Source organism: Mugil cephalus, chromosome 1, assembly GCF_022458985.1.
Source record: "Mugil cephalus isolate CIBA_MC_2020 chromosome 1, CIBA_Mcephalus_1.1, whole genome shotgun sequence".
Classification (NCBI taxonomy): domain Eukaryota; kingdom Metazoa; phylum Chordata; class Actinopteri; order Mugiliformes; family Mugilidae; genus Mugil; species Mugil cephalus.
This window is the reverse complement of record NC_061770.1, coordinates 36,473,029-37,035,601: the sequence shown is the minus strand read 5'-3', so window position 1 is coordinate 37,035,601 and position 562,573 is coordinate 36,473,029. Positions and strand designations below refer to the sequence as shown.

The 562,573-nt window shown below is 43.4% G+C and overlaps 17 protein-coding genes, 2 long non-coding RNA genes and 1 pseudogene across 34 annotated transcripts; 8 read left to right on the top strand and 12 right to left on the bottom strand.

The window, feature by feature from the left end:
* Positions 1-23,193: 23,193 nt before the first annotated feature.
* tmem102 (transmembrane protein 102) lies at positions 23,194-45,779 on the bottom strand. Its single transcript, XM_047608898.1, has 6 exons — positions 45,372-45,779; positions 43,711-43,925; positions 30,314-30,652; positions 27,597-27,790; positions 27,282-27,494; positions 23,194-27,185 (listed from the first exon to the last, which is right to left on the bottom strand). The coding sequence occupies exons 2-6, from the start codon at positions 43,913-43,915 to the stop codon at positions 26,586-26,588; spliced, it is 1,551 nt and encodes a 516-aa protein (XP_047464854.1). The 5' UTR covers positions 43,916-43,925; positions 45,372-45,779; the 3' UTR covers positions 23,194-26,585.
* Positions 45,780-52,746: 6,967 nt separating this feature from the next.
* On the bottom strand, positions 52,747-56,808 carry tmem256 (transmembrane protein 256). Its single transcript, XM_047578398.1, has 4 exons — positions 56,651-56,808; positions 55,265-55,302; positions 54,699-54,779; positions 52,747-53,343 (listed from the first exon to the last, which is right to left on the bottom strand). The coding sequence occupies exons 1-4, from the start codon at positions 56,730-56,732 to the stop codon at positions 53,200-53,202; spliced, it is 345 nt and encodes a 114-aa protein (XP_047434354.1). The 5' UTR covers positions 56,733-56,808; the 3' UTR covers positions 52,747-53,199.
* A 20,503-nt stretch (positions 56,809-77,311) lies between these two features.
* Positions 77,312-276,251, top strand: nlgn2a (neuroligin 2a). Of its 2 annotated transcripts, XM_047583836.1 has the most exons (9): positions 77,312-78,498; positions 146,640-147,495; positions 178,503-178,556; positions 205,797-205,946; positions 262,698-262,883; positions 266,890-267,155; positions 268,856-269,009; positions 269,908-270,274; positions 270,546-276,251. In XM_047583836.1, the coding sequence occupies exons 2-9, from the start codon at positions 146,895-146,897 to the stop codon at positions 271,378-271,380; spliced, it is 2,613 nt and encodes an 870-aa protein (XP_047439792.1). In that variant the 5' UTR covers positions 77,312-78,498; positions 146,640-146,894; the 3' UTR covers positions 271,381-276,251. The 2 variants fall into 2 exon arrangements, with proteins under 2 accessions (XP_047439792.1, XP_047439800.1); XM_047583844.1 differs by lacking the exon at positions 178,503-178,556.
* Positions 276,252-277,294: 1,043 nt separating this feature from the next.
* On the bottom strand, positions 277,295-337,653 carry LOC125007161 (interferon-induced very large GTPase 1-like). Of its 5 annotated transcripts, XM_047583790.1 has the most exons (14): positions 337,575-337,652; positions 337,199-337,260; positions 336,994-337,102; positions 336,151-336,315; positions 332,851-333,096; positions 332,462-332,722; positions 301,061-301,324; positions 297,612-297,872; positions 286,986-287,032; positions 286,411-286,519; positions 285,495-285,575; positions 284,555-284,818; positions 282,794-283,054; positions 277,295-282,411 (listed from the first exon to the last, which is right to left on the bottom strand). In XM_047583790.1, exons 2-14 carry the CDS (start codon positions 337,202-337,204, stop codon positions 277,727-277,729), a joined length of 6,759 nt encoding a protein of 2,252 aa, XP_047439746.1. In that variant the 5' UTR covers positions 337,205-337,260; positions 337,575-337,652; the 3' UTR covers positions 277,295-277,726. The 5 variants fall into 5 exon arrangements, with proteins under 5 accessions (XP_047439746.1, XP_047439755.1, XP_047439764.1 ...); XM_047583799.1 differs by lacking the exons at positions 332,851-333,096; positions 336,151-336,315 and having other exon boundaries at positions 336,994-337,260; positions 337,575-337,653; XM_047583808.1 differs by lacking the exons at positions 332,462-332,722; positions 332,851-333,096; positions 336,151-336,315; ... (1 more) ...; positions 337,199-337,260; positions 337,575-337,652 and adding exons at positions 301,959-302,039; positions 302,879-302,987; positions 303,454-303,911.
* LOC125007201 (up-regulator of cell proliferation-like) lies at positions 310,865-318,582 on the bottom strand. Of its 4 annotated transcripts, XM_047583857.1 has the most exons (7): positions 318,446-318,582; positions 317,760-317,817; positions 317,583-317,676; positions 316,884-317,049; positions 314,152-314,205; positions 313,513-313,623; positions 310,865-312,208 (listed from the first exon to the last, which is right to left on the bottom strand). In XM_047583857.1, the coding sequence occupies exons 6-7, from the start codon at positions 313,610-313,612 to the stop codon at positions 311,007-311,009; spliced, it is 1,302 nt and encodes a 433-aa protein (XP_047439813.1). In that variant the 5' UTR covers positions 313,613-313,623; positions 314,152-314,205; positions 316,884-317,049; positions 317,583-317,676; positions 317,760-317,817; positions 318,446-318,582; the 3' UTR covers positions 310,865-311,006. The 4 variants fall into 4 exon arrangements, with proteins under 4 accessions (XP_047439813.1, XP_047439841.1, XP_047439822.1 ...); XM_047583885.1 differs by having other exon boundaries at positions 317,583-317,817; XM_047583866.1 differs by having other exon boundaries at positions 316,884-317,676.
* A 3,105-nt stretch (positions 337,654-340,758) lies between the features above and the next one.
* LOC125017362 lies at positions 340,759-343,180 on the bottom strand (annotated as a pseudogene).
* Positions 343,181-343,491: 311 nt separating this feature from the next.
* On the bottom strand, positions 343,492-344,996 carry LOC125017367 (interferon-induced very large GTPase 1-like). Its single transcript, XM_047600410.1, has one exon. The coding sequence runs from the start codon at positions 344,925-344,927 to the stop codon at positions 343,704-343,706; it is 1,224 nt and encodes a 407-aa protein (XP_047456366.1). The 5' UTR covers positions 344,928-344,996; the 3' UTR covers positions 343,492-343,703.
* Positions 344,997-345,090: 94 nt separating this feature from the next.
* Positions 345,091-348,268, bottom strand: LOC125007339 (up-regulator of cell proliferation-like). Its single transcript, XM_047584131.1, has 3 exons — positions 348,237-348,268; positions 347,599-347,709; positions 345,091-346,292 (listed from the first exon to the last, which is right to left on the bottom strand). The coding sequence occupies exons 2-3, from the start codon at positions 347,696-347,698 to the stop codon at positions 345,091-345,093; spliced, it is 1,302 nt and encodes a 433-aa protein (XP_047440087.1). The 5' UTR covers positions 347,699-347,709; positions 348,237-348,268.
* Positions 348,269-362,653: 14,385 nt separating this feature from the next.
* On the bottom strand, positions 362,654-373,504 carry LOC125017355 (up-regulator of cell proliferation-like). Its single transcript, XM_047600386.1, is given in 7 exon segments — positions 362,654-365,781; positions 365,783-366,531; positions 366,533-368,331; positions 369,851-369,961; positions 370,503-370,541; positions 371,655-371,766; positions 373,383-373,504. Coding segments are annotated over 6 exon segments (4,881 nt in total). The 5' UTR covers positions 371,707-371,766; positions 373,383-373,504; the 3' UTR covers positions 362,654-363,650.
* A 2,534-nt stretch (positions 373,505-376,038) lies between these two features.
* On the top strand, positions 376,039-378,650 carry pop7 (POP7 homolog, ribonuclease P/MRP subunit). The gene is made up of 2 exons (XM_047600443.1): positions 376,039-376,193; positions 377,393-378,650. Exon 2 carries the CDS (start codon positions 377,397-377,399, stop codon positions 377,853-377,855), a length of 459 nt encoding a protein of 152 aa, XP_047456399.1. The 5' UTR covers positions 376,039-376,193; positions 377,393-377,396; the 3' UTR covers positions 377,856-378,650.
* epoa (erythropoietin a) lies at positions 378,333-386,491 on the bottom strand. Of its 2 annotated transcripts, none has more exons than XM_047600422.1 (5): positions 386,386-386,491; positions 381,985-382,115; positions 381,715-381,801; positions 381,264-381,428; positions 378,333-380,379 (listed from the first exon to the last, which is right to left on the bottom strand). In XM_047600422.1, exons 1-5 carry the CDS (start codon positions 386,462-386,464, stop codon positions 380,227-380,229), a joined length of 615 nt encoding a protein of 204 aa, XP_047456378.1. In that variant the 5' UTR covers positions 386,465-386,491; the 3' UTR covers positions 378,333-380,226. The 2 variants fall into 2 exon arrangements, with proteins under 2 accessions (XP_047456378.1, XP_047456387.1); XM_047600431.1 differs by lacking the exon at positions 386,386-386,491 and adding an exon at positions 385,914-386,309.
* LOC125017393 lies at positions 382,128-391,800 on the top strand. Of its 3 annotated transcripts, none has more exons than XR_007113837.1 (4): positions 382,128-384,057; positions 387,281-387,498; positions 388,358-389,203; positions 389,572-391,800. It is a non-coding gene; the product is annotated as an uncharacterized LOC125017393 (long non-coding RNA). The 3 variants fall into 3 exon arrangements; XR_007113835.1 differs by lacking the exon at positions 382,128-384,057 and adding an exon at positions 386,364-386,510; XR_007113836.1 differs by lacking the exon at positions 382,128-384,057 and having other exon boundaries at positions 386,524-387,498; positions 388,358-388,459; positions 389,058-389,203.
* Positions 391,801-399,571: 7,771 nt separating this feature from the next.
* ufsp1 (UFM1-specific peptidase 1 (non-functional)) lies at positions 399,572-400,631 on the top strand. The gene has a single exon (XM_047600348.1). The coding sequence runs from the start codon at positions 399,701-399,703 to the stop codon at positions 400,460-400,462; it is 762 nt and encodes a 253-aa protein (XP_047456304.1). The 5' UTR covers positions 399,572-399,700; the 3' UTR covers positions 400,463-400,631.
* A 549-nt stretch (positions 400,632-401,180) lies between these two features.
* Positions 401,181-403,098, bottom strand: LOC125003714 (endonuclease domain-containing 1 protein-like). The gene is made up of 2 exons (XM_047577833.1): positions 402,770-403,098; positions 401,181-401,999 (listed from the first exon to the last, which is right to left on the bottom strand). Exons 1-2 carry the CDS (start codon positions 403,091-403,093, stop codon positions 401,418-401,420), a joined length of 906 nt encoding a protein of 301 aa, XP_047433789.1. The 5' UTR covers positions 403,094-403,098; the 3' UTR covers positions 401,181-401,417.
* A 1,593-nt stretch (positions 403,099-404,691) lies between these two features.
* LOC125003729 (endonuclease domain-containing 1 protein-like) lies at positions 404,692-405,698 on the bottom strand. The gene is made up of 2 exons (XM_047577860.1): positions 405,390-405,698; positions 404,692-405,288 (listed from the first exon to the last, which is right to left on the bottom strand). The coding sequence occupies exons 1-2, from the start codon at positions 405,681-405,683 to the stop codon at positions 404,695-404,697; spliced, it is 888 nt and encodes a 295-aa protein (XP_047433816.1). The 5' UTR covers positions 405,684-405,698; the 3' UTR covers positions 404,692-404,694.
* A 2,437-nt stretch (positions 405,699-408,135) lies between these two features.
* si:dkey-85k7.11 (endonuclease domain-containing 1 protein) lies at positions 408,136-410,883 on the bottom strand. The gene is made up of 2 exons (XM_047577846.1): positions 410,265-410,883; positions 408,136-408,760 (listed from the first exon to the last, which is right to left on the bottom strand). Exons 1-2 carry the CDS (start codon positions 410,556-410,558, stop codon positions 408,152-408,154), a joined length of 903 nt encoding a protein of 300 aa, XP_047433802.1. The 5' UTR covers positions 410,559-410,883; the 3' UTR covers positions 408,136-408,151.
* A 2,874-nt stretch (positions 410,884-413,757) lies between these two features.
* On the top strand, positions 413,758-436,921 carry gigyf1a (GRB10 interacting GYF protein 1a). 5 transcript variants are annotated; one of them, XM_047606386.1, is made up of 25 exons: positions 413,758-414,046; positions 418,522-419,240; positions 419,324-419,387; positions 422,499-422,628; positions 422,767-422,862; positions 423,061-423,178; positions 423,667-423,775; positions 423,964-424,163; positions 425,324-425,553; positions 425,659-425,776; positions 425,878-426,054; positions 427,554-427,735; positions 429,068-429,236; positions 429,340-429,635; positions 429,900-430,003; positions 430,101-430,165; positions 430,252-430,325; positions 430,492-430,626; positions 431,574-431,786; positions 431,881-432,101; positions 432,184-432,341; positions 432,463-432,626; positions 435,044-435,088; positions 435,322-435,466; positions 436,354-436,921. In XM_047606386.1, the coding sequence occupies exons 3-25, from the start codon at positions 419,353-419,355 to the stop codon at positions 436,419-436,421; spliced, it is 3,252 nt and encodes a 1,083-aa protein (XP_047462342.1). In that variant the 5' UTR covers positions 413,758-414,046; positions 418,522-419,240; positions 419,324-419,352; the 3' UTR covers positions 436,422-436,921. The 5 variants fall into 5 exon arrangements, with proteins under 5 accessions (XP_047462342.1, XP_047462369.1, XP_047462359.1 ...); XM_047606413.1 differs by having other exon boundaries at positions 413,761-414,046; positions 425,656-425,776; positions 429,340-429,506; XM_047606403.1 differs by having other exon boundaries at positions 413,761-414,046; positions 425,656-425,776; positions 429,340-429,563.
* Positions 436,922-439,329: 2,408 nt separating this feature from the next.
* LOC124997732 lies at positions 439,330-442,644 on the top strand. The gene is made up of 2 exons (XR_007110994.1): positions 439,330-440,149; positions 440,277-442,644. It is a non-coding gene; the product is annotated as an uncharacterized LOC124997732 (long non-coding RNA).
* A 147-nt stretch (positions 442,645-442,791) lies between these two features.
* On the top strand, positions 442,792-457,778 carry wrap53 (WD repeat containing, antisense to TP53). Its single transcript, XM_047567792.1, has 11 exons — positions 442,792-443,023; positions 443,432-443,917; positions 444,001-444,184; positions 446,096-446,191; positions 448,272-448,380; positions 448,849-448,937; positions 451,294-451,517; positions 453,470-453,681; positions 454,340-454,443; positions 454,583-454,726; positions 456,314-457,778. Exons 2-11 carry the CDS (start codon positions 443,626-443,628, stop codon positions 456,573-456,575), a joined length of 1,716 nt encoding a protein of 571 aa, XP_047423748.1. The 5' UTR covers positions 442,792-443,023; positions 443,432-443,625; the 3' UTR covers positions 456,576-457,778.
* A 12,516-nt stretch (positions 457,779-470,294) lies between these two features.
* efnb3b (ephrin-B3b) lies at positions 470,295-553,836 on the top strand. The gene is made up of 5 exons (XM_047597580.1): positions 470,295-472,000; positions 512,286-512,575; positions 545,256-545,348; positions 547,289-547,351; positions 551,765-553,836. Exons 1-5 carry the CDS (start codon positions 471,852-471,854, stop codon positions 552,190-552,192), a joined length of 1,023 nt encoding a protein of 340 aa, XP_047453536.1. The 5' UTR covers positions 470,295-471,851; the 3' UTR covers positions 552,193-553,836.
* The last annotated feature ends 8,737 nt before the right edge of the window (positions 553,837-562,573 follow it).

The following is a 562,573-nucleotide window of genomic DNA, read 5'->3' as shown; positions in this document are numbered from 1 at the left end:
TTTTTATGTCCTCCATCATTGGCCCTAGTTTGTGCAACGGAACATAATGAATCATGCTCCGCTAATCAAAGCAATTTACGGGAACAGATACAGAAGTGACCAAAGCAAGCAGGATCCAACATGTGAACATCTCCAACAACAACTGGGCCACCTGAAAAAAATAGACACTAAAAACCCACTCTTTCTGCAGTCTACAGTTTGCCTTTTTAAATACTGAAATGCAGAGTGCAGCCACCTGCTGGCATGGAGACTTAGTTCCTCTCACAGAAACTGTGTAAGAGTTTAAACGTTCAAAGGTTTTAGAACCAGAGCTGGGCATCTTCTGATTCCTGTCTGCAGCATTTGCGCCTGATCCCGATCCTTCCATCAAGGCCAGTGAGGAAAGCTTTTTCTCTCAGGAGCCGTCGTCTTTATTTTCCAGGACATGGATCATAAAGTGGGTGCAAACCACTTTCAGCTCAGCGAAGCTGAAACATGGGCTTTTGGAGGGAAAGATGGACTCTGCATAAGCAAAAGGTACATTTTATATAGCACTGTATATGGCACTTTTCTACTTAATGGTACTCAAAGCACTTTACAGTCACAGTGTCACATCTACTCTTTTGCATGTGGTCCATGTGCCAGAGATCGAACCACAAACCCTCTGGTTCCTGGATAACCTGCTCTACTTATTGAGCGACAGCCACCTAAGTCTTGCCGATCGGCGATTCTAGGGTCAGAGCTTTAGGGGTGCCAAGAACCCCCCCAAACTCAAAGACTTAGAGGTATGTAGGTCAATAAAGACAGGCAAAATTGCTTAAGAGACAACATCATTCTATCCTTTGCCTCTCCTTTTTGACTCAACAGATCCTTCAGACTTCAGCCTTGAGAGAGGTAAATCTGTCAGTTACTTTTTCGTGCTTGACTTTCTCAGTCACCTCCTTCTCGATGGACATCACAGCTGGAGTCTGCTTTGGACCATGGTCCTTCTCAGCCAAGTATATTCCTACCAAAAGCTCAACAACAGCACAACAGCTCCTATCTAAACTGTGGACAGTGGTTGATTGACAACCTGCACTATTAGTTTGCCAGAGAGAGAAGGAAAATGTCAGCTAGCAACTCCTACTGATAACAATAACAACAACAGTAAAAGCTAGGGCTGTTGCTACCGACTGTAATGTAATGGTGCTGAGTGATTAAGTAAATAAATCTTGGTTTGGTAACTTGGGTGGGGGACGCAGGGGTAAATGACAGAGGTGGATCATACCACTGCAATGCAGGGCAGAGGTTGATGCCGCATTTCCTTGTTAAAGTATTATGTTTAAACCACATTTTTAAGTACAGTAATTTTTAGGGGTGCTGGGACAAAGTTAAAAATGGGCTAGACATGCCTATGATCTTACCTTAAGGGATATGGTTGTTAAATGGCGTGGCTGAAGAAACAACTTCCATCATAATGGACAACGTGGTTGTGCCATTGGACCACTGGAAGAACTGAAGCAAGAAGAAGTGAAGGACTCTGAGGAAGAGGTAACCCTGATCCAGGGTTACCCTGAACCAAAGAATGCAGACTGCTGCATCAACCCAAGGTCATGTCGGGCTCAAACGGTTTCAATAACTGTGATTGTGTACGTGGATGATTAGCTGGAGGAAGTGGAGGCATCTGAGACAGTAATCGTTGCTTCACGGCTGTAATGATAAGAAGAAGGAAATGGAAAATACTAATCATTAAAAGCATGAATCATTTTGGCTGTCGTCTGGGTTTATGTAGTATTTTTACAGATCGGCGTTTGTCAGTTTGAACCAAAACACAAATGAAAATCCAACACTGCAAAAACCTTGGTATACATCTAACACATGAAAACTGAAGGCAGGTGACACATTACAGTGAGAAGCATTTTCAATCTGGCAGCACTGTAATGAAATGCAAACATCTCCCAAAGTAATATCCTATTACTTGTCGATGCGCATGTAATTTCCTCAGATTATACTTTTTTATAGGGAGCAAATTTTTCAGCTGACTGTAGTGGACAGAGGACGTATTCATGTTTAATATTTTCATATTTTTTAATACATTTTGCCTCTGTATTTTAGCCAGCTAAACAATTCCCCAGTTCAAACAACCTGCATTGCCACAATGTTTGAACTCCCAAGACACTGTTTGTGTGAGTGTATGGCTGGGAGATTGAATATTTTAAGAAAAAAAAAAAAAAATTAAAATATAAATTACTATAAGAGTATTTGCTGTTATCTCTGGAAGATGGCTCTTGCTTCTGCTAAGCTGAGCCAAACTCATCTGCGCAGCCCTGACCAGGCTATGCATGCATAAGTAACTGTACCGCTGATACCGTGCTGGAAGGCAGCAGAGAACACACACAATCTGGGCTACAGCACTTATCGTCTGTGTTTGGTTTGCGCTCCCAGTCACAGTGCGAAGTTATAAACCTGTGCCTACAGGAATGTGTTGCCCCTACTGTACATTATTTTCCTTCGCATTTGATTTATTTTGTTGAAATTTTTGCCCGAGCTTTGGTTTAAAAAAACTAATTTCATAATGCTGAGAGTGCTGTGCAAAGATGCCTCTTGGTAATAATCGTTCTACGCCAACAAATGTCATTCACAACTTTACCAAATATATTACTGAAAACAACTAAGTTAGATACCTTACAGATTTCCAAATTAATTAATATTTAATTACCAAGTGAATGAACACCACAGCCTCTTCTGCTTTGGTTGTGTCTAAAACTGTACAGCTGGTGTGGCTAGACTCAAGAACATGAATCTCCATTTGGATTCATGTGGTGTGTTTCCACCAATAAAACACTTCTGCATCTGGACTGATTGGTCACTACATACAACTGGCCCAGCAGAACTTTCTCAAGGGCCTGTTTCCAGGCAACATAGCTCCACATGATGGGAAATTAGCTGAACAAGTTAGAAAATGGTTAGTGAGAGTTTAGAAAAATGGAAAGTGGTCTAAGAATGACCGAAGAGGGGCCACATCACTACACAAAAAGTTGTTAGATGGTGGGAGGCACAGGAAGAGGTGTCCTGCCAATAACAGAGTAACGACGAGTCAATGTAATCGGTAATGCTGATTACGTGAATGCATTGATTTAGCCGAAGTACTTTGTAAACCTCTCTGTTTGTAGCGACGTCAGCATTTGGAGTTTGCCAATGCCACACATGGGACTTATCGTTGTTCACTTATCTGTTGCGTTTCAGACAGAAACTCAGTGAAGACTCCCTAAGGCAAGGGCTAAAGGTGAGAATGTCGATTCTGCTTTCCACTGCACTTGGTGGTTGACATTTTCTATGCACATATCACTGTATAAAACAAGTTTTGTAGATTAGAGTCACCCTCTTAGTGGGTGTACACAACATTTTGCAGATAATACAGGTGCATTCCCAACAACCAGCACAAGCTATTGAAGTTAATTCCTGCTCAACACTGTCTGGTAATTAGCAGCTTGTATTGGCAAGGTCCAAGAAGAAAACCACGGAGGACAAAACAGCAAACAGGGATTCCAACACAACACACTTTATATGAGTGGACTGGGGTACTTTCGGGCATGTATTTTCAATGTGCAGTCAGCTAATCTAGCATTAAGAGGTAGTGGTGTAGATAGGTATTGGCAGTTTAGCAGCCAAACATTTCATAGCTTGGAAGCCGGATGAACATCCATGCCCATGTTCATTTTCGTGGCAGAAAGTTGGTCTGGAACTACTATCTTGGGAGCTGATTATGCTCCAGCAAAGGTCTGGCAAATCAACAAGACATCATCCGAGTATCCCATTGCATGCAGAGGTGTTTTTCTTTTTTATTTTCCTCACTTGCCCCATAATGAAATCTGTGTTAGAAACTCATATTGTGATATGAATTTAATTTAGTATCACCAGTCTAGAGATTGCTTATGACTGGGAGAACATGTAAAAAGAGGACAAGTCTCGAGAAAACAAGCAAATTTTGACATTGCTATGTGTGTGCGTGTGTGTGTTAAAATTGCCAGGGCAGCTGCTGATACCAATTCCTCACACTGCTAGCTCAAAGGGTTGGCAACCACTAACATAGAAGGTCATGCTTCATCACAGAACATCCCTAGAGTCCACCAAGGTGTATGGGGAAAAAAAATTGTGATAAGGTAGGCTAAGCTAGCCTTTAGCTGTCTAACGCACATAGATGGAAAATTGCTTTTAATCATCTCAGGGAAATAAGAACAAAATAAGAGTATGTAAATATGTTTTCAGATCAAGTAGACATGCTGAGTGATAGATCACCCCGTTGTACTTTTGCGTTAAATACATTCCAACGGATGGGAAAGGGTTGCAGAGGTTAGCATGACTGATGAGGACGACAAAACAACCTTGACCTGTGTCTGAGATGGTTTGACATTTAATCCGTACCAAAGTCAAGGAAACATTAGCCAACTCAAATCAAACAGCGTTATCTTTAATGGCAATAAAACATGTCTTTTGGAAATATAAGGAGTGAATATCACATGGACGCGGTGTAAGAAGCACTCTGTGAAAGGGACGAAAACAGCTGTCCTCCTTATAGCTCACTGTACGCCTATAGTGTTAAAGTATAGGTGTGTGTTCATGTGTCCAAGGTCTGCGGTGATTGATGTTCCTTCAGAGGCCTCTGGGCTTTGGGGACCACAGATATGACCTCTGCAGAGGTGAGTGGATCAGCAGCACTGTAAGACTGACTGCCTTACCTGGAAGAACACTCTAGATGCCTCCCGTGACCTTCTCCTGCATGGAAAACACATGGGACACTCAGTACGCGGGGGTGAGCCTAGCGAGTGTGCGTTAGAGCATGTGCACCCTGACACATGTGTCCTAACATTCCCATCCCAAAACATCTAGTGGACATTGCTTATCTTCCTGCAAGGGTAATGGACTGATAACTAAAATGCACCGCATCGCTTCCTCTGGATAAATGCCCCTGAAACGAACCAATCACAGCAGAGCGTTTCCCCCGTGATGCCATTCTAACCCAATCGTTCTGACGCATCTCATGCACTACCCTTGAGGCGCATATGTGCGCACAGATGCAGATCATCTGGAGATCCTCAACACACGGATGTGCCAAAAAGGCTGGCACGTGAACAAAAAAAATATAATCACTCATTTCTGGCATTTACCACGCGTCATGAGTAATCGAGCCCTCACGTGTCAGCATTCCCAAGGTCAGTGTGTGTAAAGCTTTAGAAGTTGCGCGGTGTCTGGCTTTTCCTTGTGTGAGCATCCATGATAGCGGTGGAGGTAGATAAAGAGAACTTACACAGTGAAGTCAGCGTTAACAGCAAGACAAGGGACGCACGCACAAACCGGGAGGTGTTGGTCCTAAATCTTCATCAGCAGTGCCGGGTCGCCTGAGGATCAGAGCAGAGAAAACTCACTTTATATTAGAGAGAATGTGTGAAGAGGGGGTAAGGGTGTGTGTGTGTGCACATGTGTGTGTGTGTGTGTGTGTGTGTCTGTGTGTGTGTGTGTGTGTGTGCATTCATCTGTGTGAGGATGTACGTTAGTAGCAATGTTCCGGTGGGGATTAGCTTCAAGCCAATCAGGACAGCACGGTGTCATTAACCCCAGTGTGATTTAACAAACCGGGGACATACACATTCACAAAGCAAACATCCCCCGGTAGTTAAATACACAAATGCACAAACACACACACACTCACACACACACACACACCTGAAGGTATGACAGTTTTAAACTTTGATATTTGAATCACCACATCCAATTCCCATGCCCCCAAGCTCTGTCAGACCTTGTCCTTTAAAGATTTTTATTCTTTTAATTTTAACCAATTAAAATTTAAAGCAGCACTAATCGGGATTTTATGCTTGTCAATTGTGGATTGGTTGACTTGGTGTAAAGTGAAAGCAGATTCTAGTTGTAATGAGACCACAGAGAAGTATTAACTCAGTACAAAGTTCCCCTGGGCTGTTCCCTTTTAGTCTTTTTCCGCTCTTTGTTTTGGTTTTAAGGCTCTGTTTGTTTCAGTGTCACTGCTCTATGCATCTTTATATTCATCAGAACCAGACTGATATTCTATACAGCAAGACGCTCTCGTGGACTCGGTGCAGTGGACGCTAGCGGGCAGACAGACAAAGGTAGCGGCCAACTGATTAACACAGCAGCCCATTTAGCAGCCAAAGAGCCAAATCTCTCCCCACAATGAGTTGGAAGTCTGCTGGAAGTGTAAAAAGACGGCCGTTTGTTACACCAGCGCTGCCATTGGTTAGGATGAGCGAGATGGTATCTGATCATCCATGCACACATGGTTTTATTTGCCACACTAAACTAGGATGGGTTCATCAAAGGTTCACGCTCAGGGGCCCATGAGCCTTGTATGTAGCGACTGGTGCAAGCATTACACACTGAAAAGTCAGAGGGTTTTCCTAAGCACATATGATGTATATTTTATAATGCATGGTGGTAGACTGGGGAATACTCCTGGAAGCTAAGAGGAAGCCTTATTATTACTGGTCTGTGCCCTAAGGTCCGTTGCCGGCTTACTTATATATGTTATAGCGAGACGTTGCCTTGCAGATCTGGGCAACTACAGTTAGGCCCATATATATTTGGACACTGACACAATCTTCATGATTTGGGCTCTGCGTGCCACCATGTTGGATTTGAAATGAAACAACTGAGATGCAGTGGAAGTGCACACTTTCAGGTTTAATTCAAGGGGCTGAACACAAATATCCTATGAAAAGTTAAGGAATTACAACAATTTCTATGCAAAGTCAAGTACTCAAAAGTACTGGACAACGTAACATGATCATAATTTTTTTTTTATACTACAATACTCTGAAGAGAATCTTTTGGAACCCATGGACATCACCAAACGCTGGGTTTCTTCCTTTGTTATGCTTTGCCAGGCCTTTACTGCTTCTGTCTTCAGTTCTTGCTCGTTTGTTGGTCTTTCTGCCTTAAGTGGTATTTCAAGTAAGTGACATTCAAGCTTGATTGGGTTGAGCTTTGGTGAGTGACTCGGCCATTGCAGAATATTCCACTTTTGTTGCCTCATAAAACTCCTGGGCTGCTTCTGCTGTATGTTTTGGGTCATTGTCCAGCGATACTGTGGAGAGGCATCCAATCAAATGTGGTGCATTTGGCTGAATCTGAGCAGAAAGAATGTTCTTATACACTCCAGAATTCATCCGGCTCCTTCTGTCACATCATCAATAAAACACTAGTGACCCAGTACCGTTGGAATCCCTGCATGTCCATGCCGTCGCACTGCCACCACCTAGTTTGACAGAAGATGTGGTGTGCTTAGGATCAGGAACCATTACACACTTTATCCATACTTTTCTCTTCCCATCATTCTCCTACAGGTTGATCTTAGATTCATTTGTCCAAAGAATGCTCTTCTAGAACTGGGCTGGCTTCTTTAGAAGTTTTTTATTTACCGTCACAACGTCTTCTGTATACAGTAGACTTAGATATTGATACACCTGCTTCTTGGAGAGTTGTCTTCCCTTGGGTGGATGTTGTGAAGGGGTTTTTCTTCATCACTGAAAGGATCCGCCAATCACCCACCACTGTTATCTTCCGATGTTTGGAATTACCAAGCTCACCACTGCACTCTTTTCTTTGATAGATTTCTTCTCCTTTTTTCAGCGTAGGGATGGTCTTTTCCATTTCCATTGAGATCTCCTTTGACTGCATGTTGGGATCACAGCTTCTAAATAGAAATACCACACCTGGAATCAACTCCAGATCTTTTGAAACAGCTTTTTTTGTCAATTGTCCAATTACCTTTGGTCCATTGACCGGCTACATATTAAAGCGCTGTAATTCCTAAACTCTTCCTTCAATCTGGATGTGAATACCCTACATCAAAGCTGACAGTCTGCGCTTTAAGCCTATATTGATTATATAACTCACAACTAAAATTACAAAACCTTGTGTCAGTGTCCAAATATACAGTACAGGGCCCTAACTGTACAACAGTATGGATGATCCCAGAAAAAGACCCACATTGCAGTACATATTTCCCACACAAGAGAGTAAAACACTGAGTGAACAGATCATTGACAAACTTTTAATTCCATGGTCTTACATCCAAGTCAAAAGAATCCATCTCATAGATCCCACTCCAGCTTCAAGTTGTTGAGGAACCAGCTCAGCAATAGATTTCAATTCCATTTATTGATCTTCTCTCCATTGTTTGCGGTTTTGTCTTTGTCCGCTTCAACAGATGCTACCATCGGCATTTTGATATTGACAACATGGCTTTGATTTATTTGTATGCATAATAGCGCCACGGCAGTCCTCTCACCTTCCTTTGCGGTTTCTCCTTAGCTCTGGTTGTTCCCTGGCAGCGTCCCCTCTGGCGCTGGTTGAGGGGTGGTGAGCTGTGACAAATGGCATTACAACTCATTGGTTAAAATCATTGATTGATGGGTTCACTGACCAAGTGATTGACCTCTAATTGACAACTTGGGTCTAAATGCCCTGAGATAAGGAAAACAGGCCTGTAGATGATGTAACCCACTGAAGACCTGAACACGTCATCCATATTACATGACTTGCTTGTTCTAAAGAGGATCTATGAGCAGATGTAGATGCTTGAAATCTTTTCTTAACAGCTATAAACTTGATTAGTCATCAAAATAATAAAATAAAAGCGAAAACTACAGGGATACCCACACGAGTTTAACAGTGTTAGGTCAACTAGCTAACACTTTTAGTACTTTTGAACAGTACTTCTAAAAAAAGGAAATAACCTAATCATGAAAGCAGTACCAGCAACATTACAATTTGAGAAGTGAGAGGCATCTAGACATGGCTGACTCGCTAGTGCAATTACAACTCACAGGCACGTCTCAAAATAATTGAAGTTTGGAGTGGTCCCAGAGAAAGCCTGGTATATGTTGTGCTTTTTGTTTATTTTGACCTCCACCACCTCCTAGAAAAACATATGATGCAAAATATGATACAAACACATTAACCACTTTTTATTTTTACTTAAAGGACCAGAGTGTGGGATTTAGTGGCACCTAGTGGTAAGGCTACAAAGGCAACTGAACCTTCCTCACGACTCCCTTCCCCAGCTTTCTGAGCACATAGTGGCAATTAGATGCCAGTAGCTACTTGCTAAAATAACGACGATCCTATTTGTAAGGATGTAAAAACACAGAAGTCCATTTCTAGAACCCTCCCCTTTTTTTTCTTTCTATTGTAGAAACATAGCGGCACAACATGGTGGAATACATAAAGAGCTCCTTCTCCCAATTTAAGATAATGAAAACACAACAATTCATATTTACCATACGTAATTAAGAATAATATATACCACAACATGTTAATAATATTTTATATTTTTGATCATTTTATTTTAAGTTACATCAGCTCAAAGCCAGTCACCTTCATCTCCAAGGAAACCGTAAAGGTTTCAGTTTGACTTTGATATTTAGTCATTCTTTTCTTTGGCATCAGTGCTGCAACTGAGCAGGACTGCATCATCACTTAAATTCACTCAATAACTCCATGCAGTTTCTATTCATACACGCTGTTCCCTCCCTCCCTCCCTCCTGCTTGTGACTGGCCGTCTTCCCTCCTCCTACTTTCATTGACAGAACGCGAGGCAGGCATCGTGGTTGATTTTTTCTTGTTTTTTCTTTTTTTTTTCCCACCCTCAGTGAGTGTATAATGCCTTCTGGCCCTCTGTCACACACTCTACGGCCCCTCTCTGCAGGTGTCCCTCCCCTTTCTGTTTCATTCACAGCGCAGTGCCGAACAAGATGACTCATCCTATATGAAAGACGTAGATTGCTCTCTGTGTTCATCCCAGCACTTGCTTCTCTTCCAGCCTCCCTCGCTCTCACTGTCCTTCCCGTGGACTCCATCGCTCCCTCCCCTCCCAACCCCACCCGCTACATCCCTCCTTCCCTTTTCTCCGTCTACGAGGCACCGATCCGTGGCTCAGCTCCATCACATGCAGATACTGATGGACAGGAGGGCTAAGTGGCTGCGACAAAGGAGCACATGTTATATATGCAGATGGAGCCGTCCGACTGTCACCTCGTGTCACCTCGCAGCAACCGCCTGTTACTGAACACATCACGCGACGCCTCGGTGCCAGAGACTGGATAGAAGAGGCAGAGTCCTTTTACTTTCAGGGTTCGTTTGTGCTTGAATGTGACTGAAATAAAAAGCATCTTGGTAAAAATGGGGAAGTATGATCCTGTGCGGCTATGACATCATTGGAAACGTGACTTGTGACTTTGTTTCTCAACGTGATCAGTAGGCGTTAACATGACACATACATGTTTTTAAAAAGAAGCAGATCAGTATAAATGCTTCACTCAGATTTAATAGCCATAATCGAGAACCTCTGGTGGAGAGAACATCTAAGGAACTTCTTTAACGGCAACAGAAAACGTGGAAGAATTACGATTTGATCTGTCTCAAGAGATATAAATATATCAAATGTGGTAAAGTCACTTTTTTTTGTGAAATATAAAAAGGATGATTAGTAAAACATACTGTGTCAGATTTAGCTTTTATGCTGCTAATAGCTGTGGATGAAAGGAATGAATTTTTCAAAATGTGTTAAAAGAATCCGTGATTTGAGGACTTGTACTTTTGTCTTTCCCTCCATGACTTCCTTCCTTTTAGAACAAAATGCTTGAAAAGAAGATCTGTTGGAAACAATTTTCACAGTTTCCCACACACATTTGCTGCGGGGAAATCATTGTTACGTGCGTCTGAGTTTAAAAACTAGTGAGAAACTAAGTGAAATAAACTAAACTGTGTTACACAGAATTTCCCTTGTGGTTCAAGGATGTATAAGACTTGTTCGCTTTGGGAAACAGTATTTTCTTAAAAGAGACAAAAAATGTACAAATACATTAAAAAAAAAAAAATCGTATTTGTGCATGTCAGATTAATGTAGTCATTGAAGCACAACTATGTTATCTGGCTGTAAGTAGGATTGAAGAAAAAAGTATTTAAAATATTTCTCACATTTTCTTTTGTTACGCTGAGGACAAATACTGGTATAAAAGCCTCAATGGGGCCTAATTATAAGACTGTCAACTACAACATATCTGCGCAGTTACATAATTATCAATCAGTGTTACGCATTCTTGTCTAAAAGACTTCAAAGAGTGTTTTTCTCTCCCCGGAAGTCTCATTCATATTCAATGTGTGAGCAAACGTGTTCCTTTCTATTTGGAGGGCGTGAGTGTCGTCTGCATGAAGGCTTTGATGCGCCCATGTTTGATCAAATGAGGCGCGCCATGTTTCATGCTTGAGAACCATCTCAAGAAATCCTGTTCCTGAATTCAGAGTTGAATGACGGTATTACAGAAAATGAGACAGTCGATTGCTTAAAAGACTTTAAATGCCTGGGAACTGTATGAAAATGTTTAGGGAAAAATATTTATATATCTAATAAACTGTGATGGAAGAAATGATAAATATGAAGGTCTGCGTTAAGGCGAAGCTTCTTAAATGCTTTTATTTTGCACCTCGTTAAGTATCCTTAACCTCCTGAGACCCTGCGTCCTCATATGGGGACGTTCATTTTTAGGTTTTATTGCTACTTAATCTGCAGCAATAAATTATTCTGCATTTAATCCCAGAGTCCTCATTAGTAGACACTTTAGTGTGCCATCTAGTGGTAAGCTTATTTTAGTGGTAATTGCTAATTAGCAATTTTTGCTAATTAGCAAGCACTAGTTTGAGGACGTTGGGACTTCATTGTTTAGTTCTGTCTTTGCACGGCCATGTTCAGGTATTAAAATGGACAGTTTTATCATTTGTCACACATTGGTGACTACTACTAAAACTACTACATCCTGTTCAAAGATGATGCTTAGTTTTTATACATCTTAGGTCCTACTGAACCTAAATACCTCGTAGAAATTAAAAATGCAAACCAGATAAAAGTTTGGGTCTCAGGAGGTTAAGGTGCAGTATCTTAAATGCTTTTATTTTTTGACTCGAGTATGTAATCAACTCTTCTCCCCATCCGCATCATTTATCTACAGTTCCTTATATACTGGAAGTGAACAGAAGCGAGATAATTTACAGCGTTTCTTTTTTTTTTGTCTTCCCATTTACATGCTGTGCACGTAGATGCAAACGTGTGTGTCTGTCCCGTGTTCGGCAGTTGGTGCGAACAGCTTTCTGCTCTTAGGTAGCGGCGTTGTAACGGTGTGCGTCCATGTGTGATTTTCTAATAGCAATCCTGCCGCGATATTTGTGCACTGCAGCTCTGTTCCGTAATTCACGTTTGTGTTGTAGAAATGTTTTGTGTTGTAAGCACAGATTGTAAAAGTGATGGATTACCCACAATAAAACCCCACCACGCTGTGTATGTATGCACGCACGCATGCATCTTTCTACCTGCCGCTGTGCTGTTTTCATAATGATAGCTCGCGCCATACATAAAACGTAATGGTTCAGAGCATTACTCCATATCAAACCTACATATTCCTTTCCTTTACCGTGCCTTTCATCCGTTTCCATTATCTCCCCCTGGAGCATTCCACCTCTTCTAATCAGTCCGTTTTCTCTCTTTCCTTTAGTTTCCCCTCCAAGCCCACAGCCAAAATAAACAAAACAAAAAAAAAACTTGCACACAAAAATTGATTACCTGCCGCCTTAAATCATACCTGAAATGTATTTCATTGAATCCAGATATAAGCTCCGCAGGAGGACATTGTAATGAAGCGGAGTGTGTGTGCAAATACATGCGCATGTACACAAACAGACGCGCGTTTTTGGGCAAAGGACAATTTTCTACGAACATGCACAGACAAACTCCCCCTCCTTTTTTGCCTCGCTTAACTCACTGTCAGCATGTACAGATTCCTACTTTCTCAAAGTGGGCCGAAGTTTTCAGTCCTAGAATAAAAATATATAACATATGCCTTTTTTTTTTTATTCTATTTGATTTTAATTCAGTCGTCCACACCTGGATCTTCAAAATCCACAGTTAATGCACACGTATCAAAATTGAAAATTAAAATAAGCTCCCGTAAAGTAATTTAAACCATGACCAGCAGCAGGCCGGGGGGCCCCCGTGTTGTGTAACACCAAGGTCCACACAAAGGTATCGCATCCACGTGAAATGGATGACGACGGAGATGGACGCGCACAAATCAATTACGCCTTTTGCACAAGAACGCGTGCACCTCGAGCTGAGCGCATGCACTCCCCTATCGAGGACCCGGCGCGCACGCTAGGAGAATGTGAATGAAATGAGACACGTGGTAAAAGTTAAATGGATTTCTAATGCGGCGCTGTGCGCCTCTACTTTCAGGCGAAGCTCGTGTCCTTGTGTTTGTGTGTGTGTGTGTGAGAGAGAGAGAGAGAGGGAATGATTGAGTGATGCAGGAGTGTGTGAAGTTGGGGGGTTACATTTCTATTCATGTCAGAGAGTTGCTGTGTATGTGTGTGTGGAGAGGGGAAGGGAATGGGTGGAAAAAGAGGACATTTCAAAATCACGCACACACACAAATTTGTATGGCTATCTTTGTGAGGACACACATTGGTGTAACACATTCCCTAGCCCCTTACCCTAACCCTAACTCTAACCATAACGTTATTGTAACCTTTACCCCAAAATGTCCTCACTTTGACAAATGTCCTCAATATGATGGTGTAAAACTTAGACTGGTCCTCAGAAAGATAGCTGTACAAGTACACACACACACACACACTGGTATTATTCGAAGTCCTATTAAACTAAGTGCATGAATAAATACAGCTCTGTTATAGAATTATTCATGTTTGTTCCGTCCTGGTCTGGTCGGTCCATGTAGGGGGAGAAAGGAATGAAGGAAAGAAGGAAGGAAGGACAGAGTAAAGGAAGGAAGGAAGGATGATTAAAGAATGAGGAGAAGATGATGGCGGGAGTTTAGCCTGGAGGGAAAAGATGATGACTGACAGTTTAAAAGTAAATAGCCCAGGCTTGAGCGGGGGTGGGGGAATGGGGGGGTTGTGGGTTGGAATGCTGCAGGTGGCAGGCGGTAGAACAGTCAACATGTGAAGTCAGATTTGGGTCTTTTGAGGTCTGACAGTGACGTAATGTTTTGATCCTAGAGCCCGTGGAAGCTAATGAATCATCACAATCTCAATCTGTTTTCATAAGTAAACTATAAAAGAAGCTTTGGGGGAAACATTTGCTGTGAGGTCACGAAATGAGGACGGAGCAGCCTTGACATGCTGCAGATCATTACACAGTGTGTATCGGTCCCTATTATTTCGCTCTGGAATTAGCCCTCAGGGTGGGGTCAAATGTCATTTTTGGCTTCTAAGATTTTAAGCCCCCCCTTCCTTCGCATGTCACTCCTCCAGTGTAACGTCTTTATGTTCTGTCAGTAAACTTTGCTCAAGTAATTTCACTTCAAAGATACCGAGGCCGTGACCAATTTTCCTCGCCAGTCTCCGATTCCCTTCTTGACGACAGTAATTACACACGGATTTAATTAATGTGGGAACAGGAAGCGAAAGGGGGGGGGGGGAGTTAGATGGAAAAAAGAAAGTGAGAGATTAGTGAGGGAAGGCATAGTGGGTTATTTTAGATCACAAATGTGAGCGGGTAAAGTGCTGGTCGGCCTTTCGTCTGTCTTTCCTGTGTGGTCGTACCTGTGCTGTTGGGGGTGCGGCGTCTCTGTTTGCCTCTGGGCTTGGTCTCTATCCTCCCTCTTCTCCTCTCGCTCCGTCCTCCCTCGCTTCCTTTTCCATCCCGGGCTGCGGAAACGAGGGAGGAGAAGAAGAAGATGGAAGGGAGGGGGGAGGATGAAAAGCAGACGGCGCAGGACAACTCTCGGGGCAGCGCTGCGTCAGCACTGGCCGCCTCTGGAGAACAATAAAACGGCGGGATAATTCAGCACTGACGAAGGGCTAATGAGGGATGGAGGGGAACGTTGGGGGGTGGAAAGAGGGTTTGAAAGGGGTTGCAGGTGGTTCGATTTTTAATAGAAAGCTTAGTAATGTTGACCTGCTTGATATTCCCTGTTACCTGCTCCAGCTGGTTGAGTCCACATGCAGCTAGCCTTTAGCCTTTAGCCTTTAGTCACCGCTCTACCATAAACTCCTACCCTAGCAGTACTAGAAAGACTAGAACCACTGTATTATTGTATTACTGTATGTAGTAACCGATGACCCTTATCCTTTGTCCCTAGGAGATGACGGTGTGATTGGTAGAATCCAGAAAGGATGGGAAGAGCAACCAGTCGGTTCGCCAATAGGGAGGGCTGAGTCTAAACTGTGGCTCCTCCTCATTGATCAATCAATCACTTTGTGGTTTAGTTTATAAAACTTGAGAATGATTTTTTTAATTTAGTCTTTCTGGAAGCTTTGCAAAGAAAAAGGTCCATGAGATATATAGAATATATCACAGGTGTTCAACGGGGGATCGGCGGAGCAATGTCGCATTGCTGTCATTTCATAGCGATGATGAAATGTGGTCAGCAGGAAGGCAGGCTTCCTCATGAAGTGGGCTAATTTTCTCCTTTGTCCTAGCCTGCTTCATTATGCAAGCAACACAATAAACGCTACGCCATGACTCCGAAGGGGTCAGTTGATGCGGATTATCAACAACACTCGGACAGAAACGTGGCCAGGAGGCAGCTCACAATTTTTCATATCAAAGGTCAGACGCTTTTTTCAGTTCCTCGGACACCTCGGCCCGAGACCTCGGCCAAAGGTGCGACACATCTGGGCTCTGATTTAATGCGCCCGCATTGTCAGCGCCTCACATTTTCGCCCATTGTGTGCGTTAAGCTAAAACTAATCTCCGTCATTGTGCGGGGGAGAGAATGCCTTGCACAAATGAGGCCCTCATACACAGAAGTGGAAACGGTAAAATGATTTTTGTGCCCATTGATTTTTGACGCCGTGGTCGATACTGTTGACTTTGTGGCTTGGCCGGAGAGCGTGAAGCCTCCTCCTCCAAGTTTTCCCATCTTTAAGTTCAGGATGGGAGAACGAAAAAGAGTCTTCTGGCTAAGTGCGTCTTCATGCTGCTGAGTGTTTCCCCAGCTGTTCTCGACATAAGCAGTTTTTCTGTTGAGGTTGTCATTAGTTTGGACCTGTCATCAAGTTTGCTGCGACTGGAAGAGCTGCTTTATTTGTGCGCGAGTGTGTGTGTTTTGGTCGGAACGAGAATTAATCTTCGTCACATCTTCGGAAATTCACCTTCCTTAATTCTGCGAGTGCGTGTGCCGCCCCCGCAAAAAAAAAAAGTGTTTGATGACGTCACGGCTGATTGCGATGCCGCCAGTCATGTCTGTCATTGGACACAATTACTTTTATTGATCAACATCTCTGCCTCCTCTCCTCAACTCTCCTCTCTTTAACTTTGCAGATGCTGCTGCTGGCATCAGATTTGAAAGGCAAGGAGATAAATGCAAAGCATCACCAGCTGAAAATGCTGCACAGGGCTGCAGGAACTGCTTTACTGTCAGATGGAGGGCGCCGACCTTTCTTTAGACTATTTAAGTCCGGTCACTTCCTCGGCCTCGCGTCAGCTTTGACGTATCCTCTGCTGTGCTCATGCATTAGAGGTATTATGACTGCACTCCGTTTTTACTCGCAGCCACATTACTAGCAAATACGCTGCAAGCAGATGGCGCATATTGTAGAGCAACGACGTGGAGGTTTTATCAATGAACCCGTGAGAGGCGAGAGGAACTTCTGAGCCAAAAGTGAGGGCACGATGAAATGAAATGCAAAAATAAAATTTAACTCTAACTAGGAATCAGGTTGTAGTTAAACTTCACATGTTTAGGGTTTAAGTGTTCGAGAAATAATGAATTAAAAAAATAAAATAAAAAAAAATGGCAGAGTAAATGGTAGAAAACCTTTGAGCAAACACAGTGGTACGTGAAAGGCCTCCCTCTAATAAAAGCCTGCCTTCAATAATGGCCGGGCGACTATTACAGGAAATACGGTAGTTGCGTGTTTGTTTATTCAAGAAAATGAGGTAAAAAAATAAAATGCATGTTAGCAAGGTAATTTCAAGGCCAAATTAGAGCCCATCTGTTCAGAAGTGTTTCCAATCAATGTAACGAGACTCAGGTGTTGTTCAGTGACCCGTTTAGGTTTTTGTTTTTTTTTTAATCAGGGGTTTGTCATAAAACTGGGTCCTACAGCAAATACAAACACCCCAAGAACACAGGCTGTCCTGACCTTAATCCAAGTCAAACGTTGCGGAAGAAGAACCTGAAGCAAGCAGCGTATGTGAGGAAACCCAGCAACATCTCACAACTGTACAATCTTAACGGAGGTACGGGGTCATATTTTTCGAGCGACTGATCAGCAGTTACCGGAAATATTTAGCTTCTCACAGCAGATACTGAAAACAATGGTTTGCTCACATTTACAACTATGTACAAGTAATATGTTTTCTCAAATAAATAAATGCGCACGTCTGACGTATGCAGCCCTGAATGAAGCTTTAGCTCCAGTTCAAGCTGGAAGGTTGCAGAACAGTAGCCGCACGAGCGTTTACATGGTTAAAAAGAGTGCATTCATCATCCATTCTGCCACTACCTAGGCTTAATGATGTGTGATTTACAACCAGCAAGGACTTGAGGAGGGGGGTTATGCAGCCCAGCCTTAAAGGACCAGCCGGGGAGACACCCACGACGTGTGCTCAGCATGAAAACAGAGGTGCACGCGGAGATCTCCCCTGGTTGTCCTCCCATGCTCTTTTCCCCCCGCAAACCTAACGCACGTGATTCAATAATGGAGATTAATGCACGCTGGCGCCGGGACAAGTTTAACAGCTCTGCGCGTAATGGTGAGGGAGAGGCAGAGAGGGTGTGGATGCAAAACAATACATTGTGTGGTGTCCAGAGCGCACAGAAACGAGAAAAAGAATACACACCATTCAGCAATTATTCGGTGATTAGATTTCACGTGCGCACACACACCGAGGCCGTCAGGTGAGGAACGTCTTGCTTCCGGAGTAGGTCAAGGTTATGGATTTGTGAGTATTTGTTGCTCCTCTTCGTTTATGCGGGAAGTTAGCGAAGACGACAGGATGGGTTTACAACGGCCTGACTACAGTTACTGCCGCGTGCGTCAGGTGAACACATGTCCTCGTTCAGCCCCAGTTGCCCAGTGACAGACGGCTCAACGGTATGGAGTTACAGCCTGGCCTCGTTCACACCATTTATTTATTTATTTATTTATTTTTTAAACCGCAAACACGCGCAAAAGATGCTGCCCGAGGGCTGAGGTTACAGTGGCCTATTTAACAAGAGAGATAAGGTCGACGGTACTGGAAAGAGATACTGGTGAGGAGATGCTGTGTGGGGATAGATGGGGACACGTGGATGTGATGGAGAAACTCGTATAAACAGGTCATTTTGACACGCTGTAGCACACATTCTCATTTAGTGGGTTTTTATTATTACCTATACTGTAGATTGAAACTATGAAAGACCACACATATGAATTGTTTAGCTAACAAACCAGAGCTGGTGTTTTATATTTCAGATTCTTCAGTGTAGCCACCTCTTCACAAATGAATAAAACATTCATTGTGTGTCTTTTAAAAGCTTTTTCTCATTGGAAATATGTTGCCATCACAATATTAGCTTACTAATTTTAAGGCTTACTAGCTTTAAATGAGAAAACAGAGATTCATGTGTCGTATATAATGATATATAAACTGTAAACTATGGTGTAGCAATTGTTGTCTGTACAACTTCTCATCTGTTTGCGTCAGAGTTTGTATACGGTTCTTTGGTTGTTGGTTGTGAAATTCATCTCATTGCATTTGATTTTTAATATTTAATTATTTTGTAATTCTTGTAAAATTAAATTCTGTACACAGTTTTTTTCCCTATTTTATTATTTTTTATTATTATTTTAAAAAACATATTTTCAAATTGTAATTCATTCATTTATTTTCGTTATAGTGCATATTATGCATATTTTGCATAATATATTATGCATATTTCCATCTGCGTTCCATCAAAGTTATGGTGTCTTCTGTGTTAATCTACAACGTGGGGAAAAAGTAAATAAATTAAGAAAAAAATGTTGAAAGACAAGGTGATGTTATCTATGTTCATGTTTTTGTAAAAAAAAAAAATAATAAAAAAAAATAATGGAAATAATTTTAGAGCCTATGTTTTGCAATTTCGGAAGCTTTTGTCAATGGAGACATGCTGGCATCACAATATCAGCTGACCTGTTAGCATTAGGTAAGAAAATAAAGATTTTTGTACTATATATAATGATATATAAACTGTTAAATGTGGTGTAGCATTTTAAATTTAACACCCAGTTTCCTCAAAAACTGAAATAAACTATAACAAAGAAGAAAAAGACTGTGATCTTTTGAGCGTTGGTATGCTAGTGTGCAGTCTGGCTAGGAATGAGAGATTAAATCAAAACACTTCATAAAGTCTTTAGTCATGCTGGATGCAGTGTTACAGATAAAACTTTGCTTATAAGAGTTGGTGAGATACGTATGGGGAGGGATTACCAGCTTTTTGTGCTGCTTTCTTATGAAAGAAATACAAAAACCTGTAGCGGGGAAAGATTCACAAGAGATATAAAATATTTTACTGTTGCAAGCGAGTTTCAAGCTGATGTAACATAATATATAAATATATCATGTAACATCTCTGTTATGTGATGAAAGTCCCTGCATCTTTATTTTTTTAATTTGTGTCAGTGATAAACTAAGACCTGGCTGCCCAATTTGTGGCCCGTGGGTCCAATTATATTTGGCCCGTGTCTAACCCACTGCATCATTTTTTTCCCAACATCAGCGCTTGGAATCTGCGCTCGCTCGTTGCGCTTTCTCTCATTAAATACTGGTTATTGGTGCACTTCCACTACTGACCAAAGAATTGTGATACACTGATGGCGGGATGGCGCTGTTGAACTTGAGGCGAAGAAGAGTGAGAGGATGCAGATGGAGGCTGCTGGGTGGTTATCTGTTTCACTATAAACGGAGCTACAGCCAGAATAATAAAACTAGCTAGCGGCTAGCAGGGCTGACGTGGTGTTGTCTGTACGGTGGAAAGTGGAGCTAACGATGGGGCTAAGCTAGCATGCTGAGGCCGTGTTAAACATGCTGCTGCTACTTGACTGGCAGAGTTTAGTTTTCTGTTTGCCGTGTGTGACCATGGAGCAGTAGGCTAACGGATTAGCCTGTTGTCTGCTAACTGGTACAACTGGTACATGATGCGCACGCAAAATACATGGGGTCCAACTGTTGATTTGTATTTTTTTAAATCTCATCTGAATTACATGAACCTGGTGTTAATGTGTTTTACATAACCACATATGAAAAACGTTGTATTTTGTACACACGTCGACACGTGCGCACGCTTTTACACAAGTGCATGCACGTGTGTGTGTATACGCGTGCGCTTATACGGGCGTTTGCATAAGCATATGCTTGTGTACACGTGCTCTTATTCGTGTGTGTGTGTGTGTACATGCATATACACGCCCGTTTGTGTACATGCACGTGTTTATACGCGTATACACATGCGTGTGTGTGTGTGGGTACACGCGTATGAGCGTATGTCTACACGCATGTGTATTTATGTGTGTACATGTATGTGCGGTTATACACACGCATGTATAAGCATTTGTGTGTGTAGATGTGTAGGGCTGTACATGCACATGTGTGTGTGTGTACAAAAAGAGCTTACTGTATTTGATTTACCGTCACACACCAATGGAGATAATTCAAAGTGTGGATGAACACGGGGAAGTTGTGCTTCCTGGGAGCTGCCGTTATGGTAATGATGACCAGTGATGCTAATCTGACCATTTTGTTTTCAGTGAGGAGTGATCTAACGCGTTAGTGTTTCCAAACCAGTGTTCAAGTTAACGTTGCTTATCCAAGTCACCGTGCGTTACGATTTTTCCCATTTTTATGAGTAAAAAGAGATATATTTGCTTTCTTCCTGCGGGAGCGACGTCACGCTTGCGACACATTTTCAGCGTGAGGACAACTTACGTGTACTACCAGGGAGAGAGAAGCACGTTTTCTAGCTGCCACTATTTTGAGTTTGTCTTCAGCTAAAGACAGAAGTGTTAAGGTTCACTGTCCCATCTAACCACTGGTTTAGACATTGTTTACTGTTATTGCTTATTTCAAGATCAGTTATTGCTGCTTTAATGCCCCCTTCACCTCAGGAGAACGTAATTATCTGCACCCATTAGCCACTATTAACTATTAGAGTAGATTCAAAGTATCGGAGACTCTATTTAACGCGGTGTGCGTTGTATTTAACCGTCTCATTGACACGTGAGGTCAAAGCGTAGAATGTCACATCTGTAAAATCTCACAATCCAGTGAGTCCCTCCACCCCCCCTCCCCCCTCCCCGCTTCATAATCTGCTTAATAGACATCAACAGATTGCTGCTGTCAGTGCACGCGTGCGGTCCGGCGTATTAATGGAAAAGGATGCGGTGTGAGTGCACCCAAAAAAACATCTGCGCCATCGTCACATTACTAATGGGAGGCAATCTCTGTTTCTAAACGTCGCCTGGGGACACGGTCTCATTATTAATAGTTGTTCTTGTTAAAACTCCCGTTCCTCCGTCACACCTGTTGCGGAACAGGTGTGACGGAGGTTTGCAGAAACTTTTAAAGAGGGAGTCGCGTGAAATCAATCACGAAAAGTAATTTTTTATGGATCATTAGCGATCCGAGTCTCCAGGTACTGACCGCGGTGTTTGTTCTCTCGTCCTCGCCAACGCGTCTCTACTTAAATCAGAGGACAAGGCTGAGCATGTCCCACAATGTCCATGTCTTAAATATCAAGAGGTGCTCAAAAGTATCAGCGCGACAGGCAGTGAAAGGTCAACGTGGGGTAAATTAGCATAATAATGCAGATCTGTGGTAACAGAAGTGCGAAATTGTCGACATTTACAAAAGTAGAGGCATTTCAGAGGAGGCTCATGTGTCGGTGGGAAAAATATGAAGCAGATGCTCTTTTTAACCACAACACAACAAAAAGTAACACTTATAAACCACCAAGTTAAAATGTCTAACTTTTCTTTTAATCATTAAACAGCCCACAGACATATTCCATTACATTGGAAAAGCCCAAACGTCCGTCCTGCTACTTCTTGGTTAAGTGACTTAATGTTTATTCTGCCTTTGGAAAAAAAAAAAAAGTTAAATATTCCTTAAGAGGCTCAGCAGTTAATTTTTTTTATAAAAGATGGCAACCTCTCATCACTCATGTTAATACCCTCATCTCTCTGGACCCCAACTGAATCAATTTCATGAATCCATTTTTTTTCCTTACTTTATTTTATTTAATTTTATCTTCATCTTTCTATCTTTATCCCTAATCTCTTTATATTATTATATTATTATTTCTTCAGCATAAAATATTTCCCCCTTCTTGTACCATATATATAGTATAAAATGGTAGTAAACAGCTGTTTATGTTTTGATACTTGTGAAGTTGTCTCCAATAAAAAAAAGTGTCCAACAGTAGTTTTTTGGTCTCGACAGCTTTCCTCCTTCATGACAACTGTGCGAAAGAGGAATTATGAGTGGCAGCCCGTTTACCGTCTGCCAAGGCGTCATCGACCCGTCTCCGTTCCACTCACGCTTCTCCTCCCGGCCCAGTTCTGATTTAACTAGGGGTTAAGGGGCATCTGCAAAGAGAGTCCAGTTTTACACTTTGAAGAGTATCGTTATAGAAATAAAAGTATTCATGAATTAGAGTGAATCTCTTCTATACTAGTCAGGTGTTTTGGGCCGAATGAAAATCTGTGAACTAAATAGAACTTGACTGTAGTTTTTAAACTCCTTGAATTGAAGCACCCTTAAACTCCATAATGATTAACTTCCAAATCCACCATCAGCTCGGAGACAAAATTAACAGATTTTTTTTTTTTTTAATCAATGTCCTAATATTTATGTGAATAAGTTTAGAGACAAATCACCTTTAAATAAATGTTTAATGCTGCAGTGTAACCGACAGTAAAAGAAAATCCATACTGACAAGGACAGCATGTGTTTCTGTGTACAACATCAGCCTCTGGCTTCACGGCAGAGAAGGAGTCAATGTAACAAACCCTGTCCTGTAGCGCCCTCTGTTGGCCGACAGACGTGTTGCAGCTCTAATCAACCCTCCCCCCTCCTCTCACCTCTCCTTTAAGTCTGCAAACACGATCCTCCACAGGGCAAATACCTCAAAGGAAAGTAAAATCACAAGGATTTCCACGGAATAAGATTTCAAATGTGGTGATTTTATTCATGCTAAAGAGCTTGATCAATATAAACGGCAGGAAATAAACAGTAATAAATACAGCAAATCAGTCAGAAAATAATTCGCACTTGTTATTTAATTTAAAAAAAATAATAAAGTAGGAAGAACTCAAGTAATAGAAGAGATATGAAATTCAATTTGTCAAACTTGCGGAGTGATTGGGTACAGATGTTTATCTGCTCGGCGCCTCAGGAGCCGAACACATCTGGTGAGATAACAGATTCGATTCGTGTCCCAAGCAGGGAGCAGATTAGAGGAGATGATGTGGTGGATACATTCATCGCATTTAGGTCAGCTAGTTATCCACAAAAACAAAAACAAAAAAAATAAGTTTCAGAATCGAAAAGAAAAACGGAAACGGTTTTAAACAGAGCGTAGATGTTTCAGGTGTCACCTGTGCTTCATGCAAACCCCTGGAGAGTAGATAGTGAAAGTAAATCTACGTTGATGTACAATTAGAGCAGGAGTTGTAAAAGACAGGCCTTTCCATACTGGGGGAGAGGGAGGGGCTTGTTTGCATATCAAGAAACTGAAAAAATAAATTCATGTGTACAATTCGGGGGAAAAAACTGTTTCCTGTGTCTAGTAACCTCGATCTAGGCCCGTTAAGGTACAAAGTGAGACATTTCAAACCTCAAAAAAAAAAAAAAAGAGGGCAACGAGAGAGGATTACCTTTACATTAACTCTGTGTTCTAATAAATAAAACTATATTTAAATCTCAGTAGAGTTCGGGTAACGATAATCGGGTGCTGTAAACACACAATCCTCTCACAATCGCTGCTTTGACATTCCACACTTTGTTTTTTTTCTTTCCCTCAGGTTCACACAGACGTCGCACAACCAGTCAGACGTAGTAATAATAATAGTAATAATTTAAAAAAAATCATTCAGTAGTCAGCACATGAAATCTGAAAGTGACCCAGACAACCGACACGAGAAATGTGGCTCTGCAGCAGCATGCTAACCGCTAAATGCTAACATAGGAGTGGTGACAAGTTTTGAGAAGACCATAAGAGGACACGTCTCCCTCCGTCCTCCATCTATCCCCACATCCCCCCGTGTGGATGACTCGATAAAGCACAGTGACTAACACTCGCCCACTGAGGGGATAATTCAGTGGGCAGCATCTGGGCGTCTGTCTGCATCCCGCTGAGCGGTTCGTCTCTCAGCGAACACACAACCACACACACACACACACATAGCGAAGCACCCACATGAAGCTCATTAAAAAAGACCAACCAAGCAGAGGAGACGGGGGACAATTATCAGAATCAGTCAAGTCGGAAGCAGTGTCAGGAAAAGAAATAAATAAATTTAAAAAATCGAATGAGAAACACTGGGTTTCTCCAACCGTAAGTGAATAAATGTGCTCACACGATGTGCAACAAGATGTGCGACATGTTCTGGGTCCTTTGTGGGGGAATTTTTTTTAATTTTATTTTATTTTTTTACAGTACCTTGCTACGGTACAATATAGACCAAAAATCCATCTTTACTAAATCTCTTGTTCAGGGTAACAGCGTAGAAAACGGTCTGCTGTAACAATACTTTCATCGGTTTACAGTACCAGGAATAAAACTGTCTTCTTATCAATTTTATTTTATGTTTCTTTAAATATTTTGTTCCTGTCCTGTTTAATCGCAACCTTTTTTTCCAACGTAAATGTCCAGTCACACCAGAAACCGGTACAGCAGAATGAATCCACTCATAGTATTAAAGGACCTTGTTTTGTTGTCTTTGGCGACACCTGTGGCAGTAAGTGTGAACTGCAGGTGTGTTCTTTTACACTTCAGAGGAACCAAACGGTCGCCTGTGTCCCGGCGCTGTAAACACTGGATGTTTTATATGATTTTAATGAGTGGGTCACATTTTATTTTGCTTTGTTTGGTGACAGTGGTGAAATATTTGATATCTGACCCTTTAAAAGAATAGTAAAAAATTATATAAATAGCTTGTTATATGTAACCAAAGAAGACTAAATAGAATTACTGTAGTTTAAATAATAAAAATCAGTCAATAAAGTGTGTTTTAGTTTGATAAAAGCTGCAATAATCAAGTGCTGCTAATTTTCTGTCAATTAGATAATCAATTAATTGACCACGGTTGCATCGCTGGTCTATTCTAGCTAACTGTGCATAATTTTACCCAATAAAGTGTTTTATTAAAGAAGGGAAAAACATAGGTTTTTGGTGTGCTATTGACTCTCGTTTCAGAACCGTTTGGAAGCGTGTTGCATGAATCTGTTCCAAAAAGGACGAGGTTAAATGAAATCACGCGTCGCGAGGCTTCACAAAGTTGAACCCGACATCGTAGATTTGTGCAAATCAACTCCTGAACTGGTGTGACCGAGTTTTTTCCGAAGGACAAAAGGCAAAACTGACATTCTGTGACATTCAGCTGAATCATTGAGTCGGACCCGAAGTGAGACGTCGAGGCGGGACACGTCACGTAAAACACACTCTTAGCAAAATGGCTCCAAACAAAGCTCTTTGGTACATTCCTCTACCCCGTGAAATGTGAGTGACGTGAAATGTCGGTAAAGACCTTACAAAGGAATCGCACACATCAAAAAAAAAAAAAAGAAAAAAAGGTTGGGCACACCTGAGAAATATTAAAAAAAGAAAGAAGAGCGAGACATACGCCATAAACTGAGGCGCGAGGATTAAAAAAAGGGGCTAAAATGGAGCTGATAGAGAAACTCTTTGTTCAAAGACTCGGCAGTTCTCCTCACAAGATTACATTCAGTTACATCAGCCATACCTTGTTTTTCCTTACTAATTTATCCATCGCCAGCTCTGATCTGAAATAAAACAGGGGGGAGAAACGCAGCAATCACGAAGCGTTTCTCCCCTCAGAAGTCTGAGTAATGTGTTAAAACCCTTAGGCCAACATGTGCACACACACACACACACGGACACGCCGAGTTCATCTCCAGTGGATCCTCTCCTCGTCCTCGCAGCACCAGCTGATTAAGTCTCCTTAAGGCCAGCTCGTTAGGAGAGGGCCGTCTCCGTGGCAACAGCTCGGCGACATCGCGCCCGCGACGAATCGGACGTCAGTTGTCGGCGTCGGGGGGGAAAAAAAAACGCGTTTTCGTTTTTTCTTTTTTTTTGGTTTTAAAGTGTCAGTCAAGCGGCGAAGGCTTCGTCGCATTGTTCTCGTTCAGCCTCAGGACGTACGACGGGAGGCTGCGTGTGAACGTCGACGTCCCGCGGCGTTTCTGAAAGGAAAAACCGCCCGCCTGCCTTTTCAGCCTCCCTCTGATCTGAGATCTCGGAACGTTTTTTTTTTTTTTTTTATTATCTTTAGACCGCGCCCGCCGGCTAAAACGCCAGCAGACATCACCCGGATCAGTAGAACTTGTCGTCGATGCGAAAGTGCGGCCTGGTGACGTCGTCCGGGTTGAGGAAGACCGATATCGATTTCCCGGGGTTCTCCGTGACCAGCTGCTGCAGCCGCTGCGCCAGCTTGTCCTCCGACGGCGAGATGATGCCGTTGGCCGGCTGGTGCCCGGGGGAGCCGTGTCCGTTGGTGCCGCCCGCGAGCTCCTTCTTCAGCTGGCCCGCCTGCTGGGCCTGGTCCAGGGCCGCCCGGAGGTGCTCGCTGGGGTCCGAGCGCACGTGGGCCAGCTTCCTGGCCACCAGCAGCGCCTGGCTGTCGGTCAGGTGCTCCAGCATGTTGCACTGGGGCAGGAAGTAGTTGGGACAGTTTTTACCCAGGATGCAATGGGCCAGGTCGTCCAGGAGGCCCAGGAGGAGGCGGCCGGGGGTGTCGGCGTCGTGGCAGGACAGGTAGGCGTTGGGAAGGCGGTCGCAGGCCCAGAAGAGGAGGGTGCGCAGGTGGTAGAGGCTGAGGCCCGTGCGGGGACGGGCCAGGACGCGAGACAGCACCGCCTTGGCCGCTTGGAAGGCCTGCGCCATGGGGAAGGGGATGCACTTCTTCAGCTGGACCTGAACCCCGCGAGGCAAAACGCAAGAAGCATTAATGATCACATCCGGGAGAAAAAGGAAGGAGCTGTGAAACTAGACCGAACGGCCGCAACCCACCTCGCTGCGGGAGAACGCCAGCCTCCACTCCCTGTCGGGCCGACCGCCCAGAGGGGAGCAGCAGGGCAGCAGGTAGAAGCCGGATATGGCCTCCTCCTCCGTGATTTTGCCGTCCCAGAAGTGGTTGGCGGTCAGCCAGCCTTGGGCCACGGCGGGCCAGCCGCGGAACGACACCACGGGCAGCAGGTCGTACAGCACCCGGCTGGAGCCTGCCTGCAGGGAGGAAGAGGGCGGGGGGACGTTACAACACCGCTCCTCCCTCATCATGGATTTACTGGATAAAAAATGCTTTGCGCTGATTGTAGACACGTGTACCTGGAGGATGATGGTAGTGAGGGGTCCGTTCCTCTCCAGCCTCTCCGGGGTGGGGATGCCTCTCTGGGGGCTGCGCCTCAGCTCCTCCACCGCCTCGCTCACGACACCCCAGAACCAGTCGGTCACCAGGGAGGGGGAGAAATAGCAGCCGTCCAGAGACTGAGGGGAGCCCAGGGAGGGGATAGAGCCTTTACCTGAGCGGGGGGGGGGACAGAGGGAGGACACAGACTAATCTGATCACTCATTCATTTTTTATTATATTGCACGTTGTGCATCCTTATCCCGAAAGTTCCCAAATCTCGTGAGTGTTTTTGAGTAATGTACCCCTCCATTAAAGATCCCTCTATTAATGTGTTTAATAGATTACTTCACTGTTTTGGGGCCGCGCATTTCCCTCCATTCTTTGTTTGCTTCAACCGCTTTATTAAGAGTTTTAGTGAGAAAATAACTGGGTGAAATATGAAAAATGAAGCGGAGGCTGGAAAAATAATCCTCCCGGCGATTTTCAAGACACCATGAAGTATTGATAATGGATCAATGCTGAGTCTTATGCTGTGGATTTCCATTAAGAACATGTGGAAATGATGCATACCGCTGCTTTTTTTTTTTTTTTTTTTTTTTTTTTACAGCAGATCGTGCTTCTGGCTGATAGAGACGACAGGCTCTGTCTGAAGCAGCTTAAAAATTTCATTTGTCTCATTTATATGAAAAGAGTGTGGTTCTGATAAGGAATACTGAACCTGGATGGTTGATAGAAAGTGGTGCAGTGTATAGATAGGAAAAAGTAAAAAGAAGCAGAAAAAAGTTATTAAAGTATAAAAAAAAAATTAAAATGTGCAAAGAACAATTATTAAAATAAATTAAAGGACAAATTAAGAAATAGTGAAGCTACAATGATAAATTCCAGCCTGACTAAACGGCTCCATAATGTAACATCCAGAGCGAAGTGTTAAACCACAGGCATCTTGGGAGCTGAGTGAGATGAGCATCGCGCAGATCGATGCCGCGACTTAATCTGGAAAACAGCCGCGTAACATGGAAAACTTTGGATTGTTACTTTATTCTCATGAATGTTTCAGTGTTTACTTCGTTTTACATGAAATTATCTGAGTGAAACATGAACGAAATTCAACTGGCTCCCGTTGCTTCCTCTCTGCATCGACACGGCAACTTCACTGTTGTTTATTCCACTCCTCACCGCTCAATTGTACATTCTTGCTCACCCATCCACGGTTCAATCCATAAATTGCTTTCCTTAGTATCACTGCAGCTCTACTTTCTGTCCCTACTTTGTCCAACTTTTCCTCTTTGTCATTTCTAGGGTCTGACCGATAAATCATAGCAATTAGAAAATAATCAGTAAAAACGGTCAAATGTTGGCGCTGATGTTTACACTTATTTTTCACAAATAAAATGAAGGTAGTTTTTCTTAGGAATGAGTGTGTTACGTATCAAGTAGAGGATGTTGCGACTCCTTTCATGTCACGCTCCACAGTCACAGCCCACGGCAGAGTGAAGTACTACCGATGAGCCAGCAGCGCATCTACTTGCCTCAATGGCAAGTTTATAAGTAGTTTGTGAAATAAACAATAACTCAACAAGTTTCCCAATTCCCATGACGTGCCTCCTTGTGTCTGTCATGCTTAACTGATATGTTAACAAGCTAAAGTTAGGATAATAGCTTAAATATTACCCTTGCTAAACACTCTAACCCAGTCAGTAATGGCTAAAGTTAGAATAACGCTAGGATAACTAGCTTAAAAATTACCTTTAACCGAGTCAGTAATGGCTAAAGTTAGAATAACGCTAGGATAACTAGCTTAAATATTACCTTAAACCGAGTCAGTAATGGCTAAAGTTAGGGTAACGCTAGGATAACTAGCTTAAATATTACCTTTAACCGAGTCAGTAATGGCTAAAATTAGGGTAACGCTAGGATAACTAGCTTAAATATTACCTTAAACCGAGTCAGTAATGGCTAAAGTTAGAATAACTAGCTTAAAAATTACCTTTAACCGAGTCAGTAATGGCTAAAATTAGGGTAACGCTAGGATAACTAGCTTAAATATTACCTTAGACCGAGTTAGTAATGGCTAAAGTTAGGTAAGTAGAACTAGCTTAAATATTACCTTAAACCGAGTTAGTAATGGCTAAAGTTAGAATAACTAGCTTAAATATTACCTTTAACCGAGTCAGTAATGGCTAAAGTTAGGGTAACGTTAGGATAGCTAGCTTAAATATTACTTTGCTAAAGACTTTAACCAAGTCAGCAATGGCACAATGAACTAACCATAAGGTTACAGTATCTCAAAGTAATATTATGCTATATGTACTCATATACTCAGGCAGTTGCATGCTACCAGATCAGATAAGGAGCAAATTAGTATAATGCATCGCCGCCGTGCAAAAACCAGTGTGGGCTATATTTATTTCTGCAGCGCACGCATTGTTTTTAACTTATAGTGTCTATAATTTACATCTTTCTAACAAATGTTTAGAACTATATTTAAGCCATCAAAAGCAGGTATTTCATCGTTTTTTAAATTGAAAAATGTAAAAAATGAATCGGCTGATATATCCGTTATCGGAATTGTTTATGCCCTAATATCAGAATCGGCATCGGCCCCAAAAAGTCCATATCGGTCAGGACCTACTGATCACCATATTGTATGTTCTTCCCCCGTCTTTCCTGCGGTTGCGCTACTTGTTCTACTCACTCATCTCCCCCTCTTCCTCCTCCTCTTCTTCAGCGGGAAGGCCGTTCTCCTCCTGGCAGCAGATGTTCCAGCGGGACAGGACGTTGGAGTCGCAGAGGCGAAGGCTGAGCCACGAGTGGCAGGGCGGCGAGTGCCTCATGTCCAGGGTGACGGGCTGGTTGCGGTCGTGGAGCTTCAGGGCGGGCACCAGCAGGGTGAAATCCAGGTCGAAGTCGGCCCCTTTGGCGTAGTCGCCCAGATCCTCCGGGTTGAGGTCCAGCACGCCTTCGCGGGCGCCGCCTGAAAGCAGCAGGTACTCGTTGGCCACCGGGAGGCGCTGGTCGACCTTCTGGACCAAGCCTGGACGGAGATAAAGTGAAAAAAAGAGACTCGTGTTCAGCAACTTCCACGTTAGGAGACATTTGCATATAAGTCGGTGCGTCTCCGTCAGCAGAACTGATGTAAGGAGCAATAGGCAGAAAGGAGTTCAGCCTCATTCACAGCAGTGTGTGCACATTAAAATGAATTTCATATTCAGATGCACAGACAAGCTCAAGAGTATGTGCACCGGCTCTGGGAGGAAAAAAAAAAAAACACTTGCCGACCTGCTGTTTTTCTTTTGCCAGTCAGTCAGTTTCTGGCTTAATTTATTTGAGAGGTGCTGCATATATTTATGAGCCTGAGCCGCAGTAATATTGACACAAGAGAGTGTGAAATTAACAAGCCCACACACACACACACACTCGCGGCACCCACAGCGCTACACACTAATGATAATTTCAGAGGCTACGTATGTGCTCATCCAAGCCCTTAATGTAGTTTAAATACAGCCTGTACACAACACAAGGGACCTATAGCATGACTAGGCAGAGGCAACGCTCCTCTTTAAAGATTCACAGGCACCAAACAGAAAGAAATTACTTCATGAATACGACTCGGGCCACGTTTTTGTGGTTTGTTTAATGAACTGCTGAGCTCAGGCCGTAAGGAAGCCGAAAGATGCGCCGCCACATCCCAGAGTCCTAAACCGCATCCCTCCATCTCCTATCTGAACAGTTTATTTCGGGAAGAAACCAGAACCTCCAAATCCTTTTATAGATACTTCGCCCGTGTTGTGTGTATTCGCAGCCCTGGAGTCGAGTAAATTATGTTTTGCCGGCTTAGAAGCGTGACTGAGAAAAGGCTTGATCCTGCCCCTGCTGTCAAACCTGCGCCAACTCCCCAGCTCCTAAAGGTCAAAAGTGAGAATCGCGGACATTTCAGAAGCTTTCGCACGGGAGAGATTGTGAAAGTATGAGAGTTTATCCCCCCCCCTCCCCCTCCTCTCGCCCCAGGGCAGTTAAGCGGCGGCAGAAAGCTGAAACGGGGGCATCAGACCAAGCCGGGAAGGCCACGGCTGGGGGCACAAAGCTGCTAACATGATCCCTCTCATCCCGTTACATGGGCACGTAACCTTGCTGGGAGGATGCCATGTGATCTTTCCATGTAGAGGCATGTGTGTGTGTGATAGTGATAAACACTATTTGATTTATGGCGGTTCATTGTTTTGGTCCAACACGATCCTCAGGTCAAGAGAATGATAAATTAAAACCAGTATATCCCTACGCAGCAGCAGCAGCATCTCCACCCATTGTTTGCCACTTTAAATAAAAAGGTAAGGAAGTTTGATGAATTATAAATAAAAAAAAAAAAAAAAGGGGTGGCATCTGGAGACTGAAAATCAGCATCCGACTTAAGTCAAAATCAAATGTGCTGACGAGGATCTCTCTGGTGCTTTCATTTGGTAGTAAAGGAGTACAAAGAGAGCGCCTCGTTTGACGCCGCCGCCGCCGCGGAGATAAGCATTTGATGAGAGGAAGGGGAGTGGGAAGTTTGTGACGGCTCATCTTTCGGTGCCTTCGCATATCTCAGCAGAATTAGCTCATCTCTCTCTCTCTCTCTCCGGGAAGCCCTTCGCTTCCTGACTAGACTACAGCAGCTCATTCCTCTCGTACGACAGGAGCTCCCGCCGGACTTCATCCAGAGACGGCATTGTTCCTGTGGCTCTTCAGATTTCCCCCATCCCTCCCTTCCTCCCTCCCTCCCAGGACACCTGCAGGAGTTCCGGCTAACGCCGGCATTAAATATGAATGGGCTGTTTCGCTCCATGAAAGTGTTACTAGTTTTAAGTGGATAACTCTGTCAAAAGCGGTCTTCTGGGCTGTAAATCACGATAAGTAAAAACCAGCTTTAGCCCTAAAAGAGTACCTTTCTGTACCTGAGCTATTATTATAACACAATGCTCAAACTGAGCTTGACAGTTCGTGGATTCATACGGGTTTGAAGGCTTGAACTTGCGTGACCTCGCTTAAGGCTGATGCACACTATGTGCATTTTCCATCAATCTACACCCAATAGCCTCCCTCTGTCTGGGACTCTGTGTTCACATCGGTGGTAAAAACGTGGCAAAGCACCCATGAAAGCACCGATTGATGGGCGACAAAGCGGTATGGCGTCTAGCGCCGATGCCTTGCAGCGAGAAGGTTCTGGGGCCCCATCATCCAAAGACTTGCTGGTCAGGTTCATTGATGGTTTTTAATCAGCTGTACTGTGTTAAGTTGATTGTCCGTCTCTCTGTCTTAGCCCTGAGTTAGATTCTCTAGTATGATAAGACTGAACTTGGCAGCGAGCATGTCTAGTATCCACATGGCGAAGCATGGAGGTGTCAGCATCATACTATGTTGGTGATTTGCCAAAAGCAGGAACAGGGAGACTGGCAGATATTTAAGGAAAGGTTGAATGAAGCAAGAAAAAGAGAGATTTTTTTAAAGAAACCCTGCTACACTGCAGTGATCCGAGACAGTTAAGTCCCGAAGCACTGTGAAGGGGCTAAGTCTGTGACTGTCCTTAAGTGGTCCAGGGTGAATTCTATCATTATATGAGGGCTCATAGGAGTTGAGTAACCTTAAGGTAGATTGTTATGGTTTAAGAATGAAATAACTTCCCAAATGTACCAAATTCATTTTGGAAAAATTATGACAAATTGTTTTGTTGGACGAACCAGAATGTGCCCAAACTAATTACATTATGGGCCAATTTGAATAACCCCTTAACTCTACATTTAGTCTACCTCTATAAGGACTTAGTGCCCGTTTTAATTTGACTTTTTATAAAGTCAGTACTAAGCCTTCTGATATTACCTGGCAGTTCAGGTCGATAATAACCTGGAGTTTGTTCTCTTTACTTAAAAAGGTTAGAATAACCTCAGTTCACCAAGACTTGATGTGATGGGATCCCTCGAGTTACAAGCTGTCAAAAATATATAATCTGATGTGCTGTTTGAAGTTAGTGAATGTACAGTCGGGGTTAGGAAATATAACAGTTGCATCCTAAATGTAAAGTAAAGAGCTGAACCTGTGGAAAATGTTTTTGTTTTTGAGGATAAAACCCATCATATTTAACTCATCTCTCCTATATTTGAGGTAAGTATTAGTGCATGCAATAAAGTACGACTGATTTCTTATCAGAACTTGAAATCTGTTTGACTGGAAAGATGGAGAAATGGGCACAAATGGTGGACGGGCAGATCAAAGCGGAGAATAAAGGGGAAGCGACGGTGTCGGGGAGAGGAGCGGATCAGACGACAGCCAAAAGGCAGCGAATTTTGAAGCCTCCGATTTGTTTGGGTTTTTTTATCTGCCACTGATAAATTGGGTCAAATAGGCGAGCAGGAGGAAAAAAAGTGATGAAAAAGGAGAATAAAGAGAATCTTATCTCTGCGGTTTGAGTTAGAGTGGAGAGCGCGGAGGGAGAACTGTATCAATTAGCGAGGCCTCTTCAGTCTCCACAGTGGCTGCGGGAAGTCTGAGGTTGTTCTAAAGAAGACAATCTACTTTTTAATCCCAACTCTCAAAGCGACGGTCGCACACTTTATTTACTGAGCATCTGCTGGAGAGGAGCGTGCGCGCACACATGAACACACCCGGGCATATAGACACACGCGTGCTGAAAATAGAGCTGGAATGGAGTCAGTCTAGGCTGGTTTCACAGCTACGGATTAAAACTAATCCTATAAGAGATGTCTCTGAATGAAGATTTCCATTAACAGCAAGTTTTTTCGCTAAGTGCTATTTCTAAACTAGACTCAATTCTATGTCTGTGAAATGACTGTATATAATGGTTACTGGGTTCTTCAACAGTGTGAGTGTGTGGTAATAGGAAAAAACCTACCTGGCTGCCACTGAGTATTTCCAATTTCATAGATAAATGTTTTCTTGGGAGACTAACAGTAAACTCTGGTATGAATTAAATCACCTCTTTATTTTATAAATGTATGCATGGATACTTCCTCTTGGCAAGAGAAGTGTTTTGGACATTTCAATTCAATAGTCAACAGTGAAGTCAGTCCTCTGAACACAAGATAAATATCATGAAAAAAGTATTAATTTATTATTGTTTCAAAATCCATACAGTGATTACTTTTACCAGAGCTCATTTTTTTCATTGTCATCTGTTATAGGACCTTGTATATACACCGTACTTATTTTATTATTATTATTATTATTATTTCTAACTGTCAGCCTCTAGGTCCTTTATGACTGCTTCATGGTGTGGTTGGCATGGCAACTTGTAGTGAGCATGATGTCACATCCTGTTTCTATAATGTCAAATAACTAACTAAAACTAAACTTCACTACGCATCAGTGTTATATTAACTACCTGAAATGAATGAAAGGAAAAAAATGATTGTATTTTTGTGTTTTAGTTTGATCCAAGTCCCATCCACTAACATGATGGAACATAAGACCTATACTGCAGCCAGTCACCAGGGGGAGCTCTACTTGCTTTGACTTCACTTTAGAGGAGCTGTTCCACCATCTTTATTTAAACTGTCTATGGCAGGGGTGTCAAACATAAGGCCCGGGGGCCAAAACTGGCCCGCCAGAGGTTCCAATCTGCCCCCGTGGGATGAATTTGCAAAAATGACACTGAAGATAACAGCTGAAAATATTCAATAAAATAAGAAATTGCACTTGCACCTTGCACTTCATAAGAAATTTACAGTTGTTCATTACATGTACTTGTATTTCTTTACATTAAAGTAAAGGAGTTGTCATTATTTACAAGTTAATAAGCTATTGTGTTACTGGTCTGGCCCCCGAGAGATCGAAGTGTGTGAGTGTGGCCCCTTTACTAAAATGAGTTTGATACCATAGACTCTATCGTATGGACCTACATGTTAAACAGCCTATCTAAATCGAGGGTCTCCAAGTTTCGGTTATGAATTAAGGCTGGTTTTACACTAAAGATTTACAAGTGTAGGAGCAGAAGACTATAATCATATCAGTTACATAGAGATTTAAAACCCACAACTACAGACAAATAGAGAGACGTACAGGAAGTAAACAAGTCGCCATAACTCTCATGCAGTGGCAACTCCCTTTAATGTCGTCAATGTCTGTTGCATGTTTGCATTCGAGCTTTCGTAAGAACGGTAAAACTCCCCCAGCTACATGTCAGGCCCCTGCATGCCCTCAGACCGACTGTGTTCTCATTAAATCTCTGCTCAGTTGTCTAGACGTCTCCCCTCCACCCTCCCTCCCTCCAATCCTGGTTTGAAAAACCTTTTCCGCTGTTTTTCCAGACGTCATTTCAGAATCATCATCTCAAACTGTAGATGCTTCGGAGCGATTACCTAGTGAGGTTCTCCGAGTGCCTATTTCACAGCATCTCTGTGCAGTGGTTGGTGTGTATCTCTTACCTCTATGTGACCTTTGTGTTATTTTAGACAATAAAACTTTAATACAGCAGCAGAGTGCTGCATTAAAATTTATCTTAAAGCAGCCTCGCCCCAAAATGAAAAAAATTCAAATTTTTTTTTTTTTTTTTTTTTTTACAAATGAGGTCAGACTAATATAGTCTCAACCGGATGTTATCGGCACTTCTCGCAGCCTCACCTCGCGCGCTAATAGCATGATTAATCCCAGACAACCCCCGCCGCTGAAAGGTGAGCCATTCAGCCGCCGTGCTGTTTATGAATTCATATCAAAGCAGAAAGATGAGCTCCAAAATAGGGGCTTTTAGAAGAGGAGGATTGGAGTTCGTCCAGTTCAATCTGATTGTTGGGGATGTCTCAGATCACTGAGCCAGGTGTGTGTGTGTGTGTGTGTGTGTGTGTGTGTGTCGGTGTGTGTGTGACAGCGAGTGAATGCGGTTAATAGAAGAAACGGGGCTGAGAGTGATGACAGACATGCTGGTAAATCACCTGCAGAGAGAGGGGATGCGAGGAGCTGTCGGTGTCTTCGCGCTCCTCGTTTCGGCTTTGATGCCGGTTACACCGCGGTGCCATGTCCCGCTAAATGACAGGCAATTATCACTGAAAGAAAAAAAGCCTCGCTGCAGTTTTTCATTTTAGGGCAGCAGGCCCTTTTTTTTTTTTTTTTTTTTTGAGAAACCACCTAAAGCGTACAGTGACTTGTAATATCCTGCCTAAAGAGGAAAGGCGACAAATCCTCCACAAAGGCCAATTAAGTCTCACATTAACTACTAATGAAAGTAATTAACTCATCTGCTCTATATTTGCTCTGGTCCTCAGTGTGCAAACGTTATAAGCAATCTGAGAGCAAAAGAACTAGATAACTTGCTCATCACTTCATACAAATGGGTCTTTGTTAAACACACACTCAAGACTGACTCTAAAACGGAGATTTTACAATTTAAAACAAATTAAAACATAAAATAAAATCAAGCTACAACTAAACTGACTCCTTGAACCATATTCAAGGTTCCAAGTATGTAGAGAAAGACTGTATATAAAGATGGATGCCACGGGAAGCTCAGTGGACCGGCTCCAGCCGCCGCCATCTTGGGCATGAAATGCATTTTCGGATCAATCGCAGGTGCACGTCAAGTTACAGCGTAGGGTCTGGCTTCAACGTGCTGTGGGACTATAAATTACGCTTAGCTCCCAGCTAAAAAAAATCAACAAAAACGTGGTGGTCAGGTGGGCGAAGGCCTAAACAGATGGCAGGCAACCAATGAGGGCAACCACGAGAGATGGGCATCAATAATAAAGAATCAGTTCCAAATGGTTCCATTCACTGATATCATTAGCTTTCATGCTCATTGATTCCCTTTATTGATGCTAAATCTTCACATCCCAGTCCAGATGGTAGCGATAATGCACCTAAAAGTTGTTTTCCAATCTCCATAAAACGAGTTATGTGTAACTAAGCATTAACACAGTTTTAATCCTTGCATCATACAAAACTTCAAACCTCTTTTGGTTGTCATGAATTGTGATATTAGCTATAGAGCGTATGCTCTGACGCCACTGCCACCTTGGGCCACGCCCCTGAGTGGCAAAAACACAGTGACATGTATCAGTAAATACAGCGACACCGGGAAAAATGTGGATTATCAGATCAAATTAAGGACAGTTGGACTCGACAAACTAGTGTGGATTTAGAAAAGCTGGATCAGCCTCAGTTTCAGTTGGTTTAGGTTAGTTTTAGTTAATTTCAGTAATGATAAATTTGACAAATCTGTTGGTTCTGTCAATCGCACAACAGCTCTTCACATTTTTTTTAAATTAATTTTATAATTTAGACGCCATTAAAGCCTGTGATTCAAGCTAATGCTGCTAATCTCAATTCTCAACTGTCACTTTTGGGCGTAACCATGGAGACATCGCTTGCGGTGACGTCAATAGAGACCACAACCTTGTACCAGGCTGTTAGCATGTTCATGTCTGCTGTAAAGTTGGGCATTTTAACACAGAGGCCTATGAGGAGAACCCATTTTAGGAAGTGCAATTTTTGTCACTTTTGTTTTGGATTCAGTTTTGATCCGTGGAAGTGTGGCCCCCTGGTCTTACAGTCTCTGGTTGAGTGGGTGCAGAAAAAAGATGAGGTCAGTGTGTCTGATCCGGAGATCTGAACTAAATTTCACATGAATTACAACACAATAAGTTTAAGGATTACCACAAAGCGTGAACCCTTGAGGGAGGTGTGTGACGAGCCAACGTGCGGTTAATGCAAAAATGCTAGCTAACTCAGACAGCTGCACCCGGCTCAGAAAGACGATAGACCAAATTAGTCCTCCTTCTTTTGCCTTAAGTGTGATTATGAAAGGAGAAAAACACATACAATGTCAGCCGCGGTTATTACAGTCAGCAGGATGGCACATTACGCCACGCAATGTCAAAACACTTCTCATTTAACGTGACACATAAAACAAGCCGCATTAAATTAGGCGCCATGAAAGACGTGCAATGTCGACGGCTGCGTTCGCTGTGTTTTAAACGGCGCTCGGTCGTTAGCCGAGGTTGTGAACTGAATGAGCATCAACGAAATTGCGTTCTGCAGTCATTTTCCCTGACGTGCCAGCTTTCCAGCAATTAAGATTTAAACGGCGCGGCGTGCCAAAAAAACAAAAGGGGAAAAAAAAAAAAAAAGGTGTCAGTGAACAACAATGACCATCATTTATGGCAGTCAAGTGGATGCTCATCTGTGCTTTTTGGCACTGGTGCGTCTAAGCTAATGAAAACTGAACAGAAACAAAGCCCATCTAATCAAATACAAATATTTCACTCATCTTCTGTGTCTGCAGCGCCACAATTCTTGCCCGGCTGCCAAATGAAGACGGGCCCCTCGAATCCAAAATGGCATTAACGGAGAATTAGTCAGGCAGAGCAGCCGTCGAGGGCCCGCCGGTCCGAGCCAGCCATGAAAACCAGAGGTGGGCTTGAAGCATCGGAGCCCGGCCTCCCAATAAGCCACAAAGTCCCAGCAGTGGAAACAGTATCCAGCTGAGAATCAGTCACACAGAAGCCCGGCAGCATTAACAGACTGTAGCGAGGCCCGTCACTGCACTGATTCAGCCAGTCTGGGCGAGTGAGCCGCTTTCCCAGTGGGATAAACTTGTTATTGTGATGGTTAAAATCAAACCAAGGGAGATTTTTTTTTTTTTCCCCCTTCTCAAAAATAAGAGATGCATCACACATCATGTACAAGTTTTTTGAAGCCTTAAAAAGGCTGGAAAGTTAAGTTTGGGGGGGAGAAATATAGTTGCGAGACAAATACAGAAAATATTAAAAGTCACAGTGGGGGAAATAAAAAATAAAAAAAGTGATGTTCCACTCTGACTGACATGTTTGGATGCAGCTCCCCGACTGTGAAATAGGAGAACCAGAGATAGGCAAATGCACCGGCTTCAAAAAGAGAAGAAATGTCTGTTTAGACTCACATTTAGCTGAAAAGGAAGCACATATCACGCTCTGCGAGTCGTCAAATTCAAGGGACATGCAGCACTTGCAAATCAACGCGACGGCCTGAATCCTCTCTAAACTATTTTGTAACGCGAGCTGTTTACAGTCGGCTCTTAAACCTCCCGAAACTGCATTAGGACAACTGTTAACATACAACACTACCTTACCTCATATTCTGAATGAAGAACAAATATTTTCTCTTCTGCAATGAATTAGCTTTCCGCTTCGTTTTTTTGCTAACGGCAAAAAAGTCTTCTTCGTCTGTTGGTTTGACTGGGAACAAGCTCGAAGGTGCATTACTGCCACCTAACTGGTTAGACTGGGTAAACTGGTGATGTGCAGCCTCATTCTCTCTGCCGTTACTTGACTGATGTCGAGAGGATTTGAGCCGCTCCTCTGTTAGCGTTAGCAGAAGCCTTTTCAGATGAGTGTGTGCATCATAGTTGTATTTCAGGAGTGACGTGTCACGGTACAATGGGCTTCATCTTTAGCCAAGTATTTCCACACACTTGATGAACCGCTGCTAGTTCGCTGCTGGACTCCTCGTCCGTCTTCTAGGAGGCGTCCCTGTCGTTAGTGTCACATGATCAGTGACTAGTCGATGCTTAAAGCGTCACAGCACAGCAGTGAAGTTGACAAACTGAGTATTCAACGGGCCTGTTTGAGAAATTGCGCAGCTTTTAACCACTGATTTATAGTCGTCTTGAGCCTGACCATGTTCCTCCATACTTTTGTGTTAGGAACCATTTACTTGGAGATAATAATAAAACGCATCTTTCCTCACAGATCACGGTTAACTTCACGACTTGGGAGGAAGTAACTCAGGCGCACCTCACCCTCTGCTGTCTTAACTTAACTCCCGTCACTTATCTTCGTTCAAGCCCTAATGTCGACAGTCAAGGGGTCTAAGTGTGAAAAATGGCGCCAAACAGAGGGAGGCTGACTGTAGGAACTGGAAAGTAAAAGTTTGCACCTATCAGTCCTTGTGATGAATTCTTTGTCCATTTTCTTCAAAATCTCAACATGAAACACTCAGGTGTCGGGAGGAAGATGAACCCTGAACTTAAGCCTCTCCAGCCGGCTGACAAACTACTGAAAAGTCGCCGACGCCGTTGCGGTGCGTCTGAGCCCAGCGTCAGACCTATTCCCGCATTCATCATAACTTTTGGTTTTTCAAAAGGTTTGTACAGTGGTCCCCGTGCCTGAAGGCGAACCACGGTGTTTACTCAAATGCGGGGTTAATAAGAGCCTCTTCTTGGATCTGTCAAGGCTGTAAAGAAAATCGCTGGGTGCGAGCTTAATCTCTTTTCTCCACCCGTTTCCCTGACAGCGAGCAAAGCCCGGCGGGGATCCTTTCTGCAGCCCAAACTTTATAAAAGCCTGGCAAAAAATAAAATAAATAAATAAATAAAAACACCTGTGTAGAGCATCCATGCACACGCCCACACCTGAGCAGCAGCAGACTGTAACAGCGGACCGGCGCTCTGTAACAGGCCTCTCCATCAAGAGGACGGTATTTGCCTTTTCATCCTCCGCAGGGGCCGCTAATGCGCCTACCGCACTTTACTTTACATTCCTAGAACCCAACATCAACTGTTGAAAGCGCAAAACTTATTTTTTTTTATTATTTTTTGCGTTCCGCACCGTTGGGGCCGTCGCAGCGGGCGGTTTAGGAGGAACGAAAATACCAGCAAACCGTTGGTGATTATGCAGGAAAAAGAAACAGAAAGGGGGGAAAATAATAGAAGCTACCATGAGAGCGGGAGCAAAGAGGAAAGAAGAGGGATTTGTGTCAGAAATCCAAACAAAGAGGAGGGAGGGGGGGGTGTAAAAAAAAAAAAAAAAGAATATCTGCCTGTATGTGGCGACACAATAAAATGACAGAAACAGGCCTGGATTTCCGTTTTTGATTCATGCCATTTCTCCCTGGGTGAAGGCGGCCTGTTTGATGGAGCTATTTCAGCTGGGTGAGAAGACTAAAGCGGAGCAGGAGCGAAGCGCCGAAACTAGGAGGAGACGTCTGTCAAACCCGGCAATAGCAGCAGATTTCACAGGAAGAGCGGAGCCGGGGTTGATATTCTGGGACGCCGACGAACACGGTGGCTCTCTATAGACTGACAGAGAGGAAGCATTTACAACATTGTAAAAGAAAATAAATAGATAAATAAATAAATAAAAAATGGAATAGAAAAATATGTATCCGAGTTGAAAAAAAAAGAAAAGAAACGGCCTAAAACTTTCACGAGACGGGCCCAACGCGCCTCGTTTGCCGGGACAGACCGAGAGTGACATGACAGGAGGAGGGTGACAGGACAGCAGGGAGGGAGGAGAGTGCCACCTATTGGAAAAACAAACACACTTCACTCCTCACTCATCTGACAAATCAGACCCCGTGTCTCACTTAACCCACCCCCCCTTCAGCGGCGCGCGGCGATGCCGTCGCCGTGAAACCGATCTGCACGAGAAACGTGCTTTAAATGCGCTGCTGCTAATTATAACGGCCAAGTGATAATGCGCCTGTCAAAAGGTTTTAGCTGAACGTGCTGCACCGGGTTCATCGTTTCAGGACAGATTAGTTCAGCGCCGTTAATTGTTTTTATGTCGCGCGTTCGTCCTCGTGGCTTCAATTAAATCTCAAAAGCAGAGCGACACTTTAAATAGAGATCGACCGATACGGATTCTTTTTAGGGCCGATAACTGATACTGATTTTTTTTTTCCCCACTTCAGCAGTGGCCGATGCTGCCGTTTTTTTCTGAGCTGATATTCCTCCCTCTCCCTCAATTTAACCAAAAACAAAGAATTCTAGGGCCCGAGCCTTGAGCCCAGATGTTCAGATTTACAGTAATTCAACAATATTTCACCACAACTTATCACATCTTGCATATGGCACAGCTTCTGTCCGGCATCATACTTTCTAGCTTCCGGCTTTCTGGCCCCAGTTGAATCTCCCTCACATGTGGACTAATCCCGTTGCGACATAAATCCCACGAAACCAGGGAGAGAGATTTCTAACGAGACAAGGTGCGAGAAACGTTCTATGTTTGAAATGATAAACAAATAAAAGCCACTGCAAAGTTCCTCCCCAACCTCCCTGCAAAACGACCAAACAGCACGACGGGCAGATGCATGGCAGCGTCAGTACGGAAGAGCCTTTAATCACATAAAATGCAGCGCGGGTGCCAGCGTGGCTTAGTGCGCGGGAAGCCAACAGATCATACTGTGATTTTGCTGGACGCCGTCCAGGTGACAATGTGTCTAATAGCGTGTGTGAGAGAGAGCGGAGCAGGGCGTTCCTGGAAAAAGGCTGCTCATTCCCCCGGTCACAGTGTAAATACACAACAGGACAGAACAGGTGGGAGGACAAAAGCCACGGCAGCTGATTTGTAAAAGGAGCATAAAGACCTGCTTCAGTTATGATTTAGTGAAATGTTGTAAACATTTTGAGGTATGTGCATATTTGTACGCGGACGATCAGCACTAATATCAGGTATTTTTAGAAAAAAGTAACCGAGAGACTTTAATAGATGAATAAAAAACTCAGATTTTCCACATTATACAGCCACAAACACCAAACTATCGCTCCGTTCGACTCCCCGTTCACACCTGGTGTGAAACGCGCGTCCCGACTACAGGTGTGAACGCGCCCGAGACACGTTTGAGGTCTGATCGCACGTCACATTTGGACACGGTGCGAAAAAAAAAACTGTCATCTGATCTTTGGAAACAGCTGGCGACACATGTGGAGAAGCATTTTTTGTTAATACCAGGCGCGAACACACGTACACCGATCAGGCATAACATTATGACCGCCGACTGAATAAAAATGATGTTTTGACGATTCGGTGTTCTGCCGGGAGACGTTTTCATTCATTTAGATGTTGCTTAGACATGTAGCACCCACCTAGACCAGGCCAGACACCCCCACCTCATAGCAATGACACTCCTTGATGGTAGCAGGATGCAGCCTGACGCACACATCAAAACATGAATAACAGCACGAGGTGTCGACCTGGCCTCCGAATTCACTAGATCCCAAACTGATCCAGTATCTGTGGGATGATCCACACTAGCACCGCCAACGACACACTGTTTCCACACGCCACAAGTGAACGTCCACATCCACACCCGAACCCCGGGGCGCGACGTGCGAATTGAAAAGCGCATATTCACCGAGCATGTTGAAGATGAAGTCCTTGGCCGTGTGGACCTCCAGCGCCGTCTGGTCCCCGAACTCGCCCTGCTCCAGCACCACCAGCTCGGACACCTGCGCGGACAGCTGCTCCAGCGTGGCCCCCGAGCGGAAGTCCACCTCCGACAGCTTCTTGGCGGGGGCCGGGGAGCGCGGCGACGTCACCGCGCTCATCAGAGAGTCCATCTCCGCAACCCTGCGCGGCGAGGAGGAGGAGGAGAGGAAACGGGACGTGAATTCAGGGCCTATACGTTAAGTGGCTGCAGAAGGAAAACGGATCGCCCGCTGTCGCACCAAACGGCTCCCCTGAGGGACTGAGGGGTGGATAATAAGCAGTGGCTCCCGACGTGACTATTCAGCACCCTGGAAATAAACACGGGCTCCGGTTGATCTGTTTAGAAAGTTCAGAAAGTGTTGCTGAGGCTTATTTTTTTATTTTTTTTTGTACAACGCCGCCTTTGTTTTCCCCACGGTGACTCATGAGCCGTTCACGTAACTCCGGGAAATAACGTTTCACAGCAGAAAAGGCGACAAAAATGACGCTCAGTTTCTCAGCCAGCTTCAAACTAGCGTTTTTTTTTAAAGAATACTTTTATTTCTGACACGACAGAGAAAATTTTATTCCGAGCACGAGAACCAGGGGTGTGATTAGGGCGCAGTCAACAGGTTAAAGTGCAGACGCAATAGTTTGCACAGCGGGGCGAGACAAAATAATCAACCTTCCGATAATTATTATTATTTTTAAAGCCAGACTGTTGTTCTAGTTAGAAAATGTTGTAAAAAAAAGTTTAAACCAAAAAAAAGAAGTTTGTGTGAAAAATATAATATTCCCTGAACTTTTTAAAACTCGAGCCTTTTCGTTTGTTTGTATATTTGTTCCATTTCTATTAGTATCGTAACTATTTTTTTGCATTGTTTTACTTTTACTGCGACTTTGTCAATACAAAACAAAAATAAAGGTTTGCCGTAAAGTGAAAAGGGCGTCGCGTTACGTCGTTATAAACGCACAACATAATAAAGGGATGTTTGTTAAATGTTAAGGCAAAAATCAGTGCAATTAAAGATGCAAGTCAAAAAAAAAAAAAGAAAAAAAAAGTTGCAGTGTAAACAAAGCAGAGTGGAGAGGAATGTCAACATGGCCTCTGTCTGCTCCACCGAACCGGCTCAATTAGCGAGTTAGCTTCGACGTAGCCGCTAAGCTATTAGCCGGTGGAATTAGCCGGTGACACTTAACTCGGGCTAATTAAAATAGTTCGCGAATAAGGCAGTGCACTAGCACGGGGTGCACCCGATATATATATATATATACCGCGTGGCTCCTACGTCCGCTTATAAGCGCGCACCACATCAACTCGCAGCGGCTACGGTGCCTCGACCACACACACACACTAAAGGTGGCTAATTTCTGTTATTAGCCAACTAGCTTTATCAAATTAGCATGCAAACTGACGGAGGAGACGAGTGGGGAGCCCCACGCGGAGACACACACTAAAATCTATAGACACTCAAGAGGGAGAGAGGAGGTGAGGAGGGGGGGAGGCATGCACCCACAGCTCGGATGTCTCCTAGCTTCCGAGTGTGATCCCAGAGAAATGATTAGCTACCCGGCTAAAGCTGTCAAACATCGCGAAATGGCACACACCCTTTTTTTCTTTTCTCTCTCTCTACGTGGCGAGGCGAAGGCAGAGACTCTTCGCTATCTTCTGCGTTCACTGTTTTCGCGATCCGAGCGCAGATCCTTCAATCCGCCCTCCTCAGCTGTCATTTCCAACAGGTCCCGGCCGCCGCCGTCTTCCCCCTGGCAACACCGTCCCAAAAAACCACGGTCCGTCCTGCTCAGAGGATCCAGGGATTAACGCGGTGTGTGTGTGTGTGTGTGTGTGTGTGTGTGGGGCTCGACTCACACTGCACAGGGGAAAAATAAATAAATAAAAAATACAAACGGATTTGTGAGGTCAGGTTTGATGATTAAAATTGCGCGTCCCAGGAAAAGAAGATCAAGGCAGAGCCGTGGTTCAGTGGGAGTAAAGGGGAAGCGCAAGCCTTGTGTTTTGACGCACGGGCGCGTCAAAACACGTCTCCTGTTTGGTGCAGCTGGGCACAAGGGGGTGGGGGGGGGCAGGAAACTGGAGATTTAGAGTCTTAAGGGTTAATGACACGAGGAGTTTGCATGCACCGAGCTGTTGTTTAACGCTAAATCCTCATATGATCACATGTAGAAATAATCACGGGGGATTACTAATGCTATTAGTAGCCGTCGTTCTGTCTTGGCTTTGTGTAATGGTTTGGGTTGGAACAGTTTTTTTCGGGTGAGGATGAGCACCAAGATTGACATAATTAAAAAATGAAATAAAAATAAGGGAATTATATGTTTACTCGAACCTTTTTTTTCTGTTTTCACTCGCTTCTGTGTTTATTTACCTGTATTTCTTACTCTATTGCTTCATATTTGTCCTCATATTTGCTTCATATTTGTTTTTTATTATATATATATATATATATATATATATATATATATATATAATATACATATATATATATATATATATATATGCACATTTATTTATTCACGTAAATTCAAGATTCAAGGACTATTTTGTGCACATACAACCTGGGTACAATAGGAATTTTAGTGCCCAGTTCTACATGTGTCAGTCAAAAAAAAAGTAAAAAAGTTTAAAAGAAATTATCTAAGGGAGTTAGTCAGCAAAGAAAACAAGAGAAAAAAAAACATTGATAAATAAAATAGTGTAACTCCGGTGAATAGCACAGTATAAAACAGTACAAATAGATTAAACATATATATATTCTTTAAACATGTACGTAGATGTCATTAAAATGCGGAGTGGCTATAAGGTCAGCGGTGTGTATTCATTTTCTATTATTAAGTATGTGAATTCACCACACCACTGTGGACTTGGCCTCCATAAACCATTCATTTTGTTCTTCTTTAATATATATTTTTTTTGTAGAATAAAGCAAAAAAAAAGACCAGCAGTTAGTCGAATGACAGACAGAAGAAGTAGATCATCTGGCAAAGAATGACCGGAGGAGTTAATATAAAGCAGGAGATGACCGGTGGACGAGCCTCAGGTGTGCAGGTGAAGAGAGAATCACCAGTTTAATGAACCCGGTGCTGAAGGTTCATCATCTAAAAGGGTCCCCTCAGATGGATTAGGGCATTTCGTCTTGCATAGGGAAACTTGCACAGTGTTCCCCGCAGTGTGAAAACCATTTGCTGTTAAGTATCTGCTCTTAAACCTCCTTGATTACACTCAAACGCAATTATTTTCTCGCATGACTGATAAATATCACCGGATTGATAGGACCTGGAATAACCTGTCACACCCTTCTCGTACTTAGCCCGTTGATGGATCACGACCGCGGTGCAGACTGAGAGGTGAAGTGAGCACACACATAGCCACATGGTGTCTGATTCATCAGCCTGTGCCGCGGTATAAATGGAACATTTATCAAGATAATGCTGCACCAAACAGCTCTTAATGAGCAAGTTGAGCGAGTGACACTTGCTGTCTGCCAACACCGGCCTTCAGCCGTCAGACGCTCCTGCCAGTGACTCATAAATGCCCCGCTTTCTACTTTCTTTGACTGTTGTTTTTTTCTTTTTTTTTTTTTTAGGGCTGAAATTGCAGGCATGCTGTGGCAGTGTTTCAGGTCAAGTGATGGTGTGATATCCAATGATTCAGTCTCTGGCACCGAGTCGGTGCTTGTTCAGCAACATTAGCAGAGGACAAGTGATAAAAAAAGGGCGAGGAAAGCGGCGTGCAGGGACGATGAGCAAAGACGGATGGAAGAGTTGATGGAAGGAAATTTGTCATAGCTGGCATTTTCACCTAACAAAAGAGAAATATTAATGTTCCTCAGGGCTCCGTTCGAGGACAACTTCTCTTGGACCGATGACACGCAGATCTGCCTCCACCTCAATTCTCAAAGTCAGGAGTTAGGGTTAGGGTTAGGGTTAGGGTTCACCAGAAACTGTTTCGATGACATCAAAGACTGGTTGGCTCACAGCTTCCTTCAGATAAATGATGACAAGACAGGAGTCTTACTCTTTGGTCCCCGACATCATACTACTGCTACCGCCCAGAACCTCGACCACCTCTCCTCCTATATCCCACCATACGTGAAGAACCTCGGCGTCTTATTTGACAGCAACTTAAATTTCCGTTTCCTCCATCTCAGAAACATCTAAAAAATCAGGCACTTCCCATCACCCTCTGACCTAGAAACAGTTGTTCATGTATTCGTATCAGGTATTTACCCAGACCACCATCTCCCGTCTTCAACTAGTTCAAAGCACCGCCGCCCCGGTTATTAACAAGGTCAAAGAAGCGAGAACCACATCACTCCCATTCTTGCATCATTGCACCGGCTCCCCTTTCATTTTAGGATACACTTCAAAATTCTTCTGCTTGTTTATAAATCCCTCCATGGTCTCTCTAAACCCTTCATATATCTCTGAGCTTCTCACCCCTTACACCACCACCACCACCACCACCAGAACCCTCAGATCCTCAGACCGTGGTGTGTTGGCTGTGCCACGTTCGGAGGGAAAAAAAAAAAAAAAGGCAGGGAACCGCGACTTTACTGTTGCAGTCCCACGGCTCTGGAGCAGCCTGCCAGAAGATATTAAGAGCTCTGGCTCGGTTGAGGCTTTTAGGAAGCACCTTGAGGCCCATCTTTATTCCTTGGCTTTCAGTGGCATTTGATCTGTTTTTATTTTCTCATCAGGTCACCCCGGGTGTTAGTAACTTTTCATTTGTTGACACAGTGATATTCATCTGTAACTTACATGTTTGTATGACACGTTGAAAGTGAAGCACTTTGGTTCAAATGCGCTTTGCTTTTAAAGCGCCATATAAATGAAACAAACTTAAACAACAGTATTTAATATTCTTGAAGCCAGTCAACTATTTTTCAGTTTGGAAAAATAGCGGAGGTTTTGGATGATTGTGGAGACCAAAAGCAAGAAGCAAAATGGATGAGGCTTAATGAAAACCGGATAATTAACTGGTAAACTATACAAATAGTGCAGCATTAGTGATGCCAGATGGATGTTGTTGTGTAGTTTTCTGGTTAAAATGGTGCAAATCACGTCAGTCAAGGGCTCGATGAAGAAAATGTTGGTAAAGTTTTCTTAAAGACTGAGTTTAAGCTTAAGACTGAACTGGAAATACAAACAAAATTCTGTAAAGAAAGTTTAAGATTTCTTTATCTACATGGAGTAATATCCCCCCTAATGTCAGGGCCCAAGGTGTCCCAGCCAATCATCACCCAAAGTATCACATAGCCTCTGCCTTCTTGTCGTCTTCCTTCCCATAGATGCATAGAGGATCCTGGTGCCGTGTGTTCCCCACAAAGATTGATCCATCAGACCAGGCCTCCTTCTTCCGTAGCCCTGTGGTCCAGATCTAACGCTCACATGTCCATCGTTGGCGCTTTTCGGGCCATGGACAGCCTGACCGGTCCGCAGCATGGCCCGCACTGTGTGTCCTGACACTTTCCTATCTTGACCAGCATGAACTTTCTCACCAATCTGATATACAGTGACCCATCTGTTTGGAGAGTTTTGGACACACCATTACAATTTGTCCCTTTTCAAAGTCGCTCATATCCCCTCTTCCTACCTGGTTTTTCCTGCTTCTAACACATCGACTCCGAGAACAAAATGTTCACTCGCCGCCTCTTACATTAGGAGACAGGTGCCGTGATAACGACATAATCATTCACTTGACCCGTCAGCGGTCATTGTGGTTTGAATGGAAGGAAAGCACGTGGAAGTTGTACACAATTTTCTTCCAAACAAATAGGCACACACGCCGGAGAAAACGTTATTTATTCCTTTCAAATGTACTTCCCCCCCGCCCGTAAATCTTGGCAGCGTCGCTAAAGACAGTTTATTCACTCATGCCATTTACATGATATAATCCCAACCGGCATCTTTACCACCTCCCTCAGGTGGCCAATAACAGTTCCCAGACATTACACTGCTAGGCGAGATGTCTGCTGCCGACGGCCGTTATGGTGATACAGTAACAGCGACAGCTCCCCGCGGTGCCATCCCTCCAGATCCTCGGATGCCGCCGACTGTGCTGCAGACCGAAGTGAAATGATTGGGTATAAAGCCGTGAAAAAGGGGTGCTGCCGCGGTGATGGGGCCTCGGTGTCCACTGAAGTGAGGGAATAATCTCTCAGGGGGTCCAAAAAGGTCAGCAGGGGTGGGGGTGTAGGGGAAGGCGGGGAGCAGAGATGTTGGAGCTCAGGACGGCCATTACCGTCATTCCGCTTCACTGTGCGAGCCGCCTCGGCCTGATTGATGCCATAGGGAGAAGGATTTGGCGCTGCCGCGGTGTGTATTCTACAGCGAGCACTTTAATATATTGCCCATGTGCGTCCGGAAGTAGGTGTCTGTGTGGTCCCCGGTTTGACAGCGAGGAAGGTCTGGTTAATCAAGTAAGATGGCCTCAGAAAAGAGTGTCAGTCGGGGCTTTAGGGGGAAGATTTGAAGAGCGCACATCCGAGCCAAGCCATCAGCTCTTGTAAGCTCACTAACCCCTCACTCATTCATGGCCGCCGACGACTCTCTCTTTATCTTTGACCAAAAAAGACAAAGAAAGCGATAGAACAAGGATTTGTTTCCCTCCACAGAGGAAGCTGACGTAATTAAACCCGTCTGCAGGGTAAGAGGAGAAAAGGGCAAGAGAGGGGAGCATTTTGGACTGAATAATGTATTCGTTAGTGGAGGAATAAAGGAGAGGGGCCACTACGAAGAGTCGGAGAGGTTCCCCGGAGGTGTAATTAACAATATCTACCGTTAGTATCTGTGCCTCTTGTTTTCTCTGATGCTCGCAACAGTGCAGACCGAGGCAGAGGCGAAACCAGACAAGGGAGTTTTGCCTTTCTGTGGATCATCCTGCTTTATGGCACATAAAAAAAGGTGTTCTCCAAGTTTTCCTATCGTTTTAAAGCACTAAATTTAAGAGTCCTGGCACATGCTAGTTCCCCGTCATGCTAGGGGAAAGTTAAACAGAACTAAGCGCTTCGTTAATGCTGTTAGTATCAGAATCGCTTTTCCTATCAGGATTAGCACCAGTTAGATTAGTCATCAAAGGTGCAGCCAGATTCCAGATTGTGAAATATGCTTATTCACTGTTAGGGCAGTTAGATGAGAACACCGATACCTCCGCCATTATCTGTCTGTTCAGTGTGAATCTACAGCCAGCAGCCAATTAGCTTAGCATAAAAGCTGGAAAAGGATAAAGAGAAAGCGAGCGTGGCTCTTTCCAAATGTCCGCCGGCTACGAGCCGTTGCTTGGTGACCAGCGGAAACTCCAGAAAGTGGCCAAGAAACAGTCTGGCCCATATAAAGGTGTGTTTTTTTTTTGTGCAAATTAACTCATTATACCATGTAGCTTTTATTTTGTTATGCTTGATGCGGTTTTGGTAGGTGACAGCTAACCTAACCCTAGCTTTAATGGCAAGTTGTCAGTGAGTGTTGATGGTAAAAAAAACGCAGCCAAAGCATTCACTCTAATAATACGGTGAAAACAGCAGATTATACAGTCCACAGGGGTCTCCCTTTATCTCCCCTTCCACTTCTACCCCTCCCATGTGCTCACACATTGGACGTGGCTGGTGAGAGCGTAACACTGTGATCCAGCTAATGGATTTTTAGCTCGGTTGTGCTGCGCTAGCACCAACGGGACATCCGCACATGTGAGTGTCAGCTGCAGACGGAAATAAATGGCCCTAAAATAAGTCTGCTGTGTGAAATTGGTCAGAGAATCACATGATTCCTTTCACCCCCCTCAAATAGCTGAAACCCTGATGATAGCTCTTCAGATGTGCAACCCGACAGCGCGGAACACCTTTTAACGTTCCCTCAGGTGTCTCCGCGAGCTTGGAAAGTTGCGAGATGTGGGACCGGGCGTCAAGATCTTTGTGTGCTTTGTGATTTCTCAGTCCGGGAACTGCAGAATGCTTCTCAACAGCTACTTAATTCTAATGAGGGTTTTATGACTCGCGATCAAGAGCTTCGCTGGCAACGTGCTCAGTCAATAGCCCCGTCTCCGTCCTGAGCAGAGCCTCGGCTTATGTGCCCGACCCCCGGCAAATTGACCCGGAGATTTATACAGCCATTTTGTAAAGGTCCCCGTTTGTGGGCCTTGTCAGGAAGGAGAATAAGTGTTTCAATGGATTTCACTTTCAATTTGAATGCAGAGTGGTCGGAACATGGTCCCGGGTAAAGGGAAGCCGTTTGTAATGAACTCCATTGTGTTCCGCGACTGAAAGGATCAAACGCTTGAGGCTGTTAAGACATTCAGTACTGCGGCAGGCATGATTTCCTTCGACTGCCTTAGGTGGTGAATCTTATGGGTTCATCCATGTACCGAGGACTCCTGTTCACCCAGGATGGAGGTTAGCGCCAGCTTTTATTTCCGTATTACCGTAGCTCGACAAGGAAGCGAAACAAAGCACAATTCCGTTGTGATGGTATTTGCAGATTAGCATTATGGAGAAATGTTTATTTAAAGTCAAAGTGTTGGATTGAAACATCAACATGCCCTTGGCCAAGCAAGAAGGCTCAGTGGTTGATGATTTACTTCACACACTGGACAAAATTGTCTTTCTCATGGCTCCTGACCAGCCAACGGGGACAATGAACGGCTGCGCAAAGTAACGGGTTCACTAGCAGCTGAGACATTTTGAGAAATCTGGACCATCGGACACAAAGCAATGCCTCTAGCGTGGAGACTCATTAGTCAAGATTAGCAGCAGCAATGTGAAGACGGCCCCTTTACCAGTGATACAGTGAAATATGTATTAAATTTTTCGATTAATATTTAAAATATTAATAATTGAAGGGCATTAGTAAGAATCTTATTCCATGAGTTATTATTCCTTTACATTTTTTTTTTTTTTTTTTAACAAGAAACCATTCTGATAGTCAATTCAAAGTGCTACTTTGAAATAATCTTGCTGCCATATGAGGTTTATTTCATTTTAAATGTATTCCTTTATTAGTATTTTATTTGGCATACATTTGCTTCAAAATATACAGACCTGAATAAAGACATAAAGACTCTGCATCAGAGCATCATTCATTTACTATTAGCTCATCACTGATTTTCTTTCCAAGTGCAAACAGTTCCATAATTTTTGCCTTTGATAAAAATCATCACACACTTCATTCATTTACTTATTTAGGTTAACGTACAAGTCGGAGGGCACTGGTCGGAAAACAGACAGCGAAAGGTGATAATCCAGCTGTGACCTTATCTCCCGCGGACACTCGCAACCCAAGGCAGGCAGCAGTTGGATGGGTGACATTATAACTCAGCACTGCCTGGCCTCAGCCAGCACTTACAAGCTCTCCAGTTCATCCATTAGCAGTCTGACAGTTTAGTGTCACACAGTGGCCCTGTGGAGAGGATGCGAGCTGTCGCAGTTCAGAGAATCATGGCTAGCCAGCCAACGATCATGGATACGCCTCCTATGGGAGCCGCTTTGCGCATGCTGGGGTCCCCGGTAAGAGCCTGGTGGTACAGGGAGCCGCAGAACATCCCCATGCCCGCTATCAGGAGGGTGCCGGCCTACGGGGAAGAAGCACATCGAGGCGTGAGCATAAATCTGCGGACACGGTCCCTTTTTTACAGCACGCGACTGAAAAGCAGCTGATAACGGCGAGCTAGGGGGCGATGAGTCGACAACGCCCCAGACATTTCAGCCGCCGGGGCCAAATGTTTTGGTCCGCTTTGGCTTCAAACCGCCATTTTTTGCTCTGACAACGGACCGTATTTCATTCTGTGTTTTAGTTCAATGTGCCCCCGCGGTCCTATAAGATGAGCCGAGGCACGCCATCAATGTCACCTCTCGCCATTCTCCAAGGTTTTTTTTTCTTTTTTATTACAAACCGGTTGTTATTTAACAAGGCTTCATAATATAAGCGCTACTGAAACCATCAGTGAACTGGTCTTCTTTTTTCGCCATTTGTCGTCTCTACAGGTTCTCATTTCGGTTCACCTCTGGTTTTGCTATTACAAAAGTATACATAACCTCCCTGTTGGTTTTATCTAAACAATGGATATGGCCACAGTCACTTCCACATTTTGAAATCTTAAGTTTGGCATTTGGCTGTCATAATCTTGGCTTTTTGTAGCCAGAAATGGTCATTTTTTGGACCAAGGAGCTGGGGTGGAGCGATGGGTGGATCTGACAGATGGCGCCACAAAAGATGCCTTTCTTTGAGGTCTTTGAGGTGGGAGTTAGGTCGAGTCATGCACCACCAAGATCGGCCGAAAACACAACACTGACACTCACCCCTATGCGTGATTTTCATGCACAGTCCACGGTCAATTCACAGCAAATACACACAAATCTCGGTGGCTATAAGGCGCCGTTTGTTCAAAATGCACTGCACGATTCTGGAAAAATGTGATTTTTTTTTGCTTAGAATTGAGATCACGATTCTTTGGCACGAAATGTTTATTGCACTGATGAACTTCACCAAAGCAAAACAAAAAACAACATTCAAATGGTCATTTAAGTTGCCTTGCGGTCCTGCAACAAGGGCAGAACACACTTTGCAATGCACCTCAGACTGTTTTAGACTGGCTTAAATCCAAAATACTTCCAAACCCCCGAATGCAAACCTTTCTCGGGCATAATTCTGTTCGGGTCTGTGGGTGACTCTCACCTCTACCACCTGGGGTTTCTTCGTCATCCATTTAACTCTCTTTACTGGGGGAGGAGTCAGCGGCAGCGCTGCCTTCGTGAAATGAACTGCTTAAGAAACGTGTTTTGAAATGAGATCACGTGTGTGTCTGAATCGAGATCGCGATCTGTTTTAACGATTCATCGCGCAGCACCTGTTTCAAAACATCATTCACGTGTGAGGGCGGACAGGAAATCATTATCAGACTAGTTCCATTTTAGAGCACATACTTACCACAGCAGGTTTGCCACAGTGAGCTGCACCAAGCAGGGCCAGGCTGTGATAGAAATGGTACTTGTTGGCAGTTTCAAACAGCTGGAGGGGCAGACGCACACACACACACACACACACACACACACACACACACACACACACACAGACAACTTTCAGAGGAAACCTGCACTGTGAATGTTTTCTGGAAAAGACTGACAAGGCCAACTATGATAGTGGAAATGGTTGATAAAGGATATCAATTTAGCCAGTAAGGTAAAAGATGCCCTTTATACACCGATGTTCAGAAAAAGCAAGAAAGAAGAAAAAAAACATATCTGTATCTAATCTTCAAGGTCAGAACGTCAATTCAACAAGTGTAAAGACAGAATTCAAAAGCAAGTTTTTAGAGTGCTCCAAGAATAAAAAAAAAAAAAATCACTCCATGGACTCTAAAACGGCAAACTAGAGCAAAGCTGAAAACTGCATAATTAAAGTTCACGATCTCTGTGAAAATCGCTGAAGTAGAAGCTGTATGTAAGTAAAATTGGCTGGAGTAGATTTTTTTTTAAGAGTAAATTTTTACGTACCACCACCTGGTAGTCATCAGGGTCACGATTCTTGAAACCTGAAACATGAGATGTCGAACGCAACGGTTACACAATGCAGTATGTGAAACGCTGCTTTCATATATAACCTGAATGTGACTCAAACTCCATTAGATATACGCTTAATTTATCATGTGGGAAATTCAGGGCTTAATTGCATAGAAACCGATATAAAAATACTTAAGTTATATAATAATATGAAACAGATATAAAAAAACATATTTGAAGTTATATAATAGTATGAATATATAATGCTGCAAACAAAATTTGACCCTATTTTTAACTTTTATTTTGAAAGAAGTGTTGTTTCCAGAGAGGATTCACTTTCACTTTAGTTGTTAGGATTAAAAGACTGTAGCGATCTCTGTCGGTAACATCGCTCTGCTGTTGATACACCAATGGGAAACTCAATGACAACATTTCAGAGATCCCTCACTTTTATAATAAAGCAAAAAAAAAATAATAATAATAATAGTTTTACAGAAACATCATAAGAAAAAAAATGCGATTCAAAGAGCAGGAAGTAGGAAAAGGTGATGGAAATAAAAATCGCTTCCTTCATACGGTGTGTAAATTTATGCATGTACTTCATTTTACAATTTATATTTTTATTAAATTGACATTACTCTGTAGATATCAACTTTCGCTTTACACGCACGTCCTTAATGCTTTGCAGCAATCAGTTTAAACAAAATAGTTTTTTGTGTTTACACTCTTGTAAAATAAAAGTGGGTGAATACATTTATTTAATACATATGTGCAGCATCTGTGGTGTCTGTATATAGGAAATGAAAAGTCCACAGTGTCCATAGTAACCTGCAATATCTGTGGTAAGAAAAGCAAAGAACAGCAGGATTTATTGGTCATTATTATTATTATTTTATATTATTTATATAATTATGCCTTAGCTCCCCATGTTGGTACAGCGGTTGAGTGGAAACACGCCTGTGTAAAGATACACAGCAAATACGAGCCAGAATTCATTTACTCTTGTTAAAAATTAACAAAAGCTGCATAAACTAACACCAATTTGTCAACCTGACTCACCACAGCTTTTGTAAGACTTCTTCCACCATGACACTAAGGAGGCGGGTCACCTTCATTATCAGCTTGTTTATTTTGCTACGACAGCGCGCAGTTTGGCGGGTTGTTTGGACGCCGAATTAAACATCGCATTGTTACACATAAGCTGCAGGTAAGACTTGTTGTTTTTGGAGTCTTACAGGCGCGAAGTGAGGAAGCAAACTTCAACTCATCACATTTTGACACGGAGGCTGGAGCAGCAAGCGCTCACATAACAGCCCTGCAGCTGGGGGACAGAGCCATGAAGAAGAAAAAGAAGGAGAAGATAATGTTGTAATACTGTACCGTGGGCTCCGTATGCACCGGCTGCCACCGCCGAGGATCCTGACAGAGCTGCCAGCCTCCGCACCACGGAAGAAGCGTTCATTTTTCAGGAGCGTGTTACGAGCGTGTGTCCAACAAACTAAAAGATACGTGACATCGGTGCTGCGTTAAAAGTCTTTACGTTAAATTCAGAATTTTGCATTTTCCCCGTGCCCACCGTTTGAAAGAACATTATCAAGCGAAAATATCATACCGCAACAAAGCGTATGCATGAGTTAAATATCTTTAAACTAATAAGAGACACTTACTTAAACTAGAAGCTTTGCCGACGTGTTTGGGTCGCCTGAGTATTGTCATAATTACGACACTCGCATGAGTCATTGAAAGCACCGACACAAAACTGAAAAGGCACGTGAGTCGAGCCTCTTCCTGTGTCTTAACTTGAACCAAAATGGCGCCTGTCGTGCCACAGTTTCATGTCCACGGGACAAATTTCTTAACTCCACCATCCAGATCTGACATCGACATGACGACCCGAGCAGGTTTAACCATTTTCCTATTTTATTTTATTCATTTACTTACTAGAAAACACTTATATTTTATATTTATCTTATTTTAATCTTATTTTATTTTGTCTTTCTTTTTACTTGTGGGTTTTTGTTTTGTGTCTAACTAAGCTCCTGTGACCAAGTAAATTCAGTTGTGGATCATAAAGCCTCTATGTGTGTTGTGCAATTTAATGTTCCTTTAGTGTTGCTTGTTAGCTCTGGCTTCTTCCATGTAGACGCTGAACAAACAGGGCAAAACGTTTTTTTTTTTTCCTTTTTTCTTCCAATTAAATGTTAACTCTGGTCTTACGGTGACTAAGCCCGGCAAACAGAAAAGTCTCAAGCTGACCTCTGTTCTGCAAATGTGAAAAAAAAAAAAAAAAAAAAATCAAACACCTTTTTCATGTTTTACCTCTGCTTTGTCTCAGGCCTCACATCTGAAATCCATTATTCATGACAGAGCTGAGTTATAGTATTGCGCTGGGTTTGTATGAATAATTAATTTTCTCCACACAGGGGTTGCTTGACTTTATAAAGAGGTTTATGCGGACCTTTTTTTTTTTTTTCCCCCAGCATTACCAAATTGACACTGATGCAGAGGATGTATTAGTGTGCAGGAAGTTTGTGAAACACCCGTGAATTTCCCTGCTTTAGTCAATTAGTCCTAATGTTTGGTGTGTTCTCCTGCCTGTGGAGGTGCTGGGGACTAATGCTGACGTTGTACCCTTAGATGAGAGTACACTAATCCCTTTGGAGATCCTGCCAAAAGGGGGAGCTGCATTGCTTTCTCAACCGCCAAAGTTTGCAGATAGACGGACGTGTGTGTGTGCGTGGAAGAGGCGAAGGGGGCTTCTTCCAATTATCATATTGAAATTACACAGGGTCACACTGCATTAGCGAAGTCGCCAAACCACAGTTTTCGCCCGAGCCTCGTCCTTAGCTGACTTTGACACACAATTAACACAATGCACACAATTAACACGTTTTTAATGACCATGTAGCTAATTAAAAAAAATAATGCAGAATGACTCACGGGCGTTCGACACCGACTGAACCTGTGGACGCGTGGCTTCTGGACACCGTCGCCGTCATGTGTGCTCGTGCATGTCTGCGCGCGTGGGGGTTGTGTGCGAAGGGGATGTTTGCCGCCTCTGCACGCGATCCGCTCACACACAAGACACTCGCAAGCCATTTTCGTCCGCGCCCGTGGCAGATGGGACGGCAAGGACAACAATAAAGTGTGGCTTTACATCTTGTTTTCGCAGACAAGCGGCAAATTATCTCTAAGTCCCAGCAGAAGAGTGCTACGAGGTTTTCCCCAACAGCCAGCATCCATCTCACTCCGGCGTAGCCGCCTGGCCGTCCTCCTCTATACCCTGCTCTCCAGTGGCTGTTTACCAGCCCTCTGTGTATTCGAGTTGAAGTGTGTACATGTATATGTGTCTGATCTCCCCGTGATTGATCGCCCCACGGCGCTTGGTTTGGTTGTGAACGAGGAAACAATGAGTTTATGCGGTGCAGAAAAAAATGGGAGCTGTAGTTGGTCTTGCTACCTATACGTTCACATAACAGTTGCTGTTGTCAGACACCTTTATTTATTCCACTGAAGAAGACTTTGCTTCAAACAGAGGACGTCAGTTGAGTAGGCCGTCCGTCAATGTGTCCCGGCCACATTGTGTGACAAGCGACAAGTAGTCCAGGCCAACGTCCAATGTGGTTGGGGTGATCAGATATTAAATGAGGTCTGAAGGACGTGGCACATCAAGCTGTGACACACCAAGTCAACGTTTTTGCTGTTGGTCAGGTTAGGGTTAAGGACTAGGGGTGGGCGATATGGCAAAAATATCATATCACGATTTTATCACAATCTTAAATCGAAAAACTGACAATTTAGTCCAAAGAACCTTTCTTAACAGATTTTATTTTAAAAAGTCGCAGTTTTGCCTGCATTTGGGCTGTTTCCTCTTCAAATGATTGAACAAGTTCGTTGTGTCGCCACCCGATGTGCGAACCTGCTGTAGAACATCTGACTGCGCTTCATCAGTTGAGGAAAATCCAAACCAATTCCATATAATGGAACTGGAATTTTGTGTAGTGACCAACTCCGTTTGACTTTCAGCCATGGCTCCATGCGGCTACTGCTACACACTTAAACAAGGAGGAGGGTAAGGAAGCGCGTCACTGCCCGTAATTCGCTATGATTGGTCGGTCAGGTTGATGATGTAATACATCTGGTGCGTCGGTGCATCAGCATAGAACTGCAATTTATAGAATGTGCCCTCGATGATCCCACGATCTCTGCAGTTTGATCTTCACGTTGTAATTGTTCATGATTTAATATCGTCATATCGCCCACCCCTAGTTAGGGCTATGGTTACGGTTAGGGGCTATGGCTAGGGCTGTGAGACTATCTTGATGCTGCACCCCGGGCAGACGTTTGACGTTTGACGACGATGGTGAGCAAAGGTTTGGCACTGGTTTGTTACTTCAGGCCCTTCAACTATATATGGGGTTAGGGGTTGGGGTTAGGACTAGGGTTAGGGTTGTGCCATATTCTTGCATTGTGCTCCAACAATGAGTCAGTCTCTGATTGGTTGTTCAGCATAGAGAAGTAGCTTTTACAAAGAGACATATGTAAGTTACATATTCATCTTATTCAGGAAAAGTAATCTCTGCACAACAGCATGTAACTCTTCCTAGCTTCCTTGCCAATAGTAGGTTGTACTAGTTATTTCCTTTCACGCCACAGCACAACGTATGTGGAAGTCGGAAGGTGAGTATATTCATTTCAACGTGTTGGTCCAGCTCAGGGAACATGAGGGCACATCACAGTTAGTTGGCCTTCGTTGCTGGTAGTTCTTTTGCCATCGCATCTGTACCTTTAGGCGCTTTCACATCTGTATCTTGGGCCGGCTTCTCATTACCACGTTACCAGGTCTGAGCGGGGCCTCAGAGCAACTACTTGTTTGCGGTTGTACGACAACGGCAGGGTGCCGAAAGAAAAACAAGAACCGATGCTGCCTCGGCGTTCATTTCCACACCGAAAAAAACAAGTATATGCACAGCTGGAATCTCACTTTGCTTTCAACTTAATGTACCGCCTTGGGCTGTTTTGAAAATCCAATTTCTCATTCTTGTTAGCTGTATAGTTAACCGTATCGGGCGGTGAAGAGCCTCTGTGCAAGGCAAATAAAGAGGAAACAAACCATCTCATCAACATAAAAATAAAGGTTCGGCTTTGTTTCTCTCCTGCAGGTAACAAGGCAAATAGGAACTCCGCGGCAAGACCCCGAAGACGTCATTATTTCAAGCTGAGTGATTCTCTCTGAAATGGAGAACTTGCATTGTAATACTTGTGGAAATGTCAGAAGTGTTATTCATTTCCTCCACTGTCACAAGTTTTTTTGCGAAACTCCGAGGAAACAGGATGACTACTCCTCCGAGCAAAGAGCTACTCCTCTTTTTTCTTTTTTCTTGTGCCAAAAGCTTCGCCTTCTGGGTGGCTCGCCCCCCCTCCTCCCACTCTCCGATACGAGCCCTGCATTTCTGAAATTCTCCATTAACCTTGATGTGTTTTGACGGTTGCAGCCCCTCCGCTGTCTTCATCTCTGCTTTGAGAAGCTGCAGCCGCGGCCAATTATCTATCCGTTAGGGCGCTTTCCGCGTCTCCGAGATGTTTAGCCCGCGAACGTGCGCATTGTGCCCCGGTGTCACAGCTTTTTCATGCTCTGGCTGTGTCACTCGTCCATGTCGTGACATCCCTTTCAGCGAAGAGGAGAGGAAGAGGCAGGCCTGTCGAGTGACATTTTGTCTGGCTGTCCGGGCTATTGTGTGCGGGGGTTGACAACACCAGTCACTGCCATTACACTGGCTGGCAGAGCGACACACACACACACACACACACACACACACACACACACACACACACACATCCCCCGGACTAAAACGGCCTCAGGTGCACGATAACACAATAGTATCGGTCTCCATTCTCATGTCAGCGCTGAAAAATATTGTTCTGCGGAGGTTTTTTAGCCGAGCGGTTCCAATTTTCTGTCTTTTGATGAGCGTTTTTTCATCAAGTTGTTTTCCGAGACCGGAGCCGAGCTCCGAACAAATCAAATCAAAGCGCATTCACTCTTGTTTTTTTGCTAATCAATTATATCAAATCAGGTAGAAGAACCGACGGGATACAATCTCAAATATCTCTCACGCACACGCGCGCAAAGTTGCGGTCGCAGCAGCCTCCCCCACGCCGAGCGAGCATAATTAGCACACTCGTTAAGCTCATCTGCATCTCTCTTCAAAGGAGATCGATGCAAATGGATGGGATTTAGCCACCGGCAGCAATTAGGCCAAAAAAAAAAAAAAAAAAGAAAGGAAAGGAAAGAAAGAAAAGAAAATTGTCCTAGCTGGAGAAAGTTGGTTACAGCGAGGGAGAAGTCGGTTTCATCACAGGGAACGCTTTCATTCAAATCATGTCAAATCAGGTTCTGTTTAATCAGTTCAGCACCAGGCCTCCTGGTTATCGCATAATCCTGGGCTCTCTGAGGGGAGGGTGAGGTTTCATTAGGAGAACACAGCAGCAGCAGCAGCAGCAGCAGTGTCACCGGTTTATTCTGCTCACACATACCAGCTTTGCAGCCTGAGAGCACAGTGGCTGTCCCAACAAAAAAAAAAAAAAAAACTATCACAAACACAGCTATGAGCCACACAAATGCACCTACTTCCACGCTAGTTGGTTTTAAAGAACGTGGGCATTGTAGATTATTTGATTCAGTCGTGTAGATTCATCCACAGCTGAAGATAATCCCCGAAAAATGCAATATTTAGTCCAGTTTGAGCCACTTTTTTTTTTTTTTTTTTTTAAAAAACGCAGAGTCCAGATGTTGTATGGACACTAGGCAAAGATACTCTTAGGGTTAGGGTTAGTGTTAGGGATTAGGGTTACGATATACACACTTAGTAAAAAAAAATCACTATACGATAATCACTATCCTTTCAACTGTCAACTGATATATTATTATAAGATTATCGTATTATTTTTTATTAATAGTCTTCCTGTAACTGCCCAGATCCACATATGATAACCAGGAACCTGACGCTACTGCTTCAGCGCTACTTTGTGCAACTCGGGTTCAATACAGTCATTCAGAATCAGCCCAGTTTTTCTTTTTTGTCTTTTTTGAGTACAGCCGTCCTATACAGTCCCGCGGTCAAACATCATCCTCTGTTGCATCAAATTTGTATTACTTTACAGCTAAAAGGAAACAAAACTCAAAAACTCCATAACAAAGTCACTCTTTTGAATAAAACTTGCTGAACATTGCAGAGGACAGATTTTGATTCTTGCTTTTTTTTTTTTTTTTTTTAGGAGATTGCCTCGCTTGTTTGTTTTTACAAATAAAAACTATTTGTGGCCTGTTTTCAAAGAGCTACATCTTCGGAAAGGACAAATAGGATGTAGTGCCGCAGATGGGATGGGGAAAGTGATAAAGAGTTGAGAAATGGATTTCTTCTGGAAGCGGCGGACAACTTTTAAACCCTCGTATGGGCAGATCTCAGCGTTATAAAATATCCTCCCTATGATTTTGTGGAAGAGTGCGATGCAAGCTTTGGAATCTGTCTTGTCTTTATCGGCATTATTCTATGTAAGCAGTAACGTGTAACATGTGCAAAAATGAAGATATAAGAACTGACTTTATGCTTGTCACGATAATGATATTTACTTATTACGGACGTTTTGCTTCCAGCCTTGACAAGAATGAGTGGAAAACAATGGTTGCCTTCATCTACAAACTGTGGTCTTAAGTCTGGTGTATACTCCCGCAAACGGGTCTGAAGCGAGCTGTGCTGGTGTAAACATTCAAACCTTAGTGTATTTGTTGAGTTTTGTTTCTGTGGACTTCACACAATATTGGCCGGAGCTGGATTTACTAAGCAATTACTTCCACTGACAGAAGACATCTGAGCAAATAAAGTGTAGGAGACAGGCTTCTGAGAGACAAGGACAAGAAAATTCATCTTGCAGCAGTTGTTGCGCCACCTAAGAGTGTAGTCGAGCTTCTGGAAAGGTGCACGTCACCTCAGCATGTGACTCATGTGCCTTGAGTACGGAACTACGTACTATTTGCACCACAGAATTGACCCCAGACCATGAATCCAGCTTTAGGTTTATTTATTCTCAATGATGTAGAGCAGGAGTCTCCAACGTTTTCAGGCCAAGGACCCTCAAACTGTTGGAGTAGGAACCCCCTACCTACTATATGTGTTCTATATTGAACTAGGGCTATTTAACAGTTTGCATTGAATATCAAGGTTCAAATAAGGTTCAAATATTCATTTTGCAACAGCAGGGTGGCTGTTCAACTAGGGAAACCTGACAGAGTCGACGTGTAATGAATTGGAGAAACAAATAATTTCCGAACCAACATATTTTAGTGAAAATACCTGGAAGAAGACCAAGAAGAAGAGCTTGTTCTCGGGGTCGGTCAAGAAGCCGCGTTTGTGTCTCAGACGTTGAAACTTCTACATGCAAACGTCAATATCACTGAAATGTGCGCTGGCCGCTAGCACGCTTTCATACTTACCTCAGCAACTGCATGCGAGCAGTAAAACTGCTGCAATTGTGTTACTGAAATGTTCCTCTCAGCACTCCTGAAATCGCTCAGGTTATGTGTGTGTGTGTGTGTGTGTGTGAAGCAGAAAGTGAGACGCCTCGAGGAAAGAGCGCGAGCATCTTCATCAGAGCTGTCACGCGACGCCGCCGTGCGCCAGACACATGGTGGCGTCGTCCTAGGCGCTGCTGCCGCTTCTGCTGCTACGACCCAGGTCATCCATCTCGTTCACCTCGCCTTGTTTACTCCCCACATCTTCCCGCTCCATCAGCCTGTTTTTCGCACCTCTAATGAGTCCCCTTCTGAATGCTTGTTTTTCTGCAACGGCACTTGTATTTCCACGCCACCGAAGCTGATGGACGTGCAGTTGCCAGGAGCTAAATTCAAAGCGGAGAGCACGAGGGGAGAGGGACCGGTGTTGACGATGTGACTGAGAGTTGAGCGTTTTTAATATTCTGGCGGGGTAAATGTCGTCTGAAAAAAAGGTGATCAGCGTCCCTCACAGCCTGGGGAGGAAGCGTTGCTTGGCTTCTCTCTGTCTTTTTTTTTATTTTAATCATTTCTTTACTGAGTGTGTTGCAATTCACAGTTTTCAACAGTCTATTAGGCAATAAGCACAAATGGTGCTTACCTTCCCCAACAGATGCCCATCTCTTCTTCATCCACCCACATCCGATCTAAGAATGTATCCCATGCACATCCACAAATCAACACATTTTTAAAAAGCCCCAAATAGAGAACTCCCGTCTGGTAGCAACACCTTCGGAAAGTTATGATATAAAGGAATTTCTCACTTCTTACCTGATCTCTTTAAGTTTTACAAAATGCATGATACCTCGGAGGTGCAAAGATAGATAAATCTAGTCCAGATCAGTCTAAGAGAAGGCATCCTACTACTTAAGATGAATGATAAATGTTCCTGCTAAATAAAAAAACATGGAACATGTTGACGAAGACACCAATGTACAGTAACCGTGACATATTTTCTTATGTACATACTGTACAATACGTCTTAACCTCCTGAGACCCAAGCTCCCGAGCTTTTGTTTGCTGTGCATTTTTAATTTCTCCAAGGTATTCGGGATCAGTAGGACATAAGAAGCATAAAAACTAAGCATCATCTTTCAACAGGAAGTAGTTGTTTTTGAAAACAATGTCCACATATGTGGACACTGGGATTATTTCATTATTTATATTATAATAAAGTCACTGATGTGTGACAAAATATGAAAACTGTTTATTTTAATACCTGAACATGGTATTGAGCAAAATTGCGAACAATAAAGTCCCAACGTCCTCAAACGAGTACTTGCTAATTAGCGAGGTTGCAGCTCGTTGCTGTTGATAAAATTTGTTAAATGTAGAATGTATCCATTATGTTTTTACCCACTAATGTATTGACCCTTAGCCACCACTAGATGGCAGACTAAAGTGTCCACTAACGAGGACAACGGGTTTACATGAAGTAGAATAAACTGCAATAAAACTTACTTAAAACTTAATGCAGGGCCTCAGGAGGTTAATGGATGATTGCACTAGAGGGGAGGACACATTCTTACTCTATATTCTTGACCTGAATATGCTGACAACAGACTATGGGACGCCCACTCCTGTGCAAGCATTAAAAGATGCCTTTTCCAATGAGTGTGCATCGCAGTGGTACTTTTGTTGTTTTTCAGGACTGACTTACATCTTCTTGCATGTCACTGCGGCCGCCAGACACCTCTCTGTAAGGTGTGAGGTCTTCCAAGGACGCATCAGGTGAACTGCTAGGCTGTATGATTAATTATAAGGGTAGTTGTCCTGGCTCCGTGAGTCAGTGTCGGTACAACAACGCAGAATGTGAAAGCACCCTCAGACTGTATAGAATTGCTTTTATTATATTTAGAAAAGGGTCCCCAGGGATCTGCTGACTGACATTTGCAGCTCACCCACTGTTGTCTTTTCCAACACTCAGAGATCAGAACACCTGAACTGATTTCTTGCCGACTATCTTAACAAGCTTCTTTCTTTTTTCTTGTCCAGGTGCAATGACAGCTTGTATTTGCACAACTGATGTTCCAGATGCATGCAGCCATTATGTACACAGACATGCCTTGTTAAAAGCAAGTACAGTATATGTAGAGGGTGTGCACGTGACATCACAGCAAGCGAAGTTTGTTTCCGTGGTTACGGCCACTGAGTGGCAAAAAAAGTGAACATGGAGATTAGCAACATTAGTTTGAATCATGGGCTTTAATAGCGTTTAAATTGTAAAATGAATTTAAAAAATGGTGAAGGGCTGTCGCGTGATTGACTACACCAACAGATTTGAAATCTGTCTGTTTAGAAAAGAAATTGCACAATCTAGGACCTGAAGAGACGGTAGTAAGTCGGATGATCTGTATAATCAGTCAAGAATCCTGTGTAGCCACAAAAGATCTGTGTATAGAGCGACTCAGCTTTATCTTAGGGCTCCTGAAGGCCTCCGAAATAGAACGTAGACCGCTGCTTATTGGAGGCTAAGCCTCGGTGGATAGTCAGTAATAGAACCGAACAGAGAATAAGGCAGCGTCCACTTCCACGACTAACTTTCCTCTTGAAGAAAAGGCAGCGAAGATGAACAGAAAAGCAAAGTCTCTGCAGAAGCTTCACGATCTGACTTTTTTTTTATATATATATATACATAATGCTGAGCTCATTAGTCATGTACCTGGAGACAAGCTGGAGATGGGAGGCAGGAAGTGGAAACCAAAGGGAACCACATTTTCACAGTGGGATGGTTTCACATACTGGCAAATTGGCTTCACTGGTTTTTCTTTTTCTACGTTTGTATTGAAGTCCCAGCATGTAAACGACACACGCTAACCCACACTTCCCATGGTTTATATCAGTGTCTTTATCTGTACAGCTGTGATCTGCCTGCTAATTGTGGCTTATTGATCATCTGGACTTCATTCTTTTTTTTTATGCTCAGTCAGCTTGTAAGTGAAGCTCGCCTGTGTTCCCATCAGATTGGTTTTATAAAAGTGAAAGGAACTGTAAACTTTCCCAAAATTCTCCTGAGGCTTTCTACTGTACCGTCTGACGGTGAAACGAGTAGCTTTAAGTTTCTTATTTCCTTACATCTACATTCATTTTATCAGAACGACCAACCAACTGATCTGTCATTATGCTCCCTCTTACAAACTGCATGTATTATTATCTCCAGTACTTTTTAATTCCAGCCCAGAGCCAGTTCCCCCGCAGGGGCCATTAAGGTTTCTAATCACCTCATCTAATAATACGTTAAAACTTCAACTGCTCAACACATCACCAGCGAACTATCGCTCCAAGCCCAGCATCATTCATCTGGAACAACGATTGGCGCTCGCGATGCTGTCGTCCCGATTGCCTGTCATCTGGATGTCCGTCCCAAAGGAGCCATTTTTCTGCTTTCATTATGCTGATTTAGTCCTGTTCCTGACGCTGCCTCATCTCTGGGAAGCTTTGCTCGCAAAAGGCGTTCGGGGCTGCTAGGAAAAACAAAAGGAATGCAAACAATGGATGAATTAAAACAAAGACAATTACACTCAGCAGAATGTCAAGCCAGGATAAGTCTGCCTAATAACCTGTAAAATTGTGTCTCATTCGGCTTATTATTCACGACGGAATGTGCGCGAGATGCTGAAACGCAGATGCCGAGGCGCGCTGGACAAATAAGCTCATCGTGGTGTATATTAGACAGTGGCAACATTTACATAGTAAAATAAATTTACTTAGAGATCACAACTTGACTGTTGCCATGAATAAATTCATATGATATGTGTTGACATGGTGCAATGCATCACTTAGAATAATACTTTACTGATATGAACAAAGAGGTTTTAGATGATGTGGAGCTTAAACTTGTCTGGAAACATGACTGAAGAAGTTTTTTTCCTTGATGTGACCTCATTTGGTTTTACTTGTTTAATTTTTAAACACGCACCTACTTCATTTATTTAGTTAGTTGTACTGCCTGTCCTAATCTGTGATCTCAGCTGTGTCTTGATTTTCATCTGGAAAGTCGTAGAATCCTAATTACCCCGGAGTTGAGTAACCAAGATGGCCGCCCCGTGTGTAAACAGTAATTAGAAGCTTCCGTAATACTCCATTTTTTAGCTCTTCTGATTAGTTTTTGTTGCATTAAGTTGGTCATACAAACTGTGTTCTTCCACATACATGTGTTGAAATGGTGGTACAGTGTAATTTGGTAGTTTTTTATGAGTTATGTGGGAACTACAAGTCCATGTAACACTAACAACGGCTAAAAACAATAGCCTGGTAAAAGCAAAATGGTGCTAAACACCATTGTGGCAAACTCGGATTAATAGTGTATTTTCCTTCTACATTTTAACAATTAAAACTTTTGAATATTTCCATATATTTCTGCCTCATGTGGTCTTGTAGATTGCATCACTGTGAATACGTTATCTGTTCAATTTACAACTTGTGTAGCTTAAATAGACTAAATTTAGCATAAATAGTCTACATTTAAAAAAAAAATGTAATTATTGAACACATCAAGTTATATTCAGACAAGGCAAGAGCTTTCATGGACGCGGCCATCTTGTTTTCCCACTTCTGTAACTGGAACGCCGGTGCCTTCTTCCGCCCTCCAAGGTAAATGGCATGCACCATTTGGGTCCTGTGGGTTGAGGGGAGGGGGTTTCTGCAGATCATCCTACAGACACTTGATCAGTTTGCGGTCTAGTGAATTTGGAGGCCAGGTTTGTGCTGTTTTTCCACGTTTTTTAAGGTAGGACCCAAATGCAGGACACACGCAAGAAGGCAAGGACGAAATAAAAATATTTTCCCCCACAAATTTAAATGTCTATGAACTCACATTACAATGAATCCAACATATTTTATGAATGGAGGCAGAAGACATTATCTTCCAGTCAGCACTTAACTCATGAAGTGATACAGGAGCTGTCTCAAGAGTGCCCCACTAGACCTGTCAATCAAAGCCTACTGAACACAGTAGGGCCCGCCCCTATCGTGGCTGAGCCAATCACGCTGACCCAGTCAGGCCAAAATGGATCTCTATGTCACTTGAATAAATAAATAAATAATATTTTAACCTGTGTTTTATTTGAATATTGAACGCAAAATGATAATAATAATTTATATTTATAATTTTCATTAGGCCAGGTTTGATATAGAACATGTAGGTAGGGTACACACAGGTGAAACTGATGAGAAATCAATCAACCAATCAAACAATCAAAGGGTGGAAACAAAGGACATAAAACAAGGCAAAAAAAATAAAGAAGAAGCTAAGAAAATAAAAACAGGAAACTCAACTGAGGGACCAAAAACCAGGATCATGACAGTTCTATTGGTCTATTATCCGCATTATTAGCAGGATACTAGTACACAGCGTGATGCGATTCTGCCTTATTACAAGATTTTTTGTTTTGCTTATCACTTAAATCCACAATCAATTCCACGAGTAATCAGTTAGTCTTAATTACTCACTTACTCATTGAAAAAGCAATTTCACTGCTTCGTTAATTACTCTACAACTCCGGGAACCGAGCCAAGCGGTAGCCCTTACAGTTACGGCGATGAGCACAATGAGATCATAATCGGTTAAGATTAAAACGAGGGGGGTGAAAAAGAAAAAAGAAAAGAAAAATGGGAACAATAAGACAATAGTTTGTGTTTGAAATCCAGCTAGGGTATCTCTGCGACGCTGACAGACTGCAAGACAGAATATACAGCACGTGTCCTGGTGTGTTTGTGTGTATTCATAAGCTGAGCATCCATCACCACTAAAGAGGGGGAGGCATCCTCTGCGATTACATCAAACGGGCACATTCTCACTTTATGTGAGTTTACCGTCTCCTTAGCATGAATAATACAGCAGTCCTGAGCTCCCCTCTCAGCGGGGTCTCTCACACGCATACGTCCTGCATGTATAGGACCAAAGTATAGACACATGAAGCTATTTATGTAAAAAAAAATAAAATACTACATGGGTTTAAATGATCACAAAACCATTAATCTAGAGTTTCTGGGACAAAATGTGAAGTCACACTTGCAGGTTTTTCTCAGTTTTTTTTTACACCTCAGCCTGCATCAAAAGGACATGTGGTGCTGCAATTAGCACTAACCCGTGCATGGATGTGGAGCCTACGCCAGCGCTCAGATGGGCACAATTAAAAGCAGATGCCACTCCGGCTAATGGGGTGTGCGGTAGTGGAAGGATGAGTTATACAGACACGAGGAAGAAGGGGGAAGGAGGAAGGAGGGGGGGGACAGCGTACGATGGGAAGCAATGCGAGTGGAGCTACTTTAGCACTAATCTGGAAGGCTCCCCGCTGCTTCAGATCAGAGGAGGAGGATACGATCCCCGACCCCAAGGGGCTGAAGGCTCGCTGAGGAGCAGAGATACAGGAAGACGGGGTCTGTGAGGGGAGGGATGGAGGAGGAATGCAGGCTTAACGGCGGCAGCAGAGGATTTCCGAATGAGCCTGGGAAATGGAAGACCGACCGAAAAAAAATAAAAAATCCACGAACCTCAGCAGGTCATATACCCCTGCTGAGGGGAGGAATGAGGAGAAAGACGAGGCTTAAGGTTATAACAAGGGAGGAGATGTAAAATAATGGGGAAAGTGGAAAAGAGTCCGAGGGGAGAGGTTTGCCGAGGGCTGAGATGCTGTTGCGGAGGAGGAGGAGGAAGTAGTAGAGCCGGTTCCTCAGAGGAGATATTCATGCTCGTAAAAATTATTACATCTTTGGCGGTGTAATGTTGTTGGTTTAATGAGTGTTTAGGGTGCATGCAGTGTGTTAAATTTACCTTTAGATCTCGCTTGACCTCGGATTTATGAATGATTTAGCAGCTGGGGAGCGTGGAATTATCCCGAGTCTTTAAAAGCAGCTATGGTCGATGATGTTTCTAATAACTTAAAGTTATGGATTAAGGTGTGACAGTCCGTCTTAATGTTGCGGCTGCAGCTATTTGCCTGTGAAGAGGCGGAGGCCGAAAACGGTGCTAAAAGAGTGTGAACGTGGGACTTCCTACACCTCCAAGAGGAGCACTTACCTGACTCCAAATGTCCTTCCCAAGAAACTATGTCATGTCAGCTGAAAAGGCTTAACTCTATCTCCACAAACCTTTCACAGACATGGCCAATGTGTGTCTGCTTATCAGCAGCATTACACAACAACTTTCTGCAGCATGTAGCTTGAAAGTAATGGTAGTCTTAGTTAGCAAATATCAGTAGCCACCCTTAGGCATGACCAGACTTTAGTCTTACGACAAAAACAAAGATTTTAACAGAAAACATGAGTAAGGGAGTCAATGCTTGGCAAAAATAAATAAATAAATAATAATTCTGTCTGAATAGAGGTGGGAATTACACATGTGATGGCTGACAAATTGTTGAAAAACAAAAAACAAAACACAATTTGAGCACCTCACATCATCAAATTTTCTCTCTCCAGCAAATAAAGGTCATGGTCATGGACCAGAGTATGAAGCTGGCAGCAGAACTGCTTCTCAAAAGTGAAAAAAAGCAAGTAGAGCTCCCCCTGGTGACTGGCTGCAGTATAGCTCATAAGCTCCGCCTCCTCCATGTTAGTGGATGGGACTTGGGTTGAACTAAAACACTAAACGTCAAATTATTAGTTTTTTCAAGGATGGTTTCAGTCATTTTAGGTAGTTAATATAATGTCAATTTTTGGATAAGTTTTGTTAGTTATTTGATGCTATAGAAGAAGGATGTGACATGGTGGTGACCACCAGTTACCATGACAACCGTTCCAAAAGCCATCTGGTGACACCGTGAGAGTTATAAATAAAATAAAATAAAATAAGTGCAGTATATAATCTGGAGGAAGTGTGGTAGGGTCATTGATATCGTGGCTCCACAGAGTCAGATTCTGACTCCGGCCAGTAACAGGATGGCACCAGTCATATCCCCCAGGAAAACAGTCTCAGTTTGGCCAACTGAAGGAAGTGGAGACACATTGTCCATATTTATACAGTCTACGGTCAAGACGGATGGATTTCAGTGGTTTAACAACTTTTATAGTTCTTTTCTGGTTCTGGAAAAACGAAATGATTGGGGTGTGAGAGAAAAGATGTAGTCCTCTGAGCATTTTCCCTTCGAAAAATGATTAAGTACTATCTTTAATAGTATTTCCTCTCTATATATGAGGACAGAGATGGACACGTACCGCGTACAAAAAAGCACAACAGCGCCTCCACCTGCTGAGGAAACTTTGGACATGAGCAGCCATATTTTAACACTGGTTTACAGGTCTATCATTAAATCAAGTCCCACCTTCAACATTTCATCCTGGTACAACTTTGTCGCCATCGAACGTAAAGCAAAAGTCTCCCGCATAGTTAATCAGGCCAGCAAAATAACTGGTTCAATGCAACCCCCGCTTTCTATAACCGCTCTGAAAAAATAATAAATAGATTTTTGGATTTTATGTTTCTTGATGTTGATGTTGATCTTCTTGTAGAAATTGCAAAAAAAAGGGAAGATGTTTCTCTCTTTTCTTTCTTTCTTTCGCTAACATCAAACTCGTTACTCTGCTAGCTTACCAAAGCAATAACCCTAAATCCATAAGGGGCCGAGTTTACCAGCACAGAACGTCATAATCACGGATTACGGTGGACTAGAATTCCTAGAATCTGCTACATACTCTCCATATAATGATAAAAAAAAAAGTCAACGATGATCAAAGTAATGGCACGGTTAGCGCATCGCTCCTTCCCGTGCTTTTTACTCATGCAGCAAATGCTCCGTAGGTGTTTGTGAATACCCTCCACAGAATTGAGACCAATAAATAACTGGGAGCTCAAACATAAATCCGACATTAATAAGTGATAAGTGAGGATGCTGGAAACAGAACACGATACCGGGAGGTAAAGAGCTGGAGAGGAGGAGGAGGGGGCGAGGTCGGTAAGAGCACCAGTTACCGACCTGGAGGGCAGGTGACTCGCCGCAGACAGATAGGCGGATAGAGAAGGGAGAATAAATGCAAAGCTACAAGGAAGTCAAAAAAGATTATCTCAAAGCAGAGAAGGGCAAATCAGCGTAAAGAGCAGACAGGCCGTGACGTGTTGGAAGTTTAAAGGTGTGAGGGTGAGAACACAGAGGACAAGAAGAAGGGAGCAGGAGAGAGGTGAGAGTTTGAACTCCCGGTGCCGTGCGGTGCCGCCATTGGGCTAGAATGAGCACATTTCATTTAAAGTGTGTGCTTCCTCTCTCTGCTGGCAAGATACCATCCAACTGTGCTAACGCCTGGTCTCCTTTCCCCGAAGCAGCTTCCGAATTAAAAGCCACTGGCTAGCTGGAGCATGTCCTCCGTTATTTGGAATGGCTTTTGAAGGCCTCTTCTCCCAGTGAGCAAAAACTAATGGTCTATGCGAAACACACTGCAGTCTGTTGAATGGGCTACGAAAGCACAAATAATTATTTGTCTTTGATACTCTATTCTAATCTTGGTGACGGTGCGGGCTTCTGCACCCTGCAAACGCAGAGGGGATTTGTGGGCATGCTCATAGGTTGCATGAAAGTAAATTAGGCGGAGAGCGAAAATGGGCTTTCTGCACACTGTGGGTGCCTCAGACGGAAAGGTTAATGGCTTTATGAGATTGCAGTGACATATTTTTGCAAACACCTCGGAGCAAACAAATTACTTTATTATAATATCGAGGAATATGGCAGTTGTTCCAGCCCGTTGTTAGTGGAACATTAAATCCAGAGACATGCACACGGACATATGTAGGTGGATACTTATCGTTGATGTTTGCATGTTTACATACAGCTCTTTTTCAATTATTTATTTAGCAAAGCACCAATACATGCGATATTAGGTTCACCCCTGGCCTCAGAACCTAGCTTTGCCTCCTATAGCGGTGATAACTTCTTGTACGAGTGTGGGCATGAATGTCCACCAGGTCCATGCTAAATTCCTTCAGTTGCAAGAGCTTTGGAGCTTGTACTTTCAGTGGGATTCAGTTAGGTCATCCATAGCCTTCTTCTCTTAGAGCCAGTCTTTGTTGGATTTGCCAGTTTACCAAGGATTATCCTCCAGCACGTACTGACGCTTTAAGTCCTTGTCTAAACATGCTGCTATACATGCAATATTCATACTGGTCATTTTAAATATCCTTGATTGCACTACTACCTCTCATCTCATCTTATTTTATTCTTAAATTCTATTTTTTATTTTAACTTGTTATTCTATTTTATATTTCCTATTCTATATTTATATTATTTATATATCTCAGGTCTGTACATTTATACCAAGAGCTGCTGAACAGAATTTCGTTGTGCCTTGCATAATGACAATAAAGATTCTTGATTCTTCTTGATTCTTGAAGTCTTTGTTGAATCAGTAGCCGCAAACTGGCCAGTAGCTAAGGCTGCTAAACAGCCCAAAAGCATTTCCACGGCCATGCTCCACGTTTCGTGGGAGGTTCTTCCACCGAGAAGCACCAACCGTTACCGCGGTCGGACAACCCTAGCTAATCGTCTGTCCTCACGCACAAAGGGGGCGTGCGCTCAAAAACATTCTGCAGTAAAATTCAGATGTATCAAGGGTGAAATGGCCGTCGAAATGTGCGTGGCCTCGCTTTCAAAGGGTGTGTACGCCAAAACGTGCGGCGTAAGTTCTTCCTCACCGCAGAGTTTGGACGCATCGTCAGTGAAATGACCGTGGAAATGTGCGAAATGTACCTCACACTGACTTCTTCCTCACCGTACGCACGTATCTACAGCTCTTGATCCTTTGGCGACACTTGAAGGTGGTGCTGGGAAACTGTCATAAACTGTCACTGTATCTGCAACACTTGGGCAGCCCCCCTCTGCTTCATATCCACGTGGATACCACTTCTTTTTCAATTTAGCACAAGCGCACATTTCTGATCCCGTGTCATTGACAGCATCTCTGGTGTCCTGCAACTATGTCAGAGGTTGTCTGTGATCTTAACCAGCCATGTCCCGAATTTGTAAAGTCCGGTAAAACTAATGCAGTGTGAATCAGTGTCTCTTGGACAGATGTTTGGGAGATGGCACTGAACTGTTCACCCGTTTAGACCAGGGATGAAATCATTAAATCAACCATTAATGTATAAATCTGTGTATGTGGGGCTGATTTAAATACTGATTTGCTTTCTGCGAATCCATGCAAGTCTTTGTACATGAGGCCCCAGGTCATGTCACGTTCAAGTCAAAAATTGTGCAATGTCTACATTATTGTTGGTGCTTGCATTCAACGCCGCAAATGCAAGAACCTTCCCACATGTGTTTTGGCTTCTCTATCCAGTATATTGCTCAAGGACACTTCAGACATTTGGTCCTCGTACCAGGGGTACCAGGGAAAAATTTGTAGGATGGCCAGTCCTGGGCAAATTGGGAGCTGCGTCTGAGCCAAATGATTTTTTCCTTTCCTTTTCTGAAGGTCTTAGAGAGCCTCTCAGGCCTTGGCATGATGGTGCCACACACTCAAAAAGCCAAGAGGACAGCAGACCCTAGATCAGATCTGGAACACTGATTCCAGTTTAAAAACTCCTATAAATGCCAACCTTTTTTAATGTGACTGCTCAGTTGTGTACTTTATGAAAATAGCTTCATTTGTTTACCACACGTATTTTTAGGCGCGCTTCTCAGCGGATTAAATACATCATTCAGCTTCCCCATATAACCGCATGTAAAAATGTGTGATTTCATTTCTGAGCCAATGTCTTGAGAGAACCCAGACAGGAAGATAGAGTCAGATAAAAGCATCTTTAGGGGCGCGCCAAAGGGGCTTTTGATTAATTGATTGGTTGGTTGGTTGGTTATCCAAAGAGCTGCAGCAACCAACTGTGTTTCATAGACGCACGTCAAGGCATGTAAATACCACATTGGAATTCTCTGCAGACTAGCAGCGCCCAACCCGGCAAACTGACTCCTACACAACACAACATACATCACAGCTTTAAGTGTGTGTGTGTGTGTGTGTGTGTGTGTGTGTGTGTGTGTGTGTGTGTGGGATGGGTTTTCTCTGTTAAAGGATAGTGAATGGGACTGCGCCATGATACTACATGTGTTCGCCACCACGAATCAATGCAGTCCATCAGCTACAAACCGCAAGGAGCTGTGTGAAATGGGCAATGAGGCGAAAGTGTGTGTGTGTGTGTGTGTGTGTGTGTGTGAGTGTGTGCGCGAGGGGGGAGGTGGGTGTGGGTGAGTGTGTATATCTTGATGTGGGCTCAGCTGTCAGGTCTCCCTGGCGGGCCATTACCTCTGATGCCTGGATAGGGTCTATCAAGTGTAGGACATCAACATCACCTCTGTACATGCGGACACACACTCTCGCCGGCCCCTCTGTCTCCTCACCTTGGCCCTGATGGGATATCGCTGGGGGAATGTACATGCACCACCAAAGGCAATTTGTCTTGATAGCTGAGATCGTAGCCCCACGGCAGCCTCTCTCCTCCCTGCCTCCGCCTCGTCCGTGTCCCTCGAGTGGTTTCCGAGGTGTCCGAAGGTAAAAAGCAAGACGGGGCCGACACATTGTTTTGGCTGATTGACGACAGCTTGGGTCCTCACATGGGCGGGTGGTGGGTGGAAGCAGCCTGTTGCTCCGTCCGGGGTTTATATCAGGAAGTGTGTGAACAGTAGAGTGTGGAGATCATCTGTGTGCACGTTACGCTTCGACTTGAACGACTGCGGGTAACGGGGAGACGCGGCGAAAAAGCTGAGGCTTGGGCGCACGGCTCTGCGGCCGAGGCAGATGTTTGGCCGTGTTGCGGCCCCCGGGTGATGAGACGGGCGTGTGTGTGGCTGCGCTGAATCCAGGGGAGCAGGTGCTGCCACCGCATTGCCATTACCGCCGGCGCTGATGAGATCAGGGACTCGGGCGTGCTGGATGTTACGCAGTTATTATCCCTTGAAGTAAAATAGAAAATAAAGAACGGAGCGAGCCGGTGAAGTCAGCGACCCCGCCACAAAGGTCACTGCAATGGTCCAAAAGAGACCCGTGGTGCTGATTAGTGAGCCGATGAGGCACATTAGGTCTGCATTGTGCCTCCAAAACGGTTGTGACCCATCAAGGAATGTGATTGCTATGGGGTGCGGGTGTCTAGTCTGGTCTAGGTGGGTGCTACGTGTCTAAGTAACAACCACGTGAATGAATGGCAGGTCCAAAAAGTTTCCCCAACAAGTTGGTCAGTGTTATTTACACACACACATTTCCTTTAATGCCTCATTTGGCACGGTACTGGAGTGGCGTTATTCATCTCTCGCAGATTAACGTGGTTAGCCATGCTATAGGGATTAGCGCGCTGAAAGGGTAAATTACGGCTGAAGAGATGGAGACTGATGAGGCATGGGTGCATGGTGAGGGGGATGCACAAAAGAAAAAAAAAAAAAAAAGATGCAGAGTGGGGGGTAAAAAAAAAAAAAATAGGGCTAGTATCCCTTTAACGTGCTCTGACGTCATGCTGATGCAGATCTGCCCGGCTGGATGCGAGCGGAGGAGAGGAGGAGAGGGATGCCGAGCAAATGAAACTCCTCAGCACTAATGTCTTTTTTTTTTTTTTTTTTTTTTTTTCTTCTTTGGTGGAGAAGATAGAGCTCGAGCCGCGCCGCGCTCTCCGCCCAAGATACCGGACTGACACCTGGTTTCACCGCTGAGAAAGCTGCCGCGTCACAAGCCACGGAAAACACGAATTTTTTAACCGAGAAGGCGACCATATTGAGGTCAGGGGAAAGCGTTGCCAAGGCGACCGGGCTTGCCATAAGAGAGGACACTGCGGCGCGCGTCACGCGCCGGGGACGCGCTTTTTGGAAAGGGGTTTGCGCACGTACGCGCGACAGCCAGCCGAGGCGGTCACGGAATCCACAGCGGCGGCGGCGGCGGCAGGAGCAGCAGCAGCAGCGGCGGCGTCGGAGGAGGAAGCATCTTCTCACCAGACCACCGGAGCACCGCGTTTACCAGACACCAGCTGATGCTTTCACCGGTACCCACCGGCGCCTTGGTTCTTTCCGAGGGGATATACTGTGGATTTACCGACGACGTCCCCGAGAAAGACAACAACACACACACACAAAAAAGCTCTAAAACTGAGTAGCTGAGACCACTAGTCTGCACAGGTGACACTTCCCGGTTGCCATATTCGCCAAATCTCCCCCCCTACTGCAGAAAGATCCAGGGGTTATTTAGTTAAAAGGCCCCGGTTTAAGAAAAAAAAAAAAAAAAAAAAAAAAAAAAAAAGTAAAGACATTCTCCTTGAGGCAAACCAGACTGTCAGCCGAGAAATTAATTAATTTATTTATTGCCGAGCTGGAGAAGACGGGGACCGAGCCGAGCTCGCCTGCTCGGAGGCGACAATGTCGAGCTCGTTGTGGTTTGTGATGCAGCGGAGCAGCTTTATTTCTGGCTCCTGCCATGAAGTAGCACCTGCCAGCCCGGTTGGATTGAAGTACTAAGTGCTGTCGAAAGGAGGGTACTATTATATTTTTGGAAGATTTTTTTTTTTTTAATTTTTAATTTTATTGTTATTATTGTTTTTTTTTATTTAGAAAAAAATCGCACTTTTTTTCCTTTTTCTTTCTTTTCTTTTCTTTTTTTTTTTTTTTTTAAAATTCCCTCGCTTGACTTTTGTCGCGTCCCGGCGGAAGGTTTTCACCAGGAGGCATTCACCAGTGGGGATCTGGCACCCTACCAACACCCGTGGATCACAAATTAACAGGTAGGCTGAGATTTACAGGTCTGTTATTCACTGAGGAGACGTTTTGCACTCTGGAAATAATATGCACCTTCAGTTAATCATCCCCTCCTATTTGCGTTAAATAGGAGATTTTTTTTTCTCTTGACACCTACAGTGAAAGCAGTGGTAAGAAACTAGAATGATAGAAGAACCAGTGAAACGAGTTATTTTTCTTTCATTTCATTATTTTTTTTTTAAATGATCTGCATGTTGCACTTGTTTGTCCAAAACCCCTCTCTAAGAATGTCCTTTTAGCTGCAGTGTTTGTCGGATTTTGCTGCGTGTTGCAGCCTGCTTGCTGTGTGCAGCCGAGCCTTCCCCTAATAACAAGAGGAGATGCATCGGCTGTGCCATTAATGAGGACCTGCACTCGTAGGTCCTCCGGTGAAATGAGACAAACAGAGGCTGTCATTCAGTCCGGAAGAGCCTCTCTCCTGTGCCCCCCCCACCACCCCACCACCCCTACCCCACACACACACACAACCCCCCCCCTGAACAATGTGTAGCTTATTAGAGCTTCTCTAGAGGTCAGTGCTCGTTCAGTCTTCGCGAACATGCTCCTCTAATTGTGCGTTAGCCGGAGAGAGGTGCAACGAACATGGGAGGATTCTGCGAGCGAACCAGACTGTGCGGCAGACAGATGTCGGAAATGATGCGCACAACGCTCACAAAAGTCCTCCTTCAACGGCTGAATCATCCGTCAACTTAATATGAGCATCCTTGGACTGAAAAGACCCCAGGAAACGCCGCGGCCATGAGAACATATTCCCCTAAATGCTCCACACACACAAACACAAGTAAAAGCACACGCGCATGCACACTCACACACACTCACAGCGAAAAGAATGGGCCGCATTTATATGCTGTGGCTGGTGTTGTGGGGCATTCGGATCGGCAGGGCCTGCTAGATGATAGAATTCAGCGGGGACAAGAAGACCTCTGTTCTTATCTGCGGCGGCGAGGAAGGGGGAAGGCAAGCCCCGCTCCGCTCAGCTTCCCCGCTTGCTTTAGGCAGCCCTATATATTGAGATAGGGACTTCTCCTCTGTGAGGTGGGAGAGGGAGCATTTTAAATGGAGGCGGTGGGAAGATGTGCGAATGTCCCGGCGCTAAATAGATCTTGTCACGGAGGAGTTTGTTATTTATCTCGTCGGCCAGCGAGCGGCTGGAAACTTTGAGGACCCGTGGAGATGTTTGAGGGTGATAAAGATGGTGCGCTGGTGCTTTTGAACAGTCGTTTGTGCGCCGTGGGAGAAATTTGTATACAAAAGACGGGAGTGGGGAAAAAAAGAAAGGAAGGGGAGGAATACACACACCAAACAGATATAACATCATGACCACCTTCCTGATATTGTGTTGTGCCTCCAAAACGGTTGTGACTCATCAGAGAATGGACATGGGTCGATCATCCCACAGATACTTGATCAGTTTGCGATCTAGTGAATTTGGAGGCCAGGTCAACACCTCGTGTTGTGGTTTTTCGTTTCGTTCGTAAACCATGTAGTTTACCTGGCGTAGTCTAGGTGGTCTAAGTGACATCCAGCAGAACACTGAACGTTATTTCCCTCTCCTATCAGTGGTCATAATGTTGTGGCTGCTTGGTGTAATAGTAGAAATGTGTCTGATTCGGGGTAAACTCAGGATAAACAAGAGCTGGCTTTGTAAAGGAGGCCGCCACTCATTGCGTGCAGACATTTGTTCGCTTTTGCGTCTCAGCACGTCGAAGCCTGCTTTGCCATCAGCCCAATCAGTCCCAGCCAAGGTGAAGCAAAGCTGGAGGCAGATGGGACTGAAGGCTTCAAAGCGTGTCGCCGGGTAGATTGATGTCTCCCAGCGCGGGTCGCTGAGCAGTCGGGCAGATGCGGGCTCGTGTTGCGACGGGGCGGGATGAAGTGGCCGTCACAGTCGGAGTCCTTTGACAGTCGTACCTGTCTGTCGCTAACTGCTGCTAATTTTATCCATCTGTTTATTTTTAATGTATTTATTTATTTATTTTTTTGCCGCAGACAAATCAGTGACAGCCGCTCTCCCAGTGGGTGAGGGCGTTTTTTTTTTAGATTTTTTTGTGTGACTGTGGCGGCAGCAGAAGTTGGTGCTAATTTTAGGTGTTAAAAAAAAAAAAATCATCAGGGGTATGACGAGCTGACAAGTCGACTGGAGGAGTGGGAGGCTTGTCTCATCAGCGATGGTGAAATGAAATGTTTGTTTAGCAAAGTCGAAATGAATTAGTAAAGTCACATCTGGCTGAACGCACCGGTCTTCGGGGAGGTGCTGCTGTTCCTCTTCTCGTCTCCTGTCTGTTAGGCGGAGCTAAGCTAATGTGTGTCAGTCATTGCTTTGAAGGCAGGGGCAGGTATTTTCAGTCCTCTTTTTTTTTTTTTTTTTTTTGCTAAGTTGACAATCTGTGACAGTTAGTGGCGGAAAAATTGACAGAATATTGAAGTGCGGGAGCCTGCATGCACATTTGAAGGATGTGTGACTGAGAGCAGTGAGTGAGACGGACACATACCCCATTTACATCTGATCCATGTAAGTAACAAAAATACACTCACTTACCAGTTCATTAGGCACACCAGTTGTACTGGATGCATTCCAATGTAAGAGCACTGAGTCTTCGCTTTATGAAGGTTGTGCTGTTCAGCGTTTGTTTAAAATAACTAAGCGAGCTGATGATTCAGCTGTGTTTGTCATCTGTGGTTTGAAGTACTAATGAATTGTGTTGTGTTCCTTTGACACATATTTGTTTTGACAACCCAACATTAGTCAATTTAATGACGTTTAATCCAATCCAGTTTAACAGCTGCACCGCAAACAGCTTTAGTGCAGGACCGTTATGGTATAATATGATTGGTACCTGCTGTCTATGATGGTTTCCTGTTGCTATGGCCACACATAGACTGTATATAAATATGGACAATGCGTCCCAACTTCCTTCCATTGGCGAAACTGATACTATATTCCTGAGGATATTTTGGAAATGTTGGATTATTCAGAGCACTTGTATTTATTTATTTATTTTTTTTTACAACTCTCACTTACCAAGTTGTTGGCACGGCAACTGGTAGTCACCATTGTGTCACATCCTGTCTCTATAGCTTCTAACTAAAGCCGAAGCTATCCAGAAAATTGACACTTGGTCGTGCATTTATTAATTACCTTAAATGACTGAAACCTTCCATGAAAAAGTTTGCCGCAAGTCTCTTCCCTTAACTCGGAGGAGGTGGGGCTTAAGACCTATGCTGCAGCCAGACACCAGGGGGAGCTCTACTTGCTTTGGCTTCTGTGACCATGTCTAAACTAAAGCAATAAATGCTGCTTCTCTAGTGGAAAATAAAGGAAAAACTCTCCAAAAGATGGTCTTAATTATATACTTTAAACTTCATGATTGGCAACAATATGCAAATTTCTCCACTTAGAGACCGTTCCCCTCTTGGAATCAGTCTTTTACTCAGGTTTGTTGTCACATTAAGGTCACTGCTCATTCCCATCTTCCCCCCTGCCAAGGACAATAGGCTTTTTTTTTTTTTTCAGACCATATATGCTCTGCACGACTCCTTTGTTGCCTTTATTCTTTATTGATGAATTCATTTGTTTCTCTTCTCCATCAGTTTGTGGCAGACTCATTCATTTGGCTCAAAGGGAGCCTCGCTGGCTTTGGCAGAGGAGTGTGTGTCGTTGCCATGGCAGCATCTTTTTGGCAGCGCGAGTCCCGCAAAGATTTGAAACCTGAAGTTCGGTCTTCCACTAGTTGGTGCGTGCGCTCCGGCGCGCCTCCGTGTTTATTAAGAGCGGCAAAATTAATCAGAGAAAACATCGACTGCGGCGACGGGTAAAATTGCTGGAGGCTGCACTTTTCTCTTCACGATGAAGCCCAGTAAACAATGCTCTCTGGCGCCGTGCGGATTCTTGACGCGAAATCATTAAGAGCAAATATCTTATTGCAATCAAAATGTGCAAGGCTAAGCGTTGTGATGTCTTGGTTATTCTTTTCAACCGGGAAGGGAAATAATCAGCAAATGTTGGATGTCCTTTACTCGGTTAGCTTCGTACGGTCATTGTAAACGTGTCACTTGATGATCTGACACGTTTCATGTGGAGTTGGTGAAAGATCCATTGTGGAGGGTTGTTTTTCCGAGACGAGTACCTCCATCTTCCCGGCTCAGACTGCCTGTTTCATTGCAGTTCTCTCAGAGGGTTGGTCTCCCACAGTAACTCCACAGCGGCCCATCTCTCTTCTTTGTCTGCGACTGTTGAATGTGGCCTTTGCTCTCTGGGATGCAAGATGGAGAGGAGGAGCCATTATTTGTCTCGCCCGCTTCCTTCCTTCCTTTCTCTCTGCCTCTCTTTGATTTGAGGTGTTTTCTGCCTTATCGTTTCTCTGCATGTCTCTGTCTCCTCCCTCCCTCCCTCTGTTTCGTCTTCAAACCCCCGCTTTGTCCGTCAACCTGAACCCCAACGTCGGCGCGCCGTCCCCAGTGGGCTCATTAAGGTTAGATCAAGGTCGAACGCTCTCTGACACATTTTTGATTGAAAAAACCTGATGTTCTCTTGCCGGGTCTCCAGCCAACAGCGGCAGCAACCTTCAGAATCCTCCTGTACTTCCCTGCCAGATCCTGGCTGACCACCAGGCAAGATCAAGGAACATTTGCCCCTCTCCTTTCTTCAGAGAGATAAAAGCCCAAAGAAGACACAGGAGATGGAAAAGGAAACCACCCAGAATCCCTCGTCGCCCGGCTCTGGATCTCTAGCTGAAAATTCACTCTTACGTCTGCACAGATTAAAATCTCTAAATTATTTTGAGGGAATAAATCCATTCACAATAGAGGTGCAAGGTTACAAATGAGATTTCATTCTTCCGTGTTTGTGTCCCGAATAGAGAGCCCGATATAGATTTGATGGAATCAGCGGCAGTGGAGTCAGCAACAGCTGGGATTAAACACATCCTACTTTCTGGCCAATCACACTGACTGACTGTAGGAATCCATGTTGCTGTGAGCAGTGCAGCTCATCCCTCTGGCGAGCCGGGGGACTTCCCTTGTGTTAACTTTGGCGCATCTATCTGAACTCTATTTTTGCGCTTCATTTGTGTCCTTAATACCCCTCTGCAATCATTTATTTGGATTTTATATCCAAATCTCACTGCAACATAACATTGGAGATTAAAACTGGCCCCCCAACCCCCTCCCCCTCCCCCATGCTACTCCATTGAGCAGCGTGCACATACTCTGCAGTGCATCGCGCCACGTGTTACATTTTGCCGAAGAAAACTGAGTGAGTTACGGTATTGACAGCCTCTCAAGGTCGACGGCAGGCACATCCGTGCGAGCGCTCTCTAGTAAACCCCTCAGCATCGCAAACAAGCCCCGGGTCAACGGGCAGGTGGAGACGGGCAGGTAGGCAGGCTGCTATTCCTGCCCTGTTATCCCAGACACATACAGAGAGAGGAGGAGAGAGTGTGCTCTGAAAGTCAAGTGGCCGCAGATGTCGCAAAGAAAATAGAGCAGAGCGGAGGAAGCGAGCTGGAGAGCAAATAGGAGGAGGGCATTTGAGAAAGGGACGGCTGCGAAGGAGTAACACTGTACAGCCGGGCAGAGGGAGGAAGGGAGAGGGATGCCGCCACATTGCAACTGCACCATCTCTGTTTTGCACCCTTAACATCTGCTATATGCTTCCTCATCCCCGCTGTTGCATACACATTAGTATGTGCTGACACACCACCACACATATTAGTATGAGCTGTCAGCTGAAGCCCTAACAACTAGCAAGAGAAGGACCGGTTGAATAGTAATGTTGGCAAAGGAAGCAGCAGCAACAGCAGCAGTAGTCACTGTGTTGGCCCACACGCTGAAGTGTTATCACTGTGTACTGTATAATGATGCAGCTTGCTATAGACGACACATATTGCCCTGTCGAGCTGACACACACACACACACACACACTCACACACACACACTGAGTGCGGGTCTCAGTCAGTCAAACATAATGAGCCTCCACGGTGGCATAGCCAGTGGCTGTCCCAAAGTACAGGCCAGGCCGTGATCCATTTGATGTCCAATTGTTGACATAAGTGATGGTGGGCTGCGGCGGTTGGGTTTGAGAAATGGCCAGTGCTTCCAGCTAATGGCAGCACTTGAGGTTGTGGAGATAGCGGTCTCTGCTGTCCGTCTCACAACCATTACTGCAGCTAAGGAGAGCGTTGTCTTTGGGGGGGCAGTTTTTAACATCACAGTCCCTACCTTCTCATTTTACAATATTGGAAAAAAATCTCTCTCATGTTTTTTTTTTTTTTTTCTATTTTCTACAATATAATTTGCAGTGTGATCAAATACAGGAGCTAGGTAAAACTGTAAAGGAGTGCATATAGGAACCATGTTTGCTGACAGGTCATCCTCAGTTGTACTCTCTACTGTATGATCCTGCAGGAAATGTACCATTTGCAAATGGCGACTTAATTGCATTCAGGATCTGTCGTCCTTCTTGACCACATGTAGTAAAAATAATAATAATAATAATACATTTTATTTGTGGGCGCCTTTCAAAACACTCAAGGTCACCTAATTAAAAACAGCAATACATAAAACATACAATGCAGTATTATAAAAGCAGATTTAAGCATATAGCAATGAGCAAGTTAATCATGTCAGAGTCTATGTTTTGATTGTCAGGTGGGGAGAAAGTTCCAAAGACGTAGAGCTGCTTCTCTAATGCTCTAAAACCCAGGGTGGGCAGTGGGACAGGTGGTGCAACAAGGTAGTTGGATGAGGAGAATCTGAGAGTATCTCAGGGTGCGTATAATTGGAGAAGTTCAGATCGGTAGATGGAGCTTGAACGGTAAACCAGAAAGAGCAACGTCACAGCAGTCAATGCGTGAGGTGACCAGGGTGTGGACCGGAATGGCCGTGGTGTTCTGTGTAAAGTTTATTTATGTTGCAAAGGTGGAAGTAAGCGGACCGAGTCACGTTGTCCATTGTAACTGCTACATGTCACAGTTCTCCTATTGGCAGCCTTGACAGATACAGTCAATGACGGCAATTTGGGAAAAATATGGGCGGGATGGGATGATACACCGCTTGTCAAAGGGACTGGACCATTGTCTTAAACCCCTCTTTGACGACACAGTTAATTGACACTATGTCTTTAGAGAGGTAAAAAGTTATTGCATCTGTGATTTCTTTCTGCTCTTTGGAGACTCGCTACTTTTTAGCTTGAAGTATTTGATGGCGTAGGGAACTGTTTGGATGGACTGCTTAAGAAGGATTGGAATTGTTTGCTGCGGCATGAGGCACATTACATGACAATACCGCAAGGCTACATCATGCAGCCCTACTGTTAGGGCACACATGCATATACACCACCCGAAGAACTGAGCATCCACCCAAACCTCTTTTACACAAATGAGAAATCCATTTCATGCATTTTCGTCGGCTGTCTAGCTCCAGTTGATGCATAGTTAAGCTGCCGGGCGAAGTCCTGATGGCAGGTGCTAATGAAAACAATAAGCGTGCAACTACGCGGCGAATTGGGATGTCTATTATTTTGCTGTATTCCATCCGTATTCGTGTGCATGTAAGTGTGTATGTGTGCGCTGGTTATGACTGAAAATAGCAGCATGACAGTGATGAATGAGCACCAGAATGGAAGCGCTACAGTTTCGCAACCGACAATGCAGAGCAGGTGATGATCGTCACTGTTATTGTCACAACGGGCAAGGAAAACTCCGACCCTCAGGATAAACAGGGACACACATATGTGGTTATGGACATGACAATGGAAGTTTTCGCCTTTCTAAATAACACACCTCTCACAGCCTCTGGCGCGCCTTTGTCGTTTGATTTATTCAAACTACTTTTCCCTTTGTTTCATCCCAATATTTAAGGATGCGGCATGTGTATCCCCCATCCTTCATAGAAAACAATGCGTGTTGGTTGAATCATTCATCCGTGGTTCTTCACACTGTCTCTCAAGGCTGAAACAATTCCTCTATTGACAAATGGTAGAAAGGAAGGGGCTAAATTCCAATCTGTGTGGATCACTCCTGGGCCAAACACCCCGCATGAGTGGATTTCCGCTGACTATATTTTCACAGGTTGCAGCTCACAGCACCAGGAACATAAATGTCAATGTTCTGACTCGTACCGAACTTTATTGAGTGCACTTATCTGCTACCCTCAGGCTACAGTATCTTGGTGAAAATGACTCATGTTCCCTCCTCGGTGCCCTTCATATGTCCCTTCTGAATTTACCTTCTGAATTTACCTTAAGCGTTAGAAAGACGGGATAGAAGTGCAAAGAACTTTTCTCCTTTTTTTGCAGGGTTTCTGGTCACAGATTTAAGAATTTTGAAGGCCAGAGAGAGGAACAAAATACCAATACAGTCAAGAAAGTTTAAAGAGTATGAACTATAAAGGTAAGAGTTATGTATAGGTGGCATGTAAAGAGTGGAATGGATTACCATTAGAGGAAGAAAGATAGGCTCTTGTCACCTTAATTAGCCAGGGTAAGGGAGTGTAACCTTGATCACACAGCAGTGCTAATGAGTGGTGAGATTGCTTAGCTGAGATATACGTTAGCTTCTGTGGTTTTCAGACTGCAGAATGTGGTGGGATGGGGTTGTTGCTGCTGCAAAGACCAGGGCAAAAAAAAAAAAAGCAACCAGATCTCCCCCTGAGCCTACATGAAACAATCTCTTTTCCGTTTGGGTTTAAACTCCAGGGGGAAAAAGAAGGGGAATAGAAGAAGAGGCCATAGATGGAGGAGGCTGCAAGTCAGCAGGATTTCCTGGCCCCAACCCCCCCTCTTTTTTTATTAACTGCTTCTCTCTCTCTGTGTGTCCTTTTGTGGGGAATAAACACATTTCAAAGCATCCTTTCAATAGAGGACATGCTTTACGTTTTGGAGGGCAGAGTTTTAAGGGTAGTGTTGCGTGTTGGGTAATGGTTTATGTGCTCTTCACACATTCTGATTCCTCCTGTCGGAATTTAGTTGACAGGTACATATCTGAATTGATTTTCCAAAGGTGAACCATAGATTGTGTTCTTGACATCTTATTCTGCAAGACTTCTGAAAATTTGATGAGGTGGGCTCGCTATTGATTCCAATAGGAGAGCCAGTAGTTCATGATCATCACTAACATGAAGACATTTCCTTCAGAGTGCTATTGCTTGTCCCTGGTCAATTTAGTTAAGTACACAAGGGAATTTGAATTTCACAATGGGGCCCTTGTACCCTAAATCTTCATTTGCCAAAATTTGTCTCTCCTGTTGTCACCCTCCCAACCACAACCAACATGCTCTTCCATCCCCCTTTCTTCCTTGCCAATGGTTGCCCTCTCCATTTTCTCCCCTCTCCACTTAATTAACCCATTGATCAGGACATTCATAAATTAGTCCCCTGGAGAGGCTCTCATAGAATACTCCTCACTTTCTCTTACACCCCTCACCCTTTCATCGGCCACACTCTCGCTGAAAATGTCCCTTAGCCACCCTTCGTTGCGGTAGTGTCATCATCCGAGGCCAAGTGTCATTTTTTAAAATTCCGGTCAATGCAGCTCCTCATAGATTTACGCCGCCTCATACTCGGTGAAGGCAGGAGAGGATACAAAGGATGCGAAGAGGAATCGAGCCAATTACAGATCAGGGAATGGGGGTTTAGGACAGTTCTGCCCATGTACAACTCCTCAATTCATTATGCTCGACCTTTTCATGGCACCCCTCTTTTGTCTTGAAATGTTTCCTTCCTTCCTTCCTTCCTTCCTTCCTTCCTTCCTTCCTGTTCTCTCTGTCTGACCCGTTCTCCAGAGCAGGGCGTCCGGTGCCTACTCAAAGATTGGCCTAATTAGGATGAGCTCAGAGATCATTATGAAAGGAGTCCTCTCCAACCTTAGCTCCTCAACTCTAGTCTCTTAACTCCTTTTCCTGTTTACATCACTAGCAGCCATTAACATTTTCTGCTCTTTCTTCGGCCTTTCCCCCATCTTCCTTTTATTCCTCTTTTAGCCTCTTCACTCCTTTTACCCATTCGTTTTTACTTGTTTCTCCCCTGAATCCCCTGACAGACATCCCACTTGTCAAACCTTGCTAGACTTCCTCCGCAGTTAAATCCTTCTCACTGACAAACAGGCATTATAGTCATTCCAAAATGCTTGTTGTGTGCTCAGTATCCCCCTCTCCCCGCACAACTTTCTGTCACTAAACAAAGGGGACCTGTGTTCGACCGTTTTTGTCTTCCCAAAACCGACAATCTGACATCCAGTCTTTTCATTCTGTGATAGTACTTTTATCACTTTGTTGCACTACTGATCCATGTGAACAACTGACTGCAACGCTGTGAGTGACTTTTCTGAAGGCGCCGTCTTCCTGGTTGCAGCTTACTTTAACGTCTCCACATCATAGACATCGTAGAATAGCACGAGTGCTCAGTGACAATAAAATGCCCCGGACGTTTATGTGTGCCTTAGCCTATGGTGCGTCACACCCACTGTCAGCCTCACCTAAAAGAGTGTTTTTATGAGCGCTCAATGGATCTGAACTAGGAAAATGTGTAAGCTACAGTCCGATTTCAGGGTGGGTGGATGGTTTGATTTAAGGGCCTGGCTCGCTGGCACATGATTCATTCATACCCTGAAGTCTCTGGCTTGGCCCACGGCCAGGGATGGGAATTTTCACTGAGCCAAAAGCTTTGCATGCACTTGTGGAAGTCAGATAAATATAGAATGCTTTGGCAAACTGTAGAGGGGAGTGCATATAGAAGCAAAATATTTTCTATTAAGATGTAGCGACAAGAACTTTGTCACAATTAAGCCCTCATGGGGTAGAAGCTTCTCTGTGCAGGGGAAATATTACCCGCCGCCACAGTGAGCTGGGTTTGCACCTTGGCTGTGAAGCTGCAGCTACACGAGGTGCTCTATCTACACCTTTGGCAGGTGCATACTGGGAGGGAAGCTAGCGAGTCCTCGTGTATTTGCTGCACCGCTCTATAAGGGTCTGTGAGGAGTGAGATGTGATGCTGTTGTATCTACCCTGCAGCACCTTAGGCCAATTTTGGTAAAAGCTCTTGCAAGTGCCGGGAACAGAAGACAAGGCAAGTGACGATTCTAGATGCGTGTGGAGGATGAGAAAGATGAAAAGAGAAGAAGCTTTCATATACCATCTTTATGTATCTGCTACAACACAACCATTTTGTATGTTTGTTGTGCTCGGTTTTCCTTCTAACCTTGACAGTTGGCACTTCTTTCTGAAAGGGTAGCTCTCACAATGGTAATAAAATACACAGGAGGTGGTGTCGTCCCTTGTGGCCTTCTGCAAATAAAAAAAAAAAAGAGGCAAAGACAGTGAAGATTCAAAGGTACAGAATGCCTGCAGGGCTAAGAAGAGCTGAGCATGCCCAGGGGTGTGATGAATGGATTCCTTTCTACTCATGTGGTGGCCTACTGTTGCTAAGGCTTGAGGGAAAAGATTTTGCAGAAGACATTATTGCCATTTGTGACTTGAGAGATCCAGCTCACGGGGTCATTTGTCTACCCATTTATCAATCTTTGTGTGTGCGAAACAGAAACAGGATTCTTTTTGTCGTAGAGGCAGTAGCAGAATGTCATCGCGTGGGCTGTTTTTTTTCAGCTTATTAGGAGAATGAGGCAGAGTGGCGTTTATCACCTGCGGTTAATATCTGGAGGAGTTGGAGAGGCTAAAGTTAAGCGGAGGACAGTTGCTCTCTTTGTTGTCTGACGACATTGTGTTGTACGTTGAAGGACTGCTGACTCGTGTGGGTTCCACGGCTCGCTCTGTCACGCACATGTACACATGCAAGGACACACATGCAGGTTTCCAGCCTCGGGCATATTCCTCTGTAGCCGCCACTGCAGGAGTAAATATGTTTTCGGGAATAATCTGATCTGTCAAGTGCCCCTTCTAGCTCGTGAGTCTTCTCCGTACAGCTCTTATAATGCTATTACATTTAGTCTCGTCAAAGCCAGACTTCAAGGTCAGTCACGACAGACGGGGATTTAGAGTCAGAGCTGAGCAGAGAACAAGTTAAATATTGTGGCTTTATGTATTGGAGTAAAACGTGTCCCAAGGGCTCGACAAATCAAGGTCTACCGGAACACCAAGACGTGGGGCTTGTTGAGGGAAAGAGGAGGGAGGGGGGTGTAAAATTAAACACTTCATCCCTGTTGCACTTGTCAGCCCATCAGTTTCAATGCATCGTGTTATACGGCAGAAGGATTTATGAGGGACATTTGTTTGCATCACTTGTTTAAGCCTGATTCCCATGGTAACACAACATTCTGACCAATGCTCAGCACAGCAGAGTGAATGGTTTTGTGTTGAACATCCCCCAGGAAAGATGATTTTATTATTATTCTAACACAATTCAACTGCATTTTTTTTTACATTTGCAGAATATATTTAGTGGTTTGCAGAATATATTTATTAGTTTGGAATCCCACTAGAAAGCATGGGCCCTTGTTGAAACTTTGAGTAGTGCAAGCAGAAAATTTCGAGGCACATATTAAAGCAACCCGTAGTGTACATTTTTCCTAGATTTTAAATGTGTTACCAACAAATGCTTTGGTAACAAACAGACTTAACTTACAAAAAATTATATTTTATTTTAAATTAATGGAGAGGTCGTCGTTACATTACAAGAACCACAGCTTAATGCACTGTATCAAAAAACGGAATGAGGTCAGCACAAAAAAACACAATTAAACTGTCTCTGTAAAGGTCTGTAAAGGCAGCATTATAGTACATTTCAGTAAAGTAAATTTGTCCAATTTGGGGTGTTGCAGTTTCAAGTAAAACCAGAGAAGCAGCGGTAGATCATACGTGAATTTTGTCCACGAGAAGGGTTATTAATTAATTGATCTTTAAAAAAAAAAACTGGACAAATAAGAATACATATTTATTAACTGACAAAATCCTTTTAATGCACCACTTCAAGCAGAGAAATCTGTGCAGAACAGATACTGAAACGTGACCTTTAGAAAGTTGTACACGCTGCACCTGTGTACTACGCTCCCAGGAGAAAATATGAAGAGCGTATATCCACTAAGGCCTGAGTTCAGATGTGACCTATGGAGCGTCTGCCATGAAAAGACTTTGTGACGCACGAGTCTCGAAAAACCCTCCCCCTTCCACCTACTGTACCTTAATCCCCATCATTATCCTCAACCTGGAAGCAGTGAAGTGGTGGTAAATTATGACTTGCAGTCAGTCATCATCATAAAGCTCTGTTCAGCTGATGCCACCCTCACAAGCCCCAGATGTAAGTACCCAGCATCAGAGCAAGGGGAAGGGCTTTTTCGTGGCTCTCTTGTGCCCTTTTTGGTCTCTTTCTCAGTCTGTCTGAGAATATCCACTTTCAAAGGTCTGCCGCATTTGATGTGTATGTTTTTCATTTCCTTTTTGCTTTGAAATATATTGTAACTACCCAAGCCTACACACATCCAGCATGTGCCTAATGGAGCTTTCTAAACAACTATTTTCTTTTTACATGAATCCTTTAATTGGTTAGTTCTCCAGTCTGACCAAAAGTAATAGGAATTTTCAGATACTCTTTCCATTTCACCTAAACCTTCTGTATATACCTGAGAAAATAGACAAATTTCAGCGTTCATTTTGTATTTTAAACAGGAATAATTTGCAATTCTCCATGAATCATGCTCTCACACGCTTTTCCAAAGTGTCATTTCCACTAGACTTCACCATTTTGGACATAGCTTCATGGTGACTCAAACTCGGCCGGGCACACACACACGACACAGACTCACTTGCCAGTTCGTTAGGGGATAATGGACGCGTTCGAACGTAACAGTTCGGCGCCTTTTATGACCGTTGTAATATTGTTTTATGTTGAATGAGCGTCAGAGAGGCGGCGATTCAACTGGAGGATCGTTTTAGAGGATGTAGTTTGTGGCGCTGCGTTAAACTGCACTGAATTAAACCCTAAGGTGTTTCTGCTATTTAGCCTAGCCCTAGACCATAGGTCTTCGACAGGGGATCGCGGAGGCACTGCAGGAGGGTCGCAAAATCTTTGGTTGACTAGACGTTTTTATGTATTTTTTAATTTTCACCCAAAAATCTAAATGTCTTTAAATGCACATTAACATGAATCCAACATATTTTAGTAAAGGGGTAGCTTATATTGAATGCAAAATGATAATGTATAAAAGGCACTAGGCAGGGTTAATATAAAGCACATATAATACGTAGAGAGTTCGTACTTAATCTCTCCATCAGTTTGAGGTCCTTGGCATGAAAGACTTTGAAGACTAAAATGGGATTGCCAGAATCATTGAAACAGGTGTCAGTACCATGCAGTACAATTCAGAAGTACTACAAAACACAGATGCACTGTTACTTTAAACAAAGATTTGGTGCTGGACCGTTATATTGAAAGGCATTTGTTTTTCCACCTTGAACCATGAACTGGCAGCGGAACCCGACACTAAATGCGCACAAACACACACATCAAACAACGCCAAGCTTGAATAATATGATCATGCACACGTGTACATGGATGCTGTCTATGTAGCGCATCCACCTGGACGTACACTTCACGTACCACAACCTCGTCCCAGTGGCTTATAAGTGGTGCAGCTGAATGTTGCCTCTGTTTATCTCTTTGTGGTGTAAATGTCACATCAATGGCTGGCTTGCCAAAGTCTTGCACGAGGCACGCTGACAAGTTCACAGGCATTGTGCCTCAGAACCTCTCTCGTCAACTAGAATCTTAGGTTTTCTTCTCAAAGGTTGCCCTAAGTAAGGTGTGCTATCAAAGCACATCAGTCAGGCCTTCTACCTGATGCGAGGCGAAGTATGATAATACAGCCACCCCTGGTGATTCTCATTATCTGTGTTCGCTCAGGTTTCTCGTCCTTATTACTGCAGCTCCTCTTTATCTGTGTCTAATGTTGTGATCATTTATATGGCGATCAATGCCAACACAAAGCTCCTGGGCGTCGTCTATCTTTTTCTATCAAGGAGGAGAAAAGCTCATTTTAATTACGTGAGAGAATAACCCAACAAAACAAAATTTACATGAGAGCCCGAGATTGCTTTTTTTTTTTTCTTTCTTCTACAACAGCTGTGTATGTTATACTGTAGCCTGACATGAACCTCCCTAGAACCCCAGACTGCAGCAACCTGCATTATTGTGGCCTGACAAACACAGACAATTCCCCATCCTTATGCCTCCTACACACTGTTGACTCTGGCGTATTTGGTAGTTGCAGCGATTGCAATAAAAGTAAGCTCCGAAATCAGTTCCAACTCAAAACATGAGCCGCTCGGTTCCGGTCGCCAACTCAACACGGGTTTTAGCGATGTAATTACAGAGTGATCTAGACACACAAGCACATACACCGATCAGGCATAATATTATGACCACCTTCCTAATATGGGCCTAAGGGCCTTTGTGTGCTATTGTTTGAGGGAAGGGGCCTCCGTGAATCATCTCACAAATACTAGATCAGTTTGGGATCTAGTCTTTTTTTTTTTTTTTTGTAGTTAGGGTTAGGGTTCCTGCTGCATCCTGCTGAGGATGGCTGCTCCTAAAATCACAGAGTGTCATTGTTATGGGATGTGGGTGCCTGGTCTGATATAAGTGTCTAAGTAACATCCACATGAATGCCTCTAACCCTAACTGTAACTTTAACCCTAACCCTAACCCTAACTCTAACCCTTTCCCTAACCCTAACCCTAACCCTAACTCTAACCCTAACCCTAACTCTAACTCTAACTCTAACCCTAACCCTAACTCTAACCCTAACCCTAAACCTAACGCCCACAGTGTCGCAATACGGTCAGTGTTATTCATTTCTCCTGTCAGTGGTCATAATCGGTGTACGTATCAATGTTCGCAACAGCGTAGTCTCTGTGTACACTAGATACCTTTGCAGAAGTATAAACCAGGGGCTTTCGAAGGATATAGTCAGGATATAGTCCTGGCCTCCCTATCCTTCCAGACACACTCGTAAACACGCGCGCATAGCCCGCGCTCTTCCCAACTTCCCGATCCATTTCTCTTCTTTATCCCCCGCGCTCGTTTCTGTGCGGTCTCCACTCACGGTTATGTAAGGCCCAAAGCAGGTGTTGCAGAGAGATTGTGTTTTTTTTTTTAAACTATTTCTGGGCACAGGTGGACACAAAGAGCCGAGGCAACACATCGCACTCCCCAGATGATCCTGTCATCCCGGAGCCCAGATGTTTCAGGGCCTGGCAGGTACGGTCGTGTGTGTGTCAGTGTGTATAGGTGTATTAGTGTTTAAGCCCTTCACACTGCCATTCGTGGAAAAAAAACATAACTGCAAGGCAGAAAATAATAGATTGCGCTATGTATCGACACACACGCGGCCGCCAATGCATTTATCTTAGTCTTAGAAACCATTGTGACACTGGTGTTAATAGCCTCAGGCTGGATATATCTGCCTTTCGCAACGCGTACTCCATCTGCTCCGTCAAGCAACACAGCATACGTGCGTCTTAACTGCTGCGTAGGGAAGATAAACATCCTACAGCCTGCACGTTTATCTTCAAGTACATGCAGCACATGAGTGTTCAATATGATTGTGCCACTCGGCTGATAAGAGGCAAAATGCAACGTGGAATGTGGCTCGGCTTTGACAATAAGACATTCGGTCAGCATGTTTGCACGTGTTTGTACATTTTGATGCATGAATGGCATGTGATGCGGAGATCAGGGCCCCTATACAATGATAAGGATGGCTTTTAGAGAGTGACACGTAGCCTGACTGATGCTGCAGCTGATGTAAAGGATTATCCCATTACTGAGACCTGGGCATTAGCACTCAGCCACTCACCTCGGGGAATGATACACGGAGAAGGGAAGAAAATGGAGGGGCATGTGAAATGGGGAAGAGGAGGAGGAGGAGGAGGGGGAGGAGGGGGACGGGGAGGAGGGTTTCTTTTGGATGAAAAAGATGAGGACGGCTGGCTGAATGAGGAAGAAATGGGAGAGAAAAGTGAAAGTGATGGAAAAGGGAATGAGTGGGAGATAGGAAGGAGGGAGGGAGCATAAAAGAACGGGTTGAAAGAGCAGGGATGAAGTGAGCGACCGAGCTTTGCTGCATGGTTAGAAATAGAAAGGGGCAAGAAGCAGCAACAGCAAGGGAAGACAAGACATTACAAGGGGGGAGTGAAGGGGAGAGCTGGAAGACTAGATAAAAGCCGATGATGAAGATTTGATAGTGTGGCTGAGAAAGAGATGGAGAGTGCATTAGGGAACAAAACTATGAATGATGCATCAAAGAGAAGGACTGTTTGAGTTATTGGGCCGGGGATGGGGTAGAGGGGGGGGTCACTTGAAAAGAGAATTTTCAAAAAAAAAAAAAAAAAATGGAGAAGAAAGGCAGCTGGCAACAACAGTGAAATGAAGAAATAATGCGGTTAGTAGCAAGAGGAAGGAAACTTGGAATAAAGGGGAAATGTGTGATATAGAGATAAGAGGGAGAAGAATGAATGTGATGTGTATATGCGAGGCGTGCGAGAAAGTAGAGATTGACTGCAGACAGAAAGAGAAGGGAGGATGGAAGCAGATGATGGGTCATTATTCTGTGAACCTATGTCCCCTGTGGATTGATCCTGTGACAGGGCTCGCCTACACATACACGCACACACACACAGGGCAATAGATGTTGAACCAGCACTGATTTGATTGGACTCCTGTCTGGCCGTGTGTTGGCTCGTTGTTTACGAGTTCTGTGCAGCACACACGGACGCACACATGCATATACAGTAGTTTACAGCCTGACTCCAGCTTTGCCCTTGAGTGTGTCCACACTGCAGACACACAACCTTCTAGCGGCCATGTTGAATTTGTGAATTCAGGGCTTTTTTTTTTTTTTTTTTTTTTTGTTAATCAAATAGAGCACATTACGGGAGCTATAAAGCAATATTTAAATGAATAAAATATTACTAATTGAAATGGGACATAAAATAATTATGTGTTGGAATTAAGTCATGGACATTGTAGCTGTTAGAACAACCATGAACAGCCATGAATATTGAATTTTAGATGATAAAATGATGGTGGGATTTGGTACTAGGTGTTTGGCGAATGGTGTGATAAGTTAGAGGTTCATGCTGAAGTTAAGCTTGAATTGGATTTAAGTGCCTCTGTCAGATAGGGCCAGCATTTTTTCTAGCAGCAGTATGTAAATGTATTCAGAAGGGATAAAATTACATGTGTTCCTCTATGATAACATGCATAACAAGAAATGAATAGAAGCTTCTACCCTCACATGAGTAGGAGTTAGCTAAGCTGAAAACTGGATGTAAGTGAGCAGTTAATTTGTATGTAAGAAGGTGGAAATAAATATTAAAGAAGTTGGAGTTAAATCACTTTTTATCATTTTACTCGATATACAGTTTGAGATTAATTTAATTTAAAGGCTTGGCTGAAGGGTTAAACAGGGATGTCAAAGTGGGCAGGACCAGTAAGATAACACAATAATAACCTATAAGTAATAACAACTACAGATTTTTTAAATATTTGTTTTAGTGCAAAGAAGAACACGAAAATTAGGAGAATGTTTACATTTAACAAACTATCCTTCAAAAAAGAAAAGTACAATTTGGGTACATTGCTGTCTACTATGTAGTCCTGGGTCTCAGTGTTGTGTTCTGTCCACCTCTCTGACTAAAATTAGGGGCAGAAATTATTTTCATTGGAAAAAATACCTTGTCTTTTATGAAATTTTGTCACTTTGCAAGTTCATGTTGCGGGCCAGATTAGACCCTCTGGTGGGCCGCTTTTGGCCCACGGGCCCTGTGCTTGATACTTGTGGGTTAAATTGTAAAAAAGACACTGGTTAATTTTCCTAAATCTACAGATTAATAATAGTTTGTCGTACTAGCAGCTTGAATACAACCGCACCAGATTTCACTTTACAGCAATGCACTATGACTATAATCATAGAACTGGAGTTACAATATGTAACCAACATTGGTTGCACAGGTAGGGAACAGTAGGATGTGGTGGTTGCAGGTCTGTTAGGCAACATGAGGGCTTCTATGATGTGAGACTGAGACCATTATACCAGACAAAAAAAAAACAAAAAAAAACAAAAAAACAGTCTTTGGTCTTGATTATTAAGTTTGTGTTATTGTGTGACTTTGATGTGTTGATAAGTAAGTTCAGTTCCAAATTAACATATTAAAACAACCTAACACACAATATCCAATACAGTGAGAGTTTCACTTGGGAGAAACTCTACTGGGTATATATATATATATATATATATTTTAACCTACAAATCTCCTAGAACTCGTTTGATGCGCAAACATTATAAGACTAGAGAAATTGTGATATATGGGAGTTAAATTGCTTTTGGAATAACTTTTTTTTTTCCCTTTACATTTAATAGAGAGGCAAACTGTAGTGGGATTGTGGTGCAGCATAAAATGTTGCAAAGTGAGAATGTAATGTAAATGTTATCAACAAATAAATAGAGCCATCAAATGGAGTGCAGGTACAGAATGTGAGAGGCCTCGTTGTATGCATTAAAGGAACGCTTCCTCCTACGGTAAAGTGGAAGACATTTCTGATAACGCTGCACCGCTGTTTATTATACGGATGTTGGAGGAAAATTACTGCAGGGAAGAGCATTTTGATGCCATTGTAATGAAGCTGCAGATTGCACATAGTGTTGGTGCTCACTGCGACGTCCAGTATAGCTCTTATTTAAGCAGTCTCGCACAGCTTCCCATCGCTGTAAGCTTGGAGATTAGACACTTGTGGTGTATCCTGTGAAGAAGCAAGAGAAGAGTGCAGAATTTGATATTTCACCTTGGATATTGCTTCTCATCTTTTGAATTGGAATGCATAAAAAAATAAACGGGTAGATTACAGTCCATCACGTCAGGTGGGCCTGCACCTTCATTACAATTTTATGATACCCGATATTGTTTTTTAAGAGCTGTGTCTCTGCTCTATTAGAATGATTGGTGAGTGATCTTTGTTTATGAGCTTTGGATGAACACAGTCATTTTCACTGTGGTGCCTTTAGACTTATAATCGATTTCAGACTAGGAGACAAAAAAAAATAAATGTCCACAGATCTTTCCACAGAACATTCCTTCTTTGTGTCTTCTTGGCTTTTTCTGAAGCATTTTGGGAGTTTTATTAGAAGAGGGCCAGATAAAACAGATGCCTCTTATTGCAGTGTTGTGACAAGAGCACTCTCATGGTGACCTCACTGGAACTTGCTTTGCCAGTCTCTTCATTAGCTGAAGCAAACCTCTGTGGTCCTCAGGTCTGGCAACGGAGACACAGTTAGAGAGATGCTGGGAGGTCCCGGAGGCTTTGTGGACACGCAATTCACACACATATTCAGACACATGTACAAACAGAAACCTTACTGATGCGGCACAGTGGAAGGGATGGATCTCCCAAAAAACACAAGTACAGTTTACACACACCTCTTATTCTGCACTTCACCACAAAACCTGTCAGCCCACAAGTGGTTCAGAAAAGAGGTAGAGAGGCTTGAAGTCAAGATGGCCCCAGTTGATTAGGAAGTAGGAGGCGTTTTTCTCCTTGTCTAAAGATGATAATGACAACTCCAGCGGCCCCGCGGCCACCACGAACCACTGTTGAGGACCTGTGGAGAGGTGCCGTAGTGGCTGCTGGGCGGAGGTTTAGCTCTTCAGGTTGAAGGGCGCTCAGTGATATCAGTGTTGAACTTATTCTTAAACAAGTTCCAGGTTGTCCACAGCTCTGTTAGGGAAAGGACAGAGGAGGCAGCAACGGTCTCATGTGAATTTGGGTGTATTTAAGATAATACTTCCACTACTGACTGGATCTGGGTCTACTGTACACTCCATGGCATACTGTATTATCTTTAAACCTTTTGTGCAACTGCAAGTTCTGCCTACTCATTACTATTCCTACTAAAATAGTCATATAATGTCTCTGTGACAGTGATCCCATCAAGGTCAATGTCTCTGCTGAAGTAATTTTAACAAGGTGTTGGCCTGGCCTTTAAATTCCCTAGATCCCAAGCTGATAAAGAATGTGTGGGATGCACTGGAACAAGCTTGATCCATAGACGCCCCTTGACTCATTTCATAGGACCCAAAGGACACCACAGGACCCTCTCAGATGTCCATTCTCTAATGAGTCAGAACTGTTAGACCTATTCAATATTAGGCTGCTGGTCATAATGTTTAGCCTGATCGGTGTATTAAATGATAATGACTGAGAGCTCAGTATAACTCTCTCTTATGACGAGAGTGGAGTGACTCTCTGGACGAGCAGGATCTTCCTCTGCGTTGGATGACTCTCATGTTTCCAGCCCTCGCTCTCCACAGTGCCTCCCATTTCTCCTGACTCGGCATCTCCTGGGCCTGATATTACCAATAGTCCCTGTGTCACAGCGTTGTGTGGGTGCGAGATAAGCGGATATTAGCCGGCCTTGCCATCAGCAGAACGGACCCCTGGGGGGAAGGGGCTTGTGCAAGACTTGGCTTGGCATCAGTAGGCACTGAAGGGCAAACACTGCTGAGGACAGCCGAGACCTGTGTCTGCCAACAAAGGTTGGGGAAGAAATTGATTACATGCCATACTGGGCCAATAGTCATTTGATCTGAAACCCAATATCTGTAAGCACACATATGCAAATACCGTATAATCAGTCAAGGAAGAAATGTATTCACAAAAAAGCGCAAGTGCAGTTTTTGACATTTTATTCGTGATTTTCTTTTAAATGTATTATATAATTGGGTTAAAATGACATTAGAGGCAAGGCTACAGTTATGATAATCTAGTCAGGGCAAGGAAAAGAAATTTGTTAGGAGAATATTTTCAGCCATTTATGAGAATATCAGATTTTTCAAAGACTGATTCTGATGTGTTAAGAGAAATTGACATGAATATGGGAAATGCAATGACAAGTTTCAGGTTCTGTATTTAGGACTGACGGCACACTGTAATGAAGAGCCATGCATAAGATGCACAATTTATATGCAGGTAACACAATCCTGTTTTTCATAAATTGCTTGTGTTTGTTTAATGTTGTATAAATAATAGAGGTGACCAAACCACACTAGGCAGCTCTCCTTGGATACTTTAAAGTGCTTCTTTTCTGTTTGCATCTTCATCTCCGATGGGATCCCTGAATGTATATGACAGTCGACTGGCGGTTGGTATAGCAACAGTCCTTTAGTTCTGCACAACATACAACACAATGCCAAGCATTTCTGTTAAACTTCTGTTAAAGTTAAGAACAGTTTTTGACACTGCAAACTTTTTGCCACTTGTCTTCAAGCAATCAGCATACCATACCACACCACACCACACCACAACATACAGCACCGCACCATACCGCACCGCACCACACCACACCACACTGCACCATACCATACCACACCATACCACACCACACCACACCAAACCACAACATACAGCACCACACCATACCACACCACACCACATACCATACCATACCATACCATACCCCACACCACACCATACCACACCATACCGCACCGCACCATACTGCACCGCACCGCACCGTACCATACCATACTATACCATACCACACCACAACACAACACACCCAGTTCCCTTGAGTAGGGGCTAAAATGGACTTCTAACAACTACACTCATTCTCATCTTTAGCTGTACACATCCAGACACACAACGTCACAAACGATGGTCACTCAAGATATCTCAGTGGACAGTGTTACTGAGATTCACTGATCAGTTGAACCTTTGTTGTTGTATCTTATCGAGCCAGTCCTGCCTTATCTGTGCAACATGCTAATTGGTGTTCACTCTGGAGTGATTGCTCTGTTGTTTGAGATTTGAACGTCAGTACAGAGTGTTGATTGAAACAAGAACTGTTTGTTGCAGCATGGCGCAAATGTAAGATTCATTCCTCTTCCTGCATTCAGCAGGACTGGATGAAATAGACTCTGAGCCGTGGTCGGCTGGCAGGGAGCCACCGTGAGCACTGTGTTGCTCTGCGGTTCCTTCATCACTCCATCCCTCCATCTCCGCCTGTCCTCAATCACCTCTCTGCTGTCTGTCTCTGCCCCTATGTGATTTGAGGGTTGTGTGATCAAACCAAAAATTCTCCAATGGACGGAGAAGGCTGATTATCCCAATAAGACTATTGACTCATCAGCACACACGCCACAAAGCTAAATAGACAGACTGACAGATACGGACAAATCAAACACGGGCACACACAGGTTGAAGCGCAAACGGACAGAAATACACACAGAAAAGGCTCACAAACACCACCACTGTCACACATACGTGCACACACGTTTAATTTAAATCACCACTGCACCCACGTACGTCCCAACACTCCACTTTTAATAGACCTCTGCCTCTTTATGGCTTTCTGCCCCCTAAACCCATCAATCCTCTCCCCTCCTCTCTCCCTGTGTCTCTCAGTCATCTCTGGTTAGAGCTGTGACGCAGCCTACCTCCCTCATCCCGTCCCTCTCTCTCTCCGCCCGCTTTATCTCATTCCATTTTCTGACCCACTGCAATCCTTCTTTTTGTTTTACCCCACCGTTCATTCTTCCCACCCCTTGTTCTTTTACCCGTTGTCGCCGCCTCGCCCTCCCCCGCCACTTGCTGCCTCGTTTTCCCCTTCCTCGGCATGCCGCTAAGAAGGCTGGAGCCAATGCAGCAGTGCATGTGGAGAGGGATTAGATAAAAAGAGAGAGAAGAGGAGAGAGATGAGCTGAAAGTGAGTCAGAGAAAGAGACCAAGGACAGCAAACAGAAGGAGACAGATCGACTCAGAGGCTGTAAATGAGTTTTGCAGGGGGATGGCTGGAGGGATTCAACAAGGACAGATGCTGCCTGACTCTGGGATCAATAGAAGACGTTGACTTGTATCAGATTCGTTGATGAAATATCCATCTACGTCTAATTAAGTGTGCATTCTTTTGCAAGTCATGCAACAGATACACTGCGCGCCCAGAAATAATGTGGACTTTTCAAATGGCGGTCTGGAGTTTATAGGTTATTTTCATGAGCAAATAAATATGTCATTTGTAACATGTCAGGAAATAATAATCCAGCACAGTGTTGTAGAGTGCAACATAGAAACCTTGGATGTCGTTTTACTTCAAGCAATGATGAGAATATAGAGGGGATGCACTGACGTCACTGCCGCCCAGGGCCATGCCCCCATGGTGAAATGTATCAGTAAATACAGGGAGACCGTGAAAAATGTGGATTATCAGATCAAATTAAGGACAGTTGGGCTCGACAATGATCCATACGAACTAGCGTGTATTTGGAAAAGTGGGTTAGCCTCAAGTTCATTTCAGTTATGATAAATGTAGCTAAATAAAAGATTAAATAAGATTAAATAAAAGAATTAACGTTAGCTTCTTATGCAGCGACCCATTTACTTCTCTTTTCTTCGGCAGTCAGAGATATCTGTAAAAATGTATCCCTGACTGCTTTTCAAGCCTGTTGATACAGTCAATCGCAAAACAGCTCTTCACCACTTTTTAAAATTAATTTCACAATTTTGACACTATTAACATCTCAGGGGCTATAACCACAGAGACGTCCGCTTGCTGTGACATCACATGCATACCCTTAATTGAATTTACAATATTATAGAGCACAAATTTAGGGTTGGTGTTTTTGTCTCAGAAATGACATGCGAGATGAATCCACTAATCTTTCAGCACTAATAAATTGAGGTAAAACATGTCGGATTTGTGAAAGTTCATGTTGAAAGCCACAACTTCCTAAAGAATAAATAACATTTTTCTTCAAAAAAAGCCAAATCCACAGAGAATAAAATACACAATTTATGCTCTATATATTCAGTTATCCTGTAGTAATGTTATATTCAGCAGTGGAGTATCCAACGCCATTGAACACATCCCAAATTAGCTGTGAGCAAATAACGCGGGGTAAATGAGAGGGAGAGGCGTGGCGTGCTGCTGCTGCAGAGACCTGGTGTTGGCCCGGCTCAGGTGGTGTGAAAGGCAGGGGTCCTGTGTTAGGAAGCAGCAGGGCCTGACCAATACATCAGCACACCTGCACCCTGCCTCCCTCATCCCACCTCCTCGCTCGTCTAAACAACTCCCAAACTAGTAATCACGCTGCCTCATGCAGCTCCTCAATTACAGTTTCTCTCCACCGCAGCCCTCCCTCCCCTTGTTTTCTCTTCCAGACCATCAGGCAGCTCGTAACCTCTCACCTTTTCTCCCTCGTCCCTTCATCTTTGCTAACTACACAATCTTCCCATTACCTCTAAAGTAAGCAAGTTGGGACCAACAATACACAGCACGGCGCTTGGTCTTATACATAATGCATTTAATTTCACGTCGCAATAGAAAAAAAAAGCAAAAACAAATAATAAATATTGAATTTTCTCTCTCTGTAGATTAAAATTTTCCAAGTTAACCAACAAGCCAAGATCATATTTAACTAGAATGAAATGTACCGACTAGTGACCTGATAGAGTCTTGTTCCCAGTAGGTCTGAATAAAGTTGGAGCATTAAATAATTAATTTTTCACTGCTGCAAAGTTGAATATGAGACATTTCCCTTGTTTGGTTTTCTAAATTAGCACATGCTGCTCTGCTCGTCCTGCGGTATAGCAAGTCACAATAGCTTGTGAGACTATACAGATGGAAATGCAGGACCACTGCTCTGCTCCCTGGGACAAAATACTTCAACAGCTAATTGATAATTGCACAAACATTTCTGGTAAACAGACATTTTATTTCCCCTGGCTTTGGCAACATTTGTCCTTTAGTTTCACAATGAGGTGGACGTCTTCTTCTTGATTACTGAAATGTCTCGACACCTATTGGTTGCATTGGAATTCAATTCAAAAGATGAAAAAAATCCTTGTGATATTGGACAGTGATTAGTGTTCCCATTGTATCAAACCTTTCATGCTGCGATGAATTCTCAGAAATATAGTGATACCTTAACTTTGGGTAGAACATTCACTTTCATACTAACTACTTTGGCTTTTACATGAAAAAAGATTCCCATCACCCTAGCTGGAGGCTCCTTGTGCCTCCAAAACTTTGGGTAATGTGGTTGGAGGAGAGGGTCCTCAGATACTTTGTCAGTTTTGGATCTAATGAAGTTGGAGGCCAGGTCAATACCTTGTGTACGTGAGTTGTTCCTGCTGCCATAAATAAGTGTCATTGCTATGTGGTGGGGGTGTCTGGTCTGGTCTAGGTGGGTGCTACACGTCTAAGTAACATCCACATGAACGCCAAAAGTTTCCCAGCAGAACATTAAATTGTCACAATATGGTCAATGTTATTCACGTCTTCTGTCCATGGTCATAATGTTATGCCTCTTTTTTTTACATTCATTGCTAATTTACCAAATGTTAGCATGCTAAGGCATTACACCATGATTTCCATGTGGCGTGTTAGCATTATTACTGTTGACATGATGATGTTAACACATTTATCTGCATCCATAGCGCTGCCTCCAGCTAAATGTGTCAGTGAAAGCGTAGCATATACAAACAGTATAAAGAGCCACTGCCACGGCTGAAGGTCTTTTTTTTTTTCTTTCCCAAGGACTTTAACACACTACTACCTTTGCTGTGTTGCTTAGCTCAAAGACATTTCCATGTTGGTGGACACTAGTTGACCATTTAAGAACTCGTGAACCAGGGCCACAGCCTCCATTAGACCGAGAGCAGTTGTGAATAAGTGGCTCGGGCAGGTTGGTGAAGGGGAAATATAATTCAAAGCATTGTATTACAAAACCTGTCTGTCAAGCTAAATCACTCCATCTCTCCTCTCCCCGAGACGCTGTGACACACCGGAGTTTTGATGTGAACTGTGAGGTCTTGGTAATACCCGTGTGCACAGGGGTGTTTCATTGGTGAGTGGAGCACTCCTCAGTATATTAAAGGGATGGAGAGAGGTGAAGAGGAGAGGAAAGGGAGGGCAGGAGACGAAGAGGGGGGAGGGAGGGAGGGAGGCGGAAACTAAAAATAGCTCAAAATAGCAAGCCTTTTCTTAAAACGGGCTTTTGTGAAGTCACGTTTGCCCCGAGCAAAAGATTTGACGTCTCCTGGAATAATACATGCACCATGCGTTCTTTTCTTTCTCTGCACAGCTTTCTTCCTCACTACACAGAGCTGCATTAAAGGGATAAAAAAAAACAAAAAACAGACAGCATTTTGTCCACTTAGACACAAACATTTCTCCCTTACGTCGATTTGAAACCTTGAAGCCAGAACATTTTGTTTTTATCACATTAAAGCATCAGTTTGATGGCAGTGAATACAAATGCTCTCTGAAGATTTCAGAAAGATTTGTAATATATATATAAAAAAAAACCTCGATGAACTCTGATATTCAAGGAAAGCTTAATCTGAAACCACATTACATATTAACATTCGATGGAAGAGAAATTTCAGGTGCGTTACGAGTGACAATATTTTAAAAGTTAACTGACGTCCACTATGTTGAGACACGTCTTCGTCCGTCTACTGACATGAAACATCAACTATGTCGACCAATATCCTATTTGCTGCTCCACTTCGTCCACCCGAGGGTCAGGACGGGCTACAGTGAAAGCAGCCTGGAGCTTGTAGGAGCACTACTCGGGAACGTTACTGCAGATGCTGATCCGCTGATTTGCGTCTTGAAAGGTTAAGGAACGCCCAGCTGGCTAAATAATTGATAGCAGGAATTTTAAATGAGGATTTCAGAGAGAAGATTATTAAAGTTTTTGGCCAAATCTTGCATATTTTACTAAATTGCATAAGTATCAGTTTTGAAAGTCTTTCCTTAGATGACATATGTACAGTGTATGAGAGCGTCTACAGTCTACTTGGTTGGTCGTCATAGCACTTTGCTTTGTGACCTTCGCTGGAATAGTCCAACCAGTTTGTCACATTGGTCTCAATGGATAGGATTTCATTTGGATTGTGTTCTGAACACTTTTCCCTGGACGACTTTAGCAACTGGGGCCAGTGCGAAGCTATTTTCCGAATAAGACAGTCCCCAGTGTGGTTTCCTAATGTTATTTCAATGCTGTATGAATTTGCTGTTGTCGACGCTTTGAAGTGGCGCCAGAATAAAACAAGACTAGCCGGGCTAACGCTGGAGAGCGGAGCTAGCTACGGGGCTAAGTTAGCATGCTAAGGTGGTTGCAGATGTAACCCTGAGACTCTGAGGAGCTTCTCAATAAAGCGGGAAGGGGGGCGATGACCGCTACTGATACCAAAAGTTCCACTATTACAATGCAGTCTGGGATTTGTAGTATCAATGTTGCACACGCTAAACACCTGTGGGTCTTATATAAAATATTATCTTGCAGGCCGGATGTGGCATGACACGTGTGCAGTAACGAATTTGGTATTAGCGTGACACTTGAGCGAAATCGTGATGGTTGTTGGTTGGATTCCCATTGGATTACTATGTATCGCAAATAGGTTTAAAGACAGGCTATGCCACACACGGAATTTAAACCAACATTGACAAAAATGTGTAGTGAGAATTTTTTTATTGCTTATTGCCATTGGCTACTGTCTCCTGCATGATAATCTGATTGGGGATTCTGGCCATGGGCTTTATATGAAGTTGTACCTCTGTGACATCTTCCATAAGGTTCCTGGAAATGAGTTTAGATGCTCAGTGTGGTTAACAAATCATTCTTCTGCTTTAAGCCTTAGTACACACAGGACAAATAAAGTGTTATATCATCATCATTTACATCTTGGACGATTGTCAGAAGTGGGGAATTTACCAAAAATAATTTCTCGTCAGAGGCTGTAAACCTGTTCACTTGTGCTGTGAATTTGAGCGTGATAACATGGAGGTTCTAAGGGGATACATTTATTTTTGTAATGGAAATTTGAGGAACAGGGACTCCTTTTTCGAACGAGCGAGGCATAGTGATTGTACAAGTCTTCCCAGAAAGCCGATGCACGTTAATGTGGGTGAGTATGTAGATCATGAACTACACACGGGCACGGTCGACTACATGACACTTAAGGTTCCTGCACCGAAAAACAACATCTGACCTGTTTATTACTTCGTACGACTCGAGTCCAATTAGGGTCAGAGGGTGTAAAAATGAAGCGCTCACAAAATAGGGCAGATGGCGGCAAACGTTTGCAAATTCCAGTCAAACCCCAGCATTCAAATATTGGAATAATTACCTGCTTAACTCCTGCTCAATAAACAAACACATACCCTTTCTTTCTTTCTTTTTTTCCGTCCCTTGACTCCAATCCTCCTCAATTCCCAGTGCAGCCAGCGCGTTCGTGCTTGGGTAACAAAAGCGAAATCAAAGTGTTGTGAAATATGGCTGGGAGTCGTTATTAGGTGAAGGCTTTGTTTTCCCCGGCACGTAGGCAGACTGGGGGATTTAAGCCTCCCTATTGGAAAGCATACAGATTAGCTAAAAGGGAAGCAGGCGCCGTCGCCTCATGTTGCTTTTCAAGATTGTGGCGTGGTCAACTCTGAGCCGGCCACATACGGAGGGGAATCGGTAAACAACATTCGATGCCATCTCCATGGCTACGAGGTAACGTTTGCGCGAAACCTTGGAGCCTTGGAGCGTTTCTTGGAAGGAAGATTTTCCGTGAAACGCAAAGTCGTCCCGTTTAATTTCCTGTCGTGTCCGCCGCTTTTAATTCAAACGGGGATAAAGGGTAGAAATAATATTGGCCTCCCCACATTATCCTCTCCCAGTTCACTTCACGTGATTGGTCCACTGGAGATGAAAGGGAAATTACTCATGTGTGCAAATGCGGGTGAGAGATCCTTTTTGATCTGTGTTTCTATACAATATGTGCGGTATTTGTGGATGCGCACAGTACGTTGGTGATGAAAGAGGAACCTCTAGCTCAAGGGCATGCAGACCGGGGGACATGTCGAACAGGCACTTAGGCATGCTACGTGCCATCATGCTAGCACGCGTCCGTGAATCCGCATGCACTCGAGGTGGCTTTTGTGAGGGCAAGGCTCTGCTGCCCTGGCATCTTTTATTCAGGGCGGGACTATATGTCTATTTTCAGCTCTGCAGCACTCTGTATAGACGAGCTGCTCTCCAGCAACAAGGTTTAGGAGAATAGGAGCGTTTCAGCACAATGTTCTCCTCCGCTGCCCCTTTCAATTGCACACGCACGGAGTACACAAACGCATTCGGTGTAAATTACACATCATCGTCGCCGCTCTGCATATTCATAGAGGCGCTTTGTGCCAACGCCGTGGCAGCTTTCCACATCTAACAGCAGGGTGACAGTCATTTAAATATTGCTCTACCTAACTGCACTAAACAAATATGGGCATGCAATGCGTGTTTAATGGAATTTAAAGACAAAAAAAAAAAAAAAAACGCTTAAAGAGATTGAATTGCAAAGAGAGATTGAGGGTTTCCTGCCAGAAGTAGTGCGGAGGGTATGAGCTCACCGGGTGGAGATGGAGGGGCGAGCGGGGAGAAGGAAGGAAATCGAGGTGAGGAGGATCCGTAGTGGCCTCGTTGACTCAGAGGTGGGCGCCTTAATAATTAGAGCCACGCTCTGGGTCCCTGTCATCATTACATTGGTGCACATATTAAATATTCAATGAGACATTTCGGGCAGGCGTGTACGGGAGCGGGCAAAAGGGCAACTTTGCTGGAGGACGTGCCATATGCCAACAAAGATATGCAAACGTGGGCTTGTGTGTGTGTGTGTGTGTGTGCGGAGGACTAATTTCTATTATGAATCCGTTCTTATTTGTATTTGCGCACACAGTACATGCAAGACTGACTCTTCAGCAGATGAGGGATGAGCAGGACCCTGTTAGTCAGTAATGTGATTTCTGTGGACCCTGGTTGGGTGTAAAATTGAATCAGAGATCGGATTCAAAACGTAGGGAGGAAATTACTATAGTAATGATCACACCTATTTTAGCTTATAAAAAGGCAAAAAAACAACAAGCGGCTCAAATTATAGAAAGGGGGGAGTCTTGGCTGATCTAAAATAACCAAAATTAGCATCTAAATGCAGCCTCGGATGGAAAAAGAGTGTTTCTCATCAGCTCGAAAATCAAGCCAATACATTTGGATCCGTACTCATCTACCTAAGACTGTTCAGCAAATACTTATTTAAAGGTAAAAGTAGCACGAAAATGTGAAGATCATTAAGAGAAATGCGTTCTGTTCTTACTGAGACGGTTGTGTGTTGGCGTACCTGATGATTCTTGGGGCGTCATTTGTACCAACGTTGGTTCTTTTGGTTAAACATGTAAAACGAGAAGAGAATAAGCGCACACCTAGCTCCCGCAGCTGAAACCACCCATTACCCCGCTTAACTCGACAATATGGCCGGGTTCCTCAACGGTGTCATGTTTTGTCACAGATGGAGCAGTGCAGGCTGTTTCAGACCAGATGCTGAATGGATCCCGATCACCGGCGGAGCGCAGCCACTTCGGTACCGAGCCCGTAATAAATGTGCAGATTGCTGACAAGCCACAGATTTGAGATGTTTCAGCTGTGCTCTGTTTTAGCCCATCAGGCAGGCAGGCCGTGGAAACTGATTTCCAAACAACACGAAGGAACAGCAGACGTAGAATGTTGTCACCTGATGAAGCTCATAATTATTCCTCTAAATTAGTCGAGGCTTTTTCATGTGAAAGCGAATAAAGCAAAGGTCCACAACAAACAGATTTTCATAACAAGAAAGTGACATGATTTAATCCTTCATCCAAGTCCAATTAAATGTTACAATACATTTAAAGCTAAAACAAAGGCAAGACTTGTTTGAGACTTCATAAGTTTCAGAAAAAGATAAAACGAAATAAAGATCAAGTGTCTCCAAGAAAACTCTAACAAGTCCCGTGGCCTTTATTCTAGCACTCTGCTTTAGATATGTACCATGGCCTGAATAACTTGTACAGACTTAGTTTTTTTCCAAATGATCATCATCTTGCTTACAGCAGAGCTCATTTTAAGTAAACTGGCAATGAGACAGTTGTTATTCGTTGTCGTCCATCTTGAAAAATTGTACTTTTATTCGGTACCTTTAGTTGTTTTGCTGTTTAACAACTTCCATTATGTCCTTTATAATTTAGTTATGTCAGGTACTATAAGGGCTAACTAAATTATAATATTTTTTTCCATCTGGGGAACAACAACTCTCAAAAGGACATTTAAATAAAAATATTAAGCATTTAAAAACATTAGATGTACTAGGTTAGATGAAATGTCAGTTCTGGCTGGTTTGGCCGGCTAATTTGTGTACTTACATCGACACAAAGAATTCATTTGAACAGAAAATGTTAAAAGCCAGAGAAAAAAACACATCATTTCATTTTGTCTGACTTCATTTTTGTCTGTCAATGGAGACACATCTCCTTTTAGGTTTAGCTGCTATAACATCTGTGGACGGGAAATAAAAAAAAACTTGGCAAGGAGCTAGCTAGCTGCTATCTTCAATAATAGCAATTAATGGATCTTTTCTGTCACGTTAGATAGATTTTTGTTGGCAACGCTGAGGAATAAAAGCAACTCCTGCGATCCGCACAAGTTCACGTAACCGTCAAATTCATAATTTTCCTCTCGTCGCGTTTGAGTGACCCCTAGTGGCAGAAAATCGCACACTGCGCCTTTAACAACCGACTAAGAAAGTTTAAATACAAGTTCGGAGCCCAGTTTTTCCTTCAGTGCACCTGTCCATTTAACAATCTGTGCACACACGCACTTGGCAATTTTCTAAAGGTTAGATCTCTGCTTACCTCTTCTATTTAATTTAGTGACATTTAGTTTGTGTTTCTTCGCGGCGAGAGCCGGCCCATCGTCCGTGCTTGGAGGTTTTGCGTCCGCGCGGTTCGAATGAGGCCGCCTGAGTCCGATGCGTTGGCTTTCCGCTGTGTGGAGTAATGAAGGAGAGGACAAATTCTCCTCTTATTTTCTCCATCAATCCTCCTTTGGAGCAGCGTGCCCCCGCTGCTAGCGCCTGATGTATCGTTACTGTACATTGTGCGGCGGAGCTCCATTCGTCTCAATCACCAGATTCTCCTATTATCATTCCAGCTCAGTTACTTTTCAAGGAATGTCACCGAGCGTAGCAAATGAACGGCACGCCGCGTATTCATTACGCGGATGAAATGCGAGACGTGCGCGTGCCAACAGCCCGTCGTTACAAATGGCCCTTTGGCTTTGTTTAAAGAGACCAACGGTGCATTTAGGCGGAGAATAATCGCGAGCATCAATAGTGGCACTGAGAATAATAGGCAGCGGATAACAACAAACAACTGTAGCGGCGCACTAATTGGGCACATATACTACTGAGAGCTACTCTGCTGTGGAATACCTCAGCTGAAAGCTTAATTTAAAGTGCATGTAGCGCAGTGTAGTAACAATAGATTAGTACCACTGAGTACAAATTGCACCCAAACTGGATCCAGAAGTTTAAAAAAACAACATTACTGCAGACTGTAAGAGTTTTCTCTCCAATCAGTCAGCCTCCGCTATCTCCCCGTCCCTGGTCAATAGTCCCAAACTGGATTGACGGCTGTTTATTGCGTGGCTCTTTATGGGCCCGGGGCGTGAGCGAGCGAGTTTGCTCGCTCCACGGGGAGAGCGAAAACAGTACAAGATTACACGCTCGTGTTCCACTCCTGGGCCGGGGCTGTGTCGCGGCCCACCTCAATCTAATAAACACATGTCTTTATTGATCCTGCCCACACTCCCGCATTTCCCTTTTTTTTTTTTTTTTTTCAGTGTCTCTAAACGCGGCACATCCCTCGTTCGGTCTCAGCATTATGGAGAAGAACGGGGGAAAAGAATGGGGGCGTAGATAAATATCTGCGTCACCGGGAGCAAACGATTCGAGCTCATTTCAGCCTTTTTCAGTGATGCAGCAATAGTGAGGGTTTGCTCTAATGGACCTTGTGTTGACTCGAAAGCTATTCATTATTATTGCACGTCGTTATTTATCTCTTCAGTTCCGTGTAGCTGCTGGTTTAATTAGGTTTGACCTTACGGAGGAAGAGGAGTAGAGGAAGCAATGAGAACATGGTTTCATTTTATGTAATTTATGAGTAATGACCACAGGAAGTGATGTAAAAAAAAAACTCATGAAGTTAAAGGTTAGTTTGAGGAAAAACATATTTTATGAAGCTATTAATGAATCATTGATCTATTATGAGGCACCGATAAAAGAGTTCACTGTACCTTCATTTAAGATGGTTGCCATGGCTACAGGAGCACAGGACCGCAGGTGTGTATTGGAGCCTCCGATCAGGTGCAGCTAAAGTGATTGCGGTCAGAGGTTCGGATGCGGGCGCGAGCCGAGCCACGGCGACGGGTGGTAGAGAGGAAGAGCAGGAGGGGGGCGGTAGAGAGGAAGAGCAGGAAGGTGAGGGTAGAAGGGGGAATGAGGAAAGGTTTAGGTGCGAGTCGCAGGCGGCGACCGGGGGAAACAGGGAATGATGAGAGCACTCGCAGGGATTTAAGGCGACGCTGCTATGCAATTTGGACAGCAAATGGGGTAGTAGGACACGGAGAGCGCTGAGGAATTAGACGGGATCAGACACAAAGGGGTTTTTTTTACATTTTTTTTTTTTTTTTCATGCAACGACATGACATTTAGTTGATGATTTATAGCCCTGCAAATAATTACGATATAATTGTCCAACTTGAATCGTAAATCAACTTTCATTGGCTACATTTTCATGGACGCTAATAGTAGTCAGAACAATGTGAAATACACACGATCAGCCAAAACATTATAACCACCAAGAGGAGGAGATGTGAATGACGTTGACTGTCTTGCGATGATTCACTGCTGAGACACGTTTGGACCTGGCATTCATTCATGTGGATGTTGCTTCGATATGTAGCACCCACCTAGACCAGACCAGACCAGACCAGACCGGACACCCCCCCCTCCACCCCCATAGCAATGACCCACCTTAATGGAAGAAGCAATCCCCAGCAGGATGTATGGACCATTTCAAAACATGAAAGGTGATGACCTGACCTCCATATTCACCAGATCCCAAATTGGTCCACAGAGACCCCTCCTCTCAACCCACAAGACCGAAAGACCCCCCCCCCCCCCCCCCCCCACTCACACACTAACAACATCCCGTTACCAGACGTAGACCCCCCCCAGAAGGCCTGTGTTCATTCTCTAATGAGTCACAACCGGCAGCACAAGGGAGACCTACACAACATCAGTCAAGTGGTCATAATGTTATGCCTGATCAGTGTATCTATCTCCAACACATGCATTCAAAACACAGACACACACACACTCGGCACTCCAAGTTGAATATAATTATGCAATTTAACTTTCGGATGAACCCAAAATTGATATGAAAATCTCAATTAAGATAAGAGCGCACTCGTACAATAGCACTCAAGTCCTTGCATTTACCCGGCCGCCTTCCTCCCACATGACTGCACACGTTCCTAATAATCCATCCACTTCACATACAGGTTGTCAGACACTTCTTCCCCCTCCCCCTTCTCCTCCTCCTCCTCCTCCTCCTCGTCCTCCTCGGGTCCAATTTAGCAGTTTCTCCCTCTCCATCTCGCCGTATTTAATTCTGAGTCAGCAGGCCCTGTCAGGCCGCCAGTCAGTCAGTCAGTCAGTCAGACAGCACGGGGGTGGGCGGGAAGGGTTCGTCGGGTGGCAGCATCTGTCTGCGCTACGCCGACCAAAGTCGCACGCATGTTGTTTTTTTTTACAGGAAACCCTGCAGGCGGTTATGTTTTCACACCTTGTCATAAGCGGCGAACTATTTTAGCGGCTGCACGTGGTCATGTTAGTAAAAGGACACATCAAGAAAAGCGCACATGTGCTCCAGCTCCGCATGCGTTAATCTCAGAGGGCTTGACCGCAGTAGTTTACAGTAAATCTCCGTCTCCGTTTGGCCTCTAAATGCTCCAGTGGTGACATTTGCTCCAATTAGCCTGCCCCCCCCCCTATCAGCTTGTTTTAGATCAGCGCTAAGTGGCTGGAGATAAGAAGCATGGCGCTGTCGCCAAGGACCGTACCGTCTCCGGCAGATGAGCCGTACTCTCCCGAGCCGTGACCGCGGTGCTCATTTTTATACGTCCTCCACCCCGTCCCAAGTCACCATGCAGCCATTACACACCTCGTTGAAATAAAAAGTAAGTGGGGAATCAAGCGGCGGCCAATGGTGTGATAAATACAGAGGGCGGGGTGGTGTGTAGAGTATGTCACCCCCATGTCTGCGGGATGCTGAGTGCGTCAAAAGTGTTTTATATGGACGGTTAATCCGCATATTGTGCGCTGGCATCGCTGAGAACATGAAATGAAAGTCACTGAATCCTGAAATGATTTTCTAAATGTTTTTCTTTGAAAGAAATAAAAAATCATGTGCGAAGTCGCCTGGATAATAGTAGCTCAGGTGTGGTGGCTGGAAGATCATTCAGAGCTATGCTCTTACATTATACCAGGGGTCTTAAACGTTTTCCGGGCCAGGGACTCCCAAACTGATGGAGAGATTGAGTAGGAACCTCCTACCTACTATATGTGTTCCATATCAGCCTAGTGCTATTTATAAATTTAGCAATATTACCCGAGACGGTGTGCTTAAACGTTAAACTTCCAGCTCTGACAGTTACAGTGTTGCCATGGAGATGGATACGATGTTGCCACAGACTTGGCGGAGCAATATTTTTAGTGATGATGTTTAGTGATTGCAGCCGTGCTGCACGTTCTAAATGTCTTATTGACCAATCAGATTGCTTGGTCGGAACTACTTGTTGTATAATACACATTATTTTTACCATTTTGCATTCAGTATTAAGCTATTCAAATAATACTCGGGTTCAAATTTTTATTTTAAACAGTACTGCGGACGTGCAACTGCCATTAAACATAAATATACCTGGCATACACGTACTTAACTGGTATTACTTGACAGATTCAAGTTTCAACTTTAAACATACCTGAAATATATTTAGTGAGATGTCTGACCCTGATGAGAATCACGCATTTTACCTTGGATAATGGATGTCAATGGATGCTCTGTTCTTCTCATCTGCTAATGTTCTTTACTGTGACATTCATTCATAGAATTAATTTCATGTTGTGTTTCCAGCCATTTTGCAAAGCCATTTTCTGCTTTTTTTTTCTTTTCTTTTTTTTTTTTTAGCTCAGTTTTGATCTCCACCAGCAACTGGAAGTTGGGAATAAGTCAAGGCCTTGAATTGATCCGCTAGTTGCTGAATTTTTAGTTTCGTTGGTGAAGTTCCACTTAAAAAGCGCTACGAGAGCAGCATTAGTGAATCAAAACAGTAAAGCTGAGAGTCTAACAAACCAAAGACGTGTCACTTACTGCTAAGTTGGGTGATAATTCTTAGTGGGTTCATCTCTGAGAGCAGCTTCTCTTCATTCGATCCACTATTACTGTTAGAAAATCATTGATTAAAGCAGATTTACATGAATGTAAACCCAGTGGGTTCTATATTATAAGAAAATTTAATGAGTTTCCCACTAATGAGAAACAATAAAGACAATAGATTTTTCCGATTAATGGTTACACGTTATTTAATAGATAATTAAATGTGATTCCAAAGGGAGCATTTTTAGCCATTTCATACCGCCTTGCTGCCACTTTTCCTGTACACTTTCCAGCAAATTCCACATGAATAATGAAGAGGAGCATGTAATCTGTCTATTGGTGCATGTGAGAAAAGAGGGGAAAAAAGACGGAGAGAGAAGCCTTGCAGCATTGAAACAGGTAGCAGCCTCATTGTTGATGCTGATGTGGTCTCGGTGTGCATTTGGACGGCGTTATATAACACATTTCGCTGCGTAGCTGGCGAGCGGCGTTGCTGCTATTTATAGAAACGCTTTGATGGAACAAACTCCGTGACACACAGACACAAAAACATCAACCTAGGTGCGCGCCGGCATTTGTAAGCCGCACAGGCGGCGTCTTGAAATGCCGTTTATTTTATATTCCCTGCCTCAGCGGCGCCGAACGAGCTGGTATCTAAAACACGACGACAACCAGGTTGCCGAAAGCACAGCAAGTGAACGTAATTACTGATGTGTCCTAATCAGTCACCTTGTCCACGGTGTCCTCTCCCTATCTGCGTCTACCTGTCTCTCTTCATCTGAATGAGTCGGTCTTGTTTCCTCGCGCCCCCCCTACCCCACAGTCTCTCTTTAGCACACTAAGTGAGTACACACTTCCACGTTCATATGTAGACAGAGTACCCAGAGCTAGAGACCGGCACGCCATTTCCTTTTGTTCATTTAAATACCAAGGAGTTCAGACCAAAAAGAAAAAAAGAGAAAAAGAAAAAAGAGAAAGAAAAACCATTACGGGGCGCAATGTGGCGTGACGGCTTTTTGATCAGCTGGAGAGGGAAATAAGGGGAGAAATGTTAGAGGCATTACCACTCATTTTCTCCAGGTGCTCTGATAATGCTTAACCAGCTGATTGCTTTGTTTAGAGCTCTGGCTGCCACTGAGGCCTGGAAACGTCAAGCTCTGCTCAACCTTTGAATAATTCCTGCTGAATTTTTAAGTGTTTGCATCGTCGGTTTGCATCGGTTGAAGTGAATTTACTCTGACTTGCCAAAAGGTTAGGTACGTTAGTGCAAACTAATGCATTCTAATGTAACAGTCCTGTCGTAAATAATGTTCTAATGTTCAGTTTATGAGTCGGAAAGGTGGTAATTAAGTTTTATGATCATTTTTGAGGATGTTGTTTGTGGTGCTTCTGTTAAACTGGATTGAATTAAAAGACAGAATGTGTTCTGAAAGTGGTTTATGATATTTCCGCTTTGGTTATTGGATGGATTGTCACAAATACATGCGTTAGAGGAAAATATCTTGACCATCATTGGACCGACTGTTGAGAGATTTGGTGGAAGCATTCATCGTCTCCATACAATAAATCTTAACTTCCTTTCTGACGCCAACTTAGCTAAAACTAAACACACGCTGAGCAAAACAGCTTGACATTTGCTACGCGTCTTTGGTTTCCAGATCTCTTTGTTTTACCTCTGGTACCACCATGTGGTTGACATTGGTAGAGCTGGCTAATAACTATGGGATTTATTGTCTCTGGGTGGATTATGAAACTAGTTACACACTTTCATTTAGCATTACCTGCAAGATATGTGATTGGTCTGCTTGGTTGTTGCGTATTTCTTGTATTCGGTGAAATTTCGGCGGAAGTTTCAGACGCCATTGTTGAAAGTGAAGCAGGAAGTAGAAACAAAATTGAACTCGACTACCAATAAACAAATAGCAGCGACTAGCATTACAAATTTGTATTTATTTTAAGAATTTGTTTAACCAAATACATAAAAAAGTACTTACAGTCCCACGGTTAAGGAATGTTAGCATGCTACCATCTTAAATCATGATGGCGAACCATTAAACCTGCTATCTATTTTTCTATTTTCAGAGTCCTAACTTGTTGATGTTAGCATGTAGCTTACACAGTCGCTAGCATCTCTTTTTAATTATTGCAAGAAAAGTCAGCAGTGTGCCAGCGAGCCGCTAATCCATGTTGCTATCACACTAATATCTTTCCATACGCTGCATTAGCTTCCTGCTGTTTAAGGTCTGCGTCTTAGCATCATCATGCTATGACTTGGCGGTTCTCCCAGAGGCAGACTCATCTCCACAAAACCAGCTTACACATACCAATACTCTGAAGGCCAATATAGATATAGATTTTGGTGCCACAAAGTCCTGATATTGCCCAAAGGAACGGCTTGAAAAGATAAATCTTGATAAGTTTGGGTCTCGATCTCAACAGCTGTTCATGGCATTGAGGAGAAGATAATGTGGTGAACAGGCAGCTTTGGGCCAACAACTCGAATGTAAACACTTTTACTAGATTTATGTCTGTGTCTGACACAGTAAACACATTTTATACAAGAGAAAATGAATGACCAGATGTATATACAGTTTTGGGCGAGTTTGTTACCGTTGAACATTTTCCAGTAACACAGGAGAACTTTTAACTGCATTAGCCGTAGTAGGAAAAAAAAAAAAAAATCAATAAAACGTACAATTATTTTAGCATCAAACCCCTTCCAACCTTGTTTTGATCTGAGCGATTAAAAAGCGGGAGATTGAGATTGAGCCAGCGAGGTTGACTGAGATAGGAATTGAGACGGGAAGGAGCAGGCGTTGACAGCTGCCCAAACCGAGCTGTCCTTCAGGATATCAGAGCAACTGCAGCACCGCCGCAACCAAACAGATAAGACCGCGGCCAAGATATCAAACAGCATCAGCAATAAGCAACCGCCACAAACAAACACTTCGGCATCCAGCCACGGGTCCCTCACCAGCCGCTGCCAAACAGCCCTGGGCCACCGCAGGAGGTGAGGAAAGCGAGATGAAGGACCGGCCCGAACAAATTGGAAATGTCAAACGGTACATTGACCGGGTCTGCTCCGCTCTTTCATCGAAGAAACTTAATAAAGAAATCGAGACGTTGGCTTCCAGTGCGAGCAGGAAGTGAATCAGTGAGCGTACAGGTGTGATGGAGGCAAACAGAGGGGAGAGATTTAAATCGCAGTCTTGCTCGTCGTTGCATCATTTATTTTTTTTTTCACTGTCTTTAAAACGGTACCAGAGGGCAGTTAGAGGTGATAACCAGGACAGTAAAGCGCAGAAATGCAACACAGAAAGCTTTATTTTAAAGAAATGAGAGAGTTTCATTTACATCTGCTGCCTAATGAGGTAACAAAGTTGCGATTGAGCCCGTGACCGGCTGATGAAATAATATGAAAGTGTTCAGAAGTGGCCGTCTGTGGAGACGCCCCACACGTCACCCGCAATTAGGAACGTGAGATCCGTCACCCAGCAATTATCTCTCCACAAGAGACAGCCGGCAACGTCACACTGCAGTTACCACTTACTGCCATAGGTGTCGCCAGAGAGAACATTTTAAATAACGTCAAATAGATAGCGTTTTTACATTTATAAGACACTCAAGTAATTACTTAGTAATGACAGTAATTAAAGGAAAATTTCCGCTTCTTTTATCTCACAGCTGCTCGTTTCTATCAGCGTTTCCCCTCGGCAATATTAACCCAAGTAAATTAGATACAACACAGTGAATTTATACGTCTGCATAGAAAACGTGCGTCGTCACAGGTTCCATTTGTAATAGTGTGCTTAACAGCGTGCTGTTATCCGTGCGATACGCTTTACAGCTTGTTTCGGATGCAGGGAATATTCCTAGCCGAGCACAATACATGGCTGACGGCAGTAAATTCATCATTCTCTTCATAAAGCCGGATATGAATCATACTCTCTGCGCTGTCCCCCCACCGAAGGAATTAGTTAAGAGTTGTGAGGCTGTCCCGTTCCTCACCCATTTCCTCCGCCTCATTCATCTCTGTCTTCCTCGGGTTGTGTTTTTTTTTTTTTTTTTTTTTCCTCCAACCCCCAAATTTGCTGTCATCAGAACGTCTTACTTTACAAACGAGACAAAGATTAAAACGCACACAAAGACCAGGCAGCTGAGCCGGTTATGAGATGAGATCATCAGCAGAACCTCACATATGCCACCTTTATTTCAGAGCCGGATATCTACACGTAGTTTACATTTACGGCTTTGGTTCGTGGCACACGCCCCCGAGCTACACGGATCTCACCTTAAATGATGCTACATGTCACAGCGGTGTGACACGGGGAAACTTAGTTGCACCTGGAGGGACCGGATTTATTTTTTACACACTTTTTACACCGTTGCATGGCAACCAAGAAGCACATTGACACGTTTGAGCCTAAACCTACGGCCTCCATTTCAGCAGACCAGCGTCCCATCTTAAGAGCTGGCCGACGTCCGACTAGATGCTTAGTTCCATGACAAGATGGATTGAATAGATAAAAAGCAGTAGGACCTTTCATCAAATGTCTTGCAACATAACCTGCAGTTGAGCGAACTCTCCTTGATGAAGACCACTATTTGAACTGTGCAGCCTTCTTGCTGTATGAGGATAATGAAATAAAATGTCTTTTGCAGAGAAGCTGGTTCACAACAGCTTCAGAACTCAACAAGAAAGTGTTCGTCCGTGCTGTTATTAATATCACATTTAATATTAATAACCGCATCATATAAAATATATATCATTGCGCATATAATCTTCATTTGATGAGAAAGCAAGCACCAAGGAAACCTGCTATCATCCACGCTCGGTGCTTTGTTTTTCTCACATTAGTCTGTAGGTGCAACATATTCGCGAAACACCTTTTTTCTCAAGCTAATTATTAGATGTTAAAATCCACATCACGAAGTTAGTTCATTCATAATCGTAGAAGATAAGAACTGCGACTTTTATTTGAAGGATTTGGCTGCAACCTTTTGTAAAATATCGTAACATGATGGTAGCTTACACTACTGTGGGAAAAATGTGAATTACATTTTTTTTGCTAAGAATTGAGATCATGAGTCTTTGGCATGATTTTTTATTTTATTTTTTTATTTTTTTACAAGTTATTTATGAACTTTAACTCTGTGGGTGATTCTCGCCACTAACACCTGGTGTTTCTTCTCCATCCATTTAACTCCCTTTACCGCTGACTTCTCTCTGCTTCTCTCCATCACTGTTTCCACACACTCAACTGCCGATGGACTTCCTCCACTGACGGAATCACGTGTTGTGAAGACGCTTTACCATAGGTTGGGGGCGGAGGCAGCGGCAGTGCTGCCTTCAGGGGCGCTTGAAAAAAATCCGGGAAGTAATGGGAGCATTTGTTTGTGCCGCTGCTCGTGAAATAAAATGCTTAAGAGTCGTTGTGTTTTTTTCGAAATGAGATCACATGTATGTAAAAGTATGGAATTTGAAAAGAAAGCAAAAAAAACATGTGTTGTAGTTTGTCCAGAGGCAAGTACTCTGTATTTTAAGAATTGTCAAGCAAAATAAAGCTAAACCCACTGGCAGATTTTTTTTCTTCTTAATACAAGATGATTTGATGCAATATAAGAATATTTTGCTTCTTTCTAGTAATGCTGTTTTTGCAGCACAAATCAAATGATTTGCTCCGGCTTAATGGTCATTGATAGTAGGACTATCCAGATGCATCCAGGTCAATTTTTATTTCTCTGTCGGTGAAAATATGACAATAATAAAGCTTCAAGTATCAGTAATACCAGTAATGTAGTGGGAGGTCTGGTTGGTGAAGGTGCATGTGTCCTACCGCCGTTATATTTCCCTAAACCAAAGTAAACCACAGTCCCCGAAAAACGTTCTTTAAAAAACTCAGGTTTTACTGTCTCTGCTCAAAGGACATTTTGTTCTCGTAAAAAGTCAAGAGCTTCTCACAGCTCATGCTATAAACTCTTATCATGAGCTCAGTAAAGGTGAGCAAACTCCCTTTCACAACTAAACAACGCAGTAAACACAGTTAAGATGGAGTCCTCCCGAAGTCCTTAAAGTCTCCCGTTTCCCCACCGCTTCCTCTATTCAGCCCCACTTCTCCGCCTCCTTCCATCCACCAAACTCTCTGATGACTCCTCCGCTTGTCCTTCATTTGCCCCCTGTCCTCCGTCCCTCGCTTCCTCTTCCTCCTCCTCCTCCCTCCATCTTTTTTTTTTTTTTTTTTTTTGGCCGGTGATGTCACAGGTGGAGCCCGTCTCGGCGCGACACCGCTCCCCTTAAGACGGCGTGAATGAGATGAGATGATCCACCTTCGCCTCCGTCCTCTCACCCCCACCCCCTCCCCTCCAACCTGCCGCACACTTCCACTCGCATAAAGGAGTCAATTTGTCAGAGATGTCAGGGGTGCTAACGAACAGCCAGCTTCTTGCCATATGCCCAAGTGTGTTGGTGTGTGTGTGTGTGTGTGCGCGCTGTAGCAGCACGGTGTGAATGAGTGTGCGCCAACTTGACTAAGGAGACAAGTGTATATATAGCTGGCGTGACATGGTGTGTGTTTATTCAGCCTATAGAGGTGGTAAACATGCTAATTAATACATGACAGCTTTATGTTCCGTATGTGCCAAGACATTTCCCCTGGTGTGTATATAGATATATGTATATATATTTTTTTTTTTGTGAGTGTGTGTGATGACCAGTCTGTTTGACAGGCGTTCCAGTCGCAGCGGTTGTCCCATTCACTGCTGTGGCTGGGTCACCAGAGTTAATTATTCTCCATCACACTCCATACACACACACACACACACACACACACATATATAGTACATACACATATACTCACATCTGCAGTCACAGCTAGAAATTAAAGTAGAAAGATAGGTCTCCCCACCTTGACCTGGTTAAGCACGACGCCTTTTAACTAAAGGCTACGTAAACACACTCATAGGAGGAGTTCAGCGCCACATCCACACATGCACACCAAACACTGAATGTATGGTTTCGTACAGTGAGCTCTGGATGACAGTGACTAATGTGCGGCAGGCTCCTTACTGATTAAAGTCTGGTCATACATTAATTACTACGAGCTGCAGTATTTAAGGTCTTAATTATGTGCCGGATGATTTTTTTTCCTTTAACCTTTGCTTTTCCAGAATTTCATTTTCAATTACTTTTAATCAGGCAACATTCGACACCGAGGAATGACACAATAAAGAATGGCTGTTTTTAATATAAAACCTTATTGTTGACGTGGATGAGACAATTCACAATAAGACATGTTCGTTTTAATGGAACGCACTCCAGTGCTCAGTTGCTTTAATCATTTCTCTGAATATCATGCTAATCCCTGTTATCTCCCTTAATGCTATACCGGCTAGCTCATTCACTCGTGTGAAAGACGTATTGTTTCCCAAGAGAAGTGGATGGGACGTGTTGGTATCGCATTTCAAGCACACGTAATGACAGAAACATTACCTAGAAGGTAAGCTGAGCGGCTGAGATAAAAGCGCTGCAGCGCATCACAAGTTAAACTGAAGGAGTTTTTTGGCAGCTGCCTCTTTTGCTCAAGAAAACGTACTCGGATTTTCGAGACTGCACCCCTAACCCCAGTTAACTTTTATGTTAACTGGAAACTATTGCAGGACTCACAAGAGAATAAAAAGGTCCCAGTTATCTGATATTTAGATGTTCAAATATTCAGATCATATATCGTCTCCAAAAAAACCTGTGTCAGGTTTTCATTTTGTATAAATATCCAAAATTAAAGTGGCAACCTAGAAGATTTTCCCTATCCAGCTTTAAAATAGGTAACAGAATGGTGAGCCAATGGCCCGCTGATGAAACTATTGCATTATTGATATATATGAATTATTAATAAGTGTATGTGGCAACGCTCCTTAAAAAATGTTCCGTGAAGTCACTGCTAATGTAATCCCTATAAATATATATCTGGATATGAATGCGGAATGCTAAAGCCACTGGCTGCAGAGATTGCTGCTTATGCCACATTTCCTTCTGGTGCTTCACATTAAAAGTCTTGGAAGTTGTCATAAGAAATCCAAGGTGTTTTTTTTTTTTTTTTTTTTTTGTAAGTGAACCGAAACCACTGCTGACATTTTGTGAAGTTTATGATAGTTTGAAAAACGGGAGAAGAAGGTGCAGCCACAGTGAGCTTTTAGATGAGGAGCTGTACACGGTTACTACAATTGGCACCAAGTCAGCCAGGATTAATATGTTGGAACCCACCACTTTAAATTAACATGTGAAATTGTTTAATGTGTCTTATAGATGACGGTAGCAAATTAGGCCACGCCCCCATATGGGTGAAAACAAACCAGTCGCGGTAAATACAACTCCCAGTGTATATTTTGTGTTGCTAGCAAATGGCTACCTTTAGCCAGGCATATATAATTTTGTTACCGAAGGATAATTGGCGATGTTAGGTAGAAAAACTTGACAAAATATATGTCCACATAGCCTATTGACGGATAAATGGGTGAACGACCCCACTCAGTGGCCAGAGGTATCATACCGGACATTTACTGTATTAACTCATTGAATCTCTGGGTAATATGACATCTGTCATCAATGCATAATCGTTCCATAAATTCATTAATCATGACATAAATAAAACATAAAGCTAACATTATTAAAAAAAAAATGCTTCACAGAACATAACTCCGCTCTGTCGTTATCTACTCATTTCAGTTCAGCATTGACATTCACTTTTTTGACTTGTTAACATTAGCTTCATAATTTAAAGTGATTAAGTGTTCGCCGCACACATACACATATCAACTGTCAGGGTCCCACGGCTTTGCATCTTTGTCCATCCGTGTTATGGCCGTGGTTTTTGTCCCTATTATTTTTTAAATTGTACGAAGAACAATACACAACGCAGCAACTTCTCTGTTTTCACCAGTACGGGGGCGTGGCCTTTTCACTCTCTTTCACGGTAGCATTTAACCCTTTACAGGGCAAGGAACCATATTTGGTAACTTCAAAATTTCGCATTTTAAATTGCGTCCCTGTGCCTCTCAGTGAGGTTTGGAAACATGTCGTTTTCACCTAGCTAATCAGTGAATACCAAGGGAACATCCTCAGGGTCCAGTCAGGGTCAAACGTGGTCTTCAAGGTCCACCTCTGCATGAACATTGCGTGCAACTGCTGTATTAGGTACCACGAAGAAGTGGCCTAATGTTGTCTAATGTGATGATGTGAATATTGACCCATATGTGATGTGTCCTAATGCTCAAAATACCTGTTTGCATTTGTTTACCACTTAAGGGCACAGAACTTTATCTGGTAAATTCATTCATCTTGATTTGAAAAATTTCACAAAAGTAGAAAAAAGCCTTCACAATAAGGCTAATTTGAATTTCCAAATATTTTAATGCATGCACTGTAAATGGTTAACAGTTCTTACAGTTTACATAGTAATTTCACAAAAGACCTTTGCGTACATTTGGGCTATAATACTTGTATAAAGCATCTCATGGGCGGCTCATCACTGACTTTCACTATGTTAATTTGTCCTCACACTCTCACTCAGTCCGTTCGCCGTGCCTTCTGTTTATCATGAATGGAACAAGACTGTTTACACTATAGGAAGTATTCAGGTCTGTACGTGGAGGCGAGTCCTGCCTGAATTATTTGGAGCAGAAGGCGTCCATATGTGAGTGGGTGGAACGATGGCAAAAAGCTTCACACAGACTTACAAACGCGCTCACTATTTGATAGGTCGGCCGTGCTGTTCATCCACTATCCGAATTACATTAACGTCCGCTGGTGTTCACCGAGCGGCCCTAATGTCCCAAATGTGACGGGGTCAGCCTTTCTCTCGCTTCCCCCTCTCTCTCTCTCTCTCGGCACAGCGGGGAATCGCAGCTAAGAGTGGGCGAAAATCCCTCGGCTAAAAACGGGAACGCAAACAACAACAACAGTAGCAGCAGCAGCAACAAAAGCTCCTAATTTGGCAAAACAAATGAGCACCCCAGCGACCGCGAGCACATCAGGCGGGTGATATGCAAATGAACGTGCTCTGTGTGCCTTCGAGCAAGCTCGCCAGATGCCCAGCTCCGGCGGGTTGGGTCGTGAGGGAGATCTCGCAGAAAGGGGAGGCGGGAAAAAAGAGGGGGGGAGCGGTGGAAGAGAGCGCTTAAAATGTACCGTGATTAGCGCCCGACTATTACGGCAGTTGCCGCGGTTTTGGCATGAGGCGTGAAAGGTGCATTCACACGGGGGGTGGAGGTGCGAAGCCAGGAAATCTTTCCTAATGTGGCACAGGTGAGGCTGAAAGTTTTTTTGGACCAGATACGAGCAGCTACAAATTACATGTGGGGTTTCCCTTTGCGGGGGCTCATTTAACAGCAGCACGTGTCTCATTTGCATGCGCCGCGATGGGCGTCTTATGAGCTCGGTTAACAAGCTTTTTACATGCAAAGCAGAGGTCACTAATGCAGAGCAAATGTGTCTTAAAGAAGAGCTGCGGTAATGCCACTTACGAGCCGTTCATCTCCGTTTTCGATCTGTTTAATAGCGCCATCAAAACCGGGGCTTTATTTGCGGTGCGTAATTGCGAGCCCAATACGAGGGACTCGTCCTTTCATGGAAATACGCAGTGTTTACTCTCGTTGCATGCCATTGTTTCCGGATTATTTGTCTAAAGAAAGTGCACGACGGCGTACTTTATATTCAGTATTCTGATTAGTGATTGCCAGGCTACAGACTTCTAAAAAATACCAATTATAATCAGCCTCGGAAAAATGATTAGGAGAGCCTCACAACAAGCACGAATGGAAAAATACATGAAACAACGCTAGTGCAGTAGTGACACGTTCGCAGGTTACCAGCAAATAGAGAATGGACGAACGTGTGTGTGCACACGTGCAGTTAAACACTGAAAACGTGTAAATATGAGCATAAACTGGCATAAATGCACATTCTCATCTCAGTAGTGTTCACTGGTAATTGGTAGTTTTGAGACATTTCTTCTCGTTTTGCACTTTCAGAGTTTCCCTGACAGCTAATTCAAATCTGTGAACTCGAGGTGGCTGCGTGTCGCATGTGCGTTTTCAGTCGCACATTCACAGGTCTCGGCGAGAACAAGACGATTGAGATAACGTCGTACCGGACTGCAAGTGAACAACAAACTGTTGCTGTCTGAGCACACTGCGTACTTTGCAAAGCTACGGCCCCGACGCGTTCATTTGAGAGAGCAGAAATTGTGGTTGGTGCGTGATGCAGGTTCGTCGTCGGTAAATCAGAATCTCTTCCCTTGCTTTTCTAACAGTCCAGCCCTTTTGCCAACACCCCTGCAAAAACACGCCGAAAGCTGTTAGCTGCCGCAGTTTGTGAGCAGGTGCAGCCGTGGCCTGGCAGCGGTCCGCAGGCCTCAGAGTTCATACACGGGCACCGGATCAACCGCCAGTTTTTCTGCGCCGCGCTCGATTGTGCCCGGCCTTAATTATTATTGGCCGCTGTAATTAATTACAGAGCCTCGGAGCGGCCGGCAGCCATAATCCAGGATCACCCCCCTCCGGTTTCAGTGGTGTCATTTGGTGTTTCAAGCTGCGCCGATGCGGCTGCTGGACCGTTCCGAGCTAAATGCTGTCTTGACAGAGCACGCTGTGTGGGTTTTTTTCCAGGAAGAAGAAGAAGAAGAAGAAGAGACTGCAGCTGAGCACTTAAAGTGTTTAATCTTGATTTGGCACGAGTCTGCAGACTAGCATATGGTCCAAGATCAGAATGACTGACTTATCTCAGGTTTTACATCAAATTATTTAGCTGTTGAACTGTCAATTTAAAACCATGCATTCAAATAGGGGATTCACACTTTACGGGTAAGTGGTCGCCCCTACTGTTGGCCTGAAGGGGCAATTATTCTTGTCGGGAGCTATAAAGATTATGGGTCTGTGAGCAGGGGATTTGTCCTCTCCTTGTGGTCAGAGGGCTGCTGCTGCCTGCCCACACACTAAAAGGGACTCACAATGCACACACAGGCGCCAAGATTTAGGAGAAAAGTAGATGAGTATTGAGCGTGGAATATATCTCTGTGCAAATTGCACCCGGGGGAGGGAAAAAAAAAAAAAAAAAAAAAAAGAGGCAGCGAGTGCCAAAGAGAAGGCAAAACAAAAGGAAGCTGGCTAAAACGAATAAGACCAAAAAAAAAAAAGAAAAAAAGGAAGAAGAAGAAGCGGGACAGATTTAGGAGGAAAGTGGAGCGAGACAGAGTCAAGCTTTGCTGGCTGCAGTTGCCTCGTTCAGATTTGCGTCATCTCTTAAAAGCAGGTTTTATGGTCACCCGCCCTCCCCCACCGCCACCACCACCACCCATCACAAACCCTTTGCAAATTACAGCACGGGCTGCGAGAGGGGATCAAACATGCACGCTGTCTTATTCATTTTTCATGGCGCGGTACTGAGGAAGCCATGGAAAGAAGGAGTGAGAGGCGAAAAAAAAAAACCCAAAACAAAACTGAGAGGCTGGGGGAATGAAAGAAAACAACAAACCAGAGTAACCTACTTTTTTTTTTTTTCTCGCTGAATGCATATGTAGAAGCTTAACTAGTTGCAATCGCACATGCACGGGCACGCGCCAAAACACTTTGCCTGTAATTGCTCTAGTTGGTGCACATGAACACTGGAGCATGGATCCCAGAGGCTGGAGTGGCAAAAAAAAAGAAAAAAAAAAGAGGAGGAAATTGGGACACATTGTGTTACAGCCTCACTCCTGGAATCATGCGGCAACATGCCACCGAGGGTTGAGCGTGACCCCCGCCGCCGACTGGAGCGAGTCCTCCTCCTCACGTCTTCGGCTGCTTCTCGGTCGCGGTGCCGCCGCTCTCTGCTGGCAGCTCATTATTTCCTTGGGCGCCGAGGGGCAAAGGCTCCCAATCCCTTAGATGCGGAGATAGAGGGAAAAGATTGACGAGCAGCGAGAGTGGAAGGCGGTGGCGGCGTTTCGGCGTCCCGCTGAGCTTCGCCACACTGCTGAGACAACTCAAATATGCCAACGCTCGCGCGGAGATTGAAGTACAGTAGCGGCAGAGGAGGCGGATGGAGAAAAGAGGAAAAGAGGAGGAGGAATGGGAGGGAACAGATTTACGGGAGCCGCACCGTGACAGAGAGGCAGGGGGGGAATAAGACAAACTGTCTGAACTGGAACAGAGAGGCAGAGAGCGTCAGCTGAGAAGAGAGCAAGAGCGGAGGAAGGCGAAGAAGCAGGAACTGAGTGAAACTTATTGCTGGCGCCCATTTCGTCAGTGAGCCCTGCAGTAGCTGAAGAGATGCTGGAGTCTTTCTGCTCGCTGCAGCCTCCAGGGCTGAACAAATGAAAGGAACTTTGAAGTTCTTAAAGCTGCACTTCCTCAAGTGGCCACCGGAGGCTGGCTCCGTCCCCGTAGACGTCCTTGTTAAAACATCTATGATTTAGGTCTATATCGCTTTCCTTCGTGTGGCGGTGAGTTTTGATACATTCGCCTGCCTCATCTCTCCTCATGCTTCACCCTTTTGCCCGTTTTTTGTTTACACTGGAGTTAGGAGGAGTCGGGCAAGATGGCGTCCGCCAGAACCGCCGCGCTGAGCTTCACAACTGAGGAAACGTCACTGAGACCAGGACACTAGCACCTCGTCATCATTTAATAATGATGACGTGCAGATATTTAAGTATGTACACAAGTATAGAGAAGGACATGGAAACTTCTCTCAAATATGAAAATTTAGCTCGTATCCATTAGCAGGCGAGGCAAGCTTTGGATTTATATTCTAAAGAGTTTGCATGGGACTGTAATAAAAGTCCTATCAGCCTTTTGAAAACAAAAAGCACAAGAGCAGAAGTGTCTAAAACGGATCATAGTGTATCCTACCTCAATCTGAAAACATTACCATGTCTTGTTTGCTAGTTTAGCCCAGAGTTACCCCTAAAGGTTAAAGTTAAAATGATCATTAGCTGGCAACAATAGTTAGGAGTTACGGCCAAGCTCCTAAAATTATAATGATCTGATATTCCTCCTCATTATATTACCCAGCCAGTACCCTTCAGTGAAGTCTGTTGTTCAGCTCGATTGCATATCTTTGCATATAGCCCTGTCTGTCTTGGCAGTTTTGAATCTGAGGATGAGGGTGGTTAATGCAGGAGGCACTGTGCCACGTACCGGCCTCACTCGGCTGGAAAGCTAGCAGGGGAGTTCTCAGATGTGTTATCATATCGAGAGGTGGCACGTCTTATCTTTGTGGGTGATCTTGCCATCTAAAACAGCCAGCAAACTCCAGAGTTTTTCTAAAAAATGCATAAAAATGCATTTCTCCTCCAAGCCGCCGCAGCTGACTGATCAGCAGTTACCGGAAAACGTTTAGTTGCCTTGATCACTATATATACACAAGATGTCACACCAGATGTTGAAAACAAGATGTTCACATAGTTTTTCAACTCGCAGATATGTTCAAGTGATTAATTTCTTAAGTAACTAAATGCTCATGTAGAATATTAATGTTTCTTTTATTCTATTGGGATCTCTTTGTCGACTTTCAGGACTTGAAAGGTGAAAAATCTTCTGATGTTTTTAGTCGTTTGTATGAATAAATGTAGAAAATTCTGAAGGGTGCAAAATGTTTAAGGAGCACTGTTTGAGAGTTTAAGTAGAGACCCCCTACCTACTATATGTGTCCTATATTAAACTTGGCCTAGTGCTATTTATAAATGTACATTATTATCATTTTGCATTCAATATCCCTTTCCTAAAATATGCTGAATTCATGTTAATGTGTATTTTAACAAATTTAAATTTGTGGAAAATTAAAAAATATATAAAAATGTCTAATCAACCAAAGATTTTGCGACCCCCCTCTGCAGTACCTTTGCAGACCCCCTAGGGGGCGTGGACCCCATGTTGAAGGCCTATGTTGTGTAGCCACAAATGGACAAAGTGGCTTTAAATTGTGAATTCTTATAGATTATTACAGTTCAGAATAGGTCAGAATATTTATGTTTTTCTCCTCGATTGACGTGAACCGTTTCTCACTGTTAGCCACCTTTTAAATATGTCTGGATATAAATAACAACAGTGATGATGATCAGTATAGCTTTTCTTCTTTTTTTTTTTGTCACTGAAATCAAAACCACAGGTACATCAATGACCATTTACAGAAACCACAAAAAGTCTTCTTCTGAGTCAGAGCTATTTATTTGATCTGACAGGACTGATGGCTGCCGACTAGAAGCCTGCTGTTGTTGTCGTCTTCTGCCTGAAATCAGAGAGCTTTTGTTTAAATGGACTCTGACTCTGTTATTGTGCCGCACAACAACAGAAAACTTGACAAATCTGGAAACGCGAACTAATGGGGCGTGGAACATAGCCAGAGGAAAATGATTAAATAAAAAAAAATATATATATATATATATAATGTAGCTTTTCATTTGTGAATGTTTTCTTATTTTCTCCTCGCCATATTTATTTTTTTCTTGTGATTTAAACATTTTGGAATCAGTAAAGTGAAAATATAATAGCATTTGCAGCCTCATTGCATACTGTATCTACACCACATAGAACATGTTCGCTGTGCTGTGCGCCAGGTCCTGTGTGAAACATGCGTTCTTGTGGCAATCGTGTGCTTCATATTTATGAGCACATCTTTCTTCAACTCCCTTTCAGTTAGAAAACCTGGCGCCGCTCTTCTCGATGAGCTCAGCTATAGATTAAAGCATTGGATGAATATTCATCGCTCGCGCTAATGGCCGAAAGAGGGGAGGAAGGAGGATGTGTTCAGATCCCGCAGCTTGTTATTAATAAAAGTGATTATTATCCGAGGATTATTCTCACCGTGCCCCTTTCTTTTGATATTTATGCCTCGCCTTCTCCTTGGCTTTAGCAGGATGCGTGCGCGCTCCTACCGCGCAATAAATTAAATTAATTGAAGACCAAAATAGACGCGGGAGAGTGGAGGGAGACGGGCGGAGATGCGAGCGGCGATGGGTGATGCGCCCTCTTGTTTGGGAAGCAGGAAATCATACTCATCAGCTGCTCGTGTGTCTCACCGGCCATCTGTCAGGGACAACTAGATCAGGATGGCAGCTCTCCAAACCCTAACTCTTCCTGTCTGTCTCGCACCATCTTTGGCATTCATCTCCATGTATGTGACTCTCGCTCTGTCTCAGGGTCCGTCGCTGGCCACTACAAGTGAAACGATTCGTTCGTCAGGGCTACGTCCTCATCTGGCCTCTGCTTTTCTAACTGAGGTTTACCATCCATCCAGCTGTGACGCAGACTATTACAAACTAAATACAACAGGGACGACGTTCAGTGCTTCGTTACTGTTGGCAGTCCATGAACAATTTAAACCGGGAGTCAAGGGGAGAATGGTCAGTTTAGTGACTGGCTTCTTGCTTTTAGTGCTTTTGTGGCCAAATCATGATGGCGAGAGATATTTTTGTATCTCGGCTGACGTTGACAGTTTGCAAGGACATATTCACCAATGGGTGAGCGCTCCTTCCCTTTCCCTTTCTCGCAGTCCGAAGAAATGACCACTTACCGTCAAGAGCAAACCACGTACCGCCAGCTAACGTTGGCAACGCGTCAGATACGCTCCCGTCGTTCTCCTCTGAAGTGAAAAAAAAAACCCTGAAGCGAGTCGAATGTGACGTTTTAGCCGTTCGCTTCTCGTGGCGCTGCTAGCGGTGACCTTTTCCCTGGCAGACTTCTCTGCAGTGGTACACAAACCTCGGTCAATGAGCTTCCCCTTGTAGTGACAGAAGGTGCCAAGTTCAGTGTAATTGCTGCTCTAATGACCTGTAATGATGTATTTGTATTACTCATAAGTTCTTGTTGCGTCAATCATGACCAGGAAGCTAAGTCCTTGAGTCTTGGCGCAATTCTTAGTCCAATTATTTGAAGACCTCATTTCACATCTGCAACCATGACTACATCTACCATGTAACCTTGAATATAAAGGCAGCCCATTAACATCCATTTTTCTCCAGTTATGTCAAGAAGAGACCACGTTCTGATCTCTAATCTTTCATGTTCATGCGCATTCCCTAAAAACACCGTCAGACTCATGACGTCCTATTTTTAGAAACTACGGAAGCTCACATTTAAAATTTAAAAAAAGCTGTAAACAGTGTGCAGCTGCACAGCTTGAGGTTCTAAACACCCGGCGCTGCTGTTTGTCTCAAGACTTCCAGACGAATGGTTAATGGTGGTATTCATATTCATGTGCGACGCTAGCGGCTTGCTAGCTCTTGGCCACACATTGTATTACTGGTGGCATAATCTATAGCAGAATGATAGAATATTTTTGGGCAATATTACAACGTTGTCATAATTCTATGTAAACATGCCTTCGAGTGAACAGGAAGCAGCTTTATTTTCCTTCCTTATTCATTCTTTTAACATAATAATACACCGCCACACAACCTCAGCAGCTTCCCGCCATTTCTTGCTGAGATCCAAAATCCAGTAGAATTTAACCACTTACACTTCATTTAATGTATTTCACTTTACAAATAATAATAATAATTAGCGTCTTGCCATCTTCAATCTCTTTTGTCTAGAATTGTGAGCGGACCTACAAGTCAACATTTTGGCGGGAAAACTTTTATCCGTCCCACGTGGCAAGTAAACAAAGCCCAGTTGCTTTTCTGCTCGTCAAGTGAGCGTCGTTAGCTACAGCTGACATTCATCAGCTTCAGACTGGCTTGTCTGAAGCCCCCAAATTCGTCCTTCTGCAACCCTCCATCCTGCCACCGCGGCCTTCTGTGTCTGTGTGTTTCCCTTCAGCGGGGATTCATTTGCTCAATTAGACCTCGCTCGCCCCGTTTCCCAAACACAGTGTAAAGCCAGTATCTGTGGCCCCTGTTGCCTTCGGCTAAATCCTCCCCATGGGTGTGTCCCACTCACCCAGTTTAAAAAGTGACCCTCCGTTTATCCTCGCTCTAGAACTTGGGCCGTGAATGCACTGCTTCTGTGAGCCTTTGAGCTCGGTGACAGGCTCGGTGAACTGTTGCTTTTGGCAGCCAGCTAGAAGGACAACAGGTCTTGTAAGATGCTTCATTTTTTTTTTTCCACCCCCGGGCTGCGATGTTTACTCACCCCGGCTGAGGACTGCACGTGTTTTCATTCGGGGAAGACTTCAGCAAGTCAGCTCGGTCCCTAATGTGACAAAAAAAAAAAATCTCTCAGTTTATTCAAGGATGCATTCATGCCAAGGATAGAAAGTCAATAATATCCTGTTGCTGCGTTTTTCAGTTTTCGGACACCGTCTCTCCAGACTGTCTGTATCCCACAGGGGTGGAGTAGAAAGCTGTTTTAAATGCCATGTGACTAGACCTTTTACTGACCACATCAAAAAAAGTCCTGACAAACTGACCCCTTAAAAGGTTTAAACAACAAACGTCCGTAATAACACTGCTTTATCACAATGTGTTTATCAAAACCCTCAGCAAACATTTTAAGAGCGATGTGCCACACATCCCAGTGTTTACTGCTGATAAAAACCGGCGGTAAATGTGCGGCCTCCTCGGTCACGTAGACGTGCCCTTCTCAAAAGACCCATTTCGGCTTAATTTAATTACCACTGTAAGACTCCCTTAAAAGTTTTAAAACTGCTCGTGTCTGCCGCGGCGCAACCTGCTCCAAGTGGTCCGATCCAAGGTCAAAACCACTTAGAGGACGGTAAAATATTTATGATACACAGAAAGCGTTTAACGGCGGCGCTCTTCAGCCAACTGCTGCGCCTCCGTCTTCCTCCGCCGTGTCGCGGAGCGTCCCCCTCTGACCACGTCGGCGCCCGCCATCGGATGCTCCCGTTCGAGGATCTGTGCGAGAGAAGGGGGCGGGGGGAGCAGCTTTAGGAGCTGTCCTTATTCGAGGGGGGCGAGGGTGGGATTTATAGCCGGTGATTTATTGAGGTGATAGGCGAAGAGGGAGAGGGAAGTAATCAGAGCAAGACGACGGGGTAACGAGCTTGACTGTGCGTTGGGAAAAAAAAAAAAAAAGCCGGAGGTGCGTTCGTCGATGGTGGATCTTTCCCCTTTTGGACGTGGGGAAGCGTTTCGCCAGCCGAACCTGGCTAAGTATAGTGTGTGAACGTGTTTGCGTGTGGCTTGGAGGCGGCGCTGTCAGCATGTGATTAATCTACCACTGTCTGTCTAATTACCACCCGTGCCCTCCCCTCCGCGTTCTGCAGCTCCACCGTAGACGCGCTGACCCAGACCGGAAACTCGGCGCTCCCGATGCAAATTAAAGCCCTGTAAATATTTGCTTTTAACTCTTGCAGACACATTGTTTCCAATTTTGCGCTCCGGTGGTCCGCAACCCCAACACCCCCGCCTCTAACGCCCCACCGCCTCCGCCTCCACCACACACACACACACACAGATACAAACCTCTGCTGCCCACCGCTGACGTACACCATATGTGCGTACATCTCTGTGTTGTCAACAGGTTTACTGACAGCCCCTACGCTCTCCTCCTCCTCCTCCTCCTCCTCCTCTGTCTGGCCCTCCTTCCTTCTGTCTCCGCATCCTCCCATTGCGTCTGTATCGAAGCCAACAGTCTGTCAGCGCGTTCTCCTCCGCTCCCAGACGAGTCGAGCCTCTGCACGGAGTGAATGGAGTCTGGCGATGGAGGGAGGACAATGAACGGAACTGTAACAGTGAATCCTAACGTGATCTCTACATAGTGGAGGTAAAGTTGGATGATCGTGTTGCGGTAAAAGCCAGAATATTCACAGACGTGCAGTCAAAAGTTACGGATCCACCTTGTTGAGCTGCACCTGCATATCACAGGTAAACCTGTTACCAGCTCAGAAGAGGAGTTTTACACTCACATCACATCAATTCTTATTCACTAGTTGCTGAAATGGCTCCTTTATAGAGTCTAATGATTGTCCACGAGTCAACTATCGGTTGTGTCTCAAGACGCTAAGTTAAAAAGCTAAAACTGAGGTTCTCCGCTCGATTTTTGGTCTAAATTTGCAGCCCAAGACATTCTGTTAATTTAAGAGGAAGAAAGAAAGCTGACATATTCTTACTGGGCCTCTAATATATCAGTATTGTATCCATCAATCAATTCCTTTCGCCGGAAAATTACCCAAACTGAGAAATTGTCTTTTTCTCTCCCCCCCCAAGTAAGTGAAATCAAACTGTTTACGCTCCATTAAACAATTCTAATTTCTTCTCACTAAATCCCTGCGCTCCGTCTTCACGCTGTTACTGTCTGTGGAGAAAATTCCACCGGCAAGTGGTAAATACGTCCTATCAGTCGCGTAGAAGCAAAGTCTGTATATATATATATATACGTATGTCACTCTTGTCGTGTTTTCGGGCGTACCCGACTTCATCATCGTGTTTTAGCTGAAATGAGTCCCGACGTACAGCACAGCTTGTGCCCCAGGGTGCTGGGGTTCGTGTCGGGGTGGGCCTTAATGGCTGCAAACTTTACTCTGTGGTATGTCACTCTGTGGAATGTCACATCCCCCTTCAGGCTGTGACATACCGCGGGTTTCCTGGCGTTCCCAGCGTACAGCTGTCTTGCCCGTAGCCGCTGTTTTTTTTTTCTCCCATCGCCGTTGTTAGCGACCTGCGCCATTTCTTTGCAAAGTTTGTGCTAGTCGGGACTCTGTAGTCGGCTTTTCAGTGTTTTTTGTTGTTTTTGGTCGGTGGAAAAGGTAACGTTGTAAAAGCTGAGTTTCTCTTTCATTAGTAGCCAATGCGTGGCTGGCCTGGTTCCTGCTAGCTGTGCTCCTCAGGCCGCTGATGCATCCTGATATGCCAGGTCCTCGACTGTGATCCATCTGAATTTCCTCGTGCCAAAAGTATTATTTTGGTAAGGGTGACCTTTGAGTGAGGTTAAGAGATGCAAATATATCGTGGCAGGTGTGAAATGATGTCTTTCCATCAGACCAGGAGCATAGACAGCATCAAAATAATAATAATAATGAAAAAATCATTCTAGTTCTAGGGATGAGGCTAAATAAATACAGCCAATTCATCTCTTCTCTCCACTCGGACAAACAAATATATGAGTAAAATGTATTTCTTTGTTTGGAAATTGTATGCTATTTGATTATTATTATTTTTTCAGTAAGTGAGGAGGTTATATTCTGTGGGATTGGAAAATAAAATATGTTCAAAAAAATATGTCATGGCAGCTTTACTGCCCAGGACCGAAGGATGTCAAATCTCCTACATGACCTGGAAAATGTTTCCGACTCCTTGTTTGCTGTTAATTATCCCACATATTTGGTGTAAATGTTGACTGATCGGCCTAATCTTAATACTCCCCCATCTTCTGACATGCCCTGCTGCCGCTTTATGACTTTGATTCCTTCTTTCCCACGTGGTGAGGGAGAGATAGAAAGATGAAAAATAAATTAAGAAGAAAAAGAATAAGGGATTGACAGGAGCCTGAGTGAACACTGACCTGCCCGCCGGCTCTTTTCTATTCAGAGCCCACACAGAAGCTGTCAGGAGGATGGCAAACATACAACAGACGCGCGCGCACTTCCACGCGCCCCGTCTACCGGCGTTAATGTGGCGTCTGCCATGAAACGTCCCCTTCTTTCTGTTCGGCCACTCGGCGTCCACTCCACCGTGCCCTCAGATTTACCTCCGCGATCAGCCCAGCAAGCTCCCGCCACACAGATAGAACACACACACACACACACACACACACACTGCCATTACAGAGAAACCCTTTATTATTGTTGTGTGCTATGGACACACACGCGCGCGCGCGCACTGGTACGCTAAAGTTTAAATATCTAATTTTCTTGTCACAGCTTCGGCGTATTAATTAGCAAACGTGAAAACAAATGTGTTGTGCCGATTCAAAGACTGTCAAACCTCGAGACGATAATGAGCGCGATCCGCTCGCGCCCCGAGGTAAACGCGCTTTTGCACGTGCGCACTCACCTACGCGGGTTCGCGCAGTCACGTTAGTTATTAAACGCACGCAATTAGCTCCGCGTTGCTTTGTCTTTTCCTCATCCCGGGCCGCAGTTTCAAAGCGGCGGCTCCCTTGCCCTCGTCCGTCCAGCGCCTCCGCCGCGCGGAGCACGGAGCAGCGGCCATTAACCAGCAGCCTCGGTCAGTTTATTATCTATCATTAAGTTGAATCTAGCCGGCGTACTGTCAGACTGACTGGCGGCACAACACGGAGGAAGAGGTGGCAGGCAATTACAGTGGAGGTTGTAGTGGGCGATTCTGCAGCTGTATTAGAGGCGAATTGTTGGAATTGGTTTTGGAGACATTTAGATTTGTGCTTGGTGAGCTGTTTGGCACGGCGGTGACGGATGTGATTGAGAGCCTGTGATTTCTTAAGGCTGATAGGACCAAAAGCTGGAAGACTGAGGAAACTTCTTGGCAGAAGCAACATTTTGGTTGGCGTTCACGGGGAGTATATAACAAAGTGTCTGGATCGTGAACGTCTTTTGTCTTCCAGGGACCGAGATCCAAACTGCAAATTTTATCTACGTGAATGCTTTAATGTTTTAGGGTTAGACCTGTTTGTTTGTTTTTTGTTTAGGGCTGGAGAGTAACTCACTTTCTGTGTCAGGTTTGATCACCTTTTTTGTTGTTGTTGTTTTTTATGGGTTAGGCTAATGATTTGGTCTACATTTTTGTACGATTTATTGTGTTTAAATGAAGCAATATTACCGAGAGGGTGTGCTTTAACGCCATTTGAGCATGACGGTGATGCGGTCAATTACCAACAGAATAAAGCGTATAATTAAATATATAAACATGTTGATGGACATTTTGCTCTCAAAATTTTAAGTTTTTTGCGAGTGTGCTTCCCGTTTCCATGGAAATACAATGTTGCCGCAGACTTGGCGGAGCAATATTTTTAGTGATGAGTCAGCCGTACTGTAATGCTGATTTGAACACGTTCTAAATGTCTTATTGACCAATCAGATTGCTTGGTCGGAACTACTTGTTTTATAATACCGGTAACGGTTCATACCAAATATCGGAATTTTTTCTTTTCATTATGATGTGTTTTTTTTTTTTTTAATATAAAGACATACTGGTGTATTTGATTACACACGGTTCAGAACACTGCGACGCAAGACACCGTTTCAGACCGGACCATTTTCAGTGTGGCGCTTCTAATTACACATGGTACGACTGTGTTTCTGTGAGACATGTTGAAGAAGGAAACGGCCGAAAAATCAAGAAGCGACAGATCGCCAGAGGCCAATTAAAGGTGCTGTGTTATTTATTTATTTATTTTTAGGGTGACCAGGCGTCCCTAATCTCTGGGGACAGACCCTGTTTTGGGTGACCTGTCCCCCGGCTAAAGCTGTCTCCGAAAGTGTCCTCAATTTTAGCTATTTACGAATGAGGGAAAAAAAGTTGCGCACAGACTACCAGTATTACGGTAGCTGGTCGCGCTGCTATTGACGCTGCAGACATGGCAGTTTAAATATGTTTAAATGTGAACAAATGTGTCAAAATAAATGAAACTGTAAATGTCCACCTTTCTCCACTTCACCTTGATAAAATTTCATTCGGTTTTTTTTCTTTGAACTCCGAGCTGTCAGTGTCTCCTGATTTCCACATCAGCAGTCAGTGCTAACACAAGGCCATACAAACCTGTTTCACTACTAGTGTGGGATTATTCTACAACATTTACTCATCATCACAGTAAAATAGTCCATCCTTAGTCAGTCTACTGCATTAATTCCTCTCTCAACCAGTAGGAAATGTTGTGAACATGTGATTATGCATGAAAAAAAAAAATACTGTGATACTGTCAGAATTTAGAAAAATACCGTGATATCCATTTTTTGTCATACTGCTCAATGAAAGTTTTACCAAAACCATTTATATTTGTCAGATATGAAACATAATTGGTGGTGGCTTTTGCTACCTCCAGCTTTGGAATCACCTATTGATTAATACGTCAACTGAATTCCATTGGCTACATTTGCATAGAAGATATTTCTTTGACCTGATGTTGACGTGGACACAGAATAAAACCATTTGGATAGTTTTTGACCTGAATTCATTGTATTGAAAGAAACAAGATGGACTGAGACCAGGTTTCATTACCTTCTGCAAACCCGTCACTTACTGTTTACCCTAAAAACACATTCCCATGGTAATTAGGAGCTTATATTCTCACATTGAACAGTTTATCGAAAGATTTGCTCCAAGCTACTTGAGTTGTAATTCCAGCCATTAACTGAATATTAGTGTTAGATGTAGCCTGTGTTTAAATTGGTTTATGTAGCTTTTCCATTTCTGGGAAATGTTGATTCCCGTATCAAAAGAACTCTTGAAATACTTGTCTGCCCAAAGACGTCTGTTTGAATTCTAAAGTGAGCTTCGTCAAGAATGAATAATCAAAGGCCAGGATCTACAATGTTAATTGATTAGAGCCTTTTTGATGTATATGTAATAGTAAATTACACTGATCCTCTAAGTCACCCCCTCCTTCAGTCTGGAGGAACGCTGCTTGTTTTTTTTTTCTTCCCCCAAACGAGGCGCACATCCATTGGCTCCTCTCACCGATCGCACTTCAATCTGCGCGGGCACAGACGTGACCTTCACACGGGAGATTAGCAGCAGGTTAATTGGAGGAAGCCCCTGTCACAGTCCACAAAAGCGGTGCCAGACACCCCTCGTCGCCGTTAAAGATAACAAAAAAAAGCACAGCCCGCTGTCGAAAGACGCGATATCACAAGCACGTTATGTCACTCTCGCCTTCATGTGAGCAGCGGAGCGGCTCCTCCATCGCCCGTGGCAACACCAGCATCAAAGCCTGGTGTCGGGTTTTGAAGCGGAGACGCGCGGGGCAGAGGCACGGGTAACAATTTGTGAAAATATGATCTCTGGCGAGGCTCGTTCTGACTAATGAGGTAGAAAATTGTTCACACGTGTAGAAGAGAGTGACAAAATTAGAAGAACATTGCAAAATTAGAATCCGACCTAATTGCCTGTGTGGCAAATTGCACAGTTTGTAATAGTTTTCTCTCTTTTTTTTTCTTTTTTTTTTTCGTTTCCTCAAATAGATTGTAAAATCTTCAAGTCACGGTTTGTGGTTTTGTATTGGATTTTATTACACTGCAAAGTTCCACATTCATTAGTGATTGCGCCGCTTGCCGGAGTGAAATTCTTCACCTCTTTAAGTAATACTCACGAACATTTGCTTCGTCTTCGCTGCGGCCGTGAGCAATCTGCCAGATGTGGCATAAAATAGCACGTTTGTTCACGGTTTAGCCAACTTAAAAAAAAAAAAAAAAAAAGGAAGTTCATACTGAATACACATCGTTTTTTTCACACTGGTGGATATTTGGCTTTTTCGTCTTTTGTTGAGGTAACTGACAGATGCAGAGGCTGAGAATACACCAACAGAGCATCTGTCTAAAGCACAATAACATCACACATCTGTCGGCCGTATATTCTTATACGCGTATCTAGGCCAGAGCGTCCCCCGGCTGAGAGCGCTTCCTGCGCTCCCACTTCTTCTTTAAACTGTCAAGAAACTCACTTCCCTGTGACATTCAGGTTTTACTGTTGATCTTTCTCATCAATGAGTGTCCTCTGATTTAGTTTGTTGACCCATTTGTTGTGCCACCGCCCCTCAGAGGAGTCACTCTTCGCAAGCTGCGCCAAATAAATCTAACCCTGGCTAATTACCCCAAGGCAATTAGCTCCTGTGTCACAGCGAAGTTAATTGAGTATTACTTTGAGCCGTGTCTAGCATGTTCCTTTACTTAAAGAAATAGTTTTTCACGCAGCATCTTCCTCGCATTTGAAAAGATGCGCCGCTCTTAGTGATGCACGCACGGGGGAATTATCACCCGGCTCGCAGCTCGCTTTCTGAGTATTTTTCTGCTTATGCTGCTTCTGCTTTCAGAGCTGAGCTTCTGTTTAGACGTTGAATTATTAATTTAGGTAAAAGTAAAGTGGTGCGCACGCAGGAGGAGTTTAGCATCGACGCAACGAGATGAAATTTCAATGAATTTCAGCGTGTTGAAGTGATTAAACGTTGGCGACAGGAAGTTGGCAGGTACCAAGTTGAACTAATCTGGTGATTGAGGTGACGACCAATGACAGTGACTGATACGTTACTTCCCCACCACCATCAGAATGTAGACGGTTTTTGGAAATAGAAGAATATTTGATGGCGAGCCATAATTCTGGTTTCCATTTTTCTTGTTTCACTTGGAAATATTGGGGTGGTAAACTATATAAGAAGGTTACCTGGGGATCCAAGGTATGGATACCTAGGTAACCTTCTAATATCCAAGGTTTGGATACCTAGGTAACCTTCTAATATCCAAGGTTTGGATACCTAGGTAACCTTCTAATATCCAAGGTATGGATACCTAGGTAACCTTCTAATATCCAAGGTATGGATACCTAGGTAACCTTCTAATATCCAAGGTTTGGATACCTAGGTAACCTCCTGATATCATTTACTACCTCAATGTTTCAGAGTTGCCTTGAACCAGTTCAAACTAATCTGAGGTGATGACCAATGGTGCTTAGTCAACAACAACTGAATCTCTTTACATGTGGACTTTCTGCAACATTAAGTTGCCAGGAACCAGTTCGAACTCATCTGAGGTGAAGACCAATGGTGCTTAGTCAACAACAACTGAATCTCTTTACATGTGGACTTTCTGCAACATTAAGTTGCCAGGAACCAATATGAACTCATCTGAGGTGAAGACCAATGGTGCTTAGTCAACAACAACTGAATCTCTTTACATGTGGACTTTCTGCAACATTAAGTTGCCAGGAACCAATATGAACTCATCTGAGGTGAAGACCAATGGCGGCGACTGATACAGTTGGTTTGAGACGGTTTAAGGAATTCTCCAAACATTTCCCATGATGACCTGAGTTCCCTCCAGCGTAGACGTCTCTTTGTAATTCAGAGCGGTAATTGTGGTTTCCATTTGTCTTGTTTAACTCGGAAACGCTGAGATGGTGAATGAGATTGAAAGGTTTCCTAGACATCGAGACCCTGGACGTTTAGTTTAGGTAACCCTAATGCGTCAATGTACATTCAGTGATAAAATCCTCACAGATATTCTCGCATAATGCTACAAGATTTTAAGATAACGTATACCCCAGGATGTTATTGACGGGGTGTCTTTCCTTTAGAGAGAACTGGAAATCAGAATTTAATTTTAATTTAGTAAAAAAAACACCAAAAAGCATTTCTGACAGTTATGCCTAATGTAAGCGACAAAGGTTCAAATGTTTACCTGCTACTACCAAGCGGCAACCTCTGACTGATGCAGCCAATTCTATAAGTGCAAACAAACTGCAGTTCATCAAGTGGCCACTTGAGGCTGCTTTCAAAAGTGAGCAAATCCCCGTAGACCCCCCCATGTTAAAAAGACCAACTTCACAGCGTGTTTAAAGCCTGGTACAAAAACTGATTTTGGTCTCAATAGATTATTTCACTATTCATGACAGTGCTGGATGGGCGGGTCTCCATATTTGGAGTATCCGAGTGTGGGCGGAGTAAAGTTCATCCAACATGGCGCCCACTTTGGGCCTCATTTTCGAGGTTCAGAACCCAATGGGTTTGTCCATAGTATGTACAGTCAATGGCTGCTACGTGTTCCAGGTTTTAAATGTTAAATTTCAAACATGTTTCATGTTAATGGGAGCGACCCCGAGCAGCCTGCGAGTGGTTCAGGAGGTTTAAGAGCGAGCCATGAACACTCCTTGCATTATTGAGTGAGGGCCCGATTGGAATACTCATCCAGTTCTTGGACGAATCAATTCAGAACTCCTCCAGCCCAAAGCAAGTTTCCTGTAACTTGACTTATGAGTAAAACAAAAAAGGAAGGAGAATGTGACTTGAATTGTTTCCTCACTTCTGAAAGATTCATGGCTTTGTAAACATGTATTATCACGCCAGGCTTGCAAGCCTTTTTGTCTTCTCTTAAGACACCTCTTTTACCGTCTGATGTTCCACTCAGCAGCTACTCCTGACAGATCTGTGTTTTTTCCTCCCCTCTACCTCACCGAGAGGTATTCAGCTGTCCGTTCCGTGCTCCACGCTCAGCATTCACTGTCGACGTCTTCACAGCGTTCATTTTTTATTTTTTTTTTTGCGCCAACGGTGTCATTGTTACAGCTCGGTTGTATAAGCCGAGCAACGCCGACATCACCGCGCCACCGGGTTGAATTTATTAGCAGGCGGACGTCATTACAGGTCAGCAAATTAGGCGACAGAATTGTATCGCTTGCAAGTTTATGGACCAAGTTAATGTGGGTAACGCGGTTTTTTGAGCACCTTTTTAATCTGAAGCACGACGTCAAACGCCTCTCTGCTTGGTTTGCGCACAGTTTGAATATTGCTTAACTGTGCATCGTCACACACACACACACACACACACACACACACACACACACAGATACTCCTGTTGGTGATTACTATGGCTCTGTTGACATCTCAGCTCTCCCTTCATCATCCCTCCCCTTCATTTCTCCCTCTCTGCTTCATCAATCACTTAAGCTCTCCCACTGCTCACAGCAGATCTGGACCAATTAGGCCTTCTAATTGAGCCAATTAGCAATTAAACACTCAGATGCACCCCGAAAATTCTGGAAGTCCCTCCAGGCGGACATGTCTGCCAGGGTCTTGGATTTCTACCAGAGATTTCGGACTCATGTGGGCCGCCGCTCCACTTCGGACCCGCTCGAAGGTCCGAGACGTGAAAAGCTAAGAAAAAGTCCGGTTCACCTCTTCTCCGAGCTCGTTTGTCCACTTCCCGGAGACTCTCCAGGCCTCGTGTCGCTCCGAAGCGTCCCTGCTTCTTCCAGCAGAGAAGCTTTTCATTAACACAATCTGTTTCCTCTCCATCTATATTCCCGCCTTTCATCTCCTGTTTGTCTCTCACCGTCCCGGCTCCCTTTTCTTTTTTTTCTTCCGCCCCACTCTCTTCATCTCTGCCTCTCGATCTCCCAGTCTCTTTTATGTATTTTGGAGGATGAAAGTTTAATGGTACTGTAGACGCTATGTGTGGGTGAAGGTTTTTTTTTTTTTTTTTTTTTTTTTTTTGTGCGTGCGTTGCGAGGCAGGGCCGGCCTCCAGACTCTCCGTGGTTTAATTAGAGCGCGCACTGTGCTGCCACGCTTCTCCGTGAGCGGATCCGCATCCAGACGCGCACATGAGGCGCGTGGGCCGCACAACAAAGTCCACACTGAGAGGAACAAAGGCGGGCGCCAGTGTATTTCTTCTGAACGCGCCGTAGCAAAAGAAGACAATGAGCGATTGCCGACGCTGAGGACTCGCTCGCAATTACCGCTCTCTGGGAAAAAAAAACAAAAACAAAAAAAATAACTCAAATCTGTTTTCATCACACTTTTCGCTACGAGCCTCAGCACATCCTCTTCTCAAAGAGCTTGTTGTACATAAAAACTTTATTATACCATGAATGAGCCTCCTTATTCTTATTATCTGCTCATCAGCCTATAGACTCTAATTATCTGCCGTCTTGCCTCGGGACACTTAACTCCCGTGCTTTCAAATCCAAATGGCTTTATTGGAAATGAGGGGGTGGGTGGAGGGGAAGAAAACAAAAATACAGAGGCGCCTCGGTGGGCGAAAGGCGAGGAGAAATAACGCAGTTAATGACGGCTTTAAATGACACCGTAATGGCGTTGGGATAAAGGAAAAGAGAGTGTGGAAAAAGGGTTACTTTTAAAAAAAAATCCGATAAGACTGAAGTAGCGGGTGAACACAAAATAGATTTTTTATTTTTTTCTCCCCTCCCTGCTCTGTCTTATTATTGCCACGGCGTTCTGTACCCTTACATAACACAACCCCAACAATATTATGAAAGTATAATCTCGTCCATTTGCTGAGTCGGGGTCTGTCACATGAGGATTTGCACATTTCCGCTGCGGATTACATGAATGGGCGTGCAGTGTGTCATTCATGTGTGGATCAGTTGAATGCGTGTGCTCCGTGCATATAGATCCAGAGAGCGTCCTGGGCGGCTATAAGCTGCTTACATGTGCCGATTATTGACCTTTGAACTTACTGGGCAGTGAAAGGCTCGCCCTAATCCCTAGCCCCAACTCTGGGTCCTCTGTGTCTACTGGATCTCCACAAGCGACACCGAAAGCCTCGAGGAAATTGATAAACACTGGAGGCATCAGTGCCAGCGTTGCTAGATGAAGGCTACTACACGCGTTTGCCGTATATTAGCCCTCCGCAGAACGATGTGCGCGCGCTGCGAGGAAGCTGACGGGTTGAGCACGGTTCGCCCCGAGGGACTCGGTGCCTGTCCTCGTACAGGTCAGACCGGAACAGGGGCGAACATGTCCAATTTAAGGTTTTCATGCATAATAGATAGGCAGAGACATGCAGAAATGTGCACTCAGCACTGAGTAGACATGAGATTTCCTCTGGTCAGATTACGTTGCAGAAAAACCAGAGGGACCGGAATGCAATCACGGTAATTGCATTTGTTTGAGTTGCCTCTCCTTCCTCGGAGGAGCTGCTCGTGATTTCATAAAGGATAGTGAAATGCATTGATCACCTCATGAAGCGTTCCCCACAATGAACCCTGGTCGGCTTGATCTCCCCTTCACTGTCTCCTCATTTAACTGCTTTCGATTCAGGAAATGTCTTTGGCTTTGGCATCGGTTGAAAGGGAAAAATGTTGCACTGACAACATTTAATGGAGTGTATTTCTGTTTGAGATAAGCTATAATCTCTCTTATCTTTCTTTCTCCCTCGTTCCCCTTTGCCTCCCCTCTCTCCGTCCTCCTTCATATCTCTTCCCCCCTCTCCACCCCCGCCTCCTGCTCCTCTGTCTCACGCTGCAGGGTTCGTCATCAGTCCGACTACCTGGATAATTGAAGACGAATAGGTATGGAACGCAACAGAACCATGGCCGAGGAAGTGTTTTGGATCGCCTTCGCTCAGAATCAGCACTGACCCGGCCCCCCACGCCAAAGCCCGACCCCCTTCTCCAGCCCCCTCGAAGGACCCTTCTTCCCTTGACGACGTCTTTGCCGTCTTTTGAGCTCATCTCAGCGTCTCTTTGCGGGTTCGCCTGCTTTCGTTTTAAGCCCCCTCTTATGCTTTACCCTCCTGACTGGAGGTCACAGTCCACATTGTCTCGTGAAGACAAGAGTTCTCCCGAAAAGACTCGAAGCAGGTGGCTGAACAGTATGAATCCAGCCATGTGCCCCCTTCCACTTGCTCTCAGCAAACAAAGTCGGCGGGGTTGGTGTTCTAGGACACGTCCGCTTGCCGCCATGACAGACTGGTACTTCATGAGCGCCCTGGGTGTCCTCCTGCTCTTCAGCCTGGCCTCGAGCCAGAAGATGGACCCCTCCAAGCACCCCATAGTCACCACCAACTACGGCAAGCTCAGGGGCATCAAGAAGGACCTGAACAATGAGATCCTGGGCCCCGTGGAGCAGTACCTGGGCGTGCCCTACGCCACGGCGCCCATCGGCGACCGGCGCTTTCAGCCGCCCGAAGCGCCGGGATCCTGGCAGGAGATCCGCAACGCCACCCAGTTCGCCCCCGTGTGCCCCCAGAACGTCCACGGGGTGCTGCCGGAGATAATGCTGCCCGTGTGGTTCACGGACAACCTGGACGTGGCGGCGGGCTACATCCAGAACCAGAGCGAGGACTGCCTCTACCTCAACGTCTACGTGCCCACGGAGGATGGTGAGTGGACAGAGCGAAGTGGAAGCTTGGTGGAGTTGGGGTGGGGGTGGTTGGGGGATATGGTGGGAAACACTTAAGGGAGGGAGTAGCTATTTGACTTTTCACTAAGCCCCGCCCCTTTGGTTACGCTTTTTTTTTTGCCTGTCAAACTTTTCGTTTCGGTAGAATCTTTACATGACTTTCATGAGCTGGTTGGACGTCTCAAAGTTTCCACCTGACTCTCGTTCTCCTACGTTCATTTAGTTCCAAGTAATTTAAATTATTTTAGTTCGGCATTACCGTCTGCTTAACTCAGATATAGAGTTACGCTTAGATAAGCCGGGCAGAGGTTAGATTTATACTTTATTGTATCTATATTGCGCAATTACAGGATAATTGTAGAGTTACTGTAGAGTGAGGACAAACCATTTAGTTCATTCTCTTCTAGGTAATGAGTTTGGCTGGGGATTGTTAGAGTATAAATTTCCCCCCTATGCGTTTCCTGTACTGGCTTCTTAATGACAGCCTATATAATGATGTAAAGTGGCTTCCATGTAGGGCCAGTGTGCTTAACCTCTAACCCTAGGGAACCGATGCTTGTTTCTACCGTAGGTGCTAAGCTACTTAGCTGCACATGCTAATATTCACGGCTTAGTATATGAAACGGTTAAACACAGTGTTTAATCCAAGCTCGACAGCCGTCTCAGAACTCGCCACGATTGAAATGCATTGACTGGACAGGCACCGTAGGGGAGGGGTTTAGTAAACAGTCGCTCGCGGGGCAGGAGAATACTGAATATTTGAATATTTTTATTCTACTTTTTAAGTTTTTTTTTTTCTTTTTTTTTCCACAACCTAAAATGATTTCAGATAGTGACTGTGAGATTAAGTCTGTGTAAGTGGGGATTTAATGGAAGAAAAAGTGAATATGCTCACACAGAAAGTCAAAAAATAAAAATCAGCCCCCCCCTCTTTCTGGTTTTATGGTACATTCCATCCAAGGGAACAAAGGATGGAGCACATTCCTGGGGCTTTATGAGAAAATAATTAGATGACTTGTGGCTTTTTATACTTTTTTTTTTTTTTCTTAAAAACCCTCTTCTCTCAACTCCGATCGCACCGCGGACGTTTTCGTCTTGCCCGGGCGGTATTTACGTGCGCCGGCGGTAAAAGAGAGATATTTCCATCTTGTCGGCAGGTGTGTCATAAAGAGCAGAGACTTCCATCAACCACTTCTCTCTCTCTCTCCTTGCCTGGGGTATTTATTATAATGTGGCTTTCAAGTCCACGTCCCTTCGCTTCCGTGTCTCTAGTATGAGCCTTTCAGAGTCAAAATCACATCAGCGGTTTCCACTTTGGACGTTTTTTTTAATAAAACGAATTTCACTAAATATACTGTATGTTCCTCCAATGCATTTATAAGCAGGTTGTGTGGTATGACAAAGGTTGCTCTAACTGTTTATGTGGACATCAGTGTGGTATCTTTCTGTCACATTTCAGTCTAACCTGTAACTTTCGTCACTCTTTTTTTTTGTTTGTTTTATATACGTATTAAATACGTACGGGGCTCTATCCATCCGGTTCAAATCTTTTCTTCTGTCTTTTCCGAGCTCTGGTGGATATGCAGATTTTTTTTTTCCCGGGCCGCCGGCTCTCGTGCTTTCATAAAGCGCAGTCTCTGGAAATGTCACAGAGCTGTAAAACGCCTCCTGACAGCGACCTTCATTCAGATCAGCGCGCGCGGTCGCTATTAGTTTAGCGATGTGCGCGCAGGTTAGAGAGATATACTCTCACCACTGCCGCTGCCTAATTACAAAATACATCACGTTTTATTTTTAGAGCTAAAGCAGTGGCGACATATGGACCCATCTCTCCCCCCCCCATCCTTCATCATCTCCGCTGCTGTATTTATTGTGGTCAACTCAGGCATGACATTGCTGGCCTCAGCAATTTCCCAGCAGCCCCAGGGTTGCCCCCCCACACCCCACACACACACCCACCTCCTCTTTTTCCTCTGCTTTTCCTCAGTCATTGATTTTAAATCATCTTTTTTTTTTTTACATGTGCAGCTGAGAGAGGAAGAGGAGGATGAGGAGATGTTTGGGGCACGGCTCTGCTTTTTACGTCACACAAATATAACGCAATATTACCGCACACTCTGCCCTTCCATTCTTCTCACTATTAAAACGCCGCATGTCTCATTCTCCCCAGGCCTTTTTCTTGTATCCTTTTTTTTTTCAGGGCCCTCTTAAGACAGAATCCTTAAAAACCTCCTCTAATTTTAAGTAGATTAAGCCTCCGGAATTACTCCTTAATTCTGCCATCAGCGCAAATGGAAGAAAGTGGGACACTCTGACACGAACGCGCGTGTTTGTGCGTTGATAAACAAATACGCTAACATTTGGCGGTTCCTCGTGGCTCTTTAATTAATACTTAAGTGCTTAGCAAGTTGCAAAGCTAGCCATGTGTTGTCATTCCTTTTTTTTTTTGTTTTTTTTTTAATTATTATTAATTTCATGGCACTCGCTGATAAATATGTTTCTGAAGTTGACACACTGCGATACTTTTGGGAACAAATCAAGACGACTAGTCGTCTTGGAGTGCGAAACTGCAACTTGTAATAAACTGCCGCCTAATCTAACATGCAAATGAGAGTTTGCGGTGCTTTTACATTTTATTACGCTCGATATATCACTATAATGGAGTCTGAAATGATAATCAAATTTAAGTTTTAATGCGGGCCTCGGCGCACTCGGTGAGTTACGGTTTAGACGTTTCATAGAAAATATACACCGATCAGCCACAACATTAAAACCGCCGACGGGAGGAGTGAAAAGCATCGGCCGTCTTGTTCCTTTTCCCCAGCAGCTCCGTTAGGATAAACCAAACAGTATCTGGAATACTGTTTATTATAACGCAGCTTGTTTCCCCGTAGGTAGTGTTTCATATCAGGCTTTAGGACCCAGGGGAAGCGTTGATGCCCTCAGGCACCCGCACCAAAACCAAACGCAGGGAGGGAGGGAGGGGCTCCGCCGGTTCCCCCGCAGATGACGTCCCATAAATCATAGCACAGAGGTTTTCATCCGACTCCTGCAGAGTCACGCTGAATCGATGGATGAGGCGACGGGAGGACCGGCTGCCGCCGCCGCCGCCGCCGCCGCCGCCGCCGCCTCGGGCCCGCAGACGAACCACGCGCCGCTCTCAGCAGTCAGCGGCCGTTAACACGGAGAAAACCCACGTGGTGAATGAGTTGGAGGAGCTTGACTCAGCAGCCTCCAAACGGGAAACGGCCGTAAAATGTTTCGCGGCATACAGAGCACATTATAGCCGTGTTTTTGTGCAGTTAGACAGAGGGCACAGAAGTAATGAAGGAAGCGTCGCTTTGATGTTAGCAGAAGGAAGTTAGTGAAAAGCCTTTCTTTTTGAACAGGGCTTATCTCATCAGTGGACTTAATGAGCAGCTAGAATCAACCAGAGCTGGATTTTTTTTTATTTTGAGCTGATGGCCAGATACAGTCGTCTTCACAAATGCTTTACTTCCAGTCTCCTTCCAGTACGTGCGACCGTGTCTCCCTGGGCCAGGCAATTTAATGGTTTCATTTTTTTTTCTTCCCCCAAATAATGAATAATTCACCCCATTTTTTTTCAACCGATCATCCCAGGAAATATAATGTTTCATTTTCCGTAGTTATGTTCCAACGTATCTACCTCAAGGTAGTTTTTTACATATATATATATATAATATACTGGGCCGCGAGAACCTTTCCCCTCCAAACTATTTCCTAAGCATCCACACGACCAGGACTGATTGGCTCCGAGTTGTTTCCTCTCAGCTCCCATCCTCCATCCGGCCAATCTGCAGTACGAGCGCGCACGTCTCGCGCGCCGAGACAAGCTTTCAGATGACATTTTTTTTCCCCCGGGTCACTGCCACAAAAACCGCAATCAGGACCGATTAGGGTTCTCTGGAGGCGCGTGAATGTGAGACTTAAAAGCAGCCGGTGTGGCCACAGGCAGGAGACTGGATTGCTTGTAAAACGCCGACATCTTGCATCTGGCGTAGGCGGTATTGTAAGATCAATAATTAAGAACGGAGTTAGAAATATGTATATATAAATGGACCAGTGTGAGTGTTGAAACATTTAAGGTAGACTCTACCTCTCTTAAAGGACCTTTATTGGTGGTAGGCCGGAGTTTAACCCTGGTAAGCTGTTCAAATGTGCCTTTTAAGCGGCTAGTTCTGTTCAATTAGTCCCTCCGAGGAGGGCGCAAATCGGTTTTGCCAGGAAATCCCGAGGGATTTGAACCGCTAACCTCAGCTCCGCGCTTCCTCGGCTGAGCTGCGGGGTGCGAGGCTTCGCGCCTCATGAATTATTCCGTCCGATGCTTCGTCTATCTCCGCGCATCAGGCTCAAACTCCCACGTCTCCCCATTCTTGCAACATTTCAATTTTCTGAGGAGATTCATCAAGAAGGGTTCGATACTAATGCAATAATGGCGCGCGGGCGGCTGGGGGCCCCCGCAACTCCGGCATCGTCGAGGAGCCAGAGATAATAAATATATAAAAATGGATAAAAACAAACAGATAAATAATGAAAAAAAGCCTAGAGAAGTGCCAGCATGGAGCAGTGGAAATATGATAGATATTGCTTTAGATGCCAGTAAGAACCTTGATTATTCTGCCCCGTCTTTTTCTTTATATCACGTCTTTCTAGAACAAAATAGTAGAAAAATGGTGATGGGGGGGAAATGGATCACCATCTAACTTGAGGCAGAATACTCTTCCTGCAGTAGTCGTTACAAACAGCATGGGTTCCTGTAGCTCCTCGGGGACGTAGCATGCTCTCCTTCTCTTGCTCTCTCCATCCCCGAAAGTTTTCTTTTGATGTGAGCGTTCGCCAAGAACCGAGAGAGACAAACCAGAGCCTTTAGTGAAAAGACAAGGACGCGGCGAGAGGCAGAGACGGATTTAAACGCATCTCTGGGTAGTTTGTCGGAGATGAAGGTCAGAGCGGAAGGCCACGTACAGCCCGTGGTCCCGTCCTCACGAAACCAGCCGGCCTCGTCTCGTACTCCACCTTCCCGTCCTCCTCCTCCTCCTTTGTTCCAGCCTCTCCGCTCTGTTCTCTTAACCGGAGGCATGGTGGCGCAGAGTGGCCTTCTCAGACGAAAGCCTCCGTCTCCCTCTTTTTAGGCGGAGGGGTACGAGGAGGGAATCAAATCAGCAAGTCGGTCGCTCCCTTTCAACTATTTCGTGCGTCCACCTGGGGGGATCCGGTGCACACTCAGAAAAAGGCCAAGGTACACAGGATGTCTGCTCGTAGTAGGAAAGTTTAGACAAGGAGAATTCTCCTCAAAGTTTCATCACCACCAGCTGTGGCTAGTATCGCTACTGAGCACCAGAAATGGCTCTTAGATTAGGTCGAAATGCAACTTTACCGACCCCCTTCCGCCGTATCCACGGGCTGCAGCGTCGGGCAGAGGGAAGGAAGCGAAAGGAAATTGCTTTCGGAGCTTTCAGTCATAATGGTTTTCACTCGGTTTTAATATCGCTAATTGGTTTTTAAATTGGCCTTCGGTCCAATCTCATGTAGCATTAAAAAAGATCTCATGAAGCATTCAGCCCGGCTCTCGGACACCTGTCCATGGGCCTTTGTGCAGTTGCGTCGCGGGATGTATCGCCAGGATTAGGATGTGAGGTCTGGTTGTGGGTATATCGGTGTTCGGTGGTGATGTTTGGATCGTTAGGGGGCTTCAGTAATGTGATACAATATGTTGCGCGGTTGCTTTTAACCTTGATTCGGGATCGTCCTCCCGGGGCAAATGAGACGCAGTTCTGACGTGCCCTTTAGCACCGCACGCAGTCTGTTCTGCCAGCGCTCGTAATTTCGCAGGAAATCTCGGGAAGTAATTGAATTGGAACTGGAGCCTCGGCGGCCGAGTGTGGGCGCCGGCATTGATTGCCGTGCTCTGTACAAGGAGAACATGTTCGGTTTGATCGAGCCCGCTGAGAAAGTTACACCGTAGGTAGGCTGCTCGTGGTCCTGCGGGGCCACTTCACGGAGCCGTTGGCATGGCAACTTGTAGTGATCACGGCGTCACAACCAGCTAGAACAAAACTTCTCTGAAAACACGAGTATGCATCAGTATTACATTACTTACTTACTTACTGCCCATTATGCCTCTTACCATGTAGAGCAGTGAAAGCTGTTTTCCAACCCCAACCTCTCGGACCAGTGGATTTCTCTTTCTCTGGCCTCTACCCTTTGACCTGTGCAGCAGGGGTGACCCTACCGGGAGTTAAATCTCCCAGCTGGCAGAGCTCTAGGGGTCATTGAGACACACAAGCTCCCCGACAGCTACAAGGCTGCAATCCAACAGGGAGTAGTATTATGCTAACTACCTAAAATGAGTGAAACCAACCTCCTGGGTTTCTTTCCGCCTCCAACGACATGCTCGTTAGGCTGATCGGTGACTCTAAATTGATCCTAGGTGTGAGTGGTTGTTTGTCTCCGTGTTAGCCCTGCGATTGACAGGGTCCAACCCAGCAACCCCCCTCAACCCTAGTGAGGGTAAGTGGTAGTAGAAGATGAGAAGAGATGAGTGCGATCGTTTGGTTGATGGTGTGAAAACCCCCTAAAATCGTTTTTGCTAGTAGCTAACGCAGAATGATAAAAAAAAATAAAAAATAGACATGTAAATTGTTGAGTTAGAGTCGAGAGAGGGCATTTATAACGAGTTGAACATTAAATGCACGACATGTAACTGACTCGAGGTTAAGCCAAAAATAATCAGATTACATACACCCCTAAGAACTGATGAAGCCTCTGTGGGTGGCAAAAAAAAAAAAAAAAAAATCTCTTGCAGACTAAATCAGCAAATCCAGCTGCCTTTGATGTCGTGCCTCCGGGTATACTTGTAGGTATTCATTTAAATTTTAATGTGAGCATTTTTATTAAATTGTGGACATTTACATGACAAAAAGCATTCGACATGTCAGCAAAGACACCGAGCCAAGCCCCCGGGGATGACATAACTCTGTCTCTTTGCGGAAATCAGACTGTAAAGTGACTCTTGCGACACAGGCTTACTATATTCAAGAGGACGCGTGAGCTTCGGGAAGGAAGAAAAGTGGATCTTTGAATTGCTGACTACTAAAGCTGGTGCATGCGTTAGGGTTTGACAGACTGTTGAAACGGAGGAAAGGTTATTAGAAATGTGTCCAGAGCTACCGAGGCTAGCGCGTCTTACGAGATAAATCTGCGCAGACAAAGAAATGAGATAAGGGGAACCCATTTCAGGCGTGCAGTGTGTGCGTCTGTGCATGTGAAACGAGCCCGACAAGAAATGGATGGCGGTGTGTGTATATATACAAGGGCTGATATTTTCAAATCTCATAGCATGTGTTTGAGTTTGAAAGTATTATCTGAGAAACTCCCCTGGGTGCATGGGATGTTTTGTACTAGTAATAGTTTCAAAACTGCTTTGAAAAGTTTCAAAATGTTCCAACTTAACGTTTTACCTCATTAAAGAACCGTATGTTCTGCCATTTGAGATGGTCGGACACGCAGCAGAGATGAATTAGTTTGCAGATTTAGTTCCTTCATCGAGTTCCTGCCCACCAGTTGGAACGTGATGTCTTTACCGGTGACTTTCTCATCTGAGGGGAAAAATAGCTGGACAACATGATGGATGGAGAGTCGTGTGTAGTCAGATTTTACTTAAGGCCCTAAAATTATTGGCATATTGAGACTCAACCGAAGAGAAATTAGTGGTAGAAGGAACAAAATCCCCAGGAATATATATCTTGTATTACCATAATGTACCATTATGACCATTGACAATATTAAAGAAATGAAACAGAAATAAGTGAAACATGCTGACTTTTTCAAGTTGAAGTTATGACATGGCATTTAAATGGTATTATTGACCATTAAGTAATGAGTAGGCAACTGTTGGCATCTAAAACCAACCAAGCCTGACAGTTAGCGATGAACAAAGTTATTAAATCTAGGAAATGTAAACAAAAAATTAAAAAAAAAAGAAAGAAAGATGAGGCTGTTGGGAAATTAACGTTTTACTACTGCAAAGAAACGTCTGAAGAGCTAATCTACAATATGTTAACCAACCATTTACTATTAAAATTCCTGAAGGCGAACGTCAAACATGTCACGACTCATGAACTGTGACCCTGTTAATAAACTCTTTCTTTTCTCGGCCTTTTGTAATAATTGTAATTTTGTCTTTTTGCGAATTCAGGCTGTGGGCCAGGTAAGACCATATGGCGGGCTGCTTTTGGCCAGCAAGTCCCATCTTTGACACCTGTGGTCGATGGTATTTACATATATTAGCCTGCTAGCCAATTAAGCTAGTGTTAGCTGCATAGATTGATTAAGTGGCAGATTTAAAGCCGATCTTATTGGTTTTGTCTCAGCTAAAGCTAAAGAAGAGGAACACGGCTAACTCGTATGTCTCCTTCTAGCTAGCATACTTAGCATGCTAGCTAGCATATATATCTTTTAACAGTTCAGCTTGGGAAATGCGACATTCACTATTTGTGAACTTGATCAAACACCACTCTAGCCCCTCGAACAAATGTCTTTAGATAAATAGAGTCTCCATCACACAGTCACACACATGGTTTCAAATTTAGCTAGTGAGCTAGTTAGCAGTATCTTCTCTTAGGGCAGAGAATCTAATCATTCAACTTAAAATGCCCGATGCAGATACCATTAATGACTGTAATTAGAGAAATTATTTGCATATTCCCAGCTGAGACGCAGTGCGCTGACGAATTATGATATGGATCACATTTTGAAGCCTTCGGTTAGCCTCCGAAGGAGCAACAGCGCAGTTAGCGAGCTGCATTGACACAAAAGAGAAGATGGCAACCGGGGAAGGAGGGAGGACTGAGGAGTGCAGAATTTAGATTGGGGAAAAAAAAGGGGGGGTGTTGCGAGGCGGAGGGATTGTCTTGGCAACCATCCACCACTTCCTGTGTCTTCCTGTCAGGGCGACGCATCAAAGGCCGCGTGCATTTTGCCATTTTCCACTAGACTCTGAATGAAGGAATTAGCAAGAGCTCAGTTCCAGCTATTTATAGCCCGTAAGCCAGAGAGATGGAGGGAAAGAAAGAAAGAGGCAGGAATATGTGCGCTGATGCATGCGCGGGTGGGTTTTAGTATCCAGTGGGAGTGTGCGTGTGGATCACATGACCGCTGTAATCTCCGCGGTGTGTTTTTACTCTTTTTGTGTTGCGTTCAAGTGGGTCATCGGTTTGATCGAGTCTCCTGCTCATCTCCTCTTCTCCCCTTGATGCAATGATACTCTTTTCATCCAGCCACTCTTCCCACCATTTTGCCCTTGCGCCCCTCCGCCCTCAATCCTTCCTTTTTTCTCAAGAATGTCCCCTATGCCCCCCCTCACCCCACACCACCCCACCCCACCCTTCCCTGAAATTCTCACAGCTCCCCCGTCATCACCATACGCTCTGGATGAGCAATGAAGGCAGAAATAGGATTTAGCAGCAGACAGTCCATTTAAATGATTTTTTTTTTTTTAGCCTCAGGAGAGTGAATCGACTTTACAACGGTACTTAAATAATAAGCTCTCAGGCTTTGACTATCCGTGTTATTTTGGCTTGGCTTTTGGTTGCGGCGCCCCGGCGAAATCTTGAATATCGTCTGATTTGACTTGGGCAGCGACGAGGTGCATCTAATAGGATTTGATGAGGGCCGATATACCCCACACCATCAATTAAACAATCCCCCCCCCCCCCCTTAATGATACGCTCGCTCTCACGGCGAGCTGAAACGTGTCCCGTGTGAACTAAAATAATTAAACTCTCTCTTCTCGTGCCTCTTAAAAGTGCAAATTTGTTGAATGTGTTTCTCTAACGGGATGCGTTAAAGCTGACATTGGTAGTCATTGTTAATGCTGTTTTTAAAGCTGCTCTAATCTGAATTTTAGTCGTCTTAATTGAACAAACTGTGTAATATCAGTGGCGTGCTGGTGGTGAAATTTAGTAGGTGGTACTCTACACTTTTTTTTTTAGTGCTCTACATCAGTGTTTCTCAACTGGTCTGGCTTCAGGACTCCTTAATCACCCCAAGATGAGAAAATGTTCAGCTTCTCAAATCCATTGAGTGAAAATGACAGTAGAATATAATATCACAATATGAAAACAAATGTAATGATAAACCAAAGCGACCAGCAAGTGCTGATGCTAGTGAGGGAACTATTCCCTTTCACCCTCAATTAGCTGCAAGTGATGTTCTGTTCAGTCACTTCTTCCAGCATTAATCATGGGGCTGACATGACAGTCACAACATTTCACTAACAGACATTTTTTAACAGACTCTGTTGGTGTTTTCATGCATAATATGTGAAATAAAAAAAGTGCAACTTCTGGGAAATATAACAATTAAATAACTTTAATTGTGTAGCGTTAGCTGAGAGTCTTCTCTTACTGAAACTATGACAACCAACGCTGCTCTAGGGAGTGGGCTCAAACCCCAGTGTCCTGTGTGTTAGCCAGCGCCGCTAACCACTGTTCTATCCAACCGTACGTCAAATCCACAATTCCTTGATGGATGTTTTTCTGAAAACAGGAAAGTGAATTCTTGGCTACATTTGTCGTTAGCCAGTCTTTTCTTTCAAGCCAAGAAACACAAAACTTGTCGATTCGGTCGTTTGTCTCTTTGACTTGTTTGAACATCTTTTGGCCGACGTGACCCAGGTCTCTTAACTTCCAACTTTTCCTCCAATGACAAGGAGGAAAACGGATTAGAAAGCAAGTAATCCACCTCGTTCATGCTAACGCCGCCATAGCTGAACTTCTTCGCCCTCCTCCCGCTCTGACACCAGCACCACTTTTGACTGGATTTAGCCCAAATGATCAGAGAAATCAACCCATTTAGAGATGTACTGTGTTTTTCTTTCAACTATTTGGTGCTGTTGCTACCCTTAGTTTCACCAAAACTTTATAAAAATATGTATTTTTCCTCATCTTTTCTGCATTAGCTTGGAAAGACTTAGCCCTGTTAGCCCATTGATACCGTGGTCTGGGTCTGGTAACACACCACTGGGATCTCATTTTGACACCTCTGCGCCCACCTGGATACTCCTGCAACCAATCAGAGCCATGGTGCTTTATTGTGAGTAAACTGCACGTATTTGTCTAATTCCAACTATGCATCTGATCCAAGAACGGCCCCAATGGCCGGATGAGTTTATTTCATCGAGGACGCTTTGGGAGCCGACTTGTGTGGACATGAGACAGCCGGGTATCCCTAGAATCCTTTTTCGCTGGCATCATCCACTACGCTACTTTCCAGTTATCCCATCCCATCTGCACTTCAAAGCTGAACTTGTCAAGTGTGAATTGCCAAGTATGCAAATCCAAACTTTGCACACTTAGCATTGATAAATGCCCAAATTCAACTCGACTGTGCTGAGATGACATTTATGACCGTGTCGCTATTCTGTCCATCAACGCAAAGACAGGAGAAAAAAAAAAAGAAGGCCTGCCCGAATGGAGAGGATGAGCAGCACCATGAAGAACCTCTCCTGACTGACAACACCTCATTAGTGTTGTATTTCTAGGATATCTCCTCCGTAACAACCCACCCCTGTTTTGTATTGTGCTGGTTTCTGAAACATAAACAAGATTCATATAAAAGGGGGGGGGGGGTCGTAAACGGCCCTCAGCTATCAGCGTGTACGCGCTTCATAATTAATCCTCTGGTTTATTGATAGCATTCACATTTTGAACTGCTGAGTCGGCCATTTCGGGGGAGCGTGGTCAGCTACCCCGGTACCATGTTGTTGACGAGACTAAAAGCGTCGGGGAAATTACAGAGCAGCGCTCGGGCAGAGATAAAAGAATAGAAGAAGAAATATTGAATTGTTTTATTGAGCCGAGTGAAACTGATATGAAACACTTTTTTTTTTTTTTTTTTAAAAAACTGGATGTGTTTTCAGTTTATTGGAACAGAAATCATGCAGAGCTGCTTGTTTGTTATGGTACTACAGCACAGATTAGACCCGTACCTCTTTTCTATCAATCCGTGGAAGCCGGACATGTAACCATATCACGTTTTCAGACTGTAAGTGTGCTTGTTATTAGAGTAACCTTGGACCAAAAAAAATGAGGTATATGAGGATCAAAGAGCCCAGCAACCTGTGAGGCTAACAGGAAAAGCAGGACTCAGCTGTCTGGGGATTAATAATGGTTCTGGTTTGCCCGGAGGCTGACTTACCGCAGATACACGTGTATGCAAACGCATACGCACACACACGCGCACGGACAAACACTTGTTGCGCACGCGCTCCTCATTCTACACTCTGAGGTATGTCGCTACCTCGCATCCGCCTCGCTCTGTTTTTTTCTCACACATACGCATAAACACACACTCTGTCTCTTTCAATGCAGCTCAAAGGGCCGTCTCTTCAGGGCTTCTGAGGCTGAGGTGCCCGGTAGCAGCGAATGCAAATTACCCCTCCCGCACGCAAACACACACAAACACACACACACACAGCTCCCTCTGCCAGGTCCCCCCTGCTCACAGTGCCTCCCACAACACTGAATGGTAACAGCGGAGAGGAAAAGGAGAGATTAAAAGAAGGACGGGTTGAAGGGATAGATAAATAGCAGGGGGGTTATCCAGAGGTAAGGCCCCGGCCCCGTGTGGTGGAACAAGTCCGACGACGCGTTCACGCCGGAGGAAGTCAATGCGTCACCGAGATGCAGTTCATCACTAGTTAGCGAGACGTGCTGCTGGGTTTCAGGCAGATGCTGAGTATTAATGATGGAAAACTCAGTTCATTTCGTCTGTGAGGCTCCAACACCTGGGCGGATGCACACATACTTGAGTTGGAAGATAGATGATTAATTATGTGAATGCTGTGCAAAAACACGTGATGTCACAAGTGTGGCGTCATGTAGTGGCTGAATCACACCCTCGTAAAAAAGGCACAAGTCTTAAAGCAAATGAACTACACGCTGAATTTGACACAAGCGGCACTATTTATTACATACAGAGCCTCACAGACTCACACTATGCCTTCTATGTGCATGGCCAGTTACATACATGCCTGTGTTACAAATATATTGTGTGAAATGCGATTAGCCTTTTTTAAATGATGCCCTTTTAAAGTAAATTAACCTACAAGTCAAACATGTCAAACACACTGGTAAAGCTCAGACTGCTGTTATGTATTTCGTGCATTATCCAGTTTTGAGATCTTTAACATTTTGTGAATCGTGCGGCAAACATGCACTGTAGATCACTGCTCTGGTTAGTATCGCTTTTTACTGAAATGCATCTTAATGCAGAATCAAAAATAGTGCGCGCTCACTGGTCACTAACGGAGAGGTCACTGCCACCGTGCAGCATGAATGGTAGCGTGTGCTGCTACGCTCATGTCGGCTCAGATTTCAGCACCACGGACAGCGTCACATAAACCAGACCTGACACGTTAACACAAATAGTTTTTCCCTCTCTTTATTCTGTTACGTGTTATTATTAGGGGTTATATACGAACCTTTTTATCAAATAATAACCCTAACCCTTGTACTTACCTGAAAAATCCATTAATTAAACCATTTCAAACCTAATGGTGCTGTTCATGGCAAGAGTTTGGATTTATTCAGTCCAGTGCTAAATAAAAAAACAAAAACACAAAACTTTATTTGCTTTTGCTGATTATTGATTACGCATACGCATGCATATGCGTTTACCTTTTATCTAACGGCTTCACAAAGTTCTTGTCTAAAGAAAAACAAAAAACATTGGCCAACAATAAGACAAACTCACTGTATCAGTCCAAATACTGACTTTGCCGTCTCGTTGTTTTGAAGCCTTAAAGCTGAGACGTCATCTCTGTTGAGATGTGTAGCGGTTGTGCTAATAGACAAAATAAAGATGGAGGCAGAACAGCGCCTCAAAAGTGAAGCCAAAGCAAGTAGAGCTCCCCCTGGTGACTGGCTACAGTATAGGTCACAAGCTCCACCTCCTCCATGTTAGTGTGCGCAGTTTGGGACAAACTAAAACACTAAAGTGCACATCAAATACATTTTTTCAAGGATGGTTTCTACCATATAATGTAGTTAATATAACGTTAATGAAAGTTTAAATGGCAATTTTGTTTTACGCAGTTATTTGATGCTATAGAAACAGGATGTGACATAATGGTGACCACTAGCTGTCATGGCAACTGCTCCGTAACGCAGTCCATGAGGGAGTTATTTATTTATTTTGAATAAGTACAGTAGCTAATCAAACATTTCTTTGTAACTGGAGAAGCAGAGCATAACATTAATTAAATGAAAATGTGAATGAGTCTAGTGGAAGTGTGGGCAGGTCAGAAGTGCAACCAAGTGGGGATTTTTTGTTCATTTTTATACAGTTCTATGGCTTTTCTGCAACCAGAAAGCTATAGTCCACACGTGTTATGATCTTAACGCACAGTCAAACACTGTTTGCAACGTAATGTTAGTAGATTTTGTATTAAAAAAAAAATTTGCAGTCACTTCCTCTGCCAACTATCTGTTACTGAATTACTCCACAATGGTGCCTTCGTAATTCTATTTGTTACGCTATTCTTTTTTTTTTCCATCATCAATCAATTTCAGTCCCGAGCACAGGCCCAGATTAACGCATGGAAAAGACAAAGTTTATTGTTCATTTTTATACTTTCCTCATTGCTGTATTTCTCAGAACCAGTTAAAGTTTATCCATATAGCGCCAAAACTATCAAACGTGTCTCCATAGCCTGAAACCCACAGTCAAACACACTCAGGCCTTTGTGCAACGTAATGTTTTGTAGGTATGTTTGACCACCAGTACAGATATTCAGCCTTAAATGTAATTTGCAGTTCACTTTCCTCTGCCAAGCTAAGTCGCATTCACTAAAGAATTCCTCCACAAGGAGCTGCCTCGACTAAACTTTCTATTTGTTACCAGCTTTTTTTTCTTTTCTTTTTTTTCCCATCATCCAATCAAACATTTCCAGGTCCACAGAGCCACAGACCTCAGCTTATTGTACAGTAAATGCAGCAGGTTCAGTCTCTAGGTGACACAGCAGATTACACTGTTGGTGTTTTTCGTACGACGTAGCTGGAGGGAGATATTTGCGGCTCGAGCCGGAGACGGCAATTGAACTGTCCAAAAGCATTAAAATAACATGTGTTCCTCTCTGTTAGAGCGCCGCTGCCGGCTCTTCCTTATTTCCCAGAAGTCTCCTTTATTTTTGCGTTCGAGTGTAACAGGATTTTAGTCCCGATTTAGAAGACCTCACTGAGACAAATTAGTATTAATGGAAAAATGGTTTCATAACTCAGCATTAGGAGGCATATTTAGGAGTTTTTACATTAATGGAACATGTGCAGCTGATTTACATAAGGGTTGGGGCAGATGACGAGTCAAATGAAGGCATAAAGAAGTAAAGAAATATATATATATAAAATATATATAGGCATGTGTCTGCATCTGGTGTCTGGTGTCCCTCCTGGTCCTTTGACCTAAATTACTCCCCGTGCTCCAATCTCAACTCTCCCTCAGAGTTCCACTCTGTCAGCATTAGGGCCACTGCCTCATCTGCTCGCTGGTTAGTAATGTCCCAGCGCTGCAGCCCGCGGTGGAATGAGCTCTTACGAGGCTGGTCAGAAGAGAGGAGGAGGAGGAGGAGGAGGAGGAGGAGATGGATTTAGATTGAGCCGGGGAAGAAGTCTAGCATCGGGTCAGCCACCACAAACGAGCTTCTCCTCTTTGTGCCCACGGTCCCAGACCAGTCGTCAAAAGGCAGCCGAGCTTTTCTAAAGATGCGTTGAGGGTCCTGGTTTAAATGGTCGTTTCTGAGTGTTTTGATGTGTTGTAGTGGGATCATCACTCATCGTTTAAGCTCACGTTAGATTCGTTTTTTTTTTTTTTTTTACTTGTTCAGCCTGTCTCTATCATTGGTTACCGTAGCAACAGTTACATACACAGATCAGGTATGACATTATGACCACTAATATTGTGTAGGTCTCCCTCGTGCTTCCAAAACAGTTAACTTGACTCATCGGAGAAGGGTCTTCTGAGGGTCCTATAGGTTAGGGGGGGAAGGGTCTCTGTGGATCATCCCACAGGAACTTGGTCAGTTTGGGATCTGGTGAATTTGGAGGCCAGGTCAACACCTTGTGCTGTTCTTCATGTTTTTTTTGAGTCGTTTGAGTCGTGCTCTGTAAATGACTGTTTTTTGGAGTTATTGTTCAGTTGATAAATTGGCAATAAAATGTCAAAAATAAATAAATAAATGACCGAAAACAGAGAATTATAAAAAAAAAAGTACAGCATCAGTACATTTCTATATATGAGTGGGCGAAATCCATCATTTTTTGACTTAAATAATCAGAATAAATAAAATATCTGCTGTAGATGAGCTGACGTCTGAGACAAGCTAACACCCAGACACTTCGTAGCCTCGTGTCTCTTTAGCTCCATGCACGTTCTTGTGTATTTAGATGAGAGGAGAACCCCTCGGTGCTACATGTAGCGGGACATGCTTTGGTGTGACGGCAGCGCGAGGCGTTCAAAGCCAACATGGAGAGCGACGTCGAACCGTACAACAAGGTTACGGCGCGGACCGCCGACGGGCCTTTGTTCCGGGGGCAGAAATGGCCCCGGGATTGAATGGCTGTTCAAAGACACGAACGCAGATTGATCCCTTTGTGTTTTTCACGGACAAAGGCGAGAAAAAAAACAATACACCGCTGAGATTACCTCAGAGATGAAATACCGCACGAAATGGCACCAGAACAGCTGAGCCTGTCGGCGTTTTGACGGCTGGACATAACAGAATCCCTGCGCATTTTTCTCGCTTCCCTTTCACCTCCTCCTCCTCCTCCTCCTCTCCCGTATGTCAGACAACGTAAAGACTCTTTTTTCAAAGGTTAGCCTCATCTAGAGCACATACAGCTCTGCTGGCCGAACTGCAAATGTCAGAATGGTTAAAGCATGCTTTCCTGAACATACCTCTTATCTTTACATGGAGAGGGTGCTGTTCTGACGGACCCATGGAGTGGGAGTCTATTGAGGCCAGCTCACACACAAACACAGACACACAGACACACACACACACACACACACACGGCTAAACAACTGGAGGACGGTATCTCAATGAGCTTTTTCTCAACAACACCGCTTTAAATTGCGCTTATTTTCTCCACCTTTACCTCGGAGGCATTTGTATTTAAATGTAATCACAACTTCTGCTGTGGTAGTAATTGTAGTGCTAGTAAAGTGCTAAGCAGACACACCTTATTATAAGGTATTCTGACTCACAATTTAGCGGCTGAGGCTAATGGTAGCATTAGATTATCTGACAGCATAGAGCTGGACTCAGACTATGGCAGTTTCAAAATTCTATCTGATAATGTTGATACACAGGATGAGATGTTACAATCCCTTGTGCCAAGATCTGAGGCAAAACACATTTAAAATCCCAGTTGAACTGAGGCCCAGCAGGCTAGCAGCTAGCAACCAGCTAGCAACCAATAAGAAGACATCAGCTAAATAGCCTAGCCAACAGCAGCAGGTAAGAAGTGAAGGGACATGCAACTACGCTTCAAACAACGCCTCCACCCTCTGCCAAGATCAGAAGTAAAACGAAAAATAAAATCACCACACACTTAAGGAGAATCATTAATATTCTTGCACAACCTGCACAACACATAATACGACCAAAATAGCCTAAATAATGGAGCGTTGACACTATAACCTACGCGCAAAGCCACTTATACTTGTGCGCTCTTAAGTGTGACGCACTCTGTAACCATGTCACCCAAACACTAGTAGGCGCTCTATATGTTTTGCCAGGTAAATTTTGTTTCTACGTTCTGCTTCACTTTCAACAGAGGCTACTGAAACTTTAACCAAAACATCAGCAAAGACGAGTCATACAAATGTTTGTATCTCCGAACCTCCTCAGTTAAGCTAATTGTAAGCCTGGTTTTTCCGCACTCCAGTCCAGTAGGTGGCAGTAATGCAACTGCAGGCTGGTTTGCCAACTGCCAGTCAAAGAAGCCGATGATAATGATAATCATGGAAAACTTGCTGTAACTTCCTAATACTTTGCTACTTTTACTGTCTGTAATGTCTATAGCAGTGCGACCGGCTACCGTAATAATTGTAGCATGGGCGCAACATTTTTTTCTCATTCATAAAAAAAAAAAACTGGGGACACTTTCGGGGACAGCTATAGTCATCCAAAACAGATGGATAATATTAAAAATTCATGTCATAACAAAAAAAAAAAAATTTATATATATATATATATATTCCCCTGCTGAATTTGTAAGTTTGCCCACTTCCATAGAAATGATCAGACTCTGGTTTTTATGGTTGTTTACTGGTTATGGGTATAGACAGAATATCAGTCGAAAATGCATAAAAAACACACAATCTAAAAGTTATAAATTGTTATGTATTTAATTAAGGGAAATAAGTATTTGATCCCCAAGCACAACACAAGTCAGTACTTTGTAGAGAAACCTTTGTTGGCAAGCACAGCGATGAGACGTTTCTTGTAGTTGGTCACCAGGTTTGCACACAGCGCAGGAGGGATTTTGGCCCATTCATCTTTACAGACAGTCTCTAAATCCTTCAAGTTTCTTGGCTGCCTCTTGGAAACTCGGAGCTTCAGCTCCCTCCACAGGTTTTCGATCGGGTTAAGGTCTGGAGACTGACTAGGCCACTCCATGACCTTAATATGCTTCTTCTTGAGCCACTCCTTTGTTGTCCTGGCAGTATGTTTTGGGTCATTGTCATGTTGGAAAACCCACCCACGAGGCATCTTCAGTGTTCTTGCTGAGGAAAGAAGGTTTTTGTCCAAGATGTTACAGTACATGGCTGCATTCATTGGCCCCATAATGCGGTGAAGTTGCCCTGTACCCTTTGCTGAAAAACAGCCCCAAAACATGATGTTTCCACCTCCATGCTTAACCGTGGGTATGGTGTTCTTTGGGTCATACTCACGTTTTTTCATCCTCCAAACACAGCGGGTCGAGTTAATGCCAAATAGCTCAACTTTGGTTTCGTCAGACCACAGCACTTTCTCCCAAGCCTTCTCTGAGTCATTTAGATGTTCACTGGCAAACTTAAGGCGGGCCTGTACATGTGCCTTCTTGAGCAGGGGGACCTTGCGGGCACTGCAAGAGTTCAATCCATAACGGCGCAGTGTGTTGCCAACTGTTTTCTTGGTGACGGAGGTCCCAACTGCTTCCAGATCATTAACAAGCTCCTGCCGTGTTGTTTTAGGCTGCTCCCTCACCTTTCTCATCATCATCCTCACTCCATGAGGCGAGATTTTGCGGGGAGCTCCAGACCGAGGACAGTTGATGGTCCTTTTATGGGTCTTCCACTTGCGAATAATGGCACCAATAGTTGTCACCTTCTCACCAAGCCTTTTGCTGATGGTTTTGTAACCTATACCAGCCTTGTGCAGGTCTACAATCTTGTCCCTGACATCTTTTGACAGCTCTTTGGTCTTGCCCATGGTGCTGTAGAAGTTGGAATGTAAGAAACTGATTCTTAGAGCAGGTGTGCTTTATATACATGACGAGTTAAGATCAGGAGTATTGGTAATTAGTTGACTGAGCACAGCTGTGTGCCACATGCGCACCAGCCAATCTGTAGGAGCCTGAATTCTAAGTGAATTGTTGGGGATCAAATACTTATTTCCCTTAATAAAATACATAACAATTTATAACTTTTAGATTGTGTGTTTTTTATGCATTTTCGATTGATATTCTGTCTATACCCATAAGCAGTAAACAACCATAAAAACCAGAGTCTGATCATTTCTATGGAAGTGGGCAAACTTACAAATTCAGCAGGGGATCAAATACTTATTTCCCCCACTGTATATATATATATATATATAATATATACTGGTATTCAATGTGAATCCGTATAGCACCCAGCCCTAGGGAGACTCTAAGCAGCAGACAGCAACTTAAAAATCTGGGCTTGTCTTTACTTATAGGCTATTATGTTATCATCTTTCTGGTGAATGTGGCCCTTGAATTAAAAACTTTCGCCCTGTTCTCACTCTGTTCAGCCCGATGCGCTGTGACGTGTTCACTTGACGTCGCCAGGAGACCTTTGCTCACATCAGTGTGTTCTTCATTAAAAATTGCATGCAGTGGGGATTCGCTACAACACAAGAAGCAGTGTAACTACCCGCTATTTATTTATTTATTTTTATTTTTTTCTGTATTTGGTCGTCTTATGAAAAGTTAATGCGGCGGCTCAGGATCCCCGACTCCTCGTTCGATATTCTTGGGTTTTCTGTTGACTGTCTGTTAGGTCTCTAGGAAGCCTTGGTTCTGTATCGACTGCGCAGTAATAAAACCCCGCGCCGCGGTGAACCTGAGGTTACTCGGCATTCGTCAGCGCGAACGGACGAGCCTCACGTGTTGGCGTGTGTCTTGTTACGTGGGTTGGGGGAGAAAACGGCTTTAACCTTCATTCCCACTCGATCAACACCCTCTCCGTGAATATCGCTCCCCCCCGCCGCTCTCTACATCTATGTTTACCGTCTTTATGTCTGGCTTTTTCCCCCCCTCCTCTAAACTCTTTCTCCCACCTTATTTTCACCTCCCGCCCCCCCCCTGCCTTTAGAAACACCCTCCGGTCACACTTTCCTCCTCTGCCCTCATTTGTAACATGGCGCCCTCCACTCTGCACGCTCACACTTCCTCCTCTAATTCCTGCCCCTCCTGACCTCCGTACCTGTACAGACAGCAGCACCTTTCTCGCTTTTTGCTCCATCTTACCCCGTCCTCCCTCCTCCTCCCCCTCTGCTTCACACACCACACCACTTTGAAATCCCCGTGTCAGCATCTTATTCTCCCGCGCCCTCTCCATCATTCTCTTTCTTTTCTTTTCTCCTCCTCCTCCCTCTTCTTCCTTCCCCACTCGATTCTCTCCCCCGATCGATATTTCTCAGCCTCTCAGTCTGAGGCTTGAGAATGAGGCACCGAGAGACTGGAAGGAGGGAGGGAGGGAGGAGGGGGGGTTGACAGGGAGAGAAAAATGGTGTGCAAAAACAAGGAAAAGAGAGGGGGTGTGTTGGGAAAAGGGAAACGAAATAGAAGGCAAGAGAAACAAGGGAAGTAAATGACGAATTGTGCAAAAAAGGGCGAGAAAAACAGCCCGTAGCCGACGCTTAAATGAATGTAACAAAGAGGCAGCGGCGTGTGGACTTTGCATTTTAAACTTTTGGGCCGACACATAATATCGTCTTATATTAAAATGGACCAGCGAACCATTACGTTCTGTCCTTAACGTCGTGATACCTGGTCGTTGGCGTTCTGAGCCGCCTCGGCTGCTCGGAGACGCCGTTATTTACCCAGCGTCCTCGTTCCCGGCGACACTGCCGCTCGAATGCCGGAGCCTGTTTGTGTACGCAACCCCCTGTGTCGCAATCGCTAGCTCACAAGTTTTGCATCTAAAGGCGGCAACAGTAGCATCGCGTTCGTCTCCGTAGCAACGGCTCACGGTAGACCCACGTTACCCAAACAACCGTCAGATCAGTGTATGGTAACGACTAAATGACCCTAAAAAAACCCTAAAACTGGATATATGAGTCCAAATAAGTCATATTTACACATGATTATATGAAGTTATTTGAAAGTGGATCGACTGACTAATACATTGGCTATATGAAGTGAAAATGGGGGGTTTTGCAGAACATCACAACGTGCCAGTGAGTTTTATTCTCAAGTATTCGTTATCGATCTTGTTTTGTGGGTTTCGGAGACGAATCTGAGGAAGCTCCCTAAAGGCATTCCTGAAATATCACATTTACAACATGACCTTTGACCCCTAAAATGAGGCATATTTTCTCCAAAAGTGATGAGTCACAACTGTTTTGGAGGCAACAAGGGAGACCTACACAATATTAGGAAGGTGGTCATAATGTTATGCCTGTAATTCTGGTTCATTTAACTTGCTGATTATTGTTTTTTTTATTTAGTTATAATGTGTATAATCTAGGTGTTAGACTTCCAGAAGCGCATTAACAGCAGCACGTATTTGGAGGGAGTCCAGCGCTCGCTGTCTTCAGATAATTGTTACATCTTGTTCCCATCGCTCCGCCGTTAACTCCATTAGCCACTTTGAGCGTTTCATAACCAATAATTACGGCGCTGTTCAAAATTATTTCACAAAAAAAAAATAAAAAAATGTACGTTGTCAGCAGCTCATTGGTAATTAGTGCGGTAACTACAAAGTGCTGTTGTTCTTCTGTGTGTTTAGCCAAAGGACATATTAGCAGAAATGCAAGTGGATCGTTCCCACTTCTCTCCTCTAAAGACGTTGAAGGAAGGATGGCATTTATAAATATTCAGAATGTCTGCTGTGATTGTGAAGTTGTTTTGATGCATTTATATGAACTGACTGAGACAGGAGGAGAGCTGTAGGGCTCGGTGATATGACCAAAAATGTATATCATGGATTTTTCAAAATTCTGATGATATTACGGTATTTTTTTTCACGTGTTCACAACATTTTCTCCTGGTTGAATGAGGAATTAATGCGATAGACAGACTAAGGATGGACTATTTTACTGTGATGATGAGTAAATATTGTAGAATAATCCCACAATAGTAGTAAAGGTTTATTTTTTAACATATTTATTCATATTTAAACTGCTATGTCTCTAATAACCGTAATAACTGTAGTCTGCGCGCAACATTTTTTTTTTTTCTCATTCATAAAAAGCTAAAATTGGGGACATTTTCCTCATCCTTTTTTTGGAAATTGTAAATAGTCCGAATGCTGTGTAATCAAAAAAGTAAAAAAGGTACCGGCATTCGGTACAGCCCTAGTGTAATATGTCATTACTCCCGAGCACTTAGCAAGACTGGGAGGCCTAAAATAGAGCTGGAAGTCAGTGTAGCCGTCCCCGGTGGACTTCAAGGGTCCTTGCTAATTTTGTTTTTACTCTTATAAACACTTGAACATTTTTATTTTCCACTACTTAAACTGTGTTTGTTTTCCCCCTAAATTACAGTTAGTACAGCTGGCATCAGTCTGAATCAGGTTCTTTGTTTCTTTTTTTTTCCCTCCCCTGTAATTTATTCTAGCGGCGGTGCCTCAAACAGAACCCTTGTGGTATGGAGATATAAATACATCTAATGAAACGGCACCTTCCACACAAATTCACACGTCTTATCCTTTTTTTTTTTTATTATTATTATTATTATTTATTTTTTATGTGCGTATACTCCAGAGAGAAGGGTGTAGAATGAGATTAAAGGATGCCAAAGCCGGCTCAAGCACGACGCGTCTACTTCTCATGGCCCAGAACAAGGTGTGGAGTAGAAGGCAGAGCCGTGCGTGCTCACGCCTTATAAATAATTCAGGGTTTTGAAATTAGGGGACGGGCAGCATAATCCCAAAGTTGGCGGGCACGTAGCCGACTTTTAAACGTCTGCAGCCTCGCCTCTTTTGCCTTTGCGTTTCAAACAGAGAAATATGCGGAGATAAGAGCGCACGGAAAAGCAATAAATCAAAATTCACGAGTTCATGTAACCTCTCATTGCCTTTGTTGTCCTCTGGCAGGAGGCTAAACTTTAAACTGTGCCGCGGTTTTTCCCTCCTGGTGGCCTCGAACGGGCTCGGACAGCTTCTTGACAGTCTCATCTGTCTTTACTTTAAAAAATCCCCAAACAGGCTATTATTCAGCTAATGCCGCCGCAGGCAAGGTTACTGTGTATTAAGTGAGATGGACATGAGAGAAGGAGAAAAGTCCCTGCGGAGTCTCGACAGGAACACTAAATAAGGCGTAACGTGGCATCATTTGATTGGAAAACCGTTCCCGACGGATAAACACTTCTCGCACGAAGGCCCCCCCAAAAAAACGGATTTTCCACCATTAAATTGATCACATTTGCAGTTCTCAGCCGCGATCAAGGTGATTTCACAGCGCCTTTTGTTTTCGCCGGGTTTAAGTCCTCAGGTTGTGTATTCCGCCTCGGCGCCACTGTCTGATAAACAGTCATGCAAATCACGTCGCCTAATTGAGAGAACGGAATTGAGACTTAATGATATGAGAGCGGCAGAAAACTAATTGTGACAGGGTGACTAACGACGCGCGCGCCCAATCCGTTCGGAGCGCTTCCGAAGGGTGGATGAAAAGGACGGACGCCGCGTCCTGTTTTTAACTGTCTGGAGATGCACTTTGCCCTCGTGTAGCGTAGTCGCAGCTACTCATCTGTGACTTGCCCACACACAGTTCGCACATGCAAATAGTTTAGCGGTGTGTGTGTGGGAATGAAGCCGTTCCACGAGTTCAGATGTTTTTAAAAACACAGCAAAGAGTAATGCTTTGCAACAATGAAATCTATATTCTGTACCTCATTATGCTGAGAACAGATGGCTCATGTGCTGCATGCTGTGCGCTGCAGATAATGTATAGCCTGTATAATGATAGGCAGCAACTCAGCAACAACAATATCATTTAATAGTAGGAGGGGATAATGTAGCCTGGTAAAAAAAAAAAAATGTATGCATGTATTTCTCTGAAACCTTCTCCGTGTACTGCATGAAAAATCTAACATTTTTAACAACTGAAATATACCTTCACCGCATTTGGTGAATTTGGGATTTGACTACTACTTGCTAGCATTAGCAGATGCCTTTTCAGATGAGTGTGCAGTGTGCTTTGCAGTAATTTTAGTTTTAGGACTGACTTGCATATTTTGCACGTCCCCGGCTTCATCTTCAGTGAAGTATTTCCACACACTTGATGAACTGGCTGCTATCTTGCTGCAACGACGCGCTGAGCTCGTCACCTGTCTTCTGGGAGGCGGCCATGTTGTCATCGTCTCTTGGTCAGTGAGAAGTCGACGTGATGGTTGAAGCGTCATGGCACAAGGGTGAGGTCAGAGTAGCCGAATAGTCTATACCAGGCGGCAACTACAAGGTCTGAGCGATGAAGCACATGCGGAAGTGCAAAAAACTGCAGTTCATGTAGTGGCCACTTGAGGCTCCAAAAGGGAGAAAATCCCCGTAGACTCCTATGTTAAAAACTTTACAGCATCATTAAACATGTTTAAAGCCTGGTACAAGAACCATTTTTGGTCTCAATAGTTTATTTCACTGTTCATGACAACTGTAGGTTGGAGGGTAAATGTTTTCTAACTTTCTAATGTTTAAAATTATGCATAATTAAGGGCGTTCTCGCTTTGAGTGACAGGTGGTAGCTTGAGCTAACAGGTAGCGCAGAGTTGGGTGGGCGGGTCTCAACATCCGACACAACCCCCACGTTCACATTTGGAGTGTCCAAATGTGGGCGGAGTAAAGCTCATCCAACGTGGCGACTGCAGGCTCCGCCCACCTCTGGCTTCATTTTTGAGGTTCAGAATCCAGTGAGTGACGTCACGGGTGGGTTTGACCGTAGTATAAACAGTCACTGGCTACACTAGTGACTCTCAACTGGAGGTCCTTAGACCCCTAGGGGTTGGTGATGTAATTGCAAGTTAAAAATAAAATAGCCTTTAAAAAAGGTCGTATGACAATTATAGAAATAAGGTTATTTTACTCAAATGTGACTGAGACCTTTATCTACCTAAACTACAGAGGGGAACAGGATTTTTTTCTCTAATTACATCTGTGTCGCAAGTGTAATTTAATGTATGATATTAAGAGATCTCGCTCCGGGTTACGTCGTTCAAAGACTAATCCAAACTTAACATGATCTGCATCTGTTTCCAAATCATGAGGCCCCCACTGTTTCAGTGTTCATTTCCTAATAATGCTCTTATAAACCTGCACCTCCAGTGTGTTTGGGTGAGCTACTCTCTCAGGGGGAAGTCACATCTCACTCGTCCCAGTCGCTCACCTACGACCGCGGAGTTGTTTCGGCGCATTTCTGCTGAAATATCGTAGCTCCAGGACAATGTCCCCGTTTCGCCTTCGCACAAACACTCCTGCGGAGCAGCTCAGGCCGAGCGTCCATCTTTCACAGTCGACTCTCGCTCACAAGCTGTCAGACACACTCCCACTCGCTCGTAGATCAAGCCGGACCGGCACACATCGCCCAAATGAGCTACTCAGCACCTACTCACTCTTCCGTCCGGCACATAAACATTTTTTTTGCACGCGTCCTCTCATATCCGTAAACGCGATGAAGTGAGTCTGTTTTCCGGGGGATTGTGCCACTGTCTCCGTCGAATAATCGGACGGCAGTCGATAAACTCGATCCCGTATTCCGGTCGCGCGTGGGACAGCGGTGTCTTTTTTTGAAGCTCCGTACAACGAGTTGTGTTTCAGTGAACGCTGCATGATGCAACATGTCGTTTTCTTCTGATTTCACTGATAAAAGTCGTTACAGGATTGAACCGACACGGACGAACCCGACAACTTTGACTGCTCAAGAACAAAACCACTTAGAGTGACTCTGACTTTTGTGATAGAAGCTTCTTGCGTCTTGGCTTTCAAAAGAGACAAAGGCCATGAATGAGTCGTTGTTTGTTTTCCAAAAGGCTGGAATGATAACAGATTAACTTTTCAGATTCATGTGATGCGTTCTTATATTTAATAATTCAAAACTAATTTCAACTAAGTGCAACGTGATTTTGCTGCTCATAACACTTTTCTTTACATTTCAACCTGCTTCGAAAACCGATTCGACAACACGGGCAACGCGACCGTGCTCTACTACTTCCTATGGACTTCATGCTATGAAAAGAATATACAGAGGATATAAATTAAGATTCTTTTAATTGATTCACCTTTCGGCGAGCTTGAAGTGATGCTATACACTGTACGAAGGTCAGCACTCACGGCGAGGTCTGTTTCTTCACCCATTCTGATGGAGGGTGGACTCCAGAGGACAAGCGGTTACAGAAAATGAATGAATTTCGTTTGTTTCTTCCCGTATTTTTCCATCAACTTAGGTGTCGCTCCACCAGAAGGGACGGGGCTTTGCCTCTGTATAAGCAGTGAATTAAAAACCTGTTCTTTGATATGTGCCGTGTGAAAAGTTTCCAGTTTTTTTGACGGAGCACCCACAGGGAGGACAGAAAAAGAAAATGAATGAATGAAAACGGATCAAAAATATTTTCTTCGTTTCGCTTGTTTCTTCCCGTATTTTGTTCATCAACTTAGGTGTCGCTCCACCAGAAGGGGACGGGGCTTTGCCTCTGTATAAGCGGTGAATTAAAAACCTGTTCATTGTATATGCCGTGTGAAAAGTTCCCACAGGGAGGACGGAAAACTGAGCGAACCCCGTCACGCCCAGTGTGTCTCTTCCCATTTGCGCGAATCGTACGTTGGCTAAATACGTCGATTTTCGTTTCATTTCTTTACTCATTTGAGCACGTTTTCCACGCGTTAGCATCTCCTCGACTCTTGTCCGTCCTTTTCGCGATGCCTGTTTGGAGATGTGCAAGTGTTGCTTTTGTGTGTGTGTGTGTGTGTGGCCGTCGGGATAAGCGGAGCCAGAGTGAAGCCTTATATAACGAGCTTCAAAGTGAGCTGCAGTCGGCCCGCAATACAGACACAGAATAACGCAAAGGAGAGAGAGAGAAAAAGAGGAGAGGAAAAGTCTCTCCGGAGTACAGAAGAAAGAAAGAGACAATGGAAACGAGTGGTGGTCGAAAATATCATTCAGCCGCTTCTTTGTGTAAATGTAGCTCAAGTGATTAGTGCGTGTAATGGCATCAGAGAAGCGTCGAGCCATTTCTAATTCGGCTCTCTTTTATTCCTGCTGGTCCAGCCAAAGTTTTACCGCCTGTTTTTTTTTTTGGGATGGATTATTATGACACGTGCTGGTATTTTTGGCATCGTAGTACACTTGTTCTGCGTAGGGGGTAAGGCGGGCGGGGGGGAAAAGGTGGGAAGGTGGGGACTGGGGGGTTCGGTTCTCGCATCACAAAATTGCACATTCTCCCATCACTGCAGCTCTTTTGATTGGTGGAAAGAGCCTTAAAATGTCAAGAAAACCAGCTATTTTTCCCCCCACAGCTTGATTCTCACGGCTTGGAAAAAAAAAAAAAAAAATAGATGTCAATCAAGCGCCGTCTTTCCACTTTTTCTCAGCGTGTTTCTGGGCCGGTAATGGTTGCTTGATTTTTGGTTTTCCTGACAGAGAGTATATACAAAAAAAAAAAAAAAACCTAGCATTTAAACTTTTTCCCCAACTTGACAAACTTTTTTTTTTACCAACTGTAACTTTGCGCGTCAATCACGACAATGCGTCTGTATTTAGTTTGTGTTTGTCTGCATCTGTCTGTTACAATAGCTAATCAGGTGCACGAGTTTCAGCCACGAAACAATCAAGCTGCATTTTCCTCAAGGAGACGGGGTCTCGGACGGATTATTCCTCCTCCGTGTGTTCGCCCGAAAGAAAAAACATACACATGCGTCTTTTTTTTCCTCGTCAACAAAAAGTGAGGTCTTCGTCCCTGAGGAGAAGCTGCAGAAAAGATCGGGTCCTTCGTGAGTTGCAAGTCTCCTCGAGTTTGCTCGATAAAGGCTGCCGGCCTCACGTACGTCTGCCTTCACAGGAAGAGGAATGCAGTGTCAGGTTTTTAAATATCACCTCAAATATTAAATCGTCAGTCTCGTCAGTCACATTTAACTTGCCAAAGAGACAGTTTGCATTAAATTAGCTGTGATAATTAGATAATCCTTCACCTGTCAGACGGTGCTCAAGTACCAAGTACAACGCTTTTTTGTTTTTCTGCAGGTTTCACTACTGTATGTTTGTGGTAAAACATAACTTTTCTTCGGCACTACGAAATATCTCCGGGAGCAATTATGTTCCCCAGATGGTGAATCCTTCTGATTTTAGCGATTCCATTACTCTTTACCAGTTGTGAAATAAACAAACATCTGGACGCCAGATTGTCACAATGTCTGCTACGCCTGCATCACCTGGATTGAAGAATCATTTTGTTCACTCAAAACTGAAATTAGTTTGATCTACAAAACCAAACACGATGGAATCCTACAAAAGCGTGTTAAAATAAGTTGTATTGATAAACATGTATAACATAAAAGTTTAAACCTGACCTACGCCCAAATGTCTGATGTGGAATTTTTGTGCTTTATGGACCTACTATCAGCCCCGACCACCTCCCTTGCACCAGCCAGCGTTTGAAAGAACGAATGTAAAATTGCGATGCTTAAATATGTTTTCCTAGAGCTGACAACACAGATTTTGTTCATCAAATGGAAACTTTTGGTTTATTCTGTAGGTTGATAAAAAATGTGTGTAATTTTATTTTGAAATCTCCGTGTTATAGGTGAAGTATTTTTCTTTGAGCTGTTGCTCTGTGTGCGTTATTGGAAATCTACCAATCCATCTTGAAGTGTGTGTGTGTGTTTGTAGCCAATGTTTTTCTGTTTTAAAAAAAAAAAAAAATTATAACCCGGACGAAGAGCAGATACTTCCAGTTTCCAGTCAGCCTGCGCTTTTATATAAGGTGTTTCATTTATTCATTTTTCTCCTCACAAATTCTCCTGCAAATATTTTCTTTGCCAAAACCTCAACTTTCCAAAGTGAATTCATCTCTATGAAAGAGAAAGCGATGAAAGGTGAGGAGGATTTTTCTTGTAGCTCTCGCTTTCTGAATACCGGAGTGAGGGATATGTTCTCGGAGAGCATTCGCCTTCTCAAAGATACCTCAGAAAATACAGTGTATATATATATATATATATATACACACACACGCACACATTGCATACATATGTATTTCTTTCAGGACTAAAAACTCTCGCTCTGTGATACCTGTTACGACTGAAGCGAACGGGAGAAATGAGAAGTGGGTCGGCGTCGAGACAAAAGCCGATTTTGGAGCGTTTTTCCTCAAACTCTTTCACTTCCTGTTGATGAGGAACGGGTCCGGAAACACTTTAATGAGGGATGACGACAAGGGAGCCACTCGGTCACGGCCGGGTTCCTTGAACGTGACACGAGCTCTTCATCAAGAAAGAAAAAAAAAAAAAATGAATTAATAAATAAATAAATCGCAGATGATGATGATGGAGCGAGGGGGAAGAAGTTGTTTTTTTTCTCCTTGACTCTGTCTCTTTCTTTTTTTCTCCTGCAGCTCTTTTAATTTACCAAGAAAAAAAACAACAACAAAAAAACAAAAAAAAAACAGCCAGTGGGCAGATGGGGATCAAATTGCATTCACCTTTTACCTGCGCTCCTCTGTGCAATTAGCGTCACGCTTGCTCGTCATTTCGACTTGACACACGCCGCTGTTGTGCTGTGTAATTATTCACCCGCCTGGGGAACGGAGCTGTGGCTTAAACCGCTAAGTAACGACGACACGCTCACTCTGAAAACGTGTTTAACTTTCTGCCGTTGCAGGTTCACCCACCGTCCCCGTGTTCCCTTTCAAAAAGGTGTAAATTTTTGTGTGTGCGCCGAGATGTTAAAACTCCGAGGTTTGAGCATCAGGACCCACTCTTTCTTTAAAGTGCCCTCTTCTTTGCCTGTTCTTTTTTTTTTTGTGTGTACTGTTGGAGTAAAAAAGGGGCTGGGTCCTGTTCTTCAAACCGCCGAGGGCTTATTAACCCCCAACCACCACCACCACCACCACCTCCACCTCCACCACCACTATCCACACAGTTTCCATAAACCCAAGAAACAAAAAAAGGTTTTAAAGGAGAGAGTGTGAGAGAGCAAATAAACAGTGGCAGACATTTTCTTCTGCAGGGGGAGAGAAGGAAATCACATCCAAAAAAAAAGAAAAGAAAAAAGTTTTCTTTGATCTTGTGTCTTTTCTTGTGATAAATCTGTGTCTGTGATGCCTTTTGTTTTTGTTTTTGTACTCTTTTTAACGGGAAAACAGGAAAAAAAAAAAGACAGAAACACAATAAGCAAACATGAACTCTTGCTGATTTGTCCTTTTTGCTCTTGCTTCTTTTCTTTTTTTGATATTCTTTTTTTTTCTCGGTTTTTGCCAGTAATCTTTTTTGAATTTTCTCTTTTCTCTTTTTCCCCCCTTTTTTTCTTAACCCTAGGTCCGCTCACAAAAAAACACGATGAATCTTCAATGAACAAGCCTCGAGACGAAGGTATTTTTGTTGCATGTTTTTCCTTTTTTCTTGTTTTGAAGTCTTTTTGGGGGACTGTGTACACATTGCCTTAGAGGAGAGCTCACACACACACACACGCACACACATTCACACACACACACACACACACAAGTCAAACATCTTGTAGATGGGACGTTTGGATATGAGATGCATAACCAATGATGTGTTGGTGAAAGTGTTATGTGCTGACCGCTGCATTTTGGGAAAAAAAAAAGAAAAAAAGAAAAAGGTGTCTCTCTTATTCAGATCATTAACCTTGTGTATCCTTGGTGTGATTATAACGCCTGGCTATTGGAACCACACGCCTATTGTAAAGCCCCTTTTTCCAGAGGTCCTTATCTCACCCTCGAAATGATAGAGGGCCTCGGACACCACCATCATCGCCGCGGTGCCCTTGAAAACACATTTGCCGGCGAAACGGCATTGTTCCCCGACGCCAAATTGTTGTCAGGATTTCGTGCAACAAAGCGCCCATTGAGGCTGGGGGAAACACAATGAGGCGAATTGAGACCCGCTCGCACAATGAGGTGCATTATGACTGCGCCTCAACCTCCGGCTCAAGGATGAAATTGCTATTGAATAAGGAAATACACAAATATTAAGGTAGCCCTATTCCGAGTCAATGATGATAACGTCAAATCAAGTCAACAAAATAAATAAATAAATAAATAAGAAGGGACGTCCAAGGACACTTGCGCCCCGCGTTGGCTGCTGGAATAAGATCCTAAAACTCACAGCCTGCTTTTAATTTATCGCCTACCTTCAGCACTTAAGCTGTGGAGGCGATTTAATCTGTATTTTCATCTCCCCTCTACCTCTCCTCCTCATCTCCTCTCCGCGTTCTTTTGGACTCGTTTCTTGGAGGAAAAAAAAAAAAAAAAAAAAGATGACTGATGATATTTTGATACATATTCCTCTTTATGCTATTTTGGGGTTCGTGAGTCTTTTTCTTGCTCCGTGATGCTCTTTGATTTGGGGCTTTTTTTTTCTTTCTTTTTTTTTTTTTTTGAAGTTGGGAGTCGGGAGGAAGTTTGACACGGGAGGATTTTCTTGGTGATCAAACGCGTCGGCACAGACACAACTTTTTTTTTTTTTTTCGGAGTCAGCAAAGCAGGCGTAACGGTCGAGGCCTCCTCTTCCCCACCTCCTCTAAATATGTCTTTCATCCCTCATCACAACCTACAGTTAACCTCATTTGATCGATCCGGTCCCGCTGCTCTAATTCTGCGTCACCGTCTTTGATTGGAATTCATTGCTGGTACAGGGTTGAAAACTGGAGACTAAACAGATACAGAAACCATGAACTATATGACGCCTACATAATAATGATTTAAATGCTCCTTTCAAATCATTTTTAACTAAATATGTGAGTGCATCTCATAATTTACAAAGACTTAAAAGCTCCTCTCGACTTATAAACATGTTCTGCTTAGATGTCTGAGCCTCATGGTGCAGAATAGTTTATGTGCAGGTATTTGCATTAATCTACCTTAAAGACGTTGAAGGCATTTACAAACCAGATGGATTTTGAAGTAATTTCAGTGCTGGTCACCATCCAGTATTCACCAATCCCACAACAGATACAAATAATTGTTGTAATTATTACCTTATATGTCTCAGGAGAGGATGTTTCCGTATATTTGGTCTGAAAGTACGGGTACACCAAGCTGACATTAGTACACAGCAACAATATGCTGTGATGTCACCTCATGTCTCCTTTCTGTGAGCAAAAAAAAATTGCACTTGGTCAAAATTTGAAGATTACAGTCAACTACCACCTGGAACCAAACCAGGAACCAAATCGCCAACACCTGTGTGAAAGGAAATACCTCGTCCAATGGACCAGGAGAGATACTCTAAGTTTGAAGGCTAGGAAGCTACTCTTAGCCTCTTTTAGCTCATTCCGATCAGGTGGTCTTCATTCTAGATCATAGGTCTTCAAACAGGGGGTCCACAAGGTTTTAACAAATTAAAATTTCTTTAAATACGCATTAACATGAATCCAACATATTTTAGTAAAGGGATAAATGTAGGCAGAAGACGTTATCTTTCACACAGAGCGCTCCGCTAGCTGAGACCCGTCAGTCTAAGCCTCATGTACACGGGAGGCCCCGCCCCTATCGCTGCTGAGCCAATCAAGAGCCAGCATATTACACGATGACTGTCGGGCTCCACGGAATTAGGCGAGAATCTATTCGGTCGACCTCGGAAATCCCAAAAGCTAACAGTGCATGTTATATATAGGTATGTTTACGTTGCACCTGTGTATTATCTGAATAGCTTAATATTTAATGCAAAATCATACCAATGTATATTATAAGCACGAGGCCGAGTTTAATATAGAATGCATATAGTAGGTAGGGGGCCCCTACTTAATCTCTCCATCAGTTCGAGGTCCTTGGCCTGAAAAACGTTGAAGATCCCTGTTCTAGATGATTGTCTTGTTGGCAAAATATCCCTGTATTCTAAGGTTCAGATGGAACAAATATAAAACACGAGAAAAACCATCTTCAGTGTGCACTTTGAGCTCATTCCTTTGCCAATTCAACATGCCAACTCTGCTGAAAAGCTGGCGACAGGGGTCCGACTAGTGCCCTGAGCACCTGAAAAACCACAGACGCTCACGGATATCCAGCCACCAGAAAAGGCCTTGGTGCGTCACACCCTTAAAAACGTGATCCGAATCAACCATATGTACCTTTCACCTGTAAATGGGAAATGAAACCCATCCTTTGGTTTGAATGTTGCTCAGCTATGGAGAACTCTAGAGAGGAAGTGTGCTCATTGGAAGCTACTACCCAGCTGGTAGTAATTCTAAAGGTTCATTGAGATATATGTGTGTTTCAACTACGCGGTTAAAAAAATAACATCTGAAAACTGATACTTTTTGCTTATTTCATTACAGAAAAAGTCCATTATTACTTAGGGAACATAACATAGCGTGAGTGGTGCTTATGCAGTGGCTGCATCATGTAAAAATAAAGCAATAAAACACAACCGGCAGTTTGCTTTTTTTTTTATTTTTTTGTGCATGACCCCAGTGGGATAGTACACATGCACATAACCAAAGCTGTGCACTCTTATTCCAAGCTGCTCCTCCGCCTGACCTGTGCAATATTCTGCTCCAAGGCGATGCGCTGTTACCTGTCAAAGCCCCACGCTTATTTGAATTGTTGCACAAATAACGACGTTAGTGTTAGCAACCAGAGTGGAGCGGCTGTAATCTTACATCAGCCTTGGATGAAGCCTCCACGCTCTGCACTTATTGTTATCTACGCGGCGAAATCAACAGCATCCTTAACGTTGGACAGTTTTAAACGAGGGGGCAAAGAGAATACGCGGGCAGTCGGTTTCATCCGTTTCGTCCACCATTTTGTCCCCATTCTTTCAGTCGCGTATCAGCAGCCTTTTCATACTGGCGTGCTTTGAAGCAGTATATTCTAAGCCACGCCGAGACCTATTCATGAGCGCTTCTATTCAAGCAAAAAAAAAAAAAGTACACACTGTACTCTCAAGAAGCGACCCATCTAGACGGCTTCATTCAGCCGCAGCTCCTGCTCCGGGCCTCATATGTGAGAAAGCAAAGGCTACAGGGCTGCGGTGCTGTTCAATATCGATGTTCAGAAAGATTGATGGGGGGGCTCGCAGCGCAGCTCCATGCGTGAGCGTGAGTGTGTGTGTGTGGAGACGGAGAGGACGGGGATTACAAACCGAAGCGAGATTGAGCTAAATCAAGAACGAGACAGAGACAGTGTGTTACTGTGCCGTCCTGCGTGTCTGCTCTGATCAGAGGCACGCCACAGCCACCTGAGCCCCAAACCTGGAACATATTTCTGCCAGGAACAATGTCACCTCTCGCTGACACGCTCACACACACACACACACACACGGGCGCACACGCGGCAATGCTAACAAGACCGCACAATACAAACACGGGCATGCTGTTAAAAGGACATGTTGGACCGTAACCGGAGTGACAGATTCAGATGGAGAACAGTTGGATTACAAATTACATCACGCGGCATGGAACAGGAATAGTCTACAGTGGAGGAGGGCAGGGTGAAAAAAAATCCCTTTATCTATTTAAATAAAATACACATAATAAAGGTTAGGGTTAGGCCCTAGGGTTAGGGTTAGGCCCTAGGGTTAGGGTTCTGCCTTAGGTTTAGGCCCTAGGGTTAGGGTTAGGCCCTAGGGTTAGGGTTCTGCCTTAGGGTTAGGCCCTAGGGTTAGGGTTAGGCCCTAGGGTTAGGGTTCTGCCTTAGGGTTAGGGTATAAGTATAAGGGCATATGACAATGCAGTTAGATACAATGGCAACATTTATATCGAATTCTGAAGCACATTTAAAGCAGAAATATCATATAAAAGAAAAAAAAAGAAAAGTTTAGAGCAACGTTTCATTAGACTTCAATGAAGATGACGAGATAATTGCTGTCTTTTATTCATCTGGGCTAGGTGTAATTATTCTTTCAAGTCACCCACTGTTGGGCACATTTCATGTTATTTGGAGATCATGAATTTCAATTACCCCAATACATAGCGAAAGGACCAAATGACAGACGGCGACTACATTAAAACCACCGAATAGTGAAGTGAATGACGTTGATGATCTCGTTGCTATGCAATCTGGGATACCTGGTTAGATACGACCCATCCATTGTTCCAGAAGACTGATCTCCTTGCGTCGTGGTGCCGTATGTTCCCCAGCTAAGCGACGCACACACCTGGCCATCCACGTGATGTAAAGGAGAATGTGATTCATCAGATGAGGTTCCTTCAACGCTTCGTTCAATAGTTTTTCAGCAATTTGAGCTACAGTACCGTCTTTGGTGGCTTGGACCAGCTTTTGTTCCAGATGTGCGTCGGTGAGCCTTGGCTGCTCATGACCTTGTTGCCAGATCATGTCTTCTCCTTCCTTGGGCCACTTTTGACAGATCAACGCACCCGCGCAGACCAGGAAGACACCACAAGATCTGCAGTTCTGGAGATACTCTCACCCAGTGGCAATATTTTCCGTACAACGTTAATATTAAGGCGGCCCACCAATGTCTAATTGCTTTTCCGATTGCTCTTGAATGCATCTGAAGCACAAAACGCATGATCTTATTCTACATGCATATATTTCATATAATGTATCAACAAAACAAAACAAAATCAGAGCAGAGAGCAGGTTCTGTTACAATAAGATAAGGGTTATTCCGGATAGTTATAATGTTATGGCTGATCGGTGTAAATTTGGGACTTTATGTGTAAAGCCTCTAACAGCTGATCACTGACATGAAAGAATAATAAGAACTAGTGATGTTTGACACCACCGATTTCCTTTCCGATCCGTTACTCAGTCTGGTATCGGCGATACCAATCCGATAACAATACTTTGTGTAAATACACCCTAATGTGTCTGGTAAACCTAAAAAACAGTAGTGTTTTTCAAATCATTGCTTATTGAAGAATACAAGACACCAGATTTATTTATTTATTGATTTTAAACTCTGAAGTATATTGAGGTAGTGGCCTCATTTACTATACAGTATAGCCGAGATAATACAGCAACAGAAAAACCAAACAATTGTACAAGTTATGTGAAAATGTTGTTTCAAAAAGAAATCTAATTACTTTCCACTGTGCTCCTACATTACCTTGAGTGACTTAAGTATCAAAAGTATCGATATTTTGATTTGAGAATCGATTTTAGAGCATAAAGGCCTGGTATCGGAAGTATCGATATTTCACTAATCGCTAATAAGAACTTAATTAGAGCCTGACTTCATGTGTGGAAAGCACATAAATAAATTAGAGTCTTTAAAAGAAATAACATATTATTTTCCATTGTGCTTATGGAACAATGACAGAAATCAGAACAGTGATAAAAATAGTGATAAAATTTCATATTAGACACTCACACATAAAGTACAGTGATGGCTCCCAAGCAGTAGTCTTAGGGTTTCTGCTGTGTTCTGCTATAAAAAGAGAATGGCAGATTAAAAAGGACAGCAGGAGTTAATAGCAGAGACGGAAGATTTTGGCAGCACTTCATTAGATCCTAGTGATCTGGAGCCAGTCAGTTAAGACTCCCCGTTTCATAGGGCCCCTAAAATGGTCTTTGATTTTCTGACAGTGTGACAAATCAGAGCAAAACAAAAAAAAATAAAAACATCAGAAGCTGTACGAACACCAAAGAAATAAAAACAAATAGAAAGGTCAGAGGCATGTTACGGTATGTTTAACATTCTAAGAAGAAGAAAAAAATAAAATACCCGATTATCCTCTTTTCAAGAGCAAAGTGTCATCTCTCGAACATTAAGCGTGTAAATTATATGGTGGATTAAAGGCCTTTTCCAATAATGCAGTCAATTTTCTTCATGACTTGTGATAATAATAGGAACATGAACCATCCAGCTGGGTATTAAATTACAGTGAAATAGTATCATTAATCACACAAAGCAGTGAAAGCTTTAGATGTGCCTGTTCTGCAGTTCTGATAATAAGCCACTAATTCAGTTACTCTCCCAGGTTGCAGGGGGTGAACAGCCGCTTGATTTTATACTTTTATATTTGACCAAATAATAACTCCTAATTCGGACCATTGTACCTCACAATGATCCCTAATGAATAGCCATCTCAGTTGCGCAGAAAAATTAAATCTCAAATTTACTGGAGTTTGTAGCCTATATGTGTATGTGCATTACCAACTCCAGCTTAAAACGCCTAAATGGGCCTAAATATAAACAAAGTGGTTAAATTCAAAGCACTATAATGGATTAATGGAACCAGTGATTGGTCTCAGCTGATAAACCCGAGGCACACACACCAGGCCTTAGCATTAAATCAGAATTAACTGATATTATTTGAGCACTTGGGGAAAGTGAAACAAGATGTAAACACAGCCCTGACATATAATCGTCCTATTAAGTTGTTACGGCAAATGCGCTGCCTTCAATAAAGCATTTCAATTTATTTGGAGTAACGTTTCCGGCAACCTGAGATGAATATTCAGTCTCATTTACCTATGTTTTGGTCTCTCTAATGCGCCGCCAGCTGTTACGGTTAGTGTACACTGGGCTTAGTGGAACATGTTTGCAGATAACAAGGAGGATAATAGCGGAATTTTTTTGTAGATTTAAGGGTAATCCAGAGTCAACTGTTTTTTATCTCAAACCATTGTTAATGTAAGCATTTCCTTTCATATTACATGTAATCACTAGTGTAATTATTGCTTGTGTAAGATTTGTTGGTGCTGATCTGTTTGCACAAAAACTGACAAACAACAGAGTTCAGTTATTAAGCGTTTTCATTTTTGGTAAAGAATACATGACAAGTGCATGTTTTTTTATTCAAAAAAAGAGAAGGCAGACAGCTGTAATTGAAACTTACCGACTCCACCGAAGCATTTTAAAGTTTCAAACGAAACATTGGCGATGCAGATAAACACTGTTTGCTGACCTAAAACCATTTTCTAAGACCTCTTTACTGTGTAGAGCCTTTATCAGTCTCCTAGAATATTCCTGGACAGCTACGTACAGCAGATAAAAAGAAATACAGACACATGAAACAGAATAACAAACATATACCAACATCATAACTAGAAAAGTCAAAACACGTGTGGCCACAGACGATAACTCTCTTGGATATGTAATGCAAATTGAAGAGCGAAACACCAAACCAAAAAAGTGGATTTTGCCCAGAAATGTATTTGTTGTAATCTGTAACCAATGTCACGTAGTCCTGATTCAAATTTGAATAATAATCATTTTTATTTTAATCTACATACAGGGAAATATGCAACACTGTTGGCTTTATACCTAGACAGCATAAAGATGGCGGCAGAACAGCTCCTTAAAAGTGATGCCAAAGCAAGTAGAGCTCCCCCTGGTGACTGGCTGCAGTATAGGTCATGAGCTCCACCCCCTCCATGTTAGTAGATGGGCCAAACTAAAATACTAAAATACAAGTCATTTTAGGTAGTTTTATATGATGTTGACGCATGTTCAAGTGTCAATTTTTCAGACAGGTTTCGTTTTATTTGACGCCATAAAAACAAGATGTGACATAATTAAAAATAACAGTCGCCATGCCAACTGTTCCGTATAGCGACCCCGTGGGACCGTGAGAGTTACAAGGAAATTAAATTAAATAATAAGTAGAGTGTATAATCAAACATTTCTTTGTAAACAGACGAGCCTCAGTTTGGCCAATGCAAGGAAGTGGACATTGTCCGTATTTATATAGTCTATGGTTTTGCAGAATAAAGTTTGCCCTAGGAATATGGATCAGTCAGCACAATACTGTGCTTGTACCTTTATGACATGATAAGTAATAGGGCTGCACAATGTAGGATAAAAACTTGTGATATACGATAACATATTTGAATAAAATAAATACCACCAGCTTAGTTGTAAAGGAGGAGTGTTGTGCATTACTACATGTTGGTTTATTTCAAAGGAGTTTATTGTTTAATCTAAATTTTGTACTTACGACTTTCAGTAAGAAGATGGAATATTTCTTTCGCCGCCACAGTGTCTTTAATACCCAAAAAGCAGACACAATGACTTGGCAGGCGGAAAGGCACTGTTTGTGCTCAAACTGCACAATCTTGAGTTTACAGAGTTAACTTTGTCATTTTATTAATTACAATTTATTGCTACTGAGGCACAGAACGGCAAGTTGGGGGGGAAACCAAAGTAATCACAAACTTGAAGTACTGGCTTAAAGTATAACTCAATTTTAATATCCCTGCTCATCTTAAACATATTTTCTTTTACTCTGAACAAAAATGTCCCCTGTCTGAAAATCTGACATCAAGATAAAGAAGTAAAATCAGTTTAAAACTCGATATGATACAGTAAAATACTATATGATACGATACAACACAATACTATGTACCATACTATACTGTATGTTATGTTACAATACTGTACTCTATGATACGATATGGTATGATACAATGCAATACTTTGTGACACAGCATGGTATGATATAATACTGTACGATACGATACGATACGATACTTTATGATACGATACGATACTCTATGATTCGATACGATACTGTATGATACGATACGATACTCTGTGATACGATACGATACTCTGTGATACGATACTGTATGATACAATACAATATGATATGATAAAATACCATACAATACAATACTCTACAGTACAATACAGTATGATACAATACAGTATGATATGATCCAATACAATATGTCAGGATGTGATACAATACAAAACAATAGGAGACAATACTGTGTGATATGATATAATTTAAAACAATACTGCATAAAATATGATACAATACAATACGGTATTGTACGATATGACACAACATAATACAGTTCTGTATAATTGTGTTTACAGCTTATGCTTCAATTCTAAAAAATGCAATGCTTAACTAGGGTGCACACTCTGCAGTCTTTGAAATGAACGCTGTCCAAGCACCGAATGATTGTAAAACTTAATCTGTAGAATGTTTTATTCCTGCTGACTGCCGTATTCTCATAGCAAAACAAAGACTCTCACCAGGCCTGTGATAAACAGCGCGCAACTGCGGCTCTGCAGAAAGTTGTTCTGCTCTGTCTGGATGAGCGAGCACAGATTACTGAATCAGCTCCTAATTAATGTTCTTAATTGAATGTGTCACATGCAGTAAGAGCAGAAAATTGCTCGGATGTCGGATGCATTCCAAAGGAAAATCTATATTTTTGGGCTGCCAGTGGCTATTTTGCGGTGAAGATCTGGAAATGTATGTATATCATGAGTGAATTATATTAGTTGTGTGTGACGGCAGCAGCACAGGAAGTGGGCTCTCTACAGTTTATGCTTATTAATTTCAAGCTAGATGAAAGACGTCAGAGGGTCTTAGAGGTTTTATTGTTCAGGTCCTTCAGTAAGAAATAACACCAGACGTTCTCAGAGCTCTCTCCTGGATGAGAAGATGGTAAACAGATGGTGAACGACAGAAAACACTCACAACGCCGTCTCCTGGATGGCTAGACTGTAAACAGTCTGAAGGATTAATGAGAGTTTGTTGTTTTGAGACAAATACTCTGGTTATTGTCTGGTTCACTGTCTTCTTCTTCTGTTCTCTCCTCTTTTTTTGACTTTCACTCCTCCTCCTCCTCTGCCTTCTTCTCTGTCTCTCTGTGTTATGTGGTGTTTCCACTCTGGTTATAACTCTGCTAACAGACACCGGCCTTTGGGCAATGCTGCGTCTCTTTTTATCGCCTTCTCTGTTCCTGCCCTCAGACGTACACATTTACTCTAAAACACTCCCCCGCCCGCCCGCCCGTACAGTACTCACCTCTGGTTTTGGAAAGCGGCGCCATGCTCCAACGCCGGCTTGGCACGCTTCATCTTTTTCATGTAATTAGGAGCATCCGGGGAGATGCTCTCTTGCTAAATCTCCCTTTATCCTGGTGGATTTTCACCATGAACACGGTGTAATATTTAATATACCGTAACATACGCGCTCTTAAATCCCCAAATTGCGAAATACAAAAGGGCGAGGAGGCCGTGCGCAGTCAGCAATGGAAAATACGTAGGCCAGCGTCCATTATATTATTTATTTCACAATTTTACATACTTACATGCTGAGTACAAATTACTTTATAAGAGGATTTTGAATGGAATGAGGTGGCGCAGGGACAAGATTGAGTAGTACGGTATATTGAAAAATGATTAAAGGACAATGGGAATAAAAGCGGCGAGGAGGCGAAAGACGTGGCGCCGAGCAGGACCGCACAATGTGAAAGTGCAGAATGAAACAAGAAAAATGCGAAGGCCTGGCACAGAAAATTGCGCGTACTAGCGCGTCAAGGGATAAAATAGCTCAGCGCAGTTCGACACGATACAAAAGATCCCAGCACAGAAACGGACAGAATCTTCTGTAGGAAAAGATCAACGGTTCTGTCAAACCTACTTTATTGTAACATTACTACAGAGGCTCAATCTCTTGTCTTTTTCCTTGACTCGGTTGCTCGCGGGGCCTGTCGGTTGTGTGCAGCTGAAGCTCCCTGCCTCCCCATTACCTCGGCGCTCGGCCCACGTCGTGTCACGGTTGTGTCAATATAGTGTCGAATACACCTACTCTTATCGCGCGCTGACGGATAGTATTTTATTGAGCCCGAAACCCTTTGACAAGGCAAAGAAATGTGAAGAGGAGGGGGGAAAAAAAAAGAGGGAGGCTGAGGAAGAGATAGATGGAGAAGGAAATGTGGAAAGAGAGAGCCTGTCAACCAGCTCGGTGCTTGGGAAACAGCTCAACAGTTTTTTGTTGTTGTTGTTGTTTTTTTCTTACTTGGCTGGGTTTATTGCCATGTGTAATGGCTATAAGGGGCTGAGGTTAGCGACCATGAAGGCTGGCGCTGCTCCCCTTTCCCTCTTGGACCTCAGTGAATACCCGAATGCTGCCTTTGAACTAGCCAAGAGCTGTTGTGGGTTTATTTAGTCCAAATCAATAAACTTAAAATTGCCCACTGAAACAAATGAAGTTTGGAATTGTCAAATTGTATTGCAGTACCTCCCAGCTGCATTATTGATATCAGTAATTATAGTGAAGCATTACAGCATTGCGCACACACTACTTCGTGGGCGGTTGGCGCAATGAAATGTACACATTGTGAAATGCTGTACCAAAAATTACCAAATAAATAAATAAATAAATAAACATGTGGGGTAGTGCAATCTGCTTTATAGATGGATGATAATCTTTGTGAGGTAACATCCTCACTGGCTACAGCAGTTACTTCTCTTCTACTTGAGCTCCCGCAACTCTCTATTGGAAATATGGATTCAAAAATTGCAGGAAGAATAATCACTGTTGGGGTTGATGGAAAAAGAGATCCGAGAGCAGCTATAGGTGCATGCCGAGCTTCTTAAGTCATTATTTAATAATCACTATATTTCACCGCACACCGTTCTCTCATAAAAAGGAGATGAAGTACTTTCACAAGCTGAGCTGGTGTGGACTGTGACTAGATGGACAGATTGAATAATGATGATTAGCCATAATAATGATGATGGTAATTTCATCATTTCTATCTTGGGATTTATTTGAAAATGCTGTAAAAAAAAAAAAAAAAAGAAAAAAAAAGGATGTAAATGTAATGAACTGCTGTTATCCTTCGTTTTAGACTAAAAGGGGCTAAATGCAGTGGGAATGAAGACACTTTATTCTATTGTTTTTGTAAAATACTCAGTTTTATTTGTGTTTTGATTGGATTGGATTTGATTGCTAGAAATCTGATTTACATTCAGATAACCAGCAACCTGGGAAACATAATGTCACTCACGATGGAATATGGAAAAAAACGACTGAAATTACACGCGTTATGTGCAAATCTTGAACTCAGCATCTCAGGGAAAGGTTCACTGTCAGAAATCTTCATGCAATTACCTACTGTATCTGCTCAAAGGCACTATAGCATGTTGTATGGTAGTATTAATTAATAACCAATTTCCTCAGACCAATGCAAAGAAATATAGACAAAACTTGTGGTGAAATGAGAGTTACTAATGTAACTATGGTTCTATGAATTCCAGATCTCTGGTGGTCCGGAAGAATTAAATGCAATCTATGAACCATCCGAGAAAGAACTGAAGTGAAAACTGTAGACTTACAGTCTAAAAACAAAAGAAGCCAAGTGAAGGACAAACATGCATCATAGCTGGTGTCTTTTGCTCGCTGGTGCGAAGGGTGAAAGTATTCAGTTATGCAGCTAAATGCAATTACAGGTTTGTGGAATTGTAGCTAGCAAAGCAAAATTAGTACCATACATCATCCCAAGAGATAGTTGAGACTCTAGGTGAACACTTCCAATTGTATGTTCATATATATATATATATATATATATATATATATATATATATTCACAGAAATGTGAGTACAGTGAATCAGTGTTGGAAAACCAATCACAGTAGACAGTTCTGGAGCAGAAGTAGAATTTGCCACCATCAGATTAACGGCCAGGACAGACACGACGAGATAAGTGGCTGCTGATAATCCACACACCCACTGGGGTGACATGAGGCACAAACAGGAAGATCTCCATGCATGTGAAACTGTTTGATTACAGATTAACAGCTGCACACACTTTCACATGAGTACACACATAACTCCCTGTGGTGAAGCGTGGCTAGGCTGCTGGCAGATCTCTGAGATTGCAGCTCAAACCGCAGGGTGCACACACTCATATACTGCACTGACATAAACAGTAGGAGAGATGAATCATGAGCCCTACCGCGCACACATGCAGTTCTGCTGATGCATGTTGTGCTAAGTTGCTGTGTCGAGTTACAAAAGTTCCACTCGGTTTGACCAGCCGCTGCTCTTTTCAGGGTATGTCGTCTCTTTCTCACTTTGTACCACTGTGTGTTTGTGTGTTTTCCCCCGGATTGTATTGTTACTGTCAGAGGAGCATTCCAATTAAGGAGGTATTGTTATGTATGAGATGGAGAGCGGTGCGTAGTGACAGAGCTGACAGCATTACTTAATGGGAGCGCTGGTGTCTGAATGGACATGACAGCGGACACTCTCTGCACCCAATTTATTGTTTCTCTGCTCCTTAGTGCTGGAAGTCGCAAGTCGAACAAAAAAGAAATCCACTCACAAGGTAGTATACTCCACTCTTCTGCATATCATAAAATATCGCTTGCATCTTGTGGTCTCTTATAGACAAACGCTAATTGTTTAGGTAACATTAATAAGTGAATTTGGGGCCATGGATTGTGAGGTTTGCATCAGGTTTTTGTGGCCAGTAATAATATTCAAAAAGTAAACCGTTTCATGTAGGTTTCTAAAAGTTAAACTTTCCTGTATTTTGAGCAAATTTGCCAAGTGAAATCTTTAAGTGTTGGTGTGATATGTGTGTTTGTATGTAAAAACTCAGAGTACATCTCTAAAGGGGGGAATGACCAAGCCAACTCCTGCAATCCAGTCAATGAGGCCTCGCAGCAACACACACTCATATTCATTCAGTCCCAATTAGACCCCAGACATGCCGTTCTACCAGGGCTGCATCGGCCCCAGTAATGGCCAGATCGTTATAGGAGAGAGGAAAGTGGTGAGGGCAGAGAGGCCGAGAGAGACTGAGGTGGACCGGGGATAATGAGAGGTTACTTGAGGACAGACGAGGAGAGAGGTGAACAGGAGCTTTGGAGCGTGGTTGATTACATTTTATTTATAAACATATACACAAATTCAAAACCATTCACATTTATGTACTTGCATTCTTGTGTAAGAGGTCTAGCGTGTAACTAATTCATGATTCCCTGAGAAAGTGAAGCTAATGTAATAACCGCTGGCATACGCAGCATAAAAAAAACATGATGTTTCTGTCTTTTGGTGATACATAATACTTAAATGTGCTTTTTTCAGAGTAGATTCAATCACAAGGCCCAACCTAATTAACTTACTTTAGCGTATTTGTTTTCATAATACTGTGTATAAAAAAAAAAAAAAGAAGAACAAAAGTTCACCCAAACAAAACATGCTAGAAGTTCAAGCAAATGAGTAAGCCTATAAATATGTGATTGTCTTTAGATAGTGAAGCAGTAAGAGAGTAGGTTAGTCAGTGGGTATGCAGGTCAGTCTTGTAGCAATAAGGGATCAGGGTAGGGCTGGGTATTGGCAAGGACTTCACGATACATATCACGTATCGCGATACTTGAGTCACGATACGATACATTATTGCGATATTATGATATTGCGATATATTACAATATTCTACATAGTTCACTGAGAAATTTTTAAATGCAGCTTAAAATACAAGTTGTGTACACTCACTCACCACTTTATTAGGTACACCTGTTCAATTGCTTGTTAACACAAATAGCTAATCAGCCAGTCACATGACTGCAATTCAGTGCATTTAGGCATGTAGAGGTGATCAAGACAACATGCTGAATTTCGAACCGAGCATCAGAATGAGGAAGAAATTGGATTTTTAGTGACTTTGAACTTGGTATGGTTGTTGGTGTCAGCATGCTGCTCTGAGTGTTTCAGAAACTGCTGATCTACTGGGATTTTCACACACAACCATCTCTAGGGTTTACAGAGAATGGTCCAAAAAAGAGAAAAGAGCGGCAGTTGTGTGGATAAAAATGTCTTGTTGATGTGAGAGGTCAGAGGAGAATGGGCAGACTGGTTGGAGATGATAGAAAGGCAACAGTAACTCAAATAACCGCTGGTTATAACCAAGGAATGTAGAATACCATCTCTGAATGCACAACACGTCCAACCTTGAAGAAGATGGGCTACAGCAGTAGAAGACCACACCGGGGGCCACTACTGTCAGATAAGAAAAGGAAACTGAGACTATAGTTCACACAGGCTCAACAACATTGGACAATAGAAGATTGAAGATTTTAATTAATGTTTTTCCCTACCCTAATTCAGTGTCAATTTGAAGGAATCATGAGATAGGGATGACTTTAAGGAGTTAGGGTAGTATTTTGGCAAGAAGAAGGCAAGATAAGGAGATAAGAAGTAAGGAACTAGTGTAGTCTTGTAGCAGTAACGTAGCCTTGGAGCAGTAATGATGCCGTGTAGTCATGTAGCAGTAAAGACAGAGCTTGGTCTTGAAGCAATGCAGATTTACAATAGTATTTAAGCAATAAGGACATGGTCTAGTCTTGATGCAGTAGAAAGGTAAAGTGGTCTTGCAGCAGTGAGGAGTTTGGATGCAGGGTAGCATTGAAAACATAAGAGTGTAGAGTGATCTTGAAGCAATAAGGAGGTAGGGTAGCTTGAAGCGGTGATGATGTAGCAGTAAGGTTGTAAGTGGTGTTGAAGATATTAGGAGGCAGGGCTTCCTTTATTAAGCAGCAAGTAGTTAGCGTAGTATTGCAGCATTTAAATAGTCTTCAAGGAAGTCTTCAAGGAATTGTGCAGTTTTTAAGCAGTTAAGACATAAACTGGTCTTGAAGCAAGACTCTTAAAGTCTTGAAGGGCTGCCTTTAAAGCAGAAGAACTTGTAAACATCGTGAAGCAACCTAAACAGGTCAGAGGAGTGTATTCAGGCAATAGATGGTTAGGACAGTCAAGGTCTTTAAGCACTCAAGAACAGAAGAAAAGAATATTCTACAAAAACATACCTGACAGTATTATACAGGAATAGAAGCTGTTATGTACATTAAAACGTTAGGATATTTTCTACATAGTAAGAAATAAGAGTTGTCCTTAAGCAGTGAGGAGTCCGGGTCGTTTTAATTAGTGGCAGTGTAGTTCCTTTCTTATTAATCAATAATGTGTTAAGTTGTTATTTGATGAATAAGTAACTAGAGATGTCACTGTTTAACTCTTGGTTATTGCATGGTACTTTAAACAAAACCTTTATCTCTGTCAAACACATAGATAAAAAAAATAATGCTGGTATTATGGTTCCAGTGAAGAATAAAAAAGATAAGGGAAAGAAAAATGAAAGCAAAATGAGGAAGAAGATGAGAAGGGTCACCACAAGTTCAAAAGGCTTAAGGCTAGAAAATGAGGGATGTGGAAAATGGCTGGGAAGAGGACTGAAACGAGGGGAAGCGAGAGAAGCAGCAGTGGGAAAACGAGGACAATGGTTGTGTTTGTGCCGCCTTTGTCACTGTGGCGTTTTGGAGGATAGAAAGGGCCGCCTGTGTGTATTCGCTTCCCCCCGTCCACTCAATTTGTGGAATTGATCCGCTCCCTAATAGTGAGCCAAACAAAAAAGTCACACTAATCCAACCTCTATTTATAACCCAGATCGGAGCGAGGAGTGGGAGAGAGATATAATTGAACAACAGAAGTGCTCCAAAAGCATATGATGGATAAATTACAAAAAAAAAAAGATATAGGAAGAGAAACAAAGAAAGACTAGTCAGAGCGATTTGAATAAAAACAAGAAGCTTGAACATGCCGGGCTTCAAACCGAGGTAAGAGAGAGGTTACAAATAGACTCTTCTAGTGAGAGGCTAGAGGCCAGCTTGAGATTTAGACAGTCGGAGAAAGGGCGGAAGATGAAAAGAAAGAGGGCATCGCAGAGGAAATGAAGATCAGAAAACAAGTTGAGAAGATGAGAGGGGCCAGCATAGAGGCTGCTGGAGGATGACAGGGGAGAGAAAGAATATGAGATGGCTCGAGCTACAGGAAGAAGAAAGAGCGATGGATGGACCTGGAGAGAAAATTAGGCAGGAGTACTTGTGGATTTGGAGATGTTATTGAGTCTAATAAGAGCATGTTGTTGCAAGACAGACCAGGGCGGCTGTTCTTATTCCCAGCTGTCAGGCTCATCTTTTCTCTCATGCTCGCTCTGCTCCTTTTTACCTCGCCTGCACTTAATCTGCTGAGGGAAAAAGAGGCCTTGTTGCCTGATTTGGTGAAGGGAGAGTGGCTGCAGGAGGTGTTGAGCTCAGATCACAAACCAGTAAAGGGAGTCGATGCTCAGCAGATTGAAACAAGTTTTTCTTTTCTTTGGGACACGTTGGCGGTTTTTGCACTTCATGACATTGTGTGGTGTCTATGGAAATTGTCCTACGGTGCTGGATAGGTTTCACAGATGCCACAGAGCGAGCGCCGTTCGCTTATTTTTGGCCTGTAGACTCTGTTGGTCTGATCTTTGGGAGCATATTGAACCGTGAGGTGGGTGTTTGCTTGCTGTCGCCGGCAGTGAAGTCGGTGTAGACAGAGTACAAACAGTTCAGCAGGCAGGATCATCCAAACTTCATGCTGGTCCCCACAGCCCCAGTGTTATAAGCTCAGGCAGACAGATTGAACAGAGACGGCAGGGTGTGTGTGTATGTGTGTTTCCTCCATCTGTGCACAGCATCATGGGCAAGCGTTTAGCTTTTTCTGGCCTTTTTATAACTGTCAGTGCCATAAAATGATATCACATTTAACCCCATTTGAAACATTAGAAAATCTTTCTGACCCGTAGTGTAGATTTATTGTCCACATGAGTGTGTTTAATTCTTTTTCACAAACGGTAAAGTGGTGCACAAATGCACTCATTTATTTAATGGTTTCAAATTAGGCAGCAAAATAGGTGTTTCAGTACTGCTAAATAACCCTGATTACTTATGAAAATGTAATAACTTCATAAAAGGCAATGTAGTTAATCTTCACATTACAGTTGATGACATTTCATCATCAGATATTGCAGTCAAACAACATCAGGGTGTTAAAAGGCTCACAGCAGACCAGCTTCGACCTTTAAATGGAAAAAATTCATTGCTTTCTCCGTCCTTGTTTCCTTCTTCTGTTTGCTCATTGAGATGGATTTTTTTGAACAACATATGCGATCTCTTGCATGCAGCACAAAGGACAAGATTGAATCGGTTCATTCCTTGTATTTTTCGAATCAAACATAAAATGAATGTTAAAAAAATAATGCAGTGTGGCTTACAAATGAAATGCTGCACGTCTTAGATCTGGGCCATAACGGATCTGAAACTGCTCACTCCAACGTGATCACAGCCTCTGTGCGATTATTTTGCTCCATTGTCACCAAGCAACTCACTCAACAGTCCATATGTATCTGTGACCTTTCACTTCACATGAAACCCAAACATGTCTGTGTTTGCAACTACTACTCTAGTGCGTAGGTCTCCTACGTCGTATAGACATATCGTGCCTATTGTTACAACTCCTGTCTGGAAGCAGCAGTGTGCCTTCTTATCATATAGGTATTCCATCAAACATGTTGTGTAGTAAGTGCGCAACACTGTCCACAGAACATCGATAAATGCCAGAACCCGCACTCAATGCTCAGTGCTCCATTTTCGATTTGATTATTTCCGAGTTCTTAAGATATAGTTTTCCTGCAAATTTATGATCAAACAAAACTGTTTGCAAGGGTACATTGTTGAGGGCATGTCAGAACTTTGTGTCAGCTGTTTTGTCTCAATTTCCCTCTAACAAAACCAAACCAAGGTGAAATTGCAAGATCTTGTCACTTTTAAGAGTGATAAAAATGAGATCTAAACATTAAATATGCACTGCATCTACTGTTGTAAAGACATAGACAAGTAATAGACCAAGATGTAGTCAAGTATAAAATTAGGTATTGATATTTATGCTTGTTGCCAGGAAGCTGAAGCTCTAGCTGATGATTGTTCTATGAACATGGGGCAAAGTAATCAGATAACAACGTGCGCAATGCTTCCAACTGTGCTCAAGAGACAGGAAGTCGGTGCCGTTAATAACACATCATCTCTTGTGTCTATTTTAAGTTGATTTTCTCCCACTGCATTGACGTTAAATGAAATGACTGGAAAATCTAACATTTATACCAGTAAATGAATCAAGGCAAAGGCCGTTGAGACACATGGGTTTGACCATGTGTCTCTATGCAGTCTCCACAGCCTTTGCCTTGAGCCACTGTGCTCCAGCAATTAAGCTTTAGCCCCGCTCTGGTGTTAGCTCTGCTTCTCTCTACCATCTCATCACATCTCATTCCTCATGTGGCTCCACCTCCAGCCACCCTCTGGCTCATTAGCCTCCCACTGACCTCCCATTGACCCACATATATGCACACAGACACTCACGTTTCCTTTGAGACAGATAGCGACACAGTTAAGTGGCGACAGCACACTTTCTTTCTGTCTGTCTTTATTTATTTTCTGAATGCAGATCACTTCAGGTTGCTCACGATTCGCCCACAGTTGGTTTTCTGTTTACAATATAAGATCCTCGGTGCCTACTGCCTTTACTTTTGATTACAATCGCTCACCTTCAAACCGACATTCATGCAGCTCCATGAATAATATCTGACAGCTAATATAAATCTAGCTGTGTGTTCTCAGTGTGTGTGTGTGTATTTCTGCATACTTAGTAGATGCCCGATTGGTTATTCTGAGTCGTCTCGTCTTTTTTTTTTTTTTTTTTTTTTTTAGCCTCACTTTCAGATAAGCCGAGAATAACATTTACAAGGACTGTTATGACACAGCTAGTCTGCAGTTGTCAGAAAGCAGGATAAGGTGCATACAAGCAGCTGCATCAGATTTCTTTTGGAGCACACTTTCTCAAACAGGCTTCACTAAGGATTTAGAAATTGCGATATAATGATCACATGCACAGAAATTAAAAGTAATGAGAGGAAAGCTGTGTTTCAGAACATATTTCGCCACATGCATTGGCGATGTGTGTGACAAATCTACATATATCTTAAGCAGCTTGACCTGCACATTGAAGATAAGCTTTTTGTGATTATTCCAGTGTGTCATGACTATAATTACAGGCCTCAAATATATCCCCTGCATTACACTGTGGCAATATTTTCCGCTCTCTCTAACCTTTCTGTTAATTGGGCTACTAGTGCAAACGGCCTCTGTGTGTTTGCACAAATGACAGTTCATCATTTGCTGTGAGCAATTTCCTTATTATTACAGTTTGGAGCCTAAGTGTGAAAGGTCAATATTTATCTCTGGCTCATGTTCTTGTGCACACTTTCCTCGCTGGCCTGTCCATATTAATGTAAATGGAGTCAAGCCTACATGTAAAAAAAAAGAGGAAAGAAAATTAAATTGTAATTTGTTGAAGGTATAACGCTCTACGGGATGCGCTGTACCCTCTCGAGTTATCGTTTCACCTTGATTCAATATCTTTTTAATTATACCTCCATGTAAGAAGACGGCCTTACACTCTCATCTCTCCACGCTCAGTTTAACATATGGCAAGATGGTATCTCAGCAGCCTTCTGCTCAGTTAAGAAGTAATATGTGCTTTTTAAACACTGTATGCTCCATATTTAACATTCACACATGCCTTCGCCATTGTAGAGGAAAGTCAGAATGTGGTTTAGGTACATTACTGGTTTAGCCGCATTTGTCATTTTTTATTTATTTATTTATTTTTTAAATCTATTGCTAAAATATTAATGTCGACTTAAAAGTTTAAAGTCTTGGCTCTCTGTGTTTTTTCTCTGGGTGTTTACATACAGCAAACTTCTGTCTCTATCAAATCTGAACCCGACAGTAGCAATGTGCGGGTTGATACTGAAATATCGATACTTATACAGAATATGAGGCATTTATGACGAGGAGGAGAGAACAGGGTCAGAATTAAGATGCAGGTTTCCATTTTATAGTAGTTCTCAGTAGTTAAACAATCATTTATTTTCTGTCTTATTTATTTTACTTATTTCTTTTTTAAGTTGTATGATTGTATCCTTCGTTTGGATTTTTTTGTTGTTGTGTTAGCTCGGTTATATAGTAAATGAGGATGCTACTTCAGTATACTTCCAAGTCTAAAATAAATAAATAAATTAATCTGATGTCTCATATTTTTTATGAAGCTATGATTTGAAATAAACTACTTTTTTTAGGTTTACCAGACACATTAGGGTGTATCGGTATCACATCGGTTATCGCCGATACCAGCCTGAATTTTCCTCAGTATCGTAAATAAGGAAATTGGTGGCATCGAACATCACTGCCCGACAGTGACATAGACACAGTGCAGCAGTCCACCCACCGTCCTTGTGACAAATCAGTCCGTTGATAACAGAAACGGAGGGCTGCGTCTTGTCAGTAGACCAGAGGGCGGTGTCTCCGAGGGCAGTGGTGGGCGGTGTGTTAAACTGGAACGCTCAACACAAGTTTGGGCCTAATCGTCTCATTGTCTCCGTTCTGCTTGAAAGGATCAACAACCATGCTAAGCTCCTTGGGGTGCCGGCCCTCAGCTGCTCTCTGCCATCTTACTTTGTCTTTGTTGTTGCTGCAGTTTGTGTTTAAGGAGTTGAAACAATTTTGTCCAGCAGCGTTGCTTGGCTCGTTCATCATTCTGAATGTGGTTTTAAAGTCTTGAAGTCATTTACGTTTCTTAACAGTAATAATTCACATCTGTTTGTTCTCGGTTCACCTGGAACACGTATTCTAATCATTAATAAATGTCAGAAGTAAAAAAAAATTGTCACACCAAACCGACGTCAAAGAACTACCGGCAACTAATGCAATCTGTAATTGTCACAACACATTGCCTGCGTTTGGGCCAAAAAGTTGCACTTCAACACACCACAAGGACTAAAGCCAACAGCCAGCTGACATATACGTTCTGTACCTGTGTAAAAAGGAAATTACTATTCCAGGATACTAGAAGGGCCACCAGCAAAGGAAAACGTGAGGAGCTGCACACTATAGTTCAAAGCTGGCCTCTCCTGAAATGTGCTGGTCATTTGGTTCTAGATGAGCATGATTTGTATATTTATATTAAGACAAATGTATAAATCTAGAAAAGACTCCTGTCTGGCTCTTGAACTTTGTGGTTCATTCAACTTAGTCACATCCAAGCTGACAACAGAGGTCTGACTAGTGCTAATGGTGCAGGACTCTCACATCCAAACATCAGCTTGGTGTGTCATGGCCAGCTTGGTGTAACAGCAGCATCACTGATTTGCTGTAACACTGAACATACAGCCGGCCGCGATCAGTGGAGATGATATAAATTCAATGCATTTCCAAGCAGTGATGCTCGACAACATCCATGCATCATTTCATCTCTTGAGTACATAACCATTTGAATCACTTGTGGAAATGGAAGCCACTGACGACGAAAACTACTGCATAAAGTGGAAAATACAAAAATGCTGTTGAAATGATGAATAGAAATGGTGATAGCTTTGCAATTGTAGTCTACGCTCACTGGACTCTCTGAATGAAAACAAGCGATTGAAACTACATGTTCCGCTGTAACACTGTCATCCTAATTTTCTGCCTCAGATTGTATGTGGGCTATTTGTACAGCACACATTTCAGCATTTCAAACTACTAGAGATGCCGAAGTTAAGGACCAGCTCTCAACAGCGATAGGTATATTCTGGACATCGTCTGTCCTTGTTTTGGAGTGTTGCAATAATAATAACCTAATGAGACCTGAGCTTTTGTTTGGTATGCATTTTCACTTTCTCCATTTCATTAAGAAGTATAAAAACTAAGCATCAAACTGGATTTGAAAAAAAAAAAATGTCCTCATGTGTGGACATGGGGATTATTTCTCTCAATATTATGATAAAGTCAACAATATGTAACAAAATATGAAAAATGTTCATTTTTATGTCTGAACATGGCTGTTCCCAATGTCCTCAGTCGAGTACTTGCTAATTAGCAAAGTATTTCCCAGTCCCGTTTCGATAAAAGGATGTGATTAATTTGCTTTAATCCCACGATAACTTCAAACTTATGCGATTAATCGCGATTAATCGATAAAATTTGAAATCGATTTAATTTGTCAGACTTGGTTAACAATAATTGTCCTACAAACTAGTAAAGATAACTATCAGATAAATACGCATGACGTATGTTACTTCTATCACTATAAAATCAATATTCTCATAGTACAAGTTCTACGGGAAGATATTATTTACACAATTTCTTAGTGCAGATGAATCAGCCATTCACAATGGTTATGTCAACCTGTTCTGTAATGCTGCTCCCTTTAATTCCTTTTAAACATAAATAAATAAACACAAATCTGTGCCATGTCACAAGAAAGCCCCTCCCTCTACAGAATGAGTTCATGCGTGTGCTGGAGTATTTACCATCTGCCCATAATCAAGCGTAGGATGTCTAGGATTTATCGAGGCTTGTATATTGCGGAAACTGTCCCATTTCCCCCAGCTGCCTCCATGTTACAGAACGCTGCGTTGTCATGCAGTGCTTGTTTTGTTCGTCTGTAGTCAAACAAAATAACTCATGAAACAAATCATGCAAATATTATACGTACACCGCAGGTTTTCCCAGTAGAGCCGGTGAACTGATTTAGCACCTTCATGCAGAAAACAATTGATTGAAGCTCAGGGTTTTTTTTGTTGTTGTTTGTAAAAATAAAAAATAAAAAAAAACAGAAAACCTGAGGCTTGGAACCGAACCACCCGCCCCTCTCTGGCATGACATGCTAAACTTTGTGGTAGGAGAGTTGTGGTACAAACATGAAAAAGCCAGAGGCAGAAAGAGAGACATAGAGCCTGAGAGAGGACAGGAGGAGAAGAAGAGAGCTTGTAGCCCCCGAGGGCCTTAGTCCTATCTGTCACTGTGCCACAAGGATTCGCCCTGTAACTGATCCGTGGACAGTCTACAGGTCAACGGTGACAGCCTGCTTGCTGTGCATGTTTGGTCGGGCCCGTCGCTGCATCTGCATCCTGTCTCCCATGATGCCAGCGCCCGTCAGTCTCCGGTCTCCTGTTGGAGGAAGTGCGTCCGTGGCCGTGCGCTAGCTAACGAAATCGCACACAGGTGGAGGCGAGGCGTCGTCGGGCGTCACGGGGGGGGGGGGTTTTCGAGACGCACGGGAGTAATATGTTGCCACAGCAACAGTCAATGAGACTCCCGACGTCCACGTGAGCGCGGCTCGTGTGATGGGGAGAGGAGAGGCAGTTGCCATAGCGACCCTCCGTTGCAGCTGCCTGTAAATTCCTGCCTCCCCGGTGTGCGAGGGCGCGTGCCTGACGGATGCGCCGGCTTAAGCGCCGCGGCCGCGTATACGCATGTGATACCCTGGTGGTTCGCGGGTGCACGGGGTGTGTCTCCAGCGCCAAACATTTCATGCATGTTTCAGCAAGTGTTTCACATACCAAATTTGTGCACATATATAATATATAACCAGGTTTCAAAGGGAGCGCGACAGCCTCCGTCTCTCTTCCGTTCTATAGCAGATGCCGTGGCCGTTATTTATGTGCTTGTTCTGCGCTGCTGCTCTCTCATGTCCCCAGGCCTACACACACACACACACACACAGACACACTCAGGCGTACACACTAGCCAACAGGGGCTGTCACGGTGCCATGCTTCTAAGTCTTGTGTGCCATATGCTACCGTGGGCTCCTGGCAGGCAGGAGCATCGTTGCTCACAGTCAGCTGGGGGGACGGGGTTCAAAGGCCAACGAGGGCCCATCAGGGACCATCCTGCAGGCGTGCGCAGCGCCGCCGGAGTGGGCGCCTGTCGAAAGCTCTCGTCGCTGAAATCGGCCTGAGAGTGACGCCCACAATTTATTTATTCATTTATCATAACTTCAAAATGAACTCCCCTCAGATATCTGTGATCGGGAGGTGTTACATCGAATGCTCTACTTATTTTTAAGTAAACATTTGTTAAGCTGAAAACACTTTTAAGCCTATTGAAGCGAAAAGCTCATAAATGATTCCCTCCACTGTATTCTTACAAGACTTTACATCTTTATATGAAACTTTCCTCTTTTTTTTCTTTTTTTTTTTGTTACCTCAAGGCAGGACCTACTAACTATTTGTGCCACCACCAAACGATAGCATCCCAGCGCTGTGTTTTCCCCCGGATTCCCTGCGGGGGAATTGACCTAGAAATAGTTTGACATAGCTGTCCCCGCGGCTCGGTGGGAGTTTGCGTTTATGGGAGTTCCAAGGTGCAAAATAAAACGAGGAAATTATGGAAATCCATTGCAGATATGATATATCAGGAGCGAGTGGCCCTGGATCCTCTGTTGTTTTTCAGAGGGGAGCACAGACATCAGCTCTACTCCTTAACTTTAATATGTCTCCTCTTGTCATATGGGTTTTTTTTTTTACCTCCTGCAGAGTGTGCTTGCTGGGCCCAGTTGCTTTCAGTGTGTTTACTGTGTTGTTAAAACATCTCATCTTGGTTGCAGCAGACATCTCTTTGGTGCTGAACTTTAACATCAAACCAACATAAGAGCTCTTGTGCACACAGTAGTTTGTACATTCTCAGTGTTAAACTAATTGTCTGCCTTCAGTTTTCTGCTTCGGTTCAGTACATAAACTAGCTTGCTTGTGCACTTAGTTTGGGACTGAATCAGTGGCTATGTTTACATAGTAGTGCTCTCATAGTTGGAGTTGTAGCCTAGTTAGAGCTGCATTGAGTCCATTCTTTTGGCTGTTGGGTTTCTGGGAGGGAAACTTGGCGATAGAAACAAGTTGTTAAAATTTCAACTTTTTGTAATCATGACTAAAGCTTGAATCTGCGTGGGCAGCGCCCTTGAAGATGCGGGTCCTTCTAGGTCATCGTCTTTTGCTGAATGAATTCTGTGTTGTCAATAAATCATGGAGTCTGAAGTGTGGTCGCGGTAAATGATTTTACTAACCAGTAGAAGAAAGGAAGCAGAAACAAACAAGCAGGAAAAAAAAAAAGAAAAATAAAAACACTCAAAACTTGAACCCTCCTACCCCTCTGGATTAACTGCAGCAGTTGCTCCTGGACTTCTTTACAAATAACTGGCTTTCTACAGCAATAGATGAATGTTCTGGAGCGTATTGTGTATAGTGTTTGTCATGGCTTTGTGTTGCAATAATACTGACATACATTTACATAAAGCAAGCGTATTAAACTTAGACAGACTTTATTGATCCTCAAGGGAAATCGCTTTGTCACAGTCGGCCATAAAAAACACTCATGAAAACCACTAGTAAAAATAAAAAATGGGGATAAGATAGTTTAAAAGAAATAAAATAAAATAAATATAAGTAAAAATAAAATAATACTAATAATAATATAAATTAATATTAAAGTAAAAATTAATTATGTTTAAATTAAATTAAATTGTAGAAAAAATACTTAATTTTAAAAAAACATATATATACTATATATATATGGAGGATAAGCAAAAAAATTGAAAAATATCAGATGTTCAAGCAAGTGCAAATATGAAGCTGTGATCAATGTGGACAGTTTCTTTCAAAATGTGGATCCATCTTGGTCTTCTTTGCTTTTTTGTTTTATTGAATGAGTTCAGTTAATATTGCCAATAAAGAGAAAAATACAGCTTGCAGGAACGCTTTCATATACATGATTGATACAAGTTAGATCCTCGATCGATGTTTTGGATCATGTTAACAAATATATCTTATGAGTTTGAGTTGAAGATGTATTGACCGCATGAGTACAGCCATTGTTCTGGGCCTTGGTGTGAATTAAAGGCAGTGAGAGACAGGTTAGATCTTATATGCAGCACTAAACGGTGGTATTCTTAACACTTTAATCATTAGGAAAACACCTGATTAGAATCGGGCTGTGGTTTCTGTTGGTGCTGCAATCGTTGCCTGAAATCTAAACTACCTTTGTTAAAAGCTGACACCCAGCTGCAGGGAACCCTGCTCCGATACAGTGCTGTGTTTTCATCCAGCCGAGCGATTCTGTTGTTTCTTCAACATATAATATGATGTTGCACGTTGTGTGATTAAAGAGAACATGAGAGGGGTAAATATGGTTATTGACTTTTCTTGCTTTTATGCTCTCTTTTCCCTCCTTTCTCCTTTCTCTGTGTTTGTGAATAGATATCCGTGACCGCAGGAAGAAGCCCGTGATGCTGTTCATCCACGGAGGCTCCTACATGGAGGGCACTGGGAACATGTTTGACGCCAGTGTACTCGCGGCCTACGGCAACGTGATTGTGGTGACCATGAACTACCGGCTTGGCGTGCTCGGTGAGTGGCTTCCATGCTTTCTCTGTGTTGATAAAATTACTCAATTTACCCATATTCTTAAGGATTAACCTAGAAACACGCACATTTCAACCTGTGCAAGTGAAATATTTTAGGAGGAGGTTGGTGGTGTGCACACTCTCATGAGTGAGCATGTTGAATAGGAGTCAAGAAACACCTGCCGTCATTTCAGGTGTTTCTGATTAACCCTAAATAAAGTTCAGCAGTTCTAGTAGACCTTTCCTCACATTTCCATACAGCAGAATCAACATCATGGTCAACAGAGACCTAGCAAGGCATCTGAATGATCTCATTATTAAAAAGGTATCAGTCAGGAGCGTATACCATTATATTCCATCATCAAGTGGAGAAAATACATCACAACAGTTTAATTACCGAGAACTGGACGTGGATGAGTACAAGAAAAATGGTCAGGGTAGGCTGCCAAGAGGCCTAGAATAACATTAAAGACGCTCACATATTCCTTATATGTCTGGGCTATGACGTAGGGTGGTAAGACGGAAGCCTTTTCTTCCGAAGAAAGTCATCCAAGTTGGATACATTTTGGAAAAAAAAGATTTCCCAAGAACATGTGGGAAAATGTGTTATGGTATGAGGAAACCAAGGTATGTTTGGCACAAAATCAATACTGCCCATCACCATGCCTACAGTGAAGCATGGTGGTGGCAGCATCATGCTTTGGGCCTGTTTTACTTCATGTGGAAATGGGGCCTTGGTTGAGGTGGTGGAGGAGATTATTAACACGTCCAAATACCAGCCAATGTTGGTGCAAAACCAGGTTATAGGTCATATTAAACGTGGAAAAAGTTCTCAAATGAGTGACTGTCCTTATTTTTTTACAGCACAAGAACCTGGCATTTACTATCGATGTGTAGACTATTTGTATCCACTGTGTGTGTGTGTGTGTGTGTGCACAGTTATTTGCGCATGTGAGTCAATTTCTATTGGCAGACTCTTCTTCTTTACCCCAATTGATTTAGTCAGCGATGGATGTCATCAATAGAATTCATCAATCTAATGACAACCAGTGCTCACTCTCACATGGATTTCCTTTGCTGATTATTTCCGTCTGAACCCTCTGATTGTGTAATTGTTTCTTTGAATGCCAGAGTTTTTTTTATTTTTATTTTTTTTGCAAAGCCCCTCACACTGCAGCCTCCCCCAGCGGAAAAGCTGTTGATTTATTTACTACGATATTTACACACATCAAAACAACAAACCGCCTGAATGAGGTTTAACAGGAGCGTTTTGTTTCTGTCTGAAACGACACTGTTGTCGATGCATTTTTTAAAAGACGTGCTCTGGTTTCAGTTTTGTTGGTGTAGTCCTCTTCTCGACTGTCACGGAAAATCATACCTACCAAAGTAAGAATACAGATAAATAGTAGCAAATCAAGTACCTAATATGTTGTGGGTGGTTTAAATATTAGCAGAAATTAATAATGAATGAAAATATATAATTACATTCTGTCAGATTTTTCCTCTTAATTTTTAATTTTTAATTAAAGACCCCTGTGTCACCTGTGACCCCTGGTAATGTAGAAATCCCTACAGTCCCTGTTGAATTTCACTTTATTCTGCTATTTCTTTATTTTTGAATGAATAAATATCATCACTTGAGCTTATAGATCTGAGGAAGACATACATTTTGGTGTGTGACCGGTTGATCATTTATGCAAGCGTTCCGAATCTGATGGCGTCAGAGGGCATCGCTTAGATTGAGATATAACACCACGATCATTTAAATAATTTAATTAGACGAAGTTGAAGGAATTGTGATTTCAGTTTTGTCCTGCTCACTGTCTGGGCCATTCTCATGGAGGCAGTATCTCAGAAATGTTTTCTCAAAGTAAGGTAGTTAAAGGTCAAAGGCCAAGCTTTGTTTTTTTTTGTTTTGTGTTTGTTTTTGTTTTTATATATATATATATATATATATATATATATTGGTATATATATATTGGTTAGACTTATCTGCTGATAGAAGATTATCTCATGTGTTTATGTTATTCTGTTCTGTTGTGTTGTCTTAGTTCGTCGCTGTGGTTGTAGAGCGTGTTTTTTGTCCTTGATGTCAGTGAATGCACCACAACACAGACGGCAGTTATGGTAGAGCTGCAAGTTTGCCGAGAGAGAGAGGCATTTTTATAAGTGTCAGACTGAGGGTGCTTATGGTTTTAAAAAATCGGAAGTCGTTCAGCCCCTAGCCTTTACATTAGACAGACTTGTTCCTTCCTTTCGTTTGCATATAACAGCCTTCATAAGAGGGAAGGCAAAGACGGGAAGAAACAAATTAGACAGCGATCTGGCATCTTTACTGACACTGAAATGCAGCACCCAATTCTTCATTTTAACTGCGTGGCCACATCCGGCACCTCCAACCTCTAGATGTCTATTTCACCGCTGTATAATTCATTCCACAAAGAGCGGGGGCTGTAGAAAGGATGGGCATTTACAAAGTGTTTTGGACCGAGAAAGGCTCGGTTATGATGCACTTGTGAGCTGTTACTACCAGACGCTTCGCGGTAGAAGCGAGGGACTTGGGGAAGTGGTTAAGGTGGCTTTGCGGGCCGAGAGTAGTGCACTGTAACCTGTCTGCTCGGGTCGCTGGGAGATCTGCCACAGTCTTCTCTGAGAAAAAAGGTTTTGTCTGCCACCTCAGCTCTCCAGCAAGGGCTTGTCATCCTTTCTCTGAAAATACACTTGACTTCCCTTTGTTACTCACCGCACTCTGTCTCACTCCACCGAGACCGAGTAATTTAGTGTGGAGGGGAGGAACATGCCTCTAAGGAGGCAGGTGCTAACTAAAGAAAACTAAGTACATTAGGTATTTCATTAGCCGAAGAGAGAGTGTGCTCCTGGAAGCTGTTTCCAAATAGGCTGCCTGCCTCTGATTTGTTTGCTTTCTCTCTTAAAGAATGTTGCCGTGTTGTTTCTCGGAGCACTTACACAGCCTTTACAGTGATGACAGCTTCTCATTTGCATGTATTAGTGTGTGCTTTTCAATGCATCTATGCTGCCTTTTTTGGCCAAGAGGATGACAAATCGCAAATTTAAAACCAGTGGGTGACACATATAGATATTGTTTTACATTATGACCACCTTTTCGAATATTGTGTAGGTCCCCTTTGTGCCTCCAAAAGACTTGTGACTCATCAAAAAATGATTATGGGCCTTCCGAGGGTGACTTGTGGTGTCCGGTTAACGGATTGTTGTTGGTGATCATGTTTTTAGAGTTGTTCCTAAAGCGTTTTTGTGTGTGTCAGGCTGAACTCCTTCTGGGGATGGCTGCTGCCATCAAAGAGTGTCATTGCTGTGGGGTATGGGGGCCTGGTCCGGTCTAGGTAGGTGGTACATGTCCAAGTAAAAACCACAAGAGTGCCAGGTCCAAAAGTTTCCCAGCAGAACACTGTATTTTCACAAGACGGTCAATGGCATTTACTTCAGTGGTTTTAATTTTGTGGCTCGAGGGAGTTAACATATCGGTTGCTGATCTCTTAACCAGTCAGTTTTTCCACCAAAGTGTATTTTACAGATGTAGTCAAAGGGATGCGTCGTGTATGTGAGTTGTTCTATGATATAAGTCACAGCTGCTCGTTTCCAAGGCAGAGATTCAAGATTAAAGCCGTGTTTATTGTCACTTTCATATACGTTACAGGAAACATGCAGAGGCGTGATATCATGTTTCTCATGGGCCCAGTGTGCTACATACCATATATGACGACAACACACATACAGTACACAGACATACAACTACATACAAAGAGATAATGTCACCTCTTGTGAAAGGTACATTTCCACTCCTTCTTTTTCACATCCACCTAACTACCCATCTCTCCAGCGCTCCGGTAGCACGTCTGCACTTCCTTCTTTCGGCACCCCGCCTGCGACACTCCCGTCACGTTCTTCGAGTCAAGGAGAAACCAAATTGCGAGGGAGACTTTGTCATTTGTATGCACGGAGGCGGCCGCGGCCGTCTCCCAAATATGAGAGCCATCCAGAGCAATTTGGTCATGATTGGGAGAAATGTGAGTAATCTCTCGCCCCCATGCATCCTATATGATGGATGGCATTTTGCTTTGACGGATGGAGTCGCGCGGGGGGGCGAAGGCGGAATGCCGGAGAGGCGTGCGCGCTTTTGAGGTGGCGGGCGTCGAGCGCCGAGCACGTGCAGCTGCGTGCGTTCATGCATATCAATTTCTGCTCGGTTGACACGCTGCGCGATGGTTTCTGCCGTGTTTGCGTTCTTGCTCCAGCAATCCGACATGCCCGTTTGGAAGGGCAGCGCGGGGACTGTTGATACGGAAGCTGAATGTAGTCATGTGAAATGCAAAGTCAACGCGGAGTGTGTGTGTTTCTGTTCGTCTGCAGACCAAATCTGTGCAACGTGCAGGAGGCAGTGCTTTTAATTTGCTCGGCGGAGCCGGAGTTTAATTTTGTGGCCTCGGTTTACGAAGCCTAGCGCCAATTACTTTGAGGGCTGCAAAGTTTTCCTCTGCCGTATGCTTTCAATTTAGCGGGATATTTAATTAGCCTGATCATATAAATGATTACAGCTGGAGTTGAATGCACTGCTGCTAATTAAGACTTAAAGCTGGTCTTTTAAAAACGCGCCTCGCCTGCACTGTATCTGGAGAGCACCGGAATGCAAAAGAAATTTCTCTGCTGCTGGACTCCAATCGGCGGCGGTTGCTGAATAATGAGCCTGTTTCACGTACAGTCGCCGTATTACCAGGGACGCAGCGCAACGAGTTGTGTGGCGAGTGTTCGCAGCGCTCGGCGGTTTCGGGTTCTGTCGTGCAGGACGCCGACGGGTCTCGTTTATTTAGCTTCTGGACTGTGGAGGAGTGAGCCGCTTCAGGCACAGGCTTCGCAATAAACCACTTGATCTTTAATTGTCAGTCTTTTCACAAGATTTTGTGAGAAAAATATAGAATATCACCGTTTTTTTTTTTTTATATATATATATATATCGGCAGCAAGGTTACAAAGGGCGCAGCTTGAGGAGGATTCTGTGGCTTCTGAGCGTCCTCCCTCTTCAAGTGTTCTTGAGCTCTCGAGCATGAAAACTACTATTCTGTAAGTGAACCTGACTTCTCTTTCTGAAGTTATGTTCCTTTGGCCCCTTTTTTGCCTTTTTTTAGTCATCGGTGGAGAGAGACGCGGAGTATTAGGTGAAAGAGATGAAATCTCTCACTGCTTTGAGGGACGTTTCTTCAGTTTATGGAGCGTCCACTCCCCCAGGTCAAAGACAGGCGCTTCACCTGAATGATGGGTTCGACTTCTGAAAACAATATGTTATTCTGATCAGAAAATGGCCTCGATACACCGATCAGCCACAACATTAAAACCACCGACAGGAGACGTAAATAACATCGACCATCTTGTGACAGTTCATTGTTCTGCTGGGAAACTTTTGGACCTGACATTCATTCATGTGGATGTTATTTGTACATGTAGCACCCACCTAGACCAGACCAGACACCCCCACCCAATAGAAACAACACTCCTTGATGGGTGCAGCCATCCCCAGCATAACACACACACACACACACAGTAACAGTTTAGGAACAACTTAAAGGGAACAGGGGAAAGTGGTGATATATATATTTTATTTTATTTTAGTTATTAGCACACAAGTAAAAGGAATCCTTATCAGATGAATAGCATAACAAAACATACAGTACATTAAGAAGAGAAAAGAGGTATTTAGAGGAGTGGAGAAGATAAAATTAAACATTGTGGAAGTGGTTGGATTACAAATTTCCAATAAAAGACGTATTGTTTGCTTCTTAAATGAATTAACGCTGGTACAGTTTCTAATGTGAGCTGGTAAGGAGTTCTAATTATGGGTACCCCTGTATGTAAGTAAGTGGTCCTAAAGAAATAAGGTATTGAAACACTGTATTTGCGAATTGCATATCTGGCTATCGAGAAAAACAATTTTATTTAGTTACGAAAGAGATTTTCATTCAACTGATTTTGTCAATAGTTGCAGAGTTTGTGGCATTTCTATCTGTGTGTGAAGACACGGTGTCCCTTTCTGAAATGTTTTTTTTTTTTGGGTGTGGTATTCCTACTGTATCTCCCCGTGCTATTTCCCGTCTTTCAGGCCTGAGCTCTCAGAGCTGCAGCTCCTGTCGTGCTTTGGACCTCCCTCGCACGTGGACTCATCTCGATGCACGACCTTCGTCGAAACAAAAGAGCAGAGAGACACTGAAAAACGTGCGTTTTTTTCAGTGTCTCTCTGCACGACGGGTCAGGACAGGGGACGGATACGGGTTTCTTACTGCTATATTATGCAGCTCTACTCTGTCTGTGACATAGCTACATACAGCCTCGCTGCCCTGTAACACTCCAGCACCTCGTGTCCTGCTTTCCTACCTATTTAAACCTCCTTTCCACAAACACTTAAACAAATTCTATACCGGTCCGCGCCCTGGGCCTTATCTGCAGCTCTCTGCACGCGTGGCAGAACCTACATGCGAGCGTTTAAGTGGAGCAGACAGGCAGCAAACGGCGGTATCAGAGGTTAGGCCAGATAAATCTCCATCTCTTTTCCGTTTGGGCCGATTGAGAGATGCGATCTTCTCTCATTTGAGCTCGGGGGCAGACGGACGCCGTGGCCCCCGTGGAAAACGTTAGCGCTGGGAAGGCCGGGCTCCGTCCGTGTGCTAACGTGGAAACGTACCTGCCTGCGGCCAGACAGGCGTGTTCGGAGGGGGAGGGCGGAGCAGCGGGACGTCTCCTCCTCCGGCGGGGTCTCCGCAGGGGAGTTTGTCAGGAGTTAAATATGTGATGAAGAGCGTCGCCGGGGCCGCCGATGCGCTTGACCTTGCCGCGGCCGCCTCGGCGACAGCGCCGCGCTTTACAGTACGTACGTCACCTCCACCCCAGCGAGCCTCTTCTGTTCCTCTGCTGCTGCAAAAAAATAAATAAATAAAAAATACGCGAGGGAAGGAGCAGAGGATGAAAGCGAGACGATGCATTCATGCAGACGTTAACAACGGTGATGAGAGCGGAGAGGTGGAACGTTAACAGCGCGAGGCTCGGAGCCGCGCTTTTGGTGCTTACGTCGACGTAGCGCGTAACACGCGCACAATATAGGGCGAGAGGTTTTGAGAGATGAGAGAAGTGACAGTGGGAGAGAGATGAGAGAGAGGCCAGAGAGCAGGAGGAAGGGGAGGGAAGAGGGGGGGGGGCTCCATTTGCCTGTGATGCTAAAAATAAAACTAGCGGAGCTGCTTTTTGAGTGTGCACTAGAGCAGCAGACATTCATCTAGAGCACAATTATATATACACTCTGCGCCGCTGTCTGTTCACGCGCACGCCACAGAGACGGCGGCATCTTCTGCAATATGGCACTGACTACACACACGCGCACACACACACACACACACACACACACAGGAGGAATATTTCTTAAAATGGTTCGGCCTCACTCGCACTCTCGAGTCGGCGTTGTGGATGCGTGTGCGCGCGCGTGTGTGCGCTACCCCGTGAGAAGACATCATTGTGTAACCTAACCTGACAGGACCAGGGAAGATATTAAGACACACACACCTCTAAAACACACACACACACACACACACACACACACACTTGCACTGTTCGCAGTCTCCATAGCAACCTCCACAGAACTGATGAGCAAAGTCCTATCGACTCTTACGTGCGGGGAGAGAAAAGGGGGACTGTAGTGTCTTGAGTGGGTGTGCTATGGAGTAGTAGTGTGACTTTGAGAAAGGGGACGGGCTGGCCTATTATTTTCTTAAGGAGGGGGGGGGGGGATTAGCACCTCAGCTGGTCTGTGTCGCACACGCAGACAAACACACATTCTCCCACGGGCAGGCCGCCCTGCCGCACTGACACTCGCATTAACGCCGCCACGGCCGCCTTTTAAGACAGACGTTGTTTCTCCTCTATTTGTCCGCGGCCTTGATGTTCTGTCACCTGACCTGACGCCTCCCGGTTCCTCCCCCTCGGCCACCTTCACCTCCGCCCTCCCCCCCCCCCATAGATTGGCTCTCTAGGAGCTTAAGGAGTAGCCTCTCTAGTTCGGAATAAGGTGTCGAACGCTGAACGTGAAGGCGGTTTAACCTATTGCATCTCTCTGTTTGATCTCCAGGACTGAAACGCGGTGATTTAAAGGGGGGAATATATAGTGTTTATAGCGGCCGGATGGACCAAACCTCATTATTTCCAGAGCTGCCCTCATTTCCACGTTCACTTGAAGGGTCAACTCATCAAAAAGTACTCACGGGAAGGTGCAATCGCTCTTTTTTTTTTTTTTTTTTACCCTGTTGTTCCGATTTGAAAAACCTGCCGAGGTTTTTCCACTGAAACTTATGTTTTACCTCATTCATTGGAAATGCTTGTCTTTGAGTCCTACATAATAATATGGGCTCATTTAAAAAGCATTTGGACTCGTAACTGGACTTGTAGAGGTCTTTCGACAGCTGTTAATGTGCGCTATGTGCATGCGCTCGTAACATGTGCAATATTATTACTCCTCAAGGTTCAACACTCACCATTCACTACTATTCTACACTAGTCGCACCATTTTCTGCTCGTTAACAGTTACCACAGGTCGCCACAGTTTCAACTTCCCACTAGGGGTGGGCGATATGGCAAAAGTATCATATCATGATTTTTTAAAACTAAAATCACGACTTCAATTTTATCACGACCTTAAATTGAAAAATGAAAAACAGACAATTTAGTCCAAAGAACCTTTCTTAACAGATTAAATTTTAAATAGTCACAGTTTTGCCTGCATTTGGGCTGTTTCCTCTTCAAATGATTGAAAAGGTTCGTCGTGTTGCCAACCGACGTGCGAAACCTGCTCTAGAACATTTGCCTGCACTTCATCAGTTGAGGAAAATCCAAACCGATTCCATATAATAGAAGTGTATTTTATTTTAGTGACCAGCTCTGTTTGACTTTCAGCCGTGGCTCCATGCAGCTACCGCTACACACATAAACAAGGAGGCGGGTAAGAAAGCGCGTCACTGCCCATAATTCACTGTGATTGGTCGGTCAGGTTGACGACGTAATACGTCTGGTGCGTCGGTGCATCAGCATAGAACTGCAATTTATAGAAAGTGCCCTCGACGATCCCACGATCTCTGCAGTTTGACAGATCGTCTTCAGGTTGTAATCGTTCACGATTTAATATCGTCATGTCGCCCTCCCCTACTTCCCACCAGTCCCTTAGATCTGAAGAAGACACTCGTTTGAGCGGCGAAGCGTCTTCTTTCTTACACTCTTTTTGGATAAACCATGAGCTGGATGACTTAGAACCATCATCACAGACATCATAGACGTTCCGCATCCATCTTTATATCATCCATCCATGACACATTTTAAGCTTTTTTTTTTGTGTCATGGGTCAACTGCTTTACAACTTTCAGTTAATCATAGAACGTGATACATTAATGTATTTGCAGAAGACGGTTTTACGTACGTGTCGTGTGAGTCGACGTACAAACAAGCAAATGAAAGCACGGGATGTTCCGGTTCGCTTCATTTCACACGCTGTATGTATCCTTCACACTTAACTCTGCCTTCTTGTCTGTTCTTGTTCTTCTCACTACTCAGACTCTCTTCCCCCTCCCCCCTCCTCCCCCCTCCTCCCATGTTTGTCCCCTACACATCCTCCCTTTCACCGTCTTCACCCGTTGAACCCGACCCCGTGATTTGCCGCGGGGCGCTCTCCTAAAACCGTGAGTTATGGGGCGGATTACGCTGATGTATGTTTCACGTGTCAAACAATCGGCTCTGTAAGTGAGAAACCATGGGCTTGTAATAGCAGGGGATGGATCATCATTACGGCGCGATGACAGGCCGCTTGAATCATGGCGCGGCGCCGCGGGGGCCGACCGGGAGACTCGCTTCTCCCACGGGGGACGGCGGAATTGTTTGGGGAGCCAAACCGCAGTCCCCCGCGCATCTGTGCGCTCGGATCGACACTCGTGAAGACAGGCTGCGAGTCGGCGCAGGCGACGGAGAGCAGACAGGATTTGTGTGGGCAATCTGCCGCGATGCCACGTTTGCCTTTGCCTTTGCCTCCGCGCGGGCGGCACAAAGACGCAACAATTAACATGAGACGTCCGCTTTGCGTTTGATGTCGCAAACCGCTGTCGCCCGTGTGTGCGTTTTCTCCCCGCGTTCACTCGAAGATGAGTGTTTGCTTTGGAGGCTGCGCAGCGTAATTGCAAATAGGAACGCATTCGAGAGATGAGTCCCTCATTGGAAATATTACAACATTAAAATGTAGTTTTGCTCCGTTTTGTTCGTGTTTCTCCTCGGTTCTTCTTCACCTTGAGTTTTCAGCTTTTTCCCCAAGTGCTAAATCATCCCGAGAGAATGGGTGTCGTTGCTACGACATGTTGGATAATGAAGCGACAGACGAGAGGCGTTTCAGCCAGTTGAGATGTCTGTCTGTCAGTCCTTCTTCTGCAGTTAGATCTGGACCTATGAGCCTGTTAAATATTACATCTAAAGACTCTTTTACGCTTCCTGCTTCACTATCAACAACAGCGACTGAAACTTTGGCCGAAACTTTGCCCGAGCTGAGTCATTCAAATGTTTAAATCTCCAAACCTCCTCAGTTAACCTGCCCTTGGTGTGTTCTATCTTTTTTTTTTATCCACAATTCAAAATTTTTAAGATGAAGTCTAAACCACCTATAAAAACCATAGGAAATATCCAAACCTGCTGCCATTCATGAAGCCGTAATCCAGCCATAATGTCCTGCCACACCACAAAAACTGCAGAGTGACGGCTCAAAAAACATAAAAAGAAAGAAAAAGAAACTGATCCAGAGAGGCCCCCTCCTCTCCTCCCCCAGCACCCAAAGGCTCCCACCGTAATATAACATCCAAGTGCAAGAGAGAGAGACTACGTTTGGAAGCACAGGGGAGACATACATAACATTAAGAAGGTGGTTTTACTGCTGTGGGTGTATATAAATTGTTTATATTCATGTACCACTGAGGTGAGTACTTAGACCCGACAGTCAAACCCGCTCCGTAATAGTCCTCGACGGCGCGATCCCTCAAAACTATACAAATGTCAGGGACTCCCCAGAGCAGCTTCGATTCTGCACCACGGACAGCGGTCATGTTTCTCAGACGAGTATTTTTGCACATTCCTCGTCTGCAGTCCCAGACGAAATATTCCTCCGCGTCTTTGAATCGTTTCCTCGTCGGCCCGCTCACTCGCTCGCTTTGCAATTTCCTCCGCCAATTATTCCGGCCAGGCCGCTCTGCTGCTACACCCCTTCCGTTTCCAGGAACACCAGATCGAGCTTCGGCGCCCTTGGATTAGGCCTTGAATTAGGACACAGCCAGACGCCACGGCCCATCCTACCCTCCTCCTCCTCCTCCTCCTCCTCCGTCTTCTTGACCCCCGCTCCTCCACACGTCCATTACTACTACTACTACTACATTAACCCATCAAATCAGGCTAATCCAGCACCTGTGTGCAGGGAGGAGTGCGTGTCTCTGTTTGTTTCCGTGAGTGCGCCCGCCTCACAGCTTATGCTCGCGTATTCTCCTGTTTTCCTGCCTCAAACACGCACAGAAAACACACAACAGCAGCAGCAATATTAACAGCAACACGAAGCCATTTACATTTTAGGGAGAGTGAGGTCAAGGACGGGACTGGACGCGTTTGGCCCCGGTGGCCGTGATTGACAGGCGCAAGAGTACAATAATGGCAGAGGTGATGCTGTAGGACACCTGACAGGAGCACAACACACGCACACACACACACACACACACACACACACACACACAGGCGTGTGTACACATGCATAATAAAATGAGGCAGCAGAGGACCGCGGGAGAGGGAGTTGGACAAAGGAAAAGCAGAGCAGTGAGAGAAATAGAGTTCACTCATCCGTGCGGTTCACTCTTCTCTCCACGCACACACACACACAGACACACACACACACACACACACACACACACACACGTGCCAAACGCAGGCAAATCATAGTAACTCACCGGCCCAGTAACAGATGCTGCGAGCAGTGTGAGAGCCGGGGCTACACCTGCTCTCCTCTGCTGCACCACCACCTCCTCCATGGCCCACAAGTCTACACCCACAGAGACGCAGTTCCTGTCCCTCTCTCTCTCTCTCCCCCCTTCCTTCCCCCTTCCTTCCCCGGCCAGGTCACTTCTCCGCCAGGCTGCTACTCGTGCCATTACCAACCCTCCAACCCCGCCCTCTCTCCTCCTCCACCTGCTCGCTTCGGCACGGAGGCCAAACGATTGCGCTATTAGCCGCAAAGACAGCCGGTTTGCAGAGAACGGACGCTGGCCGTCGCAGGGCGTCCTGTTGCGTCTTTGTGGGTCAGGCTTTCTCCAGCGCATCCCACAGATGCTTGATACTTTTTTTTTTTTAGTTATTCCTAAACCGTGGCTGCTGCTGCCATCAGGGAGTGTCATTGCTTTTGAGTGGGGCGTGTCTGGTCTGGTCTAGGTGGGCGCTACATGTCTAAGTCCGCACGAATGAATGCCAGGTCCAGATGGCCAATGTTATTTACACTGTTATTTACTTTTCCCGTCGGTGGTTGTAATGTTTTGGCTGATGTATGCAAATAAGGTCCTTGAAGTGAATTTAAGAGCTTAAAATCCCACGTTGACGCCGGCAAACTGCTGCTTCAAACACCTACACACACTTTAACCCGATACAACCTGTTACAACACGCGGCCTTTTACATTAAAACCCAACGTGTCCTGTTTGTGTGTGTGTTTGTGCGTTTAAAGAATTTGCACACGTCCCGCTACTCAACTCATTAAGGACTTTGCTGAAATAATTCACGTAAAGGTGAAGGAACGATCCATGAATATGTACCGAGTGGGTGTAGCCGGGTGCTAGTGTTCATCACGCATGTGTTGCCCACCTGCGCTTCTCCGGCTCTCCTCCTCCTCCTCTGATCGAGGACGAAGCGGCGCAGGCATCTCATCAGGAGCCGCGGGAGCTAATTAACTAATTAACCAGCCTATCCCGGGGAAGCAGCCCGTTGCCAATCAACGGGCCTGAATGTGATGCATTCGCTAATCCGAATAGATGGCTGTGTATCTTTCTCGCCTTTCCGCGGCCGGGGCCGTGCCCACTCGCGTGGCGGCCGGACTGAAACAAAGACGGCTGATGAGAGCGAACGTTTCTCTTGTTCCTCAGACGGCGCTGTCTGCCGGATGGACGCCCGTGGGCGCACACGCGCAGGAAATGAAAAATAAAAAATAAAAAGTCCACGTTTTTCCTATAGAAAGCCCTGTAATCTGTTGAGCTTTGAAAGAGACAGATGTTACCTCTAAAGTGGTGTCAAAATGTGCCTTTTTCCCCCCCCATCCACGCTGAGCCATTTCCCGAACACTCCTGCACCGCGGCGACGTTTCACAGCGCACTCAGCGGACTCGAGCCTTTTTTGGCTGCACAATTACCGCGATCTGTGAGACACGGATAAAACGCACGGGTCATTACAAGCTTTCATTTAATGAAGTAGATGTTGTGTTTGAATATAACCGTGAACGCACTCAAAGGGCTGAGGGCAGGAGCGTGTCTGTGATCCGAGCGCATTCATTTGCACGGCGGTTTGTGTGCATATCCCTCTACATAATCTCACAGCCGCTCTTACACCCTCAGCCTGCTTTTGTCAATGTTTGTACATACATGAGCCGTAACTGTTGACTTTTGAATTAGGGATGAGCACAGTTGTAGCGTCGGTTTTGTCTTTCGGTTCCCAAAATCCAGAAGAAACGGGTCTAGACTAAAGCCCTGCAGCAACCGGCAAATGGTCTAATCATCGGTTAGAAGCGGTTAAAGACCTTCAAATGCCACAGAGGTTTGTACAACAGGAATGATAATCCATGATATGTTTGGAGTGTGGTGTCTGTTTGTCATCTCCAAAACAAACAACATAAGTATCGTAGCAATCCTTGTCATTAGTTGTCGAATGAGGACAAAGGAAGTTTAGGTTAGCTGTGGCCGTCCTTGGCTGTTCCCATAGCCTCCCGTTTTAATTTTATGTTCTCTCAAACTGAACGAGCTGCAGTTGAAACTTGAATGTTTTTATGAGGCTCGCACCTGCACACTTTCACCCGCCGGTCTATCCAGGTCGAGGGTTTTCGTCGCCTGATTTCAACGAGATGTTTAAAAGAAAATGTTCTTTGAAAATGAGACAAGCAAAGCTTCGGTATAAAGTATCGTAACAGAAATGGGGGGTTACATGATTGCTGTCCCGTGCTTTAATTGCTTCGATTTTAATTCCGTCCACATTATCTGTGCGACTGCCCTTAGCTCTGGATTCGCCGCACCTTAAAATGAAATGTGATGAAGTCAATTTATTTTTTTATTAATTCTAAAGTACATCCAATAATTTGGACCTGATAAAGGTTACCAAATGAATGCGTCACCTCAACCAAACAGTGTCCTCCCTGAGAGGTTTTTGGAGGAGCAGTCACTGCTTTTCTGGAGGCGTTGAAGCCGTTAGTTTGAAACATAGACTGTATAGAAATATGGACAATGCATTCCCACTTCCCTGCTTTGCCTAAACTGACATCTTTCTCTTCATCCACCGGTTACAAAGAAATATTAGATGTAATTTTAGCAAGAAATGGATCGTACACTTGTATTTTAATTTTTTTTTTTTTTTACAACTCAAATGGCCCCACGGGCAACTGGTAGTCACCATTATGTCACATCCTGTTTCTGTAGCGTCAAATAAGTAACTAAAACGAAACGTATGTTAAGAAATGACAGTTGAACATCCATCAGCATTATATTAACTACCTTAAATGACAGAAACCATCCTTGGAAAAAGATGGTTTTACGGCCCAATTCCCATCCGCTAACATTGAGGGGTTGGAGCTTATGACCTATTCTTCAGTCAGTCACCAGGGGGAGCTCTACTTGCTTTAGCTTCACTTTTGCGGAGGAGTTTGATTGTCCATCTTTATATATTTATACTTATCTTTTCATCTGAAAGAGAATAATAATAATAATAAAAATACTTTGCATTTGATTGTTAAAACGGCTGTAGTTGTCATAAAAACATTTCTGCTAGCTTACCACAGAAAAAGATCCTAAGAAGGGGACAGGGCTTCTTGAACGTGAATGTGAGAGATCGAATAAGCCAAAATAGAGCACAGTGTCTGACTTAAATAGAAGTGATGGTGTGTGGAAGAAAATAAAAAGGTAAAAAATAGACTGAGTGAATGCGATTCCCAGCTGCCCTCTGAGACACAGCGGAAAGTTGTCTGTGACGTCTTTTAGCCTCCAGCTACGTGACGATCCATATACATCGCAGTGTGAAGCATTAGTGCTCCGGTGCCCTGGGGGCTCACCCTGGAGAACACTGTATGATGTATGATGCCGTGACTCCCACGTCATCCGGCAAAGAAACTGCGCCCAAAGTATGTGGAGAGAAGGGGGGATGTTAATTTGCTCTGTAGTTTTATAATGTCAGGATCTGCATCACATTCTTAACCATGTTCGATCTCTGATCATCTACACTCGGTTGCCTCTTTTATGTCCTTTTTTTCTCTCTCTCTTATTATAATGCAGCAGAATAAACTGCTGGTGGGGTGTGCGGGTTGGGGTGAGAGTGTAATTATGTTTGCGGAATACATACTGGCTCTCAAAATCTCTTTAATTGTCGCACTTGCTCACGAGGCATGCCTTCTCCTTACTCCTTCTCGCATCGCCTCTTCAAAGCTTTACTTACCCCACTTCATCTGGCCTCCCTCATCACCGTCCACGCATCCCCGTTCCTATGTGCATGTTTTTTTTTAATTGCAAAATAATAAACGTGCTCATCAACTGGAAGAAATAGGAATGCAGGAAAAAGCAAAAAACAACAAAAAACAGAAAAACAATTAATTTCTACTGAATCCATGAACAAAGCGCCTAGAGACTATTTCTTTTTTTTTTTTTTTACAAAATAGAATTGGATCAAACGGGAGGGGGGGTGTTGCTTTACACATGTAAACATGAGACGTCCGGGTGACTTTGCGGAAATGAGCTGGCTCCGAGCGGGCTTTGAGCAGATGTGAGTGGTGGAAAAAGCAAATTGGAATTGGCATCTGATCTGACAGCTTGGCAGCGTTCTCGCCCCCCGTCCTCAATGTGAGCGTGGTAAATTGAGTGCAGCCCCGTATGGGAATAAGATGAGGGAATGTGTTTATTTTTATTTTATTTCATTTTTTTTCTCTCTCTCTATCTCTATCGTTTTGGGCTCGCCTGCGAGTTTGTGGACGTCGGCAGATTCTCAGAAAACACAGTTACCTTTGGAGCTGAATGAATGTGTTATTATTCCCAGCTAATTAGAGACAAGAGTTTCACAGCCGGCCTTGAAGGGGGGATATTAGCCTCATTTCCAGCTTCATATTTTTATTGTGGTACTTCAGTAGTAAGGCTTTAAAATTATCCCTCGCTACCTCAGTTCTTGCCTCTGTCTAAAAACAGTCAATACTGGTGCCTGTCCCTTTAAGGCCCTCATCACATGTAGCAAATCGATCTTTTTGTCTGCGGGTTTCCTTGGCGTTGTTTTTGAGAATTTCTCGGTAAAGGTCGATCCATTGCAAAACCGCATCGGGTTGAAAGCCTGTAGTACATATCCCAGGCCCACGCATGGCGCTGTTTCTGCTCGGCTAAAAAAAAAAGAAGAAGAGGCGCAGCAATGCGCATCAACCCTGGACGCCATATACAAACGTACAGTCTGGATTACGGTCTGTAATCCATTTTAGCTCATTGTAGTGGCGGAGCAGCTGGATATATTACCCTAGCCACCCAACGAGGGTCAGTATCCGATGCAGCCTGTAGTCCAGCGTTGATGTTGTTTGTTGTTACGAGACGTCGGGGTCTGGAGGAGTGAGGTGATGACATGATAGTGTTCGTATCCGGCGTCCACACGAATGAAAAACAGAAGAAGTTTCAGGCTCTGAATTTTTTATTTTCACCCTGGGACCTGGATTCATAAAGTTGCAAAAATCAATGTTGTGTCCTGTAATGTCATTACACTGTTGCAACATTAGGTGGCACTACAGAAAATGTTATTAGGTTTGGGGTTAAAAAAAAGTAGGTAAGTAGAGGAAGATGGATTGCGGAGGATGTGACTTAAAGCCTGTGACTTTGTGTCCAGTAAACTGTTTACTACTGCTCATTGTCAGTTTACAATCGTACTGGTGTAAATGTGGCCTTAAAGCTTCGTTCTGATTTGCAGGATATGCGAAAGCCTTGTCATGGTGCGTCGCTTCATCCTCGAGTTGTGTCGTTGTGCAGCCTCCAAACAGCGAACCATAAACCCTCTAATTTGCATCGTAAATCCGTGCTGGACACATAGTTTGACAGAGCGTGCGTGCAGCGCCTTGAGCTGATGACCGTGTTAAGAAATCTGTTGTGAGATGATGACAGCTCACTGGTGTGTTTGGTGTCCATCAAACGTAGAATCTAGTCCAGGAATGTTTTTCAGGCCAAGGACCCAAACTGATGGAGAGATTAAGTAGGGACCCCCTACCTACTATATTAAACTCGTGTTATTTATTAATATACATTGTTGTCATCATTTTGCATTCGATATTAATCTCTTATCCATTTACTAAAATATGTTGGATTCGTGTTAATGTGTATATACAAAGAAATTTAAAACTGCGGGGCAAAATTCAAGAGAATATATAAAAAATGTCTAATCAACCAAAGATTTTGCGAAGCCCCTGCAGTACCTCTGCGGACCACTGAGTGGCCACGGACTATGGACGTTTTATAAAGGTAAAACATCCATGGAATACTTTGTTGCATATATTGTGTATAGTTTTTTTTGTTTGTTTGTGCCTGAAATTGCCCACAGGGACAACTAAAGTTTTCTGAATCCGAATCTCAATCAAGAGCCCGTGTATCAGTCATTGTATGAAGAGTCTCAGATGCTGAAGCTCTTAACTCTAAAGTGCTCCGCTGAAGTAGTCGCAGATGTCTTGGTGGTGAGCTCTCAACAGATTTACACATGTTCCATGCTCCCTATATTTCTTAACAATGGATTTAACTTAGCTCTAGGGTATGGTCAGTGAATTGGATTTTTTTTTTTCCCATCCACTGAGTTGCTTGGGGCGGTCTTTTGTCTGCATTGTGTGACGGTAGCGTGGCATAGCCGGATCAATACTTCTATCAGAATATGTAACAAAAGGCAGAGGCCAAGAAAATCACTGCTGAACTGGGGGAGTCCCACAACCGACGACGACAAACATTCAGACGTAACTCCACGGTTGTTCACGTGGCGTGTATCACAACTCTTCTGTCAGTTATCACGAAAATCCTGCAAATTATTAGACCGACTGGTGTTAATCAGGTCACGATGGAGGAACTCCAGACTTTGGCTTGACTTGGCTTCTAAACTGATTATCCTCCCCCCGCTGTCTTCATACTAAACGTACATTCAAGTCATCTCCATTTCACTAATTGTGGGACGACTAGCAGAATTTGGCTGGGTTAATATTTACGCACTTACTGTATATTAGATTATACGTATTTCAATTAATTGACTTTACTAGAGAACACTTTGACATTTAAGGGTTATGGGGTGAACACTATAAAAGCCTTATTATATTGAGCACGGGTCGATTTGTAAAAGCAATAAAAGATGGAAACATCCACTTTTTATAGGCGATGAAGGTTTACCACTGTGTTTGAATTAGTATCTGCCACTATAACGTTATAAACCGCAGAAAATAAGGAAAAGCAAAATAGATCCTTTTTAATTCTAAAAAAAAAATAAAATAAATAATAATAATGCTTAATCCTTTTTATATGAAAGGTCGTTCCACAAACGCACATTTGCAGTACATGACACATTCAAAATTAATACGGCATAAACCATTTAGGCGTCGCGCGCAGTACATCTGCTTCCTCACACCAGCAGTGCACCATAGCCCATTTCGTTTCATTCATTAGATATACCATGAATAATGCATGACACGAATGTATCTGAAGTGGAATAGTCCACGGAGCTCTATACCTTTGACATTATTCATACGCTGTGTGGGCCCAGTGTGTGTCTGTGTGGGTGTGCGTTCACATTCATGCTATAAGAACATCTTGACTCCCAAACCGATTTTCTACCAGAAAACTCTTAGTCGCCCCCCCCCCCCCCCCCTCCTCAGCTCTTTGCTTTACGTCTTCCGGGGAAGAGGGGGCTACCACTGTACCACTGTGGGGGGTGCTAGCTTAGACTGTGAATACGTGCCTTTCCATATGTATTCATGAGTCTAAAAAAAAAAAAAAAAAGTCACATACTTACACAATATTGCCTTGTGGCAGATTTCCTGGCTGAAGTGATATGCATGTGACAGAGAATAGAGAGGGGGAGGCTCTATATTCCTTCTCCTCTGTTGTGGGGAACAGAACTCCACTGGGGATTCCTTCACTTCCAAGCTTCAGTCAGGCCCGGTCTTTTTACTCCACCGCCAACCTCTTACATCCTCCTCCTCTTTTTTTTTTTTTTTTTTTTTTTAACCTCCTCAGTGTGACTTCACACCTTTCTATCTGTCTCAACCTGCTCCCATCCTCTCCCATCTCCCCCCTTTCTCCCACCCACCACCACGGCCCCCTTTCATTTACCCTCATCTCTCTCCCAAGTGTGAAATAAATAAATATAATTAATTTCCTAGAGAAATTGTTTGTCTGTGGAAAAGGAGGAAATTAAATTAGCCGTTTTTGTAACGCGCGTCTAATCACTTCTTCAAGCATTAGCTCTGATTGAAAAAGAAAGTTGTTGTTTTTTTTATCAGCCCCATTAGTGCGAGATTAAATTTTAAACGTCCATCAAGCATAGCTCAACATCATCATCTACTTTCATTCTCCTAATATTAATAAGTAATTGCCTCTCTGAGCTGTTTCAGTGGGAAGAATTATTCATTCCAAGTGGAATATATGGTACCAAAGACTGTACATACATATGGAGTTTAAAAAAACAAGAAGCTAATGGAAGGTAGTGTTAGCAAATTTATAACCTCCTAAATGGGACATAACACCAAAAAATAAAGACATTTCAATATCTTCATCAATCGCCTGCCTTTTACCCTTGGTGTTGATACTGGCTCATGCATGACCACTATCCTGGTGTCATGTAACCAGAGCAGTTGAGGCTGAGTAGAGAGCAGATTGTCCACGAACCAGGAGGGTGAGCAGGACTATATATATATGGCGCTCCACGGAGCATGACACATTTTTATCAGCCCTATGAATACAAGATTCAGGCCAACATCATCGCAGTGTTTTTTGGTGTCTGGTGTAGATAAAAGCAAAACGCTGTTCAAACACAACATTATTTGTCAAAGCCGTATAAGTGGACATTGTTCGGTCCAGTTTGGCTCATAAAAATGGCTGATTAGGGGGTTTTGCTATGAACATGATTATGTCCTTACATTTTAACAGCAGCTATGTTGGCAAGAAGTCATTTAGCATGCAGCTGGCACAAAGGAGGCCGAATGAAAACACCCCTTGAATTGGGTTTTAAGGTTGAAATGAGTCAGGGGTTGATATTATGAGTATATTGTTCTTCATGCTCAGTCTGGGTAACTCTTGGATCTGTGTATGTTGTTATTATGGCGTATGAAGTTTCAGGAGGTTACAGAGAAATTGCCGAGAAACACCGAAGAAGTATAGACCCCTTCACAGTTTGTAAACAGTGTGACGTTTTTCGAGGGGCGGGGCTTAGCTGGAGGCAAAACATCTCCAACACAATAGCCTGTAAATGGCGGCTAGCATATTCCAATGGATTGTTTTGGCAGGAATGGACGAGGAAAATACATATTTTAGAGACTCTATACGAATACACCCAAAATTATATTTTAAAAAGTTTGGCTACGTCCCTGAAACACACAACTAATGTTGCGTTAGCCAGTGGTTAGCATTAGCTTTTGCATGTCACAAGAATCCCCCAAATAATGATTAATTTAACATGATTTCAGTCACGATTTATTCTAACCCATAACCTTGTCCATGCTTTTGTCCAACTGATCATGCATTACATATTCATGTGACCTGATAAGAGGTGTGTCTGTTTTTGTCTCACTCCAGTCCTTTCTTTTAATCTCCAAAGTTGCCTACGACTGGCAGTGGTTGGTATGTGATAAAACTTCAAGTTAGTGTTTTTGATTTTTTTAATTTTGGCACCAAAAAACTTTTCATGGTTGAAAGTGACAGAGTTCGCCTCCAGCTTCCCTCTCTTTTGCCTCCAGCTAATGACGTGACGACACAGCGACGTAGGCCATTAAGGAGTCTATAGAGTATTAAAAGGCATGCATTACATAGGTCTGTCCGATGTCATAGCATCCGTTCACTATTTCCCAACGAAAGTGTGTTCCACTTTTCAGTCTTCTTCAGTCAAACTAACAAGCAAAGGGAACATGATGAGCTGGTCTTCTCTCAACATTACAGTGTGATTCCTGCTTGAACTGTGCCAAAATATCCTCATCAGTGAATATCCTGGTTGTCCCCCAGTTTTGGATGTTTTTTATTATAACAGAGGCTTAGTTGCAAACACTGACTTTCTGTCAGTGAATTATTTGATTATTTGAACTTTGATGTGTGAACTTTGATAGACAGACTGCCGACTGCTCTCTCCAACATCTCTCCAGCCCTTCTTCTCTGCAAAGCAGCCCCCTATCTGCCCTCCCACGGAGTAAGGAGATCAGTTCAGACAAGCCCACCCTCCTTTCATGCATCAAGCGAAGCCTCCTCCTATCTTTCACAGTTTGCCTTTCCCTCCTCCATCTCCACCTCTGCATCCTCACCATCTTCATGTCCTCATCTCTGTCTCCCTGCCCTCCTTTCTTTCCACCGCCCCCCTGCGTCCTCGGCTGTGTGGGTCAGGCCAGTTCAGAACGTCAGGCTGAGCAGTCAGCTCCCGTTATGACAGCCTGTCTCAGTGAATACACCTTCCTCTCCTCTTCCGCCCGTCCTCTCCCAACCCTTCGTCTTCTCTAAACTCTCGGAGCTTCCTGATCCACCCTTAGTCCCTGACTGTGATCACACTCCTGTCCACTTCAACATATTCTTCCTCTTCTTTCCAGTGCTCCCATGCAGCCATTGTCATCTTCTCTTCCTCACTTGTAACCCTGTCTAGCCTCTCCCATCCATCAAACCCTCTTCCTGTCTTCTCTCATTGCCATGCATATGTTTCAAACCCTAAAAGCTGTCCCTCTGTCCCCGTCACTATCAGTTCACCTGTCTCCTCCTCTCTCCTCTTGCGCCGTACCACCACCGCCAAGCTTCCTCTGTCCCTCATCCATCTCATTCATTCGTTTTTTTCCCCTCCACTTCTCCTCTGTTTCTGTACATTTTCCTAATGAAAAGATCCATTCGTTCTGAACCTGGGATTCGTTCATCTTCATTTTTCTGCGTTACAACCGGCCCGTCTGTTCATTAATCTTTGGCTCCGGACTTGTCTTTACCTCTCTTATCCATCATCTTGTCTGTCTCTACGTCCAGCTCCTCCAAATCTGAGACTCTCTCGTAGATTAAACTCATGCCCATCTGGAATATATTCCCTATCGATTTACCTGTACATGTTCATTTGCGCTAATGCTCCCTACAAGTGCTCAGCAGTTAGCAATTAATGTTAGGTAAGGATAAAACCTTGTAAAAAATCAGCTTCAGTCTGCATCAGCCCACATATAATTACATCCAATCAGGAGAATGCTCTAACATGGAATGGAACCGCTGCTGAGTCTAATTCAATTCACTTTTAATATAACCTTAGAACGTACACTGTCCCCTATGGAGAGCCTTGCTCAGTGAGCTTTAAGTGCAGCAGTAGAAAAGATAATAACCATAGCTTATAATTCTTACTGATATTTATTAAAACTCTTGTTGGCCATGGATCAAACTGTTGTACACCAATCAGCCACAACATTAAAACCACTGACGGATGAAGTGAATGACATTTTGAAACTTTAGGACCTGGCATTCATTTATGCGGATGTTATTTACACATGTAGCACCCACCTAGACCAGAAACCCCCACCCCATAGCAATGACGCTCCTTGAAGGCAGCAGGATGCAGCCTGAAACGGGCACAACAATGGTTTAGGAACAGCTCAAAAAACATGAAGAACAGCACATGGTGTTGACCTGGCCTCCAAATTCACTAGATCCCAAACTGACCAAGTATCTGTGGCTTGATCCACTATAGAGACCCCTCCCCTCAACTCACAGGTACCAAGGGCCCCCACTAACAACATTCTGTTACCCAGGACACCACAGGACACCTCAGAAGGCCCATGTCCATTCTCGGATGCGTCACAACTGTTTTGGAGGCAACAAGGGAGACCTACACAATTCTAGGTTATAGTGGTCATAATGTTATGCCGGATCGGTGTATGTATTAGTTTTTCGAGTTCAGCGACCCATTTCTTTCACATCCTAAACACGGAAACACAAACCTGCTACGCCACGGTAATATTTTAGGCACAGCTTTAAGGGAGTGATTGAAATAGTTTATTGGCTTTAAAAGTCACTGTTATGTCTGACGCTCTTGACACTCAGTTTAGGCCAAAGTTGCCAGAGGATAACCTTCCCCTCGACCAGCCAAGAAACCATCTGGCACATGATGTAGCTGATGCAGAAAAATTAAAGGAACATTTCTTTCCTGAAGGCGAGACAATGAAAATAGCAACTTCGTCACCGCTGTGCGTCAAGCGTATTCTCCCTCCGTTAAGCAGCTCCTTTGTTAAAGTGGCAAAAAAAGAAAAAACGTCTTGACTCCTGGTTGTGAACAAGACTAAAGAGGGGCTCCCTGAGAGTAATCAATATTGTGTCACAATATGATTGTTATCACACTAATTGGTGTCATCGTCAGCCATTATTTAAGGCGGTGCTACTCCTATCTTTTCCATTAGTTAGCGCACTGGAAATAAGAAACGCCACATACGTTCCCTGATTAGTATTTAACCCAACCCTGACATTTTTCGGCCCCTTCTTAATCTCTTTGAATTAGCAGTTAGCTTCAGTCGGACCAGTGCTAGGTTTGCATTGGTGGCTGGTGCTAACGTTTTCCTAGTCGTCTCCCATTAGCAGCCGTTTAGCCCCAGCTTTCCCTTCCCATTACTCTGACTGACAGTGCAGCTGGGTGGAAGGGAGCCAAGCACTCAGAGAATGACAGACCGATGCACATTTCACTCTGCTTATGCGTCCAACACACTCTCTCGCATACCTACACACTGGAGGCACAAGTGCCACTGTTGCGTAAACATGCAAGTCACTACCGTTGCAATAAAAAGCATTGGTATTGTATCTAAACTTTACAAAAACCAGTTGTATATGCCCTATTATTTCATTGTCGCTGCATGTCCGGAATTTGGAATAAACACACCAGCTGTCATAACCCACATCTGAAGAAATCCAAAGGTGTGGTTTCAAGATTCAAATGTATTATCAGACTAACAATACACATACTTGTGCACAAATTGACACACTCACCAGATCGATAACCATCAATGGTGCTATAAGCCCAGAGGATGCAGATCTGCTGTTTCTGAATCAGGCCTCTGGTCTTCATTTCCAGTACCTACCATAGTCAGTGCCCTTGTGACTTCATCGCAAGTTTTCTAATATTCCGCAGAGAGCCATTTGAAATGATGAATTTTTGATTGGTCTCTGTAGATAAAAAATAAGAAAATTACCACGGTGCAAGTCTGTGACTTTGAACTCCATTTAAGCTCTTCAAATATGTAATTGTGTTTTGATTTTCACCTTTATGTGCAACGACTGAGGATTTAGGAGGATAAGCGTTACTTCTAAGAAGCTCCGTGCTCTGTGGCGGAAGTCAATGTTCCTCGGCGGTCCTTGAGCATTGCGAGACAGCCAGACGTGAGAGACCACACGGTAATGGGATAAAGAGATCCGGGGTGGAAAGAAAGGCAAAAGAGAGAAGAGGGGATCTGAGTGAGTTATCAGTGAGGGTAATTGCAAGGGGAAAGAGTGTCGACGAAGGATAGCAATGAGAGTTAGAGAGCATGAGAGCGTATGCGAGGGTTCTGCATTGACAAGAATGGAAAGGGCGGATCAGGCAAGCGAAAGGGACACCAATCAACACCTTCTGATTGCCTCAGGTGTCCCGGGGGAACGATCGATCTACGGGGAAGGGGGAAGGAAGAGGGGTGGGAGGACAGAAAGATAACCACTCCAGACACTCGTCAACGGATACAAAGGAGTGTCATATCCTCCGCCGGCACTCCAGCTCTGTACAGGCCACTCAGGGGAATGATTTGAGATGGCGCAGGGGTTTGATGTTCGGCTTCATTCGGTTGTTGTTGACAGTAAATGAATGCTCCGTCACTCTTCTCCCAAATGCATGTACGAGACAATCTGTCCTGCCATCAGTCATTCAATCTGCGTGTGTAACTCATTACTTAATCCAAATACAATTCAAAGCAGTAAAGTGGAAGGATAGGCGAATGATCATGGATTGTTATTGAGAGAGGGCCTTGAAGGGAAACTGACATACAGCTGAGTCAGGTTTGCTTACCGTGCTCACATAGTCACTACGACAGGTGTCCTGCGTTCTACCCCATTTTGTGCGGCAAATTTTAGTTTTATTTATGTAATTCTGTAGTCGGTACCACTTCTGGGGGATGGGGTAACAAGACCCAGGTGAAACTATTCAGGGTGGAGCACACGAGGAGGAACCAATAAAGAAATGAAGAGGGGGAAAACACGGGACGTAACAGACAGGAAACCAAGGAAGGACTTAACAAAATAAAAAGATAAAAGATAAAAAGCTTGTGTACTAAATACAACCACACCAGATTTCACTGTACACCAATGCACTACGCATATAATCATAGAATCTGGAGTTGCGATATGTAACCAACATTGGACACGCAGGTGAGCAGCAGCAGGAGGCGGCGGTAATGGACCTCCCAGCTGCTTTGCCAGTTGCTAATCAACCCGAAAGAGGCAGAGGAAGGTGGTAGGTATTAATCAGGTTAGCTGGCTATTAGGTTAGCTGGTCTTTTGAGATCGGGAAAGCGTTGCTGATGCAGTGGTCATCGACATGACATGCCCATTTTAAACAGAGATTTACTGAGATTGCTTTGTTAATAATAATAATAATAATAATACATTGGTTTGAGGAATTGTGCAGAACCTTTTGATTATTGGACGACTTCCCTACCCCTGTTGCCTCCCCTTATTTACCAGCATCAGAAACTTTGAGGAAGCACCCACCTCTTGATTTAAAGTATGCTACACACAACGTGTAATCCCTTTTTATACGAGTAGAAATTCACTGAATTGAGAAAAGTCCACGGTGTTCAAAGGGCAGAGACATTCCTCAGAGTTCAAGAGTTAAAGCCGTAAAGAGAACAGACTGAGCCAAAGATGTGTCTGCTGATTGCCTTGTCTTGGAATCTGCTCTGCCACAATCAATACAGTATGTTCCTGACACATCCTCTCTACTATGTCTTTCTCTTTGTTCTACGTGTGATTTCTAATCACAGAGGCGAGGCTGAACCAAAAAAAATCTGTAGCTCAGCCAAGTTCGTGTTCAGTTGACCCTAACATGACAGAAATCAGTGCGCCCAAGCCCTCCTCCATCCCTTTTACTCTTTTCACTCATGTCTACCTTTCTCTTACTCTTTCCACTCCCTCCATTTCCCCTCTCAAGGACGCTAATGAATTATGAATCTCCCTGATTCATACCCTCAGTGAAGTCCTGCACCTCTGCAGCTTCAATAGCTCACAGCGCTTCGCCTCCCTTCCGCTGAGAGCGAAGTCGCCGGAGTCAAGGAAAACGAAGGGTGCTTTGTTGTGTTTTCTCGCCGCCGACGTTTAGCACATAGAGAAGCAGATGATGGAGTGAGTCACCGCCACGACGTCTGAATGGAGCGTGTCAGCTTCGGTAAAGAGGCCGTCTGAGATGGAAGACAGCCGCGTGTTTTGAGTTTCACGCCATTTCTCGACACCTTGTGATCGCCAATCACTCAAGTTCTTGTCCTAACATTGTTTGACTTTTGCATGTTGTTGTTTTAGTCATGAAAAACTGACATTTCCACAACTGAAATACCCTAAAATTAAAGAGATTGTGCGCTTTAAACTTTCCATACACCACAAATAAAGCGGGGGCTGGATGGACGAGCAACACTTAATGCAACAGTCATTTGTGTAGAGTTGTGCGTGCTTCCTTCCAGCAAGGTTAGGTAAGTGAGTAAATACATTTACTTTTAGGTCTGTTTAGTTTAAAGCACACGATGGACTTAAAATTTTTAATTTCTGCCAATATTTTGCATGCAGGTGGTAGCATAATTTAGCATGGTGGGTTTGGGGAGATGAATAAAATCAAATCAAATCAATTTATTTATAAAGCACATTTAAAAGCAACCAAGGTTGACCAAAGTGCTGTACAACTCAATGATCACAGGGCAAAATAACCGTGGCTCGCACAGCCTGGAAAACTGGGACTTTTTTTATTTCTCATTTTGTTATTTAGTTATTTTTCTCCACTCTCTACCCTATGATTTCCATAGAAACATGAGATTGAACCGGTGCTGTCTCACAGGCCGCTCAGCATGGGCTCCTTACACAACATGTCTTCAGAGGAATGGGGTCAGACTCTCCAGTGCAGATATATTAAGAATATTTATTTTATGACCTTTCCCTGCCTGTAGGCCCAGGGAAAGATAGCTGTTACCCTGGCAACAACTAAGGGTTTGTAATAAACTCAATAAGCCCTTTCAGTCACTATGTGTGGATAAGAGTTCCACTTACGCCTTCAAAAGAACAGTTGACGTCGTGTTGCAGTTCTGTCCTCTAGAATTTCTGTCTGCTTAGACTGAAAATGTTAATATATTTAAAAAAATAAAATAAAATACTAAAAAACTAAAATAATACAAACTTGTGTGACCCGAGGCAGTGACGAGGCTTGTGGATTTTGTGTTGAACTTCAGTTGCGAGAACAAAGTTTAAACCTGCTCTCGGCGACTGACCTCCTGATTTCATTAGCCGTGTGTGCGCGTTTGTGCGCGTGCAAATGTTAATGACATAAGAAGTGGAAGGATGGTTAAATGAAAGCCCCGCGAAATGTCAACCGCGCACGTGCACGTTCGTACGTACGTACGTGCGCGCGTATGTGTGTGAGTGAGTGTGAGTGAGCGAGCGAGCGTGTGTGTTTTTCAATTTTCATTATTACTACCATCCCTCCTCCTTCGCACTCTCTGTCTGTCGCCTGTGCTCTCGCTTCGCAATTATAACCTCCATTAATTATGAATCGGGCCCCGGATGAACGGGGCGAAGCCGCTGCCGCTGTCAATCCAGAGGGGCGGGCGGGCGGGCGGCGCTGGTGGAGACCTGGCAAACTCCTGAGCTGTTGACGCCGCCTACGGAACCGCCGCGTTAAAAATTTTCCATTTATTAATTCAGGTCGCTGCCGGTGTGAGCGAGGAGTGAAGGGAAGGAGGAGATGGAGGAGAAGCACTTGGGGGTGGACAGGGAAGCGGGAGAATGTGGTGTATCGCTATAATTAGCCCACATTATTAGTAAAGATAATAATATTGCTGAGGGAGTGGAATTTGTTTGCCCCTCAGCCTTGCCCGCTGCTTCATTTCTGGACGTGGAGTAATGAATTAATAAAAAAAAAAAAAAAAAAAAAAAACTTTCCACTGGCTAGCTCGTTGAGTGGCGTGTGACTTACACTCTCACTTCTTCACGTCGCTCCATCTTCCTCCAGGTTTTGGCTCAGGCTTTCACCGGCCTCACACAGTCCCAGTCTCAGAGGAGTGGGTGTGGGAAAGAGGTGTAATCAGCGAAAATTGAGGCAAATCTCTGTGCTTTGTCCGAGTTGATTCAGCGATGACGTGCCACGCACATTCTGAGATTTTGCCTGTATGCACCTGCCTCGACATAATGTGCCTCGTAATCATTGTCAGGGACAGACAGTCAGGTGATCACTAGGTTGACGGTGTTCACCTCGAGATTCTCCCTCTTGGCCTGAACGTTTTTTCCTGCCAGGGAACCAATTGTGGGGAGTCAGCTGTTACTGTCAGCTTCCGTGATTGGCTGAGCAGCGCTAGGGGCGGGGCCTACTGTGTACAGGAGGCTTAGATTGACAGGTCTAGTGTGGTGCTAGTGTGTTGACTGAAGGATAACGTCTGCCTCCATTTATCCCTTCTTTTTTTTTTTTTAATGTTGTGCATTTAAATTTAAATTTATTGTGGGGGGGATAAAAAATATATATATAGAAAATGTCTAATCAACCAAAGATTTTGCGACCCGTCTGCAGTACCTCCAGAAATTTGACCCCCTAGGGATTGCAGACCCCCTGTTGAAGACCTATGTTCTAGACTCTTTCCTGCCAAATTACTTCAATTAATTAGTGACATTGTAATGCATTACATTACTTTTAAGTTACTTTCACCAAAAATAACAGTAAATATGGATTTTGTGTTCTCAATAGATGGTATTGCACACAATGTAGCTCATTTACACATCCAGTAGAAGGTCATGTGGAGCGGACTAAGCTAGGCTAACGCTAACAGCAGTACAGTATAATGGCCGCAGTTATGACTCTTATATGGAGATACTGTAAATTTAGGTGTATCCATATTGAAATCAGTACTGCTAGAAGCTACTGCTGTATATCGTAACCGAACACCTAAAGAAAGCTGGCACCACGCTAGATAGTTCCTTAAATTTCTTATGCTATTTCATAACGTATATAGATGTTTTGGTAACTATAATGTTCTTCGCATCCTTTTCTCTGACGAACTAAAAATAATGAGCATACGTCCAATCTGCCGCTGCAGTCATCTTCTCCCCAATCAGCTGTTTTCTAGCACTAACAGGAAGTTGACATTTGCTCAATTTCTACTAATAAAACACACAACTTTATTAATGTTGGGTTTATTTAGTTATGTTGTTTTACTAGGTTTGTGGACAATGTGCACATACATTAAACAGTGTCAAAGACATGAATAGATTTAGGTAAAAAAAGCAAATTTCAATCTGTAACCCGAAAATAAAAATACAAAACAACATCCAACGCAGACCCACAGGACGTACAGAGATGCCCGCGACAACACTGTGCGAACGTCGCACAAAAACACACTAACGCTACACACAATATACAAACTAAAATGTGCTCCTAACGTAATGTGTGAAGTAAAAAAGTAATTTCAGATTCAGATTCTATATCAGCAGTGGTAAATCAGAAATTACAGGGTATATTTTAAATAATTAGCATAATTTATATTAACAAGCCTGTTGTCCTTTTAGAGAGTTAATAGAGTTGGGGCCACTCCAGTGACCGTTTACAAAAAAAGAAAAACATGACAGCAGCAGCGTACTTAATCAGTGCTGACAAGTTTGATCATTTAAAATCCATTTTTTTTCCTTCTCTATAGAAGACTACATGATTTGTGCAGATTGTCAGATGAGCACCGAATGTGTGTTACTGACATTTGTACAGTGCAAAATATCACAATTAAGTTTTTGCACAGCAAAAAGTAATGCATTGCAGTACTTGCATTACTTTTGCAACACCTAACACCCAATACTGCTCATTAACCGTGTCTTATTTCACTTTTCCTCTTCGTCGGTCTGGCATCCTGTTTCCTCCGTCTCTTGAGGCCAACAATGTTGTTCCATGCCGTTGTCATTTCGACACCTAAGAACCCGGATACTCCCCATCGGCCTGTACTGACAGACCCGGTGATAGCGTTGAGTAGACGAGCCGAGTTGAGGGAAGCAATTAGCACTTTGAAGAGCTCTGTGTTGTTGCGTGTCACTTTGGTTATCTAGCTAACGTGACGCATATGTTCTCCACTGAAGAGTTTAAACACAGAAACGGAGGCACTTCGATACTCAGACACGACGACGACGACGAACGTGCAACAGTGGAAAATGATCCTGCACCTCACTGCTGTTAATGTCCAGAATATGATTACTTAAATACGTGAATGTGTTCACCTCTAGTTAGTGTCGTTCCCACTGCCACACAGTTCAGCAGTTCAGTTTCGAACGCAATATGGGAACTTTGTCAAAAAAAATAAATGAAAAAGCAACTACAGCTGCACGGCCAGTGTGTTTAAACATTTTAACAGAGACCATCGGCTGGATTTCTGACCGCAGAACGAAAATCAGTTTTTAGACCATTCCAGTGACTTTTATGTGATTGTTGTTGATTGATGGGTATTGGCTTCAGTGCCTCCGAGTTCTGCTGTGTTTTTATCTGTTGTGTTCAGTCTGCAGGCCTATAAAACTAAACCACGTCGATTCCATTAAAGTTACACTCTAAGCACGATTTTTCTGGATAAAAAATAAAGGTACATTTCCTTTTTTACAATCAGTACAGGCCGCTCAAGTAAATCATACTCACTGCGTTTCCATTTCAGGTTTTCGCAAAAAATAATGGCAATATTTCTGAAAGTCCAATCAAGTACAATTGCGCTTTTTAGGTGTTTCTATCGAAAGGTGTTTAGCGTGTGAGATCACGTAAAGTCACGTGAGACTTCACTTTGTGGAAATGGATTTCGAATGACACCAGTGACTGGGAATTGCGATTTTGTGAAAAAAATTGCGATCATGAGAGCGTGAATGTGTTTTAGTGATATTTGACAGGGTTTTTGCATTCATTATTACACAGGATGAGCTGTTACAATCCCTTGAACCAAGATCCCCGGCAAAACGCATTTAGAAGCCCAGTTCAACCGAAAAACCGACGAGCGGGCTAGCATCAGCTACTAGCTAGCAACCAACAAGAGGACACCAGCTAACTAGCCTAGCCAACAGCAGTATGTGAGAAGTGATGGGATATACATGTCAACCAACACCAACCCACTGCCAAGATCCAAGACGTGGAATGTAGGCGTTTCCGTTTCCAGTGTTTTCATTGCGATATTCAGGTTTTGTGCACTTCTAGGGGTAATGATTATTTCAGAAAATAATAAATTGCTGCATCTCTGAGCAAGTGAAAGTACTCAACCTGCAGCCTGATAGCACCCTTCTCTATCAGTCATAGCTTAGGAGCTACTGTGTTTGACAAATCTGTTTTAGCCCTTGTGAGAGTCTAGGGACCTGTCCAGGTCCAGGGTGTACCCCCTCTCTCTCCCAGCTGGCATAAGCTTAATGGATTGAGTTAGCAGGAAGGCTCACAGCCACACATGCTCGTCGTTTATTGACGTGAGCTACATCGACCTTACCTTGCCCGGTCGTGCGGCTGCTAATTATTCATACAAGAACAAAATAGAGGCCGCTCGAAACTCGAAGGTCACGTTGTGTTGAGAAAGAAAAATTTAAGTGTTAACAACGGAACAAATGTAGTGCTACTCATATCTAGGCAACACATGTCATAAAGGTGCATTTTCATAATATCAACAGCTTCTAAATACTGTTGATAAAGTAAATGAATACCACTGAATGTGAACTGCTTGAATACATTCCACAGAAGTCATGCTTACGGACGATCCTGGAATATTTGCATCTATTTACTCTCCAACGCTTAATGGGTGGACGTCACAGATAGCGCACGGATTTGTCCATCCTCTCTGCTGTGGTGCAAGGCGAGCCCAGGCACAATAACAATTAGCAAGTCTAATGGTGCATCGACTGCCTTTCATGGGCTCGTCACCCTCTCCTCTCCTTTTAGCGTGCCCTGATCAACATCACAAGAACACCTCGACGAAGCAATCCATACAGTGAGGTCATCACTCTTACCCGCAGATTCGGGGCAACAACACCGGGAAGCGTTTCATCCTAACCTGTCACAGATTAAAGGGTGTCGTCACAGGCCATTGCCGGCAGATGGCTAGGCTATCATTAGCATCTTAATCATCGCGGTTATCTGCTGCAGACCACATTACGGCAGGCTAACCGCATGGTATTCTCATGCTGCAGGAAATAAAAAAAATATATCATCTGCCATACACTGGCATCTGTTTCTCCCTATTGTGTGCATATAGAAGAAAGTACACATGCTATAATCCAGTGACAAGATGGCAGTAATGGTTATCTAAACAAGGTTTATGTTGGCATGGGCTGTAATCCTATGAAACATGCCAGTCTAGTCATTTTATCTGCTCCGACATACCAACAACATAACGCCTAATCCTGCTTATGTGCTAATGGAAATGTGGACCGGATCTGTGCGACCACCCCGTAGAAAACCACATTAAGATGGCTTACCGCTCTCCTCTTCCCTCACGCACATAAATATAGAAACACCAACGCACTTGCCACCTCCTGTTCTGGTGGAAAAGGGGCATTATTTTTATTTTTTTTCTTATCGGTCTTTCCACAGACACCCTGGTTGCCCTGCCAGGAAAACAATAGGAGCACAAAGCCTTTTGTTAGGACGAGTATCCAGCTTTTCCACCATCGCTGCCCACCCATCCCCAGAAGGCAACCCACACTGTACTCACACATCCCAGACGTTATCTTAATTTTGTCTCACTTGTATCACCCCCCGCCCCGTCGTCTGCCTTCCCACCCTGCTTTTTTTTTGCAGCCGCGGCAGGTTTTTCTCGTTTTTTTTTTTTTTTTTTTTCTTCAACACGGTCAAGATGCGCTTCACATCGACTTATCGCAGGACAGGGAGGCGGGAGTCGAGTGAAGCGGGCTGCGAGAGGGGAGGAAAGGAGGTACGGGGCCGAGGGAAGTAGCAGAGCCGTACAGTCCGCCCATCATTGTCAGGTTGAAGTAGCAGAGCCGACGTCAGACTTATTCCACATTATTTAAGACTGGAAACATACACACAATCCATTTCTCTCACACCTGGTAGCTTCCTTTACTGTTAACGCCACAGTCTCCACCGTCTTTGATTTCCACCGCCCCTTCCCTAGCATGGTTGCTGTCATTAAAACGTGATTAGCTTCCTCTGAGTGGTTATTACGAACCTCAGTCTTCCTCCCTGCACCCGTCGTGGGAACACGGGTTGCTAATAACATTTCCGACTCGCACGTATGAACACACACACTTTCACTCCATGAGTTGTAGAATTTAGCGAGAGCAAGTTCTCATTAGTGGAAAAAAATCTGTACATTTAAGGTGAAAGGCGAGTGTAGTTCTGGATGTTGGTGAGCTCCTGAGAAATTAGCCTTAAAGACCATCAGATAAGGTTGTGTGTTTCAGTGTATTTTTTGTGTGTTTATGTGTGTACGTGCCGCTGCCCCCCATCCTCCCTTTATGAATATGATAAATGCGCACGTCCAGGATAAAGGGCCACGTGTGAATAAAGTCTCTTTAATTACAAGCTGCGTTGCATTCAGCCCCGAGCCGCGCACACACACAGAATATACGCTGGGTATTGTCTCTTGTTAGGCGCATTATTAAGGGTGACAGTCATTATTTGGGAGTGTTTCGTTGCACCACGCCTGATTATTTCTGTTCATTTTTCTCAACACTCAAGTCTGGTGGTAGATCAAAAATGTAACTACATGTTGATTGCTTTCTCTTGGGTTTGTTTTCCCGATGAGCCCTCCTTTCCGTCTCTCCAAACCCCTCCGCTTCTCACCCCCTTTCCTCGCCCTCCCCCGTCTCGATGCGGACCAATCAATCCCATATTCTATCTTTAATGCGGCCTATCGTAATTCTCCCATTATAATCAGAGAGTGATTGGATTCTGGGGGTAAATGAGGGATTCTGAGAGGTAATTAGCGGACTAATAGCTCCGAGTTCTGACATGCTGAAATAAGAGACGGATGGAGGGACTTTGGATCTCTCATCTCCATGAATGAGAGGAAGACGGAGGAGGAGGGAAGACAGACTCCTCTGCAAGCTGTCTGCGCAAATACATCAGTAACAAGCCCAATATTATTCCGTGGTGGTGGTGGTGGGAGGATGTGATAAATGCGAGTGGTTCTGTATTTGTAGAACAGCAGGCGTGTTTGCATTGACGTTCAACTCTTTAACGGAGTGTTTGTTGCAGCAGGCACGCTGTGACATTGCTAGAACCTCAGACTGGACTAGATGGTGGAGATGGAGCTCTGCACTGAATCCTGTACGTCTGAAAGGAAGTGCATGTCGAGCTTCCTCCTCCTATCAGTGTGATTAGCTAGCTTTCTCTCATAAAAGCAGCAGTGGAAAAACAACTCCAGCGATTTCTGCATACGGCGAAGCACAAAGAGCTCAGAGCGGCTGCAGCGCTTATCTGTTCCCTGATCAGTTCTACAAAGGAATGAGTGGGAGAGAGGCTGATTGGTATGAGGCACCCAGTGTGCACCAGTCATTCTTCTTCTGGTGTGTGCAGCAGGTGTGTCACCACTTTTTCTGTACTGTATGAAGGCCCACCCTGGTTTCTTTGCAGGCGTAGAGAGTTGAGGTGATCTGCAATCACACTATGTGTAAATCAACCAAAGCCGACACCAAACTGGGTTATACCACGAGCAGCCTGGTCTGGTCACATGTGATGCAACATGATTATTGCTAACTCCAAATGGAAATGTAATCTGTCAGTATAAGAGTTCCTCAAATGCCCACTTGAGGCTGTCTCTAAAAGTGAGTCCATCATCGTAGAGTTCCACGTCAAAATGTCCAGCAAAAATAAGATTCAGTGACGCTGCTGCATTGTCTTAAATTGGTCGTGTGATTTAGACGCATTGGCGCATCCCTCGACTCATCAGCAACGGGTTAAGTGGAGTCAGGCACTGCTGAGTAGACATCACCACCCCAGCAGGCTCGGGGGCCTTTATCAATCCCAGGTACATAAACTTTGGACTTGCACACTTGGTGTTTCACACTCGACAAGTTTTACTGAGGATGAGAGGACTTGGAACGGCAGTGCACTTCGTGGCATCCGCCAAAAGCATTCTGGGATACTTAGCTGTCCCAAATCCAAGTGCCATAGTCACTTCCCAATGCATCCTCGACAAAATGGATGGGGCAGGAACACATCCAGGCATTTGGACTGTACTCGCTGAGCTGCACACTTTAAAATGGGACAGCACTTGGGCAGCGACTCAGGACGTTTCACAAGAACAGAAAAAAAAAACACATTCATAGACGGACGTGAGATCCTAAGGGGTCAACTTTCTGTACAGACACCCAATGATCCTCTGTGACTCCTGTGTCAATATTAACTAATTTACCAGCACGTGCATTAGGTTCTCAACTAGAGGTTGGTATCGGTCTTCACGATACGATACGTATCACGATACTTGAGTCACGATACGATACATTATTGTGATGTTATGATACTGCGATACATTGTACATAGTTCACTTTAATTGCAGCTTCAAATACACATTGTATATATGTACATCAGATGACAGTGATGACAAGTTGAGTCAAAAAAACACTATCAGTCCAAATGATCCATTTCCAGTGTGTTGTACAGAAAAAGTGGTGGTGGAGGCTCAAAATCGATATTGTATCGGAAGAAAAAATATCTTTCCATATCAATATTTTTTTCCCACCCCTGGTCTCAACACATTCATCTTGTATGTTCCTTGTAAAAAAAACTGTATGAATGGTTCACACATGTCCTCCAGGATGTATAGTACCTGTTACAGTTGCGTGGCTGCGTTGGCCTCAGGTGTGTGTGTGTGTTCTGGCCAACGGAGCGCGTGATTAGTCGGCTCGGCCGGCCATCCATCTTGGTTGGTGGAGAGGGCGGGAGGGGTGGGGTTTGACAGCGGACCTGGCTGGCCTGGCCTCGGGATACGACTGTGTCTCCATCCACCGACCGCACACACACACACACACACACACACACACCCAGCAGCAGCAGCAGCAGTGGCGGCTCCAAGCCTGTAGGTTAATGGCTTTGACTCCTGTCCACTCCATCTCTTTTCTGTCTCCATCTCTCTCTCTGTCTCTTCCTGTCACTATGTCGTCCCACTCAAATGTTTGCTCTCTCCCTCCTAATCCCTTCCTGTCTCCTCCGCCTCCTCGCGTCCCGACGCCGACTTCCTCCCTTCTTCTTCTTCTCCTTCTTCTCCTTGTTCTACGCACTTCTTCTTTTTCCCATTTTCTCCATTTGTTTCCTCCATTACCTCCCCGTCCTCCTCCTCTCTCTCTCTCTCTCTCTCTCTCTCTAACTCTGTCTTACCTGGAAGTGCGTGTTGCATATGTATGAGGGACGTGACAAAGTGCTGCCCTCAGCGCAAACACGGCCAGGCATCCAGAGCACCGAGTCTGCGGGATCAGGAAAGAATGGCAAACGAGGAAGGAGGGAGGAGAGAAGACGAGCAGGAAGGAAGGAAGGAACTTAAAAGGAAGGGCTTTTGTCCCCTCGTCTTTCACCCTTTTGTCACGCCATTTTTTTTTGCACGCTCTAGAAATGTAAAAATGCTTCCCTCTGCTGGGACAAAGAAAACCGGTCATGAATTATTGCATTATTTTGTGTAAATGCAGCACATAAACAAAATTCACGCAGCTTATAGGACATTATCGCACACGTTAAACGGCCGCCTCTTGTTCGTCTTAAAATCGCATCGTCATGACAACAGGCCTTACAGCGCTCAGCTCCATCTTTTATTCACAGTTTTTTTATTATATTCGCTGATATCAAAAACCCACATTCGCGTAACAGGAGCCAAATCCGGTCTTCTACAACGCTGGCCCAGTCACGGGACTCTCAGGGCTGGAAAAAAAAAAAAAGTAGAGGGAAAAAGAAGAAGTAGAGCGTGAAACAAGTTTGAGAGGGTCGTGCTTGAGAGAAGCAAAGATGAATGACAACAAAAGGAAGGGGAGGGAGAGAGGGGAAGGGAGAGTGGAGTAAACAAGTCTAGCCGAGGGGGTTTTACTCGCAGTTGTCCCGACTCTGTTTTGTAAGTTCCACAAAGCGCGTGAAGCGCTTAAAAGTCTTTACAAAATTAAACAGCCGCCGCCACTGCTGCTGCATTTCGTTTCGTTTCGATGGCTCACAAGTTGAGTCAAAAGTAAACGGGTTGAGGGGCTAAAAACGGGGACGAACGTGAGGTAGGGGGAAATTATGGGGGGGGGGGGGGTCGTCACCTCCAGTGTTCCACGTTTGGCCAGTTGCCAGGCAACGGTGTGCTTGACAACAGCCGGGTAAGGATCTGGACTCTCCACGTCTCAGCGAGGAATCGCGGGGCGAGCCGATATCAAACGCGCCCTCCGATCGCACACCTGAGGTCGGCGCCGCGCTCGCGTCCAAGGATGTGGGTGAGGCAACATTTTGTAGTTGTGTGCGTCTGCACTGCCCCCCCCCCCCCCCCCCCCCCCCCCCCCCCCCAAACTGTCTCGCGCTGGGGCTGTGAATAAGCGAGTGCCCCGCGCATCCCACCGCGTATGAGCCCCCCTACCGGTGTTTTGCTCCCCTTTAGTCTCCAAGCAAACACCTTGATAGAGACCCACCACTGTTTACACCTGTTGCTTATGGTAATAGCACCACTGATACTCAAGATACACACACAGTGAAGTGAAGAAGAAAGGCTCGTGGCAGATTCGAGCAACTGAGTAGAAAGAGAATGTAATATGAGAAGTCATGGGAGTGAAGGGAGACATCTCCACATGTCTCCTGTCATGTACTCTTCCTCGTAGGGACGCTTTTAGTTCGCTGCACTCAGTAACATTAAGTCATTTAATGCTGTAGTTAGATTGCGGTTGCGGGTTTAGTGTATCTACATGGAACTGAGCCAAGCTTTTCAGGAAGCTTCTCAACTTTTTAAAAAAAAAATAATAAAAAATTCCCCCCAAAAAATGAAACTAGATACTGTACGTGTGACCTGATACCAGAGGCTCAGCTACAGTCTGGGGTGTCTCTGGGAAGTCGCATCAGCTGATCTGATTCATAGACACATGGCATCTGAGAATTGATTTTGCGATTAAAAAAAATAATACATTTGTGAGAAGATCCATTGACGTTCATTACGAGACAGCACCAGTTTGTAGAAGATTTTTCTGCTACAGTAATTATGGTATTGATGATTTCTGCTAAATAATTTCAGGTAATCTATCATTAAATAATAACTGTAACTTCTACAGTTAGTCCATTGATGATTTTCAAGCATTTCTCTCAAAATGTACTTATTTGACAAGTAAAATGTGAATGAAAAAAACATACTACAGGCCAAACGTTTGGAAACAGGATCAAATTGGTTCATAAATGATCATAGTTTCATTGGTATAACTTTGCATCGAAATAAACATGATTATTACATAAAGAGTTGTCAGAAGACATTTTTGCGACCCTAAAACTAAGCCCTTCTTTTCTTTCGCGGACATTAATTCACCAATGGTCTGGTACCACAAACCTAAAGGTAAATTGAGGAAAATTGCACATATCAATAAAAACAAAGTCATTTTGCAGTAAATACGTCCCAAAATACATAGAACTCATGCTGCTTTCTTTATGTTGTGAACAAAAATTTAAAGTTGCTTCCAAACTTTTGGCCGTTTTTATTAAAAAAAAAAAAAAAAAGGAAACATTTACGTTGCTTTTTGTCCCAAAACTTAAGAGAACTGCAGCGTAGAACTAATGAGGAAATCTTTTTTTTCTTTTTTAAAAAAAAAAAAAAGCCGATTTAGATCTTTATCCAAAATCTACTGTGTTTGGTTTTATAGATCTTTATGCTGTTAAAGTGCTGCAGAGACTCTTCACCGAGTCCTTGATGCAACAGTGACACCTAGATATCGAACACACACCCACAACCAGACAAAAACTCACTGTATGTGTCCAAATACAGACGCTGCTGCTTCCTTGTGGGTTTTTCTCGTCCATCGCAGTTTGTTCTAATTTTTCTAACATATTTTCCACATTTTTCGTAATTTCATTCATGTTTTATGGTCCTCTGACAAAGTCCGGCCCAATATTTATGATAATCTGTGTGATATTAGAGAGACACAAATTCCTTTTAACTCCAGACCACAGGTCTTCAACAGGGGGTCTGTGACCTCTAGGGAGTCCGTGGTTTCCTTGGTTGATTAGACAGTTTTCATATGTATTTTTAAATATATTCCCCCACAAATTTAAATTTCTTTGTATACACATGAATCCAACATATTTTAGTAAAGGGGGGGCACCTTATATTGAATGCAAAATGATAATGATAATATTTATAAATAGCATTAGGCCGAGTTTAATAAAGAAAAACGTATAGTAGGTAGGTCAGTTTTCAGTCAGTGTCAGTTTTAATCATTCTATTTGTTAACAAAATGTACTTGTTTTATTGATTGGGGGGCTAAACCTTTTTACTTTCTGCCCTGTAAGAAAGAAATGAACCACGCAGCAGGAATTCTCTAGTCTGCAGTCGTCCGTCATCCACCAATATGTCAGATTTCTGTTTTATTTTTAAATGCATCGTTCCTTTCCCGTGTGTTATTCATTCCGCCCGTCACGCGTTACAGACGGACGGACAAGCCTCTTCTTTTGACTTTTTAATCGCACGTTCACTCACGTCTGATGCTATGTGTTTTCCCTCTTCGCCCCGACCCCTCCTCTCCGACACGTCGGCTGTAACTAATGGCAACGGGATGAGGAGGTGTTCTGTTGTGCCTGGCTGCCTGAGCTCCGCTTAAGAGAAGTGGTGCGTTTCAAATGACGCCATAATTCGGCTCTGATGAGCTGTCAGTCAGACGCCTCTCTGCTCAAAAACATGACAGGGCGGAGGCAGCCTGTGTGTACGCGAGTGTGTGGGTAGGATGTCGTACACGCGTGTGTGTGTGTGTGCGCGCCTCATGTTTATGCTAATTTCCCACTCGATACGTCTGTTTCGTGTTATCAGCGAACCTGTGTTGTGCTGGATTATTGCTAGCGCCTTTGTGTGTGTGTGTGTGTTCATTTGTCTGCATTCGCGTACATGTGTGGGAGGGAGACGGTGAAAAACGAGCGCCCGGTGTGTGTCAGTGTCGGTAAACACATTTTGTGTGCGTGTTTGTGTGTTGATGTGTTATTAATTTAGCAGGGCTCTGGAAGCGTCCGGGCAGGCCGGTCTGTTAGCGTAGCCGCTCTGCCGCCACTTATTAATCAACCTGGCAGACAGACAGCGGTGCCACTGCCCCTCTGCCTGCCAAATAGAGAGCCGGCCTCACTCTGATAACTCCCAACACGCGACACCCACCGCTCTGAGGATGCCAAATTAGGAGCAACTCTGGCTAAGATAAGTCTAATAGTTCCGCGCTGTAGGAGGGTGATAGACTGGCTCGCCTAAAGACTGATGCTGCTCGCTCGGTGCTGTGAGGTGGCGGCTAAGAAGAAGAAGAAGAAAGCAGAGGTTGAGAGGAAGTGGGCTGAGGGTAAACAAGGAGTTTTTTTTTTTTTCTAGTCCGTCCGGGGACATATTACGCTGCACACAGTTTGGAACAAGCCTGAGCCGGATACAGGAAGCACCCAGATCACACATTCAAAGTGAAACTTTGGCAGCTGTAAAAAAAAAAAAACACACACACACACACAATGATTATTTACAATCTACTTTCTTGTGCCGGTGTGCGTGCTAGAAGCAACGCCACTGCCAATCTTTGCTGGCACCACTTCCAGCGGGCACAAAGCAAATTGATCAGCCAAACTGTGACTTTGAATGGGTCACAAGATTTAATCCCTTCGCTCTGCGCTCAAGTGTAAATAATTGTCAAAACCTCAAGTGGAGCAGGGAGAAATCTGTAAGTGCATTTTGGTAATTTGGTTCTTTTATGGTCTCGCGAACGTATGCAGACTTCACGGCGAGGGTTTCTGAGGAGTGGTTTGTGGCCATTTTAAAGTCATCTGCGTGCCACGCGAAGTGTTTCTGTGCATCAATTTTACACGGAGGAGGGGCTCCAGGTCGTCCTGCATCTATTTATGTCGAGTGAATAATGCATCAAGGCCCTTTTTCATATGAATATAAATATGAGTTCACAGTACACATACAGTATGTGTTCCTGTCTCTTCAGTCTGCCACTTTACCCTCGCTCTCTTACTATTACTTTGCAACCGCTTTTGCTGGCGTTTCATTATGGAAAGAACAATACATGGGATCACACACACACTAGCTGTGACTCAACCTCAACCTGCTGACTTTTCGCAGTGTACTTAACGTGCAGGAGATCAGAGAATGAAGCCGTATCAAGCAAGTAGAGCTCCCCCTGGTGACTGACTCCAGCATAGGCCATAAGCTCCACCTCCTCCATGTTAGTGGGTGGGACTTGAAACTAAAAATGTAAAGTGTAAAATACACATCAAATAATTAGTTTTCGAGGATGGTTTCTGACACTTTAGGTAGTTAATATGACGTTGATGTGTGTTCAAGTGTCAATTGTTCGGATAAGTTTCGTTTAAGTGAACTGATGCTGTAAAAGCAGGATGTGACAACCTGTGACCGCTCCGTAAAGTGTTCCCATGGGGCTGTGAGAGCTGCAAAAAATAAGCAGAGTGTATACTACAATATTCCTTTGTAACAAGTGGAGGTAGAGCAGAGTGAAGTATTAATTAAACAAAAATGTGAGTGAGTGTGTAGGAAGTGTCGGGTCATACTGCCCGTACTCATCAGTATCTGGCTCCGAAATCGTAAGACTGTACCACCGGTATCCCTGGGAATATAGCGCTAGTTTGGCCAATGCAAGGAAGTGGGGATACATTGTCCATATTTATATACAGTCTATGCTTTAAATCCACCCTTTGCTCCCGGTCACCCCGTCTTTCTCATCTCCTTCCTTCCCATCTCTACTGGATCCATATCTGGAAGGCATTGGAGAATGGGTCTAGGTAGCAAACTTTATGCCATCTTTGAGAACAATGTCATAATGTTGTCATAAATATGAGTAATAAAATGGAAAACCATCAGTAATTATACAGAGAAAAACCGCTACGACTCGTAATCTATGAGGCAGTAGGTTTTTATTTGTGTTATTGTGGCTTTTTAGTTTTTATGAATGGCAGTGGAGAAAAGGCAAGAGACCTCAGACCATGGTGAAGTATCTGAGCTTCATCTGAACTCGTGCTTGTGACTCATTACAGTCATTTATTGGGGAAAGAGAAGTTACTGTCTCTTGCACTGACCGCAGTACGATCAGAAGAGACGGGGAGGGGAGATGAAATATGCTCTTCTCTTTCACCAGAGTTGAGGTCGCTCAGAACGGCTCTGACACACACACAGACACACACATGCTGGAAAGTTTCATTGGCACGTGACGCTTGCAAGGGCACAGCCGGCTTAAAGTGGAGGAAAGATGGAGACTGAGGGACGATAAACTAGATAAGAGAGGATAGAGAGAGATGACGAATACCAGAAGCAGAAACACGCTGCCTCTTGATGTACCTGATGTCCAGATGCTCTCTTTGTGCAGACTGTTTACTCCGCACGGAGACATTTTTATTGCCTTTCCCTTGGACTCGCTGATTTGTGTATGCATTTACTTTGGTCACTCTGTTCTTTGTCAGTTAACCGCTGCTGCTTTTGATTCTATCCAGATATGATGAAAGATGTACAGACACATCAGTACATCAGTGCAGCATATGGCCATGTCCTCATATACGTTCACAAATTGGAGAGACTTGTTATTGCTTTCACTTAATAAAACAACTAAGCCCATCTGTTGACTGTAGATCATATCTATACATTCTCTATATTACAGATATTATATATTATATATATATATAATATTCATTTTAATTCGTTTATTTTCCGATTAGTTGCCAGACAAAATGAGAAATGTTGCATGAGTGAGAGGAAAGCATTCTACATATTTATTAAGGACAAGAATCATTTTGTTTTATATAAAACCAGACTTTCTTTCTTTCTTTTTTTGTTACAGCTAAAACATGCAATAGTGTCTTAGCTTAATGGGCAAGAGAGGTCTTGTTGAGGTGAATAGTTTGCGTTCAGGTGTCCATTAAACTGGAAACAATGACCGGTTGTCACAAAAGGCACAGGATCAAGCTTCTCAATGAGAGATATGATGGTGACACAATGTCTTATCAGTCTTCCAGTTCATTACCATTGGTCTTTAATCCTCAAAAACGGACCGTCGCTCAAGGCGCCTGTTCAGATTGTCTCGGCTTATTCCTCTGAAAGCTGCTCTGTAACCCACCTCCACCCCAGCTCCTCCTTTAATGCTGCGTCTGTCTGTCAGTGCCAGGACAGTGTCATTGATGCTCGCTCTGTTCTGTATGGAGATCTTTTTCCTGCTGCGCTCTTCGCCTTAGGCTTTCCACGTGGGCGCGAGGAAGGGCAGGGAGGTCACGGATTAGTCACACCACCAGAAATTATTTACTGCAAGATATTTTCAAGGTATCGGTACACTTAACATCTCCACTTATTCGTTCTTCTGTGAGATGCACCCCTGATTTTTTATTTTTTTAATTTTTCTCAGAATGCAGCAAACATTTAGTTTTCCTGCGCACAAAAAATAAAATCCTGTTTTGGCAATAAAAAGGAGGAACTCCACATCCTCCATTTATTTTAATGTCCACCCCTGTGACTACGCCGTCAGCTGCGCCTGCTTCAGCATCTTTTGCAGCGTAGCCCGGGCGTGCTCTGCTGTTGAAGCACTATTATATCTAAGCGGGGAGCGGAATCACCCGCCCTAGTTTCATTAACCGCCTCTTCACTGGCGTGGTGTTTTCTGCTTAACTTCTTTTGTGTAAATGAAACCAGGTGGCGTGTGCCTGAGCTCAGTTCTGTGCTCACTGGAGACGCATGTGGAGTTGCAATTTAATGCCCGGTGTGAACAGGCGTGCTTGGAGCTTCCCACATGCCCACACAAAGGGCGGTTTAATAGGCGGATTCAAATTGACGCTGAGGCTACGGCGACAGCGCAGAGCATATGCCGACCATACTAGGATCTGAATATGGCACCAGTGCTGATGCATGTGGAAGTAACCAGACTGAAAAGCAACGCAGGCTTCTGTGCATCATTTTGGTGCCCTTAGCTCTGTTGAATGTTCCAACGCTGCATGTGATGTCATGTCAGTTTTTAACTTGCGTGGATGGAAGTGAACCTTTAAAATGCCCAAAGGCCTGGTCCAAAGTTTGGCTAAACTTCACCTCAAAAGGTGCAAAAGTAACAGTTTGGCACCGGTATGGGATAAAAACCTTAATGATGCCCATCCCTAGACCTTAGGGCCATAGCTCATGAATACTTCCCCAGAAATGTGCAAAAAGGGAGAAACTACGCCGTGGCAGACCGCAAGAGCTGTGATCAGTCCGCTGGGTAGTAGCGTGTTTCTGCTTTAGTATTTCCAGCTGCTTCTCCATCACCGCAATTTTCTAGTTGTTTGTAATGGTTTTGGATCAATAAAGATGGAACACATTGCGGAAAGGTTAACTGAGGAGATTCAGGGAGGCAAACACCTGTATGACTTGTGTTTGGCGAGTTTCGGTGAAAGTTGCAGTTGTCATTGTTGAAAGTGAAGCGAGTAGAAACGACAATTTACCCAGCTGTCAAAAAAAGACGCAGCGAGCCAGATTGACGAGCACACGAGTGAAGGTGGTTCGCACTGGTGCCGGCTACGTGGACAAGTTACAGCGTCTTTTTCCTCCAGTACCTAAAAAGAGCCTTAAGTGCTTCTGCAGATGGTTTCATTCTGTTGAACTGAGCTGCTTATAGAATTCATAGCCCGGCTTTACCTCATGAGACGGACACCTTGCACGACTTGATCATGCAGTGAGACGATTGTGGCCCTCCCCTTCCTTAGAGCGATTTCATTCGGGGCATCACCTCCGTGCGCCTCAAAAGCATGAGTGGTACGCCGAGGCGCAGACTCAAATCACAAGGTTGACAAAGTGTTGTCTGGCTTTGGAAGTGGGAGCAGCATATTCTATTTGTGTGTGATGGTGGTGTGAAGGGGGAAAACACCACCTCTGACAAGAGCCTTCAGCATATTTGTTGTTATATTGTGAGATAACAGGAGCGGCCTTGTACTCCTCTGACGGGATGATGGCGTGCATCGGTAGTGGCTGTGATCATAAAATATGATTAGTGTACTATAAAAAGCATACATATACATATCGTTACTTAGCAACAGTTTATATGGGTTAGACCAGTGGGGAACGGTGGGAAAGCCATTAAGTAGCTCTACTTGTGTGGCCTGCGTTGTAATATTTTTATCGATGATCATTCATGATTATAAATTATAAATCACATTTTGTCCTCATTACCATTAAATAATCATAATTGTGAGTGAATAACGGTCAGGATTTCTGTTCTAATATATAAAAATTTAGCTCATGCAGAAAACATTGTGTGTTTGTCTGCAAACATCCAGGAGCTGGCCCCATTTCCCAGCACATTATTTATCTAAATTGTTTGCTTGAAAAAACATGCAAGTGGAAGGTCAAAATAATTGAAATCTGCGCTGTGTGTGAAGGATGAGCACCTGAGAGGGATTTGAGGAGCTATCGTTCGCACATTTACGAGCCAGGAGTCAGATTAGCTTCTTTATGCGCTGGAGATAAAGCTCTGAATTCCCTTTTTCACACACACTCACGTCAGGCACACTTTTGACGAGAAGCAGCCTTATCTGGCAGTAACCTCTCCGTTCTGAAGGCATTTGGCACGGCTGCCAGGAGGGGGGAATGGGTTTTCTCATAATATTTTGCATATTTTAATTGCACTGTCACAGAAGTGGGGACCCACCAGGCATGTTAATGTTGCTTTTCAGTTTTGGTGGACGGGATTGTCAGGTTAGTGGACTGAGGGTTAGGGTTAGGTTAGGGTTGGATTAGGGTAAGGTTGGGTTGGGGTTAGGGTTGGGCTTTAGTTAGAGGGCTAGGGCAGGGTTAGTGTTGGTTTAGGGTTAGGTTAGGGTTGGGCTGGGTTGGGTTTGGGTTAGGTTTGGGTTAGAGGTTAGAGGTTAGTGTTAGGTTGGGGTTAGGGTTGGGTTGGGTTTGGGTTAGAGGTTTAGGGCAGGGTTAGGTTTGGGCCAGGGTTATTGTTAGGTTAGGGTTGGGTTAGGGTAAGGTTGGGTTGGGGTTAGGATTGGGTTTGGGTTAGAGGGCTAGGGCAGGGTTAGTGTTGGTTTAGGGTTAGGTGGGGTTAGGGTTAGGGTTGGGTAAGGGTCTGGGTTTTAATCATGAGGAGAATCATAGGAGCCTGCAACACTTCCCCCACAGTCATTCCACCAAAGACTGATTTATGAATTAATGCTAACAGAGACCACCAGTATTGCAATTTTGTGGCACAAACTCAGAATGTTGCAGGTGGTCCTACTGAACGTTGACAAATAAAAACATTGTGAACCAAACCTCAGCCAAATTATACCACGCTTGCTACGGTATATGCAGCGCCTTGCAAACTGAGCGCCTCTTCTGGAGGAGTTACAGTATCTAGGCCAACTCAGCATGGGGTCTGTTTGAAGTGCGGCAGGATTCTGCCAGCTCCTACTGTAGTGAAACAGCAGAGTTCTACTCTGAGCTACAGAGATGCACTGACACAACAGCCGGTCATTGTACTTGCAACCATTGAAAGACAACAGAACAGATGACGGCTTCACACACATCCACACATCACTGCAAACCAACAATGAGCCTTTACTCATTTATTTCTGCTGTTTGTTTGTTTTGCTCAGTAAATCCTAACCACCGCACAGCTGCTGCTGCTGTTGCAGGCAAGGACGGCAGTTTGGGGATTCATTAGCAAGTCGTCTCCCCCCCTTCTCCATCCTTCTCTTTCCCCGCTTCCCTGCTCAGGAGCACTGTATAAACGGTTTACTTTAAGGTCGGACCATGATACGGGTTCTGTGGGGGTGATGTTGTACTTTTTCAAAGTTTTGACGCTCCACTTCTGAGTCTGTGAAAACGGCGTTGTAAAGGTGACCCTGAGTGAACTTGCTCAAGCTTGACAAATTCACCCCAGTGATGTGATCAATATTATCTCAGTTTGTAGGGTGTGGATGCTACATAGTTTTATCACAAAACCTGGGTAGCCAACAAGCAGTTGATAAACTGTATGCCATGCAGACACGCAGCTTACTTCTTTAAAAATAAAGGGCAGATGATTATGGAGTCAGAACACTGACTTTAATATTTGGCATTGTAACAAAAGTTGTATTGTTACTGAAACAAGCATTGAAAAATGTTCAGCTGGAATATATTATGTATGTGTGTGTGTGTGTGTGTGTGTGTGTGTGTGTGTGTGTGTTATATGTACACTCACTTGCCACTTTATTAGGTACACCTGTTCAATTGCTTGTTAACACAAATAGGTAATCACCTAGTTACATGGCTGCAAATCAGTGCAAATAGGTGTGTAGAGGTGAACAAGACAACTTGCTGAAGTTCAAACCAAACATCAGAATGGGGAAGAAAGGGGACTTTGAACGTGGTGTGGTTATTGGTGCCAGACGGGCTGGTCTTAGTATTTCACAAACTGCTGATCTACTGGGATTTTCACATACAACCATCTCTAGGGTTTATAGAAAACAGTCCGAAAAAGAGAAAATATCCAGTGAGCGGCAGTTGTGTGGCTGAAAATGTCTTGTCTTGAGAGGTCAGAGGAGAATGGGCAGACTGGTAGGAGATGATAGAAAGGCGACGGTAACTCAAATAACCACTGGTTACAACCAAGGAATGCATAATACCATCTCTGAACGCACAACACGTCCAACCTTGAAGAAGATGGGCTACAGCAGTAGAAGACCACACCGGGGGCCACTCCTGTCAGATAAGAACAGGAAGCTGAGACTAAAATTCACACAGGCTCACTAACACTGGACAATAGAAGATTGGAAAAACGTTGCCTGGTCTGATGAGTCTTGATTTCAGCTGCGACATTTGGATGTCAGGGTCACAATTTGGTGTAAAGAACATGAAAGCATGGATCCATCCTGTCTTATAGCAACGGTTCAGGCTGGTGGTGGTGATGTAATGGTGTGGGGGATATTTCTTGGCCCTTTAGTACAAACTGAGCATGGTTTAAATGCCACAGCCTACCTGAGTATTGTTGCTGACCATGTCCATCCCTTTATGACCACAGTGGACCCATCTTCTGACGGCTACTTCCAGCAGGATAATGCACCATGTCACAAAGCTCATATCACCTCAAACACACAGGGGGCTAGGGGAAGTAAAAAAGCATTACAGTAGTAATTTATTTGGAATAAACTGACAGCACACTTCCCATTAAGCACCTCATACTGCAATAAATTTTTTGGTCATTTCTTGTTTTCTGTGCCCAGCTTCTATTCTCAGTAGTAGTCCAAGTTTAAATTTGACTTAAAATAAATGAACTGAGTGTGTGGTAGTTGAAATAAAATGAAGCTATTTTAAAGTTCTTGTCATAATGACTCCCTTGTCTTATAAAAGCAGCACAGGGGGAGGTTCACTCTTTTTAGTTGGTGTCGAACACGGAAGTGACTAAAAACAATTACTGTGGCTTTATACAAGCTCTATCCACACGGCCACATACCACACATTGTGTCCGATCTGGCCCGTGGCGCCCCCTATTTCACTCGTCATTACCCTCCGACTGCATAGAGGCCCAGAGGGAGGGCAAGACCCCGAGGGGAGTCAAATGACTGATAAACAGGAGTGGAGGGGAAAGATTTAGGCTCAGGATGAGATGTTTAAAAAAAAAAAAAAAAAAAAAGGGAAGAGGTGAAGGTTTTTCAATTCTGAGCACACTCACACGTGAAAAGGGCTCATGATGGGAGTGTGTGATCGGGACAATGAGCTATTGTTCCTTGGGGCTGTAAAAGTGTTCACGGGGCAACAGATTATGATCGATAGGCACACACCGCCACTCTGTAAAGACTCTAGTTAAAGAAGAAGAGCGAAAGAGACACCGGTCCTTCTTCTTGTCCCTGTGGACACACATGCACCTGACAATCTATCATCTATTGTGACTCATTCAGTCTCTGTCATCCATCTCCCATCGCTGTCATCCTCCCTCTGTGGATGAACATGTGTGTGTTTGAGTTCTGCATCTTTCTGACACACTTGGACTGGCCCGTGACAAGAACAACCCCCCTACCCCCCCACCCCTACTACCCATGCTAAATACACACACATATAAACATGCATGTGCAGATTGAGCCTGAGAGAAACGCAACTGAGCATGTGGCCGTACTCTTGTGGGAGCTGGCCTGGTTTCCAGCGTCAGGACTTCAGAGGCTCGCTCCAGACTAAACCTTGAAAGACAAACTGAACCACGAGGGACCTGAGAGATAAAAGAATGAATGACATAAAAATAATTCAAGGAGTGTCCCTGGGAAAAAAAAAAAAAAAAAAAAAAAGGAAAAGATGATGAATATTTGAATATTAACACCTGGCACATGATAGCGTTCATTTTTTTCATTTTTAATACCTCAGATTGATTTGGTTACATGTAGTGATAGCATGCGTGCACAAATGTAATTAAATTATACCCCATGTGTTTCCTGTGACAGCTGAATAAATTGAATGCTTTTAATATGAATTGGCCGTAGTATAAAGTTTAACACAGATCTGCAGTATGAACACTAGAAATTAGACACATACCAATGGAAAGCTCAGATTAAACCGATATTTCTGTTGCATCAACAACAAACTGACTGCTACAAAGCTGATGGAACTCACGCAAACACCAAGGCACATACTGTAGGTGCTTAACTTTCCAATTAGTTTTTTTGTTTTGTTTTGTTTTTTCTTTCCAGTTGGACTGAATTTCTAAATGTGTTTTGCCTTGTCTTTCACAGAGGAGAGATGTGTTGGTTGAAGTGTAGTCGCATATCCCATCACTTCTTAACTACTGCTGTTGGCTAGGCTAGTTAGCTGGTGTCTTCTTGTTGGTTGCTAGCTGGTAGCTGACTGCTGGCCTGCTGGTTGGTTTTTCATTCAGACTGAATTTCTAAATGTGTTTTGCCTTGTCTTTCACAGAGGGGAGAAGTGTTGGTTGAAGTGTAGTCGCATATCCCATCACTTCTTACCTACTGCTGTTGGCTAGGCTAGTTAGCTGGTGTCTTCTTGTTGGTTGCTAGCTGGTAACTGACTGCTGGCCTGCTGGTTGGTTTTTCATTCAGACTGAATTTCTAAATGTGTTTTGCCTTGTCTTTCACAGAGGGGAGAAGTGTTGGTTGAAGTGTAGTCGCATATCCCATCACTTCTTACCTACTGCTGTTGGCTAGGCTAGTTAGCTGGTGTCTTCTTGTTGGTTGCTAGCTGGTAGCTGACTGCTAGCCTGCTGGATGGTTTTTCAGTCAGACTGCACTTCTAAATGTGTTTTTCCTCAGATCTTGGCACAAGGGATTGTAACATCTCATCCTGAGTAATAATGAATGAAATAACTTGACACCTCAAGTAGCAAAATCCATGTCCGTAACCAAGCATTGAAAGGACATGGTCGTCCCTCTACATTTCTGTGATGGCTGGCCCAGTTACAGTAGAAGCAGTGCAGTTCAATCCATTTCGATTCAATACGACTTTATTTGTCCTGAAGGCAATTCAGTTTGACAGCAATAAGCAGTGCCCATGCCTACATAGACGACAACCAACACTCAATATCCAACAACAATGACACTAACCACGCTAACACCGTCAGAGATAACATGCAGGTGTCCTCTTATGTGATTTTTGTTTTAGCTATGGATTATGAGTGTACATTGAAACATGAGTCTCCAAGTGGAACACACTGACATACCTTTAGTGATATTATTATTATTAATGCATTTGATCTGGGACTAGGTAAGCTAATAAGTCCTCCCTAAATTCATCTGTCTGCAAAAAGAATTCCAGCTGGAAATAAAAGCTTCAGACCTCTATCACTCAGTACTTGCTAACATACTTCTGTGTATCTGTATTGTAGTGACGAGTGTATTTTTCGTGAATTCCCGTGTCTTTTTCCCCTGAAAACTACACTGCAGTGGAGTTATTACGACGCATTCATCGGCTAACGCTAAAATCTGACCCATAAACGAGTCTGACACGGTGAGGTGCGTTTGATTTTAACTGAGCCGATGTTGCATTGTTTTCCAGCTTGTAGAGGATCTCAAGCTGTTGTCGTCTCTGCCGTACGAGAAATCAGAGGCGACTGCTTAAGAAATGGTTGTGGACGTCGGGCAGGAGCGGGAAAGAGCGAGGCTGTCGTTTTAAATAAAAAAACGAAGGAACTGGAAGCAGCGGGAGGCGAAGGAAGATGTGCACGGCTGAGGCCGACGGCGGGCAGGTTTCCCCCCTCGTTCGGCGCGTTGTTCACATCTCGAGAGTGCTGTTGTTTATCTGCTCGGGAAGAGGACTTCACAGTCGGAGTCGATCCTGCCCAGTGCGAGGGCATAAAATTTGAATAATTTCACAGATAATGCGGTCGCCTCGGCCGGGGCAACGGTAATAAGAAACTTAGAGAGAGGGGATGTGCGCAAAGAGAAAGAAGGGGGAGAGCGGAGCGAATCACCCAAGGCCGATCGCTGTGTCTAAGCCAAAGTGGTGTTTGTGGGGGCTCGATGAAGGAAAAAGAGGAATGTTTCCCTTCTTTTCTCCTCCTCCTCCTCCTCCTCCTCCTTCTCCTCGCTCGCGTCGCTCGGCATCAAACCCTGGAAATCGACGAACGTTCAGCGTGGGGGCAGGATGATGGCGCGGTTTCGGCCCTTGCAGCGGGGGTACGCTGCTGTAATTGTGATAATACACTTAGACACAGTTTGAAGTCTGTGTGACAGACAGGTAGCTTTTATCAGGCACAGTCTGAGGTGTGTGTGTGTGTGTGTGTGTGTGTGTGTGTGTGTGTGTGTGTGTGTGTGTGTGTGTGTGTCCCATACATTATTCAGGTGTTTGGAGCCGCTCACATCTGTTCATTCCTCTGGACGGTGACGCGTGCGCTCCTCTGAACGATAACAATTACTGCGCCGCCGAGAGCACGCCCATCGCCTCTTGCTTTCTTTCTTTTTTTTTCCCGCCCGTGTCGCGTAACCCCCCTGACTCGAGTGAATTCGCTCGGGGGTGCGGTGCGGTGCGGTGCGGTGCGGTGGAGGCGCTGCTTTGTTATCCAGCGGCCGCAAGTCCAGGCGCTCAAAATCACGGACGCGCACACACACATAGCGAAACCTGCGCGAGCGCACCGGGTCCGTGAGCACAATGTCGGGTCAATGCTCTCTGGGGGCGCGTAAAAGCCTCGCCGCTCCTTCACTGTGGCCGTAGGTTAGACGCACAAGAGGGTTTGCGTGTTTGCTTGTAAAGGCGGGAAAAGGAGGGGCGCGCACTGAGTTATCTGTGGCAATTTTGAACGATTTGCGCGGGCTCTTTGTTTTTTTTTTTTTTGTTTGTTTTTTTGTGGTCGGTATTTATTGGCACGATTGTTGTTCGCTCGCATGTACGCGAGCGGTCTGTTTCTGGAGGAGAGAGGGAGATGGAGAGAAGAGGAGGCAGTCTTCTCTGTAGTGTCAGCCTTTGATCAGTGTCCCTGTGTGCGTCTCTTTCTGTGTGTGTGCGTTTGTGTGTGCGTGCGCGCGCCAACCCCTGGTGTCTTGGAGAGAGATGAAACAGTGTGCCTCTATCCGGGACTCACAGAACACCCACTATCCTTCGCGCCTTCTCCTTTACTCTCTCCATCACCATTCCTCGCCACAGCCATTTTAAAGGCTATTCATGCAGAGCTGCGCTTTCATCTCGCATTGCTGCGTTTTAACCAGCTCCTCCATATATATATATATAATATGTATGTATATATAATATATATATATATATATATATATATATATATATATATATAATATATGTATATATATATATATATATATATATATATATATATTTTTTTTTTTTTTCTTTCCCCAAGCCTTTTATCAGATTATAGGGGGCGGGCAGGACGGTGAAGTGGCCTGCTGCTGTACACTCACTCGCAGTCAGATGGACGCAGCTTGAAGGTTGAGTAGAAGACGGAGGCTTCGGCTGCAGCAAGAGAACTTTCGGATCTCGGTTGTCTGCGTTCTCTGTGTGTGTGTGTGTGTGTGTGTGTGTGTGTTTTCCACAGGATGCAGTCGATTCGTCATCGGGTTGCACATTAATAATAAACAACAAACGTTTGTCTTTTCCACCTTGTATACCCGCACTCAGCCTCAGCGCCGCTGCCAGAAACCGCGCTGACATAGAAGTATTGCCACGAATTCCATTAATTAGCTTAATTAATGGCCTCATTAGCATAATTGGTTATGTTTAATATATCGCGGTGATTGCAGCGGGGCATTGGGCAGCTTATTTGCCTCTTGTTTGCGCTCGGTTTAATTAATGCACCCGGGCACACTGCTTATTTGTGCGTGTTTGTGGTCTGTAAAGAGCAGGACAATAGCCCACTAATGGAATGAGGTGCCCGTTGAGTGATTGCGCTTTAATCCCTTTCGCTTTTACAGATGATTTCTAATAAAGATTGGTTGATTTTGGCTGTACTTGAAGATAGAAGCGATGGATCGGTGTGTTCTGTTACCTTCCCTTCATTGTGTGCGGTGTAATATAGACAACTGCTTGCTGTCAAATGCAAATAAATTCTTTATACCTTTCTAATCTGGTATTCACGCAAGAAGATCAGGGCCACTGAAAAATGCAGCGAATGAAAGAGTATTTGTTTTTGTCTTTTTGTTGTTGTTTTTTTTATTTGGACTTTAATCAGAGTTGAGTCAAAAAAAAGTCAGAATTCTGACTTTTTTTCCCCAGAATTCAGATTTTTTTTTCTTTTTTTCTGATTTTTTTTCACTTCTTTTCAGATAATAATAATAATAATTTGCTCTAACTACAATTCATGTATTTGCATTGTAGTGTCGTGTAGTGGCCCTAATCCTTTCCTGTAGGTATTAGGCTTCCAAAAAAAATAAAAATAAAAAAGCTGATTTCAGTCGCTAACTAAAAAAGTCCGCGCAGATTCAATCCCCTTTCAAGCAGACGACTCCTGCAGGCTTCTAGGTTCATGGTTGAAGTTGTAAGGATCCAGCTAGAGTGTGTGTTGGTGTAGGTTGTCGTGAGTAGAAGCGTGTCCTTTTTTTTACCATTATCTTAATTCCCTATTATACCAGCAGTGTTCAGGCACACTTCCAGCTACTTCATGTCCATGCCATAATTGTTTGCATCAACCTTTTTCATACTTTTTCCTATAATATTTTTAGAGAAAGTGCTGGTTAATTATCTCGTTTCCACCACTTGGTTGCACCTTGTCCTAAAAGGTGTTGGTACTTCTGTCCATTGACCTCTATAGCTTTAGATGTATCTGTCCCTCCGATAACTTAGGTGAAGTTGCCTTTTATTTTGATTAATCCTCTGTGTCCAATCACAGGCTCTTTTTTTTTTGTAAACAACAACTATTAACATCCTTTTTTTTTTTTTTAATCTGCTGCGCAACTGCCTACTCAGTGAGAGATTCAGAGGACTGTACTTCCACCGCCCCACACATATGTGAAACATAAGTGTGAAAATAATTCAAAAAGAAATGAAATGGAAAATATATTAATTAATTAATTAATAGGGTTGTCAGACTCCGTTAGCCAGTGCACAGCTGATGCAACGTCTGCCTCTGCCCACTGACTCGTGCTGACCGAGGTTGCGCGGCCGCTAATTCATCCCCAGCAAACACAAGTTGCTGAGCTCTTCATTTGTATCCCGCGTGCATATCCTCTGGAGTCTTCCTAACTGTCCCCCCTTCCCCCCGTAAAGACCAGCAACCGACCAGAGGAAATGACGCATGGGAAATGGGAATAGGAAATGCCAGAGATCTTGAAAACACTAATTAGGCGCCCATAGCCGGCAACTTACTGTACGAGACCGGAGCCTGGCGCTAAACAAGTGTTTAACATCTACTGTATCGGCTTAACGGGTGACCTTTCCAGTGCACCTGTCTTTAATAAAGCTCTAATGGGAAGTCCCATTAGGATCTGAGAGGCGGTCAGTTAATGGGTACTTAAACAGAAAAGAAAAAAAGATTTAGGTCTTTGGTGGAACAATCGAAGGTACTCGACAGTAATCGCAAGAGGCAAATGTCAGCTAACCGCAGAAAAAAGGAGGGGGCGGCTTTTATTACGGTGCTCTGATGAATGGATGATTGTTTTACCCAGAAATACTGAGGAGTTCATTGAGGTCCGTCCACAAGGGATGTTTGATTCGGAGTCATTATAGAAGAACACTGCCTTTGGAACTGGATTCAAAGACATCAGGGGGAAGTATTGAACAAATAACACAGAGAGCAGTGTGTGACTGTAGTAGTGCGCGGCTAAAAGTGAAAGGGGGAGAGGAGGAAGAAAGGCGACAATGGGAGAGTTTTTTTCCGATTGGGTCGGGGTCCAGCCGTCGTTTCAGTCTCCTGTGGAAGACCAGAATAGAGGTGTGACCGTCAACCTGACGCGTCTTCACCATTCGACTCGTAGAACCGTTTGAACAACACGCGTTTACAAGCAATTAGCTTTTAAGAGAACTGCAGAATACAGAATTTCAAGGTATATAGCTTAAGATTTGGTTAAAAATTGTGCGCAGGCTGCCGTTCTCTTCGTGGCGTCGCATAAGTGTCGCTATGAGGTTCAACAAAAAAAAAATTTCCTTCTTTTCCTTCTCTCCTGGTGTTGTCCACTCAAACACAAACCTGTTCTCTGCCGCTTGCAATTCCTTCTCAGTTAGAAGCTGATCTACGGGGCAACGTAAGGATCATTTTCCGCACAGGTATTATATCCTGAAGGTACTGATAATAACATCATCTTGTCTCTGTTCCCTCTCCATCCCCATCCCATCTATTCTGTCTCTGCCTCCTTTCCCTTTGCCGTCTTCCCAACTGCACTTTTCCTTCTGTCTCTCCGTCTATCTATCTATCTATCTATCTATCTATCTATCTATCTATCTATCTATCTATCTATCTATCTATCTATCTATTTTCTCTTCGATATACTCTCCTGCCTTCTCCCTGCATCCGTCTTTCTCGCCACTAATAGGTTTCCTGAGCACGGGAGATCAATCCGCCAAGGGGAACTACGGCCTGTTGGACCAGATCCAGGCCCTGCGTTGGCTCAACGAGAACATCGGCCACTTCGGCGGAGACCCGGACAGGATCACCATCTTCGGCTCCGGGGCTGGCGCCTCCTGCGTCAACCTCCTCATCCTCTCGCACCACTCGGAGGGTGAATTTATTACCGAGTGCCTGCGTGTGTTGTTTGGCAGTCGTCTCGTTGCCTTTTTAATCTCTTAATGTGAATGCGTGAATAGTGGGTCCCCGCTCAGTGATGTTTCAGTCCTCAGCTTGCATGATTTCCGCCTAATCCCGGAGGAGCCACGGAGCATTATACATTTACAAACTATCCAGTCAAAACTATGCGCTTGTGTGTAGATTTATACTTGTATAGACCAGGGCCCTTCAACGTTTTTCAGGTCAAGGACTCCCAAACTGATGGAGAGATTAAGTAGGGACCCCCTACCTACTGCATGTGTTCTATATTAAACTAAAATGCAGATTTTCAGCATCCAACCCAGGAATCCTTATGTCCCCAGGCGTCAGGTGATGCCTCTACGCCCGAAGGACGGCGCTGCATTTCCTCTGAACTGAGGAATTTAAGCAGACATGTGGTCACCGCTCACAGTCCAGGTTCGATCCAGGTTGCGTCGTCTACGTCTTTGAAGGATAGGTGCCGCCGCGACCCCGCATTAGCCGCCTTCAGCGAGCAGGAAGTCTCGGCCTCCGTCGAAAAACCTACATCTGTCTGACCTCTTGCTTCCCATTACCAACAACACACGCCGAGGGCTAAGTGTTAATGTCGCACCGCCGAAAAGACAGAAGCCCTCGGACCAATCGACTTTGATCTGAATTGAGATCAGCGGGGCTGGCGATCCGCAGCCAAACGGCCACGCGCTCGCCTCCTTTGATCGCGCCGTCCTCCTCCGACCGCCGCTCCTCTGTTTCCCGGCGCCGTTCGAGGACTCTCCCTCGACGCCTCCCTCCCTCTCTTCACTTTCCGTCTCGCGCACTCGCAAACTGCGAAGGACAGAAACAGGGAAGGGATGCTGTGTGCGAAGAAAGAGGGAGATTAGAGAGCGCGTGTTCACACGACCACGTTCCTGTTTCAATTACTGCTCTGTGCGTGTGTGTGTGTGTGTGTGTGCGCGCCTCAGACACCGGGTAGACGTCTGGCTCGTCTCTATATTTGACTCATTCCATCTGCGTAGATGTGCCTCGAAAACAAATGTCGTCAAAGCTTGAGCGAGCATCTGTGTGCTGCTGCTGCTGCTGCTGCTGCTGCTGCGTCCGTGTATCCATTTAACACAACCTTTATAATTACCACCGGTGTCTGTTAACCCGTCATACGAACCCGGCCGCCTCACAAAGCTTCCTCTCCTATTGGTGGGTGACCCCGTTATGGCCCTTAGAAGCCTCCAAAGACCCCTGCTTCTTCTTCTGTATGTGACATAGAAAGTGAATGAATGTGTCCCCTAAATCTTTTGCTGTGCATCCAAATGCAACTGCTTGTTTAACTTTTGACGGTAACACTGCTTAATGTAGCAACAATACCCTACCGATTGAGAAAAGCTGTATTAACCCCTTGTCTCCTGTTGCTGACAACCCCCCTCACCCCATTTCTCCATTCTCGTGTCTCCACTAAAGTCATCGCTCCATCGTCATCGTCCTCGTCACCAGCATCTAACCGTGTAACATCAGCCCGCTAGACGCCGCCTGTCTGTCACGCCTCCTCCTCCCCCCCCCCCCACCCCCACACACAACCCCCTCCTCCCCACCCCTGCCAGCGACGCCAGGTAAGGAGGCTGTCATCCTCGCGCTTGAGGGACACCAATCATGTCAGCAACACCACATCACACAAATCACGCCGGGCAGCTGAGACGTGAGGGATGGATAGTGGCAGAGATGCTGCAAGTGATACCTGATAGGACGGGGGGACGTGCAGCGTCCATGCATTGGAGAGAGTGTTGAGACGAGGAGGGGGAGGGAAACGGGGAAATGGAAAATAAAAGAGTTGGGCTAATATAGGAAGGTACCACAACAGGGGAAGGCAAGAGGCACTTAGGGAGTGACAAAGAAACTGACTTTGAAGAGGAATAAAAATATGTCCACCTCTTGGCGCCTCTCAGCCTCCGTCTTCTCTCCGTTACAGATATGTAGGTGTAGCTGTTTCCGAGCTATAATTGATTTCCCAGGAAGAAGGGGGCTCTGCGGCTCTGCTTATTTATTAACTGACCAATCTTCAGCCTGGGAGATGGGAGTACGAGGGAGAAAAGAAAAAGGGGGGGGGGGGGGGAGGAAAGAGTGAGACAGGAGGCCCCCTTAACGAGCCACTTGAGTGGTTCAAACAGCAAAGGACAGGCAGAACTGAGGAGACAGAGAGAGACAAAGATGAAGAGGGGGGGTACAGCTAGGAGGGAGGCTGAGAGGAGAAACAGCTGGCACGACAAAAAAAAAAAATAAAAAAAGAAGAGGAAAATGGATGTTTTGACATCTCAGATGAGCTTATTCCCAGTCCTGCCACCTTCGTTTTTTCTAAACTAGAAAGTACCATAGTTTGCTCTGTGTGTGATGCTTTGGGTCTGTTACGCCATCCCGTATACGGGGTGTGCGTGTGACGTCACAGCAAGCGGACGTCTCCGTGGTTACGGCCGCTGGGTGGCAAAACGTGACGGTTGAGCGTGGAGATGAGCAGCATTAGCTTGAATCTTAGGCTCTAATAGCGTCTAAATTAAGAAAATATTTTTTTTTAAAAATATGCGAAGAGCTGCTGTGCGATTGCAGTCGGATATTTAAAGAAGTAAATAGCTGCATTATAAAGAAACAACTGGAATCTAGTTAACATAACCCGATGTTGTGGTTCACATTAACTGTCAGGTAATATTAATTTATTCTGTATTTTTTTATGAAGGCGTACTTTTATTTACGTCCTGGAGGGCCGTCAGATAAGTTTGCCGATATTTTTGTTTTGGCGTAACGTTAGTTATGGCCGACGGTAACTATTTCAGTTCCAACTGAATATTTGTGATCACTCCTCCTCGTCCTTTTAACGTCCGTTCGGACGCTACGGTGTGGCTATAACGTTACTTCTTAGCGTTAGCATCTTTTATTTAGCTACATTTATCATAACTGAAATCAATTTAAACTAACTGAAAATTAGGCGGTACAAAACCGTTGGAGCTGTGTTGCATAAAGGAGGGAATGCACGTGACGTCACCGCAAGCGGACGTCTCCATGGTTACGGCCACTGAGCGGCAAAAGGGGGACGGTTGAGCTTGAAGATTAGCAGCATTAGCTTGAATCATGGCCTTTAATAGTGTCTAAATTGTGAAATAAATTTGTTGCGATTGACTGAACCGACAGATTTGAGAAGCAGTCGGAGATATATTTTTGACAGATATCTCCGACTGCCAAAGAAAAGAGAAGTAAAATGGATCGAAGAAGAAACGTCTGGAATCCAGACACCGAAACCTGGTGGTTGTGGTTCACGTTTGGTGTGAGGTAATATTAATTTATGCTGCATTTTTTTTATTTTCTGAAATCATACCTTAATTTAAGGCTTCCAGATAAGTTTCTCAGTGTTGTCATCCACAGTATTGTACGGCTAACTTTACTTCTCAGCAAAGCTCTTAGCATTAGCGTCTTTTATTTAGCTACATTTGTCATAACTGAACTGAACTAAAAATAACTTAAACTTTTAAAAAAAAGCTTAAAAGCTTATCCACTTTTCCAAATAAGGGGGTAGTCTGTGCAACACAGCTCCAACAGCTTCGCACTAAAGTACTAAAAGGTCATACTTTATTATAAGTATAGTATTTCCCAGCCTTGAAATCAGGTCCGTATAAATATCAGGAGAACTGATTTCTGGCCACGTGTCAATATTATTTGTTTTTTGGTTCCTATGGACCACTGCCGAGCCCAGTTGTCCTGAATTTGATCTGATAATCCACGTTTTTCCCGGACTCACTGTATTTACTGATACATTTAGTCATGTTTTTGCCACTCAGGGGTTCGTGGCTCCAGAGCATTTATATATTAAACCGTCTCTCTGCATCGCGTCCTGTCCCTAATCTGAAACCCTTCACAAGACCACATACTGCCTGCAGAAATAACAGGATTTTAAAAAACAAATTCCTCACACTTTAATAAAAATTATACACCATTATCTGTTGTTTTAGGTCTCTTCCATAGAGCCATAGCTCAGAGTGGGACGGCCATCTCCAGCTGGTCTGTCAACTACCAGCCCCTCAAGTACACCAAGATCCTGGCCCGGAAGGTTGGTTGCACCTACACGGAGACGGCCGACCTCGTCGACTGCCTGCGACGTAAGAACTTCAGGGAGCTGGTGGACCAGGACATCCAGCCCGCCCGCTACCACATCGCCTTCGGCCCCGTTGTGGATGGAGACGTGGTGCCGGACGATCCTGAGATTCTCATGCAGCAGGTGAGCTTTTCTACATAATCTAACCCGAGATGGATTCTCATTGAGCGAGTGCAGCGACTCAAGACTGAAGAGAATATGAAGAACTCATCCGAATAGGTGTGAGTGTGACCTTTCCACAGAGTTCCAGATCTGGCTATGACGTTAACCAGCTGGTGTGAAGTCACACCATACGAAGCTGTAAAGCAGTGAAAAATAACTGTAGGGTTGGTGATGCTCATTCCCTCCAGAATTGCATTCCCTTTGTCCCATTTTATTCTCATCTTATCCGGTGGCCTTTAGGTTTGGGAACCAGCGTTTGACAATAACACATGACTCAGTTTCTCTGGATGGGAAAATCTTTCAGACCTAATATTGTGCTCACTTAGCGGCTCTGTTAACCTGCTCCTTTGACTCACAGCGGAAATCGGTTAGTTTAATTCGAAAGTCATTTGGTGAAACAATGGAAATCTCTCCCGTAAGGGGAAGAAAATGAAACCGCGAAATACAGTTCATCACAGAATAAACTGCAGCTTTTTCCGTGGCATTGTGTTCTGTGCCGTGGTGTGGAATACAAGATGAGCATTGTGTTATTATTGATCGTCCATAGGGAAAGACACAACAGCACAGGGAGTTAGCATTAAATAATTCAAACTGAATATTTGGGGGAAACAACGTCAGAGTAATAGAGATAGTACATATCTGTTTGGATACACATTTACTAGGATACAGATTGTAGACACTGATCACCCAAATCATTAAAACCACTGACAGACAAAGTAAATAACAACTTGTGACAAAACAGTGTTCTGCTGGGAAACTTTAGCATTTGTGTGGATATATCTTAGACATGTAGCACCCACCTAGACCAAACCAGACCACCGAGACCATTCAAAAACATGAAAAACATCACAAGGTGTTGACCTGGACTTCAAATTCACTAGATCCCAAACTGATCAAGTATCTGTGAGATGATCAACATAGGCCCGTCCCCTCAACCCACAGGACAACATCCTGTTGACAGACACCACAGGACACCGTCAGAAGGCTCATGTCCATTCTCTGATGAGTCACAACTCTTTTTCCTGATCAGTGTATGGTCATATATCTGGGGTCTCTGCATATATAGTAAAGTTCAGCAACACATGCAAAACAAACTGCCATCTTTCTTTTTACCAATATACATAAGCAGCTTTGAGGAGCTTGGTATGAGTCTTAACAACAGAAAAACGTGGCAGAAAAGTGGGAGAAAATGTACCGTTTTCACAGTGAGTGGGAAAAAGTGTTTTACAACAGTAAAATAAATGTGCATGTTTGTCATTTTGAGGCTGGTTGATCTGGTTTGATATCCGTCAGACATTAGAGGTGGACATCAAAAGGCTTCTGGCTCTCGATGTGCATTAATTAACTTTAAAAACCTCCACAAGATCAGCACCTACTGCATGTGCTGTTCCAAGCCCATATCCTGCAGCGCTGAGCCAACATTAGAGGTGTTTATTATCTTTTGATGTGACAATTTTAAGGATAAATCATGGCAGCAGTAAAGTATCGCCTCTTTCTCTTCCTAAGAGTGTAGTCAAGGCCTCATAACAAAATTACAAAAACCTGCCCAACATTTTTATCTTATTATCACATAAATAAAATAACTGTAAAATGAACTATATCTATTTGACCATGTGATGCAATTACAGCACTCGACATGTTCTTCTCTTCTGCACCACCAGGGGGAGTTCCTCAACTATGACATCCTCATTGGTGTGAACCAAGGAGAGGGGCTGAAGTTTGTGGATGACAGCGAGGACAACGACGGCATCTCGGCCGCAGCTTTCGACTACACTATCTCTAACTTTGTGGACAACCTCTACGGGTACCCTGAGGGTAAGAAATGTCAACTGGTCCTTGTTTGTTTGTCATTGTCCCTACCTCCACTTAAATCACTTAACAAATGTAGAAGCATCATCACGATTGTTTTTGCTTGTTTGGAGCCTCAATCATTGATGCAAAAAAAAAAGACTGAAGATAGTTAAAGAAGGAGAAGTTCAAAGGGTTCAAAAATATCAATGTATTCTTGCAGAAATCATGTCATATTCACTGAGGTAACTTACACTCCTTATATTATCACAGTAAAAATAGCAAAAATATACTCCAGAACCGCAGCTCCCTGTGGAAAGCCAAGTCTTTAAAACATTATGTGGGCAAAGAATGAGAAGAGATAAAAAAAAAGAAGAAAAAAAATGTGAACGCAGTGAAGTGTATCAACCAAGACAAGCATACTAAAGAGGTTGCCTATCATGGAGATTATCTTTCACCGTGGTGGGTCTGTGCTTTGGCCTTTGAGGCTCCGTGGGCACTAATGCCGTCGCTCATCATCCCCCAGGCAGCCAGCTCCCAATCACAGTGCCGTTGTTCCAAACAGATCAGCCGGCAAACCCCTCGCAGCAAGCCTCAGTCAAAATAGAGACACGTTTGGATAATGCAGTCACGCTCCCTCTCAAGTGCTTGTCACTCATCCTGCTTTCTGAGAGACATATTTTCCTCTTTCGTTCTTTGTGTCGCTCATCTCTTTCTTCTTTCTCCTCTCCATCCATCTCTCACGTAAACGCTCCTGTAATTCCAGTTCATCTCAATAGCGTGTGCTTCTACCTACCTCAACCCCACGTTTCACAGTCCACTCTAAAAGATTTCTAGCACACTTATTACTGTACTCTTATCAGAAATTTCTCCTTTTTCCTCTCTTTCCTCTTCTCCCTGTCCCCTACCACATGTTATTCTCCAGGCAAAGACATCCTGAGGGAGACCATTAAATTTATGTACACAGACTGGGCAGACAGGGATAATGGCGACATGCGAAGGAAGACTCTGTTAGCTCTGTTTACTGATCACCAGTGGGTCGCGCCGGCGGTGGCCACTGCCAAGCTCCATGCCGAATTTCAGTCCCCGGTCTATTTTTACACGTTCTACCACCACTGCCAGACCGAGACGCGACCCGAATGGGCCGACGCCGCCCACGGAGATGAGATACCGTACGTGTTTGGCGTGCCCATGATCGGCGCCACGGACCTGTTCCCGTGCAACTTCTCGAAGAACGACGTGATGTTGAGCGCTGTGGTGATGACTTACTGGACCAACTTTGCTAAGACCGGGTAGGTTTTCTTTAATGTTCATATATTAACATGCTTTACTTCTGAGGTGTGACTGCAAGGTTGTCCTGCTTGTGTCATGCCTTCTTAGTAGTTGAGATTCAGTGTCTTTCTAATGTCTTTTAGCAAGAGAGCAGAGGACCAGATTGTATTAGATTTAGTTTAGTGATTCAAGAATAAATTTAATTAAAACCAGATTGTATTCAGGGTTTGTGTCAGTGCAGGGTGTTAATCAGATATGTTTAACCCAGTTACTTCCTTTGTTCTTCACCAGGGACCCCAACTTGCCAGTCCCTCAGGACACCAAGTTCATTCACACCAAGCCCAACCGCTTTGAAGAGGTCATCTGGACCAAGTTTAACTCGAAGGACAAGCAGTACCTCCACATTGGCTTAAAACCTCGCGTTAGAGACAACTACAGGGCTAACAAGGTGGCCTTCTGGCTGGAATTAGTCCCTCATCTTCACAGTCTCCACGAGGAGCTCTTCCCCACCACTACCCGCTCCCCACCGGGGCCTGGCACCGGCACCATCAGACCCTGGCCCAAAGCCCCAGGCCCTCGCACCACTCGTCACCCGTACCCCACCTTCCCCTCCGATCCCGAGCCCGAAGGTTCAGAGCGCCCCCACCAGGACCTCTTCCCCGGAGACACTCGTGACTACTCCACCGAGCTGAGCGTAACGGTCGCGGTGGGGGCGTCTCTCCTCTTCCTCAACATCTTGGCCTTCGCCGCCCTTTATTACAAGCGCGACAAGCGTCACGAGATGCGACGGCACCGACTGTCCCCCCAGCGGGGCGGCCCTGCCAACGACCTGGCTCACAGCCAGGAGGAGGAGATCATGTCCCTGCAGATGAAGCATTCGGAGCACGACGCCCACCACGACATGGAGCCCCTTCGCCCCCACGACATCCTGCGGCCCGCCTGCCCGCCCGACTACACGCTGGCTCTGCGCCGCGCCCCCGACGACGTCCCGCTCATGACGCCGAACACCATCACCATGATCCCCAGTACCATCACCAGCATGCAGCCCCTTCATGCGTTCAACACTTTCCCCTCCACTGGCCACAACAACACCCTGCCCCACCCCCACTCCACCACCAGGGTATAGTAGGGACTGGCCCTGACACAGCGCCACCAGGACCAGGCCAGGAACACTGGCTACTGATCTAGAAGGAAGGCCTCTGGATGTGGGCCCCCCGTTCTCTAATTCTCTCGTTTCTTCAAAAGCAACTCCACCCCCTCCATCATGTGCTGTAAAAACTTAGCAGCTGCCTCCGCCACTGGTGGCGTGCGGAGTGTGACTGAACTGCACAGCAGCAAATGAGCGGGGTTGACTTAGATCTTTTAAAGATACTGTTTTCAAAGAAGATCTGCCGTTTCCAGACTCAAGGCACCCAACGTTTGTCGGAGGGACGAATGCTTTTTGCCCCCCTTGCTGTTTTCTCTTTTTTACTTTGGTGTCATCTCTTTTTTCTGTCCCCGGTGTGTTATGTGCACATATCTTTTCTACATCCGTGTCTTAATACTGCTTTGTTCCTCTTATTCAACATGTGAATCTCTTCCTCTTTACGTAATTCTCCTGTGCTCCGAGGATTCATCTACCGGGCGGTTTGATGGAGCGCAGAGTGCATACAGTAAACGTATCGATATGAACATACTGATATCTGATAACTCATCCTACCAGCATTATTGGTGCCAAGTATGTACTTCTGTGTTTGCGTTTGCGTCGAGGGAGGAAAAAAAAAAAACGAAAGAAAATTCCAGACTATTCCTATTTGCCGTCAACTAACAGAGGCCGTGTGTTCTCATGACAAAAGTGCCAAACTGGCCCTCGATTGTGTTTTGCTTTCTTTCATCTCGTTTCTTCTTCTTCTTTTTTTTTGTTTTTTCAAGCATTTGTTTAAATGTTGTTTTTTGTGGAAAGAATTTTTGCTGAAAATATAGATATAGAGAAATGATATTATATATAGTTCTATATAAATGTGTACAAAGGAGAAAGTATATAAATGGGTTTTCTCAGTGGGGGATCTATGCATGAATTATTTTTTAAAGCTGATGACGGGTGGGGTTGGGGCGCGGGGGGGGCGGGAGGGAGAGGACGCCGTATCTGTCAATGCACGTTTCCCAAATCTAATCAAACCATATCTGTCCACTTTTACTATTTTGGTCTCGGTTTTCTCTCACGGAACAAGAGCGTCGCAGAAATACCTGCCGTCAATGCACAAGTCAGCTGCACCTCCCAACACGCATTGAATAAAAAAAAAAGAAAAAATAGTAAAAGCCACTTGTTTCCGAAGATGTTCCACACTCTTCCGTTCATTCTCTCCTTTATGGTGTCATTTATAGGTATTTTTCCCACCGAGCGACTCGGCACGCCAACAGAAAGCCCGTCAACCTGCAGTAGCTACTTTGTCATTCCGTCTCAATCTGGTACAAAATCTGTTGCTTTGCATTTCAGCGAACAGGGTCTCTGCTCCGAATCGCACGCCTTCCCTCTCCTGTCTGCCCCCCCCCCCGTTTCTTTTCCAGCATTCATTGAGTTTGGCGTGAGAGAGCGCGAGTGTTGGCGTGTGACGTCAGAACTCCACGGGCGGGCCTCGAGTTAGGCGACAAAGCGGCGGAGAGGCGGACGGGAAAGAGCACCCCAAAGTTTCAAACGGAGACTCCGAACGCGACCCTGCATCACCCCTCCCCGCGTCACCGCAGCCGCGCTCCTCCTCCCCTGTCCTCGCCTTCGTCAGTACGCTGCATTTTTATTCAAAAACTGGTGCCCACATTGCAGTGATCACCCATAACTCCCCACCGCCCCCCGCCCGGCCGCGTCCACACCGTTCCACGCGATTCCTGACCTCAGCTCAGCTCGGCTATTATCCTCACGTTAAGGTTAGCTCACCACGCTGGTGACATTTGTCAGCTCACGGTTTGTAAATTAAACTCTAAGCACACTGAGGGTCACCCGTACGTCTCCACGGCCGCAGAGTCCGAGCTCCAAGACGAAAAGGGGACTCGGATCTCCTCAACAGGGTAAAAAATAAAAGCCGAAGCTGTTTCTGAATCTGCTTCTTTGCGGTGGGATTATGCAGCTCGTCGATGTCCCCCCTCTGTCTAAAAAAAAAAGATGTCAAACATGGATCGTGGGTTAACATAGTATGTTAACGTTGAAGGTTGAATGGATGGGCTGTTGTTGGAGCCCACAGGAACAAACGGTAGCTTATATCCACTATGGGAGAAGTTAGTCACCGGTGCTGTCTTTGCTTGTGCTCTAGCTTTAGCCTGTTTGATTGTTTGTTTTCTATTTTATTACTGCCTAAAGGGGTGGTAGTGGGGGAGGCCTGGAAAGAGGGGGGGGGGGATGTACCTGGCTGCTCCTGTCAGACATTTTGTAAGCCCATTGAAAGGGAAACGTGCACAATGTAAATCACAAAACAACCGACTCGGATGTGCCGCGGGTGGACGAACGCACCGGAACAGATGATGGACTGGAGCGCAAGGAAAGGGACACGCTGTGGAAAAGAGCCTCCAAGAGGGTGTTGGGAAAAGACTCGCAGCCTTAAATGCAGAAATTAGAACCAGAGAGGACAAACTGACCACAAGGGGGAAAAAAAGGACACTCGAAGGCACGGCCATCTTTCTGCCCACAAGGGAACTGACATGTCCGTATGAACCCTTTTGTACTCTATTCTGTGAATACAGAGGCAGTGAGGGGTTATGAAGCCAACCTCACCACAACGCAGCAGCAATGATGCCACTGGAGGTGGGAGCAGAGACAAGGTATTTAGTTTGGGGGTCTGTTATTTTTCCCTGTCTATTTTATAAGCTAACACTGGAGGGCGCCATTGTGATAGATTTAAAGCAGCCAGAACTACTGGAAGCGCGAAGAAAAATATCAAACTGGATGGCAGGACGGAGACAGACACGACACCTGGATGAGGATCAAAACTGTACATTTTTAAGTGTAAGAATCAAACAGACAAAATATTTGTAAATATTAAGTTTCTTGTTTGTTTTCTTCCTTTTTTGAGTGAATGAATGATATGCTTATTTTGTGACAACAAAAAGACAACAGGTGCAATTTGCAACAAGATAGCCAACTGCTTGAGGTTTCAAATTTACATATGCTTGCCACTGATCACTCAAAAAAAAAACCAAAAAAAAACAGTAAGTAATGTTTTGTTTTTTGCCCATTGTCACAAGGGTATACTGTAGCATCTTCATTCCTAACCTGGGAAGTAACTGTAGATCAATTAATTTTCACTGATGCCCTTCATACAGTGTTTTGTCATTTTTGAATATATTTTTCCCTTTTCTCTAAGCCTTCATTTTGAAATATTTGTTGTCGTCCTAGTACTCTCCTGATAAATCTTGGCAGCATCATGTGTATGACCTGTATGTTTCAGAGGCTAACAGCCCTGATAAAAGCCAGCTTTGCCTTTCAGTGATACACGGTCAAGACTTTAATGAACCAAAACTGAGGCACTAAACGGAGGAACATATATTTAGCTCACTTAACATGTAGCAGTGTTTACATGTAGCCACTTTATTTATGTGTTGGGACAAACATGAGGGCTTTGATACCATAGGATGCCTCATATCCTCATACGCTGTGGTTCCACTGCCGGAACTGTCTACTTTTGGAAGTACTTTTTGTCTTTCTCCCTTGTGGTTAAATTCTTTTCTGAGGTACAGGAACTGTGGGGGCCAGTTCTGCAGAGCTGAACATTACTGATTGGTCAAGTGGTTGGTAAAATGCGTTTGCTTACTCTAAGCATGACCTTCAGTTGTGTTGAATCCCGTTAGCTATAGTTGTTGTTGAATCGTTTACTTTTGAAGAAACCGAAGAAGATGCTTCTGCTTTGTTTGAACAATTTGCAGTACTGCCATTCATGTTTGTATCCCTCCCGGAAGCTCGTCATGCCACCTGATGTTCACACAGAAATAATGTATTTATTTCAAGCGGTATGCATAGCATTAAACATTAATATGATAAATTTCAACGTATTATGAACGGGTCCCACCACAGCTCTTAGTCAGAGTCAGAGTGATGTGTTTACGTGATGCCTTTGCATTCCACTTACGACTGGGAGACGAGTGTCCATGTAGACAAATCAGTTAATATGGAAAACAAGACAAAAAAACAAAAACTTTCATTTTCCATATGGCACCGGTGTTAACTGTCCAGTCTTGACATGTCTTTGGACTGTGCTGGAAATGCAGACATTTTAGTTCCTTGTTTCCGGGATCCCAGGTTCCATGTACTCTGGGTGGAAACGTGGTGATCACACAGGTGGTCCAACGTTTTCCTTTTCCACACTCCGCTGCGTTGTGATCATGGAGGCTGTGGTTCTTTTGCAGTGGGGTGATGTAGCTAAAACATAGTTTCACATTCTAAACAGTAGAGAGAGATTGTTGTCTTGTTAGTTGAGAAAATGAGAAAAACCTGTCAGACTATGTGTGTGTGTGGTTAACAGTAGATCACATTGGATGTACATGGACTCACTTGATTTGTTTAGACATCATGATTTACATTTCAGTTTATTCTCATTTTACAATGATAAATGGATGGATAAATGAAATAAAATTGCCTCATATCACTTTTTATCATTCCTATTTAGAGATCCTGTGTCATGTCAAGTTAAACATATGATTTTAACCCTGCAATGGCAAACAGAAAGAAAGACAGTGATACGCGCTCACTTACTCAATCCTCCAGCTTGGTCTACACTGCAAATTTGCCCCTGTTGTCTTGTTTTTACACTTTGTTGAATTCAGAAACCCAAGACATGAGATGAAGAAAATGTTAAATAATTGAATTTAAAAAAAATACCATTACTAAAAAAAAAACAATAAAATAAAATAAAAAAAGAGTAAAGTAAAACTATATAAATAAATGAGGTGATGATATTTCTGTTTACTTTAGAAGTTATTATACACTGTATGCTGTGATTCTGATCTGGGAAACATTAAAGACATTCATAGCCAGACTGTCTCAGATTCTGTCTCTTGACTCAGAAAGAAGAAATGCAGCATGTAGGCAATAGCACATAACTGCATGTGTGTGTAAATTTTTTTTATAATCTTGGATATGGATCAAACTGCCATCAAGCTTGCGTGAAATAGTACGCGATGGTCTTCACTTAAATGGCTCTGATTAACTTTAATTAACTAGGGATGTATACTGATAACCGATATTGTTTGGTACCGGTCCAGAATCTTAACGGAACCCCGGTATTCTGGACAAACGATACTGTTACCGGTACTTTTTCACTGTCCACCTAACCGCTGCATAATCATAACACTACCGCCGTCAGTAGGTGATGACGCAGTACCTAGTCACTGATCATGTCCGCAGAAAGATCTAAGCGATCCAAAGTGTGGCCCACTTTATCAAAGCGGACAAAGATTCGTCTTGATGTCTGAGACGTGTTTCGTCCGAGGGAGGTAACACCAGCAACATCATGAAGCACTAAAACTGAAGAAGTGCTCTGTCTTTGACTGCTTAGACGTGGCAAAAGTCTTTAAACATCTTGTAATGTCTTTATTGTTTACTCTAAATTACATTGTACTATCAATAAGAGTATCGATAAATATCAGTATTGATAAGGAGTATTGGTATCGATAAAATCATAACGAGATACATCCCTACTTGCAACACTTCTATGCACTTACATCACCTGATTTTACCATATCTGGCCTGCCCTGTACCAAAAAACCATATACAATGAATCAAAGCGACTCCCCTTTGTAGAAGAGTTCTGCAAAATCAGTTGTTTAGTGTTCCCAAGTAATCCGTTTGTGTTACTGTAGATAAAGGGCCACTCTTTACATTGTGCAAAATTGATTCCCCACATTCAAAAGTCAGTCTTGAGTCCATGAGACCTAAATAGTATATTTCAAATTTTCACCATGTTAAGCATTAAATTGAAAATATCCGAAAGAATATGTCCTGTATGAGTTGTATTGTAATGAGGAGGGTTAAAGGATGTAAATTCACAGCATTTGACAAAACTGCAATGACCCAGACACGTGTTTTACACATGTACTTTAATTAAAGTTTTTGATAAATGAGGTTAACAGACTTCTATAATCATTTTATAAACAATAAAAGCATCACAGCATACTGCATATAACAATTCTGACAAAGACCGATATGTGGTCATACCATACATAAATGAAGAAAGTGTATCTATCACAAGAAAAATAAATGAAAATATTTAATATCAGATACAGCACAGAAACAAAGATAAAATAATAAAGGTTCCATTGCATATATGTGCCATGAAAAGAAGATGCAGCCACATACAATTTCATGCAAACACAGGTAATGATAACAGACTTCAGTAAGTCTCTGGTACTTCTCTATCTGAGTGAACAGACAATATGTTTAACCTTATCTATATTAAAGTTTTTTGGGGTGTCCCTTGATATTGCAAAGACAAATCTTAACCTGATTTGAATCAATTGATGCTAAATGAGTCTTTCAGACTTTGTTCTGCCTGATTGTATGAGATCTTCTTCCAACTGGATGGAATATCAGCAGGCTCTGCTTCATATTCTTTAGCAAACTCCTTGTTGTACCTTGTCATCACATATTTCCAGTAGTCTGATGCCTGAAGGCTCACATCTGGACGAATATCCCAGGATGGGAAGATTTCATGGTAACGCTTGAAAGGGTGCCATTGAAACATTGTAGCAAAGCTGTAAAAATTATTTTCACTGGTTACAGAGGACGAGCATATGTCAGTGACAAGTTTTTTTGATTCATTGCACCTGTATCTTCCCAGACCCTGTGGTCGATGCAGTGAAGTAAAATGCTTCTCATGGTCTTTTCCTCCTGCTTCACAAGGAGCTCCACAGAATGGACACTGTTTGCCACATCCAATCACTCTGGTGAAGAGTTCATTCTGGGGCTGCACATGGAGATCTTGTAGTTTAATTTTGATGTTTGATTCTTTAAACTTTTCTCTAAGAGCTTCTGCCATGTCCTTCACAGATACTGTGAGACAGTCAGCAAACTGTTCCCGGTTGGCATTGTTCAGGATCATGAAAGCACCAAGAGCATCCTGGGAAATGACCAGTTTATCTCCAAGTTCTTTGCAGATTCTTTCAACAAATGTCTTCATGTCACCACTCTTTCCTGCTTTGGCCTTTTTGATGGCGTCATTTATGCTGCTGATACTTGACTGAAGATGTCGCTCCTCAAACTCAAGTGTTACAGAGCAACTTGAAAAACGCTCTTCTATCTGTTCAAGTATTCTTGTCTTTATGAAACTCTCATAAGAACTGTTGTATCTGAAATAGTCTTCAACTCTGTCCTTTTCAAGCAAATCCAGTAAAAGTGAATACTGGAAAGACATCCTTGTGCTGAACTGCTCTTGTTTCAGCATTTCATCAATGATATTAGGACCCAGAGAACGATTGACAAAGACCTCAACTGCAGGCTTCAGGCATTGGTCCGTGAATTCTTGTGCCTTCTTCTGGCATTGGTCTCGTTTATGAAAGACATCTTTGAAATCAGCACAAAACTTCTCCTTGTTTTTCATCAGGCATCTATAGGGGTCATTTACTTGTATGAAATCTTCTTCCATCTTCTGAAACTTTCTGGCTGCAGATCCACAGATGTGCTGTTTTAGAGAGACTTCAAACTCCATGTCTATCTTAACATCTGGTTTGTTTTTCAGACTCTCATCTATGATGTGTAGGATCTCCTCGATGTAAGTATCATGGTAATTGGTCCTTCTTTTCAGTTTTTCATCCACAGACAGAGTGCAAGCATCTATGATCTTGTCAGCCATGTTTTGTACAACCTTGATGTGATCTTTAAGTCCGAGCAACTCTCTCACTGCATGTTTCCATTGGTTTAACAATCCTTCAGCTGTATATTTAAAAGGCTCCAGTCCACACTCTCTCAGGTTTTTCTGACTCAACAATTCACTTGCGTGACCTCCCTTATGTGACAGATTCGATCTGAGGCAGTGAGCTGCACTGGCAAAGACATCTGTTGCCTTTTGTTCAGTAAAAGACAGTTTCTCCAATGTTTCTTTCCACATCTTATCAAATCTTTTTTCAAGCTCTGTGTCTCTCATCTGAACTTTTTTCTTTCGACATTCATCAATTAAGGCATGCACTGCTGTTTCAATTTCTTTCGTATGATTCTTCTTGATCCCGGCAAGTTTTGTCATTCCAGTTTTTATGTCAGCTGCTGCTGTCAGCTGATCAACTACAGATCTCTCCATTTCTCGTCGAAAGCTCTTTATACTGTTTGAGAAGTCCTCTTTGTATCCTTCAACCAGATAGACGTGACCTTCTGTTTGCTTGAAGTATTCTGACAGGTTGTCGTGAAGCTTTTTCTCCCATGTAGACAGCTCTGTGGAGGCTTCAGTTTTCAAACTTGTCAGAAAATCTTTCATGTTGGATACCTGAGAGTTATCTGCAACTGTACCGAAATTGGCAATTCTTGTTGCTGCATTTGTCACCCAGGTGTACATTTCCTTTTTACATCCCCATTCCCATTTGTTGTATTCTGAGCAGAGCTTCATGTATGCATCAGCGACCAGGCTGTTTCTGAAACTGAAGATGAAGTTTTCATGCTTCACTGCATTCCACAAGCTCTTCACCCACTTTTCAAACTCATCAATGTTATTGGTAGATGACTGACAATCTCCCAGTAGCTTGATGATGTTCTTCTTGAGCTCATATACAGCCTCACTGTATCCTGCATTGACTGGTGCCATTGGTGGGTTTCCATTCCAGAGTCCAGGTATGTACCAGTTCCCCGTGTCTGGGCAGTACTCCATCACATCAGTGAAGCTCTTGTTCTCCTCTTTCCGTTCCATTTTTGCTGCTGCCTGGGTCATCTCATTCAGCTGTTGCAAGAGCAGTTTCCTGTCTCTTAAGTTCTTCTCATGAGCGGAAACATCTGACACGTTCTGGTGAACAAACTGACATTTAGGCTTTTTACCCACCTCCTTCATCCTGAGAAAAGCATGCACAACTATCTGTAGGATGTCCTTCATTTCTGATGAATTCTCCATTGCAATATTAATAATGGTGACATCACTCAGCCCTACGACAAGTGTTGCAAGCTCATTGTCATGCTCATAACTGTTGTCCAGCTGTGCCAGCTCTGGGGACTTTAAGCCTTCAGTGTCAATGATTACCATGAAGTCACAGTTGAGAAGTTTTTTAGCATCTTCATTGATTCTGATGAGCAACATGAATGCGCCTCGAGTGCATCGACCACTGCTGACTGCAAACTGCACTCCAAACATGGTATTAAGGAGAGTGGACTTTCCTGTGCTCTGAACTCCAAGAACGGTAATAACTCGTATCTTGTTCTTTGAAGACACCAAGACATTGAGCTGAGAGAGAACACCACTCACCCATCTGAGAGGTATGTTGGATGCATCTCCATCTACTAGCTCAAGGGGAAATCCATCAAGCAACAGTTCAGCACAGAGTTTGGGTAAATGCTGTAGTTGCTGACGTGATGGGTCTGTCTCTGGAAGAGAAAGTGAAGCCTCGTAGATCTGACCCATTTCACGGAAGAAGTGTTCAGTCCCCAGTGAGCTGTTAGAAAGCTGTTTGTCTATTTTCTTGATCTCCTCTTTGTTGTCAGAATTCTTGCATTTTTCTTTGTACCGCTCCCTGAGTCCAGACAGTTTTTCACGAGACACGTTATCAAGGTTCATTCGCATCCATTTCAGAAAGTAACGCCTCTCTGTCCCGGAACTTGATATTGCATTGATGAAGCATGTCATAGCATTGGACATGTCATAGGAGTTCTGTTTTTGACGCAGTTCTCTTTTCTGCATCTGAAGATCACCTTTATACTCCTCTATGTTTTTAGACCCAGCATTTCGCAGCCGGAATTCTTCCTTCTCTAAGCAAGTCAGCTCCTTCCATATATCACCTTGCAAGGGAAGCTGTTCTTCTTTGTATTTCAGGGCATCTTGGATTTCTTCCGTGATGGCATCTGCGTTATTCTTTCCACTCTTGCACTCTGGAACATCTTCATCAACCAAAATCCCAAATTCATGGGCAATGTCAGCCATCTGCTCAATTTGTAACTTCATCTTTGAGTTCTCAACTACATCACTGACTGCCTTCCTCAAACTTCTGACAAAGTCTGCATCATTTTTCTGTTTTGTCTTAATAATGATGTTATTGTTAGTCAAGCCCAACTGGGTTGCTACCTTTCTTACAGCCTCTAAGCTGAAGTTTTTCCCATTGTGGTTACCCACCAAGAAGATCTGTGCCTTGCCAGTTCGGTTCGTCAGCAGATTGCACCCAGAATCTAAATTGTCAAAGAAGACAAAAACTGCTGCAGATGTGTGACACAGAAATGAAAATTGGGTTTCAAATGAAGCAATGTCCCCACGAAGGTTAGCAACAGCCACAGGCTCACTGAAAATGTCCATGTTCTTGTTTCCACCAGGAAGATACCAAGTAATTTCAGTCAGTCCATTGGATATTCTTCTTGGACTGTCTCCACCCTCCATGTTGTGGTGAACAAAGGTGTCATGGTATTGCTGAGAATTGCTCAGAAGCTTGTTGAGGATCTCAGACTTAGACAAGGTGCACTCACCCAGCCTCACAAAAGAAACCATGGGAAGTTCAGAAAGAACAATTCTCTCTTCAATGAAGCCCTTGGAGTCTAAGAGAGACTGAGGTCTGTACTTCTTAACAATGTCTCTCATGGCCCACAGCATAAGTGTACACTGCTGTGTGTCACTATTGGGAAGCAGCAGAGGCACAGAGAACTGACACATAGACATCTTGAGAGTCATTTCCTGCTGCACAAAACCATCAGAGCATAGAAAGAGAGCAGTGATTAAGTCAAGGGGGTTTAGCATGTCAGCTGTATTTGCACTGCCAAGCAGATTAGGAAAATCAAACTCTGTAATCTCTGATGCAGCCTCACAGTTTGACTCACATCCAGATTTATAATTCACATTCCTTGCTGACACGTTAACCATCAACAGTTTCTTTAGAAAATACCATGGAAGGTCTGATTTAGACATGGCAGGTTGTTCATCATTGATGGTCGTCTCATCAATCTGTAGTATTTGACTGAGTGATAGCTTCTGTCTGTAGTACTGCTCCAAGCCGAGACTCACCAATCGACTCTTTAAGTATGTTTCTGTGGGAAAGAAGATGGTGGTAATTGTCATTATTATTTTGCCTAATGTGGCATGTATCCAAAGTTTTAAGACATCCTGACGTTAAGACATCTAGTGGGAGTTTAGTTTAGTCTTCATGTAAGAATATTGGGTTTTTGGGGAGGTGGCCATAATGTTATGCCTGTTCGGTGTGTATGCCATTATAATACTCCTACACTAAATCTTAGCATCATGACGGTTGTAGTGTTCAGTTTAAGTTTGAAGCAGCATCATGTTTGTTGGTGAGAGTTGAGGGGTAATAGAAGGTATTGGATCAAATTTCTACTAGACTGACTCATTTTAGTGTCTCGTGTCAAAGATCGGCTCATTTTTCATTTTGTTTCTATGTTTTTCTTTTATTACCTGTTGTGGCAGATGTCTCAGTTGGCCTGCTTCTTCTTCCATTTCCGAGTTGTGCACAAACATGGAGGGAGTAACACACCCCTGGCCTCAGGCTGTTGATGGTCACACTGTTTGTATCTGTGTTCAGCTCCTGCACAGTTTCTCCTTCGCTGCAACAAGTCACGTTGTAGCTCTCCACTTCACCAGCAGGAGTGTCCCACTGCAGAGACACCGACTCACTGCTGATACTGGAAACTGTTACTGATGCAGGAGGGACAGGCTCTGTGACAACAACATAAAAATGTTAAAAAATATATAACAAACAAATACCTCTTACCTGTTCAATCTAACACAGACTATATGTGTCATACATAATTTCTACTGGGTCGTATATGGGACGGCAGTAGTTTTTTGAACAAAACCTACTCTCTACTCTCAGCTCTGTGCATGAGCTGTGTTTGAGCAAATACTGCATGCAGTATGTCGTTGGAAAGCTAATTTTCTTCTGATTTCATTGATTATACGATTCAACCAACACATTTTGTTCAAAGCAATAAAAACGAGAAACAACCATACACTCATCAGAAAAGCCTCATATCAATCCAACAAGCAATATTATCCAGGTCAAAACACTTTGTTTGTATCGATAAAGTTGTATTTTCAGTCCAAAAACTACTTTTAGTTCCATAAAAATCCACAAAGAGCTGTTTCAACATCTTGGATGAAGAAGGAGATACGTTGCAATCCTTATATGTTGTCATAAAATACTAGTGGGCTTTACCATTTTTTAATATTTCAATCGCCACTGATTGACATGTTTTTGAACCAATCGCAAGTGATTATGTCCGCTCACCAGCCCTCAGAGTCCAATGAGAGTCAGCGCTGGAAAGAAGCCCCTTCCCCCTCCTTTCATCCTCAGACTGAGCCAATTGCAGAGAACTTAGCGGATGATTGGCGTTTCGTGTAGCCAATGAGTTGCTCTAAACAACAATATGCAACATACCCAGTAAAGTGTACTTAACTGGCACTCCAACCCTTGCATATTGGAGCTGAACATCTGATTGTAATTTCAAATGCAAAAAAATGTGATTTTATTTCACTAAATCTGTATCAGTTACTCTAACAGTTATAAAATGTAATTCTTCTGAGTGTCACCTTTCAGTGGAGCCCAAGATTATGACTATGTTGAAGTGTTCAAAAGTTATGACCTTTGTTATTTAAAATGTGTCCAAATGGCACAGTTTGGAAACTCCTGGTTACACACTTAGAAAAAAAGGTACAGCAAACTCAGTTTTGGTCATTTTTACATGCTGTTTGAACTGGAAGTTGGTAGACTTTATTCTCTGATAATCTTGTGTTATCTGTCCTCAGTTTCATGTGAAGGCATCAGATATCAAAAAAAGATTCAGGTGAACCCACAACTTCTCATTTTTAACTGTGTCAACTTTGATTCCTCAACAACAATACCACTTAGAGTGATTCTATTGTAATAGAAACTTCAGAGTTGTAGCTTTCAAAAGAGACAAAGACCAGCATTCAGTTTACTTGTACTAAATAAGCTTTTTTTCTGCAAAAAGGCCTGAATGTTGAGAGGTTAAAAGTTTTGTTTGGTTCAGGGACCGATTAGCATTGTTAAACTCAGTGAGCAGAGCGTCCGCCCCATGTGTTGAGGCTATGATCCTCACTGTAGGCACCCCCGGTTTGAATCCCGCACCGGGCAGCCTTTCCTGCGTAAATATACTTTTTTTAATAAAAAAAAGCACATTATTATTTCGGATTTACCTGTACAGGCGGATATAGAGGTCACCGTGCTTTGATTTCCATTTTCTGCTATCCTTGTGATCCTGAAGGTATACTCAGTTCCAGGATTCAGTCCTACAACATCTAAAGGGCTGCAGTCTTCCAGGTCCACACTGCCTCCTTGTGTCTTACAGGTATAATCTACATGAAGTTTATACCTAACAGAGGAACCACTGGATGCCAAGCCAAGAGAAACTGTGTCAACACCAGCATGGAGAACAGTTGCTTCTACTGGTGGAGGAACATCTGTCAAAATAGAGGTGGATACCATTCAGCACATTACAGAATGTTTTCACTACTCAGAAGGTAAGCAATTTCTGACAATAGAGATTAATCTATCCCGCACACGTCTGAACATACGTCTTTATTTTTGTTGTTTTGCCTTTTTTATTAGTTAAGTTCTTTTATTGAGGTCATACGATATGGTGTATAAAAAAAACAACAACAATCACACATACAGGTTCAACTTGAAGACTGTAATTTGAGTGACAGGCCCTTAAGTTCAAACCTGCAGTTCACTCCTGCAGTAAGTCATATATTTAAGCTATAAGGTATAATATAAAGTATATAATTATAATAGTATATTTGGGCTAAACTAAAACACTCAAGCACACGTGAAATAATTTTTTTTCAAGGATGGTTTCTGTCATTTTAGGTAGTTAATATAACATGTTTTGTTATATTTCTTTGTATAAGGTTTCTTTTAGTTATTTGGCGCTATAGAAACATCATGTGACTGTACACTGTATGTGACTAGTTAACAGCTACAAGGACAGAGAATTTTAAAAGGCTCTCATCATTAATGAACAGACATCAGTTGCAGTGCTAATAAGAGTAATGTGCTTTTTTTCCTGAATGAACGACGCAAAACTCTTTTGACAGCTCAAATATTGTTCACTCTTCAGTTTCTAAAAACTCTTACCAGCCTTATGGCTCGCTGACTCCATGAGTGGACCCGTCCACACTTTCTGAACCCTCTGGAGAATCATCAGCAATGAATTCCCTGCCAGCCGTGAATAAATGAGTTATCATATTGAACAATATAGCTCTAAATCTTAAAGTAGTAGTCAGGTTATTGAACAGTTGAGTTTGCTTCACATCTGCATTGGTGTTAGTCGTCTTAATTATGGATGTAACCAGTTTTGTCCATTAACATGCTTAAACTTTATTCTGGGAAAGGCTTCATGTAGAGTGTGTCTTGCACAAATAAATAAATAAATAAATTGTTCCCTTTTTGGGGACATGGGGAAATTCCATCTCTGCATTTTGACCCATCCATTTGTTCACACAGTAGTGTGTACAGTTGGAGCACTGGGCTGCAGCCTCAGGTGGCTGCACCTGGGGAGCAAATTGGGGGTTCGGTGCTTGCTCTGCACCACAGCCTTGGACCTGTGACCCTTCAAACCCCAAGCTGTGCCTCTCACCATTTCTCCACAGCTCCACTAATGAAAAGTAACTGAGGTTCTTGTAGAAACCGTAGGGTTTCATCTTCTTTTCATCAGTAATTCAGATCCTTCACATCCAGTTGTCACTGCATCACAAGTGATTTCCGGTATTTATGCCACTGGAGATTTATTTTCTTTAGGAATTATATTTAAATTTTTTACCGTAGTTGTATTTTCAAATAAAAGAAGCATTTCTTTTATACCTTACAAAATGTTATGGTGCAGTCAGAATAATTTGAAATGCTGCAGGGAAGCGAATTCACTGACAAAATAATCTTAATGAAAAAAAAAATAAAAAATCTTCGCCTACATGATATTACCCAAATTATTTTTGAACTCAACGTGATTTAGTTTATTAGCTTTACTTCCTAGTGTTATAAAACTGATTGTTACCACTTGTATCAGCCTGTTCACAGTCATCCTTCCCAGCAGAACTTGTTGATGGAAGGTCGTCTGGTGCCTCATAGAAAAAATCAACAGCTGAATCTTCGCTGCTGGGTCCCTTTGATAAATGAGGAAAAATAGAAATAACTAAAGCCATACATACTATATATTACTGTTATATACTGACAATATATCCACAAAGCTTTACTCCATTAATCATCAAATTAGAAATATTGGAAGTCATTGGACCTAAGGACCTAAGGTCAGAAACAAATTGTAGTTTTATGGCAGAAATGATGGCCTTATAAGGCCCCAAATACCCTTTTCAGGAGTATAGATCAACTCCTGACTCAAATCAGGCCAGCTTATGTTGTTAGGGGTGTTGCCTCGTAAACCATTTGCACATCATTTCCATTGTCAGTGTCTCTCATTTTAGCTCACGCAAATTTGAAACACCTCAGAAGACGACTAATGAAAATGATTAAAATAACAAAGGCCATAACTTTAAATGTAAATATTCCATACACATTATCTAATGAGAGGAGTATTTCTATTTAATGTTTGACATGTACACGTATCTTTACCTCCACTGTGAGTGCAGACTCATTCTCTTCATTCAGGCAACTTCTCTCTGAAAATAACAAGAACCAAACTTTTAACTCTTCATTTCTTGAGGAACATGATTATCTCAGAAGGTTCAAACGCTGAAAAGTGACGGCCATCTTCCTCCCTCTCTGCTACAACATATTACATTTTCTATCACCCAAATCTAGAAAAAAACAAAGGGTTATATTTAACTAAAACCTCAAACGGTAGGTTTGCTGTTCTTCTTTTCCACAGTTTTTATCTTCACTCTATAGGCATATAATGGAAAAATCACAAAAACCAACAATTGAAAGTAACCAAGCTTTCATTTTCATTTCATGTATGTGAGTTCATTTACATAACATTTCCTAAACAAACATTTCTAAGACTGCCTTCAGATGACTCGGTGCACTTTATCCCTACAGTGATTGAAGACAATAAAAAAAACAAAAACAAAAAAAAAAACAGTGTTAGGCCCCTCCCCTCAAGCCATAGAACCAAAAGAAAATATACAGAAAATATTTTACCTCTAGCGCCATCACCAGTGGATGTAGTTTAGTTGGAGAACATGATAATAGCATGAAATATCTCACTATTGCTGGTGCAATAAATACAAGCAGACAAAGCAAACGTTGCTTTCCCCCCACAGTATTCCTTTTTATTATATACTTTATTATTATAGATCATATTCCTAAACTGTGAGTGTTTCCAGATCATTTTAAAAGTCCTTCATATACTTACAACAATTATATATACATATACATTTTCTTCCTCCATCTGTAGCTGGAGGTGTAATCTTTTCTTTAAAGTGTAGTTTGTTCAGGTCAGGACAACAAGAAATATAGGAAATGAAATGAAATGCTGCTTTCATCAGAATGACTCCTTTTATCTCTGGATGTTCACGGATGTGGCGTGACAATATTTATAAGTGAACTAACTTTTTAAAAAAGAATGTCTTAGTTTCTTCATTGTATTATGTTGAACCTCGACTTACCTGTTTGGGCACATGTCTCAGTTGGCCTGCTTCTTCTTCCATTTTTAAGTTGTGTAGACACATAGAAGAAATAACACTCCCCTGGCCTCAGGCTGTTGAAGGTCACACTGTTTGTATCTGTCTTCAGCTCTTGTACAATTTCTCTTTCATTGCAACACATCACATTGTAGCTCTCCACTTCACCAGCAGGAGTGTCCCACTGCAGAGACACTGACTCACTGCTGATACTGGAGACTGTTACTGATGCAGGGACAGGCTCTGTGACAACAATAATAATAAAAACAATTAAAAACATGTTAACTCTGGGAATAACCGTGCAATGTTCATATTGACACATCTCCTAAAGTTGACCTTTACCTCCTGTATCAGTCTGTTGATGATCATCCTCACACACAGAACATGCTGCAGGAAGATCCTCCACTTCCTCATGGGAAAGGTCAACTAAGAAGTCTTCATCACTGATCTCCTTTTGATAAACGAGAGTGAAATATAAATATAAAATGGTCCCATACACACTGTGACCAGCAGGCTGTATCTGTATTTTATTTTGGACATGTACAACATATCAGTTTACCTCCATCAGGGGATTAGATTTCAGGCACTTTCTCTGAAAGAAATGAGAAACATTTTGTTTTTCAGTTTTTATCCTAAACTGGTTCTAAATACCTCACAATGTTCAAATTTAAAAAAAAAAAAAAAAAAAAAAAAATACAGTTTCTATAGCTAAAAGTTTCAACGAGGAAAAAAAAACTAAAACAAACAAAAAAAAAAAAAAAAAACGTTATACTGCAACCAAACGTTTTCACTGAAATTTTTCTTGGCTCATTATCAAGCCATAAAAAATCTGGCATGAGAAGTAGAAACTGATTATTTCAGCTGAGCCACGCCTGCAAGTCCTGAACATTTTAAACGTTTCCGTTAGTGAGCAACGCCCTGTATTCATCACTGACAAGAATCTCCGTTAATGAACATGAAACATTTTTCTATAAATCAGGGTGGGGGTGGAGATATTTGGCATATATGATGTTTGCACATCAAAGCGGGACGAAAGCAATTCATCATAAAACGTAGGTGAAAACATTGAAAACGCAGTCAGTGCTTCAAGTTCACAGGAAACGTTTCTCATCATGCACATACCCTAATAAAAAAAAATGCAAAGTATGAATTGAAGCAACTCACCTTTGTGGAAGAGTTCTGGTCGTTGCAGAATATCTAAAACATGTTGTATTCTACTGTTACTGCAGGTAAAGCACCGATCTCTTCACCTCGTGCGACAATGAGGCGCTGCTCTAAATCACGCTCCTTTTAATGACTGAGCTCAGTTTCACTTCTCTGGAAATAATCACGTGTTTTCCAGTGAACCACAGAGGAAATGTTCCAAAACCATTCAAATAACGTTGGGCACAAATTTGTTTTTCCTGCTGTGTATGTTGTTTGGTCATTGGTATTATAATTTGGTCATTGAATTTCCGTTCAGAAAAGGATATAAAAAAACAAACAAAAAAAAAAAAAAAACGATGAATTATTCGATTTTAATTTTAAAATTAAAATTGAATTTCAAGGCAATTTTCTTTATCGGGGTCGAGAATCATAAACAAACCATTAAAAAACTGCTCGCTTTTCATATTCTGTTTCAGAAAACAAGAAATAAATTCGTTAGACGACAGAAAGAAAAAAGTGCCCGTTTTTTTGTTTTTTTGTTTTTTATATGTGCGACCGGAAGTTGTTGTGTTCAACGTAAGAGCACGTATGAGTACGGTGCTGTGGAACAGAAGTTGATGACTGTCATTGTCAGTATGGTTGTACACTAGCTAACATAGATTTCTGCAGATGACAAGCCTTGTTTTCCATATCAATAGTCACGCCAGAGTACGGCTCCAAAGACATTTTTGCCTGGGCTAGTCTAGGGAAACCACAGATGGAAGTTATGTATTTGTGGGCGCTCTGGCCAGAAACACAGTACCGTCCTCATACGTGCTCTTACTTTGAAAACAACATTTTCCGGTTGTCTTCTAACGGTTTCACTTTTCATTTTTAGGAAGAGAAAATGAAACCGGACTTTTTTTTCTTTTTACTTTTGTTAATCCCTTCTCTCACAAAAATGCATCGCATTTCATCATTAATTTTTGAATTTTAATATGAAAATCTAATAACCGCTTATTTTTTTTTTGTTTTTTAATATCCTTTTCCGAGCGAAAAATCCAACGACCTAAAACATACACGGACCCGGTCCCATGGAGCTGAGGTGGGGTTTTTAACACAAAGTAAAGCCCTGACATCGGCAGCGTCAAGCATTAAAGCAATAAATACTAAACTACGTTCCGGGAGATTCTTCCACACACATGTTGTAACGTTTACAGACAGCGGACTAATCTGTTTCCCTACTGTTCCATTCTAGCACAAACAGAAAACTTAGTAAAATACACATGATAAACTTCACTACAGCTAAACACCAGTAGGTTAACAGACATATTGACATAGAGACACGCTGAAAGTAGCTCCGCTCTCCACGTTCGTTTCCCCGCTAGTTTCCTTTTATCCTGGCGTCACTTCAAAGCGCCGATAACAGCGAATTCAAACCACACACAGATGACGTTACTTCAGTTTGACTCCATTCAGTATTTAACGTATCTGATTTACATAAACATGTTGTTTTCATTTCATTTAATTTTTGCCTTATATTTAATCACTTTTCCTAATTTAATGGGGACACAGACACTGGCCTCTATATAATGAGTTATTTTTCTTGATAATTATAGTTGTGATGTAGTAATAGTTTTTCATACCAAACGTTATAGATAATAATATGTACTTAAACATTATATGAAGTATTCCGGATGGATGTGTGGGGTCTAAGTTGATTTATTTGAAGAGCTATTTAGTCAACAAAAAAACATACCATACACATAAACTTGGGAATTGTATTTATTTATTTATTTATTTACTTACTTATTTGCACCCACCTGCCGATGCCCTGGAGCCCAGATGGGGACATATGTGAGGATAAACACTTCAGAGGTAGTTGAAGCTTCAGGCCAAAAAAGACAAATATGGAATACAGATTGTTGCAACCTGTAATCTCTGAACAACCCTTGCCTGGAGACTGTAAAGCAGTTGCTGAAGTCAACCAGGAGATGTTGGTGGTTCTAGAGATGACAGAGGAGCTCCAGTGGCTCATCATTACCTGTGATGATTTTATCACCTCGTTCACTCTGACGGAGGAGCTGCTCAGGAGAAAACTGGCCCTGGTAGGAACAATTCACCAAAACAAGCCTGACCTTCACCCTCATTGCCACTCATGAGAAACTGACTGCATGGCTTTTTATCAGCATTTCTGAGCTGGCAGACATGCCACGTGTCCTACTAAATGTAGAAAAGCTTCAAAAGTGAGATTTTTATCCCCCTTTCACCTCTTTATGTCCTATTTAAATCTGTTGAATTTGTGAGAAAAAAATATTTTCATTTGAAATAAGTCAGTGGAAATCTCCAAATTGAGAGTAACACTACCCTTTTATTTCAAATTTGTTGTCATTTAATCAGTGAACTTAGTGTTGTTCTCCATTGTTTAACCTGGAAAACGTTAAATTCATATTTTCTGCATGAATGATCTCTGATAATACATCTGAAAAGACAAAAAGTGTGTCATTTTAAACAAATATCCAATTTGGTTGGCCCGTGATTTAATGTCACTTCTTAATTTGGTCTCTCCCTGATTGAGTGACACCACTGTCTGATAACCTACATAAACATCCATTTAATTAAATGTAAGAAAATCCTAGTAAGCAATACAAAAAAAAGAAGATGTACTGTTTAAGTGAACACAGTTGGAATAAAATATTTTTTTATCTCTTCTCATGCATGTAATATACAGTGTATATTACATGTACATACACGCAATTGACTCTAAAGAGAAAAACTTTACCCATGACCTCTACACTTTCTTCTTCGTCTGTCATATACATGAACTAACTATTGTTTGATGAACACTACCATGCGTCACACAAACACAGCATTATTTAAATTCTTTGCCAACATCTTCTTGTCATATTATACAGACTAAGTGAGGTACAAGAAAATAAATTCAAATATTTCATATCAGATACAGCACAGAAACAAGGATAAAATTAAAAAAAAAAAGGTTCCATATCATATTTGTTTCATGACAAGAAGAAACAGCTCATACCAGCTACATACAAGTTTGAATAATGACATGAATCATTCAATCACATGATGAAGCTATCACTTTTCTAAAAGGCAAACTGAGCTAACGACAACAAATGTGAGCAAATCTCTGGTATTTCCTAATGCAAGTCATGGTGGATAAATATCTGGTGAACTGAAAATGTGTTAAACCTTATCTACACTAAAATCATTCCGGATGTTCCTTTATATTATAGAGGGAAAAAAATACGAGGACAAATATACACATGGTTGGAATCACTTGATGTTAAATGACATTTGGAGACTTTGTTCTGCCTGATTGTATGAGATCATCATCCAAGCAAATGGAATATCAGCAGGCTTTGCATCATATTCTTCAGCAAACTCCTTGTTGTACTTTGTCATCACATATTTCCAGTAGTCTGATGCCTCAAGACTCATGTCTGAACAAATATCCCATTCAGGAAAAATTTCATGGTAACGCTTGTAAGGGTGCCATTCATAGTTTGTAGCACTGCAATGAAAATGAGTTTCACTGGTTACAGAGGACGAGCATATGTCAGTGACAAGTTCTTCTGATTCATTCCACCTGATTCTTCCCAGACCCTGTGGTCGGTGCAGTGAAGTAAAATGCTTTGCATGGTCTTTTCCTCCTGCCTCACAAGGAGCGCCACAGAATGGACACTGTTTGCCACATCCAATCACTCTGGTGAAGAGTTCAATCTGGGGCTGCACATGGAGATCTTGTAGTTTCGTTTTGATGTTTGATTCTTTAAACTTTTCTCTAAGAGCTTCTGCCATGTCCTTCACAGACACTAAGAGCCAGTCAGCAAACTGTTCGCAGTTGGCATTGTTCAGGATCATGAAAGCACCAAGAGCATCCTGGGAAATGACCAGTTTATCTCCAAGTCCTTTGCAGATTCCTTCAACAAATGTCTTCATGTCACCATTCTCTCCTGTTTTGGCCTTTTTGATGGCGTCATTTATGCTGCTGATACTTGACTGAAGATGTCGCTCCTCAAACTCAAGTGATGCAGAGCAGCTTGAAAAACACTCTTCTATTTGTTCAAGTATTCTTTTCTTTATGAAACTCTCATAAGAACGGTTGTATCTCAAATAGTCTTCAAAGGTGTCATTTTCAAGCAAATCCAGTAAAACTGAATACTGGAAAGACATCCTTGTGCTGAACTGCTCTTGTTTCAGCATTTCATCAATGATAGTAAGACCCAGGGAATGATTGACAAAGGCCTCAACTGCAGGCTTTAAGCATTGGTCTGTGAATTCTTGTGCCTTCTTCTGGCACTGGTCTCGTTCATGGAAAACATCTTTGAAATCAGCACAAAACTTCTCCTTGTTTTTCATCAGGCATCTATAGGGGTCATTTACTTGTATGAAATCTTCTTCCATCTTTTGAAAGTTTCTGGCTGCAAACCCACATATGTGCTGTTTTAGGGAGACTTCAAACTCCATGTCTATCTGAACATCTGGATTGTTTTTTAGACTCTCATCAATGATGTGTAGGATCTCCTGGATGTAAGTATCGTGGTAATTTGTCTTTCTCTTCAGTTTTTCACCTACAAACTGAGTGCAAGGACCTATGATCTTGTCAGCCATGTTTTGTAGAATCATTATGTGATCTTTAAGATTGAAACACTTGCTCACTGCGTGTTTAAATCGGTTGTAGTGTCCTTCAGCTGTACATTTAAAAGGCTCCAGTCCACACTCTCTCAGGTTTTTCTGACTCAACAATTCACTTGCGTGACCTCCCCGATGTGACAGATTTGATCTGAGGCAGTGAGCTACTCTAGTGAAGACATCGGTGTCCTTAAGTTTATTAAAAGACAGTTTCTCCAGTGTTTCTTTCCACATTTCATCAAATCTTTTGTCCAGTTGTTTGTCTGTCATCTGGACCTTTTTCTTTCGACATTCATCAATCAAAGCATGCACTGCTTTTTCAATTTCTTTCGTATGATTCTTCTTGATCCTGTCGAGATCTGTCATTCCAGTTTTGATATCAGCTGCTGCTGTCAGCTGATCAACTACAGATCTCTCAATTTCTCGTCGAAGGCTCTTTATACTGTTTGAGAAGTCCTCTTTGTATCCTTCAACCAGATAGACGTGACCTTCTGTTTGCTTGAAGTAATCTGACAGATTGTCTTGAAGCTTTTTCTCCCATGTAGACAGCTCTGTGGAAGCTTCAGTTTTCAAATGAGTGAGAAAAACTCTCTTGTCCGATATTTCAGAGTTATCTGCAACTGTACCGAAATTTGCAATTCTTGTTTCTGTATTTGTCACCCAGGCGTACATTTCCTTTTTACATTCCCATTCCCATTTGTTGTATTCTGAGCAGAGCTTCATGTACGCGTCAGCGACCAGGCTGTTTCTGAAACTGAAGATGAAGTTTTCATGCTTTACTGCATTCCACAAGCTCTTCACCCACTCCTCGAACTCATCAATGTTACTGGTAGATGACTGACAATTTCCCACTAGCTTGATGATGTTCTTCTTGAGCTCATATACAGCCTCACTGTATCCTACATTGACTGGTGCCATTGGTGGGTTTCCATTCCAGAGTCCAGGAATGTACCAGTTCCCCATGTCTGGACAGTACTCCATCACATCAGTAAAGCTCTTGTTCTCCTCTTTCCGTTCCATTTTTGCTGCTGCCTGGGTCATCTCATTCAGCTGTTGCAAGAGCAGTTTCCTGTCTCGTAAGTTCTTCTCATGGGCGGAAACATCCGACACGTTCTGGTGAACAAACTGACATTTAGGCTTTTTACCCACCTCCTTCATCCTGAGAAAAGCATGCACAACTATCTGTAGGATGTCTTTCATTTCTGATGAATTCTCCATTGCAATATTAATAATGGTGACATCACTCAGCCCTACAACAAGTGTTGCAAGCTCATTGTCATGCTCATAACTGTTGTCCAGCTGTGCCAGCTCTGGGGACTTTAAGCCCTCAGTGTCAATGATCACCATGAAGTCAAAGTTGAGAAGTTTTTTAGTATCTTCATTGATTCTTATAAGCAACATGAAGGCACCTCGAGTGCATCGACCACTGCTGACTGCAAACTGCACTCCAAACATGGTATTAAGGAGTGTGGACTTTCCTGTGCTCTGAACTCCAAGAACGGTGACAACTCGTATCTTGTTCTTTGAAGACACCAAGACATTGAGCTGAGAGAGAACAGCACTCACCCATCTGAGAGGTATGTTGGATGCATCTCCATCTACTAGCTCAAGGGGAAATCCATCAAGCAACAGTTCAGCACAGAGTTTGGGTAAATGCTGTAGTTGTTGACGTGATGGGTCTGTCTCTGGAAGAGAAAGTGAAGCCTCGTAGATCTGACCCATTTCACGGAAGAAGTGTTCAGTCCCCAGTGAGCTGTTAGAGAGCTGTTTGTCTATTTTCTTGATCTCCTCTTTGTTGTCAGAGTTCTTGCATTTTTCTTTGTACCGCTCCCTGAGTCCAGACAGTTTTTCACGAGACACGTTATCAAGGTTCATTTGCATCCATTTCAGAAAGTAACGCCTCTCTGTCCCGGAACTTGATATTGCATTGATGAAGCATGTCATAGCAGTGGACATGTCATAAGAGTTCTGTTTTTGACGCAGTTCTCTTTTCTGCACCTGAAGATCACTTTTATACTCCTCTATGTTTTTAGACCCAGCATGTCGAAGTCGGAATTCTTCTTTCTCCAAGTGAGTTAAGTCCTTCCATATTTGGCCTTGCAAGGGAAGCTGGTCTTCTTTGTACTTGAGGGCATCCTGGATTTCTTTAGTGGTGGAATCTGCATTTTTCTTTCCATTCTTGCACTCTGAAGCATCTTCATCAACCAAAATCCCAAGTTCATGGGCAATGTCAGCCATCTGCTCAATTTGCATCTTCACTTGTGAGTTCTCAACTACATCACTGACTGCCTTCCTCAAACTTTTGACAAAGTCTGCATCATTTTTCTGTTTCGTCTTAAGAATGATGTTGTTCTTAGTCAAGCCCAACTGGGTTGCTACCTTTCTTAGAGCCTCTAAGCTGAAGTTTTTCCCATTGTGGTTACCCACCAAGAACATCTGTGCCTTGTCAGTTTGGTTGGTCAGCAGATTGCACCCAGAGTCTAAATTGTCAAAGAAGACAAAAACTGCTGCAGATGTGTGACACAGAAATGAATATTGGGTTTCAAATGAAGCAATGTCCCCACGAAGGTTAGCAACAGCCACAGGCTCACTGAAAATGTCCATGTTCTTGTTTCCACCAGGAAGATACCAAGTAATTTCAGTCAGTCCATTGGATATTCTTCTTGGACTGTCTCCACCCTCCATGTTGTGGTGAACAAAGGTGTCATGGTATTGCTGAGAATTGCTCAGAAGCTTGTTGAGGATCTCAGACTTAGACAAGGTGCACTCACCCAGCCTCACAAAAGAAACCATGGGAATTTCAGAAAGAACAATTCTCTCTTCAATGAAGCCCTTGGAGTCTAAGAGAGACTGAGGTCTATACTTCTTAACAATGTCTCTCATGGCCCACAGCATAAGGGTACACTGCTGTGTGTCACTATTGGGAAGCAGCAGAGGCACAGAGAACTGACACATAGACATCTTGAGAGTCATTTCCTGCTGCACAAAACCATCAGAACATAGAAAGAGAGCAGTGATTAAGTCAAGGGGGTTTATCGTGTCAACTGCATTTGCACTGCCAAGCAGATTAGGAAAATCAAACTCTGTAATCTCTGATGCAGCATCACAGTTTGACTCACATGCAGATTTATAATTCACATTCCTTGCTGACACGTTAACCATCAACAGTTTCTTTAGAAAATACCATGGAAGGTCTGATTTAGACATGGCAGGTTGTTCATCATTGTTGGTCGTCTCATCAATCTGTAGTATTTGACTGAGTGATAGCTTCTGTCTGTAGTGCTGCTCCAAGCCGAGACTCTCCAATCGACTCTTTAAGTATGTTTCTGTGGGGAAGCAGATGGTGGTAATTTTTTTCATTATTTATCATTGCACAATAAAGCATGTAGCATGTTTAGCTTAGTTTTCCTGTAAGAATATTGATTCAGTAGACAGCAAGTCAGTATTTACTGAGGAAAGGCTGTATTTAAATTACTTCAGAAATTGTCCTTGGAACATTTATGTCATGTTATCAAACAATGACATTGAGCAGTTTTGTTAGGTCTCAGCAATACACATACATGGAATTAATTTAGTTTTGTTTAAATTAAAGGGAGGCAAATGTTTGTGCAGATTTTGCCTTTTTGAGGTTATGGTCTAAACGTGAACAGCCTGTTTGAGTCAAAATGCAGGTTTCAATGAATTGCCTACTCTGTACTTGTTGTTTCTTGCTCCACTTTCTTGTTTTCGCATTCTGAAGCTTTGCCTACAACTTAGTTATGATCCAGTCAAATCAGTCAAATTAAATCAAACTTTGCTCATTTTTCATTTTGTTATCTTATTTTTCTTTTATTGCCTGTTGTGGCAGATGTCTTAGTTGGCCTGCTTCTTCTTCCATTTTTGAGTTGTGCACAAACATGGAGGTAATAACACACCCCTGGCCTCAGGCTGTTGAAGGTCACACTGTTTGTATCTATCTTCAGCTCCTGCACAGTTTCTCCTTCACTGCAACAAGTCACATTGTAGCTCTCCACTTCACCTGCAGGAGTGTCCCACTGCAGAGACACTGACTCACTGCTGATACTGGAAACTGTTACTGATGCAGGAGGGACAGGCTCTGTGACAACAATATAACAATGATAAATTAATTAAAATATTCATTAATACACAGGACAAGACGTTACAATCCCTCGTGCCTTGATCTGAGGCAAAATTCATTTAGAAGCCTAGTCCAACTGAAAACCCAACCAGCAGACCAGCAGTCAGCTACTAACTAGCCTAGCTTAGCCAGCAGCAGTAGATAATAGAGGTCATGGGACATGCAACTACACTTCAACCAACACCTCTCCCTTCTGCCAAAATCAGAATTAGGATACTACCAGACACCAGCTACCTAGCCTACTCCACAGCAGCAGGTGATGAGAGGTGATGGGACATGCAACTACACTTAAACCAACACCTTGCCTTTCGCTAGGATCAGAAGTAACACACAAGAAAACACCAGCTAACAAGCCTAGCCAACAGCAGTAGGCAGTATGCGGCACATCATTCATGTTTTCAAGTGGGCACCTCCCTTCACCAATGTTTCGTTACATTAGGCCTCAAGAACACCTCAAGAAGGCTTAACAGTGAGCTCCAGCGTCCCGGAGTCGCCCCCCTCAATGTAGCCACCACACCACCGTGTGATTTTCAAGATTAGATTAGCCCTCCAACAATTGCTAACTACTAACACTACACAGTACCTTTAGCCTGCTCTCCATCTAGCGTGTTTCCTCCTTAGCCACAGCCACTCACTTGCTCAATCCGCTGCCAGGGACATGTTTTTTTGTTTTTTTTTTAGCAATTCTATGTTCTTTCCCGCGAATGCCCAACACATACAGGAGAGCAATGGTTACAACAAATCCACGGCAACCGACCTCCACTGGTCGCACAGAGGCGCTCCAGCCTCGCTGCTCAGCTTCTGTTGCCATCTCCGCATATCTGTCTCTCTTGCACTCGGTCTTCCCACGGGACAGTAAGTTCCACAAAGTACACATTCTTTTCCACTTCGGACCACAACAACAACTCTGGTCTTTTGCAAATAATGGCTATATGTTCTGGAACAGTTAGCCGGCCGTTTAAATCATACCTCAGCTCCTAGGTTCCACCCACCCTTAGCTGCCCCGCGCTGTGCCTGATTCTCGCTGGTCTGGCCTTATCTCCCCAAACAACCATCATATGCCTATTTGCTTTTTAGCACGTCAGGAATTTGCTTCAATCCGTTTTCCCTCAATTGCAGCTGCTAAGCATTTCAGAACCAGGTTGTGATGCCAGGTATTTGTCAGAATGTGGCTAAGTGTACATACACACGAACAGAGTGGGCAGGCAACATTATTCCCTAACCACTGGTTTAGGTTCCGGGGAGATGGCAGCACATCATAAATAGCCCCTATCATAAATCTAATCCTACTAGCCTCCATGCTCCACAGTTCTCTCCAATTCAACTTCCTTTTCTCTACACTCTCCCAGTTCACCCAATGTTCTTGCTTAGTCTGTGACACTGTCTTAGTGCATCTCATCGCTTCTTCTTGTCTATGAATTTCTTCCACTACCATCTTCCTCTTTCCTGCTGCTGATGCCTTGCTCCACAGAGGTTTCCCTGCACACAGCCCCAGGCCTCCACACCTGTGCTGTACATGACCTATGATATCCCTGAGCCTGAGGGCAGCCTGTGCTTCCTGAACCGTATCTCTCGGATTCCACTTCCTCCCTGTTTTAACCGTGGGGGCTGTACACCTAACTATTTGATCTTTTGTCTGAGTAAGAGTCATCTCCAGTCTCACCTCAGCACACTTAAGCTCCTCTGTTAGGCTAGTTACTGGGAGCTCCAGTATGCCTTTCCCATACAAGGCTGCGCCGCTTAAGCAGCGTGGGACACCAAGCCATCTCTTAATTGATGAATTAATCATCCTTTCAAGCTTCTCAAACTTTGTCAGAGGAACCTCATATACAGTCAGTGGTAACATTAGTCAGGGCAATAACCCAAAAAGCATACACCATAACCTCAACTTTCCTGGGTACTGTAGCATATATGATGTAAAATATAACCGATATGTCAACCGGTTTCTCTGGTTAATGAGTCTCCTTGTCAGAAGACATAAGCTCGGCTCAGAGAGGAAATGAACGGAAACAGTCACAAATGACAATGAAATTTCTTGATATCAATAATAGTGTATTAAGGATATTAAACAAAATAGATAACAGAACAGTATTTAACAAAAATAAATGACAATCTTTTGAATGGCCATTCAGTATTCTTTAAAGGCACAACAAATTTGAAGGTATGTATACATGCATTGGTTTCACAGTTCAACACTTTTAGTATATTCAGTTTACTTTATCCCCAAGCACAACAAAAACAACCCACAGAAATATCTCCACCCCAAACTCATACAACACCCTTCCAGGTTATGAGAAATAGTCCATATGAAGCATTAATAGTTTAAATAGTTCAGATAAATCACCAAAAACTGTGCCAAACAATTCCAAACTGACCTGCAGCAACTCCATTCCGACCATGCTCAGCAGCAGCTCGCTTCTTCCTGCATGCTGCTATACGCAGCACTAATTGGCAGCAGCAATAACACATCACACATGATGACACAGCACAAAAGCACAACAAACTGCATTTTACACCTGGCTTAGAGCACCCTGGTGGTCTATGCTCGAAATGCCTTTAATCATTTCCTGTTTCAATCCAGCAAACTGCGCTCTATCACTGAGACTTGCATCATACCACCTTCCCAGATTTTTCACTGGCTTCTCAAGCACTGTGGGAATCACCTCCTCTTTTATGACAAACTTCTTATCTACTACCTTTCCTTTAACAACTGAGATGCTCCAAGACTTACTCGACTTCACTTTCATCCTAGCCCACTCCAAGTTGCTATTTAACATGGAGCAGTTGACATCACATGTCATCCATGTCATCCATGTCATCCATGTCATCCATGTCGTCATGTCATCCATGTAGGCCCTAATTGGGGGGAGACAAAGCCCTCCATGCAGCTTTTCTCCACCTACCACCCATTTCGAAGCCCTGATAATCACCTCCATTGCCACTGTAAAGGCCAGTGGAGAGATTGTACACACTGCCATGATGCCTACCTCCAAAAAAATAACAATAAATATAACAATATATGTGTCATAAATAACTATATTTCTGTAGGTTTTAGTTCAGTTCAGGGACTATTTAGCCAACAACTGTCTACACTGGGAAACAATTGTAATTTTAATTCAACCAACTCATTATTATTTCAGATTTACCTGTACAGGCGGATATAGAGGTCACTGTGCTTTGATTTCCATTTTCTGCTATCCTTGTGATCCTGAAGGTATACTCAGTTCCAGGATTCAGTCCTACAACATCTACAGGGCTGCAGTCTTCCAGGTCCACACTGCCTCCTTGTGTCTTACAGGTATAATCTACATGAAGTTTATACCTAACAGAGGAACCACTGGATGCCAAGCCAAGAGAAACTGTGTCAACACCAGCATGGAGAACAGTTGCTTCTACTGGTGGAGGAACATCTGCCAAAATAGAAGTGAATACCATTCAGCACATTACAGAATGTTTTCACTACTCAGAAGGTAAGCAATTTCTGACAATGGAGATTAATCTTTTGTTTGTTTTGCCTTTTTTATTAGTTAAGTTCTTTAATTGAGGTCATACAATAAAGTGTATATAAAAAAAACAACAACAATCACACATACAGGTTCAACTTGAAGACTGTAATTTGAGTGACAGGCCCTTAAGTTCAAACCTGCAGTTCACTCCTGCAGTAAGTCATATATTTAAGCTATAAGGTATAATATAAAGTATATAATTATAATAGTATATTTGGGCTAAACTAAAACACTCAAGCACACGTGAAATAATTTTTTTTCAAGGATGGTTTCTGTCATTTTAATATAACATGTTTTGTATATTTTTTTTAAGGTTTGTTTCAGTTATTTGGCGCTATAGAAACATAATGTGACCATACACTGAATGTGACTAGTTAACAGCTACAAGGACAGAGTATTTTAAAAGGCTCTCATCATTAATGAACAGACATCAGTTGCAGTGCTAATAAGAGTAATGTGCTTTTTTTCTGAATGAACGACGCAAAACTCTTTTGACAGCTCAAATATTGTTCACTCTTCAGTTTCTAAAAACTCTTACCAGCCTTATGGCTCGCTGACTCCATGAGTGGACCCGTCCACACTTTCTGAACCCTCTGGAGAATCATCAGCAATGAATTCCCTGCCAGCCGTGAATAAATGAGTTATCATATTGAACAATATAGCTCTAAATCTTAAAGTAGTAGTCAGGTTATTGAACAGTTGAGTTTGCTTCACATCTGCATTGGTGTTAGTCGTCTTAACTATGGATGTAACCAGTTTTGTCCATTAACATGCTTAAACTTTATTCTGGGAAAGGCTTCATGTAGAGTGTGTCTTGCACAAATAAATAAATAAATAAATTGTTCCCTTTTTGGGGACATGGGGAAATTCCATCTCTGCATTTTGACCCATCCATTTGTTCACACAGTAGTGTGTACAGTTGGAGCACTGGGCTGCAGCCTCAGGTGGCTGCGCCTGGGGAGCAAATTGGGGGTTCGGTGCTTGCTCGGCACCACAGCCTTGGACCTGTGACCCTTCAAACCCAAGCTGTGCCTCTCACCACTTCTCCACAGCTCCCCTAATGAAAAGTGACTGAGGTTCTTGTAGAAACCGTAGGGTTTCATCTTCTTTTCATCAGTAATTCAGCTCCTTCACATCCAGTTGTCATTGCATCACAAGTGATTTCCAGTATTTATGCCACTGGAGATTTATTTTCTTTAGCAATTATATTTTAACTTTTTACCGTAGTTGAATTTTTAAATAAAAGAAGCATTTCTTTTATACCTTACAAAATGTTATGGTGCAGTCAGAATAATTTGAAATGCTGCAGGGAAGTGAATTCACTGACAAAATAATCTTAACGAAAAAAAAAACAAAAAACAAACAAATCTTCACCCACATGATATTACCCAAATTATTTTTGAACTCAACGTGATTTAGTTCATTAACACTTTCTAGTGTTATAAAACTGATTGTTACCACTTGTATCAGCCTGTTCACAGTCATCTTTCCCAGCAGAACTTGTTGATGGAAGGTCGTCTGGTGCCTCATAGAAAAAATCAACAGCTGAATCTTCGCTGCTGGATCCCTTTGACAAATGAGGAAAAATAGAAATAACTAAAGTCATACATACTATATATTACTGTTATATACTGACAATATATCCACAAACCTTTACTCCATTAATCATCAAATTAGAAATATTGGAAGTCATTGGACCTAAGGACCTAAGGTCAGAAACAAATTGTAGTTTTATGGCAGAAATGATGGCCTTATAAGGCCCCAAATACCCTTTTCAGGAGTATAGATCAACTCCTGACTCAAATCAGGCCAGCTTATGTTGTTAGGGGTGTTGCCTTGTAAACCATTTGCACATCATTTCCATTTTCAGTGTCTCTCATTTTAGCTCACGCAAATTTGAAACACCTCAGAAGACGACTAATGAAAATTATTATAATAATAATGACAGTAACTTTAAATGTAAATATTCCATACACATTATCCAATGAGAGGAGTATTTTTATTTTATGTTTGACATGTACACGTATCTTTACCTCCACTGTGAGTGCAGACTCATTCTCTTCACTCAGGCAACTTCTCTCTGAAAATAACAAGAACCAAACCTTTAACTCTTCATTTCTTGAGGAACATGATTATCTCAGAAGGTTCAAATGCTGAAAAGTGACAGCCAGTCTTCCTCCCTCTGTGCTACAACGTATTACATTTTCTATCACCCAAATCTAGAAAAAAACAAAGGGTTATATTTAACTAAAACCTCAAACGGTAGGTTTGCTGTTCTTCTTTTCCACAGTTTTTATCTTCACTCTATAGGCATATAATGGAAAAATCACGAAAACCAACAATTGAAAGTAACCAAGCTTTCATTTTCATTTCATGTATGTGAGTTCATTTACATAACATTTCCTAAACAAAAATTTCTAAGACTGCCTTCAGATGACTTGGTGCACTTTATCCCTGCAGTGATTGAAGACAATAATAAAAAAAAAAAAAAACAGTGTTAGGCCCCTCCCCTCAAGCCATAGAACCAAAAGAAAATATACAGAAAATAATTTAACCTCTAGCGCCAACGTTGCTTTCCCCCCACAGTATTCCTTTTTATTATATACTTTATTATTATAGATAATATTCCTAAACTGTGAGTGTTTCCAGATCATTTTAAAAGTCCTTCATATACTTACAACAATTATATATACATATACATTTTCTTCCTCCATCTGTAGCTGGAGGTGTAATCTTTTCTTTAAAGTGTAGTTTGTTCAGGTCAGGACAACAAGAAATATAGGAAATGAAATGAAATGCTGCTTTCATCAGAATGGCTCCTTTTATCTCTGGATGTTCACGATGTGGCGTGACAATATTTATAAGTGAACTAACTTTTTAAAAAAGAATGTCTTAGTTTCTTCATTGTATTATGTTGGACCTCGACTTAGCTGTTTTGGCACATGTCTCAGTTGGCCTGCTTCTTCTTCCATTTTTAAGTTGTGTAGACACATAGAAGAAATAACACTCCCCTGGCCTCAGGCTGTTGAAGGTCACACTGTTTGTATCTATCTTCAGCTCTTGTATTATTTCTCTTTCATTACAAAAAGTCACATTGTAGCTCTCCACTTCACCAGCAGGAGTGTCCCACTGCAGAGACACTGACTCACTACTGATACTGGAGACTGTTACTGATGCAGGGACAGGCTCTGTGACAACAATAATAATAAAAACAATTAAAAACATGCTAACTCTGGGAATAACCGTGCAATGTTCATATTGACACATCTCCTAAAGTTGACCTTTACCTCCTGTATCAGTCTGTTGATGATCATCCTCACACACAGAACATGCTGCAGGAAGATCCTCCACTTCCTCATGGGAAAGGTTAACTAAGAAGTCTTCATCGCTGATCTCCTTTTGATAAACGAGAGTGAAATATAAAATGGTCCCATACACACTGTGACCAGCAGGCTCTCATTAACATATCAGTTTACCTCCATCGTGGGTGTAGACTGGGTCAATCCAGTTTACTCCAGATTATTCAGACACGTTCTATTTGAAAGAAATGAGACAAAAAATTTCAAGTTTTTATCCTTAACTGACTCTTAATATTTCATGAACTTCATATTGATAGACGTTTCAACAAGGGGGAAAAAAGAGCCATATATGATGTTTGCAAGTCAAAGCAGGTTGAAAGCAAAAAAATAAATAATTGAAAACATTAAAAACACAGAGCGTCAGTGCTTAAGTTCACAGGACGCTCTAAAAGCCCAGCATGAATAATCGCTTGACTAAATAACAGCTCTGTTTTTCTCTTATATACAGTCATTTCTCACTTTTCTCATTATGCGTATACCTAATTAAAAATGTAAACTATGAAGTTAAGCAGCTCACCTTTGTAGAAGAGTTCTGGTCATGGCAAAATATCTAAATCATGTTGTATTCTACTGTTACTGTAGATGAAGCACCTCTCTTCACCTTGTGCGCTCCTTTGGAAAAAGGAAATGGGAAAAAAAAAAAAAAAAAGGAGTCTCCTTTTAATGGCTGAACTCAGTTTCACTTCTGTTGAAATGGTCACGTGTTTTGCAGCGAATAACACGGAGGTAATGTTATGAAACTCTTCAGGTGAAATTTTTAACACAAAGTAAAGCCCTGACATCGGCAGCGTCAAGCATTAAAGCAATAAATACTAAACTACGTTCCGGGAGATTCTTCCACACACATGTTGTAACGTTTACAGACAGCGGACTAATCTGTTTCCCTACTGTTCCATTTTAGCACAAACAGAAAACTTAGTAAAATACACATGATAAACTTCACTACAGCTAAACACCAGTAGGTTAACAGACATATTGACATAGAGACACGCTGAAAGTAGCTCCGCTCTCCACGTTCGTTTCCCCGCTAGTTTCCTTTTATCCTGGCGTCACTTCAAAGCGCCGATAACAGCGAATTCAAACCACACACAGATGACGTTACTTCAGTTTGACTCCATTTAGTATTTAACGTGTCTGATTTACATAAACATGTTGTTTTAATTTCATTTAATTTTTGGTTCATATTTAATGACTTTTCCTAATTTAATGGGGACACTAACACCTATATGAGTTATTATTACTATCATTATTATTATAATAATAGTTGTGATATAGTAATAGTTTTTCATTCTAAATCTTTAGAGATAACAATATGTACTTGGAAATTATATAAAGCTGCTTAAACATATCTCTTTCCACTTTAATGCTTCCAATCAATTTTATGGTGATTTGTTTTTTTCTCCAGAGTCCTGTAACAAGTATTCTGGATTGTTTTTATGTAAAGAGCTGTTTAGTCAACAACAATAAAAACATACCTTACACACTTATTTGCACCCCTTGCTGATACCCTGGAGCCCAGATGGGGACATCTCTGTGTGGGTGAACAGTTCAGAAGAAGCTGAAGCTTCATCTCAAAACGACCTGTGACTGGAGACTGCAGAAAACTGGCCCAGGTTGATACAATTCACAAAAACAAGCCTGACCTTCATTCTCATTTGCCCACTGGCTCGGTTCCACACCTTGGTTGAAATTTAACTTCACAACACTCACGTTGCGTGGACATCAGAGAGCCATACTGGCCATCAGAAACCAGACTGGAAACTCAACAGTGAAGAGGTGGGGGAGAAGCTAATGACCCCACACATCAAGAAGAGAGGGCAATAGTCAGTAGTTGGATATTGTGGTAAAATGATGTAGGGATAAATGACAGAAACAATATGAGCCATGTTATAATGAGGAGGGTTACAGGATGTAAATTCACAGCCTTTGGAGAAACTGTAATGACCCAGACACACACACTTTATACTCACTAAGCATTTTATTAGGAACACAATTACACAGGCAGCTCATGTAATATACAGTGTACAGTGATTAGCATTAACTCTAAAGAGAAGAGGTTCAGTTCACTGTCACACTCTGATCAAGTTTGTTAAATAGTGGAGACACACTGAGCCTCGTTGTTCACACACTGGCTCTAGATATCACTGCTACCAGACAAACTAAGACTACATGCACATCACTGAGGTTTTAAAAACCCTGTGTCATGTTGATGGTGCATTCAAGCACATGACTAATGCTCCATAATATCAAACATGCACAAAAACAATGATACAAACTCCAAAAAAAAACAACAACAAAAAAAAAACACCTGAATTGAGGTGCAGAAAAATGTTAGCTGTTTGATAATGAGGTGAAGAGATTTCCATGATGTTTTTATGAACATCAAAAGCATCGCAGCGTACTGCATATAACGGTATATGTGATCATACATAGCTGTTCATGATTCTAATGAGGCACTGATTTTCTCAGCTGCAAGTCATGCACACAAACATATTTAGTTTGTTTTCCATACAGAGTTCTCCTCAGTGCTTTTAGCACATACAGTAACTTGTCTAATATCAACATAAATTCCTTGTCAACAATCTCCTCATGTGGTATTATACAGACTAAGTGAGGTTTGAGAAAAGTAAATTAAATATTTAATATGAGATACAGCACAGAAACAAAGTTAAAATGAAAAGAAAGGTTTGTTTTACGAAAAGAAGAAACAGCTCTGATCAGCTACATACATGTTTGAATAATGACATGAATCATTAAATCACTTGAAGAAACTTTTCCTGAAATGCAAACTCAGGTAATGGAAACAAACTTCAGTAAATCTCTGGTATTTCTCTATTGAAAGTCATGGTGGTTAAATATCTGAGTGAACTGACTTGAACCTTATCTATAGTGAAGTTATTTGGGAGGTTCCTTTATATTGTAGAGAAAAACATGAGGACAAATGTTCACTGGTTAGAATCACTTGATGCTAAATGACTCTTTGAGACTTTGTTTTGCCTTCTCTGCTGTGATATTATTCCAGGTGGATGGAATATCAGCAGGCTCTGCTTCATATTCTTCAGCAAACTTGTTGTTGTACGTTGTCATCACATATTTCCAGTAGTCTGATGCCTCAAGGCTCACATCTGGACGAATATCCCAGTCTGGGAAGATTTCATGGTAACGCTTGTAAGGGTGCCATTTATTGTTTGTAGCACTGCAACGAAAACAAGTTTCACTGGTCACAGAGGACGAGCATATGTCAGTGACAAGTTTTTTTGATTCATCCCACCTGATTCTTCCCAGACCCTTTGGCCGATGGAGTGAAGTAAAATGCTTTGCATGGTCTTTTCCTCCTGCCTCACAAGGAGTTTTACAGAATGGACACTGTTTGCCACATCCAATCACTCTGGTGAAGAGTTCATTCTGGGGCTGCACATGGAGATGTTGTAGTTTCGTTTTGATGTTTGATTTTTTAAACTTCTTTCTAAGAGCTTCTGCCATGTCCTTCACAGACACCATGAGCCAGTCAGCAAACTGTTCCCGGTTGGCATTGTTCAGGATCATGAAAGCACCAAGAGCGTCCTGGGAAATGACCAGTTTATCTCCAAGTTCTTTGCAGATTCTTTCAACAAATGTCTTCATGTCATCACTCTTGCCTGCTTTGGCCTTTTTGATGGCGTCGTTTATGCTGCTGATACTTGACTGAAGATGTCGCTCCTCAAACTCAAGTGTTGCAGAGCAGCGTGAAAAATGTTCTTCTATTTGTTCAAGTATTCTTTTCTTTATGAAACTCTCATAAGAACTGTTGTATCTCAAATAGTCTTCAACTCTGTCCTTTGGAAGCAAATCCAGTAAAACTGAATACTGGAAAGACATCCTTGTGCTGAACTGCTCTTGTTTCAGCATTTCATCAATGATATTAGGACCCAGAGAACGATTGACAAAGACCTCAACTGCAGGCTTCAGGCATTGGTCCGTGAATTCTTGTGCCTTCTTCTGACACTGGTCTCGTTCATGGAAAACCTCTTTGAAATCAGCACAATATTTTGCCTTGTTTTTCATCAGGCATTCATAGGGGTCATTTACTTGTATGAAATCTTCTTGCATCTTCTGAAAGTTTCTGGCAGCAGATCCACAGATGTGCTGTTTTAGAGAGACTTCAAACTCCATGTCTATCTTAACATCTGGATTGTTTTTCAGACGCTCATCGATGATGTGTAGGATCTCTTGGATGTAAGTATCATGGTAATTGGTCTTTCTTTTCATTTTTTCATCCACAGACTGTGTGCAAGCATCTATGATGTTGTCAACCATGTTTTGTACAACCTTGATGTGATCTTTAAGATTGAACCACTTGCTCACTGTGTGTTTCAATTGGTTTAACAATCCTTCAGCTGTACATTTAAAAGGCTCCAGTCCACACTCTCTCAGGTTTTTTTGACTCAACAATTCACTTGCGTGACCTCCCCTATGTGACAGATTTGATCTGAGGCAGTGAGCTACTCTAGTGAAGACATCTGTGGCCTTTAGTTTATTAAAAGACAGTTTCTTCAGTGTTTCCTTCCATGTCTCATCAAATCTTTTGTCCAGCTGTTTGTCTGTCATGTGGACTTTTCTCTTTCGACATTCATCAATTAAAGCATGCACTGCTTTTTCAATTTCTTCCGTATGATTCCTCTTGATCCCGTCGAGTTCTGTCATTCCAGTTTTGATGTCAGCTGCTGCTGTCAGCTGATCAACTACAGATCTCTCCATTTCTCGTCGAAGGCTCTTTATACTGTTTGAGAACTCCTCTTTGTATCCTTCAACCAGATAGACGTGACCTTCTGTTTGCTTGAAGTATTCTGACAGATTGTCGTGAAGCTTTTCCTCCCATGTAGACAGCTCTGTGGAAGCTTCAGTTTTCAAACTTGTCAGAAAATCTCTCATGTTGGATACCTGAGAGTTATCTGCAACTGTACCAAAATTGGAAATTCTAGTTTCTGTATTTGTCACCCAGGTGTACATTCCCTTTTTGCATTCCCATTCCCATTTGTTGTATTCTGTGCAGAGCTTCATGTATGCATCAGCGACCAGGCTGTTTCTGAAGCTGAAGATGAAGTTTTCATGCTTTACTGCATTCCACAAGCTCTTCACCCACTTTTCAAACTCATTAATGTTATTGGTAGATGACTGACAATCTCCTAGTAGCTTGATGATGTTCTTCTTGAGCTCATATACAGCCTCACTGTATCCTGCATTGACTGGTGCCATTGGTGGGTTTCCATTCCAGAGTCCAGGTATGTACCAGTTCCCCGTGTCTGGGCAGTACTCCATCACATCACTGAAGCTCTTGTTCTCCTCTTTCCGTTCCATTTTTGCTGCTGCCTGGGTCATCTCATTCAGCTGTTGCAAGAGCAGTTTCCTGTCTCGTAAGTTCTTCTCATGAGCGGAAACATCCGACACGTTCTGGTGAACAAACTGACATTTAGGCTTTTTACCCACCTCCTTCATCCTGAGAAAAGCATGCACAACTATCTGTAGGATGTCCTTCATTTCTGATGAATTCTCCATTGCAATATTAATAATGGGGACATCACTCAACCCTACAACAAGTGTTGCAAGCTCATTGTCATGCTCATAACTGTTGTCCAGCTGTGCCAGCTCTGGGGACTTTAAGCCCTCAGTGTCAATGATCACCATGAAGTCACAGTTGAGAAGTTTCTTAGCATCTTCATTGATTCTGATGAGCAACATGAAGGCACCTCGAGTGCATCGACCACTGCTGACTGCAAACTGCACTCCAAACATGGTATTAAGGAGAGTGGACTTTCCTGTGCTCTGAACTCCAAGAACTGTGACAACTCGTATCTTGTTCTTTGAAGACACCAAGACATTGAGCTGAGAGAGAACAGCACTCACCCATCTGAGAGGTATGTTGGATGCATCTCCATCTACCAGCTCAAGGGGAAATCCATCAAGCAACAGTTCAGCACAGAGTTTGGGTAAATACTGTAACTGTTGCTGTTGCTGTTGAGGTTGATGTAGATGTGATGGGTCTGTCTCTTGAAGAGAAAGTGAAGCCTCATAGATCTGACCCATTTCACGGAAGAAGTGTTCAGTCCCCAGTGAGCTGTTAGAAAGCTGTTTGTCTATTTTCTTAATCTCCTCTTTGTTTTTAGGATTATTGCATTTTTCTTTGTACCGCTCCCTGAGTCCAGACAGTTTTTCACGAGACACGTTATCAAGGTTCATTCGGATCCATTTCAGAAATCTTGGATTTCTTCAGTGATGGCATCTGCATTTTTCTTTCCATTCTTGCACTCTGAAGCATCTTCATCAACCAAAATCCCAAGTTCATGGGCAATGTCAGCCATCTGCTCTATTCGCATCTTCGCTTGTGAATTCTCAACTACATCACTGACTGCCTTCCTCAAACTTTTGACAAAGTCTGCATAATTTTTCTGTTTCGTCTTAAGAATGATGTTGTTCTTAGTCAAACCCAACTGAGCTGCTACCTTTCTTAGAGCCTCTAAGCTGAAGTTTTTCCCATTGTGGTTACCCACCAAGAAGATCTGTGCCTTGCCAGTTCGGTTCGTCAGCAGATTGCACCCAGAGTCTAAATTGTCAAAGAAGACAAAAACTGCTGCAGATGTGTGACACAGAAATGAATATTGGGTTTTAAATGAAGCAATGTCCCCACGAAGGTTAGCAACAGCCACAGGCTCACTGAAAATGTCCATGTTATTGTTTCCTCCAGGAAGATACCAAGTAATTTCAGTCAGTCCATTGGATATTCTTCTTGGACTGTCTCCACCCTCCATGTTGTGGTGAACAAAAGTGTCGTGGTATTGGTGAGAATTGCTCAGGAGCTTGTTGAGGATCTCAGACTTAGACAAGGTGCACTCACCCAGTCTCACAAAAGAAACCATGGGAAGTTCAGAAAGAACAATTCTCTCTTCAATGAAGCCCTTGGAGTCTGAGAGAGACTGAGGTCTGTACTTCTTAACAATGTCTCTCATGGCCCACAGCATAAGTGTACACTGCTGTGTGTCACTATTAGGAAGCAGCAGAGGCACAGAGAACTGACACATAGACATCTTGAGAGTCATTTCCTGCTGCACAAAACCATCAGAGCATAGAAAGAGAGCAGTGATTAAGTCAAGGGGGTTTAGCATGTTTGAACTTTGCTCATCAAAAATAGCATTATCATCAAAATCAAACTGTGTAACCTCAGATGCCGCATCACAGTTTGACTCACTTGCAAATGTACAATTCACATTCCTTGCTGACACATTAACCATCACCAATTTCTTTAGAAAATGCCACGCAAGGTCTGTTTTGGACATGGCAGGTTGTTCATCAGTGATGGTCTTCTCATCAATCTGAAGCATTCTTTTGAGTGTTAGTTTGTCTCTGTAATAATGGTCCAACCCCATATCTTCCAATAACATCTCCAGGTGTGTCTCTGTGGATATTAAGACACGTGTTATTTCTTAGAAAAAACAAGATTATAAAGTTAGTTATTCATTCGTTATCTTAGATTTGCAATTCCAAAAACTGTACATTCCAGCAGCAGAATCTCATCCCATGTCTGAAACATGGGGGTGGGTGGTAATATCCTTATTTAAACCAAAAAAGAACACCTCAGAGCCTCATAACTGAAGCAGTTCTGGATGGAGTAACGGACTAAAATTCTTTCCAGCCGTTACAGACGACTGATCACCAGTTACTAGAAATGTTTAGTTGCTGTCAGTACTGCACAAGAGGGTCATATATACTGAAAACAAGGGATCAGATACTTTCTAACAAATGATTTATTTTATTTTATTTTTAGCCTTTATTTCAGCCTTATAAAATGCTATATGGAATAAGCTAAAGTACACTAAAACTATACCACTGAACATTTACCATATTCTGTAATTCACCACATATAAACTAAATACTCAAATGCAACTTTAATCCAACAGAATCATTTTAATTGTCAATAATTACTACGCTGAAGTACAACAAGACTATTCAAAACTAATTTTATATACTGCCATATCTACTTTTTATATTAGAAGTGGACTTGCCATCATCTCTACTCTGATTTGTGTACAACTTGCAGAGCTGACTGTAAAAAATTTGTTAAAAACGCAACAAAGTATAAATATAGAAAGAATAAACCAGAAAACTGAATATCAGCTGTAGCAGTGCTAGATTCCTACTTTGTAATTTTTAAATCATAATCTTGGAGTCAACACTTCTCTCATTCAGAGATACAGGAGATGTCTCAACAGTGCACTGTTTCACACAGAGCGCCACACTAGTTGAGATCTGTCAATCTAAGCTTCCTGTGTGCAGTAGGCCACGCCCCATCACTGCTGAGCCAATCACAAGGCCACATATTTGCTGACTCTGTCAGGTTTCCTGCAACCGGCCAAGAGAAATATTTGTATTCGAATAAAATTCAAAATAGGTATACATATCCATGAGTTACACTTCTAATTTAGGATGTGTAATTGTAAAACACCCAATTCTCAACATTTTTCTGTTCGCAGGATATTAGTTACATGATGATACATGATGCATGTTAAAGGGAATCACATCCTTTGGAAAGATTTAATGTAGCACCTTGTAGATTTCATCACCTTTCATTTTAAACACTTCAACTGTGATTAGTTTTTGCATGTTACATCAAATCATATATATGTGTATATACACTATATATACACACATAATTACATGGAGATTTGAACTTTCACTAAAGCATGTATTTCTTTTACTTACTTGGGTGTGCAAATGTGACATCAGGCGAGCTCATACTGTGCTCCATTTCTTCAGGATCTTGGAAGGAGTGTTGTTGCCCAGCACCAACAGGAGCGTCCATGTGAGGAGACACTAGATATAATAACATAAATATAAATAAATAAGTAGCTCATACACGTTATATACTGGTAGTAGGCAGTAAAAATCAAATCATATCAAGCCAAGTTTATTTTATCATAAAAATTATCTCTTTTTAGAGACAGTATTTTACAACAGAATTTACAACTTCAACATTTTACAACGCTTTTCCTCTGTTTTCAGTTTCTCGGTGTCTCATAACAGTTTCCAAAGACTATTGTAATCATGTTTTTTGTCAACGGTTTTACGTGTTCGTGCTTTCTGATTGTTAGCTAAGCAGTGACTTTGAAGCCAAGACTTGACATAGACATCTGGTTTGAACATTTTGAGTGGAGGGCCAACACACATGATAAAAAGCAAGGCAGACATGCTGCTACCTCCTCTCTCTGTCTTTCCACTACGAAAACAACAAAATAAAGAATTTGCCTAATTTCCACTGACATAATGAGCTTTAGTAGGTGGCCGACCTATGTATGAATTTAAAAAAAAGGGTCTAAACCTCAACATGAAGAATAATCAAACCTGTTCCTTCTCCTCCTGTTCCTTCTCCTCTTGTTCCTTCTCCTCTTGATCTTCCTTCCAAGAAGAAATAATGTGAAGAAAACAACATCATAGGGTTTGATAAAATGAGCAGACATGTCATGCTAATAAGTTTTACAAATGATTAAAAGCACACGAACTTGCTCTTGGATAAGAGGCAGCATGTACAGTATATAGATTATCACATTTATCATATTCACTCTCTTTAATTAGGGGCTACGGGGCTTTGCCTGAGGCCTAGCCCCTACAGTTACGAAACTTTGATGCTCAGATGCTTTGATGTGTTCCCTCCATGCTTAATAGCCTTACAAGAGAAATAATTGAGAATTATACCATTGAGCAGATCTTGTTCAGAAATAAAAAAGTTGTGGGAAAAAAAATGTTGCACAGCCACAAACACATCCCACAAGCACAATTCTCTCATACGCATTTTTTTCCACTAAGGAAGTCCTACAGAATCATTACCCAAAAAAGTATCTCTACAGTTTAATTGTTTAATTTGACTCTTTCCACACCATGTGTTAAATGAAAACCATTTTCTCTTAATGACAATCAGCAAAAGGAGTATCATCCAAATCCAGGGATGTCCTTCTTATCATTACCATTGTAAATGGTTTCTAATGAAATTTCTTGTCATGTCTCCAAAACACTAATGTTGAAATACTTCTTATCTCACTTCGCAGCAGAAATAATTGATATCTAAATCAAGTTTCAAGCAATAAGTCACATTTCAAAATGTTGACACAGTTACTTAAGAGTGACTTGATTGATGTGTGGATTGTTTGAAAGTTTGTGGCTGCTATTAATGCAGCTGGCCACTAGATGTCACTGGTAGGGTCTGTCTTTAAAGCTTCAAAGCTTCGACTCTCTTTTCGGTAGAAAAGCCCCAGAAGCTACATCTGTCCATCTCTAGTATTTAATAATAAAAAAAAGGCACCGCAGAGGGCAGGTACATGGAACAGAATACAACACGACAGGGAACAAAGGGAAAGCAGGGCTATAAAATCACACGAGGGCTGAGGGATGACAAGACACAGGTGAGACAAATCAGGGCAATGACACCAGGAGAAACCAATGAGCCACGAAGAAACACAACAGACAGGAAATCAAGAAACTTAACAAAATAAAAGAGGAAACTCAAAACAAGACACAAAACCATGACAGTGCCATCAACGGACAAGTCTCACATGTCTCAAGAACGAGTGGACCAAAGTTCAAGTTCCCAGCTCCATGAGTTTTTTTATGGAACTATTCATTTGAGATTCCCTAATTTTTCACAAATTTTCGAGTCTTTTATAGGGACTCCTGTGATACTTTTGTTTTTATGAGACGTTTTATAATAAAACTACTTCAGTTTACCATTTATTGTTGGACTTTAATATATTGTAATGAAAAGTTTTTTTTTTTTTTGTCAGGTATATGTTGGCTGAAATATACAAAACATTGGTGTGGAGTGATGGTGTTACTAATTATAACATTCTTGTTCACTGTGAAATACACCACAAATGAACTCAATCATTCTACTGTTAATATAGGCTAATAATGTCACAGACAGGATGTCCTGGATTGTGTCAAATAATGAAGTTAATACAAAATTAGTGTGGGCACCATCAAGGTGAAATGGTTTAGTCCTTAAATCTGCTAAGCGTGATGCCCAAGTGATCTTCCTTTGTAGAAATGTTGAATCCTGCTGTGGCTGTGGAGGGTGAGGCCCTCTTTACAGACCGTGTACATGTGTGTTAATGAACTCACAATGATTAGTGTCAGTTGCGTTTTTGCCTTCTGCCTTTTTATTCAATTTTTGGTGGGGTGAGGTCTCTCTTAAATTCTGCTCTTACCCAAGTGAAAAGTACCTAAATATTGATGAATGCCACAGACGCTTTTCAAGTCTGTACATACTCACTGTTCTTTTTACTTTTCTTTATTTTCACTTCATTATTTATAACCTGGCCTCAGATTTACGAGGCCATACCCTGACTTTAATCTTCAGCATTGAAAACAATATTTGGCATTGTAATAAAAGTTGTCCATCTTTTTACGATTTCTTTTTCACTCTCACTGGTTTTCTGTTTCTATATAGTGTAATTAGTTTCAGTGTGGGGCTGAGACCAATGTTGCTAATTTATTATTACAGAGACCAGCATGAAAATGACACAGGAAGGAAATCTGAGTCTGAACAAAAACAATGTTTGCTCTTGGTTGGGTTTTTATTTTTTGAGTGCTACTCACACAACCTCTGGAGAATGATCAGTATAATACAGCACAAGGACCCAAAAACCAGAATAATTATTATTATTAATTTGGTAAATAATTTATCCTGCTCTGTAACGCTTTATGGTCATGTTCTGTTAATTTTTGACCTCACATAATGTTGTGGCACAGTCAGGATGATTCGGCTCAAAGTGAATGAATTCAAGCAAAATCAACCACTTGAAAATAAAGTCTGATTTCCTCACCAACAGAATTTCCTTTGAACTTTGGCCCTTCCTAGATTTAACAGTGAACACGGCTATTCATTTAATTGCAGGGTGTCACTGTCACCAAGAGATGGCACTACCTTCACTCTCAAACTCCATCATAGTCAGGACTTACATGTGACAGCACATTAGGCTTCTGTTTGGACTCCCAGATGTAAAGTGATAATTACTTCTGTCTGTGGGTCATGGGTGGAATGAGACTAAATGCAGCTTCATTTCTGTGTTGTTTTCACTTACTTATATCTGCAGCTTTCAGGTTTGTGTCCGTTGTCTCGTGCACAATGATTTCCCTCCCTGCATGTGGTCACAATGTATCTCTCCAGTTCACCAGCAGGACTTTTCAAAAGAGACACTAACTCACTGCTGATATTATACACTGTCCTCGTCACATGAGGGCAGGGATCTGGAGGAAGAAGAATGGTAATAATTACAGTTGAGCCGGATACTCTGAAACGAATATCCAGGACGGATCGAGCACTTTTGCCGAGTACGAGTATTATACGAGTAATATGACTCAGTATCTGTGCTCGGATTGAATTAAAATCCTCATTGGTTATCTGACTGTGTCTGCGTTCTGTGATAGGCTCTGCTGACTCTGACACACAACAGCTCTCTGTCCTTCAGGTTCGCAGTCTTTTCCGTTGACGTTTAGAGTTTCTTCGGCTTCAGGTTTGTTTTTACTCCGGTTTGTACTTACTTAACAACCAGTGGAGTTCTGGTAAACGTGGGTTCGTTCGGACGTGGTGCAGATTAATGCGACTCTCGTTGCGTCTCTGCCTGTGGAGATTTTTTTTTTCTTTTTCCTTTTTTTTTTTTTTTTAAATTTCATTTGTTTTTGAACTTTACGCACAGTGTCTGACACTTTGTTGTTGTATTTCATTAAAAAATAAAGGTAGCACTGGTATAAATACAAATTAAGCTAAAGTTGACCTTTACCTCCTGTATCAGTCTGATGATGATCATCCTCACAGACAGAACATGTTGCTGAAAGATCCTCTACTTCCTCACAGTAAAGTTCTTCACTGATGTCCTTTTGATAAATGAGAGTAAAATATAAATACAAAAGAAGAAGGTTGTCTTTTTATTTCATTTTTGTACAACTTATCTGTTTACCTCCATCGTGGGTGAAGACTTGATCAGTCCAGTTTATTTCAGATTAATCAAACTCCCTCTGAAAGAAATGAGAGACAAGTCTTCAAGTTTTTATCCTAAACTGACCCTAAACACCTCATGAAGGTCAAACATTTAGACAGCGCACTTTTTTCCCATTGAAACATTTAGCTATAGGAGCTGTTATTGATCGTGTTTTTCAGATGGACACACCACATCCAAAAGGTTATTGCTGATTTTTTTATTGGCTCATTAAAAAGCCATAAAATATCTGGCATGAGAAGTAGAAACAGATTCTTTCAGCTGAGTCACACCTGCAACTGAGTCCTGAACATTTGAAAAGTTTCCATTATGTGAGCAACGTTAAGAATTCACATGAAAAGTAGTGTTGATTTGAAACTTCATTAATGGACATGAAACATTTTTCTATAAATCAGGGTGGGGGCTATAATACCTGGAGGCATTTATGATGTTTGCAATGAAAATAAACTGAAAATTTCAGTATAAAGGGTCAATGAAAACACTGAAAACACAGAGCATCAGTGCTTCAGCTCTAAAAGCAGTGAAAGGAAAAATTACGCTGACCAAATAACAGCTCTGTTTTTTCTCTTATTTAAGGTAATTTCTCATTTTTCCTCATAATGCATATACCCTAATAAAAATGTGAAGTACAAATTGAAGCAACTCACCTTTGTAGAAGAGTTCTGGTCATTGTAGGACTTAATCTTGTTGTATTCTACTGTTACTGTAGATAAAGTATCACTCTTCACCTTGAAGACAGGTGGTGCTCTAAGTTGCTCTCCCTTTATTTGCTGGCTGAACTCACTTTCACTTCTGTGTAAATGATCACTTGCTTTCCAGTAAATCCCACTGAGGAAATGTCATAAAACATTGGGCACAAGGTTCATGGTCAAGTTGTTGATTTGCTCCTCAACGTCCCCTGAGGAGTCTGATTCTGACACAGATGAGACCTCAGAGGTAGAAACTCCAACTCCACTCTCATCTAAAGATGAGAATGAGGGAAGATGGATAAAGCAGGGACAGGATGGACTTAAACTTAAATATTCTAATCTCTCACATACACTGCTATACTCCGCTATATCCACTATGCCAGAGTTTTGATCTTGGGACCTCTACACACTTTGCTACCCCTAAAATCATTGACATCCAGCTTCGCCCTACTGCTGATGGATGAAATCCTGCAGCATATTATGACCACGACAAACCTCCATTAAAAATATGGAGAAATTAAATATGAGGAGTCAGGACGGAGCTTTCCTGACCCTGACACTATAACGACAAGCTGGCTGCCTATTGCCCACTCTGAGATATGTGGATGCACCTCCTGCTGATACCCTGGAGCCCAGATGAGACATCTGTGTGGATGAACAGTTCAGATGTTGAAGCTTCAGGCCAAAAAAGACAACCAAATATGGAATAGAGATTAAGGCAAGCAGTCTCAAAACAACCTGTGCCTAGAGTCTGCAGATGTACAGAGGTGAAGCAATTTCTGAAGTCAACCAGGAGATGTTGGTGGTTCTAGAGATGGCAGAGGAGCTCCTGTGGCTCATCATTACCTGTGATGGTTTTATCACCTTGTTCACTCTGACAGAGGAGCTGGTCAGGAGAGAACCGGCCCTGGTTCGAACAATTTACCAAAACAAGCCTGACCTTCACTCTCATTTAGCCACTGGCTCTGTACCACAACTTGGTTAAAATTTAATTTTACAACACTCAGGTTATGAGGACATCATTCGAGCCACCATGGGAGAAGCAGAAACCAGAAAGAAAAAAAGAATTGGCAGCACCGACTGAAAATGTTCACATGGAAGAACCACAGTCTGTCCTTTTACAGCCTCTAATCCACTTGATCTGGACTCTTACACCCAGACACATACGTTATCTCTCATTCCATGTTCAATGTTCAGTGTTAGAACACAACATGGTTATCAGCATGGGGGTAAATACTTACTTATTGTACTAGCAGAAGGCCTAGGGACATCGTCCCAATAGAGGCTAAGATTAACTTAAGTCTGACACTGTAGAAAAAAATAATGATGCATCAAAATCCTTCTTGCTGCCAATAATTGACCCACATCAAGCCTTTAAAATAATATAAGCAAATATTCAATGCAATGAAAGCTGCAAAATCTCCTAAAGTTGACCTTTACCTTCTGTATCAGTCTGTTGATGATCATCCTCACAGACAGAACATGTTGCTGGAAGATCCTCTACTTCACTGATCTCCATTTGATAAATGAGAGTAAAATATAAATATAAAATGATCCCATACACAGTTTGTCAAGAAGGCTGTATTTGTATTCCTTAACATATTAACACAGTTACTACAGTTTACCTCCATTGACACTTTCTCTCTAAAAAAAGTTTTCAAGTTTTTATTTTAAATGTACATCTCATGAAGTTCAACTATTCAAAAACAGAGAGCTAAATTCCTCCAAAACCTGAATGGTTGAATTAGGAGAAAAAAAAGATCATGTTTTTCAAGGACCAAAACTGCACTGCATGTGAAAAAAAAAAAAAAAAAAACGGATACCCAGCCTAGCAGATCTGGTACCTACACCCATAGATATATACATGTAGATGCCGCCTCCACCACCTCTGTCCATTGCAATGATGCATCAACATGGCCGCCATCTTGGGCTGAGGGAGTCGTGTCCACTTACTGTATTAGTCAACGGAGGCAGAGGTCTATTAACGATTAAAATCATCACAACTGAAATTTCAACCAATTTTCAATCCCTTTGGTTTGTTATAAATGTCAGACATATATTTACGATACAATATAGATTGGTTAAATTGAAAATGCAGACAATGTGCAACACCACTGAAAACCTTCTAGGTATTTGTCAAAATGGACTGATATATAACAATAAAAATGAAATAATAATAATAATTATATCTTATCTTATTTCCTACTACCACTTATCCTCACTAGGGTCATTGGCCGAGAGGCGGATACACCCTGGACAGGTCACCAGTCTGCCGCAGGGCTAACACAGACAGTGTGTTTACATGCATGTGAAAAAAACGAATTATTGCCTTACTCGGACCAATATGAAATCCTGACTACAGCCCTTGTCCTAGTTTACGTGCAGTGGAGAAATTTGAATAACTCACTCGAACATGTCGTCCTCCTCCTCCACACTAGGAGGCGCTAAGTGTCTTTTTCAGCAGTGTCATAGCAAACCAGTTGGGAGTGCACAAATCAACCGTGAAGACGTTTGTGTATTGTTTCTGCAAAAGCAAGGAAGCAGAAGCTCAGCATGCCACAAGTCATGGGGTGCATCAGTGTAGATTATCTTATCTCTGCATTCATCAGTTTTTAGGTTCTGCAACATCAATGGCAAGATGCACAAATGACAGGAATGTACTACAACAGTCCGTGTTGTTTGGCCAGGCACATAAACTGCCAACAGTTAGTGATGTATAACAGCATTTCATTTCAGTATATAAAGTGTTGTGTGTGCATGTTTCTGTATCTATCATTTTAACATCAGTCAATGCCTTCTCTCTTCCTACTTGTAGGAGCCACAGGATATAAATGTCACCTCAGTCAGGCTCTTTCTTCTTGGAGACCCAGCCTACCCTCTCATAGACTGGCTCATCAAAGGATACACCCATTCATCCTAATATCAGTTTAGCGTGCACACAATATTAAGTTGATCTTGGTATCGGTAAAAATATTCAGTCAGCTGAACACATCAAATATTGCTTGTAACTTAGAACTTTAATCTAAATCCATTAATTAATTTATTCATTTTCTACAATTAAGTGGTTGTAACAGGTTCTCTTAGTATTTTTTTAGAGTGTAGTTAGAGTTAAAACTAACAGCCACAAATGTCACATACATTTAGATTTTATAGTTTTTAGATTTGTGTAACCATGACGTTGAGGCGTTCTTCTCATTGTCCTTCATCACAGTCTCTCCTGGCAGCATGGTTGACCTCAGTAGTTGGTTATTGTGGTAAAATGATGGAGGGATAAATGACAGAAACAATATGAGCCGTGTTATGATGAGGAGGGTTACAGGATGTAAATTCACAGCCTTTGGAGAAACTGTCACTGTCATGACACAGACACACACACTTTACACTCACTAAGCATTTTATTAGGAACACAATCACACAGGCAGTTCATGTAATATACAGTGTACAGTGATTAGCATTAAGTCTAAAGAGAAGAGGTTCAGTTCACTGTCACACTCTGATCATGTTTGTTAAATAGTGGAGACACACTGAGCCTCGTTGTTCACACACTGGCTCTAGATATCACTGCTACCAGACAAACTAAGACTACATGCACATCACTGAGGTGATTTAAAAACCCTGTGTCATGTTGATGGTGCATTCAAGCGCATGACTAATGCTCCATAATGTCAAACATGCACAAAAACAATTATACACACTCCAAAAAAAACAAAAAAAACAAGAGCACCTGACTTGAGGTGCAGAAAAATGTTAGCTGTTTGATAATGAAGTGAAGAGATTTCCATGATGCTTTTATGAATGACAAAAGCATCGCAGCGTACTGCATATAACGGTATATGTGATCATACATAGCTGTTCATGATTCTAATGAGGCACTGATTTTCTCAGCTGCAAGTCATGCACACAATCATATTTAGTTTGTTTTCCATACAGAGTTCTCCTCAGTGCTTTTAGCACATACAGTAACTTGTCTAATATCAACTTAAATTCCTTGTCAACAATCTCCTCATGTGGTATTTGCAGACTAAGTGAGGTTTGAGAAAAGTAAATGTGAATATTTAATATGAGATACAGCACAGAAACAAAGATAAAATGAAAAGAAAGGTTTGTTTTACGAAAAGAAGAAACAGCTCTGATCAGCTACACACATGATTGAATAATGACATGAATCATTAAATCACTTGAAGAAACTCTTTCCTGAAATGCAAATTCAGGTAATGAAAACAAACTTCAGTAAATCTCTGGTATTTCTCTATTGAAAGTCATGGTGGTTAAATATCTGAGTGAACTGACTTGAACCTTATCTATAGTGAAGTTATTTGGGAGGTTCCTTTATATTATAGAGAAAAACATGAGGACAAATGTTCACTGGTTAGAATCACTTGATGCTAAATGACTCTTTGAGACTTTGTTTTGCCTTCTCTGGTGTGATATTATTCCAGGTGGATGGAATATCAGCAGGCTCTGCTTCATATTCTTCAGCAAACTCCTTGTTGTACGTTGTCATCACATATTTCCAGTAGTCTGATGCCTGAAGGCTCACATCTGGACGAATATCCCAGTCTGGGAAGATTTCATGGTAACGCTTGTAAGGGTGCCATTCATTTTTTGTAGCACTGCAGCGAAAACGAGTTTCACTGGTCACCAATGATGAGCATATGTCAGTGACAAGTTTTTTTGATTCATCCCACTTGTATCTTCCCAGACCCTCTGGCCGATGCAGTGAAGTAAAATGCTTCGTATGGTCTTTTCCTCCTGCCTCACAAGGAGTTTTACAGAATGGACACTGTTTGCCACATCCAATCACTCTGGTGAAGAGTTCATTCTGGGGCTGCACATGGAGATGTTGTAGTTTCGTTTTGATGTTTGATTCTTTAAACTTTTCTCTAAGAGTTTCTGCCATGTCCTTCACAGACACTATGAGCCAGTCAGCAAACTGTTCCTGGTTGGCATTGTTCAGGATCATGAAAGCACCAAGAGCATCCTGGGAAATGACCAGTTTATCTCCAAGTTCTTTGCAGATTCTTTCAACAAATGTCTTCATGTCACCACTCTTTCCTGCTTTGGCCTTTTTGATGGCGTCGTTTATGCTGCTGATACTTGACTGAAGATGTCGCTCCTCAAACTCAAGTGTTGCAGAGCAACTTGAAAAATACTTTACTATTTTTTCAACTATTCTTTTCTTTACAAAACTTTCATAACAGTCATTGTAGCTCAAATACTCTTTGAACGTGTCATTTTTAAGCAAATCCAGTAAAAGTGAATACTGGAAAGACATCCTTGTGCTGAACTGGTCTTGTTTCAGCATTTCATCAGTGATATTAGGACCCAGAGAACGATTGACAAAGACCTCAACTGCAGGCTTCAGGCATTGGTCCGTGAATTCTTCTGCCTTCTTCTGACACTGGTCTCGTTCATGGAAAACATCTTTGAAATCAGCACAATATTTTGCCTTGTTTTTCATCAGGCAACTATAGGGGTCATTTACTTGTATGAAATCTTCTTGCATCTTCTGGAATTTTCTGGCTGCAGATCCACAGATGTGCTGTTTTAGAGAGACTTCAAACTCCATGTCTATCTTAACATCTGAATTGTTTTTCAGACGCTCATCGATGATGTGTAGGATCTCCTGGATGTAAGTATCATGGTAATTGGTCTTTCTGTTCAGTTTTTCATCCACAGACAGAGTGCAGGCATCTATGATGTTGTCAGCCATGTTTTGTACAACCTTGATGTGATCTTTAAGATTGAACCACTTGCTCACTGTGTGTTTCAATTGGTTTAACAATCCTTCAGCTGTACATTTAAAAGGCTCCAGTCCACACTCTCTCAGGTTTTTCTGACTCAGCAATTCACTTGCGTGACCTCCCCTATGTGACAGATTTGATCTGAGGTAGAACTCTACTCTGGTGAAGACATCGGTGGCCTTTAGTTTATTAAAAGACAGTTTCTCCAGTGTTTCCTTCCACGTCTCATCAAATCTTTTGTCCAGCTGTTTGTCTGTCATCTGGACTTTGCTCTTTCGACATTCATCAATTAAAGCATGCACTGCTTTTTCAATTTCTTTCGTATGATTCTTCTTGATCCTGTCGAGTTCTGTCATTCCAGTTTCGATGTCAGTTGCTGCTGTCAGCTGATCAACTACAGATCTCTCCATTTCTCGCCGAAGGCTCTTTATACTGTTTGAGAACTCCTCTTTGTATCCTTCAACCAAATAGACGTGACCTTCTGTTTGCTTGAAGTATTCTGACAGACGGTCTTGAAGCTTTTTCTCCCATGTAGACAGCTCTGTGGAGGCTTCAGTTTTCAAACTTGTCAGAAAATCTCTCATGTTGGATACCTGAGAGTTATCTGCAACTATACCGAAATTGGAAATTCTCGTTTCTGTATTTGTCACCCAGGTGCAAATGTCCTTTTTGCATTCCCATTCCCATTTGTTGTATTCTGTGCAGAGCTTCATGTATGCATCAGCGACCAGGCTGTTTCTGAAGCTGAAGATGAAGTTTTCATGCTTTACTGCGTTCCACAGGCTCTTCACCCACTCTTCAAACTCATCAATGTTATTGGTAGATGACTGACAATCTCCCAGTAGCTTGATGATGTTCTTCTTGAGCTCATATACAGCCTCACTGTATCCTGCATTGACTGGTGCCATTGGTGGGTTTCCATTCCAGAGTCCAGGTATGTACCAGTTCCCGTGTCTGGACAGTACTCCATCACATCAGTGAAGCTCTTGTTCTCCTCTTTCCGTTCCATTTTTGCTGCTGCCTGGGTCATCTCATTCAGCTGTTGCAAGAGCAGTTTCCTGTCTCGTAAGTTCTTGTCATGGGCGGAAACATCCGACACGTTCTGGTGAACAAACTGACATTTAGGCTTTTTATCCACCTCCTTCATCCTGAGAAAAGCATGCACAACTATTTGGAGGATGTCCTTCATTTCTACTAAATTCTCCATTGCAATATTAATAATGGTGACATCACTCAACCCTACAACAAGTGTTGCAAGCTCATTGTCATGCTCATAACTGTTGTCCAGCTCAGCCAGCTCTGGGGACTTTAAGCCCTCAGTGTCAATGATCACCATGAAGTCACATTTGAGAAGTTTCTTAGCATCTTCATTGATTCTGATGAGCAACATGAAGGCACCTTGAGTGCATCGACCACTGCTGACTGCAAACTGCACTCCAAACATGGTATTAAGGAGAGTGGACTTTCCTGTGCTCTGAACTCCAAGAACGGTGACAACTCGTATCTTGTTCTTTGAAGACACCAAGACATTGAGCTGTGAGAGAACAGCACTCACCCATCTGAGAGGTATGTTGGATGCATCTCCATCTACCAGCTCAAGGGGAAATCCATCAAGCAACAGTTCAGCACAGAGTTTGGGTAAATGCTGTAATTGTTGACGTGATGGGTCTGTCTCTGGAAGAGAAAGTGAAGCCTCATAGATCTGACCCATTTCACGGAAGAAGTGTTCAGTCCCCAGTGAGCTGTTAGAAAGCTGTTTGTCTATTTTCTTGATCTCCTCTTTGTTTTCAGGATTATTGCATTTTTCTTTGTACCGCTCCCTGAGTCCAGACACTTTTTCACGAGATACATTATCAAGGTTCATTCGCATCCATTTCAGAAAGTAACGTCTCTCTATCCCAGGACTTGATATTGCATTAATGAAGCATGTCATAGCAGTGGACATGTCACAAGAGTTCTGTTTTTGATGCAATTCTCTTTTCTTCACCTGAAGATCACTTTTATACTCCTCTATGTTTTTAGATCCAACATTTCGCAGCCGGAATTCTTCCTTTTCTAAGCGAGTCAGCTCCTTCCATATGTCACCTTGCAAGGGAAGCTGTTCTTCTTTGTATTTCAGGATGTTTTGTATTTCTTCAGTGATGGCATCTGCATTTTTCTTCCCACTCTTGCACTCTGGAACATCTTCATCAACCAAAATCCCAAGTTCATGGGCAATGTCAGCCATCTCATTGATTTGCATCTTCGCTTGTGAGTTCTCAACTACATCACTGACTGCCTTCCTCAAACTTTTGACAAAGTCTGCATCATTTTTCTGTTTTGTCTTAAGAATGATGTTCTTAGTCAAGCCCAACTGGGTTGCTACCTTTCTTAGAGCCTCTAAGCTGAAGTTTTTCCCATTGTGGTTACCCACCAAGAAGATCTGTGCCTTGCCAGTTTGGTTCATCAGCAGATTGCACCCAGAGTCTAAATTGTCAAAGAAGACAAAAACTGCTGCAGATGTGTGACACAGAAATGAATATTGGGTTTCAAATGAAGCAATGTCCCCACGAAGGTTAGCAACAGCCACAGGCTCACTGAAAATGTCCATGTTCTTGTTTCCACCAGGAAGATACCAAGTAATTTCAGTCAATCCATTGGATATTCTTCTTGGACTGTCTCCACCCTCCATGTTGTGGTGAACAAACATGTCATGGTATTGTTGAGAATTGCTCAGAAGCTTGTTGAGGATCTCAGACTTAGACAACGTGCACTCACCCAGCCTCACAAAAGAAACCATGCGAAGTTCAGAAAGAACAATTCTCTCTTCAATGAAGCCCTTAGAGTCTGAGAGAGACTGAGGTCTGTACTTCTTAACAATGTCTCTCATGGCCCACAGCATAAATGTACACTGCTGTGTGTCACAATTAGGAAGCAGCAGAGGCACAGAGAACTGACACATAGACATCTTGAGAGTCATTTCCTGCTGCACAAAACCATCAGAGCATAGAAAGAGAGCAGTGATTAAGTCAAGGGGGTTTAGCATGTTTGAACTTTGCCCATCAAAAATATCATCAAAATCAAACTCTGTTATTCCTGATGCAGCATCACTGTTTGACTCACATATGCATTTCATATTTCTAGCTGACACATTGACCATCATCAATTTCTTAAGAAAAGTCCATGGAAGGTCTGATTTACATGTGGCAGGTTTATCAGTAATTGTCTTCTCATCAATCTGAAGTATTTCACTGATTGACAGCTTTTCTTTGTAGTGCTGCTCCAAATCAAGATCCTCCAAAATACTCTTCAGATGTGTCTCTGTGGATATATATTAAAAAAAGTGTTATCAAAAGAGCTGTTTTAATGTTCTAAAGCATGGATCCGTACTTGAATGCTCCCTGTGTTTTTTTTTAATCTAGTAGAAATGGGTGTCCCTGTTTTTACTTGTACACATGAATATTGATACAGTTAAGAAATATTCTTCTAGACTAGCTTCCCATTAGCTCCCACTATATTAAGTTTTTAATCTACTTTTACGTAACAAGTGGATAATTATCTGTACTTCAAACTAGAAAGTTATTTTCTTCACCTTTATACATTCCTGCCACTGTTCATGTTCCTAAACCAAGTGAAAAAGAAGAAAGAAGAAGAAGCCGACATGGCTGTAAATCTGACCTAGTAGCCATATTAGCGAACCACAGGCTCACTCTGTTCTTCGACCTTAAAACATCATTTCAGGAACTGGATTAGAAGCTGGATGAATTTCAAGCAACTGTTCAAAGTCACCACAACAGGCCGATTGCCTGGGAGCAGGCCAAGGCCTTGCCCTGTTTTCACCACTTCACTAACAAGGAACTTCTCATTTGTGACGCCAGGAGGAGAAGCACACTATCATATATTATAAGGGTCACACATTCAGGAGCTATGAAAACTATTCTCCAGAGGTTGTGAACCTGAAGAGGGAGTACAGTTTGTTGTCTTCTTTCTACAAAATAGGACTGAACTTTTATCTAATGTACCTGACGAGGCTCTGCATCACATAGGTTGACGACTTACATGTATAGCTGAAATCAACAAATCATGATAAGAGCAGGGAACTGGAAGTCTATCAGATAGTTAGGGAAGGTGTATTTTTAGTTACAGCAGCTAGTTTCACTTTAGGGGCTGGGAAAGGGTTAATTTCATACCAAGAGAGACAATGTTGTCCAATCACAATTTCTGTAAACAAAAATACAAATCTTTGTAAAGTCATTAGAATACAATTTTTTTTTTTTTTTTCCACTATAGTGGACATTGAACATCTGACATAATAAAAAAATAAATACCTGCCATAAATAATTCAATAAATAGCTAAATACATGACATGAATGCTATTTATTTATCCATTTTTTTATTTTTTGTCGATGGACTTCACATGCACAACGAAATGTTATTCAGATAAGGGGGCTGTCCACAGTGGCTGAACCATCTCCTATTAGTTGATCGATGAACGCACAGATCGACTGCAAATGCCTTGCTGTTCACAGCCAGCCACTGGCATAGCCAGAAAAAAGACATTGGATGTGCACCAGCAAATACTGGGTGTGCCAAATTTATTTTCAACAGTGTTACACCTCCACAAACATTCAAAAGAATGTAACTCTCCAATACAACATAATTCACACAAAACATATCCGCATGTTGTGTGCGTTCTCATCAGTAACAGTTAACGGTAGTTCGCAGCAGGTCTAAACATTCACCAGTGACGTGTGATGTATCCACATTACGCATGATCAGCAAAGCTATTTAACCATCTGAACACAACTATTGGACTTGCACTGCGCAGTTCTCAATTTAAAGGGCAAGACAGTGTGGCTTGGCCTTCAACACATTTATTATTTCATCAGAGTCCAGTTTCTCCGCGAGCTCTTTTTTAGACATGAGCAACGACATGCTATTCAGTCTTTCTGTGAGCATTGTAGCTCTGCTGGTGGATATAATCCTGTTTACAACTGAAAACAGGCGCTCCACAGAGCAACGTGTAACAGGCAGTGATATCAGAATACGCAGTAAACAGTTCATGTTGGGAAAAACATATTTGTCACATGTGTCCAAGACTTCAATAATGGACGGGAACTGATGTCCCCTTGCCACTTTCCGTTTGATTAGTTGCACAAACACAGTCAATTCAGCGACCTCCAAACCAAGTCCGTAATGCCTGCTCGGTGTGCGCAATGATTTTGAACTCCACCTAATATCTGTGGAGAGCACAAGCTCCAGACGGGGTGCGTCAGGCTGAAGTTCTTCTTGGATTTGTAGAAATCATGCATGTCTGTTGGCTCCAGTCATGAAATGATGCAGTGAATTCACAACATCAAATGCTGTCCACACCGGCCACAGTGGGAGACACTTTTGACGCTGTTGAAAGCACCAGATTCAGGCAGTGGGAGTGGCAGTGTACATACACTGCATGAGGAAAAGATTTTTTGAGCTGCACCTGCACTCCAGATTTCCCACCGGACATAACTGTTGCCCTGTCAAAATTGAAACCTACACACAGTTCAGGATCTAGCTGCAGTGGTTCCAGTATTTCTGGTGATGCCAGATGATGTCATGTCATCTGTTGCGACAAATCCGACAGCTCTCTCTCTCAGGTTACCGTTATACACATACCTAAAGCAGACGGCAACAAGTTGATTTAATAGTGCTATAATAATGTTCAATCATGGGTAGCTAACTAGGGCTAATTCATGTTTAGTGCTAGTTATGAAAATTATGCTATGAAAGTTAAATCTATGAAACTTTAAAAATCATGTATTCAAACACAGATGTAGATTACAGCTGACATTATGAATGCTGAAATAAGCGTAGTGTGACTGGTGTATCACTGACACTGAATGAGAGTTTTTCCTTCAGGCTGCTCTGGAGGTTTCAGGACAGTTTTTGTAAAGTGTCTTGAGAGAATTTGTATTGTTAATGTCACTATGTAAATAAAATTGAAATGAACTGAATTGACTAGTGTATTTTATACAGGGTGGCACAGACAGAACGACTGTATCCATCTCTAACTAGTAAAATATTTCTCATGTCATATACAATAACATTATGTTTTTTGTTGGTTCAGAATAAGTGTGCTATGCTATATGATACAGGTGCAGCCAGGATCACTTGGAGCTTCTGTTGAATTCAATCAGAGCCTCAGGATTCATAATAATAATAAATACAATGAATTCTACAAATATATTTAATCATTTTTATGTGCTGTATGTTTTGTATGTGTTTTCCCTACCAAGGGAATGGAACAGTAATCCATCTGCACACCTGTTCCAGTCCATCTTCCACCGTCTGATGGTTTGGTGTCAGTAAAGAAAGACGTGGCCATACAGGATGACACTTAGTCCCTGCCCTGTCTGGAGTGGACATGTCCTCTGTCCTCTGACAACATTTAAGCTCCAAGGCACTGAGGATGTTTTCTTCCTCAGGGAACACACACCGTTCCACTGATAACCATCATTCAAACTTGTTGTCATTGGTTATGTCCATGTTCCTTAAAATAAGGCTTCACCACATCACCAACTCACCTCTCTCACATTGCAGAGTGGCAGGTAAAGAAATATGCTATTCAAAACCGTCCTCTTTCAATGATTCAGTGGGCTCAAAGCCTTTCACCGAGGAATGGTAAGATAGGAGAAATTATTAGGTTACATAAAAATAAATAAGACTGATTAGATAAGATAAAATAAGAAAGATAGACTGTAGATAGAATATATATCGCATATTAATATTTTTTTCAGTTTGTTACAGATAACAATGCAAGTGTATATATGCATTATATATTATTTTATATTGGTGTGAATAACTTAATGTTACAGATGTATTTTATGTATTTCAAATATCTTTGTGTTATATGTATATCTGTTATAGTGATAACACTATCTGTGTTTATATGGACCATGCTGGTTTGAAACAAAGTTTCAGAGAAGCAGATATTATTTCTTCTATTTTTAACTAAGTAAAAGAACTGAATAGTAGTGTTTCTTTGTATGTGTGTGTGTGTTATGTCATTGTTATGCCTACTGTCTGTGTGCAAAGTATGAAAATATTCGTTCTCAAAGCAAAGAAAACTGCAGGAAAATCGTTTGAGAATCCTGTGAGTCCTGGTCACATTGATTACATTTAAACAGGTGAGTAAATGGAGCATGGCGTCGTACTCCGACACAAGCGCTGACCCTGAGATACTGGGTGTTCGACTGTGTGGCAGACAGACATGGTCAAGTGATGTACCTCTTCCTCCAAATACCTGAGGAACAATGGTTGTGCCGATGCACTGCACCATCTCAAATCAAATTACCTGGCTGGCTGTGAAAAGACATGTGCAGTCGATCTGTGCATTCATCGATCAAACAGTAGGAGATAGTTCAGCCAGTGTGGACAGCCCCCTCATCTGAATAACATTTCGTTTTACATGTGAAGTCATGTGTCGTTTAAGAAATAAATGGATAAATATTCATTAATACACAGGATGGGATGTGAGGCAAAACTCCTAGAAGCCCAGTCCAACTGGAGAACCAACCAGCAGATCAGCGGTCAGCTACTAGCTAGCCTAGCCAGCAGCAGTAGGTAATAGAGATGATGGGATGTGCAACTACACTTCAACCAAACATCTCTTCCTTCTGCCAATGTCAGAACTAAGATACAACCAGACACCAGCTACGTAGCCTCGTCCACAGCAGGAGGTAATGAGAGGTGGTGGGACATGCGACTACATTTCAACCAACACCGCTCCCTTTTGCTAGGATCAGAAATAAAACACTATTAGATACCAGCTAACTAGCCTAGCCACAGAAGTAAAACACTAGAAAACACCAGCTAATTAGCTTAGCCACCAGCAGTAGGTAAGAAATGATGGGACATGCGACTATACTTCAAACAATATCCCTCCCCTCTGCCAAGATCAGAAGTAACACACAAGAAAACGCCAGCTTACAAGCCTAGCCAACAACAGTAGGCAGTATGCGGCACATCATTCATGTTTTCAAGTGGTGACACTCATCCGACAAAACTTTTTGAATGAAACAGTATTCATGTGGCCTATTGTTCCACTTGATAAGTAATATCTCTGTTCCCCAATATTCCTCACTAATTAGAAATGAACTTATTTGCTGGTCCCAGATTCAGGGTGGCAGTATTTATATATAAGATATATATGAGATAGATTTTTATAAGATAACTAACTATTTAAAAATGTTTATGTTTAACTTTGACTTACTTGTTGTGGCAGATGTCTCAGTTGGGCTGCTTCTTCTTGCATTTTTGAGTAGTGCACAAACATGGAGGGAGTAACACACCCCTGGCCTCAAATTGTTGAAGGTCACACTGTTTGTATCTGTGTTCAGCTCCTGCACAGTTTCTCCTTCACTGCAACAAGTCACATTGTAGCTCTCCACTTCACCAGCAGGAGTGTCCCACTGCAGAGACACTGACTCACTGCTGATACTGGAAACTGTTACTGATGCAGGAGGAACAGGCTCTGTGAGAAGATTAATTAAATAATTTCTTTAAAAATGTTTTTCTTTACCCCACACAAACCTTTGAAACCAATACATCACTGTAGAAGGACATATGTGTTTGGCTGAGTTCAGGGACCGGTGACTTTACCTGTACAGGCAGATATAGAGGTCACTGTGCTTTTAACTCCATTTTCTGCTATCCTTGTGATGCTGAAGGTATACTCAGTCCCAGGATTCAGTCCTACAATATCTAAAGGGCTGCAGTCTTCCAGGTCCACACTGCCTCCTTGTGTCTTACAGGTATAATCTACATGAAGTTTATACCTGACAGAGGAACCAGTGGATGCCAAGCCAAGAGAAACTGTGTCAACACCTTCTACTGGTGGAGGAACATCTGTCAAAACAGAAGAGAAATGATGTTCAGATGAACTTTTCATGTAGCTCACACTGATGAGTACAATACCTGTCTGACTCTCTTATAAGATGGTGTCACCTCCAAAAGTATGGTCTGCAATGGTGAGTTGGAAAACAACAAGAATTTATAGCATCAGTAAAGAGCAGTGGAACTATTCTTGAACCTTGGGGGATACCTTAAATAAAACATATCGATATAGCAGCACATTTTTATTCTTTGATACTAGAGCAAACTAAATTGAATCATCATGAGATCCTTATTTAGAGTAATGCTTTGGAATAAAACTCACATAGTGGTTTCAAAGGGATTCATAGGGTCAGTGATGCAGAAAGACTGTGTCTGTCAGGATTTGTGTAGGTTTTAAAGAAAGGACCTAAATGCAGGACAAAGGATGAGGCAGGGGATTCGGGGAAAACGGTATTTAATAGAGAGACACTGAGGCTCCGAGGCCTGTTTCACTATTGAAGCAGATTGGTTCGAAACACTGCGTCGAGACTTGTATCACATCTCTGTGATCACATGACCGATGACGTTTGAAGCGTCATACGTCACGTCACAATGAAACGCCGGAATTGGGTGACTGCAATTCAGTCAAGGGAGACGAAAAATGCCCGGTTTTCCCTCTCTGCTTAATAGAGTTACAAGAGAAATAATGGAGAATTATACCATTGAGCAGATCTTGTTCAGAAATAAAAAGTTGTTGGAAAAAAAATGTTGCACAGCCACAAACACATCCCACAAGCACAATTCTCTCATGCACATTTTTTTCCACTAAGGAAGTCCTTCAGAATCATTCCCCAAAAAAGTATCTCTACAGTTTAATTGTTTAACTTGACTCTTTCCACACCATCTGTTAAATGAAAACCATTTTCTCTTAATGACAATCAGCAAAAGGAGTATCATCCAAATCCAGGGATGTCCTTCTTATCATTACCATTGTAAATGGTTTCTAATGAAATTTCTTGTCATGTCTCCAAAACACTAATGTTGAAATACTTCTTATCTCACTTCGCAGCAAAAATAATTGATATCTAAATCAAGTTTCAAGCAATAAGTCACATTTCAAAATGTTGACACAGTTACTTAAGAGTGACTTGATTGATGTGTGGATTGTTTGAAAGTTTGTAGCTGCTATAAATGCAGCTGGCCACTAGATGTCACTGGTAGGGTCTGTCTTTAAAGCTTCAAAGCTTCGACTCTCTTTTCGGTAGAAACAGGAAGAAGCCCGAGAAGCTTTACAAGGCTTCATCTGCCCATCTCTAGTATTTAATAATTTTAAAAAAGGCACCGTAGAGGGCAGGTACAGGGAACAAAGGGAAAGCAGGGCTATAAAATCACACGAGGGCTGAGGGATGACAAGACACAGGTGAGACAAATCAGGGCAATGACACCAGGAGAAACCAATGAGCCACGAAGAAACACAACAGACAGGAAATCAAGAAACTTAACAAAATAAAAGAGGAAACTCAAAACAAGACACAAAACCATGACAGTGCCATCAATGGACAAGTCTCACATGTCTCAGGAACGAGTGGACCAAAGTTCAAGTTCCCAGCTCCATGAGTTTTTTTACGGAACTATTCATTTAAGATTCCCTATTTTTTCACAAATTTTCGAGTCTTTTATAGGGACTCCTGTGATACTTTTGTTTTTATGAGACGTTTTATAATAAAACTACTTCAGTTTACCATTTATTGTTGGACTTTAATATATTTTAAAGAGAAGTATTTTTTTTTTTTTTGTCAGGTATATGTTGGCTGACATATACAAAACATTGTTGTGGAATGATGGTGTTACTAATTATAACATTCTTGTTCACTGTGAAATACACCACAAATGAACTCAATCATTCTACTGTTAATATAGGCTAATAATGTCACAGACAGGATGTCCATAATGAAGTTAATACAAAATTAGTGAGGGCACCATCAAGGTGAAATGGTTTAGTCCTTTAATCTGCTAAGCGTGATGCCCAAGTTATCTTCCTTTGTAGAAATGCTGAATCCTGCTGTGGCTGCGGAGGATGAGGCCCTCTTTACAGACCGTGTACATGTGTGTTAATGAACTCGCAATGATTAGTGTCAGTTGTGTTTTTTCCTTCTGCCTTTTTATTCAATTTTTGGTGGGGTGAGGTCTCTCTTAAATTCTGCTCTTACCCAAGTGAAAAGTACCTAAATATTGATGAATGCCACAGACGCTTTTCAAGTTTGTACATACTCACTGTTCTTTTTACTTTTCTTTATTTATAACTTCATTATTTATAACCTGGCCTCAAATTTACGAGGCCATACCCTGACTTTAATCTTCAGCATTGAAAACAATATTTGGCATTGTAATAAAAGTTGTCCATCTTTTTACGATTTCTTTTTCACTCTCACTGGTTTTCTGTTTCTATATAGTGTAATTAGTTTCAGTGTGGGGCTGAGACCAATGTTGCTAATTTATTATCACAGAGAGCAGCATAAAAATGACAATAAAAGGAAATCTTGGTCTGAATAAAAACAATGTTTGCTCTTGGTTGGGTTTTTATTTTTTGAGTGCTACTCACACAAACTACTGGAGAATGATCAGTATAATACAGCACAAGGACCCAAAAACCAGAATAATTATTATTATTAATTTGGTAAATAATTTATCCTGCTCTGTAACGCTTTATGGTCATATTCTGTTAATTTTTGACCTCACATAATGTTGTGGCACAGTCAGGATGATTCGGCTCAAAGTGAATGAATTCAAGCAAAATCAACCACTTGAAAATGAAGTCTGATTTCCTCACCAACAGAATTTCCTTTGAACTTTGGCCCTTCCTCGATTTACCAGTGAACGCTGCTATTCATTCAGTTGCAGGGTGTCACTCTCACCAGAAGATGGCGCCATCTTCCCTCCCAAACTCCCTCATAGTTATGACTAACATGTGACAGCACATTAGGCTTCTGTTTGGACTCCCAGATGTAAAGTGATATTACTTCTGTGTGTGGGTCATGGGTGGAAGGAGACTTAATGCAGCTTCATTTCTGTGTTGTTTTCACTTACTTATATCTGCAGCTTTCAGGTTTGTGTCCGTTGTCTCGTGCACAATGTCTCCCTCCCTGCATGTGGTCACAATGTATCTCTCCAGTTCACCAGCAGGACTTTCCAAAAGAGACACTAACTCACTGCTGATATTATACACTGTCCTCGTCACATGAGGGCAAGGATCTGGATTAAGAAGAATGGTAATAATTACAGTTGAGCTGAAACGACTATCCGGTATGGATCGAGCACTTTTGCCGAGAACGAGTATTATACGAGTAATACGAGTCAATAGCTGTGTTCGGATTGAATGAAAAGCCTCATTGGTTATCTGACTGTGTGTGCGTTCTGTGATAGGCGCAGCGCAGCGCAGCGCCGCGCCCCTCCCCTACACACATACTCATGTGTTACTGTGTCCCGCTCTGCTGACTCTGACACACAACAGCTCTCTGTCTCTGAGGTTCGCGGTCTTTTCCGTTAGAGTTTCTTCAGCTTCCGGATTGTTTTTACTCCAGTTTGTACTTACTTATCAACCAGTGGAGTTCTGGTAAACGTGGGTTCGTTCGGACGTGGCGCAGATTAATGCGAGTCGCGTTGCGTAACTGCCTGTGGAGATTTTTTTCTTTTTTTTTTTTTTTAACCGTCGGCTGGCTCTGACTTTTTTTTTTTTTTTTTTTTTAAATCACGCAGTGTCTGACACTTTGTTGTTGTATTTCATTAAAAAGTACAGGTAGCAATGTTACAAATTTACAAATTAAGCTATTCTCGCTCACCCCTGGTGATAATAATCATGATTTAACTTAAAGCTACATGACGCATCATATTGAACTGTCTGCTGAAACATCTCCTAAAGTTGACCTTTACCTCCTGTATCAGTCTGTTGATGATCATCCTCACAGACAGAACATGCTGCTGGAAGATCCTCTACTTCCTCATGGGAAAGGTTAACTAAGAAGTCTTCATCACTGATCTCCTTTTGATAAATGAGAGTAAAATATAAATATGAACATGAACCCATACACAGTTTGTCAAGAAGGCTGTATTTGCATTCCTAAACATATTAGTTTACCTCCATCGTGGGTGTAGACTTGGTCAATTCAGTTTACTCCAGATTATTCAGGCACGTTCTCTCTGAAAGAAATGAGACTAGTCTGAATTAGAAGGACCAAAATCACACTGGTTGCAGGAAAGTCAATGCATTAGAAAATGATGGCCCTTTTGTAGGAAAGTTAAAGCTGGATTTTTAGTTTGTTTCATGAGCCATCAGAACTAAACATTTAACATAGAAGTCAAACAGCTTGTTTCAGCTAAGACACATCTGCAATGTTTTGTGAGTGATGTGTGTGTGACCACATTTGGGCAACATGTGGGTTCATTGGCTTGTTACCTTATTCACATCACTTTAATTTTCTCAAATATTAAAACAATGAATAAAAACAACTCACCTTTGTAGAAGAGTTCTGGCCATTATATTCTGTCTTCAGTAAGTTGATTTAAATGTCTTATCTCTCTCTTCACCGGATGCAACAATGAAGTTTTGCAGCCCAGACCGTTACTTTTATTTCCGAGGTGATCAACCTTTCACTTTTGTTTTTGATCAGATGCTTTCTCAGACACTTGTCATGTTCAGGAAATCCCCTGATGGGAGAAAGAAATATACCCTTACATGGCTACGTGCACGATGTGGTTTCCCCTCCTCATGTCTCAGATAGTCAAGAGCCAGTGGTGAAGCTATGAGACCTGCAGGGTAGATTTCAGAAGTCATCATTGACACTTGACAAATCTGCTAATCATTTGTCCCAAACCTACAAACCAACAACTTAATTCATGTGGCTTTATGTTCATTTATTTTATCAGTTTGGCTCCTCTTTATTTTTACACAGCTCAGGCATCAGTCCGGTCCAGAATCAGCTTCAAAAAGACAGTTAGTGACCCATCATGAACCATTTCACACTGTAAATGTTAAGATGTGTGGTTTGTATATTTTTTTCCTTTTCCCCTGTCAGTCTCGCTCTCAGGTGGCCAGGGCTGACCTACTTCTGTCTTGTTTCCGGTTTCACACACCTGCAGCTTATCCAAGCCGATTGCACCCGTGGAACATAAGAGACTGGCTTCTTCACCGCATCATTGTAGACCACACTGTGGTAACGCTTGGCTCTTTGACTTTTGCGTCAACAACCTTTTTTCAACTTTTTTTATGTTTGTTTTTTTGTTTGATCTGCTTACCTCTCATCTGTTCCCTTTTGGTTCAGCCAAGCTGTAAAGCCAAAACCGCTTGCTAACGTTGTTAGCTAACAGCTAACCAATGTTAGCTCTGTAAGCTAACATTAGTAGAGGAAGAAACACATCTCTGCTTACTTTAAATTACAGTAAAAAGTTAGCTTGAAATTAAATTTGAATCAAGTATTTAAAAACAACTAGCTGACATTAGTTTTTCATGGAGTCTTCTGAAGCCACTTGATGTCGTTAATTCCAAATTACATCAAGAGTCTACAGTAAGTTATTTTACTTGTTCATTTCAACAACAATGTAAAACTTAAAAAAACTTAAAAACTTAATTCCTTCCTTAAAGTCCAGTCTCCCACTTTTTCCAATTTCTTCTTTTGTGGAGGAGTTGGTTGGTTGGTGGGATTTACCCAGAATTCATTACATCAGGCATCAGTTTGAGCAAATTTCATAGAAAAATTTGTTGATCCACTTGCTTCTTGTTAATGGGAAAAAAATAATCAAAATGACTTGTATTTTGAACAAATGTAAACACATTTAAAACATGATATATTAATGTCAAGATACAAACTTTTATTGTTATTATCACAGGCTTAATTATGTTTCATATACTTAGATTGTCTGTTCAGTGCAACAGACTATACTGAGTTATGGAAATTATCGTTTCTTCTACAATTAACAGTGTTTTTAATTATGACCTACTTAATATTTGCTAAAGTAAACGATCATTTCTAAGTTCATAAAAATGAAGTTGTTCACATTATTTAAAAGAAATCTTTACGTGTTATGTGCTTAATTATCAAAATTATGAACATAGTTGTCCCAATTAGATGTTTACATTATTATTAATAATAATACATCAGTTTTATATAGCGCTTCATCAGAGACACTCGAAGACGCTTTACATTTTATACATTATTCATCATCCATTTGCCCGAGGACACAACAGATTGGAGACTAGAGATCCAACCATCAACCTTTCAGTTACTGGACGACCTGAGCTACTGCTGCCCATTAGCTTAGTTGAGTTTTTGATCATGCAGTAAAGACGAAGGAACACGTGTCCTGAACAACATTGATGGAAAGCACATTTCAGAGTGAGTATAATTTCATTCATGAATAATTATCCTGGTGTATTTGGGAACATTCTCAGTTGTGTTATGACTGACAGTGGACTGGGCTGAGTTGTCCATCTTGACTGATACATTATTAAAAACACTGATTGCAGAAGATAATTCCTGTCACTCAATATAGGTTGTTGGTTAAAAGTCATTTCATGAGAAGTTGTCAGACCTCAAAAAGACTAATGGAACTAGAACTAGAATAAACTAATGGGTTGAGCCACAAGATTTCTTTTTAGAGTGGCACTGAGACTTGAGGAATTAAAATACTGAGTCATCAGGTCAGTTTTATTAAGTCACCAGAACTTGAACACATCAAGTATTATTTGTAACTTTACTGTAGCTTGTAGTTAACAAGCCACAAATGTCACATACATTTTGATTCTATAGATTTTAGATTTGTGTAACCATGACGTTGAGGCGTTCTTCTCATTGTCCTTCATCACAGTCTCTCCTGGCAGCATGGTTGACCTCAGTAGTTGGATATTGTGGTAAAATGATGGAGGGATAAATGACACAAACAATATGAGCTATGTTATAATGAGGAGGGTTACAGGATGTAAATTCACAGCCTTTGGAGAAACTGTCACTGTAATGACACAGACACACACACTTTACACTCACTAAGCATTTTATTAGGAACACAATTACACAGGCAGCTCATGTAATATACGATGTACAGTGATTAGCATTAACTCTAAAGAGAAGAGGTTCAGTTCACTGTTACACTCTGATCAAGTTTGTTAAATAGTGGAGACACACTGAGCCTCGTTGTTCACACACTGGCTCTAGATATCACTGCTACCAGACAAACTAAGACTACATGCACATCACTGAGGTTTTAAAAACCCTGTGTCATATTGATAGTGCATTCAAGCGCATGACTAATGCTCCATAATGTCAAACATGCACAAAAACAATGATACACACTCCAAAGAAAAAACAACAAAAAAAAACAACACCTGACTTAAAGTGCAGAAAAATGTTAACTGTTTGATAAATGAGGTGAAGAGATTTCCATGATGTTTTTATGAACATCAAAAGCATCGCAGCGTACTGCATATAACGGTATATGTGATCATACATAGCTGTTCATAATTCTAACGCAGCACTGATTTTCTCAGCTACAAGTCATGCGCACAATCATATTTAGTTTGTTTTCCATACAGAGTTCTCCTCAGTGCTTTTAGCACATACAGTAACTTGTCTAATATCAACGTAAATTCCTTGTCAACAATCTCCTCATGTGGTATTATACAGACTAAGTGAGGTTTGAGAAAAATAAATTAAATATTTAATATGAGATACAGCACAGAAACAAAGATAAAATGAAAAGAAAGGTTCCATATCATATTTGTTTCATGAAAAGAAGAAACAGCTCTGATCAGCTACATACATGTTTGAATAATGACATGAATCATTAAATCACTTGAAGAAACTCTTTCCTGAAATGCAAACTCAGGTAATGAAAACAAACTTCAGTAAATCTCGGGTATTTCTCTATTGAAAGTCATGGTGGTTAAATATCTGAGTGAACTGACTTGAACCTTATCTATAGTGAAGTTATTTGGGAGGTTCCTTTATATTATAGAGAAAAACATGAGGACAAATGTTCACTGGTTAGAATCACTTGATGCTAAATGACTCTTTGAGACTTTGTTTTGCCTTCTCTGGTGTGATATTATTCCAGGTGGATGGAATATCAGCAGGTTGTGCTTCATATTCTTCAGCAAACTCCTTGTTGTACTTTGTCATCACATATTTCCAGTAGTCTGATGCCTGAAGGCTCACATCTGGACGAATATCCCAGTCTGGGAAGATTTCATGGTAACGCTTGTAAGGGTGCCATTCATTTTTTGTAGCACTGCAGCGAAAACGAGCGTCACTGGTCACCAATGATGAGCATATGTCAGTGACAAGTTTTTCTGATTTATTCCACTTGTATCTTCCCAGACCCTCTGGCCGATGCAGTGAAGTAAATGCTTCGTATGGTCTTTTCCTCCTGCCTCACAAGGAGTTTTACAGAATGGACACTGTTTGCCACATCCAATCACTCTGGTGAAGAGTTCATTCTGGGGCTGCACATGGAGATGTTGTAGTTTCGTTTTGATGTTTGATTCTTTAAACTTTTCTCTAAGAGCTTCTGCCATGTCCTTCACAGACACTATGAGCCAGTCAGCAAACTGTTCGCAGTTGGCATTGTTCAGGATCATGAAAGCACCAACAGCATCCTGGGAAATGACCAGTTTATCTCCAAGTTCTTTGCAGATTCTTTCAACAAATGTCTTCATGTCGCCACTCTTTCCTGCTTTGGCCTTTTTGATGGCGTCATTTATGCTGCTGATACTTGACTGAAGATGTCGCTCCTCAAACTCAAGTGTTGCAGAGCAGCTTGAAAAACACTCTTCTGTCTGTTCAAGTATTCTTTTCTTTATGAAACTCTCATAAGAACGGTTGTATCTCAAATAGTCTTCAACTCTGTTCTTTGAAAGCAAATCCAGTAAAAGTGAATACTGGAAAGACATCCTTGTGCTGAACTGCTCTTGTTTCAGCATTTCATCAATGATATTAGGACCCAGAGAACGATTGACAAAGGCCTCAACTGCAGGCTTCAGGCATTGGTCCGTGAATTCTTGTGCCTTCTTCTGACACTGGTCTCGTTCATGGAACACATCTTTGAAATCAGCACAATATTTTGCTTTGCTTTTCATCAGGCATCTATAGGGGTCATTTACTTGTATAAAATCATCATGCATCTTCTGAAACTTCCTGGCTGCAAATCCAGAGATGTGCTGTTTTAGAGAGACTTCAAACTCCACGTCTATCTTAACATCTGGATTGTTTTTCAGACTCTCATCGATGATGTGTAGGATCTCCTGGATGTAAGTATCATGGTAATTGGTCTTTCTGTTCAGTTTTTCATCCACAGACAGAGTGCAATCACCTATGATGTTGTCAGCCATGTTTTGTACAACCTTGATGTGATCTTTAAGATTGAACAACTTTCTCAGTGTCTGTTTAAATCGGTTGTAGTATCCTTCAGCTGTATATTTAAAAGGCTCCAGTCCACACTCTCTCAGGTTTTTCTGACTCAACAATTCACTTGCGTGACCTCCCCTATGTGACAGATTTGATCTGAGGCAGTGAACTACTCTAGTGAAGACATCAGTGGCCTTAAGTTTATTAAAAGACAGTTTCTCCAGTGTTTCCTTCCACGTCTCATCAAATCTTTTGTCCAGCTGTTTGTCTGTCATCTGGACTTTTCTCTTTCGACATTCATCAATTAAAGCATGCACTGCTTTTTCAATTTCTTTCCTATGATTCTTCTTGATCCTGTCGAGTTCTGTCATTCCAGTTTTGATGTCAGCTGCTGCTGTCAGCTGATCAACTACAGATCTCTCCATTTCTCGTCGAAGGCTCTTTATACTGTTTGAGAAGTCCTCTTTGTATCCTTCAACCAGATAGACGTGACCTTCTGTTTGCTTGAAGTACTCTGACAGATTGTCGTGAAGCTTTTTCTCCCATGTAGACAGCTCTGTGGAGGCTTCAGTTTTCAAACTACAGTGAACCCTCGCTATAATGCGGTTCACCTTTCGCGGCTTCGCTGTTTCACGGATTTTTTTGTGCAGTTTTTTTATGCTTTTTTTTTTACAGTGCATTGTGTTCTGCATCCTGATTGGCTAAGGGACTGTAGACCAATGTCAACAGTCTCCGTGCCTCCTCTCTGTACAGCCTGCCAAATTTACGTTTGCAAATTTTCTCCATGACAAAACCCACAATGTTGACAAAACGTTCTGCGCCCAAAAGGCAGAGGAAGATGCTAACTATCGCAGAAAAAGTTAAACTTCTGGACATGCTGAAGGAAGGTAGAAGCTATGCGGCTGTAGGACGCCATTACGGAATAAATAAATCTTCGGTTCGATCCGAAAACAAGGAGGAAAATAACATAAGGACAACTGCAGCGATAAGTTTTAACAAGGAGATTTTTATATCTTTAACAAATGCTTGGGCCTGAAAACAGGTTTTGATCGTTGGTTTCCATTCCATAGTATTGTATTGTATTGTATAATAATTGTAAAAAAAAAAAAAAATAAAGCTGACTACTTCACAGATTTCACCTATCGCGGGTTCTTTTTGGAACGTAACCCCCGCAATAAATGAGGGTTCACTGTATTTCATTGTATAATAACTGTAAAAAAATAAAGGTTTCTACTTCACGGATTTCGCCTATCGCGGGTTCTTTTTGGAACGTAACCCCCGCAATAAATGAGGGTTCACTGTAGTGAGAAAATCGCTCATGTTGGATACCTGAGAGTTATCTGCAACTGTACCGAAATTGGAAATTCTCGTTTCTGTATTTGTCACCCAGGTATACATTTCCTTTTTACATTCCCATTCCCATTTGTTGTATTCTGTGCAGAGCTTCATGTATGCATCAGCGACCAGGCTGTTTCTGAAACTGAAGATGAAGTTTTCATGCTTCACTGCATTCCACAGGCTCTTCACCCACTCTTCAAACTCATCAATGTTATTGGTAGATGACTGACAATCTCCCAGTAGCTTGATGATGTTCTTCTTGAGCTCATATACAGCCTCACTGTATCCTGCATTGACTGGTGCCATTGGTGGGTTTCCATTCCAGAGTCCAGGTATGTACCAGTTCCCCGTGTCTGGACAGTACTCCATCACATCAGTGAAGCTCTTGTTCTCCTCTTTCCGTTCCATTTTTGCTGCTGCCTGGGTCATCTCATTCAGCTGTTGCAAGAGCAGTTTCCTGTCTCGTAAGTTCTTCTCATGGGCGGAAACATCCGACACGTTCTGGTGAACAAACTGACATTTAGGCTTTTTACCCACCTCCTTCATCCTGTGAAAAGCATGCACAACTATTTGGAGGATGTCCTTCATTTCTACTAAATTCTCCATTGAAATATTAATAATGGTGACATCACTCAGCCCTACAACAAGTGTTGCAAGCTCATTGTCATGCTCATAACTGTTGTCCAGCTGTGCCAGCTCTGGGGACTTTAAGCCCTCAGTGTCAATGATCACCATGAAGTCACATTTGAGAAGTTTCTTAGCGTCTTCATTGATTCTGATGAGCAACATGAAAGCACCTCGAGTGCATCGACCACTGCTGACTGCAAACTGCACTCCAAACATGGTATTAAGGAGAGTGGACTTTCCTGTGCTCTGAACTCCAAGAACTGTGACAACTCGTATCTTGTTCTTTGAAGACACCAAGACATTGAGCTGAGAGAGAACAGCACTCACCCATCTGAGAGGTATGTTGGATGCATCTCCATCTACCAGCTCAAGGGGAAATCCATCAAGCAACAGTTCAACACAGAGTTTGGGTAAATACTGTAACTGTTGCTGTTGCTGTTGAGGTTGATGTTGATGTGATGGGTCTGTCTCTTGAAGAGAAAGTGAAGCCTCATAGATCTGACCCATTTCATGGAAGAGTGCTCAGTCCCCAGTGAGCTGTGAGAAAGCTGTTTGTCTATTTTCTTAATCTCCTCTTTGTTTTTAGGATTATTGCATTTTTCTTTGTACCGCTCCCTGAGTCCAGACAGTTTTTCACGAGACACGTTATCAAGGTTCATTCGGATCCATTTCAGAAATCTTGGATTTCTTCAGTGATAGCATCTGCATTTTTCTTTCCATTCTTGCACTCTGAAGCATCTTCATCAACCAAAATCCCAAGTTCATGGGCAATGTCAGCCATCTGCTCTATTCGCATCTTCGTTTGTGAATTCTCAACTACATCACTGACTGCCTTCCTCAAACTTTTGACAAAGTCTGCATAATTTTTCTGTTTTGTCTTAAGAATGATGTTGTTCTTAGTCAAGCCCAACTGAGCTGCTACCTTTCTTAGAGCCTCTAAGCTGAAGTTTTTCCCATTGTGGTTACCCACCAAGAAGATCTGTGCCTTGCCAGTTCGGTTCGTCAGCAGATTGCACCCAGAGTCTAAATTGTCAAAGAAGACAAAAACTGCTGCAGATGTGTGACACAGAAATGAATATTGGGTTTTAAATGAAGCAATGTCCCCACGAAGGTTAGCAACAGCCACAGGCTCACTGAAAATGTCCATGTTATTGTTTCCTCCAGGAAGATACCAAGTAATTTCAGTCAGTCCATTGGATATTCTTCTTGGACTGTCTCCACCCTCCATGTTGTGGTGAACAAAAGTGTCGTGGTATTGGTGAGAATTGCTCAGGAGCTTGTTGAGGATCTCAGACTTAGACAAGGTGCACTCACCCAGTCTCACAAAAGAAACCATGGGAAGTTCAGAAAGAACAATTCTCTCTTCAATGAAGCCCTTGGAGTCTGAGAGAGACTGAGGTCTGTACTTCTTAACAATGTCTCTCATGGCCCACAGCATAAGTGTACACTGCTGTGTGTCACTATTAGGAAGCAGCAGAGGCACAGAGAACTGACACATAGACATCTTGAGAGTCATTTCCTGCTGCACAAAACCATCAGAGCATAGAAAGAGAGCAGTGATTAAGTCAAGGGGGTTTAGCATGTTTGAACTTTGCTCATCAAAAATAGCATTATCATCAAAATCAAACTGTGTAACCTCAGATGCCGCCTCACAGTTTGACTCACTTGCAAATGTACAATTCACATTCCTTGCTGACACATTAACCATCATCAATTTCTTTAGAAAATGCCACGCAAGGTCTGTTTTGGACATGGCAGGTTGTTCATCAGTGATGGTCTTCTCATCAATCTGAAGCATTCTGTTGAGTGTTAGTTTGTCTCTGTAATAATGGTCCAACCCCATATCTTCCAATAACATCTCCAGGTGTGTCTCTGTGGATATTAAGACACGTGTTATTTCTTAGCAAAAACAAGATCACAAAGTTAGTTATTCATTCGTTATCTTAGATTTGCAATTCCAAAAACTGTACATTCCAGCAGCAGAATCTCATCCCATGTCTGAAACATGGGGGTGGGTGGTAATATCCTTATTTAAACCAAAAAAGAACACCTCAGAACCTCATAACTGAAGCAGTTCTGGATGGAGTAACGGACTAAAATTCTTTCCAGCCGTTACAGACGACTGATCACCAGTTACTAGAAATGTTTAGTTGCTGTCAGTACTGCACAAGAGGGTCATATATACTGAAAACAAGGGATCAGATACTTTCTAACAAATGATTTATTTTATTTTACTTTTAGCCTTTATTTCAGCCTTATAAAATGCTATATGGAATAATCTAAAGTACACTAAAACTATACCACTGAACATTTACCATATTCTGTAATCCACCACATATAAAATAAATACTCAAATGCAACTTTAATCCAACAGAATCCTTTTAATTGTCAATAATTACTACACTGAAGTGACTTCAGTACAACACGACTATTCAAAACTAATTTTATATACTGCCATATCTACTTTTTATATTTGATGTGGACTTGCCATCATCTCTACTCTGATTTGTGTATAACTTGCAGAGCTGACTGTAAAAATTTTGTTAAAAACGCAACAAAGTATAAATATAGAAAGAATTCACCAGAAAACTGAATATCAGCTGTAGCAGTGCTACTTTGTAATTTTTAAATCCAAATCTTGGAGTCAACACTTCTCTCATTCAGTGATACAGGAGATGTCTCAACAGTGCACCGTTTCACACAGAGCGCCACACGAGTTGAGATCTGTCAATCTAAGCTTCCTGTGTGCAGTAGGCCACGCCCATATCGCTGCTGAGCCAATCACAAGGCCACACATTTGCTGACTCTGTCAGGTTTCCTGCAACCGGCCAAGAGAAATATTTGTATTCGAATAAAATTCAAAATAGGTATACATATCCATGAGTTACACTTCTAATTTAGGATATGTAATTGTAAAACACCCAATTCTCAACATTTTTCCGTTTGCAGGATATTAGTTACATGATGATACATGATGCATGTTAAAGGGAATCACATCCTTTGGAAAGATTTAATGTAGCACCTTGTAGATTTCATCACCTTTCATTTTAAACACTTCAACTGTGATTAGTTTTTGCATGTTACATCAAATCATATATATGTGTATATACACTATATATACACACATAATTACATGGAGATTTGAACTTTCACTAAAGCATGTATTTCTTTTACTTACTTGGGTGTGCAAATGTGACATCAGGCGAGCTCATACTGTGCTCCATTTCTTCAGGATCTTGGAAGGAGTTTTGTTGCCCAGCACCAACAGGAGCGTCCATGTGAGGAGACACTAGATATAATAACATAAATATAAATAAATAAGTAGCTCATACACGTTATATAATGGTAGTAGGCAGTAAAAGTCAAATCATATCAAGTCAAGTTTATTTTATCATAAAAATGATCTCTTTTTAGAGACAGTATTTTACAACAGAATTTACAACTTCAACATTTTACAACACTTTTCCTCTGTTTTCAGTTTCTCAGTGTCTCATAACAGTTTCCAAAGACTATCGTAATCATGTTTTTTGTCAACGGTTTTACGTGTTCGTGCTTTCTGATTGTTAGCTAAGCAGTGACTTTGAAGCCAAGACTTGACATAGACATCTGGTTTGAACATTTTGAGTGGAGGGCCAACACACATGATAAAAAGCAAGGCAGACATGCTGCTACCTCCTCTCTCTGTCTTTCCACTACGAAAACAACAAAATAAAGAATTTGCCTAATTTCCACTGACATAATGAGCTTTAGTAGGTGGCCGACCTATGTATGAATTTAAAAAAAAGGGTCTAAACTCAACATGAAGAATAATCAAACCTGTTCCTTCTCCTCCTGTTCCTTCTCCTCTTGATCCTTCTCCTCTTGATCTTCCTTCCAAGAAGAAATAATGTGAAGAAAACAACATCATAGGGTTTGATAAAATGAGCAGACATGTCATGCTAATAAGTTTTAGAAATGATTAAAAGCACACGAACTTGCTCTTGGATAAGAGGCAGCATGTACAGTATATAGATTATCACATTTATCATATTCACTCTCTTTAATTAGGGGCTACGGGGCTTCGCCTGAGGCCTAGCCCCTACAGTTACGAAACTTTGATGCTCAGGTGCTTTGATGTGTTCCCTCCATGCTTAATAGCCTTACAAGAGAAATAATGGAGAATTATACCATTGAGCAGATCTTGTTCAGAAATAAAAAAGTTGTGGGAAAAAAAATGTTGCACAGCCACAAACACATCCCACAAGCACAATTCTCTCATGCACTTTTTCTTCCACTAAGGAAGTCCTTCAGAATCATTCCCCAAAAAAGTATCTCTACAGTTTAATTGTTTAATTTGACTCTTTCACACCATGTGTTAAATGAAAACCATTTTCTCTTAATGACAATCAGCAAAAGGAGTATCATCCAAATCCAGGGATGTCCTTCTTATCATTACCGTTGTAAATGGTTTCTAATGAAATTTCTTGTCATGTCTCGAAAACACTAATGTTGAAATACTTCTTATCTCACTTCGCAGCAGAAATAATTGATATCTAAATCAAGTTTCAAGCAATAAGTCACATTTCAAAATGTTGACACAGTTACTTAAGAGTGACTTGATTGATGTGTGGATTGTTTGAAAGTTTATAGCTGCTATAAATGCAGCTGGCCACTAGATGTCACTGGTAGGGTCTGTCTTTAAAGCTTCAAAGCTTCGACTCTCTTTTCGGTAGAAAAGCCCCAGAAGCTTCATCTGCCCATCTCTAGTATTTAATAATAATAAAAAAAAGGCACCGCAGAGGGCAGGTACATGGAACAGAATACAACGACACGACAGGGAACAAAGGGAAAGCAGGGCTATAAAATCACACGAGGGCTGAGGGATGACAAGACACAGGTGAGACAAATCAGGGCAATGACACCAGGAGAAACCAATGAGCCACGAAGAAACACAACAGACAGGAAATCAAGAAACTAAACAAAATAAAAGAGGAAACTTAAAACAAGACACAAAACCATGACAGTGCCATCAATGGACAAGTCTCACATGTCTCAGGAACGAGTGGACCAAAGTTCAAGTTCCCAGCTCCATGAGTTTTTTTATAGAACTATTCATTTGAGATTCCCTAATTTTTCACAAATTTTCGAGTCTTTTATAGGGACTCCTGTGATACTTTTGTTTTTATGAGACATTTTATAATAAAACTTCTTCAGTTTACCATTTATTGTTGGACTTTAATATATTTTAATGAGAAGTATTTTTTTTGTCTCATATATGTTGGCTGAAATATACAAAACATTGGTGTGGAGTGATGGTGTTACTAATTATAACATTCTTGTTCACTGTGAAATAAACCACAAATGAACTCAATCATTCTACTGTTAATATAGGCCAATAATGTCACAGACAGGATGTCCTGGATTGTGTCAAATAAGGAAGTTAATACAAAATTAGTGTGTGCACCATCAAGGTGAAATGGTTTAGTCCTTTAATCTGCTAAGCGTGATGCCCAAGTGATCTTCCTTTGTAGAAATGCTGAATCCTGCTGTGGCTGCGGAGGATGAGGCCCTCTTTACAGACCGTGTACATGTGTGTTAATGAACTCACAATGATTAGTGTCAGTTGTGTTTTTGCCTTCTGCCTTTTTATTCAATTTTTGGTGGGGTGAGGTCTCTCTTAAATTCTGCTCTTACCCAAGTGAAAAGTACCTAAATATTGATGAATGCCACAGACGCTTTTCAAGACTGTACATACTCACTGTTCTTTTTACTTTTCTTTATTTTCACTTCATTATTTATAACCTGGCCTCAGATTTACGAGGCCATACCCTGACTTTAATCTTCAGCATTGAAAACAATATTTGGCATTGTAATAAAAGTTGTCCATCTTTTTATGATTTCTTTTTCACTCTCACTGGTTTTCTGTTTCTATATAGTGTAATTAGTTTCAGTGTGGGGCTGAGACCAATGTTGCTAATTTATTATTACAGAGAGCAGCATAAAAATGACACAGGAGGAAATCTGAGTCTGAACAAAGTTAACTAAATTTCCTTTGAACTTTGGCCCTTCCTAGATTTACCAGTGAACATGACTATTCATTCAGTTGCAGGGTGTCACTGTCACTAGAAGATGGCGCCATCTTCCCTCTCAAACTCCCTCATAGTTATGACTAACATGTGTTTGGACTCCCAGATGTAAAGTGATAATTACTTCTGTCTGTGGGTCATGGGTGGAAGGAGACTAAATGGAGCTTCATTTCTGTATTGCTTTCACTTACATTACGAGGAGACACTAACTCTCTGCTGATATTATACGCTGTCCTTGTCACATGAATAATGTAATGATTTAACTTACAGCTACACTACACATCATGTTGACCTGTCTGCTGAAACGTCTCCTAAAGTTGACCTTTACCTCCTGTATCAGTCTGTTGATGATCATCCTCACAGACAGAACATGCTGCTGGAAGATCCTCTACTTCCTCACAGTAAAGGTCAACAAACGAGTCTTCATCACTGATGTCCTTTTGATAAATGAGAATAAAATGTAAATATAACATGAACCCATACACAGTTTGTCAAGAAGGCTGTATTTGTATTCCTTAAAATATGTGTTTACCTCCATCGTGGGTGTAGACTTGGTCAGTCTCGTTTACTCCCGATTATTCAGACACTTTCTCTCTGAAAGAAATGAGAGACATTTTTTCAAACCGGATCGAAATATCTCATGACGTTGAAACTAGTGAGCGACCAATACGAATTTTTAAGGCCGACACGGATCTTGGCCCATGGCCGATATGCGTTTACGATTTTTCTTTTTTGCCGATATTTGGAGCTGATACTGCTTTTCTCCATGATGAAAATGACAAAGTGATAACAAATGTAACGCGTCTCAATTTATCAAAAAAAAAAAAAAACGTAAAGATTTAGTGGACAAAAATAATATTTAACGCTCTGCTGCGTACAAAATAAACAGGTAAACAGGCTGTCGGCACTCTGTTAGTGGGGGAGCAACAGGAAAAATAATGCATCATGAACATAACCTGCTATATATATTATTATATTAATTAAAGCCACTCACCTTTTGTAGAAAACTTCCGGCTATTACAGAATCGAATTCTGTTACTATACACGAAGAACCTCTCTTCACCGGCTGCTGCAATGAAGTGCCGCACTCCAGCCCGTTACTTTTATTCACTCAACTTACTTTCACTTTCGTCTGGTCATTTCCAGTAGATCCCGTGATGGTATATAAATAGGGAGAGCAAAGCGAAAACATCCTCCTGTTTTTCAGGGTGGGCCCTGCTGATGGAAATTCTAATTCATCTATGAGAAAAAGCAAAGAAAATATGACTTCTTAAATAAAATGATGCAATGGCCCAGTTACAGTGGTGTAAGTGTGTTATTCAGCATATTTAAATACATGCATAATAATGAATAACTTTCATGTCACTGCCTGCTTTGAGGTTTGTACCATAGTCACACCCGTTTCATCAAATCATACTTGGAATTGGAATTCATACCTATAGAGAAAAAACAAAAAGACATGAAAAAAAAAACAGATTCAAACTCTACTCAAAAAAGATATTTATGAATGTAGCTGGTTGGTAAATGGTTGTAGTGTAATCATGAATCCAACATTATTTACGTCACCTGTCCATCACTTTAGCCAGATTGTCAAAGAACTCCCCCACAGTAGTTTTATTGAAGGCTGCAGCTCTTTCTGTTGATGTATTTTCAGACATAAGGCAGGAGAGATGGTGGCGTACCTTAAAACTGTTGAACGAATCGTGACCTAAGAGAATACAATTCTATCACGTTAGACCTATTATATTCAGCAATATGTCAAAATCAGTTTTAGCCCTGGCTGACCTACCAATGCAATTGTTAGGATTTTAGTTATCTGGAGGTGTATATTTCCTCTTCTCTTATGCTCTTAGTTCTCAGCTATAACACAAGTGTTCCACTCAGAGTTGTCACATTCCTTTGAAACCAGATACGGCCGGCCTTTGGTTATACATAGAAACACTAATCCACTTTCAAGGAAGCACTCCCTCTTGTTCCTCTCCTACTCTTAAGTTAGGCTGAAGTCTCAGCGTTGAATCAATACCTATTCTCTGTGTACAAAATAAATAACCCAAACCTAAGCGTGAGAAATTGTCGAGTGATTTGTGCATAGCTGGACTAACCTTTCCGAAAGGTATAAAGATCCTGAACTGAAGAAGAGGAAAACATCCTCCTTCGACACAATCTCAACTCTCTCTTGCACTACCTGTAAAACTATTCTCTTTCCATTTGACAGGGGCAGGGATGATGTTTCTTTCAGCTTATCCAAATGCTAGTTTGCAGCATTATTTATTTATTTACTTATTTACTTTACTTTAAGGCCTGGAACTGATCAGCTATTTTTTTGACGAGGTCTGCTAGCTCCTGCTTCATCTCCTCTGTTAAGACTGTATTTGCTTGTGCTGTCCCCTGAAGCTACACAGTGTTGACCTGTCAGTCTTTCTCTCCTTTGCCACTGCTCTTATGGATTTTCCTCCCTTTACTTCGGTGGCTGCTCTCTCCATCTCATCTACAGGTGTTTAGCCCAAGTCTGTCTTTCCGCCGTACGTTCTTGTCATGATAGCTTTTCTATAATGTTTGTTTTGAAATGTTTTATTTCCCAAACAATTTTCAATTTTCTTGACATAAAGTAACATATGCCTCAGCGTGGGTTGAGTTCATCACCTGGCTCAAGGCATTTTGCTCATGTTTCCTCACAACCATCATTTTTGGAAACAAACGAACAAAAAAAAACTTATTGTAGCAATTCAGGCTAATCTTTAGCTTAATGAGTCACACAACTTATACGCTAATAACTCATCAACTTGTATGATGTATGTTCTTTGATCTGGATAGAACTACAAAGACAAAACTACTTTTGTCTTTGTAGTAAAAAAGTTTACTATGGCTGGCAAAAATCATGATTTTGCGGGAAAAAAAAACATACTTGTCACACCTCCACAAACTTCCCTCCTTCACAGCCAAAGATAAATGAATGATTAGTGGAGAATTTAGGGTCAAATAAAAACAAACAGGAGATTGATCAACTTATCCATGGCTCAACTTTCCCCACTATTCTGTATTTGGAATAAGATATACTAAGTATTAGTAAGTAGTAAGTAATAAGTGTAAGTCTTACGATAAATGTGCTTAGCCTTAAACTTTTTTTATACCTTTCAGTATAAGTCAAGTTCACTATACTATTCTCAAGTATAGTAAGCTTCAAGTATACTGCCTCAGTTTTAATATAAAGTAAGTATACTCGTAGTAAACTGGAATAAATTACCTTTTGCTATGAAGAGGTGAGGTGGCATAGATTGGAGTCTGCATGGTCCAAAAGGAGAGACGTAGGATAGAATGATGTTCTCTCTTAGGCAGGGCTGCCTATCTTTATTGACCTTCACATCTTTAAGTACCTTTAATTTCTGGTGGGTGGATGGATGAACTCTGACCCTAGAATCACCCCTGATAAGTTATTTGACTCTGAACACTGTGTTTCTGGCCTGCAGGGATGCAAACATGTGGTGAAAAACAAGAGAGCAAAGATGAAACAACAATAACCTGAGGTGGACCTGAGGAAAAATAACATTACAGCATATTATATTTTATTCTCTAAGGCCAGTCCTAAACTATATTCTGAAATAAGTACATGTCCACACAAAAGGTACCCACCTGTGAACTGGATATGTGATCACACATATCTACTGGAAGCATAGATGAGGCCCTTTATCTTAAGTGATGTTTTCAGCGGCTTTGTTGGGAGTAAGTTCTTGTTTCTGTCGAGCTGTTCAACTATTTTAGTTTCTATGATAGTGGTCACTTTCTCTTTGTAGATTTGTGTGTGACAGTGGGCTGATTTACATATATCTTTTTTCTTTTCATTTATTTATTTTTTTGCTTCGTATTTAACAATTTATTTCCTGTCCCTGGTTGGAACAATCGACCAAAACAAACTTGGCTGTGTGCCTAGGTCTAGGCTACTTACCCTATGAATGGTGCTCTAACAATGCCATTGTCAATGGGAACCTCCAGTCTCAAGGTGTGAATGGTGTTGAAACTTCCTGGGGACAGAAGTCAAGACTGAATTTGAAAAAGATGGCAGATTAAATCTCAGTCCACTTCTCTGTTTAGAGAAGTTTTTTTCCACTTTGACATAGATGGTTTCCCTCACTCCTCTCTCAAACCATCTGTCCTCTGTGGGTAGGACTTTTAGGTTATCATATTAGTCATATTGTGATTGTGAAGCCTGCACTGTAAAAAAAAAAGTAATATAACGGAATTTTACTGATTATTTTTACAGATGATTTGTGTATTTTAAAAATACAGAAACAATCTGGACAATCAACGAAAAAGACTGTGATTTACATGTCAAATTTAAAATAACATGAAATCACTGTAACTGTGAAAATACGTGTGAAAATACAGATATTTATTGTTAGAATATGTCCACACGTGTATCGTAATTTTAAAAATATTTGTCTGTTATTTAATGGAATAAACTGTAAAAATTAAACAAAACTTGAAACTTAAAAATGTAATTTAAAATTACTGAGAAATTAATAGTAAAATAACTGTAGGCTATTGTGTGTGTATATATATACAATTCAATGTAAAGACATTTTACTGCTGCAACGTCTCCCTGCACAAACTCAAAAGACAAAAACGTGAACGCGACACGTCATTGGAGTGCGTGCTTTGAAAAGCGCGGGTCCCATTTGGATTGGTCGACAGAAACGGTTGGAGAAGAAGACGAAGAAGAAGACGAAGAAGAAGACATGCCATTGGCTGTTGGGACACTGAACATCCGTCTTTGACGTTACGCTTAACAAGGTCAACAACCACCACGCGGCTTTTCCCGTTTGGTCACAGAAACTTGGAGCAAACAGCAGCTAATGTCGAGGCTGGAGGAAGGACGAAGGCAGAAGGCAAGTATCAAGCTGAAGCTGAGTAGTATTAGCTTTATTTACCACCATGCCTCTGACTTTACTCAGTCGGCAAAACCGATCCGCAAGCATGTCATCAATTGAAATGTTAGCTAACGCGGCGGCGGCGTCTTCAAGTGGCGTCTGCCAGTGTTAGTCATAGATATATATCTATGAGTGTTGGTAGTCAGCCAGACCAACCACTTTTCATTTTATTTACGCTAGCGTTAGCTTAGCACTTAACAGTGAGTCATTACGTTTACTTTTGTGAACTGACTGACACAGGCGGAGAGAAAGAGGAACAACATTTGTTTAGGGCTGCAACAATGAGCAATAATCGATTATTAACCCTCTTCTACATTTTCACAAATTTTTTGGCCATAACTTTTACTGCGTGTCTTGAAATGGCATGATTTCCGGCTAGGATAGGATTTTTTTTCTTTCTTTCTGCAGATAAGTGGTGAGAGTTGATTTCATGGCATAAACTTGTGGTTAAGAACTCCACTTCTTTCCATGCTGAACTGTACAGTGAAGCAGTGGCACTCAGTACAAAACGGGTCTTTCTGTGTTTAAACCAAGGTTTAAACTTTATTGTTACACCTCATGCTGTGTCCTATGTGCCAGCATTTGCATTGTATGAAGTGAAACAAGCAGGAAATGTTGGAAGCCTGAGCAGAAACTAGATTATTACCATTTGCATGTGTACAAGCTTTGTGGGACAAGAGTAATTTCACTGAAGCATAGCATTGCTGACTCAGTCATCTGGAGTTTTAAATATTAAAATCTGACAGTAACAGTATTTTTCATCCCTTCTAGTCCTCCTAGTCATGGATGCAGAGAGTCCGCTTCTGTCTTTCATCAAATCAGTGCCTAAACTGAGAGACCCTGAGCCTTTGCTGGAGCATCTGCAATGTTTAGGAGTTGAGGACCTGAGCTTCCTGCAGGAGAGTGACCTCCTTTCTGTCCTCAGACCAGTTGAAGCCAGGAAACGTCTGTCACTGCTCAAAAAGACAAGTATGTGTTTCAGTTTGTACAGAATAAACTTTCACATTAAATAAAATGTGCATAGTCAAAATGTAATGGTTAGGTCCACCTGTTCTAATCAATGCAGTCCAATACAGCAGTTCTACTATGACTTATACTTCAAAGAATCTTCTCTACATTTTTGTTGATGTTTTGACAAAGGTGATGACTATACACTACACCTTGTTCATCATTGATTTCATAGTGGGTCTTAGTGGTGGTGTACTGCATTATATTGAGAAAGGAACAGTTTAAAATATATCAATGGCTACTGAGGATAGAATTATGTTAGGTAATAATATACCCACATTGAGCTATGTGATGTCTGTGTTTAAATATTACTACTATCTGTCCTTTAATAAGGCCAACAACATGTCTTGGACAGTCCTCCAAGCAGCCAGAGCAAACCAACAGTTGAGCAGAGCCAGTACCAGTACAAGTCCAGTAACACAGTCTGACCAGTTGCCCCTCTCTGGTGAGTACATGCATCTGTTGCACACAATTACTCTTTTGGTTTTAGATGGGCTGAAAAATAACATAATCTACCTGTAACTTAGTGTAATATAATACAATCAGCAGCAGTGAATTGACAGTTTGCTTACAAATCAGTTTCATCAGTTGGGTCTATCTTCTCTAGATTCTGATTCGGTAGCAAATGACACACAACTAATGATGGGATGGGATTATTGGATGAACACAGGATACTTTATCACAATGTACAAAAAAATAATAATTTTGTATCCAGCAGTAGCAATAGTTCCCCCAACAACAATATGTTGTTCATTTAGTTCCCATGTATAGTCAGCCTGGTGTGTATTTTCTTTGTAGTGTGTTATGTTGAGATCTTGCAAGCTTGTCTGTCCCAAAGCAACGGTGTCATCTATAGTGGGACTCGTGTGACTGCTGTGGTGTTGGAGAAGGCTGTATCTTCTTGCACCTTTATCCTGGTCCTGCCTCTTAAACTGTTATTAGCTGTTATTATTTAATAACCGCTAATATTTTCTGTCTTCTCTTCAGGTGGTTACAGCTCAGAAACTGCAACTTCACTACGATCAACAAGTAGTTCAAGTATGGACACCACACCTCGTCAACTGTATAGAGCAGGGGTCGTCAACCCGCGGCTCCGGAGCCGCTCGCAGCTCTTTGATCAAAGCCGTTCATTTTTTCACGCTAACTAACTGCCTCAGAATAGCGGCAACTAGTCACTCATCAGTGAACGAGCCAGAGTTACACAAAAACTGAATGACACTGAATGCCACACCACACTCATGGTTGTAACATCAACCAAAAAACACTGAACTCCCACAGTGCATTGCAGCTCATTTACTAGTTGCTGTCGATTATTTAATTCAAATGTATTTTTATTTTAGTGCATTAGTTTTTTAAATATAATTCTAAATTTGAATTGATGGTGATGTTTTAACATTAAAATAAAATGTATTTAATTTTTTGTTGCACAAAATATACGCCACAATATACGCCGACGTGTGACACCCGCCGGCAGGTCCAGCCCGCTATTTATTGAACTTTTCAACCCCAGGTAAGTCAACCATGGATAAATACCTGTTATGTACGCATAATGAAATTTCGTTTTCTCTGTAGCAGTTATTTCATTTCATAAATGCAACACACTATTGGCCTAGCATAGAGGTGGAAACGATATATGCAGTGTTATCTTCATTTTAGATGTCAAAGGGGTTTTGTGGCTCCCAGTGTTTTCTTTCCAAATGGCTCTTTGAGTGTTGAGGGTTGCCGACCCCTGGTATAGAGTATGGATTCATTTCCAGTGACGTTTCACCAAGTTTCTAATCAGTGTTGTGAATGTATGGTGACTTGTATATAAAATGGTAACTCAACTATTTTTTTTTTTTTTCTTTTTTAAAAACTTTTTTCTTTCATTACCAGTTCAGTTGAATTTTGTTTTGTTTTTGTTTCAGAACCAGTCATTTTAATTGAATAGATTTCTGAATATTGCTGTAATAATAGTAGCTGTTAGCTGTTCTTGTTCAGCTTGGTCTCATTTTTTCTCATGTTTTGAAAAGATCAAATTATTGTTGTATACTGTTATATTACATATAATCTAATACAGCCTACAGCCTTTTTAAATAAAATAATGCCATTAAAATAACTAATAAGAGCACATTTCTGTAACTTTAAGCATTATTATTCATATTACAATGTTAATTTGCCGTCTGGGTAATTTCATTATTTTAAAATGTAAAATGTTTGTAATTAAACGTTAAAAGCAATGTAAAACAATTAAATATCCATTTGATGTTTTCTAAAATTAACAGTAAATTCTTGCAATCTAACCAAACATCTAGTTTTGCATCAGTTTTTTGACGTGTTTTGAAAGATGAATCACATTATTTTGTGTCATATACTGTTGTATTACATCAAATATAAATTATTATACAATCTCTTCCCATAAAATAATGTAATTAAAACCGATTAATGACAGCACATTTCTGTAAATTTAAGCATTATTGTTCGTAATACAACATTTATTTACCATATTTCTAGGTGATTTAATTCTTTTAAAATGGGAAAATGTTTCTAATTAAACATTAAAACAACCTGGGCTGAGGGAGTCGTGTCCACTTACTGTATTAGTCAACGGAGGCAGAGGTCTATTAACGATTAAAATCACAACTCACTGAAATTTCAACCAATTTTCAATCCCTTTGGTTTGTTGAAAATGTCAGACATATATTTATGTACAATATAGATTGGTTAAATTACAAATGCAGACAATGTGCAACACCACTGAAAACCTTCTAGGTATTTGTCAAAATGGACTGATGTATAACAATAAAAATAAAATAATAACAATAATTATATCTTATTTTCTACTACCATTTATCCTCACTAGAGTCGTGGACATTGCTGGAGCCTATCCCAGCTGTGGTTGGCCATGAGGCGGATACACCCTGGACAGGTCACCAGTCTGCTGCAGGGCTAACACAGAGTGTGTTTACATGCATGTGAAAAAAACTAATTATTGCCTTACTCGCACTAATTTGAAATCCTGACTACAGCCGTTGTCCCAGTTTACGTGCAGTGGAGAAATTTGAATAACTCACGCGAACATGTCGTCCTCCTCCTCCACACTAGGAGGCGCTAAGTGTCTTTTTCAGCAGTGTCATAGCAAACCAGTTGGGAGTGCACAAATCAACCGTGAAGACGTTTGTGTATTGTTTCTGCAAAAGCAAGGAATGGTATCCTCAGTTGGGCACAACCTCGTAAAAGCGCCAACTGCGGGAGAAGCGTGTGCCATTGCACGCGGGTTCCAGCAGAAGCTACAGGATATAAATGCCACCTCAGTCAGGCTCTTTCTTCGTGGAGACCCAGCCTACCCTCTCATAGACTGGCTCATCAAAGGATACACCCGTTCATCCTAATATCAAAATAGACTGCACACAATATTAAGTTGATCTTGGTATCCACAGTTGTTATAACCCTGTACATCTGTGGTCTACCCTCTTGGTTTCCAATCCCCAGAATGCTCATGGTGGATCCTATGATGTCACATCCTGCAGTTCAAGGACAAGCAATTTGTCATGAATGTCAGGCCCCACAATGCTTAAAGACACCCTTGGTCTCTAGCCATGCTTACCCTCGACTACCGTTTGGCTGTTTGAAGACCAGTGGGGGGCCTTGCATTTCTACCTTGGCCTTTAATGCTCTCCAGCTTTATTCAGAACGTCTCTTTTTAGGTGAGTGGAGCTCTGCACCGGCAAACACGCAAACAAACACATAAACACACACCTACACAGGGCTGTACGTCTTCTTTTTTAGGTGGTAGCACTGGTGCTAGCAAGTTAAACATTTTAGTAGCACACTCCAAATAAATTGTTTTACGTACAGGAGAGGGACTCCCTAGAAAAAATAATGATGCATCAAAATTAATGTCGCTGCCAATCACTGACCAACATCAGGTATTTCAAATAATGATAAGCAAATATTCAATGCAATGTATTTTATGGATATTACTTCCATGAAAACTATGTTTGGTCAAACTAAATGTGGCCAGCATACGTCAGCATTTGTCTCTACCCGTGTTCACGGAAGGAGGAGGCTGTCTGAAGCTGTGTACGGACACCGACTGATAGGGCAGAGTGATGCAGTTAGGACACAAATGAGTTGGATTTGAAACGGCTTGCTGAAGGACACATTGTCACTCTCAGACCACTCGAAACCCCCACACATCCTACTAAATGTAGAAAAATGAGAAAAAAGTGAGACTTCCACCACCCCTTTCCCCGTTTTATGTCCTATTTAAATCTGTTGTATTTGTGAGACAAACACTGAAATCTCCAAATCTTAATCTTTTATAAACAGCGAAAGCATTACAGCATACTTTTTTACCAGTGAACACGACTATTAATTAAATTGCAGGGTGTCACTGTCACCAAAAGATGGCGCCATCTTCCCTCTCAAACTCCCTGATAGTTATGACTAACATGTGTTTGGACTCCCTGATGTAAAGTGATAATTACTTCTGTCTGTGGGTCATGGGTGGAAGGAGACTTAATGGAGCTTCATTTCAGTATTGCTTTCACTTACACTACACAGAGACACTAACTCTCTGCTGATATTATACGCTGTCCTTGTCACATGAATAATGTAATGATTTAACATACAGCTACACTACACATCATGTTGACCTGTCTGCTGAAACGTCTCCTAAAGTTGACCTTTACCTCCTGCATCAGTCTGTTGATGATCATCCTCACAGATAGAACATACTCTGTTTGGTTTATTATAAATGTCAGACATATATTTACGATAAATATAGATTGGTTAAATTAAAAATGCAGACAATGTGCAACACCATTGAAAAGCTAGTAGGTATTTGTCAAATCGGATTGATATATAACAGTAAAACTAAAACAATGATATATTGATTATTATTAATAATAATATAATAGGATTAATAATATAATGACCAAACAAAAGCAGGTACAGTTACAGGAAGAGTATGTGTGAAATTGTGGTGGCTCACAATAGTTAACATAGTAAAGACATTCACCCAGGTACCAGAGGGCTTGTGCCTTTAAGAGCTAGAGTTTGAAATGGTTATTTAGCAATCCAGTTCTATAGAGTTTATATGGTTTCCTAGCAACCTTACAGTTTCATTGTGTGGAGAGTAAACGGACTCAACTCACCTCAGTCTCCAGTCTGATCATTATTATTTACATCTCCATAAAATAACGCAATGTAATAATAATAATAATAATAATAATAATAATAATAGATTTTAATAGATTTGATTTATAATGCACTTTACATTTGACGGACAAAACAACTCCATCTGACGAATGCTGGTTCTGTTTATGTAGCTACAAAACAGATGCATAACTTACGATAGATTACATCATTATTAATAATAATACATCAGTTTCATATAGCGCTTCATCAGAGACACTCGAAGACGCTTTACATTTCATACATTATTCATCATCCACTTGCCCGTGGACACAACAGATTGGAGACTACAGATCCAACCATCAACCTTTCAGTTACTGGACGACCTGAGCTACTGCTGCCCATTAGCTTAGTTGAGTTTTTGATCATGCAGTAAAGACGAAGGAACACGTGTCCTGAACAACATTGATGGAAAGCACATTTCCAGTGAGTGTAATTTCATTTATGAATAATTATCCTGGTGTATTTGGGAACATTCTCAGTTGTGTTGTGACTGACAGTGGACTGGGCTGAATTGTCCATCTTGACTGATACATTATTAAAAACACTGTTGATTGCAGAAGATAATTCTTGTGACTCAATATAGGTTGTTGGTTAAAAGTCATTTCATGAGAAGTTGTCAGACCTCAAAAAGACTAATGGAAATTGTTGCGTTGATTTTCTTTGTTGAGCCAAAACATTTCTTTTTAGAGTGGCACTGAGACTTGAGGAATTAAAGGTCAGGTCATCAGGTCAGTTTTATTAAGTCACCAGAACTTGAACACATCAAGTATTATTTGTAACTTTACTGTAGCTAGTAGTTAACAAGCCACAAATGTCACATACATTTTGATTCTATAGATTTTAGATTTGTGTAACCATGACGTTGAGGCGTTCTTCTCATGGTCCTTCATCACAGTCTCTCCTGGCAGCATGGTTGACCTCAGTAGTTGGATATTGTGGTAAAATGATGTAGGGATAAATGACAGAAACAATATGAGCCATGTTATAATGAGGAGGGTTACAGGATGTAAATTCACAGCCTTTGGAGAAACTGTCATGACACAGACACATACACTTTACACTCACTAAGCATTTTATTAGGAACACAATTACACAGGCAGCTCATGTAATATACAGTGTACAGTGATTAGCATTAACTCTAAAGAGAAGAGGTTCATTTCACTGTCACACTCTGATCATGTTTGTTAAATAGTGGAGACACACTGAGCCTCGTTGTTCACACACTGGCTCTAGATATCACTGCTACCAGACAAACTAAGACTACATTCACATCACTGAGGTTTTAAAACCCCTGTGTCATGTTGATGGTGCATTCAAGCACATGACTAATGCTCCATAATGTCAAACATGCACAAAAACAATGATACACACTCCAAAAAAAAACAAACAAACAAGAGCACCTGACTTAAAGTGCAGAAAAATGTTAGCTGTTTGATAAATGAGGTAAAGAGATTTCCATGATGTTTTTATGAACAACAAAAGCATCGCAGCGTACTGCATATAACGGTATATGTGATCATATATAGCTGTTCATGATTCTAATGAGGTACTGATTTTCTCAGCTGCAAGTCATGCACACAATCATATTTACTTTGTTTTCCATACAGAGTTCTCCTCAGTGCTTTTAGCACATACAGCAACTTGTCTAATATCAACTTAAATTCCTTGTCAACAATCTCCTCATGTGGTATTTGCAGACTGAGTGAGGTTTGAGAAAAGTAAATGTGAATATTTAATATTAGATACAGCACAGAAACAAAGATAAAATGAAAAGAAAGGTTTGTTTTACGAAAAGAAGAAACAGCTCTGATCAGCTACATACATGTTTGAATAATGACATGAATCATTAAATCACTTGAAGAAACTTTTCCTGAAATGCAAACTCAGGTAATGGAAACAAACTTCAGTAAATCTCTGGTATTTCTCTATTGAAAGTCATGGTGGTTAAATATCTGAGTGAACTGACTTGAACCTTATCTATAGTGAAGTTATTTGGGAGGTTCCTTTATATTATAGAGAAAAACATGAGGACAAATGTTCACTGGTTAGAATCACTTTACTCTAAATGACTCTTTGAGACTTTGTTTTGCCTTTTCTGCTGTGACATTATTCCAGGTGGATGGAATATCAGCAGGCTCTGCTTCATATTCTTCAGCAAACTCCTTGTTGTACTTTGTCATCACATATTTCCAGTAGTCTGATGCCTGAAGGCTCACATCTGGACGAATAACCCAGTCTGGGAAGATTTCATGGTAACGCTTGTAAGGGTGCCATTCTTTGTTTGTCTCACTGCAGCTAAAACGAGTTTCACTGGTCACCAATGATGAGCATATGTCAGTGACAAGTTTTTTTGATTCATTGCACCTGTATGTTCCCAGACCCTGTGGCCGATGCAGTGAAGTAAAATGCTTCGTATGGTCTTTTCCTCCTGCCTCACAAGGAGTTTTACAGAATGGACACTGTTTGCCACATCCAATCACTCTGGTGAAGAGTTCATTCTGGGGCTGCACATGAAGATGTGGTAGTTTTGTTTTGATATCTGATTGTTTAAACTTTTCTCTAAGAGCTTCTGCCATGTCCGTCACAGACACTATGAGCCAGTCAGCAAACTGTTCGCAGTTGGCATTGTTCAGGATCATGAAAGCACCAAGAGCATCCTGGGAAATGACCAGTTTATCTCCAAGTTCTTTGCAGATTCTTTCAACAAATGTCTTCATGTCACCACTCTTTCCTGTTTTGGCCTTTTTGATGGCGCCATTTATGCTGCTGATACTTGACTGAAGATGTCGCTCCTCAAACTCAAGTGTTGCAGAGCAACTTGAAAAATACTTTACTATTTTTTCAACTATTCTTTTCTTTACAAAACTTTCATAACAGTCATTGTAGCTCAAATACTCTTTGAACGTGTCATTTTTAAGCAAATCCAGTAAAAGTGAATACTGGAAAGACATCCTTGTGCTGAACTGCTCTTGTTTCAGCATTTCATCGATGATATTAGGACCCAGAGAACGATTGACAAAGACCTCAACTGCAGGCTTCAGGCATTGGTCCGTGAATTCTTCTGCCTTCTTCTGGCACTGGTCTCGTTCTTGGAACACATCTTTGAAATCAGCACAATATTTTGCCTTGTTTTTCATCAGGCATCTATAGGGGTCATTTACTTGTATGAAATCTTCTTGCATCTTCTGGAATTTTCTGGCTGCAGATCCACAGATGTGCTGTTTTAGGGAGACTTCAAACTCCATGTCTATCTGAACATCTGGATTGTTTTTCAGACTCTCATCGATGATGTGTAGGATCTCTTGGATGTAAGTATCATGGTAATTGGTCTTTCTGTTCAGTTTTTCATCCACAGACAGAGTGCAGGCATCTATGATCTTGTCAGCCATGTTTTGTACAACCTTGATGTGATCTTTAAGACTGAACAACTTTCTCAGTGTCTGTTTAAATTGGTTGTAGTATCCTTCAGCTGTATATTTAAAAGGCTCCAGTCCACACTCTCTCAGGTTTTTCTGACTCAACAATTCACTTGCGTGACCTCCCCTATGTGACAGATTTGATCTGAGGCAGTGAACTACTCTAGTGAAGACATCGGTGGCCTTAAGTTTATTAAAAGACAGTTTCTCCAGTGTTTCCTTCCACGTCTCATCAAATCTTTTGTCCAGCTGTTTGTCTGTCATCTGGACTTTTCTCTTTCGACATTCATCAATTAAAGCATGCACTGCTTTTTCAATTTCTTTCCTATGATTCTTCTTGATCCTGTCGAGTTCTGTCATCCCAGTTTTGATGTCAGCTGCTGCTGTCAGCTGATCAACTACAGATCTCTCCATTTCTCGTCGAAGGCTCTTTATACTGTTTGAGAACTCCTCTTTGTATCCTTCAACCAGATGGACGTGATGTTCTGTTTGCTTGAAGTACTCTGACAGATTGTCTTGAAGCTTTTTCTCCCATGTAGACAGCTCTGTGGAGGCTTCAGTTTTCAAACTTGTCAGAAAATCGCTCATGTTGGATACCTGAGAGTTATCTGCAACTGTACCGAAATTGGAAATTCTCGTTTCTGTATTTGTCACCCAGGTATACATTTCCTTTTTACATTCCCATTCCCATTTGTTGTATTCTGTGCAGAGCTTCATGTATGCGTCAGCGACCAGGCTGTTTCTGAAGCTGAAGATGAAGTTTTCATGCATTCCACAAGCTCTTCACCCACTCCTCAAACTCATCAATGTTATTGGTAGATGACTGACAATCTCCCAGTAGCTTGATGATGTTCTTCTTGAGCTCATATACAGCCTCACTGTATCCTGCATTGACTGGCGCCATTGGTGGGTTTCCATTCCAGAGTCCAGGAATGTACCAGTTCCCCGTGTCTGGACAGTACTCCATCACATCAGTGAAGCTCTTGTTCTCCTCTTTCCGTTCCATTTTTGCTGCTGCCTGGGTCATCTCATTCAGCTGTTGCAAGAGCAGTTTCCTGTCTCGTAAGTTCTTCTCATGAGCGGAAACATCCGACACGTTCTGGTGAACAAACTGACATTTAGGCTTTTTACCCACCTCCTTCATCCTGAGAAAAGCATGCACAACTATTTGGAGGATGTCCTTCATTTCTACTAAATTCTCCATTGCAATATTAATAATGGTGACATCACTCAACCCTACAACAAGTGTTGCAAGCTCATTGTCATGCTCATAACTGTTGTCCAGCTGTGCCAGCTCTGGGGACTTTAAGCCCTCAGTGTCAATGATCACCATGAAGTCACATTTCAGAAGTTTCTTAGCATCTTCATTGATTCTGATGAGCAACATGAAGGCACCTCGAGTGCATCGACCACTGCTGACTGCAAACTGCACTCCAAACATGGTATTAAGGAGAGTGGACTTTCCCGTGCTCTGAACTCCAAGAACGGTGACAACTTGTATCTTGTTTTTTGAAGATCACCAAGACATTGAGCTGTGAGAGAACAGCACTCACCCATCTGAGAGGTATGTTGGATGCATCTCCATCTACCAGCTCAAGGGGAAATCCATCAAGCAACAGTTCAGCACAGAGTTTGGGTAAATGCTGTAATTGTTGACGTGTTTGGTTTCTCTTTGGAAGAGAAAGTGAAGCCTCGTAGATCTGACCCATTTCACGGAAGAAGTGTTCAGTCCCCAGTGAGCTGTTAGAAAGCTGTTTGTCTATTTTCTTGATCTCCTCTTTGTTTTCAGGATTCTTGCATTTTTCTTTGTACCGCTCCCTGAGTCCAGACAGTTTTTCACGAGACACGTTATCAAGGTTCATTCGCATCCATTTCAGAAAGTAACGTCTCTCTGTCCCAGAACTTGATATTGCATTGATGAAGCATGTCATAGCAGTGGACATGTCATAAGAGTTTTGTTTTTGACGCAGTTCTCTTTTCTTCACCTGAAGATCACTTTTATACTCCTCTATGTTTTTAGATCCAACATTTTGAAGCCGGAATTCTTCCTTCTCTATGCGAGTCAGCTCCTTCCATATTTCACCTTGCAAGGGAAGCTGGTCTTCTTTGTACTTGAGGGCATCTTGGATTTCTTCAGTGATGGCATCTGCATTTTTCTTTCCATTCTTGCACTCTGAAGCATCTTCATCGACCAAAATCCCAAGTTCATGGGCAATGTCAGCCATCTGCTCTATTCGCATCTTCACTTGTGAGTTCTCAACTACATCACTGACTGCCTTCCTCAAACTTTTGACAAAATCTGCATCATTTTTCTGTTTTGTCTTAATAATGATGTTGTTGTTAGTCAAGCCCAACTCATTTTTTACCTTTTTTACATCATCTTGACTGAAGTTGTTGCCCTTGTGGTTACCCACCAAGAAGATCTGTGCCTTGCCAGTTCGGTTCATCAGCAGATTGCACCCAGAGTCTAAATTGTCAAAGAAGACAAAAACTGCTGCAGATGTGTGACACAGAAATGAATATTGGGTTTCAAATGAAGCAATGTCCCCACGGAGGTTAGCAACAGCCACAGGTTCACTGAAAATGTCCATGTTCTTGTTTCCACCAGGAAGATACCAAGTAATTTCAGTCAGTCCATTGGATATTCTTCTTGGACTGTCTCCACCCTCCATGTTGTGGTGAACAAAAGTGTCGTGGTATTGGTGAGAATTGCTCAGGAGCTTGTTGAGGATCTCAGACTTAGACAAGGTGCACTCACCCAGTCTCACAAAAGAAACCATGGGAAGCTCAGAAAGAACAATTCTCTCTTCAATGAAGCCCTTGGAGTCTAAGAGAGACTGAGGCCTGTACTTCTTAACAACGTCTCTCATGGCCCACAGCATAAGTGTACACTGCTGTGTGTCACTATTAGGAAGCAGCAGAGGCACAGAGAATTGACACATAGACATCTTGAGAGTCATTTCCTGCTGCACAAAACCATCAGAGCATAGAAAGAGAGCAGTGATTAAGTCAAGGGGGTTTAGCATGTTTGAACTTTGCTCATCAAAAATAGCATTATCATCAAAATCAAACTGTGTAACCTCAGATGCCGCATCACAGTTTGACTCACTTGCAAATGTACAATTTACATTCCTTGCTGACACATTAACCATCACCAATTTCTTTAGAAAATACCACGCAAGGTCTGTTTTGGACATGGCAGGTTGTTCATCAGTGATGGTTTTCTCATCAATCTGAAGCATTCTTTTGAGTGTTAGTTTGTCTCTGTAATAATGGTCCAACCCCAGATCTTCCAATAACTTCTCCAGGTGTGTCTCTGTGGATATTAAGACATGTGTTATTTCTTAGCAAAAACGAGATTATAAAGTTAGTTATTCACTCGTTATCTTAGATTTGCAATTCCAAAAACTGTGCATTCCAGCAGCAGAATCTCATCCCATGCTTGAAACATGGGGGTGGGTGGTAATATCCTTGTTTAAACCAAAAAAGAACACCTCAGAGCCTCATAACTGAAGCAGTTCTGGATGGAGTAACGGACTAAAATTCTTTCCAGCCGTTACAGACGACTGATCACCAGTTACTAGAAATGTTAAATTGCTGTCAGTACTGCACAAGAGGGTCATGTATACTGAAAACAAGGGATCATATACTTTCTAACAAATGATTTATTTTATTTTAATTTTAGCCTTTATTTCAGCCTTACAAAATGCTACAAGGAATAAGCTAAAGTACACTAAAACTATACCACTGAACATTTACCATATTCTGTAATCCACCACTTATAAACTAAATACTCAAATGCAACTTTAATCCAACAGAATCATTTTAATTGTCAATAATTACTACACTGAAGTGACTTCAGTACAACAAGACTATTCAAAACTAATTTTATATACTGCCATATCTACTTTTTATATTAGAAGTGGACTTGCCATCACCTCTACTCTGATTTGTGTACAACTTGCAGAGCTGACTGTAAAAATTTTGTTAAAAACGCAACAAAGTATAAATATAGAAAGAATAAACCAGAAAACTGAATATCAGCTGTAGCAGTGCTAGATTCCTACTTTGTAATTTTTAAATCATAATCTTGGAGTCAACACTTCTCTCATTCAGAGATACAGGAGATGTCTCAACAGCGCACTGTTTCACACAGAGCGCCACACTAGTTGAGATCTGTCAATCTAAGCTTCCTGTGTGCAGTAGGCCACGCCCATATCGCTGCTGAGCCAATCACAAGGCCACATATTTGCTGACTCTGACAGGTTTCCTGCAACCGGCTAAGAGAAATATTTGTATTTGTACTCGAATAAAATGCAAAATTGGTATACATATCCATGAGTTACACTTCTGATTTAGGATATGTAATTGTAAAAAAAAATAATTCTTTAATTAGCCATTATAATATGCCATTGTGTATGTATGCATATGCAATACTGGTTGATGTTTACATTAAATGCAGCTAATAGAGGTGACTTAGGCTGACTTGAAGGGGCAGAACATGACTGTGATGATGATGATTTGGTGCTTGTGGGAGTTTGGGGGTTGTTGGCCCCCTTGTCCCTTGAACCCTCTTACCCAATTCTCAACATTTTTCTGTTCGCAGGATATTAGTTACATGATGATACATGATGCATGTTAAAGGGAATCACATCCTTTGGAAAGATTTAATGCAGCACCTTGTAGATTTTATCACCTTTCATTTTAAACACTTCAACTGTGATTAGTTTTTGCATGTTACATCAAATCATATATATGTGTATATACACTATATATACACACATAATTACGTGGAGATTTGAACTTTCATTAAAGCATGTATTTCTTTTACTTACTTGGGTGTGCAAATGTGACATCAGGCGAGCTCATACTGTGCTCCATTTCTTCAGGATCTTGGAAGGAGTGTTGTTGCCCAGCACCAACAGGAGTGTCCATGTGAGGAGACACTAGATATAATAACATAAATATAAATAAATAAGTAGCTCATACACGTTATATACTGGTAGTAGGCAGTAAAAATCAAATCATATCAAGTCAAGTTTATTTTATCATAAAAATTATCTCTTTTTAGAGACAGTATTTTACAACAGAATTTACAACTTCAACATTTTACAACACTTTTCCTCTGTTTTCAGTTTCTCGGTGTCTCATAACAGTTTCCAAAGACTATCGTAATCATGTTTTTTGTTGACGGTTTTACGTGTTCGTGCTTTCTGATTGTTAGCTAAGCAGTGACTTTGAAGCCAAGACTTGACATAGACATCTGGTTTGAACATTTTGAGTGGAGGGCCAACACACATGATAAAAAGCAAGGCAGACATGCTGCTACCTCCTCTCTCTGTCTTTCCACTACGAAAACAACAAAATAAAGAATTTGCCTAATTTCCACTGACATAATGAGCTTTAGTAGGTGGCCGACCTATGTATGAATTAAAAAAAAAGGGTCTAAACTCAACATGATAGAATCGACATGAAGAATAATCAAACCTGTTCCTTCTCCTCCTGTTCCTTCTCCTCTTGATCCTCCTTCAAGAAGAAATAATGTGAAATGCTAATAAGTTTTACAAGTGGTTAAAAGGACACGAACCTGCTCTTGGATAAGAGACAGCATGTACAGTATATAGATGATCACATTTACCATATTCAATGTCTGTAATATTAAATTACAGGCCACAGGAACAGACCCCAGAAGGGGGAAAAAAACAGTTGGAGATACTGTTAAATGTCACCTGCCTTGAACGTCAGAATTTTAGTTAACATTTCCACTTGTTTTTGTTGCCTGATGAGTTTGATTAACGTTAAGTAAGGGTCAATGCCCGACGAGGTGTCCATTATCAGAAATTAATGGCCGGCGCGGAGGCGTGAACCGTCTGACACGAAGCAGAGGACGGTTGCTCCCGCGAAGTCCATTCATTTCTGATAATGGACACCTGGAAGGGCATTAACCCACTTCTACCATGGTCACTTATGAAATAAATCAATATTAGGTCTATATACGTTTTTGTTTGTTTGTTTGTTTTTTAAGATTTAAATCATAAGTTTTTCACAAGAAGCGGCTGAGAGGACTATTTAACGTTACATTACGTGATACAGAGCATCACTTCAGAAGGCCAGCGCACTTATTCCCGCGTCCACAGATAGTTTTCTAAATTGTTTTAACTGCAAGAAACTTCTTCAAGTTCCGACTCAGGGATACGAGGGTGGTGGAAGCTGATGTCTTTCCCACTCTTCCTGTAGCGCTTCAGCATCGCCTTGAAAACAGCATTACTTGTCGTGAACACCGTGTCGCTAATGATGTTTACGTGTCTTAAATGGCGATTAATGCCGGCTCTCAGACTCCTAACACTTGGTCGACTGGACAGAGTCTGTGTCTATGTTTCTGTTGCCACGGTTACCAAAGCGTTTGAGCCAGCGCAGTGATTTAGAACTGTCATCAGGTAATTTGACCGGGACGTCTTTATGGGTGTCCATTATCCCTTTTTAATGTACACCCCGCAGCCAATCAGAATCGAGGATTCACCCGGACCATGGTATAACGTGAATTAATCTCAGCTAGCTTGGAGGCTACACGGCTAGTTTGGAAAACTAGCTGTGTTATTATTGTGCATGCAACCTGTGATAAGTAATGAGATAGCTCACCTGTAGTTTTCTTCTTTTTTGAAACGTTTTTGACATTGCGTCGTCGTTTCATGATGACGTTGCAGTGCAATTACTCCTCAAGATGTCGCTCCCTCTGGCATCAGGCACCAACCTATTGAAAATAACAATCATGTTGCGTCATTTCATGTTTTATTATGTCATGGCATCAGATTTTATTATTTATTTTACTCAACACGCACACTCCCTAATGATGAAATAATATCATATAACTATAAGTTATGTCCGATATTTACTGTAAAAATGGGAGTGATTAAAAAATTAATTACATGGACCATTTTTTTTTAATTTCCCGTTAGCAAAACTGTCACTTTAATATGGCATCATAAAATGTGACTCTGTAGTCACGGTGTCGTGCTGGCTCATACTCATAAACATAAAAATTCTCATTTCAATTCAATATAATATTGTACAAAGTTGTAAGCAGGGCCACCGCAAGCGGGGCGGTTGCTCATCTGAGTAAGCTAAAACAGCTAACACTCTTGAGATAAACTCTATATCAGAGTTGTGTTGCCAATAGCTGTGTACGCAAGCCCTATTTGTACAGGATTAGTTTTACCTGAGGAACTCTGGTGGTTTGTAATTATCACAGAGGCCGTCTGTGAGCTCAACCCTGTGCGAATCGTCCATGTTCGTGATTTGTTAAGTCAAAATTACACCGCAAATCACCTATCATAACTCTGGTATCAGTGCGAATCGACATCGCTGTGATTTAGGGGTGAGTTTTTACTCTTTCATGACTTTAGTTTGATTTGCGGCTTCTAAGAATTATGAATCCTGTGCTATAATTGAAAGTGTGGACAGATATTAGCAAAGGGGAGATATCACGGATTGACCTATTTAGACAAATGAAACCATCAAATCAACCATTAACAAGTTCATCTGTGAGAGGAGCTGATTTAAATACTGACAGGTCATTGGTAAGTCTTCCCTGGGATAAATAGTATCAAAAAATATATTTTTATCCCCCATTATAATTTGAAAAAGTAATTATAACTGTCTCTGACACGCTGTGGAGTGAGATGGAAAGTAGCAGAGCCATAACAGCTGAAGGTGAATTTGAGTAAATTTATCCTGTGTGAATGCACCAAATGAAACACAGATGTAGGAGGTAATATTTGAATCACAGGGCGTCCTCAGATAAACCTAATCCTGTGTGAATAGGACTATTGATGCTAACAGTGATGAAAATAACTTATGTTGCCTGTGGATCATTTTATTCTGTCCAAACGACTGTTTTGTATTTAGAAGTAGAGATACTAAACATGTCATTGACTTTTCCAGTATAAATGGTACTTAAAACAAAAATGAAGCATTTAAGTTGTCACTGCTGTTCATTAATTATTTCAATGAGATCTTAAATGATGAGCGTTAGTGAAGCACACACTGATCTGTACTTGCATGAAAATATCAAAGCAAACACGTGTGTGGGGGAGGGTGGGGTGCAGAGTGTCTTGAATTTCCGGGGTTTAAAACAGGAAGGCGGGGAACTGTGGGTTGTTGAAACTGACCCAGTAGACGCATGTAGTAAAAATGAAAGATCATATAATTTAAACGCGACCTCTGTTGATTTGGGCTGAGGCTGGAGTGAGAACCAAAAAAGAGTACAGAGAAAGTCCTGAAATAACTGCCTAAACACTTGTCCAAGAGCAGTTATCTTTCCTTTGAAAATCACTGAAAAAAAAAATAAAGTTGACTAAAGCCACTCACCTTGCTCAGTGCACATGTTCCCATTAAAAACTGTGATTCTTTCTTCAGATGGTTGTTTCAAATCATGCCTCATTTAACTTTGCTGTCACTGTAGAGGAAGCGCCTCCCTTCGCCTGGTACGACTCTGAGGAGCTGCACTACACAGCACTCCTTTTATTTGCTCGGTGAACTCACTTTCACTTTTGATTTTGTTTCCCGGAAACGATACCACGGTACTACTACTTCTCCTAGTTCCTCACTAAAACAAGAGAAGGGAGAAATATGCAATATCCATGAGCAGATTTACTGTCTTTGCTTGTTTTGGATCTGGACCTAGCTGTACAGACTTACAGATGTGGATTGCATAGGGTTATTTCAAAATACAAAAAGCATGTAGACATGTTGGCCTTTGGTACATATTTAAAGGAAGGATTTAAGGAAGTTGTTTCACTGAGTGTATATAACATGTTTTTAATTGAGATGTTTTTGAGTTACTCCTTTGCTGTATCCATGATACTTATAGAATTACTAAACTACAAGAGAGTTTATTGTCGTGGATTAAATAGTTCCACACTTTATGCCACGGTGGGATTATTATTATAATTATTAGTTACTGGTGTTTGTTCTACGCTAATATGTCATGACTTTGTGAGTTCCTGGTACGAGGCCCCTGCAAAGTCTTGGGGTTTTGCTGTTGTAGCTTAGTGGGTTGAGGTTGTCGATAGCTAGAAAAATGGACTGGACTGGGCCATGGAGAGGAAGTCGTTTTGGACATTAAGACTCTTTAAAGATGCTGAAAGTCTGACACAATCATCACTCAAGGCTCCTCAGAGGGTGTAAGCAAGCAGGAGTATATGCACCACTAAGTTACTGAAGTCAACAATTGAATAGAACCACTCCTTCATTTGGAAATCCCCTCACCCTCTATTTTAACAAAACTTTGGTTTTTGCTGGACACCTGCCAGTTCACAGTATTTGTTCTCCACAAACTGCCAACGTTCACGTTTATCTTGCTCAGGCCCGTTCCCAGTCCTTATCAAACCAGACTGGTTTATGACCAACTAAATCCTGTCCCAAAACTCCTCTATTGTCTATCAACATCAGTTTTTTTTTCCACTAGCCCCCACTATGCAACATGGCCTTCCACAGTTGTTATATCCCTGTTTATTTGGGGTCTACCCTCTCGGTTTCCACCCCCCAGAATGCTTATGGTGGATCCTATGATGTCACATCCTGGAGTTCAAGGACAAGCAATTTGTCATGAATGTCAGACACCCTTGGTCTCTAGCCAAGGCCAGAACACTGACTTTAATCTTTGCCCTCGACTACCGTTTGGCTGTTTGTAGACCAGTGGGGGGCCGTGCATTTTCTACCTAGGCCTTCAATGCTCTCCAGCTTTATGAATAAAGCTCGGACCCTATGTACACACAAACAAACTCATAAACACACACCAACAGTCTGAATCATAGACATATGTACGTCTATGTCTACAGCCAGAATAAAACCAGACTAGCCGGGCTAACGTGATGGAATAAACCCAGGAGAAATGATCCTACGATACTTATGGCACCATTAGAGAAACCATCAACACCATACGGATACACAAGAAAACATTGCATCTTAGCCAGGTATCTCACACAGCAACAGTTTGTTGCATTACTAATGCATTATTAATGCAACAAACTCAACAAGTCTCCTCTCAATATACACCACATACATCAAATCCAGTAGAAGCATCAATGTCGATCCAATAAAATGGCATAAAAGTTGTAATTGTAATTCATATTGCTCACCAGAACTTAAGAAACCAGGGGTATATGAGGCCAGAACACTGACTTTAATCTTTGGCATTGAAAATAATATTTGGCATTATAACAAAACTTGTCTATCTTTTTATGATGTCCTTTGTTTCAGTCTCACTGGTTTTCAGGTCATTGTTTTTTTGTTTGTTTGTTTTTCAGGATTTTGGTATGGAATTTAAACATAGATAAATGTAGTAGGGACATTGAATCACCAAAACATTTTGGCCTCAGTAGTTGACTGATGGGAGTGAAGTGCACTGTAAGCTTCTCTACTGCAGCGTGCGTCTGGATTTCACCTGAGGACTGAAGAGGATCTCGGCCAATTGTGGAGAACCTGACAGAGTCAGCGTGTAATATGCGGCCTTTTTTTTTTTTTTTTTTTTTGGCTAAAAAGTTACGGAATCGATTTCAAGTCACTGAATCGTTTCGAATCGTATCGGCAACCACGAATCGTGGATCAAATCGAATCGTTGTTAAAACAAATCGTTACGCAGTCGTTATTGATCACTGTACCTGAAGTCCAAGACACACAGGTGAAGCATGACGGAGAAAATTAAGGGGGAGAAGCGCCAGAATTCTCTTCACAAGCCAATAAGATAAGTTTCTCAAAATAAAATAATACATGTGAATACAAGTTATTATTATTATTATTATTTATATATATATATTCATTTCTGTCCCGTCTTCAGATAGCGTCACCACAGATGCTGGTTGGGCAAATATGATGCTTATTCAAATTCCTATTTCCTGCTTTAAAGATAAGCCCGTGTTTTTATTATTGTTATCATATTTTATATTGTATCTGTTTATTTTTTTACTTTGCACAAACGGAGTTTGAACGGGAGGGTGTCGGAATGAAATAATTGCCGGCTCAGGCGGTGTCACCGAAATGTACTTCCGGGTTAGAGGAGCTAAAGCTAGCTCGAGCTAGCCGCTACAGACCGAGACGGCAGCGGAGGAGGAAAAACATGCGGTCCTGTCACCAGCGACGACCAAGAGAAATGTTGTAACTTGGGACTAAATTGTGAGGGTAAGTTCTTTTTTTTTTGTTTTGTTTTTTTTTTGTTTATCCACGGTGGGAATGAAATGCGATGTAGATAAACATCTGTGTGTGTACGTAGAAAGACTCCATGTAGCATCGTAGCATCTTTACCCCACTGCACCGCTTCGTAGCGTTTAGCCTGTTAGTGAACACAACCAGAGGATTAAAGGTATTTTATGTGTGTGGTTGTGTGTATGTGTATATATATATATATAGCAAACATTTCATTTGACATGGAAGATGGGAGGCTTATTACTCGTATTTATTTAAGATGAAACTGAGGCTAGTTAACGAGCAACAAACAAGGTTAATGACTTAATTAATATTAGCTGTGCGTTGTGGTGTTAATACGTACTCTTATTCGTTTTGATCTTATATTTTTGTTAAATTTGCCCTATATATATATATATATATATATATATATAGCGCTTATGGCCAGATGCACAAAAATATACATCATAGAGCTTCAGTATTTATATTGTATGAACCTGTGCAATCGTGTTAACATTTTAATTGTGTGTCAAAATACTCAATTTGCAGTGTGCGCTATTAATATAGATTAAAAATGAATGATATTTAATTGTGGTTAATCGTATTTCTTCGTGTGGAAGTCAGAGAGTTAAAGCCTAACTTCAAGCCCGGTGCCTCTTTGCTTGGCATTATTGGGGGAAAATAAAAAGGTTCTTCATCCATATTCACGAATGCCTGAAGCTACCACGCTTATCTGTACAAATAAATTGTACACGTGTAAACACCACGGGGCCACGCAGTCGCCATGGACTCAGGGAGGAGACGTGGTCCGTGTCAATGAGATGAACACACTCTCAAACAAAAAGTCAATCCAAGATCAACTGTGAAGGCAAAAAGTGGAAATGGGTTTCAAAACTATCTATAGCTACAGTAAAACGAGTCCTGCTTTGACCTCAAAGCGTGGCCATGAATAAACAACATTTATTTACGGCCTTAATGGCTGGCGACTTCTTGTAAGAAGTTGTCTGAGCCAAGTCAAACACACTGGGAGTGTGGCGAAATAAATAAAAGCTCAAATAAATCTACTTATATCTGACATTTGAGTTCCTTAAAATAATGTAGCGCTTCTAAAACGGGCCACCTTGAAGCTTAAAGCATTCGGCGAAAGGTCTCGGTAACCCCTCTGACTTGAACGGTGTGTCTCCATTCGCATACAGAAACATGACGGAGCCACGCAACCCCGGCATGTCGTCCGTCCCTCAGGCGGCCCCCCCGGCGCACGCCGACTCGAGCGTCCCGGCCGTGGAGATGGACCCGGTGGAGTACACTCTGAGGAAGCGCCTCCCCCGGAAGCTCCCGAAGAGACGGAACGACGTGTACGTCAACATGAAGACCGACTTCCGGGCTCAGCTGGCGCGCTGTCAGAAGCTTCTCGAGGGCGGCGCGCACAGGGAGATCTGCGTCCACGGCTTGGGCCTGGCCATCAACAGGGCCATCAACATCGCCCTCCAGCTGCAAGCCAGCAGCCAGGGGGCGCTGCAGCTGGCGGCCAACACGTCGACGGTGGAGCTCGTGGACGACCTGGAGCCGGACGATCCGGACGAGGCCGCGGAGCCCATGACGCGCACGCGTAACAACTCGGCCATTCACATCAAGGTTTTCTACCCCGACCCCCAGTGACCGAAAACAGAGATGTTGTCTGACTGCAGATGAATTCTCTCATGGCTTCAGTCGAATCCTGCGACTATCATCACGTGTTGCAGCCTGTGTTTTAAGAGCATAGCGTGGACTCTTCTATATAAGATAAGCTTCTTATTATTAGGCATTGTATTACCTGCAGTAAATGGAGGAGCAGAGACGCTGAACCGACACATCAAGACGTCTATTAGCCGCGTGCAACAACATCCACGCAATGAGAAATGTGTTTGCGCTGTTCATTGCGAGTGTCTCCGTGACCTCCATGTACTGTAAGCGATATAAACGCCTCATAAAAACTTCCCTTTCTGTTTGCATGTCTTGAAGAAACAGTGTTTTTTTTGTCAGGTGAAACTTCTGTGTAAGATACTACATGTAAACATGGCCGTGCCAAATGTACACATATAAGTGTATTTAATTTTATAGTCTGTTAATGTGTAGTGTTTTAAAGATGCAAACGGGAAAAAAAAAAATTTAAGTTTGTGTTTGAGGCAGATGTTGTTCTAGTAAACGTCCACTAGATGTCAGTGGTCGTCTACAACAAGCGTCCCAGGATGTGATCCCTCAGCGGCCTAATTTGTGTGGCACCGTGTCACGGCATGTGTTTTCAAATAGTTTAAAACATGTGTTCGACTGAGGGTTGGAGAGGTTTGAAGAAAAAATAAAAATATTTGTTTTTATATGGTTGAATATACCTCGGTGTTTATTTATTTCTAAATGGATGGAATAGAAGACGATGTATTTGATTTGTGGAGACAAATAAAACTTCCTGGAACTTGACTATCTTTAACTTTCACCTTTTCTTTAACTTCAAGAGAAACTGAATGGGATGAAAACCATGTAGGTCTTTGATTATAGCTTGTACTCGGTGTCTGGACTGAAGGAGTTTGCTTGACCTGAGAAAGAATGAATGAAATTGACAAGACTTCCCCTTGTTGTGTTTCCATCTATCCTCTCTTTATCCAAGAACAATATTTTGTATTTAAATAGTGAATTATACAGCGACGGGACAAAACGACACAAACAGGAAAAGAAAACGTACAAACATCCTTAAAAACATCTTGCACTCGCACAACAAGATATAAAAATGCGGAAACAACAAGGAAGAACACTTAACTAGTCTGAAATAGCTGAGCATCCAATTTATAGAAACCCTCGGGTTCCCAGGACGAACTGATTGCCCGCTTGCCGTTCGATGACGAACATTAACGGGAGGGAGGAGACCGTGCTAACGTCAGGTTCTGGAAAACTTAGCAATTTACAGCGCCACAGGATGTTAATTGTAAGATTTTCCAGACCGTCTGGTTATCAGTGTGAAGAGGCCGGTAGAGTGTTGGTGAGGCAGAAACAAAAACACAGATAATATTGACAAAACAGCTTCACAGTTCACATGTAACTCTCCTCACTGACCTCTTTACTCCCCCCCGCTCACTGTAACTGGACCTCGGCATCAACTTTGTGAGTCTTTGTTCTGCTCTATGGAAAGAACGTGCGGTGTGAATAATCTATATAAAATGAAAATAAAATAAAAAGGAAGAGCAGCGTGTCGTTGCAGTTGCATCTTTGCAAATGCCTTCAGTGTTACACAAGAGGACATGACATAGAAAGCCCGACTAAAATCTTAAAGACCTGACACTAACACTAAGACTGGAGCTTAAAAGTAGAAAATCTGTATAAATAGTAATTACACAACTTAAAAAAATATTAAAATATTCAATGCAAAAAAAAAAAAAAATCCAAGAGAAGAGACTAATGTTTTTGTGAGGCGTAGTTGAAGACGTGACAGGCTTGTTGTGGGGTGAGGCCTCGTTCATTTTTGGCTCTTTGCAGAGACTGGAAACGGATGCTCTGTCGCAACCTCGCGCTCCTCCACTTTCCAGGTGCAATCAATATTTTCTGGGTGTTTCACTTCACAATTCCCTCCGGAGAGAGGGGAGAGTGTAGGGGGTCAAACTGACTGCAAACAGACACACACACACACACACACATACACATTAAATGTACATTGAAACGTTTGAGTCCTAACTCACCCACACAAAAAATACATCCACACACAAAGTGCAAGAGAGTGCCAGTAGAACAGCTATTGGAGCAGTGCTTCCCAAAGGCATTGTTTTGGTCAGTGTGTGTTCGTCGTGTCCGTGAGTCCAAGGTGCATTCATCTCCTGTCCATCCAAAGCCTTGTTGGGACTGTCCTCTCCTTTTTCAGCCTCCTCCCAGACTGTGAGGATTGCCGTGTCTTTTCTCTTTCTGCACTGCTTCCAGCAGCCAGCGTGCAGGTTAACAGTGTCAACTTCTCTCCTCTTGCCTTTGGAAACACAAATTACCTTCGCCTCGAGTCGGGGCCGTGAGCTGATCAGCTGACGTCTTGCTGACAAGCCTGTGCATCCAAAAGGAGGAGGCGCACTTTGCCTCGCAGGAAGTTGACGTGGACTTGGAGCAAATCCGTTGCTGTGGACACTCTCCACGTTCCTTCGAGCCCCGCTGGACTTGCCGGTGGGGTATATTCCTGAAAGAGATTATAAAGAAACGCTGTACACATTTATATTGTCTGCACACTGGGCCTCAGCTTGGAATCGAAGTCATTACAAAGGTTGTGTTGTCACAACGTAACCAATTCAAGAAGAAGCTTGAGCAGCAGCTTCGGTGCCCAGAGCGTTGAAAGAGAAAGCCTGTATTGTCCCATGACTTGATCTCTAAGTTTGAAAAGAAAGTACCTTTGTTTCAGTACAAGAAATCCAACTCGAGTCAAGTAAAACATTGGCTTAGTTACACTGGCTTTCACTTTTTGACACACTTTATAATAAATTTAGAGAGACTGGTGAGACTGTAGCCGATCCAGCAAACTCCAAAATATGAGATAAAAATAAATCATCTGCCATTTTTGTTCTCAAAGTTGGAGAAAAAAATATCTTCGTGACGCACTTCCTGAACAGAAATGGACCATCACCATCCACCCAAATCCCCATCAGAGTCAGACAAGTATATGGAGAGCAGCAATAACTACACGATCAGCCACAACATTAAAACCGCTGGCAGGGGAAGTAAATGACGTCGACCATCTTGAGACTATCCAGCGTTCTGCTGGAAAACTTTTGGACCTGACATTCGTTTGTGTGCATGTATTTTAAACATGTAGCCCCCACCTAGACCAGACCGGACACCGACGCACAAAAAAACAGCACAAGGTGTTGACCTGGCCTCCGAATTCACTAGATCCTAAACTGATCAGAAGGGCTGTGTCCATTCGCTGACGACTCACTACTGTTTTGGAGGCACGATATTAGGAAGGTGGTCTTAATATTATGTCTGATCAGTGTTTAATAACAGTTGAATACCAGACCAGTTCTTTCCTTCAAAAGGGTTCAAGGTTTAGAGCTCGCTTCAACTCACCTGGATGTTGAGGCTACGCAGCACAGCGTTGATGCTGAGCAGGTTTCTGACTGTGTTGTCTATGGGGCTGTGCAGCGCGGTGTTGGTGACTGAAGTCCGCAGCAAGTTGAGGGCTTGTTGTAAAAGCCACAAGCCAGTCTGCACTTCCCAGGCTTGCTCTAGTGCCTTGCCAAAAAATAAACAGAGGGCAAGAGTTGAACAGTCTCATTAGGGGGGGCCGATAAGGAACAGAGGAAGTGGAGCAATCAGCTCTCTCATTAGAAATTAACAGGAGCTACGGGTCCCGACAAAAGATTTAAGGCACTGAAAATGACCTCTAGTAATACGTAAAAACTTTGATTGTAAGATGTTGGCAGTTAAAAGTAAAAAGGAAGACTTGTTTTATTCTTGATAGGAAACACACGTCTGTTACCAGCTATGCAACATTCCAATATTTCCAGTGGTTACTTACATTTTTCTTCTCCCAGACATCAAAGTCGACTGTAGTTTGGGGAACGGTGACAGACTCTGAGAGTCCACATCCTTCTCTACACGACGTCTGCAAAAACAGATTAATAATGGCCCTCTTTAGAGTACTTTTAGCCTGTGCCTGTGTACACACACACACATATATATATATATATATATATATATATAAGCGTTGTGCGGTGCTTTCAGGGCTACGCTGTCTGGGCAGTAACCTGCTCTTAGGTCTTAGCGCATGCATACATTTTCCGCTCACCATAGCGACTTCTGCGTCTCGTGCTTCCTTTATGAAATGGTTCAGGACCCTCAGGTCACAGATTGGCCTCAGCGGGGATGGCAAGCCTGGCCTGGTCCACTCCAACACTATCAACAGCAAGGCAAGCAGTCCTGCCATCACAGACACAAGAAACACAACAAAGACGACTGTTTAAAGGCCAGTGAAAAGACATAATCGGATATAAGGGAGCAACGTACCTCACACCTTTCTGCACCTTTCTGGTGTTGACTCTTGTTTTAACTACTAGCCTGTGTCCTCAGAATATTGTTCTCAATATTTTATTTTTTTTTTTTTACTTCATCCACACATACTCTTGTTCAATGCGATAACACATACGTTGCAGAGAGGTTTACTGTACAGAGCTATAACTGTTGAGAGTATTTTATGGCTTCGCTGACATTTAACTTGCCCTCCTGTGGCACATAGCACTGAAGCTAGTTGTCTTTCAGTATCTGGTATGTTTCGAGCAGCGAGCCACATACAGAAGCCTATATGGTTTATCTGTGGTGTTTTCACATGTTGATTCCGATCAAACTAATGAATGGAGGCAGTGATAGATCTGGAGCTGATTGACACATCAGCTTGAATTTCCTGCTGTTTTGTATTTACTTATATGTTTGGCTTGACTTTCATAGTGCTGTTCCTCTCTGCTTCTTCAAACTGGGGGCTTACCCACCCATTTTGTCTCTTTGCTCATTGGTACACAACAAAACACTTAAATAAGCGTAAAAATAAAAGCGTAAAAAACAGAAAACTATCCAACAAAACGATATACTGACGATGGGTAAGAATGACCTTACTTCAAACAAATCAAACCAACCATTTAGGGGCGAGTTCCTACAGGTACTCAGAAAAAAAAAACAAAATAAAAAACAGAAAAGAATAACTAAGAAAAACAGCATTTCTATTTTTTTTTAAAAAAAGACAAAAAAATCAAGAAGTCATGTATTTATCATTTGTCATGACATATTAAATGGATATAAAACCCCATGTGAACAAATGTTTTCTTTGTGATGTCTACCCAGCACCTTCTTCTCCTCATGACCCCAGTCGCATTATCTGCGTTAAAATGCAAATCCCAGTGGTAACGGCATATGGTTTTCAAATTTTACGCTTGTTTGTCTCACATTACTTTTGAACCACGTGTGACGACTTTCCACTGGGCCTCACTCACATGTGGTACGAGTCTTGTCACGTTTGACGCAATATTACTTTTTAAAAACGGAATTTGTGCACACATTTGGGATTTTCCATTATCTTTTTCTTTTCTTTTTTTTCCTAACATGATTCAGCAGCATAAAGAGGATCTAGTGAATTTTTTTTTTTTTAATTATGATTATATTTTTGTTTTGCATGTGTCACCGGAACCATGTGACTTCCTGCATTATGAAGAGAAACCTGCAGATATCAGGACATTGCAGAATTGACCTTAACTAACCTCTATTCATAACATTAGCACAAAAGAGTATAATATATAATAATATTAATAATAATAATAATAAGACTTTACTTCTAACCTTTCCTCTGTGAGCATTACTGAAATTTCCAACATTGACTTAAAGCACGGCACAGTCTGAACTCTAAGGATACACTTGGCAGTGAGAGGGATCTGACTCTTCATGGGTCATGTGGGCACTCAGCCGTGTTCCTCCGTGCCACATGCTGAATGCACTCTTTCACGGCGGCCTGGATGTGTGACGCAGAAGCATGACAGAAAATACAGATGATCTACCCAGGCAGACGGGGCAGATAAGGGTCAAATTAAGTTCTCAGACTTCAAATAACTAGCACAAATCGACCCGGCCTCCGAAAGTGGATTAATATTCCGGGTTCGGCCTGCCACTGCGGGGATAATGAGAAATCTCATCAAGAATTGTAATATCATTACTAGTGGTACATTAGCATCGGTTCTTTGAAAGGTCAACGGTATAATCGGCTTAAGAGGGCGCGGACTCTCGCTTTTTCTGCATTGCCAACGTCACGGAGACACGTAGGAATCGGCCTGTGACTTCATCTGACTCAGATCGCCACCATGTTCCACGGAAACGTTCGGTAAACTCTTTATGTACATAGCTAGCGCTGCGGTGTCCCGCCACTTCAAAGCTCTGTGCACATTACTAACAGTATTGCAGCATACCTGACCCCTGTACAAATATGGACACATGCACTGCTATGTGCCAGATATCCATCACCGTGTGGTGTGTGACATTTGACAGGAATTACGCACACGCATTTAAGCGCGTTAATCTCGTCGTCTGTCGAGTGGCCGCTTCACTTATCTCGGGCACTGATGCGTTCGTTTGAAGAACGTGGCACATTTGTCGAAATGAATCACGAAATTTAAACCCCTGTGCACGCACTCTTCTCCAGGCTTGTTTAAATGTATGTGTCCGAACTTTTTTTACATGCATGTAAATACATTGATTAAAGTCTCCACGGACAAACTACTGGCCCCGTTTCCATACGCTCCTATTTGCTCAATGAGTGTGTGACTCAGCTTGAGGTTTATCAGTGACCTTTTCACCTCCGCCAATGCCTACGTGAGAATGCAACGATCTAAAAAAGTGTGTATACACACATTCGCTCCCAACTCTCTGCTTTCTCACCACAGTGGTGGAATTTTGCGGTCCAGGACCGTGGCCAGAGAGAGAAAGTCAGCCTCCTTGTCCGCCAGCGCCGGCGGCCAAAACCATGTTGCTATTTTAACTTGGAAGCAGTGGTCCACAAGTGGCGGCGCTTTCGGCCAGTAGCGAGCGCCGCTTCAGGTATGTGCCAGATGCTTTGGGAAGGTGGCTGGGCTGCTCACATGAGGTGACATGTGCTATTTTAATGAGCTCGTGTCGAACAAGTGCATCAATAGAGCTCAGGGGTGTTTAACCATCTGGGCTCATGTGCGCCGAAGTTAAATGGCACAGGGGACTGATAAGGAGGTACTATTAAAAGCACATATCATGGATGGAATAGTTGCATTTGAATGCTTTGCAACCTCTGCTCTATTTTGACCGGGTCTTCCACATGATGAAGTGCACGGTTCTATTTAGGCGGCTGTCAGATGACATAGATGTGACATAATTTCCTGTCCTGCTCTGGTGGAAATCCCTGATAATTTGGTCACTTTTTTTTATTCTTTTCTGCTGACATGCTCGGAGAAAGTGATGAGCGTGCAGATTCGGCTTTCGGCATCCTTAAAAGCTTCTAGTCTGCTGTGTCACGGCTAGAGAAGCAGAGCTGAGATCTGATTCCCATGGAATCAGGACAGAAAACAAAACGGTTGTCAGTGCTCAGCATCTCCCCCGGAGGGGGGGGGGGGGGGGGGAGACGGTTTTATCTGCAGTGACAGAAACAGGAAATAAAACGGCTGCAGTGCAAACCAAACCTGCAACTCAAACAGATTTAGTGCCTAGCCCCAGTCAATGAGCTCTAAGACCAACTACGTCAGTCAATGTGATTTTTATTTTTAGACTATTTTCTATTCTAGTCGTCATTAATTCGTTAGATGTCGATCACTTCACAGAAATCCCTCTTGCTGAAAGTAGTACAACTCTGCAGCACAGCACGACGCACGGCGGCGTTCTTGGAAGTGAATTTACACAATCTATTGCCAAGAAACTCACACATAGTAGCATGCAGCATCAGCACATATGTCACAAATCCGAGGGCAGCGTTAAAGACGAGCGGCGTCGACACTCAGCGGAGACTCCCAGAGGCGGATTAAACAATCCGGAGCCAATCTCCCACACATAAAGGCTAGACTGTGCAAGCGGGCCACGGAGAGACTTGCACGCTGCATCCGTACATCATCACCAGCGGTAGAAAACACTGAGCGTACAGCGCAGCGTCGTTGCGATCCGCACAGTAAAACACACAGAGTTAACGCACCAGGCTAGGAAGGTCATCTCCGCTCTTACCTCTACCCGTTTTCTGCAACATTCGCAAAGAGGTGCAGCATCTTTTAAAAACATCGTGAATGGCTTAAATCGATGCGCGGGCGTCACGACTCGAGTTAAAGGCACCGGCCAAATCCAACAAGTCCAACATGTAACCAAGCGTGGTGTCAGCCAGCGCTAGTCCAACCGGCATGTAGCTCCGTGTGGGAGAAGAAGGAGAGAAAAAAAAAAAGCTCTGTGCTGCTGGCGAGAGCTATCACCTACTAGACTTTGCATCACTGCTGTGCGTTGGCAAAACCTTTTATTTACCTCCCCTAGGATATAGTGATAACGCGATAGCCCGCAAGAACGAGGACGCGCCTTTTTACGCACCACGGTGAGCGATTAAACATCAACCCATCTCGCAGTCCCCCCGCTGCGTAAAGCGTGAAAATAGACAACTACTATAGCCGGTGTACGGAGAAAAAATCATGAAGGCATGCCCATAACTCACTGGGAAACTCCATAGCGGTGTCCGCATAGCCCCTCACAGGGTCCTCGCGGTTTGGCCCATAGGTCCGTCTATTGCCCATTAATTGGAAACGAAGCTCTTTTGTGGATGTCTTGTGCACTTATCCGGTAGGTGTTTCTAAAAACTGATGCCGTTTGATTTTTTATTGATGACTTTGAAAATAAAGTCGCATTGTTTCTATGATGACAACACGAACTGCTCCTCCCTTAAGGCAAAATGTTTTCTTTCATTGTTGCCCAAATAATAGCGTATCCCCTGTTTATGAAACGTTCGGACAAAACAAAAAGTAAATAATGTCCCAGAAAAGCCGCGCAGAGACTTCCCATTCATTGTTCGGCTGGTTTTTCCAGAAACCGCCGTGGCCGCAGTTTTGTCAGATTAAAAATGACAATGTAAACATTCGCGGCATAAAAATGATCAATTTGCGTCGCCACGTGGATGGTGGTGCGTGGGGATAATGTGGGTGTAGGGCGCTTGCGGTGCACACGGTGATCGGACGATTAGGCGCAGAAATCAAGATGTGACACGAATGGCGTTAACACTCCAGAGATCTGCATGTGAATTAGCACTGCTTCATCACCGGTCAATAGACGGTGCAGCACATGAGGCACAGGTCTAACTTTAACCCCCACCCCCCGCATGAAATTAACCGAGAACTGTCAACAAAGACGGTTCAATAATGCATATTTGATGTTTGAGGACATAAAGTCGGGCAGATACTCTTTTCTGAAAAAAAAAAGGAAAAAAAAAAAAGCCAGATAAGAAAAAAGTCAATGTTTAACAATATCTTTGACCCCTGTGACCTCCAATGTAAATGTTTCCTGTCGTTTCTCACGAGTCCCTCACTGCTTCTCGTGTCCATACGCTCTGGTTCCAGGAACCATTCCTGAACAGAGGACTGGGACGTCTCCTTGGGATCGCTACCTTTCTTGCAGAGAGAGTCAGAGATTCGCGCTTCGACCTGAGGGCATCAAAAGTGCTGAACGATCCAGAATACCGGCCGAGTCCATTAGATCGCCTCCACGCTTGAACGTTGAGATGTTCTTCTCGTTTCATGTCTTCGGCACGTGTGGGACGTTGGAGAGTGCTGTCCAGGTTTAGTGGTGTCCCAGCTCTTTAGTGTGTCACATGGAATCGTAAAGTGTCACTACAGGTCCACAGGTTTCACTGTTTCCCACTACATGCTCATAAAGCTTCCTCTGGTGTGTGTGTGTGTGTGTGTGTGACTGATAGACAGAATTTCTATTTAAACTCAGCTGGACAGTATTTCTGATGCAGTGGCATTCGGGTAAAACATTATGACCATCTTCCTAATACTGTGCAGGTCTGCGTCCAGAACAGTCGTGACTCACCAGGGAATGGACATGGGCCTCCTGAGGGCGTCCTGTGGTGTCTGGTGACAGGGTGATGTTAGTGGGGGGGCTTTGAGTCCTATGGATTGAGGGGAGGGGCCTCAGTGTATCGTCCCACAGATACTTGATCGGTTTGGGATCTGGTGAATTTGGAGGCCAGGTCAACACCTTGTGCTGTTTTTTTTGTTGTTTTTTTTGAGCATCCAGCTGGGGGTGTCTGCTGCCATTGCTCTGGTCTGGTCTGGTCTGGTCTGGTCTAGGTGGGTGCTACATGTCTTAGTAACGTCCACATGAATGAACCCCAGGTTTAAAAGTTTCCCAGCAGAACGGTGAAATGCGACAAGATGGTCAGCTTTATTTACACTTTAATGTGTGTTCTCGCTCAAGCATCAATCAGAATATAACTTTTTTTTATTTGCAAATATGACTAATAGTTTATTTGTATTCTTGTAGAGGGACATGGGAGTATTATCAGAAAATAATGACTCAAAGAGAATTTTCCACAGTTTGGCATCTTCCCAACATGTAACTTGATCTTGATCATTACTGTTTCATTACTGTTATATATATATATTTTTTTTTTTTAACAAATTTGACTTCAGTTACAGGAATAGGATGGAATTCCCCAAAGTCTACTCTCTATGTGACGTCCTCCTTATGGTTAAAAAGAAACCGCAGTGAACTAGATCCACCAACACTGACAGGTAACCAGGTAAAACTATGTGCATACAACCGAATTTATTATTAATCCCATGAAGAACAATACGCTATTGTGTAAACTACAACTGTGTCTATCTCCAGTGCAGATGTGTCAAGTGTTATACAGCAATTATTCTCAGCACATCGAGCAGGCGTGTTTATATTCCACGTCCTCGCTCTGACGCCTGTCAGCCCCTTTGGAGCCAGAGTAAAGGAAATAAATTGAAATTTCCTGGAAGTCCCCTCTGTGTGTCACAATGCGTGCGGTGTCCTCCGGGGGCTACACGAAGCCGTTCCATCGGACGGGGAGTGAATGCATGTTTGCATATGCATTATCAGGGGCAGACGTGGAATGTCAAGTGACACATGTGTCTCTTACAGATACGTGGAAACGTGCGCGAAAAGTTGCCATTCTTTATCTGACCGTCAAAAAATAAATGCAAATTTATTTACGATTAAAAGCAAAGAAGCCTTCTCAAACGCAGGAGTCCGCATGTGCATTTAATATAAACTGATTATGACAATCAGGGATTCATACATGTTCATAAGAGTGTAATTCTCTATAGATTAGTATAAGTTTACGCTTCTCTCTCTTGTCCACAGCTCGATCTGAGTCAGCTTTAACGCTGCACGCCCGCTGCCGCTGTGCTGAGCCGAAGACGGTGTTGACAACTTTGTTGCACTGTTTGCTCAAAGGGCTGTTTGCTTATGTCTGAGCCAACATGAGAGAGAGAGTAGAGGGAGACAAGGTACGTGCTGTGAGCCATGCTTCATGACCAGAGCAGGGGATTGGGGTGGGTGGTGAGGGATGTGTGGGGAATGCGGGGGCAGGGGTGTCCAGTCACAGTGACTCCTGGTTTGGAATGGGACACACTTATTGAATTTAGGATGATTTAAAGGAGGAGGGAAGAGGTTAAGCCGGGGATGAACCTGAATGCACTTTCCCTATGTTGCCGTTACACTTACACTGGTTAATAAACAAAGGTGACCGAGGGCGGTGCAGACAAAACGTGCGCGGCTGTGTCGTACTATATAGGAGGGCGCGAAAGTGCATAGCTGTTACTGTGTGTGTGCGTGTATATATGTGTGTGTGTGTCTGTTTTGCTTTCTCATCCAGGTTTTGGCGCTCGGCCAGCCAGGTCTACTCCTCTGGCGCGACACAAGACAGGAAGCTGACATAAAAGAATGGGGGACCGACTGTGAGGGACAGAGGAGCCAAGGCAGGAGCCGCTGACGAAGTCGGAAGTTATTGTTTCAGCCCGCAGGCATCCACGGTGACAAGAATCTTATAGTGCTATTGAACTTGTTATGATCCCACAGCAATGGCCACAAGTCTGGAGAGCATCCCGGGACCTAAGCCTCATCGCTGGAGCCTTTCCCCCTGACTAAATGTAGTCACAATAAGTGCTGCAGTGGAACTGTTTGCTAGCAATCATGGATATAAAGAGGTGCACACAAACCACTGCTGTTGAAAGCAGTGATGAGGAATATAGTTTGCATGAGCCTACTAGATATATCGTATGGCGAACTACACAACTAGAATCATTGATATTCTAAATGATGATGCTGCTGCTGTTATGCTGGATTTCCATACTCGGCCTACCTCCACCCCACTTTAAATCGCTATTTCCATTGCTAGAAGGTTGGCTGAATGAGGCCAAAGTGATACTTTTCTGGGTACTTTTTAGTGCTTCCTCTGTGGTTGGTGCGAAGTAGGTGAATTGGGGCTGAAAATGTGACGTAGAACGTTGCTAACTACTGATCGGTCAGAAAAAAAAATCGTCACGATGCAGCACCAGGTACAAAGCTGGATGTTTTCACTAGAGAGATGAGTGTTTTTGACTAGTCATAAGCTGCTCACTTTCAACTTTCTGCTCTCGTGTCATTATTTTAAATGATGACTGGTAAAGTAATGTCGTTCTGGACCAACCTGGACGTGAGGGCTTTTCTGTCCTTGTTGGGAGACGACAGTAAACAGCGGGAGTTGGACTTGGAACCACAAGGTTTTCCAGCGGATGGCGGCTGAGATGCCAAACTTGACTTTATCAGGACGGTGAAACAAATAAAGGAGAAACTTTAAAAAACTGAAAGCCGAATATCAGGCAGCCAAGGGCCACAACAATACGAGTGGTGCTGACCGAAAGGTCCCGAAATGGTATGAGGAGATGGACACGATATAGACCAGGGAGCGTCGGTAGGGAAGCTTTTCTTGAATCCATTACACCGTTGGCGCAGTTTTTATCTTTTATTACGTTCACTGTGTTCTGCTTCTGGTGGTTGTTTAATGGTCTAATGGTTGTTTTCTTTCGTTCACTGGTTGTTGGAACGTAACTTTACTGTGTAGCCCGCTGATGCTAGTAGCAACAAGTGAAAACCTAAGCAATGGAAAAGGTAGTTAAAAAAGAAAAGGTGGTTCGGCGCGTGGGTGGTTTAGAGGTAGGCCGTGTATGGAAACCTGGCTTTAGATGTCCTGTGTGAGGACGTCTTAACGTTCAAGCACCTGAAACAAGTGATGTGATGTGATGTGGTGATGGATCACAGTGCATCAAAAGTACACAACTTGCATCATTTCAGCTCACAACACTGATCTCTCAGACCTGGAGTGACATCCCTCCACAATAAAATGCTACATTGCATTGGTTTGTCATCCTGTGTAAAGTGGTCGCTCTCTATCAGACTGGTAGTTAACGTCCTATTGCTTATGGAGCGAATAGAACTGGGATTTCTTGACAAGACTTTACAAAAAAAAGTAACTCAGCTGGATACAAAATGTGAATGACTATGCACGTAACGACAGGGAGTCTACTGGAGGAGAAATCCAAGACACCTGAAGCTTCAGCAGCTGAGATGGAAGAGACTGTGCACTGCTCTGTTCCACTGCTTCTTCACTTCAAGCTAAGAGTTCACACAAGAAGACAACTGGAAACGAGCAAAGACCCTTCGTCTCTGGTCAAAGAAGACTGAAGACGAGTTCTTTGGACATGGGATGAGACTATATTATCTGGGGAATTACAGTTTTGGAGAATTTTTCATTAACCAGCGAGACAATAACCTGGAGCATGAAACGGACTGAACAAGGTGAATGTTCTCGAGTCAAAGACCTTAATCCGGTGGAGAATCTGTAACTGAAAAGTGCCTTTCAGCCCTGATCCTGATCCTTGTGGAGGCCGGCAGAGGTTGAACAGCTCTGCAAAGGCAGATCTGTAAGATAACCTGAAAAATTGATCTAAAAAATTGATGGAGGTCAATACTTTTTTTTTATATATTACATATGACACTCTGTAAAGTTTTGTTTTGTAAACTCTTGTCATAAAGCCAAATTATATTGACCAGGATTCCATTTATAAAAGCAAGTGTGTGTGTGTGTGTGGGTTTTATAGCCACTGTATATGGTGTCCTCCCTGTTGCCAAGCTGCTGCCTCCTGTGGTATTTTTTCTGGCCCGGTTGCCCCTAGCCTCACACTTTTTGTAATCTAATGGGCCTCTCATCACTAATCATTTCCACTTCATGCTCTCTCCCCTCCGCTGGCTGTCCTGTCAGATATTTCCCTGACTTGCTGGCCGGCTCTGACTGCATGCCCTGTACGGTTTTACATTCCACCGCAACCTTTCACCTTCATTTACATGCAGCGCTGCGTGGGTCTCCCTAAAGATGTGTGCATATTTAATTTGAACTTTTACTTAGTTTGTCGAGTTAAAATGTATTTTTAACAACAGTCATAGGGGAGGGGCCTCAGTGGATCATCCTACAGATACTTGTCATGTTTTGTTGAGTTGGGGGGGGGGGCATGTCTACATCAGTGTGTACTCCCATGCAGTCTCACTGTCTGTTCATATCCTTTCTCTCATTTTGCATTCACACTAAAATGCCACTTGTATTTTTGAGAGCATTAATGCAGGACCTGCATATAAACTAACAGTCATTACATTTAAGCCCCTTATTTGATGCTGTTTACTCTTTGTATTTTCCAGTCACTTCTTATGCTGGCTGTATTTAATGTCAGGTAGCTACGACTGGATAGCCAGATACAAAAAGGAGCAAAATTAGCAAGTAGGAACCCCCCACCTATTATATGTGTTCTATATTAAACTCGGCCTAGTGTTATTCATGAATATACATCATTATTATCATCATATTTAACTATCCTTTATCCTTTTAGTAAAATATATTGGAATCATGTTAAAGAAGTTTAAATCTGTGGGGGAGAAATTAAAAAAATATATTTATATATATAAAAAATGTCTAATCAACCAAAGATTTTGCGACCCTCCTGCAGTACCTACCTACCTCCTCCTGTGCCCTACAGCAACATGGGGGTGTCAATGAAGAACGGGAGTTAAGAATGTAAGTACATTTTTACAAATTAATTTTATCGGAAAGAATAAAAAGACTAAGAACTAGGAAGCATCCAACTTTCCAGGTATACTCTAAGACTGTAGCTTTATGCTGTAATCAATATCACCATTACAAAACGTCTGAACCCCGAGTTCTTCTGAGCTCACAGTCAGTACGTTCACATGCACGTGAAAAAAACAAATTATTGCCTTAATCGGACTATAACAGGAGAATTTAAGTGCATGTAAACAAGTTCTCATTATCCGATTGAGACGCCCAGATAATGCGATTGAAATTCGGTTTTCTCCGCCATGTGTACGGCTTAATCGCAGTATTGATCGGATAATGCGTGTGCGCATGCTCCACAACCGCTGCGCTGGCGTGTGACCCCGGAAGAACCGTCTAAAGGGATAGCGCTGACATTACGTACGAGATTAAAAAACGTAATAATATCCGTCTGGTTGTTGTTTGAAATGCCGGTCTGCCGCATGAACGACTCTGGTTTATTATATCACGTAATAGGTTAACCGGAAATCGGGCCGTATTAACGTGGTATTAACCCGCTGAAAAGACACGTATCGCCACCTAGTGTGGAGGAGGAGAACAGTTATTGGATTTTCTTACAGTGCAGGATCCTCCTAAAGCTGCCGTTCGAGAGCACACAAGTGCACATCCACCTTGGACACACTGTACATCATCGAATCTCAGTATGCTTTTTATTCTGGTAGCTGGGCCTGGTTTCACTCCTCAATTTCTGATGCTTCCTGTTCTAGCAGTGATGTAGTAACGTGCCCCCCCTCCACCCTCTGTAAGGTCGAACTAAGACCTTACTGCTTTGGGTTAAACGTTAATGAACAAGCCAAGTCTCGTGCTTCCAGTCACTATTGAATCAATATTTAACGTAAAGACTGTGGTCTTCCCCGAACCACGAACAATGCCTAACCATAACCATTCAATTCTTAATCATATCATACTGTAGGGAAAACAAATGAAAAGCATCGCAACAGAAGGTAAGTTAGTTCATTATGACTGCAAGGAATATAATCCAGTTCCAGTCAGTTCAGAAAAACAATAAAGAATGGACTTCAACAACAATCGGAAAAGACTTTGGTGTTGTGATGTTTCTCTTTCTATGTAGAGACGCCAACTAAGAAAGACAAACAACGGAGATAAAACATTATCTGATTGGCCATGTGAACGTGAACACCAACACTGCATTTAAATTTATCTGGGACAGTATCAAATGCACTTTTGATCCATGTGGGATAATTTTAATATATAAAATTTCAAGAGTTGGACAAAAATAAAACGTGTGCCATGAATTCTGTCACGATTTCCAACTGATAGTGTTTGCAGTGTTGTGTAATTGATTACATTAAAAAGCCAAACTAGAGCCACAAACTTGTAGATACAGAGGTCAACGCATCTGTTCCATTCACATTTTTTCTACTATTAGAATGACACAGTTGTTTGTAAAATGTAAAAGAAAAACCTAGATGTGAGAAACAGCAGTACATGCATCAAATCCTCTCTGAATGTACAGTAACTGTCCGTTACACTAACACAACGTCTTATTTTTTTAGAGATATGGATAAACAGCAGGCTGTAGTACTGATGTCATGGAATAAGACGCTGTGACATGAAATCTACCAGGTTTCCCATCTGGTCTGTGACATTTCCTCTCACGGGACCTGACAAGTGTTTGCTACTGCAGACAGAGGACACAAAGCACACGCACACATACACACACATGGCTGCGTAAGTGCCCCATTCTTAACCTATTGTCTGTTTATTCTAGGATGCTTGTTGCCTTAAAGATATTTTAAGTTCCATTGTAGTTCTTTTGCCTCTTTCTGGAAATTCCTCGTAGGTTTGTTTCTATGCCCATCAATTTTAAAGGCTGAATGAAAAGCTGCTCTTACTGCAGTCACTAAACAGGATTTTAATTCTGAAGTTAAATGATTGTTGTATTGTATAGTAAATGAAACTACTGCTTTAAAAATAGGGTTGTGACGTTTGTTTCTCTCATGGATAAATCCAATTTTCGGAAGCGTCCCCAGACGACGTCAGTCAGTACATTTACATGCACGTAAAAAAGTATTGTCTTAATCCGACTTTAACTGGACAACTTAAGTGAGTGTAAACACGTTACTCCGACTAAAATCAGAGTTCCCCTTACATGATTAAGACACCCAGATAATGCAACTGGAAATCGATTTTCCCTGCCGTGTATACACCTTAATTGGACTTTAACTGGACAACGCATGTGCGCATGCTCTACAACCTCTGCGCTGGTGTGTGACCCTGGAACAAAAACATCCAAGAAAGACGGTCACAGAAGAAGAAGGTAAACAGAGCCGGTAGAAGAACCACCTGAGGGATAGCGCCACCTTATCTGCACCAGAAGTAGCAAGATAAAAAAAAAAAACTGAACTATTATTCATCTTGTTGTGTTAAATGCCAGTCTGCTGCATTAGACTCTTGTTCATTATATGACGTATTAGGTGAACAGGAAAGGGGGCCGTATTGACCTGGTGACAAGACACATATCGCCACCTAGTGTGGAGGAGGAGGAGGATATGTTCCCGTCAGTTATTGTATTTTCTCCGTGCCATGTAAACAAGGACCTTATTCAGAAAGTTGAATTTTGAGCATAGCTCCATTAAGCTGTGCATGTAAACGCAGAGAGTCGATGGCAAACAGTTTGTCACAATTATGCAGCAGAGTATTGTTGTTGGAATTACTTTAGTGACATGGTCTGAGATGGAGTTAGAGAGAAAAGAAAACTCTCCTTCACATGTACTTTTACTGAAATTTGTTAATCGGTGCATTATCAGTTCTGCTTATTGGTTCTAAAATAGTATTAGTCAAATTGATATTAATAACATATTTGATTGTCTTAGGAATTAGAAGAATCTGAGTCAACAAATATGTGACAGATGCATTATTGTGATCATGTGTTGTTTTGGATCTGTACCTCCCTAATTTAAAGGTGGAGATTGATTGACAGGCTGCTGCTCCAATGGGAGCGCTGGAAGGTGTCTCGTCAGCCTCTTGCTCCCTTTCTGTCAAAAATACATAAACACAACTAAGAGACCAGGTTGCTACATTCTTGCTATGCACAAGTGGGAAACACAACCTCACTGATAGCATGGTTTTGTTTGTAAAATGCCCGCCTCTGGTTGACTTCTGTGTTCGGTGTCACCCCCGTTCCTTGCAGTGAGTTTAAAGCAGTCGGCGTTCACGCAGAGCACTGTCTCCCTCTGTGGTACGCCAGCTGTAAGGCAGAGAGACAACCTAATGATACACATTAGCTTGAGCTGAAACAGGAAAAAAAGGTTTCGGACACCATATGCATTTGTGAAATATTGCATTAAGAATCACTCTTCGGTCTTAAAATGCAATTTATTTTAGTACAGTCACAGAAAAAAATGCTAAACAAATCCTCAAACAGGCATAAAAAAACTTAAAATTGATTGGTTCCATAAAAATACAAGGGATTTTGAGTATTGGGTCATTTTGGTTCCACTAATGAAGGCAGTGATATTTATTTATTTTTTTGTTGCTGTGCTTCGTGTCTATATAAAGTCAGTACATTTGAAAGTTCTTCAGAGACAAAAATGGCTAAAACAAGGAACCAAACGCAGGAAACTCAGCCAGGAAGGGTACAGCTGCCACCAGATCACCAGGAAGTGCAGATGTGGTCCTTCAGTAGTTGGATCCACTCTGCAGAAATACAGACGAACAAACAGCTCTGGGCGTCCAAGGGTTTCTTCAGCAAGAAATGACCTCATCCTGACCCACATGTGCAGAGAAAACATCACAGGAGCTCCAACAGCAGTGGTCAAACCAAACTGGTGTCCAGTGTTAGATCATAGCTTAAGGTCCAACAAGGTTGTCAAGAAGCTCCTGATCAATGAGACAAAGGTTAGCCCAGTGTTGTTGGGCCCAAGAACACAAGAAGTGGACAGTCAGGACCTGGAAGAAGATTCTGCGGTCAGATGAGTGCAGTTTCCAGCTTCATCTTCCTCCTGCTGATGTGAGGCTACGCAGAAGACCAGGAGAAGCTTTATCTCCAGCATGTACAGAGCCTACTGTCAAACATGGTGGAGGCAGTATCATGGTTTCAGGATGTATGAGTGCTGCTGGTGTTGGTCATCTCACTGTCTGAGATGACACGTTCTCCAAACTAACATGCTCCCTTCTGAATTTGAATGTTTCGAGAGATAAAGCCTCTTGCCAAACCTCCAGGTCCAGTAGGACTTGGCTGCAGGAGCTCAGTATCCAGGTCTTAGAGTGGCCAGCTTATTATCAAAAGGTCTGTTTCAAAGTATAAACCAAAGAACAGCGTGAAAGGCTCGTGGGGAACATGCCAGCCAGGACTAGAGCTCTACTAAATAAATATGTAAATAAGTACTAAATATTAATTTGACGATGTGATGGTTTATTTATTTGTTGTTCAGTTTTTGAACACATTCTCTGTGATTTGTTGACTTTGATACCGACAATGTTGACCACTGACATGTTGAAACCGTCGAGAATTTGTTAGTTTTTCTTGTAAACAATAAACAAATATAATTTGTATTTGTTTGTGTCTGTCTAATACAGCCACGCATTTTGAAACACACAAAAAAAATCCACAAATATTTCATGATAATATTTGAGACTGTGTACAACTTTAAGGATGTCCGAAAACTTTTTTCCCCCCACCACTGTACATGTTACACGAGGGATTAAATAGTTTGTTACTCTAACCTGAATGTTATGGTCATTTGTTTCAGCGTGTTCTTCATGTGGCACCTGATGAACATCTAGACAAAGACAGTGAAATTAATAAAGCTCATCTGAGACAAAAACGTGAGATTATTTAGAAAGTCATGAACAATGTGCAGTCGACTTCTTCCCTTTTAACTGTCTGTTATCTTGCCAACTATGGAAGAATTTAGATGAAGAGTCTGTATAAGATATCTGTGACGAAGAAACACCGATATGTCTTCAGGAAATCCATCAGCTTTACACAAGATGTATCCAAACTAGTCAGGTTAGCGCTGAAGGAACGGCTGAACCTAGTGGATAGTGTTGTGATGTTTTATGTACAATCTTGCCAAAATGCTGAGTTACTCATGTTGTTAGTCAGAGGGAAAGAGTGACCAATGGTTGGTAGTAAAGTTTTACCTCTGTGTAGCAACATATAGACTAAGAGGAGGGTGCAGCGGGGCCTCCACACTGGCTACCGAGAACACTGCCTCCCCTTGCTGGCACACTGGGGTACTACACAGAAAGGTACAGACATCTGCATTGTTTTACAGCCTCCTTTTTTTTTTTATATCAGAGAAATCTTGCACTGATGCAGTCCAGATTTAACAGCAGTCGATTCCCCCGCCATGATACGATGGGAAAAGTGCAGAAGTCCAAATGCAAAAATGACTGGATGTCATCGGTACCCAGGTTATTGGTTCTCCAGTCACTTTCTGCTTCCTGTGCTCACAAAAAAAAATGCAAACGCAAAGGCAAAGAGCTGTGCAGAAAATTATTGGAAACCTTCTTCCTTCTACCCTGAGAATTAAAACTAAAATATGGCATCACCTTCCTCTCTTATAATGGCACTGAAGAGAACCACAGAAACACAAGACACTCACCAAAAACCCGGGGAGTAGCAATTACAGAAAAACGTACCGCTTCTCTCAATGACCTACACATGACTGTGACTCAAACTAATGTTTGAAACTGCAAAAAGCATAAATTAGCTTATTTTTTTCCCCCACTATTCAACTCAAGGTTGCATCAGCCACTTTATACTGTAACTGTCTTGATCAAGGTATCTTATAGTGATGGGGGGATAAATCGATAGAGCATAATGTGGCGATATTTGTATTGATGCATATGTATGTATCTTACATTATTATAAGAGGTAATCCTGTAATTTATTTTGGGCTCTAGAGAAATAAATCTATTGCTTTTTCTGACTAACTTTATATAAAAAAAACTTTAAACTTTATGTAATCTATCTATCTATCTATCTATCTATCTATCTATCTATCTATCTATCTATCTATCTATCTATCTATCTGTCTATTGTCTTACTGTAGTATGTAGTAACAACTTTCTTTTACACTATAACTGCATTAGGCTATTGTCATGAGACATTGGGTACACAACTAATGCGTTTCCCCTTCTGCTACTTTGAATTAGTTAATTATAGAAATAACTAATTTAATTAAAAATAAGTAATTTAACGTCTTGCAGAGTTTTCTTGCCAACCTCTCCTACCTTTTTTTCTTACGCAGTCCCACATTATTTTTGGTCCACAGGTTTATTGTCATTGGGATGTCTCTGCATTCAAATCCCGAGTTCCTACCTCGTTTTTTACCGACAAAATAAACGCTACACAAAGACAACAAAAGACAACAAAACTACGACAATACGACACCCGTGTCTTTTTTTTTTTTTTTTTTACAAGGTGGACATTACAAGCATTTGCTTTGTTGAGATATGCTACATTCAAATACCAAATAAAATAAATTGTACGTCCGACTTGCTGTTAAATAGCATTAGGTTTAATATAAAGCATTGTTGTGTGTTTGCTGCGTTTTCTATTTATTCCATTAATAACTCGCTACTTGTAAATTATATATTATCGTTGCTTTACCATAAGTTCGCCCCCAAAAGACTGGGGGTAAAAAAAAAATACACAAGAATTAAACGGAGACGGTGAAAAGTTCATGAAGGCCTCCCCGTTAGTGGGAACAGTCCTGAGGCGGAACTTAGTTATTAGTTTCTAGTCGGACTGCTATTGCCGTTGCACCAGACGGCTGTCACGAGTGGTACGTGTTATGAACTGCTGAGAGGTTATGAATTCGCTTTATTTTAATTATTTTAAACCCGTGCTTGGTAGAGACTAATTAAAAAAATGGATAAAAAGGCGGTAGACGCGTCATCTGAGGAGAAGATTGACTGGGGAGGACGAGGAGCAGAGGAGGAGGAGGAGGAGGAAGATGTGTGGAAGATCAAAACTTTACCAAAGAACGTGCACGCCGGCCTTCCCAATCCCCTGTCAGACCCCGTGAAGTGCTCTCTAATTAAAGGAGATTATCTGTACTTCCATTACGGCTGTGATGGACAGGACGACAGAGGCTGGGGATGTGGATACCGCACCGTTCAAACGATGGCCTCCTGGCTTTGCCAGAACTGGTCTTCACCCAAGAACCAAAACAGACCCGCACCGAGCCTCACAGAAGTTCAGCGAGCCCTGGTTGCGATGGGGGACAAGCCGGGCTCTTTGGTGGGCTCCAGGGAGTGGATAGGGACGTTTGAGGCCTCCCTCGTCCTCGACTATTTCTACGACGTTCCCTGTAAGCTGGTGCACGTCAGAGGTGGAGGAGCAGAGCTGGAGCAGGTTGCGGTGGAGGAGCTGCACCGGCACTTTGAGGGGCACGCATCTCCGGTCATGATGGGAGGAGACAGGGACAATTCCTCTAAGGGGGTGTTAGGGGTGTGCACTGGGGAGGAGGGGAGCTACTTGCTGGTGGTGGACCCTCACTACTATGGGGGTCAGCTGGAGGCCGCAGAGCTGCAGAGGCGAGGCTGGGTGGCGTGGAAGAGGGTGTCCTCTCTGGACCAGTCCTCGTTTTATAATCTGTGCATGCCTCAGACGGCCAAAAGGGGAATGTGACAGATGGGACCCACAGGATTATTAGAAATAATTTCATTTTCTCACACTGATGCAATGCAAAGTGTCTTATTGTGGCATGACTTTGTTTTTGCATCTTCAGCACACGTCTTTCAAATAGAGCTGTACTGCCACCTAGTGGCTGAAGTCATTAAAGTGACTGGAGATGGTTGACAGTGTTTGTTTTTTATAGCTCCATTAGAATTAAAAAAAATCTCCTTTGGGACAAAATTAAACATATCAATCATATCATAAAAGATTTAAGTTGTAGACCTTTGCTTAATAGTCCAACAAAATTTAGTATCAACTGTGAGTTTTGCAGGATTTATGACTTTTTAGTAAGTAAAAGCTAGAAATTTCTCAGTTTTCCATTTAATTTTCTACTAAACGACTAAAAGAACTGAGTACGTCCACGCTAGTTTCTTGGAAATTATTATGCCCATTTTTAAAGTATTCTCGATTGATCAAGAAAATAATCTTCAGAGTTGATCATTTAGATCCGGCCCAAGGACCTAAAACTGATGGACAGATTAAATAGAGACCCCCTATTTACTATATGTGTTCTATATTAAACTAGTGCTATTTATAAATATACATTATTATTATTATCACTTTGAATTCAATATTAAGCTATCCCTTATCCCTTTACTAATATATATTGGATTTATGTTAATGTGTATTTGAAGATCTTTAAATCTGTGGGGGAAAATTAAAAAATATATAAAAAGTCTAAATCAACCAAAGATTTTGCGACTCCCTGCAGTATTTTCCGCGAACCCCCTGTTGAAGACCTATGGTTTAGATTAAAAAAGACAGACTCAGTTCAGACTCTTTGCCATTTTATTCCTTCCACTATATAATATAATCTGACAGCACATCTTAGTTTCTTTCCTCTCTACTATCTAAACCCCTGCAATGCTTTAAACTTCACTTCTAACAGAGACCATGCTTTGTTTTCTCAGTTATCCGGCACGCAGTCGTTGTAGAAAATCTGGAAGTTCTTGTCCACGTCCATCCTCCCTTTGAGGAACTTCTCCAGGTTCTTGAGAGGAACTTCCACCATGTGGTTGTTGACGCGATCATTCAGCCCGTAAGATCCGAACACGGGGAACTTGTAGCGCACAAAGTAAGGGGCGTTTTGGTCGAATTCCGTGCAGCAGTAGGCCGACCACACGTATTCCGGTACGGCCACCCGGTCCAGGTTGTTGCGACGGATCGTATGCCCGGAAGTGGTGATCCCGGTGACGACGAAGGCTTTGCCGCGGCAGTAGTTGTTGAGGCGTTTACGGATTAGGTCCTGGTGTTCTGCCCAGGGACCCAAGTTGAACTCCCTGATCTGCGGTATGACGTTGGTCAAGCTGTAGGTGGAGGCTTTGTCTAAGGGGTCAGCCTGGTGTTCGTCAGGGTTGAGCTGGCCGCGCTCGTACTGAACCACGTCGGCGTAGTCCTCCAGGACCGCCTGGGTGTCCTCGAAGTTCATGTGCATGTTTGAAGACTGGGGGAACGGCTCCATGTTACTGCTGCTTTTTTCTGAGGCCAACTTTAGAGACAAAGAACAAACAGGAAAAAATATTATATAATATGTTACTGATGTATCGGGCCGTTATTTCTGTTTTTTCTGTTCGGTATCAGCCGATACGTCAATTTTTCTTCTGGTTGTTTTTTTTATTTATTCTTTTTTTTTTTAGCAACTTTTACTGTTGTAGTTGTTGTTAAACAGGAGTTTTCTAGCTGATGTTTTCTTTTTCTCTCTCTGGCAAGTTAATAGTGCAGGTCGTCAGTCAACCACTGTCCACAATTTAGATTGGAGCTGTTGTTAAGCTTTTGCTAGGAATATGTGTTGTTGTTGTTAAAGCTGGTGTAAGACTAATACTGCCTGTAAGCTAAACACACTTGGCTGAGAAGGACCACGGGCCAAAGCAGACTCCAGCTGTGATGTCCATTGAGAAGCAAGTTAACATTTATTACCATTGTGTCATAAAATGTAGTACTGGCTCGTATCGGCAATCGGCAGATCCCGACGTACATGACAATCGGTATCGACCCTAAAAAGTCCATATCGGTCGATTTCTTTGTTACTTATAGCAACTCCAGTTTTTTGAAAACAGTTGAAACCTTCTTTGATTCTAAAAACACATTGAAATCCTTGATACATGCATATATACATATATATATATACATACAGTACCTCATAAAACATGACATGGTCCACCAGGATTCAAAGTGCACATACATCAGACTGACTTTAGACTTACAACCAGACCGTATTATAGTCAATCTAGCCGGTAAAAAGCTTGAAGAAACACTCACCTGAGGTTCAAACATCCAAGGGAAGTCCACCTTCTTCTCCCCGTCTGACTTCTTGAACGTGTAGGCAGAGTAGATGGGGATGTGTCTGCGGGAGTCGTACAGGGTGACATAGCGGGGCTTATCTCCGTACCTTTGGCAAATCTTCTTGAAGGAGTTGCTGAGGTAGCCTCGCGGTGGAGTTCCCATGTAGAGGGAGTCCTTGCAGCGCTCCACATGGTTGAAGTCCCCCACCACTCCCGCCTGGGCTCCCCGTAGAAGCCCACAGGTCAGCACGGTCACAATAGCAGCCAGGGATACGGCACAGTTTGCAGGCGTAGGTACCATCGCTGTAGGTTTTCCTCACTCTTTTTGGTCCCTTTAGATCTCTCGAGCTCCTGTTAGTGCGTCTCTTTCCCGCTGCACCCCGCTGCAAATTCACAGTTATCTCACGAGCGCGGCCTCTATCACACCGGACATTTACCTCCTTGTATCTTCTTTACTTTGAGCAAACTGGTCTTCCATTGTGAGGTCTTTTCCATATATTCAAATTGCCACGAGCGTCGTAGGTGTAGTTCGAACGCTGTGAATGTTATCTCAAAATGAGAGAGTTTTATACCCATGTCTGTCGAGGGAAAAAGCGATGCTGACTTGGCGATCTTTCCTTCGTTTTGTGCACGGAGACAGATAAAGTGTTGGCTTTTTGCATTAAGTTTTGTGTTTATAGGTGGGTGCAGATGTTTGCCAGGGGAGGATGAAACAGTACAAGAGGAAAACAGTATGAGAACCAAGATCTGCTCTTTTTATGGCTGTGGCAGTGGAGAGTAAAGTAATCCCTTCCTATAGTAGGAGCTGCACAGACAGGTCTTATTGTCCAATTTTTTTAAGGGCTCCATTATAATCCAATCCTGTACTATTGATATATGTATACTGTAAAGATAACATAGATGTGTTTCCAGTTTCAGCTGAAAATTATAATGAATTTCAAATGAAAATATGACACAAGTATAGAGACAGTGGTTTGGATCAGTGGTTTATTACTGCCGAACAGACAAAGAAGGCACATTTGGTTACACTGTGAATGTGACCAGACAAGATTCAGCCTCTAGGTGTGATACAAACAAGTATAATCAACAGCATGGGTGTTTAAATCAGGCTGAAGGAAATGTGGCTTTAGATGATCCCATGCTTTCGTGGGACTGTGATAGACCTTTTTTCACAGCATGCATATTGCCACGTCGTACCAGTAAAAAGACTCGGGTGTGACTGATAACATTTGAACTGGCATTTAGTCGGCTACTTCTGCAGTCTTTGTGTGGTGCATGCAGGCTCACTAGAGTGGGGGGGGTTTATACTCCCTTTTGTACAACTATCAGTCTGGGAACATTCAAGTGCGGGACTATTTTCCTGTATGGAGAGTTATCTAAATATATGCGCTAATCGCCCCCTCTTTATCGTTGTTTTTGCACTCCACCTTAAGGTGCGGTGATTAGAACGGCTAGAAAACAGCAGCATCAGCATACCTCATGACCCGAAGAGACCATTGACCCGTCTTCACGGGACACGTATCACAACTGGAGGACGGCTATTTGCCTCTGCTCATTTATTCTGGTCTGATTAGCTCCACAGGGCCTGCAGTTCTGCGACATCCTTATCTGTGTTTTTTTTTATATAGCCAGGGGAAGCTAGCAGCTAGCTCGTATGTCCTCTGTGCCAGTTGGTTATTGGTAGAATTTGGAGGAGGGGCTTGGAAATTTGTATGAGCCCTATTTTTGAGGAGGCTACCTATTCCGAAAATACCAATCAGTTTACCGTATAAGCGGGTGCATCTTTTCAAAAACGACACAGAATTAACCCACACTTAGCCATTTTCAATGAAATCAATAACACCAGTGTTTTCTTCTTACGTGGACAACAATGACAGCTACCTGATATCTATAAATAATTCCCTATTGGGTCATGCGGGACGCTGCCGGGATGCAGTCGCCCACAAAGATTTGAAAGTTCTGGTTCACGTAGGTTGTCCTCCTGAGGAACTCCTTCAGCTTCTGGACGGAGACTTCCACCACCCCGGTGGTGCCCGGGTCGTTGAGGGCGTAGTAGGCAAAGGACGGGAACCTGTAGCGCTCGTTATAAGGCGTGTTGTGGTCAAAGTCAACACAGCAGTAAGCGGACCACAAGTAGGTGGGGACTGCGATGCGGTTCATGTTGTCCCGGCGGATCATCTTCCCGGACGTGGTGACCCCAGTCACGACGTAAGCTGTCCCGCGGCAGTAGTTGTTGAGCCGCCTGCGGATGATGTGCGCCTGCCTGTTCCAGACTGCGTCGCTGAAGTAGGGCACCATGGGCACGACGTTGGTGAGGGTGTAGGTGGCGGCCTTGTCGTCGGGGTCGTCCTGGTGCTCGTCCGGGTTGAGGGTGCCCCTCTCGTAAAGGATGGCGTTCGTGTAGTCGTCCAGCACGGCTTGGGCGTCCTCGAAATTCATGTGCATGTAGCCGCGGGGAAAGGGCTGCATCTCCTCCGTTTCAGAGGTCGTGGAGAGCTGCAGCGGAGAGATATCGATCAAATCAAAACATTTGCATGAAATGAAGCATTTTGCGCTTAAAAGAATTTGCTTGGTTTCATTTGTTTAATTTGCTTTACCTGAGGCTCAAACATCCATGGTACATCCGCACACTTCTCGCCGTCCGTGCGTTTAAAGGTGTAGGCGGAGTAGATGGGTATGCGGTCCGCGGTGTTGTACAGGGTCACGTAGCGAGGCTTCTTGTTGTAGCGCTGGCAAATAAACTGGAGGGAGTGGTGCACCAGTCCTGACGGCGGTGTTCCCATGTAGAGGAACTGTCTGCACTCTGGGGACAGCTCTCTTTCCACTCTCCCTCTGACCGCTGATGATACTATGTTTGCCAGCAGGAAAACCACCTGAACCAAAAATCCCATAGCTAAGAAGGTCTGGCTTCACTCTGGTGAGAAGTCGAAGACGGAATGTTTCTGACAACTGCCTGTGCCTGTACCTGCGCGTGGCTTTCAATGGAGCAGCTTACAGTTTGCACACTGTTATCAAGACCCAGTATGCAAAGCAATACACTTCTTACGCCTCAGCACGTCCACCCACAGCTACAGGGACAATAGAAGAGCACGAAGGCGTCTCTCATTGGTCGAGAAGAAGGTTAAAAAAAAAAAAAAGATCATTTTACTTTCTCAAACCCATCAGATGGTCACACGTTCCTCAATTACACACACAAAAAAAAATGACTTACCAACCTAAAGATTGTAGTATTCAAAAGTTAAAAGCATCTTTAGTTGTAACATTTCGCTCATTAAAAATCAATGAAAATTAAATTTAAATATAAGCAATGGGACAGAACAAGAGACTACAAACAGGACTTGTATAAAATACAAGGTTATTCCTGAGTTTATAATGCAAACATAGCATAGTCAAGACTGGGTGTGCTAGATCATTTGGTGCAGACACACAATATAGTTTTACTAGCCCAGCTCCTCAGACAAGATATATATTTTTTCGTTTTATTTTTGCATTTTTAATTTCTTCAAGTTATTTGGCATCAGTAGGACCTAAGACGTATAAAAGCTAAGCGTCATCATTCAACGGGAAGCAGTAGTTTTTGAAAGAAAACAATGTCCTCATATGTGGACACTGGGATTATTTCATTATTTATATTAAAATAAAGTCACCCAATGTGTGACAAAATATAAAATTGTTTATTTTAATACCTGAACATTGCTGAACAAAACCTGAATTACGGACAATGAAGTCCCAACGTCCTCAAACGAGTACTTCCTAGTTAGCGAGGTTGTAGGTCATTGCTATTGATAAAATTTGTTAAATTTGTGGGTCGTATCAAACTACAATCGTTAATAATCATAAATAAATACGTTTATGTCCTGTGATCGTCTGTGGAATGAATCAGATGAAATGCCTGCTATGTTTTTACGACTAGTGTATTGACCCTTTGCTACCACTAGAGGGCAGACTAAAGTGTCCACTAACGAGGACAATGGGTTTAAATGAGACAGAATAAGCTGCAATAAAAATTAAAACTTAATGTCCCCATATGAGGACGCAGGGTCTCAGGAGGTTAATATGCTGTTTTAGGATGTGCTGAAAGGCTATTATCAGGCTTTTACATGATTTTAATTCTTATTACTTCTGTTTTGTATTATTTTAATTTGTCTCAGTTTTATTAGATTTTTGTTGATGCCATTAGTATTTTACATGGCATATTTTAATACCTTAGATTATTTCAATATTCAAGTGTTCATTTATTGACCTTTATAACCTATTTTTGCTGCATAAACAGTGTTTAAACTAGTTTTCCAGTGTTTCCTCGTGGGGGTTTGCCACATTTTGCCCCTATGGTCCAGAGGTTGCATTTGTTTGTAGAAAAAAAAAAGAAAAAGAAAAAGGTGCTATATAAATAAAGTTTGATTTGATCTGGTTCATGAAAACAGCATTCTGACAATAAGGAAGGAGAAACTAGAACACAAGAACCGTGGGAAGTGTTTTTTTTATTAATGTTACAGATCAGTTACATTGCTTTTAATCACATTCATTCATTGTTCGTCCCCAAACAGGAAGCCTAACTTATCAAATAGATTATCAACTCTTAATTAATGTCACACATGAAAGTGCAGAATGGGCGAGAAAATATTTTTTGAAATGTCCTTTTCTGGCCTGTTTGTGCTGCGCGCCCCAAATTACTAAAATCTGCAAGCAATAAATGTTTATTTCAAGCAATATTTTCTTTTAAAAAGGACGTTTGCAGTGCAACTTTTGGGATTAATTTGTTATGCACAATCATAAATAGTATTCAACTAAATTACTGAGTCCTGTATGTAAATAAATACATTCATTCTAAGTCATGCATGTCATAAATGAACTAGAGTATTTCAGCAAAATGGTTTAGATTTGATTTTTGATGTGGACTCTGTTATACACCCAGGTAGCCAGGGCCTAATTCAGCTTGTATAGGGAGTATCTTCTATATTTAAATATATAAATCCCATCTATGTGCAGAGTTTACATATTACACAACCAAGAAGAACAATAACAGGTGGGTGAACATAAAGAGCATGGAGGACTGGAGCCCACTTTATGTAGATCAGTTCACGCCTACATATCTTTTAATGATGTTTTGAATAAAGAGTCATTTCCCTCTTTCTGCATTGTCAATTTTTGTTTCAGTAACAAATAGAAGAGACTTACATCAGCAATCAAAAGACTGGACACAACCGAATCTAACCAAAACCCTGAATTACAAGCTTAATATAATTCCAGTTCAATGTAATCCAAATGAACTTAACACTGTTTCAAAGTTTACTTCAGTCAACACAAGCTGAGTCCAGTGTGAGTTGTCCCTCAGGGATCACATCGAAACACTGGTCAGCTACCTCTTCTTCTTCTTCTTCTTGAACCGGTTTTCTGACACGCAGCCTTTGTAGAAAATAGCCACGCCGTCGTCTGCGTCCGCCTGACTCTTCAGGAAAGTCTCCAGCATCTTTAGCGGCACTTCCACCACACTGTAGCCAGTCTGCTCATTCAGTGCGTAGCCCCCATAGCTAGGGAACATGAACCTCACCTCGTACGGTGAGTTGCGGTCGAACCAGGGGCAGCAGTACGCCAGCCATAAGTGTTTTGGGACCGTCAGGCGGTTCCTGTTATCTCGTTGGATGGTGGTCCGGGAGACCGTCACCCCTGCCACCATGAAGGATTTACCGTGACAGAAGTTGTTGAGGCGTCGGCGAATGACGTCCAAGTACGGGTACCAGGAGGCGTCCAGGAAGTCTGTGACAAGGGGAACTACGTTGGTGAGGGTGTAGGTGGAGGATTTGTCGTCCGGGTCCGCTTGGTGCACGTCGGGATTCAGCGGACCGCGTTTATATATTACCGCGTCCGTGTAGTCCTCCAACACGGCCTGGCTGTCCTCAATCAGAGGGGGGCTGTCTTCGCTCAGGGGAAGGGGCCTCATGTCACCGCTCTCGTCTTCAGAAACCAACTGGAGGGAAAAAGTAAAAAAAAATAATCTTAAACACAACGTGCAAATATGCCGATCAGCCACAACATTATTGCCCTTGAGGCACAAGGGAGACCTGCACAATATTAGGAAGATGGTCATAATTTTATGAAACATTGATGTAAAATCGTGCTGCATAGTGCTCTCTGACTCCAGTGACAGATCCAGTCCAATCCAGTCAGCCTACTGGTGGCGATTCCTCGCTAGGCTGCAAGTTCTGATCTCAGGTTAGTTTTTGATTTTTATTATGCTTTTGAATGGTTGTCTAATTGGGCGTTCAAGCTTTTAACTGACTGATATAGACCCCTTCACAGTTTCGTAAACAATGTGATGTATTTTGAGGGGCGGGGCTTAACTGGAGGCAAAACATCTGTACAACACTATAGCCTGTAAATGGCGGTTAGCATATTTCAATGGGCTTTTTTTTTTGGCACGAAAGGACGAGGACAACGCATAATTTAGAGAATATACTAATACACACACTCTCTGAGACTGTGAGTGTTATTTTATCAAGTGAAGCCTCTTCTACAAAGATATTACAAGAAGTAAGTGGAACCACTGTGGAGGGTAATGTAGCAAATGCAACTTCTGCTTGGACACCCCTGAAACACGTAATGTTGCGTTACCTAGCAGTTAGCATTAGCATTAACATGTAACAAGAATCCCCTATATAAGCATTAACTTAATGTAATTTCAGTCACAATTTATTCTAACCAATAACGTTATGATGCATTACATATTAATCTTATCTGATATCAAGTGTGTGCGTTGTTTGTCTCACTCCAATCCTTTCTTTTAATCGCCAAAGTTGTCTGTGACTGTCAGTGCATGTGATAAAACTCCAAGTTGGTGTTTTTGATTTTTTTTTGGTTTTAGCACCAAAAAATACAGCAAGACGACATTTTCATGGTTGAAAATGACGGCGTTCGCCTCCAGCTTCTCTCTGTTTTTTGCCTCCAGCTAACGTTATGATGTCACAGTGACGTAGGCCACGAAGGGGTCTAAACAATACTAGATAAGATGTGGACCATACAGTCAGAAGCATGTGAGTAAATGAATAAATAACGACAGCATGTTGTGGAAAATGTTAGGCCAGTGTGCTAACTTATATTATAAAATGTAAATAAGCAAACTTGAGTTACCCCATAAGCTGTGCTAACGAGTCCTAGTTTCAGTTACATACAGTATTTAGCAGTGTTATCAGGCTTAGTGCAGTAGTCAATAAGAAAGCAGTGTGTATTTTCATAAATGTCAAGTTATGCCTTTAAGAGACAACTACCTGTCTACCTACTACCTGCCTGAGCTCCATGAAGTATTTGCAAACCTATCTGGCGATATCATGAATTCTGGTTTCTCATTGAGTCTTTACATCAAGTGTAGCCAGAGCAAAACACAAAGTTTTTATCCTCAATCTAGTCATTACTGAACAAAATATCATTATTGTCCCCCCAAAACATCTGGCCCCAACAGCAGCTGCTCTCTCTACCTGTGGCTCGTACATCCAGGGCGTGTCCATCCTGCTCTTCCCATCAGACTTCTTGAAGACGTAGGCAGAGTAGAGGGGGAGACGGCGACTGCCGTCGTACAGCGTGGCGTAGCGCAGTTTGTCGGCGTACTTCTGGCAGATCCGCTTCGGGCTCGTCCCTCTGATCCCGGCAGGCGGCGTCTGCTTGTAGAAGAACTGGCTGCAGCCTCTGAAGTCAGTGGACACGGTGGCGCTCGCCAGGTGGGACGCCATCAGCAGAGAGAAGGACAGCATGCGAGGGAAAAACCGACGCATCCTCACTCAGCTGGAGAAGCCAGAAGGGATAACCAAGCCCTGTCCTTATTATAAGTCTTTGACATGTTTGACATGCTTGTCACTGGCTGATATAAATAAATAAAAATGAGGCGTAATCTGTAATGTGTGACATCCTGTATTGGAGTTGCCTTCACCAGTCTAGTAAAGTGTAATGACAGTTGGACACCAACGGAGTATGCAAAGCAGCAGTGGCTCAGAGCGGATCCATTGGCTGGATGGGCTTCTTATCTGGTCCAGCAGCTTCTGAGCAGCAGCAGGGAGTCTGTCTCCCCACCTCATTGTCAAAATGACCTGAGAAATGGTCGAACTGTGTTCACTGCACTTTCCTCACTGGCACAGTGTAATGACAGACATGATTTCTACATATTTATTCGGTGAACTACTACTTCTCTCTATGTATGACGTCACTTTCTATTATGTTATCACGTATCACTCTGTATGAGTGACATGAGTGCTATTTATAAATATACATCATTATCATCATTTTGCATTCGATATTAAGCTTTTCATATAATACACAGGTTCAAATATATATATATATATTTTTTATTTCAAACATGTGCAACAGTAATGTGGATAGATTCAAGTTTTAATTTTACATGGGGACAGAGTCAGTGTGTAATATGCGGCTCAGTCGTGATAGGGTCAGTAGTGATAGGGGGTGGGGCCTGCTGTGTACAGGAGGCTTAGATTGATCTCTGAATGAGTGAAGTGAAAAGTGACATCTCCTGCTTCCATTTATCCCTTCACGAAAATATGTGTCAGAGGCTGGAGCCTCGGGCGTTGCTCCGTAGCCCTAATAACTTACTATGTGTCTTTACATGCTTCAGTAAAACCACAATTAAATGTGTTACACTTAAGCTGAATTATTATACATTAATAAATTTGTAACTTTTTTCCGGCCAGGTTAGGCCTACGTCACAGAGAGCCTTGCTGTCGAAGGGGTCGCTGACCTCATCCGGATGATGACGAAGAACTATATACGGAAAACTATAATGAACCTGACTCTTCGTGTCCTGGCCCCAGCTCCTCCAGAAAGAGGAGGCGGGACGGTTATTGTGACAATTTAGCCGAGAGAACAAGGTGGGACAACGTTGTCATGAATGTCAGCGGCTGGATAATCCATTCAGTAATGTAAATAGTTAGTATTTTATTAATTAAGGCTGTCCTTTGCGTCTGACAGGATTAGCAGTGCTCTGGGTAGAATCTTGTATTTAGTATTTTAGTGATTACTTAAGGGTGGAAACAGGAGACACAGAACATAACAGGCAGCAGAAACACAGGAGGGAATAACAGGCAAGGCATCTGAGACTTCAGTCAGAAAGGCCGAGCGCTGGATACATACCAGACAGACGAAAACAACAAAAAACTGGGCGAGGACATAGAGTGGTTGGAGGCTGGCGATAAGGACAGCAACACTGTGAGCGGGTTTAAGGGGAGCTAGGGTGGCGACTGCAGGCGCTGGAGCAGGGGAGGTGTGTCTAACTGTAGGAGCTGGGGTAGTTTCTACAGACTCTGGAGCAGGGGAGGAGTGTGTAGACATCAGAGCTGCAGACATACAGAGCTTGGAAGGTCCCATTGCAGCGAGGGAGAGTCCACAGACTGTGGTGACAAGGGGAGGGGGGCGTCTCGGACAGTGGAGCTTGGAAGGTGAAGGGGTGGCGTTTGCAGACCCCGGAGCATTGGTAGTGTTTGCAGATTTTGGAGCTGGAGCGGCAACAGTTAACTCAAAATTTAGGGGCGACCGTTTAGGAGAAGTCCGGAGCCCTGGCTTAGATTTAGTTGTACTATATCAAACATTAATTGTACACTTTTTTTCCATTTTGACAGAGCGACCTGTGGTTGTCCTGATATATTCTGAGAGGGTGCTAATATGATTAAACCGTATGTGAAAACAAAACAACGTTGTCTTGTTGAAACTAAGGTCGTAATGTTGCACTCATTATATAACAAGACTAATAAGACTAGTTATTTTTTATTTACTTGGTTCACAGTTGCTGACCAATACTTTATTTCTGTGGTTGTTTCCATTAGTTATTCAATCATCCAAGATGCACTTATACATACACACCACAACAGGTTTTGTGTGTTTGCTTCCATCCAGTGGTCATTCTGTGTAACTCCACATCAAGCTTTAATAGTTCATCTGTTGTACCGTTTATTTTCTTATTTGTATTGAACATATGCGCGTAGATTTCAAAAGATACGAGTACCTCTACAACGTGAAATCCCCTCTACTGTTAAATGTATGAATGAAAAAATATCAGGCAGCTTCACATCCTGCCTTCACATCCTGCCGTTTGCATCAACTGCATTTTAATACACTAAACTAATCCGGAAATGGGGTATTTTTTTTGCAAATTGCTCCCATTGCTTTTCAACATGCAAGAGACTATTAATAACCAAAGTTGTGACGTGGTCTCTATAAATCGCCACTGTTCCATCACATTCTAATTTAAGAGTGTGTGAATTTACATAATCCCCTCAATACTTAAACAATCTCCATGTATGTTTACAATACGGTTACAACAACACTGATTTTAGTGCGCGTTTTTTTATTACTTTCAAGTGTTTATATTGCGCCGTGGCTGCTCAGCAGCGCCCCTATGGACCTAATCCCGGTACTTCCTGCTAGCAGCGCGCATGCTCAGTCCGTCCTTGAGCTGCTAAACATGCTCTGCTAGTCAGCTAACAGCGTTCACTTTTCAAGGGTACTGGGTGCCAGTTTCCCGACATATATACCATTAATGCATCAAATCCACGCGTGGCGCGAATGACAACAGAGTTTACGACGGCAACTTTTAATTATTAATGATTAAAAGAGACACGTTTAGTGCCTCGCGAGTTTGCATTACTGTTTTTCGACGTATGTCTCACCCCCCACCCTCCCCCCTCTTTTTTTTTTTTTTTTTTTTTGTACACAATAAAGCCACCTTCGCCTATTTTCTAGTCAACTGGCTAATTAATCCCATCATCCGGGCGTCTGAAAAAAAAAAAAAAAAGTGCCGTTGCCGTTGTGTGCAGTGAGTGCGCCCGGGTCCGGGGCCGGTGGTAAATAGGGGTGTGTTTGCCCCGCTACAACATTGGCTCGCCGCTTGTCAGTGTCCAGTCACGTGGTGTCACACGGACGGCCATGTTTCCGAAACACAAACAACAAGAAGAGCAGCGACTAGGAGCCAGCAGCAGCAGCAGCAGACACACACACACACACACACTGATACTACTACGCAGCAGCAGCAGCAGCAGCAACAACAACAGCAGCGACCGTATAGGAGGAGAGGGAAGAAGAATTAATAAATAAAAAAAAAAAAAAAAAAAAAAAAAAAACCACGGAGCACGACTTTCCTAAAGTACTATTCTGTCGAGTGACTACGTTTACACTGTTTGACGAGACCAATGCATTCGATATATTGGCTGTAGAGGCGCCGCCGTGCAGACGACCAGTCTGTTAGCTAGAAACAGTGAAGGTAAGCCATGGTTCCTCTTTGCAGCTTGTCTTTTTTTTTTTTAGCATGCTAGCTGGCTAACGCGAGCTAACATGCTAACTTCTCCCTTACCCCTCCACCTCCACCACCACTCGCTCCTGCAGCTTTAGCGGTGGGTTTTGGGGTTTGTTTCACTCGGTTTGTTTTATTTTTTTTGTTGTTTTTTGCGGCCGAAGAGGGCGAGATGTTTTGCGTTTCGCGTTAGCGCAGGGTCTCGCTACCGGGGAGCGGAGCGGTGCTTGAGCGGAGGTGGTCGCCCGCACATTGGCGGAGCAGGCCGGGGAGTCTGATCCCAACACTCCGCCTCCCCCCACCACCTCCTCCTCCTCCTCCCTCCCTCCTTCCTTCCCCTCCGCCATCATATCTGGTGTCATTTGAACCTAGAAGCCAAGGCCTTTACGATCAGCGCATACCTTGTATGTGTGTGCGTGTGCTAAGCTAACGTCGCAAGCTAATAAGCAAACCGTGCAGCAGAAATCTTTTAAGGGCAGATGTTGTTGTTGTAACCCCGTTGGGTTTATTGTGCTTCTCCCACAAATCCGTGTGTGTGTAGTTGCTGTAGCTAGCTTAAAAAAAAAAAAAAAAAGGCGAACAATGTGTTAGCACAACGTAGCTCGCAGCACCGTGCACGGAGGCTAATGCCAGCTCGGGTTTTTAGCCATTGAGTCCACATTTTTCTTAAGACGCAATTTGTGACCAAACAGTTTGAGCATGTTTCATTAGGGTCCAAGCGGCAAATCGGCGTCAAAATGACAAAAACGTGGCGCTTGTTTACGTGCAATATTCCCGCAGTTTGCAAGTCGTTATCCCGCCACGTTTTTTGACATGCAACAACACTTGCAGATTTGAACGCACAGAAGACATTTCTTCCTCCCGAGATCTTATATATATATATGTGTGTGTGTGTGACCTTGTTTGAGTTTTCTCAGTCCAAAGTTAAGACTTATATGATAATTGTGTCAGTTCAGCATTGAAAAACCACAGAAACGGTGCAAGGTGTGTAGAATAAAAATGTTTTGCTGTTGTTGTTTTGGGGGAATTTGATGTTGTTGCTCAGCTGATATCATTGCGTTTACCTGCTTAGTCAACTTTTAAAACCATAAATTATCACACCGTTTACTTTAAAAACGTTACTTTCAATGTTATTACCCGTGCCAGCTCTAATGAATACATCTCACAAATGAATTACTCCAACAGGGGATCGATTAAGGTGCACTGCACTTTATTGGGATCTTTAAAAACGGTTGCAGTGTTTACGGCTGATGCAAAACCCATCTGAGTTAGAGCCTCAGTTTTGCAGTTCACCACCTTTCCACACAGTTTTTTTTTTTGTAGATGTTTGACAGAAGCAGCGTTTGAGGAAGTAAAAGATTCCTTCAAACTTATTGGTCGTCTCTGCAGACTGAAGGACTCTCAGTGATTATTAGAGTCGTCCGCTAACGTATGACAAAAAAAAAAAAAAAAACACAACACACGTTCCTGTTGTGCGACTGTGCAAAAAAAAAAAAAAAAAACTTCCATCAGGTCGCAGCGACACAGGAGACTAAACAACAGCGATAATGCTGCAGAAATCTGCAGCGCTGCAACGACGGCAAACACGGAGGAGATTCATTTTACTAGTTTGCAAATAGGTTCGTTCAGCCCCGGAGCCTCGAGACGAGCAAAAGTAGCAAATTGGATTCAAAACGCTAAGCAAATGGATGTTTCGGGCGCTCAAAGCGCCACCTCCCGAGATTTCTGCACGTTTGAGTTCGGATCACTTTGTGTTTTCCAATCGCACTTTATTCAGATCCGGCTCTGAAGTGAATGGACCCTGCAGAGGCCGGTTATACCTTTTTTTTTAGTTTGCGAACACGAACGCAGCAGCTTGGCTTCACCTCCAGCAGATAAAACCCAAATGGAAAATGATTAATGGTGCTGGAATGTGAGCAGGACATCGTCCAATCGCCCGTTGTCTCGAAACACGTGTATAACGCAGGCCTCCGGGCTGCAAACCAGACCTGTGCACCTGGCGACCATCTTTTTGAGAAAACGCAAACTTTTTTCTTTTTTTTTATATATACAAGTAATCATGATTTTTTTTTTTCTCCTGTTGGGTAAACAATAAGGGAGCAGGCCCTTCTTTATACCCTCCTACAAAGCCTGTAGTCAGACGCCTTCTCTCTTTCCTACGGTTTTTAAACTAACATGGTCCCGGCTTCGGTTTGAGCTGCTCGCTGCCGGTCGCCTTCGCTCCGAGATGCACAGAGAAAAGACTTGACTTGCGGTTTAGCAGATCAATTGGGAGACGCGCAAGTTTTCAACTTGACTGCTGAGGTTCACGTCGAAGGTGCTCGTTGTGCGTTTTACACCAACCACGTACTTTTGTTCGCGTCTGTGATCGCACATCAGAAGCGGTAAAAAACGTGAACGGTTGCGCTGAGCGACGATCAAAGGTCGACATTTTTCTGCTTTTGGCTCCTTAAAAATTTTTCAACAAGTTGCTTCTGTTTCCTCCCCCGAGAAAACGAAGCGAGCGCGGAGCCCAGCGCTGCGGCGTTATTAGTTATGTTAACGGCTGTTCAATAACGCACCGCAATCAACTTTCACTTGGTTTTCTGTAATTACAACGTGTTAAACAGATGAGACGCAGTCGATTGTTCCGACGTGATCAATACGGCGCACGAGGCTGCACTCACTGCAGTTTCCTGAAAGGTTTCAAACTATAACAAAGGTGAATAGTGATTTAAAAAATACAGTGAGTTTTCATCTTCCTGCAACAAGTAAACAAGGATCTGTGTCCACTTCTAAAAAGGCTTAAACTGTGTACATTAATTATTACCTCAAGGTTTTTTTTTTTTTCCCCTTCATAGTTGCGTTGCAGCATTGACAGCTGGCACCAAAAAAAAAAAGCTAGAGGCTTAATCCGCAGCTGTTGGAAGGTGGTGCTGACTTGTAGGTTGGAAAGTTCTGTAATTCTTAAAACATTTGGCCCAAAACGTGCGCTGACACCAACCGGAGGGCGTTTTTTTTTTTGTCTCGGGTCCGCGTTGAAGTGTCGGCCACCGTTCGTTCTTCTGCGGCGCGCGACCTCGTCACCATTTGCCACTAAATGAAACGCGGACGTTCGTTGAATGAGTGTTTCTTTCAGCGGCGTCTTTGGGAAAACACAAACCTGTTTCTGTCCCGTCTTCTCAGGCGAAGGCCACCACGTAATTATTTTAAAAACAACGTTTATTTGGGAAATTATCTTGTCACAGTAGCACCAAATTATGTACGTAATATATACAGAAAACAAACACAAAAGATGGTGTCAGATTTGCAATAAATACAGGAAGTGGGATATAATTGCTTGGCTTAGTGAACGTGGACATTGAGATGATTAGTACGAGATAGGTTGGTGCAAAAATAGCAGATTGTGGTGCAATAGATTCTGTAAAAAAAAGGACAAAAACCGGCCACAAAGACGGTCTCGGGTTTGTTATCTTTTACAAACCACAGCTCCTCACGCGTCGTCGCCGGTTACGGCTCGTAATGTGCCGAAATTGCGACACGTGTGTCGTCACGCCGATTCAGAAATCCTCTCCAATAAAGCCATAAAGTTCCTGACTTGCTCACTCGCGACATTGCGTAAATTCCCCGGCCGCGCTAAAGCAATAGACGCCTCCGTGGAAAAACCGTAGACTGTAAAACCGACTTTTTTTTTTCTTTATCAACGCGATGCATTTCTCATAATAACCAACCTTTATGTTTCTAATCGTTTCTATGCAATCACGCCAATCAAATATGCCGCTGGTATGAATTTCAAGCCACCGGTTTATTGATTATTCAGGCTTAGTTTCCTAATTTCACGGCTCGCTTGTTCTTACGACTCCTTTTTTTGTTGAATTTAAAGTGTCAGATTTGTTATTTGCTGCACAGAAGACGAAGCTCCACTAGCTTGATGAGAATTAGCCTTAAAAAAAAAAATAAAATAAAACAACTAGACGCCGTGACATTTCCAGGAAATATCCTCGCCAGCTGCTCGGCTTCACTCCACGACATCACTGAAACGGTCCCGTCCACGTTTCTAGAGGGGGGAAAAAGTCTCCTCGGAGAAGGAGGAAACGCTGGGCCGTGATTTAGTGGCGGACTAGAAATAGTTTTTATTTATTTGGCGAAGGAATACCGTGGCGCTTTTTTTTTTTTTTTTTCTCTCGGCTCAGTCTGCTGCGACAGATTGATCAAATTGGGCCGGCACCTTTCAGCGAGTCCGAGGCACAGCCGCGCAAAATAGTGTCGCGAAAAAGGCCGCGCGGCGGAAAATCAAATTAGACTTCCTTTCCTCTTACAATATGGGTGAACTGTCAAGCTTTTGAAAACGCATCTAAACCGCCAGCTAATTTAGGGAGCGCAACACTCGAGACTTTACATTTCTCTTTTTTACCCGTTGGATTTCACTCATTTTTTTTTTGTTTGTTTCTCCTTTTCCTTTCCAGTGGTGCAAAAAGGGAGGAGGACAGGAAATAGAGGAGTTACCTGGAGGGTCTCTCCCGTCAGTCCACATTTCAGTCGGAGCGAGAGGACACAAAAAAAAAAAGGCACAGTGGGGAGAGAGAGGAGAAAGGAGAAGACGAGTGCGAGTCGCGTCCGCTCTTGGCAGCTGTTCCAGCCGCCGGTTTCATTGTCTCGGCTGTTCGTTCGTTCCCGCGTCACCTTTTTGATGAATCGGTTCCTATTTTTAACTTTAATGTGAGATATAACTGCTGTAAAAACAAAACAAAAACAAGACAAAAAGAAGAAGAAAACAAGAAGAAAAAAAAAAGAAAGAACATTATTACTAGCAAGGTTGTTTTATTTTGTTCCATTGTTAATTTCCAAGGTTCTTTTCGTTTCTTTTTTTTCTTTTTTTTTATGTTTGACAACCTTTTTCGGCTGTGAGTAGCAGGAGCTTCCATTCTCCAAACTATCGTCGAAAAACAAAAAACAAAAAAAACAAAAAAAAAAAACCCTTCCATACCTTATTAGGACCTGATAACCTGGTATTCCTCAAGCACCTGAAACTGGCAGCTATTCTCTTTGTGTCTGTGTGTTTGGGGAGCTCTGTGACCACAGCTTAAGCACCACTCAGCCTTTCTAGTCACCTAAGCCTAAACTAAAGCCAGCCAGCTCTAGCCTGGTCCAGCCCAGTCCAGCCTGCTCCGATTATCTGGACAGGGTAAGGAACTTTTATTCATTTCAACTATTTTTTTATTTATTTTTTTGCAAGAAAATTAAAAAAAAATTATTTTATTTCCCCAGATACTCAGTTCTGTGTGGACGTGAGGAATATGACTGCTGAGACTCTTAACTTCGGCCCAGAATGGTAATTAATCCTTCACATTACACCCAATGTCATTGTGATGCGTGTTTAATTGTCCTTATTTGTTTAACGCTTTAAACAAACCACCTTGCGTGGGTCTTGCAGAGAACAGATTCGCCGTGTGTACGTCTAAGCGCGGGCAGATAAAGCTGTTTGGATTGAATTACCCGTCTTGGATGTTGCCGTTTAATTTCCTGCCAATTTGCCTGTTACCAGATAGAATATCCCCCCCCCCCCCCCCCCCCCCCCCCCTCATGTGTAAAATAGAAATTCTGCCCCCGCTGTAGTAATGGACCAAATTTAGCTCGACATCGGTGGCGTAGCCCGCGAAGCAGAAGACCACGCGTTTGTCCATATTTGTGGATTTTAAAGTTCTGCTGATTTAGTCAACTAATTATTAACCGGAGGCTGTTTTTTTTTTTTTTTTTTTTTGGTGAGCCGTCGTTTCTCTCTTATCTAAAACTAATAGGTTTAGGTTTTTGGGGTTGTTGGGTTGGACAAACCGCTGTGTTTGAAAGGCGGTGGTGTAGCCGGAGTCTGGTTACGCTCTCATTGGATTACTTAATTGCTGTTAATTGTTTGTCCCTAATCTCGTTTTACGACTGATGTGGTATAATAACTGTAAACTCATCCTAAGGCTCTTTTAAGGTGCAACGTTGTCAAATTGACGCAGAAGTGTAAAACGCCAGATAAAAATCTGTCTCGGTCACATTTGTCGTGTCATTGGGTTGTTGTCGAGTTCTAATTATTACACTTGCAACAAACAAACATTAATTTTGGCAGCTGTTTTATGTCTCGTATACAAATCCAACAACAGGAATTAAGATTCTGAAATACGAAGAGGTTCATTTTGAAGGTCCGTTAGTCAAATAACATCACAAGAAGTGATATTTTTTCCCCGTCTTTTCAACTCGTCAACGTCTTTTTTTAGTCACGGGGAAAAAAATGTCCTAGATATTTTTCGTCATTGTTATGGGAATTGACACTTAGATGGAATGAATGACTACGAAACCCACACAGGTGATTTGATTGGCCACTCAGTTCTTTGCGGAGAAGTTAGTCTGTCCTCTAGGCTACGCACCTCTGGCTCTGGAAATACTGATTAATTTGTCTCGTCTTTCTAACAATCAGTACGTTTACATGCACGTGAAAAAAACTAATTATTGCCTTAATCTGACTTTAACTGGACAACTTGCATGTTGACTAAAATCTGGGTTCTCCGTATTCGATGTAAGACACCCACATAAGACGATTGTCTTATTTTACCGTTATTTTACGGACTTTTAACGTTGCGCCGGAGTGTGACCCCGGAAACAAAAACATCTAGGAAAGCCAGTCGCAGAAGAGGAAGTTAAACAGAGCCGGTAGATGAACCGTCTGAGAGATGGCGCCATCTTATCTGCGCGCACATCACGTACGAGATTAAAAAAAACTGAACTATTATCCATCTAGTCGGTTGAAATGCCGGTCTGCCGCATCAGACTCCACTTGTTTATTGTATGATGTAATAGGTTAAATGGAAAAAGAGGCCGTATTAACCTACTGAAAAGACACATATCGCCCCCTAGTGCGGGGGAGGGGGAGGACATGCTCCCGTCAGTTATTGGATTTACTCTGTTGCATGTGAAGGTCTTCTCTTATGATTGTTACATGTATAGAGAGTTAACATGATTGGACAACTATCAACTTCGTGACGACAATAATAGTCTCGGGTTTGATGTTTCTTACACAGTTTAATGTTGATGTATATTCACATTTCTTTTAAACGCACTGGGCAAACTGTGGCACGTAGGTGTTGTCAGAGCCGTGTCCACCTCTCGGCCGTTTCTTCTCCGCGGTTGGATGTTTGTGATTAATGTGGTGGGTGGGGGGGGGGGGCGTAGCACTTGGTAGCACTCCATCTCTAACGGCCTGTGACTGCTGTGTGCATTCTTGGTGCCGTGCCAGCCTCGCAGAATATTTCTCTCTTTACACATCTGCAGCTGCTTTCCCCTCGCTTTTTTTTTAGCCTTTTTCTAGCCCACTTCTTACCCCTTCTTCCCCTTTTTTAAATACAAAAAACTACAGAGCAGTTCGGGCACTCGCCGCGTTACAGCTGTCTGGCCGGCGTGTTTAAAAGTCTTTTTAAGTTACAAAATGATTAAACTGTTAAAGGGGTTTGCTGGCAGCGCTGGTCATTGTGGTAGAAACTCACATCTGGTTTGTGTAATATTTATCAGCCCCGGCTTTCGTACGAGGCTTCGTACGTACGCGGGGATTGTTTACGAATAGATTAAAGCGGAGAAGACGGTCTAGATTCCATCCTTCGTCCCATTAGGGAGGGAAGCTAAATTCTGCTAAGGTAAACACAAGCGAAGTGGGCGCAGCGGACCCCACCCGCTGGCACGTTTCCCTCGGCTCTCCTCTTATTATGCGCAGCAGTCACGACTCCGCTTATTTATTTATTTATTTATTTATTTTTTTAAACCCTCTTTGAAATGCTACATGTCCGCGATGCTTTTTTCCCTTCACCTTTTAACGCGGCGGAGCCGCCTCTACATCTCGGGAGCTGCATATGGTTTTGATGTGGTGCCTGCGAGTCAATGACACACTTTGTGGAGGCATGTGAATGGAGCCATTGTTAACCAGCCCGGCTTGGAAGCGAGGGCCTGCTCGTAATAGCTTTTTAAAATGAAATCTTGCGAGATTGGGAAAGCTAATATATCATCTGCGCCGGGCCAAGTGTATTCAGGGGGACCCTATGTAGGGGGTGGCTGATTTGTTACAGAACATTTACTAAATTATTTTTTTTTTTTTTCTCTGCTGCAAAGATGGATGCTATTTGATAGTTTTTTTTTTTTTTTTTTTCCTCCAGCTGAGATTAAAAGGGATTCCATCAAGGTTACACAATAGTTTTTTTTTTCTTCTGAGCCTACAGGGGAATTTTCAATCTGTTATTTTATGAGGGATTTTTCTACAGGAAAAAAAGTTATTGGTTAGGAAAATGTGCCGCGACCGTGTAGCGTTTAAAAGCGAAGTAGCCGCTTCCTGTAATAAAACAACCTGTAGTTTTGTTTCCGAGCATGAATTTATTTATTTATTTATTTATTTATTTTTTTGTAATTCCTCACACAGGCTTCGTGCACTGTCCAGTGGGGGGAGTGTGACGTCCCCCCCTCCTTCCCCCGCCATGCCAAAGTACAAGCTGGCCGAGTACCGCTACGGCCGAGAGGAGATGTTAGCACTTTATATCAAAGACAACAAGGTGAGTTGAGAAAAAAAAGCCCCCCTCTGATTGCTCACGCCGACATGCGTCGCTCTAAAAAATTGCTTCAAACTCTTTTTCGACTTCCATTTGCATTGCAAATGCTCGACTTTAACCGTCGTCTTTTTATCGTCCCAGGTCCCAGAGGACATGCAGGATAAGGAGTTTGCTGCTATTCTGCAAGATGAGCCCATGCAGCCACTGGCACTGGTGCCTCTCACCGAGGAGGAGCAGGTGTGTAGCAGCAGCAACAACCACCACCACCACCACCCTCACAAATGCACCGATTACCTGCAGATGTTGTGCGACGCTTCATCCCGTGCAGCCTCTGGTCTGAGAGGCGGGATGTTGCGTCGGTTGACTGATGTGCCTGCGAGCTCGCGTTCCTCACATTCCTTTTTTTTTCTTTTGCTCTTTCCACTCTCTCCGCAGAGGAACTTCTCCATGTCTGTGAACAGTGTGGCGGTGCTGAGGCTCATGGGAAAAGGAGTGGGTGGGCCCGCTCCTGCAGGAGTGGTCCGCGGACGAGGGGCCGCGCGAGGTGGTCGAGGTAAAAAAAAAAAAAAAAAAAAAAAACACAAAGCAAAGCACTGATTCAGCCTGAGTGCACTCACGGTGAATTCACAATAACGGCAGCGTCCAACAGCAACAGAAACGCTGCCCAGAACCCTTGGCTGAAACTACAATGGCCATTATCCAGGCAAAGTAAAACAGTTTATTCAAGGCAGCTACTCGAGTGTTTATTTCCCCTCTCTCTTCCACCATCTTGATGCAGCACACTTCCTCTTGGCTTGTCTAAATAGTCCCTTCTTTTGTCCAGCCGCACCTGGTCTGAAAAACCCAACCGGGCTGATGAACTCACCTTGTCCACACACACACACACAGCACTCGACACACGCCAATGTAAACACCAGCCCTCCGGCTCAGAAGAATGATGTTTTGTGTGCATGTGATTCTCGGTTGGAGACATTTTTAGCCGATCTCCGATTTAATCGGGCGTTTTTTTCGCTTCTTCTTCTCTGTGCGATGTAAAAACAGGTCGAGGCCGGGGCGAAGGTGGATTCTACCAAAGAAGTATTGAAGAGCCGGAGGTGGGTTTTGGCCGCAGCGTTCGAGAGATTCACCGCAGCCAGAGCTGGGACGACCGGTGAGTCCAAAAACAACGTCCAGGAAGTGTCTCCGGGAGCTTTATCACACACTGGTCGTCACCGTTTTTGTTCTCGTCTCACTTTTCTACTGTATGAGTTGGGATCCGTTTTGGTTTCATTCTGTAGGTTGTTTTTCCTTTTGTTTATTTGCTTAACTGATTTTGAATTTTCCCCTTCTTTCCCTCAGGAGCGAGCGGCGGTTCGAGAAGCCGCTGCGGCGGGAGGTGGGGCGTCCCGGGTTTGAAGAAACTGCCGGTCCCGCGGGTCCAGTGAGGAAGGACTACACCAGGGCTGACAGCGATAACTGGCGCACCCTCCGGGAGGAGCAGGATGAAGAAGAGGGGGAGCCGGGCAGCAATTGGAGACTGGCCGGATCCCGCAGGGATGGTATGAGGAGTAGTTATTATTGTTATCGTAGCGCAGCCTCGAAAGGGGTTCGGGGGGGGGGTTGAAAACACGAGCGAGCGCGACCGATCGTCCTCCTTTTGGTTTGATTTCAGTCAACGCGCTGTGGTTCATTAAAAGCTGGTGGTGATTTCAGATGTTTAACATTCAGTTTGCTGCTAATTTTGTAACGGTGCAACTGGATATATTGCTAACACAGATGTGTCACTTAATACAGAATATTACGTGGTAATGCTTTAAAGGCTTCGGTTTACGTTAGACCTGCAGCACTCGAGCTAATACGTGATCACAGCTGACGATTCACATTAGTTAAGTTATATAACGTTAGATCTTAAGCCCCTAAAAAAACACATTAACATGAATCCAACATATTCTGTAAAGGAATAAATGGAGGTAGATGATATTATGTTGACCTGTCAATCAGAGCCTCCTGTACACATTAGGCCCCGCCCCCATTGCTGCTGAGCCAATCACGAGGCTGCATATTACACGCCACCAAAAAAAAAAAAAAATAAATATTTGAACCTGTTTATTATTATTTTTAAAGCTTAATATTAAATTCAAATTGTTAATAATATGTATATTTATAAATTGCATTAGGTCGAGTTTTATATAAAACACATATATAGTAGATGGGGGGTCAGTATTTGGGGGGGGTCACCATTTATTTCAAGTAATGCTGTGGAAAAACAAATCTGCTGTAGAGATGCATGTCCAAAAGAAAAAGGCATATTTTTTTAGTCAGTACACCGATCAGCCACAACATTAAAACCACCGTAGAAGTAAATAACATTGATCGTCCTGAGACGGTTCAGTGTCGCGTCGTCAAGCTTTTGGACCTGGTATTCATTCATGTGATTGTTGCTCAGATATGTAGCATCGACCTAGACTAGACAAGACACCTCCACCTCACAGCAGTGACACATGCACACGAACCATTATAAGAACAACTAAAAAAAATAAAAAACTCACTGGTGTCACAACTCTAATCAGTGTATATCTCAAAACTTAACCATATAATTGATTGATTGAGCAGTTGCATGAACCTAAACGTTATTTATGAAAAGTGTTCCCAACCCTACAGCTGCTTATGTTGCGTGTTTTGTCGTTCAAACTGACTGTGGTTTATTCCCGTGTTTCAGATGGTGGTCCTCGCTCAGCGGGCTGGCGGGACCACGTGGGTCCAGGCGAAGGCCGTCGGAGGAAGTTCGACTTCGACTTCCGGGACTCGGACGGTCACCCCGGGGGCCGCCGGCGTGCAGGCAGCGAGGGACCCGAGGACGACAGGGACGGCCTACCCGAGTGGTGCACGGACGAGGAGGACCAGGAGATGGGCACTTTCGACTCCTCTGGAATTTTCATGCCGATGAAGGTGTGGGCGCGGTTCGCTTTTTCAAATCTGCTAATCGGTCTTGACGCAGCAGCAAATTTATTGTCGTCTCCATTTCGCTTGGTGTTCCGATATATATATCAGAAGGGCGGCAAGGAGACAATCCCGGAGGAGGAGTTTGAGTTTAAGGGGATCGAGGAGGAGGAGGAGGAAGAGAGCCTCGGTGACCTGGAGAGGAACGGTGCTGAAGGAGACAAAGATAAGGGTGAGGATCAAACTTCATGTTATTATACACGATGCGGGAGGGAATCGTGTATTATTATTACTAATAATGTGTGAATGCACGTTCTCCCTCTGCCGTCACAGAGAGTAAAGAAGCCATCACTGCTGTAGGTGATGGCGAGACAAAGCCAGCATCACCCTCCTCTTCTCCCCCAGCCCACTGCGCCCCTCCCTCTCTGGAGTCCCAGCCCAGCAACGCCGGTCCAGTGGTGGATAACACTCACAGCCTCTCCATCAAGGTCAACAGCATGTCTGCTGAAGGTAAATACAGCTACACACTATATATACACATAGTTTTGTGTCAATAACAGCTTTAAACATGTAAGAATATGAGAAAAAAATGCAGAAAATTCTTATATTCTTTTGTATGCATTTGTCTTTAACCTCCTGAGACCTTGCGTCCTCTTATGGGGACACTAAGTTTTAGGTTTTAGGGCAAAACTATTCTGCTTCGTTTAAACTTTTGCCCCCTGGAGTCGATGAAATCACATGATCGATTTAAGACGACGTAGCAGCAAAACGCAGCGTCGCTGAATCTACGTTTCAGCTTTTGTAGAACGTGCTAACTTCAAACTATACACCGGTTTTAAATTGTGTTGATGTGCGAAGTAAAACTAGACTTGATATGAATAATTTACGGCACAGTTTTTCATGAGTATTACCATCATGTTGGTGCACGTCTGGTCCACAGAAGAAACTTTGAAAAGCAAAATGCTACCAAGTGGAGATCGCTAGCCAGCTAACTTGGCTAAATTTGCTAAATTTGTACATAAGCTTTTGAAATCTACACTTTGGGTTTGCATTATAAGTTGTAAAAATGCTTCGTTAAACATGTTTGTGGTTTTCACAGTGAAAAAAAAACGACTTTTTCCTGCTCAAATTTTATGGTTTCAGTGCAGTTTTAGGTCTAATGTGTTAATACAGTTTGTCAAAACGACTAAAATAGTTGTAAAATGATGTGGGTGAGGTTGTGCTGAAAAGAACGACACCAAACAAGGCAACAATGTAAACTAATTTTAAGATGAAATATAAATGGCAGATCACATTTCACAGTTTACACTTGTTTAATTGTGCTAATCAACTTTTCTAGTTGGTGATAAGCTACAACTTCGCTAGTTGTCAAGTTCCCAATTGAGGACATTGGGATTTCATTATTTGCAATTCTCCTTTTGCCCAGCAGTGTTCAGATATGAAAATTATCAGTTTTATATTTCTTGTTGCATATTGAGTGAAGTAATCCCCCCCGTCCACACATGAGGACATGTATTTCCTGTTCAGTTTTTATAGTTCTTAAGTCCTAATAATCCCAAATAAAGAGAAATTAAAAGCTCTCAGAAGGTTAAAAATAACAATTTGTCAAATCTACAGTGGGTATAAAAATATAAGCTTTTTTTTTTTTTAATTCACTAGAGGAAAGAATAAACATTCACATATTGTTTGAAAAAGTGAAATCCAACTTGAAGCTTCAGAAGTCGTGTCCCAGATCTGTCACTTTCATTTAGTCACAGATCAGTTCGTCTGTGACGAGGAGAGAGGAGTGAGGGGACATTAAGCTGCGTTGATATAGAATATGTTCGGCCTCAGTCATTTAATATCTTGTTTACTGAACCTGCTGTTTCTGCTCCGTCAGATCCGGAGCCACTAGGTGGCTCTGCCGCTCCCCTCTGATATCACTGCCCCGTAAATAGAGCCACTAAAAATAGGACCCATTGTTTTACTCATGTTTCTCCTTCTTCTTCTTCTTGTTGTTGTTGTACCAGACATAGTTCCCATAGGGGGCTCCAAAGCTCACCTGAGCCCCAACCTCGCTGCCGCCGCCGCCGCCGCCGCCGCCTCCTCCTCCTCCAGCCTCCCTCCCCCGCCGCCCTCCTCCGCTGCTCCTCTCCTCCCTCCATCTGGAGGAGACACTGAGGATGATGAAGGCATGAAACACCTGCAGCAGGTAGGAACGACAGGACATATACCTCAGAAATATTAGGCGATTAACTCCGTATATGTTCCTCCAAAAAACATTTTTTGTGTGTAGAAAGTACCAAATCATACCTGCAGATTTATCATTGTATGACTGACGTTAACCTGTTATAATGTAGAATAGACCCTATGTCACTGTCGTTAGCTGGAGGCAAAACAGAGGTGAACACTGTCACTTTCAACCATGAAAATGTCGTCTAACTGTATTTTTTTGGTGCTAAAACCGAAAAAATCAAGAACACTAACTTGAAGTTTAATCACATAACCAGCCACTGAGAGTCGTAGACAACTTTGGTTTGGCTTTGGAGATTAAAAGAAAGAACTGGAGTGAGACAATCAACAACATGCACACTTCATATCAGGTCACATTAATATGTAAAACATCATCAGTTTCAGTTTCAGCCTGGATAACGTTATGGGTTAGAATAAATCATGACTGAAATTATGTTAATCCTTATTTAGGGGATTCTTGCTACATGTTAATGCTAATGCTAACCGCTAGGTAACTCAACATTAGTTGCATGTTTCAGGGGTGTCAAAGCAGAAGTTACTTCTTGTAATATCTTTGTTTGAGAGGCTTCACTTAATAAAGACAAACCCTCTGTGTCTATTGCAAATCTTGCACATGTCCATTCAAGACCTTGTTATCAACATCTAATGATTTGTATGCCTTCGGTTTTTCTTTAGTGTAGACGCTGGGTTTCTCATATACGTGTGCGTAAACGTCTGCCCATCGCACGTTGGACAGTAACGTAACAAATCACATTAATCACCAGTTGTATTAGTATGTTCTCTAAAATACGCGTTTCCCTCGTCCATTCCTGCCAAACCAGTCCACTGAAATATGCTAACCGCTGTTAGTATGTTTTGCCTCCAGTTAAGCCCCGCCCCCTTAAAAGCCTCACATTGTTTACAAACCGTGAACAGGTGTATATGGTAACTTGTGGGCCCTGTAGAGGATTGTATGATGACACTTTTTTTTTTTACCGTTGCCCTCGCTGAGTCTAAAACCAACATGTTTAAACCCTTTTAAAGTCTAGTCTCATGTTTCAGGATCCAAAAAATCTTCTTTATTATTAATTGAAACTTACTTTAGCTTCAGTAACATAATCCTTCCCGAGCGGATCTTAAAAAATCCCTTTAATATTTTTGGCTCTGCAGCAGAGGCAACACTTTCCATTGGCATATTAAAATGATGTTTGGCCGCACTTTCAGAACAGTTTCTTTTTTTTTTTTCTCCCATGCCGCATGAGTTTGCAATCAAGTAAAAAAAACAATCTTTTTGTGTTTTTTATTTGTGAAGGAGGCAGAGAAGATGGTGGCGTCGCTGCAGGACACCTCTCTGGAGGAGGAGTGCTTCACCCAGACTCTGCAGCAGCAGCAGGAGACCAGGAACACAGCAGCTGCTTTGCCGCTCACTCATGAGGCAGCCATGAAGTGGTTCTACAAGGACCCCCAGGGAGAGATCCAGGGTACGCACATTTTACAGGGATTTGTCCAAACGCGCACACGTATCGTGCGCTTTTTTATTGCTCTGCTGGATTAATCTGATCTTATCTCCCGCCCACGCGCCAGGTCCGTTCACCACTGTGGAAATGTGTGAGTGGTTCCAGGCCGGCTACTTCACCATGACCCTGCTGGTGAAGCGGGGCTGCGACGAGGGCTTCCAACCCTTGGGGGACGTCATCAAGATGTGGGGCCGAGTGCCCTTTGCCCCCGGGCCCTCCCCGCCGCCCCTGCTGGTGAGACAGCTGCCCCCGACTCAGCGCCCGCAGCCCAACCGGGGGCCCGCCGGGACTGTGAGTCAGAGCTCATCCAGCCTAGAGGATGGGGAGGGGAGAATGCAGATGAGAGGGCACGTTAATAGACAGGTCATTGCAAAAGAAATTATTCTTCAAATTCATTGAGTCGAAAGACGAGCATGAGCATTTGTTGAAGTAAAAACCATCCCGTTTCATTTCATACACGTCAAAATGTGGCCGTGTGTCGCTCATTGTTCCCTGAACGCACCGTAGCTCATGAAGTGGTCGTCACTGCAAAGCATGAACGTTTGTCTCTTCAGTGAATGTACAAATAACTTTACCGCGATGATTGATGCCTTGTATTCACCGTTGAGCTCGCTTCCTTTCTTTCAGGGAAACCTGGACCAGGAGCGTCTGAAAAAGCAGCAGGAGATGGCGACGGCAGCAGCTCTTTATCAGCAGCTCCAGCAGCAGCAGCTATTCCAGCTCATCAACAGGTCGTGGCTGCTGCACGGTCATTCGCATTCCTGTGCTAAGTTTTGATGTTTTTTTAAATGCTAACTTTTTGTTTTTTTTTATGTCTTCGATGAACAGGTCGATGTCAGTGCCAGATACAGGGTCCATGTGGGACATGCATACCTCAGCTTCACAGCCGTCAGGTACGTGCAGACGGCTGCAATTAACGCACAATTAAAAACACTGGAACGGACGGTGTAGACGCTAATCTTATTTCCTTCCCATGTAGGCAGTGAAACCAGTCTTTGGGACATAACAATGAATCCTTCTACTCAGGGTCCAACTCTCGAACAGCTTCAGAAGGTGAGTCGTGCTTTTTTTACACTCGCCAAACACATCTGGAGATGTGGTGTGTGTGTGCACCACTTCCAGACTGTAGCTTTGCCTCGGAACGAATTGTGTGTTTGTGAGCAGCGATTGCGGTGTAATGTTTTAGTAAATATGTTTTGATGATTTATTCCTCCACCAGCTCCAGCAGGAGAGGCGAGACGCTGAACTCAGGGCGAAGCGTGAGGAGGAGGAGCAGCGGAAGCGAAGGGAGGAAAAGAGGAGGCAGCAAGAGGAGCAGAAAAGGAGGGAGGAGGAGGAGCTCTTCAGACGCAAGGTGAAGATGGAGAAAGTTTTGCGTTTTTCGCATGTTTTTCCCACTTTCTACAAGGTTTTGCGCTCACTCACCTGCCACTTTATTAGGTACACCTTGCTAGTAAAAGGTTGGACCCCCTTTTACCTTCAGAACTGCCTTAATTCTTGGTGTCACACTTTCAACAAGGTGTTGGAAACATTCCTCAGAGATTTTGGTCCATATTGACATGACAGCATCACACAGTTGGTGCAGATTTGTCGGCTGCACATCTATGATGAGAATCTCCCGTTCCACCACATCCCAAAGATGATGGTCTATTTGACTGAGATCTGGTGACTGTGGAGGCCATTGGAGTACAGTGAACTCATTGTCATGTTCCAGATGATATGAGCTTTGAGACATGGTGCATTATCCTGTGTATTATTTGAGTTATCGTTGCCTTTCTATCATCTCCAACCAGTCTGCCCATTCTCCTCTGACCTCTCACATCAACAAGGCTTTTTCGTCCACACAACTGTCGCTCACTGGTTATTTTCTCTTTATCGGACCATTCTCTGTAAACCCTAGAGATGGTTGTGTGTCAAAATCCCAGTAGATCAGCAGTTTCTGAAATACTCAGACCAGCCCGTCTGGCGCCAACAACCATACCACGTTCAAAGTCACTTAAATCCCCTTTCTTCCTTATTCTGATGCTCGGTTCAAACGTCAGCAAGTTGTGTTGATCACCTCTACATGACTAAATGCACTGAGTTGCAGCCATGTGATTGGCTGATTAGCTATTTATGTTAACAAGCATTTGAACAGGTGTACCTAATAAAGTGGCAAATGAGTGCATATTAACATCTTTGCCCTCTAAAGCCGTAAAATATTCAGTGTTGTTGTTTTCGTCTTGACGTACGGGCATCGAGTCATCAAGTCGCAGCCGGATGCAGTCGCATTAAATCCGACATCACTGTCTTCCACTGCAGCGTCAGCAGGAGCTGCTCATGAAGCTGCTGCAGCAGAGCCCCCAGCAGCAGGGGCCTGGGGCGAGCAGCTCGAGCTGGAGCGGGGCTTCCTCCGCCGGGCTCGGCAAGCCAGCGAAGTCCCCGACCATGGCTCTGCTGGAGATGCAGCAGGAGGCGGAGCGGCTCCTGAAGCAGCAGCAGCAGCAGCAGCAGAGAGCTCAGCAGCGAGAGCGCGTGAGTTTCAGCCTTAAAAAAAAAAAATCTTCAGAAAATGTTAAATTATCATATAGACTAATAATTACCTGATTTGTTTTTTCTCCGTCCGCAGCACGCTGGTATGTCAATGGGCAGCTCGTCCATGGGGGGGCAGTGGGTGGACGGTGTTGGCATGTGGGGTGGGCCTGGCGGTATGGAGGGCAAGAGCGGCAGCGGAGGGTCCTCAAGCAGCATGGGCATGTGGGACGAGGCCGTGAAGAACCAGGCCAGCCTGCGCGGGAACAGCAACAACAACATGGGCTTGAAAAACAGCCGCAGCAGCCCGTCGCTCAGGTGTGTGACACGTCGCGTGAAGTGAGTCGTCTTTATTTAGAAAAAAAAGCGCCGAAAAACCTGACGTGTGCGTCCTCCACAGCGACCAGTACATGATGCGTCGTAAGAGGACGGAGGAGGAGGACAAGCTGCTGAAGCTGCTGCAGGGCATGAAGCCTCAGGACGGCTTCACCACCTGGTGTGAACAGATGCTGCACGCTCTCAACACCTCTGCCAACAACTCCTCCTCCTCCGTGGATGGTAGGCTGCAAGCATTTAGCGGCGTCGAGGGGGCGTGGAGGCTGCGCCCTAAAATTATCGCGTGTTCAGCGTTGGCTAACGATTTCAAACCTCGTGTCTTTTTTTTTTTTTTTTTGTCAAGTTGCCACGATCGTGGCGTACCTGAAGGAGGTGGAGTCTCCCTATGCAGTGCTGGATTTTATTCGGTCCTACCTGGGGGACACAGTGGAAGCCAAAGAGTTCGCCAAACAGTTTCTGGAGCGACGTGCCAAACAGAAAGCCAACCAACAGAGACAGCAGCAACAGGTGAGCTCAAGGGACACATGCACGAGTTAAAAACACTAGACGGGACACGCAACTCCGTCAGGAAGTGAACCACTGTCTTGCACGGTTCGTTGTTACAATCCATTGTGCCAAGATTCGAGGCAAAACACATTTAGAAGTCCAACTGAAAGCTGACCAGCAGGTTAGCAGTTAGCTACCAACAAGAAGACACCAGCTAACTAGCCTTAGCCAACAGCAGCAGGCGGCTCATCATTGGGGTTTTCAAGCTTTGTTAAGTTAGACCCACGACACCTCAAGAAGGCTTCACTGTGAGTTCTAGCCTCCTGGAGTCACCCCTCCCTCCTCCTCCATGCAGCCACTACACAACTGTGTGACTTTCAACCACCGAGAGATTAGCTTAGCCCTGTTTACTGCTATCTTACCAAAATACACGATTGTGTCGGTCGGGTGTCCGAGCTTCCTCTCTCCTCAGAAGGGAGAGAATTTAAGCATGACTGTTCCTAAAAATGATTCATCGTGTGGGAAAATATCTGTCTTTTTATTGCACTACTTTTGAACAAACAATATTAGAACAGTTTTCAGTGCAAAATGAAACTTTAAAGAACAATAAACTGAATTTTTAGAATTTATATTCATTATATATGAATAAATATACAGTGCAGAGACACAGGCGGAGAAGCAGCGTTAGCTTTCAGGCATTGCTCGTACTTTGGTTTATGATGTTTTATTAGGTGATTGATCAGATAAGTTGTGTCACCGTGTAACACAACTCTGCTGCACTCTTTGCATATAACTTGTTGTTGTTGTTTCACGTCACTCACCCTAAATCCTAAACAAGTCCAGACAATGGACGTGGATCCCTTTCGAGGCGTTAGCTCCTCACCTCAGAGCTCCTCGTCTCCTATTGCCATCGTACCTTCTTCTTCTTCTTCATGACAATTAATCGAATTTTAATCGTGATCACGGTTTTGGCTGCTACGATTAAATGAATCTGCGATATTTACATTTAAAATGTGGCTCTATTACTTGTCTAAAAAAGCAGTTTCTCAGCTAGTAGTCGGCCGACCACCAGGGGGCGATGTGTGTGGTTAAGGCTTCATATAAGCTGCTTGAATAACAAGCAGCCTCAAGTTACCCGGTGGACTTGTTTTGGATTTAGCGGGTGAGTGACGTGACACAGGACCAAGTTGTATGCAAAGATTGCTGCAGAGTTGTGTCCGACTTACATGGTAACACAACTAATCCGAACAATCATCTAAAAACATCACAAACCGAAGTACGAGGAATGCATGTAGGCCAAAGCTAACGCTGCTTCACTAAATCTGCAAAAAAAATTGTTTTAAAGTATTGTCTCTGCATTTTCTTTATTATTAAGCCTTTGTTCTACTTTAAAGTTTCGTTTTCCACTAAAAAAAACTGTTATAATATTGTTGGTTTAAAAGTAGTACAATTAAAAATACAGATGTTTTCCCTAATAAGACAAACAATCGTGATTACAATGTGGATCAAAATAAATGTAATTTTGGCTCATTTGTTATTTAGGCAGCTTAATGAAGCCTTAACCATGTGTTCGCCCCCTGGTGGTCGGCTGACTCCTAGTTGAGAATTAATTTAATGATGTTATTTGTCGTCATTATGGAGCAAGGAAAGTCTTATGTCCTTGGATGCTACGTCAGAGTATAGTAAAGAAATAATAAGTTCAGTTGTCACCACAGAAAACTTGTATATCCTCCTGAGACCCTGCGTCCTCATATGGGGACATTAAGTTTTAGGTTTTATTGCGGCTTCTTCTGCTTCATTTAAACCCGTTGTCCTCATTAGTGGACGCTTTAGTGCCATCTAGTGTCCGCAAAGGGTCAATACACTAGTCAGTGTAAAAACATGGTGGTGGATTTATTCTACAGATGATTTTTACGGTTGAAATGTATTTATTTATCCTTATTAATGTTTCTAGTTTCATATGACCCACTAATTTAATAAATTTTATCAATTAATTTAATTAATTTTATTTAGCAAAGGGCTGGGACTTTGTTGTTCTGTCTTTGTTCAGCCATGTTCAATTTTTAAAATAAACAGTTTTATATTTTGTCACACATTGGGTGACTTATTTATAATATAAATAATGAAATAATCCCAGTGTCCACATATGAGGACATAGTTCAGTACTTCCTGTTGAAAGACGATGCTTAGTTTTTCTACTTTTTAAATCCAAAATACCTTGGAGAAATTAAAAACACATACCAAATAAAAGCTCAGGTGTCAGGAGGATGTACATTTTTTTTTCGTATTTTGAGTTAATATTATTGAAATAGCACTGAAGCATGTTTGCATTTGTCAGTTTACGACAAACGTGAAACACGGTTACCATGGGGATACTTGTTCATGTCGCAGGTAGAAAAAGTCATAATTCCTGCTCCTTCTTTTCTTTGTGTTATCAGTTATCAAAGGAAGTGGCTGGATTGAACATGAACTTCCCTCTGCAGGTAAATGCAGATATGAGCCTCTAACGTACATGCAAACACTTAACTTAGAGTTGAGTTGTCAGAATCAGTGACGGTGATACAACAATATCCCTCAAGAGTAATTGAACAGCTGATCCATCGTCTTAATATAAATACTTTTGGAGTTGTAGTAACTGACTGAAGACTATGAAGAGATTCTGTTGGATTGAGTTTTTTGCCTGATCTTTATATCTTTTATGTCTTTTTTTTTTTAGGACTCAATGCGAGGTATGAATCCAAGCACTCTGCAGTCCATGTTTCAGGCCAACCACATGGGCAAGGCTGGTCTCTTTGACAACCAGGGGGGGAAGATGAAGAAGAAACAGTCTGTGATGCTGCACTCTGACCCCAGCATCTTAGGTACGTCACCTCACCTCTAGTGTGTTATTCCTTTGACGTCATTTATCTGGAAATAGTCAGAATCATTTAGCATTTTATAATATCGGTGGATATCGGTCACGCTCACCCAGACTCACATTAAGCAAAAAAAAGCAACAATTTCCCATTTTTTCATTCGTGTCGTTTCCATATTCTGACAAAAAAAACACATTAATTATTGGAAAACTGAGGAAATGAGACTAGAAACATGATGATTACATTATGAGCAGAGCTGTATATTAGAGAGAGTCTGGCCAACTCAAATCATGGGCACCATGTTTGCTACATCGGAGGGAATATTTTACAGGGGCGGGGTTGCCATGTTTGAAAAAAATGTCTTATTTTCACCATTAACGAGCCTAGAAATGTTATTACCAACGTGTAAAAGGCCGTCACTTAAATATCCCAGCGTCTACTCACTGAGCACATATTTAAACTTTTAATCCAACTTTATTTTCTGTTATTGCCACTTCTCTCTATGGGTGAATATTGGTTTGATGTAGCAAACATGGCGCCCGTGAAACACGTGACCAGCTCTGAACCAATCGGCTCAGACGGTCCATCATTCCCCAGTTGGCCACACTCTCTCTGTAATATACGGCTCTGGTACGTGGCGCACGTTTACGCCCCCCTATAGGTGGGGAGTGGGACTGCGTGACTACCTGCACTGATCAGCCACAACATTAAAACCACTGACAGGAGAAGTCGATAAACACTCGATCCCTTGTTTAACGTTGTGTAAGCCGCCACCCCCTCCTCCTCCTCCTCCTCCTCCTCCTTTTCCTTTTCCTCCTCCTATCTGACTTGACTCTCTCCACGTCTCCCCCCTTCCTCCTCCCCCCTCCTCCCCCCTCCTCCCCACTCTACAGGGTACTCATACCACAACGCGGGCGAGTCTCTGAGCCTGAGCGAGATGGAGATGGTGGAGGATTACTGATGTGACGCAGCGCAGCAGCAATAGCTACCTGAGGCCTTCTGTCTTTTAATCAGACAAACCTGATGACGAATGTGCACTGCTGGGGGAACAGGGGGTGGTGGGGGTTTGGGGGGACGGGAGCGAGCGTGAGGACGGCAGGGGGGGGAGGTATATGAGGATGGAGGTGGAGGCGCTTGGATATCTGCACCTCCTACTCTTTTTCTTTCTTTCCCTCTGGTAAGAAACGTAAACAAACAAACAAAAAAAAAAAGGGCTCCTGCTGCACCAGTTGTTCACTAGAGCAGGGGAGAGACGGGGGGGGGGGGTGAGGTTTAAAGGAAGATGGGTATCCTCTGGCACTCAAAAGATTAAGCACCTTATACTGAACTAATGCACTTTATTGAGATGGGATTTGAATTATTATTTTTTTTTCATATATGTGTGTGCGCGTGTGTGTGTGAATCAGTGCGCATACGGTATGTGTACGTACACAGTATCTGTGCATGCGCGTCGGAACTGGAAGGGGGGGGGTGGGGGTGAGGGTGGGGGGGGGGGGGGGGTGGAGGTGGAGGAGGGCGGGGGGGGGTGAATGGTCATGGCTGTTAGGTTTTCAAAGTCAGGGGGACCTTTAGTTGAAAAACCTTATCAGAGCGCAAATCCTTTTCTCAAAAGACAAACACTGTTGATATTTCTCTTGTTTAGAATTTTTTTACGTTTATACAAAAAAAACAAAAGTTAAAGCTATTGAAAAATGGATTATTAAAAAAAAAAAACTTGAAGATTTGCACTTGCCTAAAAAAAAAAAAAAAAAAAAAAACACAAAAAAAATCAAACAGGTGGGGTTTAGTTATAGAAGTGAATATTTTTGTGAATGTGTGTGTGTGTGGGAGAGAGAGTGTGTGCGAGCGCGGCTGTTGTGTTGACGATGGTTGGATTGTGACAGTAATATACAGTCTGCACAATGTTTTTTCTTTTTCTCTATTTCCTTTGTTGCTTACCAAGATGTATGAAACATAAGAGGCCATTTTTTTTTTTTTTTTTTTTTTTTTTTTGTTCGGATGATAATTTTTGTATCCTCATATTTAGTGTGTGTGTATGTGTGTTTGTCCCTTTTCCAAAATAGGGACTCGATCTGTTGTGAGTGACTGAATGAGAGAGAAAGGGAGAGAGGGCAATTGCACAACACATCCTTTCTCTCACCAGCTCTTCATCCCCAGATAGAAAGAATAGAAACGCATTTTTGTGTAAACGTCGGCTTTGCTCTCATCACACGATGACCACCACTGGTTTTATTTCCCTTAGCTCCTCCCCCATGAGGCGGCGACAGGTGGCGGTGGTGGTCGAGGGGGGGCGGGGCATGTCTCCAGCCCTGTAAGGACTGGAAGACGTGGCGAATCATGAGGGACATTGCTGTGTGCGTGTGTGTGAGATATTGTGTGTTTTCTGAGTGCATGTTCATTTTACTGTTCAGAGAAATGAGTTAAGACTACAGGTACTCATTTTCAATACATGCTTTTTTGTTTTTGTTTTTTTTTTTTTGTGTATGTGTATGAATGCACATTTGTGCCTAAGAACTTGGATAGGGTGCATGGCCATTGAGACATTAACTCTTTTTTGAGAGCGAGTGCGATGTGTGTCAGTGCTCAGCACAGCGTATGTAAAGCGTGTGAGTTCATATCGTCGATATTTCTAGTCGAGTCTAAGGGGGAGTGGGTGGGGGGCGGGGGGGGGAGATCCATCGGAAGGTTAGTCCGGTATGTTTTTTTTTCCTGGGGGGGGGTGTGATCACGTTGCCTTTTTTCGTCAACTCTCGAAACTTGTGAATGAAAGGTGTCGAGTTTCTGACTCTGGAAAATACAAAAAACGACACAAAAAAAAAAAAACAAAAAAAAAAAAACAACAGCATCTTAATGTGCGAGTGCACAGAACGGTGCATGAAATGTTAGCATATTGTGTTACTTATTCGTTGTTGCAATTTCATAATGACGAGTTTTCTTTTTTAAATGAAAAATATATATGAATATATACATTATATACAAAGTTTAAAAAGTATTTGGACTAAGATAATGAGCACTTGGGGCTGCTATTTTTGTTTGTGTGTTTTTAATTTTTTTTTTTCCTTAATTTTTTTTGTTTCATTATTGCCATGTGAAGTGTGTATTATTTCTTTCTTAAGAAAATATTGAATGTATTCCAAAAAAAAAAAAAAATACAAGAAACCCGTGCTGATACCGGATTTTTTTTTTTTTTTTTTTTTTTTTTTTTTTTTTTTCCTCGGAAGATTTCAAAAATGGAAACAAAATACAAAAAAGCTTCAAAGAGTTTAGCGAGGGCTTTTTGAATTTACAGAAGAAGAAGAAGAAGAAGAATGAAAAAAAACTCGGGATGGATACAGTTGAACACACTGCCTCTACAATCCTGGTCGTACAAATAGAGACTAAGAAATTAAACGAAAGGACTCTTTCTATTCCATACTGGAGCTTTGGTTGTTTACAAACCACATGGATATCTGTGGGTGCAGTTTTTTTGTTTTTTTTTTAATTTTTTGTGTTTTTTTGTTTTTTTGTTTTTGGTTCCCACATAAGACGGGTGGGGTTTGCAAGTGCGCTTCTGCCATACGGACATTGAGTGGTGATTTTTTTTTTTTTTTTTTTTTTTTTTTTGTTTAATTTTTTTGAATTTTTTTGAGCAAGAGTGGCAGGCATCACAACAACATGGACTAGATCCTCTAAACAGGACCTTCGCTTGTCGGCCATTTTGGTCCTGAGACTTTGATGATCAACCATTAAGTGGAGAAAAAAGAAAAAGAAAAAATGAAATAATCAAGCATGGGCTCTGCTTTGTGAAGAACGGAGTGCCGGGCTGCAGAACCCTGGAGGGGGGAGGGTGGGGTGGGGGGGGGGGGGGGGGGGGGGGGGGAGGGGAGAGGGGGAGGGAGGGGAGGGGAGGGGAAGGGGGCGGCGGCATGAGTACACACCTGGTCGGTGGTTGCTCGTCTTCACCTCGGGGGCCCTCGCGAGCACTCACACCCTGCCCTCACCGACTCACCTATGCACTTTTGTTCATTCAAGCTGTGAGGTACAATTTTTTTGGGGGGGGACGGGAGCACAATTACAGCAGGAGGATCGCCAACGACTTTGATTAAAGTCGCTGAAAAAAAGATATATTCCCCCAAAAAACTGAAAACAAAAGAGAGAGAGAGAGAGACTTCGAGAAGCGCGCGCCTTCTTCCACCTCCTGTACATAAACCATATTTTTGTATTACCTTTCAGAGTAGAAAGAAAGAAAGAAAATTTGCAAATGGATGAAGGAAAAATTCATGAGACGTTGATTATATGGATGGAGTGAATGTTCTTCAAGAAAACCAATCTTTTTTTGTTTTGTTTTTTATATATATATATAAACATATATATATATAAAAATATAGTTTGAGATATTGACTCGCTGTGAGTTTCCCTTAGTTTGCCAGTAACTCCTGGAAAGGAAAAAAAAAAAAAAAGCATCGGGGGACGGAACGGAAAACCCACAAAAAGGACTGAGGTGCTGGACGTGCTACAGTGAACTCCAAGACTGACTTGATAATGTTAATTATCAACAACAACAACAACAACAACAAAAAAATGAAAAAAAAAAACGGAGGTTGCCGTGGCGACAAAGAGTGTTTGATCAACAGTGGACGAGGCAGAGGATGCTCGGCGGCTGCCTCCGGAGCTGTGGAGAGACGACGGGATGAAGAGTATTTGACATTGGTAAGAAGACGTTTTTTTTTTTTTTTTTTTGTCAATCTGGTTGTCGCAACTTCTCCCACACACACACACACACACACAGAATTTGATCGATGATGTCTTGTGTCCGTCTCCCCGCTCTCTCCCACAGGACTCTGGCCGTTCTTTATTTGCTGCCCTCTGCGAGGAGGATCTAACCGACGGCCCGACCAATGAACCAGTTAACCCTAAACGAGTCGAACTGAACCACGAGAAACTCTTTCTTGACCTCGGGGACCGGGCGGGGCCCATCGGCATTATCGGAGGGGACGGGACGGAGGAGGAGGAGGAGGAGGAGGAGGAGGAGGAAGTTCCAGGCTGATCAATCAATCAATACGTGGATCCCATCTGTGTTAAGTCGGGGGTGGAGTGGGGGGGGTTTGATCGGAAAGCGTCACCCAGATGTCATCATCCGCCTCGGCCTGAAACTTCTTTTTTTTTATTATTTTATTTGTTTTTTTTGTTTGTTTGTTTTTATTGGGGAGGTCCTCTAAACCAGCAGGACAGGACAGAAGACCTCCTGCCCCCGGACGTCAAAAAAGACAAAGCGCGGTGGGGGACGTGGCTGGATTTACATCTCAGCCGCCTGAACCCATCCCCCCCCCGACCCCCCCCCACCCCCACCCACACACATTTTTTTTTTTTAATTTTATTTTTTTTTGCAGCTTTGGAACTGGATGAACTGAATGAATTGTACAAAAAACAACAACAACAACAACAACAAAAAAAACTTTAAAGCAAAACTACATGTCACACGTAGAGTCCAAAGGAGCGGCAGACACACTACATGCACACTTACACACCAAACGTTACAATGGCTCCTCCTCTGGAACCATGTCTGCACACACACACACACACAAACACACACCAGGGATACACGAATATCAACACACAAGCATCAACGCTCACCACTATAAACGCTGAGCTTTGTAAATAATGTAAAAGTTTTTGATTTTTTTTTTTTTTTTTCTCTCACAGTGTTTTTTTTTTTGTTTTGTTTCATTTTGTTTTATTTCTCTGTTCAACATGCCTTAAAATTGTATAGTTGAGTCTGGAATGGCTAAATGAAAAAGAAGAAAATGTTCTCAGCATTTGAAGTTGGAAACCACCGGGTTTAACTGGGGGGGGGGGTAAGGGGGGGTCACAGTGAGACCGTCGTCCTGTATAAACCTGCTTATATGTACATCTGATCTCCTTTTGAAGTTACTAGTTAACGACAGAATAGAGCAGTTTTTTTGTTTGTTTGTTTGTTTTTGGTTTTTTTTTTGGAGGGGAGGAGGGAGGGGGGTTGATCCAACTTTGCCGGTGGCTTTCGTCGCCCCTTTCGTTACCCTTCAAAAATGATTTGTCCCCGATTTGTTCCCACTTTAGATTATTATACTCGAGGTACAGGCTTCATAAAGGGCTAAAGTCTGTGCTGTGTGGAGCTGAGCCGACTGGTGCAGAACCAGACTGACATCCTCAAACAGATTCATTTTTTTATTATTATTATTATTATTAGTAACACTCCAGTGGACTCAAACGTTTTGGACGATAAGATACAAGGTACTTTTTTTACAGTTGTGAGAGGACTTTGCGAGGCTCGTGTCTAAGAGCGAACCTGCATTATTTTTTCTGGTTGGTTGTGACACTAAACTTTAAGTAGGGGGGGGTTCTTCACCTGTTGCGTGCTGCTCACCATCCCTGATAGTGCTCAAGTAGATAGTCGTGTGTCTGAATCTGGAGGGAAAGTCTCGTTCTGTGTGTTCATGTCTAATTGGATCCGAGTGATTAGTGTTTTAAGCCGAACCGAGAGTTCGTCGCGGCTGATTCGCGTGCAGTTTTTAAACCCTGATGTTGGTCGAAGTGATCGGCGTTTTTTTTTTTTTGGTTGCATCTGCTGTAGCGGAGCAAACTGAAGTAGCTCCCTTGATGCCGAATGGTTTTCCTGAATTTCAAATTGTTGTGGTCGGTTGCCAGAACCGGAGGCGATGACTTAAACACGTGCCTGTTGTTTTGACAATTTTTTTAAGAAGCTGATGCTGTATGGGTTTGTCCTCTTTGGTAAGTCTCTCTGTTTTACTGCACTGGAAAGGCTTTTATAATTAGACAAGCTGCAGTGGTGTGTTGGTGGTAAAATAATGATAATAATAGTGATACAGAAGCAGCCCTGGATGTTTTGAATGGATCCTGTCACAGCCCGACCCCCCCCTCCGCCCCGGCCCCCCGGTCTGCTTGAGGATATTAAGTTGGTCATCTGGTTATCGTCATTATAGTTCCAACCTTATTGATAAACAATAATAATAATAATAATAAAATTATACTCCAGTCAGCTCAGCTCCTTCTGCTTAATAAGTCTTTGAATGTTGTTAAAATAACAGCATACATGTTATGAAACTGCTTTTTCGAAAAGAACAACTGAAAGAAGTGTAAATAGTTTGGCTTTTGTTTGTTTGAAGAACAAAATAAATACTAAATAAATAGCATTTAGCTGTGACCGACTCCGTGTTTGTTTGCTTTTGCCTTTTTTTTATTATTATTTATTTATTTTTTTTATATTACCACTGATCAAATGCCTTTTATGTGCACGTATGAACACGCTGCAGTCACTTCCTGCTTTAAATTCCGCCCTCTTCGCGTTGGCGACGGAGCTCTCGCGAGATTTCGAAACACATGGCCGCTCACAATGTTTACAACTTCTCCTAATGAGCTTGCGAACGGAAAGTCCTGAAGAAGAAGGAGGAGGACTTCTATCAACTGTGTGCGTTTTCTCGTTTTCTCCGGTTTTGGGTGAAAACCGCAGAGGATAAAAAAAAAGAAGAAAAAAAAGCGTTTACAGCCAAACAGAGCAGAACTAAAGGCCGGGCAAGCCACTACAAGGTATGTAGCTGTTAGCATGAGCTAATGCTAAAATGAGCTAAAGCGGTTAAGGAAAGAAAGGGACGTATTTTCTGATTTGCCATCTATTAAAGCTTCATAGCGGCACCTGGGCATGTGTGGGGAAATGTTTACGGCTTATGTGAAGTAATTTAAGCTTTAATTCAGCGAATGTGATGTCAACGTTAGTTTGGAGTAGCTGCACGTCACGACTAGCCACAGGTGTCTGTTATCATGAATCAATCATGTGCCCATTTAAGGAAGTAACCGCTCATTTCATTCACACCTAATCTTAATTCTCTCTGATTTTAGTCTGATTCATTCATTTGGTGCTCGACTTTTTGTCTCACCTGCCTTTCCCACCCCCTTCCCCATCTCTGCCTCCTTTTTTTCTGTTTTTTTGTCTTCCAGGCTGGTTGGTGCTGTGATGTCCTCGTACCCCAACAGACTGAAACATCCCTACTGCAGGAAGAAGCACTACCCTAGTAGCACTTACCTCACCCACGTTTGACAGCCCACCGCTGCGCACAGGACCAACTTGGAAAACCGCGTGGAGGCTTTGACGGGGGGGGGGTCGGGGGGAGACATTGACAAACGCAGAGGGGATGTCTGATTCGGCTGGAGGCGGCGAAGGCGGCGGCGGAGGAGGAGGAGGTGTAGGCGTGGGGCAGGACTCGGAAGCGGATAACGAGCCCCCTCAACAGGCGACACCTTTGCGACCTGCGGGTGACGGCCTGGGAGCGGGGGGGACGTCGGAGGGAGGCGTCCCGCCGTCTGCAAAGCGGTGCAGGATGAGCGAGGAGGACCAGGACCAGGGGCTGGATCCTGTCGAGCTGCGTGAAGACGCGTCAGCGCCGGCTGGCTTGTTGCAGGAGAACTCAGACCCGCCAGCACAAAGTAAAGTGTTGCTTCTATGTTGTGCATGTGTAAAATGAAATGAAAGAGAGTGCGTTAGTAAGTAAATGAACTGTCTCTTGCAGAGGAGCTACCACAGTGCGAGGATGAGAGCGAAGGAGTTGAAGACGCGGCGGTAGTTGTGGACGGAGGCGAGAAGTGTCACCAGAACGGAGATGGAGGGAGTCACGTCTGCTCAGAGGGAGACGCGAAACCGGAGGAGGAGCACGACGGCAACGGGTCTGCGGACAGCCCCAGCGACGGACAACAGTAAGTGGAGGAAGGTTTATTTTTAACCCGAGTGTCATCATAACTTCAGCCCCAAGTTAGTTATTTCCAGCCGGGGTCGAGTCGAGCTTTGGTTCACGTACTGCTGAGGAAAATATTACAATAACTGAAAACTCACTGTGTCGTAGAGCACTTAAAACCTTTTTTTGTGTATGTTTAAATTGACGTACTAATTCATCTTCACATGTTATTTACAGCCATTATTTTTTTTATTTACTTTGCACAGTTTTAGTGCCCTCATCAGGCCAAGTCATTTATTTTGCCCCGTGGAGGCAAAGGTAATCCGCTATGTAATATGAAAACTGCCAACAATCTCAAATGATAAGAATAGTGATGTTTGATGCCACAATTTCTCTTTCTGAACCGATACTCTAGTAAAGTTCAGGCTGGTATCGGATACTTTAATGTGTCTGGCAAACCTAAAAAAAAAGTATTTCAAATCATAGCTTCATAAAGAATACAAGACATCAGAGTAATTTATTTATTTACAGAGTCAAACTCTGAAGTATATTGAGGTAGTGGCCTCATTTATTATACAGCTGAGTTAACACAACAACAAAAAAAACAACACAGACACAATCATACAAAATATGTGAAAATGTTGTGACACTTAAAAAAAATAAAATAATAAGATAATCAAATAAACGATTGTTTAACTATTAAGAACTACTATAAAATGAAAACTTGTATCTTAATTCTGACTCTGTCCTCCTCATCTTCAATGCGTCGTATTCTGTGCTGTGGTTTAGTTTAGCTTATTTCAAACATACAGGAATGGACTCAATGAACATAAATAAAAACAGTAAATGGGGAAAATAAATTAGCATAAACTATATAAGCCATCCTATAAATGTCCGGTGTGAGACGAAGTATATACTTAACCTGAGGTGTTGCCACAACTCAATAGTTTAGTTATTTTCCGCTGTGTTACTACATCGACATTGATTGACTGAAGTATCGAAAGTATCAATATTTTGATTTGAGAATCGATTTTAGGGTATAAAGAGCTGGTATCGGAAGTATCGATATTTCGGTATCGATCTGCACATCACTAATGAAGAAGCAGAAGAAAACGAGCAGAAACAAAGTTGGTTATCAGGTTATCTGCATTTACTGCTGATGTTTACAAACTGAAATGTTAATGAAAGTAATACAGACTTCAAAATGGTCTCGTCCAGGTGGATTTCCAACACATTTAAAAAGTGCTTAACCGTTGGAATCATATTTCAACCTGTTGACATCATCACAATGTCTCACATGTCACCCAGACTCCACAATCTGATGAAAGGTAGCCCCTGGAAAACTTCTTTAATGCTCAGATACTACAACATTACAAACTATGTATTCATGCTAGACTTGGTAACAGCAGTGTTAGATGTGTTTTCATAGTATAAGTCAGTCTGTATGAAAGCCCATTCACTGCAATCCAGTGCATAAAAGTCGTCTACCATCCAGTGACAAGTCGGCCTCCTAAAAATTAAGTGACACAGCCTCAGTAGTTTAAACATCTGCAATGATGTTTTGTTATTGCACAGTTATTTAAAACCACCACATCTTAAAAAGGATAAATATTTGACACTGTGGTTTGTGTAGTTAGCGATTTGCTCCAGTGACACTGTGTGAACGAAACAGCTCAGTTCTTGTATGTAAATAGTCAAATTCAACATTTTTTTCATGTAAATACCTGTGTGGGATTTACATGAATCAGAGTGTGTGTAGGGAAATTGATGATATTCAATATTAAGCAGCGTTGTGGTTATACTTGGCCACCTTCATGTTCTCCAGTGAGATGTAATATTTATTTTTAGTGTAATGAAGGAGATTATATTATTAATTACTTTTTCCGTTTCATGTCTTTGACTGAAAACCTCGTCTCTGTCCCGTCTCCTCCAGGCTCGGCTTAGATTTTACCCAGAGCCCCCAGATGCTGACTGGTTCCTGGACTGAATACTCCAACTTCCCAGAGAATTACCTGAAAGGCTGTAAATGGTAATCTCTCTCTCTCTCTTTTTTTCTTTTCTTTTATGTTAACGTAAGTTAAGGTTTTGAAGGTGGTAAAATTTAAACTTTAACGCCATTTCCACATTTATTTTGAGTCAGTTTTCTGATTATGACAAATAAATATGACTTGTACAAGGACAAATATGCTGCATTTTACATCCGTGCCCCGCGGCAGAATTCAAGGACGAGTGTTGATCTGCAGGGTTACGGTGAGAAAATGATTTCCCAAGATGTCCAGCTAAAGGAAAAGGGCTGACGCTTTGTTTTCTGCTGAAGATATTATTACTGAATACCTGAAATATCAAAATATCTTTATGCCTGCATGCCGTCAGTACACGTTTTTGTATAAGCTGCCTACTTATTATTGTGTTGCTGCAAATACTTGATATGATATTTATGTTTCTTTAAAGTAAGGTTGGATGAGGAGATGGGTTAAGAAGGTGGGAGTAGTAGCCGTCAGTATTTTTAAAAAAAACAAACAAATCATCATAATCATCTGGAGAGTAGACTGTGTTTAGAATATTATTAACAGGGAACAGACTTCATTTAATAAAACAGGAGTTGTTGGCTTACAGCTCTGTTGATCCAGATTAGCAACAAAGTTGTTAACAAAGAGAGATTAACTAACTGGAGGCAAATTAAGGTGGTGATAATATAGTAAAATGATTTTATTTTTGATTATTTTAGTTTAATATGTTCTGTTGTGGTTAGCACTGATGCTGACTGAGGCTTTTCTGCCTACTCCCACTTCCTCCAACCGTCCACTCGTTAGTTTAACTGGTGAATCTAAATTGGCCGTAGATGTGAATGGTTGTGTCTCTCTGTGTGTTAGTCCTTTGATAGACTGGAGACCTGTCCAGGGTCCCCCACATTTTTCTACTTCTGTTCATCTCCCTTTTTCCAAACTAGGGGCTTGTTAACCACCACTTACACTCACCACCATTAGATAATACTCTAGGGGTGGGAAAAATATCAATATGGCAATATATCATGGTGTTTTTTCTTTCGATTTTAACATCCTGAGACCCGAGCTTTTGTTTGCTGCGTGTTTTTTAAAAAATAAATACATTTTAAAAAGCGGTTATCATAGGTCAGGGGTCGGCAACCTTTAACTCTCAAAGAGCCATTTGGACCCGTTTCCCACAGAAAGGAGCCACAAAACCCCCTTTGACATCTAAAATGAAGATAACACTGCATATATCGTTTTTACCTCTATGCTAGGCCTATGTATAAAAAAAAATATATAAAGAACTGCTACAGAGACAATGAAATTGTATTTATGCATACATAACAGGGATTTATCCATGGTTGGCTTACCTGCGGTCGAAAATCGGGTGTTGCACATCGGCAGTTGTGACATATATTTTGAGCGACACAAAATTAAACACGTTTTATTATAATGTTACAAGATCACCATAAATTCTAATTTAAAATTATATTTAAAAAACTAACAAAGTGAAATAAAATACATTTGAATTAAATACACTGTGAGAATTAAGTGTTTTTGGTTAATGTTACAACCATAGACATAGCTACTGTATATATGTCTATGGTTACAACCATGAGTGTGAGTAGTGTGGCATTCAGTGTCATTCAGTCGTTGGGTAGCTGTTGCTTGTTTACTATTGAGTGAACAGTTACTGCCTTTCTGAGGCAGACCAAAGTGTCCACTAATGAGGACAATGAGTTTGTCTGAAGGTTTAAATGAAGCAGAAGAAGCTGCCAAAAAAACGTCGCCATGTGAGAACGTGGGGGGAGGTTAAAAGAAAAAGCCACCACCACTTTTTCTGTACAGGTGCAGTAAGTTGACAAGTGAATCATTTGGATTAATATTGTTTTTTGACCAATAAATTATCACTGATGAATATCGCAATATCATAATATCGCAATAATGTATCGTATTGTGATACGTATCGTGAAGTCCTTGAGGCCAATACCCCCAATCTGTCTGATTTGCAATCTGTCTTTTAAGAAACTGAACCATCCATTTGCAGTAAAACAAGTCTGACATGTTGTACTACATTTTCTTTTCTCTCTTTCCTCACCGTACACTTTCTTTCTTATCTAGGGCTCCTGATGGTTCTTGCATCCTGACCAACAGCGCAGACAATGTGCTTCGTGTGTACAACCTCCCTCCAGAGATTTACAGCTACAACTGGGACGTGCTTCCTGAGATGGTGAGGACACAACAGTCGGGACCATCTGGGTTTCAGTTTTTGTTGTTGTTGTCGTTTTAAATTGTGCTGTGAGGAGAAGACACAGTCTCAATCGTGTTGATGAGATATTGCATGTTGACGCTGTATGTCGGACGCAATTTTCTCCGTTTTGTTTGTCTGTGTTGCATCAGTGAAAATAATTAAAAAAAGAAACAGTTCAAACAAACTTTTTTGGGGGGGGGGATCGTTGTGTTTAAAGTGGCGATCCAATCTCTTAGTTGTATTACAGGCAGATTGAGATCACTGAACGAAATAATTGAAATATAATCCATTTTCTTCCATTCCGGAGATGTGGCAGGATCTTATGATGAGGGCGTAAAATCAAACTTTGTTTGCTCTGTTTCTCACGTGTGGCCAACAATCTTTTCATATTGAAATTCGCCGCCGTCTCCGAGTCCCACCTGTGTCCTCTTTTTTTTTTCCTGGCAGAATCCAGTGCTGAGGATGGCCGAGGGAGACACCATCTACGACTACTGCTGGTATCCCAAGATGAACTCAATGGAACCGGACACGTGCTTGTGAGTTGAGCCTCGTCTTTTGCGCCAAAGCCGTTCTCTACCCACAGCTCCCAGCGGCCGCGTAGAAGAGACGGTAAAAAAATTTCACCTGGCAGATGGTGAAGGATGTAAACACAGAAGAGGTTCACTCGAGGCTTGTCTCGGTGATTGGTGTTTTTAATTCAAATCTCAGATGGTTCGTTTGGAATTAGGATATGAGTAAGACTTTCTCTATGCTTAAGCCTGTCTAATGGACTGTCCGCGTATAGAAGATATTGTTGACTCATTCATTAATCCCCTCGGTATTTACACCCGTTGCCAGTCGTGCAGAGAACCTGCTAAGGCTTTCTGATGTCGCTCATTACGACTGAAGAGTTGGCCGTCGCTTTCCTCTGTCACAATCCGCTCGGCTGTTTGAGGCCCACGGTGCGTTTCAGCTTGAGTTAGCCCGCTAACAGCACTCCCGAGTCCAGAAAACGTCTAAAAGGACCATGTGATTCCATCTGGCTCGCCTTTTATTTTTTATTTTTTTCTACAATCATGACATCACTATGTGTTGGTGTGTGTGTGCGTGTGCTGTTGAACAAAAGCCAGCATTACCAACACCCGTCTGCAGCGGTTGAGGATGCAGATCGTCTGCGGTAAGAGGGGTAGAGCCGCGCTAACGAGCTGAGGTCGGGCTGCCAACAGTTTGCACCGCTCCCATCGTGCTCCGGTTTACAACCTCCACCCTCCAGCAGTTCCCTCTGATCAAGGCCCAGCGTTGGCAGCGCTCCATCCTCACACCGAGCGAGGGGCAGCGGGGCGGATCAGACGCTGGACGCCAGGAGATGAGAGTTGTTGTACAAACAGCGGAAGCATCAACAAATGTCTCATGTGGACAATGAACCACTTGAAAGGTCTGTGAGTATATGCCAAAGCTTTCCCAAAGACCTGCCCGTCACAAGGACGAGGACGCAAACACTCGTCTTCCTCAGATCGCTGCCACCTTTCAGAGAGGAGCTCCTGCAGGGCGCAGGCAGGTGGTTGGACGTTGTTGTTGTTGGGCTGAAGCTGCCAGATAAAAAGGCCGCGTCGGTGATTATTAAAAACATCTACAGCAAACCTGTTCCGTCTCCCACCTGCCTTCTTCTCCACCTCTTTTCCTGTCGTCATTTTGCCCCCCCCCCCCATCACCCATCAGAGCTCCTTGAACTCTCCGTCTGCCAAAAGCTATGTGTTGTATATTCCCTCTCCTGCAGCGAGGGAAGAGGGGCCCCTGTTATGGCTCTGTTAAGTTGCACTGAGTTCTAGGCATCGCTCCAAGCTAGCAGCAGTCTAGCATTATAATTGGGCATTTCCCTGCTCTGGAATAAAGCCGTGGCTCAGAGGGGCCATAACGGAACACGGCAGCAGCGGTAGGGGCTAATTTCCTTTGTCTAATTGAGCCGCGGTGATGTTTCAGCATTTGTTCAGTGCCCGATAATTAGACTTAAAAAGGCACGGTCTGATTTGAATCAGTGAGAATGCTCCGTGCTCTCTTGTCTCCGTAACGAGGCGCTGCTCTCCTCGGTGTATTTGTTGTGATGCGTTGATACTGTTCAGGTGGTGGAGGTGCAGCAGATGTTAGAAATGGAAATGAAGCCTCGAGGTCATGCACAATATAGCAGCATGTTTTACTTGAATCTGCTTTGCACTTTTGTTTTTTTGTTGTGTTTTTGTAGGTTAAACTTTACCAAACGAGTTTTGTTGTTTTGCTTTAAAATAAAGATGGACCGATATGGATTTTTTTAGGGCCGATACTGATACCAATACCAGTATTGACTGATGGCTGTTTTTTTTTTTCTGAGACAATATTTGGAGCTGATACTGCTTCTGCTCCATCCATTTACACGATGAGAATGACACAATGATAACAATGTCTCAATTTAACCAAAAACGATAAATATTGAACTGTTATACATACAAAATAATTGGGTTAAAAAAAAAAAAAAAATCTAGAGCACACGCAGGGGAGTCATTAAATAAAATAAATTAATAACCAAAAAGTTTATTTTTTCTTATTTCAACTCATTTTTTAGGGGTGCTCTACAAGCGTTTTCCACTGCTAGTGGTGGAGGGCCAATGTATGGGCTGCACGGGTCCACAGCAACTCCACCAGCACAGGGCTGCCTGTGGATACGCCCGTCTGTAAATATTGTCAGGGGACAAAAAAAAAATATATGTATATATATACATGTATCGGCCGATACCAGTAAAAATAACGCAAATATTAGCCTGATGTATCAGTCGATCTCTAATTTAGACACATGCTGCGTTCCTTTTCTGCACTCTCAATGTGATCTAATTATTCTTGTGATAATATTATTCACTCCTCTTTTCCCCTGCTGTCCCTCAGTCTAGCCAGCAGCAGCCGCGACAACCCGGTCCACGTGTGGGACGCGTTTTACGGGGAGGTGCGAGCCAGCTTCCGACCCTACAACCACCTGGACGAGCTGACGGCAGCTCACTCCCTCTGCTTCTCGCCGGACGGTTCGCAGCTCTACTGCGGCTTCGATAAAACCGTCAGGGTCTTCTACACCGAGCGTCCCGGGAGAGACTGCGAGGAGAGGCCCACAGTAGGTGAGTTAACAGCTCGCGCGTAAGATCGATTTGAGCTGACGGTTGTAGTTTTTAAAGACATTGATTGATCAGCGTTTGAACTGATCTCACATCACAGCAAATTATTCGGTTTGGAACCAGCAGATCTTTGAAGTTCCCGGCAGACTGACCCCAAACCAGAGTCGTGCTGGCTTCCAGGCTGATACATGAGCCGCATAAAATATGGAACGAGAGTGGGGACTGTTTTTGAAAAAGTCTCCTTGTTGCTCAAGGACACTTTTAAAAGAATCATTTAAAAAAAGAAAAGAATTGCTTTCACAAACGATATCAGAAAAAACAAAGACGCTGTGAAAAGTATAACATGAAGTCCTTGAACAAACCAGCAAAGAAAGAGGTTTTACTATGAGCTCAGTGTTTACGCAGATGCATTTCTAATAGCAGGAGTTTATTTATTTACCTTATTTACCTCATAACACAGTATAAGGTCCAAAAGATGAAGGATTAACTTTTGAGGTAACGACAAACCAGGCGACAAAAGCCTGGAATAAGGATTTTTTTTTTGTTTGTAATGAGAAAGTCTCCGACCTGGTTTATTGACAACTCTACATTCTTGCTGCAGTCGGTCGTTGGTAACGATGGATCAGCCAGAACATGAGTGACGTTAATTGTGCTGTGTGTTATTATTATTGTCCTTGAACAAACTCCGGTCCGTCATGAACAGTGTGTGGACGCGACACCATAATCAGACAGTGAAGCTCTGTACTGACGTTCAGTACAACGCCTTCCTGTCAGGAAACGACTGGACTGTCGTCATTGCTGCCAATACTGTGTTTATATATATATTTTACACAGTATTAAATATTCCTATTATGTAACTTAAATATTTTTCATATCTGTTTATATTTGATGGAGCTATAGAAGGTTTTCACAGCCCGTCATAAATCTGGAAGTCGCCATGTTGGAGGTAAACAAAGTCCACAGACTGAAGGAGAACATGGTGAATTATAGTGTTTTTGACTGTAACAACCGGGCAGATCACAGCACATTTTACAGACTGACAGAAGTTATTACAGATCAGGGAGAACAATGCCACAAGTTATCAGAGGAGAGGAGGCGCTTGTGGCTAACGAAGCTAAATCAGGATCTACGAGGAAAAAGTCTGGACGACATCTGACATTGTTACCTGCTGCTTGTTCCTTCAGGTGATCGTTCATCCTTTGAATAAAGGTCAGACTTTCTACCTGGAACACAGTGAGATAGAGCAGATGTTCGCTCTATATTTTGAGAACGGTGTTGCTTCTGTAGCAGGATATTAAGAGTCATCAGAATCATGTATCAGTCAATAAAGCCACATGTGGTAGTTTTATATGATTTATATTATTTAATTATTCTACAATTAGTTAAAAGCTGCTTCTATCAACAATTACCTGACAACAAATGGACTGTAATTCAGATTTCCAGACTTTTGCCTTGTAGGTCCTGGTTTAGCTTCTCTTTTAGTTTGATTTATATGTTATTCTCCCTGATTTATAATAACTTTTGTTAGTGTTTAAAATGCAAAGTGTCTTTCGGGGCCTGTCTGATAGAAGCAGCCAGAATAATTAACCATTTTCCACGATCTGCTTCAGCCCGTGCACTTTGTTTACCTCCGACATGGCGCCGTGAAAACCATCTATTGGTCACAGAATTCCACATAAATAATGCAAAGTAAATAATCTAATGTAGATTGTCTTTACTAAATGTCTAATTGGTAACGATAACACCTCAATGGTTTCAATGGAAACCTGTAACTTTGTTCTCAAAGAGTTTAGGAAGAATTTAAAGGCAGCGACGAGAGAAACCCGTTCCCTTTTTAGCCGTAACGACGACTTTGACTACAGACGAGTGGAAACTGTGTCCTGTGGACGAGGAAAAAGCCGAAAGCTCTGCCAAATCCCTTTCTCTCTTTCTCTCTTTTCGCCCTCGCGCTGCAGTGAAAAAGCAAGGCCAGAGTGGCATCATCTCCTGCTTTGGCTTCAGCCCTTGCCAGTCTGTTTACGCCTGTGGCTCTTACTCCCGCTGCGCCGGCCTCTACTCCTGCCAGGACGGCTCCCTGCTGGCCCTGCTGCCCACCCGCCACCACGGAGGCCTCACCCATCTGCTCTTCTCCCCCGACGGCAACTACCTGTACACCGGCGGACGCAAGGTGAACACGCACACACACTCGACACCTGTGCGTTTTGCGTGTTTAGCAGGTCACAAACGTCTGCGAAATTGATTCACACAAGTGCAATGAACGGTTTTGCATAAGAGTCGCCTCACGTGACGGCATAAATCGGCGTGTAATGAACCCAATTATGCAATAAGGTGTTCTCCTTAAAACAATCTCGCAGGGTGCTGCAGCGATTTCCTGTCACACAAGCTTTAATGTTTGTTCCAGTTTTGCCGGTTTCTAAGACGAAGTCGCCTGAATCCTTTCCCGACTTGTTACGCGCTCACAGTCCGCAAACATCAGATCAGATTCGACGGCCTCCTTTCATCCCCGCGTCGCCCTGCGTCACCCTCTCCAGATTTAATATTCGCTGGCTCAGCGTTCCAGCGTCTATAAAGTTACTCTGGTCCCGCTGCATGCGAGTCACGCTGCCAATAAACGGAGCTGCAGCTTCACAACAGGGTTCATTGTCGGGCTTTTTGAGAAACAAGTATAAAGTTTAATATAAGGAAGATAATTTGAAGCTGTTGAAAGAAAGCGTTGTGTTAAATCTTAAAACATGATCAATAAACCTCTGTTTATGCAGCTTTCTGACGTTTGCTGCTCCGGTTTCCGTTTGAGCTTAAAGGATTGTTTGTTTGTGTGTTTGTAGGATCCAGAAATCCTGTGCTGGGACCTCAGAGAGCCGGGGAAGGTTGTGTTTTCTCTGAAGAGGAACGTGGCAACGAACCAGCGCATCTACTTTGATCTGGACCAGTAAGTTGACCCGTGATGTTTTTATCACGACATGTTGGACTTGAACTCACTTATTAAAATGAAAAACTTGGCTGTGACCTGTTGTCGGTTGTGCTGCATTGTGTTTTTGTCCGCTTTGTGTTTCCTCGTGGCCGTGTAGGTCGGGCAGGTTCCTGCTGAGTGGGGACACGGAGGGGGTGGTCTCAGTGTGGGACACCCAGACAGCTCCACCCGATGGCAACGAGGAATTACTACAACCTCAGCTCAGGTTTCAGGCCGACTGGGACTGTACCAACGGCATCAGGTACGACGAGTGAACACAAGTCCAGTCAAAGTTTAAGATTATTTATCTTATTTACCGAACAGTAGAGAAACTGAATCTTTTCGACATTTATCAGCATCTAATACAAACAGGAAGCAAAACAACTGCAGGAAAATTAACATTTTTCTTTATAATTAAGTGTGTTGCTACTTCATGACAACAGAAGGAGGAAACTGCAGCTCAGTATATTTGTGAAAACCCCATTTTAATGTTTCTCTTGTTAAGTAGCACTCGCTTAATGTTGCATTGTCGACAGAAGAGAAGAAGAAGAAGGTGACTGTGTTTTTCTTTAGTTAAACTGAGATGAACACTCTTTAACCACTGTGTTAGGTACATCTACTTATAGAGTGTATGCATTGACTTCACGTCCCCTGAGTGGCAAAAACATGGTGAAACGTATCAGTAAATACAGAGAAACCGGGAGAAATGTGGATTATTAGATCAAATTAAGGATAATTGGACTCGACAATGATCCATACAGGCTAGTATGGATTTGGAAAGATAGATAGATAGATAGATAGATAGATAGATTACTTTATTCATCCCCGAAGGGAAATTAGGTTGTCACAGCAGTCCGGTATTTGGGTACAATAAAATACAGAGGTATAAAAATAAAGGCAAAGGTAAAAAAAACAGAATAGGACAAGGACACTCAGAAAACACAAGAAACATAGGTGGATAAGGTGCAGTGGTAGGATGATGGTAGTGTTGTAAATAAACAGTATATAGTAGTGGTATAGTATGTAATATGATATTAAATAAGATAATATAGTAATATAATATATAATAGAGTATATGATGGTAATAAAGTATGTACTAATAATGGAAGCAGCGTCAGTATGTAATAAACATAGTATAATACTACTAATAATAATAATAATATACACAAATATATACACTATATACTGGAAAGTGCAAAAGTGACATGAAGAAGAGTGGATTAGCCTCAGTTTCAGTTCGTTTAAGTTAATTTTAGTTCATTTCAGCTCTGATAATTGTAGCTAAACACAAGATGCCAACGCTTCCAATGCAGCGAACCATTTACTTCTCTTTTCTTTGTCAGATATCTGTAAAAATATATCTTTCTCCAACATTTTTTAAAATTAATTTCACAGTTTAGACGCTATTAAAGCCTATGATTCAAACTAATGCTAATGCTAATCTCCGTGCTCACATGTCACTTTTTTGCCACTCAGTGGCCGTAACCATGGAGACTTCAGCTAGCCGCGACATCACGTTCATACGTCACGTTCATACAAAGCTTCCACAAGGTGCTGGAAACATCCAGACACGATGAGATCGTACAGTTGCTGCAGATTTGTGCATCATGCACATCATCCATCAGAAGACGGATACATCTCACAGTCGTTCTGATGCTGGATTTGAACTTTAGTAGATCATCCCGACCGTGAAAGTGCAGGGAATAGATATTTGCATTCATGCACAGCTGAGCGTGGACCTATGAGCTGCGTATATTTATATATATCACGCTTATAGAAACATTCAGAATTTGCATTTCAAACGTGTGATGATTTTTTTTTCACCCCCGTCTTGTTTCTTCCTCCGCAGCGTTCATCCCTTCATGCCTCTGCTGGCGACCTCCAGTGGCCAGAGGCAGTTCCCGTGGCCCGGAGACAGCGAGGGCGACTCGGCCTCCGACACCGAGGGAGGCGGGGGCGTGATGTCACGGCAGGAGAGGCGGCAGGACAACGCCCTGAGCATTTGGTGGGCGGGGCCTCTCTGCCCCGCCGCTGAGGGCGGCCGAGACCAGGAAACAGCAGCAGCTGCAGCGACGGTGGAGGTGGAGGAGGAGGAGGAGGAGGAGGCCTGACACGTTGTTGTTGTTGCTGCTGCTTCAACCAGCTAACACAAATCGAGTTACACCTGCCATGTGATATTTATTTTGGGAATGGTTGGCGTGCGTACAGCTAATTATGGGTCAGTCATAAGGAGTCCTGGCACAGAAAAGCATTACTGGATTTATTTCTTATTTTTTTTTTTTGTCCCCTTTAAACAGTCCACATATCAAGTCCTAACATATCACCTGCAGGTTTCTAATCTTTACAGACAGTTCAGGTCAGTACGAAATAGTTTAATACTTTTAATCCAGTCAGTTTAGTAACTAGGAATTAGAACCATGTACCGATGTTGAAACGACTTCAAAAAGTAAGGAGGTTTTCTTTAAACCTTGCTCAGGTTGAAGTAAGACGGTCAAAATCGAGCGTAACGAATCTCCTATGACTTTTTTTCTTTATTGTTTTAATTGGGATGATTTACTTCCTAAAGGGGATAATTTCGACCACAGCGAAAGCCTCGACTGTGCTGTAGAAGTGGCTTAGTGTCTCTCCACGTCTGATGTGTATCTTATAGGAGTGTTTGTTGTTTACTTGTGTGCGTGTGCGTGTGTGTTGCTGTAACGCTGCCCTGGAGTTTCCTCACCAGTGCCATTTGTCCCCAAGCTTTGCCTCCGTTGACCGAGCGGATCTCCAGTTTTTACCTTCTTTTTTTAAAAAAAAAACGTGCAAACGCATGCGAACGACAAATGTCTATTTTTGTAAAGCCTGTAAAGTGATTGACTCGTCTTTTGAATGTAAGCTCAACAAGCAGCTCGCCCCGATTACTGTAACTTCATAACGATCTGTGAACGTGTCAAATTACATACGGCAGCACAAAATGCATTGATTTATTTTGCTTATCGATGGAGGGGGTGTTGCGGGGGGGCTTTGTCGTTTATTTGCTGTTTTTTTTTTTGTTTTTTTCAGAAGCTCCGCACGCTCCAACCAAAGCTTCGGATCTCTAGACACTGGTGAATCAATCCATTTGAAAAAAGCCTCTGTTGTTTTACTCATTGGTTGCCAAACAAATTCTGCAGCTATTGTTACAACGATGCTACGTTTAAAAATTGCCGTGGAGAATTAGGAACCACGTCGGCCTTGGAAGATGTCAAACCCCGTGTTCGGACGGATGGCTCCGTCTGCAACAGGTGGCTTTCATTCGGGAGCTGGAGTGAATTAAAAGCATATCTCTTAACGCATTCACGGCCTCGCTCCTTGATTTATTTATTTATTGTTTCCTATTAAAGGCGGTTCAGAGTTGGACGCCCCCCGTAATAAATCCTCAATGAATGCAAGATGATGTTGCACTCGAGTCGAGAGGCGGCTCTCGAAAAAAAAAAAAAACCCAAAGGGGCCGTCGTCGTTCTTCTTCTTATGAGATGGAAAGTATTCATAGCTTTCACCTTTTTTGTGTGGATGTGAATGTGCGTGCACGCAAACGCGCATTCGATCGTGCAAAACCGCAGGGGCACGCCGAGCGGAGAGACATGAGTGGTGGGGGTGGGAGTGGGGTTGTGCTGTTGTGCTGTGCAGGTTACCTAGCAACCGTCTCCGCCTTGGGAGAGGAAAGTAGGTAGGAAGACGACAAGATGGAAAATTGGGGGCACGGAAAGAGGAGAGAGAGGAATAGAAGAAGGAAAAAAAAGAAGCCAAACAAATGTAATAAATAATCCTGTGGTGTAGTGATTGTTACTGGTTTGGTGATGAGTGATGTATAGGTACTTATCTCCTCTGCACGTCTGCTCTTGGCTATTAGCAGCAGAAAGTGGCTACATCTCAAAGACGCCACGGAGTTCGTCGACGTAGCCGATCCACGGTCGGCCCCTTTACACTTTGTGTGTTTTTATATTCACCGTGGATATGAAGTGGCAGCACCTCTCCTCGGCTCCCAGAGAACGTGTCTTTTTAACTCCAGCCTCGTGCTCATTAGCTCTGTTTACTTCTTCTCCTCACCCCTACGCTATTTTTAAGAAGTGCAAATTTAATTCTTGCTCCTTTTTTTAGCATTTTTTATGCAACATCATAATTCTGGGCAACAGGTTGGTGCTGTCCAGCCTTCGCCGGCCTCATGCTTTTGTACCAATGTTGACCTCAAAATCAGATTCTGCTTCCTTATTCAGATAGTTTAGTTCTTTTTCCCCCCACGTGATTTTTATAGGTTGTATTTTCATTGGCTAACACCTGCCAGTGATGAAGTCCCATTATTGAATCAATCCTAGGAAGCTCTTGGCATGAGAAAGAAGTGAAATTTTAATCTAATTAAATTCTGAATATGTGTCATATATATATATATATATATATACAGGGAGGGGAAAAAAAGGGGGGTTGTGCGTCTCACAGGAGAGCGGTTATCTTCCTCCCTAGGTGGCCGCGGTGTAGTCTTTCCACTCGTGCGGCTAATGAGCCAATTCACATCAAGTGTTTTCTGCGTTTCTGTGTCCTGCTCCTCCCGTTTACGTCGCATCCTGAGCGAGTCTCCATGGCCTCGCATAAGTGCCTTCCATTAAGGGGCCGCCGCAGACACACAAACTTAACGGTTCCAGCGCCCGTCGCCGGGGGAGCGTGCAGAATGGCAAAGTAATGGGATCTTGATATTAAGAAAGACATTTGAAAACAATTATTCAAATGGCTGTCTTGCCTGTTGAATCTTCTAATCCCACAGCGAAGCACTCAAGCAAACACTCGGCGCTGTGACCCCGGCTGAATTAGCGCCGAGGAGAAGGAGGCTCTGAAGCTGGAGATGCTAAATGTCTAGACTGCTCTCTGGTTTGTCACTCTCATGCTGCCTTTGAAAGGAAAAAAGAAAAGAGAGGGGGGGCTTTTTAGAACATGAAGCAGAGGGAACAGATTTCCTGTAGCTTTTAGAGGTTGTCATACATGGCATTTCTCAAAATGTCGAAGGGGCGGCTCCTTTATCTCGGAGAGACTTTGAATTTGTTTGGCAGCCGCTTAGCACTCAGGGTTTTTCGCTCTGACCCGGCTCTGACACGCCGGCGGAGTGACTCCTTCCAGTTTTCTTCAAAGTTAATAGATTATGTGCAGCGCACTCGCAGCTGTGATTCGGTACGCTTCTCAGCCTGCAAGTTCAGGCTTTTGGGAAATGTATCACTTACGCTGAGATCGTTCAGACCTGATCGGGTTTGAGCTGGGGAAGAACATTTGCAGTGTTTATGTGATTTTATTGAATTAAATCTTCCCAGATTAAGTTGGAGCAAATATGACCTTCTAATGCACAGCTGCAAGCAGTGAAGCAGCCTCTGACTGTAAATAGTGTACATATCTGTCACTAATCCAGCCACCACCTCGGTCATTATTCTTTTATTAGCACCAAACGTGGAATGGATTATCTGGTTAGCTGGTGTTATCTCAAGCATGAGATCTGGGGATGGGTCGGCTTTATAGTGTCCTGTTTTAATTCACGTCCATACAGCTGGAGGATCTGCCATAGATGGAGAGTAGAAGAAGACTGGTCAAAATGGAAGCGGTGTCCCAACATGAAGTCGATTATACTGATTTATGGACCACAGACTGGAATACTTAAGTAAGTCTGTTCGAGAGGGGAAAGGGTGCAAATTCAACCATTAACCATCTACTTGTTAGCTTGAGTTATACACTAGTGGTCAAAAGTTGTGGACCAGCACGAAGTATCCTCTGGTATAGTTGGTCAGAGCATCATCCTGCAGCATGATAATGACCCAAAACTTTAGTCCAAGCTATAAAAGATTTACCTCAGGATAAAGACGACATGGAAAGCTTGAAAACATGGAGTGAGTGAACCAGTCTCTAGACTTTAACCCCATGAAGCTGGTTTGTGATGAACTGGACAGAAGAGTGAAAACGTAGCACCCTACAAGTGACACACAATTCTGGGAACTTCTGCAACAAAATTGGGAAATCGACCTCATGTCTAATAACTTCTGCTCAAAGGAGACTTGTCGTAGCGTAGTGTTGTACCCGTTGGTGGGTCTGTATGGCCATGTTGTCGGTTAGTCGACCATTTTGTTTGTGCTCCAACTATACTGCTATGAAGCTTTGCACTTAAACTTTCAGTGATTGCAATTTCATCTAATCTTCTACTACCGGAGCTGTCATCAGGGGGTAAACGTTGGGGTACAACCTGGACAGGTGGCCGGTCTATCGCAGGTCCAACACAGAGACAAACGACCACTGACACTCTCAATTTAGAAATAACCAAACAACCTAACGAGGTGGGAGGAAACCGGAGTACCTGGCGAAAGGTCCAAGCCGACCTCGTACCCAGAGTGGGTTTAATTTCCGGTCTGAATTTGAGGTTTGAAAGTTCTGGGTTTCAATCCATCTGCCAACTGGGATCTTTCTGTATCTGGATGTGTTCTCTCCAGGTACGCTGGCGTCCTCCCACCGTCCAAAAACGTGCTCATTAGGTTCATTGGTGAAGTTGGTCGTAGGTTGTTAGGGGTTAGGGTTAGACCGGAGACCCGTCCAGAGCCTCTCGCCCAATGTGAACCCTTTTGAAATACCTTCAAATAAATTGGGCTCACTTTATTTTCTCGAATATGTTTTACCTCTTTACCGAAGAGGTCTCTTCAGTTCTCCTGTACACAGACTGGTTGGAATCCCAAGCTTTTTAACATCCTTGTTTCCCAGGCTAATGACACCATTGCAAAGCAACCTCAACAACCCCTAAAAAGCCTTCGTCTCCCACCAGAACTGAAGCAGCCTATTGAATGGGAAGTGAAACATGTTCAAGATGCTTAGATATGGCAACGACTTGGATGACTGAGAATCTTCAGAGGTGTCGGCGCTCTAATGTCGGCATCATCCCTCTGCAGTGTATTCTCGTCCTTTGCCTTTCTTCGGCGTCGGGCTGCTCTCTTCGGCGCGCCATCAAGGACTTCTTCTGCTAACACGAGGAGAGGAGCTAAATCCCAAAAATAATAAACGTCTTCATGAGTGCGACTCAAAAAATCGAGAACCCCTTATTGTTCACAGTCGGCGGCAGAATGTCATTTTTCAACACCGCCGCAATTTCCGCTCATTATAGACGGACCAAGTCTGAAGTTCAGATGGCTTGAGGTTTTCCTCACAAAGCCTGAGTCTGCGGGGATTTTTTTTATTTTTTTTTATAACCAACCCATTTCATCAGCCGCCAAAATAGCCGCGTTCCTATGAATACATTCCCATTTCCATACCAAAAGGCTGCAGCTGTGATTGACGCGTCCTTGTTCTCTGGTTTACATTAAGTGTGAAAATAATTGGCACCTGCACTCCTGCACATGCTCTGAAGCCAGGGAGGAAAAGCGCAGCGCCGGAGGTTTCATTTGACTCTGGAGCCTGATCTCCTCCTCCTCCTATTCACTCCAGATGTGGCGACACACACACACACACACAAGTGGATATCTGTCTGAAACGGCTGCGAAGATGAACACAGAGTAAAGACGTGTCATATCATCATCGTATTCCACTGTTGCTGACAAGTGGAGGCGAGTGGCTGCGCATTGATATTTCTCTCACGGATGTATAAGCCCTCTTACATATAGGATGTCGACTGTGCATGTGTGCTTCTGTCGTCCCTCTACTCTCCACCTCATCCTCTTCTCATCTTCTCAGCCTCTCCCAATCTCCTCTTCCTGCTCTACACACATTCCCCCTGGCCATCTCCGTAGCTAGTTATCATGAGAGCGGGCCTATTGAAGTACGTTAAGCATCCTGCATCCCAGCCGGGGCCCCGGCAGATTGGATGTGATCTTGGCGGTTTAGCGGGGGGTTCGATTGCCCAGGGAGAGTAATTGCTCGCGTAATTGCACTCTGGGGATAGGTAGAGCAATAGACCCCGAAATTCATCCTTCTACCTGCCCTCGGGCGGCGTGGGCAGCCACCGTCCCAGCTTCCGTCCCTTCTCCACGCCTCCTCGGCGACCGGAGGGGGAGGTTTATGGAGGAGTCGGCGGTCGAGGAGGCTGCAGGGCTCAGCGGTGTCAAGTCGAGGGAGGGAGGGAGGGGGAGTTGGGTCAGAGGAGCTCGGCGAGGGGCTGAGGAAGCAGATGGAGGAGGAGATTAGGAGGACCAAGGAGGTGTCCCGCTGACGAACTGAGAAGGCCGGCAGAGGAGGGCAGACGGAGGCACGCAGAGGATATGAAAGTCCAAGTGAGGCTGTTTGTGTGTCAGAGAGTGTGTGTGTTCCTCAAGAAGGCGGTGAGATCCTCTAAAGTCGCGCTGGGGCTGGTCTTCACATCACAAGGAGCTAAACACTGAGGCTCTTATGTGTTTTTATATCAGAAACAGCCATGGCAGGAAGCATTGTGACTTTTGGGTTGCCCATGGGCATCGATGGCCGGTTTTTCTAATTCATTGACGTCATTATCCTTCGTGCTTATCGTTTCCCCTTATCGATACTTGCCATCAAAGACATACGTGCCAGTCCGGATGGTTGTTTACCAACCGCCATGAAACGCAAGAAGAAGATGGATCTTCACGTTGTTCACATCACGCTCGTGACGACAAGGAAGATGCGATGGCAGATTTCAATTTAATTTCAAGCTAAAGCGGCAACACCACCAACAACATGCTGAAGCGTTTGTCGACGACGCACAGACTTAAATATAGAGAGAATCTCCGGTCTACAAGTGCAGCTATTGCTAAGTCTCAGAAGAGCAGAGCTAGTGAGGATCCAGTGACCGATTTCTTATTTGTTTACTTACACAAGATCTTATCTCATGTTTAGAAACTCAATAAAATTTCAGTTGTTTGCACAAAACCATGAACCCCTACTTTCTCTAGACCAAAACTTCACAGGAGGAATTTATAAGGGAATCGATAAAGAATCGGATCGATAAAAAGAATCGCTAATGGCGTCTGTGTCAGTAAAATCTTATCGTTGCCCGTGCGTCCTTCCCATTATATCGTATGCAACATCTCAAGAATACATTCAAGAAATTACTTCAAATTTTGCATGAAGTGATTAGAGTTTCGTGAAGGTCAATGGCACATGTTTTCCTTAACTGTAAAAACATTTCATGAAACATTTCCAAAAGAGCTTCACCTCAAGTCATAAATGTGTGGAGAATGAACAGGGCATGAGCTGTGTAGGAGGTAAACTCCTGAAACCTCATTTGCTTGCTTGTCAAAGACCGAGTAGTTAAGGACGGAAAAAAAAAAAAAAGATTTGATTTTACCCAAACTACATAATAATCAAGCCGTAAACTCGAGCGGTGATCAGGTCCTTAAAAGAGGTCAACTGATCTTTATGTCGGACCAGGGAGAAAGACGAAACTCCAGAATTGGCACTGTTAAGGCCAAGTCAAGTAATTAATGCAGCTTTTTCAAACCGACGACAAACTGAATGTTGATTCAAACTATAGGATGAACACAAGAAAACTAAAACCATAATATATAAACTGTGAACTCGACTTAACTGAAAAACCTCCGACATGTTAAAGTCACATGCACACAGCTGCTCTCTGACAGTCATTCCTCCTGAAAGGAAAAAAAAAGCTTATATAGTCGCCTCGATCTGCAGGAACCAATCTAGGCTGAACCACAGAGGAGACAAAGTTATTAAATTTTACCTTTTTCTAGTCCAACACTCTTCAGTGCACTTTATCATGTCCATCAATGTGACTTGAATACAACACAAAACTAATTTACTTCCCCCTCACGCGTGGTCTTTCACAGTGATGTCTCTCCTGAGACCCCGCGTCCTCATACAGGGACATTAAGTTTTAGGTTAGTGGCAGATCATTTAAACTTTTATCCTCAAATAGATTCTAGTTGGTGTAAAACCAATAGCGTGTTTATTCTGCAGTCGATCACGTAACAAAAGTGGACAAGACTCAAAACCTCATCAAATTTTACAGATGACACTTGTTTATTTATGTTTATTAACTTTTCTAGTTTAAAAAGACGCACAAATTCTATCAATAGCTATAAATTCATGATTGAGGATGTTGGGACTTAGGGTTATGACCTAGGGTTAGGACTTAGTGTTAGGACTCAGGGCTAGGACTTAGGGTTATGACCTAGGGTTAGGACCTAGGGTTAGGACTTAGGGTTATGACCTAGGGTTATGACCTAGGGTTAGGACCTAGGGTTAGGACTTAGGGTTAGGACTTAGGGTTACGGTTCTGTCTTTGCACAGCAGTGTTCAAACATGAAAATTAACAGTTTTATATCGTGTGTTTACACATTGGTGACTCTATCATAATACTGAGTGAAATAATCCCAGTGTCCACACACGAGGACATCATTTCCTCTAAAAAATTACTTCCTGTTCAACGGTGATGCTTAGTTTTTCTAGTTGTTCAGGTCCTGTTCATCCCAAATTAAGAGAAACAGACAAATTAGAAATGCAAGCAAAAGCTCAGGCCGTGTCAGAAACGGCAAATACTTCTCAGAAACATTCAGATATTGTAATTTTTAGCAATTATTCCGAGTACACTTTTTTGTAGGGTACTGAAGAATACACATTAGACAAACTAGGGATTGGCTTCAATTGTACAGCCCCTACAAAGCAACATCCTTGAAGACGGCCTTGAATTCCCGTCTTTAATCTAATCTTTAAGCTAAATATTAGATTAAGCTAAATGTTTATATAAATAAGTGACATAAAATTCTCTTTCAAGTCCATGAAGCTGCGTGGCTTTAAGCAGCAGTTTAAATGGTCTCTGTCATTCTTATGTTCTCGGGTAGGTTTCTTCAAAGCGTCGGGTTCGTCACGGCACAGGACACGGTTGCCTTTTAAAATTAAGTCTTTAAATTAGATGCTGGACTTCGGCCTTTACCGTTTTACATGATTTCATCAAGGGGGCTGTTTACTGGAGGAGTTCACAGTGAATGAGTTCTAGTCGTACACACAGGTGGCAACACCACACAGTATCTCTGTTCAGAGTCACAAGATGAATCAGAGGGCTTCTCATCTGATCCCTGTCATGCTTGTGTGTTCGGTTTGAACCGGCTCAGCAGGATCGCCGGCCAAAAAGTCAGAAATTGGAAGCCACAGTTAAACCATATCGGAGGTTTTTCAGTCACAAAAGAAAACAACATATCGTTTCATTTGTAGCAAAACTAAACTCCAGCTTCTCATGTTTGCTTTTCAACATTGGATGGAGCGGCTCTGTGCCCGCTGTGAATAGCAGTGTTGCACAACTCCTGAGCAGTGACGCTGATCCGTTCCCGGTCAAGAACGATCCAAGAAAGAAGTTTTAACCTGCAAGTTAAGACCGGTTCTATGAGGGACATTTAATAACCACTTTGTCAGGGTTAAGTGAACACATTTTTGTGTTCAGTTGGCCCATATTTAAACTATCTTCTTTTCTTTTCTGTCTTTCTTTCAGTTGCATTGTGGGGAAATAGTGTGCAAAACCAGATGTTTTAATATGTGCAATATTGCTACTTTTCTAGTAGTTGGTATAAGAAACCTGAACTGATGGAGAGATCAAGTATAACTATATAAACTACAGTGCTATTTATAAATATACTTATTATTATCATTTTGCATTCAATGTTTAACCATTCCTTTATTATCATATGTTGGATTCAATTATCTTTAATCAGTTTAAGAAATTTAAGTTTGTAGGGAAAATTTAAAAAAAAAAAAAAAATTATAAAAATGTCTAATCAACCAAAGCAACCAGCCCCTGTTGAAGACTTATGCTCTAGACTTTAACCCCATGGAGCTGGTTTGTGATGAACTGAATAGAAAACATAGCGCCCTACACACATTTCTGAGAACTTCCTCAACCAAACTGGGAAATATTTGATTTCCATTTTAGAAAGAAAGAACGTCACAAGTGTGTTCACGTGTTCAATCAGCCGAAGATGGTTACTCTGATGAGTCGAAGGTTTGGAATATATCTTGTGCTAGTCAGTTGTTTACTTGGTCTGTGCTTTCATTTCCGAGTAAAATGACACATTTTATTAAAAAGGGTCAGGTTTAGTTAGAGTTAGGGTTAGTGTTCGCAGCAAATCTCGAGTCTCAAAGACAAGAAAGTCTTGTAGTTGACGGTAGGCTTAGAATTAAAAACTTAATGCGACATGCCTTTAACCTTAGCAGATGCCGAAAGGTCGTGCTGGATGTTAAAACTAAGTTAAAAGGAACTGGATTTGAGTAAATTATGGTAATTGAAAGTATTTGGGGAAAAAAGAAAGGGGCTTTGAGAGAAGTTAAATATACACATATATCACAGAAGTAACACTGACCATCCTGTGAAAATTCAATGTTCTGCTGGGAAACTTTTGAACCTTATATTCGTGTGGATGTCACTTAGATATGTAGCAGTCGCCCCATAGCACATAGCAGCAATGACACTACTTGATGGCAGCAGCCAACACAAACAGTTCAGAAAAACTTGACCTGACCTCAAAATTCACTTGATCCCAAACTGATCAAATATGTGTGGGGTGATCCACAGAGGCCCCCCACCCTCTGTAGGACCCCTTATTAGGAAGGTGGTCATAATGTTATGCCTGATCGGTGTAATGCAGGAAGCACAACGCGAGGCCATCTGTCAGGGATAAATAGCTCAACGCCGCAGAATGTGTACGATCCAGATGTGTGATCGGCGTGTCACATGTTGCACAGGCCCCTGCTTTAACCCCCCCACCCCCACCACCCAACCCCCCACCCCCACCACCCAACCCACCACCCCCTCTCTCCCTCTGTCAGAGGAAGATATGAGGAGTGTTTGCTGCTGCAGCGCGAGAGGATAGGCAGATGCTGAAGGATAAAGACATGCAGCTGAGATCTATCAACTGCGAGGCGGGAGAGGGTGCCACGCTCTGACAGCGACCCACATCCTCGTGCACACACACACACACACACACACACACGTATCTGCACCACCCTCGGTGTGAATTTCATTCCCATCGGGGTGCATGTTTTCCTGTCTGAGCTCTTTGTATTTCTGCCACCGTGGGCGCCTGCGCCGGCTCGCGTGTCTCCGTTACGCGCTCACATCTGTCTCCAACCTTAACCCCTCGCACTGCACCGCGTTGCGTAACGACGGCTGTAATTGCTCACGCTTTTTAAGCTGTACATGTCGTGTGTGTGCACGTGGTGCCCGGTTTTGTGTAAATGCATGCTTGTATTTATAGCACAGTGTGCATGTGTGTGTGTGTGCGTGGAGAAGGGAAGTCTGGCAGCTGGAGCAGTCTGCAGCCAGAGTCACCAGGGAGGGGGATGTGGTTGTGAAGAAGAAGAGTTGAAGGTCGGTGCAGTAAAAATGCGGTCAGCCCGAATAGCCACACAAGCGCTAATAAACACCAACCGTGCCAGATATACGAGTGTATATTTAGCGGCTCGCTCATTCAGATCTGACGTAGGTGGTATCGTAGCTCGCACACGGAGCTGCAGGACAGACGTTTTTTTTCCCACACGCGCAGATTCCCAGACTGTGCAGAAGGTTTTTGTTGTTCATGCCAGCTCCACCTCTGAACTCGCCGTTGTCTTTTAAAAACCGGTCTGTCTTCCTCCTCTCCTCCGCGTTTGAGCCTCGTCACGAGCCCAGCCAAGGTTCCTGGAGGTCAGCGCGGCGGAAAACAGAAAGCTGCTGCTCCTTCTCCGCTCTGCCTTTCTTTTTCTGATCCTCTCTTTTTTTTTCTGTCTGACCGGCTCATTTAAAAAAAATAAAAATAAAAAAAAATCTGCATTTGTTTCTTGTTTGGAACCCGTAACCTGCAATTACAGTTCTCGCCGAAAGCATGCTATAATTCCACGCTGCAGAGGAAAAGGCCTGCGTTTTTCGTCCTCGTCCTCGGGCCTGCAGCAGCAGCATTAGACCCTGGTTTGATCCCACGCACGGTCGCTCCACCGCCGTGCCCTTGAGCACGACACGAAATCGCCTCCAGCTTCACGTCGGTTGCGTTCCTGCAGCCCTCTGTGTCTCTATTCCCACCTCCATACTCTCCTCAGTCTCACTTTCATTTCCTCTTTCTCGCTGGCTGTGGAGGAACAGCGGGAGGTGTCGGGGATGCGTCAGGTTTACCCCCCTCTCCTCCCTCCTCGTGTCGTGAAATGTTTCCAAAGTATTAAAAATCTGCTTTTCTTTTATGGTTTTTCTTTTTCTCTGCAGGTATCCGCAGCAAAGTTGCACTGAGTTCAGGAAACTAAACAACGGATTACTAAACAGAAGCAGTGCAGACAGGGCTGGAAAATTCATGCACATGGGGGGGACATGCATGCATTAAAAAAAAAAACTCCTGCGTGAAACATCCTATAGGTAAAATAACAACAGTATTAGTTTTATCTTCAGGGAGGAGCAGATCAACACGAGGTCAGGCCACGATTCTGATGCTCTGTTTCCAGTTTTTGAGCGTTTCCTCTAATCGGATTATTTATCGAAATGAAACCATGTGAGAGGTTTAGAGGGGGAAAGAAAAAATCTGACAGACATCTGATTTGTGACTCCAGCTCTACTGATGATGGGGTTTGAAGCCAGAAACAGAAAAGAAAAGAAAAAGGGTTCAATCCTGTTATATTCTCCGCTGTATAAAATCTTAAACGTGAAACCTGCAAAAGTTCCATCTTAATGAGAGTATCTCAGAATTACACTTAAGTAGATGAACTTAGTTACACTGCTCTGGCTATAAAATCCAAAAAAAAACTCACACATTTCTGTGCAGCCTCATTTATATTGTTAACTTCGCCTTTTAAATCCAACCCTCGTTTCCTTTTTTCTTCTTCTTCTTCTTTTTTTTTTTTTAAAGCAGCTGCTGGAGCAACAGGTGCCCGCCTGACTTTAATTCTCCAGGATTGCTCAAACACCAAAATGCCACAATATGCTGCTGAGGAAGAAGTGTGCCAAGAATGTAAAGCGACGCGGGGGGAATCGGATCCGCCACATGGGGGCAGTGCAGCCACAGCTTTGACGGCCCTGCGTCTCAGACGTGTTCCGGTGTGAGTGAGTGTGTGTGTGCGTGGAGTGAATCAGTGGCGAGACTAGGGCCTCTGTGTAAACACTGGTATGTGTGGCCCTCCGCGGGGCCTGTCACTCGGCTCGTCCTGCAACCCATCAAGCTGAGCTGCCCACTTTGAAGTGTTGGTGGTGCGGGATGCTGGGACTCCTCTGCTGCTCTGTCAGCGAGAGGACACAAAGAGAGAGGTGTAGAGAGAGAGAAAAAGAAAGAGGGAGGGGTGGATGGTTGGGTGGATGGGTGGGGGTCCACACCCTCCCGCACAGAAGCAGAAGAAGCGATCCTTTACGCTCGGCTGCAGATGAATGAGGTGGAGCCGGGACCGATCATACGCGATATCATGAATCTACCGGAAGACGTGTTTCCTTTTACGCAACGGGTTTTCTACCACTTCCATGCAGAAATATGCACGTAACCCACACCGAGGCGATGAAAATGCACTTCAACACCCCAAAAACAGCGCCACAACTTTCCTCTAACAACGTCCACAATGGCCTTTAAGAAGGGGGCTCATGCCGCTGCTCAGAGCGCGTTTCTCTATATCGACTCTCCTGTAGGATAAAGCTTATTTGCATAATATCCATCTAAAATTGCAGCTGGATCTTTTTTTTTTTTTTTTTTTTTTTTGGTTCAATACAAATCCCGTTCCAGAGCCACGTGCGATTCTCCGTTCGTGCATTGAGGGCGCTCTTGCTCTTCCGAGAGGGGCTGCGCGGATCGGAGGGCGCGCGTCGGTGAGCGTTTTAAATAAAGTGCGTGCGTGCATGTGTGTGTGCGTGCGTGTGTGCGTGTGTGGTGGGGGGTTCTTCAGCGTTTGAAAGGAGGCAGAATAGAGCGCCGGGGAGTCCAAAGGTCCGAGTCGGGGGGCCCCTGAAACTCTTAGAGGAGGAGAGGGGAGGCGCTGAAAGGGACTCGATACCGCCCCCCCTCCCCTCCGAAAAAAAAAAAAACGCCTGGAAGAATTGCGCTCTGCCAGTGCGCCCTGCCTGCCAGTCGGAGGATGGGGATTTTTTTTCTCCATTCATCCACGTCCCCTTTTTTTTCCCTCCTCCTCCTCCTCCACCTCCTCCTCCTCCTCCTTTCAAACAACCTAGTCGGTCTGTCAATGCGCTGCGAGCATTAGGGCAAGTCAAACCAGTGGGATTTTGAGGCAGAGAGACGGATGAGATAACGAACGAAGCGCTTTCCTCTGTCCGAGCAGCGACGCGTCCAGCTCTCCAAGCGATGCGCTACACCACATAGACGTCGAATTCGCTCCTGGAAGGACTGATGCTCGCAACTCGAACCGTGTTTTATTTTTATTTTTTTTAAAATCACTTCACAAGTTTCGCGTCGGTCGACGTTATTAGAGTGGACGTGCTTTTTTTTCCAGCTCTTTGGGTTGTTTCTCTCAGTTTTCTCGTGTTGTAGCTCGGACTGATTCTTTGGATTTATCACCGATTTGGATCCTAACTTGATTTCTTCCTCTTTTTTTTCTTCTTTTTTTTCCACCCACATACATATATATTCTATTTTCAAGGATTAGAGGATTTAATGTTCAACCTGTTCTATTTTTTGTTTTGTCCAAAGAGGCACATAAGGATTGTAATGCGCACCGCCTGAGCCCGCCGTGCATCAACACGTCTTTATGAGGATGGAGCTGTGGACGCGAGTGACATCTTTTCCATTTTAAACGCTTTACCTCCACAGTTTCGGCCTGATATCGACTGCCTCCCCGTAACCGACTGACAGTACTCCCTTTTTTGAGCCCAGCCTGACATGTGGGAAGGCAGATATCCTTGCGAGAGAACAAGGTAATGGGAGAGAAATCACTCCGGATCGACGCAGAGAACAAGGGAACACTGTTCGGAAAAAGACAATTAGGGCGCACGGAACGGCAACAGAAATAGCTCCCGGGGAGGCGATTCGGGTTTTTTTTTTGTTGAGAAATCTCGATTCCGTGGAGTTACATTTCAGCCGAGGAGTTGTTTTTTATTTTATTATTCTCTCCCTGGGAAAAAGGACGACTAATGACAAATTAATGGGAAAGTCATGGGATTGGCACTGAAATAGCACGGCCGTGGACGCGCAGTAAAAAAAAAAAAAAAAAAAACGTCGCGATCCAGACGCGCGGATCGAACAAGTTTCTCCCGCACGCGTAAAAGTGTGCTTTCGGTGCGATCCGGTACAAATTTCGCCACATTTCGGATCCATGAGGTCGCGTGCAGCGTGCTCTCCCCTCACATTTTGACTGTCTCTCTGTACCTATAGCCCGCTCGGCTGGAGCCGCACATCCATTGTTTTGAGAGTCTCTCTCCTCTGCTGCGGCGTTGAAAAAAAGAAAAGAAAGAGAGAAAGAAAGAAAGAAAGAAAAAACACACATTCAATCTCACCCATTTCTTTTAAATGGGGCTTCACGTGCTGGGTGTCAGGGTTGAGATGGCGTGTCGGGGAAATGGGAATGGATTGGTGATCCTGCTGGTATTCCTACTGGATTTACTGGGGACGACGGCCAGCAACATGGAGCCCATCTACTGGAATTCCTTGAACGAAAGGTAAGCGCGGCCCCCACTGGTTGACTGACTCGGTTTAGTTTGTGTTCGGTGGAAAAACACCATAAAGTTTGATGAGGGCAGGAGGTCACCTCAGAGGACGGGCCTACACCCTCCTTCACTGTTTTAATGATTTCTTTTTTTATATATTTATATATATATATATAAAGGTTTCCACTGTCCTCCCAAAATAAAACCACTCCGCTGCTGCTGTTGTTGTTAGTGGGTCAATGTAAACGGTGTAATAAATGCATGGACTCGGAGGTGAAACGGGCTGCTCTGCCTCACAGCTGCTCTGAATTTGTCACCCTGGCATTGATCGTTGTGGATAATCCAGCTGCAGTTCCACTTACTGGCCAAAGTGTCTGGAAGCCGTGTGCAGGATAATGAAGACTTGTGTGATGCTTTAATTGCTGTTGCTGGTTGACCTTGATTAGAGTCCAGACCCCCCCCCGCCCTTACCCTACCCTACCCTACCCCACCACCCACCCAGTCCTCAGGCCTCTCAAACACCCAGTCATGCCCCACTCTTCATTTGCATAGATTTTTTTTACCCTCTGGAGAAGGTGTCAGGCATTAGCTGAGGAAATGCCATTTTAAACACCTCTCGGCGAGTCCGCCTTTAACGACCGACACCACTTTTCTGACACCTCCGCCAATTTCCCCGTGTCTGAATAGACCTGGTGGCTGTGAGGAGGAGGAGGAGGTGGAGGGAGGAGGAGGTGGTGGTGGGTCGGGGAGTAACAAGGCGGCTTGTGTGGAGGAGGCGAAGGGCGGGTTTTTCGGCGACGCGAGAGATTAATTTCTGACACAAATCTAATCTTTCCTTAAGTTCGGCAAACACGTCTCGCGTAGGCCGCCAAACTGCCAGCGAGGAGCATTAGTTTCCTTTTCTTGTGAGCGTACCTACACTAACAAAAAAAAAATAAAAAATAAACAAAAGAGAAGAGTAGTCATGGCAACCTCCCAAACCAAACCCCTCGCTCACACCCATGCCAGGAGCTTTTTCTTTTTTTTTTCCCGGAGACTAACAGGTTTTTTAATGCGTCCGCGCGCTGTAGGCTACGGCCTGGTCCCGGTTCCTCCACCTCTCCGCAGATGTGGCTGTGCGTGGGCCCCCCCCCCCCGAACCCCCACCCCCCTGCTGTGGAGCCAGGCATGAAGCTCTTAATGAGGGCTTTTTGTCAGCGGTGGGTGGATTCGCCCAACGGGGAGCAGAGTCGGACACGGGAGGGTAATTTCCACTGAGAAGCTAACAGCCGGGGCTTTTGAGGCCTTATAGGTGACTCCGCGCCATTGTCCCCTAATGGACTTTAGCGTTAGGTGGGTGCCGGGGGGGGCTCGCTGTGAATGGGCCCCGGCCGGCAATTAGAGGGGTGGTGGCTTTGACGCCCGAGCTCCAGCCACTTTCGCAAGATTTGTTCACTTATATATTCAAAATACAAAGCCTATTGTATACGACGAAGCTTATTCAGGAGGCTTAGTATTCATACTTAATCAGCTTAGTCATTCCTCCAGTTTATTTTCTAGGCCCATTTACATGTACTTTCTCCTTGTTTCCCGACACACACACACACAAGACCAGTGCTTTTTTTTTTTTGAATCAGCCGCCTCGGGGCGAAATAGGTTTTGGCCCAGGGCTGAAATATGTTAAGAGCTCGTGCTTGTCCACAAAAAAAAAACATGCTTCCAAGGACCTGGCTCCTCGTGCAGTGTGGTCTGCGCTTCGAGAAGTAAGCAGAAGCAGCAGCAGCAGCAGCCAGTATCAGTCAGGTGGTTCACGTCTATGTCTGGCGCAGCAAACGGACTCTCGCGTCGTGAACCCCTGGACCGACCTCGGCTCGGACGCTCGGCTTTGAAAGTTCGGACCCTTCCGCCTCCGTGGGCAAACTCGCTCCTCGTAGCGTTTCGCCTTTCTCGGCCCGCCTTCCCACCTTCCGGCTGCTCCCTCTCTCCCCGTCGCTGCCTCCGTCTGCCTCCCGTCACCTTCCCTCTCGGTGCGGCGACCAGACGTAGCAAATTGGAAACACGTGTCACCATCCAGACGCTAATTGCGCCCGCTGCTGCTGCTGCTGCTGCAGCACGGCAACGCACACGCAAAAATGTGACTCCGTCATCTCCGTGGACGTACGTACGTACGTACGTACGGCGCGGCGCGGTACAATAAAACGCAGCGGGGTCATCAAACGCTCAAACGCTCGCCCTTTTATCGACCGATCCGTCAGGTGAAATTACTGCAGCCTGACGGAAAGAAAGGAGGCAGAAGCGTTGAGGGAGGAATATAAACAGAGGCAGGTGCCCGGAGGTGAAAGAGAAACAGAAGGTAGCTGGTGGTGGTGGTGGTGGTGGTGGTAGTAGGGGGAGGACAGAGGAGAGAGTAGCAGAGCTGGGGGTAGAGACAATCCTAACCCTAAGTAAATCAATAGCAGTTAAGTCTCAAGTGCCAATACAGGTTCTGCTTGAGGGAGAGGGAACTGAACCAGAACGATCACCTTGGGAAGGGCTCCCCTCCCAGACATACATTATCCTTATCTCAGCATCTCCTATTATCGGTCTTACACGGCCGCCCTAATGAAAGATCGAATCTTGCATTACTCCTCTGGAGTTTGGGAGGGGGAGTGGTTGTGGGTGGGGGGGGTTGGATGGCGCTTTGGTGGCAGATGACCAACGCACACTTTGGTTCCCTTTCAGATCACGTTTTTTTTGCAGGACGCACACACACACCTCGAGTTTTTTTTGCGTCCCCTCCCACTCTTCTCTTCCCGTCCTTCAGTAAACGGCGGTGGATTATTGAGAGGGACAGGGTGGGCGTCTCCCGTCGCCCGGCGCTCGCGGTGACTTGTAATACAACTGTCCCCCCCCCCCTTAAGATCCACATTAAAATTTAATCCCCCCACCCACCAACCCCCACACACACACACACACACACACACAATCTTCCCGTTTCTCAATAATTCATTAATCGCCGCCTAATTGGCGCCGCATAAAAGACCGGCTAACTAGGCTACACGCAAAAAAAAAAAAAAGAAGAAGAAGAAGAAGACGAGTGGAATCACTGGAAATCTTCTGGGTGACTGCGAGCATTGAGAGGGGGAATAAGAGTCAGTAGGTCAAACAGGGTGTTGTATCAAAGCGCAGCATTCCAACACCTGTTTACTGATCGTCTGCAGACTCCACGCCCGCCTCAGCCCGTGTGAAATCCACCCGCGCTGCAGGTTTTCAGCTCATGAATATGCATGCACGCGCTTCTTCTTCTTCTTCTTCTTCTTTTCTTTTCTTCACGGCGTCGATAAGCGAGGCCACACGCATCCTCGGGCTAAAACGATTAGACGACATCCACCGGGTAGTTGTTTTTTTTTTTTTATTATGTTTGTAGAAGAGGAGGAAAAGATTATGAACTGTAGGTACACGTTAAAGCAGGCAGGCAGCAGCTTTCCCCTTTATCCCCCTCTTGCCCGACCTCCCCTCCTCCTTTGGTGAAAAAGAAAAGTGTGTGCGCGTGAGTTTACGAGCTGAGAGCAACAGGAGCTGTGAAAAGAGGTTTCGGCTGATGTGGCAGAATGGAAAAGGCCGAGGGAAGGAGGGAAAGAAAAAGCAGCCAGTCCAGCCGGAGGTTGCAGTGTTTCTCTTTTGGTTTTTTTGTTTTTTTTCTCGCTCTGTGCGTTACATCACACGCGAGTTGTCCACGGAAAACACAGACGTGTCAACAGGCGGTTGCGTCGCGCTCTCGGCAGACGCACAAAACGAGGCCCCGAACCTCGACCTCCACGTCTCCGTCGGACATAAAGGCCGCGCCGTCCTAATTCATCTCCCTGGTCGCATGTGCAGGTATTAAACACACATGGCGGCTGCTACTACTACTACTACTACTACTACTACTGCTAATAGACGGTAAACACAGGAGGGCAGATGTGCACACACACACACACACTCGTACAGGAGAGGTGCGGTGAGGAAATTGGCAGGCGTCACGGAGCGCTGTTCCGCCCGGAATTCATTCATTATTTTATCACTCGATTATAAGTTTATTTGGCAGGGCCAGCGCACATTCATCAACTACACAACAGCTGTAAAGCGCTGTTGTAAATATGCTGGGGTTGGCTACAGAACTAATTTGCCCCCTCACCCCCCCCCTTCCACACTCACTCAGTCCCTGAGGCTTTAGAAGTGACTTTGGGATTTTGGTAATTGTTAAAAGTGCTGATGATTAGGATGGAGGAGATTAAAAGCCGCCCGGTCCAAAAAAAGTTGGAACGACGCGGAGAAACGAGCAACTTTTTCCTTTTAACAACCTGGGATCAGAGCGGCGGTGGCGGCGGTGGTGGTGGTGGTAACAGTAATCCGGCCCACAGGTCTGGGGGGGGTCACATGTCGCCCTGGGTGGATGAACCCGGAGCCCCGCGGCAGGACCGGCCAACACACACACACACACACAAACACAGACGCACACTCACACACACACTCACACAGGCCCCCCTCATTAGCTTGCTTCACAGCACACCCTGCCTAAGCAGGATCATCCAATCCTCCTGGCAGCGTTTGGACTGGGCCAGGTCAATCCTCCTCCCCCCAGGGGTGACGCAGAGAAGCTGGAGGAAAGTGTGTGTGTCGACTTTACGGGCCGGAGGGATGTGCCGCGTTCATCACCTCCTCTATCCTTTCTTTACTTACCCTCCCAGCTCTTCGTCTCTTCTTATCTCCTCCTCTGTCATCCCCTCTCCTCCCCCCTTCTCCCTTTCTCCTCAGTTCAGTTTAGACTCACTGGGTCGGGCTCAACGCCGCAGAAGCTACCGTGGTTTTCGGGGAAAAAAAACGGCTCCAGATAAACAGGAGTGACTGCTTGTGTCGTTTTTTGTGTGATCCTGTTTTTTTTTTTTTTGTGACGGAGGATGTGCTGGCATGTGTGCGCCGGTTTGTGACTTGAATCCGAAGCGGCGCGTTAAAATCTCCATCTGTGAACCGCACGGGCAAATCTCATTCTCATCAAGTGGCTTTTGTTGTTGTTACACACAACACAAGTCTGGTTTTCCTAATGGTGGAAAAAAAACGCTGGTGTGTTAAGATCTTTTTATTATTATTATTATTATTTCTTTTAATAATAAGCTGCGATAATCTTTGTGCGTTAGCATGTTTTTCTGCAAGACAATGACAATTTCTGTTCTGAAATGAAGGCGAGACACCACAGGTGAACATTTTTAACTAACAGATATCACGTGAAACTTCTCCAGTTGATTATTTGCATTAAAAACAATCATATTTTGTATTACGAGTTTTCTGTGAGTTTATATTTTAAATATGCAAATGAGGCGTCATCTACTGAAACATGCGCTAATTTGCATAAATTTCCCAAAACAGAAACCTGAATAACGGCTAAAAGCGAGGTTCAAAATTCTTGTTTCATTTTGTTGTTAGATTTCCAGGTATTTACAGAGGGGATTTTCTTTTTTTGTTCTTTTTATCACTGGCTGTGCTGTTTATCCCGTCACGTGACGCTTTTGCACCAGTCACGTCGTCAGAAATCGACGCCAACCAATCAAGAGTCAGCCGAGTTTAGCTTCGGATCGGCCTTTCTGCCTTAGCTACTGGTTGTCAATGCAAAGGACATGACCATATTTGGACCGGACAGACTTCTGCAGGAGAAACAGAGCTTCACAACAGTAGCTCATATGCTACGAGCCAGTTTAGAAAAGCTGACGTTTAACAAATTTAAGAGACAGATTAAGAGACTTGACTAGATTGATGAAGCAAAACAGCGAAAAAATCTCAAAGTTGATCAGCGGTTGAAAAAAAACAAAGTGTTTTTGCCTTCCGTGTGTCACCTCAGGCCACAGGGTAGAACATCTTTTGTGGCACGTGCTTGGGCTTTAAACACCTGCACTCCCCACAGGCTATGGTCTCGTTTGCATAGCTACGCACGGTTTGCAGAGCGTGTAACATGCAAAACGAGCGACAAATGTTATTTCCCCTTATCTCGCAGGCCGCTTCCTTCCTCGTCCGCCTCGATTCATTACAGCGTCTGCCTTTCACGTCCAGTCGCTCTCCCCTCGGCCCCCCGGCCGCCGGACGTCAGCGGCGGCCGGCGGACGGCGGCGCTTTGATTGGGCGCGGGGACCGAAACGGTTTTCTGACTGAATGTTAAAAGGAGAGAGTGAAAGGGAAGCGCGTTCGTGCCAAGACAAGAGAGACAAATGAGCGGGTTTGCCAGCGGACAGCTGTGCCTTGTCACGGCTGAAGTTTTGGCAAACATCTTTGACCGATATGAGCGAGAGGGCAAAGAAAAAATGGAAGGGAGTGGGTGTTGTCGTGGGGAGATGAGGCAAAGGTGGAGGAGATAGGAAGAGGAGGAGGAGGAGGAGGAGGGCAAGGCTCAAGAGAAGGAAACAAAATGCATGAAAGGCGCAGGGGGAAGCAGAGGGAGATGGATGATTTGGGAGCCTGCTCGGGTTTGACAGTGGTACTGGCTGATGTGACACGGCCCAGACAGGGAGAGTGACTGATGATCCATAGGTCACCACCATGACTAGCAGCTTCCTGCCCGGCTACAACCGAGCCGGCCCCTCATTGCTCATTACTGACAAGTCCCATAATATTTATCCCTGCGAAGTCCTGCGTGAAACCTGGTAAGCTTCAGAGGAATTCATCGACTTTTTTTTGGGGGGGGCAGAACGAGCGCCCTTTGATCACGTTGGCGCGGGGAGCGATTAAGAGACTGGCAGCTGTCACCCCTCCTACCCTCCTTTTTTTGTATTTACTGGAGCTCTTGTGATGAGACGCCGCAAACACACAAACACACACACAGTTTGTTTAAACTTCACAACGCACAGTGTGCAGGATTGGTAGGAGCGGAGGAAACGATGCCAAATGCCTCGTGGACTCGTAGGAACGCGTTGATGGACTTAATTTGCCAAAAGCCGAATCAATTCCTTTTTAAAAAGAAAGCTAGTGTTCCTGCGTGTGATCAATATTTGAAGTTCAGTTCACTTCAGGGTGAAGGGTTTAGGATTTACATTTGCTCGTTGAACCCACTTTGTCTCATCTCGCTTCGCCTGTTTCCACTTCAGTTTCTTGATTATGCGCATTTTACGTGGGCAAAAACCGGGATAATAGCGTCGTGAGCGCAAAACGCCAAGTATTTAAGAGTTAAGCTTCTCATTTAAAAGTCGACTTGCGTTTCTGCTGGACCGAGGCTGCAGTCAAACGCTGCATCCGGCTCGTCTTTAAGTCTAGCGGCTCCGCGAAGTTGATTCCTCGAAAAACACACCCTCCCGAAACCTGAAGTTTTGTGCCCTGCTTTCCTTTTTATTACACCCCATTGTAGCTTAGGTGGAACACAATCACACTAAGTCAGAGCAGGGACAGCGAAAAAAATATGCCCGAAACGGACCGAGAAATGCGAAGGCGCGCAGCCGGTAGCTGCTTTTTTTTTTTTTTTTTTTTTTTTTTTTTCCCCCGCTGGTGATGAAGTGGTTACAGGTGGAGTTTTCTTTAAATATCTCATTTCACATTTATATTTCTGGCATATGAAGCCGTTATCCAGAGATTTGCAGAAACACACAGAGCCGCAAAAGTAAGCACACATGAATCACCCTGCCTGCGAGGAGCCTGGTAACAAAGCGGAGCAACTATTCACTGCGCAACTGGAAAAAAAAAAAAAAAATGAAACATGGCTTTTTGTGTGTGTAGAGGGGGTGTTGATCCTCTGGCTGTTGGAGTAGTAGTTGTTCGGTCTCTTGTGTTGGAGACGTGAAGGGACCGTTACTCAAAAGTGTCGCAGCTCTAAGATAATCTTCGCCCATTGACTTACAATGGGTCAGAGATGATCCTCGTGCTAAGAGGCTTTGGTGGGGAAGCCTATCTTCGGACTTCCCCGCTGCAATAACAACCAGTCATCCTGAAATCTGGCTTACTAATAAATGAACACATTTATTACCCCCATTTATGTGCAGGCTCCTGCTCCTTTACCTCAGATCTTTTCGCAATATTCCCCATGCCTGACTCTCACCACCTTGATTATTTTTCCAGGCTTCATGCTTTCTTCTCCTGTGCGTGAGTGTAAATGTGTGTGTCTGTGTGTGTGTGTGTGTGTGTGTGTGCACATATGCATAGTTCTAATTAGGAGTTAAAAGACCGTTCAGTGAGCGTAGTCCATCTGGCTTTGGCATTAGCCCATCGTTGTTATAGTCTGCAGGGAGACTGACCTTGGCTAGCTGTGCGAGGGAAAATCACGCTCCATTTCCTGGGTTCCTGCATAAAATATAGTTTAAGTGGATCTGAAGTTAAAAATGCAACGTTGCGATGGGAGCGCAAGATTAAGATTAACTCCCGTGTTTTTCAGATGCATCATGTGAGGGGAGCTCGCTCGCTCGCTCGCCCGCTCGCTGCTACTGACTCGGTTTAGAAACCCCGTGGAAGTTAGCGAAAGCCACATGTTTCTGTTTAAGTTGCTGATTTTTTTTTTGAAGACGTCTGTCTTCTGTCTGCAAAATGTTTGTTTTAATTTCAATCTTGGCACCGTGCGTAAGAGCAGCTCGATGGGAGATATCCTTCTTGACCCCGGTCGGTTTGTAAAGATGTTAGAATCTGTCTCCTTTATGTCTTTGTGATATAATGAGGCTGGTAGCAGGGGAAGCGTTTAGTCTGACTCCAAAAACATCTGCCTAAGCTCAGTAATTCACATGATTTATCTTGTTACTGTTTTTTTTTTTTTTTGTTTTTCATTATGGTATTCTTAGATAAGCTAACCACAACCTAGCCACAACTACATATACTTAAAGCTAGCATAGCGGCGCATTTAATGTACTGAAAATAGTTTAAAGCTCACAGTCGCATAGTCATGCTGTTGTGTTGCATATTTTTAATGTGACTTTGGCCGTGCGCTGGCCACTCAACCACGTTGACTACAAAACGGATAATTAAAGGATAATTGTAGCGGCTAAAACACTGCGGCACAGTGACAAAAGCAGAGTCTTTAACTCTGAAGCTCGTTAGCTTTGATATGAAGTTAGCCGACTTTAGCTAAGAGGTGGCGAAGAGGCGAAATAAAACAGGATTTCAACTCAAAAGTTTAAGTTATCTTATATTCGCTAACTAGCTTCAACTGCTATGCTTGTAAAGCTTTCTGAGATTTAGAGCATTTTAGTGCAACTTTTTTTTAAAAAAAAACGTGTCTCTTAGCTGCAGGACGGCAAATGCTAAAACATTACAATAACAGAAACAGAGCTACACTGGTTATTTAGACTTAAATTTAAAGTTAGCTAAGATGTATTTGCTAACTGGCTGTAAGTGCATATACTTAGAGCTATCAAACCTATCTCAGTTTCATATGTAGTGTTTAAAGCGTGACATTTTACTATAAAAAGATTGTTTTGTTTAGCTGCATGTTGGCGCATAATGTGCAACTTTTCAAAGGTACTTTTAGCTCCAGCTAAAGGATGATAGTAAATGTTGAAACACAGGGCCACTGTAAGAGAAGCAGAGAAGAGCTAGGCTAATCTTAAAGCTACTCTTTTTTTATTTTGTCATTTAGCCTCAGTTTTAAATAAACAGTTGCGTGGTAAAAAACAACACAAAAAATGTTTAGCCACCATAAGCCACTGGTTGTACTGAGTATATTTAGCTGAGCAAGCATTTAAATGATTGCTCAGATACTCAGCTTTTCATTTGTGAGATGGGGGAGAAATTAGGGGGGGGGGAGTTGGTCCCTGGCATCACTTTTTAAAGTTAAATAATGTTTGACAGCAGCTGAAGCACTTCATTGTTCTCTGGTACTGAGAAAATGATCCAGACTCCTGCGTTTATAAACCCCCTTTCAGACCTGCTATGGATAAACTCAAAAATGCATGGCTGTCAAACTAAAACAAGGCTGCTTCTCCCACTTCCTGAAAAGCGGACATTTTTGCTGATAATAGTATTTCAACCTGCAGCAATGATTTAATGTCATGTACAAAGAAAACTAGCTGCAGCCTTTTTCTTTTATTATTCCTGCAGCATATGGAGTGCCCGCGCAGTGCTTTGTTGTCCAGGACAAGTAACTCTAACAAGATCCATCTTGTATAGAAAGAAATGAAGTGGATTGTTGTTGCCCCCCCCCTTTTCCACATCCCATCATCTGATACCCCGGCTCTGACTATAATAATACACGACTCTGTGTCTTGGAGTCGGCGGCGCTGCTGCTTTCTCGCGTTTTTTTTTTTTTTTTTTTTTAACCCTCTTCTCTCTACTCTACTCTCGCCTTTTGTCCTCACGTCTCGCAGTCAACACACAGCGGCGGCATTCATATGCATCCACGGCATGCATGCACACAGTGGAGAGCTTGTACACACACACACACACACACACACAGACACACACTCATGCATGCACAGATGAAAAATGTTATTGCTCCCAGTGTTGGAAAAAGTCCAAGTGGAGGGGTTGAGTTTCTTCAGAGGTGCACTCTACCCCCTTATTTCGTTCTGTCAGTAGCATATCCCTCACTCCCTTCTTCCACTTCTACGTTTCTACTCCCTCCTTCACTTCTTCTTCCTCCTCCTCTTCCTCCTCCACCCCCCCCCCCCCCCCCCATGAACAAAAGCGCCCCCCCTCCCATAGCTCCCACTGAAAGCCCTCACACACACTCTGCTCTGTGGCTTCGCACTCTCCCACACGCCGGTCTTAGCCCTCTCGTCGCCTGCAAAACCAGTCTACTCCTTCGCACTAATCCCCTCCCTCCCTCCCTCCTTCTTCATTTCTTTTGTCTTTTACTTTCTCTATCCCCTCATTGCACGGCTTGTAACACCGCCGTGTGATTTTTCCCCTCTCTGCATATCCAGGCCGTTATCATGTTACAACTGGTTGTCAGACAGTTAAAATTTATTCCCCTCTTTTTTCCTTTTTTTTTTAATTACTCTCCTCTTTTTCTCGTCTATTTCTCCTTTTAACCCCCCCCCACTTTTTTTTTTTTCTGTCTCCCTGTTTCTTTGTGGGTGGGTTTTTTTTTTTTTTTTTGATCCGTAGCCTTCTCCTCATCATTACCCAGCAGTAAATAGGTCCTTCTGTAGAGACGAGGGGATGAATAATCGTGATTGCCTATCACTGCGGTGTCAAAGTAATTTGTGGGGGGGGGGGGGGTGACTGTGAACCTACCAGGGATGGCCGGCACACACCGATGCACCACTCCCTCCCCCCCAAAAAAAAAAAAAAAACTCATTAGGTACCTCTTCTTGTATCCTCCTTTCCCAAAAAAAATCGCTCTTTTTTTTTTATTCTTTATCGGTCCCCATTGGAGTGCAGCTGTATTGCAGGTCCCCAACCACAGGAGGGTGGGGGGGGGAAGGGAGGGGGGGGGGGAAAAACAGATGGAGTGCCCTCCTTTCTTTCTTCCCTTCTTTCATCCTTCCTTCCCACAAAAGAAAATCAACCCAGAAGAATGTCGGTGCTCAGGGATGGAGGGTAAAAAAAAAAAGGGGGGGCGACGGGACAAAAGCCTTCCTTTTTTTTTTTTTTTTTTCTCGACAGTCTCTCCCTTGTGCTCTTTGAATTTCAGTTGATGGATGAGTGGCAAGACTGTGGTCACTGTGTCGAACATGTGCAGCCCTGGTACCTTGTGCGAAAGTGAACTGTACGTGCACGTACGGGATGCTTCTTTTCCGTTAGCTGTGTGGTCTCTGGTTGTGTTTTTTTTAATTTATTTTTTTTTTTTTGGAAGAGGCCGTGTCTGTCCTTTTGCCGGCTAGCTGGCGCAGCTGCTGTGGTGTTTGTGTATGGTTCTCTATTTTGTGTGTTTCCGTAAAGCCACTGGTCCCGGTTAGGCCCGGGCCCATCTGGAGCCTTTGGTCCTGGGTGGCCGTTAAATGTGTGTGTTTGTGTGTGTGTGTACACAGCTGAGCATTGCAACACGTCCAGTCTCTCCGAGGTGTGCGCTCTGGCACTTGGTTAAATCGTGCACATTATCTGATTTCTAGATATTTTTTTTCTTTAATGCAGCTTCTGTAGAGCGGCCAAAACAACAACGCCGCTGTCGTGCACGAATGTGCCGCGTTTTTTTAACGTTATCTCTTTTTAATCAATACATCAGCTTTCTCCTTATGTTTCCTCTTATATTTAATCACTCCGGTGCCGGCCGAGCTAACTCTATTATGGCGGGTGCTTAGCTAGAACAAAAGAATTCACTCAAGGTCTCGTTTAAGTGCTGCTGTACCCTCATGATGCCCTCGCTTTGAGTTTTTTTTTTTTTTAAGTGTGTGTGTTTGTGTGTGCAAGTGCGATTGTGTGGATGTCAGGCATGCGTCATGCGTGGGTGCGTGCGCTTGTGTACATGCCCTGCGTGGGTTTGTGTACACGCCCCCCCCCTCCCCCTCCTCATCGTTGCTCACCACCGCTCCCCCCCTCCATCATCACATTAAGCGTTATTTGCAAAACAACACAATCATGCGAGACAAAGCGAGGTTTTCTGAAAAGAGAGCGTGAAAACAACAGAAACTGGCCTGTACCACTTGACCCTATGGAAGGAGGGGGGGCGGGGGGGGGGGGGGGTGAGGAGGTGGTGGTGTGGGAGGGAAGGTTGTAAGCCAGGGGAGAGATAATCCCTCCAGTCATTGCAGTCCCCCCCCCCTCGTCTCTAACGTGGCGCGCTGGGCTGTCAATCACTCAACAAAGCTGTCTGTAAGGGGATTATGAACCCGCAGACCCTCCCTCCTCTCCCCTCACCCCTGTCCTTTTTCTTCTTCCTCTTCTTTCGCCTCTTCTTCTGTCCACTCATTAATTTATTTATTTATTTATTTATTTATTTTTGTTGCCTGTCTCTCTCTCTCTCAGTCTCCACCGTCACCCCATGTTTTTCGCGCCTTCAAACCCGCATGTCACTCCCCTTGTCCACTGTCCTCTGACAACAAAGTGAGTCCTTTTTCTCCCTGCACACATTTTGCTTTGCTGTCTGAAGCTTAGTTTATCTTCAGCTCTCCATCCGTCCCCCTCTGTCCTCCGTAAGCCCCCGTCTCTCCCTCCCTCTAAAGCCCTCCTCTGCTTCTCTTTCTCTATCTCTTCGTCCCACCCGTGCGTCGCTTTCCACCTAGACGAGGGACAGGTGTCTGCGTGTGCACGTTTCCGGTTGCGACAGCCGCGTCCCGCGGTGCGAAATCGGCCAAACTCTTATTTGCGCCCTCTGATAGACGCCTTCGTGGCCTACGTGGCTGTGACGTCGCGTCGTTAGCTGGGGGCTATCTGACTAACCGCTGTCTAACCAGGAAAATGTCGTCTTGTCCCTGAATTTTTGGCTGTCGAAATCAAAAAAATCTAAAACGCTATCTCTAAATTTTATCACATACCAGCCACGGCCGTTGCCGCTGCCAGCTTTGGTTTGGCTTTGGCGATTAAAAGAAAGGCACTTAGCAACAATGTGCACACTTCGAATCAGATAAGATTAATATGTAAATCATCATCAGGTTCAGCCTGGATAACATCATGGGTTAGAATAAATCGTGACTGAAGTTATGTTAAGTTAATCATTATTTGGGGGATTCTTGTTACACGTTAATGCTAATGCTAACCACTAGCTTATGCAACGTGTTTCAGGGGTGTCCAAGCTGAAGTTGCTTTTCTACATTACGCTCTACAGTGGTTCCACTTACTTCTTGTAACATCTTTGTTGTAGAGGCTTCACTTGATAAAAACAGACCAGACTTATCCCCTCTGTGTCCTCCTTTGGTCAAATCGTCCATCCAGTGAGTGAGAGTGTCAGGGTCGGTGAATGTCGTCCCATTAGTCTGAGTCGACTTTTTAAAGTTGAACACTCACGGTCTCGGGGAGTGAGTTTTTTAGTATATTCTCTAAAATATGTGTTTTTTTCTTGTCCATTCTTACCAAAACAAGCTAACCGCCGTTTACAAGCTATTGTGTTTTGAGATGTTTTGCCTCCAGTTAAGCCCCGCCCCCTAAAAAAAAAAAACGATTCACATAGTCCCCTTCACGGTTTGTAAACAGACGGCTGAGGTCAAAGTTGTAGAAGATAAATAGCAGCAACCGTGGATCTGTGAGTGCTCACCAACAAACCCTGCTTTTTATTTTTATTATTATTATAATTTTTTTCTTTTCGTGTCCTGTGCACTCTCATAATATAGACACACCAAGCTGTCATCTGGCTAAATGTCACCTTTCCTATAAATGTGATGAATGGCTCGCGGCCCCATCTTATCTCGCTGTCCTTAACCATGCTGTTTTAAACCCAAGCACCGATCCCGTCGGCTCCCGCAGGTGGTGACGGAGGCTCCTCCCCCCCAGCGGTCACCCTCCATTAATTCACAGTTTCTCCTCTCACACTATCTCTCCATCTGTCCGTCTGTTAAATGTCTGTTTAGCTTAAACGTCTTGTCAGCGCCCGGGACGAGCTCTTCACTCTTCACCTCCCTTTAACCGGTTTGTCCACCTGTTGGCTGCGTTAAATCTCCCTTTTGTTTTTGAAATTGACTCTCTTTATTTTGCATGCGCGTTGTCTCCGTGTCTCTCGGTTATGTGATAATCTGTCCGGTTTGGCCAGTGGGTCACGGTTGGCGTTCGAGACCTCAACCTTTGCTTAATCTGCATCAGGAGTAAGCTCTGAGCTTTAATCCAACAATCAGCAGTCAGCTCTGCATGGGAGAAATGAAGATTTGCCCCTGTGAGTGGTTGAAAAGGAGATTGAAGGGTCAAAGCTCTTACAGTGTCACAGTAACTTTTAATTAAAGTGTTGTTTAATTACAGGTTAGGTTCAGTTGATATTTCTCTTATAGTTGTGTATGAGTCATTAAAGTCATTTAAGGATTCTGTCCACATTTTGTCAAAAAACAAAATCATATTTTATTTAATTTCTTCAAAAGTTTTTTTCAGTTTTGTACCATAATTCTAATCTAATTCCTTATCCAAAACTGTTTTTCATGGCTAGATTGATTAACAGTTTTATCCCCCCGAAGCAGACTATGATGTAAAGAGGCTTTAATTTAAAAAAAAAAAAAAAAAAACTGATGGAGAGATGGCGAGATTCAACAACCATTCATTTCGCCATTAAGAGAGCGAGATTAGGCGGCGACAAAGAGCGAAGGCGAGGGACGCCACGGAGACGGAGACTTAATGTGGGTGACAGGGTTGTTATCTAGCAGGCAGCTGATGGGGTTTAACAGCTGTATTATCTCGTGTATCTCGCATTGGATTTAACTCCATTCTCATACTTGCGTCGCTCTCTGATTGATGCGCAGATTAAAAGACATCCACTGGCAGAGATGTCGAAACAAAAGGGGGTGAAATGAGAAGGAAGGGTAAGGACGAGGAGAGTAGTAGAGCAGCAGGAGAGTAGCAGTTTTTCTGGAAGTGGTTAACGCGCACTCGTACTTTCGCTCCCTTAAGAATCAAAGAAGTGATCTGCTGTCCAAAACCTACAGATCATAGCTTATGACTTGTTTTTTTGTGGGTCTGTTGTCGCGGAGGAATAATGCATGAGCGTTTGCACCAGATGGCTTTTCTACGCAGGACCGTTTTAGGAAGACGTCTTTGGAAACTTTTAGGAAAATGTACTTGGCAGGTTATTGGATTGGACTATTTATCTGTCACCATCTGTCATGGGCTAACTTAAAACCATCAGCAAACATGTCACACAGCAGGCGAGCGCCAAGAAGGAAAACGCAACAAGTTATGAATGTGGAGTTTTGAAAGCTCGCAGGCAGTCAAGTCGGTGTTGTTGACTTGAGAGGCGCATGAGAGGCAATCTGAGGTGTGACGTATAACACACCCATTGCTGCCAACTGTCTCTCGTAGGATACCGATCGGTGTGCTCTGCTGTGATCTCAGGAATCTGGTGAGAATCCTGCTACATTTCAAGGTAAAAATAGGTACAGTATCTCCCCCTATCAACTTAAACGGAGCTGGCAGCGCTGCCAACGGAGAGCTGCCGGCAAATAATGAAAGAAACGAGTTGTAAAAGAAGCTCAGCCCAGCTGCCGGCAGTGTGGCGTCGCCCGTCAAGGTCCTGCGCCAATAACCCAGATGAAAGTAACCATTTCAGATGCAATACTTCGTAATTGTCGACGCGAACGCTCTCCAGAACTGTGGGATTCTGTCTCAGAGTGTTAGAAACTTGTGCTCTGCTTTGGCGTTTGCGAAGCTTTCACAGATTTGCTCCTCGTCTCCTCTGATTTTCGTGTTCTTTCTTTTTTTGCCAGAATCAACACACCTACGCAGTCCGTGTATGTTTTGGTCATTGGATTTTCCGTTCAGAAAGGGACATTAAAAAACAAAAAATGAGCGGTTGTTTCATTTTTATTTTGAAAAAATTAAGAGAAATTCAAGGCATTTTTCTTCTTCAGGGTCGAGAATGGATAAACAAAACTTAAAAAAATGGTCCATTTTAATTTTCTATTTCTAAAAACAAAAGTTAAAATAGTTAGAATAGAGAAACGAAAAAAGTTTCTAAAAATTGTGCGTCCAGAAGTTGTAATTTTCAAAGTAAGAGCACGTATGAGGACGGCGCTGTGTAACAGAAGTTGATGGACATGGATCGGTACGTTGTTTTTAGAAACAATAAAAGAGTCTAAGTGAAGACGACATGACTGCAGAAAAACTGAGCCACATATAAAAGCTTAAAAAACACTACATATAATCAGGATTGTTAGCTACTAGCTAACAATATCTTGACATGCATGCAGAGATTTCTGCAGAAGACAAGCCTTGTTTTTCCATGTCAAAAATCACGTCAGAATAAGGCTCCAAAGACCTTTTAACCTGGACTAGTCAATGGAAACCACATAGAAGTTATACATTTTGCCGTTCTGGCCATAAACACAGAACTGTCCTCATACGTTGTCTTACTTTGAGAAACGGGCACTTTTTGTTTCTGTCTTCTAACGATTTTGAAAATGAAAATCGGACAATTTTTAAAGTTTTGTTTATCCACTCTCGACCCTGATAAGGAAGTTGAATTTCAATTTTAATTTTGGAATTTTAAACTGAAAATCAAACAACCACTGGGTTTTTGTTTGTGTTGTTTTTTAATATCCTTTTCATAACATTCATGCGGACCCTCCAACAGGTGACATGAGCATCTGAAAGAGCAAAGGGGAACTGGTTAGAAGCTACTGACGGTGGAACGTGAGAGTCAGAACAAGAAGAGAACCACGGGCGTAGACGAGCAAATGAGGCACAGCTCAGCGCGGTGGCTTTCCCCCGTAGCGGTGGCTGTCCCCCGTAGCGGTGGCTTTCCCCCGCCGTACGAGGCCATAGTGAAAACGTAGCGCTTCAGCACAATTAAAGCGCCACGATGCAGATTTTTCTTGCTTTAACAAACCGCGACAGGTTAAAGGTGAAAAGGTGGCGTGAGGTCCAAAATGTGGCTTAGGTCTGTAAAAAAAAGTTTACATTTTTTTAGTTTTGTTTGTTTTCTTATGCAAGCGTCCGATTTTAGAGTAAGTTTTTATTCCTGTCCAAAAAAACAAACAAAAATCAGGCGAGAGATGGAAGGAGAAATCAGGAGCGAGGAGGGAAAGAAAGCTAAAGGATGGTGTCATACCTCTTATTAGATACTGTGACTGTGATCTATCTGGTTTCATATCACACCTCCGCCTTACCACGTCATCTCCCCCCCCCACCACCACCTATGCCTCTCACCCACCCTCTCCCTCAACTTTCCCTTTGTCGCGCTTGTATCCATCTCCTGCTATTTCTCACTCTGTCTCTCTTTCATACCCTGCAGTCTCTCACCAGCAGAAACTTCTCATGCTCAGTGTGGTGCGCAGCCTGTCAAGGTGGCTTTGAATGCGCGCACACACAGCAGCATATACTCCTATAACTCCACCATACAGCCGAGGGAATAATAGAATCAAGGAATACTCGGAGATAAAGCAGAGAAGAGTCGTGGGGGGGGGAGTCGGGGGGGCTAGACGGATAAAGCAGACTGAGAAGGATAGAGAGCTTCATATTATTAATTTAGCTGGAGAAAGAGAAACAGGGGGTATTTCTTTCAATCCACCACCACCACCACCACCGCCGCCACATAGCTTCCATAGTGCTCTATAGTGGTGCACAATGGAGAGATTGGAGCGGGAGTGGAGGGGAGTGGGGGTGGGGGGGGGGGGCAGAGGTAGAGATAATCCATTCTGCTCTGTAAAGCGTGGAGTTAACTGTTTCAGAGCACCGTCATCAAGCTTCTGGATCTAGTTTCCTCGCACACGCTTCAAATGTTCATTCAACTCTTCTTCTCCGATCTCCATCGCAGCTCCAACATTTACACCAAAACGAGAATAAAACCTGCTCACACAAACACAACCTCTCAGAAGCTCTTTGTGTCCTATATGCACGCATCACATGCCAGTGTGCGATTTCGCCGTGCGGTTGGGAGAGTGCACGCCGGCATGTTGGCGGCGGCGGCGGCGACTTTGGCAGAACGTCTCCTCATCTGGCACAGGAAGAAGGGAAGGGGCGTCCCACAGCGAGGGATTACACTGACTTACACGTGCACGCGGGCGCACGTAATTATTGGCGCGCGGTCGCACGTTGACAAATGCGAAAAACCCGTCGAGCCACACGCGGACTCATCTTTGCGGGTGGTTGTGGGGGGTGAGGGGGGGACTCGTCCGTACGTCCGTTCGTCGGTCACCGGGACGGCGTTTTTTCGAAGTGACAGGGAGAAAGTTTCCCCGAGCATCACTCCTCCTGAGCCTATAATGTGTGTTGCGGGAAGAGTAAATGTTTTTTATTCCGGACGGAAAGAGAGAGGACTTTGACGCTTCTTTATGTTGCCATAAACCAAGCTGTCTCTGCAGGATGTGTCTGGTGTTTTTAAGCGAAGCAGCCTCTGCTCCTGCCCAACAAGAAGTGAAATGCCAATGGAATGCATTTCTATAATGGGCCTGCTGACGCTGCAGCAGCTCCGAGCGCAGGGAGGAAATAGTCTCCAGAAGCCTGTTACTGTAAAGTGTTCCTTTGTCGATTTGTGGAGGGAGTAGACGGGCGGAGGGCGGGGTGGGGAGGAGGGGGCACGGCAGACCAGACCTGACCACACCAGACCTGGGCCCTTTGTGTGAACCTGATTGATAGGTGCGTCTGACCTTTAGCACCTCTTGAGAAATCCAACAAGTCATTCTCTCACCTTCTATTTAGTCGCCTCTGTATCTGCCTCACACACACACTCACATTCAGACGCAACCCTGGATGGAAACCTAATTCTGTCTTTTCTTTCTCCCCTTTTCAAAAAACCTCCCAATTACAGCCACTCCATTTTTTCCACCTCCCTTCCTCCCCAACACCCCCCACCCACCCCCTTTTCTTAACGAGCAATCTCGTTAATGTCAGATCGCCTCTTTCTCATTCTTTCTCTCTCGTTCGGGCTTTTGGCCCATAGAGAAAGGGGAGAAAGAGAGAGAGATATGAAGAAGTGGAGATAGAGAAATCAGATGAGAGAGGTTTAGGGAGTGAGGAGAAGAAGAAGAAGAAGAAGAAGAAGCCAGAGCCCCGGTGTAATAATGGCCAGACAAGTGTGTGAGATTACTGCCCTGGTTTCAGGAGGGACATGATTATATGCTGCACTGCCTGTCAGAAAGAATGAGATGAGGGGGCTGTATTTAGTGATGCACCAGTGAGAGATTGGCGAGGCGAGGGCGACGGCTAAATCTGCACCGCTGCCTGGGCGGTTCCAGACCTGTACGTGTGTGTGTGTGTGTGTGTGCACGGGATGACTAATGTTAAGCCATTGAATGCTGTAAATTATTCAGCGACTTCATGCATGGAAACATTATAATTCCATGTCTGAGTGTGAATTAGCCTCCGCTTTACCCCCAGGCACATATCTCACACTAGCCCCAAGGCCTCACGGGAGATTAAAGGGAGTAAATACCGTGGAAGCTGGACCAGCATATGAACCGCAACGAGCGACCAGATACGTCCCCCGGCGGGGACGCGGCTCTCCTCCTGCACTCTGAATGGAGTGGGTTTGAATCGGTTATATCCAAGAAGAGCGGTCGCTAAGATGCGAATGTCCGGATTAAAATTGGGTCCTCGTTGGTGTTTCTTGGAGAGCTGAGCTTCCTGCAGAGCGACAGATGGGAAAAAAGTGGATTTAGCTGATTTTTGAATCTGTCACCAAAAAAAATAAACAAGAAAAAAACAAAAAAAAACAATGCATAGACATTCCTGCAAAGATACAGATACACACTGGACACACTGGAGTAAAATACCCGATGTGGCTTAACCGAAGAACACATCTAAAATGTGAGAAGTTTCCTCTTTTCTCTGGTTTTATATGTTTGTATACATTGTATCTTTAACTCAACGAAACATCGGTGAAGGGAGGTTCCCACTTACCCACATACTGCCTACTGCTGTTGGCTAGGCTAGTTAGCTTGTGCCTTCTTGTTGGTTGCTAGCTGCTATCCTGATGGTCGCGTATCCCATTACTTCTTACTGAGACCCCCACTGGTATTTCCCACTCACACTCTACCGGGATTACGTGGGCTGGTGTTGGCTAGGCTAGTTAGCAGGTGTCTTCTTGTTGGTTGCTAGCTGCTAGCCGACTGCTAGCCTGAGACTTGGCTTCTAAATGTGTGGATTGTAACATCTTATCCTGTGTAATAATGAAAGGGGTTTGTTTTTGAGACACATTTGACTTTTTATTTAACCTCCTGAGACCCGACATCCTCACACGGGGACATTATGTTTTAGGTTTGTGGCAGCTTATTCTACTTCATTTAGACCTGTTGTTTGCCATGTACTGGTAGCAGAGGGTCACTACAGTTGTTTATTTGTTCTTATTTACTTTCCTAGTTTGATATGACATGAAGATTTAACAAATTCACAAGTACACATTTGAGGACGTTGGGATTTCATCGTTTTCAATTCTGCTTTTGCATTAAAATAAACAGTTTTATAGTTTTGTACACATTGGTACACACTTAAATTGTAATATACAGTGAAATTATCCCAAATACCTATAGATCTTAATCTTATTTTAAAGAAATTGAGATGCTAATTAGCCTATAAGAGAAACATGCCTGTGTTTTGGGAGAATGACGCTCACTGGTGAGAGTATTTGATGCCACTTCGAATGAGCCATGAATATCACATGCTCTACGTCCCACGGTGGCTCACCCAACCCAGAGCAGGCGGGACTGCAGTCGTCCCTTGAATATTTGTCAATGTGCATTGTGGGAAATGACAACAGAAGACACCAAACATCGTAGACTGAGAATACACAGCGGGAAGTTCCTTTTTTTAATCTGCAGCTAATGGTTCATCCCGATGCCCTCCGTCTTGGCCCGAACCGACTGTCAGATTAACGCTCTTCCTCACGAGCCTCCCAGCAGCTGACCGAGACCAAAGTTTGACAGAAGCAGGGTTTTGTTTTGTGGTTTTCTAGGGTGTGTGTGTGGGTGTGTGTGTGTGTTAGTGTGTGTGGGTTGGGGCGTGTTGGGTGTGAGTGGGAGGTGAACTAGCATGCTGCATTAGTTCTGCTTGAGCTGATGTGTTAATTAGCCAGCCGGGTGCATAGATAATTAATGAGAATCATGATTAATGACTGTACAGTATGCACGGCTAAGGCGGAACACGACTCGCTGATAAGGCGGAAGGAGGAGGAGGAGGAGGAGGAGGAGGATCACTGGCTATTCACCCTCCACTGAGTGCCCGTCGGGTGTGTTTGCATGCATGCATGTGTGTGTTCATGTTTCCCTCTTTGCACGTGTGAGTTTTGTGCATCTGACCGACTTGCGTGCGCTGCCAGGTGTGGGCATGAGATGCCAGTGTGAGTTCGCAGGCCTGGCAGTGAGTAGGCCCTAATAACAGACTGCAGCAGGTCAGGGGGGCATTTAACACTTCTAAACACACTGGCAGAGCTGCCCACTGAAAGCCAGATCAGACGAAGGACCCCACGCACAGATCAACAGCGAAATGAAGGACATCACAATCGATCTGATTCTTTTTTTCTTGAGCTGAAAGTTGTTGTTTTGCACTTAACCACTGAGGGGGAAAAAAAAAAAATCTATAAAGTTTTTTTGTGCGCCATCAATTCATGTGTTGCTTTGTAAAAAAAAAAAAAAAAAAAAAAAAGTAAAATAAAAGGAAAATCTGCCACCGCGGCTTGAGCCTTTAAAGCTGTTTCCAATAGAGATCAGCTTGTTTCAATTATTTTGCGAAATCAACTAATTTTTCTTGATTGTCCTGCAGCAGTTTTTCTTAAGATTGAAACCATCCTCTGGAAAACGTGTTGAATAGTTTTTTTCAGTGCGCAGGCTGGTATTCAGCAAGACACTGAGGTATTTCAGGCTCAGTAACATAGACAGGAGTGACTTTATAAGACTGAGGACACAAGGTTATTTTCCACAGCGTGCTGAAACAGTCAATGAAGGACACATAAAAGGCAAAGCCCGGGAGTCCTTGAAATACACAGACATGGAAATTTTTTAGACATTTACGACTATGATGTGATCAAAAGCTACAAAACAGGCACTCGACCGTCCTCGGGGTCAAGTATACGAAATGGTTGATGAGACAAATTACTGATACGAGCAGAAAATATTACTTGTAAACCTCCATTAATTCGATGTCAGAACTTTGCTTCAGAACAACTCTGATTCCTGACGGATGAAGACGATCTTACCAAGCAATCTCAAAGCTGCTTTAGGCTTCTGCGTCAGTATGAGCAAGAGTCGTGATCAATCCTCTCTGTAATGGTAGTAGCAAACATTTGTACGACTCGTTTCAGTCGCCATTGTTGAAAGTGAAGCAGGAAGTTGAAACAAAAATTAACCCAACGGCTGACTAGTGTCGTTACAGAACGATACGATACGTATCGCGATACGTGAGTCGCGATACGATACATTATTGCGATATTATGATATTGCAATATCCTACATAGTTCACGGAGACATTTTAAATGCAGCTTAAAATAAAGGTTGTGTATATGTACATTAGATAAGTCATTGGACAAAAACATCTAGTCAAATTATCCATTTCGACTTTATTGCAACGTATTACGATACGTTTGCAGGTTGCGAGCTGCGTAATCTTTGTCAATATTAGTTCCTTCTTCCGTCTGAACGCCGAAGTGTCATGCAGCGATGTGACGCGACAGCGACACCTTGCAGAGCGGAGGTGCGGAAGTCGTTCGCGATCGACCCAAAACTCGGTATCAGAAGATAAAAGTATCGCGATATATTGCCACATCATATCGATATATTTTCCCACCCCTACCACACACAACATGCACCGAGGATGCATCTCAGGTCTGATCAGACCCCATTAGGGGCCTGAACACAAAATGTATTGTAGTGACATTATTCATCCTTGGGGATAAATAATAAATAACGTTTTTTTATTTGTTTTTTCTGATTCTGATTCTTGATGCACCACCCATCTCTACTCACGTCCTCCGTCCTAAAGTGATGTCTTGCGTCACCCAGAGACAATTTAGAGAAAACAGGCCATGGCTATTATGAGTGACCTTGTAGCTGTTATTTCATTAAAAAACTACAAAAATAAACCAACTGTGGAAATGAATGGATATGAATAGGCTTACGTGTTATTTCCTCATTATTCCGGAGTAGCCGCGTGAAGTTAACTTTGTCAGGATTTACTGATCTTTCTGGACAGCGGCGAGGTTCCTCTGTGCACGGACGGTTTCGAGGTTTTAAGTTGTGATCTGGGTTTTTTTTTTTTTTTCTAAAATAACCGAGTCAGGGTGAAGATAAATAAATAAAAACTTAAAGCGTGTGCTTTCTCTGAGCGAGAGGCACAAATGGCTCGTTTGGCTGCAGAACACAGCAGCTGTTTTCCGACTGCTAATTTTCTTTTTTGCCGCACACCAAATCACGTAGAGGTGGAGAGGCAGCGTTATTTGCATATAGTTGGTTGTAGATGCACGCGGAGGCTCGTATAAATGTTGCGTGAACACATGTGCCGACTTGCGATCAGATCTCTCGGGGGGCGGGAGGGGGGGGTTGTTCTATTCTAACATCTGGTCTGAACACATACGATTTAAATTTCCACCACAAAGGAAAGACGTGATGACTGAAACAACTCGGAGTTAAACATCGCTCGGATATCGTTCTTTAGAAGCTGATGTGGTTTGATGTTATTGATCACCGAGGGGAGCGTCGGCCCCTAGTTTCACTCCTTCCACGCGAAGAATAAGATAATTGCGTAGTTGGCAAGTGGAAGGATCCACTATAAAAATGGGAAAACAGCCCAAAAAAAAGAGAACAAAGCAAATCAGTCTTAATCTGCAATTTGTTTGCAATGAATACTAACCGGAGCCCGTGGTGGTTTGACCACTGACCGCACGTACAATTGGGGCCCCCTGACCTCCCATTGGTGCAACTTGCAACATATGATACCATCTCGCCCAATGAGACAGAAGGCCTGGGAACAAGCTGGGGGGAGGATGGGAGGGGAGGGGGGAGGAGGCGGGGGTTACAGGGGTGACATACCACCGCTCGGACTCTATGTGTGTGTGTGTGTGTGTGTGTTAATCTGCTTTGTCTGGCTGGATGCACCATCAGCACTCAAGCGTGACCCTTAACCTCCAACCTCAAATAAGGGAGGAGGGGAGGAGTGGGGGAGGTGAGGGGGGGAGGCACCCACTGTCACGCAGCTACACTCTAACAGAGAGTTGGAGCTATTTAGATGCTTCCCGGCTAATGAAGAGAGGCGATGTTTTAACGGTACATTTGAGAGATGGATGGATGGATGGAAGGAGTGAAGTGAAGTGGGGGGGGTTGGAGAAGTTAAGGCTAAGGAGGACGGAGATGAGGCCTCGGAGAACAGTGCGTTCTGTACTTTCTTCTCTCCCTCCTTTTCTCTGATGAGGAGACAAACGGCTATTGTCACCGGAGAAAGAGAGATGCTGCGAGAGAGAGAAAAGCAGCTCCTCGCGCTCACGCTCCCTTTGTCTCCAGCCTCCGTTTGAGAAGAGACGACAAAGGCCACTTACGCGCTTCTGCGTCTATCTCTGTCACCTCCTCCTCCTCCTCTTTCTCCTCCTCCTCTTTCTCCTCTCACTTTTAAACCTCTGTCCTCCAGGCTCGCCTCCTCTCCTTTATTCCCCCTTCCCCTCTCACGCTGAGCCCTGCCACCTCTTTTAGTCATGCTTTTTTTTTTTTTTTTTTTTTATTATTATTTGTCACCGCGTCCTTGCCTTCAACCCTTCTCTCCTTCATCTCCCCCGCTCGTCCATCCATCTTTCCCAGCTCCCCCCTTGTTTCTCTCTTTTTTCGTCCTTTCACCTGCCACACTCCTCTGCGAGGGGTCGGCCCTAATTATCCCCCACCCCCACCCCCCCCCCGGCACACACCTGTAACTCGGCATGACGTGACGCAGCCTTCTTGCATCAGCCCCTGTTTCAAACTCCTAAACTTTCACAAACTCGTGTTTTTCTCTCTGATTCCGCGTTTTCTTCCTCTTTCTTTCTCTTTTTTTTTCTTCCCGTCCGCTGATGTTGCACCTGTTTCTCCTCCGCCGCCGCCGTCGCCGCCGCCTTCCTCCGTTTCTCACCATCTTCCTTCTCACTTTTAGCTGTCAATCAACAACTCACCTAGGCTCCTTCTTCTTCTTCTTCTTTTTTTTTTTTATGCCAAGAACATAAACATGTACCCAATTTGAACCAGTTGCACTCAATCCAATTTCTCTCTCTTTGAAGCAAGCCAGAGAGTTGCAGTCCTCACATTTGTGCGTCCGTACAGGGACATGTTAATGGAAACGAAGATAGGAGGTGTGTGTGGTGTTTTTTTTTGTCTTTTTCATTGTCAGCCAGCTCTCTCTCTCTCTCTCTGGAGTTTCCCCCTGAAACAAAGGGAAGAAGAATAAAAAAAAACAAAAAAAAAAACAGTATTTTTAGACCCCTTTCATTTCTCATTAGCATAATGATCCGGGGCCGTGCGCAATCTTTTCATTTATATTTGACTGTTTGTGTTTGCGTGCGATCAACAGGGTGTGCAGGAGGGTTTCTTTCGCTGCTGCTGCTGTTCTCCCCACACGGGAGCCCAGGGGTTGAGAAAAAAACACACACACACACACACACATGTGTGCGCTCTCTGCAAATCAGTCACACTCATCCCCATCCGTGCCTCCTGTCTATTTATTCCTCGACTCATCCGATTCTTTATTTATTTTACACGCCGCTTCCTCATGCAAATAGGTTTCGCCTGCTCCCCGTCGAACTGCGCCGAGCAGCATGGGATCCCGGAGTTTTTCTGCCGGTGTGTGTGTGTGTCTGTGTGTGTCTGTGTGTGTGTGTGTGCAGAATGCATGTGGGAGGATGGGTGAGAGTTTATATATGTGTGTGTGTGTGTGTGTGTCTGTGGGACCCAGTGAATAATAGAGCCAAAGTCCTTATCTGTCACCAGAGAGCTGCCTGGCTCTCTCTCAGCTGTCAATCATCCAGCCCCAGAGACAAACACTCGGCTTCAAACACTATGAGAGGCAGAGAGGAAGACAGATGCAGAGAAAGGGAAAGAGAAAGAGAGAGAGGAAGGGGGGGAGGAGGATGGAGGTGAGAAGGGAGGGAGGACGTAGGGAGGGAGGAGGAAGAAAGCGGGAGGAGGCAGGTGTGGAGGTGACAGGAGGAAAGTGAAGGACGAAAGGATGGAAGTTGTGATAAAAGTGAATGAGGGAGGAGGAGGAGGAGGATTGTGGTGAGGTGATATTTCAACACCTCTGTTGTGTGTGTTTTTCGGGCCCCGCAGGTAAACGGATGCAGGGGGGGGAGGAGAGATGGGGGGAGAGAGATGGGGGGAGATGGAACTTTAAAACACTTCACCTGCATGAATTAGACGGGGCCCCTTGAAAATACCCGGGCGACTTTTTGAAACAGCCACTCTTTAGAAAATAAAGTAGGGGGAGAAGTGGCGCACACACACACTTATATAAACACACACACACAGACACACACTTATATAAACACACACATCCCTCAAAACGTTGTGCCAAAGCTATCAGTGCTAAAATATTGGCATGCCGCTCTCCACCATCCTGACGGAGAGTGAATAGGTTTTTTTTTTTTGATGACCCGGAGGCATTTTCTTTCAGCGTGTTTGTGTTTTTTTTTTCTTCTTCAACCCATGTGTGCATGCGTGTCTGTTTGCAATCGCGGCCGCCATCGGCTAGCCCCAGACCCTTCGCCTGTCCCACTTTCTTTTTTTTTTTTCGCGGCGCGCTCTTGCAGCAGGCTAACTGTTGATTTTACCACGGGGGGCTCCCGCAACCCCTGGGTCGAGCCGGGACTGCCGCTCCAGCGCTTTCCCCTAAGCCTTTAAATCTTCCTTCAGCCGGGGGAGAACGGGAGGAGGCGTTTGGGTGTGTGTGTGGGGGGGGAGAGGGGTGAGAGCCAAGCAGGAGGGCAGAATAAAAAAAAAAAGAGAGGGTTTGAGCCCCCAAATCGCTTCAAGATGCGTTCCAGTGGAGTCGGGAGTAGCTGAGGATCTGGGAGTCGGGTAGCGCTGCCGCTGCTGCCGCTGCTGCTGCTCGGAGCCTGTGGGGGAAGCCAGGAATGGGAGCCAGGTTCCCATTTCAAATGGTGGATTAGGCAGCTGGGATACACGCACAGAAAACACACACACACACACACACACTCGCTCCCGCCGACGACTAATAAATCCGTAAACATGTTGTGCGACGTGCGAACTGACGAGCGGGGCTCAGCGAAGGGGAGAGACTTTAGGAAGTCGCAGGAAAGAAAACCCTCCACATCAGGGGTCTGCAACGGTTTTCAGGCCAAGGGCCCCCCCCACACTGATGGAGAGATGAAGTAGGGACCCCCTATAAATATGTACCATTCATAAATATACATTATTAGTATCATTCTGCATTCAGTAGTAAGATATTCCTTATCCCTTTACTAAAACGTGTTGGATTCATGTTAATGTGTATTTAAAGACATTTAAATTTGTGGGGGGAAATTAAAAAATATATATATATATATAAAAAACGACCCCCCCCTGCAGCGCCTTCATGGACCCCCCCCTGTTGCAGAGCTGTGCTCTACATAAATGAAATTAAGAGGAAAACCCATCAGAGAGTCATGTTCTCACAATATGAGACAATGTGCATGCAACAGTTACAGCCATGTTCTTCTGCTTGCTTGTTTAAGGAGAAAAAAGTAAGAAAAAAGAGATACGTCCCCGGAGCCCCCGCATACTTGGTGGCCCCTGGAGGCCCCCTATGGATTACACTGCACTCCTGACACCGGTGGCCTGACTGGGCTTAAGTTGAGTCGCCTTTAGCTAAAGTTTCAGACTCTCCGCACCCCGTGGCCTCTCCGGAGCAAAGTTGAAACCTCCACACACACGCACAGGTCACCGGCTGGGAGGGAGGAGGGGGAGGAGGTGAAGGGGGGAGGAGGAGGGACTCGAGAGAACACCTACATGCACACACATCACGCACACGTACGCGGCAGCTTTGAAAATGTGGGTGACCCACACTGTGGCGGGTCAGCGTCTCACCTCACTCCTTCACTCCCAGTGGGACGAACAGGGGGACGGCTCCCTTTTCTCTCTCTATGTGTGTGTGTGTGTGTGTGTGTGTGTGTGTGTGTGTGTGTGTAGCATAGAGAATGAGAGCCACCGCATGCATTACAGCCTCCATCCCTCCAGAGCCCTGGGTGACCTAATTAAATTAGTGAGGTGGATGGAGTGAATGAGACCTTTCTCACTCTAGGTATAAACACCAGCTGCCTCCATCCATGTATATATACATATATATGTATATGTATATATACATGTATGTATACATATTTGTGTGTGTGTTGTACACACTGCAGCCCGCACTGGGAGTTCTGGGAGGTTTGTAACATTCGTGTGTGTGTGTGTCTCAAGGGCCTCCTTCAGCCTCTGTTAAAGTGTACATATGCATAGGTGTATCCATTTGTGGACTCTAACACACACACACACACACTACACTGAGCTGTCGGGGCCCCGGGTTTTCTATCACCACACACCTCCACCACGCCACCTTAATGGGACCAATCCAGACTGCTGCAAATCATCCAGAGTACATGCTGAAAACGGAGGGGAGGGGGGGAGGGAGGGGGGGGGGGGAAGCTGTGGTTCGAGATGGCTGAGGAGTGACGACACAAAGAGGAAAAAAAAAATAGGAAGATGATGGGGAATGTTGCTGCGAGGAATCGAGGCTCCTGAGGGACGATAAAGTTTCGTTTCTAACAACTGAAAAATTATATTTGGACGGAGCCGTGTCTCTGTGGTCTCTCTCTCTCTCTCTCTCTGTGCATGTGTTGGGAAAAATCTCAAAACGTCTTATAACCTCTAAGATCAGGGCCTGGAGGTTTCACACACACACACACACATTCACATAAGTGCAAAGGATCAGCCATAATATTAAAACCACTGGCGGGAGAAGTTAGTCACACAGCAATGACAGGATACAGGTGTTGACCTTTGGCCCATGTCCATTCTCTGATGAGGAAAGAAAAAAAAATACTCCATCGGCATTATTTTTAAGTAATACCGGTATTACTGGAGCGCTTTATGAAACGAGCGAGGTGAAGTCGGGGCGTGTGGAGGGGTGGTGGGGTGGGGTGACTGGCTGCTGAGAAAACAAAGAAGTTAACAGGGAAAGGCGCGGCGGCGCGAGGTGTAGGAAGCGAGAGATGCGCGGCGGAGTGGGGTTGCGGCTCGTCGAGGCACCGGAGGTTGAATACAGAGCAGCCTGCCTGGAAACTCACTTCTGGTGGAGTCAAAGGAAGCCGCGAACAAAACTTCTGAGGCTGCTCGCAGATGCAGGAGCAAAGGAAAAAAAAAAAGAGATAGAAACAAGAACAAGGATGCAAATGAGGAAGAGATGAGGTGGTGGTGGTGGTGGTGGGGGGGGGGGGGGTATGTTAGCTTGAGAAAAGTTTCTGCTGACCTGAATATGGCTGCGCTGTTCAGCTTTGTTCAAAGAGGAGAGGAAGTCGTTCTCCGTGGCTGGTTAGCGAGTTCTAGTTTCTCTTTACGGTGCGGCTACAAGTCTCCACTTAATGTGGTAGCACTCGTCTGCTGCACCGGACTGTGCTGGAGTGTGTTGAACGAAGGATGTGCGCGTCTGTTTGTGATAAACAAATTGCGTGCCCCCCCACATTTGTGTTATTTGTGTGCGTTCATGCACGCGAGCTATTCGACAAATGCCAAGGCGTCCGGCGCGCCTCCATCCCGTGCCTCCGTGGTTATCCGGGGGTGTGATGTGTACTGGATGTGACACGGACGCTGCGGCATTCGGGGACCGCCTCCGGACAAGAGGATGAGTGTGTGTCTGTGTGTGTGTGTGTGTTGTGTGAGTTGACAAGGACGCAGCTACCTTCAAAGTCCCATGATGCCGGTTGAATATTGAGGAAAAAGGCTCTGCGTCCCTACCTGCTGCCTTCTCGTCTCCCTCCTAAGCCTCATCGTCGTCGCCTTACCTTTCCCCTCGCCGCCGCCACCGCCTCCTCATCTCTCACAAACGCACACTTTTTCGAGAAACTGTTACAGCCATTGTCACGCCGACACTCCTCCATCCTTTGTCCTTGTCCTCACCGCTCCGTTGTCATTGGATTACGCTGCATCTCCTCCCTGTTGAAACCTTTTCTACACCCAGTTCTTCCTCTTTTCTATTTATAATTGTTTGAGCTGATTTAATTAATTTTTTTTTTAGTCACTTGGCTTCCACCGACGAAGTAAGAATATAAAACGCATTGTTGACTCTCCATTCTGGTCTCAACCAGGCCCTGAGACACAGTTCTCGCTGTTCGTGTCCTTCGCGTGTGCTCCTTTGTGATCCAGTGGCGGTGCTGATTGATTAAAGTTGTCGTTCGTCAAAGCCAGAGAAGTCGCTTTTCTCTCCTGGTTTGTGTCAAGTTAGTAGTAACATAGTTGTCGTTTGGTTTTGTGCACCCCACATTTGGCGGCGTCTTCAGCTTCCAGAAAGGCTCGGTTTGCCCGGCATAAACCCCTGGAGTTTTTGAGGATAAAATAATAATAATATATATATATATAAAAAAAAAGTTGTAGGAATGAAACCCAGCTTTCAAAGTTTTGTTCCTCCTCTTTCCCTCGCTGACGAACTCGCATCCATTTCACCGCTCCATCCATAATAGAAATGTTCAGAGGTATCTGGGCCATGCCTTCTAGAGAGACTCAATCTCTCATCAATTTATATTATAGGTCTCTCGTCTCCCCCCTCTGTCTCTTCCTAACCCCTCTCCCGCTCTGGCTCTATACACACACAGTCAAAGACCACTTTCTGCCGCTCTTCTCCAGGGTATATGGTTCTTTAATGAAGACAGTAATAATGATTATGGATATTTTAAAACGTCTGTCTGGCCCGTGCGCTGATGGAGGCAGAGGCTGCAGTGTCTGCATGTAAAAGGTCCTGTCTGATGAATTCAAATGGCTGAATTATAATCATTGATTTTTACTTCCTGTAACTGTTTAAAGTGACAAATAACGTGTCCAAGGGTCATGGCTCTTCCTTTAACTGCGGAGGGAATGAGGGATTTTTTACTATAATCTAATACTCTGATATATGACTAAATGTGAGTGTATATATAAAACATGAGATGAGGATGATAAAATCGTTTTTAAATGGAAGCCCTTCAACCCACAAACTGCTTGCATGGAAAACCTCCACGTTTACGTTACAGTGAAGGTACCAATCGGCTCGGGAAGTATCCGGCGCTTTCCGATGACGTCAACTACATGTTCGGCTACATTCGCCTCAGATCGGCAACACGAGTTTAATTTATTTTGCACAATATGATTGGAAGACATAGTTCCATAAAGTTTTTTTTATTTATTATTATTTTTATTATTATTATTTTGCACCCAACACAAAAAATACACTACATTATTCACGAACGACATATATTAATACAATGACAAAGTAATTCGAGTTCAATCTATCCATTTGTATACTAGGCGAATAAGTTTTATCCTGAAAAAGATGAAATAAAAATATAACTTTTATCAATTTATCCAAGGAATTAAAGGAGAAAACGAAACGCTAAGTTGCTCTTTTCCGATAACAACCGCTAACCGCTAAAACAGCTACCCTCCGATGTTCAATCAACGTGTGGTGGATATCCCATCATGCATTGCGTCTGTAGCCGTTAATGGCCGTTAGCGGCAGTTAGTGAGACACATTTTGAAATTTCGTCGCGAAAATATGAAACCTTTGTTTTTTAAAACATATATTTTTTTCATGTTTTGTTTACAAAACCACCACGTTTTAGTAATGTGTAAATAATAATGGGATAACCAGGGGAGCCGCGGCAGTCGTGCACGTAATGATGCGACGGCGGTGACGTCATTAACTGCGCGTCAAACAATAACGTGTGTAGTACTGGTAGTGTCTGAAAACTGATGGGACTGAGCTCATTATATAGTACAGCCCTACATATGGAATACGGGTTAGGGAGTGAGTGAACGATTTCGGACACAGGGCCAGATAAAAGAGTGAGTGTAACCTGAAAGCTCACGATGTTTTATTTATTTTTTTCGTATTGGATGGAGCGTGAGAAGTGCGCAGCGCAACAGGTCAGTCAGACAGAGTTCCTGGAAGGAAGGACCGAGGAGTCCTGACAGATTGAACATTAGCAGAATTCATGTTTTATATACTCTCTCGCCATATGTTCCACATTAAACGTTGTTGGTGATTCTGGGCTGCGTATAGGGCTACTGATTGCTGCAGCAGAAGAGTGGAAAATGATAGCTGCAGGAGTCCCTTCTCGGTGCAAAAGTTAAAAACCTGCATCGTGGCAAGTGATTTAATCCAGCGCCGAGGCTTGAAATAATATTTTCCTTCAAACTGGTAAAACAGTCTGTCAGTGGAGTGAGATAATTTTACATTTCCAAATCTTATGAATCATTTTATTCATACCTGAGGACCTGTTTCTTTCTCTCTCTTTTTTCTTTTTTTTATTCAGGACTTCTTTAACGCTAGTAAAATTCATTAAAGCGCGTTGGAAGAAATTCGGTTACAGGCGCGCGGTCGGCTCAATGTTTCACTTGTTTCATCAGACGTGAGCTTCACGGACGTGGGCTCAAGTGACATGTGCAAAATGGACGTTTTCCGCTCCGCGCGTGAGTGAGCGAGCGAACGAGCTAGTGTGTGTGTGTGTGTGTGTGAGTGCGGCATTTTTTTTTGGAAAGCACCTCTCCGGCAAATGAGACCCAGCGGATTTGCTTTAGACAGCTACTAGATGGCCTGCAGGTGTTGCAGCTCAGCGGGTGCGTGTGCACGCTCCTCCTATGCCGGGGGCGTGCATGCATGCGTGCACGCGTACGTGCTCCCCCGCCGTGCGTCTGACAGTGTGTGTACATTAAAAAAGTAGGGGGGGGGGGTCACTCAGGGCCCCTGTGTGCGTGTGATTACGCTGTGTATACCATGAGATTAGTGCAGACAGCTTTATACGCGGGGGCCCCGCCATAAATCTCCCCGGCCACAGAACCGAATACCGCCGTCGTTTATTATTCTCTAATAGATCGGTCCTTTGCTGTCTCTCCTTGGCTTCCTGCTCGCACCAGGTTGTGGTTAGCTCAAGGACGAACCCCCCCCCTCCCTCGTCCCTCGGAGGATGGAGGATGGAGGAGGTCAGAGTGTGAGGGAGAGTTTGGAGTAAAATCCTCCACGCTGATTTCGTTCGAGTTTATTCTGCGCCTCCTGCCAACTCCTGGTCGGTGTCCTCGCTCCCGCGCCGCAATTTATTTTTCCACATTTAAAGCGCTCGCAGTTGCAATCTGTCCGCATTCTTCGCTTTTCCTCCTTTGTCCTCGTGCGTTCGTTTGATGCTTTATCACTTTTGAGTCCCGACCTCGCTCTCCTTTTTCCGCGCACTCTGGTTTCTTCCCTCTCACGGGCCGGGCCCTTCGCTCTGGTCTGAACCTCCCCCGCTTTCGTATTCTCATGTTCATGCATTCACACACACACACACACACACACACACACACACACACACCTCCCTGTCGAGCCGCTGCTGCACCTGTGCGCCCGGGCTTTGGTCTTGGACACGGCTCGGGTTGCCTCTGTGGAATCTGGGAAATGTTCGAGCTGTCCGACGTGCCGCCCCCGAACAGGTACGACGGCGGACGACGTGCAGATGGAGGGATGCACTAAGGTGGTGGTGGTGGTGGTGGTGGTGGTGGAGGTGGAGGTGGTGGTGGTGGTGGTAGCATGCCGGGCTTATTGCTTTAGGAAGTGATCTCAAGCTTCAAGTGGTTCGATTGGAAACGGACGTCAATAAGAAACTTTAAAGACTTTATACGGAGAGAGTGGAGTGGAAAAGTAGATGGAGGAGGATGGGAAGCAGGAGGTGTAAGAGGTCGAGGGGTGGAGGTGGTGGGGGGATTGGGTAGACTGACACTTGAATCTCCTCAGCTCAGCTCGGAGGGAGGGAGGGAGGGGAGGGGGTCGCAGCGGGGCGATGCTCGGGTTGAGAAAATGATGTTTCTGGCTTCATAAAAGAGCTTCAGAGAAAGAAAAGATTGGAAACCTCCCCCCTCCTCCCCCTCCCTCCCCGCCGGTGTCACCTCTAGCCCCCCTCCAACCTCCCACACCATGTTTCAAAGTGTGGCCACATGAATGGCTCTATTGTGAACGTCGGAGAGAAAGGGAAGGGGTGACGGGTGAGGAGGGGGGGGAGGGATGGACCGCAACAGGAGATGAGAAAAAAAAAAAAAAAAAAAGACATAGACACTCAGAGACAGAGAGAGAGTCTCGCTCAGAGCCAAATGTGGCCGGAGAGAGAGCAAAGGGAAAGCGTAATGATGCTCGTGTGGCTGCGTCTGAATGGGATGATTTATTTAGACGTGGTCACAGATGAACTCCATAAAGTTGTTTATGAGTCCACCTCTCTTCTCTCCTCCTCTGGAAGTGATTTTTTTACAGCGTCGCCACATCTCTGACACTCTCAGGTCTCCTCGCGCAACATCCTCCGCTCTCTGACCGGACTTTTAAGGTGGATTAAAAACCTCCAGGTACTGAAGGGGGTGGGGGCGTATTAGCGTGTGAACGCTACTATCCGGGGGTTTTGTTGACACTGGAGGCGCCGTACGGAGAAGAGGCAAAAGTGTGAATTCTCGGATGAAATGACGCTATTATTTTTCCCCCAGCAAATGATTAGATTGGTGGACAAGGTCTCGCTATCCCCGTCCTGTTTACAGGGAACACAGACGCTATCGTTCGCTCAAACACGCCGGGTTAACCCGGGTTAACCCGCACTCCGAGCGCCGAGCCTATCAGAAAATTGAGTTTCGTCACAGGAATTCACTGTCGCCCTCTCTCCTTTCTCTTCCCGTGTCTCCATTTTTTAAAAAAATTTGTATTTATTTTCTCTCTCTCGTCTCTCGTCTCTGCCTCCAGTTCCGCGTTATATTTTTAGGATCGTCGTCTCTGCGGGGCGTTTTCCTTTCTGCGGCGCGCTCGCCACATTTCTTTGTTGCCGCTACATACCTTTGCTTGAAATGCTCAATATTCTTTTCCACACTACCACCCCCCCTCCCTCCTCCTCTCCTGTCTGTCTTTCTTTTCCAAGCACTGCACCTGCCCAGTGGCATTTTACCTCTCATAACATCTTCAGTGTGTGTGTGTGTGTGTGTGTTTGTGCGCTCTACCATTCTGCAATGCAGCTCAGCTGTGACTCAGGGTACCATCAGATACCACTCGGAGAATGCGTCATGCAGGAAGCAAAGAGTACTTGGTGTGTGTGTGTGTGTGTGTGTGTGTGTGTGTGTGTGTGTGTGTGTGTGTGTGTGTGTGTGTGTTTCAGTCGGTTTCAGTATTCATGTGTTGGGAAAAGTAAACCTGTGAGCTTGGATGTGGGTGGATGTGCTTGGGCAAACCTTTTGTGTTCAGCAGAAGGGCATTTGTATGGGCCAGTGTGTGTGTGTGTGCGCACGTGTGCATGTGCTGAATAGATTTTTTTTTTTTTTTTTTTTTTGTTCAGGCTTTTGCAGCAGAAGCCTCAGGAACAACCACCATGTTTACACTTCATACTCTATAAATGGTGCCAGTGCATGTGCTCGCCTGAGTCTGAGCCACACAGGACCGGGAAATATGTGTGTGTGTGTTTGTGCGCGTGGAGGTGACGAGTGAAGCTGAGTGGCTGCCTCGCCGGTATAAGTGTTGCCTGATAACCCCGGGTGACCTGGGTAATGAGAAGTGGAACGGCGGCGGCGGCGGTTTTCCCGGGCAGGCCTCTGGGTCCGCCTCGGCTGAAGCTCCTTCGCCGTTCAGTGCTGCGCTCTCAAGTTCCCCCTCCGGTGTTCGCCGCCAGCCAAACGCGCCCGACAGATAAAGCTCACGTCTCAATTTATAGCAGGTGTTAAAAGGTGTCGGCTCACGGCGCTAGGAGGTAGCCTGCTAGCCCGCGTGGTGGTGGAGGAGGAGGGAATAAAAAAAAAAAAAAGCACAGGTACAACAAAGGAGACAAATATTTGCCCTGGGTAACAACAAGATTTCTGTCCTTGTTACATAGTGATTTCCTCTGGGATGTCTTGCTTCATGAATGTTGGTGTGTCGGAGGCTGCAGACGGATCTCTGTTGTGCATTTTGTAAAGCTAATTAGTTAATGTTTGGAGGCTAAAATGCTTAGATGGTAAAACAAATGGTAGCATGTCAACACGCTGAAAGAGCTCGCGCGCACACGTTCAGCCTCAGAGGTGCATTAGCATTAGCGTCGCTGCTGACTCGTAGTCTCCTGGAGTATTTAGGATAGTGGGCGCCCCGTGGGAGACGTAGATGCTTAGGCAGAGAACTGTACTCTTATTTCATTTATATGGAGACTGGATCCTCTCATACTAGCATGAGGAGATACAGGCTACCACGATTTATTCTGGCAACAATAGAATCCTTGTCCCAAATGTGATTAGCTTTACATTCAGTTCGCTTTCATACACGAGAAAAAAAAAACGAATTATTGCCTTAATCCGACTTTAACTGGACAACTTAAGTGCATGTAAGCACGTTACTCCAACTAACTCGTAGTTCTCCTTATCCGATTAAGACACCAGGATAATGCGGTAATTCTCCAGCATGTAAACGCCTTAATCAGACTTTAAGAAGAAGAAGAAGAAGGTGAACGGAGCCGGTAGAAGAACCATCTGAGGGATAGCGCCATCTTATCTGCACCATAAATAGTGCGCACATTACGTACGAGATTAAAAAGCTGAACTGTTATCCATTGAAAGGCCGGTCTGCCGCGTGGACAACTCTCGTTTATTATATGACGTAATAGGTCAAAGGGAAAGGAGGACGTGTTAACCTGCTGACAAGACACATATCGCCACCTAGTGTGGAGGAGGAGGAGGAGGTGTTCCCAGCAGTTATTTTCAGAAAGTCGAATTGTGCGCGTAGCTCGACTAAGCTGTGCATGTAGACTCACTGATTGTGCTTCTCAAGCTTTTGTTGACTCCCACGACTGGCTGATGCATCACTGCATCGTTGGATAGTCGGAAAAATGTTTGTTGCCCGCCATGGTTGTTTCACAATAGGGCGTCTGTTTGTAGTTGTAGTTCGCAAATCTTAGCTTTGGCGTTTTGGAGTTTGAAACAAACCAGGTGTGCATTGTGTACTTTTGGCCTTGGCTCCAAAATGTCCCATTGCCCCGACAGCCGTGGACAGGATCAGAAATCCAGGATGCCAATCTGATGCGGTTTGATGATACACTCTACAAACAAACCAATAGGAGTGCAGCGTGATAAAGCTCCGATTGGTGCGTGAATCACGAATATTCCTCATATACAAACGTATGTTTATGTAGCGCTTAAAAACAATCAACTCAAGCTGTATTTGCGATATTGGTGGCCCAATTTGGCCACTTTTCTTCCTCCCTTTCCTGGCCCCACTTCAACATTCTCCTCCTCCTCTTCTTCTTTGGAATTTTCTCCACCACATAAACACCACCACAATTGCGTTGCGATGATTCTTTCCCAGTTTCATTGACGCAATCACAATTGTTGGCGTGGCCTCATGCAATAAAGTCCAAAGTTTTTTTTTTTTTCTGGATAATCTTATTACTAAATCTCAAACTGCCTTATCTTCAGTCCGCTGTTTTTAATCATCATTTGGCTTGATTTGTTTTTGTTGGCATCCGAGTGATTGCACGAAAGAAAACGGTTTAATAACCATTAATTTAGCTTATGTGATACTGAAAGATGAATTATTTTTTTTCCCCAAACTGTCACCCGTTTCCTGTGTGACAGGAGGATTTATTTCGTCTTTTTTTTGTTTTTTTTTGACAGTGCAGTTATGTAACGTCAATCCTTTTGTCTTTGTGAGCTTTGTGATCCCGTATTGTTTATTTTTAATACTCACATGGTCGTCTGACAGCAGAACAGAGAGAATAATTAAGCAGGTTTTTAGTGCTGTGACTCCCGAGTGTTCATGTGGATTTGTTGGAAACAGGCGCAGCGTCTGAGTCAGAGGTAACGGAAAATGGGCTCCTTAACATTACAGGCGTTTGTTTCCTCCCACTTCCACATCAAAGTGTCACTTAAGATTCAGGGAGAATGCTAACAGCCAAATAATAAAAGAAAAGAAATCCAGCAAATCTCCTCCTCCCTTTGAACTTTTACTACTATAAACACTTTCCCCCCCATCGAGAGTGACATTTATTTTCACCTGAGATAAAGTTACTAGCAGTGCACATGTCCCTTTCCTGCTTTCTGCTTTTCCCATGTTAGCCAGGCATGCTAGCACGGTGCGCTTGAGTCAGCCCAGGCCTCCAGTTGATAACTTATAGTATTTGGCCTTATCAGCAAGTGATGTGCCTGTTGTGTGAGGGGGAGTCTGAGTCATTCGTTGAGTTTATGCCCCTTCCAACTGTTGTGTTTCATGTTTCTCTGCTCTGGAAATGCCTCTGTGCAGCCACTACGGGCCTACCAGCCCACATGCGCTTCTAATGCAGGCTGAATTTAGGTTTTATCAGGAAAATAATTTAGGAACATAACAGCAAAGCTCTAATAACGATTAGAGATCGACTGATTTGGGTTTTTTAAGGGGCCGATACCGATTTTTTAATTTATTTGTTTGGCCGATGGCCGATACATGCTGCAATTTTCTGAGCTGATATTGCGGTTGATTGACAAACTGCAGTATTAGTTTGCCAGAGAGAGGAAAAAAACGTCAAACCCCTACTTAACAACAGCAGTAAAAGTCAGGGCTGTTGAAATGACTGAAATGTGTTGGTTCTCAGTGATAAAGTAAATAGATCTTGGGGTAATGTATGGGCTGCACGGGTCCGCAGATGCTTGCGATACTACCATACTCAGGCAGACTTTTGTGGAGTTTAGACACATCATTTTAAAATGCAGGTTTTCCGTAGAGTTTCCAACTATCGGCACATCCTTCACAGCAAACAGACTGACTTCAAGAAGGCTAATTAGCAAACTAATTAACTGTACATACCTGCGATTTGGCAGCGGCAGCCTCGTTCTGCTGATCTGCCGCGATAGTTCTGCCTGTTTCTTCCTCCGTGGACATGCCTCAGTTCTCACTTCCAAATATAAGAGCTAGGGGAAAAAAAAAAGAAGAAAAAGAGCTCTCGGCGAACATGTGAAATCTGCAAATGGTGCTTTGATGTTGACCATACTTCAGACTCATTTTCATGCATACGTTCGCCCGCGTACACGGGGACGGTATTCGCTTTGTTTACACACGTCTGTAAATTCCTTAAAATTACACGGCCGCGAACTCTGCCTCAGTTTCACTTCTTCGCAAATGAGCACCGTGACTGTTGAGTGGATAAATAAATGAAATGACCTAGGTCGAAATTTTTTAAATTGGATGTTATTTTGCTCTTTCTTTTGCCCACATTTGGCTGATTATTCGCACATGCTCGGTCTTAAAAGTGCAGCAGAACGCGATCGCTCGGTAGCGTCTCCCTGAACTCGAGGTAATTTCTGTGGGTGGTTTACTAGAAAAAAAATAAAAATATACAAACAAAAAAACCAAAAAGGACGCAAATCAATGCTTTTCTAAAAAAGCGAACCCTTTTTAGGTGGTGGTTATTTTCCCCGTTTGGATCATCAACTGCTGGTTATATTTTCCTACGTTTTTTCCTCCACCGCCTCACGGGGTCAACGGGGGATTGCATGAGCTTGTGTGGTAAAAATTTATTTGTGCAGTTGACTGCACAGCAGTTCCCCGGTAAAGGCACCTGCTCCCTGTGAAGGAGGAAAAAAAATAAAAATAGTAGGAGGAAAGAGAGAGCTAAAGGACCCATCTGTTGCTCTTCCAGCAGAAAGGACAGGTGGTTCCTGAAAACGGTTTAAAAAAGACTTTTAATTAATGACGCTCAACATTTCTTCTTCTTCTTCTTCTTCTCCGCGCCGTCCAGGTTCAGGGACGACAAGGGCTACGTCCTGTACCCTCAGATCGGGGACCGGCTGGACCTCATCTGCCCCGCGCTGGACACCCCCAGGTCCACGCCCGAGTACGAGTTCTACAAGCTGTACCTGGTGTCGTCGCGGGAGCAGGCGGACCGCTGCGAGGTGATGGGAGCGCCCAACATCGTGCTCACCTGCGACGAGCCCACCCGCGAGCGTCGCTTCACCATCAAGTTCCAGGAGTTCTCGCCGAACCTCTGGGGCCACGAGTTCAAGAGCATGCACGACTACTACATCATCGGTGAGTCCGGCACCGAACGCCCACCATCAGGGAGTGGTGTGTATGAATGTGTGTGTGTGTGTGTGTGTGTGCGTTGAGATTTATTGCAGCGTGTGGGTGGTGATGAAGGGGGAAGGGGGTTGTTATGATTGCATGACTGATTTCTGATTGTGCCCGAGTGTGTTTGTTTATTTCGGTGATGATAGTGCTGATTGGGCGGGTGTGTTTACAGTAATTAGGTTGGAGAATTGTGTGTGTGTGTGTGTGTGTGTGTGTGTGTGTGTGATAGCCGGTCCACAGGCGGATACAGTGCAGGACATGCGCTGTAAAACGAGCACGCAGATTCAGATTAGTTTGACTTCGCATTGAGTCAAATCGCGGACGTAAGCGTTCTTTTTGTTTCTCGCGGCGTCCTTGGATTTGCTATTCGTGTGGGCTCTTGTGTTTACCGAAGTACGGTTTGTGCTTCGGAGCGGTTTCTAAGAGGGCCTCTGTCGTTGTTGCCGTGTCTTTGTCCCGCTCCTCTGGCCTGTTTATTGTTACTGCCAGCCTGGCGGTGACCGCAGAGAGGGGGGTGAAGCGCAGTTTGTTATGGTTTATCCCGAAAGTTTGTTTGGAGTTGAAGCCGTGTGAAGACCCGATGAGGTCACCGAGGCGAGCCGGGCCAAGCGTTCGTATCGGACGGAGCGATCTGCAAGCAAAAAGGTCGCGCCAACCGAAACCTGTGGGTTGTTGTTTTTTTTTTTTCAAACATGGTCAAGGAGCCCCGGGAGCGCTCGCAAATTAGAGCCATGCACACAACACACACACAACACAACACAACACAGAACCCTCACGTGCGTGTATACAACACATGCCCACAAGTTTCCAATACAAACACGAGCACTGTAAGGAAGAAAAAAATAAAAAAAAAAGAAATGGATTGAGAGAGAGAGGAAGTAAAGAGAAACCCAGTTTTGCTTCCCATAGCTTCCCCTCCCACGCACCTGTGAGCTCCGTGAGCTCTGTTCACTCAGGTGTGCAAATGCTCTTTGCATTTCTTTTCCTGACGGGAAAAGAAGACGCGCACACACACACAAAAAAAATAAAAAAGTGTGGAGCCAAGAGGAGGAGGAGGAAGCTGGGACAGGGATGGAGAGACAGACAGATATTTATATATATATATATATAAATATATATATATATTTAATAATATATATAAATGAGACAAAGAGAATATAAGATCTCTAAGTCTGTGAAGTCCCTCATGCCTCTTTGTGTTCTATATTTGTTCGCCGGTTTCAGGTTTTTCGCTATCAGTCCTCGTAGCCGCCGTGTTTGTGAGGAGAGGTGAGGCACTGGGCACATTTTCTCCACTATCACTATCAGCATCCAAGTATTTCTCCCAGATTAGATACGAGGAGGCACGATAGCAACGCTGCGGTGTGCGGCGTATACTGTATATATACGAGTGCGCGTATATAGCATGTCCACCCAGGGACCCAATTATACAGGAATTTTTGGGGGGGGTTGATAAGTCGCGAGGAAAATTAATGCAACGCGATACCTGCCGATGGTTGGCTCAATGACTGACAGATGTTTAACAGGAGAAGCCTCCAAGAAGCTGACGTTTACAGAATAACACAAAAGCTAAATTTAAAGCTGCAGTCTCCCCCCTCTTCTGCAGTGGGAGTAATTAAACAAACTGTAGACACATGCATGTGATGTTTGCCAATAGTCTAGATTTCCCTTTGTTTTTACAGCTCTCTCCAACATGAAAAAGACACACCAGCTGTAATATTTGTTATGCTAACTGTGTTTGTCTTCGCTACAGATCACGTTTGTTTTTAGGAAAACATTTCCCTGAATACATGTTTTTTTCTTTTTTTTTTTTTTACCTGAAGCAGTTTAAATTCTCCACTTTTAATACTGTAAATATTTTATTCTCCCTCTTGCCTCCAGAGACCGTGCACTCGTAGAACCCTGGTTACATTAGTGACTCTCATTTTTCCGCTGTTTTCCATAGACTATTCTTCCTGCCAAACAATCAAAGATGATAAATCTGTTGTTGCGAATGCGGTTAAGCAGCTTTGCATGAACTCATTCATTTCTATTTAAATCTCAACCCAAAGTTAGAACAAAATGCAGAATTGGACAAGTTTGGACGCGGAGTTCGCCTGAACGAATGGTGTCATACGTCTACGACAAATTGAACTCACAGGGACATGTAGCCACATCTGGAATGAAGGCCTGGGATAGAGATACAGCTGAAACTATTTGGCATAATGTTTTTAGAGTTTCGAAAAAACCCAAACCATCTAACATTTTGTCATGGGGCATATTTAACACGAAAAATTAGACCAATAATGGGTCTGTGTCCTGACCCATACTGTTCGTTCTGCCCTTATTGAGCCATTGACTCCTTTGCACATCTTTTTTGGGGGTTGCTGATTTCTGGGAGAAGGAAACTATATCAATGCTGACAGGGGTACAGTTTCCAATGGATCCTGTAGTATATATTTTAATATATTTTATGTTGACTGGCTTAACTGCAGGCAGCGATATCATAGCCCAGCAATGGAGACCCCCCCTCATGACACTTCCAGGACTCACTGGCTTCGGAGCTTTCTGGACATTTTGTAGTTGCAACTGTCAGCAAGAGTAAACAAGGCAAAGTCCAAAAATATATGATCTGGGGGCTCATTTAAAATAAAAATTGTGTACGTTGTACTTGTTTTTTTGTGTCGATGAAAACTGAATTAAGACAAAAAATAACTATACACGTTTGTACCTTAAGACATAGGTCTTCAACAGGGAGGCCGCGACCCCTAGGGGTCCGCGGAGGTACTGCAGGGGGAGGGGTCTCAAAATTTTTGGTTGATTAGACATTTTTTTATATATATATATATTTTTTAATTTTTACTTTTTCCATCACAAAGACACATGAACATGAATGCATCATAATTTTGTAAAGGGATAAATGGAGGCGGAAGACATTTTCTTTCAGTCAGCGATACAGGAGCTGTCTCAGTAACGCACCATTTCACGCAGAGCGCCACACTAGCCCAGACCTGTCGGCCTAAACCTCCTGATCACAGGCCCGCCCCTTTTGAGCAGGCCCCGCCCCTTTTTGCTGAGCCAATCACAAGGCCACACATTACACGGCGACTCTGTCAGGTTTCCCGCTATTGGCCGAGGTGCTTAATGCAGAAGCAACCTGCAATGTTAGCAGAAGAGAAGCTAACAGCGTAGCTCGCTCCCATCAGCCAAATAGTGACGCCGAAACGCATCGCTTTGTTTTATTTTCTTCATCTTTTAATTTCATTTCGCGTCAGTTTGGGCGTCCTCGGCCCTGAAAAATGCCGCAGACCCCTCGCCTTAAGATATAGAGATTTAGTGCGTATCATCACATCCGCACTCCACGCCCAAAAACTAAACCTTCTCACCTGTACCATCCAGCCCCACAGCTCCACAGCAGCATGCGAGTCTTACACCGCAGCCCAGAAAGCTGTTGTTTTAAAGGACGCCTCCCCTTTGTTGACTTTTTTATCTTAAGCATTCCTCGCTGTGTTCAAAACACGTACCGTGAAAACGTCTCACCGGATTGAACAGAAAGAGATTGTTTTTCCAACACACCCAGTTAACTGCTTATTGTGAACGAATCCGGTTAACAAAACTTCTTGGACTGGTTGGTAGGAAAACTTTTTTCTTCTTCTTTTTTCTTTTCTTTTCATTACGCCAAAAACTGTTTGCCCACGTTTTCCCACAATCTCTAGCTCCTCTCCCCTCCCTAACTAACTGACAGCCGAGCGTCCGGAGATAGAAACGCCTTTATCTGCGCGCACAGCCAGACTGATCGATTGACAGCTCCAGCTCCGAAATCGATGGCGGCTGCAACACAAGGTAGCACACTTCTCTTTACACACACTCAGCTTTACGCGGTCGCATTTTGAAGAGAGCCCGGCAGAGGTGAGGAGGCAGGGGAGTAGCGGCGTCGTGGAAAAAGCGTTTGCTGCTGATAACGTATCGATGAGGCGCCTCGGTCGCTTGTGTTATAGCGAGCGACCGAGGCGCCTTTTTGATCATGTGTTCCTTAATGAAGAATGGTATCGAGTCTCTAACCGCAACTCCTGTTGTCCACTTAATGAGGCTGTGAGATAATTAATAACCGGCACCGCTACAGTTAATTTAGAGGCACATATCCGCTGTAGGGAGGATGCTGGGTAGTAAATGTATGTTTGCGCGTTTGCGTAAAAAGAAGGCGCCGACGTATGCGGCGGCAGCCTGAGGGAAATCACGTTTTAATTAACCTATAGCGGAGTGTGATTTAATTTGACCGGCCGCACGGCACGCGGGAAGGGTTTACGCGTGGTAATGCGGAGGAAAACCGGGGCGGTGGAGGTTAATTTCAATGTTAAACCCATTACAGATCACCTGTAAGTTGCTTAAAGGCCGCTGGGTGATCGGTTTAGCCGCGACCCAACCACGTCAGGCTCACGTTAAACCAAAACTCTGCCATTATCGATCGTTAAAAGAGACGAGAAACTTTCCTTCTTCTTCTTCTTCTTTTTTTTTTCTCTAATGCACCACACATGCCACTGTTTTTGTAATTAGATTACTCGAATCCCATTAAATGTAATTCTTTACTCCGGCACCCCCCCCCCCCGGGGAGAGAAGAGAAAGAGTGGAAAAACCGATTAGTTATACCTATTGATTGATGTTTTCATTCATAACACGAAGGTCAGAGTTTACGTAACCCGTCCCTCTGTCACACACACTAAACCCCCCCCCACCTTCTGTTTTGCCTCCCTTTAGCTCCCCCACCCTCTCTCTGTGCAAAACCCTGCCGCACGCAGACACGGAGACATGTTCGGTACAATCGTCCCCGTACTGTAGATCAAGCCTTTCACTGCTTTTAATAAACCCTTTGAAACCGTGCACCAGGGCTTCGTGTGACGCACACGCTCGTCTGCACGAACGCACGCCGGAGTGTGGTCTCGCGGACGTGCGTCTGCTTCCCCTTAATGAGAATTTCAGAAGCTTATTGGGTTTCCGACTTAAAAGACAAGTGCATACGAGAGGGGGGGACAAGAGTTTTTTTTTTTTTTCTCTAAATATGTCCTGGATCAGTTGATTGTAAAGAGCCACTTAACCTAAATTACACAGATGTAACTTATTTCTCTTTTTTGCAGCGCTTCTCGAATGTTCCCCTCTCCATTTAGAAGCCAAGGAAGTTTACAACCATCCCACCCTCTGTTTTTATTACCTATGAAAAAAGTGGGTGGAACTTAAAACGGTAATAAAAAGATTTGAATAACGAATAAAATGACATCTGCGGCCGTATTCATTCGACTTAAGGCACATCCAGATCAAATGAGGACAGGCAACAAAGCATGCAACACTGCATTTAGATCGTAGGTCTGAGCACATACAGTAGGTGGGGGGGTCCCTGCTTAATGTCTCCATCAGTTTGGGTGTCCTCGGCCTGAAAAATGTTGACGATCCCTGCTTTTTCTCCATTGCTACAGCTAAAGTTAGCATCTGGTGGCTAATGCTTCACTAATATAAATCATTATTTCTTTTGCATTTCTGCTTCATTCACATATTTAACCAATCAAATGAGCTCTCGTCTCCTCATCTGCTGGGAAAGTATCTAAATCTGAAGTAGGAGATTAAAAAAAAAATACATTTCCTGCAGTGTTGCACGGTGTTATTTTACTTTTTTTTAACGGTTTCTACGAGGTATGAGAACATTCCAGTCGACCTGTGGTCCGACATCGACTCCATATTTGACATTCTTGCCTTTTTCAAAGAAAATCAACAGCACTTCCAGAGGCAGCGTCCGGCCTCTTTGTTAGATAATCCTCAGACCTCACTGTGAACTGTTTTTTTTTTTTTTTAAATCAAACCAATCCACATAATCCACAATCCACGTATCTTGTGGATTATCCAAAGTTTGTTTTTTTTTTTTATATTCTTTGTAATTTTGGTGAACGTGTCCTTGTCCGTGCTTTTTGGAGAGATTAATTCTCGGTCCGGGTTATTTTGGAGCGTTTGTTTCCTGAAAGCTAAGCTTTTGGGGGGGGGGTATTTAATTTATGCACGCTGACCAGATTTGGAGAAAGAACCTAAAATCAGAAACCGTCGCCGGATAAAATATAAAGTGGCAAAAAAACACTTCTGAAGCTGCGCGTGGTGTGCGCGTGGCTAGCAGCCACACCGGTGTCGCTTCCTGTGGAGATTGAATCATGAAAGTGGAAAAAAATGATGAATCCCAACAAGGGAGAGGAAAGAGGACGAGGACTACAGAGGGGTTTCTATATATCGTACCTGTTTCGGGGGATGAAAGGATCAAAGGGAGAGGGAAGATGACAACAGGCGGACGCGGGTTTTGTCGCTGACGCGAATGGGAAGTGATGCACGGCCGCCGCGTTCCATCTGCAGGGTGACACTGAAACAACCGCGGTCACTTTCAATCACCGCCGCCGCCATCGCCGCCGTCGTCAGGGGACTGGGACGAGTTCCCTGGTGTTCGAACGCACACGGGTTCGCGGTGAATGATTGCATGAGCGCACTGCGACGTACAGGCGACCTCATATGTGAGTGATCTTCCCCTCTCCCGGTCACGCTAACATATGCACACTCACATCGCCCGTTAACAAGGGCGTTCGCATAAATGTATGCACTCACACACACACACACACACACGTGTGCGTTGGCAGGGGTTCGCAAAGCTCTGAAAATAGCTCGCAAGAAAAGAAACATATGTGCACGAACAAAGTTTGGTCAGATGCGTCGCGGGGATTGGGTCAGTGTTGTTGTTGTTGTTGTTGTTGTTGCTGTTGTTGCACACCGAGACAGATGGCTGCGTGTTTGTGCACATTTAGGGCAGATTCAGGTACGAGAATGTGTTTTGTGCGTGACTGTGCGGCTAGGAAACGTACGTATGGATTTTTTTTTTGTGTGTGTGTGTTTGTGCGAGTGAATGACTCCCAGTGGTGTGTTTACGGAGCAGCCCCCCCCCTTCCCCTCCTCCCCCCCGGGGGGGTTTAGACGTAGCCCGTAGCCTGCAGCCGCACCGTGGCAGAGATAAACAACCACACCCCACTAATATGAATAATGGAAGCGGCGACGAGAGCCTCCGAACCTAGAAAAAAGAAAAAAAAAGTGTGTTTGCGAACACCCGCGGACGTGCTTGTGATTTTTGTGGCAAGGTTAATGGTGTGTCGGTGCATGTGTGTGTGTGTGTATTTGTACAGTAGTCTGACTTCTCTTTCAAAAATTTATTCTCATTCTCCCTCTCCATCTGTCTTTACTTCCCTCTCCGGCCTAGATTTGCGTGTCCGTGTGTGTGTGCAGGCATTTTAGCCGTAAATGGAAAGTTGTGATTGGTGTTTCTGTGTGCAGTTTGGTTGGGACAGGGCGGGGCTAAAGAGGGTAGGGGATGGGGAGGGGGTTGTTCGTGTGTGTGTGTGTGGTCCAATTGTCGGACAGCGCGGTGCAGACTGCAACGTCCAAGTGTTCAATAATGCAGAGGTACTCACTGGTTTATTTATCAGGGTTAAGCTGAAATAAATGACACAGAATCCAGATGGGAAAGACGGAGGGAGGGAGGGAGGGAGGGAGGCCAGACTGAAGGGAGGAAGAGTGAGAGGAGGAGGATGAAGTGAGTGGGGACGGAGAGAGAGGAGACAATAGAGGAGAGGAGCGCTGCAGTGCAGCCGAAATGAGCCGCACCTCTCTCCGCCGTTACCTATCCGTGATTCCCCGCGTGCATACGTGAGCGCGCAACTTTCGTTTTTGTGGCCGCGGCCGACGTGAAAGAATGTGAGGAGCCGGGGATGGAAGAGGTGGAGGAAGGAGAAATCTATATCTGCTGAATATTTGATCAAGTTTAAGCCCTCTGATTTGAGCCTCCTGCCGGGCTCTAAAGCAACCAGAGACACGGGGGAGAGAGGACGGAGAGCAGCATGAAGAAGAGGGAGGGAGGGGAGAGACGAGATGACCTCAGCGAGGGGCTTTGAGCCGGAGTACGTGACGTTTTTACGAGAGTGCGGCCGATATGGATTTTTGGAGGCCGATACTAACCAAAAACATAAACATTTATCGAACTCAAAGAGTATTTAACGCTCTTATGCATAAACAGGTGAAAAAGAGGTAGAGCCCTAACGGAGGGCGATTCAAGGGTCAGGCAGTATTAGTCTCACACCTCGGCTTTAACGTCAACACATATTCTTACCAAAAGCTTAACAACAGCGCAACGGCTCCAGTCTGAACTGTGGACGGTGGCTGATTGACAACCTGCACTATTGGCTTAAAAGAGAGAGAAAAACTCCTACTTAACAACAACAGCAAAGTCAGGGCATGTTTTTTCCAACTCTTATTTGTAGGGGTCCTTGACACGCCTATGAGTACACGCATTTCCCAGCTGCCCCCACTCTGCTAGGCAGGGGCAATGTATGGGCTGCACGGGTCCGCAGCATCTCCAGCAGCACAGGGCTGCCTGTGGATATGCCTGTAAATCTTGCCGGAGGGAAAAAAATATATATAAATACATGTAAATGTAGCAGGAAATGCACCCGCGTATTGGCCAATGCCGATAACAGTAAAAAAAAAAAAAATATCGGCCTAATATATCGGTCGACCGATGTATTGTTCGATCTCTAGTTTTTACACAGAAATCCAACTGACATGGAAATGCTTGTGTGTTAGAAAGTTAAAAAAGATGAATAAGTTAAGAATATAAATAAGTGAAAAATGTTAAGTGTGATTAGCTAAAAATATATAAAGAAAGAAGTTGATGAGTCGAGTGCTCAATCCATCTGAGCTCTACTACTTTGGCCTGACCCACACTCATAGCAGATAAACACCTGATGAGGCAACAATATAATACACTTGATCTCTTTAGAGAGATTTAACATTTATTTTTATATTGTACAAACCTTTGTACCTCACACAGTTTTTTAAATTTGATCTGTTCTCCAGATCATGGTTATAATCTTTGTCTTTTTAAAACGTACATTTCTATCAGTTTAACCGGCCTGAGATGCTGTTTGTTGAGAGTCGGCTTTAACTTTAACGGCTCACGCAGAAGAACATCAACTGCTTCCTCAGAAAATAAAAACCGGCACCTTCTAACATGAGCATTTCCATCTTGACCACTCTGAGAGAGGGGGAAAAAAAAAAAAATTGTTATAAATTTTTCTGCTTCAAGAGTGTTTACGCTTCCACATCTGTTGCGTCCCTCGAGGGACATGCCTAGAGTTCGCCCCGAGCCGGCCCCTGACAACTTTTCTTCTTCTTTTTTATATATTTATTTATTTATTTATTTTTTCCTCGAGGTGGACCTGAGACTGCTTTTTGTAGCCCGCAACACATTTTTCACACTCCGCCAAACACATCGAAGTCTTTGGGGCAAAACAGCCTCGCTTAGACTCTCATGTGTGAAAATGGCCTCAAATAAAGTGCAAAAGTGGAAAATTGAATAGAATAGGCCAGTGGGGGCTAATTTCCCCTCCAGAGATAAAGTTTATCTGCATCTCTCAGCGGATAAAAGCAACTGGAGAGGAAGGGGAGATGACTCAGTTTTAAAATAATAGCATTTTAAATGAATCTCCGTACGCGTCTGCTTTGTACGCGACGCTATTTCTGCTCAAACCTCGCCTGCAGATCACCACTGTACATGTGCACCAACCTCCACTGGTGGTTGTGGTGGTGGTGGAGACGAGGCCAAACGAGGACGAAGGCATTTCTGGTGAAAATAATAGAGGAGAGGGACCGGAATGAGCTGATGCGAAGTGACAATCGGAAGAGAGCGAGGGATATTTGGGCAAAGAAAGGAGGAGAAAAAAGAAGGAGAAGAAGAAGAAGAAAGGGGAGGGGAGGAGGAGGAAAAAAAAAGATGAAGAAAAGATGTGTGCTGAGTGTGAGTAAGAGAAAGTGACAGATCGCCTGGCCGATTTAGGTCAGCAATCATAGCCGCGCTACTGTCTGCAAGATTGGCTGTGCGTGTTGTGGTATGTGTGCGATGTCGGTTTCGGAGCTTTTTTGTGTGTGTGTGTGAGTTTCGTGTCGGTCTGCCTGTTTGTGCGTGCGGTTGTGGTGGCGCGGTGGGGGGGGTTGATTGCGTGAAAGAGTGTGAATACGTCTCTGCTGTTAAAGGTCAGACGAGAAGAATCCCTCCCTAATTGGATTGGGCCTGGTTAACATCTTATGATTCATTTAACCTTCCTACACTGTCTCTGTGTCCCTCACACACACACTCGCACACACACACACACATGCACACACAAGCTCACACACAAATACACAAACTTTTTCCCGTCCCCTGTCGCAGCTTGACAAACAAAGGCGTCATTGTGCTGCTGCCTTCTGCTGAAGAACCGTTCACAGGAGGATGTGTTTCCATGCAATCGTGCATGTGTGTGTGTGTGTGTGTGTGTGTGTCTGTGTGTGTGTGTTGGGTGGGGGGGTCAGTGTTTGAAACGAGCGCACCTCTCAGGCTGACCTCTGCCATCAGCAGAACGCATTACCCCGCTAATATAGCCTTGATTTAGTGGCCGAGTTCACGCAAACATGACCCGCGATCAACATAATGAACACGCTCACACACACAGACACACACGGGTAGTCGCCCTGCAAGCAGACATGTGCGCGCTTGTTTACACACACGCATACTACGTGTCGAAACTTTTTGTTGATAAGCCATCTGTCCTCCCCGTTTTTATGAGCGTTTGGGGAATATGGGTTTTCCTCTTTGGAAGATTAAAGTTGACCTGAGCGAGAGCACGCCTCGCCTGGGCTAGCCTGAGCTAGCTTAGCATAAAGGCTGGAAACGTGTAAGGTGTGTGTATGTGTAGAAATATAGAGCCAGAGTTCTAAAAAATAAATAAAATGCCGCGACTGTATCTCCAAACCTCCTCAGGGAACCTCTCCTCAACGTGCTCCATCTTGACTGACCCGAAACTATCCATTTGGAAATTGCGTAAAGTGGAAACACGCTACCACCAGGTGGACTGATCACAGCCCACTTACACTTACAAGACTCTTACTCTTCGGTCCATCACCACATAAAGCGTAAATTGTAGAGATGCTTGGAGGTTGGCAAAATGAGCCTCCTTTCTGTGCAAATTTTGCTTACACCATTTTCTGTTTTATTTTACTAGATAACACTTCTATTTTATCTTAATCTTATTGTGTTTTATCTTTCTTTTTTTACTTTTTAAGAGTGTTTTTATGTGCAACTAAGTTGCCGTTGACCTTGTGGATCATTAAAACATAGGTCTTCCACAGATAGTCTGTGGAGGTGCTGCGGGGGAGGGGCCGCAAAATCTTTGGTTGATTAGACAGTTTTTATATACATTTTAAAAACTTTTCGCTCACAAATTTAAGTTTCTTTCGATACAAATGAACATGAATCCAACATATTTTAGTAAAAGGATAAGGGATAGCATAATAATAATAATATATATGTAGAAATAGCACTAGTTTAATAAAGAACACATTTAATAGGTGGGGGTCAGTAAAGTCTAAGTCATACATTATTGAAAACAGATACACTGCAGTTTATTTAAGTATAATTTACACAGTGGATTTATTTTTAAGTTTTGTTCTTGAGTGCAGCAGTTTCAGGTCTTCGTGCTAAGCTAAGATAGCCGTGCCCTGACTTCACTTGTGTATTTAATGCACAGACATGAGTTAGTTATTGATCTTCTTGTCTAACTCCAAGAAAGACAGCTTGTTTTTTTTTTGTTTTGTTGTTTTTCTTTCTGCCCGGTTCTCAAATGGTTGAATCGCTGCCGGCGTTTTTTTTTATTTTTTTTCTTTAAGAGCGGTTTGTTTATAAGTAACGGGCCCGATCCTGGGCATGTGTGAGGGAGATTATGGCGTCCTCGGAGCATGATTGGAGACAGCAGCTGTGTCGAAGGAGAGGAAGAGGAGGAGGAGGATGAAGAGCGAGAGGGAGACTGTAAATTATAGGGGAAAGAGAGAAAAAAGCTCGAATCATTTACGCACACAGAAGGAGAGAAGGGGAGGAGAGGAATGGTCTGTGGACGGGATGATGAAAAAAGTATTTTTTGTGTATGTGTGTGCGGCGCGGAGACGGTGGAAGAAGACAGTGTTGACACTCGGCGGAGCAAGAGGGCCCGCGGCTCAAAGACACAAGGACAAACAATCAGCTTCAAATCCTTTTTAACCACCATTTAAGCAGCCCTAATTACCCCAAAAACTCCACAAAGAACATCATTATCACTCGGCGCTCGCGCACGTGCGCGGTTGTGTGCGTGCGCGCACGCGCGTTCCCCTTGTTTATTGAAGGGAGATTCATTAGCGGACTGGCTGTTTACTTGTTCTCCGCTAATCGGCATTGTTGTGAGATACTTTCACAAATACAACCAGGCTTTTTCTGCTTTTTTTTTTTTTTTTTTTGTTACCCCCAAATTCCTTCCCTCAACACTCTCACACCCTCCTGCTTTTATTGGTTAATAGATCTCCCTCCCTCCCTCCCTCCTTTTAGCCTGGCCTTACATTTTAACTCGAGGGTCAGCCCAAGCCAGAAAAGAAGCTTAATTTGATGCGTGTTGTCCGGAGAGAGAGAGACGGAGCAAAGGGTTTGATAATCGCTCACAAAATGTTTGAGCTGGAAGTGGAGCTGGAGTCGTTGCTAATGGTTGTGAAGTTGCTGCCGGAGTGCGCGCGAGGACGTCCGTGGCGCGGGGGGGCGCAGACGGCGCGAGGAGCCCTAAAGCCCGGGCTTTGGGGCGTCTCTCGTGTCGGGAGGAGTAAAGCGATACAGAGTTTCAGATCGAGACGACTTTGAGTAGTCCCTGTGGTTCTAATATTAATCCTCTGTGTTCCCCCTGAGGGGAGGAGGGAGGGGGGGTGGGGGGGGGGGCTTATCGTCCAGATTAGCGCCGCACATCTGCCGCTGCAGTATGTGCTGATTATATATTGATGAGGGGTGGGGGGTGGGGGTTGGATAATTGAATACCCTCATCGTGAAGGGGAGCGCTCGGTCTCGTTTCCCCCACTTCGGACCATCTCAAGTGGGTGGGGTTTAGGAGGTGGAACTACTTTTCTCTCTCTTTTTATGTGCGTGCATATATGCGCATGTTTGTGTGCAGCGCCCTTTTGTCCGCCAGCACCCGCCCCCCCCCACCCGACTCCCATCTTCAGATCCAGGGCCCCAAAAACCGCGGCTCCAGCCCCAGCTAACCACTGGTTTAATATATGCAATTAAGAAGCTAATTAGAGTAATTAATTCAGCCAGGGCCAAGGCCCAGCCTGGCCTCTATTCACAGCTTTGGAGCTGCCATAATCCTCCTCCCTCTCTCTACACACACACACAAACACACACTATAAAACACACACTAACCACACACACACTAACACACGGCCGTGCCCTCATTATGAGCGGGGTCTTTGTTGGATGCGTTCGTGCGGTGCCAGAGAAGTCGGACGTTGGAAGAAAAGGGTGTAAATAAAGACGGGGGGAAAAGTGAGGCGGTCGGCCTCGGCGTAATGAGTGAAAACAGCGAACTAATTCATCGGCGCCTCCCGGCTCGTTTCGGGAAGGGACGCTCTGTTGGTGGCGCTGCGGCGGAGAAAAGGAGGCGTCTTACCTCATCTGTAGCGGCAGGTCTGCTGCCACTGGAGGAGGAAGAGGAGGAGGAGGAAAAGACGAGGTTTAATGGAGAAAGCCCCGGCCTGTTTTATTGGTTTAACCTTTATTTATCCGCGTTTGTCCCTTTTGAAGATTTAAGAACTGTTTTTACAAGGCCGGCCATGCCAAGAAAGCGCCATTACATTATTGCAGGTCCTTCTCAAATGATTTGAAGCTTTAATTAAGAGTAAAGAGCCATATATATATATTATATATATATTTTTACTCTTTTATTTTACAATGCAACAAGGCAAACAAGGGTGGTTTGTTAGTCTTCAGTGATTCATAACCCCCGACACCTTGGCTCGGCTCGGCTCGGCTCAGCATGGCATGGCCCGGCCTGGCCCGGCTCGGCTCGTCTTGTCTCATCTTGTCTCGTCTTGTGTTGTCTTGTCTCGGCTCGGCTCGGATCGGCTCGGATTGGCTCGGCTCGGATCGGATCGGCCTGGCCTGGCCCGGCTCGTCTTGTCTCGCCTGGTCTTGTCCCGTCTCGTTTTGTCTCGTCTTGTCTCGTCTTGTCTCGTCTTGTGTTGTCTTGTCTCGGCTCAGCTCGGCTCGGATTGGCTCGGATCGGATCGGCCTGGCCTGGCCCGACCTGGCCAGGCTCGGCTCAGATCGGCCTGGCCTGGCAAGGGTGGTTTTTTTTAGTCTTCAGTGATTTATAACCCCGACACCGAGACCGCGCTCGGCTCGGCTCGGCTCGGCTTGCTTGTCTTGTCTCGTCTCGTCTCGGCTCGGCTCGGCTCGGATCGGCTCGGATCGGATCGGATCGGATCGGTCTGGCCTGGCCTGGCCTGGCCTGGCCCGGCTCGGCTCGGCTCGGCTCGGCTCGGCTCGGCCTGACTCGGCCAGGCTCGACTCGGCTCGGCTCGGCTCGGCTCTCGCAGAAAGAAAGAGGAGGCTAAAGTAATTCCAGGTTTGTTAATTTTGGAGCGTGATTGGGAAGTGTGTGATGAATTGGAGATTAAGAGGAGCGGGGCAGACTTACAGCACTCGGAGCGCGTCGTTCTAAATGGATTACCGGTAAAGTAATCGAAGAAGTTTTGGCGGCGGCGACGGCAGCGGGTGCTCGGGAAGAATAAGGCCTCTCAGCCCACAAATGTGACGCCGAGCGAACAATTAGTCATAGTTTATTTGGGGTTTGTGCGTCGTGTGATATGCTAACGCGATTCCGTCTATTTACTGGGATTTGTGCTACATTTTTTTTTGACGGTGAGCACTTTGTGGTATTTTTAGCTAAGTAACACTCGTTGGAGACACTGAAGCGCGCTCTTTTTTTTCGCTTTTCTCCTGAGTGTAGAGAGTGTGTCGCTCTTTTACCGACACCTAATCACTTCCAGTTACGTGAGGTGTTTGTGAGTCACTCAGTTTCTCCCATCTGCCTTGTTTTGGATTTTTTTTTGTTTTTAAGAATAGTGAGCTTCCTACCTACAGGAGATGTGTGTGTGTGGCACATTTAAAATATGAATTAGCCTCGCGCTCGGCCCCCGCTAAAAGTCGCACTCAGGTGGGAAACTCCCTTTTCTCCTCCTCCCTGCCTGCATCCTCTGCTCCTGTCATTCCTGTCTGTCTGTCTGTCACTCGGATCTTTTTCCTCTTACTTTTAGTTCTCGAAGACGCCGTGAACCGTGCAGAGATACACGTCCTCCCTTCGCTATCAGATGTACCAGAGCGCCAACTTGTAAATTTCATCAAAAGTTGTTTTTTTTTTTTCCATTTATTTTGTTTTTTTTTGCCAGTAGGAAATATTTAAAAGATGCTCATCACAACTGAAAAATGCTTCTTTGATTCTGACACATAAGCTCATTGCGGCGTTTAGCAGCCAGACGCTGGAGAATCCTGGTGAACTTGAAACAAGATACTGATGATGAAATGTTTTCTAACCGTATACCTATGTAAACCCTGCTACCATTTACTTAAAGGGTAAGTCAGACGCGTTGCTTATTGTCAGGTTAAGTCAGACTTTTGTACTCCTCTTTTTAAACAAACACGTACAGTTAAAATAGTTGCGACATGACGGACTGTTTGTTCCGGTGCTTCATTTTTCTTCTTCCTTTTTTTTTTTTTTTTTACAGTTATAGTTGCTATGCAAGTTTGTTTGTATCTCAACTCTGCAGACTAGGTGTTGTGTACTCTGCTGTCGAAGCGTGACAATGATCCTATCGGGCTCATAAAGCTTGTTGAACTTGAAAACTAAGGTGACAGAATGAGACAGACAGATATCTTTCAGCTGTCAGACAGAATAAACTACCCATCAAGCAGACGGGAGGCAAACAATCCTCAGCGCGGCGGTGAGAGAATATGTGCTAATGAACACACACACACACACACACACACACACAGACACACACACACACAGGTTTTTCCAGTCCTGCACCAGCCAAACATCCGTGGATGATTTTGCTTAAGCAAACGATACCAAGAGATTAGATACTGAAACAGGCATTTTTGGGAGCGGGTGCAGACCGACCGCAACCCACACACACACACACACACATGCACACACACACATGCACACATGCTGCAGAGGCATGCACATGCGTGCACACACGTGTGTGCACACACACATCTCCCGCAAACTGCAGCCAGACTCCTATACAGCTAAGTACACAAGTTGCACCGAGATGCTTTAGTCACAGAGGAGCTAAACAAACACAACTGTCATCGGTCTTTCTCTCAGCGCTGCACACACACACACACACACACACACACACGTTGATGCATGCGATCACACATGCACATGCGCAAACAGTATATAATTGCCCTATGCTTTCTGCTGTCCATCATTTCCCCCTCTTCTTTCCACTTTCCCTCTCCAATCTCTCCCCCCCCCGAGCGGTATGCAGGCACAGATGTCAAGATGTGTTATTTCGCCTGGCTGCCTCCCGCGTTTTGTGTACTGTCCGCGTCTGCGTATGTGCGCGTCTCTCTTGATTTCCTCTTTTGGAAATGAGAATAATGGCGGCGGCGGCGGCGGTGGGGGGCGGGCGAGGGCCGCCGAAGGGAGCTGTAACCGGTGAAGATTAGTAAAAACATTTTGGAATTCTAACGTACACCGCCTGTATGCACTGCGCGCTAATGCTTACATTGCAAAGAGCACACACACACACGCACACAATCGAGTATTCTGGTGTTACCGTCGTGGTTCAAGGACATTTAAGGCGAGCGTGCGCACACACTCGACACAGGCCGCCTCATTGTGCCGACTCTGTGTTGATCCATTAGAAGGACCTCCATGCTCGCTTGGATTGTGTTATAGCCCCGGTCTTGGCCGGAGCATTTAAACACTAAAACCGAGCCAGGTTTAAAGTGCTCCTGTGTGTCCTCCTGTGTGTGCGCGTGTGCACACAGCGTCTGCAGTGTATGACATAGCCGCCGGTTTTGAAAAGAATGGCATGCAGCGAGGGGCGGAAACTCGAGCGGGTGAGAGAAGAGGCTGTTTTTCTTTGTGCCTCTTTACCTACCAGTTAAAGCCCTAATATGGACGGTGCCCGTGGCCCCTGAAATGGAACGAGGCTAACGCAGCAAAGGCAACACAAGTAGTGATAAAAATTAAGTTAAATGTATATATATATATAAGAAAGTTGTGATACCTCCTGAAACTACACCCTAACTAGAGTAAAAGGCCACCGGAAGAAGTGTACCGGGACACTGATGCTGAGGTTGCCATGGCGATTGGGGGGCTAATACGGGAATCATGAGCCGCACAGGCCTGGTTACTGGTCCACAGAGGGCCGCTTGTCATCCTCCATCTCTCTCTAATCTCGTTTCGTGTCGTCTGTCTAGTGTTACTGTCTAATAAAGCCGTGAAGTGCCCCGAGTAACGCGGTGATTTCTAAGGTTTCTACCAAAATGAAATGTAGCGAACGTTCGTCTGTTATTTAGCAGCAATACACATTTAAAAAAAAAAAAGTTTCCCCCCAAGTGATTTTAAACTTCTTTAAATGCACATTAGCGTGAATACAACATGTTTAGTAAAGGGGTGGAGTCAGAAGTTATCTCCCGCCCATCTAAGCTTCCTGTACACATTAGGCCCCGCCCCCTTTCGCTGCCGAGCCAATCATGAGGCTGCATATTACACGCTGACTCTGTCAGGTTTCCCCGCAATTGGCCAGTTGTTTACAGCCACCAAAACTGTTGCACATGTGACAAAAATTTGTGTTTTTACTTAGTGGATTAATATAATAATGTATATTTATAAATAGCATTACCTTGAGTTTAATATATAGTAAGTAGGGGGTCCCTGCTTAATCTCTCCATACGTTTGGTGTCTTTGGTCCTGAAAAACGTCGAAGACTCCTGCACTCGACAACTCGACAACGCATCATCCACCATTGCTGTTAAAACACTGAAGCAAATGTTAAAACAGCTGCTGCTGCTGATGGAAATGACTGCATGTGCACGTCGCACTCAATTTATACAAGCAAGTATAAATCATTCCTACGAGACAGCATGTACTTAACTCCATTTTTCAACTTGACCAGCGTCAGTTCACTTTTTTTTTTTTTTTTTGCATGTTTTGTAATTTTCATTTTCAGAAGAGATGCTCCTGTTGAATTTTTTAAATCCAATTCCCCGAATCCCTCGTGCTTACTTTGTACTTGAGTGTTGGTGGTGGACTCAACTGCGCGTGAGATTGTAGAAAATAGTTTATTTTTTTATTTTTTTACCCCCAATATTCGTATTTAATCTGAACAGATCCCTTTAAAAAAAAACTAAACTTCAAAGACAAAACAACACGGTGCAGCCGATGCCATCATTACACATAATTGCGCTTGCCCACCCAGAGTGTAATCTTGTTTGATTTCGGTTAATGCTCTGTATCTGCCACTAGATCAAGACCTAACATTTTTTTCCAGTCTTTGGCTGCGATCTATTTTCCTATACGGGGGCCAGAGTGCAGCCAAGAGTTTTAGCAGGCGCGCTTAATGATGCAGATTAAACCTCTCTCGCGGAGCGTTTTTAGACGAAATCTTAAATAAAGTTTTCCTTAATGGCAAATCCGATTGTTTTAAAGGTCTTCCCCCATAGGTCCGGCCTCACGTCGGCGGGGGCCGGGCCCGGGTGCTTCATCACCATAGAAAACGACAGCAATAATCACGTGTGCGTGAGAAACTTAAAGGTATGCACGTTTGTTTGATGGCGGACCTCCGCGCTGCACTCGGGCTCATTAAAATGTTTGATTGTGTTGGTGTTTGTGTGCACGTTCTTCCTTGAGCGCATCATTCATCACCGACGCGCACAAACAAACACGCTCGTGTTCCAGTGGCTGCCGGCTTTTGTCCTTTTTCCCCGGCTCTCACGGAGTTCATTAAAAGCCTTAATTAGACTGACAGTTATGTGTAATTACAGTCTTTAAGATGTACAGCTCCTCTGCAGGCCCACTCCGTCACTGCCTCCTTTCAAAAGTCATTGTCTGAGGGAAAGAAAAAAAAAAAAAACTCTGGAGAGTTTTGAGTGCGCTCATACATGTGTTTGCGCGTATTCAGGAGCCCTAACCTCCTGTAAGTTGTGAGTCTTTGACATTTGCCATTAATAACACCCAGAATGGAGTGACATTTATGAGGCCCTGTTCTCTAACATCCCCTGCCTCCCATGGATTCCGCCTTTTCCCGTCTTCCTCTCACATTTTCCTCCTCCTTCGCACCCTTCTGCTTCCCTTCTTCTTAATTTAGAAACCCCTCCTCTCTCTCTCTCTCCTCTCTCTCCGCCGCCATCTTCCCACTCGCTCTCGCTTTCTTCCTCTCCTGCTTCATGTCACAGATCGCTGTCGCATTCCTCCCTTCAGACCGTTGACCCACTTCCCTCTTTTTTTTTTTCCGCATCTTTCCCAGCCTCCTGTTTCACCAGACGTTTGTCCTTCACTCCGGCAAATTCCGTCGCCGTCTTCCACTTATATCCCAAATTCGATTCGACCAGAATTCACGTAACCTACATTTCGAAAACCCAAATGCGAAAAATAGGCCCCCCCACCCTGTGTTATTTCAACGCCTGTCCTTGAAAGAGGTTTCAAACAATCTCCGAATGGCTCGTCAGGCTCAAGCATGACACTGTTTATTTTAGGTTTTCTCTGTATTTGCGCTACAGACTGTACAACTCCTCACTTTGAGTGTCAGACACTAATCAGTTGGTTGGATAAATTCCTTCTTGTTCACTTTCTCGTCATATTTCTTTGTATTTTCTTCATATTTACTGGAATCTGGACTCAATATGTGGAATAGTTTCCCGCTGTGCAACACCCCAGATTCAATCAGAGCACACATTCACTGTACTTGTACATGTTTTATATATATATATAAATATATATTATATTTTTTACTTTTATATCGAGTCTTATGCTATATATTCTTACTGCCGACATTCTTGCCGTCTTTCTTCTGAACGCTGGTAAACTTTGAGTAGGAGCTGCTGTAACGTTATGAAGTGATTCTGATTGATGTTATAGACCCCTTCACAGCTTGTAAACTATGTGACATATTTTGAGGGGCGGAGCTTAGCTGGAGGCACAACATCATAGCTTGTGAACGGCGGTTAGCATATTTCAGTGGACTGCTTTGGCAGGAACGCACGAGGGAAACGCATATTTTAGAGAATATACTGATACACACACTCTCCGAGACCATGAGTGTTGTTTTAAAAAGTTGACCAAACTTGACCAAAGGAGGACACAGAGGGGACAAAGTCTGGGCTGTTTTTATCAAGTGAAGCCTCTCCAACAAAGATATTACAAGAAGTAAGTGGAACCACTGTGAAGGGTAACGCAGTAAATGCAACTTCTGCTTGAAAACCCCTGAAACATACAACTAATGTTGCGTTAGCTAGCCTAGTGGTTAGCATTAGCATTAACATGTAACAAGACCCCCCCAAATAAGGATTAATTTATCGTAATTTCAGTCACGATTTATTCTAACCCATAACGTTATCCAGGCTGAGACTGGTGATGCATTACATATTAATCTTATCTGATATCAAGTGTGCAAGAGTTGCAAGAGACGATTGTCTCATTCCAGTCTTGTCTTTAAAATCGTGTTCAACTGAAGTTGTCTACAGCTGCCGGTGGCTGGTGTGTGATAAAACTACAAAAGTATTTGCTTTATCGGTTTTTTGCCTCCAACATACATACAGCAAGTACGACACATATGCAGTTTAAAGTAACAGCGTTAGCCTCAAACTTGCCTCTGTTTTGCCTCCGGCTAACACGGTGACGTCACAGTAACACAGGCCATGAAAAGGGTTTATTTAAAATGCTACAAATGTTTCATATATTTCTAAAAGCTGTTTATATTTTAAAAGGAAACATATAAAATGGTGTGACAAGACAACTGTCTGAACACAGTAGCAGCTGTAATAACCGTGAGGGCTGAAACCGGTGTTCGCCGCACTCCCCGAACAGCGTCATGTGCGATTTTCCTCTTCTCCACTGTCTACTGCCTCAAAGTCATCATCACCAGCTACAAAGTTGACTCAAAGTCACTGACGACGAGGAAAATCCGACTGCTGCTCCGCGTCCCAGAGGGAAGTTTTTGGCTTCAGACACACACGCGGCGTTTCAAGAGTTGTTTTTTTTTTTTGTAGTCGGGAGGGTTTCGCGCACCCCGTGGCAGAGCAGGAGTCGTGCAGCGAGGGGTCGCCTCCTCCGCGTCTCCGGCTCGTTTCGTGGCGAGGCGCCAAACGCTGTAATCCTGCAATGACAAACAATGTCACAGCTAGGTTCTGCCTGAGAGGAAGCCCCTGCATGGAGGGGGGGGGGGGCTGCTAACATGAAGGCAATAATTGAAAGGAGAGAGGGGGGGGAAATGCTGGAGAGGAGGAGGAGAAGCGAGAGCTAAGAAAGTGATTGCCTCAACAGACGGCTGTTTTTTTTTTTTTTATTTTTTATTTCCCCCCCATTCCCCTGTGATGAAAGTATGACAAAGTGACAGGAGGCTGCGAGTTAGGTGTAGTTGTCTCTTGTTTTCCTCTCCGCTGCACAGAACTCATGCTTAAATTGAGCCACTAAATCAGGCTAATGTGAGACCGGGGGCTTTTATGTAGTGATTGTGTGCTCATACAGGTGTGTAAATGCGCAAATCCCTCCGTTGCCGGTGTGTGGGAGTGCGCACACCAGCGTTCCGATGGAGGTAAAAAAAAAGGTTTCGGGGGCGGCTTGGTTGACCCAAAAAAGACAACGGGATGAATGATGGAGGTGTTAATCCAGGAGGAGAGGGAGAGGGAGACATTGCTCCGGCCCTATTAGTCACGACTGTGGTATCCTGTTACCTGTGTTGTGTCTCATCCCTTCTGACTGGTCCCCGCAACAGGTGTGTGTGTGTGCAGCAACCTGGCAAACAGACATCTCACAATTGATACCTACAGTGTTCAATCTGCTCGTGTTCGTGACCCCGGCAGTTCGAAATGTCAGGAGACGAGTTAAGTCTCACCACCACACCTGGACGCGCGCCTTGTTTACCCCCCGCACAAATTGGACATCTCGGCTTCGTGCGCCGCTGCGCCTGCGTGTCTTCCATCCTTCAGCCAAAAACTTACCCGGAGTTTTCTTCAGCCGACTCGAGGAGGAGTATGAGTATAAGGTGAGGAAGGAGGAAACGAGATGGACTTTCGCTTCGTTTAACCCAGATCCAGGCAGCCGCGGGGAGGAGTGGACAACCGGAGGTGTTTCGTTTTTATTCTTGGAGCGACTTGGGAATAAGAAAAAAAAAAAAAAACACACACACACACGAGCAAAGAGCAGGAGAGACAGCGAGAAGGAACGACAGGGCTGGCGCTGACCCATTTCTCCGGGCCCCCAATCTACTGGCTGATATAATGAAGAGCTGCCACCACCACACATGATTGCGGACCGGCATGACGTGCACACGCGCACTTAGACGTTCACAAAGATGGCTTCAAGTGTCGGCAAATCCGGCGCCACCGTGGCGCCGACTGTAAACGATCACATTCAGACGTTCAAGCGCGACCGTGAACTCCTCCTCTCCGCCGGCTCCCGGCAGCGGCGGGAGCCGGCCGCGTTACGCACTCGGGCCAACAGCGTCTAAAAAGGCTCCGCATGCCTTTTAAGAGGCTTTAAAGAAGAAGAAGAAGAAAAAAAAAATCACTGCTGGAGAAGTCACTCAGGGATTCGCTGATAAGTATTCATTAAGTATTGATAAGCAGCCATTGAAGTGTTCATTCAATATGCATGGAGGTCCGCTCGGAGGTGCACTTGACGGGGATTGCGGGGATGGCAGTTTCTGGCAGGTTTTGTGGAAGTTAACAGATAGATACAGAGGGAGAGAGAGAAAAGCACACAGAAAAAAATGCCCTCGCTGCCCCAGGACGGGAACGTTGACCTAGTTGTAAGGAACATTGGTCGTGACTGTCCTACATGGCTAGCACTTTACTGACGTTACACAAGACCCATCCATCCAGTCACTAGACCTCCTCTTAATGGCCCCTGTTTTTTTTTTTTTTTTTTTTTTTTTTTATTCCCTTTCTCCCTAGCTTTGTCCCTGCCTGTCTTTCTGTTTTGGCCCATTATGCACGTCTACGCTCTGGCGGTCGCATTTACCCGGTGCTGATTGCTCCTCAAACGGGGCAGTCGGACTTATTGCGTTTGCTCGGCCACGGCTCGTTTAATTAACGTGAGAACGGTCCCCTCCTCCCCCTCCCCCTCCTCCCACGTCCGTCCGTGACACCCGCTACTCACGGCGCACACGTCGCCATTAACTCGCAGCAGTGCATCGCAATCAGATTACGAAGCGAAGGCCGCGTCGTGCCGGCAAACACTCCTGACCTTTGCGCGCACGAAACGGGTCACGCACACACATCTGGCGTGACAATACCCAACTGGATTACCAGTATGGCATGAGCTGGGAGCTGTCTAATAAATTATGGTATGGATTTCGTGGGAGGCGCGCTGCGCCGTGGCAGCCTCCGACGATGTTTTTCACTCAGGACTAAAGCCGTGAAGTGGCGGCGGATCTGTCACAAGGAATCAGAGTTTCCCCTCTCAGTGTGTGTGTGTGTGTGTGTGTGTGTGTTTGTCAGATCAGGTGAGATCCTCATCCAGTTTTTTTTTTTTTTTGGACAGTAGGCGGCGGAGGAGGAGGCCGCTGCGCCGTGGCCCAGTTTGTTGTTTGTGTGTGTTTTGGTGCTGGAGGTTAATACGATGTGATTCTGAGTCGCCCACCCTCCGAGCGCACGGGACATTGAAAGACTCTGAAGCAGGGAGGGAGGGAGGCAAGGGGGGGAGGAGGAGGAGGAGGAGGGTGTGATCGTAATAGAACAGGATGGATGGAAAGAGAATAACTGCTGAGAATTAAAATGTCATCGAGCACGGAGGAGAGATCAACCCCGCACGCGAGGAGAAGAAATCATTTTCCTCCTCCGGTGGCTCGTGTGAGTCTGTTTGCGGAGCTACGGTGTGTCCTCTGTGGGGGCGCACGTGAAACCAAAAGGGCTTACGTGCACTCCTGTGTGTGTGTGTGTGTGTTTGTGTGTGCGTGCCTTTGGGTCAGCATGTGACACATCATGTGAGCTCGGCTTTTGACCGTGACCCCCCCTCCCCTCCACTCAGACCGTCGCCTCTCTCCAGATATTCATGCGCTGCAGCTTTAAATGATGCAGATTGAATTAGAGAATGTACTTTATGAGGGGCCGACGTATCTGCAATTCAAATCACATTATTACAGAATACAAATTAAGGAGAATTCCCATCAGGTTTTTTTTTTTTCTTTTTTTTTTTTTTAGTGAATTTGGTTGCTAGTGGAAATTAGAAAGATGGCTTTAATTTGCTCATGCACTAGTGGAGTAATTTGATTTATCTTACCCTTATCCAGTATTGCATAGGTCATATGAAATATTCTCCTAATGGAAAGAGTCGTTATTAGTCACCACTCGACTTCCTGCGTTGATATTAGAGGAGGACTTTCCAATCTGTATTTATCAGCACGAATCTCTGCCACTACATGCACCTATCGCACCCGTCCCATCTCCACACATACCAGTGTGTCAACATGCAACAGAGGCGGCGAAGACGTCTCTTTTCTTGTTTGTAGCCGGGTCCCGTTTGCGGATGGCGCGCTCAACACTGGGCTTTTGTCTGCGGACAACAGGGGTGAGAAAAGTTGCAGCCTTCGCGGAAAGACAAGTTTTGGAAAACCTCACGCTGCATTGGGAGTAATGGGTGTGCAGTGGACACGGAGGTGTGGAATGCGAGTGAAAATAATACCGGGGCTAAAATAATGCCCCGTTCTGTTCCAGCGCGCGAGTTAATGCCCGCGCCGCCGCCGCCGCCGCGGGTGAAGTAATGGCTTTTGATAGCTTCGTTAAATGCGTCACAGCCAGGTTATAAAAGCGCCACGCGAGATTTACGAGGACGCTTTTAGTTACAGGAAATTTCGATTGGCAAGATCTGGGATTTTTGTTTTTTTGGGTGGCGGGGTCAGGTTATATATGTGTATATATATATGCTTTTCAGCATGTTGATGCGACACTTAGCGCTCGTGTTAAACTGAGTGAATTGCACAAACCAATGTTTTGCACGTTTTCCCTGCACAATTCCTGCTGCTTGTTGCCATTTTTATTTACATCTAAACTGTTTATTTACATCTATACTGTTTATTTACATCTATACCGTTTAATTACATCTATACTGTTTATTTACATCTATACTGATTAATTACATCTATACTGTTTATTTACATCTAAACTGTTAACTTAGTATCTGTACATTATAGTTACTATGGGTAATAATTTGCATAATTCTGTTCCATCTTCTGTATGGTTGCAAATGACAAATAATAATCCTTGAGTCTTTGGACAATGAGGGCTACAAATCTAAATAGGAAGCTTTTGGGGGTAAATGGGTTAAACTCCACCCCCAAGACTCTTTCTGAACACACACACACACACACACACACACACACACACACACACACACACACACACACACATACATTTCCCCAGTCCACCCAAGTGACAAACTTAGTTTCGATTGTGGTCCAAAGGCCAAACAAGTGGAACTAAAAGAAGGATTTTAATGGCGCCGCCGATGTGAAGCAGCGCGTTGGTTTTCAGGCTGATTTGCACAGATGGGAACACTTTGCGTGCAGCGGCACACATGCACACACTCCCGACGACGACGACGGCAGCGGCGTGCGCCAGCGCGCCCGGAGGCGAAACAAAACACCCACTTTGTGTTTTTCACATTTCATTTTGCATCCGCGCGTTCGTTAACCTGACACGCTCGTGACGTGGCCGACGCGCCACTAGAGGCGGGCGTGCAGCATGGGCGCCGCTGTGCGCCCGACATGAGACGGCACCGCTCCGGGGGGGGGAACTATGTTCCTCCCTTGCTCTTGTCTGCTGGGTTTGTTTATTCCGTTTGGTGTTTTAATCTGCTTTTTCGCTCGCACCACGTTGCCATTTCTGCTCTCTCTAATCACGCTGTCACCGGGAATGATGTGCGGTGCCGCAGCCGCCACGGACTGTTGTTACAGCTCGGCCTCACGTACAGTATTTATGCGCCAGAGGAGTGTGCGCCTCAATCCCTCCTATCATTAAAGGAACTTTTCATGTGACGTCAGGGCCGTTTATCTTCCTGGAGGCTCAGGTGGAGAACTAGCCCCGACTTCCTGTAAACTCTGTCATGTTAATAAAACTGTTTTTTTTTAGTGGTATTCACGCATCTAAAAGTAGATTTGACCCAAGGAGGAGTTTGATTTCAGCTGGAGACGCACTTTTATTGTTTCACGTCGTCGTGTTTTTTGTTTCATGGCGATGAAAACGTTGTCATCCCTGTCACTTTTGTTTCGTTAGGGTCTGATCAAAGCTTCGGGGTTTTTTTCCGACAGCGCTGCTCTGCAGTTCTTCTTTGCCTTGGGAGTCTCGGTCTCCGTACATGTTACTGCTGACCTACCCTCTGATTTGGTGGAGGACGTAATTGCAGTCTGGCAGAAAGAATGAAGGGCTCTGCTTCTGGATGAGGAACAAAGGAGAAAAATAAAAGTGTGTTTTGGTATTATACAAGGACGAAGAAGCAAAGGCACAGTGATTATGATTATGATTATTTGGGTATAGGGTCTTTAAAATTAAGCTAAATGTAGGTTTAACTAACTTTTTTTTTTTAAGTTAGTGTGTTACGGTTAAAAATACAAAAAAACCTTCACAATTTCATTCAAATAAATTTAATTCACACACAACATTTGACTACTAAGGACGAGGCTTCAAGATTAGACCCAGTTAAAGACTTTCATGTACTGGATTTAGTATTTGGTTGTCGCATATCCCATCACTTCTTACCTACAGCTGTTGGCTAGGCTAGTTAGCTGGTGTGTTGTTGTTGGTTGCTAGCTGCTAGCTGACTGCTAGCCTGCTGGTTGTTGTTGTTTTGTTTTTCAGTTGGACTGGGTTTCTAATTGTGTTGTGCAGAGGGGAGATGTGTTGGTTGAAGTGAAGTCGCATATCCCATCACTTCTTACCTACTGCTGTTGGCTAGGCTAGTTAGCTGGTGTCTTCTCGTTGGTTCCTAGTTAGCAGCTGACTGCTAGCCTGCTGGACGGCCCTTTTTTTTATGTTGGACTAGGTTTCTAATTGTGTTGTGCAGAGGGGAGAAGTGTTGGTTGTATATCCCATCTCTTCATACCTACTGCTGTTGGCTAGGCTAGTTAGCTGGTGTCTTCTTGTTGGTTGTTAGTTAATAGCTAACTGCTAGCCTGCTGGACGGCCCTTTTTTTTATGTTGGTCTAGGTTTCTAATTGTGTTGTGCAGAGGGGAGATGTGTTGGTTGAAGTGTAGTTGCATGTCCCATCACTTTTTACCTACTGCTGTTGGCTAGGCTAGTTAGCTGGTGTCTCCTTGTTGGTTGGTAGTTGGTAGCTAACTGCTAGCCTGCTGGTCAGTTTTTCAGTTGGACTGGGTTTCTAAATGTGTATTGCCTCGGATCTTGGCACAAGAGATTGTAACATCTCATCCTGTGTAATAATGAATTTATTTATTTTTTTGACTCTTTGGCCTCCTCAGGTTCTCGGGTACCCAAGGTGCATCAGTGCCCTCCATATTTTCAGCAAATTGCACCGAGACGTGTGCAACGTATACAAATGTCCCCGAGCAAAAATCCCATTTCAGCCCGAATCGCTCAGACACGAGGCAATAAAAAAGGGGGGGGGGGGCACGTCTTCTCACGACTCTCGAAGCAAAACGCGAGTCGTGTCCCAAACGAGACAGAAGGACGTGATGGAAATTAAAACATCAGCATGTACACAAATACACGTCGCTCACAGAGGAGCGGGTGCGTTTCTGCTGCGATGGGCCGACTGTCACTCAAGCATGTGTGGAATATGCGAGCGGAGCTGTGAAACGCTCTGAGCGGCGTTGGGGAGGGGAGGTGGGGGGGAGTATGAAGTGTGTCTCAATGCAAATGGCATAACTTTGCTCTGTAGCCAAGCGTGAGTCAGTCAGCACATGTGCGCGCGTGTCCTCGACCGTATTATTTCACTTTTTTTTTTTTATAACTTGAGGAGAAAATAATGGAGACGCTTTGATGACCTTGGTGGTAACACAACACTTCTTTCTTTCGGCCACATCTACACTCCACCCTCCTGCCGTCTGGTTGAGGGTGACTGCGATATTATTTCATCAATTAAGTCCTTCAACTTCCTACTCCTCATCCTGTCTTCCTGTCAGAAGGGGGGTTGCCGGAGCGACGCCCTTCCTGTCCACTGTCCTCTGCCGCCCCCCCACTCATGTCTTCCCATCTCTCTTCCCGTTCTTATCTAATCCCAAATTGCCGCGCACACTCCTCTCCGAAAACGTGAGGGTGGGGAAACATTTGAAGCAGGATTTCACAGATGCTCTGTGTGATTATCTCCACCTTGATTTGGTGATATCTCCTCCTCCTCCTCCTCCTCCTCCTCCTCCTGAAGTCGGAGCGTTTCGCGGCGTTTAGCAGCCGAGGCCGGGGCGGCATCGAGCGCCTCGAGCTCCGATCTCTCGTTTTTTTCGCGCCCGTTCCCGCGAAAAAAAAAAAAAGAACAAAAAAAAAAAAACACTGAGATTCGCAGAAATAGTGGCACCTGTGACACGTCTAATGGGCGTCTAAGAGGATCTGTCACCACGGAGTTCGCCGCTTTAACCGAAATTACCCGGTGTGATATTTGCGACCTGTTGATTACGATGTTTAAATATAAATAAATAAATAAATAAGTAAGTAAATGAAAATAGCTCGCATTTGCAAAAAATTGCATTTCGCGGGAGCTCTCCTGGTTCAATTTGGCTCTCGGCCGCTCTTTGTCTCTGCCTCTTCTTTGTATCCATTAGCGCTCCACTTTTCCATAATGGAGACATTAGAGTCTTTTACCTCTCTGCTATCTATCACGCCATTTAAACTCTTTCCTTACTTTCTGTTTTTAACTTTTTTTTGGGCCCTCCCTCTTCCTCCTCCTCTTCCTTCCCCCCCATGTGTCCACTGGGCTGTGGGTCATCTCCTTCGTCTCCCATAGTCTCCTGTCCCCATCATATCACCAACAGCTTGTCACAGGCAATCAGTCTCCCCGCCTCGCTTCCCTGCACTACCTCCTCCTCCTCCTCCTTTCCTCCTCCCTCATCTTCATCACCTCCCTCGTCTCCTGTCACCTTCTTGTCCTCCTTCATGTGTCAGTAATTATTACTTTCAGAAATCCTCTCCCCTCTCTCCCTGAGACCAGTTACCAGGGTATTTACTCAATCCTCCTCCATCTATTCCTCCGGTTAGTCCTCACTTTTAGTCCTGGAGCCCATTTTTTTTTTTAAATCACATCCCTGTTATATCTCCCCGTGTCCTGGGTTATATACTAGAGGGTGAGTCCGTGTTATCTCTGGCATAAGCCCCCGTGAAATCAAATTCAGCAGTTAAGTGATTCTTTAATATGTCATGCATTATATATATATATATGACGTATCTATGTCAGTAAACGTTGTTTTATTTATTAATCGTAATGGTTTTGTAAAGTTTATCATGTCCCGGAACACGTCGTTAAAATGCCGATGACTCATCCTGCACTCGGGGGCGTGTGCTCGAGCTGAGTTTTCACAGTAAAACAAACCAAAACGTGCGCGAACGCGACTCATTTCATCGGAAATTAATTTCTTTTTAAGGCGCCTTATGCGCGTCCATTTAGCGCAGGTTTTATTGACTAGATGGAGAGTTATGTTTCTAATAAAATACTGGAAAAGAACGGAGGAGGGGGGGAAAAAGCGCCCTTATTTTTATGTTTTCTGGCTCTACGATAATTGAGTTTCATATCTTTCGTTTTTATAATTATGTTTTCAAGTGCAACATGCCAGAGGAAAAGGAAATAATAATGTTAAAGCGTCGAACACACGCACTGTTTTTTAAATGATTGTATTTGTTAATGTGTTTCTGCACAGGAAGTTATGTTAAAGGCAAGTTATATTTATAATAATAATAATAATAATAATAATCATTTCCCCCGAGAGGACGAGCTGGATTTTTTTCCTAATCCTGCTTCCATTTTCACAATTTCCACATGTCTCGGAGGACGTGTTGCTTTAACATCTGAGTCAAGGATACGTTTTTTTTATATATTCCTCGAACTCAATGAATGTGTCTTACTACATTAGCGTGAACGCGAGCATTATTTCACAGGTGTCAGACCTTTTAATGATTTCACAGCAAATAGTGGAAATAAAAACTTGTAGGATTGTGCAACAACTTTTGCAACAACTATTTTTCGCCAGCGCTTTATTTAAACCTTCTTTATATATATATCCCTTCATCCATCCCTGTCTCCTGGCTTTCCCTCCATACTGCCGCTCGCCTTGACCTCCGCCTGGTTCCCTCCTCCTCCTCCTCTTCTCCTCCTCCTCCTGCTTTCACACTCTGCATCCTGCAGGGAAGGAGAGAAGGAGGGAGGTGTTAGAAGTAAAGCTGCCTCTTTTTCACACCTTCCTTTCTCTCTGTGTCTGTCTTTCTCTTTCCCTCCTGAGCCGTCCGCCATCCCTCGCTTTCTGCTTCGCTTCAGACAGGCTAATCTATGGCCGCGGGGAAAGTGGCGGGGGAAATGATTTCTTGTTTTTTTTTTTAAAGGAGAAGAGGTGAGGGTTTGCCCCATGGGCTATATAACAAGGGAAATAAGGATAGACGTGTATGCACGGATGGTGGAGGGAGGAACAATATGTTTACTGTATTTTTTTTTTTGTCCCACTAGTCACTGTGGCTTCACATCAGTACCTACATCAACTCTAATAGACGGTTTAGGCTTCTGCATCAATTTGATGGCGCAGACCCTGCACCATCAAACTGAGTGTGCACAAGTACAGTTACAGCCTCCATGAACCCCAGGACACTAAATGGGCCTTAACTTTAACCTTTTAAAGCAGGAGTCTTCAATGTTTTTCAGGCCAATTATACCACCTATTATATGTGGTCTATATTAAAGTGTTTATAAATATACATTATTGTCGTCATTTTGCATTCAATATTAAGCTGTTCAAACAATTCACAGGTTCGAATATTCATTTTCTTTTTATTTCAAACATGTTGTTGTCAGATTATTGACAGATCATAGCTTCGTGTAGCAGAGTCAGTGAATCACCAAAACATTTTGGCCTCGGTAGTTGGCTAATGGGAGCGAGCTGCACTGTTAGCTTCTCTTCTGCTAATGTAGCATCGTGCGTCTAGATTTCACCCGGGGACTGAACACTGTTTGGCCAATAGCGGGGAACTTCTTTACCTTAGCTTTTAAGTCTTCTTGACCTTTGTTCTATTGCTTCTATTGTTTTTTCATTTATTTTTTTGTACAGCACTTTGGTTAACCTAGTTTTTAAATGTGCTTCATGAATAAACTGATTGATTGATAGATAATCTACCAATTATTTTGCGACCCTTCTGCAGTACCTCCGCGGACACCCTAGGGGCCGCGGACCCCCTGTTGAAGACATATGCTTTAAGATGTAAACACAACCGCCTGCGCATAACAACAACAAAAAAAAAAAAGCTTGTAGTGTTTAAATTACCGTAACTCACCGATGTGCAAAATTCCAAAAAGTGTGGCTGAACACTGGGAAGTTACGGCTGTCGTTACGGTAATTACGACGCATCGCTGCAGGTTGGGGAGCGACGCAAGACCTCACGAAGAGAGCGAGAGTTGTTTTTGAGGAATTTTATGGTAAATATTAAGTTGTTCGTACCCTTGAGATGTCACGAAGCACGACTTCCCAGTGTTCAGCCGCACTTCCTGGAATTTTTTTCATTAGCGCAACCTACTGTGAGTTACGGTAATTCAAAAAAAACTTGTGCTTTAACGTCTCGCTGGTGATCCGTTCGGTTTTTAAGGGTTAATTATGTCCACACAAACACACACACTTCGTCTTGTCAGTGCACTTCATCAACACTGTCTGACCTGCAGTTTCACGACTAAAAAAAAAAAACACGTTTCATCTAATAAACAGAGGCTCCTATAGCTCCAGCAACACATCAGATCTCTTAATTACTACCTGAGCAGAGGTTGAAAAATGAGAGTTTTACTAACCGGAGCTTTTGGGCTCATCCAGCGCAGCCTGCGCTCGCACCAATCAAGTCCACTTTTCCCTCTCAAATCATGCACTGATTTGGGACTCGGGGGCGCCGTTATATTTCATATTCGCTCTTGATTGGATTACCATCCTCTTTTATTTTCCCCCCCGTCAGTTTAGATTAAACCTCCTCCCCTTCCCCCCCCCTCTCGTGCTATTCCTCCAGCCCGAGCGGCGATTGCAGGCGACTGCGAGCGGTCGAGTCCACGCGAGCTCGGCGGGGGTGTTAATGAATTCCAGCCGACTGCTAAATGAGGACTTATTAAAGTGCTGCCGCCTCGTAGTTTGACATTTTAGAGCTTCTGGTGAAGTTTTAAATCGCTGCGTCTCTCGCTGCAAATGTCACCGGCTGACTCTGCATGAACACAGGCTAGTGACGGCTATAGATTGAGAGAGAGAGAGAGGAAAGTTTGTGTGTTTGTGTGTGTGTGTGTGTGTGTGTGTGTGTCTATATTCCACCCTGCTGCCCCGGCTAACTGTGCAATTTTTGTGTTTCCATCCCTGCAGCTACGTCAGATGGGACGCGTCAAGGCCTGGATAGCATGAGAGGCGGAGTGTGCGCCACGCAAGGCATGAAGGTGGTCCTGAAAGTGGGACAGAGTAAGTGCTCTCACTTTTCTTCCTCCGGCTTCTTATCTCACACAAAAGTGCGGCGGACGGACCTCGTCCTCGTCCTCGTCTCGAACCGTCATTAGCGGCGAACGCGCAACGCACACCACGTGCCTTCTTCTTCCTGGTGCGTCCTCGCCGAGCACATTAGGGCTCGTTAAGTGGTGGGAACAGCGGAGAAGTGTGGGATCAGTCGGCTCTAATGAGCCCTGTTGACTCCCTTCTCACACTGCCTTTTAACTGCGACTGACTCATGCTGCACACACACACTTGTCCGTGCACAAACAGCAGCTGAACACACTCCTTACTTAGCATCTACATATTATAGCTCCTATAGGTAATAATTTGCATGGTTTCGTTCCATCTCCATCTAAAAATCCTTGAATCCTTGAGTTTGCGCACCGACAGCTGAAGCGCGATAACAAAACGACCCCGTTCGGCCCTAAACAACACAGTCAGGGGTTTTTTTTTAATGACTCGTAGCTGCTGCACGCTGCTAATTTGTTTGGAAAATATTCCCAGGTAATGACCCTCGCAAGGAGTTTTGAGGCCAATTTAAGCATTTCCACTGACCGGTGCATTCCTACGCATAATAGGCACCTGTCCTTCACATGACCCGCCACTCACTCACTCACTCTCTCTCACACACAAACACACACACACACACATCCAAAAGCCTGCCTCGTTGTGTTTCTTTGATCGCTGCCGCGTTATCAGGCCCCGCGTATTGTCGTCGCTCCCCCGGCAAAAAGGAGCCCGAGCGCGCGCCTCTATCGGCCCGTGACATCAGCGCAGTCAGCTGTGCTCAATAGAAATAGCGCCACACACGCGCTTTTATTTATTTCCCCCGTCGCCCCCTTTTTTTTTTTTAGCACGCGCGCCTTTCAGCTTCCCTGCCCGTTCTTACCGGTTCTGTTTGAACCCCTTTTTCAAAGGTCACATATGTCGTCTAAATAAGCGACGCGCCGCCTCGTGGTGATGATGATATGGAAAACACACGCCCGCGCACATACGTTGACTTGTCCTCTCTCATTTGATTCTTTATCTATCTCGCCTTCTCCCCGGGTCCGTCACACACCAACACTCTCCCCCCCTTCCCTCCCCCCTGCCTCCCCCCCCGCCCCGCTGACCACACAGCAGTTCCTATTGATTCGGGCCTGCGACGCCCCTCACTTCTGTCTGGTTGACTGTCGAGAGGGAGCCTGCAGCCGATAGCCGTACACTTTTCTAAATGTCAGTATATATAGGTGCATGGCTGCGCTTGTGTGTGTGTGTGTGTGTGTGTGTGTGTGTGTGGGCTTTTGTGGGTTTGCCGTGCACCACGATCACCCCACGACCACATCCATTCTGCACCCCCCCACCCCCATCCCTTTGCCTCCGCATTGACCGGCGAACGCGCTTTCTTTTTTAAAATGCTGCAGAGCTGAGGAGTCGGACAGATGGCTCGGAGGCAACCAAAATTAGTATTTTCTGAACCGTCATCTCTCTCGGCTTTGAGGTGTAGCACTTTGCACAAAGGCCTGTGTGCGTGCGTGCACGTGTCGCATAAAAACGCACTCTAATGCCATCGCCGTTACCGAGGGCTCTGCTAGACAGATGGCCTGATTTAGCGACTACAGATTACAAGCCGCTGTGGCCTTGTGTAAATTCGCCGAGGCCAAAACAACAAACGGCCTCTCTTTAGTTTCCCATTCGAACAAATAGAAAAGTGCTCATAGTCGGGCGCATCCAGGCCGAATCAATATGTGCTCCCCTGTAATGGGAAGGGAGGGAAGCCTTTATTAAACCTCCTCTGTCTCCGTTTCGCCTCCCGGACGGGGCCTCTCCTTGTTAATGTCACTTGTTGGTTTCCTAGTCTGTGTAGAAGTCATGCTATTCCTCTCTTATTTATTCATTCATTTATTTATTTATTTATTTTTCCACCTCTCCAGGCCCGTACGGACTCCCTCCGAAGAAGGAGCCGCCAGCGGGACGCACCACCAGCAGAAACCCAGGTAAGCAAACGGAGATAATCCACGGCAGATCCATCCGAGAAATGGATGGAGGGAGTAAAAAGGGAGAGAAACGAGGGAGGGAGGGAGGAGGCGACAGATGGAGAATGTGCAGCGGTGACATCTGCGGATCTCTCTGTTTAATTCCATATTTCACTGCTCCGTGCCCCTCTCCTCCTCCTCCTCCTCCTCCTCTCTGCACCCGGCCCTCCGAGCTAAGTGCTGCAGGCGGGGAATGGATGGCTAATAGCTACCTTGGGAGAAGGACAAGAAAAAAGAGAGGAAGGGAGGGAGGGAGGAAGAAGAAGAAGAAGAAGGAGAAGAGAGAGGGAGAGGGAGAGGGAGACGGGGCAAGAGCGGCGGCGACATTTCAGAGAGTTATTATTGTCATTAGACTGGGGCGGTCTGGATTCTGTTCTTTCCAGAGAGAGAAAGAGAAAGGAAGGAAGAAAGAAATGAGAATTACCGCAAAATGAGGGGCGAAGAAGAGGCACAGGGGAGTGATGGAGCAGGAGCGGTTAGAAGAAGTGGGAGGCACGTGAGGAGGGGGAGAGGAAAGAGTAATTGAAAAGCAAAGAGAAGGGGGGAGATTCACGCTCCGTCCTCGAAGTTCGTTCAGCCGACGGGGGGAAGGAATCCACTCGTTCCTCTTTCCTGTTTCTTCTTCTTCTCCCCGGTTTGTGAATTGTGTCAATTGGTGCGTTCACACGTTTTTTTTTTTTTTCCAATCGCTCATCCATACAACGCACAGGTGAGAAATATGTGTGTGTGACGTAAGCAACAGTAGCATTTTCCCTCCAATGAGAGGAGGCGTCTTTACGCATGTTTGACTCCCGGACGAGGACGCGTTAACGCGTTTAACCACGTGTTCCGACGTGACTGGACGTCTGAGCTCCGAGTCCTCCGAACTAATAACGTGCTCGCTTTCGCCTCTTCTTGATCCTGACTTGGGAAACCGCAGATAAATTGCTGGAATGCGAACGAGAAATGAAATGCTCTCTGATTTTGCCACAAACTCCACTCGGACAAAAGTCAAATCAAAAACACACCGACGAGTCACGCACAGTCGGCTAAGCCGTCACAGATGTCCGTCGAGGATAAACGGCCAAATCAGATGGAAAAAAAAAAAAAAAAAAGATCTTTGTGTCGGTGTAGTAAGAGGACCTGTGGTGATTTTTATGATGCAAATTGCACAATAAGTGTCTATAGTGTAAGTCTTCAACAAGTGACTCCTAGAGGTCTGCTGAGGTACTGCAGGGGGACACAAAATCTTTGGTTGATCAGACGTTTTTTATACCTTTTTTTAAATTTTCCCCCACAAATGTACATTTCTTTAAATCCAACATATTTTAGTAAAGGGTTAGCTTAATATTGAATGCAAACTGATAATAATTATGTGTGTTTATAAGTTTGCACCATTTGAGTTTAAACTTATTTCATTGAACTGATTTTCTTCTTGTTTTGTGTTTTTTTCACAAACCAAAGAGGCGAGATTCTTCTCTCTGATTTTGCGGTAGCGCTCAAAAGTGACGTCGTCGCAGAAGAAGCTCTTCCCCGAAACGCGACAAATGAATTTAATGTGGCGAGACGCGATGAGACGCCACAGCGCGTAAACGAGATTAGATTAGACGACTTTGTCTCATCCACTTGAGCGAACGCAGTCGCGTGGAGGTGAATCGACGGCGTTCGGCGCGCATCGTGCAACAGGTGGAAACATTACAAAAACAGAAAAAGATGAACATGCGACCAATTAGCTCTTTTTCTGAGACGCGCTTTATTCTCCGAGCGGCGGCAGAGACACGAGGAAAAGACTGAGCCGTCAACCTCGACCCGCTCTTTCATTTCTGACCCTCTGCATGTTTTTCTCCCAGGTAAAAAAAAAAAAAAAAAAAAAGAAATCACTAATGATATGAAATAGATGGAAAGTGCGCGGAGAGTGAGGCATCAAAGCCTGAACTTGTGTGATAAAATAAAGAAATAATAAAGGAGCACAGGAGGGAAGCAGAAGTGCAGAATAGGGCGAAAGGGAGTGAGAGGTGAAGGGAAAAGGATACAATAATGAGAGCCGGTGAAAGGCGGCGGCGGCCGTAATGGAGATGGAGAACGGGGATGTGTAATGAGAGGAGAAAGAGGGAATGTGTGGGTTTACATGAGTGGGGATGGAAGAAAGCACAGCGGGGGGCATGAGGTGGGCATGAGGGGGAGTGTAATCGAGTACGGCATTACGCTCTCTCCCAAGTCGAGTCCAGGAGCGAGGGTGGGGTGGGAGGGCGGGGTGGGGGGGGTGTAGTTGCGGGGGGGTGAGGTGTGTGTGTCGTGAAGTGGCGTGAGCTCAAGATAGATAGCCAATCCAAAGATGGAGAGAACCACGGAGTGGAGGGAGGGCAAGGAAGCGGAGGAGACGGGGGGTGTTGGGTGGTGGTGGTTAACGGGGGGGGGGGGGCAGAGAAAGGGATGTGTGCCAAGAATAATGATATGCCAATCCAAAGCCTCCGTACGGGCAGGGACTCGCATTACCGGCCTTAACCAGCTCGCAACTCGCAACTCACACGGTCCGGTTCCTCCTGAGCCGCCTACTCCACAACCACACACACACACAGACACACAAATACAACCACACACACAGACACACACACACACCTCCGGACCATCACTCACCTGCTGAGTCCTGGCCCGACCGCCCGCGGAGAGAAACCCGCCGGCTCCAAAGGCTGTGAAGATCTTAGGTTCCACGCAGACGAGCAGAAAGACGGTTTTGATGAGCGGACGGACGGACTGTGTGTGGTCTGGTGGTGGTGGAGGCTTCTCTTCATGTGGCCGGGGCTGTAACACTAAGCAAATACGTCTGTTAAGGTTAGGGAAATAGAGTGTGTTACCTTGACACACACACTGCGTCCACAGGACTGTATACAGTAGATCAGGCCTCGCGCTCCTCCGCCGACGTTCCTCTAAACTTTACTCCGCCGTCCACTTCATCGCGTCAATAAAGTGACCGCATACGAGCTTCTGTGAGATCGGCTGCGTACTTTTCTCCCCTCGCGTTCCTCTGGGTTTAAGCCTCCGCCCGGGTCGGACTAAAATAAAAATAAAAAACGGCCGCCATTACTCACGGTGTTGCGGTCCAGAGCCATAAGGAACGGTATGTTTATTAGAAAGCTGCTCATGAAAACACAAATTGCGAAAAGCAAGCTGTGTTATTGCTCCGCTGCATTAGTCATGATTAATAGTCGTACGTTATTTGAGTTAAAGCATAAATTATTAACCCTCCGGAGTCCAGAGTAGTTTGGACTACTGTTGGTTTAACTTTCTATTTCATCTTAAAAACAAACCAAAAAAAGGTTTAGTGTTTGGTGTCATTCTTTTCAGCACAACCTCACACGTCATTTTACACTTATTTTTTTCATTTTGACAAACTGTATTCACACATTAGACCTAAAACCACACTGAAACCACGTTAAAAAAGTTAGATTTTTCACTGTGAAAACCACAAACATCTTTAATGAACCATTTTTGGAACTTAGACTGGAAACCTTAAGTGTAAATTTCAAAAGCTTATGAACTAATTTAGCAAACAGCCGAACTATTTATAACTATTTCCATTAAAATGCCATTAAATTACAATGAGTAGTATCTAAAAGTCCCAAATGTCTGGCTTCATATAGCGTCAACTCCCACCACTTTTCCCTCTTCCTTAGCAACTACTGACACATCGTTTCCTGATTGGTTGATGGGATGAATTTTTCCACCAATAGGAAAGTGGGTGTCATGTGTTTAGCTGTGCTAGCGATCTCCGCTGTGCTAGCATTTTCTTATCAGATCAAATTAAGGACAGTTGGACTCCATACGAACTGGTTTGGATTTAGAAAAGTGGACTAGCCTGTTTTACCAGTTTTAGGTCATTTCAGTTCTGATAAATGTAGCTAAATGAAAGATGCTAATGCTAAGAGCTTTACTGAGAAGTAACGTTAGCCGTACAACACTGTAGCACCTGGCCATACCTACGCCAAAACAACAACAACATCGACAACCTTATCTGACAGACCTCCAGAACATAACTTAAGAAGTAACTTAAGAAGTAAAAATAAAGTAAAAATACAGCAGAAATTAATATTACCTGACGCTAAATGTGAACCACAACACCAGGTTTCTGTGTCTGTTGTTTCTCCTAATGCAGTGACACATTTACTTCTCTTTTCTTTGGCAGATATCTGTAAAAATATATCTTATTTTACAATTTAGACGCTTTTAAAGCCTATGATTCAAGCTAATGATGCTAATCTTCATTTTCAACTGTCACTTTTTGCCGCTCAGTGGCCGTAACCATGGAGACGTCAGCCAGCTGTGACATCACGTGCATTCCCTCTATATTTTACTTACTTTCTAAGTGTCGCCTTTTTTTTGTTTGTCTGTTTTAAGGCGGCGCTGGGAACTCCACCCAACCCCAAAGACCGTTCGGGGACGAAGGCAGAGGTGAGAATGGGCCCCTCCAACCCTCCAACATCGCCCTCATCGCCGGCGCCGCCGGAGGCTCCGCCTTCCTCCTGCTGGTCACCGCCGTCATCTGCGCCGTGTGCTACCGGCGGCGGCACGCCAAGCACTCGGACACCCACCACCCGCCGCTGTCGCTGTCCTCCCTCACCAGCCCCAAGCGGGGGGGCGGCGGCGGCATCACCAGCTCCAACAACAACGGCTCCGAGCCCAGCGACATCATCATCCCGCTGCGGACGTCGGACTCGGCCTACTGCCCGCACTACGAGAAGGTGAGCGGGGACTACGGACACCCCGTCTACATCGTCCAGGAGATGCCGCCCCAGAGCCCGGCCAACATCTACTACAAAGTATGAGAGGGCCCGACTTGGACCGGCCTCCCTCCACCCGTCTCCAACCGACCCCCCCCGCCTCCACCCCAACGACCACACTCCCCCAAACCAAACGCTCCAAATGAAGCCACAGCGACGCTTGCCATCACAGCTCCAACCCTCAAACCTCCCTCAATACTACCAGTATTGTCCCCTGGACCCCCCCACTCATCGCCCCCCGCCTTCCCCCCCTCCCACCCTCCACCCTCCAGGGGCCACAGTTGTGTTTCTAGCAGAACAAACCACCCCGCCCCAAAGTGTGCGTAAAAGGGCAACCGTACGTAACCCTTCTTAACGAGGCCCTCACGAAATGGGCAACACCCCCCACCCCCTCTTCTTCTTCTCGTTAACTCACAGCTTAACGAGCCCCACCCGTGCTGAATTGAAGAGTTGCCCCGCCCCCCCAACCCCACCCCCCGCAAATGGAAGTGTGCTCTTTTTTTTTCTAGGAGACTTTGAGGCTTCGATGGGACGTTTTAAAAGAAATAAAAATGAGAAAAAAAAAGAACTTAACAAAAGAGGAGAAATAAAAAAAACCCTCACTTAGCACCGGAGAACTCTGATTCGCGGAGGCCCCTAGTTCACCCCCCCCCCCCCCCACCCCGACTCCCACATCCTCCCCAACCACCCCACCCCACCCCTCGGAGCTCCACCATCAGCCCACCAGAGACCGGCCCCCCCCAGCCGCTAACTCAACAGTAGGATTTCTAGTTTGTGTTAGTCCGTCTCTCCTGAGGAATAACGAGGGGCCTCGGACTTAAAGCCAATCAGCGCGTCCGAGCTGCGGTCACATGACCGAGCCCGGGCCTCGAGGAGGTCCGACCAATCGGTGACACTCAGAATCTTGTATATTTTAATAAAAGCGTGTGTGTGATTGTGTGTGTTTGTGTGTGTGTGTGTGCGAGTGGGCATACGGATAATAATTATGGCGCTGCTGCTCCACATTAGACGTGTGTGTGCTTCAGTACAGCAAGTTTGCATATGCGCGTGTATGTGTGTGTGTGTGTGTGTGTGTGTGTGTGTGTGCGTGGGATTTAGTTTGTGTGTGCGCTTTGTGTGTGAGTTCTTTAGACTTGTCTTAAATACCAAAACACAAAATAGTGAGCGAATATCAAAAAAAAAAAGTGAGATTTTTTATCGCTATCGACACTTATAGATTATATATATGAATATCCAGTAAATAATTTCTAGATGTTTTTTTTTCTATTATTTCTACCCACTCTGTTGATCTACACTTCTGTCGCTAGACTTTTTTTTTATTATCTGCTGTTTCCTTAAACCTTGTTTCCCCTCCCTTTCCCTTTTTAAGTTGTATATTAATTTAATCCCCATTTTTTTTATTTTTTTTTTTTATCATTTTTTTCCGGCGAACAGAGGTTGTTTCCTCTCTCATTCACTCCCTCCCTTCCTCCTCCCTTCCTCCCTCCTTCCCTCCTTCCCTCCTTCCCTCCCTCCCTCCCCTCTAGGGTCTCTGAACTCTGTGTATATTTTTATAGCTCCTTGTACTACGCCGTAGTTTTGAAGTTTAGACCTCGTTTGTGGAAGTGTTGAGGTAGAAACCATCTATGAAAGCTTTTTCTTTTTTTGTTGTGTTTTTTTTTTTTTTTCCAAACTCTTTTTTTTAAATTTTTTTTTTTATTTTGAAATGCAGGATTGAAAAGAAGTGAAGGGGAGGGGAGGGAGGGGGGGAGGCGACGAGAGAGAGAGAGAGAGAGAGAGAGAGAGGGGATGAAATGAAAAAGAAGAATTAAAAAAAGGATAAAGGGGAACAGACGTGGAGAGAGAGAAGAGACTGAAGGAAAGAAGCTGAGGGGGGAGGAGGGGGAGGATGGGAGATGAAGGATCCTGAGCTGGTGAACGAGCGACCGGCCGACGGGAGGACGGAGACGTCTTCTATGAGCGGAGGCGACGGACTGAAAGCCAGAAGGAAAATTTTTTGAATTTTTTTTTTTTTTTTTTTTTTTAAAAAAACGGATTTTGGAAGAGTTGAACTCTGACCTTTTGGAACGGAGACATCTCATCACAAACACACACATCCACTGTGACTCTATCACACTTCACACACACACACACACACACACGAACGAGGTGGTGACACATTTTTCCCGGATCTGTTCCTCCTTCTTCTTCTTCTTCTTCTTCTTCTTCTTCTGACTAAATTCCAGTCGGTCATCGAGCGGAGAGGAAAAAAAAAAATTTTTAAAAAAACCCCCCCTACTCCTTCACCCGGGGCGAAGTGAAGTCGGTGTCCACACTGACGACGCACAACCCCCCTAACGCACATTTCACACCTCTTAATGACTGTCACAAACGCTCACTGATTGCATTGAACGACACTCGCGGCGTAACCTCTCTCTCTCTCTCTCTCTCTCTCTTTATCGCACAACACCCGACGTTTAAAAAAAACAAAAAAAAAAAAAAGTCTGATTACTTTCATATGACTCTGTACTTCTGTGATTAACACGGGAGGGATGAAAGGAGCGATTGTGCGTTCCACACTCTCACACGCAAACAGACACACTGCTACTACTACTAGTGCCCGGCACCTCAACCTCGGAGGGCGACAACGACAACGACAACAACAACACAACCGCTGTGTTCAGTTCAGAGGTGCAATATTCTTAACATGTGCATACTAATAAAGCTGTTTTGTGTTGCTCAAACATGTTTATGGCTTAAGTGTAAAACTGGGTGGCAGTGGAGAGCTTTTAGTTTGTTTTTTTTGTTTTGGTTTCCTGACACACACACACACACATAAACACACACACACATAAACACAAAGCCTCCAGTGTTGTAGTCATGTTTTCTGTGTGAAGCCAGTGTTGAATCTGGACCTTACGACATTTCTCAGCTGTGTTTTCGTATCGGTATCTAACATCGTATAATGAGATATCTTTTCATACTTAAGTGTCACATTCGTCTAAAAAAAAAAAAAATGACTTTGTTCAACACATGATGATGTTCAGATATTTGTTTTTTTTGTTTTTTTGTTTTTTTATACCATGGAGGAGTTCGGATTGTATTTGACTGTATCGAAAATTGATTTCAAAGATGAAACGAGACGAAGGAAGACGCCTCAAATTCTTTTTTTTTTTGTACAACTGCCGACTTGTGTTTTTTTTTTTTTTTTTTTTTTTTTATGTATGCTGTTAAGTCTGTGTCTATTTAAACATGCTCAGAGTACCTAAAAATATCCTCCAAGCCAAATGAAGTGTCTGTTACTCTCTCTTCTCTTCTGCTACTGCAACTGTTTGGAAGCACTCGAACCCCAGATGTTTCCCACCACCATCACCCTTTCTTTCTTTCTTTCTTTCTTTCTTTTTATTTTTTTTTTGTTGGAAAATGAAAAATGGCCTGCGAAAGAGCAGCAGCGGCGGGAGGGGAGGGGGGGGGGGAGAAAAAAAAGAAACGGACTTTTACGATTACGAAGGAGAAGCCACTGCCCCAGTTTTCAGTCCATTCCCTCTCAGCGGCAGAACGTCAAACGGACTCGAAAGTTTTTTTGTTTTTTTCCTCGTTACCCATTGTTTGATTTTCATGTCGATGTTATTTCAAAAGTTGAGTCTCGGGCTAGTTTGGCTTTTTTTAAAAAAAAAAAAAGATAATAATAATAATAATAAAACACGGACTCGGCCACTGGTTGTTGGAAAAGAGGAAGAAGAACGAGCTGTTTCTGTTTCTGTGGAACCGGTCGCTGGTGAAAAAGTGTGTGTGTGTGTGTGTAGCTGTGCGTGAATGTGCGTGTTTCTTTGTGCGAAACCAGCCAACCAGCCAGCGAGTGAGCGGAGGCCGCGGAGCAAAAAAGGTGGCTCTCATAACGTGATGTGTTGACACTTTGTATTTTGGGACACCTCTGTGAGAGAAAGTTCTTTTTTTTATTTTTATTTTTTTTTATTATTGTTGTTTTTGTGTCCTCTCCTCCTCCTCCTCCTCTTCCTCCTTCTCTTCCTCCTCCTCCTCACCCCACCCTTGTCTACTCATCACGGCGACCCCTGACCCTCACCTCCTTCCCTTTCTCCCCCCCCACTTTCCCCCCTCCTTTACCCCCCTACAACACACCTCTAAAGAGAGGAAAAAACTAGTACATTCCTGGTTTGGAAAAAAAAAAAAAAAAGGTTGAATAAAAAAACAAACAAAAATGTTTAAGCACCACTCTTTTGGTTCTGTTGTGTGATTCATTATTGTGTGAGGGTCTTTTTCTGCTTGTATAAGGGACGGAGAGGCCCCCCCCCCACCTTTAATGGGAGGAGGCCTGTCCCCCTTATCTCTGCTTTGGGTTTGCCTCAGCGGGGGCTCTTTCACTGCCTCTGCTAATAACGCTGCCATTTCACACACACACACACACACACACACACCGGTGTTATCAACAAGTTATCAAACCCGGCTTCGTTAGTGTTCAGCGTTGCCTGGCGACGTATTGACAGAGCTGATTTCGTCCTCCGCCCCTCTCTTCTTCCTCCTCCTCCATTTCCCCCCTCGCTCCCTTTAGCTTTGTGGCGCATTTCTATGGCAACCGTTAGCATCCTTTCCTCCCTCCTGAAATGTGCCTCATCTGTTTGTGTGTCTGTGTGTGTGTGTGTTGGAGGGCCCTTTCCGTAGCGTGGTGTGCTACAGGGTGGCCTAGGGTGAGATGACCAGGCAGCTGCTTTATGCCCTTTGATCGGTGATGTGCGAGAGTAGATTACAAGCGTCTCTGGCTCTAACACACACACAAACACACACACATTGGCTGACCCCACCTACGCAAACATCACCACATGTCCGTACACAAATGCAATCTTACGCACTGCCACACACGGGCATTGATCCTGGAGGACGACGCTTGTCGTCGCACCCCGGCCATGACAACCTGTCGCTGGAGCTGAGGGGGGAAAGTACGTCGAAGGCCGGCAAAAAAAAAAGTAAACATCCATTCAACCGGGAGCCGTGCTACAGATGCTAATATACCTGAAGTCAGCCAGCACGTTTACATGCACAGCTTAACGGAGCTACGCTCAAAAAAACTTGTCCCAGTTTACATGCAAACTGACGGGAACATGTCCTCCTCTACACTAGGTGGCGATATGTGTCTTTTCAGTGGGTTAATGCGGCCTCTTTTCCATTTGGCCTATTACTTCATATAATAAACAACTGGAGTAATTCATGTGGGAGATGGATAATAGTTCAGCTTTTTAGTCTCATGCGTAATATGTGTGCTACCTATGGTAGATGGCGCTATCCCCCTGGTGGTTCCTCTACCGGCTCTGTTTACCTTCTTCTTCTATGATTGGTTTAAATACCAGATCTGCTCGGCTGAGTGTCCAACGCTTTTAGGTGCCGTCTTGTTTTATAAATGATTGGACAACACGAGGAAGCAGAAGTAGAAGAGAGGTTAGCGGTTGTTATCGAAGCAACTTAGCAACAGTTGTTTTGTCCTTTTTATTCTTTGGATAAATTGATAATAGCTGTTTTTCCAGGATAAAACTTCTTAAATCTGTTTGTGCCTACTATGCAAATGAGTGGATTGAACTCAGTTTATTTTGTCATTTTATTTGTTTTTCATGAATAACGTGATGTCATCGCATTTTTTGTGCTTTGTGGAAAATTCAAAGTTATAAATAAAAAAAACTTCATCATGCTATCTCTTCCAAACATATTGTGAAAAATAAACCACAAACTGATCTCGCACACCGAGCTGAACGTAGCCAAAAATATTGTTGACGTCATCGGGAAACGAGGAGTAGATCTGGCTCTGTTTACCTTCGTCTTGTGCAACCGTCTTTCTTGGACGTTTGTGGTCCAGTTAAAGTCTGATTAAGGCGTATGCATGCCGAAGAAAACTGATTTCTAATCACATTATCTGTGCGTCTTAATCAGATAAAGAGAACTCTGATCTTTTTCAGAGTAACATGTTTACATGCACTTAAGTTGTCCAGTTAAAGTCAGATTAAGGCAGTAATTCATTTTTTTCTAAGTGCATGTAAACGTACTGAGTGCTGCTGCTTCCTCCTCTTGTCCTTCCCACTTCCTCTTCGCTTTAACATCAGCTGCGATCTGTCAAACATCAAGCGTACGCTGAGCCCAAAACGTTTATTTACTCCAACGGAGAGGTTGAGCTGCAAAATAGTTTCTAATTAGACCTCGCCTCTGTTTACCTCTAATGAATCCGGTTATAAAAGCAGATATTTTAATCGCGGGCCGTGACAGTGAGCCACCATGCATATTACCAGGAGGGACCCTGAAACTGGAGCAGCTAAATGGAACCGAGCCAGCATTCATTAAAGACGCGTATTTTTCTTAATGCGACAACCTTGGATGGAGGAGTGACACTCTCAGAGAAAGACTTCTGAGAAAAAGGCCACGGCACAACGACAGTGAACCGTCAAAGGAAGCCGGTGATGTGCGCTGACAAGCTGAGATCTGACACTTCACGCGCGACATAAAAGTGAATCCGACTTCTACTGTTTCGGTCGCTTCGCTGACACGTAACCTAATGATACACACCAATCAGGCATAACATTACGACCACTGACAGGAGGAGTAACACCGATCAATCACAGCTTTTGTTGGTGCGATCCACATTTTAGGGCCTTAATCATTTCTAAGCTTTGAGTGTGTGAATCTGGAGGCACAAATCCTAACCAAACCCGTTAAATGTGGCTCGAATCAACTGTGTTTAGATCTTTTGTGCGTGTTTTCTGTGAAGCCTCCCAGTCATCCAGGTCGGGGTAAATCCAAAAACAAAACAACACCACCAAAAAAACAACAACCCTCAGAATGTTCTAAAGTTTTAAATGACCTGTGGTGAGATTTGGTTTCCATTTGGAACATGTGTGGTTTGCATTTCTTTCCAAAAAATTACCCAAAACGATGCAAAATAATGGTTGTCAGACCCTGACGTCAAGTGATGCCAAGAAGGAATTATATTCTTAGACGAAATCTGAAATCAAAAGGCTACAGTGTCCTGGAATTAGTGCACCAGCCTATAGCTTAATGTAGCCTACTTACAGGCTACATACAGCACTTAGTGATCTTATTTAGATACTGCCTTCCCAAAATCAGAAAACATGCAAGTAATTTGGTTGTCGATTAGTTCTACATGATCTAATGAAACCAATCATCTCTGGATGGTAATGGGAAACGGCGAACAATAAAGAAGGCAGCGCCTGCCAACGAATCGCTAACTCTAATACCAAACCAGTAGTTGTAATGTTCCTTGGATGGCTCACCACTGTTGCAAATCCATGGAAACCAGCAGCAATATTCCCTTCAAAGAGGAACTAATGCTAATCTAATGGCTGTTAAGCCGTAATGAGTTTGCTTGCTTCTTTCCAGTCGGGTTTTAAAAGGAGCCCTGTTTAGACTATCGGGACCGCTGCGGTCCCCTTATCATTACATGCTCATCATTACTCCTGCTAATCTGTTCTGCTCAATGCACACACAGATGAATATTAATGCCGTGGAGGATGATAGCCCGCGCCGCACGTGCCGCATGAGCGCACGCAGACGGATGCAGATAGGCGCTAAAAGTTGGAGCGGCACAGGAACAGTGGCGCGCACCAAGTGCGACGGACGGGCGGCTCCACCTCCGCGGAGTCGAGGAGGGAGGGAAGCTCGACGCCCTCCCCGATGCTTTATCGCAGGCGGCGGCGGCGGCGGCGGGAAAGGGAGGAGAAAAGAATCAGTTTTAAGTGAAATCAATAGAGAGATAATCCCCTAAATTAGATTCTGAAAAGCCGCGCTGCCGATGCGCAACTTCAAACCCAAGGATTGGCCCACTCGACTTAGCAGCGAAGCAATCCTCGAGCGCGTTTAGCGCGGGAACGAGCGAAGGTCAAGGATAAGAGGAGGCGGAGGGACGCTCGGAATCAAAGAAATATAGCTGCCGAAAGGAATCTGCATGCGGAATCAGCCTCAAACTGCTGTGATTACAATGTCACTGTGATTAATGTAGTGGAGCCTTAACACCCGGAGTGGTGGTGGTGTTTGGAGGGTTGGAGGGTGGGGTGGGGGGGGTGAGGCGAGCAGAGTGCAGGGATGTCTCGCACCTGACAGACCTGAAATGTCACGGCATGACAGGAGAGGAGATGAAGGGTTAAAAGGTCAAGCTGTTTGATTGGATGCAAAGGCCTTTGAGTGCGCGGCCGGGGCTGGGGGCGGACAGATAGCTGGAGCAGAGAGTAATTAAACCTCGGCGGAGGAGGAGGAGGGATCGTCGGTGGAGAGAATCCACAGTTTTACAGTGCTCCAGCTCCTCTTTCACCACCTGACTCTCACTCCCTTACCTGCCCGAGTCCATCTCTGCCTGTTCCCTCCAAAAAAAATGTTACGGTTTAATAACAAGCCCGATGACAAGAGCAGCTGCGATCCGCGAAACGCTGCAGCTGGAGGAGAGGATGAGAAGGAGAAAGAGGGATGGAGGAGGAGGGGGGAGAAAAAACGGTGGTGGTGGGGGGGCATGTTGTACATTATGTTTTGGGCTGGAGGTTATGAGAGCGTTAATTTCAGATGATTAACTTGTTAATATTCCTGAGTGCACGGAGGCGCCGCTGCCTCCTCGTCGTTGCAGACAAGCTTATAGTTTTGTAATGCCTCTGCTTCTCACGCAAACTGCTCCCCTGATGCCCCCCCTCCCTCAACTTCCACCCCCACCGCCCGACCGCAGACTCTCACAATTACGCCGATATACAACCGAGGCCCCTGGAAATAAATAAAGATGGTTGTGTTCAAATTAAAGAAAAGATGCTTCGGTTCTAAATAAGACTCTGCTGCTTTAAAGGGGAAAAAAAAAAACATCTTGTCTTTATTTATTCCTACATTTACTTATTTTTCTCCCGCCTTGCCGATAGATTTAAGGGATTCAGACAAGCAGAATATTCTGTTCCACGGAGTAATGACATCAAATTGACAGCTTGGTAAACCCCTCACATGAGCAGCAGTTGTCTAATCAGAATTTACAGTAACTAGGCATGGCAGCCTCGTCAAGCTGTGGGTTTCGCCGGTGCGCACGGTGCCGTGGTAACGCAAGTATTAAGCATCAGCCGCTACAGTTCAGCTCATCAAGCTAGATTCATTTCGAAGGGCAAATATCTAATGTTAGATATAATTCAATAATGTTAGATTGGCTCTGAACACACCATTTGGATTTTATTATGGAGCTGAAACCGAAGCGACAGCCACTCACAGCCGTCTTTTCTGAAAACAAATTCAGCTCCGCAAAGCTCACAAACCGTGAGTGTGTCGACGCATAAACGGGGCCTAAATTATTCAATTGGCTTTAATTGGCATAGCCAGGTCCCAACGGGAGTGACTCCAGCTCAACTTCCTGTTCCGGACTTATAGGTTTAGGCTTCTGGGTAAATTTGATGAAGCCCAAGTGGACGTGCAAAAAACTGCAGTTCATCGAGTGGCCACTTGAGGCTCCAAAAGGGAGCAAATCCCCATAGACCCCCATGTTAAAAAGCCCAACTTTACAGCATTATTAAACATGTTTACAGCCTGGTAGGAAAAACATGAATAAATAAAAAATTCACTGTTCATGACAACTGTACGGTGGGTGAATTCTTTTAAACTTGTTTGTTTTTTAAATTTCTGCATAATTAAGTGTGTTCCAGAGCGAACAGGTAGCGGAGAGTTGGGTGGGCGGGTCTTAATGGCCAGGCTGCTTTAGCTCCACCCCCAACACAACCCCCATGACCATATTTGGAGTATCCACGCATGGGTGGAGTAAAGCTCATCCAACATGGTGACTGCGGGCCCCGCCCACTTTGGGCTTCATTTTCAAAGCTTAGAATCCAGTGGGTGACATCACGATGGGTTTGTCCACAGTATAAACAATCGATGAGACATTTTTTGTCCCTCACCATCAAAGTATGAAGAATAACTCTAACTACATCTTGTGTGAGCTCCTATAGTGGGCTCAGGACACAAAGCGAGGTTTGTCACTTGCCTCCATATCCTTAAAAAAAAAAAAAAAAAATGCGTTACTTTAACCTTTTCCTGCACTGTGGCTCAGTTTAATGTTGACCTTATGTCCTGACTATTTCACAATGTTTTAACTGCATCAGCTGAAGGTTCATGAACTCATCCCTTTTGCATTTCTTGTGTCATCTACGGTCAGGAAGTGACAAGAGCAAAGTCAGGCTAAAGACGGTGCGCTCCTAGTATCTTTCTAAATGTTTCCACTGGGAACACATCAAATATGTTCCTGTTTACTCGGCGTCCCCACAATTCCAGTTTGGCTTGAGCGCAGACACTTTTATCTGTCAACTTGAGGACAGCTGTCATTCTCTCCGGAAGTGACAAATTGAGTTCACTGAGCAAGTCGAAGATGTCACACAGGTAAGTGAGTCTTTGCTATCTGCTTCCTTCTCGCAGTGCACTGCCA

Bases quoted from the DNA above. Each gene is read 5' to 3' on its own strand.
- tmem102 (XM_047608898.1), bottom strand. From the start codon at position 43,915: ATGGACTCTCTGATGAGCGCGGTGACGTCGCCGCGCTCCCCGGCCCCC. The intron at 27,791-30,313 runs GTGAGTAGAACA...CCCCCCGCTCAG, and splicing joins GGAGGAAGAGGGGGAGATGA to GTAAAGGCTCTATCCCCTCC. The intron at 27,495-27,596 runs GTACACGTGTCT...TCCTCCCTGCAG, and splicing joins TCACTACCATCATCCTCCAG to GCAGGCTCCAGCCGGGTGCT.
- tmem256 (XM_047578398.1), bottom strand. From the start codon at position 56,732: ATGAACGCTTCTTCCGTGGTGCGGAGGCTGGCAGCTCTGTCAGGATCC. The intron at 55,303-56,650 runs GTACAGTATTAC...CTCATGTTTCAG, and splicing joins CGGTGCATACGGAGCCCACG to GTTTCAAGAATCGTGACCCT. The intron at 53,344-54,698 runs GTAAGTATGTGC...TCTTCCCCGTAG, and splicing joins ACTGTGGCAAACCTGCTGTG to GCCGGCACCCTCCTGATAGC.
- nlgn2a (XM_047583836.1), top strand. From the start codon at position 146,895: ATGCTTTACCCTCCTGACTGGAGGTCACAGTCCACATTGTCTCGTGAA. The intron at 147,496-178,502 runs GTGAGTGGACAG...TCTTAACCCTAG, and splicing joins CTACGTGCCCACGGAGGATG to GTCCGCTCACAAAAAAACAC. The intron at 205,947-262,697 runs GTGAGTGGCTTC...CGCCACTAATAG, and splicing joins CTACCGGCTTGGCGTGCTCG to GTTTCCTGAGCACGGGAGAT.
- LOC125007201 (XM_047583885.1), bottom strand. From the start codon at position 313,612: ATGGACGCTCCTGTTGGTGCTGGGCAACAACACTCCTTCCAAGATCCT. The intron at 312,209-313,512 runs GTAAGTAAAAGA...TAATATCCACAG, and splicing joins TGTCACATTTGCACACCCAA to AGACACACCTGGAGATGTTA.
- LOC125007161 (XM_047583790.1), bottom strand. The intron at 287,033-297,611 runs GCAATAAAAGAA...TGTTATTTTCAG, and splicing joins TAAGACATCTGCCACAACAG to AGAGAAGTTGCCTGAATGAA. The intron at 286,520-286,985 runs GTAAAGATACGT...CATTTATCAAAG, and splicing joins AGTCTGCACTCACAGTGGAG to GGACCCAGCAGCGAAGATTC.
- LOC125017367 (XM_047600410.1), bottom strand. From the start codon at position 344,927: ATGGGTCAGATCTATGAGGCTTCACTTTCTCTTCAAGAGACAGACCCA.
- LOC125007339 (XM_047584131.1), bottom strand. From the start codon at position 347,698: ATGGACGCTCCTGTTGGTGCTGGGCAACAAAACTCCTTCCAAGATCCT. The intron at 346,293-347,598 runs GTAAGTAAAAGA...TAATATCCACAG, and splicing joins TGTCACATTTGCACACCCAA to AGACACACCTGGAGATGTTA.
- pop7 (XM_047600443.1), top strand. From the start codon at position 377,397: ATGACGGAGCCACGCAACCCCGGCATGTCGTCCGTCCCTCAGGCGGCC.
- epoa (XM_047600422.1), bottom strand. From the start codon at position 386,464: ATGGGCAATAGACGGACCTATGGGCCAAACCGCGAGGACCCTGTGAGG. The intron at 381,802-381,984 runs GTGAGCGGAAAA...CTGTTTTTGCAG, and splicing joins GAGACGCAGAAGTCGCTATG to ACGTCGTGTAGAGAAGGATG. The intron at 381,429-381,714 runs GTAAGTAACCAC...TTTTTTGGCAAG, and splicing joins ATGTCTGGGAGAAGAAAAAT to GCACTAGAGCAAGCCTGGGA.
- ufsp1 (XM_047600348.1), top strand. From the start codon at position 399,701: ATGGATAAAAAGGCGGTAGACGCGTCATCTGAGGAGAAGATTGACTGG.
- LOC125003714 (XM_047577833.1), bottom strand. From the start codon at position 403,093: ATGGTACCTACGCCTGCAAACTGTGCCGTATCCCTGGCTGCTATTGTG. The intron at 402,000-402,769 runs GTGAGTGTTTCT...TTGTCTCTAAAG, and splicing joins CTTGGATGTTTGAACCTCAG to TTGGCCTCAGAAAAAAGCAG.
- LOC125003729 (XM_047577860.1), bottom strand. From the start codon at position 405,683: ATGGGATTTTTGGTTCAGGTGGTTTTCCTGCTGGCAAACATAGTATCA. The intron at 405,289-405,389 runs GTAAAGCAAATT...TCTCCGCTGCAG, and splicing joins CATGGATGTTTGAGCCTCAG to CTCTCCACGACCTCTGAAAC.
- si:dkey-85k7.11 (XM_047577846.1), bottom strand. From the start codon at position 410,558: ATGCGTCGGTTTTTCCCTCGCATGCTGTCCTTCTCTCTGCTGATGGCG. The intron at 408,761-410,264 runs GTAGAGAGAGCA...TTTTCCCTCCAG, and splicing joins CCTGGATGTACGAGCCACAG to TTGGTTTCTGAAGACGAGAG.
- gigyf1a (XM_047606377.1), top strand. From the start codon at position 419,353: ATGACTGCTGAGACTCTTAACTTCGGCCCAGAATG. The intron at 429,636-429,899 runs GTCATTGCAAAA...CCTTTCTTTCAG, and splicing joins GAGGGCACGTTAATAGACAG to GGAAACCTGGACCAGGAGCG. The intron at 435,467-436,353 runs GTACGTCACCTC...CCCACTCTACAG, and splicing joins CTCTGACCCCAGCATCTTAG to GGTACTCATACCACAACGCG.
- wrap53 (XM_047567792.1), top strand. From the start codon at position 443,626: ATGTCTGATTCGGCTGGAGGCGGCGAAGGCGGCGGCGGAGGAGGAGGA. The intron at 448,938-451,293 runs GTGAGTTGAGCC...GCTGTCCCTCAG, and splicing joins ATGGAACCGGACACGTGCTT to TCTAGCCAGCAGCAGCCGCG. The intron at 451,518-453,469 runs GTGAGTTAACAG...CTCGCGCTGCAG, and splicing joins CGAGGAGAGGCCCACAGTAG to TGAAAAAGCAAGGCCAGAGT.
- efnb3b (XM_047597580.1), top strand. From the start codon at position 471,852: ATGGGGCTTCACGTGCTGGGTGTCAGGGTTGAGATGGCGTGTCGGGGA. The intron at 472,001-512,285 runs GTAAGCGCGGCC...CGCGCCGTCCAG, and splicing joins TGGAATTCCTTGAACGAAAG to GTTCAGGGACGACAAGGGCT. The intron at 545,349-547,288 runs GTAAGTGCTCTC...CCACCTCTCCAG, and splicing joins GGTCCTGAAAGTGGGACAGA to GCCCGTACGGACTCCCTCCG.